Raw genomic sequence first — 564,353 nt, forward strand, 5'->3', positions numbered from 1 at the left:
GATTTGTTCCCCCAAACAGTTCACAGCGATTTCTAAAGCTCCCCCTACAAGATGTTACCTATTTATAACCAGAAATCACTCCATAACCACACTGGACAAAGAAAAGTGGCAACTCCATATTGTCTTTGATTTTGTTTTAAATCAGAATTACTCAGAATTGCGTCCTTGACCACATCCAAGCTACTCCTTTTCCCCATATATGGCCAGATCTACTGATTGCCAGGACAAGCTGTGTTTTCCTTATTAAGCAATACACAAAGTTAGCAAACAGAGCCTGCTCAGTGTCCCACATCCCAATCCCAACCATCATCACTGCAGCATGGGCCTGACCAGGCTAAGCACATCAAGGGGCCCCAGCAGCCAGGGGCCCCAGACCAGAACACTGGATGGGGTGGTCGGGCAGCTGGTCCCAGCCTAACCACCGCTGACCCAAGCTCTGGGCATCAACGACAGTGCCAGACTCTGAAAACACTCACACTGAATCCTGATAGCAAAGCCTAAGGTGCGAGTATTATCAGCCCCATCTTACAGAGGAGCAGAGAGAGGTCACACAGGCTGTTCAAGGTCATCCAGCTGAGATGGCAGAGGTGGAGAGGACCCATTTCTGTCTGATTTCATAGTCCATCTTCCTTTTAGTTCCCCACGGGTCACATCTCCTCTCTAGGCCTTGGTTTACCCATCTGTAAACCGAGGTGACCAATATAATGATTTCTTCACCCCCTCCAACACTCACTTTCAGCACATGTTCTGTCACAGGGTATCATAACCTTCCAACATGCCCTTTGGTCAAGGTCCAGACTAAAGGGCCTTGATGAAGGGTGGCAGGTATGTGGAGCACAGCCCTCCGCAGAGTCCTGAGGCAGCAGCAAGGGGCCTCTGCCACCCGTCCGGAACTCAGAAGAGCCTCACTGCTCCTGCTCAGTGCCTCTTGGCTCCAAGAATCTTCCCAGCCCTTCAAGGCCTCCCCCTCCAGGAGCCACTGTGCCCTGCAGAGCCCATGCTATGTCCAAAGCCTACTACCTGTGTCTCACAAGCCTGCCTTTGAGTCCCAGGGCTCTGGGATTTGATACCTAGAACTCATAAAGCGGAAGGAATGACTGCGGGATTGGATGGTCAGGTTGGAAATCTCCCTCCACCCAAGTGGATGGGCCCAGTGTGGCCCTAAAACAGAGCAGACCTGCATCCCAGTAGGCATCTTAGGAAACTACAAGACTAGGGTTGCCGTCTCTCGGGGTCACAGGTCCTACTCAGGACCTCCTGGGTAGACAACTGTCTAAACCTGTGGGCTGCAGGGCTCCAGACCAGGTTTCCCGATGCAAATCTCGGGGGTTAGCCTCCAACCTGCACGCTTCACCAGCACCCGGGATTTTAGGATGGCATCACTGTCCTAGGACAGACCTGCTGGTTTCGCTTCTGGCCTTCCCCTTCATATCTCCACGCCTCCTGCCCCTTCCTCCTCTATATATGTGAGCCCAAAACACGCAGCCCTCATAAAATGAGGGGGCTCCCATAAAATGCCACACGATTGTAACTTTTCCTTTGTAAATGGCATTTTTTTACTGTCTTTTGCATTAATCTGACAATAATAAAATGAAAATCAAGCTGCACTTCAAGATGCTTCTCATACTCCCAGAAACTACAACATCTTAATCCACATGGGGATAAAAAGTGAAACTTTGTAGCTCCCACCTTCTTGAGGACCCACTTTCTTTACCTTGCCTTCTGGTTCTGCAGAAATTACTATCAGTGGACCAGTTAAATGAATCAATTAAATATCAGTTAAGTGACTACACGAATGAATAACCTAACCTTTAAGAAGCCAGTCTCAAGCAGTTGATCTGTTTCACATTGGTAAAATTTTTAAAAGATTAGCAAATGTTCCAAGCAATGACTGTTACTCTTGGATCGCAGAAGTGTTTTAATCCGTGATGACAGTTTGTCTTGTATCATAAATCTGACATCCCTTTTCTAACCAAGCATTAACTGGATGCCGTGGTTTTCTAAAGACACCTCATCTCACCCTGCAACCAGATACCCTGGACCCACAACAGTTCAAAACCATTTCCTAGAGGTCAGCTCCCTGGGTCCCATCACCACCCACGTTACCTCAAGCATCCTGTTTTCTTTCTTGTTTTGAGTTAGAACAAAGCGTTTATCATTTTAATTGGTAGCATGTATTTCTGTAAAATTTTCAAATGATACAAAAGTGTCTGAAGTAAAACAGGAAAGCATGACCCCAGCCTGGGAAGATAGGGTGACATCCTCCCCTCTTCTTGGGAGACCCCATGGTCTGCAACCTTCTGCTAGTTCGTTTGAAGTCGCTAGGAGTCACTGAAGCTCCCATAAGCTCATTCCTCTGCGATTCCTGAGACCTAGGCAGGGGTCACCAGGTACTGGGGGCGCGTAGTTCCACTCTCCTCAGCATCCCTGGCGCCCCCATTGTCACTTCTCTCTACCCCCAAATCATCTTCATTATGGTATCTGATCACCTTTCTTTAATTTTTTATGTTGACTTATCAAAATTAGCAACGCACCTCACTGCTCAACACCAGCAAGCGTTCTCCATCCCCGTATCCGTCGTCATAAAACACAGACACTGCCCATTTTTCCAGACACAGTCTCCTATCTCACCTCCATGCATCAGCTTAACACCACACTCCCTCTGCCAGCCCCTACTCTCCTGTCTTCCGTTTTTATAGTTTTTTTATGCAGACCATTTTTAAAGTCTTTATTGAATCTGTTACAATATTGTTTCTGTTTTATGTGGGGTTTTTCTTGTTTGTTTTCTGGCTGCAAGGCATGTGAGATCTTAGCTCCCCAACAAGGAGTCAAACCCACACCCCACCCCTGCATTAGAAAGCAAAGTCTTAGCCACTGCACCACCAGGGAAGTCCCTCTCCTGTCTCTTTAAATCTCCTCAAGACGGTCCCACCTGGAAGTCTTCTCTACCTCAACTTTGCAGGACTAAATCCCTTCCTCATATGCCATGACTCAACCTATAGGTTCCTCTGTGAAGCCCTGCCTGATTCTCCCAGCTAGAGGCCATGGTTGACAGACCCCTTTCTGACCTGCATAAGACCTTGAGTGGCCATTCCTCCCATGTCTCCACTCTGCAGGTAGACCAAGAACCTCATGTGAACAGAGATTATGTCTTAGGCGCTTGACTCCTCCACAGACCCTGGCAGCAACAAGGATATAGCAGACTCACAAATAAACAACAACTAAGGGACACTGTGGGGATGGATGAAGCATGAAGTTGCTTGAATTGTAAGATACATGCAGCTGAGGGACATTAGGAAAGACGGAAAACATGTAGGTGCTAAAAATCACAATTCTAATGGAAGATGGAAACGTTCAAGCTTTCAAGACACGTGCCCTGAGAAACATCATTGCAGACAAGAAGCAGCAGAAAATGAAGATGGGGAGCAAGGCCAGGTCAGATTCAGAGGGACCTAAGCCCAGGAAAGAAGTTCAAAGTCAGATGACTGGACAATTCAGAGCCACCAAATTGGACACTGGGACAATGACCTATGGGTTGAATTGAAGAAGAAAACATCTTGCCTCTTACATTAGCTCAAGGCTTTCTCTCTGCCTAAAACGACCTTCTCTACTCTGTCTTCTCAGGATCAGATCTTCCCATCCTCTAGGTTCACAAGCCACCTTCTCCGTGAAACCAGGGGCTGAAAATCAAAACACAAAACCTCACTATCGGAAGAATCCAAATATCAGGAAAAGCATCTGATCTCTAATGGAGATTCCCTGGCTTTTCTCAGTTTGAAAAGATAATGTTACTCAATTTAATCCAACAATATTTGCAACATGCAGCATGTGACAGATAGTGGTCCCCACAACTCCAGGATACAGAGTCCGGCCGAATGAACACATGTCTGCACTTATTTAACACGAAGTGTGGGTGCACCGTACAATAAGAAGGGGAGTAAGAGGCTTCCTTATGAAAGGATAAACGGTCAAGATCAAAAGGATCCAATTCACATTAATTTATGTTTATTCACTTGAAAAACACAGGAATAAGCACTATATGCCAGGCATTGAATGACCAGAAATTGGCCACGCAGAGGGGAGTGAGATGGAGGGATGGGAACACTCTGGGTAAAAGTCAAAGATAAGAGTCGCAGGATCAGGTCCAGCTGCCAGGGAGGGTCAGCCGGATCAGTGAAGGTAGGGAGATTTGTGAAATGGTGAAGGCTTCAACTAGAGCAGCTGCCGGTGGCTCAGGGGACAGAAGTGGACACACTGCAGAGAAGGTATAGAGGCAGAGTCTATAGACTCGGGTGATGGATGCCTGTAGAGGAAACCACAAGCATCCTAAGCAAACTTGACCCTGGGGCTGGATTTCCTGGAACAGCCATGCCCGTGCATCTGGCCCCACTAGCTATCTGGCCAAGTCAGGAGCCGTGGCTGGTTGCAGAAGGCCACAGACCAAGGTTATGAACCGCTCTATGGTGCCCCCTGTGGGCGGGGTCCTCACCATCAACGTGGATTCTCCCAGTTGTCAGCACTGAAGATCAGGACAAGATGAGTCTAAGATCTTAGTCCCGAGCCCCATCCAAGAGACTCAGCAGAACATGTTATCCCAGTATCACATGGCCAGTTTCTGTACCTCTGAATAAAAAATGCATGCATTCCCAACCAAAAGCAGAAGCCAAGACCAGACTGCCCACAGAATGGCAAGGAGGAGGGACTGGTGGGGGCCAGGAGGGGACAGCTAAGTTGGTAAGACACCCTAGAAGGCCCAAATAGCTTAAACTGTACCCAAATAGCTTAAACTGGATTTGGCATGTACTGAATTTCAGTTTGTACTCCAAGGTGCTGTCTCCCCCAAGAACATGAATAATTAGGCAACCCACAGGCTGGTGGTCAGAGCAAAATCCCCAAGAAAATGAGTCTAGTCCATGACCAGTCAGGAGGCAGAGCATAGGGAATGACACAACTCTTCTTCCATCAGCCAATACCCAGAGGCTTCAGGATCAGCCCAGGTGAGCCTAACCCCATGCAGCAAAATTCGCCTTCCTGGGATAAGTTCTGCTTTGAAACTCTGTGCTCCCCACTCCTCTACCCCCAGCCCCTTCTTCCTAATGTGTATGTAAAAGACCCTACTACACAGAGGGACACAGACACATCCCAAGTAGACATCAATGAGCTATGGCCACACCCTGGTCAGCACCACCCCGTCCCTAGGCTGGGCTGGTGTGCGGCACCTTGAGAGTGACAGCCTAGGGGCAGAACCAGAGATGAGCAGGCCCACAAGGGTGGACCCCAGGCCAGTGTTCCCAGCCCAGACCACTCCACTAGCCCCAGACTCCCCCATCCAAAGGCCCACTGGGTGGCCCTCAGGAGCCTCCGACACAGCTCACCCCAAAAGAACTCATTTCTCCTTCACACCTGCTCCTCCGCCAGCATCGCCAGCTCCACGGTGGCTCCTCCTCACCCAGTTTCCCCAGCAAGAAGCACCAGCTCCCTCACATCTGCTTCTTCTCCCTCCCCCTCAGCATCCACTCCATCCACAAGCCCTGCCGAATCTGCCTCCAGTTGTCTCCCTCCCGCTGCCGCCCCTGCCTCTCACCAGGTCAACCACAGCAGCAGCTTCCTAACTGGTCCTGCCTTCCAGACCCTTCTCCTGCCCTTAAGTGGCCAGGGTGACCTTAAAATGCAGATCTTCCCAAATGTCCTTCCAGGTGTGACTCCGTGCAACTCACCAGTTCTCCACCTTCCCCCGACCTCTCCCAGTGCCGCCCCTTCTCATGGCCCCTCCCTCATGCTCTCTTCCTGCCATTCCAGAAGTGCACACTTCCCCTCCTCACCAGACCTAGGCATGTGCCATTCCCCCTACCTTGATCACAGTTCCTGGTCCCTGTCCCTGACTTGCCATCTGCACCCTTCAGAACTGATTTGTACAGGAAGACTTGCCAAGCCAGCACTGCTCCAATGCCAGCCCTGTGTGTTCCCATGGCCCTGAGGTACCCATTTCCTTGTCTCCTCCATCTCCTCCCTGCACCACCACCCCCCCGCAGATGCCCTGTAATCACAGAAAAGTCTACTGAACAGTGTGACACTAGACTATCACCATAAGGGCATGGACTGAGTCTGTCCTGCCCCTTGCTGCCACCCAGTGCCTAGAAGATGGTGGGGAGCTCCATGTGGGCTGAACCAGTACAGGAAGGAAGTGGAGGCAGGCAAGCGGCTGAGGCCCATCTCCTGTGTATAGGGGCTGCACTTTAATGGACATGGGCATTCCACCTGGGAGCTGGCTGTCAGGGAAAGACATCCCATCTGGAGAAGAACCACAGGGCTGATGTAGCAAAAGGGAGGGCAGTGCCCAGGGACATTCAGCTGGCCTACCCCAGAGGACTGAGCACGCGTACCAGCTTTCATCCATGAGGAATATCTCCCACATGGATGGCAGTCCCTTCCAAACCCTCCCACACACACGGCCCTGCCCCCCATCAGGCTAGGCAGGAGGGCCAGGCCCCTCTGTGGAGGGTAAGTGCTTCATGGTTAGCCCCCAACCCCAAGTCAGCCAGACCCGGCCTTCAGGCCTGCCTTGGGCTTTGCACCCTGGGTCTCTGGACTCCCCCTGCTCCCTGGGTTCCACACAAATTCTTGAGTTCTGAGTGATCCCTGAGTCTGTCAGGACACCAGGTCAGTGAAGGGCTGAGAGAAAACAAGTCTCACATTCAACCCCCCATCTAGACTTCAGGGCCCTGCCCCAGAGCTGCCACACCTTGAGTGGACCTCCAGCAACCAGGGGCCACCCCGCCCAGGCCCCAAGACTCGGGGTGGGCTGGAGGGGAACGGACAGCCCAACAGTCGAGGGGCAAGATGCCAGCTCCTGTTGCCACGGTGTTGTTAAAAGTCAACTGTCTCCCAGGGAGGTGGTTACACGGGTGTTTGCTTTATAATAATTTGTTAAACTGAACATTTTCTGTATGTGTTATATTTCACAATTTTTTTAAGGTTGAAAAAGAAAAGAAAAGGTAACCGTCTTTGTGGAATGTAAACCCTGGTGAATGCCAAACCTCAGGCTAGTGCCAGAATCATCACCTAGGACTTGACTGCTAATGGGGCCCTGCACAGAGCTGCCCCTTAAGTCAAGCAGCCCAGAGGGCCACTCTGTCCCTAGGAGCTGTCAGTGGCAGGCTTGTGCTGAGGTGGGGAAAAGGCTGGGCCCATTTCCAGTTAAGTACTTCTGTGGGGGAGAGGGGACAACCCAAGGGAGGGCACACCCTGCTCGGGACCACCCCCTCACCAGCTCTGTGCCTCTTTCCCACTACCACGCAGCCAGCCTGCAGACCTCTAGACCCCGGGACCCATGGCACCCAGGGAGCAAAAATGGGACTGAAGTGAGGTCCGAGGACTCCCTTCAGAAGAGAATAAACCACCACACAGAAAGCAAACAGTTCACACAATGGTCACGACACAAGAGAGGCTCGGCCTTACTATTCAAAGAAATGCACATCAACACAGCAGTTAGATCGCCTTTTTGCCCAACCTACTGGCAACAGTTAAAAGAGTGATAAGACAGGAGTGGTAAAGGGCTGGCTGAAAGCCCTTATAACCCACTTTGAGATGCACAGATCCCCTCTCCAACTCCCTGAAGCCAGGTGACCACACTCTCCTTGCTGACAGAAGACAGGGGGAGTCTATTCTGTAAAGACTTTGGCAGAGCGACTCAGGTTTAGGGACAGTAAGCACAGCTGAGAACAGGGCTGCTATACCAAAAACAGAGGGATTTAGTGACAGTTGACACCCTGAATGCTGGGCCCCCTTGCCTTCTATCAGATTCCCAGAATGCTGGTAGCCTGGCAGATGTCCTCAAAGCTGAAGAACGGAGGAGACTTCCCTGGGTCATCTCTCTAGCTCTAACGAAGAGTCAGAAGTTCTACAGAACAACTGCTTTTCTGTGAACAACACATACACAAAGCTTCTAACCAGCTTTTTAGTGAGTATGAGTGGACAAGCAAAGATTATGAGACATTAGAGGAAATCTCTGCAATCAAAGATAGAGGACGAAATAAACAGAATAAAAAAGCAACCTGGAAGAAAGAGATAATGTAAGGTGAGCAAAACTTGAAAGAATAATAGTTAATGTAATAAGAAATGATGCTCTCATGAAAATAGAATAGGATACAACAAAGCAATAACATGCAGAGAACCAAAGAGTTCTTAGAAATTATAAGCATGACAGCAGAAATGAAAAACTCGGTAGAAAGGATGTAAGATATTGTTGAGAGAATCTCCCAGAAAGAACAGTAAAAAGTAAATTAAAGGGTTATGCTAAGAGATTCAGCATCTAAATAATCAGATATATCAGTTATTACCACAACAATGCTAAATAATAAACAATTACAATACCTCAGTAGCACACAAGAATAAGCAATTATTGCTCATGTATCTGGAGTGGTTGTTGATCTTGGCTGGGGGTTGGTTCTGCTTCATGTGTCTCTCGTCTTCCTCCTGGAACCACTGGTTAAGCTGGGCATGTTTTTCTCACGATGATGGTAACAAGCACAAGCAAGCAAGCTCACTCGCACATGTGGCTTTCAGTCCATTGCCTGTATCACCCTCAACCCACTGGCCCAAAGAAGCCCACACGTCTCAACCCAGAATCAGAGAAGGAAGAACCACAAAGTTACATGGCAAAGGACAAGGATGTGAGGGAGAGGCTATTTCTGCAACTGACCATATAAGATTTTTTTTAATTAATTATTTTTTATTGGAGGCAAATTATTTTACAATATTATATTGGTTGGTTTTGCCATACATTGACATGAATTCGCCCCGGGTGTACATGAGTTCCCCCTCCTGAACCCCCCTCCCACCTCCCTCCTCCCTTTATCCTCCCTCTGGGTCATCCCCGCATGCCAGCCCCAAGCATCCTATAACATGCATCGACCCTGAACTGGTGATTCGTTTCACATATGACAACATACATGTTTCAATGCCATTCTCCCAAATCATCCCACCCTCACACTCTCCCACAGAGTCCCAAAGACTGTTCTATACATCTGTGTCTCTTTTGCTGTCTCGTATACAGGGTTATCATTTGCATCTTTCTAAATTCCATATATATGCTTTAGTACATATAAGATTTTTTTTGAGAATCAGAACATAGAAAGGACAGGAAGATATCATAAACTAAATAATTCTCATAGATTACCTAAAACTAAAAGAAGTGATTTTCTAGATTGAATAGCTCACTGAGTGTCTAGCAAATGAAAGCAAAAAGAATCATACCAAAAATCACACCAAATATCAATCTCAGATCATTGGGAACCAAAAGAAGTTTCTACAAGCCTCTGAAGAGGAAATATCAACAAGTTTCACAAAAAAATATGGATCACCAAATTGGCATCAGAATTTTCAACAGTAACTTCAGAAGCAAAAAAGGAAATTGACAAGCCTTCAAAATGCTTCAGTTCAGTTCAGGTCAGTCGCTCAGTCGTGTCTGACTCTTTGCGACCCCATGAATCACAGCACGCCAGGCCTCCCTGTCCATCACCAACTCCCGGAGCTCACTCAAACTCATGTCCATCAAGTCGGTGATGCCATCTAGCCACCTCATTCTCTGTCGTCTCCTTCCCCTCTCACCCCCAATCCCTCCCAGCATCAGACTCTTTTCCAGTGAGTCAACTCGTCGCATGAGGTGGCCAAAGGATTGGAGTTTCAGCTTTAGCATCAGTCCTTCCAATGAACACCCAGGACTGATCTCCTTTAGAATGGACTGGTTGGATCTCCTTGCAGTACAAGGGACTCTCAAGAGTCTTCTCCAGCACCACAGTTCAAAAGCATCAATTCTTCGGCGATCAGCTTTCTTCAGAGTCCAATTCTCACATCCATACATGACCACGGGAAAAACCACAGCCTTGACTAGACGTTTAAGGGAAATTATTTTCAAATTAGACTTTTATACCCAGCCATACTATCAAGCTAAGTGCGAAGGGAAAATAAAGGCCGAGTAACATGCACAAGGCCTAAAAAACCTTACCTCCACCACATCCTTCATCTGCGAGCCATGGAGACTCTGCTCTGCCAGATAAGGGAGGGGACCAAGGAGGAAGAAGGCACGAGATACAGGAGACAGGAAATCCTACTCAGAAGAGAAGTGACACCAATTCCCAGGGTTATGATGAAGGAAAAGTATGCCAAGCACAGAGGGCAACCAGTCCAGACCACAGCAAGTCAGAAGGCTCCAGGGGAGACTTTCTCAGGGAGATGAACCTCATAAAATACTCATGTGTCTGAATATACTAAGAAGATATACATAACTAGGGTATAATGAGGAGACAAAATCATGAGGAATGCATAGAAAATTACACAAGGACAATAATTATTAATTGTGGGGAAACACAAAACATTGTGTAGCCCAAGGAAAATACTCATAGTTTCATAAGACATAGACCAGATAGTGTAAACACTAAATGCTGACTTATCAAACATACGGTGCAACTGTCTTAGGAGCATGGGGGGAGGCACTGTGAGAGGACACATGTGAGGAAAGTAGATAAGAAGTATAAATGCTTGCTGTTCACAGTGAGCAGTCACTACATAAAGCTTAAAACTGAAAAATGTGAAAGCAGAAATACAAACGTGTTTGATAGAGTTATGAAAGCCAATACCCCTCAGATAAAGGGTTGAAATAGGTTGTCCTAGGAAGTCAAAGGAGAAGGCAATGGCATCCCACTCCAGTACTCTTGCCTGGAAATTCCCATGGACGGAGGAGCCTGGTGGGCTGCAGTCCATAGGGTCGTGAAGAGTCGGACACGACTGAGCGGCTTCACTTTCACTTTTCACTTTCCTGCATTGGAGAAGGAAATGGCAACCCACTCCAGTGTTCTTGCCTGGAGAATCCCAGGGATGGCGGAGCCTGGTGGGCTGCTGTCTGTGGGGTCGCACAGAGTCAGACACGACTGAAGTGATTTAGCAGTAGCAGCAGGAAGTCAAAATGAGGACAGATGAGTATTTACGGGAAGGGAAGCTTCTTTTTCAGAGCAAGTATTATATAAATATTAAATTATTTATGTTAATGTCAAACTTAAGTAACAAGTGAAAACTAAACTTAAAAAGCAAAAACAGATAAACACAAACATCGTATGATATTGCTTATACATGGGATCTAAAAAAAGGGTAAAGATGAAGTTATCTGCAGAATAGAAACAGAGTTACAGATGTGGAGGGCTAATTTATGGTTGCCAGGGGTAAGGGGGAGAGAGAGAAATTGGAAGATTGAGACTGACATATGCACACTATCATATATAGGGCAGATGACTAACAGAAACCTACTGAATAGTGCAGGGAACCTTGCTCAGTACTCTGTAATGGCCTATATGGGAAAAAAAATCTAAAAAAGAATAGGTATATGTATGTGTATAACTGACTCACTTTGCTGAACACCAGAAACTAACACAACATTGTAAACCAACTATGAAGTGAAGTGAAGTGAAGTCGCTCAGTCGTGTCCGACTCTTTGAGACCCCATGGACTGTAGCCTGCCAGGCTCCTCCGTCCATGGGATTTTTCAGGCAAGAACACTGGAGTGGGTTGCCATTACACCCCAATTTAAAGAAATTTTAATTAAAAATTTTAAAAACACACACTATCACCATCAAAAAAGGAAAAGAAAGATAGAAGACAGAGAAAGCAGCGGGCTGCCACTGTCCAGAGTACAGACACCCAGGCAGGCCAGGCTTTGGAAAAAGGAGAAGATGAAGCAAGTCACAAGCAGTGGGACCCAGGATTCTGAGTGGCTGGATTAGCAAAGGCTTCTAAAAAACAGGTGATCAATCATTTCTAGTATAGAGTTAACACGCTCTAGAATTTTTTTATTCATTTCAAAGAGGCCTTTCAAAATAGTATACCATTTGCAACATGGTTTGAAACAACAAAATGTTGGAAACATCCCAAATGTTCATCAGTAAAGGACTTAAATAAATTGAAGGCCATCTATACAGCAAAACAAAAAGCAGATGTCAAAAAGAGGTGGAGTTTTGTGTGTGGATGATGTAGAAAGAAGCCCAAGATGTTATTATATGAATGTGGAACAGTATGTGTCATATCAGTCCATTCATGTAAATAACAAGTATGGATTATATATGCATGCCTAGAAAAAAATTATGAAACTTTATTTAACTAGCTACTGACAATGGTTGTTTCTGGGAGACCAAGGCAATTTACACTTTCTATATTACATTCATTTGTTCAAGTATTTATTGAATACCTAAATGTGTTTTGTACCCTATTGTTTAAATTTTTCATAGTCAATATTAGCACGAAACAAAAAGGTTTCAAAATAAGAAAATATAAATACTAAATAATTTATTTAAACTTGCTTTCATTTTTAGAAATAAAGTGTCACCCAGAGAATATAGAAGGGCACAAGGGCCAGACAACACAGGCTAGGGAGGGGCCACTCTAGGGAGCCTGTGAGCAGACCTGCAGGGTCTGTCTCGTGTGGAACAGGACCCTATTCCCCTGGTACCATGTAACTGTATCCCGAAGGCCCACTTTGAGACACTTGGCTGGGACCCAGAGAGGGACCTAACCAGCCTGGACCTAGTGAGGCTGGGGTGATGGTCACTCTTGCAGCTAAGTGGGGACGTCTGTCCCTTGCCTTGGACCTGTCCCTTGCAGCCTGCATGACACCCATGTACCCTCCAGTCTTGACTGACAGAACTCCTCAAGGGTGGGATCCCAGACTACGGGTGAACCAGCTGTCCTCAGCAGCATACAGTGACTGAAGGCTCACGGGCCTGGGAGCAGGTCAGCTCTGGGCTCTCCTGCCAACTGGCTGTGTGACTTCAAAAGAGTCCTCCACCATGCTACACCTCTGAGTGAAGGTAAGAACACCCTCCCAGCAGGCCCTTGGGAGGAATCACTGGGCTGAGCCACGTAAAACAGCCAGCACAGCGCCTGGTGCCTGGTAGGCACTCAGCAAATCCATATCTGGTTTCCAGAAGGGACTCCTAAGAGTTACCTCCCAGCAAGGTAGCTCGTGTCCCCAACCCACTTCGAAACCAGCCAAAGTTAAAGTGATCTGGGGCTTCAGGCACCAGGGGAGGGCAGAGGCTAGGGAGGACATGGTGATGACTAGAGGAGCTGACAACTTGAAAGAATGACAACACTGAGTAAAAACACAACACCAGAGGCACCACTCCAGAAAGGCACAGGGCTCTCACCTCAAGGACCTTCCAAAGGTGGAGAAAAACCACAGGCTCACAGGTAGAAGTGGTAACCTTCCTCGGACTGCACAAGCCCATCTTTCCTGTCAGGGAGGCCGGACAAATCACTCATAAGATGTTTGCTCTGCAACCCTGAGAGGTAGATTTCACTATCTCCATTTGGTAGATAAGGAAACTGATGTGCAATGGAATTTGTCCAAAAATGCCCAAGTAGTAAAGGAATTTAGTTTAAAAAAAAAAAAAACAGGTTTTCTCTGAAGCACTATCTCAGCTATAAGGAGTGCTTCATGCTAAGAAGAATGTAAACCAAGGTACAAATATTATATCTCTTCTTTTTTAGCTAATAAGTAGACATCTTTTAAATTTATAATCTGCAGTTAGTGAAAGATGTTGGGAAACAGACATTCTCATACTCTGCTGGTAAGAGTGTAAATAGACACATTGTGGAAAATGATTAGCCAATACAAGTGACAATGTCAAACATGAGCACTGATTTAGAAACAGCTATAAAAATTATAAACTGGCACAGCTCTCCAACACAGCAATTCTACTTCAAGGATTTCTCCTACAGTTATACTTGCACAACTAAACCAAGACATAAGGATGGTCATTGAGGCATGCACCCTAATTAAAGGAAAAAAATGTCCATTGATAAGCGACTGATACAATTATGCCATGAAGCTAGAATGCTGATGTCGTGCTGTGAGGTTGCCCAGGACACTTTATTAAATAGAACAATCACTATTTATACTATACTGTAAAAGCAATTAATCAATTTATATTAAAAAGGTGCACACACAAGAATACCTAAAAACTGTTAATAGTGGTTATTTTTAGAGAGCAGATTGAGGGGCTTCAAGTTTTCACTCTGTTCCTTTACTCTTTAAACTTTTCGCCATGATGTGATAACTTTAAAAGCACTTATAAAAAAATAAAAATCAAAACACTCATATCATTTAACCCAACAAATTGCCAATATCCGTTGGATCACAGAAAAAGCAAGAGTTCCAGAAAAACATCTACTTCTGCTTTATTGACTATGACAAAGCCTTTCATTGCGTGGATCATAACAAACTGGAAAATTCTCAAAGAGATGGGAATGCCAGACCACCTGACCTACCTCCTGAGAAATCTGTATGCAGGTCAAGAAGCAACAGTTAGAACCAGACATGGAATAACGGACTGATTCCAAATTAGGAAAGGAGTACATCAAGGCTGTATATTGTCACCCTGCTTATTTAACTTCTATGCAGAGTACATCATGTGAAATGCCAGGCTGGATGAAGCACAAGATGGAATCAAGATTGCCAGGAGAAATATCAATAACCTCAGACATGCAAATGACACCACCCTTATGGCAGAAAGTGAAGAGGAACTAAAGAGCTTCTTGATGAAAGTAAAAGAGGAGAATGAAAAAGATAACTTAAAATTCAACATTCAAAAAATCAAAATCATGGGACCCGGTCCCATAATTTCATGGCAAATAGATGAGGAAACAGTGACAGACTTTATTTTCTTGGGCTCCAAAATCACTGCAGATGGTGACTGCAGCCGTGAAGTTAAAAGACACTTGCTCCTTGGAAGAAAAGCTATGACAAACATAGACAGCATATTAAAAAGCAGAGATATTACCGACAAAGGTCCATCAATCAAAGCTATGGTTTTTCCAGTAGTCATGTATGGATATGAGAGCTGGACCATAAAGAAAGCTGAGCACCAAAGAATTGATGCTTTTGAACTGTAGTGTTGGAGAAGACTCTTGAGAGTCCCTTGGACTGCAAGGAGATCCAACCAGTCCATCCTAAAGGAAATCAGTCCTGAATATTCACTGGAAGGACTGATGCTGAAGCTGAAGCTCCAACACTTTGGCCACCTGATGCGAGGAACTGACTCATTGGAAAAGACTCTGATGCTGGGAAAGATTGAAGGCAGGAGAAGAAGGGGATGACAGAGGATGGACGGTTGGATGGTATCACTGATTCAATGGATATGAGTTTGAGCAAGCTCCAGGAGTTGGAGAGGGAGGCTGGGCGTGCTGCAGTCCATGGGGTCACAAAGAGTTGAACACAACTAAGCTACTGAACTGAACTGATGATTTAACCCAGAAAATCCACTTCTAAGAATTTATCCCAACAACAACAAAAAAATGTCCCTTGCACTCAATAAATATTTTTTGAGTAATAAATATGAGCAGAGACTTAGCCATCCTTAGCCATGAAGGATGTTCACTCATGTTAAGAACACAAAGGTAGAAGCAGCCTATATATATACATCCACAAGATACAGTTCCAACCAATGAGAGGATGCTCTGCAACCCTAGAGAAGATATTGTTCAGGAATATCCCATGACAGTTACAAATATTCAGAATTAAATAAGAGGAAAATCCAGGTTACAGAAATGTCACGTAGTTAACACGATCTCATCTTGTCTTATATACCAAGGTGGTGCGATTACTAAAATTTTATCTCCCTCTATATTTTCTGACCTTCCACAGTAATCAAATACTGCTTTTTAACAAGGAAAACAATGTTTTTTTCCTTACACATAAATGATAAATTTAGTAAAAAGCCTGGATGAGATACTCAGCCCCATTTAAAACTAATGGTTGCCACAATCTCAGGAGTGATAGAAAGACTCAGTCATGGGATGCAGCCAGATGTGAATTACAATAAGCATGTTCCACAGCACTAAGGGACAGGATGACTCCTTAGTTTTGACAGTGGGGCATGCCCACACGTGGATGTGATCTGAAAATATAGGGTCCGCATCTCAGGAGTCCCTCTCTCCCTGCCCCTTGAGTCTCTAGGAGGCCACTAGGGCAGAAGGCCACATGCCAGACCAGAAAGGTGGCAGCAGGGGCATGACCCGGAAGTGCCCTGGACCCAGGTTCCAGGCCAGCCCTGCTCTGCCTGGCCGGGGTACCTTGCAAGGGGTCACATCCGCTCTCTGACTCTGTTACTTCTATGTCCAATGAGAACTCCTGCCCCGCCTTCCTTACAGCAGGCTGATGGATGCAGCGAATGAGAGGCCTACTATGTGCCAGGCACTGGGGGAGTGTTGTGTGAGCATGAGGTGATTCCCTGTGGATTCCATGCCTGACTCACGAAGCCAGGACAGACAGCTGGAGATGGTCCCAGGAATGCACTGAGGTGGGTTTCCAGCCCACCCCTGCCCCTGCCTCCCCGCCCACTGCCTCTCAGAGCACTCAGCCACACACACCTGCTGTCCCCTCCCTGACACGTCTTTCAAGGAAGTCAGTGTCCCAGAGAAAAGCAAACCTCTCAGGCAGCTGCTGGAAGCAACAGTAGCCCTACTGTCCCAGTTACAAGAATCCCTTTGCAAAGAAAGTTTTGACAAAGAGAAAGGCAAAGAGAGAATGAGGGGGGTGGGGGGGTTGTGACAACAGAAGGGCAGAGCAAACCATTTCAAGTCCTGACACAGGCAAACTGGTTCTTAAAGTCACCTGTTTCTGATAGGAACGCGAGGCCCTGTCCTGTCACGCCACACAGCTGGGGCACTATGCGTTGCCAACTGACTTATATAAGCTTGTGAAAACCCCGTTCATTTGAGTTCCCTGTTTGTACAAATAGTGTCAGGGGCGCATCCGAGCACCCTGGCCGTCCATCAGCGCCGCTGTGCTTCCCGGGCCGGTGCTGATTCACCTGGGCCCAAACCCCACTCTGTGGACACCCCACCCAAGCTGTGCATCCTGCAGGCAGAGTCTGTCACCACCAGGCCTTTCAGCCGGCTGGTGCCTCTTTCCCATCTATCAGGCCCACAATAGCCGTATTAAGGCTGATGAAACCCTCAGCATTCAGAGGGAGAGGAAAGGGGCCCCCTGACTGACAGGATGTGCTGGGTGTTTACTCTGACCCATGGGCCCAACCAGAGCCTAGGGAGTTAGAAACCACTGCTCTGCCAGCTTGTCTGCTCTGGAGAGAAGAAAGCTGAGGGTCTGGAGGTAGCCTTGCAAGAAGCACCCATGCCAATCTAGAGCAAGAACCTCGGTGTGGGAGAAGCCTGGGAACCTCTGCTCCGTGTGTACATGGGGCACTGAGACCCTGGGAACTCAGGGTCAGCAGCTCCCAACCAGCTTCTGGGGAGCCTGGCTCCACGCCTCTCAGAGACTCCGTGTCCACACCTAGGGTCAACCAGACCCACAGGAGACCTAGTCTGCCCAGTCAACACCAAGTCACTTACTCTCAAACAGAAATTCTTCTCTAGAAGTCAATTTAAAAAAGAAAATACACACGTACCAATTTGCAGCCTCACAGCACAAGTCCCATGGGACAAGAAGGGTGTAAGGGCACACACTCTCCATAGCCTGGATCCAAGGGTATGATTTTCGGCTGTGTGATCCGATGCCTTGACTTACAGAGCGACAAACAACAGGCAAGCCCCATTTGCACCCCTGAAAATGAGTTATATTTCCTTAGTTACATATTTGACATGAGCTCAGATGAGCAAACAGTACAACACAACCTACTATGATACTTATAAAATCAGTGCTTTAAATTCTCAGCCTACACTGATCTTTCCCAGGTGGCTCACTGGTAAGGAATCTGCCTGCCAATGCAGGAGACACAGGAGACTCGGGTTCGACCCCTGGGTCAGGAAGATCCCCTGGAGTAGAAAATGGCAACCCACTCTCATATTCTTGCCTGGAAAATTCTAGGGACAGAGAAGGCTGGCAGACTGCAGTCCAGGGGGTCGCCAAGAGTCAGACACAACTGAGTATGCATACATTGATCTTTGTTCAGTTCAATTCATTTCAGTTGCTCAGTCAAGTCCAGCTCTTTGAGATCCCATGGACCGCATCATGCCAGGCTTCCCTATCCATCACCAACTCCCAGAGCTTGCTCAAACTCCTGTCCATAAAGTCAGTGATCCCATCCAACCATCTCATCTTCTGTCATCCCTTTCTCCTCCTGCATTCAATCTTTCCCAGCATCAGGGTCTTTTCCTATGAGTCAGTTTTTAGCATCAGGTGGCCAAAGTACTAGAGTTTCAGCTTCAGCATCTGTCTTTCCATATTCAGGACTTATTTCCTTTAGGATTGACTGGTTTGATCTCTTTGCAGTCCAAGGGACTTTCAAGAGTCTTCTCCAACACCACAGTTCAAAAGCATCAATTCTTCAGTGTTCAGCTTTCTTTATAGTCCAACTCTCACATCAGTACATGATTACTGGCAAAACCATAGCTTTGACCAGATGGACCTTTGTTGGTAAAGTAATGTCTCTGCTTTTCAATAGACTGTCTAGGTTGGTCATAGCTTTTCTTTCAAGAAGCAAGCATCTTTTAATTTCATGGCTGCAGTCACCATCTGCAGTGATTTTGGAGCCCAAGAAAATAAAGTCTGTCACTGTTTCCATTGTTTCCCCATCTATTTGCCATGAAGTAATAGGATCAGATGCCATGATCTTAGTTTTCTGAATGTTGAGTTTTAAGCCAACTTTTTCACTCTCCTCTTTCACTTTCATCAAGAGGCTCTTTTTAATCTATTTATGTACAAATATAGACACATTTATACCTACTTGACCATAGTGCAAATTCTGGCTGACTAAAACGTTAGCCAGCTGATACTAACACTGCCCAAAGAGGCTGGAAAGTGTTAAAGAAAAATCAGCAGCGTGGTCTCACTCCCTCAGCGCCCTGCAGAATTAACAGTTGTTGCTTCCGCAAGTTCTTGGGCAACAAGACTCAGTAGGTCCACTTGGTGAGCACAGACCCTTTGGTTGTTTCTCCTTCCCCTCGAAAGAAGTATTTTCCAGAAGATCTTGGCCCCTAACTATATATATATACTTCCATACTGCATGTCTCATTCTGACAGGGAAGACTTAAAGTGAGCCCAGTTATTCTTAAGAATGTTAATTCTTATTTATTAAGCATCTATGTGATATAAGTACTGTTTCATGGGCTGAAGGAGCAGCAGTGAACAGACAGACAGAACCGGTACATCCTTAACCTCACAGAGCTCACATTCTAATAAGGAATTTTGCTTTTGCTGATTCAGTTCTTAATCAAGGTGGTTGAATCCTTTTAACTTCACACTTTTGTCAAGAGCCTGATTTTTCTCCAATACTTAAACCTTGGCTCCAATTGATATATCTATCTATCTATAGACAGATAGAAAGATAGATCCTGATTTTAGTTCTATAATGAGAAAAGAGACCCAGGAATTCTAACATCACATCCTATCTTCTGTTTCCATGTTACCCAAGGCAGGTCAGATGTCAGTCTATATTCAACATTTCTGAGTTCCTTACCATCCAGCTGTGGGGAAACTCTGAGTCTCAGACCACCCACCAAGAACCCAGAGAGGTCCTAAAACCTCTAGCAAGTCATGAGATGTTTTGGTGATGCCTTCAAGAAAGCTGCACCCGAGAGTTAAAACTGTCTCTTAGAAAAACAACATCACTGGATAAAGATAACTCATTTTGTGGGATTTAATTGTGGGTTCCAGAGTATGTTCCAAAAGGGGAAACAGGAAAGAAGTGCCATGCTCTCCTGGGCATGGCACCGGCAAGAGATCTGATCTGGCCGAGCCCAGTGGAGGCTCCAAATGCAGGGCAGCTCCAACAACGTTCAAGGACGAAACAGCCAGTTCAGCGGGGGTGGAGGGCAGGCTACACAGCTGATCCTCCCTGTGGGGTGCAGGTGGAGGAAAGGGAAGGGGAGGGCAGAGCAGGTACTGCCTCCCTGCTGGCACTGGCTCACAACCTTTCAGCCTCTCCCCAGCCTGACTCCTGGGAGACACCCTCGCTCACCAATGACAGTGTCAGCCTCTTGTTCCCTTAGCAAATCAGGTGGAGATGGAGTTTTTCGAACTCCTCATCATTCATGGATTCAACTCCAAAAATCCAGGGACAGGAGGCCCACCAGAGTTTGCTCAAAACTGAAATAATATATTTTCTAATCAGAAAACACATCTCAGCTAGTCACTGCCTCATTCACTCTTCTAGAGCAGTTATAATTATAGTATTTGTTTCATAATTGCTGCCTACTTGCGCATACAAAATCCCCGAATCTTAAAATAAATTACAGCTCCCTTTTAGATTTAACAGCCATTGTACTGCTAGTTTACAAAGAGAAGGGTGATTCCCTCCAGTTATTATTATAACAATAAGCCCAAGGTGAGCAAAGCTTGAGTTTCCAGCAGGTAACGTGACTTAGCAGCACAAAAGAGAATTATCAAAACTGATTTTATTGAACAGCTTAATTACAGAATTTCTCAATTCTAAGCTCAAGGGCCAGGAAGAACAACCTTTGATCTGCCCTTTTTCTGGTTTGCCGCTGACCTTGGCATGAATGCTGAGGAAATTCATCCTGGCTGTGGTCAGTATCGCCTGCAGGGCATTTGGTATCATGACTTGATGGGTGACACTAACTTTTCAATTCCTATGTAAGGAGGGCTCTGGACTTCTCTGGAGAAAAGCATGTATGACATACAAGGTTATTCTTTGTCTAGGGCCTATCTGAAAACAGGCGATGGGCTGGACCTTGGATGCCGGCGTAAAGGCAAGCAGAGAGGACAGACGTGTGGTTGGAAAGCAAGACTGGGACAGGCAGGAAGGCGGCAGGCTGCAGGCTGAAAACTCATTTTCGACATGCCTTTCACCTCTGAGTGTGGCCAGAAGCTGACACAGCTGTCAGAGCCCAAATGAGAATGTCTGAAACCACTCCGTGCTGCTATGCAGGGAGTAGGGACTGACGGAGTCACTCCCATCCCGTGAGATGTTTGAGCCAGGTGTGCCCAACAAAAGACCACACCACCACACATCTACGGACCTGCAGCACCCATGTTTGCTCACCACTGGTGCGAGGGGCCCTCCTGGACCATGGGGAACTCACAAATGTCTTTTCACTCCAGGCTACCCAGAAAAACAAAACCTCACCTTCTGAGACAGAAACCTCCTTTCCTGCTGGGGGCTGCCAACAAAGTTTGCATCCTGGATCCCTGTGGACATTCCCAGATAGCCATGCTCTCAAAGATGAGCCCAAGTCCAGCCAGGAGGAAAGCCCCACTCAAGGCCAGAAGCAGGAGCATGGGTCTTTCTTCCAGCTCACACCCCCATACCACGGATTCTGTCTGCCTGCCCGCCATAGTCGTTCCTCCGACAGCCATCAACACAAGGGCTTTCCTGGTGGCTCAGATGGTAAAGAATCTGCCTGCAATGCAGGAGATCAGTTCCGTTCAGTCACTCGGTCCTGCCTGACTCTTTGAGACCCCATGGACTGCAGCACACCAGGCTTCCCTGTCCATCACCAACTCCTGGAGCTTGCTCAAATTCATGTCCATCTAGTTGGTGATGCCATCCAACCATTTCATCCTCTGTCATCCCCTTCTCCTCCAGCCTTCAATCTTTCCCAGCATCAGGGTCTTTTTCCAATGAGTCAGTTCTTCACATCAGTGGGCCAAAGTATTGGAGTTTCGGCTTCAGGAGACCCAGGTTCACTCCCTGTGTTGGGAAGATCCCCCGGAGAAGGGAACGGCAACCCACTCCAGTATTTTTGCCTGGAGAATCCCATAGGCAGAGGAGCCTGGCGGGCTACAGTCTATGGGGTTGCAAAGAGTAGGACACAACTGAGCTAACGACTAACACTTTCATCGACACAAACACCTTTTTGCAGGGGCTCCTGACGGGGAGGCCCAGGTTCCGGTGCTGGGAGCAGGCTGTAACTGACAGGCTGTCATCCCTAGAGATGAGCCCTTTCTGCTCCAGGTGCCAAGCCAGAAGCTGGGGACACACAAAAAGAGACAGTGGTCAAGTTCCTGCCATCAAGGAGCGTGTGGTCTGGGTGGGCTGGAGTCCCCCTTCTGCTGTCAGTCACATGACCTCAGTCAAGCCCCTTCACCCTGAGCCTCAGCCCTAAGCGATAGGAGCAGACAGATCTATTCTGTTGAATGATGGGATACTGATCATATGTCTCCAGGTGCCAACCAGGGGAGGCAGCTTGGCACATAGTTAAGAGGAGAGTAGTCATGGGTTTGGAGCCCAGCTCCAGTCCTTACTAGCTGCGCAACTGTGGGCCAGTTAGAGACTCCTGTGCCTGTGTCCTGATGTGCCAGACAGATAATTCACCTGCCTCCTAGGGCTGATGTGAGAAGCGGATCAGTAAACACCTGTCAAATGCCAAAAATAGTGCCTGGCACAGAGCTGACGTTTATGGAGGGCTTCCCAGGTGGCGCTAGTGGTAAGGAACCTGCCTGCCAATGAAGGAGACATAGAGATATGGGTTCGATCCCTGGCTAGGGAAGATCCCCTGAAGGAGGGCACAGCAACCCACTCCAGTATTCTTGCCTGGAGAATCCCATGGACAGAGGAATCTGGTGGGCCACTGTCCAAGGGGTTGCAAAGAGTCGAACATGACTGAAGTGACTTAGCACACACACATGGACCATTATTACTGCAATTGTCGCTCCTTCTTATAATCACGCAACAAACCTGGGATCCAACAGTGAAGATGAGACAATCCTTGTCACTGAGGGAGGGGGGGGTCACCACTTAGGCTTTGCACAGTGTGCATACTGGCTCCTTGAGAGCCGAGGGGAGGGGCCTGATCCAGACTCGGTGGGGAGCAGAGGAAGGCCTTAGAAGAAGAGACATCCCAGTGGAGACCTGAAGACCAAGTAGGTGATAACCAGGCCAGGTCAAAGGTGCAGGGCTGGGGATGCAGCCAGGCAGAGGGAACAGCACGTGCAAAGATGCAGAGGCCAGAGGAGCTGTGTGTCGGAGCACTCTCACTGGACCGCCATGAGGAGGAAGGCGATCTGCCCACCAAAGGGCACTGAGAACTTGGCTCCATACAAGTGCAGGGATTAGCCAGTTTGTTTTTCATTAAACCCCAAAATAAACATCTAGAAACAAGTGTTTACTGAGGTCCAAGCTCTCTCAGCACACGAACTGAATTAGACCCTTTGCCTGGGTCAGGATCCCAGGGCCCCCACCCAGACAAGGAAGAGCCAGTCTGCTTCTGCCAAGGCACTCACGGGGCTCCCTGGTGAGACCTGCCCTCTGCCTGAGACGGCTCTTCCCTAGGACACACACAGTGATCCACTGTCACCACGTGTGGCCTGGCACAGGGGCCAGCTGTCAGCTACCCCATAAGCAGGAGTGCCTGCTCCACCTGTAGGGGCCCGGGAGCTGCTCTCTGTTGCACTGAGGTTTGAGTTCATACTTTCAAACACAGTGAGCTTCTAGTCTCAGAATAGTGAACTGTCCTTCTGCACCTGGTTTTATAAGAGGCAGGCAGCCAGGGACGGGACAGGAGATCTGGGCCTGCTTACTGGTGAACCAGAAGGCAGAGGGGTGCAGAGAGCTCACAGGGGTCTGCTTGGGGCACCGATAGCCATCCTGAAGCTCAGCTCGGTGTAGCTCGGGTAACCAGGGTAAACCAGTGAGGATATGGCTCCGTCCTGCCTCATGAAGACCCTCTGGCTGCTGAGAGGCCACCTCCCAATCCTGGACCACGATTTCCTTCCTGTGTGATTGGAGGCATGTCCAATCACATGTGATTGGAGGCACTTAACTCTCTGTGCCTCCGCTTCCTCACCAAAAAGCCCCTTACTCGAGAGGTTGTCTGAGGATTACAGTGAGGAACACTGAGATCCTATGAGGTCCTAGAACAGCTTGGCTCTCAGTAGCACTAGCTGTTATTACTCTGGGACTTCTCAGCAGGGGTGAGGTGGGGGGATGCCAATGGAGAAGGTCGTGGGCCTCTCCAGGCAGCCCTGCCTATCCACCACCACTCTGGGCACACTCAGGAACTAATGGAAACAACTAGGAACATGCCTCATTTACTGGTGGGGTAACTCCGAGAGGAAAAAAAGTTTTTTCACTCCAAGTTTTATGGACACTTTATCTAAGAGACTTGAGCCCAGTAAACCACCCTTCAAATCTATCCCAAAGTCTAAGGCAGGGCTTCCCTAGTGGGACAGTGGATAAGAATCTGCCTGCCAATGCAAGAGACGCAGGTTCAATCCCTAATCCAGGAAGATTCCACTTGCTGCCGAGCAACTAAGCCAATGTGCCTCAACTACTGAGTCTGTACTCTGGAGCCTGGGAGCCAACACTACTGAACCCCCGCGCTGAAACTGCTGAAGCCTGAGTACCCGAGAGCCTGTGCAACAAGAGAAGCCACTGCAATGAGAAGCCCACGCACCGCAGCTAGAGAGTAGCTCCCACTTCCCGCAACTAGAGAAAGCCCGTCCAGCAAGGGAGATCCAGCACAGCCAAAAATGAATAAATAAATACATAAAAATTATTTTTAAAAATATATAAAATCTAAGGCAAGCAAAGCAGTAGGGAGTGTGGAAATATAACGCACGTGATGACTATTACTCGTTCAGCAGCGAGTCCGGGCCTCACGGGAGCTGTTCTCGGTGCCCCACGCACACTCAAGTTACCGAGGCTCCCTGTGTATGATCGACTCCTGAGATTCACCACGACAGGGGCTTGCTGGGCTCTTCCTCCAGGATATCTGTGGTCGTTGAGTCTAATGTTCCACCGCGTCTGCCTCTGGGAGGAAAGGAGTCCCCTCCATAAAGCCCCAAGTAGAGAGGGTCAGCTGGGACACAGTCACTTCTGGGAACCACACTGCGGTCACCAGAGAGTCCCCATCTTCAGAACGCACCTCCTCACAACCCCAGAGCCCCGGCAGGAGCTCGGCCCCTGCTTGTTTGCTCCACCTTCTTTCCTCCCCACAGACTGCAGCCGCCCATCTCACAGGCCACCCCGATCAGCTCGTGCATGGAAAATTCAGACATCTTCCCCAGCGATGACTGCCCCCAACCCAGGCTCCCACACCCCTCTCCCCAGGGCAGATCCACAAGGCCATCACAGAGGCCAGCCCTAGCAGGTGGCCCACAGCCACTGCTAGCACAGCCAGTCCAGCAACCAGAAGCAGGCATGGCTCAGCACGGCCGGCCAGACCACTGAACCACCCCGGAGCCTACACCTTGTAATTACTCCGTGGGCCCCGGGCTGGGGACAAAGGCCTGGAAAAGCCAGCAAATGGGATACGTGCATTAACACTGGGTCTCCGTGCCAAGCGCGCGACTTAATTACAGAGCCTAGGTACTCTCTTCTCTCATGAACTCTCACCCCAGCCTGTGACGACACAAAACAGGCATTAAACACTGCTTGCCACAGGCTGGCGAGGCCATGTCTGCATCCTGAAAGCGGAGGCCACCCCAAGTGACACCCAGAGCGGGGAGGAGCGCCCCTCCAGAGGCCCCCACCAGAAGAGGCGGCCAGGTATTCAGCAGCCAGGACCTGCAGGAAATTCTGAGCCTACTGCCCAACACCCTGCAATGAGGAAGGCCTTCTAGTACCAAGTCGAAGCCGGGTCTCCTCCTGCCTGTTCTCAGGCCTTCTCATGTGGCAGCCACAGTCCCAGAAGGCAGTTACCGTCTGCTTTGCAGCCAAGGCCTGGTCACCCGGGCAGAGTAAACCACCTGGCTGAGATGGGGGAGGCAGAACCAGGCCTGGGGAGCAAAGGGGTTTCATCTGAGCCTCTTCCTGAGACCATGACCTGACAGGGACGGTTCTCACCCTAAGCTGGTCACTCCCACTCCCCAACCCCCAGCCCTGGTCATGGCCCTCCTGAACCACAACTGGAAAAACCCATGATCACCTCCTAAAGATACCGGGCAGCAAACCTCAGAGAAACCCAGGGCAGGCCTCAGGGCTACTTCTAAGGTGTGCGCCGGCCCCAGGGAAGGGAAGATGGCAAAGGTTATATTACTATGGACCCGATATTCTGTTTGAGAAGTTTCACCTCAATGCTCTGGAATGCCTCCGAATCCCAGCCTATGTGCTTGGAGGGGAAGACAGAGATTGCACTTTCCCAGGGTCTGGCTTAGTTGAGGAGTCAAAATTCATGGCCAAGACTCACGGTAATGGAAGCACAATTTCTCCAACTGAAAGGGGTGGTTCCAAAGGCATGGGCTGGCAGAGGGGAGGGAGCAATGCAAGACAGACCAGTCAAGGAAGGGCCTGCCCAGGGGGAGGGTCTTCCAGCTTTGCCTCTGCTTGCCTCCATGTTCACATCTCTAAAATGGGAAGGAGGACAGGAAGACACAGGGTCCAAGACACATGCCACCCACCCTGCCCGCAGCCCCCACGAGCCTGGTGGGCCTGCACACCCGCTCCTCAGGGATGGACACCCAGAGCCTGGACTGCAGACCTGAGCAAGGGGCCTCAGGGCCAGTGGCAGGAGAGAACCCGCCTGTTGGAGGGGCTCAGCCCCTCAGCCCCAAGGCCTTACCTGAGGCCCTCACCATACTGCCTTTGATGTGCCCACCAACTCAGCAGCTTTTAGACCCTCTGCATTCCTGCCCTGCTGAGGTCCTAACCCCATACCTGCGCCATCCATCACGGCAGTCACTGTCTGCTAGATGCCCCAAACCAGACCCCCTCAGGCTATGAGGGGCACACCAAGCCCAAGGGGCAGGGACTCACCAGGGCCACACAGCCAGCATTTCTCACTGCCCCAGGGTCTACACAGCCGGCCCTGCTGGTGGACACCACTGCCAGGGATGGCGGGGGAATAAAGTGGCTGGCAACCTGTCACCTGCGGTCCAGGCCACTCGGAGAGCCAAGGAAGCACCAGAAACACCAAATTAGCTCTGCCCCCTGGAAAGCAGCGTGACAAGGTATCACTCCATTTATTGGGACCATAACAATAAAATAACTTCCCTGGGGCCTCAGTTTCCTCACCTGTGAAGTGGTCACAGGTGTAGCCCCGCCTCAAGGGGAAAGGAAAAGACAGTGCAGGAGAGTGACAGTACATTGCCCAGAACACACACGAGCCTCTCCCTCTGGGGCTCCTTCTTACTGGTAGGCTCTAGGAGTTTGTGTGCCCAGATGGTGGCTACAGTTAAGAACCCAAACTTGAAAATAATTCACTGTTTCTGCAGATTTAGAGCAGAGTTAAGGAAGTTCCTGTGACAACATCCCATTCATCACTGGCTTTCCAACTTGTTCTCCTGAGTGGCAAGGAAAAGGCAGAGCATCAGAAGAGCAGAGATGGTGGGGGGCTTAGCCACGCCTGGGAAGGGCAGAGCACCAGGGAAATAGTCCTGGAGCTGCACTTCCGGGGGTGAGGCAGCCCCCACCTCACTGGCAGACAGGCAGACAGCCCCATGATAAGAAGCCTGGTCTAGGCTCAGACCACCTGGCTTCAAAGTTCAGTCCCAGTGCTTCCCTGCTGCAATGCTCACATTGTTACTCTCTGCCTCAACATTCACATCTCTAAAACGGGAACCTTGAGACTCCCCTGGTGGTCCACTGGTTGAGAGTCCGCCTTCCAGGTGGGGGACGTGAGTTCGATCCCTGGTCAGGGAATTAGGATCCCACATGCCATGGGGCAACTGAGCCCACATGCAGCAACTAGGGAGTCTAAGCCCCACATCCAGAGGGAGCCCATGTGCTGCAATGAAGACCCAGCACAGCCACAAAAAAGGAGGGAAAAAAAGGAATACAATGGGAATCACCGCGGCGCCTGCCTCTCTGAGTTGTACGTGTGTAAAGGGAGAGTGTGTGAAGGCCATGGCACAGAGCCTGGCTCACACCCAGCCCCATGCACGCTGGCTGTCACATAGCCTCCCCACCCTACCATTACCAGTTCACCCACAGGTGGGCCTGTGCAGGGACGGCCAGTCTTCATGGGCTGGCCACAGGGAGGCTGGCACTTGGCAGTCTTCCCCACTCCACCCTTGGGTCGATGAAGATGCTGCCTTCAGTCTTTGCTACCCCATTCCCAGTCCTAGGCTTCCCTGATAGCTCAATTGGTAAAGAATCCGCCTGCAATGCAGGAGACCCCGGTTCAATTCCTGGGTCAGGAAGATCTGCTGGAGAAGGGATAGGTTACCCACTCCAGTATTCTTGGACTTCCCTTGGACTTCCCAGCTGGTAAAGAATCTGCCTGCAATGCGGGAGACCTGGGTTCGATCCAATCCCCGTGCAGGGCTCTTCTGAGGTTAGGAGAGGCAGAGACAGGGGAGTCAGAGAAAACAGGGATGAAACCCAATCACATGTGAGAGCCCTAGAATTGTCCAAGACCAAATGGTAGCAGGCCCAGGGTTCTAGGGGACTTCAGCAGAATAGGCCAAGGCCAATGGGAGAAGTGTCCCGAGTGGGGTTGTCCTGAGTTAGAGCAGCATCCAAGCTAGTTCCTGAGTCCCTCTGCCCAGCTAGGAAACAGCTATCCTAAAGGAAAGGTCCTGAATTTCCCAGCTTAAGACTTCACCCCGCAAGACCCCAGAAACAGTCATGCCCCAGACCTCAATTTCCTCATCTACAAAATGTGGCAATGACCACTCTTTATCCTCTCCCCCAGGGCAATAATAGATCATATCACAGGAGGTGACAAATGGCCAAGACCTTCAGACCCACCCAGTCAGCATCTCAGCTTCAGGGCCATTTTTCTGCAGCCACTGGTGTCCTGGGCATCAGCTGAGTCCAGGCCCCCTAAGCAGGACTGCAGGGGTGAAGGCTATCCAGCCCTGCCCTTCCCCTTCAAAGCCCACAGCTCTTCAAGCAGGGCAGGGTGGACGCAGGAGCCCAGAGAAATGGGAGGGAAGGAGCGTGACCAGCTGCCCTGAGCATTCAGAGCCAAGACCCAGAGCCACTGGGAATGATGGTGAGGCCACAGACATGCTCAGAAACAGCCCTAAGACCCCACTGGCCCACCTCCTGAGGACGATTCTGGACCATGTGATCCCTCCACCTGATGGGACAGGAGCAAAGAGACACACTTCTAAAATGAATTCAAAGAAAATTCCAATCCTTTTCCACTCTGAAGACCATTTTTTAAGAGGATGTCCATGTGGTATGCTGCTGCTGCTGCTGCTAAGTCACTTCAGTCAGGTCTGACTCTCTGCGACCCCATAGATGGCAGCCCACCATGCTCCCATCCCTGGGATTCTCCAGGCAAGAACACTGGAGTGGGGTGCCATTTCCTTCTCCAATGCATGAAAGTGAAAAGTGAAAGTGAAGTCACCCAGTTGTGTCCAACTCTTAGCGACCGCACAGACTGCAGCCCACCAGGCTCCTCCGTCCAAGGGATCTTCCAGGCAAGAGTACTGGAGTGGGATGCCATTGCCTTCTCCACCGTGTGGTATGATTCTCATCCAATTGCTGACATCAGGTTTATCACTGAGCCACAGTTATTTATCAAGTGGTCATTACATGGCAGGAACACACCATTTCATTTAACTAGCACTAGAAGGCAGGCATCAGTATTACCCTAATTTTACAAAAAAAGAAGACAAGGTTCAGAGAGGTGCAGTGAGTCACATAGCCAAGAAATGGCAAAGCCTTGACTCCAGAGTCTGTGCCAAGACACTTGGACCACCTAGGCCAGTCCTTCCCCTCACTGTGGCCACCAGGACCAGAAGGACAAGGGACCCTCAGCAGGTGAGTGGGCAAGGCAGACAGCATGTCGGCAAGAGCTGAGCTCCAAGCACAAGCCTTAAAACTAAAGAGACTTAACTCACGTCCACCACCCACGATCCTTCCATTGCCTCCTCTCTAATATGGAGATGCTGTCATCCCAAAGCTCTCGTGGGGCTGCTGTGAGGTTTAGAGCACCTTGCCGGCCTGGTCTGCATCACCACAGAGTAAAAGTGGGGTTTTACTACTGTTCAAAAACTTCTCTCCGGGCCTCCCTGGTGGCTCAATGATAAAGAATCCACCTGCCAATGCAGAAGACACGGGTTCGATCCCTGATCCAGGTGGATCCCACATGCCACGGACAACTGGTCCCATGTGCCACAACTACTGAGCCTGTGCTCTAAAGCCTGGGAGCTACAACCGCTGAGCTTGAGCCCACACCCCCTAGAACCCATGTTCTGCAACAAGAGAAGCCACTGCAGTGCGAAGCCTCACACTACAGCTAGAGAAAAGCCCACACAGCAACAAAGACCCAGCACAGCCAAAGATAAATAAACCCAGTGTTTGAAAGGAAAACTCCTCTCCAACCACCCTGCCTCATACCCAAGCAGCAGTGGGCACCCGGGGAGGCAGGGGTCTGTCCTCGCGGCACCTCCACAAGGCAGACGCCATCCATCTGTGCTCCATCAGGCCAATGAGCCACCTGCATTTTCTCTCAGTCCCCACCGCGCAGCTGCGTGCCCCCAAGCATGCCATGGAATTCACCAAACACCACAGACCTCATTCAACAAAGCTGCAAACATGCATTTGTCATAACTCCCTGGATCTAATTCTCCCAATAACCAGAAAATAGAAGGAGCAAGGCAAACTGTCAGCATCTCTCCATGATCCAAGGTGTCTTGAGTTGTGGGGCAGCTTTGCCCCCCAACAGCTGAGACTTCAGGGAAGCCACTACCCTCTCCAGCCGTGGCTCCCCTTCTAGAACATGGGTAGCTGGACTGGACCAGCGCACGAGAGACCAAGGGCTTCAAGCCTGCCCTGCTCATAGAAAGGCAGAGCTGTCCAACCCAAATGCAATGCAGGCCACCAATACAAGCCACATATGTCATTGTACAGTTTCTACCAGTCACATTAAAAAAAAAAAGATACATGTGAAATTAAGTTTAATAATATATCTGATTAACCCAAGATACAGAGAATACCATTTCAACATATAAGCAATAGCTTTAAATTATTAATGAGATATTTCAGAGCCTTTGTTCACACAAAGTATTGGGAAGTCTGGGTGTGCCTCACTATACATCCCAACCTGGACCAGCCACATCTCAAGGGCTCAGCGGCAGTCATGTGGCCAGTGGCTCCCAACCTGGATCGTGCTGGTCAGACAGAAGCAGCAGGCATCCCTCTCCCTACACCTAATTTTCTAAAACTGTGAATGCCATGTTCTTTATTAAAATAATTATAATTATTGAGCAAAAAGATAACAACTGTGGTCATTTATTGAGTCCTTCCTATGACCAGGAACATGCTTCACAATGATCACGTGGGGCAGGATTCTATGAAGAAGAAACCCGAGGCACAGAGAGGGCAAGTTATCTGCCCAAGATCACACAGCTGCTGCATGGTGGAGACGCGACTAGAATGCCCCAGTCTGACCCAAGCCCCTGGTCCTCGTCACTGCGCTGCCCTGCCTTCTCAGCCCCACCCTCTCTGCCTGTCACCTTGGCTGCATCTCAAACTGTCTAGGAGGGCAGGGAGGAACAGCTTTAACCTGCTGCCTCCCTCCTCCCTGTGCCTCTCCAGACGTCCACAGTGCAATCTGGGACCCAGGCTCCACTCCAGCCCACTTACCCACCACCGCCTGGGAGAGCTGGCAGGCTCAGCCCGGGGAGGAGCTGCTTCATTCACAGGCTGGTAAAGGGGCTAATTAAACACCCAGCCCACGCCCCCAGCCCCCGCGATCAGGGAACTCAGCCACCTCATCGCTCTGCTGCCAGCCAACAGGCTCAGAGGAATGCCACACAGAATTCGGCAGCGGGCAGAGTAGGGCAAAATCCCTCTTTATAGAGTTATTTTTGCTGTGGAATTTTCACTGGCCTGTAAAATATTTTTATATTTATTACACGTTTAACGGGAACTCCTAGAATCAACAGGGTGTAAATAATGAAAACTAGGGCAGTAAAGGCCCCAATAAACCTCGCACCAACCCTTTGATGCTCCCTAGGAGCTCCAGTTTCTCCTTCCTCCCCAGACCCCATCCTCTGGCCCTGGAGCCAGCCCAGAAGGCCGGAGACCCTCAGCAAGTCCACCGCTGGCTTTCAGAAGCTAAGTTCACCTGTCAGAAGCCAGGCTGTGCCGTTGGCACAGCCCACCAAACATGCTGAGCAAGAAAGGGGCTATGACACACTCATGCTGATGCCAGCGCTCATGAGGGCTCAGCCAGGAGACCTGCTGGGGCTTCCCCTCCCCCAGTCCCATGGGCTCTGACGGCTCTCCCAGTCCTGTGTCCCAGTGCCAGCTCCGACAGTACAGACTCACACTGAACCATCATGCTCTCAAGACCACAGCATCGAGATCTCACTGAGGAAGCACAAGTCTTAGAAGAAAGTGCTCTGCCCACAAACACTGACCCCCAGGGCTCTGCAGCACCCTGAAGAGGGTGCCCACGAAAGCACCCAGTGCCCCCCATGGGTACCTCATTCCCCATGTCCCCCGATACCACCCACGGGATAAATCAAGGGATAGCAGGACCTTACTTCCATCCCAGGCAGGAGCACAGAGAAGGGAAGAAACCAACCCAGAGGGTGGGTACCAGTTAGCAGCAGAGCCAAGACTAGCCTCAGGTTTAGAGACCCTGCAGTCAGCAAACGAGATTCAGCCTGAAGCCCTGTCCAGGCAGGAGTTACTCTCTCCAACATCTCCAACAGCCACCCTACCTCTGCCTAGTAGGGACCCCAAAGACCAGGGACTCCATCCCTGACAGCCCAACTCTCCATCCTGGGTCACCACAACGCATGTTGAGCCCAGACCTTTCTCTCCAGAGCCAAGCCCTGAACACAGGTGAGCGTCCCTTCTCCTTCCATTCCCAGATCCCAGAAGCCACTCCCCACCCTGATAGGACGAGATGCCCATCTCCTCAGGATGCCAGGCTGTCCACACGTCCTACAACGAGGTACCACCCCCAGGAGCACCTTCTGTCCCCTCAACCACTCAGGATGCTAAACACCTATTCATGGGTTTAGTTTAGAGGGTTCAGGCATGCTGACTAAGCAACCACAGCATATAACACGAGTTGACCCCAGCTTTGTAGCCAGAATTCCTGCTGCTGAGTCTAGTCTCTCCCACCGGCAGACAGAACTCAGGAACTGATCTCCCGAACCTAAACACAGCCCTTTGTACTGATCCCGGTAACGTCCTGCCCTGCTCCCTAGATGCGGCCCCAGGGGGCTCAGCCGGCCAGGAGCGCTGTCTGCCCGCCGCAAGACCACACACGCTACCGGTCCCCATCAGACACCCCCGGCCACACTCGCCCCACAGGAGAGTGCCTTGGGGGCCCAGAGGGCGAAATCCCAATGGGCTCGCGGTCAGATAAGCAGAGGGTGAAGGGCGCGAACCCGGCGGCTCTTCAGACACGAGTCGGCCGAGCGGCTCCTCTCCCGGGACAGATTGGGCGGCGCTCCTGTCTGCAGCTGCTGCACCAGCAGGAGCTTCTCGTCTCTCAACCCCGATAATTATAGTCCCCGGTGCTCGGTTAACACCCGTGTCATTGCGGGGTGTTGGAACAAGCAGACTGTGAGCGAGGAAAATTAAACAAGAGCGTTTGACAAGTGGCCCATCCCCTACAGCGGAGCCGGGCTGGGGGACTCGCAGCCGGGTCTCCTGGGGGGAGCCCTCGCTCAGAGCGGGAGGCAGGAGCCTGCAGCGAGCAGGACGACGTCCTGTCTGGGGGAAGCCCGGAGCGGGAGAAGGGGACCCGCCAGGGCCCTGAAGAGCGGGAGGTGGGGCAGGCCACGGACGTCTGCTCACCGAGCCTCCCCTCCTCACCCTGTGCTGCCGCTGGAGGCGGAGGTGGGGCAGCGAGGCTCCCTCTGGGAGAGGCCTGAGCAGGTGCAGAAACCCAGCGCCCAGCTTCCTCACTCCACGGTGAACCTCCAGCCGCCCCCCCCCACCGCCACCTCCTGCAGGAGAAAGCCACAGAGATAACGGGGGTCATGGGGGACTGTACCCAGGGCCTTCTCCAGCCCCTCTGTCTCAGCCCAACTCAGCTCTCCCAGACTCCAGGCAGCTGCGACTCGGGACAGTGGCACGGAGCCCCACATGCAGGGGCTGCTGAGTGGATTCATCCAGGCCACCCGGTCCCCAGCAGCCTTCAGCCCCCAGCACTCCACCTCCATCCCCTGCCCCGCAGAAGCTCACAGTCCGCCAACAAACAGTGAAGGGTGGACTTCCCTGGTGGTTCAGTGGCTAAGACTCCGCTCTTCCACTCTCCCAATGCAGAGGGCCCAGGTTCGATCCCTGGTCACAGAACTAGATTCCATGTGCTACAACTAAGACCCAGCACAGTCAAATAAGTAAATATTAGGAAAGAAAAAAAAGTAAAGGGAGCTAGCACACTGCGGCAACAAGCCGCTGAGGACCAGGGACATGGCCAGCTGAGCTAGAGCACCAGCAACGCTCCCCACTGATCTGCTGCTGGTCCCCGTGCAAGCTCTGCAGCCACTCACCTCACCCCCACCCAGCAGTTTCTGTAACCGGCCCATTTCACAAGCGAGAAGACTGAGGAGGCCCTCAGAGGCCAAGTGATTTGTCTGAAGTGGCAGATTCAGGATTAAACCCAAGTCCAGTCATCTCCAAATTCCAGAGGACATCTGAGGACAGTCTGGGCTCTTTACAAAGGGCAGTTCAGGGAGATCTCCGCCCCAGACAAGTCTCCCTGAGCCCCCAGGCCCCAGTGCAGGCCCCAGCTGCTTGCTGACCCTCCTCCAGGCCAAGATGTGTTGGGGTGGGGACGGCTCCCCCCAGACCCCGCCCAAAGAAAGGCACTGAACAGACTCCGGCTCTCCAGCCCTGGCCGTGAGAGAGCACACATGTTTCCTGTGTTCCCGCTCTCCTCAGGCTCTCCCAACATGCTGGAGATATTATTATTATTTATTATTTGCTGAGTGCTGACAGCGTGCTGAGCATCAGGCCTGGGAGCCCAGGCCCTGCCAACACAGCTTACAGTCAGACAGCCTGCACGACACGGCTCCTCGGCCACCACGACACACGCCCAGCTGCTGGGGCTGGCTGCTGGGGACCCAGACTCTGAGACACTCCTCTCCTCTCCTCAGCCCTAGCAGCCCAGCCCCTGGGCCTCTCACACAGCCCCAGGCGGACAACATCTTCAATGGGGGCAGCTGGACAGTCCAGGGGCTGGGCCTCCACCCCCGGAGGCCGGGGGAGGATTTGCTCCGTGCTGGGTGGGGGCAGACACAGGAGAAACCCCAGCCAGCAGGGTCTGCTCTGCTCAGCCCACACTCACATCTGCTGGTGACGGCAACAAATCCTAAAATCTCAAGACGGCCACGGCACCAGCCCCTTCTCTCCTAAGCACCCAGCTTGCTCTTACCATCTCCCACAGAAGACAGAACTAGAGGCTAGAGTGAGTTCCTGGGGACACACAGAACCCAAGGGCCCCGTCCTAGAAGTGGGGCAGGGACCAAGGGGAGGTGAGTGAGGCCCAGACTTTACAAGGCACAAAATCTAAGGGGCCCCCCAAAACTCAGCGATCAAGATTAAATATTTCTATGCAAATATTTTTTAATCAAAATTAAGGCCAAGGAAAACAATTAATGCCAAAATTCATGATGAATAAAATACCAAGATTTTAAACAAAGACAAGATCAGTATTACTGATTTTTCCCTTTGCCTTAGGCTCCAATATGGGTCCGCATGGTACCACTAACACGGCTATTTGGACCAGAGTTGGGGGACAGGGAGGAGGCGGGCCCTCCAGCCCATAACTCTGTATTGGAGGAGTCTCTGTCACCCCATAGCAATGTCTCCCAAAGTAAGGACTCAAAGGGAAGGTCACTGTCAACCCTTGAGGGCCTTCCTGGAGAAAGGCGTGGATGTTACCCAGAGTCAATAGAACCTGCCAGCCTCTGGGCTGGGACATGGAGAAGATATTCTTGGAGCACCTGTGTTTCTCCCCACTCAGGTGTGGGTTCCCAGCCTAGGAGCTCAGAAGCCACTGTCCCCGGCTGGGGACAAGCTTGGCTGTCTCTGAGGGCCTGTATATTTTCAGCTCCCTCCCCAAAGTGCTCAGCCCTGAGCTCAGAGGTACTGCAGAGAGACCCAGAGGAGAAACCCAACCTCAGGGAGTGGGACAAGCCTCACAGTCAGGATGTGCCCTTTGAGGGATGGCCCAAGTTGCCCAAAGCCCGTCATCTCTACTGTGTTACTAGGGCCACAGGCACCCCGGTCTCCTGGGAAACCTTCCAGCCCCATCTCTTCTGCTGCCCCCACCATGCACCTTCATGCAGCTGGAAGGACCACATGTGAACCAGCCATGGCCCTGCCCTGGGCAGCTGCGGGGACCCACCCACCTTCCCCAACCATCATTCTAGACACCACGGCCCCATTCCAGACCCTTCTTTCCCCTCAGCTGAACCATTCTTTTATTCATTTCTTTCACAAGGGTCACGTTCACAGGCTCAGGGCCATGGCCCAGGCAGGCCTCAGTCCTGCTCCACCTTCAGAAGCTCACAGTCAGATGGGGGAGGCAAAGACAAGCACACACCTTGAGGGCACGGCAAGGGGGCATGGGAGCCACCTAACCTGGCCAGAAGCAGAGAAGGGCAGGCAAGGAGGAACGGGGGGGCCTTCCAGAGGGCTAACCAGGGACAAGCAAGTTTTCACCAGTTTGCCATGAGGGTGGCGTGGAAGGGAAAGGGGGTTCCAGGCAGAGCAAACACATAAAGTCCAGTAGCTGCTAAGAGGGAGCCTGGCACGTTTAGGAAACTGCAGGTACCAGGGCAGTAGAGGCAGGTAAGGCGTAGTGAGGCATCTGCTTGAGAAGAGTGTTCTCCAAACCATTTCGAGTTAGCAGAGTTTCCTTTGGTTACAAGTCTTGAGGGAACCTCCACCTTCCAAACCTTCCCTTCGGAAGTCAAAGGGAAATCCACACTCCTTTGTTCCTGACTGTGGATATCCCCAGGCCTCTGTGGTGGGCACAATGATGACCTCCCCCCACCGCCACCTGCCCCACAGATGTCCATATCCTAATCCCCAGAACCTTCCATCATGTAAATTACATGTCAGAGAGGGGCTTCTGAAAATGTGATTAAGTTCAATGGTCTTAAAATGGGGAATTATCCTGGATTGCCTGGTGGGGCCCAATCTCATCATACCAGCATCTCCCAGCTGTGGTGACAGAGACAAGTGATGATGAAAGGACCATCAGAGAAAGGCAATGGTGCTGGCTTCGAAGATGGAGGAAGGGGCCATGAGCCAGGAAATGCAGGCAGCCTCTGGAAGTTGGAAAGGGCAGGAGAAGAGACTCTCTCCTAGAGCCCAGATGGGGCACAGCCCTGCCGACACCCTGATATTAACCCCGTGAAACCTTGTCAACCTGACTTACAGAGCTGTGCGATGACAAACTGGTGTTGCTTTAAGCCCCTGACTCTGTTGTAACGTATTACAGCAACAATAGAAACTAACACTGCCCCAGAGCCCTCGACCACCCTGCCCTTCCACCTCCTCGTACTCAACAGAAGGGGCTCCCCATGGGAGGCAGCTTAAATACCTCAGCTCTGCTGGTGCAGCCTGCCCTCTGAATAATCACCAGGGCCTATCCTTAGAGCAGTCCAAGCCCACAGGTAGCCCCGGCCTCCCTCCCCTCCCCCAGGGGCCCTTGGCAGGCCCATGCTCCACAGCAGGACCTTCTCCCATCAGCCAGCTCAGTCTCCTCATATCTGCACAAGGTTGGACCCGATCCGGTCATCCTTCCATAGGGTCTGGACACCCAGCCTCTCTCGTGGGTGCAGTTTCCCTCGGATCACCTGCCACTTGCATCTTCCTGAAACAGCAATTTCAACATCTCACTATCCTGCTACAAGACTGTCTCTAGTTCCCCAAAGCCTACAGTGGGGATATCCAAACTGTGTTCCCCAGAACACCAAGACCCCTGAGGATCTGGGTGGGAGGGGATAGCTTGAAAAGCAGATGAATGGAGATCAAAAACACCCCAAGCTGTTCCGCAGTTGTACCAGCAAGAGTTTATTTCAACAGAGGGGTCTTCAGATAAATAAGGGTGAATATTGTGGCATGAAGGAAAAAGTCACAAATCAGTGACAAAAGTGCATCGGCACTTTCGTGTCTATTGGTGTGACTGGCCGTGGGCATCATATCTGTCTCCCTCTATAGGCTATGAGCTTCATGACAGTGGGAACCATGTCATTCCTGCCTTGGAACCCTAGACTCAAACTTGGTGAGTGACACTTCTGAAAGGATTATTGAATGAATGAGTGAATATGTCCCACCCACCTACACACACAGTAGCCCCAGATCACCTCGCTAGCCTCTGCCCACAGCACACCTCTGAGATCCACACAGGATCCACATTCATGGCTAGACCTGTCCGAGGTGCTAGCAACACCTACCAGGCATCGGCCATCAAAGCCAGTGGATGGGGAGAGGTGCAGGTCAGGGCACCCCAGTGTCTGTGTTTCTATAAGCCCCTCCTTGGCTTCCTCTCTGCTCACTGCTGCCTGCCTGCTGTCAAAGCATCCTCTTTCAGTCCACAGGTTCAGCCCAGGCTAGAAGATCCAAATACAGTAGCCTAAGTATGGGGCCCTATGCGTTTACAACAGAAAGGTCAAGTCTCCCTAAGTACCCACACCCAGCCAGCACCATCCTGGGCAGAGGATCCCCTGAGCTCAGAGCTGCTTGCACCCACTACGCCAGGGTGAGGGGCAATAAGGAAAGCACTCGCTGGCGGGGGAGGGCGTGTGTAGGTCTGGTCTACGTGCCCAAGGCTCCTACCCCTGCTTCCTATTCACACACCTACCATGCACCAGGTACTCTCCGCCCAGCTCCTAGCACAGTGCCCATGCAGAGTTGGCACTCGATTCTCCTGTCTACTGCAGCAGCTGCTGCCCAGAAAACTTCCCTGGGCCAGGAAGCCACATCTGGGCATCCTGACAAGCAGCTCAGCTCAAGTCTTCACACGTGAGCGTGTCTTTACGCGCCAGAAAGAGGCTCCAAGGGCCCGGGAGATACCATCAGGGAGACACTCGGATCTGTGTAGCGTGCAGTGATTCACAGCCTGAGACATCCCTCCCCGGGCTACCGCTGAATTATCAGCCCCACCATCTTCAATTACGAGGCTTGTCACTCATCTCCAGCCATCAGAAGGAAGTGAGTGAGGAGATTAATGTCTTTTTAAAAAACTGCTTTCATCCCTTAAAAGGATTCCTCCCCACATCCCATGTGCAATTCTAAGAGGTAAGACTGCCCACCCCCTCAGTCATCTTTGATCATATTGTCTCTCCCCAGGCCTGCGCAGGGCTGGGGGCCACGCAGGAAGCAGGCATGGGGAGCTTGAGAGCCTCTCTGTGTAAGGTTCAAATCCTAGCTCAGCTGCTTACAGGCTGTGTGACCATGAACAAGGGATTGACTTTCCCATGCCTCAGTGTCCTCATCTGTAAGATGAAGGTGTAATGCCACCCATCTCTTGGATTGTGGGAGGATTCAATGGGCTAATGCACGGGACGCATTCAGTACAGTGCCTGGTACCATGCCTGGCAAACATAAGCTGACACTACTTGCTCTCATAATTCCATGTCCTTACAACCCCAGGGAAGAGGTCCTCCCACTTGCTTTGTTGGCATTCACTAATGGCTCTTCTCTGGATGAAAACATTGAACAGCTATTTACAGAGAATTAAGCCTTGTGCCAGGAATACAGAGGAAAGTTACCAAAGTGCAGTGAGAAAAGCAGATATGACACTTGAAGAATAAGAGACATAGGACATCATCATCAGGGGAGAAAGAGTGACCTGGGAGATCATGCTAGTGCAGGTATATTAGACCATAAGACATTTGGGTTTTGAGGGTTGAATAGGAGTTTATCAGTTGACTCATACCCAGTCTGAAGCAGGTGTTCCACAAACAGTTAGGGATTAAGTGAGGCAAAGGCGATGAAGGGCATTCCAGCCCAAGGGAACTGAGGATTTATAGCGTGTTCAAAGATAGAGAAGGGACAGGACATAGTTTAGCCAGAGTGGGAAGATTACAGGCATGAAAGCAGAAAAATAGGTTGAAGCCAAGTTGGGGAAAGGTCTTCAATGCCACACTCAGGGGACTTGGTTTTACTCCCAGGTTGTACAGAACCATGTCAGAGGAGTGACAAATCAGAGCTGGGTTTAGAAAGATGGCTTGATTTGCAAAGCAGGTGACACAAGACTGGAGACAGCAGACAGGGAGAGGTAACGGCAGCCCTGTCTTCACTCATCAACTGCCCTGCTCTCCATGTGCCCTTGAGCTTTCTTCCTGGCAGAGATATTCTCAAGTTCTCATCCCCAGGGACCCTCCACACACTCCCAGCTATTCTGGTTAAGGACACGGTGCCCACAGCTGCCTGCTATCAGAAGGGGCCCTCCGCCAGGACCTTTCAGGGAGATGTCCATGTCTCCACGCAAGTCCTCAGCTGACAGATGGAACTGGGCTGAGAGACAAGCTTTAGCCATGCACTGGAAAATCCCAATGGCAAGCTTGTTTCTGGAATTCCAGAGAACTGACTTTTCAGCACTTTGGGCACGTTACCCTTCTCCCTCACCCCTCCAAGGTGCCCCTTTCTGCTCCGCTCGGCCCAGGGATCCTGGCTAGTGGATTTCTTCCCAAACACAGGTTGAGATGTTCTGTGTTACGGACACTTGAGAACCTCCCATGGCTCAAGCCGTGCTCTGACCTCACCAGCCTGGCAGAGATGCTGCAAACATTGCCGACACCATCCTGACCATCTGCCCGGTGGCTGGGGCCACAGTTAGGCAGCTGCCCCAGCAGGGACTAAAATTAGGTGACCCATCAGACCCAGGACATGGTGATCATGGGCAGGCTGCCAAAACTACCCAGAGGGTCACTCCTCCCAGCCCAAGACCTAAAGCAGGGCAGAACAAGAGCAGGCCAGGGTCCTTTTATGCCCAGGGAAACTGAGACCTGGAGAAGAGTAGAATCACTAAAGAAGTGAGAACTTGGATTTTTGTTTATTCCTTTAGGAATTTTCCTTGAAGATGAAAAGTTATACACATCCCCAGTAGAAACTTAAAACATATTCCATGAAGAGATGAGACTTTAAAACCAGTCGTCACCTGAGCTAACTTCCACGTATTCTCATATATTTCCCTCCTTCTTTGCAGGCTGTTTTACACAACGGAAAGCACACTACAATTTATAAAATATTCCCTTCCTCTACCTAGAATCATTTTGACAAATCATTAAAAATTCTTTACACACATAAATTTGAATCAATGTACAGAATTGTATTTTATTAATATGCCAAACCGGACTTCCATGGTGTTCCAGTGGTTGAGAATCCACCTTCCAATGCAGGAAGCATGGATTCGATTCCTGGTCAGGGAATTAAGGTGCTACATGCTGCGGGACAACTGAGCCCATCTGCCGCAGCTACTGAGCCGGGCTGTCTAACAAGAGAAGCCCTCTCATCTCAGTGAGAAGCCTTTGCACTGCAACAAGAGAAGTCCCGCCCACCACAAGCAGGGAAGCCCCCGTACGCCACAACAAAGCCCCAGTGCAGCCAAAGAAAAACAAAGTGCCAGAGATATCCCCTATTGTTGAAGTTTATCTACCCACTGGTGCTGTTATAAATAATACTGCAGTGAACACCTAGGTACGTGAATCTTTGTCCACATCGAGGTCGATCTCCTCAGGATGGATTCCCAGCAGCAGAATGAATGGGTCACAAGAGAAGCACATGTTCAGGATCTTAATACAGAGTCTCTCCTCTTTTCCAAAAAGCCACCCATGCATTCCTCCCCCACAGCTCCTTCCATCCCCAGTTTGCATATTCCTGGGATTATTTCATTCCAAGGAAGTTGGTGTGTAAACCCCTGCCTGTCTAACACTGCAGACAAAAGCATCTGTTTAGGGCAAAACTTAGCCACAGTCCCTTTTTCCTAAACTAACCACAGCATCCAGGAGACAGAGAAAGTAATCAAGAACCGAGGGACCCAGAGGAGCTACTCCTGTGTATGTGGGCCTTAAATTAGGGGTCAAAGTGAAACCCGTTCACCAGGTCCTTGCAAACATCCCCAGCGACCTCTCCTACCCCAGTTCACACCACTGCACACACCCAGGAAACAATTCTCTCGAGGATGCTGTCCATCCCCAACAAGGTTAACTGATGACCCAAATTATGACACCAGGCCTGCGACAGCAACCCATAAAGCAACTTGGCCAAGAGTCGAATGGCTTTTGCCTTTCCCAGCAGAGAAACTAAACTCCAGGCTCAGTGTAAATAGCCTGCCTCTGGCCCCACGCCGGCCTTGCTGCAGGCGAGTTATGGATGGCACTGCAGTATCACCCGTCATAAATACAGTCTCTTGGCTAAACAAAGCCGACAGTTTTGTGCCAATAACCTTTGAACCACTCAAGCCCAGTGTCAATTGTATTTGTCTTCAAGCTGAGGTTTACTCTAGACTGTTTGCTAAATCAGGGCTCATCTGTGGAGATAATTCAAATATATTACAGGCACCAAGCAGACACGAGGGTTCCCTACCCCTGCTCCCGGGCCTCCCCAACACAGCCTCACAGGGTCTTTACAGCGGGAGCCTGTGTGCTGCCCATTACCTGAATCACTCAGCAAATCTTGCCAGGAAAGAACCAGAAACATGGGGAGAGAAGCAACACTGAAGCTAGGATTATAACCCTGGTTCGGCCGCCAGCCCTCTGTGTCACCAGCAAAGTCACCAAGCATGGGAAGCCTCTCTCTTCTCCTGATCAAAGGGAGTAACTAGTCTCCTGAAATGCTCTTGCATGGTGCTCAGTCCTGTCCGACTCTCTGTGACCCCATGGACTGTAGACCCCAGGCCCTTCTGTCCAGGGAACAGCCATTCCATGGCCATGGGTTGCCATTTCCTACTCCAGGGGATCTTCCTGACCCAGTGATTGAACCCACGTCTCCTTCATCTCCTGGCTTGACAGACAGATTCTTTACTGTCTGAGCCACCAGGGAAGCCCCTCCTGAAACATGGAGAGCTATTTTCCAAGGATTGCTCACATATCAAATCAGGCCACATGAAGGAATCCACTCCGGAAAGTGATAACCAAGGAAGAGCAGAAATGCAGAGTGAGCCCCTAGTCCTGTGCAAGACATGGGTGAGCAGAGAAGAGCTGCTGGGAGCCACCTGCTGACCTGATGGGTGGGGGTGAATTCCAGACACATATGACACAATGCAATCTGCCTTTTAACAGAACAGATACAACACAGAGGCAGCCCAGCTCTCATCAAAACAGGGGCAGTTACCCCGGCCACCAGAGGCTGGGCTAATTTGTGCAATTAGTGTCTCGAGAGTGCCCGCTGCATGCCAAGTACTGGGCTCCTGACAGGGAGACAGGAACTCAGGGGAGCGCTCCTACTGCCAAGGCTCCTCTCACATCCCCTTGGGCCACACCCACCCACCCAACTTCAACAGCGGGAGTCGTCTCAGCCATGACTCGGGGGCTTCAGAGTCTCTCACCATCTGGGGAGCTTTACCCAAGCCCAGTCACAAGCCCCCCAGCCAACAGGAACCAAAACCCCAACCAGGAAGGCAAAAAGGCTCAGGAGACAAATCCTACCCTACTTCATCTCTGGGTTCTGAAGCTGGGGGCTTGACAGGAGGTTAGGACGGGAGGACTGGGGTGCTAAGGGCTGTGGTTTAAGGACCGTGAACCTCTCTTGCAAATAAATGAGAGGAAACTCAACAAGGAAGGAATGGAAGGGGCAAAGAGAGAACACAGCTGTGTTGTGGTTAATAGAGCTCCCAAGGAAGCCAGTCACCCAGCACCCATCTGTAAAATGGGAATAACTCTCTCTGCCCGAAGAGTCACTGCAAAGATTAGACATGGGGACCACTGAAACCTTCCGCACCCTGAAACATACTCCATGAGCAGAGGGGTGAAGGTTGCTGCAGTCACAAGGCTGTACCTCCTCCAGACCAACAAGGAGGCAGAGACCCACTTTCTGCTCCTGGCTCTGCCTCTAATGCTGCCTCAGGGAAGTGCCTCCCCTGACTCCCCCGGGCCTCACTAGAGTCGATGTGACTTGTACAAGGCAGTCTCTGAAGTCCTTTCAGCTCTGATGCCACGGGATGGATTCCATGACGGGGTCAACTACCGAGGCCAGTCCGTGGCAAGGTGCCCCTTCCCAGAGGTCGGCTCAACCCGCCCCCCATCAGTGTGATGGGAGTTGGAGAGGAGGTGTTGGCAGAACCAGGGTCAAAGCGTCACCATCACTCACCTGTGGAAACCTCACCCCTCTGCAGGGATGCGGGGACGCCTCCAGCTTCCCCTTCTCATCTCTGCCGGCCCCTGGGAGCAGGCAGCGCCGGACCCTCCCTTGACCACCTCCGCACCTGGAGGAACAGAAGGAGCGAAGCGCCTGTGCTGAGCGCGGAAGGCAGGAGACATTTATAAATGACCCTCTTAGCTGTTTACGAGACACCTTCTGAGAGAAAGCAGAGGAGGAGAAATAAACTTGAAGTAGGGAGACCTGGCTGGTGTCTGAGATGAGCTTTGATAAGCCAGTTGCGCCAGTGTTTCTTCTATTTTTATGGCTACCTTTACGGCCCTGTGTTTGGGACCCGTTATCAGGGGCCGGAAGGAGAGAGCAAGCAAGATCCAAGGCAAAAAAGCTTTCCCTGGCCACTCCACGGAGTGGAGCAGATCCCACCTCATCTGCAGATCAAGATAACCTCGGTTCTCCTCCCAGTCCAGGCAGCTGTCCCCCAGACGCCCAGAGCTGCGGGGGAACCAGGAATTCCTGAGCACTGCAGTAAATCTGCAGAACCAGGCTCTTCCACAGCCCTGACTGTGCTGCAGCCACGTGACAACGGGGCCAGGGTGGGGGTTCTCCTGAGAGCACTCAGCAGCCCCCGCCAACACACTCTGGATCCCTTATTCCCAAACCCACTGAAAGGTGGGGTGTCTCAGGGTATCTCCCCCAGCATAACCCAGTCCTCCCTGCTGGCCTGGGGCTATAAAGGCTTCCCAGGACTCACCTCCAGGCTGAGGCCAGGATTCTACTGTTCTTGCCCCCCTGAACTTACCAGGATCATGCAATGGTTAAAAATATGGGGTAGAGAAGGTCTTCCATCAAACAACCTAGCTCTAAACCCCAGCTCCTCGCCTTGCTGGCTGGGACAGTAACTCCCACTGGGGCTCAGTTTTTTCATGTTAAATTGCCAGTCAGTCCCTAATTTGCAGGACAGGACACACAGAAGGAGCTCTGCAAAGAGGAGAAGTCTTCAAGTTGGGTGTCGGGGCACCCCAGCAGCAAGAGTAGCCAAGATGCCAGTGTTCACAGCTTATTTTCCCAGACTGTCCATGCACTGGAAGCCTGAAGCCTTCCTGTCAGCCTCACTTGAACGCTGGTGGCCAGATCCCTGGCCCTACATGTGTGGCAAACCTGACTGGGCTCCTAACATGAGCCACTGTGCTGGGGTGGCAGGGCAGGGCCGGAGGCGACAGTGTTAGAGAAGTAGGGAAAGATACAGTCCTGACACCCAGGGAGCCCACAGTCTGTGGCCAAAAATACGCCTACAAATACAGGTTATGCAAAACTCAGAGATCATGCCGAGAGAGAAGGACAGAAGCTACAAGCATGATCAAGGGAGGAAGGCTGGAGGAGCTACTCTGAACACAGGTCTCTGGGCTGGACCTGAAAGAGTGAGTTTGCCAGATGAAAGAGACAGAGGAAGAAACCACCCCCGAGTCAGTTAGTGGCTGATAATTCATAGCTGGTGAGCCTCACAGAGGGGAGGGGGGCACTGCTGAGCCCAGGCAGTGGAGCATAAGAGAAAACAGTGGACCAGATCCACTTAGCAGAGCCTGGAACATAGGCTGGGCAGCCCCAGCCTGGTGCTGAAGGTGCCAAACACTGGGCAGTGGATAGTGTCTGGTATGAGTATGGATGGTGAAAGTGTCTGTCGTTCAGTCGTGTCCGACTCTTTGCAACCCCATGGACTATAGTCTGCCAGGCGCCTCTGTCCTTGGGACTCTCCAGGCAAGAACACTGGAGTGAGTTGTCATTTCCTTCTCCAAGGGATCTTCCCAACCCAGGGACAGAACCCACATCTCTTGCATTGCAGGCGGATTCTTTGCCATCTGAGCCACCATGGAGCAAGGCAAAAAATCAGTTTAGATTGCTTCGGGAGAACTGCTCTTGGATCACAGCGGAGGATGTCAGGGAGAACAGGGTCCAGGGAGGAGACTGAACAAGAAAGCAGGCGACAAGAGCAGGGGGATGTCCCAGAATCCAGCTCACTCGGGGCTACCTGTGTAGAACCAGAGAGCCTGCCCTCTGTCAAATCTATGTGGCCAGACCACTACCCACTACAGACTTGCTTCTCAAAGGCATCCAAGAGATCAGAGCCAGGTGTCTGAAATGCAGCCCTGGCATCACCAGAGCCGCCCTGGGGTCTCAGCCACCCCAGGTCTGGAGGCAGTCACCTGCCGCTAGGTAAGGGCCCCTCACAGCACAGACACCCACACGTGCCTCTCCTCCGCTCAGACCCTCACTTTTGAGGTGCTCTGGATGCAAAACTACCTGCTCCCACTTCAGCCCAGCTGCAGCACACTCCCCTAGGACCATGCTCGCGGCTACCGGAGGCCTGTAGGGCCCGCAGCCACAGCCCTGGATGGGCTCCGGCACCGCTCAGAACCTGCTCCTAGTGCCTTGGCCCAGCAACTCCTATCTCCCCTTCCAACCCCCCAGCCCCTCGCCCTCCATCCTTTCCAAGGATCCCCCACCAGCTCCTACTGTGCTCTGCGGGGACGTGCCCTCCACCATCCAAGCAGATCCTCAACCCAGCTTCTTTTAATAAAGAAAAAAAACAGTTTATTTTAGAATAACACAGATTCACAGGAAGTTGCCCAGATAGTACAGACAGGCCTGCGCACCCCTCCCCATTCCTCCGATGGCTGTGTCTGACATCAGCAGAGCACAGCACCAACGCCAGGAAACTGACACGGCCAGACGGCATGCACAGTGCTCATTTTATCACACAAAATCACCTCTAAGATCAAGATCCACCAGCCTAATCTTTAAGATGGACTTTTTTTTGAGTACCTAAGAGCAAAACTTTTTAAAAACACCAAATCAGGATGGGGAATGGAGAATAAATTCAAGAGATTTAGCATCAGACACACTGGTCAAACAATCCACACTTGACTAATGAGGCAGGTGGGGTACAGAGAACCTGGTTTCCAGCTTCCCACTCTCCTGCCGCATGCCCCTGCCCCAGGGCTGCCAGAGACTGGAGGGCGAAACAGAATGTGAGCAAGCAGTGAGGAACCCAGACACATGGAGCCAGAACCCGGCACCAGAAAGGCCAGGGCCTTGCATTTCTCCTGACCCTCAACAGGGTGAGCCACCAGCCTGCCGGGAACCAAGGCAGCTCCCCTTCACCACCCTGCCCCAACATCTAAGTCTGGCTACCACCCAAGTCCCTCCATCCCCTCCTTGAAGGCTGAAGGGGGCTTCCTCATTGCCTCACCATGGCCGGGTGGGGGCCCCGCAAGGTTGCTGAATGAAGGCACGTGACCCTTGTGAGTCCCTTCCCCTGAAGCCCTGAGGCCCGCATCCCCAAAGTGAGGTAGGCACACAGCCAGGGAAAGGTTGAGTGGTAACTCTGGGTGGGCCTATGACAGTGCCCGGGAAGGAAGTCAGCACCCAGATTCCATCGCCAGGCCTCCTGGTGCCCCTTCCGGAGGACCCCTAGAATGGGCTCCTTGGAACATGTTGGCTATGGGGGCTGCAGAATCAATGGGCATGGAGACACAGAGGGAGGTGCTGGGAGCTCAGGCCCGCCCTCGAGGGTGAGGCCTAGGGATCCAGAGCACAGGGCTGCAGAGCGCCTCCACTCGGGAAGAAAATAGCTCAGCCCTGCAAAGTCAGCCCGGTCAGCAGAGAGAAGGCCGGGATGTGGCCTTCCTCATCGCCACCCCACCCCCATCCCAACGCTTCCTCCTCCAGCCCAGAAGAGACAGCCAGGTGCTCTGTGCTCTGTAGTCCACCCTCCCCCCCTCACACAGACCCCCACTCGCTCCCCACCATCCTAGAGTAGGCCCTGCTCAGGCCACTTCCCAGCTCAGTCACCCTCTGTGGCTCCCACTTCCCCTGGGGGAGTGGCATTCCCCTTGTCCTGGCATTCAAAGCCCAGCTCCCATCACAGCCCCATAAACACTCAGGCTGGGCCACACTCAACCAACCAATCTTACAGACTCCCAAACACCCCCCCCACCTCCCCTGCCTGCACGTATTCCCCTATCCTGTCCACCTGCCCGTACAGCCTCCCCATCTGCTCTGGAGGAAACCTTGCTGGTGTCTCAAGACTCAGTACAAAAATTAGCTCTTCTCAATAACCTTCTCTGGTCCCCAGGCCTCCCTACTTCACCTGATGGCCACAGTAACCCTGGGGTGCGGGGCTGGCCAAACCTGAGGATCCCATATGAAGCTGAGGAAACTGAGGCCCAAGTAGGGAATGGGTCTTGCCCAGCCACCCTCCACCTCTTCTCTTCTAACCCTCCTCCACTAAAGACTGTGGGCAGAGAGAGGGAAGTAGGCTTGCACCCTACTGGAGCAGGGGGAGGGCTGGACCCCCTTCAGCCTGGTATCTCCAAGGTGTCACAAGCTCCCAGAGTCTAGTGCCAGACCAGCCCTGCCTCCTCGGAAGCCTTACTACTGCTGACTGCAGCCCAACTCCCTGGTTCTTGAAGAAGAGGGACCTTGGGGTGTACAGATCAAACTGACCTCCCAGGCCACCCAGGTCCCCTCAGCTGTCCCAGCACCTAGGGGTTCCCAGGGAGACACAGCTCGGGGGGGCAGGACAACCACCTCCAGCATGGTCCAGGCCCTGGCTACCCAGTCCAAAGCAAGAGGGGATGGAGATCTCCTTCAGCAGAGAGCTTGGCCTGGGACAAGGTCCCAGGGAGCCTTCAGGCTGGACCGCTCCTCCTTCCTCGCTATTTATGGCCCTCTGGAGGCTGCTTTCCCCTTTGTTCTGCCTAACAAGCTCGCTCCTGACTTCCAAGTCAGCCAGGCACTTGGCAAACATTTGTCAAGACTCGTCCCTCACTTTGTGTTTCCCATACTTTGTGTTTGTCTCCTCAGCGTGGATCTGGGCCCTGTGCACAGACAAGCGTTGCCCTTGGGACTCAGGGGGAGCCCCCACGTTCTGCCTCCCCGGGGGCCCCAGCTGCAGGCACACCAGGCCAGAGTCTCTTCATCCACCAAAAGTCCAACTCCGGGCCACCCTGCATAAAATGCCACCCCATCTTCAGTATCAAACATGCCCCCCAGGGCAAGAACCCCATGCTGGCCGTGTCCATGAGATGCTCACATATAGCAGCAGTGATTTTGAGGTGTTTGGGAGAGGGGAGGAGGGGGAGTTTGTGCGGATTCAAGATTGGTGTTGAGGGGGCTAAGAATGAGCCAGAACCCAACACGTGAAGACAGAAGGTGTAGCTGCCACTGGCTTACTGCCTCCATGTGTCCTGAACTCAGGGTGGGGCCGCCCTGCCTGCCGAGGTCAGTGAGTCCTGATCAAAGACGCCAGATGGGCAGGCCACCCCCCAAAAGGCAGGTACTCTGCAGAAATGCCAGCCTGAGATTTCATAGTCAATGCCACGGAGCAGACAAATGGAAGCCTGTGCCAGATGGACGCCCCAGAGGGTAGAGATGCTCTGAGAAGATGTTCTGAATCTCTGGGCCTCAGTTTCCCCGATATGCACAGTGGAGACCTAGAGGGGAGAGAGCTCACTGGCCTGGAGCCACATAGGAAGCTGCCCCAGACTCCACAACACAGGGCAGGGCAGAGGGGAAGCCGGGGGCCGGGAAGCCGGGGGCCAGGAAGCCGGGGGCCAGACCCATCTCCTTCAGCTCTCTAGGGTGGTGATTTGACTCCTGAGGATGGAAACAGCGCCTGCTTCATATCTGCTCCGAGAGCAAAAGGAACTCCTGCACAGAAAGATGTTGGCACGTACAGGAGTGGAGGTTATCGTTACCATCACTTGCCATCCTGGGCAAGTCACTCAACTTCTTCCAAGTTCTCCTCTCCCTCATGTATAAAGTGGGCTGGCAGCTAGTTGTGATGAGGCAACGCCTTGACACAAAGAGCCCCACAGAGACGTGGTATCCAGCTGGTGTCCAAAAAAGCACTAGGTCCTCCACACGTATCCAGTGGGCATTTAATCGGTGCTTGCTGACGTGAATCACAAACAGCTAACAGGAAATTTTAAAGGAGCGGGGAACAGAGGGCCCATGGGGGTTCTTCCATCCAGATGGAAGGGGACATTTGGCACACCCAGGGTCCAGGACCCTTGGAGCCTGGGCGCTGGACCCTCGTGGGAAGGGTCATTACCCTCCAGCCTGCAAACTGTGGCCTATGGAGCCTGGGGTTCCTCAGAGTGCTTGTAGGGCCAGAAAGGGATGTGGCAGGAGGGCAGATGAGCCCACACCTATACCCGCCCTCAATCAGAGCAGGACTGCACTCAACTATGTAGGAGTCCTGATAAAGTTTCATTTGAAAAATGTGCCTTCCTGCTAGGAGTAATCCAACTTCTTATTTTTCACAAGAAGAAAATAAAGTTCAGAGAGTCCCAGGGGCCAGGGACCCAGGACCTTGGAGCTACCTTCTTGGTAGCTCTTTAAGTTGCCCTTCATAGCAGCAGGGGTAAGAGGTGTACAGGGGGCTGCACCCCCTTCCTCAGGTGGATACGAACATCCAGGCTGAGCCTGCCCTTCACTAGACTTGTCATGGCCCTGCCCCCACCCCAGCTCCAGGGCAAACTCATGCTATGCCCACATCTCAGTGGGAAGGTCACTTCCTCCAGGAAGCCTGCCCTGACCCTAGGTTTGCTGCCTTTGTCTCCCACAGCTTCTAACCTGTCCCACTTCTAAAGATGAATATAAACATGAATATCTTTAGATCCAATTCTGCAAGAAGGATTGCACCAAGATTATCACCTCTGAGTCCCTGGCACCACCCGCCAATGCCAGCACATGGAGTGGATGCTATTAAAATTGCCTGTGGGATTGCCTAATGACAAAAGGAATGACATACAGCCTCCACTGTCCTAATCTGTAAAATGGGTGAATACCACCTCCCACAATGAGAATAATGACTGGCAAGTCAAGAGCTCAAACAGCAAAAATCCTTCTCCTGAGGCCTTGGGCAGATCTGAGGGCAGGCAGCCAGGCATTATCACCCAGTTCCTCCACCATGGCACAGTCTCACCTCAACCAGGTGGGGGGCCTGGACTGGCCATGCGGGGTCCAGACTTCAGGGCACTTCACCCATCAGAGCTGCCTGCTAGGCCAGCATGCACCTTCTTAGCACTAGTGTTTACATAGGATGCACAGAGAGGGGGAAATCCAAGTGCCTCAAAGCACTCCACAGAGGAGCTGCTGCTAAGTCACATCAGTCGTGTCCGACTCTGCGACCCCATAGACGGCAGCCCACCAGGCTCCCATCCCTGGGATTCTCCAGGCAAGAATACTGAAGTGGGTTGCCATTTCCTTCTCCAGTGCGTAAAAGTGAAAGTGAAGTCACTCAGCAGTATTCAACGCTTCACAACCCCATGAACTATAGCCTACCAGGCTCCTCCATCCATGGGACTTCCCAGGCAAGAGTACTGGATTGGGTTGCCATTGCCTTCTCCACCATAGAGGAGAGGGGACCACAAAACCCTGAGGAGCCAGCAGGGGCCCCAGTAGCCAGCCCTGAGCTGACTCCACGACTCACCAAGATGACCCAGCTCCCGCTGAGCTCCTGAGCTGGTGGTGGAGGCCAGGTCCCACACATGTGACTGTCTCTAAACATCACAGCCCTGCTAGAAGGAATTCGAGGCATCTCCCACTGGACACAGAGAAAGTGAGCCTCACAATGATGAGGGAACAGAACTAGGATTCCCACCCAACCTGCCTCCAGATGAGCCTTGAGCACTGAGAATCTAGGCCAAAAGTGAACACACAGGAGCTGTCAAGTCCCCAAGTTCTATCCCACTCAGCCCTGATAGTGGGATTGAAGAGCTGGGGAGGAGGAGCAGGGAGCACAGGCACACAGTTCAGAGAGAGGCATTAGAGGTGCAGGTCCCTAAATGACCGTCACAACTCTGCACAAAAATACACACCCTTCTCCCCACAGGGCAGTCAGCCTGAGGAGCCCGGGGGAAATGGCAGTCACTTTGCAGCCACCAGCCCTGCACGTCCAGGGTTCCCGTCCGAGGGGACGACACCAAGGAAACATCAATATTTCATGGGCTGCTCCCTCCTGGCCTCCAACTGTGTTTTCAATTGTCATGAAACAATTCAGAATTTCCAACTCAGGGCTAATGGGCTGCCGTCAGCCACTCAGTCAGCGCAGGCTGGGGTAATTATTTTAAAAGCTTCCGACAGGGCTGCTCACCACGCAGGTTCCCCAAGCTGTCTGTCTGCGATAGTGGCCATGCCCTTTTGGACCCTCAGTGCCCTGTCTCCCCACGCAGCAGCAGACACCTGGAAGGCTCCCAAGGCACAAGCCTGTGAGGATGAGTGAGACGGAGCAGGCCCACAGAAGGGTAAGCAGAGGGCCTCTAAGGGGCAGCTCCAGAAAGGAGGGGCCTCGGCATCTCACCTTCATATTTCCTATGGAAGCTGTAGCCTCCTGTGCTCCAGATGGATGGAGAGACGGATGAACCCTATCACCTCCTTGGCTCCATCCTCCACCACCCAGACAGAGGGAGCTTTCCAGTATAAATCCCACCAGATCTCTCATGGTCTCATGCTCCCCTTTGCCTTCAGGGGAACGTCCTATCCTCCCAACAAGGACTGTGAAGTCCTGTGGTGTCTGGTTCCCACTTAATTCTACAACTTCCTCTTCCCCCATTTCTATGTCTTACCACCTGTTCCTGTGCTATTCCGGAGCGGGGGTGGGTGGGGGGAGAGCTGTTCTAGGCAAACTCAATGCCTGTATGTCATTCAAGGCCCTTCAACACCATGCAGACTTCCTCTCCAGCCCCGAGCTCCAAATATGGATGGCTGTGTCTGCCTTCCTGTTAAAGTCACTCAGTCGTGTCTGACTCTTTGTGACCCCATGGACTGTAGCCCGCCGGGCTTCTCTGACCATGGGACTCTCCGAGCAAGAATACTGGAGTGGGTTGCCTTTCCCTTCTTCAGGTATCTTCCCAACCCAGGGATCAGACCTGGGTCTCCTGCATTGTGGGCAGATTCTTTACTGTCTCAGCCACCAGGGAAGCCTCCTTGGCTCAACCCAAATGAGCAGGAGACACCTGTCTTTGTATCTCTCCAATCACAGGCGCAGAATACATGCTTTTTAGACTGACTTGACAGGGGCCTGTCCAGGAAGGTTCCAGGTCAGGGTTCTTTCCATTTTTCCATGCAAATGCTGATAGGTGTGCAATGAAAAAAATACTTGAGATGCCCAAATGGTTTCTATTTTTGCTTTGGCTGCCAGAAAGCTCAAAGTTGCAATATAATAATGCTCAAAGAAATCAATATCTTATCTGAGCCTAGGGATTCCTCTCTAGAGGAATTAGAGCCTCTAATTCCCTCTTCACAGATGAAAAAGGGAGTTCAAACAGATGCCCTCCCTTGATCCAAAGATCTATCCCGGTATGTGAGTCTGTAGATGCTGACCCTCGCCTCAGTCTTTTCACCTCTTCCCACGATGAATTCAGGAACAATCCTGATGGACTTCAGACTCTCTCAAGAGAGCCAGGGCCTCCCCAATACTTTGGAATGAACGTCTTACCAACACCATCAGCAGCCCTCTGAGAACCTTCACAGGGCAGGGACTTCTTTGAGAACTAACCCATTTCCTGCCTCTTGCAGCTTGAGAACCTGTTGCAGGATGGCGACCAGTACTTTCGGGTAACTATGGTGAGTATTCCCTAATGTGGTGATGTTCCTCGTCCCATCCTTCAGGGGTGGGGCCTGTGACCCTAGCCTGGTCAACCACAATCCTGAACCACTCTTCCCCATGAAGTGATAGGTTCAGTGGTGGGCATATGAGCCACACTCATTCAATCAACACAGCCAAATTTCTTTGCCCACTCTTGGGAGGGTCCTGTGGTTGGCAAGAGCAGTTTAGCCCTGCTCTCAAAAAGCTTACACGTGGTAGGGGCTGCTGCTGCTGCTGCTGCTAAGTCACTTCAGTCGTGTCCGACTCTGTGTGACCCCATAGATGGAAGCCCACCAGGCTCCCCCGTCCCTGGGATTCTCCAGGCAAGAACACTGAAGTGGGTTGCCATTTCCTTCTCCAATGTGTGAAAGTAAAAAGTGAAAGTGAAGTCGCTCAGTCGTGTCCGACCCTTAGCGACCCCATGGACTACAGCCTACCAGGCTCCTCCATCCATGGGATTTTCTAGGCAATAGTGGTAGGGGCACTAGGTTCTAATCAATCATTACATAAATACCAATTCCAATACTAATGAAACAAGAGCTACGAAGAGAAAGGACATGTTCTCTGATTTTACTGGATATTGATATAAGAAATGCTGCTTGAAGAACTGTTATGCCTTTTTGCATAACTGTGGTGGAGGACATTTGCCCACTATGTTTAGTGTGAATTCATGTGACAAATTCAGCTCGGAGTTTTGTACTAGGGAGAAAAACTTTAGACTAGGAGAAGCATGTCGATTTGAAAAGAAAGACAAAGCTAACGCATCAGACAATTCTGCTGATGGTTTTTGGCTAGGTACCTGGAAACTAAAAGCTAAACCGATACTCAGGTACAAGGACTATATCATTTCTGTCCCTTGTGGATCCAACTCTAAGCTTTTCCTCTCTGATACCTGATTCCTCTGCCTCCAAAGTGGAAATGTGTATGCCCCAAGATGTCAAAACCTAAAGGGAAAATGTGAAAAATTCTTTCTGGAAGAAGTGAAAATAAGATCATAAAAAGCATTTTTGGGCTACCTCAATTCACCAAGGACTTCCAGGTTTTAAGGCCCTGTCCCACTCCAACCCACCTCACCTGTCTGGCCAGCCTCCCTGATCCAAAACCTCCAAGCAGCTAAGCAGGGAACGAGGGGCAGGTCTGCTACATCAGAGAATGAGCCTGCTCTTGTCTGACTCAACCAACATGACCATGGTGGGGAAAGAAGGAAACAAAAATGAGAGCAAACTCTTCTAAAGAGCAAAGCTGCCTGGCAGGTATCACCACTTTGAGCCTGCTGCCCACCCCCACACCCAGCCACACCCCTCACCTCCACCATCTCCTAGACTTCTCAGTGAGATGAAAACTCTATTTTCCCATTTCACAGGTAGGGAACCTGAAGCTGGGAGACATTATATGATTTACCCAAGGCCACACAGCTAGCAAAAGGCAGACAAGACTCCAACTCTGAGGACTGGGTCTCAGAGGCAGCTTTTTGGCACCACAGGCTCTGCCTGGGAACAACGGCAGATAGAGAAGCACATATATGTACCACATCACCACTGAGAACAAAACTCAGAAAATCGCTGTTGTGCAGGGGTAGAAAGGTTTGATTTCCCAGCACAAGCCCCAGACTGAATGCCACTGCAGTTAGACAAACATCTGGCCCTCCATACATAGTAAAGGACCAGTGGTCGCATTTATGCCCAAAGATGCCCAGGATGTGGGAGGAGGCTGCCTAGGACAAAGTCGCTAGCATCTTAGCTTAGCAGCCCATGGGCCCAGACTGGCCAGAAAACCAGTTTCAAACACAAAACAGACAAACTATAAGCAGAAGCTAGAATTCCCGAAAGGCAGGGTCCCAGCAGACTGGAGAATGCGTTCCAAATCTGAAATCCCAGGCATCAGGGACTCAGCTCTTAACCCTTAAGATCCAGTGCACACTGAGTCCAACACACCCACCAAAGAGGTGTTCCTGTTACTGAGTGTCAAGGGGAGGCTGTGGATTCCCTCAACAGCAGGACAGGGTGCAGGGGCCACCTTGAGGGCCTGAGTGCCACAGAGTCTGTGAGGCTTGGTCGGGCAGGCTTCCTGCTTTAGGGGTTAGGAGGCAATCTGGGGTCTCCACGTTCCCAGCCAGATAGCCTTGGAGGTGGGGACCAGAGGGCGCCAGGGCAGGCAAGGGGCCGTGGCCTCTCCCGCAGCAGCTGTTGGAGTGAACCAGGCAGGGAGGCGCCGGCGGGTGATGGCACCTCATGAAACATTGATGCCCAGCCACCACACTGCCATCTCCCGGCACCTAGAGCCAAACGGCAGCTCTGAGTCCCTCGGCCGTCAGGGCAGGCTCAGCCACTCTGGTCACGGGGGTGCCCCCTCCCCCCGGACTCTGCGTCCCATCCCAGGGCCCCAGCAGCAGCAGGCTCAGACTGGGCACTTGGGGGAAGCTGGAAACCTGTTTGCCCAACTGCTTTCCCAGCACAGGGCTTCACTCGGAAATCTGGCAACGGAGAAGAACTCAGTCTTCTGCGGACAGAACTCTGTTCCCCTTAGTCTGACTTATCTCCCAGTAGCCACCAGCCAGGGACAGGCCAACCTGGCCACATAGGTTGAGTCCTCTTCTTTGAAAGAGCCAAGCAGGACGACTGCTGTAGGATGTGCAGGCAAGGGGCTGGGCAAGGGGCCTCAGAAGTCTGTCCTCGTGGGATGGGTCTCCCCTTTCCTCATCAGCCCAGCCCCTGAGGAGAATGGGGGGTGGGGTGGGGAATCCTCCAAGCAGAACAGATCGGGCGGTTGGCCCTCCCTTGCAAGCCCCCCCCCCACCCCGAACCATACACAGAGACTGACTCTAGGGTCTGTCCTCAAACCTCCCCTGGCTGCCAAGCTCTGCGCGGCGGACTCCCCTGGCCAGTATGCAAGACCAGCTCCCTCCCGCAGACTGAGCAGAAAGGGGGAAAAGTCGACTCTCAAAACCCCGGCTCAAACCTTCACCTGGCAGGACCCGGGGAAACTCCGACCAGATCCCGACTAAACCGAGATCAGGCCCAGCCCTTCGAGTGTCAGGTGGGAAACTGAGCCCGGGGAGAGAAGGCGCGCCGGCGCGCCCGGCCGGGACCCTCAGCGACTTCGTCCGCATGCGGCCAGGCCCCTCCTACGCGCGCGCAGTCCCGGGGCGCACTCTACGGCCTCGGGCCCCGGCCACGAGCCGCGCCGACCCCTGCCTGCGCCCCGAGGGAGGCCGGGACCCCTAGCCCGCGGGACTGCGCGCCGCCCCCTCCCCGCCGGTCCCGACGAGCGCCCGCTTCCCCTCCCCCCTTCCTGCCTCCCCAGCCAGTGTCCCCGCCTTCCCCGCGGGCGACGGGCGGCGGCGGCAGCAGGAGGAGCGGGCCGAGCCGCGGCAGCCCGGTCCTTGCGCGCTGGGATGTAGCGAACCAGAAGGGGCAGAAGCTGCGCGCAGAGCCGGAGACACAGCTGGATCCGGGGCCCCAGTCGGAGTGAAAATCTAAGCCAGAGTCCGTGGCGAGCGAGCCCGGAGCCGAGGAGCCGCACGCGCCGCGCAGCCCGGGTCGGGTAAGAGTCTTTGAGCGAGGGGCGCTGGGTCCCCGCGGTGTTGGGGCGCAAGGAGGTGGTGGCCGAGTTGCGCGCTGTGCGCTCCGGGAGTAGGTGGGGTCCAGCCGGTGGCACCGGACTGAGCGCATCGCGAAGGCCAGGCGCCATCGAGGCAGCTCCAGGAGCTCGTTCCTGCGCCCAGCGCACAATCACAGCTGCCATCGTCAGGCACTACCTCACCTAACCGGCGGACCCACGCCACGCTGTAGCCCTGGGCACCCTAAAAAAGCAACAGTGTCGGGGGTGCGGGCCCCAGCCCTGCAAGGGCACAGCCTTGGACGCCCTTCGCAGCCCTTCGAGGTGGCGCGGACCGCCGGGGACCTCTGGGATAACCGGCAAGCGAGAGGGCAGCCCGCCGCTCCCCGCTGCACCCAGGAATGGGGGGCCCCAGAACGAGCGGAAGCGCTGGCCCCTCTGCACACACGGGGAACTTTGGCCTTACTTCGCGTCAAGAGGGTATTTTTCCTAAACGAAACCGCTTCATTCGTTCGTTCGTTCGTTTGTTCGGGCAGCTATGATGTAGAAAAGCAACAGACGTCGGCCAGAGCCCCGGCTCTCTTCGCGGCGCACCCCGAAGTCCCGCCGCAGTGCTTGGAGGCACCCCCAGCCCAGAGCGGCCTGCCCTAGCCGCCACCGGCTTTTCCTTACCCTAAGAGAAACCCCAAGTGCTCTTCGCAAAATCCAATAAAGATATTCCCGCAGCTTCTCCAGGGTTTGGTTGTTGACGCAGGGTTCCCGAGCACGCAGCCGCTTCTCTAGAACCGGGTCTGGGAATTCTGAAATTGACCAGCCTCCTAAATCTGAGCTGATTCCGCCGTGGTTAAGCAGGGCCCCCAGCGGCCTGGATCGCAGAAATGGGAACCTCCAGCGAATCTTGGTTCCAGTGTTTTCTAATTTAGGAATTCCCTTAATCAAAATATTTGAATCCACTTTTCTGAGAAACCAGGGCTCGGGTATTCTCTTGGCAGCCCAGTGGCCTCTGACAGCCACGGGGGCCGGAGGGTGGCAACCCCAGGTTGCTGTCCACTTGGCAGAGGATACAGGTCGAGAATAATGACAAAAGCTACAGGCAGCGGGGGGCAGCCCAAGAGGTGGACTCACTGGCCTCCAGCCTTTTCCTCAGACTGCTCTGGAAGCCCTCATCTCTGTTGAAAAAGGAAAAGAAGTGGTCTGGGGTGTATAGACCCGGTGCCAGACTCTGGGATGTTGAGGTGGCTTTTGTTGACCTTCAGGCCAGGCTCAGTGTGCCCTTCCATTAGGAAGGCAGCTGCTGGGAAGAGGAGGCTGTGTACAGCAAAAGCTGACCCTCTGCTTCCCAGCTGTGTGACCAGCCACAGCCACTTTCCCAGCCTGCTCGTCCCCTGGCTCAGCCATTCTCAGGAACTAGAGTGACCAGTGGGCTTGGGTGAGCCGTGAGCCTGGAGAGCGATGGGCTCTACCAGCTGCTTTCAGCGAGTTCTGAGTTTCGTGCTCCCAGTACATCTCAGCTCTTCCCATTGGGACAGGCTGGGGAACCCCGACTGAAAGGAAGTTGCAGGCTGGGGACCTGAAAGCTGAAAGGATCCAGTGAGATCATTCCCAGCCACCTACCTGAGCGCCCCTTTCCCATCACCCAGAAACTGCTTTCAGTCAAAGAAACAATGATTTTTATTGGGGAGGGGATGTTAGATCTGGCAGAAGGAGGTAGGTGGTCCCAGCTGCACTCCCAAAACTGGGTTTTCTAGTTTGAACTTCTCCACGGCCTAAGAGGCTTAGGGCTGGAATGTCCCAGAGAGTCACGGATGGCCCCGGAGGCAAGCCATGGCACATTCCTTTCCTTTTCCTAAAATCCCTTGATTCTGGTGCAGAGATTAGGACAAGGTACCCCTGTGAGTGGGTGGAAGGATGCCCTCCATGAGGACCCTCCAATCACCCTTCCCAAATAAAATGACTAAGCCATTCTTGGGCAGAGTCTGTTTTCTGTAAGTCCAACTTCAGGAAGGGTCCCTGTGGTGATTATTTCAACCCGACAAGAGACCAGGCTTCTCTGCTGAACCCAGCCAGGACTCTAAGCCCCAAATTTCCTGAAAGTCACAGAATCATTGCTAGCTCTGTGTGGCCTGGAGGGTTGGTTCCAACCCCAGTAAACCCCCTTCCCTTCTTTCCTCATGTCCCATCATCTGGTGAGCTGGAGGCTGAAGCAGCAGTCAGGGATCGCTATGTCCCATGTCAGACTTGCGAGCTGCAGCACAGTGCAGGTCAAGCCTTGCCCAAGGTCACACAGCAAAAGCCAAGGGAGCGTTGAGTCCCTGCTCTTACTCCTGAAAGAGAGCTGCCTCCTGTCTCGTGTGTGTGTGTATGTGTGTGTGTGTATATGTGTGTGTGTGTGTGTGCGTTGCATCTGTGAGTGTGTGCAAGAAGCCCCTATTCTGCCCGGGATAGCAGCCAGGGGAGAGAGCAGCTGAGGAAGAAGACAGAGCACCCCAGGTCCCTTCTCCAGCCAGCACCCAAGATCAGGCCAGGGCCTCCTCTGGATCAGTTCCTCACCCCTACTCCTTCAGCGCTGACTGGGTCTAGCGGAGAAGACACCCTGGGCAGCCCCCACTAGTCTCAGCCCCTCCTTAGGGCTCAGGGCCCCAGGATATGGAGCTTCACCCGAAATAGTCTGAGGACCTTTCAGTCCACACAGCAGGCATCAAGATTTCCAAATATAGGGATTATTGTGACTGCTTGGAGCACTGCCAGAGGCTTGGATCTGGAGGGGCACACAGCAGGTGCTCAATAACTGCATGAAATGCATCAACAGGGAGGGACACAAGTCCCTCAGACTGAGTAGCTAGAGCTGCAGAGTCACAAAACAGTCCCCATCCACGGAAGGCCTGACTCTTTAGACCCTCTGGGGAGTGTGAGCTGTGATGGCCAGCCTCCGGACGCCCAAAGGCAGACCATTCATTTCACGACCCCTCCCAGGGGAGCACTGTGCTTCCCACCTTGGCCTGACACTTGGTGGGCCAGATTTCAAGCCAGACAGCATCAGTGTTCTGGAGCTCAGAGGCCTGGCTGTGTGTACACGTATGTGACTGTATTCAGCACTCCCCTGTGTGGGCGCAATGAGTATGTGTGTGTGTGTGTGTGTGTGTGCGCGCGCGCGCGCAGCACACCTGTACAGGTATGCAGTACATATAAGTATGTGCATGCTTCTGTGACCCTGGCAGGCTGGGTGGCTCACTGTCTCATCGAAGTAAGGCAGCTACCAGGAAGGTGGCATGTGGAGGGGCACTCACTGGCATGGCATAACACCCAAATACATCCTTGAAAGGAGGTATTGCTCCTTTGGGAGATTCAACTGAAAACTGTGGTTAAAGATGAGGCTGAGACCAAATGCTCAGCAACCACTGTTCCCTGTGTCCATATACCCCTCCCCATTCTCCTACACACCAAGTCTGCTTTCACCCTCGGGGTCTCAACCTACAGAAAATTCCCTTTGGAGAAGTTGGAGCCACTCCCCCAACCCAAACTCCTGGACGCATTCTCCTCTGGCCCCAGCCTCAGAGTTTGCCCACTGTGGTCACAGGGAGAGTGGGCCAGCCCTAACGAACTGTCCTTACTCCCCAGGACCCAGAGCTGGGGGCCTTGGGCTAGAGCCAAGGGAGTGAGAGGCAGGCCTGGTTCTACCCTGCCCACGCCCCTGCCCCCACAATCCTCACCAAAGATCTCAGCCTCGGGTGGAGGCAGGTGACTGCCAGGGTGATAGGGAACCAGGTGAGGGCAGGGACTGCTGAGGATCCCAGACCCTGAAAGCCTGCACAGTCAGCCCCAGGCAGAGATCCCAGGAGAACATTAGGATCCCAGTGCATGAGGCACTGGGCCTGGAGATGACCACAGTGTTTCTCCGGTCCTCACACCCCACCCCCACCGCTGTCCTGCCCAGTGCTGCTTCTGTCTGGTGGGGCACACAGATGAGGGGCAAAGGGCACCCTGGGGTCCACCTGTGGCTAGAGGAACAGGTCAGGGCTGCACCCTACCATCCCAGCTGTCACCTATTTGCTCAAGACTCTCACATCTCAGGACCAGTTAACAATTGTTAAGCAAAATCCTTCAACAAACTTCAGTGAAGTAGGATTCAAGGAGGGACTCATTCTAAGGGATGGGAAGGGGGATGTGTTTGTGCTCACCACGGAGGGTCCACTGGTGCTGTGCTTAGCTACCGTTGTAGCTAAGAGAAGCTCCAAGACTGTCCTAGACCTCCTGGCCTACTGGCCTAGGTTTGGAAACTGCAGTCACCTGGCCTGCCTGGCCTGTGCCTGCCACCCTAAAGAAGCCAAAGTAAGGCCCCAGGCCCTGCGAACCTGCCGGGAAGGGGCAGAGAGACGCCCACCCTGTGGTGGCCAAGGCCGGGACCTGGCGGATTTGGCCAGACCATTGAAGGTGCAAAACAACGGCAGAGAAGAGGTTGTGGGGGCCTGGCAGGGCTCTTGGGGTCTCCTGCTGCACTCGACAGCGGCCTGGAGCCAACAGAAACGATTCGTCTGATTAGAAGCCATCAGTTCTATCCCAATCCCGGAAAATTGACTGCGGTGCAGCGGGGGTAGGCCTGAGAAGCAGCCTTGGGGGAGAGGGTCCAAGCTAATTAGGAGGCAGCATCCGGGGGCCCATTAGAGCGCAGGCTGCTGTCACTCAGCCTGGCTCGGGTCCCGGGAGAAGAGGCCGGGGAAGGAGGGGCCGCGGCCCCTCGACGAGGACGCCGCTGGGAGCTGCCGGAACGAGCCCCGGGCTCTGCCCCCGCCCTGGCGCTGACTCGCAGGCGCCCGGTCGGTTGGCTCCTGCTCGGTGAACGTTCACTCATCCCGGGCTGTTCTCGCCGGGGGCTCGGAACTTCGAGGCGGCCCAGACAGGAGTTGATTTCTGAGCGAAACAAGTCATCTGGGGCTTGAGGTGGGCACGAGCCGCGCGGGACTTGCAAGCCAGATGCGTTTCTTTTGTGCGGCCGAGGGAGAACTCAGTGTGCCACCGGGGAAGGAGGGTGAGGCGCGGCGAGGCCGCGGGAGGGGGGAGGCGGCGGGAAGGTGGCTGCGGAGGGGGAGGGCGCGGGCGAGGCGGGCAGAGAGGGAGGGCGGGCGGCAGAGAGGGCGCGGCGGCGCGGGCGGCTCGGGGCTGGATTCCGCCCGCGCTCCCTCGCTCGCTCCCTCCCTCCCAGCCCCCTCCCACCCAGGCCCACCCCACCCACCACCCCTGGCGCAGGGACTGCTGGAACCTGGCGGTGCGCGCTGTCGCTTTAAGACAGACTCTGCCGGCGCCGTCCGGAGCCTTAGAAACCGGCCCCGGATCGGGAGCCGGAGCCGGGGCCGGGCGGGCGGCTGAGGCCCGAGCGGCGGGAGCGCAGCGCGGAGCGCGAAGCCGGGCCCCCGGGTCGCGAGAAAACGCTGCCGCTGCCGCCCGCCTGGCCCCGCAGCCCCGGGCGGCCCATGGGGCGAGCGCGGCGTCGCTGCGGGCGCGGGCAGCCCTGGGGGGCAGCCGCTTAGGGGCTGCGCTCTTGTCCTCGCAGGTCGCCGCCGGGGCGGCCGGGCGCGCCCAGCCCCGGCCCCCGGAGCGCCCGCCTCGGTCCCCGCCTCCATGGACGCCTTCAAGGGGGGCATGAGCCTGGAGCGGCTGCCAGAGGGACTCCGGCCGCCACCGCCGCAGCCGCACGACATGGGGCCCGCCTTCCACCTAGCCCGCACTGCCGACCCCCGCGAGCCTCTCGAAAACTCCGCCAGCGAGTCGTCCGACACGGAGCTACCAGGTAAGAGCGGCTCCCCGCGAGGCGCGCGCGGAACCACCCGGGCGCGGGGAGCCGGGAGCAGGGCCGCGCCCCGCAGTCGGGCTCGCTCTACGCCCCAGGAGCGTCAGGACCTTGCCTTTTCCCACTCTCCGTCTGACGATGAACGTGGACATGGACGCTCTTTATGAAACGGAAATTTTAGTGCTCTCCCAAGGCGCTTCCACGCGGTCCCGTCGCGCCAAGTGACCGGCCGATGCACGAACCTACAACCGGAAGGTCGAAATGACAGCCTCTCTCGGTCAGGAGCAAACAGAGCGGGGAGAAAAGTTAGGTTCGCGCAACTGGTTGTCCAGGGGCCGCTGAAACCGAAGGAGAGGAGCAGATCAGAGAGGAATGGGCGGGTGGGCGAGAGAAAGTGCCCAGAAAAACAGACACCCCGACAGACGGGGCGACTGACCTGAGAGGGGCAAACCGAAGAAAAGGTATGACCGGCAAAGTCAGAAAAGCAAACTGGGGGGCAAGAAAAGCAACCTTAAGTAAAAGAGAAAGAGAGGACAGCGAGTGCTAGCGGGCCAAGAGGCGCCGCCTGGCTCGGATATAGGACCCCCCAAAAGAAGGATCCCCGCAGCACGTGCGCCGCGGAGCCGGGAGCCGCCTGGCCGCCTACCCAGGGCTCCGACTCGGCTCAGGCACGTCTCCTTCCGCGCTGCGTTTTTGTCCGAGCTGAAGCTTTATTTTCCCCCAGCAACTGCTGGGCCGGCGGGTGGGCGGCGCGGGCAGCAACGAGGCTAATCTCCCGCCCTGTTCGGGCTCCCGGGTCTCCGAACGGCTCCGGCGCTCTCGGTCCTAATTCGGCGCCGCCGCCGAGCTCCCCACTCCCCGGGCCTTGGGCGCCTCTTCTGCGTTCATTTCTTAAGCCACCGCTGAGTGTTTCTCTACGCGTTTGTAATCTCTATTTGTTTCTGTTTTGCATCCCTAAGTGACTTTCTCTGAGAGGTTCTGTTTGGTTGGTTAAAAATACAATCAACGCTGGACTGTACTTTTGTTTTCAAAAGTTTTAACCGTGGTCTTTGGTTGGTTTTTATTTTTTAAAGGTCGGAGAAATATATAATTACAGATTGTTCTTTTAAAAAATAGTCTGTGAGAATAGATTTAAATTTTTAACTGTATATTTCGATGTAGACAGAACTGCTATTCTAGGTACATTTTCAAATTAAAATTTCTACATTATTCTTCAAGAGATTTTTAAAAGTCAATCCAAAATGGCGCGTTTCTCCGGGATTTTCTCAAAATCCCCTTACAGTGGTGTTACTTGCGGAATTTAAGTTACCTAACTATAGTGTTGTATTTCCCTGGGATTTAAAAATTACCTGGGGAAGGGCATTATCCAGAAGGGGTTTTAAAAAAATCTATCTACAACACTACGTTGATTTTTTTAAAACCCCAGATAAATAAATGCCTGTGCCTGCCTGGAGCTTATAAACGTACAGCACTGTATTTAGTTAGTGTGTTTGCATGGAGGTTTCTGGCTTCTTAATTTGCGTTTGCTGTGTTTCTATCTGCCTATTTTTAAGAGTTTGTGACCCTTTCTGTGTTTTTACCCATAGAGCTATTAGCTTTTCTGGGATTCAGTGTTTTGGTTTTAAATCCTTTTTCTTTATGTTTCAATGTTTCTATGACTGTGTTTTGTGTAGCTTGAGAGAGCGAGCGAGACTAGAGCTCCCAGGTCACCTAGACAGAGTCTGTGAGTCTGGGCTGCCCGGCAGCCGCCAGAGGGATTTTCTGGGCCTTGGGACTTGAGGCCTGGAGCTAAGGCCGAGAAACCGGCTGTGCTGTGCCTGCCAGGCTCAGTGGGGCTCCGGCTCGGGCTGGGGAGAAGAACTTGCAGGCCACCGCCTGGCTCTGGCTCCACGGATCCCCTAGCTTCAAGCTAGAAAAGTCTGATCCTAGTTCAGAAAAGCTGAGATCTCCTCCGATTTAGAACCCCCAGGAGCCCTAAAAACTGTTCGTTTTCGGGTGGTATCAACAGTAGGGCTCCAGCGTATGCCGAGCGGTGAAAGCAGGCCCTGCCCAGCTGGGAACCTTGGTCCGCGGCTCCAACTCCTGGGCTTTGCTCCCAGACGAGCCTGACCAGAAGGTGACTACTGACCGACCAGGCACAGACGGGCTCTTTCCAGCGGGGACAATTCCAGGGCCCCTGGCGGGAGGGCGGGCTGCCAGCGCTGACCGCGGGCGCTTCGGTGGAGCCGGGACGGGGTGCCACAGGGCAAAAGCCGAGGTGACCGGCGCCCCATCCTGCCTACTTCAGAAAAGGAGCGCGGCGGGGAACCCAAGCGACCCGAGGACAGCGGTGCCGGCGGCGCGGGGTGCGGCGGTGCCGAGGACCCCGCCAAGAAGAAGAAGCAGCGGCGGCAACGCACGCACTTCACAAGCCAGCAACTGCAAGAGCTGGAGGCCACGTTCCAGAGGAACCGCTACCCGGACATGAGCATGCGGGAGGAGATCGCCGTGTGGACCAACCTCACCGAGCCACGCGTGAGGGTGAGCGTGGGGTGTGCACCTAAGGGGACCCGCGCACAAGGCTGCCAGCCGGCCCAGCACAGACCTTGAAAGCTTACACCCGCGCCTAGACTAATACTTTTTCCAATACTCAGACCTTCTCCCTCCCTCCACCGGAGGAGATTCCACCTTAGGCCCCGTCTACCCAGCTGCTGCTGAGTCGTTTGGTGCTAGCGCCCATCGGCAGCTGCCTCCTCGGATCTTTCTGACCCACATCCTCCCTGACCCTCTGGCTCCACCGCAGCCCCCATCCAAAGGCCTGTGGTCCCAAGGGACGTTCCCCTGCCCAGTAGAGCCCAGAGCCAGCCCGAACGTTACCACCCTAGACTGTGTAGAGGATTCCCCGCTGCTGGGGACCTCGGAGCCGCTAGTGCCTTTCCGCAAAAACGAAACGGAAAGGCAGATCCTGCCTGGCAGTCTGAGAGAGGCCTGAGAAGAGCCTAGGCTTGGGGGTCTTAAAACTTGCTGGGGCAGTGGTCCCATCCGCAAGTGGCCAATTCACAATCTCAGGATATTCTCCACCTGACTCTTTCTCAGTCATCAGCCAACCTGTAGCTGAACCCTTTCCCTAATGACCTTTCCTTTAGGGCTGGGGTCAGGTGGGAGGTGGGGGACAAATCTGGTGGACCAGTGAGCTTCAGGAGGAATCCCTTTGGAGATCTAAGGTCTCCAGCCCAAGACGAGGCTGCACACTCGCTCTTCTCACCCCTCAGTTCCCAGTGAATGCATGGCTTTTCTGTCAGAGCAGCAAGAGAGTAATTTCTTCTCTGGGTACTGCAAACATTTAATCAGATATTGGGAGCACGTCCCAAACTAAACCAAAGTCCCACGGGGGCCACAGACTCCTTGCTATAACCTCAGCTCTCACCCCACCCCAGTCAGGCCGGACAGCCCAGTGGGATAGGGAGTGAAGACAGCACTCAGTAATCCAGAACTCACTAATCCTGCCCCCCAGTTTATGGTGGTAGGGGTGGGGTAGGGGGAGGAATCAGGCAATGCAATGTTAGTGCTTGGGATGGAGAAGGCTGACATGCAGGGATCTGGCAAGAAAGGTTGGGGGAACAGCCCAGGGCAAGGACTAGGATTTGGGAAGAAAAGAGGTTCTTAACTGAATTTTGTGGGGAAAAGTAGAGGGGGAGAGCAGAGAGAAACTAGTAAGAAGTGAAAGGAAATTAAATATTTGCAGGAAAACATATTTGGCATATATTTAGGTGGCAGGAAAGAAATTAAATATTTAAGGGAGAAGCAAAAGGATCAAGTATTTGAGAAAAATAAAGGATCGACTATTTAAGAGAAAACAGTGAGGGTCAGATACTTGGAAAGAAGGAAAAAACTAAATATTTGGAGAAGAATCAAAAGGATCAAAAGTGGGGGATAACACAGAAAAAGGGACTGTCTGAGGGAGAAAAAAGTGGTTCAGATAGCGGGGTGTACCAAATGAAAATAAACATTTGGGATAGAAATAATATCAAATATTACCAATAAAGATGGAAACAGACTATCTGAGGAATGAAAAATAGACTGAGGAGTCGCATGGTCCTATGTTTCAGGGAAGAAAACTACCTTTGGTGTTGGAGAAGAAAATGGACGGGAGCATTTAGGAGATAGATGGGGAACCCTTTGCGGGAGAAGGCACAAGATAACCTGGTTGAGAGAGGAAGAAAGAAAACAAATATTTGTTATTTAAAAAAAAAAAAAAACAAGAGGATCCACCTTAGGAGAAGAAACCGGATTTAATTAGGGGAAGAGGATAAAGATCAGAAAAAAGAAAAGACTAATAATGTTTTCTGGGGACAGGAAAGGAACCATTATGGGGAGAAGGCAGGGGCGGAAATATGGAAGAAAAGAAACGGTATTGGGGACGAGGAAGCGGGCTGAGGCCTCGGGGTGGGGCGGGGGCGGTGGGGGCGCCTTCCCGCCCGGCATCCCTGACCCTTCTTCGGTCTCCCTCGCCTAGGTCTGGTTCAAGAACCGGCGAGCCAAGTGGCGGAAGCGCGAGCGTAACCAGCAGCTGGACCTGTGCAAGGGCGGCTACGTGCCGCAGTTCAGCGGCTTGGTGCAGCCCTACGACGACGTGTACGCCGCGGGGTACTCCTACAACAACTGGGCCGCCAAGAGCCTGGCGCCAGCGCCTCTCTCCACCAAGAGCTTCACCTTCTTCAACTCCATGAGCCCGCTGTCGTCGCAGTCCATGTTCTCGGCCCCCAGCTCCATCTCCTCCATGACCATGCCTTCGAGCATGGGCCCGGGCGCCGTGCCCGGCATGCCCAACTCGGGCCTCAACAACATCAACAACCTCACCGGCTCCTCGCTTAACTCGGCCATGTCGCCGGGCGCCTGCCCGTATGGCACACCCGCCTCGCCCTACAGCGTCTACCGGGACACGTGCAACTCGAGCCTGGCCAGCCTTCGGCTCAAGTCTAAGCAGCACTCGTCTTTCGGCTACGGCGGCCTGCAGGGCCCGGCCTCGGGCCTCAATGCGTGCCAGTACAACAGCTGACCGCCCGGCCGGGCCACGCGGGCCAACGGCCGGAACGGCGCCGGGGTCGGGGTCGGGGCCGGGGCGGGCGCGGAGGACCTGGCTCCTGAGCCGCCCCCTGCTCCCCACCTACCCACCTCCGGCTTGATTTTGTGTTTGCTTTCCTGGACCTCACTATGCCCTCCAAAACGAGACAAAACAAAAAAGACGTCGGAGAAAAGTGCCGCGAAAAAAAACGGATGAGTTGCAATTTCCCTTGGGATGGCGCGGGTGGTGCACGTTCGCTCGCTTGGGGCCCGGGTGGGCCACTCCGCGGAGGGGACGCGGCGCGGGAGGCGAGCGCCCAGGCCGGCGGCCGGGAGGAGACGCCCCCCGTAGCCCGCGTTCCCATAGCCCGCGTTCCCGCAGCGTTGGACCCAGACTGAACGGCCGCGCCTGTGAACTGGAGCGCGGAGCCCAGGGAAGCCTGGGCCCCGGCCAGTGGGAACCAAGACGCCCCCTCCGAGCTGGGCCCGGCTGAGCATACCTTATAGCTCGATCCGGATCCTAGTTGGAGCGGGCGTTGAGCCGGGGATGATGGTACCCAGCCAAGGGTCGGGAACTCGCCGCGGAGCCGTACTAATGGCCCCGGCGCGCCTCGAGGAGCCCTCGCCTGCCCTGTGCCCCGAGTCCTATTTTAAGGCCAAGGAGCGGCAGCTGGCGGTGCGGTCGAGGCGGGAGCGTGCTGAGTGCTTGTCTCCGAGCATCCCAGCCCCCAAGCTTCGCCGCAGACCCAGGCCCTCCGTTCGGCTCCCCCCGGGGCTAGGAGAGGGCACCCCCTTTCCCGGCGAAGAGCCCCCTCCTCACCGCCCGCCGTGCAAGAGTCGAGCCGGGAGAGCTCGGGGAGCGGCCAGGGCCCAGCCGCGCCCACTTTGCACACCCGCTCTCCGGCCCGCGCCCCTGTTTACAGCGTCCCTGTGTATGTCGGACTGACTGTATAGAATTATAAATCTGTCTATATCGACTTGTCCATGTACGTCTATTAAAAACCATAGTACGAGCGTGCTAACCACTGCCGAGCCCTGACTGCTTCATTCGGCCGAGAAGGGAAACGGGTAGAAAGGGAAATGGGCCCCCGTGGGCTCTGCTGGTAGAAGGGAAGAGCCGAGGCCGACCCCGCCAGAGGACCCTACCCCTACTTCCCCGCCACCATTCCTGGCCTGTTCAGCCCGGCTCCCTTCAGGGCGCGGTTGGGCGGTACCAGCTCCGCCTCCGAGCGCGCCCCCAAAGCAATCGACTGAGCCGCTCAACCTCCGGCGCCGCGCGGGCTGCCCCAGCCTGGACCGACGGCCAGATTCTGCAGGTTCTTCTCAGGCTGGGTCTGAATGACCCTCCAGACTCTTAGGGTGGTGCGCAGCCTTTGTCTGCCGGGAACCTTGGGGTGGGAGCCGCTAAGAGTTTCTTTAGGCCTGGGGTTGTCTTTTCTCTAATAGGCCCGGTGCCCGCACTGTGAGCCCCGCTCTCGCTGTTCACGAGGACCGAGGGGGCTGGATCCGCCAGAGTCTAGCCAGAGCCTCCCTCTGCCTTTCCACATCGAAATCCCACCCAGGGCCATATGGCTGTTCCGGTGAAAGTGTCCACCACGCAGAACTCATTTCTCACTTCCCTTCCCTCCCAAAGTATCTGTAGTTCCCAGCGCCGCCACCCTCCCCCACTTTGGAAACTACTGAACAAGACCAGCCTGTAAACTGCCTGTAAAATTCTGCTTCCCTTAAGTAAGTCATTTCTAATGGCAAAACAAAATGTTTGCAGCTGCAGCGGGTGAGGAAGGAGGGGTTAGTATTCTGCTTTAGAGTCACCTTGTGATGGGCAATGCCCTGGGGCTGGGCCCAGGCAAGCCCTAGCTGGGGATGGGGTATGGCCATGGGCTTAGTCATGGGTTAATAGCTGGAGAGCCCTGTGCACACATTCCCGGACCTGGTCGGTACTGACTCTAAGGTCAGGAGTGTTGGCCCTGCTATACAGATCATGGAACTAGGGCTCCATCACACTATGCAGTTGGCCAAGGTCACACGGATTCCAAAGTCAAGCATCTTTCCATGGTCTTCTCACCTTCAAAGGAGGAGTAAGAAGGGGTCCTTCCTGAGGGATGGCTCACGCTGATGCTGTAGGACTTGGAGTGCCAGGATCTGAGAAGGACAGGGCCAGATACACAGGCTGGGGGAGGGAGGTGGGGGAAGGGAAGGTTGGGAGAGGGGGGCTGGAGCCAGACCACCCCTCCCCCAACGGCTCCAGTCCAGAGCTCCGACCCCTCACTCTCTGGAAACATAAACACAATCACATCTGGACTCAGAGTGCCTCCGCGACTCACACATCTGCCAAGGCCAGGGGGCCCTGGTCTCAGCTGAGGGCAGGAGGCAGAGGAGACCTAGAAGGAGGTGGGACTAGAGGGAAGTGGGGGGCAGAGAGGCCTCTCTGAAAGTCAGGCTCAGCCTCAGGTGAGAGGAGGGCCAAAGAAGGGCTCTGGTGGAGACTTAATGTGGCTGTGGGGCCACTGGCCAAAGAGCTGCAGTTGGGAGGAGAGGCAAAAGCCAAATGACCCCACTGTCCCATCAGGGACCATGACCAAGGTGAGTGCAGGACCCAGCCTTGGGTCCCACCCAGCTATTCTGACCTAGGGAACTCTGTGGCTGCAGAGAGTAACCAGCTCTCCCCAGCTACACCAGCTGCAGGGTCATCTCTGGAAGGGGTGCTGAGTAATATGCAGGACTTTAAGAGCCAAGTCCTCTGAGAAATGGCAGAAAGTGCTAGTCCTGCTCTGTCTGAAGAGGACTGGGGAGGTTCATTCAACATTTACTGCACTCCTGCCCCTGGTGCTGGGGATGGAGAAGTAGGAAACAGACACAGTCCCTGCTCTCATGGACAAGTAAACAAACACGTATAATTACAAACTGGGCTGAGTGCTTTTGAAGAAAAAGAACAGGGTGTTGTGTGTAAGAAGAGGAAAAAAAAAAAAAAGAAAGTCCTGCCTCAAACAGGATAGCCAGGCAAAGCTTTTCAGTGGAGGTGGCGCCATCTCTGTCTTTAGTGGCAAGTGTTATCATTTACTGAGCCCTTCAGGGACTAGAGCCCCCTGCACTGCTCACAGATGAGCACCCTTACCTGCAAAGCAGCCCTGCAAGAAGGGTCCTCATTGTCCCCTTTCCCTGATGAGGCCCCAGAGGCTTAAAGAACTCATACAGTAGGAGTGATGGAGTGGATTCAAACCCTGTCACTCCCCACTCTGCACAAGGCTACCACATGCCAATTACCATGGACAACTTCAGGGGCAGGGGGCGCTGTCTGATCTTAAAGAGATCATAATTTCTGCTGGCAACATAGGACTTGTTCAGTTGTTAAATGTCCAGCTCTTTGTGACCCCATGGATTGCAGCATGCCAGGCTCCCCTGTCCTTCACTGTCTCCCAGAATTTGTTCCAATTAATGTCCATTGAGTCGGTGATGCTATATCTAACCATATCATCGTCTGCCACCCGCTTCTTTTTTTGCCTTCAATCTTTCCCAGCATCAGGATCTTTTCCAATGAGTCAGCTTCTCGCATCAGGTGGCCAAAGTAACATAGGACTGGCCCTCAGAAAACTCAAGGTAGAACTTGTTCTTACCTGATCCTGACAAAGTGAACCCTAAAGGGCTGCTACAGGCTTAGAGAGGCCACAAATTAGGGATGGGGGGACAAGAGGCTGGTGCCCAGCCCTGACCGGAAGGCACAGTGGGCACTAGGGGAGAGTGGGGTGAGCACTGTGTGTAACCCCCGTAATGCCTGGTCATGGAGGGAAGGGAACTGAGGCACTGCCCCTAGCTTTGTGGCCACAGTCAGACGGGGCCACCAGAGTCATCTGGAGGGGGGACGGATCACAGCGGGAAAGGCTGCCTTGCAGGGGCCACTGCCTGAGGAGTCCAAGCCCTGGGGGTGGCTCTGGGTGGCCCTTCACTCCACGTGCCTCAGCCTGCTGCTGCTTCCTGGTAAGATAGTAACAGGGCCTCAGTCACCAAGAGGGTGAATGAGAATGAGCCTGGGGTGCTTACTTGGCTCTGGCATCCATGGGAACTTTTGCTGTGGTCTTTGAAGGCAAGAGTTTGAGTTCTACCTCTGAGTTGCCTTGGGCAAGAGAGTTAAGGTCTCTGAGGCTGAAGGGAATAACAACAATCACTTCACACAGTTGTCTAAAGGCGTAAATGACATCATGCACATAAAGTGTTAGCTGTAGTGCTGGCATATAGTAAGCGCTCAATAATTTGTTGCTTTTGATGGAATTGTGATTGTAGATGCTATTGTTATTATTAAAATGAGCTGTCCTGCCTCTTCTCCTGAGAGCCCTGTCCCCCACTTTCCACATTCATGGGACTTCTGTAAGTTTCTCAAAAGGTTATTTCTGAAAATGTCATTTAGGACCCACCTTGATTTTCCCTCAGGCTTTGCTGAATGCCACGTGAGTCATGATTGACAGTCCTGCTGATTCCCCCACCTGCCCTACTCCATCCCACCCCCAGGAGCCCAGCCTGCTGTCCTGTGGCCCAGTCCTCTCACCACACTCCATGGGCAGACCCTGGGAGCCCCAGAGGAGCCAGGCCCAGTTCCTGCTGTCCACGGGGCATGTGGAGGAAGACATGGCTGGGCAGTCAGCACTCTGAGAGATGAGCCTCAGGAACGGAGGGGTGCATGCCCAGAGTTCTCCCCGAAGGGCTCCCTGCAACGTGGGATGAAGATGCCCAAACACTTCTTTTTGTGCTACTTCATTTTACCGCCAGCCAACATTAGGCCCTGACTGAGTGCTGCGTCCCCATGCAAGCACTGGATAAGAATTAGGTAGTATATAAGCATTCACTCGGAGAAGGCAATGGCAAGCCACTCCAGTACTCTTGCCTAGAAAATCCCATGGATGGTTGAGCCTGGTGGGCTGTAGTCCGTGGGGTCACAAAGAGTCGGACATGACTGAGGTGACTTAGCAGCAGCAAGCATTCGCTCCTCACAGCAGGGAGGGGCTTGCTAGTCTTTCACTGGGAGAAACCGAAACTCAGAGAGAACTGAAAGCTCATCCAGGATGACTTGGAGAAAAGGGCCAGGACCTGCCAGCCCTCTGCCCAGGGTCCAGGTGCCATCCACTGCACTGTATACCCTCCTGACTGGAAGCACATTTGTACTGAGCTGGGGAGTCAGGGGTGGGGTGCAGAGGAGAGAAACAATTATAATTCAGGTCCAGAGGCTGGACTCAGCTGTCCTCTGGGAGAGAGGAAAAGACCCCAGGTCTTGCCTTCACCGAGCTCACTCGGCTGTGTGGGAGAGAAGCGGAGGACCAGGTGACAGCCAGGAATGAGGAAGCCCTGGAGTGGGCAGGCAGGACACAGAGAAGTTTCCTGGCGAAGGCAGGGCCCTGGAATATCAACCATTAAATCCAAACTCTCATTTGGTACTATGAGTTTCTCATTTCCTATATGGGTGTGCCAGTCCGCCTCCCTCTGGGAGCCCTCCCAGGCTTCCTCCCACAGCCCGTGCTGACCTGCCTCCTTGCCCCTCTCCCCACAGGAGCCCCAGCCTTCAACTCCTGTGCTCTCTCTTCACCGGGCCCTGGCCCTTGCCTCCCAACTGATGGTGTAGCCCAAAGCTGGTGTCCACTGACAGAGGCTGCAGGGCCCCCAGGAGGCACAGCCCCAGAGCCCAGCCATGGGCTGGGGAGCCTGTGGGCCTGTGAATCAGGACGCTGGAGGGGAGCAGGTCTAGGGGCAGGAGGCTGCCTGTGAAGCAGGGTGGGGGCTGAGGGCAGATGAAAGCTGCACTGGGTGACTGGTCACATGGCCCCACGCCTCCCTCTGCACCGTCCCCTGCTGTGGGCAGTACATGTTTTATTTATCTTGTGAGCCTCATTTTTAGATGAGGAAGCTGAGGCTCGGGGTGTCCAAAGGCACTACAGCTTGAGAGCCTTGGATCCCAGACTTTCCTACTGCAGACAGAGTCCACAGCTTAACCTCTGTGAGCATGGCCTCCTGGAAGCAGGGCACTAGCAGCCGGGCAGGGTCTCTTCAGCCCCTGAGACCCAGGATGTATTGGCAAACAGGTGTGGACAGTGACGTGTGGAGAAATGTCTGCACACAGTTGGTGCTGAAGAAGGATTTGCTAAATAAAAGAAGCGGAGGTCTGTCTTCCTTTATGCCTTCCTCCACATGACATGCCCTGGCCTCCTGCCTCTCCCCAGTCCTTTCTCTCCTCTCTTGCTCCTTTCCTTATTCCTCTCACCCATTCAACTCCCCACCATCCCGCACAAGCACTGCTTTTAAAAGTGTATCTGAACAACAGTTCAAACATGGGCAAAGCACTTGAACAGGCATTTCTCCAAAGAAGACATACGAATGGCCAATAAGCACACGAAAAGATGCTCAGCGTCACTAGTCATTGCTGCTGCTGCTGCTGCTGCCAGGTCACTTCAATCATGTCCAACTCTGTGCAACCCCATGGACTGCAGCCTACCAGGCTCCTCTGTCCATGGGATTCTCCAGGCAAGAACACCAGAGTGGGGTGCCATTGCCTTCTCCGTCACTAGTCATTCAGTTCAGTTCAGTTCAGTCGCTCAGTCGTGTCCAGCTCTTTGCAACCCCATGAATCACAGCACGCCAGGCCTCCCTGTCCATCGCCAACTCCCGGAGTTCACTCAAACTCATGTCCATCGAGTCGGTGATGCCATCCAGCCATCTCATTCTCTGTCGTCCCCTTCTCCTCCCTCCCCCAATGCCTCCCAGCATCAGAGTCTTAGGGAGATGTAAATCAAAACCACAAGGAGATACCACTATGCATCCATTATGATGGCTCTTACCAAAAAAGCAGAAAATAGCAAGTGTCAGTGAGGATGTGGAAAAATTGAAACCTTTGTGCATTGCTGGTAGAAATGTAAAACGGTGCTGCTGTGGAAAACAGCACAATGATCTCTTAAAAAACAAACAAACATAGAATTACTATATGACCCAGATATTTCACTTCTGGGTATATACCAAAGAGAAACAAAAGCAGGGACTCAAACAGATATTTATATACCCACGTTCACAGCAGCCTTATTAACAATAGCCTAAAAATGGAGCAACCCACGTCCATCAACAGATGAATAAACAAAATGTGGGATACTATTCAGCTTTGAAACAGCAGGAAACTGACAGACGTTACAACATGAATGAACTTCGAAGACACTGTGCTAAGTAAAATAAGCCAATCACAAAACGATAGATTTCATATGATTCCACTGCTATGAGGTAACCGGAATAGGCAAACTCAGACAGACACACAGGAGGGTGGTGGTTGCCCGGGGCAGGGGGGAGAGGGGAAGGGGGAGCTCGTGTTTAATGCGTATAGAGCTTCATTTGGGGATGATGAAAAATTCTGAAGAGAGATGATGGTGAGGGTTAAATAAGTACGATATAAATATACTTAATGTCACTGAATTCTGTACATTAAAAAAAGTTAAAATGGCAAATGTCATGCTATGTGCATTTTCAACTTTTTTTTTTTTAAGTGTATCTGTGTTTATGCCTCTCCCTACCCAGAGAAGCATTCAGAGGCTGGTACCCAGGACTTCTGGAGGCTGAACCCACTCCCAGAGCCAGTCTGCTGCTTGCTGGAAGAACTTTCCCTGCAACCCTCTTCAGCGGGTACCCTTTGAGGCCCCAGTTACAGCTGAGCTCCATGTGGCCCCCAGCCCATCCTCCATCCCTCTGTGCAGCAGAGCACTGGGACCTCATTAAAGTTCCTACTAAGTGTCTGCTATACGGCCAAGAGAAAGCAAGTGGGGCCAATGACTGCTGTAAGTTTAGCATAAAATTAAATAATAGGTTTGCCACTGCCTTTTCTTTTTAAACTGAGCTTCTCTGCCAAAACACTAAACAAGGCAATCTACAGAACATTACATATGTGAGGTACCATTTTTATTTTTATACATGCACAGAGAAATTTCTGTGTTAACAGCAGCTACCTTTGGGTGGTGGGAAACAGGATTTTTTTTCATTTTTCCTTTCCAAGTTTCTTTGCACTGAGCATGTTTATTACTTTAGTCATGACAGGATGAATCAAATATTATTTTTAAAATGCAAGAAACTGCAATCTGCAGGACAGCGAGTGGCCTTCTGCCTACAGGCCCCTGTCCTTACCCTAGAGGGGTCAGTCACCGCCTCCCCAGGATGAAGTGTCAACGCCCGGGGCTCAGTCTCACACACGGAGGGGGAACAGGCCAGTAATGACAGGTGGTGTCAAGTAAATCTTTACAGATTTTGACAGAAATGAAAATTTTTGTTTTCAAATACTTTCTTCTTTAAACAGATGTCAAATTAGTAGGTGCCAAGAGGAGTGTTCAGAGAGAAGAATTTGTAATGAGCTTGTATTGCGAAGCAGAGAGAACGTAGTTTAGAAAGGATCCCGTAAGCGGGGCGCCCACCCCGTCCCCTTTGTCCTGACCCTCTCAGTCCTCCAACTCAGCAGCCTATTGACACTCTCACCTAGCCTGCACACATACACGTGCACACGTGCACACACACACACACTGTGTGTGCCTGCCAGCCAGCGTGATCATGGAATCTTTATTAAAGAGGTCCAAATTACCAAGGTTTTACTGCACTACTAAAAATAGTCATGCTTACTTAGCCTGTTTAATAAGCACACCATTTCTAATTTTTCTGCCTGAGTAAACTGAAACATCGTTCCAGAAATACATTTTTACTGAGACAAGAAGGCTTGTTTCTCCTTCTTCGTTCATCCCCTCTTCCCCCTCTTTCCCCTTCTGCCTCTTCTCTCCGTCCCCTGTGTCCCCCTCCGCCCCTCACCCTTCTCTTTGAGAAATTTCAAAACACAAAGGGGAAAGGAACAGTAATTTGGACTTGGCTTTTACGCAAAATGGACCAATTTTTTTTAAGTGTTGGTAATTTGTCCCGAAAATGGATATAGGGAGTTGGGCTGGAAAGGCTTTGAAGAATGGGCTTTTATGAGTGGAAAATGAGGCCTGAGTGTGCGGGAATGTGAGCTCTGCCTCCCTGCGTGCCTGGGACGGTGCGGCACGTGGGATGGCCGCAGCCGAGAGCGCCATTACCGCCATTATCACATTATATGATTAGCATTCAGCAGAATCAGACAAAGCGTATTAACCCATTTAATTGAACCAAGGGCTTAACGTCCCAGTGACTTCACGGAAAGTGCTTGGCAAACCCTCCAAGACATCGCAGCCACAAAGCAGCCGGCCACTTTGCCGCCTGCCAGGCTGTGGCGGGGCCTGTGAGGGTTTCCCCACACTGTTCCCTCCTGTGGCCTCTCTGGGAACTTTCCAGGACACACTGGAATGGATGCTGATCCCCACCCGTACTCTAGCCTTTCATGCACACACCTCTCTCTTCCTTTGGGCAAACCTGATCTAAGAAAGGATATATTTAGACAAACACACACACACACAGGACAGTGTGGCAAAGGACCCCTCCTCCATCTCCCAGACTAGCACTCCCGTTGAGTCACAGAGGCTGGTCCCTGAGTAAGGCACACCGCCCATGGTTCCTCCTGAGCCTGCTGTCCACACCTCCAAAGGTGCTGCTTCTTCCCCGGTCTCCTGCTGAGGCCACCCCAGGGAAGTCCCCCAGGCTCACAGAGACTGGCCCAACCCATCAAGGCAAAAATGCCCACTGAGCCCAAGTTTGGGGGAGGTGCTTGGGGGAGGTCCGGGACCCTCTGGATTCTAGCCCCTGGCCTGGGCTCCTTGTCCCTTCCTGGAACCCAGCCTTCCTCTTCTGTCAGTGGGCACTGGACCTGCCTGCCTGCCTCCTGGAGTCTGCTGGCAGGGTTTGAAGGAACCATGGATGTGACCAGGATGTAAGGCTTCCGGCTGGGCTATTGCTTAAACTGTCCTTTATCATTTCACCAACTTCCTACCACTGGAGAATCTCTGAGTGGGAAAGCTTTTTCTTGGTCAACACGCCTAGCCTCCTCCCCATTAGACTCTTACTCAGAGCTCCTGCCAGCTGGCCCCACAGGGAAATATCTCACTTGATCTCACTGGGGACAATGGCCAGCGGGCCTCAGCAGGCATGCTGCACCACTCCCACACCCTCCACCAGGACAGGAGCTACCACTTGAGTGAGACAGCATCACCTTCTCACCCTGAAGTCCATTTCCATGGGGTCTGGGCAGCAAGGCACAGTGAGGTCCCATCACAGGCCCAGCCCAGCCAACCTCCAGGGGGGTGACAGTCAGAGACTAGTAGGGTAAGAGTGTGGACTTTGGAGTTAGACAGAACCTGGGTTTGTCTATACCCAAGTGCAGCACTACCACTTACTGCCACATAACCTCTGTAAGCCTCAGTTTCCTCATCTGCTCAATGGGAATAAATGTGAAAAGCTATGTGTAGCATTTGGCACTGTGCCTGTGACATGTCAGGCTCAAAATACCTCCTGGGTCTCTGCTTCCTGCTTTCTCCCTCCACATTGGGACTCTGAAGCTGACTGATGTCAGCTGGTCTATCACTGGCAACCAGGTAACCTCCAGCATAACTTCTCAGTTCATAGCCCTCCTCACCTAGTCCTTCAGGAATTAAGGTCTGATGTAAGGACAGGTATGAAAGTTCAGGGGTGAGAGGATGAAAAAGGAGCTATCAAAGCTAACCAGAGTAATCTGGAAAGGCTTCCTATGAAAGGGGACCTGATGCTGAGTCAGGATGGACAGGGCAATGGGAACGGGTATGCAGGAGTGAAGGCAGGCTGGGCAAAGGGGAGACCTGGGAGATGTGGGGAGAGGAAGCGGAGACAGAATGGAGGAAATTTAAGTGCTAGGTACAGGGCAGCAGGCTGTTCTCAGAGAGGAAGCAGGGATCAGAACAGGCCAGGTCACTGCCCTGCTTCCAGATTGCCAAGCCCAGGTCCTTAGGATCCTGCTTAGTGTATGTCCCCAGTCTCCCCTTGCCCTTGCTCACACTGCGGGCTGCAGCCACACCAGCTTCTTTCCTTTGTGTCTGCAGTTCTTTCTGCCTAGAATGCCCTTCCATCTACCACAGGCATAGTTGTGCATGCACACACATGCACACGCATGCACACTGTTTAACATTTTTTCCTTTTTTTTTTTTGCTACACCATGCACCATGTAGGATCTTAGTTCCCTGACCAGGGATTGAACCTGGGCCCTTGGTAGTGAGAACATAGAGCCCTAACTGCTGGACCACCAAGGAATTCCCAGAACTTTTTTCAAGATGAAAACTGTGTTGTTTTTTCTGATTACAAAAGACATACTGATTCTTAAAATTCAAAAGGTTCAGAAAAGAGTGGGGACAAAGTCAAGATGACCGTCCCAGCACTAATATGATCATCCTTCCAGACATCACACAGCGTACACACACGTATGTGTACATGTGTTTCCCACTCTCACTGTGATATGAAAGACACGTCACATGCAGTTCAGTTCAGTTCAGTCGCTCAGTCGTGACCGACTCCGCGACCCCATGAACTGCAGCACGCCAGGCCTCCCTGTCCATCACCAACTCCCGGAGCTCATTCAAACTCATGTCCATCGAGTCGGTGATGCCATCCAGCCATCTCATCCTCAGTCATCCCCTTTTCTTCCTGCCCTCAATCTTTCCCAGCATCAGGGTCTTTTCAAATGAGTCAGCTCTTCGCATCAGGTGGCCAAAGTATTGGAGTTTCAGCCTCAGCATCAGTCCTTCTAATGCACACCCAGGACTGGTCTCCTTTAGAATGGACTGGTTGGATCTCCTTGCAGCCCAAGGGACTCTCAAGAGTCTTTTCCAACACCACAGTTCAAAAGCATCAATTCTTCGGTGCTCAGCTTTCTTTATAGTCCAACTCTCACATCCATACATGACCACTGGAAAAACCATAGCCTTAACAAGACAGACCTTTGTTGACAAAGTAATGTCTCTGCTTTTTAATATGCTATCTAGGTTGATCATAACTTTTCTTCCAAGGAGTAAGCGTCTTTTAATTTCATGGCTGCAATCACCATCTGCAGTGATTTTCGAGCCCAGAAAAATAAAGTCAGCCACTGTTTCCCCATCTATTTCCCATGAAGTGATGGGACCGGATGCCATGATCTTAGTTTTCTGAATGTTAAGCTTTAGCCAACTTTTTCACTCTCCTCTTTCATTTTCATCAAGAGGCTCTTTAGTTCCTCTTCACTTTCTGCCATAAGGGTGGTGTTATCTTGTAGCTTTAGAAGCCACTTTTTCAATCATATAATATCAAGAACATATATTCTTATCAACAAATCACTGTTTTAAGGGCCACATGTATGGACTAATACTAATTCAACCAGTCTCCTCACCAATGGGCATTGATTTCTTTCACCGTGTTTTCATCACAACAGGCCACAGGAAACATCTTATCCCTACATCTTGGTGCATTTGTCACTTGGCTCTTCAGGATAATTTCACAAGCAGAACTGTTGGGCCATAGGAACACATGAGTAAAATCTCAAGCACATTGCCTTCTGAGAAAGCCACACCTCTTTGCACTGCCAAAAGTGAATAGGGTGCCATCTCCATGCCCTGGCCAAGACTAGGTTTTGTCTATCATATTTGTCACTTGGAAGGGAATATCTCACTGCCAATGTGTGTGTGTGGTTTTATTTCTCCCATTCCAAGTGGTGCGCGTATGCACAGTTCTGCACCTGAGTTTTTCCACCTGACACTTTTTTTCACACCTTTTCCACTTGCTCATTTGTGAATCAGGTAAAAAGTCACTGACGCAGGTCAAGAACCTCCCAAAGCACCCCCCTGATGCCCACAGCTTCTCCCCTTGCTGATGAGGTGTCAGAAGGCACTGGAGCAGGCAGAGGCCCAGAAAGGACTGACCACAGCATCACCACCTAGGAGGCAGCCTCCTGGGCCCGGGAGCCACTCTGCACAGCCCTGCCTGACAAGGCCTGCTCATCCTGCCTGCTGAGCTCACGCCTGCTCGGAGTGTCCCGTCAGCCCAGCCAAGCCTCCCTGGGCCTGCTTGACTGGAACCCAGGGAAGGGTGATTTCTAAGCCAAACCCCTCTTCTGCCCAGGCTATAATTTCCTGATTAGGCACCACAGTTACCACCCATCTGCACACACTGATTGCTTCCTGCCACCGTCTCCATCCCTGGAGCTCCCAGGGCTGCTAAGTCAGGACCCATTGGGCCAGCAGACTTCAGAGCCTCCACAAGGCAACAAGAAGGGGCCAGAAAACTGGCTAAATGAGGCTGGTCTGAGGGACCACCCCTCCTCCTCCCAGAGGCAGGCCCTGCTCAGGAGAGAGTCATGGTTTGATTTTTAGAGTTCAAAAAATTGCTTTGATAAGAAAGAACAAGGCTGCTGTGAGACCGCAGAGGGGGCCACGCATGGTCTGCGTTCAGATACAGACTCTGCCCTCCAATGACGTTCTCACCAAGTAACAGTCTTTCTGAGTGTTGTCTGCCCACTTATAAGATGAGGATAACATTTTTCTAGAGGACTGTTGCACAGTATCATAGCAGAGTGGTTAGAGCCAGAAATGATTGGTTCTTCCCTCTTAGTTATACAGCCTTGGATACATTGCCTCTGTGAAACTCAGTTTTGCCACCTGTTTAATGGGAATAATGAAAGTACCTAAGCGTTGTTATGAGATTCAAATCATGCATGTCAACGTATCTGAAACAGAACTACTGATAAAACAGAAGGTGGTGTTTTCCACAGTCAACAAAGAGAAGAGGTCATACCTCTGGAGCCTTGGCTGGACCTCTGCTTGGACTCTTCCTTCGCTGGTCCAGCAGCATGTTTTGAAGAGTCTTTTCACCTCTTGCCCCAATCCTAGACATCAAGGCCCCAGTGGGGAAGGAGGAAGTCAAGGGACAGTTGTGCTCTCAGGATACTGAACTGGGGCAGTGGGGGGCCTCTGCTGTGAGAGGTCATTGTCCCATTACCAGATTACAAAAGTTGGGGGTCAACCTAAGAATTTTACAGCAGACTTTTCATCCCCCGTTAGCCTCTTCACAGCTCCTTTTGAGAGCTCAGTTTCATTTTGCAGAAAGCCAGTCACACTTAGTGCCATTACCCTCAGGAGTACTTCATCTAGAGGCCTCAAATCGCAGCTGGGGGATCAGTGGTGGTATTTAAAGCCCTCTTAACATACCCCAATCTTAGCCTAGGAGGTCCCTGTGACACATGGCCATCTTATAACGTAGACCCCATGTGGTTAGATCTCCTCATGGGGCTCCATTTTCAAAAGACAAGGTTCAGCAACTAGAAATCATCCCTCAATAATTCCCATCATTAATGGCCTCTCTCCAGGAGTGTCAGTGGGGATCCAGTTCTCACCCAACAAGGATGCCTGCTGTCCCCACCTGTCCCCTTTCCATTCTTGCCCTCCAGCTGGGTCAGAGTCTTGGTTCAGAGCCTCTGACTCATTCCCTCAGCTTTCACTTCCTTCTTCCTCCCTGTCTCAGCGCCTATCCTGTAGGTCTAGTGAGACTCTCCCATTACCCTGCTTCTCCGCCATGGAGGAGAAGCCAGGAGCCTACCAAGAAAGCACCAATGCTCCCCTTTCCTCTGGCTCTCCAGCCCTGCCTCCCCCATATCCCCAGGGCTGCAGTGCACCAAACCTCAGGTGAAATCAGAGCAAGAACTCGGGGAGGTGCAGCACGTGGCCGACCACGCACAGAGGACATTCTTGGGGCAGAGTGTGGGGCAGAGTGGGGTGCGCGCATGTTGGTAAATCTGACCCCGTTACACTGAGTGCCTTTCTCCCTCATTTCCCAACCCCTGTGACTAGAATCAACAGTGATTACCCCTCCTTCCCGAGTAGCCTAGTTAGGAATTCAGAGCCATCTTCTCCTGACCTGGTGAAGGACAGTTTGTTTCAGGTGTCCTGTCTCACCCTCCATTGGGGAAAATTTCACGGTGTGCAGTTTCCAGCATCTCAGTACTGGGTTTTTAGGGACTGTTGGAATAAAGAGGAGCACTTATTGTGCCAGTCACTGCCTGGATTCCCATATTATAGAGACTGCTTCTGCTAGTGGGATCAACAAGCAGTTAAAAAAAAACAATCCGGCCACCTTCCAAACACTCCAGCCTTGAATTCCATATTCCTTCCTACAAGAGCTGGGGGAGGGCCTGGGAGTGACCAGAAGACTCGAGCCCAGGTCCTGGGTATCCCACTGCAGCCCTAAACTACCCAGCTCGCAGGATGGAGATAGGCACGCCATCTGGGGACAGCTCTGCCGGATCCCCGGTGAGGGGTGGGGTTGGGGGGGTAGGAGGAGGGTCCTGCTTTCCACGGCCAGGCCTGGGCAAGCAGAGCCACTTGTGCCCGAAGCAAATCAACTGAAAGCCTTGGCCAAGCCTGTTTGAGTTGGTGAGAGCCCAAGTGGGAATTCCAATCTGCCAGTGTTTGCTCTGCAGGCAAATAGAGCCAAACAGAAATGCTGCTTGGGGACTTTACGCCAAATATCCACTGGCTTGTGCTGCCAGCAGTGCTGAGCCAGCCCTCTGCACATCACCCTCTCCCAGTTCCTGCTCTGTGAAAGCCTTCTGCTTGTGCCCTGCCAGGCAGAGTGCCCTTCTACACCGCAGCCCTGTGGCCCATGCCTGGGCTTCCCTCCCAGGCCCAGGCCCTGAAGGTCCAGCGGGCCATCCGGCCACCCTGCACCAGCTCCACCTGGATGCCCATTCTCCCCGACTGCCAGGTTCCTGACCTCAGCTTCCTGCTCTCAGCTCCATACTTTCGACCTCTGGTACTGTGTCATTGGCCCTGTCCCTCTCAGCCCCTGACCAGGCCAGCCCACTGCAGCTGGCCACATAGCAGAGGCAGAGCTGACAACTAGGAAGCACAAACCAGAGTTGATTGTGTCTTTTCTTTATTTCTTCAACACTCTCAGGTGCATTTTATTTGAGCCTTATAGTGAGACGTGAGTTCGAGCCCTGGGTCAGGAAGATCCCCTGGAGGACGAAATTGCAACCCATTACTGTATTCTTGCCAGGAAAACCCCATGGAGAGAGGAGCCTTGTGGGCTACAGTCCATGGGGTCACAAAGAGTCAGACATGACTGAGCAACTAACACTACAGCTGAACAGTTTTATCAGCCCATTTCTCAGACGAAATAGCTAAGGTTTCAAAAGACCAGACACCTTGCCCAAGGCCACCTGATTAAAGAATCCATGCCTCCTGACTCTAAAACAGTGGCAATCACAAACTTGCCTCCCTGAGGAATTTTTAAAACATTTTGTTCACCCACAGAGGCCTAGGGCAGTTCCCGCTTGTTTCCTAGTGAAAGCAGGGGAGGTGTTTTCACATTCCCCCAAGCAACACGGGCACATCCAGAGTGGACAGTTGGCAACATCTGCCTTGTCCCAGCCCTAAATCAGAGCCACTGCCTGAAGCCGGCATGCTGGGCTGTCTGGGCTATACCCACTAGAGCCCCCCTAGAAGCCCCCAACCTGGAGTCACCCCCTTCACTGCTAGGCACTGGATGCATCCCTCGCTTACTTCAGGGCCCCCTCCAGGGCACAGAGTTCTCTTCAGTCCAGGAAGGGGCAAAGCCATGCTTCCTACCCTCAGAGGGCTCCCCTGCGGCATGGCGATGGGTCTCGTGCTCCAGAGCAATCCTTCTCGACACAGTTTCACATGGTTCGCATTTCGGTCCTGAGTGTGAACATCTGCAAATGGAAACGATTTGAGTGTCTCAGGGGACACGTGCTCTCTATAGTCAAATGATTACTGTCACTTCCCCTGGGACATTTCTTCTCATCCACTCTGACTGGGTGACTGCTTGCCCTAGGCAACCATGGGAACCAAAAGGGCCAGGAGGAGACTGTGGCTTTCTCATCACGGAACCCCTAGCACAACTCAGGAAACAGTAGCAAAGGCTTCCGCAGACCCTTGTCTTCCTCTGGCTTCAGGGGTGCCATCATCCAGGCCTGGAGCTCACGGAATCCCCATGGGACCTTGTCCAGCCATTCTCAATCGATGTGTTTTTCTACTTATCAGCCTCCCAGGGGTGGGCCTGGGCCTTTCTGTACCCAGCAATAGAAGCTGGTCTCCCACCCCAGCCCGACCCAGAACTCACCACTTGTCTAAGAGGGCCCTGCAAAGGTGACAGGCCTCAAGGACATTCCCCAGAAACAAGAGCAGAGCAGGCACTGATGGGCCTCTGGTCTGGCCAGATGGGAGCAAGGGGTGCCAGCCACCCCCAACCACCACCACCTGGGCCTTCAGATGGCTCCAACACTGGTGGGCCAGGGCCTGACCGACTGTGGGAGTCATCTGGCCAGAGATGACATGGAAAAGGCTGCCTTCTGAGTAAAGAGTTCTAACTAAGGGAAGGGAGCAGCCCAAATGCCTGGTGCTGCCACTCTTCTGGCTCTCCACAAGGTGCCCGCCTGAGCTGCACACCATATGACAGAGTCCTGCCAGTGACCGCTGCAGCCCTGGGGCACCGCTATCACCGTGAGCCTCTGGAAAAGCAGAGTAGAATTCCAGAGAGAGGCCTCCATGGCACTGCGTGCACAGAGAGAGCTGTAACCCTGCCAGCGTGGGGGTGCCCACACAGGTGAGCCAGCAGAGCTTCCTGGGCCAGTGGGGCCACACCAGCTCACAGGAGCCACGCCCTCTCATGGGGCTATGGGAGGCCCTTCTCGGTCCAGGGTCCAGGTGGCTTTCCCAGGAGCCCAGTGGGACCTGGATGCGGGGGTCGAAGGAAGGGAAAGCCAGCATGGCCCCCAGGTGTGGCCTCTGGCCAGGGTGAGCCTTGAGCTCCTCTCTCCCCACTCCCCATTCCCAAGGCCTCGCTGTGTCATGTGAGGAGGAATCAGACTTCATGGGCACAGACTCGGGTCAGCTCTCAAAGGTGGACAGATGTCATGATCACAGCAGCAGCCACACAGAGGTCAGCTCAGAAAACATGTGTTTAATGGGGGGGGCAGGTCACAGACCGTGAGGCCCACAGTGGCTGGGTGCCCACATCCAGCTACTTCTCATTGACCTTCTCCGAGGACTGGGACTGCTTCTTCTGGGGCAAGTCTTCAAGCATGAGGCTTAGCACGTGCACGATCTCGTAGTACAGCTCCTGAAGCCTGGGAATGGAGGAGGAGGGCCTTAGCTCACAGTGAGCTCCGCTCCACCTGGCTCTGCCCACTGCACGCTCACACCTGCATGTCCACCGTACCTGGCAGGTGTGGGTAGGGAAAGAGCACAGACCTGAGAACCAGACTGGGCTGGGTGGGAAGGCCAGGTCGGCCAGGCTCCCTGGGCTCCAGGAGGAAGTTATCTCACTGCCCATGTTAGGTTTGAGACAGCGAACTCCTGGGCTCTGAGTGAGGGGACTGCCTGAGGGCTGCCTGGACACTGCCAGATCCACCCTTGGGCCAACACGGGGCATTCCTAGACTCCCTCCAGTCTGCAGAGCCCTCCAGGGGGCTTTTGCTGAGACATCAGGCTAACTGTGCCCCTCTTCTTCCTGCAGGCATGGCCGGTGTGACCCCAGCTAACTCAAACTGAGCACAGCCCCGGGCCTCACCCACACTGCTTTCCTAGTGTCAGTCCTTCCTGTGGCAGGCAGGAAAGGAGCCCAGTCACAAAGCCCAGTGACAAAGACTTGGCCAGAGTCACACAGGAAGCAGTAACAGAGCCAGGTCAGGAGCTTCAGCTTCTGACTTGCAGCCAGAGGTCTTTCCTCTGCCCCCCTGAGAAGGGCTTGGTGAGGTGCTCTTGGAGAATCAAAGGAAGCAATGTTTAAAAACAGGTCAGTTTTTTAAACTGAGGAGGGCCAGTGGGCAGTGTTCCCCCCTCAGCCACAGGCCTGCCCATACAGCAGCCCAGCCCCTGCACACCCCCCAAGAAGGACCTGGCTCTGCCTTCCCTACACACCAGCCAGCACCCCACCAGGGCCCGTGGGCCAGGGTCAGTGGGGCTGGGACTGACTTGTAGATGGTAGCATCCTGGTTGTCCAGGGTGGACAAGTAGATGTCAATGAAGGGCAGGCTAGTGCCAAAATCATCCAAGACCATGGGGTCAGTGTGCCGCAAGGTCTTCTTAAACTTCTCCACCAGTTCAGTGAAACTCTTGTGGTCAAGATCTTTCTAGAGAGAGGAGCATAAACAGAGCAAGATGACGAGAACTTTGCTACACAATGACCCGGGGACCCTCCACAAGGAGCACAGGCAGAGGCCTGACCCTCACCCCCAGATGAGTCCTGAGTACAAGCACAGGTCACCCCAACCCCTTCTGGGCCTGGACCCCCTGACTGGGGTCACCTGGTGAGCCACTATACCTGACATGAGGACAACTGACCTGGCATGAGGACAGGTGACAGGGAAGGAACTGGGATAGCCTGAGCACGGCTCAGCATTTCACCCTGTTGTGGACAAGTCTCAGGCACACAAAACAGGGGGACATCTCCACCTCTGAGAGGAGGCTGCGGAGAGAGGCACTGGCCTCATGGGGGAGAAAGGGATAGTGGTTCAGGACCTGGCTGGGCACTTCAGGCAGCTCAGAGGACTTCAGCCCTCGCAACTGTATCATGCTTGACAGAAAATCTCCAGCCCGTTGAGCTCATTCTTGTTCCAGTTTAGAAAAACTGAGGTTAGTAACATCTGTCAGGGCCTCTGTGACCTCCCCAGCTCAGCGAACGGGAATAGAGCCTGCCTGGCACCCAGTGAATCCTCGGGAACAAGACTGCTCCAGGCCAAAGGCCCAGCAATGGAGTTTTGCCCATGAAGGAGGGAAATGTTAGCACTTCCCTCGTGGCTCAGATGGTAAAGAATCTCCTGTAATGCAGGAGACCTGGGTTCAATCCCTGGGTCAAGAAGATTCCCTAGAGAAGGAAATGTCAACCCAGTCCAGTATGCTTGCCTGGGAAATCCCATGGACAGAGGAGCCTGGTGGGCCATAGTCCATGGCCCAGCAATGGAGTGTTGCCCATGAAGGAGGGAAATAGTATAATCACAACACTCAACACTTGAAGAGGTCCAGAGAAAATACAAAAAGGTAGAGAACCCAGTCTGACTCTGAAAACTAGAGAGGGGTGGGCAGCCGACTCTCCAAGTGCACAGATGCCTAAGGCCACCCGCCCTCCACCCCGGCCCCCAGGCCCGTCTTCCTGACCATTCCTTCAGCCCTGACTGTCCCTCTGCTTGTCTGCCTGCCCACGGAGACAGCCTACCTGGGTCTGCATCAGCTTGCTGACCTCTTCCTGCTGCCGCTTCAAAATCACCTGCTTCTCTTCCATGAGGTTCATGTGTCTCTCCAGCATCAGCTCCCGCTCAAACTTTTTGATGGAGTCCTAGAGGGTAGGAGAATGGAGCTAAGATGCAGGGCTCTCCCTGTGCACTAGCCCCACTTCCCCTCTTCCCCACTCTCCCTCTGCCACTCAGGCCCCTCAGCAGGAGGATCCTCACAGGGCCAGCCCCCAACTCAAGCTGCCACTGCAGCTGCAATAACCTCCCAAATACCTGTCCTGCTGGCCACCATCATGAGGGAGGGCTCAGGGAGAAGGGTTGCGCCGGCACAGAGACGGGCCCCCCCTCCCTTCCACTTCCGGATCGAGATGGCTCAGAGATGATCAACCTGCCACACTTAACCAACACCACCACCCCCCCAGTCCTTACAAGCGCCACCTCACCTCAGTGTGGATGATCATCACACCCACAAACATGCTGAGGAAGACAAAGGAGGCAAGCAAGATAAAGATGATGGTGAACGAACGGCTCAGAATCAAATTCCGGGCATCCAGCTGCTCCTGCAGGTCTGTCCAGCCATCGACCTGCTCAGGCAGGGCAAGTGCCAAGACTCAGAGGGGCAGGCCTCCTGCTCACCTGCCCTAGGGGAGCCCTGGCCCTACTGAGGAACAGGCTGGTTCTTCTTCCACATCAGCCCCTCCACATCATACGCCCTAATCCACCAACTCCAGTGCATACAGGCTGGCCTGGAGATGCAGGGCACCACTGGGTGTGGGCAATTCTGGCCAACGTGCCCTAAGGGCCCTTTTCCAAAAGGCCTTCCATCCTTCCCCAAGAGACACTGCCTCTCTGCCAGGCCCTCCTTTGGAAAAGACCTCAATCTTGCCAGAACCCAATAGAATCCAGACTTTGAGACTCAGGTTGTGCAGACTTATTCTGCATGGATTTGTGACAGCCTATTCCCCAAAAGGCTTTGTGATATGGGTTTTCCTTCTGAATTACACTTCAATTAGGATGAATTATCTTTTGAGAAATTTTGAAAAGTTTTACCACCCTGTGGGGCAAATAGGAATGCTGTAAGGAGTCACACGGAGAAGGCAATGGCAAGCCACTCCAGTACTATTGCCTAGAAAATCCCATGGATGGAGGAGCCTGGTAGGCTGCAGTCCGTGGGGTCGCTAAGGGTCGGACACGACTGAGTGACTTCACTTTCACTTTTCACTTTCCACTTTCACACATTGGAGAAGGAAATGGCAACCCACTCCGGTGTTCTTGCCTGGAGAATCCCAGGGACGGGGGAGCCTGGTGGGCTTCCGTCTATGGGGTCACACAGAGTCGGACACGACTGAAGTGACTTAGCAGCAGCAGCAAGGAGTCACAAGATTAGAGTCAGTGATGGACTCTTGGCCAGGGTGCTGGCCTATGCCTAGTCCTGGGAGGCCATTCCTCAGCTTCCCCCCAACCCCAGCTGAGTGTCTGAGTGTGGGAAAGACCCCAAGTGAGGTTCAGCATGTCCACACACTCACACCAGCAGCCAGTCCCCTTTCAAGGCCCCTGCCCACCCCCACCCCCGCCACTACTCCCAAACATGGTACCGTGGCCAAGCTGAAGAGGGTGAAGAAGGCCAAAGCCAGGTTCCCCCAGTTATTCATGTCGCCCCCCTCTGGAAGTCCAAACAGGCAGAAGCCCAGGATGGCGAAGATGTACATCAGGACGAAGAATAGGATGAGCACGGAGGCCACGGTGTAGGCTGTCTGCCCCACAGCAGTGATGAGTGTCTGCAAGGCAGAGGCACAAAGGCTAGGTCAGGCTGCTGGCCAGGCTGGGCTCAGAGGACAGCGGTTCAGCCTGTCCCAACCACAGCTGCCCCAGTATCTGGTGCCTTGCCTAGCACATGGTAGATGCTCCATAAATGGCTGAATAAACGAATGGGAACAGTGTCCAGATTGAGGGCTGGAGCAATCTAACAGTGGTTCACCAGTGCAAGGCCTCCATGCTCAGTCACCCATGGGGGGATCACCCGTGCTGCCCCAGGGTTGGAGTAGTCGCCCCATCAGCACCCCTGAGTACTCTACTTGAACCCAGCCTGCCTCTGTTCATCCCAGGGTATCCTGCTCCTGCTCCTCAGCTGAAGGCCAGCCCTGAATGCTCTTCCAGGTCCAGGAAGAGCAGGGGAGCCACCTTGGAAACAGGAATGAAGAGGGCTCAGAGGAATGGGGCTTCCCAGGTTTTCTGGGCCCCATCTCACAGGCATGTCTTCATCTTGTGATCTCAGTCTTCGTCCATGACATGGGTGTTGGTCTTAACTTCCATGCCTCATCGTTCATTCTCCCTGCCCTGGAGTCTTGGATATACATGTTCAGCTACCTAGATCTGTCCCTGATACCTTGTCAAGTTAGGGAGATATTCCTATTTCAAGATGCAGGATCAGAAGCTCAGAGAAGCAAAATGCCTCATCCACAGTCACACTGTGATATACCAGCAGGGCTGGAACCCACTGTCCAGCCCCTTGCATTGTGACACCATTGTCAACTGCAAAAATTCTTTTTTCTAAGTCAAGAAACTATTAACATAGAAAAGGAGATACTGGTAGAGCTAGGACCCACGACAGTGAAGTTCTGACAGTTTGAGGTAAAGTGTGAAGCAGAGAGACAGCCAAGGAGCACTGGGGCTGTCCTGCATGCTGACCAGTCTGGCAGCTGCCTGCAGGAATAAATGCCTACCCCACACCTCCCTCCTCTCCTTGGAGAAAGAAAACCGGTGTTTGGGGATTAATTCCAAAAGAACTGAGATGTTAAAAAAAAAAAAAACTGTCCCCACTCCTGCAAGAGAAACAGAACTTCTTTCCCAAGATTGTTAAGACTAAAGAGGTAAGAACTCACGAAGAACGCGGCAGTGGGACGCAGTGTGCAGGTGAGGTCTGCATGGTCAAATAGGTTCAAACAAGTCCCTTCCTGGAGAAGCGTGGGCACTGAGCAGAGTCAGGGCAAACACACTGAGTCCAGGACGAACGCCTGAGGGCATGCTTGGGGCACCTCTAAAGTGTGCTCTGACACCACTGAGCCAAGTAAAGACTGGCCACCATGTGACCCCTCAGCAGGAGCAGGACTTCCAGAGCTTACTGAACAAGTCATGAGACCCTCCCCTCAAGAGAAGCTGCAGACTTTCAGTTTTCTGGGGGAAGACGTGAGTGGCCAGAGCCATCAAAGAGCTGGAGACTCCTGGGCACATACTCCAAAGGGTCTGGACCATAAGAAAATCAGTCACTCTGCAGCACGGGAGAGAGGGTAATATAGGATGGGCTCAAGTCAGAACAACTTTCAAAGCTCAGCTCCAGTATCTAACTGCTGAGTGACCGTGAGTCTCAGTTTCTTCATCTGTAAAACGGAGCTAACACCTTTCCTAGAATCATTTGAGGGTGAAAAGAGATAAAACAGGTAAAGACCAACCTCCCACACAAGAGGACTCAATCACCGTAGGAGAGAAGCAGAAGTACTATTTCATCAGGGGCCCTATCGCCTGCATTCGCAGAGCCACAGTGCTCCATGCCACTCACCCGGATGCCGCGGCTGTAGGTGATAAGCTTGAGGATGCGCAGGGACTGCACACCATCGGCGATGTTGAGGTAGGGGTAGTGCTTGCCCTTGATCTTGCGGAGACTGTAGGGGATGAAGATGATGATGATGATGACTACATCGAGCAGGTTGTAGCCATCCTTCCAGTAGTTGATGGGGTCCACATAGAGCTTCATGCAGAACTCAGAGCTATAGATGGACACAAAGATGAGCTCTGAGACCTGCAGGGGTGGCAAGGGTGGGAAAGTCAGACCAAGCTGCACACCTTCCCCCGCCTGGGCCAGCCGATGAGGGGTGTGTGTTGGCAGGGGGAGGATGCTCCTAAGTCAGCCACAGGACAGAGAAACCCAGGCAGAGTCCTGGGCACACAGTAGACACAGCGTGCCTGATTCCCTTCTCCTTCTGGGTCTTCCCTACCCTGTGGCCCTGACCCAGAGAGCTTGGGAATGATTGACCGTCAGAATGACTATCGAGGCCCAGTGGGAAGTATACATCAGGCAACACGGAAGGAAGGTTCCCAGAGAGAAGATTCCAAGAGGCTTCTGGCCAACTTTAATAACCAGATGAACAGAGATGAACTACTCACACATCTATTTATATTTACTCTATTATCACACTTACTTAAAATCAGTTAACTAATCTGCTTCTGAAGAATATTCTGCTTATTTTCAACTGTTACACCTTATGAAACAACCTTATTCAAATTCTTCTTATGTATGAACAATTCCAGGAGATTTGATTTTACCAAAAGGCACTTTTTGAGGCATTTAAGGTTTCTCTTATTGTCAATGCATTCATTCACTGAGGAAGCATTGATTAAGCATCTATCGCATGCCAAGTGCTGTTTCAGGTATAAGGAAACACAACATAATGTCCAGCCCTATGAAACTGACAGTCTAGTAGGAGAGACAGAAATGAAGGTTTAGATAAATACATATATACCATCACACAAGGAAAGTGACACAGCCACAAGGGAGAAAGGGACTGGTCAGGTGGGGAGGGGCGGTCATGACAGCTACTTAGAAAAGGTGCAGAGCGGAGGCGTTGCTAAAGCCAGGAATGCAGCCATAGTAAAATCCAGGAGAATACTTCCTGGGGGTGCGTACAAGCGTCCTAAAGTGAGAAAGGAACAGCAAAGCCAGAGTGGCTAGTACAGAGAGGGGCGAGCAGAGCAGGAGATGAAGTTGGAGAGGCCAGCTGTGTAGGGAGGGCCTGGCAGTCCTGGGGAAGGCTGTGAACTTTAACCTCAGCCTTGGAGCTTGAGCAAGGGAGTGATGTGAACTGATTTGCATTTTGAAGAGATCTCCATGGAAATGAGAGTGTGGGGAAACTGGCGGGAATAGCGACTGGGAGGCAAGTTAGGAAGGAGGGGATAGATAGTAGAAAAATTGATTTTAGCATCCCTCAGGCGAGAGACTGGGTTAGACTGCAATGGACTCGGGGACAGCGTGGGGCTGAAGAGAAGAGGACAGATTCCGAGGTATTCTGTAAGCAGCGATGACAGGACTTTCTGATGGACTCAGAGGTGTACAGGGATGTACAGAAGGCAAGGAAGATTCCTCACACAGAGCAACTGGGTAAATGCTGATGCCTTTAACTGAGATGAGTTTGCAGTGGGGTGAAGGGGGTCTAGAAAGAGTTTCTAGAGGGAAATAGAAAAGGTTCTGAGATACACCACCTTTTCAATATGTCAGATGCTATCACTGGAAATCATAGCTCAAGCCACAACTATCCATTTGGATTACATTAGGGCCGCTGGTGGTGTTATTTGTCCTGTACACTTATATTTGTGCTCTCCACACGGCAACCATTTATAGACACTTTTATGTTTGTTAACTATAATGAAACATTTAGATACACAAAAAGATGTAAAAGAATAATATAATGAACAACCAGATACTACCATTTAGCTTAAGAAATAAAATATATTACCATTACAGGCAGAACCTCACATTGATCAAATCCCCTTCCCTTTCCACAAAAGTAAGCCTATTTCAAATCTGGAGTATGCCTCGCTCATATATTTTATACTTTTCGCACATATGTATCCCTAAAAGTGCATGGTATGGTTCTGCATCTTTCATACACTACATAAATTGCATATAAAGTATCCTTTGGGAAATTTTTTTATTTAAAATTATAAGATTCATCCATGTTGATATATGTAAACCTAGTTTAGAGTATTCCTACTATTTAGCAATTCCACTTATGAAAATATTGTAATTTTTTTTATCCAGTTACCCACTGGGTGATATTCAGCTTCTTTGTAATTTTTTACTACTGCCAAGAGTATAAAAGCACAAAAAGTTTGAGCAAAAATACAGGGACTTTTAAAAAGCAGACTTGAGGTCCTATGCCCCTGGGCCCTCCTCTCAGCCAGTTCATAGGCAAGCTGGTTGGGAGTACAGTGTCCTCGAACCTATGAATAGATCCTCCGTGCCCCTAGGGACTCCTGCCCACACCACAGCCAGTTCTGAGCACCCCTTGGGCTCCCAGCTGCTGGAGCACCCAAAAAGGAATTCTCCTGTTTACTAAGATTCTACTGTGCCTGGTGATTCTGATCTGCCTCAATCGGTGATTGAATGATATTTACTACTATCTTATTTATCATCTATGTGTATTACCCGAGATATAGATTACCAACTGGCCTTGAAGCGATTTCTTCCAGACCCTCATAGTAGTCACCCTCTACCTGATCACCTGTCTTGTTGTCCTTGTTGAGAGGAAATCACTCTAAAATCATCACAGGGTAACTGGATCTAATCATGAGTGACTATGCGGCTATAATGCCCATGTGACCTTCCCCTTGTGACAGCAAGACACAGCAGCCCCACTAACCCTGTAGAATGCCGGGTGTAGGTAAATTTCTTTCATTTCTCTCTGAAACCTGCAAATAACACCTCCATCTAAATAACTGCCTGCCCCTACGACACCCCCAGCCAACTCACAGCCCCATGTTTAATTGTATGCACATTTTCCTCTGTTACAACCTAGGAGTAGAATTACCTGACTGTAGAATATGAGCATCTTCAGCTTCACTGATTATTGCCAAATTGTATTCTGAAGCAGTTATACCAACTTACTTTACTATCAACAATGGTCCTTTTTTTTACATCCTTACCAACACTTCCTACTGTTGGACTTCTTAATTTTTCTTAATCTGATGAAGTGATATCTTATTTTTCATTTTGTCATTCCTCTAATTATTCATAAAGTTGGGCATCTTTTTATGTGTTTACTGAACTGCCTGTTCCTAATTTGTCCCCCAATTTTTTGCTGGATTGTCTTTTGCTTCTTGATTTGAAAGAAAATATATCCACATACTTTGAATCCTAATCCTTTACCTGTTACATGCATTTCAAATAGCTGCTCCTACACTGACTTATCTTTTCACCTCTTTAATGATCTTCTGATGAACACAAGTTTAAAGTTTTAATTGAATCAAATTAACCAAACTTTTTCTTCATTGCTTATATATTTTGTACCTTAAGATTCCTTTCCCTCCTGAGATCATATAAATCTTCCATATTTTCTTTTAAACATTTTGAATTTTTACTTTTCAAGTTAGGTCTTAAGCTGTGTATGCTGGAAGGCAGAGATCCAACTGGAGTGTTTTCCTCCATAGGTACTGTTTAATGAAGAAACTGTCTTCCACCACTCATTTGTAGCGACGTCTGACAGGGGCCAGGTTTTCATCCAAGCCAGGTCTGATTCTGAGTACTCTGTCCTGTTCCACTGGTCTATATGTCTGTCTGTGTTGTTTCCTCATGCACTGTCACCCTGCTTAGTTACTAACAGGCCTTACAGAAGGACTTGTAGAAAGACTTCTCCCCTTTTCACTTTCAAAACCATCTTGGTTTTCCTTTCTTTCATTCTTTCATCTAAATTTTAGCATTGGCTTTTGGCAACGCATAAGAAGTCCTGCCAGATTTCTTATTGGAATTGCACTGATATTATATAGTTTAACCAGGGGAGACTGCATCTTGAAGACACTGAGTCTTTCTATGCATGATCTAATATATCCTTCCATTTCTCTATATCTTCTTTAATAACTTTTATATATTTCTTTCTCCTTAAAAATCTCACAATACTTTTATAAGGTTTACCTCTAACATTTTCTGTATCTAATAAGAAGCGCTGTGTCTTTTGTTGCTGACATATTAAATATATTTTATTAATCATCAGTTCAGTTCAGTTCAGTCGCTCAGTCATGTCCGACTCTCCGCGACCCCATGAATCACAGCACGCCAGGCCTCCCTGTCCATCACCAACTCCCGGAGTTCACTCAAACTCAGGTCCACAGAGTCGGTGATGCCATCCAGCCATTTCATTCTCTGTCGTCCCCTTCTCCTCCTGCCCCCAACCTTTCCCAGCATCAGAGTCTTTTCCAGTGAGTCAACTTGTCGCATGAGGTGGCCAAAGTATTGCAGTTTCAGCTTTAGCATCAGTCCTTCCAATGAACACCCAGGATCGATCTCCCTTAGAATGGACTGGTTGGATCTCCTTGCAGTACAAGGGACTCTCAAGAGTCTTCTCCAACACCACAGTTCAAAAGCATCAATTCTTCGGCGATCAGCTTTCTTCACAGTCCAACTCTCACATCCATACATGACCACGGGAAAAACCATAGCCTTGACTAGACGGACCTTGGTTGGCAAAGTAATGTCTCTGCTTTTTAATATATTATCAAGGTTGGTCATAACTTTCCTTCCAAGGAGTAAGCGTCTTTTAATTTCATGGCTGCAATCAGCATCTGCAGTGATTTTGGAGCCCAAAAAAACAAAGTCTGACACTGTTTCCACTGTTTTTCCATCTATTTCCCACGAAGTGATGGGACCAGAAGCCATGATCTTTGTTTTCTGAATGTTGAGCTTCAAGCCAACCTTTTCATTCTCCTCTTTCACTTTCATCAAGAGGCTTTTGAGTTCCTCTTCACTTTCTGCCATAAGGGTAGTGTCATATGAATATCTGAGGTTATTGATATTTCTCCCAGCAATCTTGATTCCAGCTTGTGCTTCTTCCAGCCCAGCGTTCCTCATGATGTACTCTGCATAGAAGTTAAATAAGCAAGGTGACAATATACAGCCTTGACGCACCCCTTTTCCTATTTGGAACCAGTCTGTTGTTCCATGTACAGTTCTGACTGTTGCTTCCTGACCTGCATACAGGTTTCTCAAGAGGCAGGTCAGGTGGTCTGGTATTCCCATCTCTTTCAGAATTTTCCACAGTTTATTGTGATCCACACAGTCAAAAGCTTTGGCATAGTCAATGAAGCAGAAATAGATGCTCTTCTGGAACTCTCTTGCTTTCTCCATGATCCAGCGGATGTTGGCAATTTGATCTCTGGTGCCTCTGCCTTTTCTAATCATATATCTACCAAATTTTCTGGGCTTTATTTTTTATTAACTTATTAATTGTATTAACTTTATAGTTAGTTCAGATTCCTGAGGGATTTCTATGCAGAAATCATAATACCTGTGAATAATTACAGTCTTTTAAAACTTTCTAATTCTTAACTTTTTTATTCCTTTTCCTTGTATTATACATTGGCTAAGACACTGATACAAATCTTGTCAAGAATAACTGGACTACAGCTTTAAAAAAATACTGTTACAATTTCACCATTGAATGTGAACTTTGATGTAGGTTTTTCATAGGTACTCTCAATTACTTTAAAACAAATCCTTTCTATCCCTAGCTTGGTAAATTTTTATCATGAAAGATACTCAAGATAAACTGTTTTCTGCATCTCTTAAAGTGATTTTATTGGACTTCTCTTTTAGTATTTTAAGCTAGTTAATAAAATACCTAGATTTTTCTAATACTTGCATTCCTGGAAAAGCCCAACTTGGCAATGCTATATATATTACCTTCTTCATATATTTTTAAAACTTCAGTTTCCTAATATTCTGTTTGGGATTATAATGTCCAAGTTCATGATATTGGGCATAATTTTCCTTTTTCATTTTGTCATTGTGTAGTTTTGGCACGAAGGTTATAGTAAGTCATCCCTTAGTATTCCCACGGGACTGGTTCCAGGACTATCCCACAGACACCAAACTCCACGGATGCTCAAGTCCCTTATAAGATACGGCATGGTATTTGCATACAAGCTACACATATCCTCCCCGTATACTTTAAAACATTTTTATACTACTTACATTGTTGTTGTTCAGTCGCTAAGCTGTGTCTGACTCTGCTACCCTATGGACTGCAGCACTCCAGGCTCTCCTGCCCTTCACTTTTCAGAGTTTGCTCAAACTCATGTCCATTGAGTCAGTGATCCTATCCAACCGTCTCATCCTATGTTACACTTTCTCCTTTTGCTTGCAATCTTTCCCAGTATCAAGAGTCTTTTCAAATGAGTCGGCTCTTCCCAGAAGGTGGAAAAAGTATTACAGCTTCAGCATCAGTCCTTCCACTGAATATTCAGGGTTGACTAGGATTAACTGGTTTGATCTTCCTGCAGTCCAAGGGTCTCTCAAGAGTCTTCTCCAGCACCACAGTTCAAAAGCATCAATTCTTCGGCGCTCAGACTTCATTATGTTCCAACTCTCTCATCTGTACATGACTACTGGAAAAACCATACCTGGAACTTTGTCAGCAAAATGATATCTCTGCTTTTGAATACACTGTCTAGGTTTGTCATAGCTTTCCTTCCAAGGAACAGATCAGTTCGGTCACTCAGTCATGTCTGACTCTTTGCAACGCAATGGACTGCAACACAACAAGCCTCCCTGTCCATCACCAACTCCCAGAGCTTGCTCAAACTCATGTCCATCGAGTCAATGATGCCATCCAACCATCTCATCCTCTGTCATCCCCTTCTCCTCTTGCTTCAATCCTTCCCAGCATCAGGGTCTTTTCCAATGAGTGAGTTCTTCGTACCAAGTGGCCAAAATATTGGAGCTTCAGCTTGAGCATCAGTCCTTCCAATGAATATTCAGGACTGATTTTCTTTAGGATAGACTGATTAGATCTCCTTGCAGTCCAAGGGAGTCTCAAGAGCCTTCTCCAACACCACAGTTCAAAAGCATCAATTTTTTGGCACTCAACTTTCTTTATAGTCCAACTCTCACATCCATACATGACCACTGGAAAAACCATAGCCTTGACAAGACAGACCTTTGTTGGCAAAGTAATGTCTCTGCTTTTTAATATGCTGTCTAGGTTGGTCATAGTTTTTCTTCCAAGGAACAAGTGTCTTTTATTCTTGGCTGCAGTCACCATCTGCAGTGATTTTGGAGCCCCCCAATATAAAGTCTCTCACTGCTTCCATTGTCTCCCCATCTATTTGCCATGAAGTAATAGGATCAGATGTCATGATCTTAATTCTTGAATGTTGAGTTTTAAGCCAACTTCTTCACTCTCCTCTTTCAATTTCATCAAGAGGCTCTTTAGTTCTTCTTCGCTTTCTACCATAAGAGTGGTGTCATCTGCGTATCTGAGGTTATTGATATTTTTCCAGGCAATCTTGATTCCAGCTTGTGCTTCATCCAGCCCAGCATTTCGCATGATGTATTCTGCATATAAGTTAAATAAGCAGGGTGACAATATACAGCTTTGATGTACTCCTTTCCCAATTTGGAACCAGTCTGTTGTTCCATTTCCAGTTCTAACTATTGCTTCCTGACCTGCATACAGATTTCTCAGGAGGCAGGTCAGGTGGTCTGGTATTTCCTTTTCTTGAAGAATTTTCCACAGTTTGTTGTGATCCACACAGTCAAAGGCTCTGATGTAGTCAATAAAGCAGAAACAGATGTTTTTTCTGGAACTCTCTTGCTTTTTCAATGATCCAGTGGATGTTTGCAATTCGATCTCTGGTTCCTCTGCCTTTTCTAAAACCACCTTGAACATCTGGAAGTTCATGGTTCATATACTGCTAAAGTCTGGCTTAGAGAATTTTGAGCATTATTTTACTAGCATGTAAGAGGAGTACAATTGTGCGGTAGTTTGAACATTCTTTGGCATTGCCTTTGGGATTGGAATGAAAACTGATCTTTTCTAGTCCTGTGGCCACAGATGAGTTTTCCAAATTTGCTTTCATACTGAGTGAAGTACTTTAACAGCATCATCTTTTAGGATTTGAAATAGCTCAACTGGAATTCTATCACCTCCTCTAGCTTTGTTCATAGTGATGCTTCCTAAGGCCTACTTGACTTCACATTCCAGGATGTCTGGCTCTAGGTGAGTGATCACACCATCGTGGTTATCTGGATCGTTAAAATCTTTTTTGTATAGTTCTTCAATGTATTCTTGCCACCTCTTCTTAATGTCTTCTGCTTCTGTTAGGTCTAAACCATTTCCGTCCTTTTTTGTGCCCATCTTTGCATGAAATGCTCCCTTTTTCTTAAAGAGATCTCTAATTTTTCCCATTCTATTTTTTTCCTCTATTTCTTTGCATTGATCACTGAGGAAGGCTTTCCTATGTCTCCTTGCTATTCTTTTAAGTGAAGTTGCTCAGTCGTGTCCGACTCTTTGTGACCCCATGGCCTATACAGTTGCATTCAGATGGGTATCTTTCCTTTTCTCCTTTGCCTTTTGCTTCTCTTCTTTTCTCACCTGTTTGTAAGGCCTCCTCAGACAACGATTTTGCCTTTTTGCATTTCTTTTTCTTGGGGATGGTCTTGATCACTGCCTCCTGTACAATGTCACAAACCTCCGTCCATAGTCCTTCAGGCACTGTCTATCAGATCTAATCCCTTGAATCTATGTGTCACTTCCACTAATCATAATGGATTTGATTTAGGTCATATCTGAATGGTCTAATGGTTTTCCCTTCTTTCTTCAATTTAAGTCTGAATTTGGCAACAAGAAGTTCATGATCTGAGCTACAGTCAGCTCCCAGTCTTGTTTTTGCTGACTATATAGAGCTTCTCCATCTTTGGCTGCAAAGGATATAATCAATCTGATTTCAGTATTCTTGGCAAAATTCTGTTAGCTTTTACCCTGCTTCATTTTGTACTCCAAGGCCAAATTTGTCCAGGTCTCTCTTGACTTCCTACTTTTGCATTCCAGTCCCCTAAGATGAAAAGGACATCTTTTTGGGGGTGTTAGTTCTAGAAGGTCTTATAGGTCTTCATAGAACCATTCACCTTCAGCTTCTTCAGCATTACCAGTTGGGGCATAGACTTGGATTACCATGATATTGAATGGTTTTCCTTAGAAATGAACAGAGATCATTCCGTCATTTTTGAGATTGCACCTAAGTACTGCATTTTGGACTCTTTTGTTGACTATGATGGCTACTCCATTTTTTCTAAGGGATTCTTGCCCACAGTAGTGGATATAATGGTCATCTGAGTTAAATCCACCCATTCCAGTCCATTTTAGTTCACTGATTCCTAAAATGTCGATGTTCACTCTTGTCACCTCCTGTTTCACTACCTCCAATTTACCTTGATTCATGAACCTAACATTCCAGGTTCCTATGCAACATTGTTCTTTACAGCATTGGATTTTACTTCCATCACCAGTCACATCCACAACTGGGCACTGTTTTCGCTTTGGCTCCATCTCTTCATTCTTTCTGGTGTTATTTCTCCACTGATCTCCAGTAGCATATTGGGCACCTACCGACCTGCGGAGTTCATCTTTCAGTGTCCTATCTTTTTGCCTTTCCATACTGTTCATGGGGTTCTCAGGGAAAGAATACTGAAGTAGTTTGCCATTCCCTTCTCCAGCGGACCATGTTTTGTCAGAACTCTCCACCGTGACCCGTCCATCTTGGGTGGCCCTACACAGCATGGCTCATGGCTTTTTCTTAAATAGATGCTTTCTATTTCCATATCATTTTATTTCATAAATTTGATGCTAATTGTGAAAAAATGTTTCATTGCTTTGAAAATGACAGAAAATAAGGGAATGGCATTTCTGTTTCAGCAGTAGAACCAGCAGCTTATCTTTCCAGAAAATGTATTCAGAAGGATTCTTTATCTAGTAAATGACGCCCAGAGCAGTCTGGGGACAGTTACATAGCCTACATCATTGTGATGCTTCTTCCCAACCCGACGACCAGCACCATGAATGAGAGTTCACAGCTTTTGCATGTAGATAGCAAGTTGTCCCTCCATCATTTGATGAAGAGATTATTTTTCTCCCCCTGAAAGGTTGTGGCACCCTTGTCAGGAGTCAATTGGCCATAGGTTTTTGGATTTATTTCTAGAAAGTCAACTCTATTCTATAGGTCTATGTCTATCCTGTACACTTTTTTCATTATTGTATCTCTGTAGAAAGTTTTTTGGGGGGCTTCCCTAGTAGCTCATTCAATAAAGACTCCTCCTGCAATGCAGGAGACTTAGTTCTATTACTGGGTCCAGAAGATCTCCTGGAGAGGGAAATGGCAACCTACTCCAGTATTCCTGCCTGGGAAATCCCATGGATAGAGGAGCATGGTGGGCTACAGTCCATGGGGTTGCAAGAGTCAGACACAACTTAGCAAATAAGCCAACACAGAAAGTTTCTGAAGTCAGAAAATGCGAGTTCTCCAACTTTTGTTCTTCATTTTCAATGTTTTCTTGGCTATTCACAGTCATATGGATTTAAGAATCTGGTTTTCAATTTCTTTTTTTAAAAGGCCATTGAAATTTTGATAGGAATTGAACTGAATTTGTAGTTCACTTTGGATAGTCCTCTTAACAAATTTTTTAATCCATGAATATAGTATGATGCCTTGACATTTTTTTATTTAGGTTTTAATTTCTTTTAGCAATGTTTTATAATTTTCAGTTTATACAACTCTCATCTCCTTGGCTAAATTTATTCCTAGGTATTTTATTATTTTGAATGCCATTGTAAATGGAATTTTCTTAATTTCCTTTTCAGAATGTTCCTGTTAGTGTACAAAAATACGACAAATTTTGGTTGTTAATCTTGTATCCTGCAACTTTACTGAATTCATTTAATAGCTCTAATAGTTGAGTCTGTGTATGGATGTATTCTTTAGAATTTTCTATATATAAAATCAAGTCAAATTTAGGTAATTTTGGTTCTTCCTTTTCCATTTGGATAACTTTCAGTTCTTTTTCTTGCCTAATTGCTCTGGCTAGAACTTTCAGTACAATGTTGAATAATTGTGAAAGCAGGCATTTGTCTTGTTCTTAATCTCAAAGGAAAGATTTTCAGTCTTTTACCACTGCGTATTATGTTAGCTGTGGATTTCTTCATAATTACCCATTATCAAATTAAGAAATTTCCTTTCCATTTCTAGTTTAAGTTGTTTGTTTTTTAACAATGAAAGGTTAAAATGCTTTCATCAAATGCTTTTTCAGTTATCTACTGAGGTAATTTTGTTTCCTTCATTCTACTGATGTATTACATTCATTGCTTTTCCTAAGCTGAACCACCTTTGCATTCCTGGGATAAATTCCACTTAGTCATGGTATATAACCTTTTTAAGTACACTTCTGGGCTCAGATATATCTTGAGGATTAATGCATCTATATTTGTAAGGATGTTGGTCTCTTTATTTCTTGTGATGTCTTTGGCTTTGGTCTCAGGGTAATGCTGGCCTCATGGAATGAATTCAAATATTCCCTCTTCTATTTTTGGAAGAGTCTGAAATGGATTGGTGTGCATTATTTTTTAAATGTAGGGTAAAATTAACCAGCAGAGCCATCCAGTTCTGGGCATTTCTTTGTTGCAAGGCTTTTGATTAGTGAGTCAACCTCTTTATTTATAGGTCTGTTTCAGTATATCTGTTTTCTATTTCTTCTTAAATCAATTTGGTAGGTGGTATGTTTCAAGGATTTTGTCCATTTCATCTAGATTATCTAATTCATTGGTGTACAAAGTGTTCACAGTATTCTCACATAAAACTTTTTATTTCTATAAGGTCAGTAGTAATGTCCCAACTTTTTATTTCTCTCATTATTAATTTGAGTCTTCTTATTTTTAGTCAGTCTGGAAAAGGAAATGGCAACCCACTCCAGTATTCTTGCCTGGAGAATCCTGTGGACAGAGGAGCCTGGTGGGCTGCTGTCCATAGGGTCACATAGAGTCAGACACAACTGAAGCGACTTAGCATGCATGCATGCATTTGGAGACGGAAATGGCAACCCATTCCAGTATTCTTGCCTGGAGGACCCCAGGGACAGAGGAGCCTGGTGGGCTGCCGTCTATGGGGTCGCAGAGTCCAACACGACTGAAGCAACTTAACAGCAGCAGCAGCATTTTTAGTCAGTCTAGCTGAAAGCTTATGAGTTTTGTTGGTCTCTTCAAAGAACTGAATTTTAATCTTTTATTTTATTGACTTTTCTCTATTATCTCGCTATTCTCTATTTTACTTCACACTCTAATCTTTTTTTACTATTATTAAAGAATTCATACAGCCTCCCTAGACTTGAGTCTTGCCAATTTTTTCTTTTGTGTGTGTGTGGCTATGCTGGGTCTTTGTTGCTGTGCAGGCTTGTCTCCAGTTGTGGAGGCTACTCTCTAGTTGCAGTGTGTGGGTTGCTCATTGCATTGGCTTCTCTTGTTGCAGAGCACAGGCTTTACAGCATGCAGGCTTCAGAAGTTGCAGAGCATGGGCGCAGTAGCTGCAGCTCCCAAACACAGGCTCAGTGGGCTTAGTTGCCCTGTGGCATGTGGGATCTTCCCAGATCAGGGATCAAACTTATGTCTCCTGCATTGGCAGGTGAATTGTTTACCACTGAGCCACTAGGGAAGTCCATTCTAATCTTTTTCACTTTTTTTCTTCAGCTAGCTTTGAGTTTAGTTTTCTCTTTATCCAGTTCCTTAAGGTGTAAAATTAGGTTATTAATTTGAGGTCTTTCGTTATAATGCAGACATTTACAGGTATAAATATTGCTCTGAGTACTGCTTCTGTTGCAACCTGTAAGTTTCATTATGCTGTATTTTCATGTTCATTTGTCTTAAAGTATTTTCTAAACTCCTTTGTGATTTCTTCTTTGACCTATTATTTAATAGTTTGTGGTTTAATTTGCATATATTTGGAAATTTTTCAGTTTTCCTGCTTTTGTTGATTTTTAGTTTCATTCCATAACTGTCAGGAAAGCTAATGTGTATGATTTCAATATTTTTTAATTTATTGAGACTTGTTTTGTTGCCTAATATGTGGTCTATCCTGGAAAATGCTTCATATGTACTTGAGAAAACTATTATATCTTCTTGATGAACTGACTCTATTGTCAATATATAATATCCCCCTTTGTCTCTTGTAACAGCTTTCTTTAATGTCTTTTTTTGTCTGGTATCAATATATCCAACCTAACTCTCTTTTGGTTTCTATTTGCATGGAGGAACTTCTTTCATTTTTCATTTTCAACCTATTTGTATCTTTGAATCTCAAGTGACAGCATATATTTGGATTTTTTTTTTTAGAATCAATTCTATCTTAATTGGAGAGCTTCACTTATTTATAAAGTAATTACTGATAAGAAAGAAAATATTTCTCCATATTGCTATTTGTTTTACATATGTCACATCTTTTTTGTTCTTCAATTCCTCCACTACTGCTCTCTGTGGTGTTTGGCTTTTTTGTAGTGTATCATTTTGGTTCCTTTCTCACTTCTTTCTATGAATTTTTAAAGTTAGTTTTTTGGTGGTTACCCTTGAGATTACAACAGACCTCTTAAATTTAAAACAATCCATTTATTTATTTATTCACTTATTTGGCTACACCAAGTCTTAATCTTCTATCTTTGCTGCAGCATGCAGAATCTTTCAGTTTTGGCATGCCAACTCTTAGTTGCAGCATGTAGGATCTAGTTTCCTAAGCAGGAATAGAACCTGGGTCCTCTGCATTGGGAGCGTGGAGTCTTAGCCACTGGGCCACCAGGGAAGTCTCAGCAATCCATCTTTAACTAATACAACCTTAGCTTCAATAGTACATTAACAATTTTGTTCCTATACAACTCCATCCCTCCCCCACTTCATGTTTCTGTTGTCACAAAATACACCTAAATACAGTGCATGCCCATAAACTATCTATAATTATTTTGGACCAAATAGAAAAAGAAAGTTCTTTTTCAAACCCAAAATACAATAGTGGCGTTTATATTTGCCTATGTAGTTACATTTATCAATGTTCTTTATTTCATCATATGGCTTAACACATTATTGACCAGAGACATATTAACACTGTACGCATAAGTTTCTGCAAAAATCCCCTGGTCGATAATGTGTTAAGTTACTGTCTAATTTCATTTTTACCTAAAGGACTATCTTTAGCAATTCTTGTAGAGCAGGTCTACCAGAAGCAAATTCTCTCAGGTTTTGTTTACCTGGAAATATCTTAATTTCTTCATTTTTTTGGAGGACAGTTTTGCTGGATATAGAATTACTGGTTGACAATATTCTCTTTCAGTACTTTAAACATGTCATTTCACTGCCTTCTCTCCTCACAGTCTCTGAGGAGAAATCAGCTGCTAATCTTACTGAGGACTCTTTGTATGCAACAAGGTGCTTCTGTCTTGCTGCTTTCAGAATTCTCTTTGTCTTTGACTTTTGATAGTTGATTACAATGTGTCTCAGTGTGGATCTCTTTGTTTCTCCTCAGAGTTCACTAAGATTCTTGATATATTCTTTATCAAATTTGTAAACTTTGGGGCCATTATTTCATAAAATATTCCTTCTTCCTCTTTCTCTCCTCTCCTTCTGGAACTCCTACTGTGTGAATGTTGATATGTTTTATGGTGTCCCACAGGTCTCTTAAGACTCTGTTCATTTTTCATGATCCTTTTGTCTTTCTGTTCCTTAGGCTGACTAAGTCCAACTGATTTGGCTTCAAGTTCACTGATTATTTCTTTTGGCTGCTCAAATCTGCTCTTGATCTTTCTAATGAATTTTTTAATTATACTTTACAGTTCCAAAATTTGTGTTTCATTCCTTTTTATAATTTCTCTTTATTGACATATTCTATTTGCTGAAATATTGTTCTAGTTACATCCAGCTTTTTGCCTGTGAATTCCTTTAGTTCTCTGAGCATATTTTACAAAGTTGACTTAAAATCTTTGGTGTGTCTTCAGGGACAGCTTCTGTTTACTTCTCCTGTGTAGGAGAATATCTTTTTGAAAATCGGACATTTAAAAATTTACTCTGGAAATCAAATTCTGGTAACTCTGGAAATCAAATTCTTTCCTCTCCTTATTGTTGGGTTTGTTGCTTCCCATGGGTAGTAGTTGTTTATTTAGTGACTTTTGTAAAGACCATATTCTTGGTAATGCATGACTTCTGAAGTCTCTTTTTCTTTAGTTTCTGGTCAATTAGTATTTAAATGGAGGTTTTCTTAAATGACTCAGGCAAAAAAGAGGGAAAGAAAGGAAGGAGAAAGAAGAAAAAAAGAGAGAAGGAAAGAAAGAGAAAGGAACAAAAGAAGGAAGACAAAAGGAGTGAGAGAAAGAGGGAGAAGCAAAACTCTCGTCTTTGCAAATGGCCTCTTTGTTGAAGAACTCTTTCCATGTTGAGCCGGCCCACTTACAGCTAAAACTGAGTGTTAATTTTGAGCTTGTGCTGAGCCTAAAGCTCAGTTACAGTGAAAGCTTGGTATATTCTCAGGTCTTTCCTAAGCATGTGTCTTGCCCTGGACATGTATGGCAGACAACGCCCTCTTTTTCCAAAGAATCTCTCTCCCTGGATTTTCCTCTCAGGCTTTCAGTATACCTATTGTTTGCTTCAAGCGCTATATTCTTGCTCCAGGGAGCAGTGGATCAGTCACTTGCTTTTCAATGGTTTTGAGAACTGCCCAATGCATAGCCACTTTCTGCCCTGGGAAAATTCCAGGTTAAGCAAAACAAAGAAAATAGCTTAGGACCAGTCCTTCAGACAGCCCTCTGATAGGCCAAAATAGACAAACATAATTCTTTATGAACAAAAATCTCTGTTGTTTCTGGACCCAGAGGCCAAGATCCCACTCTGGGAACACTGGCTGCCGTCTTCAGGACCATCACCTTGATGAAGAGGGACAGAGCCAAAGGCAAGTGAAAACACTGCTGTTTTCCTACCTTTTTAAAGTTCTCCTTTCCTGACTCAGTGCTCACTCAGTCTCTGTAAGCCTTTGACTGTTTTCCAGAGCTCTGGCACTTTTGTCTCCTTTTTAACTGTTTCTGTGAACAGATGGATGTTTGAAGCTACTCTGCCCTTTCGCTGGCATCACGCCTCTACATTTTTGAAGAACAGTTTTAGCCAGATTTTGAATTCTAGTTTGATAGTCTTTCTTTAACAGAGAAGGCAATGGCAAGCCACTCCAGTACTCTTGCCTGGAAAATCCCATGGATGGAGGAGCCTGGTAGGCTGCAGTCCATGGGGTCGCTAACAGTCAGACATGACTGAGCGACTTCACTTTCACTTTTCACTTTCACACATTGGAGAAGGAAATGGCAACCCACTCCAGTGTTCTTGCCTGGAGAATCCCAGGGACGGGGGAGCCTGGTGGGCTTCCGTCTATGGGGTCGCACAGAGTCGGACACAACTGAAGTGACTCAGCAGCAGCAGCAGCAGTCTTTCTTTAAACACTTTGAATATGACATCCCTTGCCTTCTGGCGACTGTAGTTTTGGATGAAAAGTCAACTACTCATTATATTGAGGATAATTTGTAGGCAACGAATCACTCCTCCCTGATGGTCTCAAATTCTCCCTTTGTCCTTGTCTTTCAACAATTTGTTTACAATGTGTCTAGGTGGATCTCTGCGGAGAAGGCAATGGCACCCCACTCCAGTACTCTTGTCTGGAAAATCCCATGGATGGAGGAGCCTGGTAGGCTGCAGTCCATGGGGTCACTAAGAGTCGGACACAACTAAGCGACTTCACTTTCACTTTTCACTTTCATGCATTGGAGAAGGAACTGGCAACCCACTCCAGTGTTCTTGCCTGGAGAATCCCAGTGACAGGGGAGCCTGGTGGAAGGCCGTCTATGGGGTCGCACAGAGTTGGACACGACTGAAGCAACTTAGCAGCAGCAGCAGCAGCAGGTGGATCTCTGAGTTTATCCTATTGGAGTTTGTTGATTGTCTTGGATGTTCAGATTGTTTTTCATGAAATTTGGGGAGTTTTTGCCCATTATCGTCACATATTCTTTCTATCCTTTCTCTCCTCTCCTTCTGTGACACCAATTGCATGCATGTTTGTATGTCTGATGGTGTTTTATGGGTTTCTGCTCCTTTTTATTCATTCATTTTGCTTTCTGTTCCTCATACTGGAAATCTCAATTGACCTGTTTTTCTGTTTAGTTCTTTCTTTCACTACCTCAAACTTGCTGTTGAATTCCTCCAGTGAACTTTCATTTCAATTATTGTACTTTTCAACTGCAGGATTTCTATTTGGCTCTTTTTAATAATTTCTCTTTACTCATATTCTCTATTTGGTGAGACATTGCTCTCATACTTTCATTTAGTTCTTTAGATGTGGGGTTTTTTCCTAGCTCTTTGAACATAGCAGCCGATTAAAATCTTTGTCTAGTAAGTCCAACAGATGGGCTTCCTTGGGGTGAGTTTCTATTGTTTACTTTTTTTCTTGTGTAGAGACCATACTTTCTTGTTCTCTGCATGTATCACAATTTTTTTCTTTTTTTTTTTTTTTTTTGTTTTTGGTTGGAAATTGAATATTTTTAATTATATAATATTGGAAACTGGAAATCAGGTATTCCCCCTCTTCCTAGGGCTTTGTTGGTGGTGGTGTTCTTTTTTTTTTTTTTAAGAGGCTTTCCTGAACTAATTCTACATGACTTTGTCATGTGTGGCCACCAAATTCTCTGCTCAGTTAGCTTAATGGTCTGCTAATAACTGAACAGAGTATACCTTAAATTCCTGAAATCCCTAAGTCTCCCAGCCTTGCCAAGGGGCTCTGTGTGTTGGGGCATGTATTTAATGCCTCAGAGGTTTACAACCCTGCCTTAATATTTATTTGCTGCTTGCACAGAATCTCAAGATTAGTTCAAGGTGACAGATCAGGGCCCTCTCCGTGCTTTCCTCCTATCTTCACTGGGATCCCTAAGACTGTTAATAATTTCTCAGTTTTATAGATAACCACGGGCTTTCATACATATTATTTTCAATGATCTCAATAGCCACCCTGGAAGCTGTGTGTTAATACTATTTTACAAACGTAGCTGAACCACATAGAGGTTAAGCAACTTGTCCAAATTCTCACAGCTAGTGAGACAGTAGTAAAGCTAGGGCTTGAACCCAAATCTGTGTAAGTCTGCATCCTTTCCACAGCACAGAACTCCCTTAGGCTTACAAACAAAGGTCACTACTGAAGCATGTTTAATAATCATTATGGCTTCTGGAGAACAATCAAAGGATTCAGATCCCTCAACTCATCTCTTCCCCAACCCTTACCCAAGCCCTATACTTAACATAATGCTCTACAATCTGTGAACAAACTGTGGGATGCTGGTGTGGAATGTACTGCCATTCCAACACATTCACAGAAGCAGTGCCAAGTGGACACTGCACATTTAAGAGACTGATAAGGGTATTCCATCACCTCCACCACCTCTGACACCACATTATGTTGATGTTAACCCTCTTCATAACCAAGAAGAAAATTTGCTATTTACCATAAATGAAGATAAAAGTACCTCTGTAATCTTTTTTTTATTGTGTAATAAAATACACATATAGAACCACACAAATACATAGCCTAATGGATTGTTCCAAAGCTAACACCCCTGTAACTACCACCTAGGTCAAGAGTTAGAACCTTGCCAACTATCCCAGAAGCCTCTCCATATGCTCCATTCCAACCACAACTCCCTCCCTTTCCCCCAAATTAACCATTGTCCCTATATTTATAGTGATCACTTTCCTGCATTTCTCCATAGATAGAAACTCATGTGTGCATTCCTAAAATACTTTTTTTTATTAAAAGCTTTTTCAAAATTTGATATGTCTTTTAAGTCTCCTATTCACTTTTTTCTTCCTTTCCTTAAAGTTTATTTGTTGAAGAAACCAGGCAACTTGACTTGTAGAATTTCATCATCTGGATTGTGCTGAATACACATTTATGTTTTTCTGTCCTCTATTCCTAGAAGTAGGATGCTAGATGAAAAGACTTGATCAGATTTGGATCTGATCTTATTTTAATATTTACTTTTATTATTTATTTATTTGGCTGTGCCAGGTCTTAGTTAGTTGCAATATGTGGGATCTTTGATCATCGTTGTGGCATGCAGGATCTTTAGTTGCAGCAGATGGAATTTAGTTCCCTGACCAGGGTTCAAACCCATGTCACCTGTACTGGGAGTGCAGAGGCTTAGCCACTGGACCACGAAAGAAGTTCCAGGTTTGATCTTTTTGGTAAGATGATAGGTTCTGTTCTTTTATAGGAGGCAAAAAAATGTCTGGTTGTCTCTCTTTTTATGAGAGAAGTGATCACTAATGCTCAAAATGCCTAAATCCTGTAATTCACTAGCAATTGAAAAACTGATATTTTAATTCTATCATTTATTTTTCATTTATTAACTGGGACATTTCTATAAAGAGATGTTTCCCTTATCTACTATGTTGTTACACAATAATACAATTCATATAAGAAAGGTCAGTAAAGCTTGATTCCTTCCCTTAATTTAACAGTTTTTGAGATAAAGTATTAGTTCCTTGTGCTGCTGTTCTCAGTCACTTCAGCTATGTCCAACTCTTTGCGACCCCATGGAAAGGCTCCTCTGTCCATGGGATTTCCCAAGCAATAACACTAGAGTAGGTTGCCATGCCCTCAGGGATCTTCCTAACCCATGGATCGAACCTATATCTCTTATGTCTCCTGTACTGCAGGTGAATCCTTTACTGCTGAGCCACCAAGTATCACCCTCCAAAAGTGACCCATCAGCTTTTTTTGTATCATTATAAACTTACAGATTATTTGGTGAGTTTCAAAATCCACTGTAATTATTATTCTTATCGAAGCTCAAAGAGTCCCATGTTTAGCCAGTAGGAGTCTCATCAAGTTGCCTCCTGAGTCCTTTTGACATGACCCCAGTAATCTTTGGGCTTCCCTGATAGCTCAGTTGGTAAAGAATCCACCTGCAATGCAGGAGACCCCAGTTTGATTCCTGGGTCAGAAAGATACCCTGGAGAAGGGATAGGCTATCCTCTCCAGCATTCTTGGGCTTACCTTGTGGCTCAGCTGCTAAAGAATCCACCTGCAATGCAAGAGACCTGGGTTCCATCCCTGGGTTGCGAAGATTCCCTGGAGAAGGGAAAGGCTACCCACTCCAGTATTCCGGCCTGGAGAATTCCATGAACTATACAGTCCATGGGGTAGCACAGTCAGACACAACCGAGTGACTTTTACTCACAGTAATCTTTGACAGCTTCCTTGCTATGTGTACAAGATATTCTGAACTCATTTGGTATAGTTTCAGGCCCAAACCTGCAATCAACCATGTCTCAAAGAACCCCTAGCTCCTTCTAGTGATAAACAGTATATCAACACCACAGTATGGGCACTAAGGATGCATAATTGTTAAGTTGGTCAGTGTTCTAGGTTTTTCAATGGATAATGATAAAATATCGTAAGAATTTATATTGATACTTCCAATTTAAATGCAAAACTACAGGGTTCTACTTTATCTATATTATATTCATATTTCCTTTCTTCCGTGAGTAACCTGGTTCTCAAGAATACTGAGGATAACAGAATTAAACTGTCCCATAATTACTCACCTGCTTTATCCTGTGTTACACACACAACAGTCTCAGAGTAATATTAAGAGCATCACCACAAAGTTGATTTCTGACTAATGGTTTAAAATTTTGCATTGACTCTCCCATTCTTCCCCAAGATTGTATCTTCATTGTCAGAGTATATATTCATTTGTAATATATTTTCTCCTTGTTAACCCATAATTATGATTAGTTCTATAAATAAAAACATATTTTACTGTTCATTGCCTTTCCAATGTTGCTACTTCTTTAATAATTTTAGTTCACTGAAACTTATTCCTTATTAAATAGATTCCTAAGAAAGGGCTCATGGGAGCAGTATTAGTCAAAATTTTTTTCTTGATGACAGTTTGTCTACACCCTTTATTCTTGAAAGTCAGTTCTGCTGGATCTAGAATTCTTGGTTCACATTTTCTTTCTTAAAGTATCTTAAATGTTTTACTCCATTTTCTTTTATTTTTGGCTGTGCTGGGTCTTCACTGCTGTGCAGGCTTTGCTCTAGTAGTGGTGAGCAGGCGCTACTCTTCATTACAGCGCACAGTTTTCTCACTGCGGTGGCCTCTCTTGTGGAGCCACAGGAGGGCTTCAGTAGTTGAGGAGCGTGGGCTCGGTAATTGTGGTTCCTGGGCTCTAGAACACAGGCTCAAGAACTGTTGTGCACAGGCTTAGTTACCCCACAGCATGTAGGATCTTCTCAGACCAGGGATCAGATCCATGTCTCCTGCATTGCCAGGCAGATTCTTTACCACTGAGCCACTGGGGAAGCCCCATTTTCGTTCAGCATAAAGCATTACCATAGCAGAGTTTAATAATAATTTTCTTTTCCTTATAAGCCTCTTAGCTTAGATGCTAACAATTTCCTCCACACCTCTTTCCTTCAAAGTGAAAGTGAAAGCTGCTCAGTCGTGTCCGACTCTTTGTGACCCCATGGACTATACAGTCCATGGAATTCTCCAGACCAGAATACTGGAGTGGGTAGCTGTTCCTTTCTCCAGGGGATCTTCCCAACCCAGGGATCCAACCCAGGTCTCTTGCATTGCAGGCAGATTCTTCACCAGCTGAGCCACCAGGGAAGTCCAAGAATATTGGAGTCGGGAGAGCCTGGTGGGCTTCCGTCTACGGGGTCACACAGAGTCGGACACGACTGAAGTGACTTAGCAGCAGCAGCAGCCTATCTCTTCTCCAGGGGATCTTCCCAACCCAGGAATCGAACTGGAGTCTCCAGCATTGCAGGCAAATTCTTTACTAGTTGACCTACGAGGGAAGCCAAAGGGATTCCTTCATATTCTTTTACTAGAATATATTCTGGTGTTTGTTAAGTCCATATTCTCAATATACAATGAGTGCTCTTTCAATATATAGTTTCAATTCTTTTATTTCAGATAACTTTTCTTAGATTTTATATTTGTTTATTCTGTTTTATTACTTTGCTTCTATTTCACATTCAGAGATTCCTATTATCCTTAAGTGGGATCATTTTCCCCCAATCTTCAATGTTCATCATTTTCTCTTGAATTCTTTTTAATCTCTTCATTTATTACTGATTTTTAATTTAAAATTACTGATTTAGAAAATAAAATAAAATTTTCATTTCTCCCATTTAATCCTATATTTCTAAGTCCGTACCTGCTGTATTTAATTGCTCTTATTCTAATTTGGTCTTTATTTTTTAAATGATTCTATTTATAATTCTTTTCTGAGTTCTATCACTTCACTCTTTTCCTTCCTAATTTCACTTTTGTAAAAATGTACCTTGTTCTGAAACAGTACAGGTTTTATCTGTTTTGTGAACATGTCTTTGTTGTGGGCTTTCATTATCTGTAGTGATATTATTCTCCACTTTGTTCTTTTGTTCTTATAATTTTATATGGGATTTTACCACAATCTTTTTCTATTATACTTTTTTACATGAAATTAATTTTCCTGAACTTTTAGGAGAAAGTATGATTCTAACTTAAAATATCCATTCTTGATTTAACATGTGGTAGCTTGATTTCTGAGGTTTCCTGCTTCTGTTTCCCTTTTCCAATTTTATCTGAACCTCTCTTCCTCTCTCTGGGTCTTTTACCTGCTCAGTTTTCATTCCACTTCCAATATTTCCCATCAGTATGGAACTCTATCCTTGAAAGTAGCCTTGGACAGTCAGTCTTAAAAGTTACAGGGTCTGAACCATTCTAGCCCCTTCACAAATTGCAGGAACCTCTTGTGTTACCCCACAGATTAGGCAACACACTTTCTGATATCAACTGCTATTCAATACTTGACTTCCCTCTGCTTCCTCTGCTACAGATGCTAAAGTGGGTTCTTGGTAAGGATCTCTTGTAACTAGTTTTTGTTGTTGCTGTTGTTTTGGTTTTTTTGTCACATTGCATACCATGTGGGATCTTAGTTCCTTGACCAGGGATCAAACCCACATTCATTGCACAGGAAGTGTGCAGTCTTAAACCCTGGACAGTGAGGGAAGTCCCTCTTGTTAACTAGTTTTGATGTAAATACTGCTACTACTGCTGCCACCATCTTCTTAAATTTTAGGGTGTATTTTAATAGTCCTTAGAATTTTTCTATAGAAAACTTTTTGAACAAAATGCCTTAAGAATCTTAGAATAGTTTCAGAAAGAAAACAGAAGGAAATGGACCCATTTTGTCTACTTACCTCAAAAAGTCTGAACAAGTTGTATCTTGTTTTATAATCAGTCCACAAGACCATAAAAAAGGCATTCATTGAGATGGTGCTAATCATAATTATCTTAAAGAGATGACTCATTATGACTTTCTTCACAAATGCCTGAAACTGATTATCTTTCCTCCTGTCAAAAATTTGAATAAGAAGTGTGGTTATCTTGCAACAGAGCTAGATCCCCAAACGATGCACACTTTTTTAGGAACTAGGGTCTGCTTTCCCCCTTCTGTGACTATAAATCTAAACTATATATACGTTAGATTTGCAATGAAATGCTGACTAAATGACCACTGAAATATGCATGACAATCAATGGGTGGGTCTGTCCCCACTCAGTTAACTCAGTTCATTCTCTCTAGACTTATGGGAAAAAAGTGATTACCACTCCTTCTCAAAGCATCATCTTCCTTTACTCATTCAACACATTTTCAGTGAAAGCGAGAGTCACTCAGTCATGTCCGACTCTTTGCAACCCCATGGCCTATACATCCATGGAATTCTCCAGGCCAGAATACTGGAGTGGGTAGCCTTTCCCTTCTCCAGGGGATCTTCCCAACCCAGGGATCAAACCCAGGTCTCCCGCATTGCAGGTGGATTCTTTACCAGCTGAGCCACCCGGGAAGCCCAAGAATACTGGAGTGGATAGCCTTTTCCTTCTCCAGGGGATCTTCCTGACCCAGGAATCGAACTGGGGTCTTCTGCATTGCAGGCGGATTCTTTACCAACTGATCTATGGTGGCTCAAAATTTTCAGTAAGTAACTACTATTCAACTCACTCATTTATTCACTCAACAAGTTTTTATTGAATGATTACTATATGCCAGGCAATACAGTAGGCCCTTGAGACATAAGGTGAAGTAAAGCTATATACAGTCAGTCTAGTAGGGAAAACTGCTTATCAAATAATCAACCATACAAGCACTTACAAATCAATGATTTAAAAAACTGACCACTCTAAGAAAAAATGGGCAAACACATAATCAATTCATGAAAGAAATACAATGGTAATGAAGTCCCCCTCCCTAGAATGTTCAGTGGCACTACTAATCGAGGAGGTGCAAATTAAGTAAAACCATTAACTTTGCTTATGAAATTAGCAAAGACTTAAACTTGATAACATTTAATGCTGGCAAGAGCACAGTATGATGGAGCATTCTCATAAACTGCCAGGGGAATGTAAACTGACTAATTTTTCTGAAAAACATTAGTTGTGTTCATATCCTCAAACCCAAGGAATCTACCCCAAGAAAATATAATTGGAAATGCAAACAGTGACTTTAGCCTAATGTGATTATCTCACCATTATTTGCTGTAATAAGAATTTGTATATAATTTAAAAGTCTAAACAAAAGAAGACAGGTTGAGTAAACTATGGCACATCTAGCTAATGGAATATTGCACAGATACCACAACATGTCTACGTATTTTTCATGATTTATAAAAATGCTTATGACCCACTGGATAGCAAAACATAGAAACAATGCAATATAAAAATTCTCTACTTAAAATTATCTCAACTGTGCAAAGCAGGTAGAAAATAATTCAACATGAAACATGCCAAAATGTTGCCAGTGTCTGCCTACTGATGGTGAAGTTATAGGTAATTCTTTTTCCTGTTTATCTGTGTTGTTCAATTTTTCTCATGTAACAAATGAACAGTCTCACACAGTAAAAAAGAATATAGAATGTATATACTTCTATAACCTATAAAAATAAAATATATAATTTCCATTATCTGATTTGAGATCATGTCTATTACCAAAAAAAAAAAAAAAAAAACCTTCAAATTATCTAACACAGTATTGAACAAAAAAGGAAAAGATGGAACAAACTAGTCATTTGGTCTACAGGTCAAATAAGAGTGTGACTGAATATCTGATTAACCAGCCAACTGTGCAGTAAAGCTGAGAAGATTGTTTGGCTGAGACTTCAACAACCTCACCAGTCAGAGAAATCAGATTATCCAGGATGAATCCCTCAGTTTGGGAAGTGGAAGAATGCCTATGAAAAAAGGCTAAGAGCCCCCAGCACTGCCATCTGCATACTTGTTAAGCAAGAGAAATAAAGAAATATTTACTGAAATTTCCATAATTTCTCATAGAACATATGTGATGCATTCTCGAACAGTGAGTTAGAAAGGATTCTTGCGTGGTCCTGGTGATAAAAGTGCTGAGACATTTTCCAAATTTTCAATTTTTATTCCTTGCTATAACCATCCAACAGAAAATCTCTGCTTAGGAATCTCCTCGCATCTAGATTCCACAAGGCCACGGAGAAGGGTCCACAGAGGGAATTCTTGCTTTATGAGGTCACTCTTCACAGCCCAGTATGTTACTAGCCAGCAGGCCCCCGTAGGGGAGAACTCCCCACTGTCTTACCCACAGATCCTCTCTTCCCAAGGAGACCAAGCACCTCTGTTCGGCAGAAGAGTCATGAGTGAGTGAGTGAAACTCGCTCAGTCGTGTCTGATTCTTTGTGACCCCACGGACTGCAGCCCACCAGGCTCTCCTCTGTCCATGGGCTTCTCCAGGCAAGAATACTGGAGTGGGTTGCCGTTCCCTTCTCCAGGGAGTAGAGTCAAGAGCACCCTGCAATTGTGAAGCTCTGCGATAAAACTAGAAGACAGCAGCAACAGGCCAGACGAGAGCCTTCCTTCTTCAGGAAGTACCCTCATCTGCCCTTAATAATGTGTTAGAATAGGTCAAGGGTCATAGAAGAGGGGAAAGCAAAACTCTCTGGGCTTCTAAGAGCAAGAGTGCACAGCCAGGGCACGAGACACCTGGAAGGACAAGGAAAGATTCTCATGGGTTTGGGGCTAGAACACAAGAAACAGGAGGTGCAGAGGTTATCCACACCCAACACTGGCTAACTGGGAACCCAGAGTGTACACATATGGACCACCTAAAGAGTGTAAGGGATGAGTCTTGGGGTAGAAATGTTTTAGGTTCAAGAACAACAGGCACTATTCCTCTGTTCAATTCTTGGAATGAATATAGTCTTCTCTTTCTCCTACTCCTAGCTCCTTTGACTTCCAAGGCAAATCAATATATAGGCTTCTGGGTAGTCCTGTGTTAAATGGCTAGTTAGCCAAATTGGTCAAATTCCTGGAAACTTTATTTCTTGGACCATAATAGGAGGTAAACACCTCACCACTTCCAACATTCCAAGTAGTCTGGAAGAAGTGTTTTCAACTATTTCTCATAGAAAAATACTCTTACAGGCAAGCAGAACACTGAACTGGGAAATAACAGCTTATCTACTCAGCCTCTCCACTTAAAATCATCAACAGCAAAGCTATGAGCAACACTGATTTATGTTCTCAGGATTCACACTTTGGCCTCACCTTGTTATTCTACATTCTCTTCCTCAGGAGTCAGGTTTCTCTGATGCCTCCTACTGCCTCCTCTGATCACATGCCCCCAACGCCTTCCGGGCTTCCGCCTACACCCACAGTGGTCTCCTGGAAGAGCTGCTCAATCAGTTCTCTGTCTCTGTTTCCACGTGCCTCAATACATCAGTGTGTCTAATTCTGTCCAGGTATATAGGAGGCCCTCGGTAATGCATGCTATGTGAATACATAAATGAATGTCCTCGGGGATCCTTATGCTCACTCAAGTAGCTGAGCATAGAGGAATTTTATTTTCAGGAACCCCAAGAATATACTCCTATGCATCCCCTCTTTAAGCACCAAGGCACACTTTAGGGAGAAATGAAGAAGAGACTAAGAATGTAAAAGATTCTTGGGACTTCCCTGGTGGTCCAGTGGTTAAGAATCCATCTTGCAATACAGGGAATGTGAGTTCGATCCTTGGTCAGGGAACTAAGATCCCACATGTCATGGGGGAGCTAAGCCTGCTGGCTGCAGATACTGAGCAGATACCACTAGAGATTCCATGTGCCACAACCAAAGAGTCTGTGTGACCCAACAACATGACACTGCCCCCCAAATAAATATTTTTTTTAAAAGAATATAAAAAAGTCTTCCATGATGCTTGGAGGGGTAAGGAAAGATGGCAGGCTGGAAGCATTCAAGAGGAGACCAGTTGATCTTAGTATATGACATCAGCACAGCCAACCAAAGCTGAATGTGGTTTCTGCAGTCACTGATGAAGAAATCTGGTCTGGGACTGGAACTCCAGTTGATGAGTGGAAACAAAGGTGACCAGCTTCTTTAGGCCTACTGAAATCACCTTCATGGATAGGTGGGCAGGATAAGTATCTTGGGATGAGAAGCTAAAGGACCACATGTTCTGCCCTGTTAGCAGCGACTTACCCTCTGCCTGACTTGTGCAGCACCACCTCAGCTGCACACAGCCAGGGACGGTCAGAAGGCACAGCAGCTTGTTGACTCAGTCTTCTAGCCAAGTCATTCCTAATTCCACATAAGTGGAATTGAAGCACAAAGCTCACATATTATATCCAAACCCTATTACAGTTCCTGCTCTTTTGCAGGAAACTTTACAAAACTGAAAGTTATTGAGTCTATCTAGTATATTTTTGAACACTGGATTAGAAATTATACAGACTGCTCAACATCAGTACAAGTCCAATACTTCAGTACACGGATCGAAGTTAGGAGTGTGTCCATATGCAATACACATGATACTGCTTTTTTGGCTCAAACAAAAACATAACGAATCATGCTTATCCTATTTATCTGAAGACTTCCTAAATCCTATCAATGTCAGTAATCACAATTTTCAAAACTTTCACTAACTTCATTTTAGAAAAGAACACTGTCAAACGTCCTTGCCATGCTTTATTATCTATGGAAGTCATGCAAAGGGTCATAGGTCATGTCTATTTAACCCCCCCTTTACTCCAGTGATCATTAAAAAAAAAAAAAAAAAACCCGAGGGAAACCAAAGTTTGACATATCAGAGAAACCACTGTTATCACAAAGATTTGGAATAGAAGAAAACTTGGGGCCTCCAACTTTGACAATGTCTCCTTTAAGTCGAAATGTCAGTTACTTTGAGCAAATCTGGGGATTTGTTCTGTTGAAATTTACCCCAGGGAGTATTTTCATAGACTTGTGATATGAGATCTTTGATTCTCTAAGGTTCATGAGTTCCAGCAGATGTGACATCCCTTAACATGGACCTTATGTCAAACCCTCACATAGACGCCAATTCCTAGCCACACTCTCGGGTCCTGACCATAGCAGTTATTAGCTATACCTGCTCTCTCCACTGTGCCATATGCACAATATAGGTTAATAGTTTAACCTCTCAGACTTACATTCAAAATATGGTGAAAGGTTTCCATTCAAGGAACAGTGAGACAAGTTAAATGACACCACAAGGGAGCAAATAAACAAATCCAGAAGGTTGAATATTCTACAGGACCCAGGTTTTACAGTAGGTCAATGACACAGAAAGAAGGAACTGAGGGCAGGGGGCTTCCCAGCTCTAGACTGAAAGCTTAAAGAGATACAACAACCAGATGTGATGGGTAGACGTCATGTAGATCCTGATTAGGACAAAATTACTGTCCAAAGACATTCCTGACCTTCAAGACAATTTGATTTTGCCCAGGTATTAGGAGATACCAAGAAATTATGGTTTATTTTTTTAGGTGTGATAAGTGCATCTTGGTTTATATTAAAAAGTGACCATATTTTCTAGGGATGTTTACTAGAGGATGTAGGGATAAAATGACATGCTATCTGGGATTTGCTTTTAAATACTTAAGCAAAAAAAAAAAAGAAATGGGAGACTATATGAAGTAACTGGTAAGATCTTGGTAACTGTTAAATCAGGGTGATCAGTACATAATGTCTGAATGGACTATTTATTCTAAAATACATTTAAATTTTTTCAAGTATAAAAATTTATGTAAAGAAATTTGATGCACTGATCTAAAAATCTTTGGTAATAAAATGTACAAAAGCTCCCAAATCTACAGTGCAGGGAATAGTTTATAAAAATATATGACTTTGTCTTTTACTCTTAAAATTTTCAAATAAGTACAAGATCCAGGCTCTGGATCTCCCAGCAGCCAGAGAGCCTGAGTGGCTCTTCCACGCCCCTTGGCCCATGTACACTCCATCCCTATAGAGCAAAATGAACATACCTGCCTCTTCTAGGCCAACAGAACCAACCAAAAATTGACTTCAGAGAGCTCAGCCTCCTTGTCATGTTCCCAAATGGCTTCTCAGACTAGGGGTGAGGGCTGTCGGGGGTCAGGGGTGAAGCTTTGCTTGTAACATAAAGTGATTTTTTCTGGCATCTGATGTGAGGCAGGGTAAAAAGATGATCCTTATTAAATCCTACTACTATAATGCATGTTCCTTGGATGGATACGTACACATTCTTTTAATCTACATTTTAATCTCATTAATAACTACATTCCTGAGTTCCTTCAAAGGATAGTTACTGCAATTTTTAACCAATAGCTTATTTTATATTCCATCTTACTCCCATCAGTGACACATGGAATAAATAGAGCTTGTAAATGGATAATACCCCAGTAGCTTTAAGCTCAGTGGCTACAGACTCTCAGGTCACGGGTCACAACAAGAAAATGATGGGAAAAAAAATGACTCTTGGTTCCTCTTCCCTCAGTATGTCAGCTAATGACGTGGCAAGCTGGTCATTACGACAGTGAATCCTTTCATTGCCTCACCTTGCTGGAAGCCATGAACAAGACACTTGTCTTCTCCTTTCTCCCTGTCTGAAAAGGAAGGATAAAACACAGACAGCTCAACCAATTTATGTAATCTCTATAACTTAATTAACTACTTAAGTAGCAACAACAGGTAAACTCCAAATCAACTTGAGTGTCATGAGAATCATTACGTACAGTCAAACCCTTTACCTATAGAGTTCATTATTCTTTTTCTACCTTATAACTGCTTTCCAATACAATGCATTTGTAAAGTCACCATAATCACTTGAATTTCTGGGATATAAAATGCTCACCCATATGAGAATCCTCCAGATATGATAATGTTCCTGCCTATCCATTTCTAATCTCTAAGAATGCTACTTGTCTTTTTTAATATTAATAGAATTACCTGGGTTGATTTACCTTATATATGTGATTAGATATAATGAAAAATACCTCAGCCTCAAGTTTAAATCATTTTTATTTAAGCACTGATTTTACAAAATGTGATAGTTCAAAAAGTGAACTAAATTTATAACTTAATTTTTTTCATGTAAATTGCCTTCAAAGTCCATTGCAGCTAGATGTGTATGTAAGATTCTACATGCATTTTAGAAGGAGTCACACAGAAGCAGCTGCTTTTTCAATAAACTTGGCCAGTTTCACATCTCTTTTGGTCAGTCCTCCACAGTCATGCGATGTGAGCGTTATCTGGACCTAAGAAAAAGAGAAACAGTTTTTAAAACTCTGAGCTGCAATTCATGGGACTCTCCTTTGGTGGTTCAGAAATCAATCTATTACTCAGTATTTATCTTTGAGAATTGGGGAGATTAAATGATTTAGAAAATACTACATTATGAATAAGCAATGCATTTCCAAAATCCAGTAAACTCCAGGCTGAGCTCAGCAGCCAACCAAGGATAAAAAGGTTCTCTCATAAGAAGGGCAAATGAGCTGCCAGAATCTCAAATCTTGACTCTTGGAGGGGAAAAAGAGAGAGAGAGAGACTGAGGTTCCCTTTTAACTCCCATTACTTTAATTACATTCTTTTCAGGCCACTGAGAAAAACTAAGCTATCAAATGTAATACCTTAGCAACCATGTTAAAAAAAAGCCCATTTCCAAATTAGAGAAGTTGGGGAGGGCAGTGGAGGAACAGACTATTGCCTGCTGACAAACCAATTAATAAGCAAAAGCAAAATTATGAGTAAAGAGAGGCAACTAGGAAATAAAAGCTTATGCTGCTACCTGCCTCCTCCGAATTACTGCAATAAATCACAAAAATATGAAATTTTATTTTTTCAAAGAGGACTTTCAAGGGACAATAAAACCTCACAGAAATGTAGATGATAAGAAATTCCACATGGCATGACCATGAAGGTAAGTACACTTTGGGGCAAGCATGATTCTTCTCACTGTGCCCCCTGCTGTTAAGAAGGTCAGTTCCCACTGAGAATAGAGAATTTACTTGAACAAATTGATTTCAATGAGATAAAAACCCCATATCTTTCTGATTTGCTACCATTTCTTTCGATAATTTACCTTCAGTTCAGTCAGTTCAGTCGCTCAGTCATGTCCGACTCTTTGCGACCCCATGAATCACAGCACACCAGGCCTCCCTGTCCATCACCAACTCCCAGAGTTCACTCAAACTCATGTCCATTGAGTTGGTGATGCCATCCAGCCATCTCATTCTCTATCGTCCCCATCTCCTCCCACCCCCAATCCCTCCCAGCATCAGAGTCTTTTCCAGTGAGTCAACTCGTCGCATGAGGTGGCCAAAGTATGGGAGTTTCAGCTTTAGCATCAGTCCTTAAGAGGGTTTAAAAAATGTTATCTACATGACTGATATTCAAGTTTAATTCAGGAGTCTAATTTGGCCTATTTTTCATAGTTTCAGTAGAAGACAAGCATGAAAATAAGGAACTTCGTCATTGTTCTTTTGAGTAGATCTGAAATTTGTTACTAATTTGCAATAATACATGGATTCTGAAAGAAAGAATAAGACTATTTTCCTAAGCACAATGACACATAGCTGCATAGGATGACAAGCAAGAAGGAAGAAAGAAGTTTCTTAACTCTAAAATTAAGGTGATCCCAAAATAAGCCAATTCAGTTACCTTGTTGTACACATTGAACCATTCCGGGTGATGATTCATCTTCTCTGCTTGTAGGGCAACTCGGGACATAAAGCCAAAGGCCTGTATAAGACAAAGTCAAAAGTGATGACTGACACTGCCCATGCCCTGGACCTGAGAGGGACCCCAGAGCAACCCAATAAAGACATGGTTAGGAAAGCCTGGAGAATCAATAATAAAAGGGAGTGCTCTCCACAGAGGTGGGGTAGCAGTGTAGCAGGACTGTGACCTGCTGCTGTATGCTGAAAAACACTCAGGCTCAAATAAACAAACTGGGAAATTGGTCTCACCCAGTGACCCATCTGGTCTGTTTAACTGTCCTCAAGACGAGACTCTATAAAACAGGGAATAATTTCCCTTCAACTCACTACCTGGCCCCAAATCTTCGCAGTCACTTTTCCTGCAGCACTGTTCCTTTTTAGTGACTGGGTTGCTAAGGTATTGACCACAAAGACTATGGGAAAATGTGAGAGTGTGTCTTAAGCGAAAGCTCTGGTAGAAGTGAACCACCATCCCATCCCCCAGGCAGGACAGAAGGGGATGAGAGACTATTTTCACTGACACCCAGAGTGGAACAGAAAAGAAGGGCTTGCCCGCTTGGGATCTTCTCGCTACTGCCCAGCATTGCCATTTCGAAGAGAAAACACTCCACTTGGGGCAGACGGCTACAGAGTCAGTCATAGGCCTGACTGGGGACCTGCAGGGCACTGACTTCATACCACTGCTGCTGCTGCTGCTGCTAGGTCACTTCAGTCGTGTCCGACTCTGTGTGACCCCACAGACGGAAGCCCACCAGGCTCCCCCATCCCCGGGATTCTCCAGGCAAGAACACTGGAGTGGGTTGCCATTTCCTTCTCCAATGTGTGAAAGTGAAAGTGAAGTCCAACCCTTAGCGACCCCACGGACTGCAGCCTACCAGGCTCCTCCATCCACGGGATTTTCTAGGCAAGAGTACTGGAGTGGCTTGCCATTGCCTTCTCCGTCATACCACTGGGAAAGTGCAAATTTTGTTAAGCAGAAGGCAAACTTGTCCTGAGAGGAAAGAAAAACATTTTTTTTTTTTTTGCTTGCTTTCAAATTTTTATGACGGTAATTGCAAACAATAGAAGAGTTTGTCTCTTTCGTGTCCAGAAGGCAGAAATACTTGGTAAGACTCTAAGGTAATGGTACATTAATTATAAAGTTACAGTGGAATTCACAGGGCAGTACCCATTACAGCCATATAAATATTTAACTTCTTTACTCCTATCCAGAAAAACCAATCTGATGTTAGTTGGGCTATGTTTTTTGAATCACCAAATGACAAGAGCACATTTCCAAGTTAACAGAAATATGGAAGATGTCAGTTTCAAACAGTTCTGTCATTCATAATGGTTCTTATCTCACAATCGATTTCATTCAGGATAAAGATTTCCATTTTGACACTTAATGCCTGAAGGTTTTCCCTACTAGGAAAAGGAAGGAAGTTCAAGAAAAATCCACTTAACCATGCATGGAATTATCAGTGGGAAAACAATATTCACTCTCCCACCCTTTCTTATTTCAATCTAATTCTCCATATTATGTGAGGGGAAGGGACAAGTCGAATGGGAAAGTTTGTTTTAACTATTCAAACAGAGTAAACCTGTACTAAATTATCATGAGAATTTTTACTCTGCTTGCTTCTAATGCCTTATTCTCATTTAGCTTTAGAAGATTTACAATCACATCATCACCCCTGAGAGACAGTAATACAGACATTAAGGACATGGATTTTTGAGCCAGGGAACTAGGGATTCAAATCCCAATTCTATTACTCAACTATCAAGTGATTTAACTCTGAGCCTCAATTTTCTTATCAGTAAAATGGGGATAATAATAAAAAGCTTATGTAATTATTTTACTTTTTTAAAAGAGATGGGGATATAAAAGCACTCAGCACAGCACCTGGCACAGAGTAAGAGATTACTAACGCGCACAATGCTACCACTACTGTTTCTGGCCAAACTGCATACCACAAACCTTACAAAACATAACGATAAGTAAAAAGCCCTCCCACAGTCTTGAGAATCTAGGATTCTAGTTGCTGTCTCTAGGAAGAATGGCCCTCTCCTTTTCCCATGGGCCTTAAACAGAAACTGATACACATATCAGACAAATAATACACTGTGGGATAACATTCTGAGGCACACTGGTTGGGGAAAACAAGTGAATAACAAGAAATCAGGTGGGCACAGTGGGTCACTGTCCAAGTTTTTAAGCCCTGTGGCCACAATTTCTTTGGACAAAGCCATCCAAAAAGGTCCAAAGTGATGCTTAGAATACTTTAACATTGCCCAAGAGCCAAATGAACTGAATGAGTGTCTGATCTGAACATGGTCAGACGTGATCCTCAAATCTTTGACCACCCAGAATGCTATCAGCATAGTAGCAAAATCTATTCCATCAAAAATATGACTCACAAGAGAACAGCCATATCATTAGAGGTACACTGATCAAAGAAAAAGCATCTACCCTATCTACATACAACGCTTAAAAAAAAAAAAACACATCCAAAGATCCTCCAAATTTTTATTTTCCTTGATTTTACATATTTCCCTTCAACTGTCACCGAATATTTACAGTCAATAAAACATCACAAAGCCTAATAAACTATTTACACAGGATTTACTCCTAATTCTTCCATAGGAAAAGAATATTCAATCTGCTCTGGGAGCAAAAAGATAATTCCATAATCTTTCTTCCTTATAAAAGAACTAAATAATCCTCCAAATATTTATTTTTAAATCTACAAATTAAAAACATCTATAATAGTACACATTCAAATTAAAGTAAAAGAATTTCTGCAAAGAAGTTAGATGAGTATGCAAGAGAGGGGAAAAAGCAAAACCTCAAAGGAGAATTGTGATTATCTGGAATATAATAAAGAAGGAATATGACTAAACAGCAAACATGGCAAATCGTGAAAAGCATCTGTCCCTTCTTTCAAAGATTTATTTTTACAGCCCTAGCTACTTGTTACCAGGATGCCAGTTGGAATCTAAAGGCCTTGAGCTAGCTAAATGCACAGGCTTTCTAAAACCATTCCATCAAAGAAAGTTGCTAACAGCCCAAAGCAGAATAGACACCAGCAACTAATAAGAAGTTTAGAGAACAGGACTGAGAAAATGGACAAATGAAGTAGAAATCAACACGAGTCTATAAGAACTAGAAAATAGTAAGTACAGAAAATGAAGTACATTTAACTTATAGATAGTTGTTGTCAGTAAAAGAACACCTTAAAAAAAAAGGAAGAAAGACAAAAAACCCTGGAGATTTAATTCAAGAAAAACTTTCAGAAAGAAAAGATTTTTTTTTCTTTTTTTTTTTGTAATTAATTTATTTTTTATTGGAGGCAAATTATTTTACAATATTATATTGGTTGGTTTTGCCATAGGTTGAAATGAATTTGCCCCGGGTTTACATAAGTTCCCCTTCCTGAACCCCCCTCCCACCTCCCTCCTCCCTTCATCCTCCCTCTGGGTCATCCCCGCATGCCAGCCCCGAGCATCCTATAACATGCATTGACCCTGAACTAGTGATTCATTTCACATATGACAACATACGTGTTTCAATGACATTCTCCCAAATCATCCCACCCTCACCCTCTCCCACAGAGTCCCAAAGACTGATCTATACATCTGTGTCTCTTTTGCTGTCTCGTATACAGGGTTATCATTTGCATCTTTCTAAATTCCATATATATGCGTTAGTATGCTGTATTGGTGTTTTTCTTTCTGGCTTACTTCACTCTGTATAATAGGATTTAAATCTATAGACTACGAATTCATCCATTTCCATACATTCTAGTAAAGATAATGAACTATGAGGATTTTAGAAATCCTTTTGGCATCCAGTCAAAAAGATCAATTCACGTATAATGATGAAAAGAATCTTACTGACTTTAAACTTCCACATATCAGCATTCAACATACAAGCCAGAGGAGCAATGCCTGTAATGACTTTAGGAAATCAAAGTGTGAAGAATTTTATACCCAGCTAAACCATTGTTTGAAATTAATGCAGATGTATGTTTTTCAAATGCAGTAACTCAGGGAATAATTTCCATTCACCCTTCTTGAGGAAATTTTTATTAAAGGATGAAATATATGTAACTAAGAGATTAATGGAGAAACTATACCAGAAGTATTGGCAATGAGTAACAAATTCACTCAGCTCTAGAAATACATTTAAAACAACTGTGGGGGTTTATACTTACAGAATAAAATATAAATGTTATAAACTATCCAAAGCGTAAAAGGACTTCCCTGGCGGTCCAGTGGTTAAGAATCTGCCTTGCAATGCGGGAGACACTGATTCAACCCCCGGTCTGGGAGCTAAGACCCCACATGTCATGGAGCAACTAAGTCCATATATCCTGGAGCCCATGCACCACAACCAGAGAGTCCATGCACCACAACAAAAGACCCCGCATGCCACGACTAAGACCCAACATAGCCAAATAAACAAGTAAATATTTAAAAGAGTTGAAGGAAATAGAAATAGCGAAGGTAAATGAAAGTTTAAAAAAATCTTTAAAAGCTGAAATAGCAAATGTTAAAGATATATGTATATTTAAAGGTGTAAAACATAAGCACTAGAACTAAAAAATAATATGTACTAAAACTGTATGGTAAAGGGATGAGAATGGGCAAGTAACTACAATTACAAGAAAAATTTTAAAACATACAAAAAATGATTTTTAAACAAAGCTGATACAAATAAACTTTAAAACATAAATAAAATAGTTCTCGGAGAGATAAAAATGATGAAAACTGACTCTAGAAGAGAAAAAAATTAAATAATTAAATAACTGTAAAAGAGAAATGTGTCTAAGAGTGACACGCAAAAGTAATGCTTCCCAATCATTTCACAGAGGAATTCTACCAAACTTATATGGAACAGTTAACTCTAATACTGATTAAACTATTCCAGAGCAAAGAAAAAGAAGGATATTTCCAAATTACTTCCATAAACTATAATAACATTGTCTCCAAATTCTGACAGATAGTACATAATAATGAAACTATAGATTTCATATTAATTGAAATCCTAATAAAACTTTGAGTACACTGGAACAAAACACCATGAGAAAACAGGATTTATTCCAAGAATGTAAGGATAGTTCAATATTGGGTACTTGTTAATATAATTTACCATATTAATAAATCAAAAGAGAAAAATTATATGACTTCTATAAATTCTAAAAAGATATTTGATAAATTCAATATTTTTTATGCATGAAAACTCTTAATGAAATAAAAACATGGGCTCCTCCTTAAATGAGAGAATATATTCTCAGTTCAAAAGGCAACATCTTTCTTAACAAGGAAACACTGGAAGAATTCCCATTGAAGTAGAAAATAAACAAGCCACCACCCCCACAAAAGTCAATAGTCTTCTTATAAAAACAATGAATTAGAAAATATCCTGTAAGAAAAGTTCTCACCTAAAATGGCACCAAAAATTATCTAAGAGTAAAGCTTAACAAGAAATGTATTAATTCTACATGCAGAAAACTTTAAACCACTACTTAAAAAAAGATAAAACTTACTACATTAAACGTTTTTCTGTATGACAATAAAAATCAACAAACAAAAGACAAACAACAAACTTTATTTGCAGTACACATTTCCTCAGCATGTAAAGAGATCTGATGAATAAGAAAAAGACCAAACATGCAATTTTTTTTAAATGGGTAAGGACATAATAGCTAGCAGAAAAGAAATCAAATAGTTTTTAAACATAAAAATTGCTTAATCTCATATATGGAAGTACAAATTAAAACTAAGTTATTTGTCAATTTTATCTCAACAAGTCACGGTGTGGGGAACTAAGTTAAATCTATTGTTTGGCAAAGGTCAAAAAAGTTTGATAATATTCTGTTAGTGAAGGTACAGGAGAAAAGGCACTTCCATATATTTTTGGTGAAAATAAATTAATAATCACTATGGAAGAGAACATGACAAGATCAAAATTAAAAATGCCTATGCCCTTAGGAAAATATGACTATGCCTTTCAGCCAAGCAATTCCACTTCTAGGAATTTTTCCTGCAGACATACCCATACATAAATTACAAGAATGGTCACTGCAGCACAGTCTTTAACAGTGACATGCTTGAAAGAGCCAAATGTCCATCAAAAAAGAACTGATTAAACTATATTTTATGGTACATTTATTCACTGGAATACTATGTAGCCATTAAGAAGGAGAAAACTATTTATCCTCTGACTAGAAATACCTCCAAGACATATTACTAAATAAGAAAAAAACAGACAACAATAGTCTGTAAGTTGTATAAAAAGGAAAGAAAAGAAACCATGTGAATTAGTATCTCTAGAATGATATACATAAGGATCTGGTAACAGTGAGTGATGGGGGTTGGGGAGAGGGAGAACTGGATGACTGAGAATCAGAAATAGAAAGAGGAAGAGGCTTACTATACTCTTTGGTACCTTTTAACTTTTGAACCAATATATACATGACCTATTTTTAAAGCTGGCTAGGGAAAAAAAAAGGAAACCATGCAAATGAAGGTCTCACTGTAAAGGGAACTGGGATCCTGCAATGTATGTAGCCTGGTTCATATTAAAATATTTTGGCTCACATTAACTTCTTAACATATGCCTACCTGTTTAGGTAGGTTTTTAGTGCCAATTTACAGCATAGTTTGTCTATGAGCCATATTCTGTTAAGCCACGGCCATTTCAAACAAACATATGTCCAACAAATAGCATATAATGGCTGATAATGGTTTCAGTCTTTCCTCTATTGCAAATTACAAACGTTTTATGAACAAGTCCATGAATGCATGATGAAGTATGACTTTTTAAGTCACTCTGCCATTTTAAGGAACGTAAGCATTACAATCACAGTAAATCGGGCCAATGAAGTTTGTCATTTGGAAATCTCCAAACCATCAGCAATTAAAAGATTTTTCCATGAACCCCCAAATCAAGTATTCTTCAGGAACCTTAATTTTTCTTAAAGTTCCTTTTGTTTCAGTTTATTCCATGAAAATATGAAAGACTATCAGATGCACAAAACCAAAACAAAACCCTGTATTGATCTGTGAAATGTTTAACAGCACCCTGAATTTAAAACACAGCTTCAGTCCAAATAACATGTATGATTTATTAAAGTTCTAAGACTTAACTTCTAGCACATATTTATAATATGAATCTGTCATTACTCAGAGCAATTCTCTTTGATATGTTCTTTAAGTCAGCTGCCTTTATATTTTGATTATAGACTATTTTAATTACACACTAAAAAAGAACACATCTCCCACTAAGAAAATGAGCACCAGCAACTCCAAAGTAATTTCCCCAGTACAATCTCCATTAAGCCTCTAAATACTTCCTTTACTAATTCAATGAATTAGAACTCTATTGTTTATGAATCACCTTCATGTTTGTAGGCCTATAACCCTTTTTTTTAAATAAAATACAATTGCTATGGAAGGAAACGATATTTATGTCTGATTAGAAATGAAAACACTATTACATAAATCAGTTTGGGCATTTCTTCACGTCTTGAAACATGATCGGCAATTTAGTCTAATTGGTGATCAAGGAAACTATCTTGTGATCAATTAAAGTAATTACCAGATTCCGGCAACACAACCTACCTTAATTTTAGCTAGAGTCTGCACTTCTTCAACTTTAATTAAAAATAATGAAAATTATTAAGCAGAATGCAGAGCAAGATCATTGCCAAGCACGCACATGTCACAGGACAGGACCTTCTCTCAGTGTTGATGACAGATCGATCACACAAACGTTGCTTGGCACACCAAGGAAAGGCGTTCTTTGCCCTAAAATATGACTTCATGTCTCACAATGATTTTCTCTGAAAAACACGGGCAACTATTCTAGTTGCTGCAAAGAGAACATCAGATCTTAATCTGCAGGCAACAGGAGAATATTCTCAAGTAACAACACAAGAAATGTGCGGAGCAGATCCAACCAAAGATGTATTTGATCATGTTTTTTTTCTCCAAACTGTCACTGGTATGTTGACACAGTGGTCAACTGCAGAGATTTCAGGGTCAGAGACCTAGGTTCAAGCCTAGTTCTTTTGTTCACTAGCTATTCGACCTCAGAGAAATTACTTAACATGTGAAATGAGCCTCAGTTTCCCCATATGTAAAAAGGCGATAACTCATGTAGCAGACTTTACAGTATGACAGGCATTCTACTAGGTGCTCAGTTAACACTACTATTAATTATCATCACCACCAACACTTCAACATTATAGTGTCTGCACTCTGGAAGGGAAGAATTTCTTTTCAATCTCAGCACAAGAACAACAGAAAAGCCAAAGAAATTCACCTTTGCAAGGCTGAGAAAACCAGCAACACATTTAAAACTGTTTTTCTACGTGGGTACCCTCAAAAGAAGATTTCCAATGGAACTGGCAATTTGTCAGTAAGCATCTTAGCCAAGCAGGTGACTCACATCTCCCTGAGAAGACAAACCAAAGGCCTTACCTGAGGGCCATCCCCCAGGCAGTCCAGCGTGTGTGTGTCTGGGGCAGACAATCCCCACCAACACAGGGCGCCCAGTCTACCTGTCTTTTACATGAGCCACTGCAGAGCCCAACATTTCCAGTAACCCAGGCCAAGAATACCCAACTCCGAAATCAAACTGGTTTCCCCAGGCTCTTAAGACAATGTCCACAAGCTACTGAATGAGCAGACACTCCGCTGTGTCCTAGGCTGAATTAGTGCCCTTTCAGCTGCTGGTAACAAGTACACCACCTGTGAGATAGCACATGATTCTAAATATTACCTTCGGAAGCTGTACTCACAGAACCATAATATTTTTAGAGCCTTAAAAATAAGTTCCTCAGTCACCTTTTTTTCTTTTTGCAATAATCATAATATTTTAAACCACCATTTGGAAAAAATAAGGCAGCTCTTTTAACTAATTACACAGTACCACCTTCAATACATACCATTAAATGAAAACACAAGGTGCAAAAAGTTTTCTTTGCAGAATTAGTAAACACCTCCTGAATTCCCAGGCCAGGGAGATGACTGACAGAGGTCTACTAGCATGAATCCACTCTTCTCAAGGCAGCACAGATAAGCAACATAAACACCTGTACACACAATTTTACCTAAGAGCCCTTCATTTCTGTTCTATTTTCAGTGAACGTTCTCTTAACTACAATAGTTAGGCTTCACACAGCTCTCTGTGCCAAAAAGACATTCTGACCAAGACAATCACTCACTGAGAATACCTTTTCCCTGAAAAGACACCATTAATTTCCAAATTCCTCTGCACGTATATTTAAATTATGTGTCCCCATGTCATCAGTAGCTACTACTGGGCAGACGTACAGCTCAGTCTGATTAGTTCCCTCTAGAATTTCTCACAATCCATTAGTTTTGCTCTCCTGGAATCAGCACTTTTCACCAGTTTTCTATCCATCCTTTCCCCCTAAAGCCGACAGAAACAATGGTTTCAAAATCACCCGAGAAGCCATTTACACCAAGTTCACCAACATCAAAATAACTTCTGATGCCTTGCTGTTCTTTGCTGCTATTCATTATTGCCAATCAGTTGCCTCAGAAAAGTTCTTTTGGAGGTTTTCTTCCCTAATCTGCTGATAATCCATATTTGTTAGCTTTCAGGAGTCTTACAAAGGGCGAGTATGGCAAGGACTACCAAAGTTTTCTGTTTTGTTTTAGCAACCCTTTAAGAATGACAATTTACACTCCTTTATACTGTGATCATCATAAAATTTATAAAAATTCAAATTTATATAGAAAAAATATCCCTAGGCTTCAATGTCATGCATCCAAACAATATATGGGGAGTATCTGGCCAAATACATTTTTTAAAATGGAATAATATGCAAAGTAGCAGTTTATTCCCTATCTTTTCTTCTTGATAATCAACTGTTTCCTTTTAATAGATGCAACTAGTACTTACACGATATAATTCCAGTTTATATCCGATAGGAAACTGCCTTGCCTTATTTTATATATATATACATATATGCACTTAATTTTAAAAAGAGAAAGAGATAAAAGGCAAAAAGGTTTCTTTCTGCCCAGCTGGATGTGTTAAATTAATCTGAAAGTCAAGATCCAGTAACAATAACGGAAAGAGTGGAGCAAGAAAATAAGGGCTCAGGGCAAAAAGAACACCCACTCCCCTACCATCTGGGGGTGGGGCTCTCAAAGAGTATTTTAAAGAAACAAAGTAGTATCTAACTTGGCTTAATGGTACAGCAAATACATTTTCTACAAGCAGTATACATTTTGTAAAACAGTCTCATTCCACTTCACATCACAAAATATCCGATGGTATAAAAAGGTCTGTACAGCATCAGTGAATTCATACTTATCCTTTCTTTCACTATTTTTAAACAGAATCAAGTCTCCTTGTAAGAGTTTTTAAGTACAGTTTCAGCAACACTTGCCAATATTTTCTGTAGGAAAAATATATCACCCAACTATTCAAGCCCCATCAGACATCCTGATCATTCCACAGAGGACATCCAGTGATAGACGGCTGCAATGAATCACGGGGAGAAAACAGTCTGCCAGACCCACGTCTCAGAAAACGATGCCAATCCTGAAGAAGCCCGGTGCAGATAAAGACCATCCCATAAGTCGTCTGTATTTGTTTCAAAGTGCACACACAGGTTATGAACTTGGAAAGGTCCATGAACTTGTCAGTCTTCAGACACTGAGCTGAAGCAAACCACAAATATATTCCAAGTTTATCCTCAATCTGTTACGATGAGGCTTAAGGAGAGCTCTATTCTTACCCTTATTGATGAAACTAGGGACTTTTTTGGTTTTATGTTCTAAACAGTATTACTAAAGAATTAAAAGAAAAATATCAAGGTCTGAGGCACAAAAAGTAGAAAAAACTTAGCACTTACCCTATTTTTGGTATCAAAAGATCACAAGGTCTGTTGGGCAGCCGGGGGTGGGCAGGTATCATCATATTCCAAAAAGTTCTAACCCCAGTTTTCTCTCATTCTATGGCCTTGAGCAAATCCTGAATCAGTCTCACCTTTCCCAGTCTCTGTAAACCAGAGGCTCTACTACTTCTTAAGCTCACTCTAAGTGTAAGGAGGCCTGATAAGAACATGTAGAAAATGTGCTACTGTGGGACACTGAAAAAGCTCCAATTTGCTTAAATCCCACACCAAGTAATTTCATGCCATTTTTGTTAATCTAGAAAATTTATTCTGTGTAGCCAAATAAATTTAGATGCATCCCGAATACAAATGAAAACCGTCTCTGTGTTTAGAATTCACAAATAAGGCGACTAACTCAGAAAACCAGTAATGAAGAAAAGAGTTATTTAAAAGAATAAATGCTTACCTAAATCAATTCTTTTTGTAACATTCTTACATAAATTACCTTAACTTTAGTTGTTGATCAAGTACAGTTTTGGGGTTTGGGTTGTTTTTTGCCTTTTTTATTTTTTTTACTAATTCACAAAGTCCTGAAAGGAAAAAAAAAAAGTGGGGGTGGTGTTTTCCTGGACGTATGTAAATGGGAAAGTTTTTCTCCACCTTAGAGCAGGCTCCCATACAGTTCCACCCCAGAGCAGTTGCCTTCTCTGTGCAGGTGAAGGCTGGTGGGCAGGCAGCACACAGCAAAGCTGCATCTCTGCACCGAGACCTGTGCTCGCGATCCCACCCACAATCGCATCAGAGCAAAGGACACAAACTGGCTTTAAGACACAAGGACAAAGAAAGCACACGGATCCTGATGGAGTGAGAGCACTCTGCCATTTGCTGCAACTGCTAAAGAGAATTTCTTCCCTTTTGTTTTTAAAAGTTTATTATTTCATACCTTATGCAAATCATACTTTATATATTAGGCAATAATATTTGAGAAATACTCAAGTCAAATTAAAGGCTTCAATAGCCTTGCCAAAAAGCACTGTGATTTTCCTATAAAAAAATTATTCCAATTTGTTGATCTTACATAGGATGAAACATACTGTAACAATCTTCATAATTTATGTCCTGTTGGGACACAATGATTTAAAGTAACATAATACAGAGCCGCATCATGGCTAATCTAAACCACCTGACCAGATAAACACCAGCTTCCCTTCTCTCTTCAGCAAGGGCATTTCTGTTTATTGTCATATCATTTCCTCATTCTAAGAACATGCAGAATAAATGCAGCCAACCTGCATTTCAGTGGAAGGCTGAGCTGGCCTTTCCCATGTCAGGAGGTTTGTGTGCACACAGGTACCAGTACAATGTCAAGGGCTTACAAGACACAAAACAATCCAAGAATTCCACCCTCAAAATCATTTACAGCGAAGCAAATATGGATTCATCCAGTACAATGTGGACCAGGTGTGGTGTTATAAACCACAATCTTTGGGCTTTTTTTTTTTTCCAATAATGTCACTGAAGAGGTAATTCTTTAAAACAAATTATGAGGCTTACTATGAGCCAACTTTTTATAAATGCTTCAATCGTGCTTCTTGCCATGCTCACAGGCACTCATGATCTGATTAACCAAAGTGAAATGCCCACATTAACCAACGTCTTTCAGGGGTGAGGAATCTTGGTAAAAGAGAAAGACAAAGAGCCCTTACGGCACGAACCACAGCCATTTCTAGCACACAAATGCACAGGCAGATTTCAAACAGCAAGCTTTCTCCAGGGTCCCAATCCCTTCACCCTCCTCCCATACGCAAACCTTACTGGGCAGAGGGAGGTTTTCAGGGGGACTTGAGGGAAGGGTTTAAATTTCAGTCATGAAAGAAAAAGTGCAGGAACACATGTGCATTCGGCAGATAACAATTCACTGAAAATATTTTAAATCAAAACAAAACGCCTGTCTGACCAAATTTTTATAAACTTGGTTAGGAAAGAGGAAAACAAACAATTGTTTAAGGGTGGTTTCAAATATTGCTTTCTGCTATTACTGAGAATTTTCAAAGCTTTCCATGCTCCATTGGAAACAGCTCTGCTTCACAAACTGTTCTGGTTGGTCCTGCCAAAGAAATGGTCTGATACACTTTATTACAAGTCGATCGATTTGCTTACCCAGGCAAATATATATAATTATCTTTGCCCATGAAGACCAGAGTAAAATAGGATTCTTCCACTGAAAGCAATGAGATTACTTAAACACAGCTGGATAAGACAGCACTAGCAGATACTCAGCATCTGTATCCCAACCCCAGCTCCACTGAAGTCCACACTACATCCTAGTTCAAGTCCACCCGTCCCCGAATGTGCAGAAGTTAACCGACCTGACTAGCACCATTTTTCAGTCTCACCCACACATATCTGTAGAGGAAAGGAGACAGCAAGTAGTTACATTTTTATCACAATCTGGAGCTTTTTGATTTGAGAAATTAAAGGGAAAATATCCTTTTGGAATATCATTTTTCAGGCAATAGACATTTATAAAATCACAAGTTTAAACCTAACCTTTGCACATGTGAGAGTTGGACTGTGAAGAAAGCTGATCGCCAAAGAATTGATGCTTTTGAACTGTGGTGTTGGAGAAGACTCTTGAGAGTCCCTTGTACTGCAAGGAGATCCAACCAGTCCATTCTAAAGGAGATCAATCCTGGGTGCTCATTGGAAAGACTGATACTAAAACTGAAACTGCAATACTCTGGCCACCTCATGCGACGAGTTGACTCACTGGAAAAGACTCTGATGCTGGGAAAGGTTGGGGGCAGGAGGAGAAGGGGATGACAGAGAATGAGATGGCTGGATGGCATCACCGACTCTGTGGACATGAGTTTGAGTGAACTCCGGGAGTTGGTGATGGACAGGGAGGCCTGGCGTGCTGTGATTCATGGGGTCACGGAGAGTCGGACACGATTGAGCGACTGAACTGAACTGAACTGAAGGTAGCAAGTTACAAATCTGCAGTATCATGGATGACATTCCAAGTTAGTGCCCTCAACAGTGAATTTCAGTTAAAAGTGGATCTTTTCTGCCCTATCGTACTCAGTACATGGACTGAGGCCCCACTTGTGCTCTATCTTGGCACCTTACGCACACCTTCCCTAGATTTCCAGAGCCACTTCAAAATCAGCTCCTACTGCTCTGAAGTCTTAAGGGCTTAGGTCACCACAGATTTCACTGGCTTCATGTAAGGGTGGGGTTCTTTAATGACAAACAGCCTTGTCACTGGGCTTCTATGTGAATGTCTCCAAGTCCTGTCCTTCACACAATCCTGAACCTTAATTTTTTATTAATCTGTATACCAGAAGGTTGTCCCAGCAATTTCATTTTTAGATCTATACCTTAAGGACACTCACACACCTGTCCACAAGGAAATAAAAGGATGACTGTTAACAAAACTCACTGTAGGAATGAATATCAGAAAAAACAAATGTCCATCAACAGGGAAACAGATAAAGTGTGGTTAACTTATTTACATTTTAAAAGTGTTTTGCAGAGGAAATGAACATATTAAAAACACATCTACTGTAACAGAAGCATACAACGAGATGGAAAGAATATCAATCCAAGAATTCAAACCCTGTGTTCTAGACCTAGACCTTGAGCAAGCTACATGTCCTGCCTAGGCTGAGATTCCCCCATCTGGACACAGGCAGATGATGTGTACCAATCACATAGCACAGTGCCCTCACACACAAAGCGAAGTTCAACAAAAAAGAATACTAATTATAATAGCAGCAGCATGTGATGGAATACTACTCAGCCATAAAAAAGAATTAAATAATGCCATGCAGCAGTATGGATAGACCTAGAGATTACTATACTAAGTGAAGTAAGAAAGAGAATAATAAATATAATATTACTTAAATGTGAAATCTAAAATATGACTCAAATGCTGCCATATATAAAATAAAGTTTTTCCATGAAAAAAATAAAACATGAACTTATCTACAGAACAGAAAGAGTCACAGTCATAGAGAACAGACCTGTGCTTACCAAGGAGGAAGAGGGTGAGGGAGGGATGGATTGAGAGTCTGGGATTATGCAAACTAAATAGATGCAAACTATTATATGGAGAATGCATAAACAACAAGGTCCTACTGTATAGCCTAGGGAATTACATTCAATATCTTGTGACAAACTATAACGGAACATTTGTGAAAAAGAAAGCATATATATGTATAACTGAGTCACTGTGCTGTACAGGAAAAATAGACACAACACTATAAACAATTATACTTCCAAAAAATAAATTTTAAAATAATAATAATAGCCGCAGCACTTAATAGACACAAGGAACAGTTTATCTCTGATTACTTTCTGTTTATTTCAGCATTAACCATAAATTGCTTTATCAGTTACTTGAATACATCTGAATAGACTCCTTTCTGATTAAGCAGCACCCTCTGAAGATAATTACTTCTCACTGTCTAGGAATCCCAGTTATCTCAGGGGCTGAGATACCACTGATTCCACTGTTCCAATCTGGATAAAGAAAGAAAGGGAAAAACCCAAAGGGCACTTAAAAAAACCACCACTCCAGGCCAGACATTTACACAACTCCACAAACAGACTGACCCTTCCTATTTCACAGAGAAGAGAACTGAGGCCCCAAGAGGAGGCAGCCACCTAACAAAAAGTGAGGCTGGGCCTCGAACACTAAGATGCCCAACTCCGATCGCTCCGTGTGTGTTGAGGACCAATCTCTAACGTCAGATTATATTCCATTTCTCGCTTTTACCTAAAAGCTAATGATAGCAAAACCAAGTTTCCCTGTAATTTTTATTCTAAAAACTTAATCATAAGAGAAAAACAAAGTATTATAGGAGGTTTAGAAAAAGAAGAAATTACTATATATTTTGTTTTCATTTTTTTCCTTGTGCCCTTTTTCCCACAACTGTCATGATAGCATTCTCTTATTGAGGAACCTGAACCACGTTATAACATTCAAATATCCTACTCATTTCCCGTGTGGCTCCATGGTCTTCTTATCTTTAGAAGCTGTATAGAATGGATAATTCCACATAGAATGGATAATTTTCTCTTATAAAAACTATCTGATGTAAATGGTTCAATCATGTAGAACAGAGACACATATACAAATATATCTTTCCAACCAAAGTCTTCTGAACATATTCTTTTTATTGAAGTAGATTTGTTTCATTTCTACAGCAAAGTGATTCAGCTGTGCATATATATGTGTGTGTGTTCATACATATTCTTTTCCAGATTCTTTTCCATTATAGGTTATTACAAGATATTGAAAAGATTCTTTGAATGCTTTACCAACACACATTGTGAAGTTTCAGAGGAGGCAAAATTGAGGAACTGTATAATTGGAAGTTTATGCAACAAATGAGAAGTCTTTTTTTTTTTAACCCCTTTTTCCCCCAAAGTCCAGTGAAAACATTAGCTTGTATAACCATTTTTTCTTAGCTGAGTATTTGTTAAAGCTACTGATTAGTTCAGGTATTCACCATCTGCAGTGTTAAAACCATGACAACTGCATGTGTTAGAACAGACACTCCACCCACCGAACTGGAAATGTCAGGGGCACTGTCATCAAATCCTCCCACATGCAGGCAGTGTGCCCTGTGGAAGGATCAATCCCCAGAGCAGACTTCTCTGGGACCTGAGGTCTTACCCTCAAATATTTCTCCCAGCTACACATGTGACTGTGGGCACACCACCCCACCTTTTTTATGGCCATTCCGTATGACTTGTGAGATCTTAGTTTCCAAAAGCCCCTTGGCAGTGAAAGCACAAACCACTGGGCCACCAGGAAAATTCCCACTACCCAACTTTCACACAGGTCCCAATCTGCCCAGGAGAGGATTACTCATTGAGGGGTAGCGAGAAGGCCCAGGAGTCAGGATACAAAAGGGCTCTCTCTGTTTTTGTTTTTAGTGCTTAGAAAACAGAGTACTGTTGTGAAATGATCTGCATCTTAAGTTTTCAAATTAAATATTGGTAGAATTTCATACGGAGAAGGCAATGGCAAGCCACTCCAGTGCTCTTGCCTAGAAAATCACATGGACAGAGAAGCCTGGTGGGCTGTAGTCCATGGGGTCGCTACTAGTCGGACAGGACTGAGCGACTTCACTTTCGCTTTTCACTTTCACACATTGGAGAAGGAAATGGCAACCCACTCCGGTGTTCTTGCCTGGAGAATCCCAGGGACAGCGGAGCCTGGTCGGCTGCCATCTGTGGGGTCACACAGAGTCGGACACGACTGAAGCGACATAGCAGCAGCAGAGTTTCATAATGAAGTTAAAGTCTCCATTACCCTCTTGGTTTGCCCAATCTTCTTCAAGCACCCAGTGAAAACCTAGGGCCATGCCTACCCTGGTGGCCTGAGTTGTATTCTTCATGGAAATCTTGAGAATTATGGCCAGTTGCAAATCCAGAGTTACAGTAAAACAAAAAAAATACGCCGATCTGTAAATATGGGGGGTGGGCGTGAGACCAAAAATAAACTGGGGGTGGTTCTGAGAAAAATGAGCAACGCCAACAGCCATCCTCCGTGAGACCAACAGGGTCAGAGTTGCCAGAGCCTGAATCCCCAAGGCACAGAAAAGCATGCCTTACAATTTTTAGCCTGAATTCATTTTCTTTACCAAAAAAAGGTGTGCTGCTTTAACTTTAAATCTTATCTGGACTCACGCAGTACGTTATGGGAAAGTGCCTGAAAAGTCCCGTGATACAGAAAGACCCAGAAAGGAAAATGTCCACTTCCACCTTCCACGCCCACTCCTCCCTCTCAGCCTTGGATTCCTCACGCAGGAGGAAGAGGGTGGACCGGTGACGGCAGGGCTCCTCCCACTTGGTGACTTGACAACCAGCATAAGGAGGTAAGTGCTATGTTCCCTGGTGATTAACAAAACATAGAAAAGATTCTTCTCATTGCACAGACTGGGGTTTAGGAAGTGAGTTTGTTTCTTCATGGTAGTCAGGAAAGAACCTAGAGTTCTCTGTCTGGCATAAATGACCTATTTGGGCACGGAGAAGTGTTTTTACAAGCTCCAGTAAAACTTTAAGGCAGTTAGGTGAAACATATCTTTCAGTTTCGTACATTGTGAGAGCAGACACCAAGTCACAAATATCTGTCTCAGCCTTTCACAGAGAATTTTGAACCTTCTTGTGTTTGTTTTTCTTACGAGTTTCTGTTTCCTTCCTTAGATGCATCAAAAGTTTTAGGCCTAGAGGTTGTGCTGACACACGGTAGGTGCTGCACAGGATTTAAGTAGTCTCTGTGTTTTGGCAGACTGGGGCACTCTGCATCACTCTTTCTCCTGACTGCCTCAGATGTGAGTAAAACGCCTTTCAAAAATGATAAAGGTTCCTATGACCCAGAAGATGACCCTCACATATTTAGGCATTAACAGGTTATAGATATAAGGTTCTAAAAATTTCAGAATCTCAAAAAAAAGAAGAAACAAAAACCAAAACCTGAATATAAGAAAATCATCTGGCCACCTTCTTAGTGTATACCAGTTTCTAGGAAGGCAGGGCCATACTGATTAATGACAACGAAAAGACACACACACGCCTTTTTTAGAAGGTTCAAGGTTGGTGTTTTCTCTCAAAATTCAATACTATTGAGTATTTTCTTCCAATATATTTCCTTTAAGCAGAAAATATGACCAGTTATATTCCAAATAAGACTTTTTTGAAAGACTAAAAACATAATAATGAATTTAAGAAAAATCTGCTCACAAATCTGACAAAAGAGAAAATAAAGGTCAAATTATTATAAGAAGTATGCTGCTGCTGCTGCTAAGTCGCTTCAGTCGTGTCCAACTCTGTGCGACCCCGTAAACAGCAGCCCACCAGGTTCCCCCGTCCCCGGGATTCTCCAGGCAAGAACACTGGAGTAGGTTGCCATTTCCTTCTCCAATGCATGAAAGTGAAAAGTGAGAGTGTATAGGTAGGCTCTCTTTTTAAAATTTTAAAAATTAAAGCTAAATAAAGAGATTTTTTTTTTCTTTTTGTTGCAACACCTTTCTTTTTTTGCCACTTGTAACTTTATGAGTTAGTAAGAAATGACTTTGTTTACATCAAAACAAATGGGAAATAGTTTGGGTTTTGCAATTTTTAAAAGTTGGTAATAAGTTCCTTTAAAAGCACTCTAAATATGTGTGTGTGTGTGTTAAAGTAATTAAAACTTCCAAACAAAATGCTTGAATTTGAATTTCAGATAGCATTTAAATATCCTTGAGTTCACAGCCTCCTAACCCTATTCCTTCCCCCTCTGCCCCACAGTACCTCCGCTCAGCACCACTTTTCTGCCTCTACCCTCACACAGAAGTTGAGTCAAAGGTTAATTTCCATTCTAAGTCAAATTCTAATCCAATGTGCTCCCAATGTATCCCACCCAACACACAAAACTACCACACAAACAGTCTTCTCCAAAGTGGGAGGTTCACAAGAGGGTAACAAACACTCGACAAAGAGTGAAAATCAGCTATAAAACTCAAAAATCCCACTGATATCCACACTCTACTATACATAAAATGGTCAGTTCAGGGAAAAACATACTTCTGTATCTCTCTGCTGCCATTTCTCAGTGAGAAAATGACTTTTAAAAGCTAGTCAAAGAACCACAAGAGGCAAGGCTGACAGCCACCGCTGATTTCACTCTGGCACCCAGCATCTACGGCAGTAGTGATGGACCTCAAAACATTCATGGAGATCAACACTAAAAGGCAGCGACATCATAGGCATGAACACTCCAGGAACTGCAGACCAGAATCAAAACCTCGAACCCTACACTCACAGAGCTAAAACGTTTCCTCATGTGAGGAAGAGAACCACCACTAACAATCTTTGGAAATAATATTTGAGTCTTGGCTCAACTGGATAATTTTGTTCTGCACCAAAACCGTTCAAATTCCCAAAGTCTACGAGCAGATTCATACTAATTTCAAGACACAGTTTCCTTCCAAACCCAATGAAATGAAAGGCAGAAACAAGTAAAAGAAAAAAAAAAAACATACATAAGATGGCTTGCCATTTTATGAAAAACAAATGAAGAATTACACTCACATCACACTGATAAACTGAGAGGCTGCCAGTGGTTTTCAGGGCAGATGTAACATTTTAACAAATGTGATTGTTTGTGAACGAAATAATTCTGATCAAAAACTTAATTGCAGCCAAAGTGAGCCCTGGGCTGTGTCACCATAATCCATTCTGACAGGAAGCAGTGAGTGGAGATTCCTACTGTGAACGGAGCACATGTGAAAGGTCAGCTTTGGCCTGGAACTTCAAAACCGTTAACGTGTAAAACAGTGTGCATTAGAGCCCGGAACGGCTAACCACTGGATTAGCGGATGTCCGCTATGTGGGTCTGATGTGCTTTTGGCAGGTAATGGTTAATTTGTAAATAGGCAATGTATTATAACTTTCTTCTTTGCCTCTTCCCAACATTTACCAGCAGAACTCACTCTTAATTACAGACTCAGAATATTACAAAATTAGATTTATAGCATGGTCTCATTATAACAAAGTCCTTGTTTGTGAAATGAAACTTATTTTTAATAATTTAGTGAAGGAAAAGTTACATGTATTTTTTAAATGTTTGATGAATGAAAACTTTTTCCATGTAAAATGAATATATCTGTTCACCAATAGCAACTGTATTATAAAAGCCAAAATTTGCCAAATGAGGATTTCATTATAAGAAATGGATAATTTACTCACATATTATAATCTGAAAAACCAGTTACATGATACTATTTTGCATGGCTTAAAAAAATTTTTGAACAAAAATTCTGAATAAAAGCAGTTAATAACAGTTTTCATTTTCCAATGAGTTGTTACTTATGAAAGAACCAAACTAAATATTGCCTTATAAACCAATGGATATGAAAGTACTTTATATATATTTAATGTTACAAAATTGGTTCATCTGGCTTTAAATTAGCCATTTCTCTCGTATATAAACCACTTAAAGGTAATATGGCATTAATGAGTGATAAAAGTTGACACTGTGTACTTCCTTGATTATTTTAGGATTTAATTCATTTCTGAGTTGAGGAGAAACAACACTTCTCAATGAAAACAAGTGGGTCTTCTACAATAAATTTTATTTCTATTCTCAAAATCAGTCTTCTAAAGCTACATCTCTGGCCATTGGACAGATGCAGCTCCTGGGCCCTCTGCAGACTAAATACAGAAATCTTGAAGATAGCTACATGGCAAGGGTAGCCTCATCGCCAGCAATCTCATGATTCCTATCCCCTTGAGAATGTCCGTAGATACCTTTAGAAACAAAATCATACATGTGCTGCTAACTGCAATGGAAGGCTGAGAACATGGTCAACAAAACAAGTTACCAATTTCTTATGTTTCTGCTTTCCATACTGGATCTGAAAACAAAACCTTCAACATATTTAGAAGATTCAGAATCTCCCTAATACTCTGCTTCTTAAAGTATGGACTGTGCACATTTACCTACCATGTTCCTAGACTCTAGCCCTTCAAGGACCTTACAGTGTGGTGGAAGAGGGCAGATAGTCAACCATAAAGACCTAGCAGGAAGTAAAGGAGGTAGGGAGGAAGCAATCAAGAGGCTGTGTGAGTGAGCGGAGCTGGACATATTCATCTTACACTTTTACCCCTCCTCTCCACAGACACAACAGCAATCCAGATTCATAAGTAGAGCACCTAAGTTACCATAGGAGCTAAATTTATCCCAAGTACAAAACTTAAAAAAGAGATGTGTAATTCACACACAAAAAAATATTTCCGAATTGGTCATTAAGGTATTTTCTTATACTGTTATGTGATTGACTACACCTGGTAACACACTAAATATATATAATTTTATCATCACTCCTAATCATTTTTTCCATCACCACAACCTTTTCAGCATAATAATTCTTGGCCACCATTCCACTTCCTTGGTGAAGCTCAGGCTCAAAGGAGCTCATGGACTTCCCTCCAGAAAGGTTACCAACAGAGCAGAAACTGCCCCTGCACTGAGTTTCAACTTAAAATGGGCATGCCCACTCGGGGACACGCCCAGTCAGGGACAGGGACCCTGTGCCCAGGTGCATGCACGGCACCTGCAGTCCATGCTTAGGATTCTCTCACTCAGGAGCAAGATTAGTAATAATTACAACTATTGATTCTGAAAGAGATGTTGCTTATTTCTTAATTGGCTTATGTTTGTTTACATGTCTTAAAAACAAATGTCCAGAAGAACTGAACTTACACTTTAATTCAGTTCTGCTCTGTGAGCTCAGTTTTCACAAATACAAAGAAATATGTTGTTACCGGTTTCTTTTTAAGGACCCATGTTCAAATGGGAGGACACTAAAGAAATTCATCATTCAATTCTTATTCGTAGGAGCAGATTCTCTGTAACATGTAAATTATTTTGATTTACAGTGAATCATTACTGTATTCATAAATGCTGGAAAGTTGGTGAACAACATGATATAATGACACCCCAAAATAATTTTATAACTGCAGGTGTGCAAATCATAACATGTGGGAGATGACTCAAAGGATAATGGGGAATAAAACAGTTTAGGAAGGGTCACATAAAGACAGAAAAGAAGCGAGGGCATGTACCACAATTTTCCAAGATGTCTTTAAGACCAAACTACTCGTTTAGAGGCAGATGCAGTGGAGCAGAGTCTGCACGGGCAGCACAGTCAACAGTTACATTTAAACAAGCAAAGGCAAAATGCTCCATAATTTACAACAACCCAATCACATTGCTCATTCTTTTGAGGTTAAATGCTACTGACATAAGCTACACCTGAATCCAATCAGTGCAGAGACGCTGAGAAGATTCACACGAAAGGACTAAATTTGTCACAAATGGGTTGGTTTCCGATCTTAATGTAGCCAAGTTGCTTTACTCTGACCTCCATTGAACAAATCAACTTAATGGGCACTAGGAGTGCTATAAAACTTAACAATGGAGTGATTTTTAACTTTTAAAATATAGTTATGAAGCAAAATGTTGGATAGCTTCTACAATACTGGAAATCAAATTAAATCTAGATGTTTTTTAACAGTCTTGACAGATATAATCCTAGTTACCATGTAAATTTATGGTAAGCTGCTGTGATATTAGCCACAGGTGCTACTTTTAATATATGAGCCGCATCTGGCTGGGAATAGAATTTCTCAGAGGACTGAAAATGACCTCACTATCAGACAATGGAAGGGAAAAAAACAAGACCACTGTGGCATATAAAAAGCTGAAGATGTGGTCCACAACTAAATATTTCACATAAAATTCATTTTAACTCTGCAGTTGTAGGTTAAAAGATATTATGCTTTCAATATTTAAGAGGCATAGATATATTTCAACCAAATAGCCAAAAGATTAAGAATGTAAGACAGTTATGAATACCCTGGCTACGTATACAATACTAGTGTTCCATCCTTTGATCAATGTTGGGAAAAATGATGCACTCAGACTTGAAAAGAAAATTCTTTCATGGTTCCCAAGCACACAACATGATTAGACACCACTAAGCATACCAAACCAACATGTAACGACTACTGATCTCTAAGCGCCTGGCCAACATCACTGGTTGGGTTTTTAAAGTTCTTTGGAGTCATTCATAACATCCAAGAAAACATTCTCATCAGGTGAAATTTTTAAAAAATCATTATAAGTAATCACTATTTCAAGTCTGAGAACCAGCAATATCACTACAGACAAATACAAAGAGAAAACATAAGTTTCTCTTACGTACCCAATTCAAAAATAAAAAGAATATGTATAAAATATACAATTGTTCCCTTTTAAGAAACCCTTCTGAACCACTCAAAAGCCATCATTTGCCAGAGAACTGGCAAGTGTGGAAATGTGATAGAGGATTTACAAAGATTTAATTTCCTATGAAATAACTCTTCCCGAATTAAACAAGCCTTCTTTATCTGAAAAGAAATCTCTAAAAGAGAAACATTTCTATGAAAATATTCCCTACCCCACTGCCCTAAGCTGTGAGAATGTTAGCTATAAAGCCCTATAACAAAACACTTTCCTTCTGACCTTCTCAAGTAACTTGAAGGCTTGATTTTTTAGCTTCAACAGATCAATGCAATCTAGATGATGACTTCCATTTACTTTAACAAATAAATGGATCTATGCCTGATTTCAGTGGGCATGAAGATCCTGGGTATCATCAGCAAGAAGAACCTGGTATGACACCCTGATACTCTTGTGATAAATGGACAGCATTTATTAATATATGGAGCATTTAGAAAAGGTAGGCTCACCAAGCCTCCTCTGTGCTATGAGGTTCCTTATGATAGAAAGGCACTGGTTAAATTAAACAGGGCCTTCCCGTTCAATGGAATACTCTATATATCCCACCATTAAAAATCATGAAGCAAAATATTTTACTGATAGGAAAAAATGTTCACCATGTATGAAGTGAAAAAAAGTGACTGAGAAAAGCGTCCACGATATGACTCAAAAAATATATATATAAACATATGTACATACATATATGGTTACATATACATAAGCATGTTTTATATACATATGTGTATGTACATGTATGTATATATAAACATATGTACATACATAGGAAATTCCCTCGAACTCAGTTGGTAAAGAATCTGTCAGGAATACAGGAGACCCAGGTTCAATTCCTGGGTGGGAAAGATCCCCTGAAGAAGGAAATGGCAACCCACTCCAGTATTCTTGCCTGGAGAATCCCATGGACAGAGGAGCCTGGTGGGCTACAGTCCATGTGGTCGCAAGAGTTGGTCACAACTTAGTGACTAAACCACCAACATGTACGTATATATATACTCACAAAATATGCATTCACGCATATTGCTCTAAGTGGGCAAAGGACACATTTTTCTTCTTGATACTTTACTGTGTTTTCAAAGTTACAAAACATACTATGCAATCAGAAAAAAAAAAAGTATTTATTAACAAGCTAAACAGACCACACAAACCTAACAGGGTGCTATCATTCCCGTAAGAGAGAGTGGCCTGGTTAATCTCTGTGAGGTATGAGTAATCCAAAAACATTAAACCCTTCTATTTAAAGCTTACAGTTTTAAACAAATAAGAAGATGGAAGAGACTCATTTTCAAGCTTACATAACAGAATCATAGATGAAGACATTTAGAATTACAATGGCCCTCTCTTCTACACATCTGTATTCACAGCTGAATGGTCAGAAAGCTGGCATCTCTCAATGCAGAAGTGTATCTTCTCCATGCAGAGTTCTAATTTGCAAAGTTAAGTTTTTAGAGGCTCTCTGCAGACATTCTATCTGAATGTGACTTTCTTCTCCAGGCAGAAGTTGACCCCCAATCTACAACTGACTTAGACCCCCAATCTACAACTGGTCAATCAACTAATGCTTTCAGGACAGGGCATGCAGAACCATGTAGCAATTTACAGGTCAAATTCCTATCAGTAGCTGCCTACCCTTTCCTTTAAAATATGCAAAGAACATATGGCCTCTTTGAAGCCCTCCAAAATAAACACCATTTCTTAAAAACAACAAAGAAACAGACTCAATTTTGAACAGCTGAGTTGTTCCTTCAAAGGTCTAGGATGTTCCTAAATAGAACAGCATCCATATCTTGAATTATTCCACTATCCCTCAAAACACAGACTTGGGTTAGAAAAGAGCTGTGGCCTTAAAGTAGGAAGCTGGGCCTTGGAAGGACGGCTCATTGCTGCTTCCTCTGTGAGTCTGAGCAGCTTCCTTCCTACCACTCCTAAACTGGGCTTCCTAATACCCAAACTCACAAGGCTGCTGGGAAGCTTCAGTGAAAACACCTACGTTATTTCCCAGGTCACCCAACAATGAGCTACTAATGCCTAGAAAACGCTCACTGGTTTGTAAAATACTTTGTGACTCTTCAAACTGTCAGAAAGAAAACTGACTTGGCTTCATTTCAGGTAAATAATGCAATATTAGAATTACCTATCAATATTAAGAATGACCTTTAAATAATATTTTTATATCAAAAAATGTTTACATTAAAAAATGTATCAAATTTTTAAAACTTTTCTATCTGGAAGACCACCAAGTTATGATTTAAAAAAAAAGAAAGAAAAGAAAATCAGCCAAGAGGGCTGAACCAGTGGCTATAGAAAAGGAAAGGGATCTGAGATTAAAAGAACTGTCTGGAAACAGAAATGAGTGCCTAATTGATAACAGGTAAAAGGCCTGCGGCAGTGTGACATCTGTAGAGTCTTGGAAGAACCTGCCATGGTCCCTCAGGACACCAAGATTTATAAAAGTCTGGGTGTGTGTGGCTGAACTGTGGAGCCAAAATATCAAGTAAGTGCCAACCCCAGCCTTTCCTTATTGGAGGTGATTTACTAGAGATGCCACAAGTGGCCTGTTTCTTTCTCCAACACTTTAAAACTGCCTGCGGAACAAAGGCACAAATCAGTGCTGTTCTACTGGGAAAAGGCGCCATGGCCCTAAGGAGTATCCCATCATACACAGCAACTTAGGGGCCAGTAAGTTGGTCACCATTCAGAAACATCTGGTGTCTAGGAGCAAGGAATGAGAAGAAGTTCCTGGTGAGAGTTTTAGGTAATAACCTGTAGGAGACAAAAAAAAGAAAAACACTATGCTCCCCTGAGGCTAAGGGCACTGACCAGGGTCACCTATGTGAGCCCAATCAAGGGGCTTCATGGATTCAAAATACCTAGATGATACGGGGAGGGCACTGTGGGAGAGGTTCACAAGCACAAGCCAAGCCTTGGCCCTCAAGGTACTTAGACGTTAGACGCACAGAGACAAAGCTAAGTAGTCGCATTCCTCTGTTACACCATCTAAGCTGCACTCACATCCTAATTCTGCCACTGGTTCTCTGGCAGCTTCACCCCTAGGCCTCATTTGCTTCATCCCTTCAAGTGCTAACATTCACAGGTTGAATATCAAACAAGGTTGAAAGAAAACCACAAACAAATAAGATCATGCAAGGGCCGAATTACAAACAGAAAGAACAGACAGGAGACTAACATCTGTGGCTACAGACTTATATAAGGCACGTGAGCTCCACTTCCTCTCCAGGCTGGCCTGTGCCCCTCACTCTATCTGAATCATCCTTCTGATGGCCACGGATGACTCCAGGCTGCTTCATCTGTGATAATCTTTTAGAACTCACCTTACTTGGAGTGTCGGCAGAGCTGATTCCACTCTCCCTTTTAAAACACCGTCTTCCTTTGGATTCTGTGTACCACACTGGCCTGACTGTCTTCCTATTTCACTATAAAGTCTTTCTCAGTGGTCTGCCAGCACCTCCTCTTCTATCCAAGCCCTTAATGGATTGAGTTCTGAGCGCTCACCTCTGCTCACACTACAGTTTCTGCCTGGGTGACCTCATCTATTATATTGGCTTGGTTCCATACACATCTATGCCTCCCCAGTTATCTACAACCCAGACATAAAGCTACCTTCTTGGAGGTGATTTCGGGATGTCTCATAGCAACTCACACTTAACAATATCCAAACCAGAAACCTTGATCTGCGCACCCTAATCCTGTTCCTTTGCCACACTTACCCAACTCAGTAAATGTCACTTCTGACCACTCACTTCCTCAGGTCCTTAACCTGAAAGTCGTTCTTAACATCCCCTGCTCTTCTTCCTCACCACCCAGGGAAACTAACTCAGGGAAACTTGGGTTTTCTCTTGATATTTTTATGCCCTGCAAGAGTTATGTGTGGCATCATTGGTTCCTGCTCATGTAAAGAGCTGAAAGCAGCTCCAGCCTCCACACCTTTCTGCTTCCCTCCGTCACTCCCCAGTCCACCATCTCCTGCTGTGTCCACCGAGCGATGATGTTTCACCTGGACAAATCCAACAGCCTCCTTACTCTTCCCTTCATGTGACTTTTGTCCCCTTCTGCTTCCACTTCATTCTCTAAGTCCCCACACAGTCTGCCCACTTTCCATAATGCTGTACCCTCACCCTTCCTGTCCTCTTCCTGTCACTTTTCTGTGCTGCCATATTGTCCTATGTACATGAATGTCTTGGCTGACGCTCTAAGAACATTGATGATGCCAAAGAGATGCAAACACCAGGTTCTTACTAGACTGTGCTCCAAAGTCATTGTCCAGTTTCCAACAGTAGTAAGGAAGAACAGTTACACTGGCGAATTTGAAATCACTGATGATCACAGAGCTGGGAAAATCGTTGTTAACCTCATGGACAGGTTAAACAAGTGTAGAGTCCTCAGTACCAGATTTGATGTGAAGCTCAAAGACCTAAAAATATGGCAGACTGCCCATTTGGTTTCCTTATGCTGACAACCTCAGCTGGCATCATAAGAAGCAAAACAAAAACAAAGGAAAGAAAATTCTGATATTCTTTTCCTAGGGATGCAATACACACGTGCAAATAAAATACCAAATGGACAAAGGAATAAAAAGAAAAAGAAAATGCATCGACTTATTGGTTCCTTAAACAGATCTTCTTCCCTGACAGCTCTCCTCCAGCTGAATTCGGGTTTCACATTTTTCTCTCCCACATTTTTCTCTCTCTTTTCCACAGGAGAGGTGGTATCCATACCAACAAACTGACGCACGGATTGCCTAGCTCAAACCCCAACTCCTCTGTGGGGCCTTGGAAAAGTTCCTTAATATAAACTTTTATATCCTTATCTGTAAAATGAGTCAAATATTCTCTGTGAAGGTACGGATTTGTGAGGATTAAATGAATAAATACATGTGAAGTCCTCACCACATAGTGCCTGGCCCAAAGTTGAGTGTTCATTAAGCATTAACTATTAGGATGCTCCTTCATGGCACTTATCACAATGGGCAATTATATATGCACTACTTTCTTTGATTATGCTCTCTCTCCCCTTCTATGCTGTAAGCACCATGGAAATGGGGGAAACACCTGCTTTGCTCACCAAAGCACCTCTGTGTCTAGCACACTGCCTGGCCTACAGTAAGTGCACAGTAACTGTTTATTAGTGTTGCATGCATAAGATTAAAAAAACACCTTTCTCCAAATGTGGAGCGTGTGGTCAGATGGGGACAGGACAGGTGCAGGTGAGAAGCAGTGCACGAGGGGGAAGAACAGCTTGGAAACTGCAGCAAAGAAATGAACTGAAACACTCAGGGAGGGAGCTCCAGCTCCACTGTGGACACGACTGCTTCTACTCCCCCATCCCTGGTTTCCCCACCTCTTCCGTGACGGGGTGACTAGGATGACTCGGGTACCTCACCGTTCTAATCTCTAACAGACTCAAGAGGTAAGGTTAGAGATGGCAGGCGGCTTTGAAATCCTCTGAGAAGATGATGTCCTAGAAAACATAACGGGAAGGAGATGGGATTTTCTGAGCAGAGACCAACCTGGTTACAATGAAGCAGCACAAAAGCCAATGAAGGCAGAGGGCCTAGAGATAAAAAGCCATGGCCACAGGAGAGTAACGGGGCGGGAAGGTGCACCCAGACGGGAAGCACAGTCAGATCGGTTCCTGGTGACTGATCGCCAAGGTAAGTCTTCAGTTTCAGGCCTGGGGGCTTGAGAGAATGGTGGTCCAGCCGAGACAAACAAAGAGGTTTCTTTTAGGAAATTTCCTTGTAGGAAAGACAGAAAGATAAGAGTTCGCTTACAGAGACGTTAAACCTGAGGCAATGCTCAAAGAGGGAGAGAGTGACACAAGGACCCTCCTTGCCAGCCTTCAGCCCAGTTCACTGAACCAATCTTCGGGCCTTCACCGCCCCCACACATCATAGTAAGATGTGCCCTCTTGCTCCTCGTCCCTGACCTGTGCCATCTGCTGACCCCTCCCCAGTAACTCCTGCCCTCTATAAAACCTCTCAGATTTATCAAACCCCTGCCCCCACTCCAGGCGGGCTTCCTGGGTTACCCCTCTTTCGGCATCTTAGTATTTCATATTTCAGTGCCCGGTTAGCATGGCAATTTAAAAGATCAACTATCCATATCTTATACAAGTCAGATGTTCCACCTCCACAACCAAACTGGCAACTCTTCTGGGCAGGGACGAAATCAGGTATTTCTTTTGCATCTTTCTCCTTCCAGGCCTTGGGCCTAGACAGTGCCAGTCCTTCAGTGGGTGCCAACCCAGAGATCTCGCTACACTCACTGATCCTGCCAGAGACAGGCCCTCTGGCTCTCAGTGGAGAGACCAGATGGCATCCAGCCTCACTGGGTCTGCTCCGGGCACATGGTGCACGTCCATGGCCAGGGTTGCGGTGGCAAGGACAAGGCATTTCAAGCCAGTTTGATGAACAATATAGCAGAAGGCCACAATCCTGACTTACTAGCTGAGAGCACAGGAGCAAACTGATTCATTAGTAGCATTTATTATTTTGATAAAACTGACTTTAACAATACAATTAAACTATGCAAATAAATGTAAAGGTCTCCTTTAAATCATTTTCCATAACCTCCGATTGCTCAACAGGGATATCTTGGTTGCTCCCACACAAGTACAGCTTTGTTTGTTCTGGTTTGTGAATAGTCCCTTTCTCAGGGAAGTATTGTCAAACCCATTTAAGGCAGAAAAGTAATCCAACAGGCAATCCTTGGAAAACAAGGAAAACACAGAAGAAAAAAAAAAAAAAAACACCTTTCTATACCAGAGTAGGATCTAAAAACATTGCTAAGGGATCCAGAGATGAGTCTGGCACCTAGTAATCGTGATGCGACCCTAAGTGACCAAGGCCAGGCCACGATCTCAGTCTGGTTCAGTGTCCTGTAAAATTCAGGAGACTAATTCTAGTGAATTAGTCAGAATAGCTCAATCCAGCCTGGATCAGAAGGGCAACATGATAACAATAAATTACCTGCAGGACAGGGGAGAGGGTGCATTGCTTTGTTTTATAAAGGCTGCACAGAAAAGAGCACAGCACTGAGAGCTCAGAGCCGGGGTGAGCTCAGTGCCGGGGTGAGCTCAGGTGGGCTACACGCCTCCTGAGGTCGGAGAAGCACTGGACACCACCTGGCCACAGAATCGTGAGTATGGAACTGTATCAGCTGTTCAGAAGAGCTAACTAGTTGATAAAGCCACTTCATCAGGCACCCACGGTCTGTATTTCCGCACAGCTGGATGCAAGTTTCTGTGTCATGGCTCTAATGCACCAAAACCCTACTGACCAAACTCTTGCTGTGCAAACCTAAACACTATTGATAATGGCTGCACTGAAGCAATGGACTGGCATACCAAAGAAAAACAGAAAAGAACAAGACCAAAATATTTTTAAGTGATTACTTAAGTTCTCCTTTAAATTATTTTCCGTAATTATCGAGCCAGCAGTCCATTGTTATTAATTCATATTCAGCCTATTTAAGCGGTACCAGCAATGCAGGCTGAAATCAAATGCCTCGGTAATTTCCTAACTTTCGAGTGTTATTTTCTTGTCAGTTAAATTTAAAGCAGCCCATTTGTGACCACATTATACCCAGTTAATCTCATCTAAAGTGCTTCTCAAACCCTAACAGCTACACTAAGGTTTTATACTAATGAAAGCAATTTACATAAATGAAATTTATGTCAATGCATTTCATGACAAATTTTTTATTTTATAATAATTATAGTACTTATATGATAACATCTGTTGATATTCACAGTCTAAACCTGGCAAAGATTTAAACCCACAACATTTTCCATGCATCATGTACATTATCTGTGAAAAGCAATAAAAAAAAACAATGAATGCATTAATCATACCAATATCATCTGCAAAGCATAAATCTGAAATACCTTTCACGTCAGCTCAAACTGCTTTTTATTTTTTACACACCTGATTTTACGCCATCTGTAAAAGGGCAAGACAAAGACTTTTGAGGAAATTATATTTCTTGGCTGTTTGACTTTTACAAAATACTCAGGCAAAGTTGTGTAAACAGAAGATTTACTATACGACTAAGAAAAAACGATGCAGTTAAAAGTCCATTTTTATTAAAGGACGGTGTAATGACCACAGTGTTTTCACATTGCAGTGTGGTGTCATATTTGCATTTTTTACACCTGTTTTACATTTCCCCTCGTCTATCTATCACATGTGTTTTTACAAATACACATCAGGCCTAAACCTATTCTATGACATAAACAGCAGAAGCAAGACTCTGAATGACAACATTTGAGGCTTTAATTTCCCTATCTTGATGGACATAAAACCAACATCCCAGCCACCACCTGACAACATCAGCGTGTCCTTCCCAGGGCTCCCGGAACAACTTCAAAGTGAAAATCAACATGAATACACCACACAGATATTCTTACTCGCTTCTTAAATTTTAGGTAAGTTTACAAAAATGCTTACCAAAAAAGTTTACATAAATGTGAGCATCTCTACTGTCTACTCCAATGATAACTGTGAGCACTTTCTCGGGGTTCTAGCTGGCTAACAAAGCCCATCTGTGGGCACATGTTATGAGCAAGCTACCGGTGTGATACTCAGACACGTTTCCACTTTACCTGGCTCCTGGACACACAGATACTAGTTTAAACTTTAAAAGCAAAATGATACTTTCTAACCTCCATGGTGCTGAAGCCTCAGGAACATTCCCGCTGAAGTGTTTCTCTACCTTCTCCAGGCAGGCAACAACCACTTTCAAGAGCACTCAGATGTGACATTTATATTACAGCACTACTGACTCATAGCTTTGATGTGCACCAAGATGTGGTATCCAACAATGAACAATAAAACTTGGACTAATTCTTTCACAAGGACAGCGCCTGAGACCTCCACCCATGTCCTTTGAGAACCGTTAAGATTTTCATTAACGGTTGTCTGTCTTCTGGTATCAACAAGCCTTTGACTTCACTAAGTGTTTCAAAATGTTAACCATAAGCCTATTATCAAATTCCTCAATAAAACATCTTTACAAAGTAAGTCAGCGACAGTAACTTTCAACTGTTTTACAGCAGAAGCTCCAGGCACAGGAATAGAAACCATTTTACAAACCCCCAAACTTACATATGGTGCTACTGCGGCTAGACACACAGAAACCTCCCCCACTGCCGCCACCACCACAGCCTAGGCCATTCTGAAGGCCTCTCACCACCCCAGTGCCTTTCATGGCAGCAGTTACATTCACCAAAATGTGATGAACAATATATAGCATGAACAGAGCTTGGACCCTGCCCTGCGAGAGATACTCTACTTGGACCAACTATTAGACTGAACCGTGTCCTAACAAAAGAGCCATTTTTGTAGGTTAAACCTGGCTAAGCATCAGTCAGTTCCTAAGTCCCTCTAACAAAATCAAATGCCCTGCGCAGGCCTACCTAATAAAGCATAGACAAGGTATAGGAGTTCCTCCAGGAATGCAGAGAACTACAGTTCTTTCTCACAAAGCTCGTGAATCAAAAGTGATCTCCATCACCAAGTGGAAACTCCGTATCTCCTCCACCCAGAACTCTTCACTCATTCAAAACATATCTAACTAGGTCAGTTGCCCCACCCCCACTCTCTATCTATTCCTGATACAAGTTTGTTTCTGTGCTGAACAACAGTGCTCCAGTACCCAAGAGTGAGAAATCGGAGAGCCTTCCCCGGTGGTGGGGGGAGGCCTCTGACGCTGCCGGGACCACCTGGCTCCTGCCCTGGAGGGCTCCACCTGCTGGCATCTTGAGTAGCTGGTGCCTGGGTTTCAAAGCTTCACCTTCGGCACCTGCTTCCAAAGCATAAAATTTCCTCTGATTTTGTAAGCTTCCCACTTGTCCCCACATGACAGTGCCGAATAAAACGTATCTTTATGGAAGGGTCACACCCACATTTCTAACTGACATTCTGTTCTTTCAATGCAGTCACCCTGCAGTTGCCAAACACCTCAGAATACGTTTACATGTCACTTAGAGACCTCTCCCTCCTTATGTCTACACGAAGAGAAAGAAAAGCAAAACTCCTTTACAAATGCTGACCCCACCCTTTGTCTAAGCACTCCAAATGTTGAAACTTCCTGCCTCAGCCTTGGCACTCCGTGCTCAGAAAACTCATGGAGTCTCACCATTGCCTTTGCATCGCCACCGAGGAAAGACAGTGGGCTGACAGCAACTGAAACCCATGGCCACTTCCTCCACCTATGCTATTCCCTCGGGAATTTTCACACCTATAATCACTAAGTATCTGCACTGATCTGAGCTACCAAATGCACGTGAACTATTTGGAACTAACCATATCTTGGAATAAGATGTCTGAAAGGAAAAAAAAAATCTTCTTTATAGTAAAACCTAGTATAACCCATGGAGAAGGCAATGGCACCCCACTCCAGTACTCTTGCCTGGAAAATCCCATGGATGGAGGAGCCTGGTAGGCTGCAATCCATGGAGTCGCTAAGAGTCGGACACGACTGAGCGACTTCACTTTCACTTTTCACTTTCATGCATTGGAGAACGAAATGGCAACCCACTCGTGTTCTTGCCTGGAGAATCCCAGGGACAGGGGAGCCTGGGGGCTGCTGTCTGTGGGGTCGCACAGAGTCGGACACAACTGATGCAACTTAGCAGCAGCAGCAGCAGTATAACCCAAAGCGCTGAGAAGTGTTTTTCATCCAGGGTAAATGAAAATCTTTCTAAAATGTGTGGTTCAATTTCTACAGCAGTAAAATAAATGAATTCTACAGCAAACTTAGGATACCGTTTCACATATACCCACCACATAAGCAAAGCATTTAAAAACTGTAACACCCTACAAAGGTAATCTCACTTCTGAAAGATTTATTATAAGTAAAATGACAAGACTGTGTAAAGAACTGAAAAATGTTCACACCCTACTTAGCCAACAAAACAGAACATTTTTTACCTATATATTTAGCAAAGACCAAATATATATATATGCTAACACCCAGTGTGGAGTGAAGTCTCTTAAGGGAGATGCGGGTCATCAGCTCTGCCCACAATTCCCTCCAGGGTATAACGTCACAGCCTGGAGAGGTGCTGTCACATGGAGCACAGTGGGCCTCCCATGACTCTGCCAAGGGCAGGGCTGCAGGGAGGGAGATGTGGTCTCAGCAAGGCGTACACATGCGTGTGGAAATGCCTGCTCACAAGAAAGAAACTACAAGCCCACAGGGCTGGAGTAGACATCTTGTCATATCCATTTGGCATACACGGGGAACTGTACCTGGAAAATAAACGTGTAGATTCAGACAATGGGTAAGTATATTTTAAAAGCTGATAAACATCACTTCACTGCCCTGCAAAGCGGATGCATTAGTTGACACTCCGACCTCTTCACTCTCCGTCCCGCACATCACAGCTGCACTTCCCTCCTCACCAGCTTAGACTCCAAGGTCCAATATTTTGACCCCTTATCTGCACATGTCCTTAGTTTCCTTGCCCCCTATTCCACCACTGCAGTCTTCTGGCAAAAGTTCAGCGCTTGTTAGGTTCATGCAACTCAATGACAAAAAACAAACAAACTATTCAAAAAATGGGCAGAAGATCCAAATAGACATTTCTCCAAAAAAGACATACAGATGGCCAAGAGGCACATGAAAAGATGCACAACATCACCAATTATTAGAGAAATGCAAATGAAAACTACAATAAGGTACCACCTCACACCGGTCAGAATGGCCACCATGAAAAAGCCTACAAATGACAAATGCAGAAGAGGGAGTGCAGAAAAGGAAACCCGCCCTGTTCCTCCTGTTGGTGGGAATGTAAATTGGTAAAGCCACTATGAAAAACAGTTTGGAGGTTCCTTAAAAAAAACTAAAAACAGAGTTGCCATATGATCCTACAATGCCACTCCTAAGCGTATATCTGGACAAAAAGATAGTTCAAAAAGATACACGCACCCCTATGTTCACTGCAGCACTATTCACAATAGCCAAGACGTGGAAATGACCTAAATGTCCATCAACAGATGCAGGACATGTAGTATACATAAAAAACGGAGTACTACTCAGCCATAAAAAGAACGAAATAACGCCATGTGCAGCAACACGGATGGACCTAGAGATTACACTAAGTGAAATACATCAGAAAGAGAGATAAATATCATGTGCCATCACTTATATGTGGAATCTAAAATACGACTCAAATCTATCCACAGAACAGAGACAGACGCACAGACATAAAGAGCAGGTCTGCTGAGGGGTAGGGATGGACTAGGGTCTGAAATCAGCAGACACAGACTATCATATAAAGGGCGGACAAACAACAAAGCCCCACTGTACAGCGCAAGAAATTATGCCAGGATAAACCATAAGAGAGGAGAACATGAAAAACAATGTGCACACAGGCAAATAAAACTGAATCACGGAACAGCAAGAACTAACACAAATTGTGAATCAACTGTACTTCAAAAAAGAAATTAATTAAAAAAAAACACTTCAGCCTTCATGAAGCCCAACCCAACACCTTCTCCAAGCCTGTGTAAAAACACACAGGATCTTCACCTTAAATCTTTGCCCATGTATCCCCAGTGACACTGAGACCTGCTCAGCAGCCAACCACACTTCGCTAGTCCCTTCGCCGTCTCAGTCTCTAAGAGGACTGCTTCTTGCCTATTTTCCTGTTTCCCCAGAGCTCCAACACTCCTCCCTCCCACCCTGACTCATTCTCAGTTGATGACTTCACTTCAAAAAAACAGAAGCCATCAAAGGAAAAAGCACCTTCTTCAGGACAAACGGAGCAACCTACCTGCACCTGTACACGTACACTCAGCATTCCTTCCATCACAATGGACACAGCACACCTGCACCTCCACCTGCCCGTTCCAGCCCAGCCCATCCATGACGGAGCTCTCACAATTATCCTTTCTGGAGGTGCCCTGTTATCTCCAGCCTGAACTCTGATCTCCTATCTCCAGCTGTTGATGGACATCGCCACTTAGGTGACTAGTATCTCAAACCTGACATGTCTAACATAGGGATTCTTAATTCCCTACCCTGATCTCTGCCCCACTTTCCTCAGGCAAGAAAATGACACTCCCCTTTACCCTACAGCTTGAGCCAGAGCCTTGGGATCATCCTTGACCTTCTCATTCTCCCCACATCCAATCTGACAGTCTGGATCATCCTACCTTCAAAATAAATGAGAAATCCTTCATTTCTCTCCACATTCCACTGCTATTGCCATGGTCTCCTACCATCTCTTGCCTAGCCTATTACATGGCAACTTCCACACTCTGCCTGGTGCCACTCTTGCCCTTCCACCATCTGCTCATCACAGAACAGCCAGGGTGAGCTCTTTAGAACATAACCCAAACCATGGCACTTCTCTGCCTGCAATTCTCCAAGAGCTTTCTTTCAGAGGATAAAACTCACACTCCGTGTCAAGGTCACAAAGTTCCTGTGCTTGGCCCCTCCCTCTCTCTAACCCCTTCTCCCTTCTGTCCCCTCCAGAACGCTGGCCTCCTGGCTCTTCCATAGTCCGCTAAGATCCCTCCTGCTCGAGATATCTGGCCCCTGCTGTCTCTTTACCCGCAGAGCTCGTTCTCTAGCTCCTCACGTGCTGAACTCCCTTGTATTACTCAGGCCTCAGGGTCCCCTCCCCAGGCCGCTCCAGCGTAAACAGTGTGCTCACCTCCTCACCCCTCTCCATCCCAAGACCCTGCTTTACTCTCCCTCATGACTTACTACTACCTAAAATTACACTATCTATTCACTTGTTTATTGCCTAACTTCTCCACTAGAATGGGAGCTACATGCACTTAGAATAGTGTCTGGCACAGGGGAGGTGCTTAATAAATATTCGTTAATGAGTATTACCTTTACAATAAAAATGAAACTACTTTTTAGAAATGTAAATGCGTGTACAATTGTCACATTATGAATAAACTATACATGTGGAGAAAGACTACAAGAGGATAGAAAAAAAGACAGAAGTAGTTGCAATGGGAAAAATTTTTAATTTATACCACCCTATTTTAATGTTTTATAGCATTGCTTTATAATTTAAAATGTACCTTTTCTGTATTGAAAAATAAGTGAAAGATAAGTGACGATCTAACAGGGCCAGAGGGTCACCAGTCTAAACATTAGTTGTGAAAAAGACAAAATCAGTCCAACACCTGGCAGCTGCCTGGACTATGATCGCCTAAGCCTCTAAGTTGCTAGAAGCCCGCCTGGCACTCACATCTAGGCCATGGTGTTGAAAATCAACATCAGACAGGGTTGCCCTGTGACCATGAAAGATGAGAACAAAAATAAAACCGTTCCTGTAACAATGACTGTAATCGTGACAATAACAGAATCACGGACACGAACTCTCCAATATCTCAGCACAGACAAAACACGAACACTGTCCAAATCACAAAACACCAAACACCTGCCCACCCACCCCCAGGCTAATGGGAGACTGCTGCCTCTTTACCAATTTCAGCTTTGGTCCCACTGTAGTCCATTCTCCCTACAGATAAGATTTATTAAAATAGTGAATCGCAGAAGAACCCATTTTCTGACAGCATCCAACCCAGATCTAAGCCCTGATCCTTAAAGACTCCAAAATCACTAGCACCAGCCCAAACCCTGTGGTAAGTTTTTCCCTACACCATCCTCCTGAGATGCCCCACAGCCCCCCGTATAGGGTAAGCACTCTCCCTCACTGCAACAAGCAACAGCCCAGCTCGTTCAGCTCTGGCCATGTTCCTGGTGGTCTCTGGGTGGTGGGCGCTGACACCTGTCATGACCTCAGTTGCCATTACATGCTGAAGTCACAAGAGCCTGGCTCGAAAACTGACCCCAGGACATAATCTCAGGGCTGGTTCTCTGAGTATGTGCCCTGATGGCAGCTGATCTTCTTGTCACCTGCCTCTTTCTCCTAAAAGGTGAGTGAAGGTAGGGTAAAAAAAAGTCAAGTTAATTAAATGCCCTGGTGAATAATATTACTATTAATCAAGGATGCCCTGCACAGCTTCCAAAGGTACCCTGAGCACAAGGTTAAGAATGGGGCTGGATGACTGACTCATGGGCAGAGCCCTAGGCAACACTCCTCAAGTACTTTAAGCCACATGTTCAAGCCCAATAAATTAGCCCAGGCTTAAAGAAGTCAGGCTGTACACATGTAAGAATTTTAATAAGCTTGGAAAATGCTACCTAGAGCTTATGCACAAGCTTACTGTACCAATGGGATTCCCTGCCACCAGCCACAGAGTGCTAAGCCCCTGACAAGAGCCATCGAGCACGTGGGGCAGCAGGGACACGGAGCCTGCTTGGTCCAGGCTTCCTCAGGAGTGGGAGACACAGCAGAAGGCTGGCAGCCAGATGGATGGAGAGCAGAATGGGGCGTGCAGCACAGTGGAGCCAACGGCATTTACTAGGAAAACATGCTGAAGGTTTCTTTGGTGGAAATCTGGTCCTCACACCCTTCCAGAAACTAGCAAACACTGTAATCAATGTCTGCATTTAGCCAATGCTTGTTTGTACCCAGAACTGTGTTAGGTACAATAGACAGTTATTTGAGCAAACATGGTCTCTGCCTTCTAGATGCTGACACCTAATATAAATAAAAACAATAAATCTGTCCAGAGGATTACCAAACTAACTGAACAAACATGGAACAGTCTAAAGCTTGGACCTTATATAAATGCAGTGGAGTAAGAACTGAAGGGTAAGTCATGGGAGATGACTCTCTAAACAGGGTGGGGCCCTAATGGAACAGTTCTCCTGTTAAGGCTCAATCTTCAAGGTGGGGGCCAGCTTTCAAGAAAAGTTACAAGGGCTGGCTATTGGACTTGGAGAAAATGAACCAATCAGAAGAGGGTGCAGCCTGGAGACTGATTTAGAGACAGAAATGCAACTATCAGGAGAAAGAAAACTTGACAATCATCCAAGAAACCTGGGGGAAATCAGTCAAGCAGGTGTATGTTTCCCAACCGTTTTTACTCATGCCCCCTTGTGAAAAATATAAAAAGCTGACACTCCATTAATGTTATTTAAAATTTGAAAGGGAATTAAATATCCTAACAAACACCAAATCAGAGCAATAGTGGTTTCAGAATTTGATTTTTCCAAATCACACAAATCATCCTCTTCCCCTAGAGTTGAGAATCACCCAGTTGGGTGGCAGGAAAGAGTAACTATCACTGAATTATTTAGGAAGAACAGATTTAGATCCTGGAGCCACAGGGCACCAGACAACCAGTACCAATAGAAAGAGTTACAGCCTAAGGTGACCAAAAAAAAAAAAAGAAAAACCATGACACAAGCAAGAATATGTACTAATTACCTGATTAAAATTTTTGAAAGAGAACTCTTTGTAGATGGCATCTCTCTCATTTAATTCCAACCATCCTGCTGCTTTAAGGTCAAGTATCATCTGGCTCCTCTCCTCTGCAGTCAACTGGTGGGTACCTGCTGACTATGAAAAGAACACATTTAATACCTGAAATGTAGAGGTTTGGTTAAATTCAAATACATGTACAGCTCTTTACTTTATGTAGAGATACAGAAAAAAGTCTTAAGGACTACGATTTCTAACCATCTCTGATTCTTTTGTTCTCAAAATACAAAGTTCTCAAAAGAGATAAAAACAAGACTGGCTCTGTACAAAATAAGTTGCCTCCATGGTATGTGGGCTTATCACCCCTTACAAACGCCTCTAACTTTACAATTCAGCTTTCCTGGTTTCTTACAGACAAAGTTGAGGTTGACCATCTGGACATCTTACCAAAGATCATAACCAATGGCCAACATTCCAGGACTTAGGAAACTGAGGTAACACACTCACCCAAGGAATCCTGCAAGTCCAGCAGCAGAACCAGGATTAGAACTCAGGACTCTCAATTCCTGGTCCACTCTCTTTGGATGGCCCCATATCACCTCAGCAGCCTTCAGTCCTTACTCACATGGGTCTCAGCTATCTGAGTTCACCATCCCCTTTCAATCCCAGTTAAGACCGATCAATCCTCAGAGAGGAAAAAATAAATGCACATTTACAGGGGATTTTGTAAAATAACTTCTGGGCATTCACACACCCTCTGGGCTATAGGTTAAAAAGCCCTTGCTTTAGTGGAGTGAGTTTTCTCAGAAGCATCAGTAAGACAAACTCCCTCAACCATCTGGCCACAGCACTGCCCACTTGGAAGCACTTGTGCACAACTGTCCACCTTGTTCCTATCCATCCTGGTGAGGACATTCCCAAACCCAGAGTTCTGTTAGTTAACAGGCCCACACTTGCCATGCTACTTGTTTTTTAACTGAAAGAACTCTAAGCAGCATGACAGACAGAGAAAAGAACACCCTAGGAGAAGTCAGAAGAGGTACGTTCTCATTCTGCCCACCAGTACCTCCTGTCTTACCCGTATGCTGGGCGATCACCTGCTCAGGTGAGGGAGGGACTGGCCCCTGAAAGAACTAACTAACTTAAGGGTTCCTTATCAAAGGGCAACCAAAGGCTGAGCTGGATACTCTGCCCTGAAACTTCAATTCATTCCCACTTCAGAAATCCTAAAACCTTTTATCAGTGTAATTAAGGCAAAGTAAGTAAACTTATAGACAATCTGCAAAAAGGAAAAAAGGATGCTAATGAGCCAACCTTCTAGTTTCTCTTCCTTGCTTAGTCAGCTACCCTTCCCTACAACTAACAGGAGATAATGAGAATGCCTCTTAATTAAATAAAGATGTTTAAAGGCTTGTTATCAAAAACCACATACCATTAAAAAGAAGCATCTATTCATTAGCTTTTTAATGACAGCTGGGAAAAATTTCACAGAAGACCTACTACAGGAAATTAACTAAAAACTTTAAACATTTAAATATTTTAATTCAACTAAGACTATTTTGCTAAGGAAACAATTATCACTGAATAGCTGCAAAGAAAACTATTGACTATGCTGCAGGTTATGCAGCAGCCACTGGGAGTCTGTGGAGCACACTCTGGGCTGCTTTCCTCCTCCCTAAACCTCCACATCTGCACTGAGGTCCATGAACTGTGCTCACTGCTGGTGTCCACCTAGGAAGAGGAACCAGGTACAGCACTGGAAAATGGAGTCACTTCACCCAGATAACATAAACAGTCCCCTTGAGGACACACACTCCACAGAACCCTTTGTGGTGGACTTAATTTTCTTTCTGTGGGAGCTGTGCAGAGAGACAGGGAAAGCATAGGATTTGGAGAGCAATCTTCAATCCAAGCCTAGCTTTGTTGCTTTCAGCTGTGGATGCTGAGTAACTCTCAGCCTCTCTGAATCGCAATGTTTTAGAGTGCGGATGTTACCACATACACCTGCCAAGATTTTTAAAAGGCTTAAAGAGATCTTAAGTGTGGAGGCACCCAGCATACAGCCTGGCACGTGGCAGCCACTCCAAACGCATCTGTTTACTCACTCCTCCCCAATGCCACCACTGTACTCCATCACTGTACTCCATCACCAGCGCCCTAGATAGAAGTGTGCCTTAGGACACGCCTAGGTGACAGTAAGCACTCAACTTGTGTTCTCACCTTAATGGCCATGAAGCAGAATGCTTATCTTCTCCATCACCGAGTCACATTTTTTTTCTATTAAAAAAAAAATTCAAACTGCCAAATGGGCTCTAACAAGCAATTTAAGAAAATGAAACGGTGAGTTTAATACAACATATTCCCACTAGGTGGTGCTGCATGTTAAAACTTTCTCTCAACTTTGCCCCCAATATATTAATTTATAAAACGGGGGAATGGACCGGGCGCCTCTAGGGATAAAAAAAAAAAAAAAAAAAATCAGTGTGCAACTCAAAAGATAATTTATTAGTAATTACTCCAAAAAATTAACACCAAGACAGACGAGTTAATTCAACATTCAGGGCCCCGTTTACAGAGAGCGAGAAACGGTGCCTGCTCTCACCGAGCGCACAATCTAGACGACCCGACAAGCAGCTTTCGTCACATCACGAGTGAAGAATTTTCACAACTGCTTTTCATACTGACTTTATTTTTTTTAACACTTAAGTCGTGGTGGTTTGTTTTCCGGTTGGCAATTTCGGAGACTACGACGAAATTCTAAGCCGAGAGAAAACTGGAAGATGCTACGGCCACCCCTGTCTCAGACCAGCGCGTCGGCAGGCGCCGGGTGCCCAAACGTGGCTTCCCGAAGTCAGGCCCGCTTCGGGGCCCGCCCCGGGCCCTTCGCCCCTCGGCCGGCGTGGCTGGGCCTCGGCCTCCTCCCGCACCGCGGGCCCTCGGCACTCACCATGGCCGCGAGGCTCTGGCTCCTGCCTCCCAGCGCCGCGAGCCAGCGCCGCGTCGCCCCGCGCGTCCCCAGCGCCGCCGCCATAGCCTCGCGCCGAGGGCTGCCCGGCGCGCTGCCTGCCCGCCGCCCGCGGCCCCGGGGCCAGGGCCGTGCGGGAAGCTCCTAGCGGCGGCCTAGGCCGTCCCGCAGAGCCCTGCCCCGCCGCGCAGGCCCAGACGCGGACCGGCCCCGGAAGGCCGCTAGGAGCGTCGATGGCGGGCAACCCCGCAGGCCCCCGCAGGCCCCCGCAGGCCCCCGCAGGCCCCCGCAGGCCCCCGCAGGCCCCCGCAGGCCCCCGCAGGCCCCCGCAGGCCCCCGCAGGCCCCCGCAGGCCCGGGCGCTGTCAGCCCGGCCGGACGGGCCTTCAGCGCCATCGCCGCTCGGGCGCCAGGTTTCCCGCCTGCTGTGGGGCGGGAGGCTGGCGCGGCTCTGAGGATGGACCTGCCGTTCTCTTTTCGGTGTCCGGCCCTCGCGTTGTCGCTGCCTCGCCCACTGTCTGACCTCGCTGGGGCAAACAGCACCTGTGGGCTGGAGGATGTCGCCGCTGGCGACAGGAAGAGATGAGCCGCAGGGGGGTCGGGGGGTGCCTGGAGACCACTGCACTCTACTAGCGGTTGTGGGACAGTGAACTACAGCGATGCGAACAGGGCCTTCTAAGTCGGGGAGCCACCGGTTGAATCTAAGCTCTACGCTGTTATTACTTAGCTGCCAGTGTCCTGGGCAGACTAACTCATCTCTCTTTATCTAGATAAAATAATTTGGAAAACCTAGCTCACAGTGCTTTCTAAAAGGTAGCACACTCAGTAGGCAGTCCAGAAATAACATGTGGGCAGATTTAGATAAATTATATATATATATATATATATTTGGACAAAAGGGGTAGTTTTTCTTTTATATATTTGTATTAGTATTTTATTCTTATCGTTCCTTTTTTTGAGATATAATTCACATACCATAAAATTCATCCCTTTAAAAGATACAATTTAGTGGGTTTTAGTATATTCTTTTTCTTTTTTTTTTTACTAAATAGTTCAAGCAAATTAATAATATGTTTTGCAGAGAACATAGCAATACACTCAGGAATATACTTTTAAAACTATGAGAGTCCATTTAGGTTCAGCTTAGCAGCTGCTAGCATTTGGTTTTATAAAAAATAAAGCCTTTTCACCTAAAATAGTCTAAAATTCAGACTTATGCCCCAACCCATCTTCTTCACTCTTGCCCACCTGATGAAAACTCAGCAGAGGAATCTTGCTGTAGACCTTCATCAAATATTACTGGTCTCAAGGCATTTATCTGAGACATTCTGGTTTCCTTTGCCTGATGCCATACATGGCTACATACAAAAGCTGAAACTGTAGATTGTATTTCCAATATTTACTTTGGGCATTTGGGATCATGAAAAATGTTCTACTATCTTGCTCATTAAAGTGAGAACTGAGAAATTAACTGGTAGTTGTGAAGTAACAAGTTGGAGACCCCTCATCATTTTCAGTGGTTTGCTTTCATCATTTTTCTTCTCTAATACAGCTAGACGAGACGGTGACACGTCAGCTCTTGTCATGAAAGCATTAGCAGCAGGATGCTGGTTAGGGTCCAGGGAGAGTGATGTCCACTGACAGGGGCTATGAATGCCCTGCCCTAACATAGAGCTCTCTTACTAGGATCTAGGTCCCTTCAGTTCAGTTCAGTCCAGTTCAGTTGCTCAGTAGTGTCCAACTCTTTGCGACTCCATGAATCACAGCACACCAGGCCTCCCTGTCCATCACCAACTCCCGGAGTTAACTCAAACTCATGTCCATCAGCAAAGATTTACTGGGCACGTCCTCTGTCATGGACACTGTTGAGAAAAACAGCCTCCTGCTCAGTCTTTCATGTCCTGCTTGGCCACATGGACTAGGCCTTGGGCTGGGAACACTTCCTTAACAAAAAGGAGCCCACACAGCCTGTGCCAGGCTGATCGGCCTGTAAGAGTACCCTTCCTTGTTTCAGACTGAATGTGTGCTCCTTTGTTCTGCTTAAGTATGGATGTCAATGACTCTGGGGCACACACCCCCATTTCAGAATGTCACATTCGGTGGGGGAGAGGGTTCTTCTGCTGTGGCACTAGATGGGTGCTCTTTGGCCATAGGCTGGGGGTGAGGGACATCCTTGAGCCATGAGGGACCTATGCACACTACTGGGGCTGACCTTGCTGTCTCTTCTCATCAGAATAAAAACGCTGTTCTATCCAGTGCTTGACCATGTTGTTTTCCTAGGTAACTCTAATACCAAGAAGTCAGGGACAGAAGTGTTTGGCTTACATCCCTGGTGGCTGGCATTGTGATAATTCTTGCTATCCTCCATGGAGTTGCAGTCCCCTCCTGGCACGGGTTTCTGGTACACAGTATTCTCAACAGACATGTTTGACTGGTCTTGGACCACTTCCTTCCCCTCTAGTTCTCCTTCCCTCAACACCAGTGCTTCCCAGCTGACCCTCTACACTTGGACCTACCTTCCAGGAACCAGCCCTGTTCCATATTTCCCTCCTGGAGAACCTCTGTAGCCTGCCCCAGCTAAGTGTCAGAGGCAAAGCCATGGATTTACTGGTCATCCTGGGAGCCTTTCCTCACCCTCCAGACGAGTATTGGGCCCCACTACATATGAAACTATAGGAAAATTCCAGTTTCTTGGATAGGATAACTCCCACTCTGGGAATCTGCCACCAAGGGAAGAAGACAATATACACAACCATAAATCCAGCAAGAGGACAGGTTAGGTAAGTAGTGCTGAATCTATTCAAAGGCCTATACTATAGCCATAGTTAGGAACACTATTACCAACAGTGAAATATTTATCATTGATAAGCAAAAGAAGGGAGAAAAAGATGCTACATCGTGGCTACAAGTATGGGAAACGTAAGAGAAAGACTGGAGTGTTATGCATATGATGGTTGCCCGGGCCATAGCATCGAAGCAGGACAGGGTTCCAGCCCACATAGAGGCTCTGGAGAATGCTTAAGTTTGAAGCTGGGTTCCACCACTGGAAGTATATAACGAACAGCGAGTTATTTAGGGTCTCACTCATTTTCCAGTGAAGTCAACCTCAGAGGGTCATTGTACAGGATAAAGGAAGTGGTGTATGTCAAGCACTTAACGCAATACGTGGAATACACAGTAATATTCAAACATTATTATAAGAGATGGAATAATTAGAGGGCTTTTTTTCCTTAAATATTGTAAATACAGATACACATATGAAGGTTCAAATCCTAGATTCATCAGCATACTATGTATATAACCTAGGTAAGTTATTTAACCTCAATATGCCAGTTTAGGCTCATGTGTGAAATGGAAATAATAACGGTACTTTTCTGAGCTATGGTCCCCTCCTGCCAGGGACTACCCCAGCCACAGTGGCCATAGCATGACACATACATTGTAAATCCCTATCGAATGTTACACTATGGGAAGGAGGCTCACCTAAGGTTCTGTTTTCACAGAACTTAGAATACCTTATGATCTAAACTATCTAAACTCTGGAAATGTTCAGTATAATGGTAGTTTATTATTATGTAGTCAGCTGTCATGTCTGACTTTAAGGGATCCTTTAGAAACAGCCTTTCGAAAAGTTCATGTAAATTACACATTGTCTCTTTTCTACATGTGTCCTAAACTAGACCATAATCAACTGTGGGTAACAGTACTTTATGTTTCTTTCAGCTTTCACTAAACCTAGCAGAAGGCCAAGAACATTTTAAGGTTCCGTTAATGCATGCTGATTAACATCTGCCTTACCCAGAAACAACTTAAACCACTTCAGATCCTTTCAGTGAAATCAGGGGTCACAAACACCACAGTATCCGACTCTTTATTTTTCCATCAGCTGCTCCTTGTAAGGTCACACCTATTGATCCTAATTATCCTTCCCATAGAAGAACACTTTCCTGCTTACTAATTCTGGGAGAGAAAAGACAAATGAACAGAAAATCAACTTTCTTAGATGTATACAGGAAATCAATAGTTTTCTAAATCTACAATCTTAAAGTCTTTTTTCTGCCTAAGTAAGCATACTGTCACTCTGTTCATTACTCCACCAGAATACATCTTCACATGTCAAATCACATATCAAACTGGATTACTCCCTTAAAATATTCAAGTACTAAAAACAAGAATGGTGAATTCTTCTGCATATGTTTGCATTTGCTTATTATAGGACTAGTTAAAACATCAGTTTATAATTTTTTTACACATTCAACAGTTCAGCAAACACATGATTCTTTCAATCTGACTGAAGTTGTAAGTCAACACTTCACTGGAGAAAATACACGAAATTGCAGCATTAGTCTCTGAAATGAAGGATTGAAATTCTTCCCAACTCTCCTTTGAGTCTATCACTACTCCGCATGTTCCTGCTCTTGTCCCGGAATCAGCCACCGAATACTCTCAGTTCGAATGGTAGCATACATAATAAAACTGATTAAAAAGAATAAGGAAAATACAAGCAACCAGTCTACACTTTTTATCAAAGTGCTGGGAAGAGGGCCTATTTGGTCAGCTTGAGTTACCACCACATTTTTCTTGGCTTCTATACCTGAAAGAGAAATCAGTTTTGTTTCAAATGAGATAGAAAACACTCCCACTACAGATTTTTCTTAAGTATCCTTAATGGCATGCAAAATGATATGTAGTATTACACAGCACAGCTAGTATACCTGGGATGGGCTTCACTTGCCTGTCAGTGTAATTTGTAACTTGCCCTTCTCTCCACCACATCAAAGGAGCAGAAATCCATTCAGCTGTTCAAAGCTAAAACACTAGAATTTCAGTGAACTCACCAGAAAGGTCTAAGTCGGTGCATTGTATGAGGTGTCTTTTGTTCTCTTTCAAGACCAAAGTTCAACAACTTAGTAAAGCTATTCTCAGGAGTCTACAGAATGTTGTCACAGGGTGAGTAATGCTAAATTCAAAATGTTTTAAAATAAGAATTGCATCGAAACATGTATGTTGTCATATGTGAAAAAAAAAGATGTACAATATAAAAAATAATAATAATAATAAAGTTTCAACAGTTAAAAATAAATAAATAAATAAATTACTGAAAGAATTGTTAGAACAACTAACCAACACTGGGATCGGTGATTATCAAACTGATTACATAGATTTCACTCGTGTTCTAAGTTTTGTGAGAGCACTGAACAAACTGGCTCCCCTTCTCCATATCAATCTCAACAACAAGCAGGGATCCTTTACAAGACTTGGAATAACTAAATACCTGGTAGTTAGTTACTCCCATAAGGTAATGCACCTCTTTGTTCTTCTGTGTTAGATCTAAGTAATTACATACAGCTAAGAACAATGCAAAGAAATAGAGGAAAACAACAGAATAGGAAAAACAAGAGACCTCTTCAAGAAAATTAGAGATTCCAAGGCAACATTTCATGCAAAGATGGGCTCGATAAAGGACAGAAATGGTATGGACCTAACAGAAGCAGAAGATATTAAGAAGAGGTGGCAGGAATACACAGAAGAACTGTACAAAAAAGATCTTCACGACCAAGATAGTCACGATAACGTGATCACTGACCTAGAGCCAGACATCTTGGAATGTGAAGTCAAGTGGGCCTTAGAAAGCATCACTACGAACAAAGCTAGTGGAGGTGATGGAATTCCAGTTGAGCTATTTCAAATCCTGAAAGATGATGTTGTGAAAGTGCTGCACTCAATATGCCAGCAGATTTGGAAAACTCAGCAGTGGCCACAGGACTGGAAGAGGTCAGTCTTCATTCCAATCCCAAAGAAAGGCAATGCCAAAGAATGCTCAAACTACCGCACAATTGCACTCATCTCACACGCTAGGAAAGTCATGAAGCCAGGCTTCAGCAATACATGAACCGGGAACTTCCAGATGTTCAAGCTGGTTTTAGAAAAGGCAGAGGAACCAGAGATCAAATTGCCAACATTCGCTGGATCATGGAAAAAGCAAGAGAGTTCCAGAAAAATATCTATTTCCACTTCATTGACTATGCCAAAGCCTTTGACTGTGTGGATCACAACAAACTGGAAAATTCTAAAAGAGATGGGAATACCAGACCACCTGACCTGCCTCTTGAGAAACCTATATGCAGGTCAGGAAGCAGCAGTTAGAACTGGACATGGAACAACAGACTGGTTCCAAATAGGAAAAGGAGTACGTCAAGATTGTATATTGTCACCCTGCTTATTTAACTTCTATGCAGAGTACATCATGAGGAACGCTGGGCTGGAAGAAGCACAGGCTGGAATCAAGATTGCTGGGAGAAATATCAATAACCTCCGATATGCAGATGACACCACCCTTATGGCAGAAAGTGAAGAGGAACTCAAAAGCCTCTTGATGAAAGTGAAAGAGAAGAGTGAAAAAGTTGGCTTAAAGCTCAACATTCAGAAAACAAAGATCATGGCATCTGGTCCCATCACTTCATGGGAAATAGATGGGGAAACAGTGGAAACAGTATCAGACTTTATTTTTTTGGGCTCCAAAATCACTGTGAATGCTGATCGCAGCCATGAAATTAAAAGACACTTACTCCTTGGAAGGAAAGTTATGACCAACCTAGATAGCATATTAAAAAGCAGAGACATTACTTTGCCAACCAAGGTCTGTCTAGTCAAGGCTATGGTTTTTCCCGTGGTCATGTATGGATGTGAGAGTTGGACTGTGAAGAAAGCTGATCGCCGAAGAATTGATGCTTTTGAACTGTGGTGTTGGAGAAGACTCTTGAGAGTCCCTTGGACTGCAAGGAGATCCAACCAGTCCATTCTAAAGGACATCAGTCCTGGGTGTTCATTGGAAGGACTGATGCTAAAGCTGAAACTCCAATACTTTGGCCACCTCATGCGAAGAGCTGACTCACTGGAAAAGACTCTGATGCTGGGAGTGATTGGGGGCAGGAGGAGAAGGGGACGACAGAGAATGAGATGGCTGGATGGCATCACCGACTCGATGGAGGTGAGTTTGAATGAACTCTGGGAGTTGGTGAAGGACAGGGAGGCCTGGTGTGCTGTGATTTATGGGGTCTCAAAGAGTCGGACACGACTGAGTGACTGAACCGAACTGAACTGAAGAATATATGGAAAGTATGTTATCATTTTTATTTACTTCCAATGAATATATTTCAGGAAAAAAGTGGATGCTCATAACTGAGGCATTAAAGCTTTTGAGGAATGAACTTTTCCAATGAAGGAAATTTCATCAGTATTCAGTGCTCAAGACTTCTACAGGATAAAAATAAGGGCTTGTGTTTCAGCAAATATTAAGGAATTAAAATAGCATCTACATGTGAATTAATAAGTAGAACTCCATACAATAACAAAAATGAAAAAGCACAACCATACACAACAATGCAGATGAATCCCACAGACATAATGGTGAGTAAAACCAGTCAGACACATAAGAATCCATACTGTATGTCTGCATTAATACAAAGATCAGAAACAAGAAATACTATGATAGTAGGAGTGAAGATGGTGCTTATCCTTGGGGAGAACAGGAGTGATAGTGCGGAAAGCGGGCTGGTAAGGTTCTCTTTCTGAATCTGAGTATTGGTTACTCAAGGTGTTCACTTTGTGAAAATACATCACTAGTCACAGGCACTAGCGACTGATGCATATTTCTGTGTAAATATTACACTTAAATGAATAATGTATATAAAAACGTATCTATAGGTGTATGGCATGTGAATGTTATCTCAATAACGCTGTTACATTTTTCAAAGCTATCTATAATCATATTAATATTACCTAATCAAGTTAAGCTTGCCACTGATTGACAGACATTTAACAGGACCGCAACATTTCATCAGAAAAGAAGTTTACATCCCAAAGCCAATCTTGAATCCTTCACTTAAGGGTAATAGCCGATCAAAAATCACAGAAGGCATATTCCTCCAGCAATAAAATGTCGTCTTCTACAGCATATTATTTCTACATACCTGTCTGGTTAAAAATGAAGATTTTCAGCGTTTCCAGCGTTCGGTCTGTATGATTAAATCTAGCCATCGGTTTAGCCCCTTGAAATAACAAGATGTTAGGAACAGCCACGGTGCCAAACCTTGTAGAAAGGCTACAAGACAGAAAACCTGAATTAACAGTGGGCTTCCTCGCACAGTTACGATATCAGAATGGATGGAAAAATATGAGAAAGGATCAGTTTTCTGTGACCTGTGGAGGCTTCTGACACTGAAATAATAGGCTGTGGTTGTTTCTGACTGCCCTCCTCATGGGTCATGGTTGGGGGCATTCCCATTCTGCTCTCTGACTTGCTTTCTATTACAACGTGGAGCTGCCCCTGACACAATTATTCCACTACTTTTGTTCCTACCAGCCAAAACACATCAGACCAGAAAATTCTAATGCATGGACAAAGCACACTGTGTCAATTTACTTGACAGGAGAAATTTCAAACTCTCCAGAATGCTCATTTCCATCCCTCATAAAAGATTCAACTTATGGATAAGCAATTAGGTTGGTGAGTTGGTGCAAAGGAATCTACAATCTAACAAACACACCAGGAAGCTCACAATTAAGGTGGGACAATTCGGAAGTAACATGACCTGAGCAGTACTGTTTCAACTTTTACAGAATACTGAGCAGTAGTGTAAGTCAAAATGCTCTGGGTTCAAGCTTCAGTTCTGCCACTGAACCAGCTGTGTGACCTTTGAGCAGATTATTCAACCTTTCTAAGCCTCAGTTACCCCCACTAATAAAATGGTAACGTTGGATAATCAGAATTTTTTTCTTTTGCAAACATGCTGTAACATAAATATTAATATATGAGGCAAATAAGTGTCCCACAATACAATAAGACAGAGTATCCTCTATTCTCCATAACTGAGGCACCATACCAGGCACTGAGAAGGATGCACAGAGATGAAGAAGCAACAAAAGGAATGATAAAAGCCTGCAGGGAACAGAGCACAGCGTGGAGGCTGGTGTCAGATCCATAAGCAAAGAGTGCTAAGCAGGTGCTGGGAGCTAGCCCTGCTGACTAGGGGGTCAGTGGAGGGCCCGGTCAAGCTGGAGAGTGACTTCAAATGTCCTTCCAATCAGTCTGTAACCTTGGGCCAGGCCACTGAGATCTTTCCCTGCAGCCTTTGTGGGAAATACTAATTTGTGGGGCAGTTTCTTTCTTCATAAACAATTTCAGGTAAACATTATCCACACTGAAAATCAGGGCCTCATTTTCATCACAAACTTGACCATCTTCCAAACTTCCCAAATGTATTCACACACAACCGCTATGTGACCTAAGAAGCCGCGTGTGACTTACAGCAGGAGAGGAGGACATGGTTTATTACCTCAGACACAGTCACAGGGGAAATATTTAACATCCGCACTAAGATCTTTGTAACTTATCTAACTGAACACTCAGAAAAGACAAAACCCCACTGAACAATATGAAAGACTATAAAACAAGGGTAAATGTATATCAAAGTCCTAAAATAATTCATCAAATTTACTGAATGCCTACTAAGAACATGCATTCAGGAATGAATATAAGCAAGAAGGAAGAAAAGAATTAGAGAAAAAAGCACTTCTCTGGTGGCACAGAGGATTAGAATCTGTCCGCCAATGCAGGGGACACAGGTTTGATCCCTGGTCCGGGAGGATACCACAGCTGGTGAGGTAATAAAGCCCATGCGCCATAACTACTGAGGCCAAGTACTGCAACTACTGAAGCCTGGGCGCCTAGAGCCAATGCTCCGAAATAAGAGAAACCAGTGCAATGAGAAGCCCACACATGGCGACAAAAAGTAGTCCAGGCTCACCACGAGTAGAGAAAGCCCATGCACAGCAACCAAGACTCAGCACAACCAAAATAAATAAATAAAACGAATAAAAAAGAAAGAAAGAAATCCTTAGCAGACATAAAACAGGGGTGCCAAGAGTTAGGCTGCTAGGTTGGGGACCTACGCTGCAGGTGAAAGTCACACAGGAAGAATGTACTCAGGATGCTAATTTTGCTAATTCAATCTGGCCAGGACCCTAACACATCCTCTGCCCTCCTCCCCTGCCATGAGACAGCTGCCGCCACCAAGTTGCCTCAGTCGTGTCCGACTCTGTGCGACCCCATAGACGGCAGCCGACCGGGCTCAACCGTCCCTGGGATTCTCCAGGCAAGAACACTGGAGTAGGTTGCCATTTCCTTCTCCAATGTGTGAAAGTGAAAAGTGAAAGTGAAGTCGCTCAGTCGTGTCCAACCCTTAGGGACCCCACGGACTGCAGCCTACCAGGCTCTTTTGTCCATGCAATTTTCTAGGCAAGAGTACTGGAGTGGCTTGTCATTGCCTTCTCCAGCCATCAGGCAGAGCCATCTTTAAATCCCACCAGGGGAAGAACTGTCTTTCTTCTTAAGGAGCCTCCAGAAAGCCTCCCTCAGGAATGTGCCAGTCCTCACTGCCCACACTGTCTCTCCTTCCCTCAATTCCATCTCAAAGCTCAGGCTCAAGTCGGCCTCCTCTGCTCCTAACTTAACCGATTACGACCACCAAGTAACTGTAACCATCGTCCCGTGGGATGAGACATGAACCCCACTGAGGGAAGATACCTGCTGTGCTGAGATGCGTCCAGTGCCAAAAAGTGAAGAGCTGGAAACGCCCGGGGCAGGGAATTAAAATGAGGGGCCAAGCTGGCAGAAAATCGGCACCAAGGGGTGTAAAACAGGACTAGAGTGCAGTCACTACCGTTTGGGTTGAGGAAGTCCATCAGGTCCTGTGGCAAAAGAAACAAAGAGTGTTAAAGTCAGCAGTAAAGGATGGGTACTTCTTCTGGAAGGACACTCAAGGGCAGGAAGCACCGCCGACACCAGGGAGAGGCGGTGGGCACAGGGACAGCAGGGAGACAGCAGTGTAGCACCCGGAGAACCTTCTGGGGCGGACCCGTATGGATCCATGGGTCAGCAGAAAAGTAGCATCAAACGACGCATCACCAACTCTCCTCCAAGGTCCTCCTCTTTTTTTATATTAATAAAGGATAGTTCATTTACAATGTTGTGTTAATATCTGCTGTACAGCAAAGTGATTCAGTTACACATACATGTACTCTTTTTCATATTGTTTTCCACTGTGGTTTATCACAGGACATTGAATATAACTCCCTCTGCTATACGGTAGGACCTTGTTGTTTATCCATCCTGTATATAATAGATTGTGCATCCTGAATCTGTTAATCCCACATTCCCAATCCATTCCTCCCCCACTGCCTCCCCTTGGCAACCACAGGTGTGTTCTCTGTCTGTGAGTCTTGCTTCTGTTTTGTAGATAGGTTCATTTGTGCTGTATTTTAGATTCCACTTTAAGTGATATCATATGGTATTTGTCCTTCACTTAGTATGATAATCTCTAGTTCCATTCACGTTGCTGCAAATGACATTATTTTTTTCCTTTTGATGACTGATTAATATTCGTGCATGTGTGTGTGTGTGTACCACATCTTCTTTATCCACTCATCTGTCAATGGACATTTAGGTTCTTTCCATATCTTGGCTACTGTAAATAGTACTGCTATAAACACAAAGGTGCATATATCTGTTGTTTGCTTTTGGTCACGCAATGTGGCACGTGGGATCTTAGTTCCCCAACCAGGGATCAAATACACACCCCCTGCTGTGGAAGCACAAAGTCTTAACCACTGGACTGCCAGGGAAGTCCCAGCATATATCTTTTTGAATTGTGGTTCTGTCTGAATATATGCCCAGGAGTGGGATTGCTGGATCATATGGCAAGTCTAATTTTAATCTGATGAGGAACCTCCATACTGTTTTCTATAGTGGCTGTACCAACTTACATTCCCACTAACAGTGGAGGAGGGTTCCTCCTCTAAGCTTTCTTAATATTACTATAGAGCAATTCTAATATTTTTCATAATTCTTCAATTCATACACTAAGTACTCACAGGGTACAAGCTAATGTCCCAACCTTAGAACTGTGTATCTCACACAATCTAACAGAATCATTAAAGCACTGTGGTCTCAGGCCCAAGCTATAATCTCAGCAGATCCAAGTCTATACTAAACAGTCAGCTCCATGTATTTGGCCAAAGGTTAGCTCAGTTTGAGGGTGTATCATTCCTGCCACCACGCTAACTCTGACCACTGAAAGTGCTTTCTCCTGTTTATGTACGGAACAGTCACGCAACAGTCCACACAGCTGAGGCACAGCATTCACCAGGCTCTGAGGGCAGGGTGTGACACCTGCCTTGGAGGGGCGCTCAACGTACTGTATGCACCCTAATTTTAAATAAGCAATCACATGGAACTTCCCTGATGGTCCAGTGGCTAAGACTCTGTGGTCCTAATGCAGGGGGCACAGGTTCGATCCCAGGTCAGGGAACTAGATCCCACATGTCGCAACTAAGAGTTCACATGCTGCAACTAACAATCCTGCAATGAAGACTGAAGACCCCTCGTGCCGCAACCAATGCCCAGCACAGTCAAATAAATAACTATTTTTTAAATAATAATAAAATAAGCAACTACAGTTGTCACAGCTAGGATTCTTTTCTTATATAAGCAGCCTGAATTCATTCTGCTCTCTGGCTTTAACAATCTGACAGAAAACATTAGTCAGAATCCTGGTATTCTCTTTAGAATCACCGTTTATCCAACTAGCTGGAAAGCATGGCTGGCCTGGACAAAGGTGTCAGCTCTCAGTCCAGAGTAAACACTAGGTTCATACTCGCTGGAGGAAAAAAAAAAACTTTCCATCAATATAACAAACCTCTCAGGGACATGACGGGTCCAAACAATGCTAAATTACAATTTTAGTAATTCAGATATCTCATTTTTATGTCTCCATAACAAATACCTCATTGAGAAGAAAAGGGCTATGATTCTGATACCAAGCACCTCCCTGTTCACTGGGGTTTTTATCATGAGGCTTGGTGGTGAGATTACCCCAAGGATGACTAGGTTTAGGCCACCTAAAAAGCACAGTCAACACTAACTAGATATACCTTATCTCCTCCTTTCCCTACATATATCACAAAGAGTCAAGTGAATTTTCACCAATGCAGCCACTAAATGCTCTCCCACTTACAATATGATGAAGATTATGACTCTGCATGTGAAAGATGACGGAGTACTAAATCATAAAATCAATGTGCAGAAAAGGAGGAAAGTACGAAATGATTTTTTCTTACCTGTGACATATTTAAAATTTTCAGAGTGAAATTTTCTAATCCTGTCACATTTCTCTCCTCACAGTTGACCTTCGGGGATTTCAGACTTTCGGTGGTGTTGGCGTCCTCAGCTGGGGTGGGGTCGGACTCCGCCACGTCGGGCTCAGTGTAGTACTCCTCTTCTCTCTCCGAGAAGCTTATTCCAGCTCTGTCCAGGGAGAAGAGGCTCTCCCGGAGGTTGCACCTCGAGTCCTCCTCCCCTCCAGTCCCGCAGGTGCCGCTGCTGGACTCTGGGCTCAGCTTGTCCTTGGCTTCCCCGCGAATCACCGACAACATCACCATGTGGTTGCCGTCAGCATCCAGCCCCAGCACTGCCTCCGTCTCTCCTGCAGACGGGTCCTGGCCCACTGGGTCAGGGGAAGGCATCTTCTCACTCATGTACACAGCCCCCACCTGGAATGGGTAAGCAGGCTGTTCCTCTGACCATAAGTGACTTCTTTTCTCTGCAACTAAAACATGCCAGTATGTTCACAGTCATAGTTGACTTCAAAATAAATGAATCCCAAAGAATCACAGTTCTCAAATATAAAAAATTTCCCCTCCAGAGTAAAAAGTTACCTTCCCATTAAACTATCAGAGAGTCACCCATCATTCTCCAGGTCATGAAGATCACAAGGGCATTAATGAATGCCCAGAAGTGGACAAACACACAGCTTCACATGAAACCTGCAGCTTGCCATGTGGATTTACAAGCAAAAACATTCCATTCCAGACATCCAATTAGGAAAATACAATACAAACACTTTAACAATTTAATTTGTTTGATGAGACTATCCAAGAAAATAATGATGGCTTTATGGAAGATTCTCCAGTGGTCATGTACAGGTGTGAGAGTTGGACCGTAAGAAGGCAGAATGCCAAGAATTGATGCCTTTGAATTGTGGTGCTGGAGAAGACTCCTGAAAGTCCCTTGGACAGCAAGGAGATCAAACCAGTCAGTCTTAAGGGAGATCAACCCTGAATATTCACTGGAAGGACTGATGCTAAAGCTGAAGCTCCAGTATTCTGGTCATCTGATGCACACAGATGACTCACTGGAAAAGTCCCTGATGCTGGGAAAGATTGAGGGCATAAGAAGAGGGTGTTAGAGGATGAGACGGCTGGACGGCATCACGGATGCAATGGACGTGAACTTCAGCAAACTCCAGGAGGTAGTGAGGGGCAGGGAGGCCTCCCGTGCTGCAGTCCATGGGGTCGCAAAGAGTCAGACACAACTGGGCAACTGAACAATATGGAAGATTCTACTGTGGCGAAGCATCTTTGCACCCATTATATCAGCTCTGAGAGATGGACGGGATGAAGGTTACCAAGTCAACTTAATAGATGACTGAGCTGAAGTACAAGAGGTTCAGCGTGATGTGCAATGGCACAAAGCAGTAAGCAACAGGAGTGAAGTCTTGCGACTACTGCTCCAGAGCAGGCCTTACCTCCCTGCAAGATACCTCAGAGGGCTGCCAGGCCCTCTGCCTGAGGAACCCCACTACAGTTAGCAGCAGCTCTTCCTGGGGTGGCCTCCACCACTGGCCTCTGCTTTCCTGCCTGCTGCCCTTGGGCTACAGCCCACAGGAGTGCTCAAAGATGTGCCCAGCAGAGCTGGAACAGCAGCCAGAAGAGGAGGCTTTCCTCTCACTCTGGAGCCACTAGATGGGGCTTGAGCCAAAGGTTTGGGTAAGGGAGGAGTCCGAGGCAGTCTCACACATCCATACAGCAAGCTCCACTCACCTCTGTGATAATGACTCCTGCCCTCCACCTCTCAGGACCTCACAACAGCCACCAGACTCTGGGTAAGGAATGAGTGCAGCTGCACCCGGACGAGCCCACCATATGGCTGGGGAGCAAGCAGCTGTGGAAGGAGTCCTGCACACAAAACAGCATGTCTACCAGAGTGTGAATGACCAACTGGCTTCAAAGCTGGGAAGGGGTCTGGGAGCTTCCTAAGTATGCATGCTTGTATAATGTCTCAAAGAACATTCCCACAGATGTCTGCAGGCTCATTTGGCAATTCAAAAACACTCTCCGGGAATTCGTTTCAGGCTAAGTGGAAAAACAGAAACCAGATTTACTCTCCCTCCTGAAACAACCCCCAAACAGCCAAATATGTGCAACAACAGCTTCAGGAGACTGAGACAGGGAAGGACAGTGATCACTGAAAACACGGGACACAGGCGAGAAGAGCCCCACAACAGCTCCAGCTCACGGCCTGGGGAGTTCCTGCCTTGACCCAGTTGAGATGGAGGGCCCAGAAAGACTAAGACAGCCAGAGTCTGCACAACAGAACCCTGGAGGTGGGAGAGCTGCAGAAAGAGCACTCCGGTCATCTGTAGAGGGGCCTCCTTGAGTGTCCTGGTCAGCATACGCATGTAAGTAAACTACCCAAAACCAGGGAAAGAACCACTCAAAAGGAACAGAGGTAACAGTTACCCAATACCCACAGAGAGCGGGAATAGGACCTGTTCCCACCCACTACATGGAAAACCTAAGTCACAGAGCCCTGGGGAGAGTGCACAAAAGGGACTCGCTTTGGTGCGTGCACGTTGAGTCGTCAAGTTGTGGCCAACTCTTAGACCTCATGGATTGCAGTCCACCAGGCTCCTCTATCCATGGAATTTTCCAGGCAAACATACTAGAGTGGTTGCCATTTCCTCCTTCAGGGGATCTTCCTGACCCAGGGATCGAACCCATATCTCCTGCACTGGCAGGCAGATTAGTAGGGCCCAATTAATTCTAAAGTAAATACAGCTCTGCTGTCATCTAGCAAACCTGAAAAGTGAGAATCAAGCTGTGTTCAAATAACTGGATATTTGAACAAAGCTCAAGAGTACTTCTAAGAATACTAAAATACCTAGCACTCAACAAACTAAAAATTTACATCTGGCATCCAGTCGAAGATTACCAGGTGTGCAAAGAAGCAGGGAAAATCCCCCCATTATCCATAATGAGAATAATCAAACCTGACCCAGAACTTGCACGGTTGTCAGAATTATTAGACAAGGCTATTAAAACAGCAACAACTGCATTACACGTTTAAAAAGTATATGCAGAGAACACAAGATATAAAAAAAAAAAACAGATCAAAATGTAAGTCAAAACCACAATGAAATATCACCTCGTATATGTTAGACTGGCTATTATCAAAAAGACAAGAAATGACAAATGTTGACAAGGGTGTGGACAAAGGGGAGCCCTTATGCACTATCACTAGGAACGTAAATTGATGCAGCCTCTATGGAAAACAGTATGGAGGCTCCTCAAAAAATAAAAAATAGATCTATCATGTGATTCAACAATTCCACTTCTGGGTATTTATCCAAAGAAAATAGAAACACTCACTCAAAAAGGTACATGCACCCCCATGTTCACTGCAGCATTATTTACAAAAGCCAAGACAGGAAAGCAATCAATGAACGAATGGATAAAGAAAATGTGATATATACATCACACATACTAACATTAATATGTTAATATCACATTAATAATATATTAATGTGATATTATATATGTGTATATATATATATATATCACATTATTCAGCCATTTAAAAAGAGGAAATCTTGCCATTGGCAGTAACATGGATGGACCTCCTTGAGGGCATTATGCTAAGTAAAATAAATCAGAGAAAAACAAATACTGTATGATCTTTCTTATATGTGGAATCTATCAATGTATCAGTTCAGTTCAGTTCAGTGACTCAGTCGTGTCCGACTCTTTGCGACCCCATGAATCACAGCACGCCAGGCCTCCCTTATCCATCACCAACTCCCGGAGTTCACTCAAACTCATGTCCATCGAGTCGGTGATGCCATCCAGCCATATCAATGTATAAATATACACAATTCTTTCTGAAAATCTAGCTCTGAAAAGGAAAAGAAAGAGCAGGTAGTTGTTATGGGCAGGCAGGGGGCTAAGGGACAGGATTTGGTTTTTAGGACATAAGCTAAATTTAAGGACATAAAACTGATGGGAAAACAGGTAAGCAGGGAGAGATGACAGGTTAGATACAGTAGAGTACAGGGTTTGGGAAACAAGGCAGGTTCTGACAGAAGTGGGTCAAGCACTATTTTGACTATGACCTAGGGAAGGGGTTGGGTGCCTGGACAGGGAGTTCTGCCAAGATGGTGGGGATAGCAGTCTTTCTGTAGCCCTGGGTTGATAAATATGTATTGCATGTATAATCAGAAGTCACACTCAACACGATTACTGGATTGTTCTTAAGATGAGAGCAGGAGATGAAGCCAGAGAGGCTAACAGTCTGGAGAAGAACAAAAGGTGGCAGACTGGGGGGCAATCCCCACTCTCAAATGTACCAGATCTGTAGAGATGTGCTCTCTCTGAACTTAACCAACATCCCAGGTCCTCTAAAGAAATGGAGAATGCCAACATCCTGAAAGAATCTCCAGAGAAAAAAATCAAGGCACAAAATAGAATCTGGTGCTCCTGATCGCCTTCATGTACAACTAGATAGATCTCCCTTACAGAAAATCAAAAGGAAGTCTGAGTGATGCAGAGTTAGAATTTTGAGTCAGAATAAGAGAAGACAGAAACTGTCATGTGATGTCTCTTCCCAAAGTCATCATGGGTTTTGAATTTGTTTTGAGTACTTTTCTTTTTTTCTCCTTTATGACCTTCAGGACATTGGAAATACCCAGTGAACTCTCCACCATCAATGTAACCCTACGGGCTCTGCTGGTGTTGGTGGTATGGTTATACAATTTTTGTGATAGGGAAACAAGTTCTTTTGAATAAAAATAACAAATGATGCTCAAAAAGTGTTAAGGATACTGCCTGGCATTTAATGAGTGTTTTCATTATTTTTCATAACTCAGCAAGCCGGCTGCCTTGCCTCTTTCCAGGACACTGTTGCAAAAGGAAAGACTGCATACTTTTGATGCATGAGCGCTAAGTCGCTTCAGTTGTGTCCTACTCTTTGCGACCCCATGGACTGTAGCCCGCCAGGCTCCTCTATCCATGGGATTCTCCAGGCAAGAATACTGGAGTAGATTGCCATGCCCTCCTCCAGGGGATCTTCCCCACCCAGGGATCAAATCTGCATCTCTTCTGTCTCCTGCATTGGCAGGCATGTTCTTTAACACAAGCAGTACCTGGGAAGCCCGCGTAATCCTGGTAAGTTCTGAACAACAAGCAAGGTCAAAGAGTCTGGACTTTTACAGAGCTGTGAGGAGTGGGGAGAAAGAGCAATGAGAGTAAGTCCCAGCCATGCCTCCAGGTGGCTGCCTTCCCCCACGGAGGAGGGCCTAAGAGCATGATCTGGCAAGCAGCGGGTTACCCGGAGTGTCTGCTGTGTTGTTCCCACCTATCCTTCACACAGGCATCTGAGCAAGAATGACCTTCTTAAGAAAGTGGTCCAGCAGGGTGCAAAGTGAATCGTGGGCTTTGCAGTGAGAGATACAGGCTCTGCCAATTACCAGAAGCACAAATGTAGGCAGATTACTTAGCCTGTCTGAGCTCAGCATCTTCATCAGTAAAACAGGGATACTCAGAACATATCTCGGTGGGAAGACAAAAGGAGAAAATGATAGAAAGTACTATGCACAGTTCCTGGCTCCTACTAAGGGCACGGTTGTTGCTGATCAGTCGCTAAGTCGTGTCCGACTCTTTGCGACACGTACAGGTCGGCTACTCGTTATGATTATCATTAATAATAAAGAGCTCAGCACATGCGGGTACGCCTCAGTAAGTGCTAACACACGGTCGGGCACCCCGCCCCGGCGCCTCCCACCCCGGGCCGCGAGCCGGGACCCCCGGAGGAAAGAGGTCGGGACAACGTGGAGAGGGGCGCTCGAGAGGGCGCCAGGAAGAGGCGAGGCCCGCAGATCCGGGCCTTCGCGCAGATAGAAGAGCGTCGCCCAGGTAGACGGCCGTGCCGGTCATTTCACGCACAGCCTCCCGCGCCGCCGCTCACGGCCCCAGCCTGTACTCACTCTCCTCGGCGCGGGCGGGAGACCCCAGCACCCACAGCAGAACCTGCCACCAGCGTAGGAGCCGCATGCTGCGGGGCGGGCAGCAGCCCGTACACCCAGGCCGACGGGCAACAGGCGCACAGCGACGCGAGTCGCGCTCCCGGGCGGAGGAAGACTGGGGGAGGAGAGGCCGGGAGCGCGGGCGCGGCCCCGCGCCGCCATCTTGGCAGCTGGTAGCCGCCGACGGCGCCATCTTGGAGTCGGGCGGCCGGCTCTGGCTCCTGGACTCTGTTTTGCGCCTTGGGGCTCCGGGCTGTTTTCCAAATTGCCTGACCCTGGTGCGGCCTGGCGGCTGGCAGCACACCCTGCGCCCCTGCCCAGCACTTCCTTCTCGGGCCAGAAAGGCCCAGAAGCCTCCTGTTGGAGCGCTCATGGAGGTTCAGATCTCCATCTACCCTTCCCAGGCTGCCAGATGTCTACTTAAAATTTTCACGTAAACAACAAATGATTTTTTTAACTGTAAGAGACCGATCAATGCTAGGCTGCCCTAGTTTTGCAATAATAAATTTTCTAGTGGGTCCAGAAGGATCTGGGACAATGGAAAACATGGGTGGAAGAGCCCACATTTGTAAACTAGATCACTATAATCATCATTTGGAATAACAACCTTACACCCAACAGTGTAGTAGCAAATATTTTCTTTAATTTCTTGTCTACCATAACCTTGGGCTTCCCTGGTCGCTCAGGGGTAAAGAATCCACCTGCCAATGCAGAAGACTCCAGTTCCATCCCTGCTTCAGGGAGATCCCTTGGAGAAGGGAATGGCAACCCACTCCAGTATTCTTGACTGGGAATGCCTATGAACAAAGGAGCCAGGAGGGCTATAGTCATGGGGTGGCAAACAGTAGGACAGACTTAGCAACTAACAACAACATACCCTCCTTACTGAATTTGAAGGTGCATGAGGCACCTTCAAATTTGAAGCCAATGGGGTAGAGGATTAAAAGAATTTAGGATTAATGAAAAGGAGGCTGATTGGGCTCATCCACACACTCTTTCCTCTTTATTGTGTGGATCACAATAAACTGTGGAAAATTCTGAAAGAGATGGGAATACCAGACCACCTGACCTGCCTCTTGAGAAACCTGTATGCAGGTCAGGAAGCAACAGTTAGAACTGGACATGGAACAAGACTGGTTCCAAATAGGAAAAGGAGTACGTCAAGATTGTATATTGTCACCCTGCTTATTTAACTTATATGCAGAGTACATCATGAGGAACGCTGGGCTGGAAGAAGCACAAGCTGGAATCAAGATTGCCAGGGGAAATATCAATAACCTCAGATATGCAGATGACACCACCCTTATGGCAGAAAGTGAAGAGGAACTCAAAAGCCTCTTGATGAAAGTGAAAGAGGAGAGTGAAAAGTTGGCTTGAAGCTCAACATTCAGAAAACTAAGATCATGGCATCTGGTCCCATCACTTCATGGGAAATAGATGGGGAAACAGTAGAAACAGTATCAGACTTTATTTTTGGGGGCTCCAAAATCACTGCGGATGCTGATTGCAGCCATGAAATTAAAAGACGCTTACTCCTTGGAAGAAAAGTTATGCCCAACCTAGATAGCGTATTAAAAAGCAGAGACATTACTTTGCCAATCAAGGTCCATCTAGTCAAGGCTATGGTTTTTCCAGTGGTCATGTATGGATGTGAGAGTTGGACTGTGAAGAAAGCTGAACGGCGAAGAATTGATGCTTTTGAACTGTGGTGCTGGAGAAGACTCTTGAGAGTCCCTTGGACTGCAAGGAGATCCAACCAGTCCATTCTAGAGGAGATCAGTCCTGGGTGTTCATTGGAAGGACTGATGCTAAAGTTGAAGCTCCAATACTTTGGCCACCTCATGTGAAGAGTTGACTCACTGGAAAAGACGCTGATGCTGGGAGGGATTGAGGGCAGGAGGAGAAGGGGACGACAGAGAATGAAATGGCTGGATGGCATCACCGACTCAATGGACAGGAGTTTGAGTGAGCTCTGGGAGTTGGTGATGGACAGGGAGGCCTGGCGTGCTGTGATTTATGGGGTCGCAAAGAGTCGGACACAACTGAGTGACTGAACTGAACTGATTCCCCTCTCTGTGTTTGTGTTTTGGCTGTTTGTTTGGACACATGCACTTCCAGATGTTAGACTTGTTTTACAATAAATGCTATCTCTGATGACAACTCAATAAATACAGCCAACAGGACAGAATGTATATGTGACTGTCTCACCACCAGGTGGCAGATGCACTTATTTTCAGTGAGCTTTTAAGCATTCAGGTTTAAAACAGGTTTTACTTTCATTTCCTACGAGGTAAAAAGGTTGACATCATCTTCTTCGGCTGAACTCTATGCACCAACACCATATATCCTAGGGATTGTTTACACAGGAGGAAGGAGGAAGTATATATAGGCATATATGTGGAAATCTACTGTCTAAAGGGGACCTGTTCTTCTCCAAGGTTGTTCAGAGTAGTTATCTCTTAAACAGCTGGGGCAAGGAATTCTGGAGATGACCAGAGGCTGGACCGGCTGGGAGCTGGACATAATCTACCTTAATGTCCATCCTTTCCTTCGGGTGAGAGAGTTCTTTGTTTTGCATAGAATGGTGGGAGGACCTGCAGGGGAGTTTTAACTCCAGGCTATTTTGAGCCATGTAACTTTCCTTCACTTTGTACCCCTTGATGTGCTTAGTCACTCAGTCATTTCCAACTCATTGCGACCCCATGGATGATAGCCCGCCAGGCTCCTCTGTCCATGGGGATACTCCAGGCAAGAATACTGGAGTAGGTTGTCATGCCCACCTACAGGGAGTCTTCACAACTCAGGGATTGAACCCAGGTCTCCCACATTGCAGGCGGATTCTTCACCATATGAGTCACCAGGGAAGCCCGTCCCTCTTGATGGGTTTGTCTAAATTATTTTAGTCTGGTGAGTCATGAGGACCTCTTTCTCTCTCCGCCCCCTGCCCCTCTCTTTCATCAACAGACAAGTATTTGCTTTCATTTAGATTACCATGAAGAAGGCTGAGCCCCCAAAGAATTGATGCTTTCGAACTGTGGTGCTGGAGAAGACTCCTGAGAATCCCTTGTACTGCAAGATCAAACCAGTCAATCCTAAAGGAAAGGACTGATGCTCAAGTTGAAGCTCCAGTACTTTGGCCATCTGATGTGAAGAACCAACTCACTGGAAAAGACCCTGATGCTGGGAATGACTGAGGGCAGGAGAAGGGGCGACAGACAAAGACAGTTGGATGGCATCATTGATTCAATAGACATGAGTTTGAGCAAACTCCAGGAGACAGTGAAAGATAGGAAAGCCTGGTGTGCTGCAGTCCATGGGGTCACAAAGAGTTGGACACAAGTTAGCAACTGAACAACAAGATCACTGTGGCAAAGCGTATTTTCTTAAGATTGCCACAAAAATATTCCCCATCCCACATGCTGTTGTGCAAAGCAGTTTTGTCAGTGCCCCATCAATTTTTGCTGTTGTTTAGTCGCTAAGTTGTGTCTGACTCTTTTGCAACCTCAAGGACTGAAGCCCGCCAGGATCCTCTGTCCATGGGATTTCCCAGACAAGAATACTGGAGTGGGTTGCCATTTCCTTCTGCAGGGGATCTTCCTGACCCAGGGATTGAACCCACATCTCCTACATTGGCAGGTGGGTTCTTTACCACTAAGCCAACAGGGAAACCCACCCCATCAACAGGTAGAACCTAATTCCCCTCCCCTTGAATCTGAGTGGGCTTGTGATTCACATATAACCAAGAGAATGTGGCAGTTTATGAAATGATCCTATATGACTTCTGAGGCTACACAACTTTATCCTTTTTTGATGGAAGCTTTCACAGGTGAACCTGAGCCACTGAGTAAGTAGACGAACTGTCCTGAGGCTGCTGTGCTCTGAGGAAGTTCAAGGTAGCTTGCATACAGAAGCCATGACACTTGATGAAGAGAGGTGCCCACCACCACCAGCTGATCCCAGCCCCACTCTGTTCCAGCTTTGGCCACCAGTGGACTGCCTGAGAGACTATAGCCAGAGATGTACAGCTTGAGCTCTTTCCAAATTCCTGTCCCACTGAAACAAAGATTTAAAATTGTTTTAAGTCAATAAGTTTTGATGATTTTTTTTTTTTTTTGGGCCGCACTGTGCAGCACACAGGATCTTAGTTCCCTAACCAGGCATGGAACCTGTGCCCCCTGCAATGGAAGCAGGTAACCCTAACCATGGAACCACCAGGGAATTTCCTGGGTGTTTTTTTAAAATAGAATAGATAATTGGATCATGTTATTTTATAATGTAATACCTTTCATCTGAAGAGAATATTTAATTAATTAATAAATCAGTACTTTGGGCATGTATTCACATAGTTATTCTTCCAAGCTCCTTTCCTGCTTTATCATTTTGATGTTGTATTTTGATGGACCCAATGTACTCATTATTATTTCATCAATACTGGATATTCTTTGCAGTTATACAAAAGGAGATTAAACTGAGCTCCTTCAATAATTAAGTAGCCTCCCAAGATATACGAGAGAGTTATGTCCTGAAGCACAGGTTAGATCAGGCAATGTATATTAGTTAAAGAAACTCTTTTTAAAAAGAGGGGGAAAAAAAGGACTTGCCTGGTGCTCCAGTGGCTAACACTCCCCAGTCCCAAGGCAGAAGACCCAGGTTCCATCCCTGGTCAGGAAAATAGATCCTACATGCTGCAACTAAGAGTTCAAAACTAAAGATCCCTCATACAGTAACTGAAAGATCCCTCTTGCAGCAACAAAGACCCAGCACAGACAAATATATTTATATTCGTTTTAATCACAATCTCTTAGGGCACATACCCTAAGTTTCATTCCTAATCAGAATCATGCTTTACTTTGTTGTACATGAAAATGCACCTAGCATGATCACAAGTATAAACTCAACTATAAAACCAGAAGACCTCTGCATTTCTGACCTGGGTACTAAGCCCTTGGCATTTATGATTTTACTCAGAAGGCTTTCTCTCAGAGATATCATTCTTATTTGACTCATTAAAAAACTAAAGCACAGAGAAAACCACTCAGTGTCATATAGGGAGTTTCTGACAGAGCTGAGGCCAGAATATTAATCTGAATTCAAAATTTTTAAATTACTTTACAATCAGGAACCCATTTCAAATGTTATTACACTGTTAACCAATACTTCATAAGAGCTCATATACATAAATATTCACTTCAGTTCAGTTCAGTCGCTCAGTCGTGTCTGACTCTCCGCGACCCCATGAATCACAGCACGCCAGGCCTCCCTGTCCATCACCAACTCCCGGAGCTCACTCAAACTCATGTCCACAGAGTCAGTGATGCCATCCAGCCATCTCATTCTCTGTCGTCCCCTTCTCCTCCCGCCCCCAAACTTTCCCAGCATCAGAGTCTTTTCCAGTGAGTCAACTCGTCGCATGAGGTGGCCAAAGTATTGGAGTTTCAGCTTTACCATCAGTCCTTCCAATGAACACCCAGGATTGATCTCCTTTAGAATGGACTGGTTGGATCTCCTTGCAGTACATAAATATTAGATTTAACTAAATTGACTGTTTCAAAGCTAACAAGAAGGATCCTATTGAGAGAGGTTTAAGGTATAGGAGGGTAATTTTTAAGAAGAAAGTAGGGTGGGGGTCAAAGGATAAAGACAGTAAGAGACAGTAAGAGGAATGCCTCCTTTATTGTAACTGGAGGAGAGGACGAGTGCAGATAAGCTGTTTTCTCTGTAAGAAGAAAGGTGATCTGCTGAGAGCGAGCGAGCCTGTGGTAATACCTAAGTATCTAAGGAGGACGGAGAGTGGAAATCTGAAATAACCTAAACAAAATGCCATGAGAGCTGACTAAGGATACTACTAGGATAGTGTTGGGGATCCAGCTGTGGTTGCAAAGCAAGAATTTATAATGGCAACTGGCACAGTTAAGCATTTTTTTCCAATAGCATTTAGCAGCCCTGAAGTAAAAGGGAGCCAAAGTTAGGTCAGAGTTAGTGTTTTGCCAGGCTTGTGTGATGGAAAGACTAGGGGGTGGGGGAGAGTTAGTTAAAGATGATGATAGTTGCTAACGTCCTTATCAGTATTCCGTTCCGTTCCGTCGCTCAGTCGTGTCCGACTCTTTGCGACCCGGTGGACTGTAGCCTACCAGGCTTCTCCATCCATGGGATTCTCCAGGCAAGAATACTGGAGTGGGTTACCGTTTCCTTCTCCAGGGGATCTTCCCGACCCAGGGATCGAACCCGGGTCTCCCACGTTGGAGGCAGATGCTTTACCCTCTGAGCCACCAGGGAAGCCCCCTTATCAGTATAGTTGAGTCCTAATATTAATTTGAAAGGGAAATCTTAAGAGTTGGCTAGTCCTTATGTACATGATCACTTGGTAAACCTAACAATCATTTATAATCAGGGTATTGATTATCTAATGTTCCATAACAAATTCCCTAAAACTTTGTCTTAAAATAGTAATAACCATTTATCATATCATACCATTTATGTGGGTCGGGAATTCAGAAGGGGCTTACCTGGGCCATTCTGGTTCAGGATCTGTCATACAGTTGCAGTCAGGATGCTAGCTTGGGCTCCAGTTATTTGTGGGCTTGACTGGGGCTGGAAGATCTGCTTCCAAGATGGCAACTTGACAATTTGAGTGTTGGCAGGAAGGCTCAGTTCTTAATCATGTGGATCTCTCCATAGGACAGTTTCTATGTTCTAATGACATGACAGATGGCTTCCCCCAGACCAAGTGATCCAAAAGAACAATGATAAAGCTGAAGTCCTTTATGTCCTAGACTCTGAAATCACACATCATTTCTGTAACATCCTGTTGACCATACATCTTACCATGTGCGTGTAGGGTGGGACTACACAAGAACATGAATGCCCGAAGGTAAGGATTGCTAGGAGCCAGTTTGGAAGCTGGCTTATCACAACTAATAAGGTATGAATTCCTATAATATTAACACTTGATGATGTTATAAGTAATAAGAAAATACCATCAGATCAGATCAGATCAGTCGCTCAGTCGTGTCCGACTCTCCGCGACCCCATGAATCACAGCACGCCAGGCCTCCCTGTCCATCACCAATTCCCGGAGTTCACTCAAACTCATGTCCACAGAGTCGGTGACGCCATCCAGCCATCTCATTCTCCATCGTCCCCTTCTCCTCCCGCCCCCAACCTTTCCCAGCATCAGAGTCTTTTCCAGTGAGTCAACTCAGTCGCATGAGGTGACCAAAGTATTGCAGTTTCAGCTTTAGCATCAGTCCCTCCAATGAACACCCAGGACTGATCTTTAGAATGGACTGGTTGGATCTCCTTGCAGTATAAGGGACTCTCAAGAGTCTTCTCCAACACCACAGTTCAAAAGCATTGATTCTTCGGCGATCAGCTTTCTTCACAGTCCAACTCTCACATCCATACATGACCATGGGAAAAACCATTGCCTTGACTAGACGGACCTTGGTTGGCAAAGTAATGTCTCTGCTTTTTAATATACTATCAAGGTTGGTCATAACTTTCCTTCCAAGGAGTAAGCGTCTTTTAATTTCATGGCTGCAATCAGCATCTGCAGTGATTTTGGAGCCCAAAAAAATAAAGTCTGACACTGTTTCCACTGTTTTTCCATCAATTTCCCATGAAGTGATGGGACCAGATGCCATGATCTTTGTTTTCTGAATGTTGAGCTTCAAGCCAACCTTTTCACTCTCCTCTTTCACTTTCCTCAAGAGGCTTTTGAGTTCCTCTTCACTTTCTGCCATAAGGGTAGTGTCATCTGCATATCTGAGGTTATTGATATTTCTCCCGGCAATCTTGATTCCAGCTTGTGCTTCTTCCAGCCCAGCGTTCCTCATGATGTACTCTGCATAGAAGTTAAATAAGCAAGGTGACAATATACAACCTTGACGTACTCCTTTTCCTATTTGGAACCAGTCTGTTGTTCCATGTCCAGTTCTAACTGTTGCTTCCTGACCTGCATACAGGTTTCTCAAGAGGCAGGTCAGGTGGTCTGGGATTCCCATCTCTTTCAGAATGTTCCACAGTTTATTGTGATCGACACAGTCAAAGGCTTTGGCATAGTCAATGAAACAGAAATAGATGTTTTTCTGAAACTCTCTTGCTTTCTCCATGATTCAGCCGATGTTGGCAATTTGATCTCTGGTGCCTCTGCCTTTTCTAAAACCTGCTTGAACATCTGGGAGTTCACGGTTTACCTACTGCTGAAGCCTGGCTTGGAGAATTTTGAGCATGACTTTACTAGCGTGTGAGATGAGTGCAATTGTGCGGTAGTTTGAGCATTCTTTGGCATTGCCTTTCTTTGGGATTGGAATGAAGAGACTGACCTCTTCCAGTCCTGTGGCCACTGCTGAGTTTTCCAAATCTGCTGGCATATTGAGAAAATACCATACAAAATACCTATCCAAGCCATTAGCTAATGGTCAGTTACCTACTTACCTAATATGTTCTTCATTCCCCTTTCAACTCACTGAATCTGATTTTTTTCAGATGTACTTGAGCTTACAACACATTTTAGAAGTTCTGTTTAGGAAATGCCAAATCTTCAAGCAATAAAGAAATCCATAAATTATGATTCAACTTACTGCATTTGATACTATACTCAAGGTAGCATTTGGAGATACTGATTCACTATCTTCAAAATATTAAAACTGACATCAAAATGGTGACTATAAAAAAGGACAGGGAGTTTCCTGGCAGTCCAAGGGTTAAGACTCAGGGTTTTTAGTACCGTGGCCTTGGGTTCAATCCCTAGTCAAGGAACTAAGATCCTACAAGCCACATGGAACAACTAAAAAAAAAGGCAACAGGCTATATATATCTTTTGTTTAAAAATAGCATATGCTAAAAATCTCTGTGACATAAATCATAGCAATTTTTTGTTTTTTGGATCTGTCTCTTAAAGGAAAAAAATAAACAAATGGGACCTAATTAGACTTAAAAGCTTTTGCACAGTAAAGGAAACCATCAGAATCTACTAAATGGGATGAAATATTTGCTTATGATATGCCTGGTAAGGGATTAATATCCCAAATACAAAAACAGTTCATAGAAATCAACATCAAGAAACAAACAACCCATTTAAAAAATGGACAGAAGACATGAACAGACATTTCTCCAAAGACATACTGATGACCAACAGGCACATGAAAAGATATTCAACATCATTAATCATCAGGGAAATGCAAATTGAAATCACAATGAGATAGCACCTCACACCTGACAGGATGGCTTCATCAAAAAGACCACAAATGTTGGCAAGGATGTGGAGAAGAGAGAATGCTCATACACTATTGACGGGAATGTAAACTAGAGCAGCCACTGTGGAAAACAGTATGGAAGTTTCTCAAAAAACTAAAAATAGAAATACCATATGACACTGCAATTCCACACCTGGATATATATCTGAAAAAACCAAAAACACTAATTTGAAAAGATACGTGCCCCTCGAAGTTCCTAGCAGTGTTATTTATAGTTGCCAAGCAACCTAAGTGTCCATCAATAGACAAATGGATAAAGAAGAAGCAGTGTATATGTATACAATGGAATACTTAAAAAAAAAAAAGTCATAAAAAAGGATGAAATTCTGCCATTTGCAACAAGATAGATGGATTTGAAGGGTATTATGCTAGGTGAAATATGTCAGACAAAGAAAAACAAATATCATATGCTGTCACTTATATGTGGCATCTAAAAAATAAATTAGTGAATATAACAAAATGGAAAGAGAGTCACAAATAGTACAAACTAGTGGTTATCAGTGGGGAGGGGAGGAGAGAAGGGCACAATACGGGTAGGGGCTTAAGAGGTACAAACTAGTATAAAATAAACAAGCTATGGGACATACTGTACAAAATAGGGAAGTCAGCCAATATTTTATAATAACTATAAATGGAGTATAACCTTTAAAAACTGTGAATTACTATGTTGTACACTTGAACCTTATATAGCATTGTACATCAATTACTATATTTCAATCTTTTAAAAAGCAAGCAAACAAAAAAAACAGTGCATGCAATTCTTAAGAAGGAAGGTAAAATCATTCAAGTTTTCAAAGTGTCCTTACAGCCAAGTTTTCCAAGCAAGAATAACTGTACAGGGAATTCCCTAGTGGTCCAGTGGTTAGGACTTCGTGCTTTCAGGGCTGAGGTTGTGGGTTTGATCCCTGGTAGGGAAAATAAGATCCCTAATGCTGTGTGGCAAAACAAACAAACAAAAAAACAACTGTGCATCAGTTGATGTTCTTTTTCTTTCTCTGATCCATTCACCACTCCAGATAACTCAGATAACGAGAAAGTTAAAAGACTATCTTATGATACTGCCTGATGTTCCGCTGATTCAAATACTAAAATACCCAAATAAATGGGCATGTTTTACAAATTAAAATATCCAGCATCTTCTTTCATTTTATTAAGATACTTTTATGTTAAAAGGCCTTTCAGAATGTATAACAAAAGTTAAAATTCTCATACTAAAATGTGTCAGGTGCTGGGTTAAATATTTTAGTTTGGTTATATATCCCATATTATTCTTGCAATATCCCTGACATAGACATGATACAGATTTTTTTTAATGAAAATAAAAGAGTAAGTAAGTAGCCTAAGTTCCCACATTAAATGACAGAGCTTGAATTTGAACCCCAAATTAAACTGTCAGTATGCCAATTACCCAAATGCATTATTCTCATTTAATTCTCACTACAAACCCATTTCTGAGGCTTAGAAAGAATAAGCAACAACTTGGGAAAGGTCATAAACTAATGAGTAGCTGTTCAGGGACTCAAACCCAGGTCTATCTCTAAATCCAGTGTGTTTTGCTACAAACATAAAAAGGAAGAGAAAAGTAACATATTACAAATATCAAACTAGGAAGATGAAATAGATAAGTTACTGAAATAGGCAGTGAAGGCCTTGGAACAACACTTTACCAGTAGTCAATATATCTATTCCAAATAAAGGTTCAAACTTTTCACAAAGGCTAGATCAACAATATCTAACTTCATATAAGCAAATTGCAACAAAAAAATATTACTTTGTCAAATGCCATGAAAAGAACAAATCTGTATCCAAATACTTCTCACTGAGAAGCTGATGTGGGGTGCTGTGGCAGAGGTGAAGGGAAGAGAGAAAAACATATAAAGGACGCTTTAGGAGAGCAGGAAACTGGCAATTGTATGGTAAGACATCTGTGTGCGGAGGACTATAATTTGAAAACAAAAGTAATATGCTTAGCCATATTTCATTCACACTTCTGAAGTCTGCTCAGAGGGATACCCTAGAATCTAAAATTCACTGGGAACAGATCTCAAGCCAGATGTTGTACTTCAAGCTAGTGTCCTGTTTTCTTTGTTTTCCTTGCTCATTCCACCTTTCTTTAAATATCGTTTGTTTATTAAAAAAATTATTTTTTAATAATAGTATCATTGTAAGGATTCTCTCAGTTTACATATTTTGTAAAATAGCAATTCTGGAAAATGAAGAAAATTCTTTCAAAACCCATACATCCTAAAATTCAAGGTACAACACACCGCTTCCCTAAATTGCCTTGCTAAGTCAAAAGATCTCTTTTTGTGAGTCTGGGACATCTTGTCACATCAAAATGCAAGAAAATAGATGAAGAATACTAGGGTTATGCCAAAATGATCAAGGAGTCAAACTAGCTCCTACCAAAGATGGAACAATTTGAGCATAAAAATGAGTAATTTCAATAGAAGGAGATGCATGATACACGTTAGAATCCATGAGTTCATACTGATAAAAAAAAAAACGCTTTTTAAACTTTTAATGGATCAAAATTATGTCAATGATTCTATTTGGAAGTAGAGAAATCATGACTGACTAGTTTCCCTATCACTTCATGAACTAGGTGTTCTTACTATGCTATCAACCAGGTTAGGTCCTGCTGTCTCTACAATGAGGCTTATTTAGGTCAAAGCAGCCAACCAATACTGAGAATGCAGGGCTTGGAAGTCTCTAGTATCCTCAGCAAGTGACCAGTGAAGAGCGCATGCTCACCCTCTGTTGCTAAAATGGAATAAAGGAACTTTTAGGAACTTTTAATTGACTCCTTTAAAGAGTTCACTCTTCAATACTGATCTGCAAATAAGTACGGTTTCTTTGCTTTTTTTTTTTTTATTATTAGTCTACAGTATTTGGTATTCCCATGCGGTCTCCCACCCAAGTACTAACCAAGCCCAACCCTACTTAGCTTCCAAGATCAGATGAGATCAGGCGCGTTCAGGGTGGTGTGGCCGTAGACTGCTTTTGTTTTTAAATGAAGTGCAGCTGATTTACAACATTATCTTAGTTTCAGGTGCACAATACAGTGATTCAATATTTCACAGATTTTACTCCATTTAAGTTATTCCAGGACTTGCCTGAAGGTCCAGTGGTTAGGACCCTGTACTTCCACTGCAGGGGGCAGTTCCTTCCTGGTGAAGGAACTAAGATCCCACATGCTGCATGACATAGTCAAAAACTTTAAATTACATTGTTAAATTAAAAACAAAGTTATTACAAACAAAAGCAGAACACTCTTTGATATAAACCACAGCAATATCTTGCTCCACCTCCTAGAGTAATGAAAATAAAACCAAAAATAAACAAATGAGACCTAATTAAACTGAAAAGGTTTTGTACAGCAAAGGAAGTCATAAACAAATCAGAAAGACAACCCACAGAATGGGAGAAAATATCTGCAAGGTGACCAAAAAGGAATTAACATGTACTCACTGCTATATTTAAAATGGATAACCCAACAAGGTCTTCTGTATAGCACAGGGAACTCTGCTCAATGTCATGTGGCAGCCTGGATGGGAGAGGAGTTTGGGGGAGAATGGATACATGTATATGTACAACTGAGTCTCTTTGCTGTCACCTGAAACTATAACAGTATTGTTAATTGGCTATACTCCAATGTAAGATAAAAAGTTAAAAAAACATCCAGTGCAAAACTTCAAAGATAGCATCAAAATCATTCTTTACTTCTCTGTAAGTGTACTTAAAATGGGTGAACTGTATACTTAAAATGGGTGAAATGTTTTGATATGTAAATTATACTTCAATAAAGAGACAGCAATTAAATAACTTTTTAAATAATTATTGGAACATTAGGACAAAAATTTTTTTTTGGCTGTCTATGCAGTTTGCAGGATCTTAGTTCCCCAACCAGGAACTGAACCTGGGCCCTAGGCAGTGGAAGCAGAATCCTACCCACTGAACCAACAGAATATTCCCAAATTAGTACAATTTTAACACTGTCTGGATATTTGGTGATATCGAGGAATTATTAAAGTGTAAATAATGCTGTCATGTGTATGTGTTTTATATCAGTTTTAGATAAATGTATTGAAATATTTTAGGAAGACATGATTTGGAGAACTTGCTTCAATACAACTGAGGGGGAAAGAGAGTGGTAGGGATACAGATTTTTTAAAAAATAGGTCCTGAATTTCAATCACTAAAGCTTGTTGACAGCCACATGGACAGTGATTATACTCTTATTTTTACTAAGTTTTCTCTAAGTTTGTAATTTCAAAAAATTTTTTTAAATTATGTATTTATAGATGCGTCAGGTCTTAGTTATGGCACACAGGACACCTCACTGCAGCGAGGGCTTCTCTCTAACCGTGGTGCATAGGCTTACCAGGCGTGGCTCTCGGGCTCAGTAGTTGCAGTGCGTGCGCTTAGCTGCCCTATGGCATATGGGATCTTACTTCTCCAACCAAGAATCAAGCCTGCACCCCCTTCACTGGAAGGTGGATTCTTTACTGAACCACCAGGGAAGTCCCAACAAAAGTTTAAAAATAAATAAATGGAATTTTTACAAACTCTTCTTGTGTACTGTTTTTGTTACAGGTTCATAGCTACTCCAAAAAAAAAAAAAATTCATCAGCTTCAGTTATCAGCCATTGTGCACCTGGCATACTGAAGATGTATAACACTTTGTAGTTATTATTTGTTTCTTTATATTACACAGGGAGCACAACAGCCATGTAAGTAGCCCTGAACATGATTTGAAAGCCAGTCATCACAGCTTATGAATGACCTCTTATCTGATACTTCATTAATTTACTTTCTATTGAAGTACAGTTGATTTACAATGTTGTGCTGATTGCTGGTGTACAACAAAGTGACTTAGTTATACATACATACTTTTTCATATTTTTTCCACTATGGTTTATTACAGGATTCTCTGATACTTCTGAGCTTATAGAGAGTAAGCACAATAACCAGTTTTTCTGTCGAAATTCCTCTAAAAACAAGCCTAAAGAGCTTAGGACTAAGCAGATGGGTTAGCGTTTCACTGGCTCTGTGCTAAAATTAAGTAGCTAATTTGAGAGATAAAGCATGTTAAAATATCAATTCAGAACAAAAAAAAATCGCATTACATGGTTTATGTTCTACATATTTAAAGCATTTGTTTTCTAGTATGGGTTCCTAGAGGAAAGGGACTTGAGTCTTGTTCAGCATGTGAGCTGCTCTTAATACATTGTAGGGGAGATGCTCAAAAGTTACTAAGGTTGTTGAATTTATTAGGCCAGTTGAAAGCTGGGAAAGGACTAATTAAAATGGCTTATTTTAAACTAAAATATAATAAATTCTTTATGTTCAAAAGTGGTCCTCAAACCTGTTAGAATGGCTTTTATCAAAAGGACAAGAAATAACAAGCATTGGAGAGCATGTGGAGAAAAGGGAACCCTTGGGTACTGTCAGCGGGAACGTAAATTGGCGCAGCCACTATGGAAAATAGTGCAGAGGTTCCTCAAAAAATTAAAAATAGAAATTACCATGTGATCTCGCAAATCCATACTGGGTATTTATCCAAGAAAATGAAAACACTAGCACTTCCATGTTCTTTGCAGCATTATTTACAATGGCCAAGATATGGAAACAACCCAAGAGTTCATCAGTAGAACAGACAAAGAAAACACGATATATTGAAATAGATATCTATGTTTATCTATATACAGAAATATTATTCAGTCATAAAAAAGAATATCTTTCCATCTGCAACAACATGGATGGATCCATGGGGTACTATGCTAAGTGAAATAAGTCAGACAGACAAAGACAAATACTGTATGATCTCAGCTTTAAATGGAATCTATAAAACCAAAACCAAGCTTACAGAGAATAGATTGGTATGTAACAGATTGGTGGGGGGTAGGGTGTCTGCTAAATGGATAAGTGGAGTCAAAAGGTACAAACTTCAGGTTATAAAATAAGTAATTCATGGAGATGCAATGTGCAACATGGCGACTATAGCTATTACTACTGTACTGGTGGCTCAGTGGTAAACAATCTGCCTGCCAATGCAGGAAACACAGGTTTAATCCCTGGGTCAGGAAGATCCCCTGCAGAAGGAAATGGCAACCCACTCCAGTATCCTTGCCTGGGAAATCCCATGGACAGAGAAGCCTGGTGGGATATAGTCCATGAGGTCACAAAAGACTTGGATACAACTTAGTGACTATACACCAATACCTAACCACGTCTCCTATGTGTGCATGTGTATGCACACACTCTCACACTCCATAGCCTACTTAATCCTGTGTCACCACTTATTATCTTCAACTCCTCTCTTTCCCTCATTACTGATACCAAGTTTTATTAACTGCCTGTTTCAGGTCATAACCTGTCCACTTCTCTTTCCCATTGCCCGATCTTAATCAGAGTATCTCACCCAAATGAGATTTTACCACTGTGCCTGCCTCTGATTTCTACTCCTCCAAGCCAACCTAAACTTCGAGTGTCATTTCCTTATTTAAAACTTCCTAATGGCTCACCATTGTCTCAAAAAAAAGAAACTTTAAATTGATTGTCTGGGCTCTTCTATGATCTGATCCATTTCATCTCCCCTCAGCCCTTGCTCACCACTCCCACCTACCATACACAATAAATTGTTTAAAGAATATCATGCTTTCCAGGCTTACATATATGTGTCTGTGTGCATATGTTGTTTTCCTGTCTCTAATACTCTCCTCCTTTCACACCAATCTGAACTCATCTTTCAGCTCTCAGCTTAAACATCTTTTTGAGTATTCTCATAGCCCGCTTCATTTGTCTCAGAAATACTATTCATCATATTTTATAATTTCCTACTTATCCAAATCTTTCATTAGACACAAAGCAATAGTCTAGCGTACTCAGAAGAGTGTTTGGCTCAATGACGGCATGCTGATCTTCAGTAAATGTTTTTTAAAAAATGACAGCTAATAATGATTTAAACTAGCTTCACAACCCTCAATTTGGCTTCCTGTAATCTGTAGGATTTTTGCTTCTTAATTCTACTCCAACTTCAGCCCACAACCTTTATTCACCTATAGGGATGTTGCACTAAAATCCATTCTCTTCTTGCATAACTAGACCTGGCTTCTCAAGTAGAGACTACATTTCCCCATTGCCTCTTAAGGCTATATGTATTCCTGTTATCAACCTACAGTCAAAAGAACATGAGAAGTTATACAACTTATAGCTTAGATTTCCAAAGGCCATTCCTTCAGGGGCTAAAACGAAAGCAACTGAGTTATCTCAGAAGCCACGTTTTGAAAATGGCAAAATAAGAACCAGAAAGAAAGACTGGATGAAGGACAGCACAGGACACTTACATGGTGAGAAATATGCTTTATCAGAGCCATCACATTTTGGGGTCTCTTTGTTACTACTTTCACTACCATAAGGCCTAGTACACAGAATACAGAGAGGCAGATGAAATAGGAGACTTCGGATTTTCAGAAAAATGACATAGACCTAATAAAGATTAAAAATTCCAATATAAAAAATTTATGATGAACCCAGCGTCACATAAATACAGAAAATAGAAATTTTTGAAACTAGTTAAAAATATCTTCCTTAATGAGAAAGAACTGACATTTATTTGAGACAAATTAATAAAATCAACAAGTAAAAACAAAACAAAAAAGACAAGGAAAAGGAACTTCCGTGTCTGTGGTGCTGGTAGGTAGTGTGCAGCTAGGGTAGCAACTAGGGTGACTGCCATTCTACATGCAACCTGTCCCAAAAAAAGTTAGGCCAAGGACAGTGGGGCAAATGACAGACCACAGACCACAATCCAGCTTCAGAGGTCACAAACCAACACCAGGCAGGTCAAAGACAAAATGGGTAGATTCTTATAAAAACACCACGCTCATATGGAAATAAATGCCTGAAAGAATGACAATCTTTAAAAGATTTCTGAAGATTTAAAAACTTTATAAAGATTTTTAAAGTCATGAGAAAAAAGACAGAGAAAACTTAAAAAACAACAAAAAAGCCCTGTCACTTTCCTTGTAAAGAAGCTGCTTTAAGAGCCCTTCCGTTCCATTCCGTTCTGTCGCTGAGTCGTGTCTGACTCTTTGCGACCCCATGGACTGTAGCCTACCAGGCTTCTCCGTCCATGGGATTCTCCAGGCAAGAATACTGGAGTGGGTTACCGTTTCCTTCTCCTTAAGAGCCCTTAGGTTCTCAGAAAAGAATTTTAGCTACTGGCAAGGCAGTAAAATGAATGTATTAGAATTCCATAGTCACATTTATCTATTTCAGGGCCAGCACAAAAACACCTACTACTAAAACCAGAACACCAGCTTTAAACTCATCCAGTGGTGAGCAGAATTTTAAGAGCTCCAGTTCTACACAGGTTCAGATACTGACTCTGAACTGGGTATTGTGACTCTGGGTAAATTACTTAACTTGTCTGTGATTCAAGTTTTCTTACCAGTAAAGGGATATTCCAACTCATTTAGCACCTTCAGTAGAACCGCAATGGTTTAATGAAATAAATCAAGTATTTTTTATGGCAAGTATGTACTAAAAAGCCATTACTACTGTACCCACTATACTTTCACTCCAGTAGGCTTTTGTATTTTGTTTTTTAGCCAAGATTTTTACTTGGCACTGACTTCAAAACAGCTTCAAGTTTCCTTTAAGTGTGTAACCTCTTCCCATGGTATCATCAAAAAGGCCACACTACAGTGTAACAGCTTACCAAAGAATTTAAGTCACTTCACCTCTGCCACTCTGATCTTAGAGAAATCAGGTATTAAAAGTACCTTTTACTTCACAACATATCTGTGATGCATATCTTAAAACACAAATGATATTCTGATGATGAAATCCTCATCAACCCAGAACAATGAAATCTGGGTGCTTAAAAAAGGAAAATGTATGTTGCCAACAGCTCTACTTTCATTCTCATATACCTAGCGACAACTATAACACTGTAAATATTTGTACCAATATCTAAGATTCTTTTGTTATAAAACTATCAACTGTCAATTGCTTTATATTTCCTAAGGGTTGTTCATGATTCTCAGTCTGGCAACTGTTGGAATAAAAACCACAAGTATATTACTAATATTCATGGCATAAACTCTGGGTCTAGGTAGTGAATGCAGACTGTCTTCTCTTCAACCTACAGATTTTCAACTAGATGACTTTTTCAACTAAATAGGATACTGATTTGCTGACAACTTGCCAGGGAATGAGAATTTTGGCAAAGATAAACACAATGGACAAATGAAGTTTTTATTATAAAACTATACAAAGAGCTACACGGAAAGTGGTAAAACTGTAATTGTTGGTGAGCAGTAAATAAGTGATCCTTGGGGCCACAGTAAATGATCCACACTGTGATGGTGTGGGAATCTTTTCCTAGATGAGGAACAGTACACCTAATAAACAACACATTACAGGTAAAAGGACTTCAACGACTTGAGCAAAGTATACATAAAATCACTTCTAAATGTAATTTGAAGAATTTTTTTTAAAAAGCCATCACTGGACTTCCCTGGTGGTCCAGGGGTTGAATCTGTGCTTTTACTGCAGGGGATGCAGGTTTGACTGGTCAGCTAAGTTCCACAGGCCACTCAGTGTGGCCAGAAAAAAAAAGCCATCACTTGCTTGGGTTTTGAAATTCAGTTTCAAATTGTATCTATTGTTTCCTACTCCAATTTATCCTTCTTAGATAAGGGGGTAAGCAAACTTTTTCGTAACAGAGGAAAATGATCAGTAAATAATTTAGGCTTTGCAGGACTTATGTCACAACAATTCAACTCTGCTACTGTAGTCAAAAGCAGCCAGAGACAACTTGTAAATAAATGGGCGTGGCTAGTCGAAAAACTGGCAGTGGGTCTTAGTTTGCCAACCTCTGTTCCAGATGATCTGCATGATTTGGAGAAAGTGGAAAAGGTAATTATATATTCCAATAATTAGGATAAAGTATTTTTCTTTTTATATCTCCAATATTTGACAGTTACAAAATATGCACATGCTGCTATCCCTAAGGTTAACACTAAAAAATTAGCCATGTTTAATATCTAAACTTTATAAATTAAAAAGATCAATCACATTTAAATTTAAACCTTTAGGGACTTCTTGGCAGCCCAATGGTTAAGACTCTGAGTTCCCAGAGTGGGGGGCATAGGTTCGATCCCTGGTCGGGGAACTAGGATCCTACACACTATATGGTGCAGACAAAAAAGAAAAAAATTAAGCCTTTATTAGAATCATTAGTCTGAAGTATCTTGATAATTAGAGAAAAGGAGATTAATTTATAGGTTAGAAATTTAAATTACAATTATATAAATAATTACTATTTTGAAAATAACAAAAAATACAGAAAGGCAGATTTAGGAATCACAACCCCAAAAAATACAAAATTACCAATCATAAAAGATGTTTTAGCATTTACTTATTTTTTTATTTTTACTTTTTCAGCTGCACTGCACAGCATGTGAGATCTTAGTTCCCTAACCAGGGATCAAACCCACACCCACTTGAACTAATCCACGCCCGCTCACAGTGGAAGCACAGAGTCTTAACCACTGCACTGCCTGGGAAGTCCCCAGTTTTACCATTTATAATTACCCTTCTTGGAAAATACTCTGCTAAGAAATAGAGTAGTAAACACAGTTGGTTTTAAAGTAATGACTTTATTAATAAATATACATCCATATGATGATGTAGATACAAATCATGAACACTACTCCATTCCCATACACATAATTGCACACGAGTAGCTCAAGTTCATGGACATAAAAACATACACAGTATCTATTCAGACTTTTTACAGCAGAGGACAGCGTGCTTATATCAGTTAATTGGTAATTATTTTATTCCTAATTATCTGTGGAAAAATGAAACTGTGAAACTAAAAGAATCAAAGTGGTCTGATTACTATAAATCACATACTTGATTTACTGTAGCATTAAATTTTCCAAAATTAAATACATTATATGTGAGAAAACAGATTTATCTACTTGGGGGGAATAAGGGGAGGAAGCAAAGGAAAGATTTAGATACATCCTAGAGTTTAACAGCATATAGTTAAGATATAATAAAGAGAAAAACATATAGCATCAAAACATCTTATGTCAAAGAGAAAAAATGTTTCGAACAACTGTTGTGAATTCTTATGTTTTACTATATAGGGATCATAAAATTTTACTGCATATATAGACAATGACTGACAGAGTAGCAGTTACTGTCCACATCCCCTGAATTGTTCTTTTAAAGCTTCTTAGAATATAAAAGTTGGTTGTTGTTGTTTTTTTATTTAGCTCATACACTGGCTTTTCCTACATTGTATGAGTCACCTTTAACCTAATAAATGGATCCAGATCATTCCTTTTGCTCTTTAATTTTAATAAAAAGTTACTTATTTCATGAAAAAATACACGTAAATTCACACAAACATCAGTTTGGAATTAATATTACCCTTACTATCTTAACAGATGTTTCTTTTAAAAAGTAAATAAAAAATATAAAGAAGTTTTTAGTATAACTGAAACAATGATTTTTAAAACATCTCCAAATATTTAAAATTAATCAGATACTTATTTTTTTTCCAATACACTGTGCTAATTTTTTTTAATATCCAGTGCAAAACTCCAAAGATAGTATCAAAATCATCCCACACTAAAGATTAGTTATGCAAAGTTGTATCTGTCAAAAAATGAAAATTTCATCTGTATTAGCTCCTAATATGTTGATATAAGAATAAATAAGGCATGTTAAAATATTTTTTAAAGAAAAAAGTAAAGCAAACTTACTTGAATAGCAGATCATTTTCTGACCAATAGTTTAAATATAGAATAGTGAAACCTATTTTGTGAAGAACAGAATTATACAATATAAAATTAGCAATTTACCTTTCAAGGAACAAGTATACAATGGGGGGGAAAAGCCAGTTTTCCCCAACTGATTAAAGTAAGGAATTGTTTAACATGCTATTTCAGTGTTTATCATGACAAGAGACAGTGTTACAAAAGATGCACAACATAGTCTTTGTAGAGAAGTAAAAATATTTTCTATGTTAAGACTTCATTCATGTTACCACTTAGATGTCTTTCTCTTCAACATGGCACCAGTAAACTGTTCACAAGGAGAAAAGGAAACAGAATAAGGAGATGCTCCTCAGCATACAGATCTAATACTCCAGGTAACTTCTCATAAACCAGAAAATTCAGCTTTCTAAATGGGGTTATCCAATCATTTTTTTTCTGGAACATAGCTCCTGATATTAATAAAACACTGTTATGGACATAACTTCCTTTAGCTGATTTCACCATTTCACTAACTTGTATATAAGATTCATCATACAATAATACACCTGCTTTATCTTCTGACACACAGCACAGCACCACTGAGTAGACGTGCTGGAGGATGGAGAAACAGGAGGGGAACAAATGCAGGAAAATGCAGGGAGAAAGGGCATGTTTAACAAAATCAGGAAAGAAAATAAAACTGAAAGGGAAACATAAAATGGGCACACTATGAAACACAATACACAACCAAACCCTTGACTATGACATATATAATTCTATGGGAGAACATTAAATTAAACAACTGCTTTCAGGAATTCAAACGAGGACTTATAAGTAGACAACTGCTATACATCATCTTCAGCAACAACTGAATGACAAATACAAAATAAAAGTGGATGGATGAACATATGAATAGAGATGTAAGCATCTGCGTGTGCCAGAAGTTATACTGTTCTAAGTAGATTTATATTAAAAGTTTTGTATTTTAAGTTTCTGCAAGAAGAAACTGTTATAGCAATTTAGCTGCCAGAATGTTACAACTAATTATGTAGTCATCCAACATTGCTCTCTATGGTTTGTGCAAAGCTAAAATTGTTGAGGTCACTGTCTTAGAAGCCAGTGCGCACACAGTCCCCACATAAAATGCAACACCTCTTACTGTAAAGAGCAGCATAAAGTCCAGCTCTTTGTGTCAGGCATCACTGGAACACCTGAAGGCTTGCTGCTTTTTTCCTGATAAAAAAGTTATGAAATATAACATCCATTTGCAACCAGAGTTTGCATTAACTGAGCAAACCCAAGCAACATAATATGCGCCCTTTGAAAAATTTAATTATTTAAAAAATCTGGGGGTCCTGCAAACCTACATTATAATTTCAAAGGCATTTAAGCCTATAAATACATACACAGTAACTTTAAAATTCAGTGGAATTTTTTTTCCAAATCCAAAGTTTATAATAACCCATTTTATTTAGATCAAACTTGGAATAAAAAAAATGTATATTAACAAAGACTGCTTTCAAAAGAGGATCGAGAGATATCCCTCTGTCCCTTCTATACATGTCTGCCCAATGTTTTTTTTCTTTCCTATCTTGCTTCTAAAGCAAAATCTGTTGGAAAAAAATTTATTTTGGATGAAGTGGTCTCACTAGAACCACGATGAGATTTTTCATTAAACTAATCAACATATTTCTTACATGTTTCATGCATAGATGGATTCCTATTTCTTAATATTTGGGTTCTGACAGTCAGAAAACTGCATCGTGTTTGTACCAGTTTTACAGTCTACCATTCAATTTTTGTCCTTTGGTAGATATAGACCTGAAACCACAGTAAGTGCTAATGCAATGGGACAATTTATCAGAAAAGATTAAAAAATATTTTTTAATAAATGAACATTACTAAACAGTTTTAAGCATAATGCTTTATAACTAAGTATATAAAAGGCAAAATGTATTAACTATAGCAACATGCAGACCTTAAGAATATTTCTTTTTCTATTAAATTAAATATGCTATTCTCAGAATGCATTGTATTTCACAAAAAATGTAATGTGCAGTTTTTATTAAAAAGTTTAATTTTTTTGTAAATATGAATTGTTTGTAGTGTTTGGTATACATGCTCTTAGGCAATTAAAAAATACGCAACCTAAACATGGCTGAAAGACAAATGCTAAAGAACTTTTAAAGGAATAATGGTTAAATCAATTAATGCCATGTAAATCAATAAATAAAAAACTGTTTAAACCTAGAACATTAAAAAATAAGATTTTTAACATATGAAGTCTATGTAAATGCCAAAGCATATATCTGTGTCCTGTCTCATGAACATAAATGTTACCAAAAAAACCCTCCAGCCACTACCTCAAGTAATCCTGAATCATTAGTTTGCTTTGTTCCATCAGTTAAAAATACCTTAGATATTATCTTTATTATATTGTAAGCTAACTTCACAAACTAACAGGTATAATGGTTTCAATTGCGTAGCACATAAAGCATTTAGAACGACAAAAAAATAGTAATGAAATGAGATATAACCGTAACTCTAAAGGAAAAGCAAAAACGATTTAGATAGGTGTTACACGTGAACCTATGTACAAATATAAAGCCACTGCTCATGCCTTGAGTGCATCTGTCAGCATACGACAGTTTCTGAGCAAAAGCAGAAAAAAAAAAAAATGGGAAAACAAATTTGGAAAGCCCAGGGCATATCACATATGTCGAAATAAAACCAAGAAACTTTGGGATTATCCACAATCTTCCTTCTAAACCTGGCCCTCCTTTCCTGCCTCATTCACTCATTGGGTGGCTTGATTTCGCTGCTGGTTTCCTCCACCCCATGAACAGCTCTACCATGTATCATAGGGTAAGGAAAAGCAGCAGTCCCACAGCCATAGCCAAGATCGGCAAGACGGGATAGAGCTTTAATGCTACCTGGAGGTCTCCCTGGACTGACTTTGTATCCGGCAGCTTTAGTTGTACCCAAAGGTCTGCCTGGACTTGTTTTAAATCCAGCTGCTTTGGTCGTTCCCAGGGGTCTGCCTGTGCTGGTCCGGTATCCTGCTGACTTGGTGGTTCCTGAAGGCCGGCCACGCTTACCAGATCGGTTGAGATTTTTCTTTTTCTTTAGTTCATCTTTTATCTCTATGCTTCTGCCACCTGCATTCTGCAAGTGTGTTTCATTTAATGGGTCTTGCCTCTGACAAACCATTGGTTTGTGGCTGACTGTGTGGCTGTATTTGTTTTGCTGGGAGGAATATATGTCAAACTGATCAGCAGCTCTCATGGCATCTTCATTGAGGCAGGAAGGTTTGCCAGGCCCACAAAAAGCTGGATTACTGCTGGCAACAGGATGCATCATTTTCTACCAAAAATAAAGGACAAATATGCATAAATACACATATACAAATATATATATGAATGACAGCATTTAGTGGGAAAACAGTCAGTCTCCCAACAACTATGCAGGCTCTCTAAAATTAGCTGACAGGCAGGACTCCAGACCACTTATAAACAAACACACATCAGCAGATTCAAAGATACTTCTTTTTTCTCAATTTAATCACCGGTAGGCATAAATGCCATGCAAGATAACTAACACCAGTACTGATTTAGTAGTCATAACGTTTTCTGCATAGGAATTAGAAAAGTGTGTATGCAAAATCTGTTATATTTTGTAGGTTTTTCTTTTCTAGATTAAGTCCGAAAAAAGATAATAAAGGTAAGAACTGTTATTAACATGATATTTTTTTTCTTTAGTTTCCTGAACATTCTTAGAATGTCTCCCTTTGGCCTTTCATTATATTTCCCACATGTATACTTCTGACCCAGAAAGTTTTCAAAGATGGATGCTTCTTCAGCATTATCATAATTTATTATTTATACAACATCCTGAGTATATGTTTCACTGTATAAAGACAGAATGTGCCAAGCAAAGAACACAATCTGTTAGCTGTAGGTACTGACTCCCTTCAAACTGTTCTATCCAAACAGGAGGCAGCACCAACATAAAGGGTAAACAAAGGTTTCCATTAGCTAAAATAAGTGAACATTCATAAAACAACTGAAGCTTGTAACAATCATAATAAAATACTTTTTAGAGTGTGGTTATCAAGATGATATGCTGAATATGCAACACTGCTTTGTCCCTTGGCCATAAATATGACGTGAATCTTTTCCCCTTATAAGAGCTCTGTAACTAACAGTCCGACGACTATTTTGTCTGTGAAACATCCCTGTGAATTGTTTCTTATTTAAAGGCTGTAATATGACCGCCACAATGACAAGTCAGCTCTGAATAGCTACATCATTTAGAAACACAGAAAAAGAGAATCTATACAGACTACAATATTATATTTCAATGAGGTTAAAAAAAAAAGACATGGGTTCTAATTCATATTTAGAAAGAGTCACAAATGTCTATGAAGGTTCAGCCGCAAGTTGTTAGATATTTGCCTGTACCTTTCATAAATGTAAAATCGCACCAAGACCCCAGTTATGAAAATAGTTACTCCAGGAGGCTAAGAACATATAATTAATGTGAGCTAAAACCACTGCAAATTTATTTCAATCATAAACCTAAAAGGATATGGGAATCAAGTAAAAGAACTGAATTCAGTTACATTACTAAATATTCGCTAAAAATCAACAGATATGGAGCCATCTTCCAGCTAGCTTAAAAATCTTAACTATGAAGGAAAAACATTTACAATGAGAAGCTACTTGTTTATGGCAGAAGCCTTATAGATCTGAGAACATAAAACAAGACTGGAGCTAAACACAAATATTAAAAGGAGTAATTCCTCACTCATTCCCCAAGCATATAATGAGAATGAGGTTATTAATTATCATTTCATTTGCTCAAATTCTAATTTCAGATGAGAAATAAGAGATCATCAAGATATGTTCCGAATGTAATACTATTAACTGGAAGTTACCAGTTTTTGAGATTTTCTATGTGCCAGGTAATAAGTTTGGTACTACATCTCAACTCTATCATCACTACAACTCTGCTTTATGAGGAACATACTATTAGCTCTATTTTAACTTCAAGCAACTTGCCAGGGTCACGCATTAGGACACAGTAAAGCCAAATACAAATTCAGATAATGTGACTTTCGAATCAACAGGGTTTCTTCATAGGCACAATTATTATTTGAGTCAGATAATTCCTTAGCTAGGGTGAAGGTGGGGGTTGTCCTATGCATTTTAAGATGTGTAGCAGCATCCCTGTCCTCTACCCACTGCACTCCCTAGATGTCAGTTTCTATACCCTCCTCTTTTCCCTTTCAATTTGTAACAACCAAAATATTCTCCAGACATTGCCAAATATTCTCGGGGGAGGGGGGCGGGGGACAAAATCTACCACCCATCATGAGAATCACTCAGCTATACTAAAATGAAAACACAGAAGTCAATTCAAAATACTTCTGAGGACTTTCCCAGTGGTCCAGTGATAACGAATCTGCCTGCCAATGCAGGGGACAAGAGTTTGATCACTGGCGCAAGAAGATTCTAATGCCATGGGCATCACAGCTACTGAGCCTGCACTGAGCCTGTGCTCAAGAAGTCTGGGGGGCACTGCAACTAGAGAGAAGCCCCCTCTCTCGCCACAACTAGAAAAAGCAACAAAGACTCAGTGCAGCCAAAAATAAACAAATAATAAAATAACTCCTGTCAAAATTCTTATTCAACTCTTAAGCTACTACCTCTTCAAATATCCACAAAACCCTTCTACTGATAACATCTACAACACCTAAATCAAATAGATTTGTTTTCCAAACTGAAGAAAAGCCATCGTTGGAATTTGTGAAGAGACCAACCACATTCCTCTCCCCTGCTGCTGCTGCTGCTGCTAAGTCACTTCAGTCGTGTCTGACTCTGTGTGAGCCCGTAGACGGAAGCCCACCAGGCTCCCCCGTCCCTGGGATTCTCCAGGCAAGAACACTGGAGTGGGTTGCCATTTCCTTCTCCAATGTGTGAAAGTGAAAAGTGAAAGTGAAGTCGCTCAGTCGTGTCCGACCCTTAGGGACCCCACGGACTGCAGCCTACCAGCCTGCTTAAACTAATTGAGAAATATACAGAGGACTTAGATAGGAATCAAAATACTATTTTATTGCCAATAAAACTGGACTAAAGACCACACACAAATACAAAGCGAAACACACTAGACCTCTGAGCAGATTGTGAGAGAAAAAGTGATCCCTTTTTCTTTCTTTTTTCCGGTCATGCCTTGTGGCTTGAGCCACACAGTGAAAGCACGGAGTCTTAACCACTGGACCACCAGGGAATTCCCAAAGTGACTTCTTTTTCAATTTTATTATTCAGAAATCACCCTGCTGGAAAGCTCTAGTATAAACAGCCAGAAAGGTACCAGTCCTCTCCCACAGAAAGTACTGCCAATAAAAGGAGAAAACTGTTTTTTTCCTACAATCTGTTGCAATGTTTTATAGTTCATGCCTTTTAAGTTCCTATCACTAACCAAAACCTTCCCTCTGGATCTACTTCCCTTAGCTTCATTTTCTCTTAATATATCAGAACATTCATCATCTATTATCACTATCAGGATATATAGCCTCAGCTTACATTACGTTTAGGTTTTCAGAAGCAAGATTCTGCCATATGTCCTTTACTCAGACACCAACACCGTTCAACCAACATTGAAGAAAAACACAACATTTAAACAGTAGATGGACAAACAAAAAATTCATCTTCAACTCCTTTAATCTTCTCAGGAATGTATGCATTTGGTTTGCATTATGCTTTTTAAATATTTTTTTATTTATCTGGCCGCTCCTGGTCTCAGTTGTGGCATGTGAAGCCCTAGTTGCTGCGGCATGTGGGATCTAGTTCCCCAACCAGAGATGGAAGTTAGGCCCCCTGCTTTGGGAGCAGAGTTCCAGCCACTGGACCACCAGGGAAGTCCCAGTGTGTATTATGTTAATTTACTTCTGATAGAGCTCATTTTTAATAGAGAGCCAACTCCATGCAAAACACTATTCTAAGAACCAGGACCCAAAACAGACAGGAGTAAAGTTGTTTATCCCAGGAAAAGCAACAAGATACTTACTTAAATGAAGATTTCTAAAGGCTAGTTGAGAAGGGCTCTATGTTTTCCTTCCCCGCTAACACCAAAAAAATCAGTACAATTCTCTCCTTACTCAATAATTAACAAGCTGGAAAAGAAATTTACTATGACTGTTACCCATGTAAACAGTTACCTAAAAAAAAGAAACAGAGTTAAAACCAATCTTCTCTACTTTCAGGAGTCAACTTTCTAAAATGGGAGTCAGCATCACTAGATCCTTGTGTGCACAATCGCCGTACACATAAACATATACAGTGGTAGGTGCATGCTGAATGTGTGTACACAGTATGTACACATTCAAGCTTTAACTGTACACGTAACAATGCCACCCAGGTCCCAGCTCAGGGCTCACCAGATAACTGTTCTTTCTTGACCCTTCGGATACTATAGTAGAGAGCTCACTGAAAGCAATGCAGGCCTCATTTCTTAAGAGAGTTAGAATAACTACTACCAGAACTACATTTCTAGAAAGTTTGAACTGAATGAAATCCAAGAATACAGAACCAGATTGTGAAGACTCGCAAAGGTTAATAATTTTTTAAAACAGTTCACTGAATATAAGGGAATCAAATTTAAGAGCTTCTATATATTTTAACGATGACTAAATTAGAATTCTCTTTTTTCAAATATTTGTTTGGCTGTTCCAAGTCTCAGTTGTGGCATACGCGAAATCATTCCCTGCCCAGGGATCGAACCGGGCTCGATGAGTTGAGAGCATGGAGTCTTAGCCACGGGACCACCTAAATTTGAATTCTTAAAGCGTATGCTAAAACTTGCCATCCCTGAAGTTGTTTTAACTGTGCATTTAACCCCGGAAGTCTTTTCCTAAGCTGTTCTTTATGAAACAATTCATTTTCCTTCTGAATGTAGTAGTCATTACTGCCAACATAAAGAACTACAACTATTTTTAGTAAGTTCAGAAATATTCATTTTTAAACACGGAGAAAATCGTCCTTTCAAGAAATCCAAGTTCCGCTCTCTTCTAAAACATATAATTCTCAGAGGTTTATTTCATGCCATTTGGCTTGTAACAACCATAAAGAATCATACGTGATTTTATAATTCTAAATAAAAGTCCATTTGTGATCGACTTCACTCAGAAAATCTATTCAGCAAAGGCTAAAACAAATGCCAGTAGCCATGCACTCTGCCCCACCACGGAAAGTTTTGATACCAGAGCAGAACATAAATAACGGCCTTCTTTGTCTTCTCTCTCCTCCTTAATTGTGCCCCACTGCGCAGTTTCCCCGGTGCCGGAATTCTTATTTGACAAGAGACGTGTAGAAATACATTACCTGTTGTGCCCGAAAGCGATTTATTAGTTATCAGCAATAACAACTTTGCAGGAGATACACGCCCACACCAGAAAAAGGGCTGTGTAGCCTCCGATAATCAAAATTGATAGCCCGCCGTCGTGCACCCGGAGTTCTGCAAGCTGCACAAGTCACAGGCTACTCCATCTAGATGTCCATCTCGAAGTCGGCAGGCATTAATGTAAAGTGGCGGGGGGAGAAGTGATTCTGACCTCTCGAAGAAAAGAAAGGGTGACCCCTCCCCCGGCCGCAAGAGTAATTTCCCCCCAATAATGGCTTCAAGCCCAGGGAAGAGCAGGCTGCAAACCGGGGCCCCTCCTCTCGCTCCGGGCTAGGCCAGAGAGCCCCTTTTCAGGCGCGGGTCGGAGACCTCGTCTCACCAGCTGGCTAGGCCCTCATTCTGGCCCTCTCCTCGCCTTCTCCACGAGCACCACGGCCCAGACTCTGCCCCCGGCCCGTCTGACAAACCCCCGCGCACCTACTTACCTCAGCCGCTACTAGCCCGGCCCCTCAGCGTGCCCAGGGGCTGCCCATCGGCTGGAAACCTCACGCTGGCGCCGCTCCTTTCCCAGCCCGACGCCTCTATACCGCGCTGAGAGCCCGAGACGGAGGGGAAACCAGCGAGGGCGTTGGCGGCGAAGCGGACGCTGGTTCCCAGCTCCCACCGCAGCCACGGCTCACAAATCTGCCCCGGACGCAGGAGGAAGAGGCCGACACAGCCCCGTAGAGCGAGGTGCGGCGTGCGCGAGCTCGCGAGTACCGCGCACGCACACGCACGACGCGAGACCCAATCCCCCGCCGAGGACCAGCACGCAAGCCTGGGGAAAGAGTAGCCCAGGGAGCCTGACTGCGCTTGCGCGGCAAGAAGACGGAAGGAGGCGGGGCTTAGGCCGGAGCTACTGAGGCTCTGGGGCAGATCGCGCTCTCCAAAGGCTAAAAACTTCGTGGATTTTCATCGCCGTTCAGTGATACTGATCTATTACTGACCCCATTTTTCAAATTAGAGGGCTAATAAATGGTGGAGCTAGGACTCGCACCCAGCATCCTTGTTCTAGAAACTATTTTTAATGCTGTTGGCAAAAAGATTGCCTTATTGTTCTAGGCGCTGCCCAAAGTACATTGACAGGACAAGCCTAAGTTACTTATGGATGGGCGGGGTGAGGTCTCCACCTGCAAATAGTAATAAAATGGGGAATACTCAAATAATAAGGTGTTTGAGCTCTCAGTCCTAGGATCATGTAATAATGAAGTCTCATTTTTGAGGCTAACTTTAAAGGTTAATAATGAAGTTTTTATATCCTTTATCTCCTCTTAATTACCATATTCTTCATTCCACCATCACTGGAAGGAATAGGACAGGTAGTTTGTTTACAAGATCTCCATTATGTAGCTACTGCAAGATTTCTGACTTATGGGTCACCCTATAGAAGCCAATTTAGCAAACGGTATTAGTTTCCCCAGTTCTTCGTCGGTTAATTCAAAGATATCAGAAAGGGGAGGATTCAGAATTAGGAAGGCTGCTGTGCAGAAGATATATATTTTTAACAGCATGGTTGTTTTATGTTTTTAAATATTTTTCCCAGCCATGCCAGGCTGCTTCCAGTTTCCTAATTCCCCGACCAGGGATTGAACCCAGACTCAGAAGTGAAAGCGTGGAGTCCTAATCACTGGACCACCAGAGGATTCCCAGGAAGGCAATTTTTCTGACAGTGTGGCAAAAGCCAGAGGCAGGTACTTGACCCTTTTGCCCATGCAATGAACAGTTTTAAGGATATAATTCTGAGCAATGACTTGTACCATGAGTTCAGCATTAGGCCCAGTGGTGCTGCCAGTAGGAAATAAAGGAAGAGTAACAACTTTTCTGGGTGAACACACAAGGAGGAACATGGCAGGCTACAGTCCATCGAGTCACAGGAGCCGGATATGACTTATTGACTAAACAAAACAAGAGCAACAACACAAACCAGGAGGCAAACCAAATAAGAGTACACGGAACAGGAAAGCTCAATCATTTTCTGGCAAGCAGGGTTCTGTAACAAGATTCTAACTCTCGGTCTAATTAATCCCATAAAATAATGGAAAACAGGACTGATCATACTAGTATTGTTCACATATAAAAGAAAAATACCAACATAGAAAAGAACTAAAACATATACATGGATTTTAGGGCACATGAAGTAGCCTTCAAAGACTTTTTAAAAAGTTTTTCTCTGAGCAAGATTTCTTTTTTATTCTGGAAAGGGAAATATAAGAATGCACTGTAGTGCTGCCATACCATGACTTTTCCAGATCCTTAATTTTCATAACTTTAAACTAAAATGGCATTTGTACATAAAACCACTCAAGAAGAAAACTTGTCAATGCCCTGGTGGTCCAGTGCTAAGGACTCTTGCATTGCTGAGGGCCTCGGTTCAATCCCTGGTAGGGGAACGAAGCTCCCCAACAAGCCATGAGGTATGGCCAAAAGGAAATTTTCATACCAGTAAGGTCAAATGATTTGCAGGCCCAATGGAGAAGCAGACAGAGGAAGAGAGGAAGTCAGACATTCCCAGGTTTGGGACCTTGGACAGTGTGTGCGTGTGCATGCCTGTGTGTTTATGTGCACACATGCATACACACGCTCAGTCACAGCCCACCAGGCTCCTCAGTCCATGGGATTTTTCAGGCAAGAATACTGGAGCAGGATGCCATTTTGTCCTTCAGGGGATCTTTCCCACCTAGACAGATTGTGTCTTCTGCACTGGCAGGTGGATTCTTTACCACTGAGCTGCCTGGGAAGCCACGGTACCTTGCACAAGTCACTGCTTTTTCCAAATGCTTCCATATGTGTGAAATGAAGATAATGTCAAAGTACTAAAAATACAGGACATAGTCCCTAACCTCAAGAAGCTTACCTTCTGGTGTAGCAGACAAAAATGCAAATAATCAAAATACAGTGTTAAAAGCAATGATCTGTATTTTCAGATAATTATCTCAAGTTGGTCTTAGTGAGGTACTGTAGTACACATAACATGGTAGAATGTACTAGTGCTGAATATACAGGCTTTTTCAAGAGCATTTATCCTCAGTTCACTTGTAAAAAGACATTTATAATATGTCACACTATTTGACTTGTATCCAAACATTTCTTCTTCAAAAGTGTACACCTGTGAAATACAATCTGGACTCAATTCAACATTTTGCATTCCTTCTCCAACAGCCTCAACCTGGCCCAGAATAGGCCAGTCATATAGGCAAACCATCATGATAAACGGTGACTGTATACATGCAAAAAGGCCAAAAAAGGAATACTCAAATAGAGTGGGAACTGGCTGCCACTTAAAGACCTTTCGATTAAAGCAATGAGTGCTCTAAAATGCTATTCATTTGAACTGAAAGATATCTAAAGGAAAAATGAGTTTCATTTTCTAGATTTTAGTTTATCAGTAGTCACTGACCGTCCTTGCTAGTATACAGCATGTAGCAACACTGAAAGATACAGCAATACAAAAAGAAAACTTAAGAAAATGCACTCCCATACATCCACTGTAGTAAGAGTACTAATTATTTAGGCACTGTTTTTATATGCTTTAATGATTTACATGTATTATTTCATTTCATCCTCACAAAAATCCTGAAACAGGTATCACTGTAATCTTTTATGTGAAAAGACATTTTAAAGCATTTAAGTAACTTGCCAAAGGTTGTCCAAGTGACCCCCATATGTGAATTTACTTATAATTATGTATATGAACCGTTATACTAAACTGTAATATTATACTTGATATATCATGTAATAACATAAAATCTACTCAAAAAATTCAAAGGATGAGATTGTAAAAATGAAATACGAACAGAGACTCCAGTATTTTCTCTTTGCTTTCCAATAGCTTACTGTGACCCACTTTGGAGACCACTGCTTTAGATAATTGGAAAGGCAATAGCACCCCACTCTAGTACTCTTGCCTGGAGAATCCCAGGGTCGGGAGCGTGGTGGGCTGCTGTCTAGGGGGTCGCACAGAGTCAGACACGACTGAAGCGACTTAGCAGCAGCAGCAGCAGCTTTAGATAATAGCTAGTCAAAACCCAAGAACAAAGCAAAGTGAAGATTATCAGTGGCTTTCAAATCTGAGTATGTATCATAGAATCATTACAGACACACTTACAGACACACTTACAATGTAAGCAAACCTAGACTTCTTTACAGTTACAGAGGAACTTGTGTTCTCTTTAAGGGCATCTCTCCTGTTTTTCCATGAAGCTTTCCAAATCTGAGATTTAGGCCAAGGGTTGGCCTGGGGGATGGCAAGCATTCTTCCAAAAGTCTATAGTACAACTCTGGGAATCTCAGCTCCCAGAAGACTCCCTTAGGCAAAGGCACGGAAAGAAAATATTACCTTCAATATTACCTTGACATGGCTGGACATGGGCACCTGAGAGCCTCCTAGAAATTCAGGAATAAAGGCCAAGGACACTTTTAACACTCAAGGCTGCTGGAACTGCCAGGAGTTGATAGGCTGCAAAAAATCCACCTACTACCAAATGCCAAGTTCAAATGACATGCTTTTGCTGTGGACAAAGAACATTTTTCATACTGAATCCTCACATTTTCTTTATTCCATAATAAGCAAAATTGTGAAAACAGACTAATATCCAAAACACATTATTTCCATATATTAAAGACAATTAGGATTTTCTTAAATTCTAGAACTCTAGGTTTTACAGTAATCCTGGTGATATCTGAGAGAGTAACTCTTAGTTCTAGTTTTCCAAAGGGCTTAGAACTTTTTTATTTCACATTTTTTTCCCTCCAAAAGAATTTGTTAATGCAAATTTAGAATTTCTTTTTAAAGGTTTGAGCTTCAACATCATGAACTTCTATAAGCTTATGCCATATCTGGAAGAGGACAAGGTCAAGAAAAATAATCATAACTAAATGTTTCACCTATCATGTGACTTGACAGTATGCACTTAAATACCAGTTTGGCCATAAAGAACCAGAAGGGTGAGACCACTGATACTGCAGTGGGGACAGTGAGAGAATTTGTTTACACTTTTCTTTCCATATGTCTACTTGGACTCCTGCTCAAATAAAATTATCAGCTGATACAGAAAAAAAAAGGACCTTCAAATATCTACAATTGGTAATATTGTAGATACAGCAGGGAATCTTTACCTAGTAACAGAAATGCAGAGCTGGCCTAAGAGTATAGCACATGTTTCAATAAGTAATGTGTGACATGCTGCTATATTCCAAGCCAAAAGCCTCACTCCGGAGAGATTTTATTAAGGTTTTCTGGTAGTTACAACACCTAAACTGAGTACAAAGTTAAGACATTCCCTCTACCTCTCAACACTCATTCATTTGTTCTCTTTCTTTATATTTACACATATATTTTTTTAAAAGATTAACTTCAGTTTTTCATGCCAGAGCAGAAAACAGAAAAAAATGTCAATAGATCTGATTCTTACATAAAACTATGTACCAAAATGTGAAGAACTGGAAGCTCCAGACTCAATTCTAAGAGGAAAAGTATTCTCATGGATCACATTGGGCCACCCACTCAATATTTATGCCTGCTATAAGAACTCAGCATCTGTCATCTATAAATGACCAAAATGGGACTAAATAAATAAAACATAGTTGTTTACCCTTAACTTCATTTCAATCACCATTTTCCCTTCAACTTCTATCTCAAACAAGTGCTAAGTTATCTGCCATTAAAGGACGTTAGCTGGTGGTTTTTAAAGCAAAGCAAGGCAACATAGGAAAAAGAGGCCACACAAAACCAAGTTATACCTTAGAGGCTTTGCTCTCTAGGCTGTGATTTTTAAGGTGCTAGTGAAGTACTTAAAAGTGGACTCCACAGCTGGCTTCATGGGATTTATAAACCCCAGGCATTCAAGAGCTGGTTCTGCTCAAACAAAAATTTCTTTGCATGCAGGATCTGCTTCCTTCAAAAGAAGAACTGCAGTCACAGGTACACCTTGACTACCAGCTGAACACCTTGGCATACCAACAAGGCTGGTAAGATACAAAATATATCTGATAATAAAGTGTCTAAAAGGAGTTGGAGAGAATCTAGCCATTATCATTTCACTCTATATTTCCATTTTTTAAGAATAAGCATCACTGTGATAAAACACCAACTGGCACATGAACACATTATTTCACCTACAGCCTATGTTATGCCAAATATAAACACCATCAAACGTTAAGAGGCTTCTTTAGGAAGATATTTTTGGATAGAACTATGTATTTTGGGTTGTGAGAATTTTTTAATAGAGTATAATACTTCTCTCACATGCCTAGCAATGTAAACAAAATTAGATATGCAGCAGAAAACATTTCAGCAAAGATAATTTTAGGAAAATGCAGGCTAACTTTATTTTATAAGGAATTTTTAGAACATGAGCAAATATTGATATTGCATTTTTTAAAAAACAAATTAATCTGTACGTCATTCAAATTTTAAAAAGCAAAGAGTCAATGTGACACTAAAAAAAGTAGTAACAAAGAAATGTGCTTCATTTTAACAAAATACTATCAGTGGCTTATGACAACTAGATGTATAAACATAAAGATAATACTACTAAAATGATGTGAAACCCTGAATCTCAAAGTGATGGAGCAGGCTGAAGGGAGCACCAATTGCCATCAATGTGGGACTGTAACACAGTCTATCAAAGGAAGCAAACTATCACTAAGTAATAAAAATAAGGATATAAATAAAATGGGGGTGGAGGAGCCCAAGATATCTAAAATTTTAGAAAAAATGGTTTATTTGATTCTATTGTTACATGTGTTTTATCTGTTTTTCTTCCTCAAGTAAAAAAGTGGATATGTGAGAGATTAAAGAATATACCTGAGATTTTCAGTAAGGATAACTTCAGATTGAGGAAATCATGACTGATACCTCCTGTTACTTTAACCATCTAATATACTATTGAAATGATTTAACAGCTATAATACGCTTTGGGTTTTTTCGTTTTTAAAAGCTCTAAGTCAAGAATACTTGAAGGAACTTCTGTATCTTTTAAGAAATACAAGATTTAATTCCTGAAAATTTTATTTTTTCAAAGAGTGACAACCATATCAAGTTCTAACACACCAGGAGTCTTGAACATTAGGTGATCCAATTATCACAATTTAAATTAGGATACTCAGGAAATATATAACAAGGTTCAAAAATATAATTTATGATTCTTTGTAAACTAAATCTGAGAAATGCTTAAATTCTAAGTCTAAAATGTGGGTGGCATGGTTTTTTTTTTTTTTTTTTTTTAAAAAGAAAATTCACAACCTACTCAATAATCCTGAAGAAAAATCAGATTGGTAGGGTGTTTATATGTACAGATGTATAAACAAACACTTTAAAGGGGAAAAAACAATCATATTCATATTTACAGGTGACATCAGGAAGATTAGAAAAGAGCTAGTAGCTAGGCACAGAGCCAGAGGCTGTGAAGGGAACCTAAAAGCAGTCAATACTAAAATTCTTAGCAGTGTAAAGGAATGCAAAAAATTCTTATACTACAAAACTTTAATTTTACAAAACCAAAAAGGAGTCCAACTATGACCCTTATAAGATGATAAAAATTGAAACAAAAACTCTGAACCCATTTTGTAAAAATTCTATTGTAACATTCTTATATCCAGTTCATACTGTTCTACTGGAGTCAAGTAAGATTTCAGCTCAAAGTAGAGAAACAAAAAATAGAGAATTTTACCTTTTCTGAGGAGATGATCACAGTTTCACTGCAAGAAGATAAGGTGAACAACCCCTTAGCAACTTTTATACTTTATTATCTTCAGTGGAAACTTCAAATATTTTTGTCTTAAACTTCTGGAATATTACCCAGATAGTTAAAATACTGATATTTAAGTTTTACATTAAAGGACACTTTAATGAAAACAGGCCTGCTTTAAATAGAGTTTGATAATTCTGGGGGTACTTACAGAAAGAAGATTTGTTAACAAATCCTGGTTTCTTATACTTTAAAAAAAAATCAGCAAGACAGAATTTTAAAAATCTTAATTTAAAATACATTGTAAACTGAAGACAACAACTGCCACATTTATCACAGACCAGCACAGGTGAAAGTTTTTCCCAGATGTTTTATAAGACTTTGTATCTTCCTTTATTTGTTGGTTGGTATGAATTTTGCTACAGGAAAAAATAAAAGGTATATGATTAGTAAAAGGAAAAAGAAATAAAAGGAAAAAAAATGTTAAGTAATTTCCTTTACAAACTCATACAACTATCAGATATTTAAAATAAAAATATTATTCAGTGAGAAAGAAAGAACTATTTAACAATCATTCTGTGTTCACTACTCCTTAACAATGGTTCTGAACCAACTTAATGGTGGTAGCATTCTTTTTCTATTACTCCTTCCTAAGAGTCATGTGATTTAAAGTTTGTTTTTATTTTCCTCTTGCTTTGTTTACATTCCATTCTTTAAATTATTTTTATCCATCCAAAGAATCTTCTGTAAGGGAAATTTTAGAAAAGCCCTAAAAAACATATTCTTTGTAAAGTTTCCTTTCAAAGGATCCTCATCCCAACATATGCACTGTAGGGAGAATTTACAAGAAGGTGTCTGCTTCCTTTGGAAAGGTGGTCTATAAAAGGTCTATATCCAAAATCAAATTAAGTCCATACCTAAGTTTAAAACACTGACAAACACCTAAGTTTAAAAACAGTGGCAAAAATGTAGAGAAACTAAATTTTCATACACTGCCAAAAGCAATGTAAACTGGTATAACTACTCTGAAAAATTATTTAGCAATTTTTTGCTAAATAAAAATTATTTACCCTGTAACTAGCATTCTACTTTATGGCATTTACTCAAAAGAAAAATATACTGAAGTGTCCTACAGAGATGTGGAAGAATGTTCAGAGAAGCGTTATTCATAAAAACTCAAAACTAAAATGACCTCAAAATCTAAAACATAAATTAATTGTGGTAAATCCACGGGTTTAACTACTATATAGCCACAAAAATAATAACTGCTGTATGTAAAAACATGGATTGATTTCCTCAAAGTAATGTTGAGAGAAAGAACTTAAGATACAAAAGAGTCCACAGCATTTGATTCCACTTATACAGAGTTCAAAACTAGGCAAAACTAATCTATGATGTTGAAGGTCAGAAAGTCACATTTGGGGGCAATGAGTAACAACGAGGAGGAACATGAGGAGGGTTTCTGGGATCCTGGTAACATGCTCTATTTCCTCATCTGGGCAATGATCACACCAGTGTGCTCAGTTTGTGAAAATCCATCGAACTATATCATATGTCTACTTTGCTGTATTTATATTAAATGGTTAAATAAAACATTTAATAGAACAAACAAGTCCTTGAGGTTTTCACTCACCAATCGGATCAGTTCTTCTTTTATAAGCCTGGTGATTTCTGCCTTCGCTTTCTGCACAGCCAGTTCATTGGCACCTGGTGAGTGAATGGAGAACATTATTCATATTACTGGAATTACACTGAATATTTATCCATGTCATTGAGAACCAGTAGAAACACTGTAGGTGACTTTCAGGAACACTGTACTACTTGCCAAGGAAAGTTTCAATACCTGGTGGAACATCATCTACATTGTATCATGGCTGCTTACTATTATCATTACTTTTAGAATTTCAAATGTAACCACTGAGCTTAGTGCTTAGAGGGTTAAGGTTAGTGAGGTACTAGTGTTACAATTTTTGGTATATTGGTATGCAAAGAAAAAATGATTTGCAATTTGTCCAAAAAAAAAAAAAGAAAAGGGAAAAGGAAAATACACCTTCCTAGGTTCAGTTATTTAACAAACACTTATTGGATGTTCATTATGGTCTTTAAAGTTAGAAAATGTTTCAGAAATGTGTCATCTGAACAGTCTTAAAGCTGAAGGAGGAGAGATGACAGGGAAAGCATTTTACAAAGGGAATCAATCATGCGTGCAATGGTACAGATTAAGAAAGGCATGTTTAAAGACCGAAGAGTAAGAGAAGTATAATATGGCTGAAAGAAAAAAGTGTGAAAGAACACAGCAAAACAGCCAAAGAGATGAGGCAGGCTAGAGACAATTGTATAGTTATAAATTCAAGAAGCACCCACCATGTGTGATATACTGTATGAGATTTATTATACAAAGTACTCATCCATGCTCTGGGTGATCCTGTAGGCTACTAGAAAAACAAATGTGGAACGATATTACAGCAAGATGAGTACATTAGGAAGTAGTCTTATCAGAGGAACTTTTAAATATCATTTCTTTCAAGAATCTTTCCCTAACTTCTCCAGGGGGGGTTAAGTGTTTCTTCCCTAAGTGCTCTCATAGGATTGTGTTCATACCATCGTGAAAGCACATTTTTGAGGTAGAATGAACAAAATATTTTTTCTGATTAGATGTGAACAGTGAAGAAGAACAAAGTAAAATGCTAAGAGTTGAGTCACAAGTGAAGAAACTAAAATGTAGTAAAGGAGACAATGAATCCAAGAGGAAGAGCAGGTGCTACTATTAGCAGTGATGGTGGTTAACTGACATCATAGTAGTGGAGGTGCTCATGGGACACACCAAGTTGGAAACATCAGTAAGACCAATGGAAACAAGGAGCAGAAGTAGAGGAAATGGAGATTAGAGCTCCATCAAGGATACGTGTGGAAGGATTTGAAGGCAGGGGACAATGCCAGGAGGTAGGCAAGTCTAGAGAGGGAACTCGGTGCACACCTATAAAAGGAAAAGCGCTGGACCAAAGAAGTAGACCAGAGATTAAGTACTAGGAGTGAGAGAATGTCAAAGAATAAAAGAACTGGGGTTGTAATGTAGAGACCTATGTTTTTATTATTTTTATAAGAAAAATAAAATATGGAAAACGATTCACAAGAAATGGGAAAATTCTCCCCCTTATTAGATATGATAACTTTTTCAAACCCACAGAGGACAGAGAAGGAGGAAGGGAGGAGGAAAACAGAGGATGAGGAGGAGGAGAAGGGAGAAGAAACAGTTTAACAACAAGAAGAAAAGAGTCATGCTTATGGCTATGAAGTCACAGCAACAGATCTAATCTAAGCCCTGCACCTCCATCAGCCATTGACCACAACATTTTAAAGCTGTGGGTGCTGGAAGGGAAGAGAGGTGGATGCATGTGAAGCCAAGGGTAGAATCAAGAGCTGAGCCAGAATGAAAAATATAAAAAAACCCCGAAATTCAGAAGGAAAATATGCTACTTGGCATGAGTTGGTGTGTAGCTTGACACTCTGTGCTATTTTAAAAAGAAAGAAAATGATACTCTCACCCAACTCAAAGCAGAAGAGCAATTTTCCTGCGTTAGTTAGAACTTGACCGTTTGGACCGGTTTAAATTTTTGACTTATACGGCTTCTTTAGGTAATGGGTTACATATGTTTATAAGCTGTCATGAAAAAGAGACATTTCCTTTCATTGGTCCCAAAACAACTCTGGCTGCTTTTAAGGGATTCTCCACCAGTTAAAAAAAAGAGGGTCTCAAAACAGGCTATAAATTATACAGGCTGGCTAGGCACGTACATCCTTCCTGTTCTCCTTCCCACTGCCTGGTGGGAGGCCTGGAGCTGCTGAGCCACACAGAGCCTCTAAGGAGCCAGGCAGTGGGGTCCCTCCAATTATAGAACTAGAAACAGATGACACTAGGCTCCATGCAACACCTGTTTCCATCCCATTAGTGTTCAGTCGATTTGGTTGGAGTTTCAAAACTAAAAGATCATTTAAATCTAATCACCTATGAAATTTTTCAAAGCTTTAGATCATTTTAATTATCAATCTCCAGCCCTTATTTAGCATCTTTCAGTTCAGCTCAGTTCAGTTGCTCAGTCGTGTCCGACTCTTTGCGACCCCATGAATCACAGCACGCCAGGCCTCCCTGTCCATCACCAACTCCCAGAGTTCACTCAAACTCATGTCCATCGAGTCGGTGATGCCATCCAGCCATCTCATTCTCTGTCGTCCCCGTCTCCTCCCGCCCCCAATCCCTCCCAACATCAGACTCTTTTATAGTGAGTCAACCCGTCGCATGAGGTGGCCAAAGTATTGGAGTTTCAGCTTTAGCATCAGTCCTTCCAATGAACACCCAGGATTGATCTCCTTTAGAATGGACTGGTTGGATCTCCTGGAATCAAGATTGCCAGGAGAAATATCAATAACCTCAGATATGCAGATGACACCACCCTTATGGCAGAAAGTGAAGAGGAACTCAAAGGACTCTTGATGAAAGTGAAAGAGGAGAGTGAAAAGGTTGGCTTGAAGCTCAACATTCAGAAAACGAAGATCATGGCATCTGGTCCCATCACTTCATGGGAAATAGATGGGGAAACAGTGTCAGACTTTATTTTTTTGGGCTCCAAAATCACTGCAGATGCTGATTGCAGCCAGGAAATTAAAAAAAAAAAAATTAGCATCTTTATCTCTCTAGAATTCTCAAGATTCATTCTTAACAAGGTTATCTTGTTACTGGGAGGGAAAGACCTGCTTAGATTATAAAAATTATATGTTACTTCCTAAGTACAAGTTCACAGTGGAAAGCACCCAGAACCATTGTAGGTAGATAGAAACATTGGCAGAAGCCAAGGGCTTCTCATTTCACTTCATTTGGTAGTACAGTAGATGTGTTCCGGTAAAGTTATATACAAATTAAACCTGGCATACATTAATTATACTACATTAAATAAGCATAATTACCTTTAAATTAATAAATTACAAAGGAATTTTTTTCAAAGCAATGAAGAATCTCTCTGATTTACCTCTTTAAAACACTGTCATTTAAAATACTGATTTTGAAATCTTAGAGATACTTAAAATATTGTATATTATTACAAAAAAAAATACTGGTTTTGCTTAAATGACACCTATCATATTCAAGCTGAATAAACAAGGATGACTCCATGTTTACCAAGGTTTTATCATCAGATTTCACTGAATGACATCTTGTATGGCCTAATAATACAGTAGTAAGAGACAGCTGTCTAGTTCCAAGCATAGAAAGATGTTAATGTAATTTCTTCTCCTTGAACATCAAGATGCCAGCAATCCCCATTTTACCTTGCAGTAAGGAACAGTGTCACATGATTCAAAAACACACTGAGTCACTGGCAGGGCAAAAGTCTTTCAGGATATATAAAAGGGTACTATTTAAAAACCTGACCCGAAATATCAATACATATGATCTATTTTCTCAAAGTAACAATCACAAACCAAAAAATGCAATCTGTCTAGTTCTGGACCCACTTTCTTTGTACATCAGTTGAAATATGTATGGATCTTCCTGTACAGTAATGGTACATTATCAATAACATGGAAAACATACAGGCTGTATCTGAGTTTTATATCTTTACTGCAACCCACTCCAGTGTTCTTGCCTGGAGAATCCCAGGGACGGCGGAGCCTGGTGGGCTGCCGTTTATGGGGTTGCACAGAGTCGGACACGACTGAAGCGACTTAGCAGCAGCAGCCAATACAGCAGCTATCAGCCATGTGGCTTTTTAGATGTAAGTTAATAAAAACTAAATTTAACATTTCTTGGTCACACTGGCCATACTTCAAGTATACCAGAGCCACCAGTTTTCACTGGACAGTGCAGCTTTAGAGAGATCATACGGATATGCCTGTCCAATAATATTATCTGTGCAGAAAAGAAGAAGCTCTAGAGCTTAATCAGATGCATTTTCAGAAAATTTATCAAGTGCCTACCATGTGTAGAACACTGGGAATACAGCAAATGATAAAGTCAAATGATAAAGTGATTGCACTCACAGAGCTTGAGTAGGGCAGACAGAAACAAGTATAAATATGCTATAATATCTCTGTAATGAGTACTGTCAAGAAAAACAAAACAAGTAAAGAGCTACAGAGTGGTGAAGTGAGATCAAGATCACTTCCTTGTTGGAAGTGATATGTAAGATTCAATGGACTAGGCCGGTGTTTGAGATTGTACAGGGCGTGGGGGTAGCGTCATTGTAGCCATCTAAGCAGGAGGTATGCAGACTGTAGATTTACATGACTCATGGAATTAAGCTACTTCACAGCTCCAATACCAGTATTCAATAAACATTTAGTTCATGAAATAAATGAAAAGGAGCTGTGGCTGGTCTATTCTTAAAAATCTATTATAAAGATGTTAAAATTAAACATAAAGGAGATAAGTTGTCCTACTATGTTATAGATAATACATTAGGAAAAAAATCAAAATAGAAACTGTCTTTTGAATTCATTTATGAATGTATGAAATGAGGTTAAAAAAGCACACCTGATCACTCTTAGAAAACACATTACTTATAGCCTTTGAGCTGTGGTATTAATTATCCTATTTTTCTAAAAATGGCATGTGTGAATTTACAGGCATAAAATTAGAGGCAATATCTGCTTGTGTAAATAAGCATTAAGGGGATTAATATAGTTGATTTACTTTCTAACCTTAACTTTGGCCAGAATGTTCTACCTACCGGAAGCATAAGGACTTAATGGACTAGTCCCCAAGATACATGTGTTCTTTTAGTCATTTTCAAATTTGACCAAACTGTCAAAAATGAAAGAGTCCCCAACAAAGATCACTCACCTCTATATATACTAAACTTCTAAATAAAGACCACAAATGATAGGTGAAACTTTTCTTTTAAAAGGTGTTCCTTATTTTCAGTCCTCTCTAGAACTGACCTCATATTCGCTCTGGTTCTATTACATCTATTATTAACTTTGATCAAACTCAAGATGGAAACTGAACCAACAGTACATACTTTCAATTGCCAAGTAAATTTTCCGCTCTCCTTCCTTGGGCTCTTTGCCAGGTGGGAAGTATGTTCCTCTGATTGTAATTGCAGCTTCAGAATATTCACTGATTCTCTGCAGAGCTTCCTTAGAGGTAACTTTCCACCTAGCAGTCTAGGAAAGAAAAAGAAAAGAGTTGGGGGAGAAGAAATCTCTTTACAACAGGATAAAAAAACCTGAGGTCCTAAAAGAATAGGTGAGCTAAATCATGTTATTGTCAATATTAAAATTTTAATCAACACCTTCATCATAAATTCATTTAGATTCTAATGTACCTAGAATGTAATCATAAAAATGAAATTTCCAGTGTTGTCTCCCCTTCTAGATAAAAAGTAAAACAGCCATTAAAATGTTCATGGTTTTCTCTTTTTATTTATCTATTTACTTGGCTGTGTCAGGTCTTAGCTGCAGCTTGAGGGCTTAGGTACCCCGGAGAATGTGGAATCTTAGTTCCCTGACCAGGGATCGAACCCCCATCCCCTGCACTGGAAGGCAGATTGCTAACCACTGGACCATCAGGGAAGCCCCTTCATAGGTTTTAAATAAGGTATTTTCACTCCTAAAAATAGGGTTTCTACTCAATTAAAAAGTTTAAATCTGCTACTTGCCTGTGGGAAGTCATTGATCTCTAATTCTTCCTCATATCTCTTAAAAGATTCATTCTGTCCACCATCCTGTCTCTCCTCTTCTTGCTTCTCCAAAGGCACATAGTTGAGCTTGGCATTTATCTTTTCAGCAAGTTGCTCTGCAATGGTTTTTGCAGATACAGTGGGAGCCAGGATGGTGCCACCTCTGAGAATGGCATTGGTGGCCTGTTGCATTACATCCTGCAGTTAAAGAAGACCTACAGTCAAATCTCAAATGAGGGCAGAGACAAGACCAAAGATCCCACCACAAACTCTTCTCTGGAAAGCACTAACAAAAAGCATCTTTCTTATGTAGAGTCTGACCCACAGGGCAATTTAATAGCATATATTTATAACAGAGAGTTTAATACATCTGCCTTACTTGATGCAAAAACTAAATACCCAACTCTATATTAAAAAATTCTACTGAACCATAGATCATTAGGCAACTCTTGATATCAAATATAGTATAATATTTCTAAAATAATTTACATACCTTGTGGCTACTCTGGGTTTCCTCGGAATCAGTGTGTTTGCCTACTACTACCACTGAACTCCTCTTCCCCTCACGGACAAACTCAACATTCTATAAATTATAGTAAATGTCTTTACACAAAATACTCTTTTCTTTAACATTTGAAATTAATTTTACTATGTACCTAATAATTCTGTGGGTAATACATGACTCACACCTCAAGCTCTACCAACAACAGTGAAAAGTTACAGCCATATGATTTCACAAGAGTTACCACTAACAATAATACAAGAGAAAATTAGGTGAAGTGCTGCATCCCTGTTTTCACAAGAGGCACAGGCTTGAGTAAACACTTCATAGTAATTCACTGGTTAAAAAAGATTCAAAGACCCAAGGCTCTGAGCCTTGACTCCGGCTGCCTCCTCAAGTCAGTCCACCGGCCTCTAGCTTGGTCATTCCACTTGGCCACTACAGACCTGAACCTGTATACAACTACTGGACACAGCATCATGCAGGTCCTCAACCACTTAATATCTTAAAAACACTGTCAACATTAATAAACTGTTCTTTGGGAATGCTATGAAAATTTAACCTTGATTAAAAATTAAGTTAAACAAAATGCTGGAGAGAGTTAAACAAAATGTGGGAGAAGGAAACCCTCCTACATTGTTGGTACGAATGCAAACTGGTGCAGCCTCTATGAAGAACAGTATGGCGGTTTCTTAAAAAACTAAAAACATAGCTACCCTAACCCTACAATCCCACTCCTAGGCATATCTCCAGAGAAAAACATGATCAGAAAAGATACATGCACCCCAATGTTCACTGCAGCACATTTTACAATAGCCAAGACATGGAAGTAACCTAACTGTCCATTAAGAGAAGAATGGATAAAGAAGATGTGGTACATATGTACAATGGAATATTACTCAGCCATTAAAAAGAATGAAATAATGCAATCTGCAGCAACATGGATGGACCTAGAGTGTCATGTTAAATGAAGTCAGTCAGACAGAGGAGAAATACCATATGATATCCCTTAATATGGAATCTAAAAAGAAAAGATACAAATGAATGAACTTATACAACAGAAACACTCACAGACCTCTGAGAATGAACTTATAGTTGCAGGGGGTAAGGGGAGAAGGGACAGTTAGGGAGTTGGGGATTGACATGTACACATTGCTATATTTAAAATGGATAACCAACAAGAAAGTACTGTAAAGCACATGGAATTCAGCTCAATGTTATGTTGCAGCCTGGATGGAAGGGAAATTTGGGCGAGAATGGATACATGTATATATATGGCTGAATCCCTTTACTGTTCACCTGAAACTATCATAACATTGTTTGTTAACTGGCTATATCACAATAGAAAATAAAAAGTTAAAAAAAAAAAGAAAAGAATACATATATATGTGTGTGTAACTGAATCACTCGGTTGTACAATAGAAACTAACACAACATTGTAAATCAACTACAAAAAAAATTAAGTTAACCAAAAAACTCCCAAGAGAAAGATGACAAGTAAAATATTTAACAGTTTCCCATTGTCTAAACTCATGTTAGTTTGAGTTATATAATGGGTGTTTGTACTTCCACAGCATTGTTTGTTTGCTCAATAACCCACCAGTAAATACAGAGTAAGAAAGAAAAAGAGAGTTCTTTCTTTAGGATTTTGGTAAGGTCACTCAGAATACTATTCTATAAAATTATCTATGGTTAACAGGCCTTCCAAAATAGGCATTAAGACCTCAGTTAACCACGCTAGAGAAATCAACCAAGGTCAATAATTAAAGAATTCTGTATTCAAATGTTAAATGCTTTTTACCTCAAAATCTAAAACAAGTTCTTGTTCACTTGTGCTGATATAAATTAAAAAGCATTTAAATCAAATAACTTACAAAAAGTACTAAGACTCGGAACGAATTACTTAATACCTGAGACTCAATGCCCAAATTCTTCTGAGCATTGATTCTAAGAGCCAATCTCTTTGCAATTTCCAGTTTCTCAGCATTTCCTGCAGTGGGAGCAGGAACACTAGATGTTCCAGGAGCTGCCATATCCTTCACTCTCTTCTTTGAATTAAACATGCTTTCAATTTGCTCATCAATCTAAACAAGAAAAAAAAGCATTAGTAAAAATCTAATTGAAAATACCAATTTAGAGAGGGTGAGAGGGAGGGGAGGAGTAAGAGGAAAAGGAGAGGTGCGGGAAGGAGAGGGGGAGGGGAAGGGAGGAAGAAAGAAAGAAACAGACACAGGGCTGCAAGAACCACTTCAGCAGACTCCAGAGTAGTACAGAAAATACACCAATTCAGTAAATGAAGAACACAGGCTGTCAAGACAGAGCAGCCAACTGGATGCAGCCAAGTTGCTCTGGGGCCCAGGCCTCGAGGCCAAATTATGTACACTGCAATCAAAGAAGCTGGAAGGGCAATAACTCAAGATCAGTAGACAACTAAAAATAAGCCAATGGTTACCAGGGGAAATGATACAACATGTTCTCAAGTCAGGGCTCCTAAAATTCTTTCCAACTCCAAAAATGCAACTGGGTTTACCCAAAAAAATTGGGTAAGAGAATCAAGGGGAAAAACCTTTATTGTATTATTTCTTTGAACCCAGGAAGGAAAGGCATGAAGGTAGGTTTCCCCATGAAATCAAGAGCAATGCTGACAATCCTGGCTGCCACTATGTAATTCTCAGGTTAGCCACTTGGATCTCATAAGCTATTAGCATTTCCTTTTAAAAATGTCTTTTGCCCCAAAATGAATACTAACACTACCAAGTAAACAGTGAAAATCCCTTCATATGCAGGAATGAGGCTAATATTTCAAATCCCAAATGCAAAGAAAAACTTTTTCAGGGTTTAAAATTAACTTGGTTAATTTAGAAAGAACTTTTACTGAAATAGAAACAGAAAACTCACCTTCTTTTTAAAGTATTTGTTATCTAATAGGGTGTTTGAAATATCAACTACTTTTAAACTAATGTTTAATTTAGTAATACTCTTTTAAACAGCATACATGACATTAAAATCCAAAACAAATGCATAAAATTAGGAATGGGGAATGCACACAGTGTTAGGTAACAGGGATAACTTTACTTCTGACTATTCATTTTAGTATTGGTCTAATCTTTTTTAATTAATCTAATTTTTAATTTAATAAATTCTTCTAATTTATTGAGAGCCAGGATAGTTCAGTTGATAGAGCATCAGACTTTTAACCTGACAGTTCAAGGTTCCAGGGTTCAAGTCCCTGTTCAGGTAGAAGCTTATCTGGGCTTCCTTGGTGGCTCAGATGGTAAAGAATCCGCCTGCAATGCGGGAGACCTGGGTTCAATCCCTGGGTTGGGAAGATCCCCTGGAGGAGTTCATGGCAACCTGCTCCAGTATTCTTGCCTGGATGGAGAATCCCCATGGACAGAGGAGCCTGACAGGCTACAGTCCATGGAGTCTCAAAGGGTGGGACATGACTGAGCGATTAAGCACAAAGCATTTTACTATTGATCTAATTTTCTATTGAAAATTATAATAAGATTTTAACAAAAGGGGGAAAATTAATATGTTTTATTATGAGATTTTTAAAAAATGTTTAAATAACAAAAAAATTGAAGTGGTTTTAAAAACAAAGTCAGAAATTCTTCAATAACTCTTCCCTTCATGAGGTGGAGCCTCTCCTTAAATGTAGGCTAGACTTAGTGACTTGCTTCTAATAGACAAAATAAAGTGGAAAAGCCAGTATATAACTTCAGAGACTAGTCATAAAAGGTACTAAGGCTTCTTCTTTGCTCTCTCTTGGATCACTCAATCAGGGGAGCCAGCTGCCATGTTGTAAGAAAACAAATGCACCGTAAAGAACAGAGGCATCCCACCAACAGTGAAATCAGTGAGCCATCCTGGAAGAAGATGGGCCTGCATCAGTGAAGCCTTCTGATAACTGCAACCTGGAACAACAGCTTGACTGCAACCTCATGAGATCCTAAGTAAGACCTTAAGTAAGTTACCTGGCTACACTATTCCTGATTTCCTAACCCTCAGGAATAGTAGGTAATAAATGTTTACGTAACCCATTAAGCTTTGGACTGATCTATTATACCATAACAGATACCTAAATATATTGACTTAATTGAATTTTAAGCCAATATGGTACACTAGTATAAAAAGGCCTAGAATTAATAGGAGACATTGGTTCCTGTCTGTGCTTAACAGCCAGTGTGGTCATTTCCTGAAAGATTAAATTCCTGAATTCTTAAGTTGTGCTCTGAGCCAAGGTTTAATGCAGAATATTAAAAAAAAATTCTATGATCAAATATCAAATATGTTGGAAGATTTCAGAATTAAAATAAATTATTTTATTAATGTCTTTTCATACCCATTGACAGGATACTATTAATAGTGGAATATACCAGTAGATTTTCCAAAACTATTTTATAATGAAAACATCTAAAGCTCAAGCTCCTGGGTTTAGGGTTCCACAGCATACCCCAAAAAACCCTTAACTTGCTGAGTCCTGAGGGTCTCTTTTCACTGGGTTACAAACAATGCTATAAGCTAAGAAAATGGGCTTTAAACAGCTATACAAATCTGAAAAGGTTATTATTTGCTTTTAAGGTTCAGTCTCCTCAGTTATAAAAAGCGAATGCTTTGAGTATCCACTTCTCTGGCTATTGTGAGGAAGTTAATAATCCCTGTAAAGAACTTGGCACAGGACGTAGAACTTAGTACCATGCCATAAATGTTCACTATCAAACCCTGGGATGGAAAGATCCCCTGGTGAAGGAAGTGGCAACCCACTTCGGTATTCTTGTCTGGGAAATCCCATGGACAGAGAAGCCTGGTGAAGAGTAGGACACAACTTAGCAACTAAATAACAACAACAATTATTAATAAGGATGTTCTATAATAATCAAATTGTGATGTATTTAAAAACAATATTAGTACCAACGATGTTAAAGACACAGGGAGCCAGGCACTCTTACACACCATTAGTGTGAGTGCAAGCTGGTACTCTCCTTGCAGGAGAACAATCTAACAATGTTTTAAGACCAAATTTGGATATACCCTTGGACTGAGCAATTTCATTTATACACTTACACACTCTTCCTTAAGACTTAATCTGGTGAATGTGCAAGGTTAAGTATTTAAGGATGTGCAATGCAGTACTACAGTAAAGTATACTCTAAACAATAACAAATATATATTCCAAGTATTTGTTTCCAAATATTCAAAAATAGGGATTTTTGTACTGTAGAACATCCATATAATGAAACATGTAGCCAAAAAACAGCATGAGAGTGAATTTCCTAAAAGGGAAGATTTCAACACAGGACTATTGTTGTAAAGAAAATTATAAAGCAGTATGACATTTTTATGAAAATACAAAAATACGGGCATATGTGAATACATTTGTACACACACACAAAAACCTGAGAAGCACACCCACCAAAAAGTTTCCAGTAATTCGCTACCTAAACAAGCCTAAGGTAAGACTTCCAGTGCAAGACGAACAACTGCTTCAACTGGTAAGAATAAGGCTTTAGGACAACAATACTTACATCAACTGCAGCATCCTCATCGTCCGAATCTTGCAGACCAAGAGCAGCTTTTTGTAACTTCTTTCTCTCATTAGCCAAAGCTTGTTCTGTTTCATCGAACTTGAATCCCTTACCAGAGAACCCACTACTCTTTTTAATTATTTTCCCTTCCTTTCAAGGAAAAACAAGAAAGTTAATTTCATAGTAAAAAACTTCAGTGTTCAGAAATTTATGGCAATTAAATAGTTTTCAAGGTGGAGTATGACAATGTAACAAAAACATTTAGCATGTGAGAAAAAAGTAAGAGCTCTCTGTATGTACACTACAAAAATACTAAGTTGAACAGAGGATTTTTGTTCTCACTCCTTTCCTTTTCTATCTAAAGAGATAAATGAAAATAATTCTATCAAGATTTACTGGTATTAATACTCAAGGTTTAGAATACAGTGAATTGTATAAGAATAAGAAAAGTTATATATATATTAAAAAACAACTCACAGCTTTCTGTTGATCTTTGAAATCGCTCCAGAGTTTCTCTAGATCAGGTGGCACTGCAGTCCCTGACAGTTCGAGGGCTTTAATTATGTCTCCAGCATACCGAGCTTGATCTTCTGTGATAAAAGTGTATGCGTAGCCCTAGCAAACAATGAAAAAGTGGTACTATTAAACACTAACAAGATGAATCCGCCTTAGGAAACAAATAAGATGAAATCTGAGTCACCTAATATACCCTCTTTAAGACGACTCCACTACTCCATTAAAAAGAGTTTTAAAGATCACAATAGAGACTTACTAAATTCCTTAATATCTAAGTTTAATATTTATTGTAAAAATAAGTTAGAAAATTTCTAACTCCTTTATACATAAAGAGAGATTACATAAGTTGATGATTTTTACATAAATGTACAACTGCACTGAAAGCATTCATTTTAACACATCTTATTTTTCCCTTTTTTACTTGCATTCCTTTCTTCTACTACCTATTATACCCCTCTACCCCAGCAAACCTGTTATTAACTTCCTAGAATATAGCATCCCATATTCTTTAAAGACCAATTAAAAGATACTACAATTAGACTGCCATCTTCATTAAATGTTCTATCCTACCAGTGAACTGTTATAAATTTTAAAACTAGCCTTAACATTTTATTTCAGGAGTACCTAGTTACCCTTCTCCAGAGGATCCTCCCAACCGAGGGATCAATCCCAAGGGAAAGGTTACCCACTCCACTATTCCAGTCTGGAGAATTCCATGGACTGTATAGTCCATGGGGTCGCAAAGAGTTGGACACAACTGAGCAACTTTCGCTTTGCTTCACTTCACTTCACTTCACCTAGTCACCAGATTTGACTGCTGGCCTAATTTTATACAGCCCATGAGCTAAAGTGGTATTACATTTTTTAGGGTTGTATACACAAATATGCATAGGATGTGACAGAGACTGTGTGTGACCCAAAAAGGTTACAGTTTTAACTACACAAAAAATCTCCCAAATCCAAAGAATAACTCAGGTTAAAAGAATAAATGCCATCACTACTTAAGAGCTATGTAAATCTGGCAAATAACGTCAGTGTGCCTCAACTTTTTTCATCTGTTTAAAGCAGTAACATTATTGACCTTAAAGGGAATTTGTGAGAATAAAACAAGATATACATAGAGCACTTAAAACAGTGGTGGGCATTTAATAAATACTCCATAAATATAACCTATTAATAATATTATTGCTTTCGTATGTAGAAATGTCCATGATTATAATACCAAATATATCACCATCAGTGCTTCCAACAAAGGAATATTCTGCTGCTTTCAAAAACAATGAGTTAAAACTATATACTCAACAGAATACAGGTGTGAAAAAAAACAAATAATATACATTTGTATGGGGCCAAGGACAGGGGTGATAGGTGTGGGCTGAGTATATTTTATGATCCCATATTCTTAAAAAAGTAATGAAATGTACATACAGAAATTTTTAGGTAGGGAAAAATACCTTTCTGGGGACACAAGTAGCTAACACTATCTGCCTATAGAGAACAGGTAGGTATCTGATACAGCACTTAAAGACATGTGTATGTATATACATGACATCAATTAATCCCCATACTCTGAAGATTCCCTGTAACTCCTATTATCTACACTTTAAAGTCCTAAAGAAACACTTATATTTTTACATAATGGAAATCAACTTCAAGAGCAATTCTTTTTACTTTGTTGCCTGCTCTTCCAGTCCGTCCTGCTCTGTGCACATAATCCTCATAATGGTTGGGGCAGCTATAGTTTACAACAAGAATCAGATGCTTCACATCGAGGCCTCGGGCAGCAACAGACGTGGCCACAAGAAGTTTGCAGGTCCCATTCTTAAAATCATTTATGATGCTATCTCTGTCATATTGATCAATGCCTACAAATGAATCAAAGAGTTGTAAAACCACATATTCAAATTAAATTTTCCATTTTCTCTGACATTCAGAGACAGAAGCTAAACACAGGGTAAAGAACATATCCAACTTATACTGACCATATGTCAACAACCACCATATAGAAAATAAAAATCTGAAGGGGGCTGAGAGAGTTGGGGGAGTAGGGATAGTTTGGGATTAAAATATACACATTACTATATGTAAAACAGATAACCAACAAGGATCTACAGGACAGCACAGAGAACTATATTCAATATCCCGTAATAACATATAATGGAAAAGAATCTAAAAAGGAATACGTATAATATATAACTGAATCATTTTGCTGTACACTTAAAACACAACATTGTAAAACAACTGTATTTCAATAAAAATTTTAAAAGACTAAGAAAATTCAATGGCAAGATCAAATCTGCCCTTCTTTTCTTCCCTTTCTTTTACATAAAGCTAACAACTGCAGAAGCCCAATCTTAGAATCCCTAACCTATAACTGTTATGGGGGCAAAGGGAAAAAAAAAGGTAGGTACATCCAGTCTATAATGACAGGATTCAGATCTTTTGACTACTCCCATAGGTTATTTAGAGCCTTGTTACTCAGTTTTGTTCAAAGACAAGGAGCAGCATCACCTGAGAACTTGTTAGAAATGCAGAATCTCAGATTCTACTGCAAACTACTTAATCAAGTCCTGCATCTTAACCAGATAGGTAATCATCATTTACAGTGCACTGCTTAAAAAGGACCCGACTGGAATGCTCTTAAAATCTGTTACTCAAAGAGTCTCAGGATGAGTGACAAAGCAGAACATAAAATATAAAAATGTTCTATAATAAAATGTCCAGGCCACAAATATACTTTATGATGGGATACCTGGGAATCTCCAGTAATCAGAGAAGGGAATGCAATAAATTCTCAAACCCTGAAATTCATTTTTGCAGCAAGAAATATTGGAACATTCCATATAAAACCTGTGTTTAACATATACCGAACATTTAGCATCGAAATATTTATCAGTATTAATTTATATTACCTAAAATTTTGAATGTACTCTTCAAAGACTGAACGATAGAAAGTATTTGGAACTTATGTCAAAAAAAAAACTAGCAGCTCAATACTATCTCTAAAACCTCACAAGAAAAATGAATGGAATGAATAATAACATACATTAAGTTTATAATTTAAAAATACCAAAACTTCTCCTTTAGACTCAGGTATCTCCTATGTGCAACAGAGTTAGCAGTTACTGGCAGCAACCATTAACCATCTTCCTTTTTAACATATTCCCAGTTTTGTTATCCACCCAACAAACAATCACATATGTGAAAGTGAAAGTGAAAAGTCACTCAGTCATGTCCAACTTTTTGCGACCCCATGGACTATACAATTCACGGAATTCTTCAGGCCAGAACACTTGAGTGGGTAGACTTTCCCTTCTCCAGGGGATCGTCCCAACCCAGGGATCGAACCCAGGTCTCGCACATTGCAGGCGGATTCCTTACCAGCTGAGACACAAGGGAAGCTCAAGAATACTGTAGTGGGTAGCCTATCCCTTCTCCAGTAGATCTTCTCAACCCAGGAATCAAACCGCGGTCTCCTGCATTGCAGGAAGATTCTTTACCAACTGAGTTAATATCAAACCAAAGATAAGGCTAATTCAGTCTCAGGAAGTGAATAATGTTTAGTGTAAATGAGCCCTTCTCAAACTTCAAGTGCTCAGGTTGCCTGTGCACTCTTAAGGCAAGTAACTTGGTGGGCTACTATGGAAATACTTCTGACCTCATGAAGACCCTGAAAATCTCAGAGACCTCAGGGGTGCGAGGACAATATTTTCAGAGCCATTTGTCATTCCCAAGCCTATGAATGACTTCCCTGGTGGCTCAGATGGTAAAGCGTCGGCCTACAATGCAGGAGACCCAGCTTCAGTTCCTGGGCCAGGAAAATCTCCTGGAGAAGAAAATGGCAACCCACTCCAGTATTCTTGCCTGGAAAATCCCATGGACAGAGGAGCCTGGTAAGCTACAGTCCATGGGGTCGCAAAGAGTCAGACATGACTGAGCGACTTCACTTCACTTCTTCACGTGCCTATGAATGAATTAGGCATAAGCAAGTGAAGCAATTCTGGCCGAAGAGACAGAAGAAGTACAGGAAGGTGATTATAGGCAAAAAGTTTTCTTACTTATATAAAAAATACACATTTCCACCAAGATAGGGGGAAATCTTATTAGATTAACCATCCTGCAAACAACAACTATGAATTCTAAATATAAAGAACTAACTACCTGAAGACACCAGAGAGTGACTAAAAGCAAGCAGAAACTGGAAAGGAGTTGACATCTGAAAGAATGCAATGGCACTGGTTAAGTTTATAGGATTTTACTTATTTTAAACTTTCTGTTTGGGAGCATGCCCCGAGCAGCCCAGGTAGTGAAGTCATGGTCTTACTGACAAGAAGAAACAGAAGAAAGAAATTAGGATAAACTCAGGACCACAAAAGAGGGGATAAATCCCAGGAAGAACAACAGAGCAGGCACAGCCAACTGCATAAAAACACTGCCCAACTATTTGACACCTAAACCATACACACATGAAGCAGAAGTCAACCAGCCCAGCTCTGGCTAAAAGAAGTTAATAACCTCTGAAATCTAAAAGAGATTTCATTACATTACCCATTACAAGAAAGTTTTAAATATGGGTCTAGCCAAGTTAATGCCCAATTTAAAAAAAGAAATACTTGTAAGTAAAACATAAGATAATTTAGACTCTACAAGGTATCATTCACAAAGGCCAGTATGCAAACCAAAATTACTAGACATACAAAAAAACATAAAACAAAATTAAAAGACAACAGAATTGACTTTAAATGACCAAGACATCATAATTTATAGTCACATATTTTAAAGCAATTATTATAATTGTGATTAAGGGAAAAAAATTTTACATGCTTATAATGAATGGCTAGGAAATATAACTTGAGAATCAAAATATAAAGGAGAACCAACTGGAAATTCTAGAACTAAAAAAATATAAAAATTGAATTTAAAAATTCACTGAATGAACTTATTAACAGCAGAAAAGAAACGGCCAAAAACACACAGTAAACTTGAAAATAGTCAAAGAAATTATTTAATCTTAATTAGAGAGAAAAAAGACTTAAAAACAAAGACTGAACATCAATAATGAGCATCAATGATATGAGACAGTATTAAAAGCTGAATATACACATTACTGGAGTCCTAAAAAGAGAAGAGAAAATAGGGCAGTAAAAATCAAGTAATCAAACAATCAAGAAATAATAGTCAAGAATTTCCCGAATTAGATGCAAGACATAAATTTACAGATTCTAGAAGCTTGGTGAACCCCAATGAGTATGAGTAATACCCAAGTCAACTTACCATATGACCCAGCAATCCCATTCCTGGTTATCAAACCCAGAGAAATGAAATGTTCACATAAAAATCTATACTTGCATATTTAATAGCAGCTCTATTCATAATTATGTAAAACTGGAAATAACCCAAATGCCCTTCAACAGATGAAAAGATACATGAAAAGCGATACCTCCACACACTAGATAATAAAAAGAAATGAATAATGCAACAACTTGAATGAATCTCAGAGCCATCATGCTAAGCAAAAAAAAAAAGCCAACTGCAAAAAGCTACATAACGTATGATTGCATTTACAAACACTTTTCTAAGAGGACATCAGTGTTTTCCAGTGACTGTATACAAGAGGAGGAGAGAGAATCTTAGAGTTACTCTGTAGAGGGCTATGACAAGAGTTCTGGGCGGTGAGGGAACTGTTCTGTATCCTGATTATGGTGTATCCTTTGGATGGTTAAATAACTGGAAATAGTCTGGGTGTCCAACGGAAATGATCCAAAAAACTATGACAGATTTATACATTAAAGTTATTACTCAGCAATACAATGGAAGAGCTGACACATCCAACAACATGGATGAATCTCAAAAATGCATATGGAAGGTCAAAGATCCCTGACACAAAACAGTCCATAATGTATGGCTCCATTTATTTGAAATTCTAAAACAGGAAAAATTAATATATGTTGGGGGAAAAAATGTAAAAAGTAGGGCAAGGACTGAGGAAAATATCTGAGGTTATATTTTAATAAAGGTTTGGGTTTCACAACTTACATGCATTTGTCAAAACTCATCAAATGGTACACTTAGGATCTGTACACTTTGCTAGAGTTCACTTAATACTTTTTTTTGTTAAAAAAAATTTTTGAACTAGTGTTAATCACATGCATATTGAAGTGAAATGTGTTGATATACAACTTACTCTAAAATGTACCAAAAAACTAAGAAAAATTGAAGGGTTGATAGGACAGATGGCTAGAGATGTGATAAATAAATATAACAAAATGTTAATTGTAGACTCTAGCATTAGGTATTTCAGGGTGCTCACTATACAGTTTTCTCAGATTTTCAGTGTTTAAAAATTTTGGTGATAAAAATGGAGGGGGAAAAAAAAGACATATGGAAAACAGTCTTCTTCCTCTCGAAGTTGTCAGATCTGGAAGTGACAACTGAGCCTGTAGAAGGTTTTTGCTGCCACAAAGAAAGCTAATAACTAAGTTATTGTGCTCAGGATAGAAACGACAATATGGAGACACTGGGCTACTGAATAATGCAAATCTGGAATCGTTTTCCTTTTTTTGGCCACGCGTGTGGCATGTGGGATCCCTCTGGGTGACAATAAACAATAGGTCAATGCAAGTTCATGAACATAACAAACGTACCACTGTGATGTGGGATGTTAATAGTAGGGGAGCCTGTGCATGCTGGAAGACAGGGGTATATGAAAACTTTGTGATTTCTGCTCAATTTTGCTGTGAACCTAAAACTACTCTAAAAAAAAATCTATTTTTCAAAAAAGTAAACACAAAAAGATCAAAACTAAAATAAAGTGACTTTGGCATAAGATAAACATACAGATCAATGGAATCAACTAGAGTCCCAGAAATAAACCCTCAGATAAATGGTCACGTGATTTTAAGAAGGGTATCAAGGCCATTCACTAGGGAAGAAAGAGGCTTTTCAAGAAATGGTGCTGGGAAACCAATATCCACATGTCTTACACCATATACAAAAATTAACTCAAATTGATTCAAAGACCAAAACTTAAGAAAGAAAACTTTAAACCTCTTAGAGGAAAACAAAGGGGAAATTTTTCACAACCCTGGATTTGGCAATGACTTCTTAGATATAAGGCCAAAAGAACAGGCAACAAACAAAAGAAAAAAATTGATACAATGGACTTCAAAATTAAAGCATCAAAGGACACAACCCAGAGAGTGAAGAGACAACCACAGAATGGGAGAAAATACACGCAAATATCTGACAAGGGACTGCTATCCAGAATACGTAATGAAATCCTGCAACTTAGCAACAAAAATCCAAACAAGCTGACTGAAAAATAAGCAAAGGCCTTGAACAGACATTTCTCCAAAGATATACAAATGCCTAAGAAGCACATAAAAATATGCTTAAACTCATTGGTCATTCAGTTCAGTTCAGTTGCTCAGTCGTGTCCATCTCTTTGCGACCCCATGAATCACAGCACGCCAGGCCTCCCTGTCCATCACCAACACCCGGAGTTCACTCAAACCATTGGTCATTAGGGGAATGCAAATCAAAGGACTTACCACTTCACATCTACTAGCATAGCTACTATCAGAAAAACTGAAACTAACAAGTGCCAGTCAGTGGATAAACTGAGTCCCCAATGCACTGTTAATGAGAATGTAAAATGGTGCAGTTCCTGCAAAACAGTTTGGTGGTTCCCCACAGACATATACTTATGTGACCCATCATTTCACACCCAGATACATACCCAAAATAAACGAAAACAAAAATCAAGCAGATACTTGTATATCACCATTCAAAGTAGCATTATCCACAAAGCCAAAGGTACAAACAACCTAAGTGTCCATCAATAGATGAATAAATGAAGCACATATATATATATATATATATATATACACACACACATACACATACACACTGGAATATTTAATATTATACTTCTTCCCTTAAAAAAGAAAGAAAATTCTGATCCATGCTATAACATGGGGACTCATATTATGCTAAGTAAAATACACCAAGCACATAAAGATAAATATCACTTAAGTGAAGTACACAGAATAGGCAAATTTATAATTAATAGAATACAGGTAACTAGGAGCTGGGAGGGTAGGAGGCATGGGGAATTGAGTATTGCTTAATAGATAGTGTCTGCTTGAAATGATGAAACATTTCTTGAAATAGATAATGGAAATGGTTTCACCACATTGTAAATCTACTTAACGCCAATGAATTATACACTTGAAAATGGATAAAAATGGCAAATTTTATGTAATGTATATTTAACCAATTAAAAAGAAAAGGAAAACAAAATGAGTCATTTTCAAACATTAAAAGTTAACCAAATACATATCCTCAGTCCTTTTAACTGAATTCCACATAAAGCCTAGTGTGGGAGACTGTAAGCATGTCCTATCCCACATGCTCTTCTGCATACAGAATGACATTTTCCCTATGCCTCCATTTCCTTGAATGTGGGCCAGTCTACTGACTATTTTTACCTATAGAACATGGTGGAAATAAAAGTTCTACCACTTGCTAGTATCCTCCTTAACTGTCTTGGCAGCTTCTGATTCTTGCCCTCTGGCCAAGCAGCCTCACACAGACGCTCACAAGTGGAAGTCAGTACTCCTGGCCAATAGGAGTGAGATGTCTGTCAAAAGCCAGCACAACTTGTCAGCTGCCTAAACATGGCAAATTGGAAATGGAACCCCAACTGAGCCATCCCAGTAGACAGAGCATGGAAGACAGACTAGGTATGTGTGCTAAGCCCTACACAAATCGCAGATTCATAAGCAAAGTAAATGACCGTTGCCACTCATTTTGGGGATGGTGTGTCACAAAATCATACTACCGGAACACTTCGTAAGTGGGCTTAACTCAACTGTCTCTGTTCCATGTGTTTAGTGTTCTAAGTTCCATGTATATATAACAATGGCGATATTACACAGAAATTAATAACGCTCCAATGTTAATCATAAAAGCCTCTAGGTAGCATGGTACAATGGAAAGAATATAACATGAATCAAAATTTTTAAGTTCAACTTCTCCTTAGCTGATTGCTGGTTATGAAATTTGGTCAAACTGTTGGCTTATTTTATCACTGAGATGGAATAATAATGCTTACCCACACAGAACTGTCATAAATGAAAACTGACACTGATATAAAATTTAGTGCTAGCCAGTTATCCACTTTAAATACAGCCCTGTGTATATGTCAATCCCAAACTCCCTAACTATCCCCAAGGACTTACTATATAGCACATGGAATTCTGCTCAATGTTATGTGGCAGCCTGGATGGGAGTGGAGTATAGATACATGTATATATATAGCTGATTCCCTTCACTGTTCACATGAAACTACCCCAACATTGTTTGTTAATCAGCTATACTCCAATACAAAATAAAAAGTTAAAAAAAAAAAAGAAAAAAAAATTTAGTGCTAAGTTGCTAAGTTAGAGACAAAGGAAATACACAGTACAGTGCTTGGCCAACCTAAGTCCATTACAAATATTTCAGTAAATGTTACCTCCATGAAGAGACATGCAAGGGTAAGAAGCTCTCATTAAATCTTTCAGAAGACCATCAGCATGTTCTTGCTTATCCACAAATATAATGACAGATCCTGATTCTTGATAATGACCTAGAAGTTCAAGTAGCTTCAAGAATTTCTTTTCTTCTTCAATCACAATCTGAAAGCAACACATTGTATAACATTAACAGATTGAAAATCCAAATACATTTCAGGAACAAAAATATTCATTTGTGGCAAATAAATGACATCTTGCTCTTGCTGTATCTTTAGGAAACAGTCAGAAAATGTTGACTTAAATTGGTAAATCACTAAGACCAAAAAAATAAAAATTAACTTTCAAAGACTAAGAGGCTTACAAATGAGGACAGATGATTATCTGTTCTGACTCTTAACTTCACATCCTATTAATCAAATAACACAGCTATGTGACATTTTATCTACCAGCCCACAACTTCTGGTGGAAAACTTTAAACCGTTCGATGGAATAGAAAATTTAAATATATCTGGTAAAATGTTAAAGGCTGCAGTTGATGTATACTATTTAATTTTAGAAAGCATCTGCCTACATCACAGTGATCCCAAAAGGATATAGGAAATTGGGGGTTTCCTAAAGATTGTACCCACCACTTGCTGCTCCACATCCGAGCAAACTACACTTCTGCCTCCAACCTGCACTTCAATGGGTTTACTCAGGATTCTCCGAGCCAAGGCTTCCATAGCTCTGGGGAAAGTAGCTGAAAACATAACTGTCTGTCTGTCAGGGCGAACATTATCCACAATGCGCATGACCTGAGAAAACATTACAAATAAATATGGTGAGAGTAGTCTCCAAAAATCGCAGGATGGTGAAAACAAGTACAAGGAACTTTTGTTTTATTCAGTGACTTTTAAACTTGTTATCTTAGAATATTACCATTGATTTCACCTTAAAATTTGTTCCTCTCAGTCTCCCCTTCTGAAGAAATGGCAACTCTAGTCACTTACAGCTTTATGCCCAAAATCTAGGAGACATCTGTACCTACTCTCTCGCTAATTTCAAACCCAATTCATCAACAAATTCAGTAGTCTTGACCTTCAAACTAAACAATGCAAGTACTCCTCACTGCTATTACTGTTTTCCTTCCTTTACTCAACCCATTTTTATTGAGCAACTATTATGTGCCAGACATTGTTCTAAGTGCTTAGAATAAGCAATAAAAATAGATAAAAACTTGTCTTTATGGAGCTTACAGTCTAATGAGGGTGGATAAATATTATGGAACAAGTGGTAATAAGAGCTACAGGATAAAAAAAGAATAATGAAGGTGCAAATATTGTTAAGGGGACCAATTAATTATGTCAGTGTGTAAGAGTCCCAGAGAAAACAGGGAGTTACAGGATTCTTATGGCCTAAACAAGAAAAAAACAAACACAGAATGTATAAAATTATTAATGATGGTTCCAAGGTAGACAGTGGTTGAGTGGTTGGAAACTGAGGAGGGTAAAGGTCTTGCCAGGAATACGCAGGACCACATTTTCATTCTAATCAAAGATGATGTGATGTCTATGAAAGGGGCTGCTATACCCAAGGCATATGGAAATCTTGGGCTCCTGGTCCAAATGATCTCTCAACTTTCATCTGGATTATTTCAATTGGCTCCTAACAGGTTTCCCTGCCTTTGCTCCTGTCCAATCTGAAGTCTGTTCTCCACTCAACTGTCAAAATTATGGCTTTAAAACATATGTCACTATTTTCAGTTAAAGACTGTGGTTGCCCACAGGCATTTACTTTTTTTCCCTTGAAAAACCCTGTAAAATGTAACAAGGTTTTTAAAAAACTGCTCAGACCAACAAAGAAAATAAGACAGGGGACTTCCCTGGTAGTCCAGTGGCCAAGACTCTGTGCTCCCAATGTTGAGAGCCTGGGTTTGAACCCTGGTCAGGGAACTAGACCCCACATGCCACAACTGAAAGATTCCATGTGCTGTAACTAAAACCCAGTGCAGCCAAATAAATCAACCATGAGTATTTAAAAAAAAAAAAGAGAAAGAAGACAGGACGTGACAGCAATATTTTGTTTTAAGTGGTACGTGACTTAGTAGACTCAAGAAAACTAAATCCTAAAATGGGAAGGAACCAGACTTTCAAGAAGCGGTGTCTCTTATGCCCTAGCCTGTTCAACTTTTTCAGGAGGATTACTCTTTACAACTTGATCTTTACATAAATTTCACAGTCAATCCATCTTTAATGTTTTCCAGTAAGTTTCACAGTTCTCTTCAGATATGTCTTACATTGTCAAATTTATTTTTTCAAGCTTTGTAAACATATTTTTAAAGTACTGGGAAAGTGAAAGTCGCTCAGTTGTGTCCAACTCTTTGCAACCCCACGGCCTATACAGTCTATGAATTCTCTAGGCTAGAATACTGGAGTGGATAGCCTTTCCCTTCTCCAGGGGATCTTCCCAACCCAGGGATTGAACCCAGGTCTCCCACATTGCAGGTGGATTCTTTACCAACTGAGCTATCTAAGAACCCTGCATACTGTAACTAGAGTTGCCTCCACTCGCCTCAACTAGACAAAGTCCACATGCAGCAATGAAGACCCAGAGAAGCCAAAAATAAAATTTTAAAATATTTTTTAAAAATTACTTTGCTATCCATAGCACACTGACAATTCATTCTGCTCTTCTTGTTAAGAAAAAATCCTACCACCTTTCACAATGAGTTTTAAGTTTTTAATCACTGAAATTTTATTTTTAAGGAAACTGCATGTGTTAAGAACATAAAATTTAAGCTAGACAAATGTTTTGGGCCTTAGTTTTTACATTTGGAGGATATAACCAACTTGTGCTATCCAGATCACGAGGTAGTGAAAAGCATAAGTTAAAGCCATTTATTTGGAAGTACATTGAAAAATCATAATATATGAAAGCTTAAGCTTCTATTATGACTAATTTTACCAATGATGCCTAGGAAAGACTGCAGAAATACATCCTGAAAAGTTTAATGAAGAATCCAAAACATAAATATTTATTTCAATCCCCCACGTCCTCAATTCCCTGTATTACCACACAAAAGAAATGTGAGAATTTCAGAAATCATACAAATATTTCAGGCTCATGAAGGTTTATTTTATAGACAGAAACACAAAGAAATTTAATGAATACCTGTGGTTCAAAACCCATGTCAAACATTCTGTCTGCCTCATCTAAAACAACATACGTCACTCTTCGAAGATTTGTAACCCGACCTACCATGAGGAAAAAAAATAAAGACAAAAAGAAAACTAAAAATCAGTCACAATTCATTTTATGACTACCAAAAACTTTAAAAACTGTAAAGGGAACTAAAATGCCTGACTTAACCAGAGGGGTAAGTTAAGTATCTTTAAACAGTGAAAAGAAATTTTTGTTTACAATATCTAAATCTAATGGTATATACTTTCTGACAATGGGTATATGAGGCCCTTTATTTTGTCAAACTCGTCTCTTGCATACCATCATAGGGCCTGAAGAACCTGTAAAATTCAGAAAACAGCCCTCTCCAAAACACATCATAAAACTAAGACTGAGATGGAGCATCGAGCCACATCAGCCATTATCTGACAGCATCACCTAGGAAAAAACATATTAGAGATTACAGCGTATGTGTGGAAAGCAAGTTCCAGTGCTAACTATTTCAGATGAAGAAAATCTCTTTACTTTAAGTAGTACATAACCTACTTACATATAGTTAGGAGCTTCTAATGAGCATGTCAAAACATAAGAAGAAGCTATTCAATACCATTAGGTAATTAACATATTACACAAAAATTTAAGAAATCAAATATATTATATTACAAAGATACACTTTACTTTACAAATTCAATTTCACTAAGTGCTCCCACTAGATTAAATAAATGGAACTGGCTTCTTAGCCAGAGAAAACTAAACACATACACAGGAAACCCTTTATAAAGGATTAACACAAGCATTTCTATCAACTGTTGATTCAATCACCTGGCAAAAACATGTATGAAATAGTTATTAAATATAAACCAAAAGGACAGATAAAGGGAAAAGGTAAAATTAATCAAGATGAATTTCAGGATACTTAATGCAGCATTGAGAAAAAACAAGGAATTATTTTATCAGCATTCAGCCCAAAACATTTCATATGTTGTACAAGCACAATGACTTATCAATATCAGCATCACTTTACCAACTTCATGTAGAATTAGAATTAAATGAACACAGAAATCCAAGCAAAATGCTATTAGAACATGCATTACTCAAAGTTTTAAATACTCTACTATACATATACTGAATATACAATGGAAACCTTTGAAAGCATTTTCTTCAAAACAACAGAAATGTGCCAAAATAAATGCTTGCTAATATTTAAGTACTCCATACTAACATGTGCAAACCCAATTAGTTTCGCACGATTGGGAACAGCATTAAATTACCTACCTTTGATGGTTTAAGTCTCGGAAGCCCAGTTCTATAAATCTTGAAGGGCCTTTCTCCACAGAAGTTAAATAATGTCAACAGTTTAGTAACAGTTTTGATAGGGAATAATTTAACAAAGCACAATATTTGAGCTAAAAACATGCAATATTTACAAAAGATAAATGTCCTTGAAGCTGCAATATCTTAATTTATCTAGTATTGTAAGAAAATACTAGCTCCTAAGGAGAAAAAAATTTAAATTGTACAATTAAAAAAACATAAACCTCTACCCTTTCAAAAGCAACGTAGGCCAAAATCAGATTAAGAATCCACGTTAAGCACTTTAAAAAAAACAATAATCAGAGGGAGTGGTTGTAAAAAAAAGTTTTTCATTACACTGCGAAAATATTATTATGAACACTTGCAACAATAAGCTTGTTACAATATAAATTTTAAGATATTACAGCTTTAAGAAGAAATGTAGAAAGAAACCCTTTGGTGGTTTCTTGTATCTGCTTTGATTTAACAGAAATGAACATAATTCAAAAAGGAGAAAAGAGAATCAAAAAATAAATAAATAAAAACAAAAACAAAAACCTATCCCCAACTTACCACTATTAGCTGCTAACATGTCAATCATTCGACCAGGTGTACAAACAATAATTTCAGCACCTCTTTTCAGCTCAGCAATCTAATAAAAAAAGATGAGATTTTATACTCTATTTATCACTAATGCCTCTTCACAGACTTGAAAATACTGCCCAAGGTCCTTGAAGAGCTCCATAAGATAAGATAGCCAGGTCAGATTAGAAGACATCAAAGCCTCTTACTTAATTCTTTGGAATGTGGGAGAACTACTAAAGGAACAGGTAGCAGCAACAAGACCACATGGTGCTATAACTCTGAAATCAATGAAAATCAGAGATTTTTACCAATTTTAATTTCACACGATTCCTCAAAACCAAGAAAGGAACACGAGAGCAATAAGTAAAGAAATGTAATAGGTCAATGGTTTTCAAATTCAGTGAATTACGAAATTAGTTTAAGTCACAAACTGTTTTTGAAACAAAGTAAAATGGAAAACACCAAACTATGTAAGATACCATAAAACTTTGACTCCTATATAAATATGCGGGCATGTACCAGCTTACTAAGTAACTGTATTTCTTAACTATAGTTTATGGACCAAAAAAATTGACAAAGATAAACTCAGAAAACTAAGTGCAATGTTTAAAAATAGCACTGAGATAACAAAAGCAAATATTCCCAAAATGTATCTAAAAATCTGAGAAGATTAAGTCCTTAAGAAGGGTTTTCAGGTTAAATATGCTCAGAAAATGTCATTTATCCCTTTTGCCAGCATCACAATATGCACAAGCTTTTTAACAACTATGCAGTCTTGCAGGAAAGATTTAATTTTGCAGTTTAACATTTCCAAAACTTAATCTTATTAGACCATCTTTTTTTCCTTCTTCTAATTAAAGCAAAATATCTGATGGCTATCATTCTTTAGAAGACACATAGAAAATTGCCAAGCTAAAGATTAGAGTGAATGAAGGTATGTTTAAATAATTCTCACTAAAATCATTTAGGAATGCAAATGAAACTCTGATATTAGTATATCACACTCAACACCACCTTTTAAAGATGTCACTTAGATTAAAGAATAAATGCTGGTCCAGGAATCATAACACCTCGGTTCTAGGACAAAGTCTTTTTAAGTCAAAGACTTCAGTCAACTTAACCTTTCTGAACATCTGTGAAATGAAAAAACTATCTACTTCCTTGAGCAGGGAAAGGCGAAGAAGCATGGTAAAGCTAAGATATGAAAATGACTCAAAAATTCTAAAATATAACTTTAACATAATTCATTCTTATTATCACACTTCTTTTTAAGACTTTAGAAGCAATCATTATAGAAAACACTAAAACAAAGAATCACTTCTACATTATTAATTCATTCAGTTCCCAAAAACCGAAAAAACTGAATGTTCCTTTAATATCTACCTGCTCACTGATTCCTGTTCCTCCATAAACACAGACCACTCTAAGGCCCAAGGTCTTCGAAAACTTCTTACATTCTTTAGTAATTTGTAAAGCCAGTTCTCGAGTAGGAGTCATGATGACAGCTGAAAAGATAAATATGTCAAAAGCCTAACCACCAAAATTCTTGAGGCTAACCTTTAAAGTGTCAAATTTAACCTCTGCAATCAAGTTCAGAGCTCAGTCTAATTTTTGTTTTAATTTGTTGTATGTACCTCTGAAAATCCTATTTCAAAAGTTTTATAATAGCAGACTGTGGTGAAGGATAATTTTAAGTAGATTTTAAGAACATGCTATAGGAAGATAAATGAGAGTTAAATGCCTTACTCAACCATTAGGAAAATATTTGGTCGAAAAGAATGCAAATCAGTCTCAACTGCAAATCACAGAGCAAAGATAATCAAGTGACTCACTGTGCTGCAGAGCCATGCCGTGGCTTCCGGAAACAACCTTGGTCTGAGGGGCACAGACAGAGGAGAAACATACTGTGCCCTCTGTTGCCAAGAGAGGGGTTGAACAACTTTCCAAAACCCTATTCAAATTTGGAGAAGAGATCTCTGCCAAATGAATCAAGAAAACTGAATCTGAAGACCTAATCCTGAATGAAACGCTGGCACTATAGCCTTTTAAGGCCAACAAAAACAAAAATACACTTCTCTACAATCTTCTATGTTGAGTATATAGATCCACTCATATGAGCTAAGAACAAACCTCAACATAAATAAACAGATAGATGCATGAGGATTCTACCTGCCGAGTCAGAGTTTAAAAACTGAGCTGTGCCAGGAGAGGCTGTTTTTGTACTTCTGAGATGTCACTCCAGAGCTCTGAAGAGTCTCACTCCACCTGCTGGTAAGGGGAAATCAGCCCCAAAGTGCCAAATTTATAGAGGAACTGTACATAAAGACATCTTTATTGTTATACTTATTACAAAGCATCAGGTCTTTCTGATTAACTGACCAAGTTATTATCTGAAAAAATAGTTTAACAAAAGGAACTGTACCTATTGGCCCCTCTCCTTCTTCTAAAGACCTCTGATCCATGATGTGTCTAAACATGGGCAACAGAAAGGCAATGGTCTTTCCACTTCCTGTCTTGGCAATACCAATCAAATCTCGTCCAGACATTATCGCAGGAATCGCCTGGGTTTGGATTGGCGTGGGCTTTTCATAACCATGCCTTAAAAAGCAAACCATAGGAAGACAATAATAAGACTGTGGTGATCTTTGGGCTCTCAAACTATAAGTTTTCCAAAATGTATATCCATATGATGAAATTTTTATTTGGCAAAAAGGAATGAAGTACTCAGACATTCTACATCATGGATGATGTAGAAATATTTGAAAATATTATGCTAATTGGAAGAACCCAGTCACAAAAGACTATATACAAGTATGATCTAATTTATATGAAATGTCCAGAATACACAAATCTATTAAAAGTAATAGGTAAGAGGCTGCCTTATGTGGAGAAGAAGAAAGAAAAATGAATACTAATAGATCCAGGCCTCTTTTGGGTGTGATGAAAATGTCATAAAATTATAATAATGACTACACAACTTCATAAATATACTGAAAATCGTAAACTAAGGGGTAAACTTTATGGTATGTAAATCATATCTCAAGAAAACTGTTTAACAAAAATCAATATTTTCCATTAGAGTAAAATGTAAGCAAAGGAATTATTTGTGTAACAGGTTATTTTCAGTAGCAAGATATTGAAAAATGTGGACAACCTCTGAACACTTACTTTTTGAGAGAATTTAAGATCTTCATAGAAATTCCACACTGAACCCAAGATTTAATTGGTTTGGGGCAACCTTTCCCCTTGACAGTAATGCCCTCCATTTCCAACCGAAATACATTCACCTCTACAAAACAAAATCCAGATTAAAAACTCTTAAAAATTGTTCTATCAATGCCCTCTACTTTTCAATGAGGCATGGTAAGATTAAGAATCAATTCTTTTTTAGTGTTCCCAAAGATAATTCCACATAAAAGCTCCATGACAATGCACTGAACAGCTCTGACAGACAAAGCGATTAGTGTTGCAACCAACTAGGAACAAAAGAAGCACCCCGATTTCTACAATTTGGCTTTTATTTTGACTTAAATTCTAACAGCAATAAAAGGACAGTGATTCACAAGTAATACAACCACTTGTTCTTTAAGCTAGGGTTGCTCACATCATCCGTCAGTATCACACAGATTTATATCGGTTTCTAATTCTCAAATAAGACAAAAGCATAACAATACTCACTAACTTCACATGAAGAGTATTTTCACCCCTAAAAAGCTCAACTACGTAAGCCAAACGAATTTTTGCTCATTTTTAAAAAATGTTTCGCAAAACACACTAATTTCTAACTATTCCTAATCTCTGTGGATGTAGCAGTCTCACTCTCTAGAATGATTTCTCACGTTCCAGTTCACTCTCATTTCTCCAGGTAAGTTGGGCACATTTCTCCTACTCATCCATCAACTCACAGGCCTATCAACATGCCTCCCAGGCAGGGTGAAGTGTATTTCCCCCGTCCCCAAAATATCCGATAAATGAATAAACAAATTTTACCCTCTTGAGACATTTTTGCCAATTCTGGAACTTCAACATAGAAGTTTTTTCTGAATGGTTCATATTCAATTTTTCCATGATCCACTGGTTCTAGAAGCTTTCTCTGCTTTGTCTGGTAACCTGTAAGAGCTGTCTGAAGATCAACTTCTTCCTCCTCTGAAGAATACTGTACCAAAAAGAGAAAAATTAAGAGCTAAATCTATTACTATCTTCCTAAGGAAGAAATATTCTTAACTTTAAAAATGTTCCACTCCTAGAAAATATTCTTTTCCTCTTCTTTTATTTTCTGAACTTTCCAACTTAGCTTATTTTTTCATTGTCATTATAGAAAGCTATAGTAACAATATAAAGCTAAAACAAAAAACTAATTCTAACATAGCTTTAATGAAGTTCTGCTATAATTTTCTCTATATAAATCATTACAATGAATGTTAATAGTAAAAAATTTCATTCTGTCACTTCATTTTTTCTCTCCCTATTCTATGTCTGGGATGTACCGATGAGGGACAAGGATGAATCAAAATTTGGCCTACACATGTGCAGCAATACAGATGAACCTAGAGAACATTATACCATGTGAAATAAGTCAGAGAAAGACAAATATGATATCACTTAAATGTAGACTCAAGAAAATAATACAAATGAATTTATTTTCAAAACAGAAACAGACTCACAGACCTAGAAAATAAACTTCTGGCTACCAAAGGGGAATAGGAAGGGGGAGGGATAAATTAGGAATGTGGGATTAATAGACACAAACTACTATACATAAAATAAGCAACAAGGATTTACTGTACAATGCTGGGAGACCTGGGTTCAATCCCTGGGTCAGAAAGATCCCATGGAGAAGGGAATGGCTATCCACTCCAGTATTCTTGCCTGGAGAAATCTATGGACAGAGGAGCCTGGTGGGCTACAGTCCATGGGATAGCAAAGAGTTGGACATACTGAATGACTAACATTTTCACTTTTCACACTTTCAAAGAGAATTACATGCAATATCTTGTAATAACTTATAACGAAAAAGAATCTAAAAATATATGTGTGTATAACTGAATCACTTTGCTGTACACTTGAAACTAACACTACATTGTAAATCAGCTATACTTCAATTTAAAAAAAAGCAGGTATACAAGAGGTCAAAGAGGTTAAAATGTTCTACCAGTTTGGATATCTGGCTACAATACTGTTGAAAAAAGCAAGAATTTCTCCTGAGAGTAAACTGAGTAACTGAAAAGCACGCCTCTATCAATACTCTTCTTATGAATACTCATAGCATGGTATCACGTGCTGTGTGCTCAGTTGTGTCCGACTCTGTGTGACCCCATGGACCGTAGCCCACCAGGCTCCCTTGTCCATGGAATTCTCCAGGCAAGAATACTGGAGTGGGCTGCTGTTTCATTCTATGGTAGCATGAACAAAGTCAAAAATTAAAGAATTACCTCCATGGCATCCTGGTCATTCTCCATCAGCTCACCTTTCTTCTTATCAGAATCTACGACTGCTTTTTTGGTTGTGACAACTGTGACAACTTTTGTGACTCTTGGCCCAGACTTCTAAAAAAAAGAATGTGAAATATTTTGCTAAAGTTGAAACACAAAGTATAAACCAAATGAAACACAATGATAACTGCAACGATTTATAATTGGAACTTAGTTGTCAGTGACTATTAATGCAAAAACAAACAGTAGCCCACTTTCTCCTTAAATTTGAAAATGTAATACAATAGCATTACATTTCCTAACACAATACATAGGTAATTAGGTATGTACTATGTAATTTTATATAATATTATGTAATATATTTTAAAAATACTATTAAATAGTACTTTTCACTCATTCCACAAACCAAATACTATCCCAGGATCTTAAGATGAATCAATAAACAAAACAGGTAAAGATCACTGCTCTTGGGAAGATTTTAGAAGAAGGAAAAAGAGAAGGAACAAACACAACATTGAATTATACAATTTGTCAAAAAGTAATAATTTTATTAAGAAAAAGAAAACCTAGACTAAAGATCAGGAGTATAAAAGATGGGAATGTTGGAAAAGGACCTACTGAGAAAGTAACAAGTAAGCAAAAACACTAAACAAAGATGATAATAGTAATGATGACTTCTAAAAGGACATTTGCAGTTAAAATTTGCTAGTATCTCTGCTCTTTAGAAAAAGTACGGACACTTCTGACATGCAGAAGGAAACAAAATCATTAACTTTATAAAGCCATGCAAGTCAGTAGTAGGTCAATGCAACAATGAATTCAAGGTATTCAACTAGGAATATATATCTTTAAAAATAGGAAAAAAATCCCATACCTTTTCATTTCCCCCACCACCTTTCACACTTCTCATATTAAACTTTTTTACTTCCTCTTTCACTTCTTCCATGTAAGCATCTAATGGATCTAACTCTTCACCCTCCATTTCATTTCCTTCCTTTTCAGCCTCTGCAGGATCATCTTCATCATCTAAAATATCAGAACACACTTTCAATATGTGTTTCAAAGGGGAATATTTCACAGTCAGATCACACCCCTACTATTAAAGCCTCTTCTCTTAACTACCCAAATACCATCCTTATCAATTAATCCAGGCACAATACAGTTCAAATACTCATACTGGCAAGGTTTTAAATCAAACAAGCATTAGTTCTGAATAATACTAATAATAAAAGAAATAAATAATAAATTATTAAACTGAAAAGAGGAAGAAACACTAATATGTCTAAAAGATGGATCTCTGGTATTATTTTACAACTACACTAATAGAAGCAAAACTAAAAACTTTGCTAAAAGGATATGTTTATCTCTCTTCTTTCAATCACTTTTCTTTAATCACAGGAAGAAAAAATTAATACCATATTCTAAAGACAATCTCATGTTTTTTACATAACTATCATCAGGGAAGCCGGGTATGCTGCAGTCCATGGGCTAACAGAGTCAGACACAACTTAGTGACTGAACAACCACATCATCACCATTTACAGACATAATCCATTAATCTATTTAGAACAAAACACCCTGTTGAATTTTCACAGAAAATGAAAACTTCACAAGGATTTTCACAAAAAAAAAAAAAAAAAAAGGAGCAAAATTCCCTTTTCCTATAAAATCTCATTATTTCACTCAACTAATATCTTACACATCAAAATCAGTTGTGAAGTTGCATTTAGTTGCATTGAGCAGCTTCAGCTGCATTCAACAAATTCTGATAAATTCTGTTTTCATTTTTATTCTGCTACAAATATTTTCTAATTTTCCTTGTTATGATTTCTTAGATACAACCAACACTTAAAAGTGGACATTTTCTATCCAAATACATGGAGTTGTTAAAGTATCCTTGATACTAATTTCTCATTTAATTGCTTTCTTCGCTGCAATCACTCTCTGTTTCTTCAGTCTCTTTATTGAGACTTTCAATGATTATGTCAAAGTTCTCTCTTGGTAAATGTCACACTGCAGTTGAAATATATGTGTGTTATTTTCAAATATCTTTTGATATTGATTTCTAACATAATTTCACCATGATAAGAGAACAGACTGTATGATTTTAATACCTGTAGACCATGAAATTTTTGCACTTTGCTTTATGTCCCTGGATATGTTCCAGTATCCCCTGGTTCACAGTCTATGGAAACTTGAATAGAAGTATCCTGCTTCAGTGTGAAAACTGTATAAATCTTAATTATGTTTAATTGGTTCATAGTGCTTTTGAGGTCTACTATATCCTTCTACTTTTCTGTCTATTCATTCCATTAACTTTTGAGAGTTTGATATTGAAACTCCAACTAAAAACCTTAATTTATCTACTTAAAAAATAATTATAATATATAGTGGAAATATATGTAACTTTTTTCTGTATTTTCCAAGTCTCCTGTAAATGTACTATCATACTTTCATAATTTAAAAAAGAAAAAAATAATCAAGATGTGCAGGGGAAATGTTGCTCTTCTAAGTTAGGAAAAAAATCAGAGGGACTTGGAAACATGCCCTTAACTTACCTTCACTACTAACATCTGAAGTAAAAAAATTAAAGAGCTATTTACTGACTGCCCATAAGCATCCAACTCTCCACTCTAAAGTAAAATCAGTGATCCTTACTGAATGTGACTCTACAGTTAAAATTTTAAAGTAATATGAAAAGGGGCATTGAAAAACCTCAAAATAAATCTAGTGACTCCACTTCTAGGTATAAACCCAAAAGAACCGAAAGTTGGGATTCAATCACATATGCATACACCAATGCTCACAGACGCATTATTTGCAATAGTCAAAAGATGGAAACAACTTATATATACAATAACAGATGAATAGGTAAACAAAATGTGGTATATACATACAACGTAATACTATCAGACTTAAAAAGAAAGGAAATTATGATAGACTACAATGGATGAATCTTGAACACACTTTGCTAAATAAAATAAGCCGGGTCACAGGACAAATATTATATGATTCCATTTATATAAGGTACCAAGAATAAGTAAATTCATAGAATCAGAAAGTAGACTAGATGTTATTAGAAATGAAGAGGTCGGGGAAGGCAGGATACTGTTGAATAAGGCAGAGTTTTTGTTTGGAATGATGAACACTGTTGAGTAAGGCAGAGTTCTGTTTGGAATTTTGTTTGGAAAGTTCTGGAAATGGACAGTGGTGATGGCTGCACAACTCTGTGAATTTGCTTAATATCACTGAACTGTACACTTAAAAATGGTTAAAACAGTAAACATTATGTGTATTTTTTACAATAAAAAATGGCCTATTACTTATAATCCTAGAATATTATACATGAATTGTTATTTAGGCTATTAGCAAACAAATGAATATACCATCATCATCTTCTAAACTCCATTTTTTCCCTTGTTTCATCTCTTCGATTTCCTTTTTCAGTTCCCCTATGTTTTCCATGGCCTTTTTACGTTGCTCTTCTCGCCATTTTTCTACTCTTTCTTTTCGCTTTCTCATTTCTTCTTCTAGCTTATTCTGGTCAAAGTTCTTGGGGTGAAAATAAAAAATAGAAGAAAATAAGGATCAACAGTTTTACTCCTACTGACACTCAAAATAACTTCTTCAAAGTATAAAGAAAGAAAAGGAAAAACAGGTGTCTACACAAAACTCCTAAATTCTGACCAGATTTAGATTACACATCTTTTTAACATATTAAGGAATAAACTAACAAAATGAAATCACAATAAAAAGTATCTTCAACTAATAAAGCAGAAAACTGAAGTCAGTCGTGTCCGACTCTTTGCAACCCCATGGACTGTAGCCTACCAGGCTCCCCCGTCCCTGGGATTCTCCAGGCAAGAGTACTGGAGTGGGTTGCCATTTCCTTCTCCAGGGGATCTTCCCAACCCAGGGATCGAACCCGGGTCTCCCGCATTGTAGGCAGACACTTTATCACCCGAGCCACCAGGGAAGCCAAAGACAGACTTCAAATACTATAACTTATTCTCCTTTTAGTTACTACCAATATGCACACATGAATTCAACTTCTCCCTCAAAGTGGAAACTAAAAGAACTGGCAAGCAAAGTTCCCTAATTATTACTCTCAACTGTAAATCCTTTAAACTTCTCCAAGACTGCCTCCCTGAGAAGGATTTTTTTATCACAATTTTCTATTTCAAACAAGTGAGTAAATGAAAGTTATTTATCAACATCATTAAGAAGTTCTGATCTTTCAGCCTTTAGGTCTAAGCTTTCCAGGAACAGCCATTCTAAAGCTTGTTTCACGATTATCAAAAATACTCTTCAAAGGAAAGAAAAATCAATTTCACAGCCACAATCAAGGACTTAAAGATTAAGCATCATAAAAATCAAAATTTTATACATGCTACAATTATATAAACAGGTATACAAACACACATGTAAAAAACAGTCAAAGAAAATACTAATAAACTGCAATGATGATGGCATTTGGGTATCTAGAATTACAGAGAATTATTTCTGACTTTCCAAGTATTTTATAATATGGTTATATCTATATTTTTAAAATAAATTTATTTCTTAAACAAACAAAACCTTTGACCATGAATTTACATCCTTCATAATTTCCATACTTTCTGAAGATGAGCCCCAGAAAGCTTATGCTTTCTCCTCAAGGTCACCCAGTCATTCCACTGCTGCTGCTGCTGCTGCTAAGTCACTTCAGTCGTGTCCGACTCTGTGTGACCCCATAGACGGAAGCCCACCGGGCTCCCCCTTCCCTGGGATTCTCCAGGCAAGAACACTGGAGTGGGTTGCCATTTCCTTCTCCAAGTCATTCCACAGTAGAAACTAAATCAGAAACCAGACCTCCAGACTTCTTGTGTTAATTTCGTAGATAACCTGCTCAGCAAGCAGGTCCCTTAAAAAAAGAACCACTAAAAAAAAAAAAAAATTAGCCTTCAAAAAAAAAAAAGGAAGTGAAGCTGTAATATATTATAAAATGGGCAAAAGATATGAACAGGCAATTCAAAGTGCAGATAGTAAATAAAGTTAAAATGCCTTAATTATTGGTTTACATTATGTTCATAGCACTTAAAAACATTTACTCATGTTTAAAGACATGCAACTCAAAATAATAAGAAATCAATTACCTCCTATAACACTTGCAAAAATTAAATTTCAAAATACCCATGTTGGCAAGAATGTGAGGAAACAGACATTTTTACTTCTAAAATCTTAATTTTCACAATATTTGTGGAGGGCAATTTGATACTATCAATCAAAATGTTTAATCTTTAGAGCCAGCCCTCTGGATGTGAGTGCTCATCCTCCAAATTCAACAAACTGAATCAAAAATATGCAGGAAAAGAAAATTCCAGAAAGTTCCAATAATCAAAAATTGAATTTGCCCTAGGCTAGCAACTGCTTCGGAGAAGGCAATGGCAAGCCACTCCAGTACTCTTGCCTAGAAAATCCCATGGACGGAGGAGCCTGGTAGGCTGCAGTCCGTGGGGTCACTAAGGGTCGGACATGACTGAGCGACTTCACTTTCACTTTTCACTTTCACACATTGGAGAAGGAAATGGCAACCCACTCCAGTGTTCTTGCCTGGAGGATCCCAGGGAGGGGGGAGCCTAGTGGGCTGCCATCTATGGGGTCGCACAGTCAGACATGACTGAAGCAACTTAGCAGCAGCAGCAGCAGCAACTGCTTACATAGGATTTACATTGTATTTACAACAATTCACACAGCATCGACATCATATTAGGTATCATAAGTGATCTAGAGATGACAACCTATGCAGGGAGGATACCCATGGTTATACTAAGTCATTTTATATAAAGGACTTGAACATCTGAAGGTTTTGCTATCCAAAGGGTCCTGTAATTAATCCCCCTCCGATACTGAGGGAAAGCTGTATACCCACTGACAAAGTAATTTCTTTACTTGGTATTAATTTACCCTATACTATATTCACAGAACACATGTGTAGTAGGATTAATCTACCATTGTTTATAATGTGGACTAGAGACAGCCTAAATACCCATTTACCTTTTCTTCAACAAAACACTACGCAGGCATTAAGAACAACAAGCACTACCTATGTAAACAGCTACATAAAGATATCCAATATTTAACAAAGGAAAAAGAAATGTATTCTATTTCTTAAGTTAGAATCTTTGTATACTGCGATTTATTATTCTTAAGACCTTATATACTGATAAAGTAATTCATAATTTAAAAGCAACAAAAAAGCAAGGCACAGAATAGTGCATATAGTATGATCACATTTTATACATAAAATTAGATAATGTGTATGGATATGTAACTTTCAGAAAAATGCTCTCACAGGAAAAACTATCATCTTACAGGTATTTTACAAATTTGCTATTATTTACTTAAAAATAAAACATAGAGCATGAAAACCAAAAACCAGTCACTACAGAAACAAATTCAATACTACACTATTATTTATGTTAGTAAACATACACCAGCATCCTTTTCTTTTTCATCCTCTTTGTCATCTTTGTCTTTCTTCTTCTCTTTAGAACTTTCCCCACTATCTGTTTTCTCTTTGGATCTAGACCTGCCAAAAAAGAGGGAGAGAGGGACATCATCTATCTGTGTTTGGATACATTCATTGTAAAACACTTAGACTTGTATTTTACTTTTAAGTAAGAAATAAACTTCCAAGGCTCAGCTGAATTTTTATATACCGTTAATAAGCAACTTGGAAATACAATGAAGAATTAATCCCATAACAGTAACTGCAAATATTACTCCATATCTGAAAACTGACCAAAGGTAAATTGGACACAGCATGTAAAAATAATTACAAAAATTTAAACAAGATATTTAAAATGTAACAAATGGAGCACTATACCAAAACATCAAAAGTCCGTAAGATAACTGATGTATGTAATAAAATTTCAAATCCCAACAAGCATGCATTTTGACCTTACTTATGGCATCTAAAAATGAGTTAAATTCCTTAACTGTACTATAATCAAATTAGTTGACCTTTCCCCTCCTTTATGATTGGTGCTTTTAAGAGGGCTTCCCTGGTGGCTCAGTGGTAAAGACTCCATCTGCCAATGAAGAGGACGTGGGTTTGGTGAAGACCCCACGTGCCACAGGACAACTACACCCGTGAGCCATAACTACTGAAGCCACAGCGTCTAGAGCCCGTGCTCCACAAGAGAAACCACTGCAATGAGAAGCCCGCACACCACAACAAACAGGAGCCTCCGCTCACTGCGACTAGAGATATTCTCTAGCATAAACTTCCAAAAAGTTTATAGCTTTGCCATCTTATTTGGTTTTTAATCTGTTTGAAAATGCTTTCTGCGCATAGAATGAGGTAGCCGGTCTTATTTTATCAAAGGATAGCAAATGTCCCTGACACCATTTATTGGAAAAACCTTTCCCCACTATTTATGTCAGCATAGTCATTTATAAATGATCTTATATATGTAGATTTGATTCCAGGTTCTTTATAAGGTTTCAGTAATCTATGTGTTTATCCCTACAATAAAGCCACACTCTTGATTTCTACAACTTTATGACAAGCCTTGATACCTGGTAGTGAAAGTCCTTTTATCTTGTTCTTTGAGACTGCTTCCTAATTTTATAACCGGTTTGTTAAATATTTTTCTATTTATGTTTGCCAAGAACTTTTTAAACATTAATGTATGTTGAAGTTAGTAAGACAGATGCTTTTTCTGAATTTACTATGAAGAAAGCTGAGCGCAGAAGAATTGATGCTTTTGAACTGTGGTGTTGGAAAAGACTCCTGAGAGTCCTTTGGACTGCAAGGATATCCAACCAGTCCACCCTAAAGGAGATCAGTCCTGGGTGTTCATTGGAAGGACTGATGTTGAAGCTGAAACTCCAATACTTTGGCCACCTGATGCGAAGAGCTGACACATTTGGAAAGATTGAGGGCAGGAGAAGGGGATGATAGAGGATAAAATGGTTGGATGGCATCACCAACTCAATGGACATGGGTTTAGGTGGACTCCAGGAGCTGGTGATGGACAGGGAGGCCTGGCGTGCTGCGGTTCATGGGGTCGCAAAGAGTCGGACACGACAGAGCAACTGAACTGAACCTGAATCTACTTAAGTAACCATGACTTTTCTCCTTGGATCACACTGATAGAGTTTCTAATGTTAACTCAACTTTTCATTCCTGGTATAAACCCCACTAGTTTATGATCTGTCTTATCTTTTTGACATACTGTTAGAAGTAGCATGCTAATCTTTTATGTTCAGACTGAGTACAGCCTATAATTTTGTTTTTTCACACTGCCCTTGTCAGGTTTTCCTCATCCTTTTATTAACTGCCTTCATTTTATGAATGTTTCTTCCTTCTAAGCCTTTGTTCCTCACAAGTGTCATTACAGAGTACAAAGATAAATCAGAGTAAAATATTTGCCACTCATATAACAAGAGAATTATCTGGAACATTTAAAAACAAAAACTTCTATAAATCAAATTTTAAAGAGAGAAACAAACCAATAGGAAAATGAGAAAAAGATTTAAACATGTACTTTAGAAGAAATCTGAAAGACCAAAGAACATATGGAAAGGTGTTCAACTTCACCAGTAATCAAAGAAATGCAAATTAATACCATAACGATATTTTTATTATATGTCTATCAAAAATTTAAAGGAATGACAATACCTAATACTGGGTATGGAGGGACACAATTCTCATAAACTGCTGGAAGTACAATTAGTATATACTCCTTGGAAAGCATTTGGGATTACTTAGTTAAAGTGAAGCTATGTTTATTCTATGACCATGCAACTTCACTCCTAGATATACACCCAAGGGGAACTCATACACATGTATATGCTAATATGCAATGCAGGTGGATTATGTACTGTCTGAGCCACCAGGGAAGCCCATACACATGTATACTGGGATATATATACAAAAATGTTCATTATAGCCTCAAAGTTAAAACAACTCAAACATCCATCTCAGCAGAATGGATAAATAAAGTGGTATATTTATATCACGGGGCTTCCAAGATGGATCAGTGGGAAAGAGTCCACCTGCCAATGCAGGAAACCCAAGAGACCCAGCTTCCATCCCTGGTTCAGGAAGATCCCCTGGAGGAGGAAACAGCAACCTGTTTCAGTATTCTTTCCTGGAAACTTCCATGGATAGAGGAGCCTCGCAGGCTACAATCCATGGGGTCCCAAAGAGTCAAGACACGACTGAGTACACATATTTATACCACATGATAGTGGTTCAGCAATAAAATAAACTATTGTGATGAGCAACAGAGATAACTCTCAAGGTTTAGCAAAAACACAAAAGACATGACTCATTCACATAAAATTAAAAAACACATAAACCTAAATTATCCTTTTTTCATTTATAAAGAAACAATTAGGACATTACTAACACCAAAGTCAGCAGTGATTTCATCTAGGCAAGTAGAAAGCTGGGTTAGCGAAGGGACATGCAGGGCTTCCAGTGGGGTACAGATAATGTTCTATTTCTTAACTGTGGTGGTGGTTACATGAATCTTGCTTTATATTTATTTAATAAACTGTATGTTTATATTTCATTCATTTCTCTGAATTTATATTTTAAATTTAAAATTATCCCAATGGGCATTATAACACTGACCTGATAAAACAAAAGTAAAATTTATAAAGTAAATAAATTAGGAAAAATCTTCAAAACCAATACGAAGAAAACAGAAACAAAGCCAGGACACCACTTTAGAAGCAGTAAAAGGCAACGAACAAAGCATTAACAAGAGAAATATAGAGTAAACATATTACATCTAATAGATATAACTAATATCTCAAAATTGAATGGTACGAACATCTTAAGGAAACATGTAGATTTAACTTACACAAGTGAAGTTCACCCATTATGAATAGCAGCTCAGCAATGTAAAAATGTTATTTGTCAATCAACAGTAGAAACACTAAGAAAATAACTTCAAAGAAAAAAACATAGTTCCCACAAAGATGTATATAAAATGTACTTCTGATCATTAACAGTAGGTATTAAATGAAGGAACAATGCATTATGACTGTTAAAACTAACAGAATTTAGGTATCTTCTAAAAGCACTACAAGCTTTATAACTTATTGAAATAAAATTAAGCTAACAGCTCGTGGTAGCAGCCAAATTCAGCATTTACAAGGATTTTTTTTTTAAAGTGTAGGAAAGAGAGTTAGTTCCCAACCCACATGATAGATACAGCCAATGTTAACATTACCTATTCTCAGCTTTCTTGCTTTTATTGCCGGGACTGGAAGATCGGGATCTTCGGCCTCGGCTTCTACTCCTTGAACGTCTCCTGTCCCGACTTCGAGATCTTCTTCGTTCTCGACTTCTATCTCTCTCTCTACTTCTGGAACGCCTGCAAGGGGGACACGTTTCATTTATTCTATGACCAAGTAGAACTTCTATTTCAGATCATGGTTTCTGCCTCATGTTGAAAGAAGCTTCTAAATTATTACCATTGTTAAAGACAGATTTCAATTAACTATCAAATCAGTTTAACAGGGAACAAGTAAAGCCAATTCTTACAAGTGGTTAGTGGGAAAAATGAGGATACTAATTTCGCAATGATGTTTGTTGAAAAACAGAGGAAATATGTAGTAATAGCTGTTCGAAATCTATGACCTATAGCAGAAAATCTAAATTTCAAAGATAGCTGAAATCTCAGTATAAGGATGGGCAGAATGGGTCTGTGGAAAGATTACAGATACAAAAATTAGGGGATGAAAATTTCTGTCCTGGTGCTGCTACTAACTAGTGACATACCCAGGGCAGATCAACTCTCTGGGTCTGTTTCCTTATCTATCTAATACAGAGACATCACCAAATAATCTCAAAATCCTTCTTGCTCTATAATCTTGTAATTTTATTTTCACATCAAAAAGAGACCAAAAAAAAGGTAAGAGACCAAATCTTATATGACACTTAATAAGTACTTGACTGTATTGTATGAAACTTCCGGAGACCACATAATATAAAACTGAGTAAGTTAATACTATCCTCATTGTTATGGGTGAAGTTTCCCTAAGAACCAATATCTCAAAAAGATAAACTCAAAGTTCTTTCTGAGATCAGTCCACAGCACCTGTATAATCATGTCTTCTTTCCTATTTTAAAGAGAAACTTTCTTAAAAAACTTTTTTTTGGCATGAGAGATTATTTTTATTTAAAGACTGCTTTTCGCCACCAGGCAAGTTACAGATGCTTGGTTGATACCAAGGAATATTTAATCAAGCACAAGCTTTTAAAAACTAGGATGTTCTTTGGTTAAATCTAAAAAAGTTCTTTCAAATCACTTCAGACAAGAAGGGGACACGGCTCTATTCTGTTTTCTCCAGTCGGCTCCAGTGGTGGCTCTGAACGCAGGATCAGCCTTCTGCGGACAGGATTAGATTAGAATTCCCTCAATGGCACAGTACCTCAACTTTTACTTCTTTTCTTTAAACCTTTCCTGGAGGCTTTAAGAGTTCTTTGTGGTGTTGCACAGCAGAAAGCAAAACAACATTGTAAAGCAATTTTTCTCTAATTAAAAAAAATTTTTTTTAAGTTCTCTTTGGATTACAAGAAATACCACCTCAAGTTTACAAACTTAAAATACTGTTTGACAGTAGAAAGGGGAAAAAAAAAATACTCTTTGAAAGGTTTTGTTCTAGGCAAATCACTTATGTACCTAATCAAATCAGCTGGGATTAAAACAGACAGCCAACAAACAGACCAGTAAATTCTACTACCAATTAAAGGACCACCAAAACTTTTAAAGAAGCCCAATTTAACTGAGAAGGCCCAATTTATCAAGAGCTCTTTGGAGATTAATGTCTTACCTCAGACGCTTCCTGTCTCTTGACCGAGATCTTCTTTTATCCCTGCTACGAGACCTCTCTCTCCTTCTGTCTCTATCCCTGCTTCTAGACCGTCTGTCATCTCCACGTTTACTTCTTTTGTCTGAGGGTGAACGACTTCTAGATCGACTTCCAGAGCGTCCCCGTGATGCTGATCGCTTCCGATAGTGGCTAGAATATTAAGTTAAAGATTAAGCTTAGCAAAAACACTTAGCTTCTATTACATTTTATTTTATTATTTTCCCTAAAAGTCTCAGCAGATAAACACTGAAAGGACACTTTACACATCAACTTTCTTAAAATTAGAGGCAAAGAGTGAACTCTTCCACTACAGCAGATGTGGAGAGGAAAAACTGTTAGAGAAGTAAGAACAGTAAGCAAAAGAGACCAAGCTCCTGCTTTTGAGGCTCAAGCAGCTTTGTGCTCTGGTAAAGGAAGAGAAGACAAGTTAAAAAAAAAAAAAGTCAATACAATGTCATTTGGAGCTATGGAGAAAAACAGCTGAGAGTTGCATGGTAGCCAAATGTGCAGAGTTTTATAGGCGGTTATCAGGACAGTCTTTTTTTTTCTTTGAGAAGGCTATTGGAGGATTTTAAGAATTATTATTTTTAAAGCACTACTCTGGCTGCTAAGGAGAAAACAAACCAAAGAAAGGCCAGGGCAGAAGCAGGGAAAATAGGTAAATAGCAATCAAGCAAGTAAGAGACACTGATGGCTTGGATCAGAATGTCAGGTGTAGAGTTGTTGACAAGTATCAAAAGCTGGGTACTGGGTATTTTAATGACTAATTAAATGTCAAGTACAACAGCAAATCTCCTGCACAAGTCATGCAAGGCAGAGCGGTGGGGGAGAAGGACTACAGGATGGAAGGGACCTTCTTGGGAAGGGCCCTGAAAGGTTCATCTTGAAAGCAGTAAGAACCAATGGACATAAGAGCATGGAAATGACATAACCTTATGTTTATTTCACTTCCCTGGTGGCTCAGATGGTAAAGCGTCTGTCTACAATGCGGGAGACCTGGGTTCAATGCCTGGGTTGGGAAGATCCCCTGGAGAAGGGAATGGCAGCCCACTCCAGTACGCTTGCCTGGAAAATCCCATGGACGGAGGAGCCTGGTGGGCTATAGTCCAAGGAATCGCAAAGAGTCGGACACGACTGAGCGACTTCACTTCACTACGTTTATTTCAGAAGTATCATTCTGGCTGCAGTGTGGAATCAATTAGGAGAGCAAGATCAAACGGAGCTAATCAACTTGAGGGAAATGTAGCAGTCTGAGCAATATATGATTAAGGCCTGAATTAAGTCAGGGAAAGCAAGAATGGCAACAGAGTGTAGAATCTAACTGGATGTAAACACTGAGAGGAGGAGGAGTCAAACAAATATCCCTTCTAGGTTTCCCGCCTGGGTGGCCAGACAAATACCAATGCTTCCACGGGGATTTCAAAGACTTTTAAATAAATTTCCCGTAGTTATGGAAATACTCTTTATCCAGTTAAACGAATAAACACTTTATAGATTTGTTAAATTTTATCAAGCTCTACCCTTAAGCGTTGCCCATTTCCCTGAAAGTTAATTATACCTCAGTAAAGTACTACTACCTTATTATTTACATCCTACATATAAATTATCTTTCAGTAACCGCTAAATATTAACCAAACTTGTGCATTAAAGATAAAAAATCTCAAGATCCCAAACCAGTGAACAATATAAACTGTTTTTGAAATAAGTTCTAATAAGAGCTCCAAATTCTCAGTTTTAAAAGGATAAAAACACATAACAGACAACCTGAGATCTATTTACAAAGTAAATGTCCATGTCACAAGCATTTATTGTAGCCCAATAAAAAAGCCTATTCATGTAGAAAGTTATGCGTGTTGTAAAAATGTTTGTTGACCACACGCTCCTTTCAATTAACTTAAGAAAATATCCCGCGCTCACAAAGAACGAAAGTAGCGATAAGGACCAAAGATATGGTCCAAACGCGAAGTGGCGAGAAATTCATTTGGGATCGCCATTGAATGAGGAGATCCTGGAAAGCTCCGCGGAAATGGCGGGATCTCTTAGAGGTCCTGGAGCGGTGTTCCCGCTCCAGGGGCTCGAACCGGCCGATGGCATGCAGGGGAACCCTGTGCCCACCGCCCACCCAAGTGCAGCCACTCAGCAGAGGTCCCCCAGCCCCGCCAGCAGCCGCGGGCAGCGCTGGCCACACGTGGGGCCGCGCTAGCCAGGCCCGGCCCCGAGGCCACCTCGACTCCCGCCAGTTCCCCCCAAGGAAGCGCTCGGCGGTCGGCGCTCCGCCTTACCGTGACTCCCTGCCCATACCGCCTGCTGTGCGAAACCGGCGCCCTTCGGAACCACGCGCAGGAGAACCGGACAGATTAGGAGAACGCACGGCCCTCGGCACGCCGGGAAAGGGGCACCACTAACAGGCGGCCACAGACACAGTGGCAGCCGCCACCCGAACGCAGCCAACGAAAACAAGACGTGCTGGCGCCAGCGGCAGGAAGGAAAAAGCGGGCCGGAAGTGGTTGTCGCTCCACAGCGCCTCCTATAGGCTGGAGGCCGCACAGCACCGGCTGCGTGAAAAGCGATTGGCTCCGCCGGGTTTTCCTTGCAGAGTCACCGGAGCCCGCAGGTCTCGGTGCGGTAGTGGGCAGTGCCTCAACCTTGCAGACCCTGGGAGGGTCTTTCTCACTAGCAGCACTGAAGCGCCATAAATATCCCCGAGCTGTCCCAGGACCTATACTGACATCTGCCTTAACCTGAGCTAAGGGATGCTACAAACATTTCAGTTCACTCTCATTCATTTATATATTCATTTATACATATTGTTACGTGTCAGGTATGTCCTAGATTCCAATGAGCTTTCAATGTAGTGGCAGACATGAAGCGAAATGAAAGTTGCTCAGTCGTGTCTGACTCTTTGCGATCCAAGGGACTGTATGCAGCCCGCCAGGCTCCTCTGTCTGTGGGATTTCTCAGGCAAGAATACTAGAGTGGGTTGCCATTTCCTTCTCCTGGGGATCTTCCCATCCCAGGGATGGAATCCCTGTCTCCCGCATTGCAGGCAGATTCTTTACTGTCTGAGCCACCAGGGAAGCCCAGTGGCATACATAGACGTTAATACAAACACTTGCAGAAGTTTTGCAACAGGAAAGAGATTCTACCATAAGAGCAAAATTCAGAAAAAAGAGTTCCCTGAGGAAGTGACCTTCGAAGTAAGATTTGAAGACTTTAAAGGAGTTAACTCAGTGAACAGGAGGAAGAGCTAAACATCTGTACACAAGATTATAAGGGCTCTCTTGGAAGCATTCCAGTGCTTCCAATTCAGGGGTCCAGGTTGGGATCCCTGGTCAGGGAACTAAGGTCCCACATGCCACGAGGAGCCACAAAAAAAAAAATATATATATATATATATATATATATCATGGTTCTTAACATTGTCTGCGCTTGGGAGCTTAAATGCATACGGATGCATGTGTTCCATTCTGATATTCTGATTTGATTGGTCTGGAGTCCCTCCTATGCATTGGGAATTTTCAAGCTTCTCAGGTACTTCTGAAGTACAACCCAATCAAAGTGGAAAATGACTCACCTATTGGAACACATGCTGAAATGTTGAGTCTTTTTAACAGAAATCTATAAAGAAGTTGGAGACAGGCTCTCATTTACTTTACATGTCTTTGTACGATTTTATGTTCTTACACATAAGGATGATAGAAAAGTTCCATATCTTCACTGTGGTAATCACTGCATGGAAGTATGTCAAAATTCATTGAACTGTACACTTTGGCCATGCCACAGCCCAAGGGACATCTTAGTTCCCAACCAGGGATCAATCTGGATCCCCTGCAGTAGAAGCACAAAGTTCTAACCACTGGACGGAAAAGAAATTCCCTGAACTATATGTTTTGAATTGGTGTGTTTTACTGTATGTAAATCTTACCTCAATAAATTTGAATTTTTAGAAAATGAAATCAAAAAGTTAAGACTCCAAGACAGGCCACTTGTGGCAGCAGGGCAGTCCATGCCAAGGGTAAGGAGAGCCTGAGCCAGTATCTGACAGAATGGACATCAAGGAGTCAGGTATCAGAGCCATTGTAAATTGCTTGTTTGTGGCCTGAAGGTTAAGGAGTGTAGGTTTCAGTCTAAAAGAAACAGGAAACTACCAAAGATGTAAACTGTGGAACAATGAAAAGTGGTCAGATTCTGGATGTATTCCCCAGGCAGCTTTCCAAACACTAACTGATAAAAAGGGTGTGAGATGCACTGGTAAGGGGAGGAATAAAGATGACTCCTAGGTTTTGAACAGAGCTACTGTGGATTGGAAGGACTGATGCTAAAGCTGAAACTGCAATACTTTGGCCACCTCATGCAACGAGTTGACTCACTGGAAAAAGACTCTGATGCTGGGAAAGGTTGGGGGCGGGAGGAGAAAGGGACGACCGAGAATGAGATGGCTGGATGGCATCACCGACTCTGTGGACATGAGTTTGAGTGAACTCCGGGAGTTGGTGATGGACAGGGAGGCCTGGTGTGCTGTGATTCATCCTGTCATTTTTGAGATTGCACCAAGTACTGCATTTCGGACTTCTGTTGACTAGGAGGGCCACTCCACTTATTCTAAGGGATTCTTGCTCACAGTAGTAGATATAATGGTCATCTGAATTAAATTCGCATTCCAGTCCATTTTAGTTCATTGATGCCTAAAATGTCAATGTTCACTCTTGCCATCTCCTCTTTGACCACTTCCAATTTACCTTGATTTATGGAACTAACATTACAGGTTCCTATGCAATATTGTTTTTTACAGCATCAGACTTTACTTCCATTACCAGTCACATCCACAACTGGGCGCTATTTTCACTTTGGTTCTGTCTCTTTGTTCTTTCTGGAGTTATTTCTCCACTCTTCTGCCGTAGCATATTGGGCACCTACCAACCTGGGGAGTTCATCTTTCAGTGTCCTATCTTTTTGCCTTTTCATACTGTTCATGGGAGTCTCAAGGCAAGAATACTGAAGTGGTTTGCCATTGCCTTCTTCAGAGGACGACATTTTGTCAGAACCTACCATGACCTGTCCATCTTGGGTGGCCCTACACAGCATGGCTCATAGTTTCATTGTTAGATAAGGCTGTGGTCCCATGTGATCAATTTGGTTAGTTTTCTATGATAGTGGTTTTCATTCTATCTGCCCTCTGATGAATAAGGATAAGTGGCTTACGGAAGCTTCCTGATGGGAGAGACTGTGGGGAAAACTGGGTCTTGTTCTGATGGGCAGGGCCATGCTCAGTAAATCTTTAATCCAACCTCACCCTGATTATTTAACCTATATGCAGAGTACATCATGCAAAGTGCCAGGCTGGATGAAGCACAAGCTGGAATCAAATTTGCCACGAGAAATATCAATAACCTCAGACATGCAGATGACACCACCCTTAAGGCAGAAAGCGAAGAGGAACTGAAGAGCCTCTTGATGAAAAAGGAGAGTGAAAGTGTTGGCTTCAAACTCAACATTCAGAAAACTAAGATCATGGCATCTGGTCCCATCACTTCATGGAAAATAGATGGGGAAACAATGGAAACAGTGTCAGACTTTATTTTCTTGGGCTCCAAAATCATTGCAGATGGTGACTGCAGCCATGAAATTAAGACGCTTGCTCCTAGGAAGAAAAGCTATGACACAACATATTAAAAAGCAGAGACATTACTTTGCCAATAAAAGTTCATCTACTCAAAGTTATGGTTTTACCAGTAGTCATGTATGGATGTGAGAGTTGTACCATAAAGAAAGCTGAGTGCTGAAGAATTGATGCTTTTGAACTGTGGTGTTGGAGAAGACTCTTGAGAGTCCCTTGGACTGCAAGATCAAACCAGTCAATCCTAAAGGAAATCGGCCCTGAATATTCATTGGAAGGACTGATGCTGAACCTGAAGCTCCAATATTCTGGCCACCTGATGCGAAGAACTGACTCATTTGAAAAGACCTTGATGCTGGGAAAGATTGAAGGTGGGAGGAGAAGGGGATGATGATGGTTGGATGGCATCACCGACTAAATGGACATGAGTTTGAGCAAGCTCTGGGAGTTGGTGACAGGGAAGCCTGGCGTGCTGCAGTCCGTGGGGTTGCAAAGAGCCAGACATGACTGAGTGAATTAGCTGAACTGCACTGAAAGTTAAAAGCAGAATGGCTTATGGGAATAAAATGTTTAAGTGGATCATCATGGAGTGGCAGACTGGGAGCTGCAGCCCTCTACCATTGAGATGGCTAGCCCAAGAAGAGATCACGATTCAGAATTTGAAGTACGGTTTTTAACAAATGTGTCACTTTCATACCATCATAAAATCAAAAAATTCTAAGTCAAACCACCCTAATTCAAGGTCCTTCTGTATCTGGTATCTGAAGCCAGGGAACTGGATGAGGCCATGAAGAACTTAATGATAAAGCTGGAACAGATTTTTTTGTCACTTTCTCAAATTTCTTAAGTGAGGCCACTGAGACGTGGGAAACAAATTCAATTCCAGATCACTAATCTTTTTGGAATCTAAACTGGCACCAGAACTCAGGTATCTGACACCCAGGCCAGAGCCCTTTCCCAGATACTTCATTTCTAACTTCCTTTAAAAAGATTACATTCACATGATAATCCTAATTGGCTTTTTATGCCACAGCATATTATGCATGGCAAGTTTACAGAATTTCTATGTTCTTGAAGTTCAGTTCAGTCGCTCAGTCATGTCCGACTCTCCGCGACCCCATGAATCACAGCACGCCAGGCCTCCCTGTCCATCACCAACTCCCAGAGTTCACTCAAACTCACGTCCATCGAGTCGGTGATGCCATCCAGCCATCTCATTCTCTGTCGTCCCCTTCTCCTCCCGCCCCCAACCTTTCCCAGCATCAGAGTCTTTTCCAGTGAGTCAACTCATCGCATGAGGTGGCCGAAGTATTGGAGTTTCAGCTTTAGCATCAGTCCTTCCAATGAACACCCAGGACTGATCTCCTTTAGAATGGACTGATTGGATCTCCTTGCAGTCCAAGGGACTCTCAAGAGTCTTCTCCAACACCACAGTTCAAAAGCATCAATTGTTCGGCGATCAGCTTTCTTCACAGTCCAACTCTCACATCCATACATAACCACGGGAAAAACCATTGCCTTGACTAGACGGACCTTTGTTGGCAAAGTAACGTCTCTGCTTTTTAATATACTATCTAGGTTGGTCATAACTTTCCTTCCAAGGAGTAAGCGTCTTTTAATTTCATGGCTGCAATCAGCATCTGCAATGATTCTGGAGCCCAAAAAAATAAAGTCTGACACTGTTTCCACTGTTTCCCCATCTATTTCCCATGAAGTGATGGGACCAGATGCCATGATCTTTGTTTTCTGAATGTTGAGCTTCAAGCCAACCTTTTCACTCTCCTCTTTCACTTTCCTCAAGAGGCTTTTGAGTTCCTCTTCACTTTCTGCCATAAGGGTGGTGTCATCTGCATATCTGAGGTTATTGATATTTCTCCCGGCAATCTTGATTCCAGCTTGTGCTTCTTCCAGCCCAGCGTTCCTCATGATGTATATACTCTGCATATAAGTTAAATAAGCAGGGTGACAATATACAACCTTGACGTACTCCTTTTCCTATTTGGAACCAGCCTGTTGTTCCATGTCCAGTTCAAACTGTTGCTTCCTATTAGCAGAGATGAAAGAAGTAATCATAGTCCACCCTGTCTCCAATACATCACTTATTTAACAAACTGACCTGGTTTCCAAAGCAGATGTTGATTCTAATTACCCTAGGCCTGAATCTTATAACTATCGTTTTTTGTAGCAACTGTGTCCACATGTCCATTTATACAACTAATAAGACTAAAAAGCCACTGGTCAAAGATGTCACCTCTCAACAACCATTCTTGTCAAACTAGTTTTAACTCATAAACATTTCAGATCCCTAAAATTTCTAAGTAAAAAGATTCTTCTTAATAATTCCAAACACTAATAAACTTCCATCTCCATTTGATACAAATTCAACACACTTAAGCAAACTCATGTCTTCTCTTTGAAATACATTTGATAACGATCTACAAATACAAAAACTGCGCATATGTAAAGTGACAAAATGGAGAAATAAAACATGTAATCAAAAACCCCAAATGCCTTCCCAGTGACTGGGGAGAGAGTGACAAATTCAAGAATGCTATCTAATCCTCTAGATATTAGATTTCTATAGACTTAGGGAAAAATGTGTGCTTGTAATCTTACTCTGAATCAGAGGAATAGGCTTAAAGTGCTATACTTATTGTTCATTATTGTGGTTCAAAATAAAAAGACTTTGTGAGTAAAAAAAAAAAAAAGGCATGTGTGTTTTTAATATCACAAGAATTAAGCAAACAGACCATACAAAAAACTAGGGAAATGTAATACCAAATGACATTACACTTAATGCTTTATACTCTTTTAAGACAAACCTTCCAAATATGACAGTGTTGCTGCTGCTGCTGCTAAGTCGCTTCAGTCGTGTCTGACTCTGTGCGACCCCATAGATGGCAGCCCACCAGGCTCCCCCGTCCCTGGGATTCTTCAGGCAAGAACACTGAGGTGGGTTGCCATTTCCTTCTCCAATGCATGAAAGTGAAAAGTAAAAGTGAAGTCATTCAGTCGTATCCAACCCTCAGCGACCCTATGGACTGCAGCCTTCCAGGCTCCTCCATCCTCCAGGCAAGAGTACTGGAGTGGGGTGCCATTGCCTTCTCCAATGACAATGTTAAGTTAGTTAAAAAAAGGATGTATTCCTATTGGGTTGCATTCCTCAGTTAATTTTTCAAAGCCCATTTTTATATCTAATCATTCTATTCTACTGGTTAAAAAAAATACTTCTGAAAATCTAAAACTCAAAAGTAAAAATTTCCAATTTTGTAGTTTGCTAATAAAAATTTTCAGAAAGATTTCATAAATACCTATTAATTTCACATGTATGAATCTTAATCATTTCCTCCATTAAATATTTGTGCTGGAATAAAAATGAAAATACTGACTCAACATGGTTACCTTATGCAACTCTTATAAGTTAAAATGTGCAAACTTAACAATTTGAGTTCTTCCATTTTATTTTTAAGATGGCTCCATTTCTTAGGACAGAACAATACAAATATAAGATGCAGTTCTTGGGACTGGCTGAGACCACATTCATCTGCCCTCTTAAGCACAAGCTCAGCTCCCAAAAGATAAATCACAAATCTGAGAAGTTAGGAAAAAGTGTAGACTAGGAACTCTAATCAAACAAGAAAAATCAATTACTGACACTGGTATTCTAATCATCGCATCAGTATTAATACAAACTCAATCCTTTCTAGTCAGGTAACTAGTCATTCCATTCCTAATCAAGTGGTTTTACAAACCCCAAAAGTAAAAGAATTACATGAAGGTGTAAACCAATATTCTTCCTTTAAAGACACTGCAATATAGAAATCATTTTTTGTAAGCTTTTCTTCCTGAGTTCTGCAGGCGTCATGGTACCTCAGAGCCCCAATAATCAAGCAGTTCATGACAAAAGATAAAAGTAAAAAAGTAGACACAGAGATCTGTGAAAACTTCGCCCATTTTGCTGTAAGTATCCATTGATCGATTTATCACTTCAGCAGGAATTCCAGATAATAGAAGTGCAGCTGTTAGTACTGTTGTCTTTATCTTCTTTTCACTCTGCATAGAGAAAGAAAGACTTAAATAAATATTACAGCTTTCAGAAGACTACTTAAGCTCTATAAAAAACATCAGTGCTGTTATTTTTGCCTAACTGATTTCAAAACTGTTAATGAAGTTTTAAGACATCAATCAACAATATATTAACAAACATTTACTGAGCACATAACATGTAAAGGAACCAACTGCTCGGCAATAAGGAAAAGACACCATTCTTGCTATCAAAAGTTTAAAAAAAAGTCCTATCTTGGAGGTTAGGATATAAATAATAATTTAAGATATATACAAAAGTTTAAGACAAAAACAGGATAAGTTTCATGACAACAAAAGTCAGAAAAGTGATAGATGTTCTGGAGGACAGTCAACAATTTGTAATAGAATCAAAGGAACATTCTATAGAGTCAACCCTAACTGCCATGCAAAGAATTCACGTTTGATTTCATATGTAATAGGATGTGTGTGTGTGCACGCGCACAAGCTTAGTCATATCCAACTCTGTGACCCTATGGACTGTAGCCCATCAGGGTCCTCTGTCTATGGGACTTTCCAGGCAAGAATACTGGAGTGGGTTGCCATTTCCTTCTGCAGGGATCTTTCCAAAACAGGGATCGAACCCGCATCTCCTGTGTCTCCTGCATTGCAGGCAGATTCTTTACCACCTGAGTCATCAGCAAAGCCCTATGCAATAAGATACAAACATTTATTCATTAAACATTTATTTCCTAGTATAATTTTCTAGTCTCATTCTTCAAGAGATTCAAGGCTGAATTTTCATTTAATGATTCGGTATCACCAAATCCAATCACACAGTTCAAAAAAATTTTAAATATAAAAAGCTGTAGTATCCACAGGAAATCAAAACTTATGTCCACAAAAAACTCATTCAAGAAAGTTGCTTTAGTCATGCCCATCAATGGAAAATTAGATAAGTAAGTGGATATACTCAGTCAATGGAGTATTACTCAGAAAAAAAAAAAAGGCAACGATTCTACTGATGCACTCAACAATATGGATGAATCTCAAAAATACAATGCAGAATGTAAGAAGCCTTGCATGAAGAAGGATGTACTGGAACAATCCCATTTATATTAAGTGCTAAAATTAATCTATGGTAGGAAAAAGAAAATCAGAACTTCATGGTGCAGGGGCTGGGACTGCCTAGAATACAGCATGGTGGAACTTCCTGACAGTAATGTTCTAAATCTTGAAAGGATTTGGGTTTCAAAGGTTGTCAAAACTCATTAAAGGTGTAATAAAGACTTGAGCATTACAATGTATGAAAATTTTACCTCAGAATAAAGAACCATAAAGAAACACTGAAATGTTGATTGATATGTAAACTGAAATGTGTAGTGGAAAAATATGCTGATGTCTTCATCTACAACATACTTTATAATGCACCAAAAAAAGAAAAATGGATTTCTAAAAAGTGATGCTTTGAAGATGTATAGAAAGCTGAGTAAATATATGACAAATACAATGAAATTTTCATTACAGAATCTAGGTGGTAACTAAACGGGTGTTAACTGCATAATTCTTTCGATTTTTCTGTTGAAACCTGTTACAGCAAAATGTTTTGTTAAAATTGTACACTAATCTCCCTTTTCACTCGTCCATTTACCTAGTAACCGATATACACTCTATCATAAATAACCACTGTTAATAATTTCATGTAATATTCTGCCAGAGTTTCTTTACACATACACTAGCAAAAGCAAATACATATAACTTTCCTCCTTTTTACAAATAAAAGGAGTGTACTATAGATGCTGGTCTGTATTTTTATCTTAGTATTTCTTGACAAGCTACCATTATCAGCACATGGAGACCTTTATCATTCTGAATGGATACACCATAATTTTTTTAAACTAGTCACCTATTAGTAGACATTTAGGCTGCTTCCAAACTTTTACTATTGGAAAACAAAAATCAATGTTTCAAGGGCAAATGTTTCAACAAATGTTTTAATTAAAATTATATTCTTGGAGAGGATCAATAAATATATATATATTTATATCATAAGAACATTTCAATTAAAAAATGAAATTACTTATCCTTCTTTACTCTTACTTTGAGTATTTGACTATATGACCCCTCAAAAATATGTTTCAGATCTATTAAACACACACATGAGGTCTGTCAGTGCATTGCAAATGACTAAGCAAACAGTCAAGTAGCCATTTTTTAGCAAAAGTCTCACACAAAACACAATTACTCAAATAAGCTTATCTTCTATATTGGCAAGCCAAGTCCCATAGTATAACTCTAGTCAGGTAGAACAGGTCAACACTGATACTCCTCATAATTCTGCTAAGTATGGCCAAGTGTGTTTTGCAGGTTATCAGACCCTTGGCATTAAAGATAAAGCGCACTGTTACTAAGCACTCAGTAAGAACCACACTAACTGGAGATAACTGAAGCCACGTTTAAATTAAATTTCGCTATCAGAAACAAAATATATTTCTAAATTTACTAAGTAATTAAGTTAAACACTTTCTTAGACAAGTACTATTCAAACTCTGTAATGAGGCTTTTCCCCAAGTCCATTGTGGACTAACATTTTTCGTAAAATATAATAAAAATGTTACGGCAATGTCAAACTGCTATCAAAGTTTCTAATTCCTTTTTGAACTGAACTTAGTACAAACAGAAACAAATAGTTTGAAGATCCACAGTGGTGAGCCAAACAAATCTGAATAGCACCGATTTAAACTGTAAGTATAAATACTTTTTAAAAAGTTCTTAAAATCATCTAGTCATTAATCAATCTAAATATATCACCCAATTTAGAAAAAAAAATTAATTTACCTTGGGAAAATATTTGTATAGTCCCATGTATGCAAGTTGTAAAGTAAGAAATGGAGCAAATATGGACTGTGAAGACAGAAGATAAAGTTACATATTTCCAACATAATCATTCAAATCACAATAAATCAGACTAACAGCAGTGATAAAATTCCAAGCAAAAAAACTGTAATAAAAATTAAATTTTAGTGGCTGAAAGCAGTCTTGTTTCTGCAAAGGGGTGACAAATACAGAGATCTGATTTCCTTAACATAAGCATGTTTCTCAAGTTGTATTCTATGACGGAGGGCACTCTTTTGATATTCCGCAAAATGTCTTCTCTCTCAAAAATTGACCTTTTAAGTAATTGAAAGTGTTTGGTGGCCACTGATGTATAATACATCATGCAGAAACGTCCCTCTCATTTAGAGGTAATTAACTGATAATTTGAAAGCACATCTGAAAGGCTCAGTACTCAAAACAGATGCCATACATTACCTCAGTCACACTTTGGGGCAAGAAATGAACTCATCTCTGGCCCTCAAATAATGAGGTGTTTTTATTATAGATAAAATAGCTTGGTTATCTCGCTTATCACACAATAAAACAGAAAACATCAAAATAATACTTCAGTTACATTTATTTCTAAAACTAAAATATCATGAAAGGAGTAAAGGAGCAAGCATTACTAACTGCAAGAATAGTAAGAGCAGTGATTAACAGTTGAAAATCCGACAGCAAGAAAAAAGCACAGAAACCCAAAAAGCCTCAAACAAAATGAGGCACAAAAATAGGACATTAATTTTAAAAACAGGGAAGTGCAGAGGCCTTTAGATAAAAGTGGAAAAAAGCAGCTATACATCTCACTAAATACTGAAAGCAACAATGACAATTTATCATCAGAAAAAAATAAAATCTGTTCAACAGAATTCTCTTTAAGAAAAAACTGGCATAAAGAGAATTTTTTGCTTCATAACATTAACCTTAATTATCTGAAAATGTACTTATGTGCCTGGTACTTGGTAGGTATTCTTAAAATATCTACAGAATGGAAACACCTCAAAGAGCAAGACACTGAACTAACAGTTGTGCTTTTCTCCTTTTCTTCACATACTGTAAAACAGTTCACATACTGTAAAACACGTCCTACCTTTCACTGAACAGCCACTGGCATGTAAGGGTACACGATGGACTGCTATTATAGTAACAGTACAACATTATAAAGTGCTGAATGCCTCTGAGCCCTAAAAAAATTACATCATGTTCAGGACCAAAACTGCATTTTAGTACTTCAAGTTATCTGAAAAGCAGTAATTAATATATAGGATATGAAGGTAATTTACCCTTTGGTTTTGGAATGAAACTGCCTGGGTTTAATCCCAGCTGTCACTTAGTAATGTGACCCTGTACAAATGATTTCACCTGAGTCTTCATTCCCTCATCTACAAAACAGATTCAAATGATACCTGGCTCATAAGGATGAGGTTAAACGAATTAATATATGTAAAGCACTTAGAATGGTACTTAGCATATAAAAAGATTTTAGCATTATTATCAGGCTCTGGATTTAACTGGAACACTTCATTCTGTACCTAAGGCAAACAGCAGTTTATAACACATCTCCAGTCACATGGATCACAAATATTACATTAATATTTGAAATGAATCTTATGGATTAAAAGCACTCATTAGTACAACCAGTTTTCATTTTCCACTGTTTCTTACCAAATATTTGCAAACAAAAGCTCTAACTCCAAAGGCAAGAAGAGCACAGCCCACCAATCTAAATATTCGAAAAGAGTCAAATTCTTCTGTTGTATTTCCATCTTCTTGACTGGGCTTTTCACTAATCAGCTGTTTCCTTAGCTTCATTGCTTCTTCAAATCTGGAGAGGTACTGTTCCAGGCCATGGCGAGAACCCCTCTGGACAGAGTCTGCTGTCAGGTCCCCTCTGTTCCGCTGCCGGAGCTCAAGGCTTATATCATTACTGCACTCAGAAGGATTAATGAAAGAGTCCAGTTTGTCTCCCAGCTGAGATCCCTTTACTTCGGCCACTCCACTCTGGTCAGTCGTTCCTGTACTGACTGAATCACCCAGCACTACTCGCTTTGAAACCGAAGGAATGGTGAGGGAGTTCAGTTTATCACTGTCCTGCTGTTTTGATTTTGTTTGACTTTCTTCTTCTGAGAAGAGAAATTTAGAAGCTTTAAGTATTACATACTGGCCAACATCTTTCTTATTAATATTTAAAAATATGCCACTAGAGCTAAAATTTGGCAGCCTCTGAATACAGATCCTTCATAAAGAAACAAATTCCTTCCTCTGCACACACAAAATGTCAAAAAGTATTCTTTCAGAGGATATAACCCAAACTTTGGGGACAGAAGATAAAGCTAATAGACAAGTTGGGAAAGAGTTAGGAACGGAGATTTTCCAAAACCACTATTTTTAATATTACATTTCTGAATCCAGAGGCCAACCAGCATAGGGTGTGGCATAGCCTACTGCTACCGGTTTGCGTAACCCTCCTACTGTAATCTAGCAGACATCAGAAGGTACTTCAGCAGTTTTAGGATGCTGTTCTGGCTTAAAACAAAACAAAGGGCGGGGGAACCTTTAATGACAGATAAAATGAAAATCTCAAATCAAAAGAACAAAGAAAATGCTTTAGGAAAGAATATTCTGCTATTAACCATTAAAGGAGAAAATGTGTCTCCTAACAATTGTTTATAATTTGAAATACAGCTCTTACCTCTCTTGGCAGTTTTCAGTGGCAAATCTGTGAACTGTCTAAAAATTCAGTTATATATCTAAAGCCCCACCGAGCAAAAGTCACAAGGATCTAAGGAACTTGCAGCCAGTGACAGAAGGCCAAATATTAGAGGCAACACTAAATGGAAATTTAAGAGTGTACAGTAAATACAGGGGAAAAAAAATTTTAAGAAACCCATTGTACATGTCATTGGGGGAGAAATGAGGAACTCCTTTCAAGTGTTGAAGGCAGTTCCTGACATCATTTATGTCAATCTCTGCACATTACGAGATAAGGCCTCAGATGGGGATGTTTCCCTTGTTGGGTCTTTAAAGAATGGTCACTCCAATTTTTTTCACCTGTTTAAGAAAGCCTGCAGATGACAGTGTTAAGGGCACCGCACACAGACACCAGGATATGGGTCCGTGATTCACGTCGGACGAACGAGAGGGGCAGTTCAGTAAAGACAAGCTCATGGGGGCCGACAGAGGAAAAAGAAGGCAGACGATAGGGAAGGCACTGGAAGGGAAAGCATTTACAAGGGAAAGAAAGGCAGGCAATCTTCCTGACGGGCAGGTAGGTAGCGCAACCTGGGAATAAAATGCGCGCCCTTCAAGAGAGGCGAGGGTGTGACGGGGGCGTTGGGGCCGCCTCAGGGTGAGGGCGCAGAGGGTACCATGGCCGAGGGTCTCAGGATCGAGAGCATTGCAGTTTGCGGCGGAAAACGGGAGAGAGACGAGAAACGTCCTGCGGGGAAGAAGCGGGAACGTGGGACCTCATCAAACGGGCGGGGCCCGAGGAGAGGTCAGAGAGCAGGCTTGGTCAGAAGTCAAGGGGTGGAGGAGGGAAAGGAAGAATGATCCCCGAGACTCAAAAGGGATGGGCAGGAGACTGAGACTGTGGGGACGGGCGGTTCTCACCCGCGCCGCTCCCGGGCCTGTGAAAGCCCATGATTCGGTTGATGCGCTGTTCCGAGTTCATGAGCAGCTTTCTCCGCCGCAGCTCCGCCCGACGCTGGGAAGCCGACAGGCCTAAGCCAGCCGGGGCCCCCGCCCGGTCCCCGCTGTCGGCAGCGACGGTGGCCGGCTCCATCTTCCCCTCCACTGTCCTGGAGTGGTGACGACGACGTGAGCGGCAGCCGCCGCGGCCGAGACTTCAGACTGGGCCGCAGGCCGCGCTGTGGACCCGCCCCCCAGAGCGCAGGGCCGCCTATGCAGCGTGAACACGCGCGCCGCCTGTCGGGACCAAGCGCGAGCCTTGCGCCGCCATCTTGAGTGAGGGCATCCTTGGCCGCCCTGATTCCTCCCACCTGGGCTGGTCCTCAATGCTCCTCCCCCGCCACCGGGCCCCGTTGCCGTTCACGCGGCATCCAGTCTGACCCACTGGAAACATGTGAGCGAGGAATAGACTCCGCCTACCTGATGCCAGGAAGCAAAATGGAGCCTGCAGCCGCAGGCACTGGTTTCTAGTGACCTTCTTCGGGCTCGCATAGAGGCGTCGGGAATACGTAACTTCGAGAGCGACGCTTTATGGAGCGTTGCGGCTGGAATTTGTTCTTGGTGCTGATTCCTCATCTTCAGCAGTGCTTCTACCAAATGCATGCCTGTTTTGATGAAGACTTTCCCAGTGAAGCCTTCCCTGTCCACTCTATGTTGTCGCCCCAACTCAACACTCTCTGTTCTCCTTATCTGCCCTTTGCCTTTAACAGTTATAACTGACTCTCAAGCTGAATGTACTTTTATTATCTGCTTCCCACTTCGTAAAACATAAGCTCCATGAAGACACTGTGTTTTTGTCTAGGGCTGCAACTCTTAGAACAGTGTGGGCCCTCAACAGGAGTGCCTTATCCATTAGGCCAAGTTGACAGCATACAATAGGGGCCCAAGAAAATGTTTTTAATTTGAATTTTTTATTGAAGCAAAGTTGATTTATAAGATTGTGTTAGTTTCTAGTGTAGAGCAAAGTGATTGGTATATATATGTGAAAGTGTTAGTCCTTCAGTCCTTTCCAACTCTGCAAGCCCATGGACTGTGTAGCCTGCCAGGCATCTCTGTCCATGCTATTCTCCAGGCAAGAATGCTAGAGTGGGTAGCCATGTCCTTCTCCAGGGGATCTTCCCTATCCAGGGATTGAACCTGGGTCTCCCGCGTTGCAGGCAGACACCATGTGAGCCACCATATGTATGTATATATGATGGGCTTCCCAGGTGGTGCGGTGGTAAAGAATCTGCATTCCAATACAGGAGACAAGCAGGTTTGCTCCCTGGGTGGGGAAGATCGTCTGGAGTAGGAAATGGCAACCCTCTCCAGTTGCCTGGAAAATTTTATGGACAGAGGAGCTTGGCAGGCTACAGTCCATGGGGTCGCAAAGAGTCAGACGCAACTGAGCATGGCACTGCAAAAGGGCTCTGGCACATCTCAAGAAAAATTTCCCCTGGTATCAGAACTTTACAAGGGCAAGTCCACCTCCATTTTTTAAATTTTTGTGTATGTTATTTTTTGCTATCTTTTCCTCTAAAAATCTTTGATTTTTCCACCATTAAAAAAATTTGACCACTCTACCCCATGCCTAACATTGGGAGCACTAGATTAAGTTTACCTGATTAGTTGCACAAATTTTTCATTTAGAGGAAGTGTCAAAACTTGGCATTTTTCAATGAGTTTTATAAAGATATAAAACTATTTAGGCTTATTTGGTATGTACACACATATACATATCAGTTCAGTTCAGTTCAGTTGCTCAGTCGTGTCCGACTCTCCACGACCTCATGAATCACAGCACGCCAGGCCTCCCTGTCCATCACCAACTCCTGGAGTTCTCAAACTCAGGTCCACAGAGTCGGTGATGCCATCCAGCCATCTCATTCTCGGTAGTCCCTTTCTCCTCCCACCCCCAAACTTTCCCAGCATCAGAGTCTTTTCCAGTGAGTCAACTCGTCGCATGAGGTGGCCAAAGTATTGCAGTTTCAGCTTTAGCATCAGTCCTTCCAATGAACACCCAGGATCGATCTCCCTTAGAATGGACTGGTTGGATCTCCTTGCGGTATAAGGGACTCTCAAGAGTCTTCTCCAACACCACAGTTCAAAAGCATCAATTCTTCGCTTTCTTCACAGTCCAACTCTCACATCCATACATGACCACGGGAAAAACCATAGCTTTGACTAGACGGACCTTTGTTGGCAAAGTAATGTCTCTGCTTTTTAACATATTGTCAAGGTTGGTCATAACTTTCCTTCCAAGGAGTAAGCGTCTGTTAATTTCATGGCTGCAATCAGCATCTGCAGTGATTTTGGAGCCCCCAAAAATAAAGTCTGACACTGTTTCCACTGTTTTTCCATCTATTTCCCATGAAGTGATGGGACCAGATGCCATGATCTTTGTTTTCTGAATGTTGAGCTTCAAGCCAAACTTTTCACTCTCTTCTTTCACTTTCATCATATACTTCCCTATATTCTTTTAAAAATTATTCTTTTCCATTATAGTTTGTTATACCAAAAACAGTTCCCTGTGCTATACAGTAAATCTTGGCTATTTATCAATTTTTTATATGAAAGTGTGCATCTATCAACTCCATTACTTCCAATTTATCCCTCCCCTGCCTTTTCCTCTTTGGTAACCATAAGTTTGTTTTCTAAATAAGTTGGCTTAGTTTGAATTTGTTTCAAATGAGAAGGAAAATGTAGTGATAATTTATATATAATGATGAATCCCGCCTGGATGGTAGGCATTATCATACTGACAGTCATGAAGTATAATTTTAAGTGTGCTTTTAGAGAGGAAGAAGCCCACAAAAGTTGTAATGCTGCCCTGGTGTGCAGTAATGACTAAGTGAAAGAGTAAAGGAGTGAACTGAAGCCTTGTCAGCTCTTGAGAGGATGCCATGGTCAGATCACATCTGAGGCTGCAGAGGGTGAAGCAGCCCAGTGTGTCCCCGCATTGTCCCCTGCAATGAAGCCTGCTACATGAGCTTGCTTCAAGTCAGGAAGCCTGTGAAACCCTGACTAGATAGAAGGTAATAAAATACTATTTTAAACTGTTTAGTCACTTGACCCTGTCTCAGACAGAAAAGGATTTTGAAAACAAGTAAAAACAAACGGCAATCTTTTTTTGGATTCAACAAAAAAGGAGCTCAAGTATAAACATTGAAATTGAACATTTCCTGTTTGGATGATAGCTGAATCTCCAGGGACATGCCCTAGTTAGTAATTTTAAAGCATTAGAAAAGGTTACCTTGCATATCTGTACAGATCTACATCTCTGAGGCCCAGACTGTGCCTTTAAAAATTCTACAGCTGAAATAATTAATTCCTAGTAAAAAATGTGCAGAACTTGATAAAGTCCTGATGAGTCATGATCAATTACAATTTGGGAACTTCCCTGGCAGTCTAGTGGTTAACACTCCACTTCCACTTCTAGGGGTTCTGGTTGGAGAACTAAGGTCTTGCTTTCCTTGTGGCAAAATAAATACAATTCCAGGGCAAACAGATTTTTTTTTCACTTGTGATAGCATATAGAAACCAAGTTAATATTCTGATTTAGATAGATGTGTTGATGTATGATGCTAATTAAGTCAGGTAAGAATTTAAAGGGTCAAGATCTCATAGTACATGCTTATTTCTGGGGAACTATTTCTCTGTTTCCATAGTTATTAAAATTCCTAGTGCTTCTCAGTGGTATGATTCCTTGCTAAATGATGTGCATACTTAATAATTCTTGTCTCCCTTACTACAGAACTTTACAAGGGAAAAAAAAAAGGACTTTACAAAAGCAAGTCCACCTCCATCTTTAATTTTTATGTGTGTTATATTTTGATTTCTTTTCCTTTAAAAATACTTAAAATCTATGTTTTTTCCCCACTAAAAAAAAATTTGACCACTTTTACCCCGTATGCCTAGCACTGACAGGACTAAATTTACCTGCATAGGTGCACAAAATTTTCTTTTAGAGAAAGTGTCAAAACTTGGCATTTCAATGAATTTTATGTTGTTTTTATTTGACCCTAGCATTGTTAAGTTAGGCTAATATTAATACTTTATTGATCAACTGTAGCTACAAAGCTGAATAGATTGAGTCATAAGTGATAAAATAATTCAGATTCTGGAGGTAAAAGTAGGCAGTAAGTTCACGCTTGGACACCTCTCTACTACACACAGCGATCAGTAACATTTAAAAACATAAAGGGAAAAAAATAGGACCTCAAAAACAAGAGAAACATCTCAGCAGATCCGAGTATCTGAAACATAGCACAGTGTAGCTAGACAGGTGCCTGTTGGGCTACAGATCCAGAAGCAGGCAGTCATGGCAAAATCTATGTGTAAGAGGAACTCAAAGTGTTCCACGTGAGACAAAGGGATGGACAGGACAAACTCACTGCTTGAGGTCTGTCTGTGCATGCTAAGTCGTGTCAGTCATGTCCCACTCTTTGCAACCCTATGAACTGTATAGGCTATACCTGCAAGGCTCCTCCATCCATGGGATTCTCCAGAAAAGATATGAGGTCTGCCCTCCCTGAAAAATATTCAAAATATCATTTTCTATTGGATTTCAGCTTAATAAAAAAGAAGACAGGGCTGTTGACTTCCCACTGTTGGTGACTAGAATGGTGACATCCTCAAATCACTGCATAACAGGAGCCCTAAAACATCACCAATAGCCCTGGTTTTTGGTAAATGCAACTAGAAACCCCATAGACAGGGAGACAGAAAGCTTGGACAGAGAGAGATGTGTTAAACTGAAAAGAATAACCCTCTCAATCGAATGAGGCAACATTTGATTCTAACAAACATTTAAATTCTGCCACCCAAATTAAAAATCAGAATTGGAATTCACTCCAGAATTTTATGTGTGTTACTCAGTCATGTCCGACTCTTTGTGACCCCATGGACTGAAGCCTGCCAGGATCCTCTGTCCATGGGATTCTCCAGGCAAGAATACTGGAGTGGTTGCCATTTCCTTCTCCAGGGGATCTTCCCAACCCAGGGATTGAAGCCGGGTCTCCTGCATCACAGGCGGATTCTTTACCGTCTGATCAATTGGAAAGCCGCCCCCAGAATTTTATAGAACAGTTTTTTAATACATTACTGAAAATAGGCAGAAATTAATCAAAAATAGTTACACAAATATAAAATTCAATAGATGAGATTAAACTTCAACTGGACATAGTCATAAGCAGAATTAGTAAAAACATACATCAAAAAGGAATTCTGAAGGTAAAGAATAGAGGGAATGACCAAAGCAAAAACTTAAAAAAAGAAAAATCATAAGAGCTAACTGATTATCTTTCAAATATCAATTAGACTTACAGTAGGCATCATATCAGTAACAAAAGGGACACAAGACAATAGAGTAGTACCTTAAACATATTGAGAATTAAAAAATAAAAAATTTAAAACCCTTTCAATCTAGAATTTTAAACCTAGCTGTTCTTGAAGAGTGAGCATCTAGAATTAGGATTATGAAATCCCAGACTCTGACTTAGGTTTAAAGCATCTTCAACAGTATTTTTCCAATGACTTAATTTGGATGTACAACATAGAACTACTCACTGACTGTCAAGTTATTCATGTCAATTTAAATACATAACCACAGTATGAAGCTCTTTCAATTACCTTTATTGAATAGCCAAATCGATAAGTTAGCACAGTTCAAACGATTATTTGCATGGGTTACAAATGACTTTTTTTTTACAGGAAAAAAACAGTGAGAATTACAAACTGTAAAAAGGAAGACATCTTGTCTCTAACATTTCAGAGAAGCAAGATTTAACACAGCACATTGAAGATCAATACATATTTGAATTTGAAAACAAGAATATAATGTTACAATATTATACACTACTTTACAAAATTAAATTTCTACATAAGGATTATAGCTGTAATAGTTAACAAAATCCTGAAATCACATTTGGTGGTCCCCTAGATAATAGCTGTTATGCATCTTTGATTAGAAGAAAAATCTTTTATTCTAATTATTGTAAAACAATCTATTAGACTCAGTACATTACATTAAATTAAAACAATGAAATATAGGCAAACTAAATAAATGGTACAGCTTGATTGAATATTAATGTGCCAGACTTACAGAAATGTTATTTTAAAAATCCTAGAAATTAGAAAAATAGAGTACTTTTTATGGTAGAACTGCCACTCAGATTTAAATACCAAGATTGCCCTTGTCAATTACTTTAGTAGTTGTAGAAAATTCAAGGATCTTTCATAGTTTACAACTACAATAAAAAAAAAATGGCATAGTGTAAATATTAGTTGCTTTACATCAAAAAGTAATACAAGATGAGAAAGCAGGTAGTGCCCTACTTAAAAAAAAAAACTAAAATAAAACACACATTCAATATTGCAGAAAATAATTACTTAATATATCTCCAAAAGATTCATTCATTCCCTCATTACTGGGAGAACAAATATTGTGAATTCTTACTAAAGTTATGTTTTTTATGACCTGGCTATTATAAAATTATTCTGGATTGCACATGTTATGCAATATCTAAAATAATTTTTTAAAGTAAATTTGTGAAATATACCAACAAAGCCTGTGGTAATAACAAGAGTCATACCCACTTAGGGATGAAAGTGAGGCACAAGGAAGATTACTGTCCCCAGGAGCACAAACTTTCCCCTCTGGAAGATTCAGCACTACTATTAAAAAAGGACCTACGATATCAACATTTAAAATTCACATTATGAACAGAATTTTAGTTATTTTAAGAAACATCAGTGCATAATAATGACTCTCAGTTTCTTTAGAAGAGGGGAAAATAGAAATGTATTCTAATTAGCTATAATTTGAAAATTGCTTCCTAATAAAGGAAGCAGCTTTCAAGAAAATTTCTAGTTCAATGTATCACTTGCATACTGAAAATAAACCTTAACACTGCTTAAGGGAGATAAGATTTTTATAGAACACAATTATTCTGATCTGGCTGGCAAGCAGTAGTATATACTCTAGTGGGACCTATTTCTTCCCTACCCCAAAACGATTCAGTTAAAGTCAGCTCATATTGATGTAAACCTGAAAGTTACTATTTCATTGGTGATCATATAAGATCAAGATTGTAAACACATTTTTCTAATCCATTAAAACAAAGAAACAAAAATCTTTTCATCAAGTACTACTCATGAACAACTTTTACTTCAAGAAGTTCATACAAGACAAGATGAATCCGTGAAAACTGGACCAAACTCATTTTAAGATATTCTATCACACCACCTTAAATATACAGATGTATAATTTACCTATTTGTAAACAAAATTCACTTAGTAGTTTTTACTATAATATTTCTCTGGCCAAATCAAAAAGCAGTATCTTGAGCATGTTCAGAAATCAAGTTTCTTTTATAACCTCCATGTATCAGATTTGTGTGATTTTAATATCCACTAAACCAAACAGCGGCATTCATGCTTTATTAAGTTTTAATGTTAAGAATAAATCTTATGAGCAACTTCCAGTTATTAAACTCCTCAGAAAATGTTACTGATGAATTTGAGACAGCATTTAAGAAATCTTTAATTTCTTTCATTCATACTCATTTCAATAATATAATGCTTTTATATTATACATCACAGAGCAGAAATGTACCAAATAAAACCCACTTAAAGGATCAAGATAACTAAGTTTCTCATCTCCCTATTATTGCCAGTCCCAGCATATTTATTAACACAGCTCATATTTTTTTCACTACAGAATAAGATAGTGTGTCCAACCAAGTCTTCTGCAGTCAAATCAGAAAACTACTGAGAGTTTTCACTCCAGATCAGTGACTTTGTTCTTCAAGTATAGAGAATACTGACAAAGCTTGACTGTATCACTTCATAGTCTTCTCAAGCTAGAATAGAGTTAAGTTACTCTAGTTTTAGTTAACATGATGATCCTTTTTCTTCCTAAAAAAAAAAAAGCAAAACTCTGGGGGATGGATACTAGTTTTCCAACATATTATTTACTTCAAAAATCTTTTTATTTTAAAAAGATCATTATCAATGGATTTGTAACTTCCCCGCAACATTTAATCTTGTGAGGTTTCAAATGTAGCAGCCAAAAATTCAGAAACAAATGAGAAATATACATTTGGAACACAGAAGTCTTTATTTTACAAAATGTACTTTGCCTCTGCGATACTGTCTTATTTCAATCCGTAACAACTCAAACATAATTGGCAGCAAAGAAAAAAAGTCATTTGTGTGATCAATCATATGCAGACATATTTTGATTTGAAAAATATAGTATTTCAGAGTTGCATGTTTGATTCTCCGCTGTGTTCCTTTATTCGCTAGTTTGTTGAAATCACAGTGAGAACATATAATCATCACATTAGTCCACAAACCTAACAGGAAGGTATTAAACACTCTCAGGTGTTCTGTGTTATTGTGACTTTCCTTTGAAATTATTAAGTCGAGTATCTTCATTTGTTCATTTATTCACTTGCTGTTGTATATGCAAGAGGAATTCATAGTATGATAATGCAGATTCTGTTCTGTCTTCTACCATGTTTTGAAGGAAGTTTGCTTTCATTGGACTCTCATCCCTTAGGAATAAAAGACAAATATTTATATGTATTAGACAAAATGTAATAGTAAAATAAACAGTGGATTTGTCACAAAGCTTTGACATCTATTTTGCTAATAAATGGATATAAAGCATAACAATACAACTTGTACTATTTATTGAAAATACAATTTTTTTTCCTATATCCTTATAAAGTTTGCAATAGGTTACACATACCTATGATTCAACTCAAAGGTTTCCTTACAAAGCCAAGCAAACTGTTTTAGTATCAACAAATGACAAATTCAACTTACCTTATTACATAAAGTATTGGGTAAAATGGTCTCTGCTCTCTAAGCCAAGAGATGAAAGCTATTGTTCTGGCAGATTCTGGTGTATCAAGTTCTGGAAGGTCTGTCTATTAAACAAAAACCAGCAACATACAACTTATTCTAAATTATCATCTATAATACTTTCCAAACTTTATCTTGTATATGAATCACCTGAGGATCTTACTGAACTGCAATTGATTTAGGAGGTTTAGGGAGGAGCCTAAGATTCTACATACCACAATTTTCTCCCTACCCCTAAAGGGTAGGCAGACTTTTTAAAGGAACAGATAATAAGTATTTTCTCTGTTACAACTTCTCAACTCTGCCACTGTTCCACTGAAGCAGCCACATACTATACTATAAGTAAATGGACATGGCTATGCTCCACTGAAACTTTATGTATAAAACAAGGTGGCAGGCCTCCTTAGGCACAGTTTGTCAGACACTGACCTAGAAGAATATGCTACCTCTTATCTTCAGTTTATTATGACATCTAGAATTAACTGATCCATTCAGACAGTTACTACAAATATAACAATTTCTTATCTCAATACTTAAAGTGCCTAGTCATCCATATCAGCCATTAAGCTAGTGCTTATTCTAGATAGAACACTATGTCTTTTAAATACATAAATCTCCTAATGACTTCTATAAATGAAGTTAAACCCATATATATGACCAAGACGCAGACATAACATATATTCGAAAGTTGGTGACAAACTGATAGTTGAAACTGAAAAGTATGACATGAAATAAGACCATGTTATAATTAATTCTAACTTTAAAATTCACAACTATCCAAATGTTACATAGTGTTCAACGTATGCTTTCTCATGTGTTGTTTTAAGTATTCCTCCATAAGCAACAGCACTCTTATTTTACAAATGAGACTTTTAGTGACTTATTCAAGGTTACAGAGTGGGTGACAGAGTCCAATAGTACATTGTCCAATAATCAATATAAATCCAACTGATATTGGTCACAAGTCGTTGGCTTGTGTGGCAGTTAGCTTAGTTCTTACTGTAAAGCAGCAGTTAAAAGGACTCTGCCAAAGAACAATGAAATCACTTGCAAAAAACACAAAACACAGAAACAGAAGAGCCAACTGCTGCCAACAGCAGCAAACTTTTTTTGGCCATGAATGAACCACATTCATTACTTTCTCACTAAAATAGTATACACACATAAGAAGTATACAAGCAAGTCAAAAATGCAAAATAACCTAAAGAATGCCTCTGAAATACAGCTATGATTTCAAAATAGGGTGTTCATGTTTTTGCCATCATTTGAAACGCCTTTTAAGCCTACCACAATCACTATAATTACAGTCTTACCATGGTCTGTGGAATTAATGCATAGTTTTCAACTCCTAGAACTTGGCTGAGAAAATTCTGTCCACAATTTCTTCCAACCCAAAGCATTAGTACCTGGAGACAGGAAGAAAATTATTTTGAGATATAGCTTAACAGTGAGATCTTGACTTAACCTTTAACCACTGACTGTGTTTCAAAAGATCAAAAAGGGAAGTTAGTTTACCGAGACTGTACAGCCTCCAACTAAAGTAATAATAACTACTATTTACGATGGCAGGACATTGTATGCTCCGCATGCAAGGAGACGATGGAGGAGAAGGTGGCAAATACAAAACTATATAGACTAAATAACACATAATGCGTTAAGAGAGAAACTAAGAGGAATGAAGGTAGTAGTGTACAGAGAGAAGTCAAGACTACTCACAGAACCTGCATCCATGAGAAAGGCCCCATCCCTGCTCAGCTTCTCCACTGAAAGCTGAAGAATAGGCGGCTGAGGTATAGTGCGATCATTGATGCTGATTGCTCCCTTAAAAATTTAGCAAAAGATTAAAGCTTTTAGATACAACTATTAGGGAGCCACAATTAAATAATAAAAATAAATTTAATGAGTGTTACCTTTGAGACTTTGGAATTTACTTGGGTAAATCACAATTATTCATATTTAAACATAAAGATGAGGAATAAATATGTATCATTTATCTAAACAAAGCCATCATGATCCCAGTCAAGCCAAATTACTTTCTGATCTTAATTTATTATTTTAAAAACTAATACAATAAATGTAATCAGTACTCATGTATCCTGATTAAATAAATTACATTAGTGAGATCCAAATAAAGTCTGGAATTTAGTTAATGATAGCAGATGATTATGTGGTTTAGATCATATACACATCCTGATGTAAGAGTAAATCTAATGCAAATGAATTTTCTAGTTCTCTTCAATTTAACATTTATTTAATAAGGCCAGAAATGGAAATTTCTCATTTATCACTGACTATAATACTGCTATATTAAAATAAACACCTTTAATTATTCGTAACTATTTATGTTTGACCAAAATTTCATTTAAATACTAAAACTTGGTACTCAATGAATCTTATCTAAGGGAGAAAGTAAATAAAATACTGACCTATCAAGAGGCTCTACCTTGAGAAGGCTTTAGCTCTACTAGGACCTACTGATCACACAAAACCTCTGGCCTTAGGGAGTGTGGGGAGCAAGAGAGACAACAGCCCAAATACAGCCAATCAGAAATTAATATGAACTAAGAAAAGAAAGCCTTGTCCTCTCTGGTGGTAAAGATGGGAAGCTACCAGTTGCTCTGTTTTCCAGTCTTATACAAAAGGCTGGTCTGAAAGAATGAAGCAATGCAAACAGAGTCTATGAATTTGAGTTAGACCTGAGTTTAATTAGACCCTAGCCTTTCCTGTGGTTTGTGTTTGAGTGCCACATCAGTCCCTTTTCTTATCTAAGCTCACTTGCAAAAGAGAGTCCTCATAAATATACCATTGAAAATCTTAATAGTGCTTGTCTCTGAATGTATGTACTATGAGTGATTTATTTTTCTCCTAGTGGTCTCGACATTATAGACATCTACTGCATTTGTATTTTTATGTTAATTTGCCACTTTTCAGTTTGAGAAAAATACAGGTCCAGTTAGTTGAACTGGTCAAACATAGGAGTAATCTTAAGTCATTATTTTTGTAATACAAATTAACAGTCTTCGACAGTTTTCATTTGCTAGAAGGAGATAACTTTTTAGCAAATGAAAACTGTCGAAGACTGTTAATTTGTATTACAAAAATAATGACTTAAGATTACTCCTATGTTTGACCAGTTCAACTAACTGGACCTGTATTTTTCTCAAACTGAAAAGTGGCAAATTAACATAAAAATACAAATGCAGTAGACTCTTGAGAGTCCCTTATACTGCAAGGAGATCCAACCAGTCCATTCTAAAGGAGATCAATCCTGGATGTTCATTGGAGGGACTGATGCTAAAGCTGAAACTCCAATACTTTGGCCACCTCATGCGACGAGTTGACTCACTGGAAAAGTCTCTGATGCTGGGAAGGGTTGGGGGCGGGAGGAGAAGGGGACGACGGAGAATGAGATGGCTGGATGGCATCACCGACTCTGTGGACATGAGTTTGAGTGTACTCCGGGAGTTGGTGATGGACAGGGAGGCCTGGCGTGCTGTGATTCATGGGGTCGTGGAGAGTCGGACACGACTGAGCGACTGAACTGAACTGAACTGAACTGAACATATATATCCTAACTTGATTACAATGTATTATAGAAAGATTATGATTTAACATTTTCATGCTTGCAGCGTTAACTCTAGTAAATTTCCTATCAAAGGAAAATAATGTTACAAACTAGACAAATATTTTCTTTTCAATTCAAGAATATAATTACACTAAACATTGACCTAGGCGTTCAAGTGTAATTTCACACTGGATACTCCTTTCAGATCAACCTGTTTAAATAAATAAATCATAGGTGGCTCTAGTCAATTTGACAATGTCTTCATTTACTTAGATCTCTCTAAAGATTTGTCTGAAACATAAAGTTTAGTACTTTAATAACTTAAATAAAGGTACTATTTTCAAGAGCTTCCCAAAGCCAAAATTTCTTTATATAAGAATAAAATGAAAGCTTTAAGAAAGAAAACACCTTTCTTCATTTCTTCAATGGATTCAATATAATTAGGCTTATAAACGTTCAAGTAAAAGTGAACAAAAAATTGAATCAATCTTACTTCATCTGAGAGATTGTCAACTCTATACAAACTGGGATGAGTTGTGAGCATAAGGTAAACCAAGGGCTGATTTTTCACTTGACACATAGCAAAAATGCGTTCATCTAGACGTGCATTTGTCCCAGTCTGAAATGATTTCTATAACAAAAAAATACACCCATCAGAAAAAAGGTATTTAACAAATACATATAAAATTTTGCAAATATCAGCTGTTAAAAGAGTATCTTCAAACAGAATTGACAAATTTACTATTACTTGTTCTTACAAAAATATAGCTTAATCAGTCACACATATCTATTAAATTGTGGCTATATCCTCACCTAAAAGTCTTGACAAATTAATTATCTGACCATGGCAAAATCATTCAATCTCTCTGGCATCTGCTTCCTAATCAATGAAATAGATCTAAATATTTTAGCTATCATAAAGCAATAGTAATATAAAAATCTAAATAACAGAACAAGAAGAATAAAGTTACATTGCAGATACTAAAAAAAAGGCATATGAAGTATGAAGAACCAAAGATCTAAGTATTCTGTAAAAGCTGAGTGATGATGAATGGTGGTTAACTATCCTCATTTCTCCCACAGCTAGAGAAATTAAATAATGTATAATAACAAAGCAACCAAGAAATTAGTAATCTGAAGACAGCTAGTTGGTAGAATAGAGTTAAAAAGTAATTGTCAGTTTCAACTGGAATATTAGCTCCATGAAGATTAAATTCAGAGATAAGGTTTTGGGCATTTCTATTGATGGAAAGGAGTAGAAAGAGGCAGAGATATAACAGCAATGAAACTTTGCCTTAAAACAAAGGTTGGGGGCGGGAGGAGAAGGGGATGACAGAGAATGAGATGGCTGGATGGCATCACTGACTCTGTGGACATGAGTTTGAGTGAACTCCGGGAGTTGGTGATGGACAGGGAGGCCTGGCGTGCTGTGATTCATGGGGTCGCGGAGAGTCGGACACGACTGAGCGACTGAACTGAACTGAACTGACTATAAATAAGGAAGATTAGAAAGGCAATTAAACAAAGAATACTATAGGAAATGAAAGACATTCCATTTATTCATTCAAAAACTACTTACTGAGCGCCTATGGGTTTCCCTTGTGTCTCAGCTGGTAAAGAATCCGCCTGCAATGCAGGAGACCTGGGCTCAATCCCTGGGTTGGGAAGACTCCCCTGGAGAAGGGAAAGGCTACCCACTCCAGTATTCTGGGCTAGAGAATTCCACGGACTATACAGTCCATGGGGTCGCAAAGAGTCAGACACAACTGAGCCACTTTCACTTTCTCTGGTTCTCTCTGTCCTGGGGTTCTACACTTACTATTCAGAAGCAGTGAAAGTGAAGTTGGTCAGTTGTGTCCAACTCTTTGCGACCTCATGGATTGCAGCCTAAGAGGCTCCTCTGTCCATGGGATTTTCCAGGCGAGAATACTGGAGTGGGTTGACATTTCCTTCTCCAGGAGATCTTCCCGCCCAGGGATCAAACCCTGGTTTCCCGCCTTGCAGGCAGACGCTTTACCATCTGAGCCACCATGGAAGTCACAAGCAGTAATTACCCTACCCTAAACTCTAATCGCCGAAGAATCGATGCTTTTGAACTGTGGTGCTGGAGAAGACTCTTGAGAGTCCCTTGGACTGCAAGGAGATCCAACCAGTTCATTCTAAAGGAGATCAGTCCTGGGTGTTCACTGGAAGGACTGATGCTAAAGCTGAAACTCCAATCCTTTGGCCACCTCATGCAACGAGTTGACTCACTGGAAAAGAGTCTGATGCTGGGAGGGATTGGGGGTAGGAGGAGATGGGGACGACAGAGAATGAGATGGCTGGATGGCATCACCGACTCGATGGACATGAGTTTGAGTGAACTCCGGGAGTTGCTGATGGACAGGGAGGCCTGGCGTGCTGTGGTTCATGGGGTCGCAAAGAGTCGGACACGACTAAGCGACTGAACTGAACTGAACTGAAACTCTGTCATCTAATATTTCACACCAGAAAGCCTGAAAATTACTGGTGTTTTATTCCTTATGCATGACATTAAAGGTCATCTATCCTCAGGCTAAAATAATAGGAAGTGCACCACGTGCATCACTCTTCTTCCAAGTTTTGTTTCTCCTCACATACGTCCTCCAGATCCTTTAGGTAGTTAATTTTTTGTATTTTTTCCCAGAGTTTATAAATTGCTATCTATGAGAAAGAGGGTCAAAGGACAAAAATTTTGGCTGTTGACACTTTCACTGTGTTAGTTTCTGGTTTTGATTCTTTTACCTGTTTAAGGAGAGCCAGTACAAACAGTGGGAAAAGACGAAGAGAGAAAGGAACCATGAGTCCAGGCTGCTGGTTACTTAGGGCTGAAGAACGATAAGCTGAAAGGGAGTCTATGACGGCATTCACTAGGGCATCACGAGCATCACTCAGACTGGCCGTCACAGACCTGTCAACAGCTAACAGAAGTTGAAGTAGGGACAAAAGAGAAAAAAGACAGAAGTTTAGTTACCCCACTGTTAAGGACAGAAAAGCTTTTTTTAATTATACAAATTTCTCTCAAGTTATTACATACACAAGGAACCAAACACAGCAGTTAAAAGCACATACTCTGGAGAATCAAACCAACCTGTGTTGAAATATTGTTTTGCTATTTCATAGCAGTATGAAAATCTGGCAAGTAATTTAACCTTTATGAGCCACAGTTTCCTTATCTGTAAAATGTATACATTAGAAATACAAATGGAAAATTGTTTTGCCAAACTGAAGATGTTATTAATTGTAACCTATCATTTTATGTATCACTGAGAAAGAAAAAGACTGCAATTAAACACTGTGCTTTTTTTTTTGTAGCACATGCTTTCTTAATACAGATAATTTTTATATTTATTGAAAGAACAACTAGTTATTTAGATGATCTTCATCATCTGTTATGCCACTCTATTTTAAGCTTTTCTATATACCCCAAATTTTTTCCCAATACCAAAAACACTGTAGTTCCTTTGAAAACTTCTCAAACTATAACTAAACTCTATTCATGTGGTATCAAAAATACACTCAATGAAGTGATATTATTAACTGTTATAACCAAATTTATATATAAGCAAAAAAGAATGAAGACTACTATTACCTTCACTCAGGATTTTGACAAAATGTGAGGGGTACAAAGTACATATTGGGATCAACCAAATTTAGTAACAGAACTAATACTTGTTGTGAAGATTTTTGAAAATTCACAAATACTGCCTGACATACAGTAGCTGTTGTTAATAATAATAAAAAAGATATAATAATTACACTGTTACAAAAATGTACTAGTTCAACAAAATATAAAGGCAATGGACCCTCAAATTTCTTAGGTTATAATTTTTAACTTTTAACACGTGAGACTAAAGTGAAGTTAATTATTTACCATGTTACATTAAAGAACATTTTTTTCCCAATAGGAAATTCAAGAAAATAGGTAATTATTCCTATTATAGACATTTGAGTTTGAAGCAAATTGATGACTGAATTTGAAGCAAATGGACTCACTGGCAGTCATCCCTGAAGGAGAAAGGGAGCAAGATCCAAGATGACATTAAGCTCTATGGTTTTCAAAAAGGGACCCAAAAAGAAAACAAACAAAAAAATTCAAGAAGGCAACTCTTACATGGAAGACATTAAGTAAAACATGGTATTTAAGTCCATAGCAGGGAGATTGTGAGGCAGAATATAGTTTGCATGTATGTGTCTGTATGTGTGTGTGTGTGCTCAGTTGCTCACAAAATAGTTTTGTGGTAGCCTATGGCCAGTGAGGGAAGGAGAAGAGAGTAAGCAGTAACTGTTAATTAATGGGCATGAGGTTCATTCAGGGGTGTTGGAAATGTTTTAAAACTAAACTCAGGTGATGGCCATACAAATCTGTATACATACTCATGGATGTATATATGCAGTTATCGACTCAAATGGGTTAAGTGATAATTATATCACTTATATCTCAACAAACTGAAACTAATTTCAATGAAGCTGTAAAATTTTAAAAAGAAAAAAAAGATCAGGTTATCTGCAACAGACCCATTTATTCAAATAGTTACTTGGCAGGCATACACTGAAATAAAATACTGAAATTGTAAAGTTAATTATTTAAAGGAAAATAGAAGTAGAAAATAGATTTTTCAAATGCTAATACCTGTAATATGTTTACAATAGGTAATAATTCTTACCCATATTGGCCAATAACCCTGAAATTGCTTGAACATCAGCTCCAAGAAAGACTTCATTTAAAGTTGAAACTACCGGCAAACACAAAGTATGAACACGAATTCTTCTTTCGCCTTTGGAGAAAACATACAAATAATAGTGAGGGACAAAAATATTTTAAAAAAAGATTGCATTAAAGTTACTCAGAAAAATCACCTCAATTTGGAACCAAACAGGATTATGTGTAGTAAGTAAGAATAGTATCAAAACAAACTCTAAAGTGTTATTTTTTTTACTACAAAATTTTTTTCAAGGTACCACTGAAAAGACAATAGAGATCATACCCAAATGATGGTAACATGCTAGCTTCTTAAAGATTTCTTTTTTTTTTTTTTTTGGTGACTTTCTCAAAATTTATTTATTTATTTTTTTTTTATAATTTTTTTTTCTTTACAGTTAAAAGTATTTTTATTAAAAAAGCACAAATGCAAAGAAATGAACAGAGGAAAATTTATGCGTCGAACCTGGACTGGTCACTTATGATGATATACATGCTACAATTCCATTCTCCCCAATCATTCCACCCTCACCCTCTCCCACAGAGTCCCAAAGACTGTTCTAAATGCCTATGTCTCTTTTGCAGTCTCTTATACAGGGTTCAGGTTACCATTTTTCTAAATTCCATATATATGCGTTAATATACAGTATTGATGTTCTTCTTTCTGGCTTACTTCACTCTGTATAATTGGCTCCAATTTCATTCTGAATTTTTTTATTACTTTATCCTTTTTTGTAAAAGCGATTTTGGTAAAATATATATAGTGTAAGAAAACATTACTCCAGGGTATGTTCTACAGTCTGTTTTGATATTCAAACTCCAGAGAAATTTTATACTGTTCTTTTTAATCACAGGAAAAAAAAATTAAAAGAAATCCGCGAAAGATACTCAACTTGTCAAATTAAAGTGTTCATTAAAAAAAATCAAGTCACAATACTTCCTCTTTGCTAATTACCCACACAACAAAAATCAGTAAATACAAGAAACAAAAGTGAAAACCATCTGAGAACCACAGATGGTTCTTAATATCAAATATCAAGTCAATCTCTTAAAAATTTCTAACAAGCAAGACCTTGAACACCAAAGAAGAACAAGCAAAAAAACTGGAATGGATACCCACACTACAACCTGTAGGGACACATGAAGACCAACAAAACCTTATCGAGCAGGAGCTCATACAAATGACTTTTAAAGAGAAGTAATATCTATGTAAAAGGGTGACATTATTTACTGCTTCTATTCTAGATAAAAACATTGGTAACTAAAAGAAATAAGATACAATGTTTAGCCTATCATTGACAACAACTATTACATACTCAGATACAGATAAACTCACAAACTCAGAGGCTGATATTAAAAGGGCACTGAATGGGACTACAAATTAGTAAAATATTTCTGAAAAGAAAGATGGCAGTATCAAGATTTTTCTAAACATCTCTATATTTTTATTTCCAGTTCGAGAAATCTATCTTAGGGAACTTTTTAGATGACAAAGATTTGTGGACATGGATAGAAATTATAATCACATTTTATTTAGGTGTGGTGTTGGAGAAGACTCTTGAGAGTCCCTTATACTGCAAGGAGATCCAACCAGTCCATTCTAGAGGAGATCAATCCTGGATGTTCATTGGAGGGACTGATGCTAAAGCTGAAACTGCAATACTTTGGCCACCTCATGCGACGAGTTGACTCACTGGAAAAGACTCTGATGCTGGGAAAGGTTGGGGGCGGGAGGAGAAGGGGACAACAGAGAATGAGATGGCTGGATGGCATCACCGACTCTGTGGACATGAGTTTGAGTGTACTCCGGGAGTTGGTGATAGACAGGGAGGCCTGGCGTGCTGTGATTCATGGGGTCGCGGAGAGTAGGACACGACTGAGCGACTGAACTGAACTGAACTGAACTAGAAAACATTAGGAATAACCTAACCTAATAACTAATACAGTAAGTATATAAAAAGATATCCAACATTACTTATTATAAAAACACGAAATAAAACTAAAAGTGATACATTATACTTTATTAAAAGGGCATAACAAACAAAAAACCTCAAACCAAAAATAATAAGCAAAAACTAAACAGATAACAGTAAATGCTGGTGAGCATGCAGAGCAGCTGGAACTCTCATACACTGTGAGCACAAAATGGTACAGCTGCTTAGGAAACAGTTTGGCAAGTTCTTAAAAAGTTAGACATAAGCTCACCATACAACCCAGACACCCATAAAACACTAAAAAGTATTTACCCAAATGAAATTATAACTTATGCTCATACAAAAATCTGTATGCAAATGTTTATAAGGGCTATATTTGAAATTGCCCAAAACTGGAAACAACTCAAATGTACCTAAACTAGGAAATAAACAACCTGGGTACAATGGAATACTATTCAGGAATAAAAAGAAACAAACTATGGATGTAGATGAAACAACATGGATGAATTTCAAATCCACTGTGTTAATTCAAAGAGCCAGATATAAAAGGTTTACCTACTGTATGATTCTATTCATAAAACATTTTTGCAAAAGCAAAAGTATAGGGTCAGAAAACAGATCAATAGTTGTAGGATCTGGGGATGGGAGAGAGCTGACTATAAAAACATAAAGACATTTTGCGGGTAATGGAACAGATTGTGATACTTAAATTGTCAAAACTTGTGGAACTGTAACTTCCCTGGTGGCTCAGATGGTAAAGAATATGCCTGCAATGTAGGAAAAAGTGTAAAAGTTGCTCAGTCGTGTCCGAATCTTTGCAAACCCATGAACTGTAGCCCGCTAGGCTCCTCTGTCCATGGAATTCACCAGGCAAGAATACTGGACTGGGTTGCCATGCCGTCCTCCAGGGGATCCTCTGGACCCAAGGATAGAATACAGGTCTCCCGTGTTGCAGGCAGATTCTTTACCATTTGAACTACCCAATAAGCCGGGTTCAACCCCTGGGTGGGCAAGATTCCCTGGAGAAGGGAATGGTAACCCACTCCAGTATTCTTGCCTGGAGAATCCCATGGACAGAGGAGTCTGATAGGCTATAGTCTAATGGGTGACAAAGTGAGTATATCTGTTTCTATGCTTGTAATAGCTGTCATTGCCAATATGAAATGCTAAAACATCTTATCTGTTAATTATCAATGTTTTTACCTAGAATAGAAGCACTAAATAATGTTACTATTTTAGACAGGTATTCAGTTCAGTTCAGTTCAGTCGCTCAGTCATATCCAACTCCTTGCGACCCCATGAACCGCAGCACACCAGGCCTCCCTGTCCATCACCAACTCCTGGAGTTCACCCAAACTCATGTCCATTGAGCCGGTGATGCCATCCAACCATCTCATCCTCTGTTGTCCCCTTCTCCTCCTACCCTCAATCTTTCCCAGCATGAAGGTCTTTTCAAATGAGTCAGCTCTTCCCATTAGGTGGCCAAAGTATTGGAGTTTCAGCTTCACCATCAGTCCTTTCAATGAACACCCAGGACTGATCTCCTTTAGGATGGACAGGTTGGATCTCCTTGCAGTCCAAGGGCCTCCCAAGAGTCTTCTCCAACACCACAGTTCAAAAGCATCAATTCTTCAGTAATCAGCTTTCTTCACAGTCCAACTCTCACATCCATACATGACCACTGGAAAAACCATAGCCTTGACTAGACAGAACTTGGTTGGCAAAGTAATGTCTCTGCTTTTTAATATGCTGTCTAGGTTGGTCATAACTTTCCTTCCAAGGAGTAAGCGTCTTTTAATTTCATGGCTGCAATCACCATCTGCAGTGATTTTGGAGCCAGAAAAATAAAGTCAGCCACTGTTTCCCCATCTATTTCCCATAAAGTGATGGGACCAGATGTCATGATCTTAGTTTTCTGAATGTTGAGCTTTAAGCCAACTTTTTCCCTCTCCTCTTTCACTTTCATCAAGAGGCTCTTTAGTTCTTCACTTTCTGTCATAAGGGTGGTGTCATCTGCATATCTGAGGTTACTGATATTTCTCCCGGCAATCTTGATTCCAGCCTGTGCTTCTTCCAGCCCAGCGTTCCTCGTGATGTACTCTGCACAGAAGTTAAATAAGCAGGGTGACAATATACAGCCTGGATTTACTCCTTTTCCTATTTGGAACCAGTCTGTTGTTCCATGTCCAGTTCTAACTGTTGCTTCCTGACCTGCATACAGGTTTCTCAAGAGGCAGGTCAGGTGGTCTGGTATTCCCATCTCTTTCAGAATTTTCCACAGTTTATTGTGATCCACACAGTCAAAGGCTTTGGCATAGTCAATAAAGCAGAAATAGACGTTTTTTTTGGAACTCTCTTGCTTTATTGATGATCCAGCAGATGTTGGCAATTTGATCTCTGGTGCCTCTGCCTTTTCTAAAACGAGCTTGAACATCTGGAAGTTCACGGTTCACGTATTGCGGAAGCCTGGCTTGGAGAATTTTGAGCATGACTTTACTAGCGTGTGAGATGAGTGCAATTGTGCAGTAATTTGAGCATTCTTTAGCATTGCCTTTCTTTGGGATTGGAATGAAAACGGATCTTTTCAAGTCCTGGGGCCACTGCTGAGTTTTTAAAATTTGCTGACATATTGAGTGCAGCACTTTCACAGCATCATCTTTTAGGATTTGAAATAGCTCAACTAGAATTCCATCACCTCCACTAGCTTTGTTGGTAGTGATGCTTCCTAAGGCCCACTTGACTTCACATTCCAGGATGTCTGGCTCTAGGTGAGTGATCACACCATCATGGTTATCTGGGTCATGAAGATCTTTTTTGTACAGTTCTCCTATGTATTCTTGCCACCTCTTCTTAACATCTTCTGCTTCTGTTAGGTCCATACCATTTCTGGCCTTTATTGAGCCCATCTTTGCATGAAATGTTCCCTTGGTATCTCTAATTTTCTTGAAGAGATCTCTAGTCTTTCCCATTCTATTGTTTTCCTCTATTTCTTTGCATTGATCGCTGAGGAAGCTTTCTTATCTCTCCTTGCTATTCTTTGGAATTCTGCATTAAGATGGGCATACCTTTCCTTTCCTCTTTTGCTTTTCACTTCTCTTCTTTTCACATCTATTTCTAAGGCCTCCTCAGACAGCCATTTTACTTTTGTGCATTTCTTTTTCCTGGGGATGGTCTTGATCCCTGTCTCCTGTACAGTGTCGTGAACTTCTGTCGATAGTTCGTCAGGCACTCTATCAGATCTAGTCCCTGAAATCTATTTCTCACTTTCACTGTATAATCATAAGGGATTTGAATTAGGTTATACCTGAATTGTCTAGTGGTTATCCCCACTTTCTTCAATTTAAGTTTGAATTTGGCAATAAGGTGTTCATCATCTGAGCCACAGTCAGCTCTCGGTCATGTTTTTGCTGACTGTATATCAAAAAGATAGGACACTGAAAGATGAACTCCCCAGGTCGGCAGGTGCCCAATATGCTACTGGAGATCAGTGAAGAAATAACTCCAGAAAGAATGAAGGGATGGAGCCAAAGCAAAACACCACCTAGTTGTCAATGTGACTGGTGATAGAAGCAAGGTCCGATGCTGTAAACAGCAATATTGCATAGGAACCTGGAATGTTAGGTCCATGAATCAAGGCAAATTGGAAGTGCTCAAACAGGATATGGCCAAGAGTGAACGTCGATATTCTAGGAATCAGCGAACTAAAGTGGACTGGAATGGGTGAATTTAACTCGATGACCATTATATCTACTACATGGGCAGGAATCCCTTAGAAGAAATGGAGTAGCCATCATAGTCAACAAGAGAGTCCGAAATGCAGTACTTGGATGCAATCTCAAAAATAACAGAATGATCTCTATTCGTTTCCAAGGCAAACCATTCAATATCACGGTAATCCAAGTCTATGCCCCGACCAGTAACGCTGAAGAATGTGAAGCTGAATGGTTCCATGAAGACCTACAAGACCTTTTAGAACTAACACCCAAAATAGATAGGGGTGTTCATTATAGGGGACTGGAATGCAAAAGTAGGAAGTCAAGAAACACCTAGAGTAACAGGCAAATTTGGCCTTGGAGTACAGAATGAAGAAGGGCAAAGGTTAATAGAGTTTTGCCAAGAGAATGTACTGGTCATAGGCAGGTATTACTTCTCTTTAAAAGTAATTTGTGGAACTATACATTAAATGGTAGATTTTACCTAGTTCAATTATATATTAGGGGTTTTTTTATGTTAAGAAAAATCAATGAGAAAAAGGACTGGGAATTTTTTTGTCAAATAAAAAATAATATCTAGATTCAGAAATCTATCTTACTTTCATAGTATGTAATATTATTATAATCATAGCAGAAAAAGTGGACTTCTCTAACACTAACAGTTTTCATTAAAATATCTATTATATACTTTTTATAGATTTTGGCAGGGTTGTAAAAATCAGAAGACACAGCACAGTAACACTTTTCAAAACTTTTTTTAAGGAGACAAAACAGAATTAAGGTGAGAGTTGTGAATCTTTAAAATAATAAAAATAAATTTAACCAGCCTTCACATCATCTATTGGACAAAATACATTATAAATTAATTAGTATTAAACAAACTATACCCTTAAAAACTGTTTATCTTGCATTTGAACTCCTTCAAAATTTAACTCAAATGTCACCCTCTGTGAGACCTTTCCTGGAAACCCTATCTTAAAATACCATCGCCTCTCAATACCTTTTAAACCCTTTACCAGCTTTCTGTTTCTCATTAAATAATGTCACTGTATAACATATTATTATTTTACTGATGTATTCTTTCTATTGTTTGTCTTCCCTTCTAGAATAAGGAGTATGAGAAAAAGGGTTTTAATTCAGTTTGACTGTTGTGTTATCATATTTCAGACACTAAGTAGACTCTTAATAAATATCTGTTAAATACAATGCTTAAAAAAATAAACACCAAATATCTTAGCTTTATTAAGAATACAAAAAGCCTCTTAAGATTAAGAACACTTTTTTGGCTTAACAGAAATGGTAATTTCTTCCAAAGAAGACGGATTTTATCACAAGCCATAGACTACAGTGGCCAATTCAAAAATTTTACCTTTGCTTCATCACTGTGCTTATAGTTAACAATACTGTATTTTAGACATAATTTTTTAAGAGGATAGATCTCATGTTATGCGTTTTTGCCACAATAAAACAAACAGAAAAGCTTACCTTTGCTGGATGTATACAAGAGTGCTGACTGAAAGGAAACCAATTGAGTGTCAGTAAGACTTTCTTCCACTGACATTTGTACTGCATAGCCAGCATCTGGGTTTACATTGGGCAAAGACAGTAAGTCCGTTGACCGAACAAAGAAGTTCCCATGGAAAGTATGAATGGAAAGACCTAGAAAAGAAAAAGGTGTCAAAACGATTTACATACACCTACATATAAATAAAGTTTAGATGTGATATTGTGGTTTATAAAAAAATAAATACGTGTGGGTTTTCCCCATACTACCAGGGTATGTTTGGTAAACTAAGCACTGTAGAAAGAAGGCATAGGTTGGTTTGTGTGCCCAAGCTTTATATGCAAAGTTAGGTACACATACAACAGCTTCTGTCCTGCCAAGCAGAAAAAGTCATAAAAGCACTTCTGGGATGTACATTTCCCTTAATTTAGAGCCAGTATCTGCAGAAATAATCATGTCTGAGGTCCTTCAATCTTGGATAGGATATAAGTAGGCCCTTTAAAACATAAATGCTAAAAAACTGTTAGAATTAAGAAGCAAGTTCAACAAGGGTGCTAGCCATAAGATCAATATGCAAAGGATTAATTATCCTTACAGGAGAAAAAAAAACTTTAAATAATTCTATTTGAAATGTAACAGAAAAAATATTTAGGTATACATTTAACAAAAGAAACATAAAACCTACATTCTAAAAACTACAACATATTGTTGAAAAAATTAAAGAAGAGACATCTCATGTTTTTGGATGGAAAGACTTATTGTTAAAATGTCAATATTCCCTCCAATTTCAGTTCAGTTCAGTCGCTCAGTCGTGTCCAACTCCTTGCGACCCCATGAACTGCAGCATGCCAGGCCTCCCTGTCCATCACCAACTCCCGGAGTTCACCCAAACCCATGTCCACTGAGTCGGTGATGCCATCCAACCATCTCATCCTCTGTTGTTCCCTTCTCCTCCTACCCTCAATCTTTCCCAGCATCAGGGTCTTTTCAAATGAGTCAGCTCTTTGCATCAGGTGGCCAAAGTATTGGTTTCAGCTTCAACATCAGTCCTTCCAATGAACACCCAGGACAGATCTCCTTTAGAATGGACTCGTTGGATCTCCTTGCAGTCCAAGGGCCTCCCAAGAGTCTTCTCCAACACCACAGTTCAAAAGCATCAGTTCTTCGGTGCTCAGCTTTCTTTATAGTCCAACTCTCACATCCACACATGACCACTGGAAAAACCATAGCCTTGACCAGATGGACCTTTGTTGACAAAATAATGTCTCTGCTTTTTAATATGCTATCTAGGTTGGTCATAACTTTACTTCCAAGGAGTAAGCGTCTTTTAATTTCATGGCTGGAATCACCATCTGCAGTGATTTTGGAGCCCAAAAAAATAAAGGCAGCCACTGTTTCCCCATCTATTTGCCATGAAGTGATGGGACCGGATACCATGATCTTCGTTTTCTGAATGCTGAGCTTTAAGCTAACTTTTTCCCTTTCCTCTTTCACTTTCATCAAGAGGCTCTTTAATTCTTCTTCCCTCCAATTTATCTACCTATTAAATGAAAGCCCTATCAAATACCAGCTGGCTTCTTTGCAGAAACTGACAAGATGAAACTAAGAATCATATGAAAATGCAAGGAACCCAAAATATCACAGTAATTCTGATAAAGAAGAAAAATGTGAGAGGACTCATACTTTCTAATTTTAAACTTACTACAAAGTCACAATAGTCAAGAAAGTTTGGTACTGTCATAAGATAGACATATAGATTAAAAGAATAAAATTCAGAATCCAGAAATAAACCCTCACATTTATGATCAACTAATTTTCAGCAAAGGGACACAGATGACAAGACAATTCAATAGGGAGAGAACAGTATTTTTTAATAAGTGGTGCTGGGACAACTATATCCACATGAATAAGTATGAAGTCAAACACCTACCTCATCAAAAACAAAAATTAACTAAAAATAAATCAAGGACTTATATAAGAATTATAACTATAAAAATCTTAGAAGACAACATATGTATAAATGTTCATGACTTTGGATTAAGCAGTCAGTGGTTTACTGTTATGATGCGAAAGTGAAAGCCGCTCAGTTGTGACTGACTCTTTGTGACCCCATGGACTATATTGTCCATGGAATTCTCCAGGCCAGAATACTGGAGTGGGTAGCCATTCCCTTCTACAGGGGATCTTCCCAACCCAGGGATCGAACCCAATCTCCCGATTGCAGGCGGATTCTTTATCAGCTCAGCCACCAGGAGAGGCCAAGAATATTGGAGGAAGGGTAGCCTATCCCTTTTCCAGCAGATCTTCCCAGCCTAGGAATCGAACCAGGGTCACCTGCATGGCAGGTGGATTCTTTACCAACTGAGCTACCTATGATACCAAAAGTACAAAGGAAAAATGAAAAAACATGATAAATGGGACATCACCAAAATTAAAAATAATTATGCCTCCAAGGGTACCATTAAGAAAATGAAAAAGGATGGACTTCCCTGGTAGTCCCATGATTAAGAATCTGCTTGCAAATGCAGGGGCTGCTAGTTCAACTCCTGGGCTGGGAAGACCCTACATGCCATGGAGCAAATAAGCCCGTGAGCCACAACTACCGAGCCCACACTTAGAACCTGCAAGCTGCAACTTTTGAAGCCCTCGGGACCTATAGCCTGTGCTCTGCGACAAGAGAAGCCATCGCAATGAGAAGCCCGCACACTGCAACAAGGAGTAACCCCTGCTTGCCGCAGTCAAAGAAAGCCCAAGTGCAGCAATAAAGACCCAGAACAGCCAAAAATAAATAAAGGCAATTTAAAATAAAACCATTTATGCCTTCATAAATGTTAAAAAAAAAAGTGCCCCCACCTTTGGTACACCGAATCCTCATGACTGCCTCAAACCCAATCTTCCGAGTGAGGTATCTCTGTAGTTCCTTCTGCAATTTCTGTACTTGGACTGGGTTGTGTTGATGGTGGTAAGAGGGATAATAATAGACACTACCTGCTGAATACCGAGAAATACAACCTGAAAGAGAACACATAATCCTTTAAAATTCTACTATTACCTACTATTACTAACACAAAGTAACTACAAGCATTTGAATTGACCTTTCTTTACCTTCCAAGACATCGTCAAAAAAGAATTCATTCCTTTAAATAGTAATATAGACATTTCTCTATTATAAATGTTCAGAGAAAAAGACTATAAGGTTAATTATAAACTAAACTGACTTCCCAAGGGAATAAGAATTCCCTCACTTTGTCATCTATATCATCATAAAAATACCATTTTGACTTTCACCCGGAAAAATAATCACTAGGAAGAACTTACCCAAAGAAGCCAAATCAGAATACTGTCCACTGAGAAGGAATAAGTCAACAGCTACCTGCTGACCAGAACAGTCCAAGGCTAATTTCTTATAGAAGTCAGTTGATGGTGTCAAGTGAATTTCCTATTAATAATTACAAAGAGAAAAAAATTTAAATCATTAAATTGTCATAAAATTTATATATTGGTTCATACATACCACTGAGGTGACACCAGAGATGGAGGTTCGACCCCTGCATCAGGAAAAGCCCCTGGAGGAGGAAATGGCAACCCACTCCAGTACTCTTGCTGGGAAAATCCCATGGACAAAAGAGCCTGGCGGGCTACTGTCCATGGAGTTGCAAAGAGTCGGACACGATTGAGTGACTGAGCGTGCACACACACACCATATACACTGAGGGTTAACAATTATCTTTGAACATTCTATAAAATCCTTTATGTTTTGTAATATTTTCTCTTTTTTTCAGTAAGAAACATGTCCTGCTTAAGAATTTTCTATTTTGCTTTACTTTTAAAAAAGAATATACCTATTATACTTATTTTGATATTCTTGTAAATGCTTAATGCTGGAACTTCTAAACAATTCATATGTAATACTTTTCATCTATCATAACAGATAAGTATGACTGATACTCTCACTTTATAAATATAAGGAAACAGAGGGGCAAAGTAATTAAGTAACTATTCAAGCTCACACATTTAAAAAGCAATGAAACTTAGGCAGACTTATTCCAAAGCTGACACTTTTAATCATTATAGTATACGGCCACACTCTCATCTTTTGAGAAATATGTATCTTAATAAGTTTATACACACAAGGTGCTCAAAAACAATTCAGGACAGTCAATATAACAAACCATGACTAATTTTACTCATCATACAGGTTCTATCTTGTTCCTAGCAAGCATATTCTCTTAGTTTCCCTGACTTTCTCATCAAAGGCAGGTGGCATTGCTGCTGCTATTTAGTTGCTAAATCGTGTCCAACTCTTTGTGACCCCATGGACCGTAGCCCACCAGGCTCCTCTATCCATAGGATTTCCCAACAAGAATACTGGAGTGGGCTGCCATTCCTTCTCTAGGGGATCTCCCTGACCCACAGTGAATTCACATCTCCTGCACTGGCAAGTGGATTCTTTTATCGCTGAGCCACCTGGGAAGCTACACGCAAATCTGCTAGTGGTCTGCTAAAGATCTAACATAAGTTAAGAGTGAATCAGATAAAAAATAATGAAAAAGAAATGACTACATAAAAGAAAAATGATTATTCATTTCCTTATATTCCGTTTTTCATAAGTGAAAAATAAATTTAAAACAGTCTCTATAGTCAAAGGGACAAAACACCAGCATAAATCTTATCATACACTTGATGACTTTCTAACCTTAGCAGATGACCTTTGGTTGGGTTCCTCTCGAGGTTTCAAGGCTCCCACTCCAAGAGTTGGGAGTTGTGTTTGAAAAACAGACATTCGACCACCAGTTGGGGACATCAACTTAAAGGCAGCCTGAAGAGCTGGACCCAAGGCACTCTGAGTCTCCAAGGTCTTGGTGAACATTTGTGGCAACGTTTTCAGTAAATCTTGGACGAGCTTGTGAAATAAAGCAAGAAAACTCAAGAGTGTTACAATAAAAAAAATTTTTTTTCACAGTAAGTCAGTAAGTAATACAACAGACAGGACACTGAGTCATGATGATGGTCAGAGAATCTACAGACAGTACAGTAAACAATGAAGTTGGTCAAATGACAAGAAAGCCATTTTAAGTCAACATTATAAATTGGCAAGCAAGACAAATCAAAATTGGGGCCTTACAGTTCTTGCACATGCAGTAGTCCAGCAAGACTATAAGTCCAAAATATATCCAAAAGAACCATCACAGTTTAGAGATTTGACATATTTAAATGCCATGAAATATGGCCTTCTCAATCACCTCTATACACTTTATTCTTTTCAGTTCCAAAGTGTATTTAACTCTTCCCTATTGCAAAATCTAAGATAGCCAGTAAATTTGCCAACTAGTGATATTACTACAAAAGAAAAACAAAACAAAAAACAACTACCTCTTCAGGTTAGGTTGTATAAATAAAGAGAGTTAATGGGAAAAAATACTTTGCACTATGGCAAAGTCACCATTGCCAACAGCTGAGACCATAGACTTGCTAGTTAAAATGTTACCCCTATGGCATATATGCATGTACAGGGTAGACAACATCCCCCCTTCAGACACATTCTGTTCACCTCTCACTGTATTATGTCATGGCAATTTCCAGGCAGGTAATAAGAGTTTCTTCTGAACTGACCTCAATGACACTCTGTGAATCAAAAAAGCAAAGGGAACTGAAAGCAGCCTAAAGTGCTTCTACGTAGTGACCAGAAGCTTATCTCAGCAACCCTCCCAATTTCCCAAATGGCTGGCAAGGCAGGTTTCCTGCATCTTATCCTCCTTTATGGAACAGACTTATCTTCTACCCTATCACAAACTGACACAATAAACTTAAAAGCAATCAGTTTAAGGGCAAACTCAAAAACTGTTCATCTGATGAATTTTAACTAATCGCAAATATAAAATGCTACACATCCTAGAAATGTCACAGAAAGAAGCAAAACTCTACATAAAGTTCATTTTAAAAATACATTCCTTCAACATTTCAATTAAACATGTCAGATAGGAAAGTGTCCCTTACCTCTTTACTTTCATTTAAATTTACTAATAAGTTCTCCGGCATAGGTATAAAAACATCTGAAAAAATAAATAAATATTTCTTTTAAACAAAACAACTGTCACAGATGTTCTAAATACATAACACTGATATAATTAACCACCCCCACACTTAGAGAAAAGCCATATTCTCTACTTTCACAGCAATGTCTACCTATGTTCAGAGTTACCAAAAGAGCACTGATTTAGGTTTTTATTGGAACTTATCTGTTATGTAAAAGGTAAACAGTCTTTCAAAAAATAGAGATCCACAAGCACTCTGTAAGGTTTGTACAAGTACTGTGCTTCTTAAAGACAATTTAGAATCCTGCCTAGCCCCAAAAGCAGTCAAAGAAACACTCTTGGCAAAAAAAAAAAAAAAAAATCTTGACTAAGAAGACACACAAAAATTTTGTCTTGAAATAGAAGTAATACAGCCCACTAACAACTCTGTCATTCATAAAGTGGATACTTTCTCACAAAGAAGGCTACTAGCCTACTCAGGGCTATAAAATCAAGTAAATAGCAAGGTATGCTAAATGGCCAAATGTGGGTGGTGATGGAGTATTTTGAGGGGGGTCTCACTTTTTACATTTTTCATTACAAAATTACAAAAGTAAGGCTCACCATAATTTTTATAAAAATAATACCAACAGATAATTTGAAATAATTAAATATTTAACTGTTATATCCTTTTTTCTTTAAAATTAAGATTTTAATAAAAGGTTTGAAGTATAATTCACACACCATGAAATTTACTCGTGCAGAAGATACACTTCAGTGTTCTTTTCACTATATGCACAGAGTTGTATAACTGTCAAGACTACCTAATTCTAGATCATTTTCATCATTGCAAAAGGGAACCCCACACTGATTAGCAGTCACTCCTCACTTCTCTGCCAACTCCCACAGCTCTAGGCAGCCTGTGGTCTTCTGGTCTCTGAACTGGCCTATTCTGGACATTTTATAAAAATGGAGTCACACCATGAGGTCCTTTGTGACTGGCTTCTTCCTCTTAGCCTAACATTTTCAAGGTTCATCCATGTTGTTTTTTTACTGCTGAGTAACATTTCATTTTATGGATATCCTACATTTTGTTTATGTTGGGTTGTTTCCACTTCTTGGCTGAGTTGTTAAAAAACATTCATGTACACATTTTTGGGTAGACATGTTCTGTACTGTTTTATTTTTAATAATTCATATTAACAATTTTTAAAAATTATAGTTGCTTTCCTATTAAGTATAATTGCTGGGTTATATGGTTAACTCTATGTTTAACTTCTAGAGGAACTGACAAAATGTTTTCCCTAATGGCGGCACCATCTTCCACTCCTACTACTAGTAAATGAGGGCTCCAATTTCTCCACATCCTTGCAAAAACTTGCTACTGTCCTTTAAAAAAATTTTTTCTATGTGACACCCAGCAAGGGATATTCATCAGCTCTTATATAAAATTGAGAGGCTGAACCATATCAGTAAATTCACAACTTGGCCCATTACCAGAATCACCTGTTATGTGATTTTATTTTATGCCAAGTAAGTATTTGGAGAAATATGAACAGATAAGGGAAAGGGGAAAGACTGACTTGGCTGCTCTGTTGTGAGATCTGGAAAACCAGGACAGAAGAGGGGGCTCTATTCATTTACTGCATTTTAAAGATGTACAGCCAATTCTCATAATTCGTAAATTTTATAGTTGTGAAATTACCTATTTATTAATATTTATTTGTAATGCCCAAACCAATACTCATGGAACTTAACCAGTTATTCAGACATGTTCAGAGCAGCAGAAAATTTTGGTTTTGAGATTTCTTTTTAACTGCTGTGATATGGCACTTCTTTGTGGTTTTCATTTGCATTTCCCTGGTAACTCATGATATGAGCATCTTTTCAAGGGCTAATCAGTCAACTGCATTGACAAAATGTTGAATATGGTGTACCACAGAGACATGGCTATTCAAATCCTTTGCCCACTTTTTAATTAGGTTGTCTTTTTTATTAAGTTGTAGAAGTTCCCTGCATGATCTAGATATATATTTTGATCAGATATATGACTTGTAAATATTTTTTCTCATTCTGTGGGTGTCTTCACTTTCATGATGGTATCCTTTTGAAACACAAAAAGCTTTAGTTTTTAAAAACATTTTCACTTTTTTATTTCATTGAAGTATAGTTGATTTACAATGTGCTAATTTCTGCTGTACAGCAAAGTGATTCAGTTAATGCAAATATACATTCTTTTCTCTTATGGTTTATCATAGAATATTAAATACAGTGTCTTGTACTACACAGTAGGACCTTGTTGTTTACCCAAGGTTTTAATTTTTAAGAAGCTCAACTGACCTACTTTCTCTTTTGTCATTTGTGCTTTTGATGTTATATCTAAGAAATCACTGCCTAATTCAAGGTCACATAAACACTTCTATGTTTTTTTCTAACAGTTTTATAGTTTCAGTCTCATATTCAGGTTTATGATCCATTTGGAGTTAATTTTTTAAACTGTGATAAATACATACAATATGCAAAATTTATCACCATAACCATATAAAATTTTTGTCATTCTTTTTTAAATTTTCATTTATCTATTTAACTTTATTTTTGGCTGCACAGGTTTTCTCTGGTTGCCATGAGTCAGGGTTACTCTCCAGTTGTGCTCAGGAAGCCTGTGCAGTGCTTCTCATTTCAGAGGCTTTTCCTGTTGTAGAGCACAAGCTCTAGGTTACTCGAACTTCAGTAACAATGGCTCGTGGGCTCAGTAGTTGTGGCTCATGGGTTTAGCTGCCCCACGGCAAGTGTTAACTTCCTGGACCAGTGTCCCCTACATTAGCAGATGGATTCTTAACAACCAGACAACCAGGAAAACCCTCACCTTAACCATTTTTGAGTGTACAAATAGTTTTCCATAGCACTGAACCATTTTACATTCCCACCAGAATATACAACAGTTTCAAAGTTTCCACATCCTTACCAGCCCTTGTTATTTTCCATTTTTAAAATAATAACCATTCCAATGGATGTTAAGTGGTATCTCATTGTGATTTTGATTTGCATTTCTCTAACGACTAATGATGTTGAGCATTTTTTCGTATGTTTATTGACCATTTGTACATCTTCTTTGGAGAACTTTCTATTCAAGTTCTTTGTCCATTTTTGAGTTGTGGTTTATTTATTACTGAGTTGTATGTATGTTTGTTAGTCACTCAGTCATGTTCAACTCTTTGTGACCCCATGGATTGTAGTCCACCAGGCTCCTCTGTCCATGGAATTCTCCAGGCAACAACACTGGAGTGGGCTGTCATTCCCTTCTCTGGGGATCTTTCCAACCAAAGGACTGAACCCGGGTCTCCTGCACTGCAGGAGGATTCTTTACCACCTGAGCCATTAGCAGCTCTTTTATTAATCCTTCATCTTATGTATAATTTGCATATACATGTGTTTTCTCCATACTTCTGTACTTCTTTTTACTGTGTTGACAGTTTTCTTTCACGTACAAAAGTTTTTAACAGTGATCAAGTCCAATTTATTTATTTTTCTCTTTTGTTGCTTCTGCTTTTAGTGTTATATCCAGGAAATCATTGCCAAACCTAATGTCATGAAGATTTTCCACTGTTTTCTTATAGCTTCAGTTCTTAAGTTTAGGTCTTTGATCCAATGAGTTAATTTTTTTTTTAATTGGTTGAAGATAAGGGTCTAACTTCATTCTTTTGCATGCTCAGTTTTCTCTGAACCATTTGTTAAAAAGACTGTCTTTTCCCCACTGAATGGTCTTGGTATCCCTATCAAAAATAAAGTTACCAAATATATGAAGGATTATCTCTGGGCTTCTATTCTGTTCCATTGGCCTATGTCTATCCTCAAATACTTCCTGAATGAGATTTAACATTGTTTTTGTTGCCTTCTTCAGAATTCACTTTACCTCCATAATTCTGTTTCCTCTTCTATAAAATAAGAACTTTGAAGAACTCTCACAAGTCCAAAAATCTTGTCACTATATACTCAAAGTTTTCCTCAATATAGTAGAATCATACCAAGTATCTGAATTGGCTGAACAATCATGAAATAGTTCTAAAACTAAAATTTCCTCAGTTTATTAATTTAAGTATATAATATATACCTTCAATATCTGAAACTATTAGCATCTGAGGTTGAGAGAGACCTTCTTGAAGACTGTAGAAGTGGATTGTACTATCAAATGTTATGAAGCCAATTTTTGTCCTGGTGTTGCCAGGAAGCCTAAAAACAAATTCAGAAGAATATTTTATAAAGTTTTACATTATACCTAAAATACCTGCAAAGAGTTATATACAAACATTTGCTTCTGTCCTGTGGAAAATGTCCCAACAAAAATGTTTTTAATCTGTGCAGTGTTTAATCACCGTGGAAACATATACTACTCAAAAGAAAACACTACACATAACCCAAATAATCAACAAAACCAAGCAATGAAACAGCAATCCAAAACTCATTATACCTATATAAAGCTATATTAATCACTTAGGAAATGACATATAAAAAACAACTGGAAGTATATACAAAATTCTGTAGATGATTTTAACTTATAAAAAAGACTTCAAAAAATTACCATATACCAACTCTAAAATGTAATTTACATAATGCATAAATCTACATACTGCTTTACATACTGTATCTTTTTTAAAAAACTGCTTACATTTATTTTTATTTGCTTACTTCATTCATTTAAGAAGATCAGCAAAAAGACGTTTTAAAGAACTTAAATATGTACACCTTAGGTTTACAAGAGGCAAAACAAACTAGTTTTCATTCTTGGGTAAGTTAGTGAACCCTCTCATTAACAAACAATTCTTATACACAACCTACAACATTAAAAACACAAATGCCGACAAGAACAAAAATGCCTGTAACCAAGCTGAGGGAGTTAGTCCATTTCTGGTGAGATTTGCTCCTGAACATTCTTCCTTACCATACAAGAGCACAAGAGTATTTCATTATACTGAAAGGTCATGCTAGCTTTCATGGGTTATACAAAGCATGTAAGAACCATTTAAAGTACAGTTGTTTTAAGAGGCTTAAGAGATATGACCAGCAAATGCTATGTGTAGACACTGTTTAGATTCTTTTTCCAACAAACCCACAATAAAAAAACATTCTTGAGACAACCAGAAACAAAAATTGAACTGGATATTATATCATATTATGGAATTACTGCTAATTTTGTTTGATGTGATTCTCATATTTTAGTTAGGTTTAAAAATAATTCCACATATTTTTAGGTAAAATGATATACTGACTGAGATTTGCATTAAAATACTTCTAGGGGAAAAAGCAGGGGCAGGGATAGATGAAGCAAGAACAGCTGAACACTAAAAAATACTGAACCTGAAGCTAAGTACCTGGAACTTCACTATATTCTTTCTATTTACCACATCCTTGAAATTTTTCCATAATAAAAAGTTAAAAATAAACAAGTATTTCTCAGAGAAAGGGAGACCTAAAGTTAACTATGGATTTAAGTGGACACTGAGAACATAATTACATAGCTTTTTAAACATATTTTGGAACTACTTATTCATTTTATTAATACAAACACTGTTTCTAAATTAACCTGAGTTAAGATACTTACAAATCCAGATTGTCTAACAAACTCTGGCAAACTGAATTCAAGTATCCAGTTTCAACTGCATTGTGAGACACATCAAAAACAAAGAGGTACACTGGAGGTTGAGGTGGTCGTAACTGAAGGAGAAAAAGGTTCTCATTAAATACAATTAATAGGATTTAATTTAAACTTACCATTTGTCATATCTACATAGAGCAAAACAATAAAATAAACATTATTTACAGAACAAGTGGAGACTATAATAATAATAGATGAAGAAAATAATATAGAAAGAAGTTTTTTTCATATGCATACTTAGAAAAAGGAAAATGAGAATATGATTGTCATCTGTCAGAAAAGTGTTTTTTCTAAGACGGGAAGGGGAATACATATAATCAGAAAGCTTTTAGGGGACCTCCATGGTGGTCCAGTGGCTATGACTCTGTGCTCTCAATGCAGGGGTCCAGGATTCAGTTTCCAGTCAGGGAACTAGATCCCACAAGCCTGAACTAAAAGAGCCTGCATGATGCAACTAAGAGCTGGTGTAGCCAGATATTAGGTTCGTGCAAAAGTAATTACAGTTTTGCATTGTTGAACTTTGCCATTTGATATTGGAAAAATTTTTAAGTAAATGCAGTTTTGTTACACATTATTTTAATGTGCATTTCTTGCTTTATATTTTTTGCTAATGAATTATTACTTGTTAATTTTGTATGTATTTTAGACTATGGAAATTGTTACTAGACAAAAAGTGAATTCATGCTTTTCTTATTGGAGTTCAAAATGGGTCATAAAGCAGCAGAGACAACTCACAACATCAACAATGCCTTTGGCCAAGGAACTGCTAATGAATGAACAATGCAGTAGTGGTTCAAGAACTTTTGCAAAAGAGATGAGAGCCTTGAAGATCAGGAGCACAGTGACCAGCCACTGCAAGTTGACCACAACCAACTGAGAGCAATCATCAAAGCTGATCCTCTTACAGCTGCACGAGAAGTTGCCCAAGAGCTCACACAATCAAAATCTCAAAAGTTGAACAAATCGGGCCAAAAAAATGAGTTTTTGCCTCATCTGTCATATTCACCTGACCTCTCTCCAACCACCATTCCACTCCTTCAAGCATCTTGACAACTTTTTGCAGGAAAACGCTTCCACAACCAGCAGGATGCAGAAAATGCTTTCCAAGAGTTCGCTGAATCCTGAAGCATGGATTTTTATGCTACAGGAATAAACAAACTTATTTCTTGTTGGCAACAATGTGTTGTAGCGGTTCCTATTTTTATTAATAAAGAGCTGGCTGAAACTAGTTAAAATGATTTCAAATTCAGGGTCCGGAACCATAACTACTTTCACACCAACCTAATTAATAAATAAAATTTTTTAAAAAAGAAAACCTTTTGAGAGTATTGGCAATGTTCAATTTCTTGACCTGGGTGGTAAAACAGTGATATTATGATTACTTGGTAACCTATATTCATGTTTCATAGGCTTTCATCATATTTCACAATTTAGAGAAATTACAGTTCTGAAAATGACAAATCAAGTCAACTTGAGCTGGTTATTTAACCAACACATTTCAACCAGTTGCAGAAAAACGTACAAGTATATTTTAAACTTGCAGAAAAATGTACAAGTATATTTTGTATATACTTGCAGAAAATGTACAAGTATATTTTAAAAATTGCAGAAAAATGTACAAGTATATTTTAAACTTCCAAGCTCAAATATTTGTCTTCAATTCAATAAAAAGCATCAAATAATCACACTCAGAACTTGATGTCTAGTATATATTTTTATATTTTTTTTGCACATATCACTTGCCAAATTCATAGAATCTGCTGTCCAAGAAGTAAGTCTGGAAGAAGCAACATCTCTTGCAGACCTAGGCAAGTTTCCAAATTTAAAGGAAGCCATTTTTACAAAAGCTAGAAGAGATCTCTTCAAGAATATCAGAGATTCCAAGGGAACATTTCATGCAAGGATGGGCTCGATAAAGGAAAGAAATGGTATGGACCTAACAGAAGCAGAAGACATTAAGAAGAGGTGGCAAGAATACACAGAAGAACTGTACAAAAAAGATCTTCATGACCAAGATAATCGCGATAACGTGATCACTGACCTAGAGCCAGACATCTTGGAATGTGAAGTCAAGTGGGCCTTAGAAAGCATCACTACGAACAAAGCTAGTGGAGGTGATGGAATTCCAGTTGAGCTATTTCAAATCCTGAAAGATGATGCTGTGAAAGTGCTGCACTCACTACGCCAGCAAATTTGGAAAACTCAGCAGTGGCCACAGGACTGGAAAAGGTCAGTCTTCATTCCAATCCCAAAGAAAGGCAATGCCAAAGAATGCTCAAACTACCGCACAATTGCACTCATCTCTCACGCTAGTAAAATCATGCTCAAAATTCTCCAAGCCAGGCTTCAGCAATATGTGAACCGTGAACTCCCAGATGTTCAAGCAGGTTTTAGAAAAGGCAGAGGAACCAAAGATCAAATTGCTAACATCCGCTGGATCATGGAGAAAGCAAGAGAGTTCCAGAAAAACATCTATTTCTGTTTCATTGACTATGCCAAAGCCTTTGACTGTGTGGATCACAATAAACTGTGGAAAATTCTGAAAGAGATGGGAATCCCAAACCACCTGACCTGCCTCTTGAGAAACCCGTATGCAGGTCAGGAAGCAACAGTCAGAATTGTACATGGAACAACAGACTGGTTCCAAATAGGAAAAGGAGTACGTCAAGGTTGTATATTGTCACCCTGCTTATTTAACTTATATGCAGAGTATAACATGAGGAACGCTGGGCTGGAAGAAGCACAAGCTGGAATCAAGACTGCTGGGAGAAATATCAATAACCTCAGATATGCAGATGACACCATCCTTATGGCAGAAAGTGAAGAGGAACTCAAAAGCCTCTTGAGGAAAGTGAGAGAGGAGAGTGAAAAGGTTGGCTTGAAGCTCAACATTCAGAAAACAAAGATCATGGCATCTGGTCCCATCACTTCATGGGAAATAGATGGGGAAACAGTGGAAACAGTGTCAGACTTTATCTTTTTGGGCTCCAAAATCACTGCAGATGCTGAATGCAGCCATGAAATTAAAAGACGCTTACTCCTTGGAAGGAAAGCTATGACCAACCTAGATAGTATATTAAAAAGCAGAAACATTACTTTGCCAACCAAGGTCCGTCTAGTCAAGGCTATGGTTTTTCCAGTGGTCATGTATGAATGTGAGAGTTGGACTGTGAAGAAAGCTGATCGCCGAAGAATTGATGCTTTTGAACTGTGGTGCTGGAGGAGACTCTTGTGAGTCCCTTGGACTGCAAGGAGATCCAACCAGTCCATTCTAAAGGAGATCAATCCTGGGTGTTCATTGGAAGGACTGATGCTAAAGCTGAAACTCCAATACTTTGGCCACCTCATGCGACGAGTTGACTCACTGGAAAAGATTCTGATGCTGGGAAGGATTGGGGGTGGGAGGAGAATGGGACGACAGAGAATGAGATGGCTGGATGGCATCACCGACTCGATGGACATGAGTTTGAGTGAACTCCGGGAGTTGGTGATGGACAGGGAGGCCTGGCGTGCTGTGATTCATGGGGTCTCAAAGAGTCAGACACAACTGAGCGACTGAACTTAACTGAACTGAACTGAAGAGGTAAAGAAACGAAGGAAAGCCAATTCAAAAAAATAAATGCTTCTGATATAGGATGCTCGGGGTTGGTGCACTAGGATGACCCAGAGGGATGATATGGGGAGGGAGGTGAGAGGGGGGTTCAGGATGGGGAACACGTGTACACCCATGGTGGATTCATGTTGATGTATGGCAAAACCAATACAATATTGCAAAGTAAAAAATAAAAATAAAAAAAAGAGTAAAAATCAGAAATAATCCAAAAAAACAAAATAAAACATAAATAAATAAACACTTCTGATTTTTTGGCTTTAATTCAACAAAGGCACAGCTACATAAAGAAAGCTATTAACAGCCATTTAAGTGCCACAAAAACGTTTTCTATACTGAATTTCCATGTGGTGAAAACAGACTGAGTCCTCATAATTTCTATACTAAAATGGCCCCAATTGACCAGATAGAGACTATCCCATAAAAGTACACTAAAATAAAATATTAAAAGTTGGTATTAAGTCTTATCTTCATATTCCCTTTTCTCAGAGGCAATTATTGCATAGAGAAAGAGAAACCAAAAGTTCTGGATTTTGCAAGTCACTTAAATAAATCTGTTTCACATCTGTAAAACAGGATGAACACCACTTAATTAAGAGCTGTTTGTGATGATCAAAATGATATATGTGCTTTGTAAAATGGATAGTACTAATCAAACATTAGGCATAATTATTATCTTTTCAAATGCAAGACCTCAGATACTCACACAAGTGTATGTATAAGTACTTGCAAGAGGATACACATCACAATATTTGTAATAGCAAAACACTAGAAGAGACCTAAAAGTATACCAGTATGATCCTACTATTCTATTGCAGATTTCTGAATAGATACCCAAGAAACATAAACGGAACTTTGCATATACTTTCACTTTCCAAACTTACCCTTATATACAAATTAACTATGTTTATAATGAACAGCATAACTTTTATAAATTAAAAATATAAAATTTTATAAAAGAACTATATGGTATATTTAAAACCCATTATTAGGAAATATTTATGCTATATAAAAAATGAAATTTTACCATATATTCTGAAGGAGCCATAAACTCAATTGTAGCATTTTGAACTTCAGGTCTTCTGTGAGGTTCTCCATAGACTCTGGTCAAAGGGTTGTACATGAATTCTTCAGGAACTATGTGAATTAACAACATATGCTGTTAAAACTGAAAGGATTACATTTAATATAGCTTGCATTTGGCTGTTTTCTTAATTTAGGGATTCATATATAATATAGACTAAATATTAAAAGCTAAATGCACTTTTTTTTTAATTTGGCCATGCTGTGAAGCATTTGGAATCCCAATCAGAGATTGAACCTGCTCCCCCTGCAATGGAAGCACAGAGTCTTAACCACTGGACTGCCAGGAAAGTCTGGGTTAAATATACTTTATTTTTGAGTTCTATTCAATTTCTCTCCATAATGAACAGCACTAAGTATGTTTTGCTTTTACAATTACAAGTACTATGACTTTTCCTATTTTCTAATATCCTTTTTCTCTTAATTCCTGGAAAACTGTTTTCCTAAAATAGTTTAAAAGGATGACAAAAACTCATTAAGTGGTAATTATTTTCTTAAATGCAAGACTAAACTTTGTCTTAAATTTCACAGGGGTACAAGGATATTAACATTTGATGTTGTTTACAGATTCTGGTTGCCCCTGGAAAGCTATGGCAAAAATACTTCAAAGTATTTTTAGGGTATTAGGGTATGGGGTATGGTGAGTTTCAATAGTTATTAAGACTCTATGGAATATCAGCTGCCTTCTGCTTATAAAACACTAGTGCTCCAATATTTTCTAAATTATCATTGCATCTGTTTTCTCAATACCTGTTTAAAAATTCAAATCCCAATATATGCTAAAGGGTAAGCCATAGTTCATGAACTGATCTGGGCTGCATACGAAAGTGACTTCAACTTTTATTACAATTTAACTTCATATACCAAAGCACATATACATAAGATTTTAACGGTGTACTAAACACTATCAGTCAGTTCAGTCAGTTCTGTCTCTCAGTCTATACATACATATATTTTCTGAATTATTACAGAGTAAAAAGAATGCTCTTTTTATACCCTCATTTTCTTCTACTCTAAAAATACAAACAGTAAAAGTGGTTTTCAAAAATCTCAGAAGCTCCTCTATTTCCCAATGCTTAATGAAATCTCCTTCTAAACAGATTTTTAGAAAAATTGAACACTTAATTTTCAATGTGGATATCAGCATGCCCTTTTTCCTTCTCTAATCCTAACAGAATGTTGTTAGTTAGGTGATATTTCTCAATATATAAATAGTGAAACAGTTACTAAAGGATATCTCCTCCTCATCAATTACTGAAAAGACTACATTCAACTAACCTTCTAGCACTGCCCACCTCCCTTCATACAGCAGTGAATGAAGCTAATGGCAGCTATTCTGTGGACTTATTTTCTTTCACCCTAGAGAAAAGGCACGGGACAATTTCTAAATAAAAATATTTCTTAAATTATAGGCTTAAATAATACCATGAAATATGCCATTTATTATATGCCCAATATAATAAATGTAAAATAGTGGTATCAAAGTAATATTACCATATTTTTTTGCTTAAGAAATATGTAATCATTTATATATAAGTATAAATGCCTAGAAAAAAGTGAAAAGAAGTTATATCTGAGTGGAAGGATTACACATAAATAAAACAGGAGGCTTAATTTTTTTCGCTTTTTTAACTTTACATTTATATTATCCGATTTCCCTACAATGAATACAATAATATTAATAAAAAAATACCATCATTAACTCGGTAACATAAGTTACATTTCCATCTCCTTTGATCAAGAAAGCTGACAAAAGGGTTGATGTATGTCCTGCATGAACGGCATCTCACAATTGTACTAGATGTAACCACAGGCAATTGCTGGAAAAAAAAAAAACACAACTAATTTATTAAAGACAGCAATCATCATGTCTAAGGGTAAAGCAATTAATCCATACAACTGTTACAATATTATAATTTTTGAGGAAAAACTAGGGTAAAAAATGTGTCCAACCTGCCACACAAAATATTATGTAGTTGACATGTATTGATTTTTAAACCCTAGTGATTTTCCCCAAGACTATTCTCATTATATTTTGCCTTTTAAAAAGTATTTTCTCATTAAAAGTTTACATTGCATACACAACACTGTAAAGCAATTATACTCCAATAAAAATTGATTTGAAAAAAGTTTACACTGCAAAACCAACATAGTAAATTTAGAATGTATTTCTGAGATGAATGGTGAAGGATCAATCAACATTCTAAAAAAAAATCAATTAAATTATTAAATTTCTTCATGTTACATTAACAGGCTAGTAAGTTCTCATAAAAGAACTATCACAAAGTAAGTTATGGTTTAAATCATATTTAAATGTTTTATTTGACTTGGCAATTATGCTATTTAAAGTTTACCCTACATATTAAAAGATTTAAAGTTTTAAAATCAAAAATCAATAAAGGCAATACAATTCTATTACCAAAAGGAGGTTGGTTATGGGAAAATCACATCACTGATGTACTGATCAATTCATATGTACGTGGTCAGATGTCAAGGTCCTAAAGCCTTAGGACAAAAGTAGAAGGGCTTTTTTTTTTTTTTTTGGGAAACAGTTTCTCAAAGCAGCAGACTTTACTCCAAGAATAGAAGAACTGGGAGAATGGGTAAAGCATTTTAATGGGTAAACAATTTACAACTTTTAAAAAAAATACTATGGTTCATTTATTTATTTTCTTCAGTACATCTATCCTACTCAGTACCTCCTGAATTTTTCAACAATATGTTTATCTCCTTGTAAAAGTGTTTGATAATAATCTTTTTGACTGAAATACAAGTAAAGGAATTTGTCAATGGTCAAATTCCTAAAGACAGCTCAAACAAAATTCTTGCATTACTGTAGAAGATTCCTTACACTAAGATAATTTTCCACATTCACTTTCACGAATAAAACATACCACTAGGTCTTTAAAAGGATGAAGCAGCAGTCCCAAAGGAAGTTTGGCTTTATTCAATAAGGCCTGAGTCTGAGGAATGCTAGTCAGTGTGCAGCGAAATAACCTGTATCAAAGTAAAAATCATGTATCAGTTATTACTATAACTAGTTAGGAACAAAAAATTTTCAAAAGATTTAAAAGGTACACATTGTAACACTGGATCAGATTATAAATGAAGTATTTCAACAGGCTCTCACAAATTTTATCCTTTTTAAATATTTAAATCCTATTCAGAAAGAAAGGGTAGATGGTTATAATCCCATTTTATATAACAAAACAGTTTCTTCTCAGCTTGTGCATAAGACAATCTGGACTATCAAAGGACTTACTTTTTCTTTATATATAAATCTAGACTGCACTGAAATTATAAGGTGGTAACTTGCTAAAGCTGAAACTGCAATACTTTGGCCACCTCATGCGACGAGTTGACTCACTGGAAAAGACTCTGATGCTGGGAAAGGTCGGGGGCGGGAGAAGGGGACAACAGAGAATGAGATGGCTGGATGGCATCACCGACTGTGGACATGAGTTTGAGTGAACTCTGGGAGTTGGTGATGGACAGGGAGGCCTGGAGTGCTGTGATTCACGGGGTCGCGGAGAGTCGGACACGACTGAGCGACTGAACTGAACTAAACCCAAATTTGCAAATGTAAAGTTATGTGTATTACCTGAAAGCTCAGTTTTGTATTAGGTTCTAAAAAGACTATTTAAAAATAACAAATTCAATTTATCAGAAAGTCTTCCTATCTTAAAAACTTCATAAACTTAAACTCACAACCAAATTTAGAAGAGAAAAGCGTACTATAATTATGTTTGCTATGAAAAATAATTTAAAATGATAGCAAATAAAGGATTATATAGAATCAAATCTCCGGACTTTGAAAATATAATAGAGCTACCAAAATGATAATGAATATCATAGTCCCATTAGAGTTGATAAGAGCAACTATCAGATCAGGCATTACAACTTTATTTCTTTACTTCAGTTCAGTTCAGTTCAGTTCAGTTCAGTCGCTCAGTCGTGTCCGACTCTCCGCGACCCCATGAATCACAGCACGCCAGGCCTCCCTGTCCATCACCAACTCCCGGAGTTCACTCAAACTCATGAACATTTCAAATATCACGTAAGCAACTAACAAAGTACTGTTTTGTGCATGCAGACTACTTTCATAAATTAATACACCTGCATAGCTTGCTCAAAATACATGAAGCTCAAAAAAAAATCTGGAAGCCTTTTAGAACAAGTAAAATGTCCTATTCAATAAGAAGTACTGTTTGAAGCCTTACTCTGGGTTACAGTTCAGTTTCTGGATATCTTCATGCAAATTTGGAACTGGAGGCTGCAAAGGTGTCGATGGAAGCATGTTTCTTTCTTGAAGAAGATTGATAACTCTTAGCCCCTCTGGATGTAGGCTTAATCCACTCATACTTGCAGTTAAATGATTAGCACCTAAAGGAGTCTAAAAAAATATAACTCCACGGTAAGTAGCCTTTATAATGTCTTCCATTGAAAAGAGAAGCATATATTAATATCAAAACTGTAATCTCGATTTCCTGGTCAATTTTTTTGGTTTTGGAGACATGTAACAGGACAAAAGTCTTATTAAATATTCATTATCATTCTAATTTGGTAAAAAATGTTCATTGTACCTTCCTAAAATGTTTTCAGGTGAATGTAGTTTAAATCAAAAAGCAGAATACAGGTTATAAAAAAAAGTATACCTGAGTAAAAGCCTGTGGACCACTTGGGTAATTCAAGGAAGAGGGTGGTATTCCTGTTCCTGTTGTACTAGGTGTGGTGTTCTGATAACCAGGTGGTAAGGAGGGATATGAATATCCAACACTTCGGCTCATTGTGGGATTCTTATTAGTAGGCTGTGATGTTGCTAGAAACAAGGTAACTTTTAAGTTCTATTTTACACTCCAGAGTACTTTAAATCAACACATAGATCCATTAAATTTGTAACTCCAAAACCCTCTGGGTAATTTAATACTTTAACTCATCAATTTTGTAAAATAAAACAAAGTAACAAAGTAAGACAAATGGTTAAAATCTAGCTTATGTGGTCTATAGCTATAAACACACAAATGTTAAGTTTAGTGTACTTAATTCACTCTCATGTCATGTACTACACATTGTACTCAGACTAAAATTTCAATTCAAAACAACTTTAATTAATTAAAATATAATAAATGTTCAAATGGATACATTTAAATAGATCTAACTGTTAAGAGTATTCTATAGTCATAACATTATAATAATAAAGCCCATAATCCCAATTCTAAAGGCTGGGGGGGGGCGGGGGGCCCTAACAAATAGTCTAAATCCATAGAGACAGAAAATGCTAACAGGAGATACCATTGCACGACCTAATTATTAAGTTTTCTTCTCTGTTTTCTATCAGGAACACATTTAAAAAAAAAAACTTTCATAGCATCTCACCCAAGAAGCCACCGCCTTCAATTTCATCATAACTATTGTGAACCACCATAGATCCATTATTGGTATTTGATGTAATACCTAAGGAGGAAGTTTATTAACAATATTTAAACCAGTATTATGATTTCTGCAAGATCTAATCCAGTGTTTAAAATTTATGATAATATTCCAAATGACAAATAGCTTAAACCACATCCCAGGAAATGTCACATGTTCAAATAAAAATTTCAAACAATATAAGATTCTAAATATATAAAAGTTTCAAATAACTTTATAAACCTCTAAAAAGAATGGTACTTTGTGAAGTTTACAAAATTATATACAATCTGAAAGTATTACCAGTTTCAAGAGCAGCATTAAACACTTCTAACGAGCAGTACACACTAAACTAAGTCACCAAAATCAATACTATTTAAGAATGAGGATAAATAAGGATGAGATAAACTATTTATGAGGGTAAAAACCTTTAAAAACATACAGAACAGAGTAGAATCTAAAATTAACTTTAAAGTGATATATAGTAATTTTTAGTCCAGCAAACTAAACTAATAATAATAATTTATCACTAAAATTTATTAGCTCTAATTCAGGTATAGAAGAAATCAAATCAGTGAAAATAAATGTGCTAACTTTTAATAGTCATTTTAATATCAAATAGATAAGTTCAATGACTTCAATAAAGTTAGTAACTCCTTTCCAATTCTCAAGACCACCACGATTTTACCCATGAGTTGATATATTAATAGAAAATCTTGGTAATCTTGTAGAAACAAACAAAAACAGTGAATATATTTTTATTTTATTTATTTACTTTTGACTGTGCTAGGTCTTCGGAGAAGGCAACGGCACCCCACTCCAGTACTATTGCCTGGAAAATCCCATGGACAGAAGAGCCTGGAATGTTGCAGTCCATGGGGTCGCTGAGGGTTGGATACGACTGAGCGACTTCACTTTCACTTTTCACTTTCATGCATTGGAGAAGGAAATGGCAACCCACTCCAGTGTCCTTGCCTGGAGAATCCCAGGAACGGGGGAGCCTGGTGGGCTGCCATCTATGGGGTCACACAGAGTCGGACACGACTGAAGTGACTTAGCAGCAGCAGCAACAGTGACACCACTGAAGAGACTTAGCAGCAGTAGCAACAGTGCTAGGTCTTAGTTGCTGCACAGGTTTTTCTCTAATTGCAGCAAGCAGGGGCTACTCTCCAGGTGCTATGTGAGGGCTTCTCATTGCAGTGGCTACTCTTTTGCAGCAAATGGGCTCTAGGGTGTGTGGGCTTCAACAACTGTGGCATGTGGGCTCAGTAGTTGCAGCTCCTGCGCTCTACAGCACATGCTCAGTAGTTGTGGTGCACAGGTTTGGTTGCTCTGTGGCATATGGGATCTTTCCAGCCAAGAGATCAAACCCATGTCTGCTGCATTGGCAGGTGGATTCTTTACCACTGAGCCACCAGGAAAGCCCTGAGCATACTTTTAGTTGGCTAAAAGTTTAAATACTTATTCTAGCTTGATTTTCAAAATGATCATGTGAGACACTACTTTATCATTTTGTTTCTCATTGTTAAGACAATCCTTTTCAAATTATACACGGGTCAGTTTTTTTCCCTACTAACAATACTAAAAAAAGGAAATGGTGGAAGAAAATACAAAAATGATAATATTGATTGTACTGAGTCATAGAATATGGGCAGTGGCTTTTCCCCCCTCTTCTGTTTTCCTATTTCCAATCTTGTTACAACGGTTATGTTATACCTAAAATTCAATTTCTTACTTTACAAAACATTTTAAGTTAATAAACTTGCATTTTAAAGTTACATCTGAAGATAATGGTTTAAAACTATAAAACATGAAAATGTTTTTACATTTTACTTTTTATTTAGGCTTATAAATGTTTGTTAACAGTGGCAGTTTGTTAACAGTAATGGTGGCAATCAAAAACCTGCTTCCATAAAAAAGAGCCGATGTATTAAAAATATAGCTTCAAATCATGTCCAGAAAAGCAAAAGTCCCCCTCTCATCTCCCTCTACCGAGAGATACATAACTTTATAGCCATGATTTTTAAAATCTGCACAGTAACAAAAAAGTTAACAGTGATCCCAAAAGCTAGTCCACAGCCCAGAATAGAGGAATGGAAAACTGAGAAATTTTTTTAAACCCTAAATTCCTAAGGGGCATCTCAAACCAAAACAACCAGATTTTCTGGAAAAATATGGCTTGAATGCACAGAATTCAGATAATATTACTCCTTCCACTCTGAGTCAAAACTTTAGGACTTAACTTGGTTTTTGTCCTGCTTACCTTCTTGGTTGCTAGTTGAATTAAATGAGGGCTGGGGCACAGTTCTAGGTGTCAATTTCTGAGGAGTAAGGGCCCTCACTGGAGGTGGTCCTCCAGTTGGAGGGGGGCCAAGAGGAGCTCCTGGTTGAAAAGTGGTAGGCAGAGGTGGATTCGCTAAGGGCAGTGCAGACCCTATGGAAACAATGGTTTTTCACACGTCACTTAAGAACTTAAGAAAAAGGCCAAAACAGTCTTTTCAGTTCAATAACTTCCAAATTTATATTTTCATTATAAACCAACAAATTACAAATAACTTCCCAGATTGACTATCTAATTTTATATGCATACTTTGTTGCTGCTGCTGCTGCTAAGTCACTTCAGTCGTGTCCAACTCTGTGCGACCCCATAGACGGAAGCCCATCAGGCTCCCCTGTCCCTGGGATTCTCCAGGCAAGAACACTGGAGTGGGTTGCCATTTCCTTCTCCAATATGCATACTTTACACACTTTCAAATCTCTCCTACCATAATTCTTGTGTGTGTGTGTGTGTGTGTGTGCAAGTGCGCACTCAGTCGCTCAGTTGTGTCACTCTTTGTAATCCTATAGACTGTAGTTCATGGAATTCTCCAGGCAAGAATACTGGAGTGGGTTGCCATTTCCTACTCCAGGGGATCTTCCCAACCGAGGGATCGAAACCGAGTCTCCTGTGTCTCCTTCACTGGCAAGCAAATTCTTTACCGCTGCGCCACCCGGGAGGCCACCATAATTCTTACCTGTCAATTATTAAAGCAATATAAAGTCAGGATCAAATCACTTATAGAATAGACACAATGCCCTGTTTATTGCTTAATTTTTCATTAACTGGTCACAGAGTTTCAACAGGCCATGTCAAGTATTGCAGTAGAAATTAACATGAATAAAATATTATGGCATACTTATCAATACAGCCTATTCGATTACCATCAATTAGGGTGAGAGTTAGCTTTCTAAAACTATGAAGCATTCTGGTTATCCTAAATTCTCCAAGTTTTGTTTCATTTTGCTTCAGTTTTATTGGGGGGTATAACCTGTTAATATTAGATAATAAATGTGTACACTGTTTAGTGTTTACCTAGTAATAATTAAAGGCAGGCTACTTTCAATAATGACTTACACTCCCTAGGCTTAAAAATAAGGAAATGATCCAAAGTTTATGTACAAACCTTACGAAACACTGCTATCCAAGATGCCTAAAAGTATCCATCAAACTAAACTAAAAAATATCATGGCATTTGTCCTTGTATCTACCAGTATCTCACTGCCTCAATTTCACCAATTTTCTATTAGGATAGTAAGATCTACTCTTGAGGAAATTCTGTGTGATATGAAAAGTTTCAAAACCCACAACCAACTTCTCATTTGCCAAAAAGGGTCAATAGTCTACAAAGTAGATAAAATACTACTGATTAAATACATGTGATTTAATTTTTCATTATAATACTTGTTTTTTATCCTCTGAACTTAATATATTCTATCTGTGTTTCGTAAAATTGAAGGAATAAGGATACCAAATATGAAAATTTTCAGTGTCTCTTCAATATTGTTAAATTCTCCAGTGCTAAGTCCCTTCAGTCATGTCCAACTCTTTGTGACCCCATGGACTGGAGCCCGCCAGTCTCCTCTGTCCATGGGTTTCTCCAGACAAGAATGCTCGAGTGGGTAGCCATTCCCTTCTCCAGGAGATGTTCCCAACTCAGCAACCAAACTGAAAAATAATCTTCCAACAAGACTAGTCAGTGCCCTGTTGTCAAAAGTGAAGATAAAGATTACTGTCATGGAACTCCCTTATCGAAGAATAGAGACCAGTCAAAGGAACAAAAGGGCAAGGTACATTACCAACTCAGCATGAACAAGAATGTATGATACATCTGGCTACAAAGATGTAACAACCTAATGTTTAACAAAATACAAGTGAGCTTATTGAGATTTTTCACAGCTTAAGAGGAGTACTGTTGAATCCAGAATAAGCTACGTTTCATAAAACAGACATCATTTTTTCAAGCTGAATGACTCTTATTTAGAACACTAACAGCTAGAGTTTCAGAATCTGGCTTCTGAGATCTCTAAAACCAATCACATGCTAAAAGGTGGCCTATAAGAAAAGAAAAAGTTAGAGAATTTTCATATGTGAACTATATATTTTGCATAACTTAGATACAGTTTTGAGATCAGACAATCAGGACCCTACCAACAATGATGAAAAAACAGAGGTAAAAGTCAGGCAATTTTTTGAGATCTCGTTAAGAGAAGAACAGTCATATAGTTCTTTTAGCAGTCATATGCTTCTTTTACACAGAAACCTTCCTAACTTTTGGCACTTCCTTATATCTCTGTCACCACATCTGTGCTATAATCAAGGTACTCTACCTGGGGGAAGCACCTCAGGGTGGTCAACCTTCTGTTATAGCCCAAAAAAATGTCAGATTACTGATCACCTGCTTTTTAATGAGAGGCTACACTTCAAAATAGTTTTTATTTATCTATTTTTTAAAATATTTATTTATTTGGCTGCATCGGGTCTGAGTTGCAGCATGTGAAATCTTTAGTTGTGGTATGTGGGACGTAGTTCCCTGACCAGGGATTGAACGTGGGTCCCCTGCACTGGGGACATGGAGTGTTAGCCACTAGACCACCAGGTAAGTCCCCCAAATAGTTTTTAAATAGTACTTTTTCCTAACCTATTTTCTTGTGGCTTTGGGCAAATTATACAAGCCTCACGTTTCTTACTGTAAAACATACTGCTATAAAAATTAAATAAGATAACACACATTCAAATTTGGTAAAATGCTGGAAAATAACAAATATTCAATAAATGTTATCTACAATTCTTAATAAAGAAGTGAATGTTCATTAATTTCAAATGATTAATGCTCACTCACAGTGTCAAATAAGAATACAAGTAATCAGAAGGATTTTAGTTCTAACAATGATGGGTCAGAAGATCTCTCCAAAGGAACCAAGTTTCTAGAAGCACCCTTAATCTTTACAAGACCAAAATGCATTCACCAAGGTCAGTGGCTAGTCAAGAGGCTAAGAAAAAAAGCTTCAGTAGTTAACAAACTATAAAACGCATGAAGTACGCGTAGTATCTAGATGCAGAAATACATATTAACATAAAAAGGTAACAACTGATAATACCATTTCACTTGAAAACTTTTACTAGTTCATTTCCTTGAGGATGTCTGCTGAGCAGAATCAATCTGCAGATCCCAATACAGAATCTGAATTAACAGCAAAAAAAGAATAGTAAAAAAAAAAAAGGAACAGTGAAATGGTTAAATGAACCTACTTTTGAACCACATATGACCAAACAATGAGGTTAAAAAGATTTAATGATCAAAGTGAGTCCAAGAATACATAGCTTTCTTCCCAAACTGATCTACAGATTTAGCACAATCTCTATCAAAATCACAGTTATCTTTTTTTTCAAAAATTTACAAGCTGATCCTAAAATTCTTAAGGAAATGCAAGGGACTGAGGACAGACAGAACAATCTTGGGAAAAAAAATAGCTGGAGGAGTCAATATTTCCAAACTCAAAGCTTACCATAAAGCTACAGTACCAAGATGTTTGGTAACAGTATAAAAACAGACAAACAGACCAATGGAACAGAATTCAAAGTCCAGAAATAAATCCTACATTTATAATCAACATAACCCTTTTTTTCAACAAGGGTGCCAAGATCATTCGATGGGAGGAAGAACACACTGTCCATCAAAAAGTCCTAGGACAACTATATATCCACATGCGCAAGAATAAAGCTAAATCCCTACCTACTAACACCATGTGCGCTTCCCTGATAGCTCAGTTGGTAATGAATCCGCTGCAATGCAGGAAACCCTGGTTCAATTCCTGGGTCAGGAAGATCCCCCAAAGAAGGGATAGGCTACCCATTCCAGTATTCTTGGGTTTCCCTTGTAGTTCAGCTGGTAAAGAATCCACCTGCAATGCGGGAGACCTGGGTTTGATCCCTGGGTTGGGAAGATCCCCTGGAGAAGGGAAAGGCTACCCACTTCAGTATTCTGGCATAGAGGATTCCAAGGACTATACAGTCCATGGAGTCACAAAGAGTCGGACATGACTGAGCAACTTTCACTAAAAACACCATGTACATGTACATGCCCCTCCAGGATTCTCGGATTTATGGAGTCAAAAATTGTCTGTGCCTTAACAAATAGATAAGCCAAGCCTTAGATCAAGTCCAAAGAGAAACCACAGGGATTGAGCTTCCCTAGAATATAATATGGACCCTTGCTAATGTAAGTATTGGCCAGTCCTCAAGGAAGTGATTCTGCACGTATACCTGAAACCCTAAAATTTCACGGGTGACCCAAAGAAACTCAGATAATACCTTCAAAGGAAAGAAGCAAAGCAGAAACAATCATGATTTTAACTTAACCCAAAAGTTACAGAAATAATGTAAAGATTAACAGTGATCAAAAAAATAAACAGTCTTCCATATGATTTTAAGACTGAAATAGCCATTTAAACATTTAAAATAAGCAAAATTTTCCTATTTCTAGCACTCCTATAAGAACTTTACCTGATTTTATGATGTTGTTTTGAAGTGAAGAATCTCCAGAAGAAACATATTGAGGACTCATCAAATTTGTATTCCCAGTCATGGTTGATTGGGATGACACACGAGGACAATGGTTTGTCTGTGACAAATAGTTATACTGCCAATTCGAAGGTGATGGTACACTGGCTCCAGGAAGAAAGCTACCAGAAGGCATTGGTGTAGCAGCTGGGTTCTGAGAAGTAGGTAGTGGCATTTGGGGACTAGGACCACTACGGAGTGACGGTGTCACTGGATGAGAAGCCACAAGTGGTCCATAAAGAGCTTGTCCAGGTCCCTGATAATTACTTAACGGAGAAACAGTCTGAGAACCCCCAGAGTTAGACTGTCCGGAGACTGGATTCAAGGTCTTTGCTGGTATTAGATGAGGGTAGGATCCTGGAAGCTGAGAATTATACCCTTGGCTCACTGACACTTGTGAAGACATCAGGGCATTCTGGACAGGACCTTCCAATAAGAGCAGGAAAAATTAGTCTTACAAACAAACAAAGCAATACTTAAAAAAGTACAGTAAAATATAAGGTACTCTTACAACTCAACAACAAAAAGACCAATAACCTAATTAAAAATGAGCTAAAACTTTAAGTAGTATTTAAATATACTTCAGAAGACATAAACAAATGGCAAAATGTTCAACATTATTAGTCATAAGAGAAGTACAAATCAAAACCACAATGAGATACCACTTACACTGCTGCTGCTGCTGCTAAGTCATTTCAGTCGTGTCCGACTCTGTGTGACTCCATAGAAGGAAGCCCACCAGGCTCCCCCGTCCCTGGGATTCTCCAGGCAAGAACACTGGAGTGGGTTGCCATTTCCTTCTCCAATGTGTGAAAGTGAAAAGTGAAAGTGAAGTCGCTCAGTCGTGTCCGACCCTTAGCGACCCCACGGACTGCAGCCTACCAGGCTCCTCCATCCATGGGATTTTCTAGGCAAGAGTACTGGAGTGGCTTGCCATTGCCTTCTCCGCCACTTACACTAGGATGGTTAAAAAGAAAAAGATGGTAAATAACAAATGTTGACAAGGATGTAGAAAAACTGGAACCCTCATACTTTGCTAGTGGAAATGTAAAACAGTGCAACTGCACTGGAAAACAATCTGGCAGTTCTTCAAAATGTTAAACATAGATATCACATAATCTAGCAATTCCACTCTTGGTCTCCATTAAAAACTTGTAGACAAATGTTGACAATATTATTATTTTTAATAGCCCAAAAGGAGAAACATCCAAATGTCCACTAACTACTGAACAGATAAACAAAAGGGGCATAATCATACAATGGAATATTACTTGGTCATAAAAAGGAATGAAGTACTGATGGCATGCTATAACATAGATGAACCTTGAAAACTTTATACTAAGTGAAAGGCACTACTCATAAAAGACCATACACTGCACAAATCATTTATATAAAATGTCCAGAACAGGAAAACCCAAAGACACAGAGGTAGATTTGTGGTTACAACAGCTGGAAGAGGGAATAGGTAGTAACCGCTAATGGGTAAGGGGTTTCTTCTTTGGAGTTATAAAGATATTTTATTTATTTATTTTTTAATTTATTTATTTTAGTTGGAGGCTAATTACTTTACAATACTATAGTGGTTTTTGCCATATATTGATATGAATCAGCCATGGATTTACATGTGTTCCCCATCCTGAACCCCCCTCCCACCTCCCTCCCCATCCCATCCCTTTGAGTTTTAAAGTTGGTTGTAGCAATGGTTGCAATTTTTAGTAAGTACACTAAAAAATCATTGAACTGTACATTTAAAAAACTTTTTTTCATTTTATTTTTGGCTGCCCTGGATCTTCACTGCTACGCACAAGCCAAAGCAACTCTCTAGTTGCAGGGTGTAGGCTTCTCATTGTGGTGGTTTCTCTTGTCGCAGAGTGTGGGCTCTAGGGCACATGGGCTTCAGTTGCTTTTAGTTGCTCTGTGGCATGTGGAATCTTCCAGGACCAGGGACAGAACTCACGTCCTCTGCATTGGCAGGCAGAGATCTTAGCCACTGGACCATGATGGAAGTCCTGACTGTACATTTTAAAGCTGTTATATATAAAAAAAATTAATCTCTAGAATCACCACTTCTCAGGAATATACTGTCATTTCTGCCCATAAAACTAGAAAATGAAAAGAAATAAGATGAATATTTTTTAAAAGATGGCACTCATACAAAACTAACTCCTGTGGACTCTTTACATTTAAGAGATATAACCAAAAAATACTTATCTTCCAATCATACCCCCTCAATCCACGCAACCAATGTACAAATACCATTAGTCTAATTTGAACCCTTTCATTAATTACACAATACTTACACAAACATACACAAGTTTACATATATAGAAGGAAAGGTAGGATTAGGAAGCCTACAAAAGCATATACACATAAGTAATATGTATCTGGGGAACACTAGTCTATATGCATTCAGTTCAGTTCAGTTCAGTCGCTCAGTCGTGTCCGACTCTTTGTGACCCCATGAACCGCAGCACGCCAGGCCTCCCTGTCCATCACCAACTCCTGGAGTTTACCCAAACTTATGTCCATTGAGTCAGTGATGCCATCCAACCATCTCATCCTCTGTCATCCCCTTCTCCTCCTGCCTTCAATCTTTCCCAGCATCAGGGTCTTTTCAAATGAGTCAGCTCTTCACATCAGGTGGCCAAAATACTGGAGTTGCAGCTTCAACATCAGTCCTTCCAATGAACACCCAGGACTGATTTCCTTTAGGATGGACTGGTTGGATCCCCGTGCAGTCCAAGGGACTCTCAAGAGTCTTCTCCAACACCACAGTTCAAAAGCATCAATTCTTCGGTGCTCAGCTTTCTTCACAGTCCAACTCTCACATCCATACATGATCACTGGAAAAACCATAGCCCTGACTAGACAGACCTGTGTTGACAAAGTAACGTCTCTGCTTTTTAATATGCTGTCTATGTTGGTCATAACTTTCCTTCCAAAGAGTAAATGTCTTTTAATTTCATGGCTGCAATCACCATCTATATGCATTACTCTGCCAAAATAATTTTTAAAAACACAGGTATTCTTTCAGAACAAAAGAAACAGATCCACATGTGTTAGTTGCCTAATTGTTTATAATAATGAAAAATTGGAAACAAATTAAATATTCATCAGCAGGAGACTGAATAAATTGTAGATTATTCACACAACAGACTAATTATCAATAAAATGAATAAACCAGATGTACATCTACCAATTTAGATAAACTACAAAAAGAATACTAAGGGCTTCCCTGTAGTCCACTGGTTAAGAATCTGCCTGCCAATGCAGGGGACATATGTTTGACCTCTGGTCGGGGAAGATCCACGTCCTGAGGAGCAGCCACAACTGCTGAGACTGTGCATCCTGGAGCCTGTGCTTTGCAACAAGAAAAGCCAAAGCTGCAGAAATGAGAAGCCCACACATCGCAACGAGAGAGTAGCCCCTGTTCACTGCAACTAGAGAAAGTCCTCATATAGCAACTAAGACCCAGTACAGTCAAAAATTTATAAAGAAAATATTTAAGAATACTGAGAAAAAGGAAGTTATAGAGGAAGAAATATGATATCTTTCTTACACAAATATTTTGATTATGAAAATTTTCAGACATAACACAAAAGTATAAGAACACTTTTTGTACTCTCCCACACACAAAAAAGTGAAATGTCAATAGGAAATATATTTATGTATTCATTTTGGATTGCCTGACATTTTACGATAGAAAATCTTTCTTTCAGGAATTCTCTGACAGTCCATTGGTTAGGAGTCCATGCTTTCACTGCAGAGGGCCAGGGTTTGATCCCTGGCTGAGAAACTAAGAAACCCCAAGCTGTGTAACAGTCACACACACATACAAAAACAACTTTCTTTCTCTCATAAACATGATATGTCTCGCCATTTATTCAAAACTGTTTTATATCTTCCAATTATATTTCATGAACTTCCTTTAAATTAAATGTAGGTAACTTGCTGCTAGGGATTCCGTAGTTTGTAAATTACTATGAATAGAACATTTCCCTTCACTTCTAACTAGTAAAAGGCTATCAAGTATTCAAAGTACCATAAAAGCCCAATTATAAGGTGAGATTTTCCTCAAAAAAGAAGATACCATACAAGTCTCTACATAAGTTCTCACTGTACAATAATGCTTTGTCCTAGTGGATTAACACTGTTTCAAACAGTAGGTACAATAAATTAATGAGTTACAAAATCAATAAGCTATAAACTCTGTTTTTAGTTAAGAAATAGAAGACAGTTAAGAATGGAAAATACTGCAGGATATCACATATAATAAAGGTTAAATATTGTGAGGTTTCATTACAAATATATACATATATGAATGTGTATACTGGGTCACTATTTAAAATGTATTTCTTATTGTAGATTATAGTCAAAGTCTGAAAGCCTGTGATCAGCTGATACCTTTGAATCTTCTTTTATCCCTCTATGATTTATTCCTTACACATCCTATTACCTTTTAAAACATGGATCAGATCAACTTCCTACTCAAAACTTCCAAAGTCCTAGCTTATAAGATCCTCTATGTCCCTGGCTTCCCTTCTGGTCTCATTTCCAACTTCCTTTGTTAAAAAATATTGAACATTCATTTTAATGAAACAGTGCCAGAATAATACATATGTTGTTTCTGATCTGGAAGTAAGTATCCTGTAGTCTTCTGATTCTATTTGTTTTTTTGTCCTGTTCTTACAGCAAATTTTAATATAAAGTTCAATTTTCCTTTAAGATTAGGTTTAACCGATTATGCCAACTCAGACAAGAAAATAGTCAATGTCTTGAACCACAAATTCATTAGTTCTATATTTGTCATATTAATTACACATGGTTCTTTTTATATTAGGCTGTTCCTATCCTAATTTGATTTTGCTTTTAGTTAATCATATCTGTTCATCTGTATGGGCCAAGGGGTCTTTTTATATGATATCTCTAATTCTGGAAAGACGTCTATGCAGGGCTATATTTAGGCCAAGTTGGCGCAAATTTGCCGTTCTAAACAAACACACACCTCTTTAACTCTACCTTATATCAGTTTATCATATAATCTAAAATGACTTAATAATTTCCACTAAAGACTGAAAACCTTTTTTAAATATGTACATATAATAGAACCCAAAATCTTTGAGTGTAACTGCTTCTGGTAAGGTCACCATGTCAACTGACATCAATCACTCTACTTTAATAGCTAAAGGCCTTTTACTATTTAAATAATTTCCAACCTTCTTAATGCTCCTTCAACAAGCTTAAAAATGCTTCTACTTTAGGGTTTGTCACTATTTTCTCGACCAAGAATACTCTCCCCTCAGATATAATCTCACTCCATCTCTTCATTCAAGTCTCTCTCAGACAGTCTCCTCACAGAGGCATTGTCTGAACACTACATCTAAAACAGAAACTCTTTCATTCTCTTCCCCTCTGACTCTGTCTTATTTTTCTTTCTAGTGTTTACCTGACACTATGTTATTTATTTATAGTATCTACTTCACTGTAACATAAGCTCCAGGAAAGTAGGGATTTCTTTTGTTCATTACTGTATTCTCAGCACCTAAAATGTGCCTATTACATAGTTGTGTTTGTTGAATGTGTGCTCAATATGTGTTTGTCGAATGACTCCAAAAATTAATATTATAGCACAGAAACTCTTGTACTTTGAATAATAAAGTACCACTTGGGGAAAAATGACAATCTAACAGAGGATAATTTCAGTTACTATAGTGATCACATGATGAAATCTCTTAGAGGTAAAGAAAATTTTCCACAACACTATAACATTGCATATTCTTGTAAGCAAAACTTCTAAATAAACTAGAAAAAAAAAAAAAAAAACAAGCCCTTTCTTGAAAAATTCAGTCCTAAAACATTAGGCGAGGTAAGCATTCGCATATGTGGAAACTGGAGTAGAGTAAGGGTGCAGCAGAAGCAATGACAGAATGGTTACATACCCTTGCTTTTGTTGTTCAGTTGCTAAGCCATGTCTGACTCTGCAATCCCATGAATTGCAGCATGCCAGGCTTCCCTGTCCTTCACGATCTCTCCGTTTGCTCAGACTCATGTCTATTGAATCGATGAAGCCATCATCCTCTGCTGTCCCCTCCTCCTGCCCTCAATCTTTCCCAGCATCAGAGTCTTTTCCAATAGTCAGCTCTTTGCATACAGTGGGACTGATCAAATGAATATATATGAGATAATGGAAGTAAGGTCTTTTACTCTCAGAGAAGGAAGTCACAAACATGGAAAAGGGAAAACGAGAATGAATCCAATGGTAGTGGGACTACAACAGAGGTTACAATGGAAACTCATGGACTCCAATGTGTATATAGTAAAGGTTCCCTAGCTCCGTCTGCTAAGACTGAGAGCAGAGACATTCTAATAGCACTGATCTCTCAGTACTTGTGTTCTTGGTTTCTCAATACTGTTCTCCACTAAAAGGAATCATGGCTGATTCATGAGCGTGAAAAGTACAAGAGGAGCCTGCAATACTTATTGAGCAAGAAAGCGCCCAAGAAAGATGACACATGACAAGAGGATACATGAAGACAGCCTGAAGGAACACCCACAGGCCAAATCTGACATGATATAAGCATCAGTATAAACAATGGTAATAGGTTATAACCCACTGAAATCACTGAAGTCATGAAATCAGAAGACGTTGGCTTCTTGGCAAGAAAGCTAAGACAAACCTAGACAGTGTGTTGAAAAGCAGAGACATCACTCTGCCGACAAAGGTCCATATAGTCAAGGCTGTCTTCCCAGTGGTCATGACGGTTGTGAGAGCTGGACCGTAAAGAAGGCAGAGTGCTGAAGAACTGATGCCTTCGCACTATCGTGCTGGAGAAGACTCCTGAGAGTCCCTTGGATAGCAAGAAGATCAAACTAGTCAAACTTAACGGAAATCAACCCTGAATACACATTGGAAGGACTGATGCTGAAGCTGAAACTCCAGTATTTCGGTCATCTGATGTGAACAGCTGACTCACTGGAAAAGTCCTTATACTGGAAAGACTGAGGGCAGAAGGAGAAGAGGGCATCAGAGGATGAGACGGCTGGATAACATCACTGATGATGGACATGAACTTGAGCAAACCTTGCGAGATGGTGAGGGACAGAGAGGCCTGGTGTGCTGCAGTCCATGAGGTCATGAAGGTTGGACAAAAACAACCCACTGGAATAGCCCACACCAATAAAATAGATGAATAAATTAAAATTCTAACAAGGAATGAGATATTTACAAAGTCTCAAACTACATCTCCCAAAATACTTTTCAATTACAAAGGAGAAAGGAGCAACATGACTGTGAAGAAGCTTGGCAGACACTCTTCTAATCAAGTGATCAAAGTGAACATCACCAATAACAGGGGAAAATGAAATCATGTGCCACCTAATGGGACATGATGAGAATACAACATCTTTTCTGTAACAGTCCTGCTAAATTGCATAGTCTAATCATGATGAAATATTAATATATGACAAACCCAAACTGAAAGACATTCTACAAAATAACTGACTTGTAATTTTCAAAAGCATCTAGGTCATGAAAGTCAGAGAAAGACTGGGAAACTGCTTCAGATTGAAGAACACTACAGAGGCATGACACTTAAATGCTAAACGTGACTTCGGACAGGATTTTTTTGCTAAGGGTTTTATTGGGACAACTGGTGAAATCTGAACAGGGTCTGAGGATTAGATAATAGTAACATATTAGTGTTAATTTAATAATTTCATTAGTTGTATTGTAGTTATTTAGGACAACTTTCTTATATATAGGAAATAAAAAAGCATTTAAGAGTGATGGGACACCATGTCAGCAATTTACTCCCAGATAGCTCTGGGGAAAAAGTTCTTTGCAGTGTACTTGCAACTTGTCTATAAAGTTGATGTGATAAAAATTTTAAGTAAAAGCAAATGAAGACTTTTTAGGTGAACTCTTTAGGAATAAATTATGTTTTAGGACTGTATACTTAAAAATAGTTTCTCCAAATCTTTCTCACAACTTGAAACTTAAGAGTTTTGCTAAATTAAGTTAAATGACGGAAAAAAGTTAAGTCATTACCAAGTCAAATAAGATACTGGAACATCATTCACTGAACACGGGTTTCCTTTTATAGAGAAACTAAAGATATTTAGGACTATTAATGTTTGGTAACACACTAAAAGAATTTTTTTCCTATAAAAGAGCATGTGCTTTTTTAGCAACCATAAATAGTATAGGTTTGCCAAACTACAGAATGCTAATGTAGAAGACAGTTCATAATTGCTTACTTCTTCGTTTTCACTAGAAACTGAAGTTTTTAAATGTTAAGAATCCTAATTAAACTATGTAATTAAAACTACTAAAAAATTTGAAGATATAAGGAGTAGAGATGCATTTTGTTAAGGAAAAAGACAGTAATTTTGCACAGAAGCCGGTTATTTCTAAATGGGAAGGAAAATAAGGGTCAAATTAATATGAATATAGAAGATTTAGAAGAAAAAAAATCTTTAGGACAAAATTCTTTGGGGACTTCCCTGGTGGCCCAGTTGTTAAGACTGTGCGATTCCACTGCAGCGGGCATGGGTTCAATTCCTGATCAGGGAACTAAGATCCCTTATGCTGCAAGGCAAGGCTAAAAACAAACAAAAAAAAAGAGAAGAAAAGGAAGAAAGGAATTCTATGTGTAATCAGAACTATGATTGGAATAAATTTAATTGAGTAGATAGATTTTAATATTAATGTAAGAGGATACAAAGCCTTAGTTTTCTTTCTCTGTTAAGAGGACAAAGTTTCTTAGAATACTGACCAGCTTTTAATACCAGATTGTAAAGTTTCTTTATCTTTTAAGTAATCTGTTATAACTTTCTACATTTGCCTTGGAAATCTAAGTCACTTGGTTAAGTGAATAAATATTATTTCACAGTGACCTATGACACTGTTTTTAAAAACTTTTTGATATTTCTGACAAAATTCCCAAAGATCAAATTTATATGAAGTTCATTTGACCTCCAGCTAACTTTGAGGTTTTTCCAAGAGGGCCCTTGGGGCTTCCCCAGTGGCTCAGCAGTACAGAATCTGCCTGCAATGCAGGAGACACAGGAGATGCAGGTCTGATCTCTGGGTAGGGAAGATACCCTGGAGAGGGACATGGCAACCCACTTGTCTGAAAAATCCCATGGACAGAGGAGCCTGACAGGCTAAAATCCATGGGGTCACAAAGAGTCAGACACAACTGAAGCGATTGAGCAGAGAATGGCAGAGCAAAACGGCCCTAGAACACCTTAAGAAAATTGTTTTATCTTATTATCAAAGAAAGATACAAAACTAATTAGGCTTATTTGGTATGTTAAATTACTTGGGAAGCATTGTCAATGAATGATAAACCTGTTTAAGTTTATATTGTATGGGTAAATTCTATTAATATAGATATTCTAGAAATAATATGGAATACCTAAAAATCTGGTATGTCCTAGTAAATAAAATGTTATCAGCCATAACGCTAGTTATTATCTTAACATATCGTATGTCATAGTAATAACCAAATTCATCTGCCAATTACACTATAATCAGATCTTTAACCATGCCTTTTAAAGTCTTTTGTCATCCACAGACAGTTATTGTTTTACTCTACTGCTGCTGAAAAAAAAAAAAAGCTTCATCTTCAGGAACACTCACAGAAAGGACTTTCTGACAAGTACAGGTTTCTGACAACTTTCAGATAATACTGCTGAACTGGTAAGAAACTAAATAATTATAATGGGACACCTGATGACTTCATGAAACTGTTAACAGATTAAGATCAAGGATTAGTCACATAGGACTAAGTGTATGATGAATATAATTGGGGGAATTTTTTTACCAAAATTATTACTGATTTTTAATCTTGTGCTTTCTAAATACAAGGAAACCCTTCCCCTCAAGCTAATTATGACTTACAGCAATTATATAAATTACACTTTTGTAACTACAAGTGAAACAGTTACCTTTTCTCTCTACTTGATTCCCCCAGGAACTGGAAACTCTTAGGTTCTCAGCAGCCTTATCAGGTGAATAATGAAAATTACCTCCTGGAAGGTACAGTAATCTCAAGATATTCTGGAGATCTTGAGAAGGGAAGAACCCAGCCAAATCTTAGGTATCAGAGACTGAATCTAACAGCATACCCTTGATCTGGCTTTCTTGGCCTTAAAAGACCTTTAAGAGTTCAATTTGAGATTCCTTATGAAAGTTCCAGCACAGCTGAAAAGAGCATATATGATCAGTTATACTTATGTAAATAATCAGACTCTATGGACATGAGTTTGAGTGAACTCCAGGAGTTGGTGATGGACAGGGAGGCCTGGCATGCTGTGATTCATGGCGTCGCAAAGAGTCAGACACGACTGAGCGACTGAACTGAACTGAACTGAGGGTAATTTTAGAGAGAAAAAAATATATTTCAGTATATGTGCTGCTGAAGAGAGCACTAGAAAAAAATATATTTCAATGAATATTATGTTTTAGTGTTGTCTTTAAGGTTTTTCTATATTTACTGCCTAAAGACTCGCTTCCAAAATAACTCTTTGTTGTTATGTTATATTATTATAGAATTTAATTACACCTTAATTGAATTATTAAGAGGATATTCTAAGTTTGTTTCTGGAGTTTATCATAGTAAATTATCTTTGGATGAAGATCAAATCCCCGTGACCTGCAACCAAGATATTATGTATATTGGAAAAGACATCAGATAAAGGACTCTTTACAGCCACACTGGGAGGGGCCATATCAGGCTACCTCTTCTAAACAGACTGCAGCTCCTATTTCTGACACCCATCTCTGACTAACTGAGGCCAGCCCTACCAGACCAGGATGAGAAGAAAACATCTGAAGTAGACAACTGACCCAAAATGCTGAACCAGACTTGTACACTAATTACTTTGACAATTGCTCACACTTCTGCTTATAAATCAAATATTTCTTTCTTGGGCTTAATCATATGCCAAGTTTCAAAAATCAGTAATGTTGGGTTTGTGGCCAATTACCAATGTCCAGTACTCCTGGGTTACCTTTGTGAATTTCTCCTTTTCAAAGCTCGAATCTGATGGCCCTTAGAAATTTTATTTTAGAAGAAACTTGAGTACCATGAAAGCTACCATCAATATTACTAAATGGGACCCTGTTACCTGCCCAATTTATGACACTTGCTCTGAAACTGGCCACAAAACATATAACATCTCCTTTTTACTAGATGTTAAGTATTGGGTAGCTCCTGATCCCGGTGGATTTATGGAACAAGTTTATGGCCTTGGCTGTCCCTGGCTGGTTAGGAAGATGCACAACTGGTTTCCTGTGGGCTCAAGGTCACCTACAGGCAGCCTTGGAACCAGGCCCTGCCAACCTGCCTTCAGTTCCAGCATGCTAGGTTCAATGTTTTCCAATGGTATGACCACTGAGCTACAGAATTTGCTATTTCCCACTTGGAATAAAAGATATCATTACTTACGTAGAGGCTTTAACAAAATTTACTGAGTAGGCTTTGAATGATAGTTATTAAAGCCAGTAGCTTGCTCAATTCAGAAGTCTACATGATGAGAAAAAGTGGTGCTACAGAACTGTAATATGACCTTTGAGATTCTAATTGCTCCCAAGGGGGAAATTGTGCTGTAATACATACTGAATGTTGTGTATTATATTCAATAGTCTTGAATATAACTCAATATAACTTGATGTAACTCATCTTGAAAGTCAGGTCCAACTCTTTGTGACCCCCATGGAGTATACAGTCCATGGAATTCTCCAGGCCAGAATACTGGAATGGGTAGCTGTTCCTTCCCCAGGGGATCTTCCCAGTCCAGGGATCTAACCCAGGTCTCCCGCATTGCAGGCGGATTCTTTACCAGCTGAGCCACGAGGTAAGTCCAAGAATACTGGAGTGGGTAGCCTATCCCTTCTCCAGCGGATCTTCCAGACCCAGGAATTGAACCAGGGTCTCCTGCATTGCAGGTGAACTCTTTATCAGTTAAGCTACCAGGGAAGCCCAACTCATCTTAAGACACATGAAGAATCAGATTTCTACTCTGAATAATCCTCTTCCCAATTTAGGGGAAATAATAGAAAAATGGTTTGGTTTAGGAGGCTCTGGCTTAAACTTTTAAACTACTGATCACATCTACAGTTCTCTATGAATTAATGAACATGCACAATGTATGTGGCAAGATAAAACTGGCATATATCCTACTAGACAATTTGAAATTAACCATTAGTCCTTGCCAGATATCTTACTACTATAACTACCTAAAAGGAAAGAAAGAACCCGGCTATTAAGACCCCAACATCAAGGAAAATGATAAACACAGGGCAGGTAAGCCATCACTGTGGCATCAAGGGACCAAATATTTGATTACCTAATGCTTTCTATCAAAAGATGAATGATCAGAGAAGAGAAATTAATGAAATAAAATTCCTATTTTATGGCAAGACAAGAAAATTTTAAGTATAAATTTTTTCTCTGCTTGGGACTCTCCCTTAGGTGTATAATGTGTATCTGCATTAATCACACATACTTAGGAGATAACCTTCCTTATTAATCTTGTAAAGGGTCATGATTCACTACTAGCTCTGTACATGCAGATCTGGATTGTGTAAACTGTCAATACGTCATCTGAAGTACAATCCTTTGTCTCAAAAAGGTATATGACTGTACTTTGACTTCTGACAGGGGGAATATTCCTCAGAGCTTTCTAAAAGACTATCTCCCTGGTTATAATCCTCAGATTGACTGGAATAAATTTTTCCATTTCTTTCTTAGATATTAGCCTATTGAATAATTTTATTGTCAACACTGTATTTTATTCCAAATGGTTAGGAACATACCATTCACTACCTAACTGAAAAGACAGATTTTATGAAGAATCTTCTGAGCACACAAGGTGAGTAAGGTCCACTCCATCCCTGTCCTCAAGCAGCTATGGTCCAGACAGGAAGATAACCAGGTGAAGACAATAGAGAGTAAAATCTTAAGAGACAATAGGAGTTAGCCCCAGGAAAAGGATTGCCAAGGGTGCTTGCAGGAAAAGGAACAACATGTGCAATAGCCCATGGCCATGAAACGGCATTCTGAAAAATCCGTGTGGCACAGCAGAGTCAAGTGATTGTGTCAAGCATCTGAAGTGAGGCAAGAGGTTAGGACATGAAAAGAACTTCTTGGGGATTGCAGGAGAGATTGGAAGATACTGGAGTCTACAGCAGTAATCTGGGTAAGAAATAATTGACTAAACAGCAGTAGTGGGAATACAGAGATCTTTGAATCAATGAAAACATTTGTAAAAAGTAAAATTATAAGCAAATTTGGGTCATCTGGATAGAAACCAACATCTCACAGTCTAGTACTGCCACAAGATTTCATGGCTCACTCTAATATTTTTATTTATTGTTTCATCACAGGCCATTATGCTTGAGGTCTTTAAGCCAAGTACAGTCAATGAAAGCCAAGCATCATCAAAATGCACAAAATAAGCAAAAGTCTTACAGTATTCATGAAGAAAATGAAAGGAATATGCAATCATAAGACTATAAGGTAGAAAGACAAACACCAAAGAATCTGCTTTGGGCTTCCCTGGTGACTCAGTGGTAAAGAAACAACCTTCCAATGCAGGTGACACAGGTTTGATACCACGTGCCTCGGAACAACTACGCCCATAAACCGCAACTGCTGAGCCAGTGCTCTAGAGCCCAGGAACCACAACTATTGAAGCCCACTTGCCCAGAGCCCGTGCTCCACAACAAGATAAGCCACCACAATGAGAAGCCTGCAACCAGAGGGTAATCCACTCACTGCAATTAAAGAAAAGTCCACACGCAGCAACAAAGACCCAGCACAGCCTAAAATAATAAATAAATAAATTATAAATAAAAAACAGAAAACAAAAAACACAAGAATATTAAAAAAAAAAAGAACTTGCTTTGTAGTAGTCATTATAGATCCACTTCGAGTGACTTATAATGTAAAAATTGTCTATTTACATATGTATCAACTTTCAATAGTTTATTAGAAGTGCAGTAGTAAATACATAATGAAGTTTTCATCAGTTTTAATTATATTATTTTGAAGTCATTAATAAATTATATAATCTAGCAAAATAATGGATCAGCGATTTTAAAGGGATCCAGAATATACCACTGTGACATAAAAATTATTTTGAGTAGAGGGCATGAGTTCTGAGAATCTGCCTAAAAGCACTTATCTGCCTAAAAGCACAGCCTCCAAAAATAACTCAAAAGAATTAAGTTGTCCCACACCTAAACATACATTGTCACAAAATGATCAAGTCTCCCATTTATTCTACTAAGGACTCATTTATTTTCCCTAAAAATCATTTTCCATAACTGCTCTTTTCTTTCTCCTCTTCCCCATTAAGATGGTTTATAAGTCCCAAATTCTCGAGGCATATTTTTATGAACCCTCATAATGCATGAGTAAATTTTGCCTTTTCTCTTGCTATCCTGTCTTTTGCCAGTTTAACTCACAGGTTCCCAGGCACTAAAACTAAGAGGGCAGAGGAAAAATTTTTTTTCTCCAACAACCTGAAACTAGTTTCATCTTAAAAAAAAAAAAAAAGAGAAAAACAATAATAGTCACCCAAATGATGTTCTAACATGTTAAAAATCAGAAGAATAATCAATTTTGGCTTCAGCCAAACAATCCATTGCATTATTTATTAAGTTTGAATTATACTGCTTTTGTTGTAATGTTCTTAATTTGTTTTGGTTTTACAATGGTACAATAGCTAAAATATATGGAGTTTATACCTAGTTTTGTATCTGTATATACATTTTATAAAAAGTAATTTAACATTGAGGTTGCAAATAAATATATAGCACCTACACATTACTTAAAAAAACTGATAAAGGAAACTGAACTGATAGGATTCATGGAATTGAATATGGAGACACAACAAATCTGTGGAATTGATGTGGAATTGGAGAAGGGAAAGAACCAAAAATGACTTCCAGGACTGACCTGTGCAACTCGGTAGATGACAGTGCCATACATTAGGACAGAAGGGGGAGAAAAGAACCGGGGAAGGCAAGGAATAACAAAACAGAGAATGAAGAATTATTTTAAATATACTTTAAGTGTCATCAAGAAATTCAAGTGGAACTAGAAAGACATCTATTTTCAGTGAAAGAGATAGGTTTCAGCTTATGATATAACTTTGGAAATCACTGGCATACAGTATTTGATATTACAAGAATTAATAATATCATGCAGGGAGTATGTACAGAGTAAGAAAAGAGCCAGCCACAGAAACCACGTGAAATAGTACATGTTTACTGTTAATTTTTAAAATGCTATTTATTATTTATTTTTACTGCGCCTGGTCTTCACTGCTACACACAAGTTTTCTCTCGTTGAGATGCTTGAGCTTCTTGTTACAGGGGCCTCTCTTGATGCAACTCACAGGTTCAAGAGCACAGGCACAGTAGTTGTGGCATACAGGCTCAGCTGCTCCAAGGCATGTGGACTCTTCCCCAGACCAGGGATCAAGCCCATGTTCCTTGCACTGGCAGGTGGTTTCTTGACCACTGGGCCACCAAGGAAGTTCATATTGTTTTGTTTTGTTTAGAAAGGAAGAAAAAGAAGGGAACTATGTTAGGAAGCTCCAAAGATCACCAACATTTTAGGAAAAAGAGAGCAATTAGAAGAGACAGACGAAAAATATTTTTTGTAACTTAATAACCAAGAAATCATCTGCGGCCTTATTAAGGGCAGTTTTGGTGGATATATAAAGTAGAAGCCAAATTAGAAATTATACTTAAGAAACAAATGAGAGATTAAAATAAATGCAGGTGACTGCTTCTCAATCACCCAACCAGAAGCTCCAGAAACAAAGAGAACCTAGGTTCTATAAGTTCCTGTTTTATACTTGATGGACTCCCAGAACCTAAACTAGTAAAATTTATGATCTAAATTTTACTACTGTACATGTACTGGTAATTCTCTCATACTTTAGAATAAACTTTATGAACTTTAGAATCCACTGATACATAAAAATGATACTCCCAGAATGGTTTCCCCTAACATTCCAAGTAAAACAAAGACTTGAGATCTTGTATTCTTAAACAACTCATTCACCAATCCATTCAGTAAATATATGCATGTGCTCCGTTGCTCAGTCGTGTCTGACTCTTTGTGACTTTATGGACTGAAGATGCCAGTATCCTCTGTCCATGGGATTTTCCAGGCAAGAATACTGTAGTGGGTTGCCATTTCCTCGTCCAGAGGATCTTCCCAACCCAAGAACTGAACCTGCATCTCCTTCATAGGCAGGTAGGTTCTTTACCAGTGAACCACCAGGAAGCCCCAGTAATATACAATGAGCTACTACTTGCCAGGGACAGTTTATACTTTCTACCGACCACTCATGAATTCAATCGACTAAACCAGTTCAAATTAATTCAAGGCTCTATTGAATATGGTTCCATCAGTTACGGTGTCCTCAGTTCAGTTCAGTCGCTCAGTCGTGTCCGACTCTCCGCGACCCCATGAATCACAGCACGCCAGGCCTCCCTGTCCATCACCAACTCCCGGAGTTCACTCAAACTCACGTCCATCGAGTCAGTGATGCCATCCAGCCATCTCATTCTCTGTCGTCCCCATCTCCTCCCGCCCCCAATCCTTCCCAGCATCAGAGTCTTTTCCAGTGAGTCAACTCGTCACATGAGGTGGCCAAAGTACTGGAGTTTCAGCTTTAGCATCAGTCCTTTCAATGAACACCCAGGACTGATCTCCCTTAGGATGGACTGGTTGAATCTCCATGCAGTCCAAGGGACTCGCAAGAGTCTTCTCCAACACCACAGTTCAAAAGCATCAATTCTTTGGCACTCAGCTTTCTTCACAGTCCAACTCTCACATCTATACATGACCACTGGAAAAACCATAGTCTTGACTTGATTAGATGGACGTTTGTTGGCAAAGTAATGTTTCTGCTTTTTAATATGCTATCTAGGTTGGTTATAACTTTCCTTCCAAGGAGTAAGCGCCATTTACTTTCACGGCTGCAATCACCATCTGCAGTGATTTTGGAGCCCGAAAAAATAAAGTCTGACACTGTTTCCACATCTATTTCCCATGAAGTGATGGGACCAGATGCCATGATCTTAGTTTTCTGAACGTTGAGCTTTATAGCAGCAGCTTGTGGGATTAAGGATTGAACCCAAGCCCTCAGCAGTGACAGTGTGGAGTCCTAACCACTGGATTGTCAGATAATTCCCTATGGTGTCCTCCGTTCCGTTCCATCGCTCAGTCGTGTCCGACTCTTTGCGACCCCGTGGACTCCGTCCATGGGATTCTCCAGGCAAGAATACTGAGACAGTGGGTTACCGTTTCCTTCTCCAGGGGATCTTCCCGACCCAGGGATCGAACCCTGGTCTCCCGCATTGGAGGCAGACGCTTTAACCTCTGAGCCACCAGGGAAGCCCCATGGTGTCCTACATGAAAGTAAATACAAGTTATGGAAAAGTAGCCAAATATTCAAAACACTGTGCTTTATACAGCAATGTTTTACTTAACTTTTGAAAAGTTCCTTCTGTGTATGTGCTTTTAAATAGAACAGATTTGGAGGACAAGTCAATATAGAGAGAAAAAAAAACGATTCAGCACCTCTCCCTGTGCATCGAAATACACTCTTATCACTTACAGTTGGCCAACTGACACTGTAAGTGCAACAAATGGGTGCTACTGCATGAGGACAACCTGTGGATCAGTGACTAAATATAACGGCTTTAAAAAAAGCAACAAAAGGGGCAAGAGCAAATGCTGAGAATCAAAGTGGGGGTATTGGCAATTTCAAGATGTACAGGACATTCATGAGATGTGATGCTGAAATGGCAAAGAAATGGACTCAATACTAACAAAAGTGAGGGTCTGGTCGTGTATTAATTATAATCCAAAGGAAACTATGCTGGGTGGCAATTTCAAAAATTATCAGCAAGTATTTACTCTAAGTATATATATCCACCTACATAAAGAAACCAAAGAAAAGGTTCTGTTCCTTGATCCAGGCATAACCACCAGGCAAGCTGAATAAATAAGACTGCCAACTTTAAATCTAGGTTCTACAACATATTAGCTGTGTAACCTTGAATGAGTTGCTTGACCACTCATCTTCATTTCCTGGTCAGTAAACCTAACAGTTCTCATATCACAGGGCTGTTCAGTTCAGTTCAGTCGCTCAGTCGTGTCCGACTCTCCACGACCCCATGAATCACAGCACGCCAGGTCTCCCTATCCATCACCAACTCCCGGAGTTCACTCAAACTCATGTCCATAGAATCGGTGATGCCATCCAGCCATCTCATTCTCTGTCGTCCCCTTCTCCTCCCGCCCCGAACCATTCCCAGCATCAGAGTCTTTTCCAGTGAGTCAACTCGCCGCATGAGGTGGATGAGGACTAAATGAAGTGATGCTTATAATACAACCTAGCACAATGACTAGGAATAGAGTAAGTACACGATAAATGCTAATTCTTATTGTTACTATTTTATGTCTTCAGGAACTCCCAGTCTATCAGCAAATTCCAAACAGAACCTCAATGTAGTGAGTTCTATTAGAGGTATGCAAAGTCTTATGGGCTTTCCTGGTAGCTCAGACAGTAAAGAATCTGCCTGCAGTGCAGCAGATGCGGGTTGAATCCCTGGGTAAGGAAGATCCCCTGGAGAAGGAAATAGCAATCCACTCCAGTACTCTTGCCTGGAGAATCCCATGGCCAGAGGAGCCTGGCAGGCTACAGTCCATGGAGTCACAAAGGGTTGGACATGACTGAGTGACTAAGCCTGCACATGTGCAGTCTTGTAGGACTCCAAAGTTACTGTGCTCACTGAAAATATTAAAAGGAACTCAGCCACAACAATCCGTGTTAGAGATCACATGCCAATTTTAGTCTCAGCACTAAAGACTTCATATGGAACTTCCTTCCCTGGTTGCACAGTGGATAAGAATCTGTCTACCAATGCAGGGGACACAGGTTCAATCCCTGATCTGGCAAGACCCCACATGCCTTGGAGCAACTAAGTCCCTGCACCACAACCACTGAGCCCGCGCACCCTACAGCCTGTGCTCCACAACAGAGAAGCACTGCAATGAGAAATCTGCGCACCACAAGGGAGTAGCCTCAAACAGAGGAAAAGCCCACACAAATCAACAAAGACCCAGCACAGCTAAAAATAAATAATAAAAAAAATTTTTAAGACAGCCTATATTAAAAATACACAATCATAATTATGGTTTACCTCATAGAAACTAAAAGAGATTTACATTTCTGCCACGCCTAAAATAGAGATATGAGCACAAGTCTAGCATTTAAAATGATGACTAACCCATACAGCACATTCTACTATGTTTCAGCTGATAATATCAGACACAACTTGGTGACTGAACAACAATTGTATAAAAATCCACAGAAAATTTCACCAGAAAGAAAACAGTTGAAAATGAGCTCAAATCTTATAATGAACAAGTCAATACATGTTTAGTGAACTAATGCAAATACCCAATTCTAAAATCATTCAATAAAACTGGTAATTTCTTAAATGTGCTAGACACCATGTGAGTCTGCTGGAGAGAAGATGATGTGCAAAAACAGATATTCTTGCCCTCATAGGACTTACAGTCTAGAGGGAAAACACATTATTTTATAAAGTTATATTGCAACAGGGGAATGAATCTGGGTGGAAGAGAAAATGTAGAATATCCTTTTCACTCTTAACCTATAAGGGGAAAAGCTGAGTATTACATAAATATTACAAAAAATAATGTTAATAAAACTACAGTTTCTAACTGCCTTGACAATTGACTCAAATAGTCAACAAAGGAGCTAATTACAAGTGGGAGTCATGATTTGCTTTTAGGCTTTTTTATATGGTAATCAGATGAAAATCTGCCAGGTTAAGTAGTGTTGCAGTTTCACTATCAACTTCTGCAAAGGAAATGAGTGTATCCAAATCTACACAGAGACTTAGAAAAACCATTCAAGACAACCTTTGGATTGTAGTGCAATGTAACAATCAACCACAGAAAAAAATGTCCAGATGTGTGAGGTATTCTGTAATATAGTAACACCATACAATACGAAAGTAAGTTACAGAAAAACAAAAGAGTTGACTACTCAATCAACTTTTAAATTATAATCTTAAAAAAAAAACCGAAAGATCCAACTAAACTGTAATGTGTAATTTAAGCATGCTACATTAAACCTAAGGCATGAGAATTCAATAGTATTTAAGCAGCAATAAGTGCCTAGAAAGAGTTAACCAAAAAAAATTAGATCCAGCACTGAACTTTTTTTCACCTTTTAGAGAAATACTCTTCCCTCCCAATCTCCATCACATCCCTACTCTCTTTATTATTAGTGGAGTGAACAATGTGAACAATAACGGAACCCAATACAGGACATTAGCCATTTTACTGAGAATACTTTTACAAAAAAACTTTAGAAACAGGGTTCATAAAAAGAATGTCAAAGTTACATCTTAACAAGGATGTATACCGTATGACCCAGCTATTCTACTTTTACGCATTTATCAAAAAATACAAAAGCATTAATTCAGAAAGATGTATGTACCCCTGTGCTCCCTATAGCATTATTTACAGCAGCCAAGATATGGAAATAACCTAATCGTCCATCAATGAATGAATGGATAAAGATGTGATAGACAGACACACACACAATGGAATATTAATATAATTTAGCTATCCGTTCCGTTCCGTCGCTCAGTCCTGTCCGACTCTATGCGACCCCGTGGACTGTAGCCTACCAGGCTTCTCCGTCCATGGGATTCTATAAATAGAATGAAATCCTGCCATTTGCAAGAACATGGATGGCACGTGAAGGTACTATGCTAAGTAAAATAAACAGACAAAGAAAGATAAATATAATTTCACTCATATTTAGAAGTAAAAAAACAAAGTGAACAGACAAAATAAAAACTCACCAATACAGAGATCAGATTAGTGGTTACCAGAAGGGGAGGGGGTTGGGGAAATGGGTGAAGGGGTCAACTGTATAGTGATGGATGGTAACTGGACCTGTGGTGGTGATCACTTTGTGGTGTATACTGATGTTGAATTATAATGCTGTACACTTGAAACTTATTTTCTAGAAAGTAGGGGTACATATTTGCAATCCTATGACTTCCCTCCCTACCTGACTCCCAAACTGGCTCTGAGCAAGCTGTGTACCTGGACTCCTTTTTTATTCTCTTTCATAATCCTAAGGACACAACTGGAGCATGCAACAGATGTCTGTTGGACTGGATCAATTCAACATAGTGACAACATCTCCAATACAGTATACACAATGGCTAAACTGCTTTACCATTTCAAAATTATCAAAACTATACTTATGAATAAGTTTGCAAACATATTTGCAGGATTTACCATTTAAAGCACCTGTAAAAGTGGAACTTAAAGAAGAAAAAAACACAGTCATATGGCATCTTGCTTAAGAGTTTCGGCCTTAAAGTTAATGTCTTAAAAAATCATTTCATCCTCAGTGAAAATGTAACTAAACAGCTTAGAATAAAAAATAGTTTACATAATCTGCTACCATAAGTTTGAGAAAAAACAACTGATTCAATTTAATACCACTTCAGTGCTTACTCTCACTTATTCTTGCTACTGCCTACATACCTGCCTACTCACAGACATTTTTTAAAGTCTTTTGGAGCCTTCTTTGTAAAGAAAACAGTAGTCTCTAAAAACAATGTAAATTAGCTATTTTAGTCAGTGGCTATTTTCTCGAACTTCACAGCAATCTAAGATTTCAATGGAAAACTGAAGCATTTTAATATTATTCTACTAGTTTTGTTTCCAAGAACTAAAGATTTATAAGTAAACTGGTAACCCGGAAAACTGCTGGGAGTTTATTTATGCTGTCTTTATTATAAGTTCTTTATCATTAAGAACTTAGGAAATCACAACACAGGACAATTTAAAGAATCCTAGAAAGAGTATAAAATTAGAAGACATCCTCACACCGAATGACGAATTATAGTGCCACATGTACACTCTGGCCAGAGGTCCAGAGATTTTGTGTCCAACCACTTTCCAAGTGATGTAACGACCTCTGGAAATCTAACAGGAGATCCTCCCCTTCTAAAGCTGAAAAACTGAACAGGTGGTCTAGGTACAATTCGGGGAAGGTTCAGGGAGAGGAGCAGGCCCTTAAGAGGCAAAGCATAACCCTCCATTCATCTCCGCAGATTCACACCGAGTACGACCCTCACCCTAATGCAGGCCCGACGGGACCGAAATGAATCAGACCCCAAACCGTGCTCTCCAGAAGACGAAGAGGTGGCGCGGAGAGAAAGGGCATGTACATAAACAGATTCCATGAGCCTTGCATGCGAGTTCTGAGGTACAGACGGAATCTGTGTTCTTTACCCATGTACACCCGGGGCGTTATATAGAGCAAATGCTCAGCAACTGTGTGCTGAACCAAAGAAAAACAAATATGAAACACTAAGACGAGTCGCCGTCCCTGGGGCTCAGCCTCCCAGCTCCAGGCGCTCCTGACCCTGGCAGGGAAGTCACTCTCGCCTACAGTCCCCTCAGACGGAGGCAACAACCAAAGGTCAACTCGGGCCGGGGCCCAAACTTCGCCTTCCGCAACTCTCAACACCCAGAGGCACTTACCGTTGGTGTAGGGAGACCCCGAGGCCGAGGCGGCCCCGTTCTGGGCCTGGAGGCCGGTGGAGGCGCCGCCAGAGGCGGGTATCCCGGGCTGGGACATGACGACGATGTTTACAGGGGTCTGGTCGGGGTCTGCGACTGCCCGAAGCCGAGAGTTGAAAAACGACGGCTGGGAGCCAGGGAGGGGGCTAGCGACTTAGGACTGAAAGCCGGAGAGAGAGAGGGCGGCGCAAGGAGCCCTACGCATGGCGCCGCATTCTCCCCAGTCCGCAGGCGGTCAGAGCTTGGCCTGGGTGCCGCGGCTTGGGTGTCGGGCCGGAGGGGCCGAGAACGCCGGGTTGGAAAGCAGCAGCCAAGCAGAGAGAGCCCGAGGGAGGCCCCGGCCGGAACTGCCTGTCAGTCGCTGGGCGCGCAGGCGCAGTCGGGACACGTGGCACTTCCGGCTCCGGCCTCGCAGCGGCAGCTGCAGTCGGTGAGCTCTTCTCTCCCGGCGGGGCTGCCCTGAAGCCACCTGACAGCTCCGGGTGACCCGGCCCGATGGACCGTGCTCGGCTTCTCCTGCCACGTCACTGACTTTCACCGTCGGCCGGAAGTGGCGTGTGTCACCGGTACGGAAATCCCCGCCGTCGTGAACGCGGCAAAGCCGGGATCTGAGGACAATCAGGGTTTCAGTGGCAGCTTTCGAGTGGTGGGACTGACAGTTCTTCTCCTCCAGTTTTTGTGAAGATTATCCGAGAGGACAGACTTCATTGTCCTCTGTTGAGACTAAACCTCGGGTAGCTGAACCGATTAATGTTCATCACGGTATTTCATTTCACATTTCATCATAATCCAGGTGTTAAATTGTAAGGGATTTTTTTTTTAAAGGTTAATGAGGTATAGGTGTTCAAAGTAATCAAATCGAACTGGAGTCCTTTGCTTTTTGACCCGAAGATTCAAAAGTAATTTTAATTTTGAAACTCGCTGATTCATATAGCAAGTCATGCCAAAGTTCATTAACATATTTAAATGGCAATTTTATTTCCTCTTCTAAGAGTTTACAGTAAGGTACAACATTCAGACTTCCTTCCTAGACAAGCTGACATCTTTTTTTCTGCAAGTAGACCTTTTTTTAATTTTTTAGACTAAAGGGAGGTAGAAACTGGAATGATTAGACAACATAGTTAATGACATCAGTGATCATATTAGCCACCTTCCTTATACTTAGGTTTTTCCTGTTCTGAGCTGATGATAAAGCCCTTCTTCAAACTATAGATTTGTATTGTTGACTAAAATGTCATGCCAAGGGTTTCAAAATCTGTGAAAGGTGAAATACATCTTAACTCATTTAATATCAAATGCCTACTATGAAATGTTATATTACATACAAAAAGAGTAAGAACTAAACTGCTGTTAGAGGCCTGAAAACAGTAAGAATTCAAATAACTATCTGTTAACTTTCATCTTTTTTTTTTTAACATTTGCCTCAGATGTGTAAAAATGTGTTTGCTGTGCATGAAACTGAAAAATTCAATTCCTTTGTACAAGATACAAAGTCATTAGGATGAAGATGATTCAGTTCAGTTCAGTCGCTCAGTCGTGTCCGACTCTCCTCGACCCCATGAATCACAGCACGCCAGGCCTCCCTGTCCATCACCAACTCCCGGAGTTCACTCAAATTCATGTCCACAGAGTCGGTGATGCTTTTAGCTTAGGGCCCCATAACAAAAATCCCAAAGCATATGTCCCAAGACCACTTGAAAAGATACACAATCACAAGCCTCTCAATGGTTTTAAGATACATAAACACAAGTCTATTTTCTGAGAAAATAGACCTCAGAAACTGAATCTCCCTGAGCTTAGACAGAAAATCAGTGTTACTCTTCAAAAGAGCAAATCCTTAGGCCTGGACTCAAACTTGCATTAGTTTAATTCTTCTTTTTTTATGCAACATTTTAATGATCTTGGTTTACTAGCCTTGGCATTGGAGTTTGATTTGGTTAAATCAAGTTTTCTTTGGACTTTGTTCTGTTTAAGCAATATCTCTGTTCAGCCAAAAAAAAAAAAAAGCAACAACTGATGAAGAAGAATTAGCCATTTTAAAAAGCAAATAACCTCTGATTCAATCAGGTTAAATAAACATTAACAATTTGCTAATACTTTGCCAACAAAGGTCCGTCTAGTCAAGGCTATGGTTTTTCCTGTGGTCATGTATGAATGTGAGAGTTGGACTGTGAAGAAAGCTGAGTGCCGAAGAATTGATGCTTTTGAACTGTGGTGCTGGAGAAGACTCTTGAGAGTTCCTTGGACTGCAAGGAGATCCAACCAGTCCATTCTAAAGGAGATCAATCCTGGGTGTTCATTGGAAGGACTGATGCTAAAGCTGAAACTGCAATACTTTGGCCACCTCATGCGATGAGTTGACTCACTGGAAAAGAGTCTGATGCTAGGAAGGATTGGGGGTGGGAGGAGACGGGGACAACAGAGAATGAGATGGCTGGATGGCATCACCGACTCGATGGAGGTGAGTTTGAGTGAGCTCCGGGAGTTGGTGATGGACAGGGAGGCCTGGCGTGCTGTGATTCATGGGGTCGCAAAGAGTTGGACACGACTGAGTGACTGAACTGAACTGAAACAATGCTTTTTCTTAAATGTGTCCCACCCCTACGTATCCCTGTTGCTATTATCACCCCCACTCCAAAAACAAAAACAAGAAACAAAACTATGGTTAAGTCTTTCAAGTGTTTTTTACATTTTCAATGTAATCGGCTTTAAAATATTGAAGGAAAAGGCATTATCTCTCATCTGCATACCCTGAGGAATAATAGGAAAGTAAGTTTAAGTAACTGAGGTGAGAAAACATATTTAAACAGTTAAGTGCTTTTCATATTTAAATATTATCCACATAGTGCCAAAGTGCCAAATCCTCTGACTTCATAAAGTGTGGCCACATACATTTTATGGAAAAATTATTGCTACTATTACCAGTTGTTAAAGGTATTGATATTTCTTTGATCAATTAATTATATCTACTCTATACTACCATACACTTTTCTAAACTAATGTCAATAATATATTCTACTTTGTAATCCTTGATTTCCAGAACAACAGGATCCTTCTACCACCTATACCTCTCCACATACCTATGTGTCACATTTTCTGTACATTATTTTCAGAGCCTTCAACCCTGTTGAAAATTATAAACAATAAAATAAGCGACACAAAAGTGTTTCCGTAAAATAAGTGACACAAAAGTGTTTCAGTAAAGAGACAGCATTATACTAAGAATATTTCATTGACTTTGATTCCTTGTTTAGACCCAAAAAAAGGAGATGCATTCCTAATAAAATTTGCTGATGTGCAGAAGTGGACTTAGGCTCATACCAGCCTAAGTTCACTTTGCCTGCCTGCTCATAACTATTGAACTGTCAGCTGATAAGCAGGATCAATTCTGCTTATTTTTCAGGATAATAGAAATTATTTTAGGTCCTCTAGTTATTTTTTAAAATGTGTTCTATTTCAAACAAAGAACTAGTTTCAATTACAGATAGCAGGTTTCTTTTGAAACTGTCTTGTGGTTCCATTTTAGAAACAGTTCCTTTGGCCTCATTTGCCTCTCACAGGACATCTGTTTGTATCTGAAGCCAGTGGTTCTGAAGGTACAAGTTCAGTTATCCCACACCAAGACAGTACATTGCTTTCTTTGAAAACTTTTCAATTTTATGTAGTTCTCACTGCCAACTCTAGTTAGTTTTCATCATCTCACTCTTGAACTATTGGGATGGTCTTTCTGCTTTCAATCTCTCCCACCCATCCTCTATGTTGAACTGAGCTCCAAAGTACTGATTCCATTTTTATTTTCCTATACCTCTAAACCTCTATACCTTGCTCCCTTTACCTGCTCCATCAAGTTAAAATTTCTCTGCATGAGTTTTCTCTTCTCATTCTGAGTGAAATCCAAAGTCCAACTCATAGCCTTCAAGGCTTCAGATCACTCAGCCAGCCTTATTATCTCTCTCATCATCTTCTACACTCCCTCTCACTCACTACTCCAGACACACTATTAGTTTTTTTTAAGACCTAAAGAGTCAACACTGTAAAAATATTTCATTGACTTTGATTCCTTATTTAGGAATAAGGAATCTCTCTAGGCATACAAGCACAAGTCTGCCTTATTTCTTATTTCCATTACCTGGGATGCTCTTCCCCAAGACACTCATCCAGCTCAATCACTCACCCTTTCTTAACTCAAATGACACCTTATGTTGAGGCCTTTTCTGAACACACTGTACAACAGCATACTCTCCCTGCTGACTTTCTATCCCTCCCATCCTCCTTTTTTTTCTTCACAGCACTTACCAACATTGTTATATATTTGTGTTTATGCTTATCTTTCTTCAATGGAATAAAATTCTATATACCTCACAACAGTTTTAAGGTAATCGTATTGATTTCATGTCTGTCTGCTTGGTTAGACCGTTAAGAGAGATCAGGGCCTGTGTCCTGTTCAACTCTGTATTCTCAACACATAAGGTTTAGGACCTCACACTTAACAGGTGTTCAATAAACATTTTTGAATGGATAAATTTAAAGTGTCACCTCTTCCAATCTTCTGTTTGGACTATTTTGACCCTGATTTGTACACCACTATAGGTTCCTATTGTACTTGGAGACTAAATCACACCACGAGCACTTATTTCTTAAGTATCATGTTCTCTAATTCTTTTATTCTTAACTATTATGCTACATTGTGTCCCATCTGATACTGACCTCTAGTGTAGCTGAAATACTGTCAGTGTCTGGTCAGACCTTATCTCCTCTGGGTAGCTGGTACAATATCAAACGCCAACTCTTTCCTTAGATCTCTCTGTCCCTGCCTCTCCACACATACTCTGGCACCAAGGTATCAGACATCTGAAATATAAATTCCCTTCTAAACTATCTTTTCACCATATTCTCTACTGGATGACCTCACCAGCTCCTTCATTAATTGATTTATTCATTCATTCAACAAATATTTATTAAATGCCTTCCATATGACAGGCACCAAGAAAAAACAGAACAGGACAGACAGAGTCTCTTCCTTCTGTGGAGTTTTCAGTGGAGGAAATGCAATAAAAATGTAAATAAATATATCTTTTTAAATTTTGAACTTGATAAGTGCTGTTGAGGTACTGGTAGTAAAAGACTAGGAAGCAGGGACTTGATGTGGATAGAATGGCTAGGACATGTGGTGACATTTAAGCTGTGATCTAAAGGACAAGGAAGTTAGCTATACAAAGGGAGAATATGGGGAGAAGTAGGACTCTGGGCAAAGGGAACAGCACCTACAAGAGCTCAGAGACAGGAGTGAGCTTGCTGTGGTGAGCAAGACAGAATGGCACAAGATGCGATTGGAGAAATATAGGAGGCAGAGCAGCAAGAGCCTTATAAGGTATTGTAAAGACCATAGACTTTGGGAAGCAATTGAAGAATGGTAAACAGAGAAATTAAATTCATGCTTTAAAATGAATGCATCAAAAAATCAATCCAACAGCTGTGAAGATAACCAATCGATGGGGAAAGAAGACTTGCTGCAGTAACCCAGGCCACAGATGATAGTGACCTGCAGTAAGGTGGTTGTAGGGGAGATAGAAGTTGACTCACTAAGCCAGGTTAAAACTTGGAACTTTGATATTTCCTTTACTTTTGCTACCAACATGTAATCAATCATGTATAGGTTCTAACTTTTACAATTTCTTACACCTGACTCTATTTCCTTGTTCCCACTGACCCAGCACTGCCCCATATTACCTCTCACCTCTGTGATTGCAGCTGTCTCATTACTAATCTCAGTTTTCAGTCCTTACCTATTCCAGTACAACCCACACACAGCTGCCAGAGCAAACTTTCAAAAATATGATTCTGACCCTGTTCTTGTTCTGCTCAGAACCTCCAAAAGGCTCCATAGTTTGGGAGTCTACATCCCTGGTAGTCCAGTGGAAAGCTATTTAGTCAAAGCATAATATTTGCCTGGTGCTTTTCCCATCTGTGTTCCTTTCTGAATGTTATTCTCACATTATGATATTATCCCTGCTGGATATTAATCCCCATTTTACATATGTAGTAACTGAAACTTCAAGTGGTTAATAATGTTAGAACCATAATCTATAGCTGTACTCTATTAAAATACAGTCATTAAAATTAATGATTTAGAAGAATACTTGATTACATTGAAATATTTTTTAAATGTTTTATAAAACTGTTCATGATTATAATCTTGTAAAACTATTTATATCTGTGAGATGTGGCAGAGGGTGATTTTTGTTTCCATTTTTCTTGACTTTCCAAACTTTTTAACCATGACTGTGTATTACTTTTATCATGATAATAGTCATCAAAAAGCTCAAGGGTAAATATCTTACATATCCTGTAAGGCTCTCCTCAAACACTGATACCTCCTGCCTCTCCACTCCTTCACCCCTACCAGAAGTTTGTAGTTTGTTATCCTTTCTCTCCTCCTACCTTCTTTTATAGTCAGTTGTGAATTAACACATCTCCCAGCCAAATCAAAAGGTCCTGGAAGAAAGGGACTGTCTTGCTTATAGTCATTCCCCCATTCCTAATCCATTTACAATCTTGCTGAAGTCAGCAGGAATCATAATTTAGATTTCTATCTAAAGGCTAACTCAAATGCCAAGGATATCAGGAATATCTTTTCAAATTCTGGAAAAGAGGTGTGGCGTAATCTTGAGAAGCCCAGTGAAGTGCCTCAAGCCACTTAAAAGTATTTATTGTTGGGGGGGGGGGGAGAAAGGCTCAAGAGGGAGACGATATATGTATAATTACGGCTGATTAGCATTGTTTTGTGTTAGAAACCAACACAACACTGTAAAGCAATTATCCTCCAATTTAAAAAAAAAGTATTTATTAAACCAAGCTGAAGACTAGATCAGTGGAAAGGAGAATAAAGGGAAACCCAGACTAGAACAGCAGGTTCCTCCAACTTAGACCAATGGACTCCAGGGAAATTCTTTAACCCCCTGAGAACAAAAATGTACCTAAGAGTCCTTCATATTATGAATGAATCACTTGCTCGACATGTTTTCAGCACCTATAGTATGCCAAGCACTGAAAATATGTTCAACAGGAGAAAAGGAAGATATGGTTCTTGACCTAAGGAAGCTGATAGAATGCCTGTTGGGGAAGCTACAGATAAATAATCATACATTTTAATTGTAAAATTATAAGCAAGATAACTTCAATCAGTCATAAGATAAATTGTACAGTTGCTGGGGAAACCCGAAATAAAGGGCTTAACTGAATCTGAAAGGGAGTCTGATGAGAGAGCTATTGGTGCTGAGTCCTGAAGAGTGTGTAGGAGTTAGCCGGGTGGAGGGAGGAATCTGGGGAAGCAGTTCTGGCAGAAGGAATGACAAGTGAGAAGCCAGGACCAATGGAGTAAGTCATTTCCTGAGGCTGGGATGAAAGAGGGGGAGATCCAGCAGAGCCAGTAATAGGCTTGTTGAGAATCTATCGAAAAACTGCTTCAGTCCCCAAGCACCTCCTTGTTCTGTCTGCATCACCGAGAAACAATCCTAGGCTTGACAGCAATCTTGGAAGCACTGCCATCACATTTTCATTCAAGGCACCCGAGTATTCCTATTTGAATAAATTTAAGAAAAGTAACATTCATGAGCAAAAAAACAGCGGAGTCAAGACAGTCTTAAAGATCAACATTCATTAGCAAAGAACGACGGAGTAAAGACAGCCTTGTTGAAAGCTCAACACATTATCTAGCACATAGTTACATTTTGTAAATTACTTGCTGAACTCAAGAAACAGGTGCACTTTGAAAATGTAATTTATTTTTTTTTAAAAAGGAAAGAAAGAAAAGAGGATATCACGTATAATTTCCCCAAGCTAAGAACCGGTGCTACCTTCTTTGCCTGAAACTCCATCAGGCCTGTGTGGGCAGCAGGTCGCAGCTCGGAGCGCACTCAGCTGCGGGACTGTCCGCGGAACCGCCGGAAGGCGGAACTGCAGGCGCGCGGCACTGCTGTCCTGCGAACCTTCGGGAGGGAAGCACCCGCTGGCCCGGAAGGAGGTAACGCGAACTACGGCCGCGGCAGCCATCGCTCTTTGCAGTTCGGTGTCGGAGTAAATAGGGCCGACTCCAAGCAAGGAATTGCGTTTTCTCCAACCCCAGGTAAGTGGCGGCCTCTCGTCCTGGGAGAACTGGCGGGCGGCAGCTGTGGATCCCGGGGAAGGAGCGCCTTTGGGGCTGGGCCCACTCGATGCCCCTGCCTATAGCCGGGCGGGGAAGGGGCTCCTGTTTTTCGCCCTGGAATCTGGCGGCGGGAAAGACGACAGGTTCCTTTCGTGCTTCGCGGGGCCACTCTGACGGCCATCTGGATAGGACACCGCTGCTGTCAAATAGTGGTTATTTCAGGAATCAAAGAGATGACTCTGAACTGCAGCCAAGTCCTTCCTTGCCCTTAGCCTCAGTTTCCTTACCAGGTAAGGTGAAGGCTGCGGGGATCATTGACAGCTCAGAGGCAGTGACGCGACGTGTTGTTTTCAACAGTCCCACATAGTGTGGGGACAAATCGAGCTTTCCTTACTACTAGTAGTTAACGTTTTCCCATTGCCCAAGTCCCAGTTGAGTGGGGAAAAGATACACTATACTCTTGGGGAAAAGCTGCAATTATTTACAGACTCTCAAGAGTTTCCAACAAGGTTTAAATACTGACTTTGACAACAGCTGAAACTCTTGACATCGTTGACCAAAAGAACCAAACTCGTCAGGAATTTTAAGGTATTAGGTACATTGGACGCAACGGGCTGAAGAAATACTTTTAGTTTGAAAAAGTAAACCTATTAATAGTTGCACATTTTTATCTCATACTGAAGACTGTCCTGCGTTCAGTGTTACAATACCAATTAGAGTCGCAATGAGGCAAATGAAAGAAAGGAACATTTGTTGTCTACTATGTGTAAGGCGCTAATATACTTTTTGTTCATTACACGAACCAAAAGGTTTAGTTCCATACAGCAATCCACTGAGGAAGTAGTAGTATCTGTATTTTATAGATGAGGAATAAGGAAGGTTTACATTTTGTCAACAATTAGTGGTGCTGATATTTCAAAATAATCTGTATATCAAATATTTTAGTGGACTTGCATTGTCATCAAAATATTTTGAATTTTAAAAACTTTAGGATAGTTCACTGATATTTCCCAAGTTTGTGAAAGAGGAAGGTGTTGCCATCATTTTAGAAATATTAGAGAAGCAGTCATTAATTATGCAGATTAGCAGTTTACAAAGGGTACATTTTAACTCCTTTGCCTTGCACTTTGAGACCAAAGAATAGGCTATCAGAAATGGAAATCAGTGCCATATATTTGAAGCTTATAAATCAGAATTCTGTAGTAATGATTATTTCTCCACCCTCTTCTTTTAAGTACACTTGCTGAAAGTCATTTAAATTATTTTTCTGCAAAACGTAACTAAGCAAATAATTTTCAGATCATGGTATTGAAAAGTTTACCTTCCTTGTATATAGCTTTTGTACAATTTGAGTTAAAACTATTTTAATGATTGAATTAGTCATTGCTTATGTCAGTTTTTATTTTAATTCACTACAGGTAAATTCACTTTTAAGATTATTTTTGAGGTAGGCCATTATTACAATCTTTATTGAATTTGTTACAGTATTGCTTACATTTTTATGGTTTGGTTTTTTGGCTAGGAGGCATGTGGGATCTTAGCTCCGACCAGGGATCTAATCCACACTCCCTGCACTGGAAGGCCTCGGGAGCCTTAACCACTGAACTGCCAAGGAAGTCCCTCACAGCTTTTTAAAATATATAGTTTTTTCCCTTTTCCTCTTAAAAAAATCCAACTTATATCTGTCATAGATTTAACCTTATTTCAGTCGAGCATCACTTTTCCTTAAAGGAAAATGGAGTATGTACTTTTTGTTCATTACACAAACCAAAAGATTTAATTCCATTTTTATAATGGCTAAACATTCAGTCCTCAAATGTTTTCTTGAGTTTTTTATTTGCATCACTATTTCAGTACTTTAAAGGTTGTAAAAAGAAAATCTAATAATTTTAGGGTGGGTATTTAAAAGCAGTCTTATTTTGAAACATTCAGCATCATCAGTGTCCATACTTTTAGTATATTGGCCCTCCTTATCCATGGATTCTGTTTCTGAGGATTCAAGAATGGATGGAAAATATTTGGGGGAAAATATTCCAGAAAGTTTGAAAAAGCAAAACTTCAATTTGCCAAGTGCTGACAACTGTTTACATGGCATTTACATTGCATTTACTATTTGCTTTGTGTTAGATATTTTAAGTAATTAAGAGATTATTTAGAGTATACTAGAGGAAGTGCGAAGACTGTATGTAAATACTATGACATTTTTATATAAGGGACTTAAGGAGAGGGTGTGGGGTGTAGAGACCTGGAAAACAATCCTCTAGATCCCCAGGGCCTTGTTGAAATTCTACCAAACATGGCCAGAATTTGGCCTTTGTATTTCTAGTACTGTTTGAAACTGAGAGAGGGGTATTTATAGTTCCTAAATTGGTTTACAGATAGTATAATGATCTTATGGAATTTGTGCACTTTATAATTATAAGCCTGACAAAATTGTGTAGAAAGTTGTGATCAGTCTCTTCTACTGAAGAGATCTCATCTACTCAAGAGATCAATCTACTGAAATTTCCTTACCTAGATTTGAAGGAAACTATTCTAGTGTTTTTCTGGTGACAGTGATGTTGTTGTTACTATTTAAAGTAAAATCAGAACATCATTAAAAATCTTTTTCTTAGTAGTAGTTATTAATATTGAAGTTGATTTCAAAATTGGCATTGAAAGTTCTGTGCTTTGATTTTCAATCTAGTCTAAATTAATACCACCTTATATGGTGTATTCAAAGTATTTTCATGTATGTTATTGTATTTAATCATTCTTAACACTCTGTGAGGCAGGCGGTATTTCCCTTATATTGAAGAGCAAACTGGGGCTCATAAAGATTGGCTTTCCCAGGATGAACTTATAGTATTTCAAAAGAAGCACATTCAGGGCTTCCCTGGTGGTCTAGTAGTTAAGACTCCATGCTTCCACCACAGGGGCACAGGTTCAATCCCTAGTGGGGGAAGTTCTGCATGCCATGTAATACGGCCGGCTAAGAGGCAGGGATGCACATTCAGTTTAGATTTTTTAAAATCTAGGACATCTATACTACTCCATCCATTTTACCACAGCTCTACCATGCTTTGCTTTCCAAAGTTATTAATGTATTTACTCTAGAATCCTATTCTCAATAGGATATATCTCCTTAGAATATTCTAGTTTTTATTTTCTACCAGCACTACTTTTTGTAGTATTTGTATTTGTCATTTGTATTTGTCATTTTTTCTCTTTAAAAGTTCACACCTAAATGATTTTGCTAAATTACTTATATTGTTGTTGTTTAGTTGCCAAGTCATATCTGACTCTTTTGCGACCCCATGGACTGAAGCCTGTCAGGCTCCTCTGTCCATAGGATTTCCCAGGCAAGAATACTGGAGTGGGTTGCCGTTTCCTTTTCCAGGGGATTGTCCTCACCCAGGGATTGAACCCAGTCTCCTGAATTGGCAGGTGGATTCTCTACCACTGAGCCATCTGAGAAGCCCAAATGATTACTTTGTTGTTGTTCAGGCACTCAGTCGTGTCCAACTCTGTGACCCCATGGACTGCAGCACACTAGGCTTCCCTGTCCGTCATCTCCCAGAGCTTGCTCAAACTTATGTCCATTGAATTGGTAGATGCCATCCAACCATCTCATCTCTGTCATCCCCTTCTCCTGCCTTCAGTCTTTCCCAGATCAGGGTCTTTTCCAATAAGTCAGTTCTTTAATTTTTTAATAATAATTTTATTGAAAGAGAGTACATACCATAAAGGATAGTTGTACATACAGTACTTAGCATTGTAAGTGTACAGTTGAGTGTTTCTAGTTTACTCATGTTGTGCAATCATCACCAATAACTCCAGAAACATTTTCATCACCCCAAAAGAAACCCAGTACTCATTAGCCACTCCCAATTTCACCTTCCCCCCAGTCTGACAACCACTAATCTACTGACTCTAAAGACTTGACTATTCTGGACTATTTCATATAAATGGAATCATCCTTATAAGTTTAATGTGGCAAGGCTTTCAGAAGTTACTTGTAATCTGAGAATTTATTTCCCATTACACCCTTTGCACTGATTTTCATATTAGTTGAGTAGATCACTTTTCTAATCCGTGGAGCGATTTTTCCTGTTTGGTGTTCATGCAATAAATAAATCTGCTGACGTGTATATGTTTCCTTGTTTTTGACCTTTGCTTTTCACATGTCTTAATAGTGTGTTCATGGTGTTGTGTAACCTGTTCTCAGGGCTCAGGTATCTGTTTGCAGCTAAGTAACTTTTATTCTTAGTTGGCATTTTTACCTCTACTTTAAAATGACTAATGACTCCTAGCTTGTTTTAAAGATCTCAGAAGCCATGACTTTATAGACATATAAATATCTCATTAATTTCTGAAGAAGAGTTTCCCCATATGTTATTAGTTATCTTGGGACAAATTTTACAAAAGCAAATCCTTACACAAAAAATCCGTTTACTTGCATGGCTACCCTCTCTGCCCTCTTACCCACTCTGCCCTCCCTCATCTCTCACCTACCAACAGTCATCTTCAGTGAGGACTTTGCCACTTGACTCACAGTCCTGCTTTCTGTAATGCTGCCCTCCAATCTTCTGGTGATTCCACTGCCTGTCAGCGTGGACAGTACTTTGGAGCTTGCCACCATTCAGACCTTCCCTAAATTCTGAACCGACATTTTCCTCCACTTTGCTGGCACAGTTCTGATCACCTTTCACTTCTTGCACCCTTTTACTGCATCTCCGTCTGCTGTTTTTAACTAAAGACTCTTCCTCTATTCTTCCAATTCTATTCTGTGAGAAGCCTGCTTTTGAGAAGCCCCACCCATTCCCATACTTTGTCTACCTTTGTAACTTTATCCACGCAGCCTGAACTTCTGATCAGACCACTTCAGCCTCTGTCAATAGTGCTCTCAAATTCTTGTTCCCCTTTTTTCATTTGCTCTTCTGGAAGTCCCTAATACACATTTGCTCTTTATTCTCTAAAGCTGAGGACTGCTGGGGCGGGGCCGGGGGAGGGGAGCAGCGGGAGGGATAGAAGTTAGTGCAGACTGGCACTGCTGTGAATGTTTCACTCTTAGCAGTTGGCTCTTTTTAGCCATCTTTTAACTTGATCTTTCCCCACAGTAGCTATTCTAATCCTCAACTGCTCCTCAGAATTTCTCTACACTCCTTCACCTTTCCTGGCCTGCCTTCCTTTTCATCTTAGAGAAAGAGAGTGTGCTCTCTGCCCAGGCTCCTCTTGAGACTTTGCCCCTTTTGGTTAATTCCTTCTCTATCTCATCTTTAACTTATTCCTTGCCACTAGCTCCTTCCTTTCAATTTATCAACATTATCAAACCTCACCCTCCCCTAAGAAGAAAATCTCACTTCTCTCACCCCATTTCAAATTTTTTGCCAGAAGAATTTCTTCACTGCCTCCACGTGCTAACTTCCATCCCATTCTCTTCTCAATAATATTAATAACAGAGGCCAGATTTTAAATACTTATTTTGTGCATTTTATCTTGTTTGCTCATAAAACACCCTGAGAGACTTGAATTTGTTCAAGGTCACACAGCTCTGCTGTGACTTAAGTCTGGTCGTAGGCTCTCCCATACTACCACTTCACTGCAAGCTGCTCATGCTCTTAAGAGTCACCTCCTTGTCACCAAAGCAGGCAGTGACATCTCTGCATATAATGTGACTGACTTCTTTTCTTGCCTGTCTCTTCTAGTTCTTTTACCCTTCCTGGGTTCTGTTGGTTCTTCCACCTGTATCTGTACCTTGAAGACTATCTCAAGTGAGAATTAATTTCTTCCATAGCATTTGGCAAGGAGACTTTAGGCAGAGATGATGGGAAAACATTGTGATGCCAGGAAGGATAATGGGCAGATGTTTTAAGGTAAAGTACAGGTCGCCAGCAAGCAGTTTACTTTAGCCCAGGGAAAGCTACAAGTAGAGAAATGATATGTATTATAAGCTTGGAAAGGTAGCTGCAAGTAGGATGTGGAACACTGGACCAAGGACTTTGACTGTATCATTTCTCAGTTCAGAAAACTCCAGTGGCTCTCCATCCACAAGCAGAATGGCCATATAATTTAACACCTAAATCAGGACCCTTCTGAGAAGGGAAGCACTGTTAGTGATTACACAGATAACTTTATTGAGACTGCCCCCAGCCAACTGGGAGTTACAGTCACCTTGACTATGCAACAAATCCGAGATGACATTTTGGTGAAGCTACTCTGGAGGGCATGTACAACTGGGTAGAAACACATTTTGATGTTAAGATGGTAGTTTAGGAATGTGACACAAGGATTTTGACCAGGTGGCTCCTGTGAGAATCAAAAAGAAAATGCAGAACTGGTAGGACTAAGGAATGACTGGCCGTGGGATATGAGGGAGAAGAAGGAATTACATGTCAGAGTCATGAGCTGGAGTAATTTTAAAATGTTATGCAGTAATTTAAATAACTTCATCGCTTCTCGGCCTTTTGGCTAAGATCAAGTGTAGTATCTGTTCTTATCAGTTTAATAATTTAAATAACTTTAAACCTTTAGAACTATTTTTATAAAGCTTTCAAGAGCCAATGCAATGTAAGGAAAAGGGGATGGATGTGGAAGTCAGACTCATGTTTGAAACTTAGATGTGCCAATCACTGAAAGTTGAATTTTACTTACTAGTAATTTCAGTTTCTTCTGCAAAATGCAATCAATAATATATTTATTCTGAAAGGTTATTGAGGTGTTTAGTGATGATATTTGTAAAGTGCCTAGTACTGTAGGCCACGTAGTGGAAGAAATAGTAATAATAGCAGCTAAAATTGAGTGCTTCCTCCATGCTCAATACTAAATGCTTTCTGTGTAGTAATTAATCTTCACAACAACCCTCTCAGATAGGTATTGTTAGCCCCATTTTACAGATGAGGAAAGTGAAATAAGTTACTTAAATATTAGTAAAGTCTTAGCTCCAGAGCTGCTGCTCTTAACCTCTAGACCATACTGCTCATACAGGTTTAATAAATGGTAACTGGTATTTTTTTGTTTTGCTCCATTTTATTAAATTGAAATGCAGATTCAGCATTATTTCTTATCTTCACATATTAAAAGTAGCCAGCATGAAAACCAAATGTCTAAATTTAATCTCAGATTTGCTTATCAGTCTGGCCTCTGCATCACTAATTAGCACCCATTGATTTTTACTCTCAGTCTAGATCCCCTAATCCCAGTTACATCATCTAACAATTCCTGACTTTTTGCTGTGCCCATTCAGGCTATGGGTACCCAATCACCATCCAAGAAACCTTTCCTTAGCTGTATCCTGTTGTCACCACAGAACTGTGAAAATAAGATTCTGAGTGTAGAGACAAGCAGGACTGGTTTTCTCTTGTTTTCATACATAATATAAAGTGTTATTTGCGAGCATACTATACCTCTTTCAGGCTTCCCTTGTGTCTCAGCTGGTAAAGAATCTGCTTGCAATGCAGGAGACCCCAGTTCGATCCCTGGGTTGGGAAGATCCCCTGGAGAACAGAAAGGCTACCCACTCTAGTATTCTGGCCTGAAGAATCCCATGGACTATATAGTCCACGGGGTCGCAAAGAGTCAGACACGACTGAGCGACTTTCACTTCGCTATACCTCTTTCTGTTAGTATGCACACACATACCTCATGTCTTTTTTTAATTTGTAATTTATTTTTGGCTGTGGTGAGTCTTTGTTGCTCCATGGGCTTTGATCTAGTTGTGGTAAGCACGCGCAACTCTCTAGTTGAGGTACACAGGCTTTTATTGTGGTGGCTTCTCTTGTTGGGGAACATGGGCTCTAGGGTTCACAAGCTTCAGTAGCTGTGGCCCATGGGCTCAATAGTTGTGGCTCGCGGCTCTACTCAAGCACGGGCTTCGTTCCTCCACAGTTTGTGGGATCTTCCCAGTTCAGGGGTCAAACCTGTGTCTCCTTCACAGGTAGGTGGATTCTTTACCGTTGAACCACCAGGGAAGCCCACCTCATCTCTCTGTTATTTATTTTTATTGTTTTGTTTCTATGCTCATGATCATTACTTCCCTGGTAGCTTAGGATTTACAATGTGGGCATTTTTTCCCCACCTTGTGCTTGAATAATTCTTGAAACTCTACAGGGTGAGTTGTTACCATTTTAGATAATATCCTATTCAGTTTTAACATTTTTCAGTTTAGTTGTATTTGTGTAGCTAATTTATCACTCTATAACCTTTTTGAGAGAATGAGCCATGTTTGTCATCAGTATTTGTATTCCCCATGATTTCTAGCTTAGGACCCTGGATGTAATATGAGCTAGTAAGTAAAAGAAAAAAACTCAGCACACTACTGCTTTATTTGATTCTCTACAGTGAAAATTATTATGATTTCCTTAGAAAAGCATATACCTAAAAATCTTCAGAAAAGATAAGCCACTTGTATATATTTTCTCTAAGTCTCAATTTCTCCATGACCTAAAATGATAATAGTAGAAGGAGTTGTAATTTTCAACTTGTAAAATAATAACTTCTAGGGTAATAGATTGTTCTTACATATTTATGTTGCTGTTGTAGTTACAGCATGTAGTTACAGTATCACATTCTTGTGATGCTGACAAATGAAACTATTCATTTTGCCAGTGTTAATCTGGAAGTCAACTGTTGCAAGAACAAAATTCTACTTATGCTGGTTCAAGCAAGAAGTCAATAGAAGAGGGGAGAAGCTACTGCCAGGATCCAGGGAATCTCCTAGTAAATACTGCTAGGCCTTGTGCAAACTAGGTAGGCGGTCTCTTCTCTGTTTCTCACTCTCAAGGTGATGTGGTCTCAACATCTTAACCCTCTAGGAAATTCTGAGCCTGGTGGGCCCATCTTTGTCCAGCTTAGCTCACTTTGGAGGAGAGGTCATTAAAGAAATGAGGGCTATGTGTTGTACTTTGTCTAAAGAATAGCAAAGATAGCACAACCCTTCAAACTTTTCAGAGTTGGCCCAAGTTTGGGGCCTAGGTTCTTTTGTTCAGCTCTAGAAAATGAACTTCGTTGATCTGAAAGCATATTTTTGTATAAATGATACTTTTCTAAAGATGCTTTTTTCTCTTGTTTTTCATATTAGGTATATTAGTTTATTAAGTATATGTCAAGTAAATGCTGAATTGAACTATACTCTGCATTTTCTAGTCTGATTTAATAATTTTTTTTTACATATAGTAACATAATTACAATTTGAAAAATGCAAAAAGATAATAAACCCAGAAATATACTGTTTGGTACCAACTGCTACAAAAGACCAATTTGAAAAATGCAAAATGATAATAAACCCAGAAATATACTGTTTGGTACCAACTGCTACAAAAGACCCAAACAAAAAGAAAAAGGGTTTTTACTCCCCATAGGTAAAATCAGATTCAGAAACTTATTTCATGATCATAAATTTCCTCTCTTTTCCTTTTGGCTCCTGTCTCTCCCTCTACTCCAAGGTTTTGGTAAATATTTCATAGGCAGTAGAATTTAATTTATATTGAACACAGATTATTTCTAAAAATTTTATTATGTAACACTTTGACAAACATCTTTATACATAAAGCCTTTCCATATTTAGAACAATTTCTAAAATTCTTGGGTCAATTTGTATCACCAGACACATTATTGCCAAATTGGTTTTAAAAAAGATTTGTTCCAATTTATACTGCCATTAATAATACTTCTTCTACCACATTTTTTCTAGTCTTGACTGTTATAATTATTTTTCATGTTTGCTACTTTGATGGGTCTCTAGATGGTATTTTAATGGCATTTTATTTTTTATGCATCAGTACAGACCAAGTTAGACTGGCCAGTAAGAGTATTTAACTCTTTGTAGTACTCACGGTTGATGTTTAATGTCATTGCTATTTAATATTGACTACTAAATCCCACTTTTTTTTCCAGACCCTATAAGATTTGGCTATGTCCTTCATATTTGACTGGATTTACAGTGGTTTCAGCAGTGTGCTACAGTTTTTAGGTAATGCTGGCCCTTTGTTCTCTTTTGTTATCCCATTTAATCCTACTTATATAAAAGTGTCTTTTATTTGTCTAGAGCCTCTTTATATGTAACCCAGTAGTTACAGATGTGGGCTTTGGAATCATACAAACATATTCAACTACTCATTATACCTGTTATGAAGTAATCTTAGATAAATTGCTTTCTCCACTTTAGCCTTAATTTCCTTATGTGTAAAACAATAACAATTCCTACCTCCTAAGGTTGTTGATAAGCATATTACTAGCAGGAATAGCTACCATTTATTAGCCGGTTTCCATAAGAGCTTTATATCCTTTATCTCAGGTAATCCTCATAGGAATCCAATCTTTATTATTTTTGCTTTTTTAATAAAAATGCATGTTCCATCAAGTACCTCATATATTATAAATGGTATTTTTTAACCTACTAAATGAGATTTGTTCACCCAGAGATACTGAGTAGTGATTTTCTTCTCTTTATAGATTTTACAGATAGGAAAAATGTTCTTCTTTTATTGACACCCTTGACTTCTCACATTTTTCAGTGAAACAGGCTTTTTTCCCCCCAAAAGACAGACCTTTGATTAACTTTTATGTTGGGATATACACAACTTTACTATTGCAGTAATTAAGGAAAATATTTCTAGTCCCCTGTTTTCAAATTTTGCTCTAATTTGAATTGGCAGAAAGAGAAGCATTTCATGTAATTACAGATTGATAAACATAGTTCATACTGGCCACAACTGTACTTATGGAATGAGATCTTCTATATAAATATTTCTTTCTCCACAAACATAATCTTAACTGAGGAAGTAAATTTTGCTTGGGAAATATAAATTTTGACTATAAAAGTATAAGATCAAATTTTGTCACTGTATTTTTATTTCTTAGTTGAACCTTAATATTTGCAAATTTAATAAAACTCAGGATATTTTCCTTTATGTTTTAAAAATAAAATTCCTCACGTTATTTTATACTGTTGCTCTACTACAGGTCAAATGTCAGATCTCGCTATACTACCTCCAAGAGAATTCTTGTATTTTGTCACATATTTGTAAGAACTGGGTCAGAAATAGGGGTCTTTAAACTTTATTTTGCTGATGTTTTGGATTATAACAGGTTGGAATCTGTATCTCAGTTTACAGAACAATGAATCTATCCTGAATTATGTTGAAAAGGCAAAAAAGATTGCATCACAGTCAGGAACAAGAAAGTTAATAGTGCTAATATCAGGAGGCAGTGTAGAGAAATGGAAATGAACCAAAGGTCTGGGATCAGACATGGGTTCAAATCTCAGACCTGACTTCAGCATTTGAGTAAATAAGTTAATTGAGTCTTCATTTCTCCTCTGTAAAAAAGACAATAATGATGCTCCTATACAGAGTTGACGATTAAGTGAAATAATGTATGCAAGTGTTTAACAGTGCCTACCACAGAACAGAAACTTAGTTCAATCCAGTTGAAAGATTAAATGGTCTAGCTGTTCCCGTTTGGAATCTTATCCGGTACACTTTTACTATTTAAAAGCTAGGGTGGTAAAACTGAGTGCATTGGTTAGAAACAATCTATGTAGAAACCTTTTAAATGAAATAGAAATGTTTAAGGAGATTATTAGTCAGTATTCATAATTAAAGGAGAGCTGTAGTATCCCAGCTCAAATGACTGTGGAAGATAATATTCTCCTTAGGATCCAGATTGTTGGTTGATAGGTGATTAGGACTTAAAAAAAAATTTACTTCTTAAACTTAAATGTGGGTATATAACTAAATGTTATTTTGACATGAACTTACTAGAAAATGGATAGCCCAATCTGTAATTGCCTAATGTCTTAAAAATTTCACTTACTGATTAAATTTTTGAGTTGCTACTGTGTTTCCTGTCCTCATATACTTCTATAAATTCCATAATACAATTAAATGCACGAAAAATAAAGTTCCAATACTACTACACACCTATTGAGTTCTGAGTTCCATCGCTCAGTCGTGTCCGACTCTTTGCGACCCCATGGACTGTAGCCTACCAGGCTTCTCCATCCACGGGATTCTCCAGGCAAGAATACTGGAGTGGGTTACCGTACACCTATTAGAATGCCCCAAATTCAGATGCTGACAATACCAAATGACAATACCAAATGTTGGTGGGAGTGTGAAACAGGAATTCTTATTCATTACTACTAGTGGTAATACAAAATGGTATATCTACTTTGGAAAACAGTTTGTTGTTCTCTTATGAAACTAAACATAACTCTTACCATTCAGTCCAGCAGTTGTGCTCCTTGGAATTTACCCAAAGGAGCTGAAAATATACATCCATTCAGAAACCTGCACACAGATATTTATAGCAGCTTTAGCCATAATTACCAAAACATGGAAGCAACCAAGATGTCCTTTAGTGGGATAAATGAACTATGGTACAGCCAGATAATGGAATACTATACAGCATGAGAAAGAAAATGGGCTATCAAGCCATGAAAATACATGGAGAAACCTTACATGCATATTACTGAGTGGAAGAAGCCAATCTGAAAGGCGACATGTTGTGTGATTCCAACTACATGACATTCTAGAGAAGACAAAAATATGGAGATCATAAAAGGATGAGTGGTTGCTGGGCAGTGGGTAGGGTGGATATACAGGCAGAGTACAGAGACTTTTTAGGGCAGTGAAAATATTCTGTGTAATGATGGACATAAGTCATTAAACTTCTGTTCTCTTTTAGGGGAGAGTCTATATATGTGGGGACAGAGGTATACGGGAAATATCTGTACCTTCCTTTGAGTTTTGTTGTAAACCTAAAAGTGCTCTAAGAAAAGTCTTTAAACTATATATATAAAAAGCTCAATATGGACTTCTGCAATAAATGTCAGTCTGCTGTAGACCAGTCCGTGCTGTCCTTATCTGTTTTATCACTTTAGCTATCAGTGCTTGCTTGATATATTTAAAATCACGTGCTTGGATATTTTTGTTGTTGCTTAGTTTTATGCAGTCATGTAAATAGTTTAACCTTATTCTCAGCTAAATTTGACAGCAAACTAAACTTTTTTACTGAAAAAAAAAAAAAAACTCACTAATTTGGATTGTCAAAAATAGGTAATTTATTTTTACCTATAAAAAATGAAAACTCTAATTTTTCTTTTGGTCTAGCTTCATAAATATATAATCTCAAGTATTTTATGTTTCTCTAGTAGAGGGCACAGATATTTGTCAGGGGATAAATTAAAAGACGATTTAAGTTAAATCATCAAGGGAATTGGCATTTTGGTATTGCAAGATAAGTTTAGGTCATACACATTCATTGACTGGGGCAAAATTTAGTTTTATAATGATCTGACATCCCAAATCGTAATAGATTTAAAATAGCTCTTCAAAACTAAAAATAGGTTAGAAATCCAAGCTTTTTCAGGCCAATTTATAAAATCTTAGAAGCTCAAAAGGTTAATAAGTGTCTCTATCGAAAATCTGGGGTAATTAGGAAAAGTATCCAAATAACTAAATTATGAAGATTATATTATACTTTTAAGTCATTTTATTTCTATAATCTGTGTCGGATTGTGAAGATTATATTATACTTTTACCTAAAGTCATTTTATTTCTATAAGCTGTGTCGGATATCACTGACTAATCATAGCTCTTACTCTGCAGGATTATATAAGAAAACTGGTAAATTGGTATTTCTTGGATTGGATAATGCGGGAAAAACAACATTGCTACACATGCTGAAAGATGACAGACTTGGACAACATGTGCCCACGTTACATCCCAGTAAGCACATTCTCCCATACAGTGTGTTTCTTGAGGAAGTGACTCCAATTCATAGGCCCTAACCAACAGGTTTTGTTTGCTTTTTGGTCGATAAATTATGATCATGTCATTTCACTTGTTCTTAATATAGTAAATGATAAGTGACCCAACTCCAGGGAGTATATTTAGATCTTGAAATAATACTCATACCATCTTATAGTTAATATACCTTTGTCCAGCTAGAGGGGTTAAAAAGTTATTGTCTCAGGGATTATGATAGTATATTCAACTACATATTGTTTATGTTATAAATAGCATTACCTTTCTTATATAACCTAAATTTCTTTCAGATTTTAGAACTGTACTATTTTAATCATTTTTCAGTAGACAGATTATATAGTCTTATACTTTGCGTAGCTCTTAACTTATTAATCAGTTATTTTTCTAGTTCTAACGACCTGAACTGTTTCTAACATAAAGACCATAGAATTTTTATTCCAAAAAACAGGGCATGTATTGATACACTTATAGAAAGTTTTCTTTTGTTTTTGGCCAGGTCCCATGGCTTGCAGGATCTTAGTCCCTCAACCAGAGATTGAACCTGAGCCCACAGCAGTGGAAGTGCCAAGTCTTTAACCACTGGACTACCAGGGAATTCCCTAGAAAGTGTTAAAGTAATTAAAAAATAATTTACTGTGCTTTCTTTTAGAAAGCCAACTGAAAGACATTAATAATGATTCTGTAAATCACTTAATATGTATCATTCTTAATAAGATTATGTAATAGGTACTGTTGAGAGAGTCAAGTTGAAGTGACAAAATTAGTCACTTTAAAATTAGAAACAGAAGTCTAATTTTAAAATTCCTGTAGGGAACTTCCCTGGAAGTCCAGTGGTTTAGAGTCTGAGCTTCCAGTGTGGGGCCACACAGATTCAGTCCTTGGTTGGGGAACATGCTGCATGGCACAACAACAACATCAGCTTCTGGACTTGTTTCACTGTTGAAAAGACTAAATCAATTACACAGAGTTTAAAGACAAGCTAATCCACAGATTTTGAAATAATGAGTGTCGGCCTTAAAAATGAGTATAAAGTTGAGAATTGGACTAAAAAGTAAATAATACAACAGTTAATTTAATTCTGTAAATATACTAAGAACAAGGAAGGAAAACAGAACAAAACAAACTACCATTTTATCTCTAAAACTGTTAGTGAGTCAAGTTGGAAAAGGAAGATTTCATAAAATTGATACTTTTTTTTTACATTAGGAGAAGAAAGTGGGGCTTGACAAATAAGATTCTGATAACAAGAACAATACTGTTAAAGAAAAATCATGGTGAAATTGAGTATATAAAATTATCTGCAAAAACAGCAGAATTGGAAGAGATTACACAGTGGTCTTATATTAGGTGTAAGTCACTTTTAAAATTTTTATGATGTTCTTTTTAATATATTCAACAAATTTTTGGGGGCACTTGCTTTATGTCAGACATTGTTCTAAGTACTCGGAGTAAAAACAGTGGCACAAAACAGATGTTATCTCAACCTTCCTGCATCTCATATTCATTTTAGCTTATATTTTTCAGTTAATCAAAAGCATTATGGGTACTCTCTTCAGCAGCACATATACTAAAATTAGAAAGACACAGAGAAGATAAGCATGGCCCCTGCGGAAGGATGACACACAAATTTGTGAAGCGTTCCATATTTTTAAGAATGAAATTAAAAATACTCTCTAACACCATACCAAAAGTAAACTCAAAATGGATTAAAGATCTAAATATAAGACTGGATACTATAAAACTCTTAGAGGAAAATGTAGGCAGAATGCTCTCTGACATAAATCTCAGCAGTATCTTCTTTGATCGAGTTCTAGAGTAATGAAAATAAAAATAAACAAATAGGGTCTAATTAAGCTTAAAAGTTTTTGTATAGCAAAAGAAACCATAAACAAAATTAAAAAACATGCCAAAGAATAGGAGAAAATATTTGCAAAGAGACTGACAAGGGATTAATCTCCAAAATATACAAACAGCTCATGCAGCTCAATATCAAGAAAACAAACAACCCAATCAAAAAATGGGCAGAAGAACTAGATATTTCTTCAAAGAAGACAGACAGATGGCCAAAAGGCACATGAACAGGCATTCAACATCACCAATTAGAGAAATGCAAATCAAAACTACAATGAGGTATCACCTCACATCAATCATAATGGCCATCATCAGAAAAATCCACAAACAATAAAGGCTGGAGAGGGTTTGGAGAAAAGGTAATCCTTTTACATTGTTGGTGGGAATGTAAACTGGTACAACTATTTTGGAGAACAGTATGACAGTTCCTTAAAAAACTAAATCTAGAACTACCATATGGTTCAACAGTCCCACTCCTGGGCATATGAAACCATAATTAAAAAGATACATGCTCCCCAGTGTTCACTGCAGCACTGTTTACAGTAGTCAGGACATGGAAGCAACCCAAATGTTCATCAACAGAGGAATGGATAAAGAAGATGTAGTACATATATATAATGGAACATTGTTGTTGTTGTTTAGTCACTCAGTTGTGTCCAACTGTTTGTGACCCCATGGACTGTAGCCTGCCACGCTCCTCTATTCATGACATTTCCCAGGCAAGAAAACTGGAGTGGGTTGCCGCTTCCCCCGCCAGGGTCTCTTCCCAACCCAGGGATTGATTACTCAGCCATAAAAAAAGAATGAAACAATGCCCTTTGCAGCAACGTGGATGGACCTAGAGATTATCATACTAAGTGGAGTAAGTCAGACAAAGACAAATATGATAGCAGCTGTATGTGGGATCTAGTAAAAAATGACACAAATGTACTTATTTACAAAACAGACTCACAGATCTTGAAATCAGATTCATGGTTTATCAAAGGGGAAACATGGGGCAAGTAATAAATTAGGAGATATGGATTAACATATACACACCACTATATGTAAAATAGATAACTAACAAGAGCCTACTGTATAGTACAGGAAACTCTACTCAATACTCTGTAATAACCTGTATGGGAAAAGAATCTGAAAAAGAATGGATAAATATATATGATTTACTTTGCTGTACACCTGAAACTAACACAATATTATAAATCAACCATACTCCAATAAAAATAATTTTTAAATGAATATGGGAGAAAGGTAACATGTATCTACCCTATGATCTGGCAATTCCATTGCTAGATGTTTATCTAGGAAAAATGAAAAAATATGTTCACCAGAATCCTCATACAGGACTATTTGTTATACCAGCTTTACCTGCACTAACTCCAAACTGGAAGCAGTTAAGATGTCCTTCATAAAAAGAATGGATAAACAATGGAATTCTATTCAACAAAAAGAGGAATAAAGTACAGATCCACACAATGCATATTATATTGCATGGAAGAAGCTGGTCACAAAAGTTATATACTATATGATGCCATTTATATAAAATTCTAAAACAGGCAAAACAAACCTGTGATGATAGAATTCTGATCAGTGCTTGCTTCTGGGAGTGGAGGTGTGGACTGACACGGCAGGGGCAAGAGGGAACTTGCTGGGATGTTAACAGTGTTCTGTATCATAATCAAATTGGGACTCATTTTATAAAGCAGGGAGTGTACCAGAGATTGTAACCGTAGAGACAGTTTTCCAGCCATGTCCAAGCATTATCTTTTCCTAATGGAAAGGATCATGCTTTGAACACAAATTGTATTAGTTATTCATTCAGCTGGCAGTCCTCCTACAGAATAAACTACTCTGGGGTCTCATAGCTATACTGAATAGTTAACAATTGTACTGAACCTTTCACTGTAATTGTAGTGGCCTTCTGCTTTTGTCCGTGAGGGAATAACGGAGGCTGGAATTACCCTTCTACTAAAAATGACTAGAAAATTGGACAAAAATATACACTACAACTGTTTTGAGATATTGGGCAATAGCTAGCACAAGGCTATGATTCCTGAGAAAAGAAAAACAAACCCTTGTCCGTTTTAAGTTTTATCACAGGGGTTAATTTTAAGACCATGGTGTAGGGAGAGGAAACCCAAACGTAACCCAGTAGTCTTACTGAATTGAGGAGACAAGAGACCAGAATTTGGGGAGGCTGAGGTAACTAGAATTTGCTGGGCAGATTACCACAGAGCAAACAGGTCTGTAGAGAAAGAACTTCAGAAATGTTCATGGCTGAATACCAATCTGTGCATACATAGGGTAAAACTACACATAGCCCATCAAAAGAAAAGTTATAGTGAAGCGGTTAGCCAGTTTATTCCCAGAGCTCACACGGAGCCATGAATCCACGTACCCACCAGCCAGAAAGAAGAGACCTTGTAGACTACTCCAAAAAAGCACATCTTAGTAATGAGGCTAACGTGGCTCCAAGTAAATGTTACTTTAGATCTGCTGTAACAAAACTTATAAGCTGATCTGCAAGCAGTTTAACTGCCTGTCAGAACAAAGGAACAAAGTCCAACTTATTTTTGAGGGTGTTTTTGTTTTGACCTTGACCCGGAGCTTGCAGGATCTTAGTTCCCTGACCAGGGTCCCCACAGTGAGATGGCTGAGTCTTCACCACTGGACCACCAGAGAGTTCCCAAAGTCCAACTTTCTTGAAAATGATACAACAAAATCCAACATCCAATAAAAAATTACTAGACATGCAAAGAAGCAGGAAAGTGTGATCCCTAAATAGAAGAAAAGTCAATCAGTAAAATCAGATTGATGGCACAAGTAAAAAGATGATGGAATTAGGAAATATGAACACTAAAACAGCTGTTATGAACATGCTCAAGGATTTAAGGGAAACACAAACATAATGAGGAGAGAATGGAAGATTTAAGCAATCTAGCAAACCTATCACTAAAGTCCCAGAAGGGAAAGTAAGGGAGCAGAAAAAAAATTTGAAGAAATAATAGCCACATTTTTTATTATAATTATGTTTGCCATTAAAGACTGTGTGCGTGTGCTTAGTCACTCAGTTGTGTCCGACTCTTTGCCAACCCCATGGACTGTAGCCCGCCAGGGTCCTCTATGGGGATTCTCCAGGCAAGAATACTGGAGAATGGGTTGCCATGCCCTCCTCCAGGGGATCTTCCCAACCAGGGATTGAACACAGGTCTCTCGCATTACAGACGGATTCTTCATGGTCTGAGCCACTAGGAAGTCCCAAAACCATCACCTGTGAAATATAACAGCCATGAGAAAATATTGTTTTTTCATCTTTATCATTTAAGATGAATTACAGGAAAAATTATTTGGTTAGACCTGTCACTTGAATTCACAGTAAATAATTGTCAATTTCAGCTGGATAAAGGAGGAAAAATAAGTTGGATTTGTGGTGGGCACTGAATACTAGAATTGATTACCAGTTACTTGCATTGTACTGGCAATATGAAATGGAATATAGTAGTTATAACAAAGAATTCCTTTTTGATTTGACCTTATTTGCAATTAAAGTAAATCAAACTTTAAGTGGCAGTATATGCCAGAAATGGACTTCTAATTTTCATGTTTTTAAAACATTTTGTATTATTATTTAGCTTCAGAAGAACTAACCATTGCTGGTATGACCTTTACAACTTTTGATCTGGGCGGACATGTTCAAGGTGAGATTCTGCTACTCTTACAGTTGTTTTATTTAATAAAATTGTGACCATTATGTTACAGTGCATGAAATCTCATTTTATTCAAGGACAGCCAGAGTAGACCTAAAATTTAGGAATTATCACCCCTGGATAAATGCTTTAAATGCAAAGGATGATTTTCATGATACTCCAGTTTAAGTCTGAATTGCTCTTGGTGATAAAGCATAAGAGTAAAATTTCGCCTCCATTTTTTCTCTTCTTCAGCCCACCTCTCTCTTACTGTCATAGTCACATTCAGTTCAGTTCAGTCGCTCAGTCGTGTCCGACTCTTTGCGACCCCATGAATCACAGCACGCTAGGCCTCCCTGTCCATCACTAACTCCCGGAGTTCACTCAAACTCATGTCCATTGAGTCGGTGATGCCATCCAGCCATCTCATTCTCTGTCGTCCCCTTCTCCTCCTGCCCCCAATCCCTCCCAGCATAAGAGTCTTTTCCAGTGAGTCAGCTCTTCGCATGAGGTGGCCTAAGTATTGGAGTTTCAGCTTTAGCATCAGTCCTTCCAATGAACACCCAGGACTGATGTCCTTTAGAATGGACTGGTTGGATCTCCTTGCATGTTATGAATATGTTATTGCTTCTGTTGCTCCATATGAAAAGCCTTCATTGGCTAACTCATTATCTACAAAATAAAGGCCATACTCACTGACCTGGTTTTCAGGATTTCTATGATCTGATTGCACTTTACGTTACTTTTTGAGTCTTTATTTCCCACTATTCCCTTTCTCATTCTCTTTGCTCCAACCAAACCAAACCATCTTGGTGTTTGTTCTTCCATCTCTGTGCTCATGTGGTCTCTCCATCAGCACACAGGTAACCCACTTTCAGGGCTCAGTGTTAAGTGTGGCTGCCCCCTCTGAGAAGCCACTCCCAGCTGGGAGTGCTCTCCACTATACTTACCTAGCAATTAGTACATTTGTATACATGTCTAAAGATTGGAATGACTGTCTTATTTCAGACTCTACTAAACTTTCTGGGATTGAAATGCTTGGTATTTTTTAATATCCCCAAAAAGACCTAGCAGTACCCACTACATAGTAATTCATAAATAATGAATACTACAAAGGTTGTGGCTAGAGAAAGTACATTTGAGATATATATCAATTGTTTAAAATATACATAAACTAATTCCTAGAATATAATGATTAGATTTAGAACCTAATGGAGGTTGAGGCTTCATCTCTATATGAAGGTGTATTATAAAGTTGAAGTCAGGAGAAAAAAGTTACCTTCCTCTAGGACACCTTCAAAAATATTTTATTTTCTAAAAGAGAATGTCATGGAAAAAATTACCCTAATGGTTTCATAAATTTGTGCTATGAGTAGAACAATTTGCTTTATTTTTTAACTTAACAAGTCTGAACCTGATACTGATTTCCTTCTGTTACTGACTCCAGACTTGATCACTAGCAAAAAACTGATAAACTAGAAATGTCAAAAAGAAATGAATACTGCATATAACAAATAGTAGTGGTCCCTCCGATGAGCTTAACGTGCATCCTTGTCCATTTGTAATCAAATATTAATTCTTCTTCTGACATGGGTAAACTGGGGCAGACTAAAATATCTGACTTGCCCAAATTAAGGAAAACCTGTAATTTCTTCTTTGGTCATCTGGAAAGATTTTGGCAATACTGGATAAAAGATTAACAAGTATATAGTGGTGTTGGAGAAGACTCTTGAGTCCCTTGTACTGCAAGGAGATCCAACCAGTCCATTCTAAAGGAGATCAATCCTGGGTGTTCATTGGAGGGACTGATGCTAAAGGTGAAACTGCAATGCTTTGGCCACCTCATGCGACGAGTTGACTCACTGGAAAAGACTCTGATGCTGGGAAAGGTTGGGGGCGGGAGGAGAAGGGGACGACGGAGAATGAGATGGCTGGATGCCATCACCGACTCTGTGGACATGAGTTTGAGTGTGGACATGAGTTTGAGTGTACTCCGGGAGTTGATGATGGACAGGGAGGCCTGGCGTGCTGTGATTCATGGGGTCGCGGAGAGTCGGACACGACTGAGCGACTGAACTGAACTGAACTGAACTGAATGATGTAGCAGCAGCAAAGGGCTAATTACACTTGATATCTTGTTGGACTCTTCCATCAAACCATCTGCTAGGTTTGACCAGCAAATAAAATCTAACTCCCGATTGTTTTTGTTAGCTCGAAGAGTGTGGAAAAACTACCTTCCTGCTATCAATGGCATTGTATTTCTGGTGGATTGTGCAGACCATGAAAGGCTGTTAGAATCAAAAGAAGAACTTGATGTAAGTTAAATAATTAAAACAGTTGAATCACTCTGGTAAGCCTAGAAAATAGGTTAGAGATGTAGGTATGAGAGTGTAGCTTTTCTGCAGCCTTTGATGTAACTCCTGACAATTTGTGGAGTTCAGAGATTACTTAGAATGCAGAGGAAGTACCTTGGAGTGATTGTGGCTATTGAGGAGTACTAACAAGATTTCCTTCCTGAAGGCTCAGGCTCATTCTATGCAGTGTGTGCCCTTGTAGTTTATTTCATATCTGCTGCATTCCTATAGTGGCTTGGTCCTAAGCCCCTGGTCCTCCAGGTGGTATCTTCAGGAGTTGGCCAGAACCTGGAAATTGTATAACATGCTGTCTTTGTCACCATTCCCAGGAGTGATCAAGGCCATGTGTAGCCACCTCCTCTCCCATCTCTCAGGTTACATGTTTCATAAAGGGGCTCAGGAGCAGTAAGCAAGGCCAGTGCTAGACCTGGGCCCACAGAGAAAGGAGGTTCATGATTTGATGGAAGGTTGACCCAACCATGCCTCTACCAAGAGCAAGCAAACAAGTACTTATTCATGTGGAAAAGTCCTGGTAAGTTCTATGGTCATGGAACAGAGCCAGAGAATTCCTTTGTTCCTACTTTGTGCCAGGCACTAAGCATATTACCTCATTTAATTCTCAGATTAACTCTGTAAGGTAGGTGCTACTATTGCAGATTCTCTTTGAACTTCAGTGAGCCTTATTTGTCTAAGATCTCACAACTCAAAAGCAGCAGAATTAGAAATGAAACCATGTCTGCACACCCTCAAAGTGTTGAGCCTAGTCACAATGAGCATTTACAGAAGGAGACAGAGAGACAGAAGAATTGAGCTATGGGATCGTTGAGCTCACTTTAAAAATGTAGGGAAAGTTCACCGAAGAAAGCCAAACTGCCAGGATATGATAGAAAGTGAGCCTTTGATGCCCATTTGCTATCTTGTCAGTGAGCCCTTTAGATGGTTCTATATCAACATCTTAACTTTAATTTTTTTTTGTTTTCTTTCAGTCACTAATGACAGATGAAACTGTTGCTAATGTGCCTATACTGATTCTTGGGAATAAGATTGACAGGCCTGAAGCCATCAGTGAAGAGAGGCTGCGAGAGATGTTTGGTTTATATGGTCAGACAACAGGAAAGGTAAAAAGAAAAAAACATTGACAGGTGTGAATACTTCATTCAGTAGTACAAATATCTTTTTATTTACTTTTAATCTTCTGAAAAGGTCTGTTCCCATACTTAACAGTAATCATGTTTATCAGTCTAATTGGTTAGTCTGGCTTCTTTTTTTTAATTGGGATATAATTGACATATATTATACTAGTTTCAGGTGTCCAACCAGATGTCTTTAAATTACTATTGTCCAACCTCACAAGCCCATTTTCATTTTCTTCTTAAAAACTGTCATTGGTACATTTAGGTCTTTTTTGAATGTCCTCATTTATTTTCTTCCTACCACTGAATGAAATGAAACCTTTTCTTCAGTTCAGTTCAGTCACTCAGTCATGTCCGACTCTTTCCAACCTCATGGACTGCAGCACGCCAGGCTTCCCTGTCCATCACCAACTCCTGGAGCTTACTCAGACTCCTGTCCATCGAGTCGGTGATGCCATCCAACCATCTCATCCTCTGTTATCCCTTTCTCCTCCTTTCGATCTTTCCCAGCATCAGGGTCTTTTCCAATGAGTCAGTTCTTTGCATCAGGTGGCCAAAGTATTGGAAGTATCACCAACCAATCTTTTCTTGGTGATATAAAAAAATGTCACAGCCTATGCATATGGGAAACTTAATGAAAGCTTTCAAAATTTTGTCATAATTTTTCAGAATTAGCCACTAAATAATATATTTGAATGTTTAAGCATACCAGTAATGTGTTTAGGCCCCCGGTTCAGTATTTAAGTCCAGAGTTCACCACAGATAAAAATGAAATGTATACTTGGCTATAGCAGAGTTATGGGGTTTTCAGAACATAGACTTCATAATTAAGCTTTCGGTTCAGTTCAGTTCAGTCACTCAGTCGAGTCCGACTCTGCGACCCCATGAATCACAGCACTCCAGGCCTCCCTGTCCATCACCAACTCCCGGAGTTCACTCAAACTCATGTCCATCGAGTCGGTGATGCCATCCAGCCATCTCATTCTCTGTCGTCCCCGTCTCCTCCCACCGCCAATCAAGCAGAGACAGTACTAATTAAGCTTTAACACACATTATTCTTGCATTCATTTTTACTGGGATTTGTTTTGGGGAAGGAACTTATTATTGAAAAATCCCAGAGTAGAGCAATATGGCAGCCTATGGAAGGAGACTGCTATGTTAGATAAGGTAAACTTTGGTCTGTTTTCTGTGTCTTCTTTTTAATAAGTCAACTCCACATTAATTTTAAGAATTGCCTTGTTAGGTCATAAATCTACTCACAGAATGTTTTTAATATTAGTGAAGCCAGTTGTCCCAGGTAACTTGAATTTTTTCGAAGTCACAGATTATTTTCATTCTTGTGCACCTCACAGGCTCACCTCTATCCCCCTGAATGGACATCTGTCCTACAGCAGAGTGAGAGGAGGTGCCCTCTGTGTTTAGGGGAAGGGACTTGGGTGACAAACAGCCATGGCTTTATCACAGTCACCCTTTGTTCCAAGATGTACGAACTGCAGCTCTCCTAGAGAGTAGGGCTTTTATTTCATTAAGAGGTCACCCAACATAATGCCCATCTTCTCTCCTAGGGCAATGTATCTCTGAAAGAACTGAATGCCCGGCCCTTAGAAGTTTTCATGTGCAGTGTGCTCAAAAGACAAGGCTACGGAGAAGGCTTCCGCTGGATGGCACAGTACATTGATTAACACCAGCCCACATCAGTTCCAGGTCTCACCATTCAGGCCTACTCAGAGATTTGATCACTCAACATGCATAACTTGAATTCAATAGACTTTTATTGTTGGTTAGAAAACAGATGTTTTTTAGATTATTAATATTTTATCAACTTAATTTGAGTGAGAATTGAAAACTGATTCAAATAAGTTTGAATATCACAATGTTAGCTTTCTAATTCCATAATACTTAGTTTTTACAGTTTATAATGTGACATTACCCCCAGCACCATTTTTGAACAGCAACTTTCCAGACGACATTTGAAGCACTTTTTAACAACATGAAACTACAAATATCAACCATATTTAAAAGCTCATCATGTTAAATTTTTTATGTAATTTTTTGGAACTAGTTTTTAAATTTTAGATTATATGTCCACCTATCTTTAGTAAGCAGTTAATAATAAGCTTATTAATGATTGCATGATGCCTTACAGTTTCAATTATTTTTTTCTTATGCAAACGTCATGCAATAAAACAAACCCTAATGTTTGGCATCCTTGTTGGGCAAATGTTTCATTTTAATGTGTCTTATCTGGCTAGTATGCTCTGAAGTTTTGCGTATTTAATATTAAATATATGAGAGTGTTGTGGGAAAGGAGATTGCTTTAGAATATTTAGGATAATGTTTAAGTCCCTACAGGCTTTTGCATTTATCTGGAGACACCTTATACCACATTTATCTCTGAATCATGTATATTTTTATCTGTAACACTACCATTACCAGTGCTGATGGGGTCCACGTCCTAGTCCCTGTGGGACGGCCTTCTGAAAAAAAGCACATGTTCTGGTACAACCCAAGGTTAATTTTTGGTTTGATGGGCCAATCCCAGTTGTCTAATTCTGAAGTGCTCCAATCTTAATGGCACCCAGTTTGGTAATCTGCCTTTTCACCAAAAATAATGACAGCCACCAGTCTCCCCACACTTAGAGGTACTCCCCAGTCTTACTTAATGGTACTCAGCAGGGCAAGTGACACGCAGGGTGTTGTGCAGTTGCATGGTGGAGTCCTGCATCTGAGGATAAAGAAAGCGTGTTCTGCTTCAGTTGTCACTGAGATATTTGAAGATTTTGTTCCTGTTCTATGGCTCTTTTGCATTTTGGGTATATTTTATTTCTTGGTGGAAAGAAAATGAATCCATGTATTTTTTCTTAGTTATTCTCAACCAGCTGTTAACTTTACAACACAAAGGCTTTTGTTTTTTGATACCATGCTTGCCACATGATAGTGTCTACAAGCCTCATTGATAAGATTTTCTAATCAGATTTTGGTTGGCTTTTTAAAGCATTTTAAATTTCTAAGAAATTGAATTCTTTTTTCCCATATGTCTGAGATTCCCATGACTAGTTGAAAGACAAGTGCCAAATATTTAAAGATTCTCAAGCTTAAAATTTCCTCTCTTGGTCATAAACTGAGGTTTTATAGTATATTCAACTAATTCTATTGAGAATAGATTGCTCCAGTTCCATCAAGAGTAATTTTAATATCAGAATTACTGTTTTCTCTAGCTCTTGTCCAAATCAGAGTTAACTATAGTCCTTTCTGTCATCAATAATATAATATTGTATATGAAGCAAATAAGGATTGAAAGATATGCCTGGAAGGAATTACTAGTTAGCTAAATCAACAGGGTCACTTCATCATGACATTTAGTTTTAGGAATTTAGCTATGATGTTTATTTTCAGCTTCCTTCTAAAGGAAAATAAAAAAGCTTTCTCCCTGCCTAAAAACATCAGTAACGCCAGGGAAAAAGTAGGAAATGACATTCAGCCTCTTGGTTTATTCTGCCAGATATGTTTAAAGTTCTCATTTCTAACGTCTTGACTGAACAAAATTAAGCCTTACTCAAAGTAATTGCCTCTTGTTGATGGTATCTGTTTTCAGTATTTACAGGGACATGCTTTTCTTCAGGTATTTCCTAGTATCTGTTGTGATAATTGAGAAGTTAATTATCTGTGTCATAAATTCGTTTCAAAGAAAAAGCTTACTGGTTTCTCAAGAGGGGATTTGCTTTCTGGCACAAACTCTCTTGTTCCAGAACTCTCATTCTAGGTCTGTCACTGGGATCAAAGAAACAGAGTCACTTTGTGGACCACAGCTAAACTGTGGATATTTTCCTAATGATCTAAGTCTTCCAGAGTCTGAACCTCTGGAAATGAAGCTGCACTTTCCTGCCAGCCCCAGGGAGACGGACCTCAGAGTTCCCCAGTGATTGGGCTTATCATCCAGCTCTGAGAGCTCCTCAGAAAACGTACAGAGTCACTGCTTCCATCAGGAGAAGCAATTTAAGAGAATGCCAAGAAATGGCAAAAGCATGTGGGAAAAACATATACTCTGTATGTGCCTGTGCAAGTGTGTACCTTTGTGGAGTATTTTGGGGGTAAATGTAGTTAATTTTGTTCTTCCCTCTATGAAGTGTGAAAATGTAATTAACACTATTATATACAAGTTAAGACTGGATTCCATATACATCAGGAAGTGTTCAAAAGATGTTTTAAAATCTTAAGTCCAAAACTCTAAAAAGATGGCCTCAGCTGGCTTTTATATTTTTAAAAAGATTCTTAACCCCATACCTGTTTCAGTGACTGCTAATAATTATACTTTTCTGTAACTGGTTAAATTGATGGATTCCAGTTTATCTTGATTAGTTTTTAGATTGGAGATTATAGCATTTTTAAAAATTGGGCACAGATATTCCCTGAAGAATATGAAAAATATTCTTCACTATTGATTTAGTTAACCCAGTATCCCTGAGTGCCAAAGAAGTATGAATTCAGATATTGCCTGCATAGATCTAGATTTTAGTTTTGTGTGCCTGTGTACATATACAACTTTACTGTGGTTTACAGCATAAACACAGAATGTTGTTTCTTTTCTTTAGTTTTCAACTGGCTCACACTACATGTAGTGCTTTCCAGCACATAAACTACTTGTAAATCACTGAAATAGAGTAATAACTTTGATAAAAGTGTTTCTTGTCTTCTGCAAAGTGATTTGATTAACCACATTCAAAATCCAGCATTTTCACAAGTTCCATCATTAAAAACAGAATACCTCTAGTTGATGATTTGAGCTTCAGCAGACAGGTTTACATTTTCTGAACCTGTATTTGGTATGTGACTCAATGTGGCATTTCAGTCTTGTTAGTCACTTACATGACTGAAGTTTGCAAGGCTTCTATTGCCAAATAAATTTTGATCAGAGTACACTGACAAAGCTTATATAAAAGAAAGTCTCTCAGAATATCGTGTGTTGATTTAGAGTACATTGTTTGAATCGTTTTAAATATATGAAAAGTTGGTGAAGTTTAAAAAAATCTCCAAGACAACATGAAAAAATGAGATTAGCAAATATAAATTTCTGGATAAAATTAATAAGGAATTAGAGGTTTTCTATAAACCTTTAATTTTTTTTTTGTTATAAACAGTAAGAGTTCAGAAAACATATTTTAAATTAAGGACTAAATTCTCAAAGCCCAATATTAATGTTTCTGGTCTTTCCAATCACTGTCCTTTTGAAATGCAAATTAGTGCTTTTTAACCAAAAAAAGAAAAAAAGAACAAGCTCTTAAAAATATGGGGCTGTGCCTCTGTGTAAAGTGATTGGGATTTTGTTAAAACCATGTTTCTACTCTTGAACCCTATAGCCATTCCCCCTCACATACCTCCAGCCCATACCTGGAAATCCCTGAGTATAAACGGAATTGACCTCTGTTGATCTGACCAACTACTGACCATCTATTGAAGATGCAGTTTTGAATCAACTGATTTTTGTCTTCACAATTTAAAACATTAAACAGATAATATATTTAATAACTCTGATTATTCTGGGCTTTGACCACACCTTTAAACAGAATCCAAATTAATCACAGTAAAGTAAGCAAATTTATTCAAAGTTAACTTTGTTTCAGGAGTGCCCCCACTCCAAATAGATTTTAAGACAGAAATGGGAAAGGCTTTTGAGTGATTTCATGGAGAATTATCATCTTTGGAAAAGATTCACATCAGAATGGCCAACTTCACGTGGGTTTCTGGATTCCCTGGTGCTGCTCCTAACCTGAACTCATATAATCTATTGCCATACTGAGGCAAGAGCACTCAGGGTGAATGCAGTCAGGTAACTTTCAAAGTGATCAAAGTGTTTTCTGTGGTGAGGCCTTTAGTATCCGGCTGAATGCAGAGTATGTTGAAGTGGTAAGTCGGTGATAAGTTTTTCATCACTAACCTTGTTTGCACTTTTGTACACCACTGCTTGCACTAGTATCTTAGTGTGAATTTTAACAATTGTTTTACAGTGTATACAGATTGTTAAGCATTAATTTATATAAAGATGTTTCTGTTTACCTTTATGTATTTTACAAAGAACAGATATAATACATGGTTAAATGTTCTTGAATTGTGTTTGTGTGTTATTTTGATTATGTTCCATTATCTTTTTACCCCCTATGATTTGAGTGTCAGAAATAGAAAAATAAAATAATTACCTGGTCTTTGAAACACTCTGGTGTCAGGTCCCGTTTTTATCATCTAATAGTTTTTATTGTGCTTATTAGAAATTTCTTGAACTTTGAAATTACTAAGGTTATAGAACATGCCCTCTGTACAAGGATTCCAAGGAACTGAGGGCTAATTTGCTTAGACTAGAAAACGCTTACAAGCATGCTGTAGTAGGACTTACACAATGCTGACTCAGTTGAAATGTGAAAAATAAACAGTTGGTTGGTTTTATCTACATCAAGGTTCTCAAGCTTTAGTACGCATCAGAATCTCCTAGGGGTGGGGGGAACTTTAAAAAAAACTTAACACTAGAGGAAAAAAAAAAATCCCCCCAAAAACTGTGATTCAGTAAATCTGAGGTGGAGTGGAAGGCAAGCATACAAGTCTTCAACAAGTTTCTCAGGTTTTTCTGATGCCAGAATGTGTAGATTTTCATTTAGGAGAAACAGTAATATACCACTAAATACTTTTAATACTAAATGATCATTGGCTAATCAGTGAAGAAAATTTTTCTTTTTTTTTTTTTGCCTGAGAATTCATTTACTAGGTAAATCCTACGTCAATGTAGGGCTTCCCTGCTGGCTCAGTGGTAAAGAACCTGCTGGCCAATGAGGAGACACAGGTTCAGTCCCCGGGTCAGGAAGATCCCATGGAGCAGGAAACCGCAACCCACTCCAGTATTCTCCCCTGGGAAATCCCATGGACAGAGGAGCCTGGTTGGCTACAGTCCATGCGGTGGCAAAGAGTCACATACAAATTAGCAACTGAGCATGCACGCACATCACTGTAACCTGTAGCTGGTGGTTCTCAACCTTGGCTACAATTAAGAATCACCGAAAGCCCAGGTAGCAGAATTTTTTCAACTCAGATTGAAAAATGAAATGAAAAAATATCATTTTGATAAGGATTATCAAGCTACTTTTGAGGCTTAAATCTAACTATAAGACCTTTCTAAGGACTTCCATGATGGTCCAGTGGTTAAGAATATACCTTGCAAAACAGGGGATGCAGGTTTGACCCCCAACTGGAGAACTAAGATTCCCACATGTGGCGGAGCAACGAAGCCCAAGCCCCTCAACTACTGAGCCCGCGCACCAGAGCTAGACAGTCCATGCACAGCAACAAAAGATCCTGCAGGTCGAAATTAAGACCTGATGCAGCCAAATATATATTAACAAACAAAACTTATACAGACATTCCTTTAACCTTTCCACTAACAATGTGCAGGATGACATAAGGCTTTGTGCTAACTCTTTTAACATGACCAGTCATGATTCTATTACCGTTGAAGTGAAGTGAAGTCACTCAGTTGTGTCCGACTGTGACCCCATTGACTGTAGCCTACCAGGATCCTCCATCCATGGGATTTTCCAGGCAAGAATACTGGATTGGGTTGCCATTTCCTTCTCCAAGAGATCTTCCCAACCCAGGGATTGAACCCGGGTCTCCCGCATTATAAGCAGACGCCTTACCATCTGAGCCACCAGGGAAGTCCAATTACCACTGAGTCCATCAAATAGAGATTTAGCATGCACTCAAACCATTTGTTGAACTGAAACTAACAAAGTAGACAGTGACTGTATTGAAGGGATAAATGCTAAGAAAATAAAATCCAGTTTATTCAGACATGTCTCCAAATAAGACATACAGATGGCTAATAAACACATGAAAAGATACTCAACATCACTCATTATTTTAAAAATGCAAATCAAAACTACAATGAGGTATCACCTCACATTCGTCAAAATGACGATCATCAAAAAGTCTACAAACAATAAATGCTGGAGAGGGTGGGGAGAAAAGGGAACTCTCTTGTACTGTGGTGGGAATGTAAATTGATACAGCCACTATGGAGAACAGTATGGAGATTCCTTAAAAAACCAAGAATAAAACTACTATACGACCCAACAATCCCACTACTGAGCACATACCCTGACAAAACCATAATTGAAACATGTACCCCATTGTTCACCGCAGCACTATTTATAAGAGCTAGACTGTGGAAGCAACCTATTAACAGATGTCCATCAACAGATGAATGGATAAAGAAGTTGTGGTACATATATACAATGGAATATACTCAGTCATAAAAAAAAAAACATTTGAGTCAGTTCTAACGAGGTAGTGAACCTAGAGCCTATTATACAGCATGCAGTAAGTCAGAAAAACAAATATCGTATATTAACGCACATAGCACATACATGGAATAGAAAGATGGTACTGAGACCTACTGCACAGCAGCAGTGGAGATGCAGACATAGAGAACAGACCTGTGGACACAGTGGGGGAAAGAAAGGTGGGGCAGACTGAGACAGGAGCAGGGAAACACACATTACCACATGCGAGACAGGCAGTGGGAATTTGCTATATGACGAGGGAGCACAGACTGGTGCTCTCTGACAACCTAGAGGGGTTGCATGAGGCGGGGAGGCGGGAGGAAGGTTTAAGAGGGAGGGGACATATGTATACCTATGGCTGATTCACGCTGATGTGTGGCAGAAACCAACACGATGCTGTAAAAGCAATTATCCTTCAATTAAAAAGTTTCTAAAATGGAAAAAAAGTCCGGTTTATTTACCTCATTTTCTTGAATTTAGTTACATAGTACCCCACCAGACTATCTGATGGGCTTCCCAGGTAGCGTGAGTGGTAGAGAACCCACCTGCCAGTGCAGGACACGTAAGGGACACGGGTTCGATCCCTGGGTGAGGAGGATCCCCTGGAGAAAGGCATGGCAACCCACTCCAGTATTCTTGCCTGGAGAATCCCATGGACAGAGGAGTCTGGGGGAGCTACAGTCCATAGAGGCTCACAGAATTGGACATGACCGAAGCGACTTAGCAAAGCACACAGCACAAACTATCTGATATTTGTAATAAAGGTACAGCAATGCAACGTCACAGCCCCCAAAAGAGTGCGAAAAGCACCTTGTGGGGAATAGGGGAACTAAGAAATAGTGTAAAAGAAGCCCTTCGGGTGGTGGCCACCATCCTCCTAATTGAAAGGTGAAAACAACAACTTAGAAACCTGATGATTAAAAACAAAGGTCCCAAAAACAGGCCCTTATAAAGGATTCAGCTGGGTATTAAGTTAGTTGACAAAGGTCAAAGCCTGTGTTTACAAAGCCTCTTAACTTGATTTATTTAAAATTAGACACCAAAACTCAATAATTTTCTGGCTATTATGTGGTAAACAAAGGAAGCCTTGCTTTGGAGTGTGGATTTTGACTGGAGGCAGTACGGTGAACCATTTAACATGCTCGTTAAAGTCACTGAGTGCAGTGATGGCACCATGCCACCACAAACGAGCTGGTAACGTTGCAAAAAGACTGAAGAGCTTTCTCACCTGATCATGTTGAAAGGACCTGGGTTCATGGGTAACAGTCCTCCAGTCAAAATCTTCAGAGGTGTCGTGTTTCACGGCTGTTAAAAGTAAACAAGGGGAAGAAATGATTGGAGGTGAGGTACAGGCGAACAGACAGAGAACACTTGGGGGTCAAAATGAAGATACTTGTTTACTCCTTTCTTGAGCTAAAAGGAATTGAATGTGAACCTCATCAGTGGAGTTGGAGTTTCATTTCATCCGGGATTAGGAAAATCCCACAAACCAGAGAGATTATAAACATTACCATTACAGCACCATTTTCAGGGTTCTCTCCTAGTCCTTGGGTTTGGGTTGAGGTCTCTAGACCCACCTCGTGACTAGGAAGCCACACCAGATTGATTGCAGTCTGGAGAAAAGCACATTGACTTCCCTCCATTCTATGGACTTCTCTTTCGAAACCCGAATGGCCAAGAGACTTTCTTTGAGTAAAACACAGAATAGGCGAGTTCCAGCCCTGTTCTGGGCCTCAGAGCTTATTTGCAACTAGGGGCTCCACTGCAAGGGGAAACAAGTCTGACAGTCCCTGAAGGAAAACACGCAACGCTACTTTCTTTTCTGACTTCAGGGTGGTAGACACAGGGGCAAAAAGCTATTTTGAGACCCATCTGAAATCTTCTCCACATCAGCTTCTGTTTGGGACCAGGTTCAGGATCCACAATCCCCTGGCAGTCTGACGGCAGGGAGACCCCTCTTGGATTCTGAAGCCTCTCTGCCTTCCTCTTTGGAGAAGCGGTTTCTGATTACTTGACATGTTGGCGGCCTTGCTCACTGCTCCATGTGCAGGGCTGGGCTGCGTAAAATATGAGGGAGGGTCCCTACTCACTGGGTTCGTTTTCTCTCTTTTACACATAAAGCCTTATGTGTGGAAGACTATTAGTTATCACTAGGTCTTTTGCAAGTACTGTGCAAGTGTTGGGTTCAGGTTGGGACAGGTGGCCACACTTTCTGTCTGCCCTTCCACGAGTCAGTCAGTCAGCTGGCATTTCCTCAACACCTCCTTGCTGGGGACTTACATGGAATGATGAAAAATGGGCAGCCATCTGCCCAAGGCACCACAGAAGGCAAAAGGGAAAGGCCCTCAACCACCATCGAAGTTTCTAAAAAGGGGGCACCAGAGCTGAATCTTGAAGGCATATAAACTGTTTAGTAAAGAAGGGGTGAATACGGTGAGTCTAAGCAGACAGAACAGCAAAGACGAAGGCACAGCAGAAGACGGCACGCTGTGATTTGGGGCTGGTAGAGCCCAGAGCGTGAAGAGGTACTGTGTGGACAATGTATTAGACAAATGTCAGTGGAGGAAAAGACAAGAACATGAGGCCTAAACTGAGAAGGCAGGAGAGCAGGGCTGCTCTTTCCCATCTTTCAGCCCGTTTTTCACCTGTCAAAGTAGGCTACTTCTAACACTGATTCTAAAACCAACAGTTTATAACGTATGACCACGTTTTCCAACCCAAGGCAGGAGCCAGCGATCCACCAGGAGAGCCCGCTCATGGGGCCATAAGATGAGGAATAGGCTATTTGAAGTTGGGAACAACTGTATGATGTGTGTCCCCAAAATGCCACACTGAGAATGCACAGCAGAATGTGTGCTAGTGACAAGGAAGACACAGGTTTGAGATCAAATTAAAAATAACACAGGGTGACCCGGGGCGAATTCATGTCAATGTATGGCAAAACCAACCAATATAATATTGTAAAATAATTTGCCTCCAATAAAAAATTAATTAATTAAAAAAAAATAACACAGGGTGGATGCTGTACAGGGAACTCTGCTCAATGCTATATGGCAGCCTGGATGCTAGGGGAGTTTGGGGAGAATGGATACATGCTACCTATGGCTGAGTCCCTTTGCTGTCCACCTGAAACTATAGCCACTGTTAACTGGCTATAATCTAAAATTAAAAGTTAAAAAACAAGCTGGAACTGTTGACACAGCCAGTATTGCCAACCTATTCAATAAAAGACATCAGGCTAAGGGGGTGGAGGGTTGGGGCTCCCCAAGAGTACTGCTGGGAGCCAGGAGCTGAGACCCCAACTGTCCCTCTCTGATCCCCCTTCTCCACGAACCTCTTACCTGGGGGCTGGCTTTGCCTGCACACTGTGGGGATCTGATGGTTCCATCCATCAGGCAGGAGAGACATAATAAAAGTAGCTGAGGAGAATACCCTACCTTCAAATCCCCTAGAAAAGTCCTGAACTTGAAAAGTCAAGTGGGCAAGGTATCCTAACTCCCCACACAGCCCAAGGACTGCCCAGTGAACACTTGACCGGACTTGATCTCTGTGGCTCCAGGGCTCAGAACAGCCTGTGAATAGAAACATCATGTTTCAAGGCAACAATTTAGAGTTGAATTTACAGTTGAAAGATGTTTTAAACTTAATATGGATAGCTTAGCAATGGGTTGCTTACAAAATGACAGGCTCTCAGCCACTAGAATTCAGAGGCTGTCCGAGAGAAAGTGGTGGACAAGACGAGCTTTCACGACCGCCCCCCCCCCCCCACCAACCACCTAAACTCTGAGGTATCACCCAGATGAGGCTCCTTGGCTGAGGACTGAGCAGGAACCAGGATTGATAACGCTGTCGGTACTGGTCCCGTAGCCCTTCTTGACCAGAAGGGACGTGCTCCTGGAGAGCAGCGGGGTCGCTAAGACTTGAGCATCCCCTCTGGTTCCAGATGGCCCTTCAGGGCACACTGCTCCCTTTGCCATGAATTCATTTAGGGGTCTAACAATGGACGACGCAGTATTGGGGACCGCCCACGGCAGCTTCCGTAGGCTGAGGAGCATAAATAATTACGGCAGGCACGTGGGAAACAAGGTTTTGTATACCAAGCACCTGTCACCAGAGCCAGGCAGTCACCCAGGGTCCCAAAATAGCAGTTCAGTGTATCCACAGGTGACGGTTTATTTTGCTGAGTCACTCTTCCTTTTCGGCTTCTCCAGCAAACCCTGCTGCTCTTCTGAGTTTCAGGTTGATCCCAACATTCAGTCCCTAGCAATGCAACGTTCCTGCTCTGCAACAGGAGGCTGGGTGAGGGGGCGGGGAGCAGGAGAATTCAACCACCTCCCGCCCGCGGGGTTATACCGCTTCAGGATGGCCGCGGAGAAACCCAGAATGCTGGGAAGGTGGGTGTGTTTCAGGCGCAGGCAGCTGATTGGCTCAGGTGTCACGTGAGCGGTGACCCGGATGACCGCCAGGTGCTTCCAACCCGCGGTCGGCCGGCCCCCCACCCAGGCACCACGTGACCCTCCTCGGCCTTGCCCCCAGACCAGGTGCCTCGGTTGGGCGTGGGGCGGCCCGTGAGAACAACGGAGCTTCAGTGAACAAATCCCTCCGGCCTCGTGGCCTCTCTAGTCCGCCTGCCGGCGTCCCCCTCCTCTCAGAGTGGCTCCTCATTCTAATCACCGCACACGCAGGCCCACTTTGATCCACTCAGCCACCATCCATGGGGGGCACCCAGCAGAACGCTCACCTTCACTTCACAGATAAGGAAACTGAGGCCCAGAAAGGGCCAAAACACAGTCCCTAATTCTCCTTTACCCCAAAGCCCACACGAATCCATTTCTAATCCATTTCTACCGCACTTCCTCATGTGCGGTACATTCCTGGATGAATTTTCTGGACTTGAATGGCCACGAATAGCTAACGGTAACCAAAGATGGGGGTAGAATAAGGCGGACTGCTCACTGAACAGAAACCCCTAGACCTGGGCAAGCCACCCTACAATTGCTGTCACCCAAATCACAGAGCCCGCCCCACACCCCCAGCCCTTCCAGAGAGGCGTGGGCTCCACTTGCAAGCCTGCAGGACATATAACTTACCTTCCTTCCATTCCCCACAGGTCCTGCTCAGCACTTTGCTCTGTCACCATGGGGGCGGGATCTGGTGCTTCACTTCCATGTTCACATCCATGGTTAATGCTATGCTCCTAATGACCCCTCTCCTGGTAACATGAATCTGTGGCCACCGTGCCATTCTGACAATGTGATGACCCTAAGCTTCTTCCTGCTCTGGCTCTGCCCAAGTCCAGTCTGGAGGCTCTCTGTAGCCCCAGTCAGTCCCACCTACCCAGTTGGCCTTAAGGTAAAAGGAAGGGCTCTGTCAGGCTCTCACCTGACCCTCACTGACCACATCCTCTGACCATGGGCTTTCCCACCTAGACCTAAAGAAATCGGTATCCCCAATGTCTTCTATGTGACAGATGGAAAAACTGAGGTACATCAAGTCTACGGCAGAAGACTGGAACCTCGGTTTCCTGATCCTGGGTTAGACATACTTTCCTAAGGCGCTGTACAAAAATCACTATGGGGATGGGGTTAGCAATAATAAAAAGAAGCCTCCTTGAGTTTGAGTTGAGGGACTCAGGGGAGTCATGGATACTCTAGGAAAGGAATTGTTGCCATGCTGTTTGACTTGTGAGATCTTAGTTCTGCAACCAGGGAACACACCCCCAACAGTGAGAGTGCCAAGTTTTAATCACTAGACCACCAGGGAACCCACTTTTTTGCTTTTTAATGTTTTAGAATGGTTTCTTTTTCCTTAACATCATGTTTGTTGTTACAATGAAGCACTTGCACGTTATTAAATGTAGCAGGTTTTTTTTTTTTTGCCCCCCTATATAGGATTCTTTTTTTAAAGAATTGTGGGGGAAAAGAAAAAACAAAAACATATATCATCAGGCATCAAGGCTGGGCAGCAGATGGCACCCCAGATTCTACCTACCTTGCAGGAGTTTCATCAGAATGAGGGAAGTTCAGGGCGGGCAGAGGAAGGGTCCCTCCCCTCTGCCACACGGTCTGTGTGTAATTGCACCTGGCTTTGGGACTATGGGATTAAAGTCTGTCTCCTCTCTGGCCTGGTCTCTGCATAGGGCATTTGGTCATCCCAGTGTCCTCACAGCCCAGCAACTGGTGCCCCATGAATGCTGAATCAATGCGTGCAGGAACAAAGTGGGGGGGAGTGGACACTCCTGGCCTCCCCTTGGATTCCTGTACATTGGGTCATTAGTGATTATTTTATATTGATTACAGGTTCAAGTGATTATATTTTGGATATAACGGATTAACTAAAATATATTATTAAATTTCATCTTACCTGTTCCTTTTTAGTTGTTAAAAATGTGGCTACAAGAATTACCTCTGTGCCTCACACTTCATTTCTATTGCACATTGCTGCTTTGGGCCCACCGGTGTTTTGGCCTCTCCTGCCCCTAGGCCTCTCTGCAGCTGCAGGCCTAGCAGCAGGGCCCCTGCATCACTCTTCTGGAGCACTGTGGCCAAGTGGGCCTGGCTCTGGGAGGAGGGAAAATCTAGGGTGTTGAGCCCAGGGCAGCTGGCCCATAGAGCCGACAGCCCCAAATCACAGGTAGGGGAGCTGGCCACACAGGAGCCCCCTCAGCCTGGGGACTGATCTGCAAGCACCTCATGCCGACTGTGGCTGATGCTGAGTGAGCCCTTCTCACTCTCGGCTGAGCACCCTGAGAGAACACATACGTCTCAGTCAGACAAGGTTCCCTGATCCCCAGGGATGTGTCAATGGGGCCCCTCAGTGAGGGACACCTTCCTCCACAGTTCAGAGCACACCGGGTTTATTTCCACCGCCTTCTGCATTGTGGAATCACAGAACTTTGGATCTGGAGGTGCCCTTCGAGACTGTCTACTGCATCAGTGAGGAAATGGGACACTTCTTTATGGTTCACAACCAAGTCAGTAGCCCCAGAAGCTATTTTCCTTGAGTCTCAGTTCAAGCTCCTTTCCACGCTCCTCCCCTCGGACTCTCAGAGGAGGTTCAAGACCCTTCCACGCATAGCTGAATCCAGCTTTGTTCTTTTGAACCCCTCTGTCCAGAGTGCTTGTTGTCCCTTCCTCCCAGCCAGCTCCCCTTGGGCAAGCAAGCAGTTATCCTTCGAGCCTATGTTACCTGGAAGCTCTAGGAGGGCAGGGTCCTGGTGCCACTCACAGCAGACAACCCAGCACACTGGCAGAACGAGATGCAGGCTCAGTAGACTGTGAATGAATGCATGCACGAATGATGGTGCTTCCTGTACCCGCCCCACCTCATCCATTCAGGCCTCGAGTACCTCCCAGTTCCCTCATTGCCTCTCTGCTGGACTCCACTCCCCCAGGGCAGAGACATTGGCTTCATTCTGCATACTTTAGAGTCTGGTCCAAAGTGAGTACTCAGGAAATAACGAGTGAAAAACAAGCCTGGATTAAAACCTTTCCTGATCTAGGGACAGATACCAGAGTGGAAGCAGTGAGATTCTATTTCCTGGGCTCCAAAATCACTGCGGATGGTTATTGCAGCCATGAAATTAAAAGATGCTTGATCCTTGAAAGAAAAGCTATGACAAACCTAGACAGTATATTAAAAAGCAAAGATATCACTTTGTGACAAAGACCCATATTGCCAAAGCTATGGTTTTTCAGTAGTCGTGTATGGATGTGAGAGTTGGACTATAAAGGCAGCTGAACATTGAAGAATTGATGCTTTAGAATTATGGTGCTTGAGAAGACGCTTGGACGTCCCCTGGACTGAATGGAAGATCAATCTAGTCAATCCTAAATGAAATCAACCCTGAATATTCATTGGAAGGACAGATGCTAAAGCTGAAGCGTCAATACTTTGGCCACCTGATGTGAAGAGCCGATTCATTAGAAAAGACACTGATGCTGGGAAAGACTGAAGGCAAAAGAAGGGGGCAGTGGAGGATGAAATGGTTAGATAGCATCACCTAGCATCACCAACTCAATGGACATGAATTTGAGCAAACTCCAGGAGATAGGGAAGGACAGAGGAGCCTGGCATGCAAATCCATCCCATGGGGTCACAAAGAGTCGAACATGACTTAGTAACTGAACAACAACAACCAGAGTTTCCTCCCAAACCTTCCCACTGTAGGTGGCTCAAGGGGTCCTGACTTTGATGCTGAACTTCACCTCTTAGCAGAGGTGTAGTTTTGGGAAGCTCCATCATCCACTCTGAACCCCACGGAATGACAGCTTTGAGAAGCAAATCAAGTAAGCCCAGCCCCAGTGCATACTGAACACTCACTATATTCCTTGGGACACCTATGGACCACTCACTATTTCACTGAGCCCACCCTCTCCCACTCCCCAATGCAACAGAGCCTCACACCAGCCAGCACAGAAAACATCGCTTTATTAACTGCGTTTGCCAACACACGAGGATTGCAGAGGGGGTCCTGAAGCCACAGGATCCAGTGAGGGCTAGGCTCTGGAAACCCCCATGAGTGAGCAGGACAGGATGGGACTGGAAGCTACGTGGTAGTGGGATCACAGAATCATGCAGGGTACGCGGGCACTGGCCACCCCGAGGCAGCCATACATTCTATTGCTCGTTAAGGGTAGCGAACATGGACAATGTACAAAAAGGAGAAATAGGTTTTTGCGTTAATGAAAAATACATTTTTTTTTCTACAAAGGAATCTTTCCTAATACAAGAAAATAAATATTGCAACATAAGCCAAAAATAATTTAAAATTGCTCTTTTCAATATATTTTCAATATTTCTCTTGTATATTAACAAATGGCACATCAACTTTCTTTGAAACAAAGACAGAAGGTGTCTCCTCCTGTGACATTCATATCATCCCCCCACCCCGAGCCGATGTGGAGCACAGAGTGTTGTGCGTCTGAGGGACAAGGTGGCAGGAAGTGCCTTAAAGAACAACCAAAGGTCCTGGACTCCAGCCCTGGCTCTTTGGCCAATGTGGCCAGCTGGGCCAGGGCCATGGGAAGTGGCCTCCCCAAGGGCCTTGTTACAGGCATTCAGACCATTCTGCAGAGCTTGGGGTATGGGCAGAGGTTGGCCACATCTGGCAGTAAGCAAGGAATGCCAAGTCCAGCTGCTGCCAATGTCTGTCAGAACTGGGCATGTGATTCTCTAGAACCTGCCCTGGCAAGTCCCACTGTGTGCCCATACATGACACACAGACACACATGCACATGGACACACAAGACGTGCCCTGGCACACACTCACACATCCACAGCCCAGCACCCATGTTTGGAAAACTGGGTGGCTTCTCCAAGGAACCTGAGACCTTCACACTGCAAATGTTCACACACTGTCACCAAGTCAGAGCTCATTTAATAAAATAAACCCTTCTAACCTTTCTTCTCTGTATTTGTTCTAAAATACATTTATGATCCATAAAAATACTTTCCTTGCACATTATCCTTTCTCACTGTGAGAAGGGGGAAGGAGGCGGGCAGCAGGGACCAGGAGAGCGGCAAAGACCGCCAGGATAACTTCCAGAGCAGCTTGTCCCTCCCTGAGGAGGGCCACTGAGTGTGGGCAGATATGGTCACGTGAAAGATGTACCTCAGCCTCTAGTCTGGAAAAGCCTCCTGCCTTCTCCCTAGCTTCCCATCTTGACCTCAAAGGCAGCAAAGCCATCTGCGCTGTGGATGGGAAGCTGGAGAAAGAGTGAAGGGGCTGTGGCTGATGGCAGAAAGGCCAGCAGTGAGAACCAGTATCCTTGTCTTCTTTGTGGCCTGGCAGACATCCTAGTAGTGGACAGCTGACTGGCAAACGAAGCTCTTGGGTCTGGCCCGGCAGACCTGGGCAGCCAGCCTTAGAGGCACCCGGACTCCGTGCAGGACACGGGCCCCAGGGATAATTCAGTTCAAAGCAAGAGCCAATTGAAAAGTGGGTTGAAATCCAGAGGCCAACTTGAGTAGAGGCCCTCTGAAGGAGTGCTGGTCTCTTGGCCAGACCCTGACCAGACCTACCACCTTCCTGTCCTGGTTCTTTGCCCTACCTCGCCCCCAGAGCGCCCAGACCCTGCCTCGGGATGGATGAAGGGTAAGCAGGCTGTGCCAAGTCTACTGGACCTGAACACCCCACCTCCCGGCAGAGTCTGGTTGTTCTTTAAAGCTGGTCCCTTTGCTTCCTGTGAGGTCAGACCAGGCAATCCAGCACAGACAAGGTTGTGACCCGAGGTGACCTGAAGCACGGGGAAGGAAGAAGATCTGTTCAAAGGCAGTAAACAGAGAATAGGGTTAGGACGCTGCTGCTGACACTGCACTGGCCAGTACTACCAAGGCGCCAGGCAGACTAAACTCTACACAGTAGCCCATGCCATCCCAACGCCCAGAGTCCTTGAAGCCCACTCTGAGTCTGCTCCGACTGGACACATCTGTCCGGCCCTTTAAACTTAGTCATTATCTTTGTTTCCTGTTTTGATAAAATTCACATGAAACTGAGTGTCCGTGACCATGCCACTGTCGTACCTTGAAAGTCTGCAGTCGGGGATGGGTGCTCAGCCTGCTCCCCACCCCGCTGATTTGCGCTTTGTTTTATGTGAGGGGGATCCCCATGGTGAGACTTTTGCCACGCTGCTTTCACCGTCAGTCTCCTCCTGTGGAGTTTTAGGGTTCAGGAGAGCTCACAGTGGGCCCAGGATCCAAAATCCAACACCAGCAGCAGCAGAACAGCATCCTTGTCCGAGAGCTTGGGCTCACCTCCTTGGGTGTGTGCAACAAACACGTTTCTACACTTGGTTGCTAAAGAACTCCATTTTTAAAAAAAGTCCAAGTGACAAGTTGTCAGGTCCTGGCTGTGCTGTATTATGGTCAAAATATTCTTTGGCATCCACAGAATGATTCGACTGATTCACTGGACTTTTGCAAGGTTCTTGTTAGAGAAGTTCTGGCTTTACCAGTGGCAGAAGTGACCCAGGAGTAAGTCATAAAAGAAAACAAACATGTTTTCACTGAATTCCTTTTTGTTTTTCATTTGTTCCCTGAGCTATCACCCTGGGGCCACTCCACTGAAACTCTTCAGAGCTACTACCTGGGACTTAGAGGGTGGAGCAGAGAAGGCAGGACGGTGACGGTGGGGAGGGAGGGGCTGGAAGGGCACAGCTGGGAAAGGGGGTTAAGGCTCAGAGGGGGAGGAACCAGGAAGATCCAGCAAGACTTCAAACAGTCCCAGCAGGCCATCACTAACCCGTCCCGGGCCCCGGGATCCCACTGCTTGTTGGAAGGAGGAGTTTCCAAAAGGAAACCTAGGAAGAAGCTCATCACTTAGCAGGAAACTTGAAAAGGCAAATGGTCTGGTCTGGTCAGCTGTCTGGGAGTGATCAGACCTTGGCCGAGACTGGCCCCGAAGGAAGGAAGGAAGGAAGTTGGAGTCCCAGAGCGATTCTCTGTAGTGGGCGAGTCTGAGCCCCACGCCCCTGACCGGGCACTGGCCCTCCCTCGCAGCCCTCCGCCGGCACTGGCGGCTGGCTGGCTGGGAGTCCCCTGAGAAAATGGCACAGCTCAGGAAGGACTCTGGGAAGCCCTTCCCAGAGCCGCCGGGCTGGGCGCTGGCAGGGGCAGAGCAGCAGGGGAGCAGAGGGTCGCAGGGTGGGCGGGCAGGCCTCAGGTGATGTGGGCTGGCCAGAAACAGCTGTGGCTCCCTGGGAACCAGCAGGCCCTCTGCGCCCCTCAGTGCTTTCTCGCGTAAGCTCCTTGTGCTTGTGACAGTGAGTAGACTCTGGCTGGGGGTCACTTATTACACTTCCTTGGGGATCAGTGAAGTGCAGCAGGACCCCCCTCAGTGGACCCCAGTGGGATTTGGGAACAAGGCGGGGCAGGCCCTGGGCTGGCCCATCTGCCATAATAATGCCCAAACGACAGTCTGTGTCACCCAGTGGCAGCGGGCGGGAGTCCTGAGCCCTTCATCACCTTGCCTACATGTAGCCAGGAGCCCAGCAGTATTGTGTGGCCCAGGTGGGGACGTTGCCACGGCCGTGATGGTGCACAGGACCAGGGCTGGTCCTTGTGGCCAGAGCCGTGGAAGGAATCCTAACGTCCTAGGCCAGCACAGAGGAAAGACAATAGTGTGGAATTCGAAACTCTTTTTATATTAAAAATAAAACCACATCAGAGTGGCAGCCTCAAGGGTCTGAGACACTCAGCGGAGATTGGAAATGGCAGTTGTCACTGGGCTGAGGCCTCATGGGGGGACCAGGACAGGCGAAGGGGTGACTTAGGAGGCCAGCACCCCCATGCGGACCACCTCCTCAGCCCCTGCTTCCCGGGGACCCCGCTGCACCCCGCTGTCCTCAGCCTCCACATCTGAGTCACTCATCTCCCCATCAGAGAAGTAGCCATCAGTCTCAGTGTCAAAGTGTAGGCTGACCTTTGGCCTCTCGGCCACAGCAGAAGGCGGTCCCGTCCCGGCATCAGGCCTGGCACCTGGCGATCTCCGGTTTCCCTTGCTCTCACGGGGCAGCCGGAGCCGGCCTGAGGGCTTGGGACTCGCTGGAGGGCCAGGCACTTGGACATTAGAGTCGGCAGCCATTGGGGCTGCCTCCTCCGGGGTCTCGGGGGCCAGTGGTAGGGGGCTCTCGGGAGCTGCTGGGATGGGACAGTCCCCAGCTGTAGGGCTGGACGGCAGGTGAGAAGGTGTTCGCCGTGGTGGCTTCCTGGCAGGTGGTCCCTGACCCCCTTTGCTGCTGCCAGTATCCTGGCCCCAGGGCTTCTTGGGGGCTTTGTCTGGAGTCGTCCGTGAACCGGGCCCGTCCTGCGGTGGTTTCTTCTTAGCAGGCAGGCGGCTGCGGCCACGGGCCTTCCTGGCAGGATCGCCGGGTCGCAGCGAGGGGTCCCGCATGAAGCTCAGCAGCGTCTCCTCGTCCTGCAGCAGCTCCTCAGACAGCAACCCCGGGGCGGGGTCTTCGGGGTGCCCGTTGTTGAGCGACCACTCGCTCATGGCCATGTTCTCTGCGGTGATCTGCACTGACTGCGCCAGCCAGCTGTTGAAGAAGGTGCCGTCGATGGGGAGCGAGGTGGACAGGCCTGGCCACGGGAGGAAAGCAGCAGGTGAGGCGCCAGCAGGTGTGTGTCCCACCCTCCTCCAGGAAGCCCCCCCGCCCTGCCCCGCACGCCACCGCGGACCTTCCTCCTCTCCCTCTGTGCTAGACCCGGCTGAGCTAACCTGTTCTGTCCATCCCACCTGCGAACACGGAACACCCTTCTCCCCAGACAGATGTCCTGCTCCTGGGGACTGTCTTCACAGTCTGACGAGCAGAGTACAAAGTGCAAATGTGGGCTCCCTATTCAAAAATTATTAAGAATTTCAAAGTGGCTACAGTAGAGCATTAAACCAAGCGAGGGCCCCTGGTGACTGCACAGGAGCACACCCAGCCCTGCTCAGCACCCCACCTATCATCATCCTGGGAGCATAAGGGATGGAGGGATGGAGGAATGGAGGAAGGAGCCCTCTGGTCACCAGGGGGCGCTGGGTTTTCATGAGTGTCGCTTTCCAGAGCTTCCAAAGCAAGGACTTGGATAAGGGTGTCTGTCAGGGCCCTTCTTCCTTTACTGAGGTCTTGGGAGGCGGCCGCTGATGTTCCCATTAGATACCAAGTTGTCTCCTTCCTGAGACCGAGGAAAATAAAAGATGACCTGGGGCTTCCATGCTAGAGGTGACCTGGGGCTTCCTTGCTAGAGACGAGGTGGGGCTTCCATGCTAGGGGTGAGGCGTTCCTCGAGAGCACGCCCCTTCCCTGAGGAGTGCTCCAGAGGAAGCATGTGACATCCTGGGAGACCCACGGCCAAGAGCCCCTCCAGGGATACCTTGCTTAATGGGGCAGCAGTAAAGAGGCCTGTGACAGACAGCTGTGACAGTGAGATGGATGGGTTGGGCAAAGACCACTCCTGTGGGGGTCTCTGCAGACTCCCAGAAAGTTTGCAGGGGATGAAGGGAGGGCCTATTTGAGGACATTCTGGCAGAGGGGGACAGGGACAGAGAATTATGGCAGGCCCTCACCCCACAGTATGACACAGGGTTCCTTGAAGGGCCAGGATGTCTAGAGGCTCCTGAGTTCTTGGGCCCAGCCTCTAGTCTACGAGAGGAACCCTTGGGAGGCCAGACAGGGCTCTGACACCCCAGTCTTTTCTATGCCTGGAGGTGGGAGTGCCTGGGCACGGAAGGGCCTGCCGACCCCTCCCGGCCTCCCACTCTGCAGCAAGGATGCTGGTGGTTCCTGTGGCCTTCTGCGGGGAGCTGCAAGTGCACTGATGGTATGAGCCTGGCTGTGTGCACCAGGCCACTCACCAAGCTGCCCCAGGACTGAGTCGGACCCTGCCTTCACTTTCTCCTTCTTCTCGGGGCTGCCCTTGGGGCCCTCGCGGCCTTTTCTTTTTGAGTCACTCTTCTTGCCCTTTGTTTTCCTCCCAGACGGCTCTGCATCAGGGAAAGAGAGGGCAGGAGGGAGATGGTTACCCCAAGCAGGCCAGACAGAACCAAGACCCTTGCGTGGAATCCCAGGAGAGCCCCATCACTTAGTGTCTCGCCTTCTAGGTCACCTCCCCTGCACCTCTGCGGCCCCCGTCCAGAGCCATGTGGGACCTGGGATAACTGTGGCTCCAGCAAGTCAGGGAATAGCTGATGTGGGAAAAGGGGGTAAGAGTCCCTGAGGGGCTTGGTGAGGGGCTCGGTGAGGGGCTCAGCAACACGAAGAGGGGGAAGACCACTCTATAGGACCTGGGCTGCAGTTTGATCTCTAAGGACTACAGATCCCAGGACAGAGTCCTGGTGGGCAGGAAGGCTGGCTGGAGGTGAGTGGTTAGGACAGGGCCTCATGGGCTTGGCCACGGAGGTGAAGGTGGTCAATAGCCTTGGGTTCCCCTCCTGACACAGGGGTCAGCCCCCTGCCTTGCTCTCGTGGTCTGCTCTGGAGGTTAGACAGTTGATGGGAGACTTGGCATGCACGCCTGGCCCTCATACCCTTCTAGTCCAGGACCACATGGGTCTGCAGAGTCACAGAACGAAACAGAGCAGGGGAGGGACATGCTGTGGTGGGGAGCTGCCAGGAGTCTCCTCCGAGCTTCTCAGCCAGAGGCTGGAGGGCTTCCTGAGTAAGCGTTTAAGAGAAGGTTGAGGAGTACGGGCCCAACTCCAGGACTCTGCCTAGCTCTGCTGTTCGTTCCAGGTGTAACCTCGGGCCAGGCCTGTCTTCTCACTTGTCACACGGGACAGCGCCTAGATACTTGGAGGGAGGCTTCCCAAGTCCCCCACTGCACTCGCTGTGGCCTGAGCGCCTCCCAGGGGCACGGACCTTACACAGCTGACTCTGACAAGCCCTTAGCATCACTTCAGATGTTTTCTTCCTGCCCTGGCTGCAGCTATGCCAGTCCTTCCAGGGTCTCTAACAAGACAAGCTCACCTCCAGGTCCACAAATATATGGTTTCCTTGTCCCTCCCCTGGTTCTGTTCACAGCCTAAGTATCACCGCCACTGGGAAGCCTTCTCTAGGCTCCTGGCCAGACAGACCTCGACAATATACTTGTGGCCTGTGTCCCACCCTATGGGTGAAGCGTCAAAATACTGAGGGCATCGGCTTCAGGCAGAGGCAAACCAGTCTTCTCTCCAAATGCCTTGCCCTGACCAAAAGGTGTCCTGTTGCTGCTGCTCAGGTCTAGGAGTTGCCAATGTTTCCAGACTCAATGAGAGAATGTGGACCCTCCAAGCTCCTGACCATGTTTCTGGAATCCTGTGCCTAAGGGCACTGCATGCCTCGCCATTCTCCACTGCCTTCCTACAGTGGGATGTATGGCCTATGTGAGTCCCAGGAAGCTTGAGATGTTCCAGCGTCACCGCCACCAGGACGCCATCTCTGACACCTCTGTCCCTGCATTGGCACCCATGGCAGCCCCCCCGGACACCACCTTCCTTTGTGTCTCCATATAGTGGACTCCATGAGGACAGGAAGCCTGTCCGTTCAGTCCACACCAGGGTATCCTGTGCCCAGCACAGAGTGCAGTATTCTGTCTACCCTCAATCAGTGCTTGCTGAAGGAACCGACAAACAAGAGGGAGTCTGGGAAGGTCTGGGGGCCTTCTGCCTAAGCTGCCCTAGTCCTGGGTGCATGGTGAGCCCTGACCTCTAAATGGCCGTGACGCAGCATCTGTGTCAAGCAATGCTGGTTTCTGGGGCAGGGGTGGGGCAGCAGAAGGTCCTCAGTTATTGACTCTGGTGGTGGCCCAGCCACTCTCCTCTCTGCTCCAGGCCTAGCCCGACGCACAGGCTCCACATGCAGTGGCAGTCTCTGGCTTACAAATCTCTCCATCCACCTATGTTTACTGCATGGAATTCAACATCAGAGCACCATCTTCTACACTAAGCATCGCCCTCCTGAACATGTTAACACTCCACAAAGGGCCCTGTTGTCTGGCAACATCCACAACTAACAAGACAGACCACTCTCAGAGCTTCTTTAACATTTCCAGATCTGTTAAATGCATGTGATGGTAAAAGCCTTAGAAAGAGGAAAAAAAAATATTGGCACAAGGCCTCAATCCTGTCAGATGGGGTCAGAGAGAAGGAACACACAGGTCCTCTGCAGTTGCCTTCTTCAGAATCAACACACAAGCACACAGGGGTTCAGGGAAGCTTGCCAGCTTGGTCTCTACCTGCCCTGGAACCAGCACAGAGCCGCTGAGACTTCTGGTTTTCACCTGTTCACATGTAATTCACTCCTGAACCGCAATGGGCCCCGCACTGCCTGAGAGTCCCATGAACCAGAAAGCTCCCTGAGGGTAGCCCTGATGCCCACATCACATCTTTGCTCCTTGCCTGCCAACACACACCCAGGACCCTGGGAGGCCCCAGCCTAGGCCCACTAACTGGGTACAGAGGGTAAGGGTGGGGTCAGTGGCCCCTGATCCTGTACACAGGCCCCACCAGGCTCTGGAGACACACAGTTCCCTGGAACCCAGCCCCCTCGAGGGTGTGCTCACGAGAGGTGGCCAGCGGCAGGCATGCGAAGCGCCTACCTCGACACAGATCCTGTTCGATAAGTTTCATCTGCAGGTGGAATATCTGCTCCTGGAGCTTGCAGATGGCATGTTTCGTTCTCTCGCGCCTTGTCACCATGTAGCACAGATTTCTAACCTGAGGAGACACAAGAGAGATTTTCCACCTTACTCATGGGCAACCACCTCAACCTCCCGACTCTGGGGGGCATTCTGCCTAACCTGCCCAGGACATCTGGGAATCAATACCCAGGCCCCGAATACATTCTCAGTCCTGAGCTGCAATTCTCTGATCTAAAATACAGGGCCAAGCACAGTCTTGGCCCCAGGGCCCACAGTGGAGCCAGTGTGGGCAGGGAGTGCGTTTGCAGAGGTCAGGCTGGCAGCTCTGCCTTCCTTCCCTGGGCCTGCACTTCCTGGCTGAGTCATGTCATTGCCCAAGGCCCTTCCAACATGACTGCTCTCCCTTGTATGTAAATCCCAGAAGGCTTGTCACGGCCTGACAAGGTCATCAAGTCCATCCTTCAGCCTCCTGTCCAAGGCGTCTTACACATCAACGAAACTCTTCAGCCATCAGCACATGGGCAAAAACCACCTCCTATCCTGAGACACAATGACCGGTACATGAGACAGCTCCAGCAGAAGAGCTCTGAGTAGAGAGGCGGTCCCTGAGGCCCTGGAGTCCAGCCTGCAGCTGACCCTTGTCCACTTGTTGCACTGGCCCTGAGCCAGGTCCACAGCTGCTCTGCTCAAGGCCCCATGTGCACTCAGCCATGTTCGCTCTGCCAGAGACAGAACTCCTTCAGGGGAAGGGCAGGGCCTCTCAGACTACCTTAGGCCAGCTAGGAAGAGCCTCCTGGGGTCTGGGACACCATCTTGCTCAGCCCATGGGACAGGGCCCACCCTGCAGCTGGCCTGGAAGCACCTGAAGAATGTTGCTTCCTGTCCACCTGGCACCTCGACCCCATGTGCCATCCCTCACTGGCTATTCTCAGTGTACATCATCTCTTTGGGACCATGTCCAGGCCTCCTCCCCATCAGGACACCACCTTGCTCTGGCACTGTCTTCAGATCGGGTCACAATCTCCAGCAAAAGGGACAGCTGGCCACTGGAATCCTGGGTCCCACCAGGTTCCACCTCCTGCTAGGTTCCGTGTTCAAGGCTGAGTTCAGTATTCATAGTCTTAAGCTGCCTGGGCATGACCTGAAGGTTCCAGAGCCCCTGCCTCTTGTGACCATGACTTCTCTCACCCTGGAGTAGCCATGATCAGACCTCCCTGCTGACACAGGCCTTCTCCTCTGCTCCCTGAGCCTAGCTGTGAAAGAGACCCCAGAACACCTGCACCAGGCTAGCAAGCCTCTACAGGACAGGCTCTGGGTGGGTTCTCAGCACCACTATGCACCACAGCCTAGACTGTGAATACCAGGCTCTCCTGTGGTCAGCACCTCCCCAAGGGGCAGTCACCTGGCCCAGCCTGTGAGCCCTAGATCCAGCACACTGGCACCATCTGACTTCTTCACAAATCCCAGGCTCCCAAGACCTCCCTCCAGCCAACCTCCTCCTACACATCCAAGCACAGGCTTGTGCTGGTCCCTGGGCTCAGCTGCGAGAGGTGCCATCAGAGTCCCCTTCTTCTGAGGGCTTGCTGCTCAGCAGGGCAGAGAGATGCTGACCAAATACTGACAGGACCAGGCAACCCTGATCCAGACCTGGGGATGGTGAGAAGGCTCCCTGGAGAAAAGGGAAGACAGGCAGGACCTCACCCTTCAGGTCTTGGCTCCAGGGTCACCTCCAGGAGGCTCCCCTTGTCCATCACATCTAAGCAACCCAATCTCATTCTCCTCATATACTGGTCTCTTTCCTTCCCAGCAGTCATGTGGCTGAGCATGCATAGGGACAGTGGGGATAAAGGCAGCTGGGTGGATGCATGGCTACTTTGGGGGACAGAAAACAAACTAGTCAATATATCTAGCCTAAAACCAGATCAGGACTACTTCCTATTTAAATACAGATGTAGTTTTCTTTCTTTTTTTGACTTTTAGAAACATTAGAGCAAGGTTTCTCAAGGCAGGCCTAAATGAATTTCTGGCCAAGATTACCCCCCAAATCCCTGGAGTGGCTGGTTAAAAGCAGATTCCCAGGCTTGGGGGAGTATCAAATTCTCTAGGCGTGGGGCCCTCAAATATATATTTTACACAGCACCACAGAATCTGAGAACTATTGCCAAGCTCCAAAGTGAGCTGCATGGGCTACTGAGTGTGACAGCTCAGCACATATAGGAAGATAATATTCTAGTGGGTTTTGTTTGGTCCTATTAGAAATTTTGATTATGTATACTTTACAATATAGCATGGTAGATATGAATGAGATATTAAAAATATAATATATTGGAGGTAAATGCTCAATTTTTTTCATGATAAGGGTACATACACTACACAATCAGTAATGTCTGGAGACTTCTGCTATAGAAGATTCTGTGAGAATCCAAACACATTGCTACCCCTTACACCCAGTTCATTATGGAATCATCAACTCTAATTTTTCCCAAGACTCTCGGTAACATAGCTAAATGTAACTAAATGCTGTAATATTCCTCTTCCATGATGGCTTTTGGGGGAAAGTGTTGCAACCATCTTGGAAGCCAACCCAGGCCATTAGACTCCTTACATTGTTTTTTTTCTGATTATAAATACAAAACAAAAAACAAACAAGCCAATCAAAAAGTGGGCAGAAGAACTAAACAGACATTTCTCCAAAGAAGACATACAGATGGCCAACAAACACATGAAAGGATACTCATCATCACGAATTATTAGAGAAATACAAATCAAAACTACAGTGAGGTATTACTTTATACCAGTCAGAATAGCCATCATCAAAAAATCTACAAGCAATAAATGCTGGAGAGGGTGTGGAGAAAAGGGACCCCTCTTGCACTGTTGGTGGGATGTAAATTGGTGCAGCCACTATGGAGAAAAGTATGGAGGTTTCTTAGAAAACTAAAAATGGAACTACCATATGATCCAACAATCCCACTCCCGGGCATACCCAGAGAAAACCATAATTCAAAAGACACATGCACCCCAATATTCACCGCAGCACTATTTACAATAGCCAGGACACGGAAACAACCTAAAGGTCCATCAACAAGAATGGATAAAGAAGATATGGTACATATATACAATGGAATAATACTCAACCATAAAAAGGAACAAAACTGTGTCATTTGCAAAGACGTTGATGGACCTAAAGACTGTCGCACAGAGTGCAGTAAATCAGGAAAAGAAAAACAAATATTGTCTATTAAAGCATGTATGTGGAATCTAGAAAAACGGTAGAGATGGTCTGCGTGCAAAGCAGCAACAGAGACGCAGACGAAGAGAGCACACGTATGACACCAGAGGGGAAGCTGGGAGAGCGCGATGAACTGGAGATCGGGATTGACAGGTACATACTGCCAGGCATAAGGGAGATAGCGAGAAGCACAGAGAACTCTGCTTGGTGCTCGGTTACGACCTAAACGAGAAGGAAATCAAAAGAGAGGGGATATAGGCATATGCGTGGCTGATTCACTCTGCTGTACTGCAGAAGCGGACACAGCAGAATAAAGCAATTACACTCCAATTTTTAAAGAAAATGATAAAACAAACATCAAAGAGCATAAAAGTGAATCCAGTAGAAAAGTCCTACAAAACTAGAGCAGGGATCAGTAATAAAAACAGGTTTTATGTTTTGATAAAGTTGGTTTTTTTTCCCCTTGGCTATGCCATGCAATCTTAGCTCCCCAACCAGGGATCAAACCCGTGCCCTCTGCAGTGGAAGTGCAGAGTCCTAACTGCTGGACCACCAGGGAATTCCCTGGATAAAGTTGTTTTGATAGTAGCAAGTTTGGCAGAGAGAGCCTGGCCGTGGGCTAAGGAGGGCAGGGGGCAGGGAGGACTCCCGGCAAGCTACCTTAAGCCAGAGTGGACCAGAGTAGGGGCAGTCACGGAGCCTAGGGAGGCTATAGGAGGAGCAGCACATACTGTGCATGAGCTGTTGGAGCTTGGGAGGCAGGTGTGGGATGGAGCCAGCCTCCTGATAGGGAGTAAAGCTGTGCAGCAGAGGCACAGTGAGAGGAAAAGCCCAGTACAGTGAATGATCGCAGGGACCAAGGAACACTCAGAGAGGGAGCAGCAGGACTGGATTATCAGGCATGGGGAATCTGGTCAGAGCACCCACAGGAAAAGTATCTCAAGACCAAGGGCATGTTTAACTGTGGCGACCACTGCTGAGAAGGCTGGATGATAAGGGTGGAGAACTGGGAGAGATGGAGGCTGCTGGCAGTCCTGGTGGAAGGTTCTGGAATAGGCTGCCACTGTGGTAGATATAAACGAGGTATTAAAAATACAATATATTGGAAGTAAATTGCTTCAAGGAAGCTCCAAGAGTGAGAAGCAGAGAAGTAAGAAGAGTGAGGGGTGACAGAAAAGGGAAGACAGGGACGGGGGTAGACACTGATGCCTAGAGGGGTGTGGGGGAGGGAGGACGTGCTTCTGAGATGGAGGAAGGCAAAACGATCAAACACGGGTGTGATCCTGGAGACAGAGAGCGGATGAAGGAAAAATAGACGCCCCTGCGCTGTGGGGTGTGGGCTGGAAAGGGATCCCGGTGCGGGGCAGGAAGGGGAGGACGTGAGCGGAAAGGGCAGAGGATGGGTACAGAGGGCACCAGAGGGCAAAGGTTCTGGTCTCAGGAACAGAAGATGAGGTCGGCCAAGAGAAGGGGGTTCCTGAGGGAGTGGGGGCAAGGGCGGGAACAGGTGGTGGTAGCAGAGCCCAGAACGCTGCTAGCAAATGCTTTCACCGAGGCTGGCTGGCAGGCACCTTGGGGTGCTCACCTACTCACTGCTGTAAGATCTCTGCTGGTTGGCAGAGTGGCTCCTACTGGGGGAGGCTCTGCCCAGCATGTGGCCTTTGCACAGGCATAAGGGACTGGCAGTGAGCTAATGCCACAGGGTAGGAGTGAGGAAAGCAGGGGACAGTGAAGAAGGAACTGAGCAGGGAGAACAGAGGACTTGGAGATCTGGGGCTACTGGTCGGAAGCAGTTGGAGTGGGTGACAGGGCTTGAGTGGGTGGAGGGGGTAATAGGGTGGAAAAGTCCCCGAGTTGGGAGCCATGGGGTTGAGAAGCTAGAGGCTGGAGGCTACAGCTGCCCGCTCGGCTTTAGTAGGAGGTCAAAGAGACACAACCCAGGCACTGAAGATAGTAATGTGTGACAACTGACAAGGAAGGAAACAGGCGGAGTGTGGGGCAGGCAGGACCAAGTCTCCTGGGCAGAGCTATGGACACAGAAGCTGGGGGGAGTTCCTACATGTCTACCCTCTGGGGCCAGTGTCTGAGAGCTGCTCCTGCCCTCTCGACTCTTCTCAGGCCAGGTAAAACCTTTAATAAACTCCAGTAATCAGATCCAGAGCCACAGGCAGTAAGTGAGGCCCCCGTGTAGCCCACACTGCCAGCCCGGTTGCTAGGGGACACCAGCCAGTGTTTGTCAGGTTGATCGCTGCTCATCAGGGCTGCAATTTTTTTTTTTCTGTCAGCTGTGAACAACTCAGAGAGGCTGCGGTAGCCGGGCCTTCCTGTGTTGCCTGCCAGGGCCGAGGCCTAAGGCTGAAATTTGAGGAAAGCACGTCTTCTAGGCTCAGCATAAAATGGGATTTTATGCTGGTGGCACCATGACCTCGGCTTCTGCTTCTCTCAGCAAAAGTCTTGCCTGGCCTTGGGAGGCAAATCAGTCAAGGAGGACCCGGGATTCCTGGGCCATAGCCCTGGGCCTGCCCTTTCAGGCCTCCCTGGAGCCCACCCTCCGAGCAGCCCATCAGCTAAGAGCCAGAGCAGCAACAACAGTCACCACTGACAGGGAGGGTGGTGTGCTAAGCCGGGCCCCCGCCCAATTTCCCGTGATTCAAGGTCAGCTAGTCTCTTATTCCCACTTCACAGACGAGGAAACTGAAACTCGGAGAAGGGGAGAGTGAAACTCAGAAGGCACAGAGCCGGGCAGCGCCGCAGCTGGATGCACACCCAGGCTACCCACAGCCTCAGTCTCAACTCCTCCCCCGAGTCCCCGATGGATCCAGCCCAAGCTGGCCTGGTGCCCAGTGACAGGCGGCATACTCTGGACTGCTGGCACGGGGCCATGGTCAGAGACGGAGCCTGCTGGACAGGCCACCGACAGTCACGTGTCTTTGCAAAAGCCTCCCCCATGGCATAGTTCTTGGCCTGCTTCACTCACTCAAGTCACCAACACGTAGCCGTGAAAGGTTCCGAGGCTGGATCGGAGTGGGGGTCAACGGAGCACATGGCTGCCTCACTTCCTCTCCTCAGCCTCCCGGGGCTGTGTACTCAGCGGCTGCCCTTCAGCCTGGCTTAGAGGCTGCTAGAGAAGCACGGGCCCTCCCGAGCCATCAGAAAAGCTGAACAGACTGCAAGGCTGGCCCTGCCTCCTCCTCCTGGGGGCAGAGTGGACTGACTCACACCTGACCTGGGAGGGCTCTGTGCCCCAACCAGAGAGGTCTGTGAGGTGGGGATCCCACAGCTGCCTCGGCATCCTAGCCAGTGACACCCTCAGCCCCTGGCCTCACGTGCACCAGCTGACAATGGGCTCAAGAGGCTGGGGGACTGAGGAGGGAGTACTTTTGCCCAGGAAGAGTACAGAGCAGAGAATAAGCCAACAACTCTCTGACAAGCCCCACCCCTCTTCAGGTTCAAATTCAGCTCAACTCTAGAAAACACATGTTCCTCCAAGGCTCTCTAAACCTCTGAGCCCCACTACTCATCAGGGATGGCACCACAAATGTCTCAGCTCCTCCTCCAGGATGATGGTTCAGTAGGTGAGCCCATCCCCTGACCTCCCCACGCAGTCCAGCCAGGGTCAGACATGGGCTGAGCAGCAGAGATCAGGGAGGTCAGACATGATGTGTCGTTTGCAAACAGGAGGGCTAAAGGCAGGGTATGTGTACTGCAGACCCTGGGGGTGGAGACCCTGGGGCTGGCCTGAGGACAAATATGGAAGCAGCTTTGTTCTCAGAAGGATCTGTCTCTGGGGGCCCTGCCACACGGGACAGGAGGCTGGGCTGCCCAGGAACTGGTGACTGCAATGTAGGTGGCTGAGCTGTTTGTCCCGGTTGATACTGTGGACAGGTGATGATCTCCCTGCCCTCTACCTTCTGGTTGCAGGCTGGCTTCCAGGCAGGAAGCTTCCTCCCTCCCAGGCCAAAAGGGCCATTCCGTTTGAGCAGGCCTCAGGACAGATGCGTATGGGGGTGAAGGAAGGTAGAGAAATGGGGTCCAGTTTCAGAGCCTCCACCTCACTGCCCCTTCCCCCAATATTCAGCAGATGCTGAGTAGCTCTGACCATTTTACAGCCTTGCCAACTGAGACACACCTGAGCAAAGAAGCTGCCTTAAGTCACACAAAGCCCCCAGAATGCTTCTACCCCTACTGCTTCCTGGTGTGGCCTGGGAGATGGTAGGCGTGTGTGTGTGTGTTTGTGTGTCCATGGAGGACACCCTGACATGACCCCTCATGCTCCAGAACCCTAGAAATCAATCTCCCAGAGAGGAGAGGAGAGGCCAGAACAGTACCTGGGGTTCGGAGGACTTGATCAGGGACCTGAAACACCTTGCTTTATGCTCAGGTTGCCTCCAACTTGGGGGTGGGACTCTATCTGGAGGGGCTTTAGCTGGAGGAGTTGGGGAGGGGTGTCAAAAAAGCCAAGGCTGACGGCACACAACACAGAAGGCAGGACCCTCTCACCTGTTCTCTGGGAGGAGGAGGAGGGATTTGAGGCTTTGAGGGGGGTCTCTGTGCTCTAGGAAAGCAACTCTCACTGGCCCCGGATCTCCACAGCCCGGCCTAAAACCATGAAGTCTGCACACCTGCCTTGTCTCACTCGGCCCCCAAAGCTGTATGCCTGGCAGGCAAGATCGCCTGCCATCCGGTGCACAGCGGAGGGGTTCTGGCCAACCCACTCACTCCATCTGGGCTCCATGACGCCACCTCCAAGGTGAGTGTTTGGAATCTGCAGCCACAGCAGGACTGTCCCTGGTTAAAATCCTTCTGCAACTTCCAGAAACACCGTGGTCCACCCACCCAGCCCCACACTTCACTCCATGCAGGCTGGTGCTAGTTTCTAGCCCAGCCTCACGCCCTGGGCCTCTGCTCACATGGCACCCTCAGTCCAGCACCCCAGAAGCTGCACTCACAGCTGTCTTCCCTGCTTGGGCAGCACATGCTGATTATAATGATTTAACTCTCTTGTGATGCCCCTTGCCTCCCCGGCCTGACTCTAAGCAAAGCTTTTGTGTTGGGACCAGGCCAGGACCACAGAGACAGCTAGGGGTCAGATACCTAGGTCCTCCCCCGGCTCTGGAGTCTCCCAGCCTCACAGTTGTGGCAGGACCCTCACCCTTGATCAGACCTGCCAAAGGGTTGGGACAAGAGGGACTTAAGAGAGCCCAGAGCCAGATCCTCCCCTGTTCTGCAAACTCTCAGTTACCCCAACCTGTCCAAGATCCAGAGGCCCTCAGCGCCTTGGCCAGAGTGCACAGTTTGAAAGCTGGTGAGCCACAGCTGCCCCGGGGCAGAAAGGCCTGCTGGGACACCCAGCAGGCAGGCGGGTGGGGGGGAGCGGCAGGGGGACTCACTCTCTCCAGGTCCTGCCGCAGGTGCGTGAAGAGCTTCAGACGGCGGTAGAGGACGTCCTGCTCCTGCTGGGCCAGGTTGTCCACCTCGTCCGTCTTGGGCGTCAGCAGCGGCTGGTTGGAGTTGGCTTTCCTCTTCAGCTTCCAGTACTGGTAGATGAAGTCGACCAGTGCCTCGGCCAGGTCCAGGCGCTCGGCCACCTCGGCTGGCTCTACCAGCTCATAGAAGTCTTCCTCCAGCTGTTGCAGCCGCTGCTTGCGAAGGGTCACCTTTTCCAGGTCCTCGCTAGCTGGGCTGGGCTCCACAGGCTCGGACGGAGCTTCACCCCGTGGGCCCCCATCACTGTGCTCCTGGCAGAACGACTTGAACTTGACCTCATCGTTGTCTGCTAAGATAGTCCTCATTTCCAGGCTGTGGTCAAAGGCGCATGTGACGTGGAATGCCGTGACGCAGGAAGGCTTGGAACACTGGAGGGAGACGAGGGGCAGCATGAGGCATGAAGGCAGCCCCGGTGGGAGGGAAGAAGGATGCGGGGAATCCCTCAGGGTGACACTGGGAAGGCAGCATGCTGGTGAGACCCTGAACAAAAAGACTGCTAACATCCTGCGGGGTGTCGGGGAAAGCCATGGAAGAGGGCAGGGGAGCTCTGGGGGAGCTGAAAAGGAAATGGGGTACAGCATCATAAGCCCTAGGGAAATGAACAGTTAGGTGACTGACAGCCTCTCTGGGCATGGGCTGCATTTCTGTGTGGACAAATGACTTTGGAATCTGAGACGTCAAGAGAGAGAGGCTGTTGATGGGTCCCTGCCTCCTCCACTCCTGCAGCGCTATCTAAGATGGGGAGTTGTGCCCCTCCTTTGTCCTCTGGGAAGCAGGGCTGGAGTTGGGCCCCTTCCTTCCTCTCTTGTCCAGGCAAGTATGGCCAACTCACGGCCTTAGCTGCCTGGGATGATGGCTGTGGGCAGCTGACGAGTGTTTCAGCGACAACCCACCAAAATATTAGTGGGGCCCTTTATGCCGCACTCACAAGCCACTCTGAGAATCTTACAAACAGTAGAGGCACGTCCAGTACTTGCAGGGACCACTGTTCCTGGAGACATGAGAGAAAGGAAGGCTGACCCTTCCACCTCCCAGCCTGCAGACCAGGAGCATCAGCATCACACAAGAACCTGCTGCTGCTGCTGCTAAGTCGCTTCAGTCGTGTCCGACTCTGTGCGACCCCACAGATGGCAGCCCACCAGGCTCCCCCGCCCCTGGGATTCTCCAAGCAAGAACTCTGGAGTGGGTTGCCATTTCCTTCTCCAATGCATGGAAGTGAAATCGCTCAGTCGTGTCCGACTCTTAGGGACCCCATGGACTGTAGCCCACCAGGCTCCTCCATCCATGGGATTTTCCAGGCAAGAGTACTGGAGTGGGGTGCCATTGCCTTCTCCCTAAGAACCTGCTAGAAATAGGCAAATTCTCAGCCCCACCTCCGATCTACAGATGCAGAACCTTTGGGGGGTAGGAACAGCAGTCTGTGTTTTAACAAGTCCTCTGGGTCATACTGAGGCACCCTAGAAGTTGGGAGCGGTCACTGTTAACAAACTAGCACAGTCGTGCCCTGTGTAGGGAGAGCCAGTCAGCTTAGCTGAAAGTAAAGTTTAATTCCTATTCTTCTCACATGTCCAGCTGACGCTGGAAGTAAGGTCAACATCTTTATGAAGCCCAAAGACACTTGCTGTTGAGAAAGCCAGAGTCCTTGGTGCTATAATGGGGTGGTGAGCCTGGCTCCCCAGGCCGTTACCCCATGCCCAGTGATACTATGGAGGGAGGAAGGTCCAGCAGATGGGGAGCTGGCTGTGGTCTCCATCGCTGGCCCAACACTGGCTATGTCTGCAGCACTGTGTGGGGCAGGCGGAGGGTGGTGGCAGTCGCCTCTGTACAGGGTGTCCCGGACCTGCCACCTGACGTAGCTGCAGCAGGCTCCTGAGTGGGTTCCCAGGCAGCAGCGCGGTGGAGGGGCCGTGTACCTGGATGCAGGTGCCCGTGCACTCCTTGCAGAGGCTGCAGGACAGAGCCCAGCGGCTGGCTGGGATATGCGAGATCTTGGTGATGGGCTCCATCTTCTCAGGGCACCCAATGCTGACCTGGGCAGGACACAGGGAGCTGCGTCAGGCCTCTCCTCCTTGGCCGGCCTCCAGGGATTACCCAAAGAGAAGACTGTCTGCTGAAACCAGGCGGTGGGCAGACAGGGCAGTGGGAGAGTTCCAAGTCCTATCTCATGTCCCAAGTGGACCACTGAGCAAGCGCTAGTGTGTGCTCTCTGGTGGGTAGGCTTAAACAGTGACTGGGAGAGCATACATCAGTGTGTGTAGCTGACTGAGTACATGAGTGCCCTCCCAGGGGGACAGGCCTATAACCACTCCCATCTCCTGGGCACAGCCCACCCCTCAGCCCCAGAGGCAGAGCCCATGCCTGAGGACAGGAAAAGGATCCCTGTCCAGAGATCCTGAACCAAAGAGCCCCACAGGTAGGTCCTGATTTCTTTTCTGTGTCTCTGCTGTGCCTCGCCCAGGGTATACTCAGAGGTTGTCCCAGCCTTCAGAATGCTGCTGACATAACCACTAAGATCACAGAAACCTGCGAGGTGGGACCCAACAAGGACTTTCAGACTGCAAGCCCAGGAAAGGGAGGGGCCACCTGCTGACCGGGCCACCTGGCTTGCTTCCGGGCACAGGCAGCATTGGAGTGGGGCCTCATTCTGGCTCTGGGCACACAGCAGGGGAAGGGCTGAAATATCAGCGTATGTCAGCATTTCACACATCAAATAAGATGGGAGCCCAAGGCCTCTGCTAACTCACTGTGGGCCCAGCCCGTCACCCATGGCCCCTCCCCTCCATCCCAGCCACAGTCCTACTACCCAGTTTTAACCAAGCTGCCCATCTGATTTCCTTTTGGGTCATCTGGCTCACTTTTAAACAAGTGCTTGACTTTGCTTGGGACCACTGTCTAGACCTGGGTAAACCTATAACCTGCTCTCCCCTAGAATCAGCTGCCTGACTTCTGTCCAGCTTGCACACCTACCACCTGGATCCCCCAGTGGCTCAAAATCCCATTTTCCCATGTAAACTGCCACCAAGTTCTGCCTAAGTCCAAGAGTAAAGTTCCCTGAGGGCTGCTGCCCGAGTTCTTCCCAGGCTGGACATCTGAGATCTGCCATTTCATGTAGCCCATCACCTTCTTTTCCCAGTGCTCTGCCATCTGGGTTCTGAGTTCTGTTCAGACCCACTCCCCCATGGCTGGGCCCCAGGGCCACCCCACCCCCACCTCTGCCCACCTCAGGAATCCACAGGGCGCAGCTGACGTGCACCCACTTGGTCCCACTTCTAGTGGGCTTCAAGGCTCCTCCTCGCTTCGGGCAGAGCAGGCACTTCGGCTGGACACCCAGAGCACATGTCCGGCACAGCCAGCTGCCCGTGGGCACCTTGAGGATCCCATAGCACGCCTGGGGAGAGAGCAGGGAGGACACAGGTCAGAGGCAATGGCCAAGGTGCGTCTGCAATGTGCATTCAGCTGCAAACAGTCCTAGCCCCAGCCCATACTGGGAGCTACAGAGTAACACTGCTACTCAGCCCCACCAAAGACCTCCTGAGGGACTGTAATGCAAGGGCTCCAAGGAAGCTCTGTGCAGGCACTGTGCACTGAAATGTCACCGTTTCAGTCCTCTGTGAAAGGGCTCAGCTCTGCCCTCTGCTGAGAGGATAGTCATTTCAGCAGAGGTTCCTAATCTGGGATGGATTTCAGGGGCATCCATGAACTCCCTTAAACAAATGTGGGTATGTATGCTGCCCTCGGACAAGGCCCAGAGCTTTTGTCTTTTTTCACAGGGATCTGTGGTCAGGGATCCTTCTGGTCATGCCTAGGGACTATGGACCTAACAGCTGCTGGGTGTAAGGGATGTGAACAGGGTGAATGGGGAAAGTGGTTTACCACCTACCCACCTGCCACCCAGGAGAAGCCCCGCTGAACTCCCCGGGCACTATTCCAGCAAAAGTTTGTGAGGGAAGGCCTGAAAGCCAGGGCTAGAGTGGGTCCACTGAGTTCTAATCAGGTCTTCTACATCTTCCATGAACTAGGCCCAAGGATGCCCCAGACCTACAGCCTTGGGGCTCAAGATCAACAGGGGAGCCTAGTCAGGCCACACCTGGCTCATAATACTAATAATGTTAACAAATATGAACAGCCCTTACTGTACGGTTCTAACCAAATGACTCAGAGGAAGGAACTTAATCCTCACAACGACTTACTTTTATTTATACTTGAGGAAACGGCAGCTCAGAGAGGTCAAGAAACTGACCCCAAATCACACAGCTTGCAAAGGGCAGAGCCATGATTTGAAACCAGGTGGCCTGGCTCCAGGCTGTGCTCTCCGTCACTACACTGTGCTGCCTCGTTGTAAGCTGAGGAGCAGAGGAGGATGGGGTAGGACGGTCCGTGGGCAGTCTGAGGGAGGCTGGCGGCAAAGGACAGGAAGACCATCCAATAGGCATTACTCAATTCTGGCTGAGGGGGCTAAACCCTGGCACCATGGGCACTCACACCCTTCCCTTCTCCCCACTTGCCCTCCTTAGGGGCCTGTGCCCACAGCCCTGCTACACCCCCACAGCCAGGGTGAGCGGTCAGGCAGGGGCCTGCCAGCATCACACAGCAGTGGCTGTGGGGGCTGCCCACCTGGTGCACGCAGACATTGCACTTGTCGCAGAAGACCATCTCGTTGCCATCTTCGCCCTCGGGAGAGCGGCACACATCACAGACGACATCCTCATCGTACTCGATGCCCAGCCCCTCCTGCGTCTCGATGGCCCGCGCCATGTTCTGGTGGCACAGAGTCTCCAGCTCCTCCAGCACACGCTCGAGCGTAAGTTCGTCCAGCTCTGGCTTCTCTGTGAGGATAGCAGGGCAGGGGGTCAGCAGCCCAGCCTCTCGGGGCAGGTGTACAGGAGCGTTTCCACCTGCACACTGTGTTCACTGTCTCCAGCCCCAGTTCCATCGTCTGAAAACCGACTGGGTTGGACCATGCAAAGGCCCTGGAGACCTCGCATGGTGTTGTGACTTCAGACCCTGCTTGTGACCACACACACACACTCGTGTACACACAGATGCTATGGGGGTGTCTATCTCTGGGGTGCAGCCGCCACCATGGAGAACCCACTGCCTGAGCTGTGTGTATGCGGGGCACCTGAGAAGGTGGCTGAATCCAGCAGAGCTGGCCTTTCCTGGGACATGGCGGGCCTTCAGCCAGAAGGCCCATACCAGCTGACCCCAGCCCCATGTGTCACACTAGACTTCTAAGTAATCACTCACTCTTCATGTAACAGTCAGACTTACTAATATAATACTCCCCCAAACCCTGTAAATGACATGCTATTACTGCCTCCATCTGACAACTACAGAAATTGAATCACAGTACTCATTAACATAGCAGGGACTTTCCCCCAGGCCTGTGCAGTGGCCACTGCCATTCTGAGAGCGAGGATGCTGGGGTTTAGAAGAAAATCCTGTGCGGCCTGCCCCCGTCCCACTCTCACCTGGCAAGTCACCTACCCATCTCCTTGAGCTCCGAGTTGATGAGTTCCAGCCAGTAGGCATCAATCTCGTCCAAGTCATAGCGGCTGCCCCCTGGCCAATCAGGCTGGGAGCCTTCACCAAGTTCAGAGCCACTAGGGGACACCTGGGTAGGGGGGCCTTCCAACGGCGGAAGAATCCTAGGAATTCAAGAGAAGATATGAGGGGAGGGTGCCCTCAGCCTGCTATTCTTGCTGGATCTGAGGGTCACCTCCAGGAAAGTGAGGTGTGAGACTTTGATGCCAAGCAGGGCCTGACTCCTTCCAGTCCCTCCTCCCACCTGCCCACCCTGCAGAGGCTGTAGGAGGCCATTCCCTTTGCCGTCCTGGGCTATGCCCAATGCCGGTCACTTTAGCACAAGTTAGAGCATGGATAGGGCCAGCTGGCCCCCAGCTCCTTCCGCATACCCTTTTAAAGCTGGGGAAAGGCCCCCAGAAGCCCCAGCCCCTCCTCCACCAGTAGCCTCAGGGGACCCGAGGCCAGGGCTCCTCTGGGGTGAAGAGGACACACCTGCTATAGTCCCAGGGTCACACTTCAGGTCAGCCCTCTCTCAGGCCATGGCTCTGCCTCGGAGGCAGCTTGCAAGGGTCCTGGCTACAGGGCGAGGTCTTCAAGCCCAGCTCCACCACTTAATATGTGACTTTGGGTAAGCCACTTAGCTCCTCTGCACCCCAGAAAATGAACCAATGATAACAGCACCTAGCTTCCAGTTGGCATGAGGATTAAATGGATGAACACGAGTGGAGCTCTTAGAACTGTGCGTGGCATGTAGTAAGCACTATATTCGTGTGAGTGTGTATTTTAAGACCTCTGGATATCACTTTGCTCCTTCTGAAATGGAATATGAGGGTTTTCTGCCTTGGGAGGGCACGGCTTCCTCTCTCGGCTCCGCTGTGTGCTGCCCCTCAGTTCCTAATGCCAGTTCAGAATGCCAGCTCTTCCCACCCCCTACCAGTTGCCATGGTTATTGCTGTGGAGCCTGGCCTCCATCTGGCCAGCCCTGCCAGGGCTGAGAGGCCCCTTACTTGCCCGAGAGGCCTCCTGGGGTCGAAGGCAGGGCTGTCAGGGGCTGTGACTCAGCGCAGACTGGGGAGGGGAAGGCAGGGCCAGGGGCGCACAGAGACATGGCACAGCTATGGGGAGGGCTCTGGGGCTTCAGGAAGAGCCCCGGGTGTCGACAAGGGGGGTAGGTAGGATGAAGGGCGGGGGGCACAGAATGGCCTCCAGGCAGGAGGGAGGCCCAGAGGAGACTGCGGGAGGCAAGGATACAAGGGAGGGGGCTTAGAGTCACCTTCGGCCACACAGGATGCCCAGATTAAGGAAGATCCTAGACAACAGCAATGATGTGATGCCCACCCCCAACCCCAGACCATTTCAACTAGAAGCAATAGGATTTGCTTTGCAGGACTCTGAGTCCTACAAAGTTCTGCCTTTCCTTGGGAGGCTCTTATTTAAATTAACACATTTTTTCAAAAACACTGTAATTTTGCCACGACCCTGCTCTGTTTGTGTCCCTAGCATATGCTCAGCTGAGGTTTCGGATAGCCCGAGAGCCCACCACCTAATGGCGTAACTACCCACACTGTGTGCTCAGGATATACCTGGCCAGACCTCTTGGGGCCAAGATCACATTCCTTTCTCTGGGAAGCTGGGGTTAAAGGGCTATCAACAGAAAAGGCATTTCCTGTGCTTCCTGGGGTGCTCATCTTCACCTGTCTGGCCTCTTCTGGCTCCGACTATGGAGGAAGCTCTCCTGTCAAGGGTGGTTTGATGTCACCCTCAGTCAAGGCCTCAATCTTGTCTGCAGCCAGTAGAACCAAGGTCAGAGGGGAAGAGATGGGTGGCTGGGCTGGGATCTGGGGGCAGGGACGGGGTGGCATGGGAGGCTCTCACTCCAGAGGACCAAATAGAAGACAGAGGCTGGTTTTGCCCTGGGCTGTGTCTTTCGGCCACCCCGAAGAACAGTGCAGGCCCTCCTTCAGTTCATGATCTGACAGTGAGGGGTTCTCATTATCAGAGACGTTTAGGACCATGAGGCTGGTAGACCTGCTCAAGGGCCAGGCAGGACTGGGCAAGAAGAGCGGGATGGAGGGGCCAGGGAGGCGGTGGGGGAGGGCAGAGTCAGCACACCAGGGCGACTGGGGCACAAGACTCTCCGGGCCACACAGAGGCAGCCCAGGGCCTGTTCCTGTGGCCTGTGACTTCCTGGCCCAGCCCACAAGGCCCTGGCGGTCATGCAGGGAATTCCCCAGAATTTCCCAACTTCCTCCTCTATAAAATGGGGACAGCAGTGTGCCTTTTAGAGGGCTGATATGATAATTAGATGAGAAGTTGAACTTAAGGCTCAGCACAGCAAGTTCTCAGGAACAGAGCTCCTGTAACAGTTCTGACCACGGCGTCTGCTGTGCTGGCTTCCAGGTGAGAGCTATGCAGGAAAAGGTGGCCCGGCAGGTGGAGGTGCCAGGCTGCAAGGAGACAGGGAAAGATGGGGCCCAGAGATATCTCCATGGGAACATCCCTCCCCTTCCAGTCTTATCCTCTCCAAAGAGCAGGGATAGGCCAGGAGTGCCTGGCTCTTGTCAGCCTAGACCTGTGTTTATGTGGGGAATGTACCTAGTAGGGCCAGAGCTGTGTGAACACATGCTTCCGTCGTGATGTCAACAGATAAGACATCGACTGAAGCCAAGTTACTTGTGTGGCAGCATCTGCAATTAACTACCCAGGCCAGCAGATGTTTCCGGAACCACCTGACATTGACATCAAGGACAAAGGACAAACCGCTGGGCCAAGCCTAATCAGGACTCATCCTTCTCCGCCCAGCGGGTGGCCTACCCCTCTGCCTTGTTACCCTGGGCCCTTGGCATGTGAATTCTCAACTGATCCTCACCACTACACTATCAGGCATATACTGTTATTAGATCCATTTTATGGAGAAGGAAACAGGCTTAAAGAGGGCAGGTACAGGTCCTTGGTCTGTAGAGCAGATGGGGTGAAGCTGGCTGGGAGCTTGACTCTCGTTTTTGGCCCTGGGCAGAGGACATGTAGAATAGAGTCTTTCTCCAAACTCCACATATACTCTCATCCAGAGAGGCCTGGAGCTTCCCTGATTCTCAGAGGGCCAAAGATAAGAGTCCTTGCGATCCCAGGATGATAAGCACTGCCCAATACCCAATCCTCACTGGGCACCAAGTGGGGCTGAGTGTGTGCTTCACCTCTGTAATTCCAAGCCCAGCACAGGCCTGGCACCAGGCAGGCACTGGGTGTCTGTGAGCCCATCATAGGTGTGGCTGCCAGGGAAGCATCAGTGCCAATGTCAAGAGAGGTGACAGCTGAAATCTTTGCCCTAGGCCCTGGCAAAATGGACCTAAGCGAGAGCCCTGGGGCTGCCAAGGCTGGGAATGGACTGTCAATTAACACAAATCTGCCCAGCCCAGTCAGGCTGGTGTGTGGGGGGAGGGGAGACCAGGATAGCAGGCCCCTATGGCCCAAGACATGACTTGGAGGGTTTCCCAGGGTGCAGGAAGAAGCACTTGGCTGAATTCTGTCACTGGAAGCATGGCCCATGGCCACGAGGCCATCTCCTGACAAGAGCACAGGAGTCTCTCTGCCCTACAAGACCACAAGGCTCCCGAGCCCAGAGAGAACTCAGCCCTGATCCAATCCTGATCCTAAGAGGCAACGGGCCCTCCTCAGAATCTGATCATAGCAACTGTTTTGTGGACATCTGGTGTGTGCCAGGCACTGCATTTCTTGCTCACAAGAACACCTCAAAAAGATTTCAAGAAGCCAACAGCATGGTTTGTCCCTATCTTAAGGACTAGTTAGAGGTCTGGAGATATCCCCGAGAAGATCTTCTTGCGGGACCCAATTTGGAACGACATCAAGCTAATCCACAGCCAGTTTTCACTGAGTGTTGTCCAGGGCCTTCCACACATTTCTCTACATCATTTCAACCACTGCATAGGGCAGGTGTTATCATCCCCATTTTATAGACGTGGAAACTGATGCCCAGGGAGATTACACTTCCTGCCCAAGGTCCCACTGAATTTGAGAGGCAATTTGAACCCAGGCTGTCTGGCTCCAGAGCTGAGCCCAAGCTCAAAGCCTTGGCCTCAGAGGTAAAACTGCAGTATTTCTGGAACACTGCAATGTTTCTTTAAGAACAAAAGAAACTAAGAATAGAGACAGACTAGAAAGGAATCGCTTGACTGGTCCTAGCCTCCCCTTCCTATGGCCCCCGGCCCGGGCTGCCCGGCTCACCTCACCACAGGCTCTGGAATGGCCTCTGCCCCTGCGGGCACCTGCACGCCTTTCTCCCACTCTTGTCGCCATGGGTCTGCCAAGATATAGTAGTCATCCGGGCTGAGCTGATATGAGTCTGGGATCTTCATGGCTGTGATCAAGTCTGTCCGGAAAACCTGTGGGAAGGCAAGGTGGAGAGAGAATGGTTTCAGATCGTCTTCAGGTGATCTGCTTCAGAGGCCAGGGCAGGAAAAGGCAAATGCGGAAAGCCCACTCACTCAAAAATGAGAATACGACACAGAAGCAGTAAGTACAATAACCCATCTTCTCTGAACCCAGCAGAGCGCTCTGCACACAACACGCTTGGATCTGCTCAAGGACAGAGTCTGAGTGATGGACAGGAGTGGACCTTAGAGGGAAAAGGAAAGGCATGTGGAAAAGGCAAAAATACTGAGGAAAGAAATCAGTTGGCAGAAAGGCTTGTGTGAATGCAATACTGCCATGAAGTGTCTGTTTAGGGAATTTCTGTTGAAGATTCAACATTATGTTTGTTGTTGTAACCGCAGTCACAAGTGTAAAAGAATCCAGGCAACTACATGCCAGGGCCTCGGGCAAAGAGTTGAGGGAGAGGCCAGGCTTCGGGACAGCCAAGAGAACAGCGTCCCCTGGGTCAGGGTCTCCATGGTCCCCAAGAACAATGGCACCCAACGCCCTGCTCAGCGGGTGCTCCGCTGTGCCATGCTCTATGATGGGGAAGGAGAAGCATGTGGAATTCCTTCTCAACCAAGCCCTTCCAAACCCCTCAGGGCCAGGCCATGAGTGGACACAGCCTCATGCTTTGGTTTCCTTGTGAACACCTGCTCACTCAGGGGGAAACTTCTTTTCCCAACATTCTGTCTGTGGCCCCCCACCCCAAAGCAACCTCCAAGCCCAGCCCCAGGAGCACTGGCAGTGCCTCGTGTGTCCCAGCTGCTTGGCCTCACCTGGGCCCCACAAAGGGCTGCTGTAGGACTTGGTGGCAGCCCTAGACACTATGTGACTTTCTTTGGTACCAACTTTCCCAGTGAACATCACAAGTTAAAGGAGAATTCATATCACAGACAGAAGAGAATCCACTACAGGGATTCTCCAAGTCTCAGACCCAACTCCAAGCTCACTCCCCTCCCTGGAAGACTCAGCATCCACCAGCCTTCCAGGGGTGGTGGCCAGTCAGTGGTAACCTCTACCTGCAGGAGGCCCCCCCCCACTGGCTGGCTGTCTCCCTTGAATCTAGAAGAGAACTGAAAGGGGGCGCCAAGGGGGCTCAAGGCAGCGTCTTGCAGAAATCTAATTAACGTCTGCTTCTAGCCAGAGAGGGCCCTTGCTTGCAAAAGGTCAAGTTTCTTGAAGACTCTATTTGCCAATATAATTTAATTGTTAAGACTAACACCCTAACATTTAATTAGGGTGTCAGTGTGAAAAAATTAAAATGAGATTACGATTAAATGCTAATTACACAGAAGATGAAATGTGGCAAAGATTTCACAACCCGGATAATTTGCCTATCTTATTAGCAAGTAGCAAGACAACTGATATAAGAACATAAACTCAGGCAGTGGGTGCTTCTGTGCTGTCCTTCAGCACCCTCCCCGCTCTGCTGGCTGGGGCCAGGTTATTTCCCTCTGGGGCCCCTTGTTCAGGACCCGGCAGGGGTAAACTGGACCCACAGCAGACTGGTGACTGTCTCAAAGTTCTCCCAAACCTGGCAAGCCCTACATGGTACAATATCTAATGCCCTGTTGCTCTGAATGCCATGAGGAACCAGCCTCCAGGGAAAGCCCGTCATCTTGCCCCTTCCAGAGCCCAGCGTCACTGTGTGCCCCTCCAAAAAAGGCACTGATGAGTCTGAAATCGCTTGCTGTTCCCTTTTCCTGAGCTAGAGTTCAAACGCTGCCTCGTGGGATCACCCCGATCACCCCAACTCAGGGTGGCCAACCACCCAACAGAGCCACTTTCCAGCCCATGGTCCTGTCTCACTTCCGAGTATGTGTACTCCTGAAAATCAACTGGTGTGTGCATGTTTCATGCTTCCTGTCATCTCTCCTGCCACACTGTCCTGTTCTCTGCAACATTCTCAGGGCTTGGCAGGGTGACGGGCACACAGTAGGTGCTCGATAAACAGTAACTGAGAGAATGATTAAATGAGCGAGTGAATAAACGGCCCCTCTGCGGAGCTACCTGATAAGTCTGATGACCCCCGCTGGCTCCTCGGCAGTGCTCTTTGAACCCCCATGAACTGGAGAAACACCTCATGGATACATCCAGAGCTGAAACAACCCCAGTACGTGGACCGAATGGAGCCAGAGGCAGCCCTGGTCTGTAGGTGCAGACAGAGCGCCAAGCCACACCAGCGGGGGGGAGATGGCTCTGTCCTAGGAACAGGCTTGGTGCTGAGAACTCAACAGCAGGAAAGGATCCCATGCTCAACTCAGGTAAGGAGATTCAGTAAAGAAAAAGAGTCTGGTCCCGAGAGAGTTGCAAGCTTCATCTGGTGTGACTGGATGCCGCTGGCCCCTTTGGGCAGAGGACTGATAGAAGCACAGGAAGGGCAGCACTATCTTACAGGTACCAGTCAACACTTAAAAGAACACAGTGTGCCCAGCACCAATCCAATGGCTGTCTTTGAATTAACTGTTAGTCCCTATTCTAACTCTGTGAGGTGGATGGTGTTATCATCCTTATTCTACATTAAGAGAAACCTGGGACTCAGGTTAGTTTAATAACCTACACAAGGTCCTACATGTTAGAAGTGGCAAAGGAACCCGGACAGACAACTCTGGAGCCATCCAGCACTCCTCGGCAACCTCGCCCCTCTTGGCCACCGGCTCACTGCCAATGCCCTTGAATTAACCCAAAGCCAAATCAAGGGGTTTCCCCAAAGGCTGGAATATGCAAATCAGATGGTGACCTCTGCAAGTTCCAAGTTCTCCAGTGGCTTTCCACTGTCTTCTCACTGCCCTCAGGACGAGCCACGACTGCATTAGTAGTCAGTCTCCCTCCCGAGCACGTCTCATACTTGGCACAGGGGAGGACCCCACTGGGACACTTCTCCCTGCCAAAGTGGGGGCGGCCTGTTTCACCCTTAGGGTGTTACTCCAGCCAACAAATGCTCTAGGAAGGCTTCCCTGATGCCAGGCTGGGTTCTGGGCTTCCTCTGGATTCCCACAGCCCCTCTACTGGTATCCCTTGGTTTCCTGCCAGGTCTTCCGCACTAGAAGGTAAGCTCAGTGAGGTCTGGCCAGGCTACAGGCTGCAACAGTGCACGCAGGGCCTGACACATGCTAGGTGCTAACTAAGGCTGAATGATTGAAGAGCCTCCCGTGGATCTGCCACCATCTTTCTGGGTAGCTGCCCGAGGATACAGCTGGGGACTCTGTCCCTTCCAAAGGAACCCCTGAATACTCATATAAAACCTGTCCACAAACAGGGAAACCCAAACATCTTTCTGTCTTGAATCGCCAAGGGTTAGGCTTCCAAAAAAAGGCTCAATTATTCTCCTAAAATGCCTCTGAATTATTTACGAAAACTAAATAAATAATAAAACAGACACTGATGAACTGGAGGCCTTGCCATGGCAAGGAAGTTGGAAGCTGGAAAACAAGCAATTTTCTAAGAATGTGAATGTTTACTATTTTTCTCTTTTGGCAGAAGTTGACAAATTGTCTTTAAAGGTCTGCTGCCTAGCAACCAAGTTCTGCTGAGCTGCTTGGGAGACGTTAATTGTAGCTTCCTCAAACAGTATGAAGAATGTTTAAAGGTCTAAAACTCTAACCGAGTAACTAATGTGAGTGCCAGGGGTGCCAACACAGCTCTGAAGAGAGCTGGAGACCCTGCTCTGCCCAGACATGGGGAAACTGCATGGGGCTTGCCTTCTAGTTCCTCTTCCCAAGATTGAGACCACAAGCACTGCAAAGGCTATCTAGCTTTCCGAATCTATTCTCCCAAGGAGAACCAAAATTGAGCTATGCCAGAAAGCATGTCAGGTCTGAAGTCTGACATGTTCTCCAAAAGCAGATGAAGAGGATGACAACAGACAACTTTCACCTCTGCTATCCTCAGCATTCCTGTACATGATCATGAGATTTATGAATATTATTTGAGTATTTCATCCTGGGACCTTAGTTTCTGTTTCCTTTTCTCAAGAGTAAAGTATTATATATCACAGTGTATTTCAGACCAAGAGGCACCAAGGGGAAGTTCCGTTACTTAAGGAAAAGCTCCAGCACTTATCATAATTACAGAATACAATTATCTGTGTAATTATTTGTTTAATGTCCATCTCCTCTAATAATCAAGCTGAGTCCCGCTTATCATTGTGCCTATTTGTGGCACAGTGCCTGGTACACAGCAGGTATTCAAGAAATGTTTATGAGACTAGTGAGTGAGTGAATGAACGCATGAACCCCAGGATTTGCCTAAATCCTGTATGACTAAACTCTGAAACGTCCTCTCTTGCCTGGCAGGGAGAGTGAGAGCAGAGGGCTGGTCCAGAGGATTCTTCCAGGCAGAACTCAGGAACCGGTCTTGGTTGCTGTCCCAAAGCCAGTGAAAATGGCTTTGGCCAGGACAGCCTCTCCTTGCCTTCCATCCCCATCAGAAGGCCCAGTGCAAAGCTAGGAGTGGCCCCTCTCTCTAATCTCCCAAAGGATGTTTGACAGTCTGTCTTGGAAGAGCCAAGTAAGATCACTACCAAATGCCTCATTTGAAATCACCATGTTATTCTGAGCACCTCGTCTCGTTAGAAAGGACAGCTAGCAGTGAAAAGGAAGTGCCCCGCTGCAGCACGCTAGGTGCTGCGCTGAACGCTTTATCTACACAATCTCACCTAATTCACATTCCTTCCACTTTACAGATGTGTGGACCAAGACTCAGAGAGGTTAAACCACTTGTCTGAGGTCTGCCCTGTGCTTTAACCAATGCAATCCTGCCTGCAAACCAGCCTGCTATTTCTTCTCTTAAGAAAAAAAAAAAAATCTCTTTCTTGGGCTGGAAATTGATAAAGAGTATCTCAGCCAACAGCATACTTAGATACTTAAAATTAAGCATAAACCACCAGAGAAGGGCTCTGGAAATAGCTTCCCAGTCCCATTCAAGCTACCACTAGGCTAATTATGTCAGACACTTACACACACACACACACACACTCAACATCTCTTTCTCTTTCACAAGGATAACAGCACTTCCTGCTCTTAAAGAGAATTTATTACACACATTTCTTTTGCAAGACAAGTCCCAGAGGCCGGGAGGCCTTTCCAGCTGGCGGGAGCAGCAGTATTTCCGACTGTATGAGAAGTGGATTCTGCCCCTCACCCCAGAGCAGTGGGAGGCCCAGTGGAAGGGCTCCCCTCACCGCCCGCCTGCCTCCCAGGGTAGCAGAAGAGCTGTTGGCTAGAAACATGGCTCAAAACCACAGGGTCAAGCAAAAAAAACCCTTTTCTGGGGAGTCTCCTGTTTTACTCTCAAGTTTGGGAGCACTCTGTCTTTCACTACAACATATGCCATCACTTTTTTAATACACAATATTGTGTCATTTCAAACATTTGGATAATACCTCTGCTCCTCCAGGAAAGCACCTTATTCATCCCACGGCTTTGCACCCCAACACCATCTGGCTACCCTTGCATTCACCCAGGGGGGAAGGGGCCCATTTTCAAAAGCAATGGGTCAAGCAGAAATGCAGCATTTTCACCCTCCACTCATTGCCTTTCCTAGGGAGGGCCATCTTTATATAGGAACTTTCACAGACACTGGATCTGGAAGACCTCCACCGGGGGCAGAGGCTGTTCACAGGGTCACCTCTTTCTCCCAGGCCCTGTTCCAGGGGTGAGAGGCTGAGCACTGGCGAAGGGCCCCTGTGGAACCCACAGAGAAGCTCCCCATTCTCTCATCTCAAGGTATGTACAGTTTGTCACCAGGGCCTATAAAGGAGCCCAACTCCTGCTCACCCCATTCTGAGACCATCCAGGCTTCCATCCCAAACATGCCAGCTCCACCTTCACTCACGTCTGGGCTCTCCCCCACCCCTAGGCTCCACGGGCCTCAGGACAGGACAGTCACACCTACAGAACAGAAACTGCAGGACAGCACTCTACAGACAACAACCCTGAGGCTCACAGAGAAACTATACTTGCCCAAAGTCTCACAGGTCCTCAGTGGCAAGCTGGCTTCATCTCTCGTAACGGACACTTTCCTGTGCAGCACCTGCATCCTGCTAACAGTCAGAAGACAAGCTCCCCAGGGACAGGGCCTGCGCTTTCTGTCCCCCTGGCACTAGGCTGGGCCTCAGAGGTGCTCTCGAATGTTTGCTGAGTTTAATCATTATCATTAAGGTCCTAAAGACCTATCTCCCTGCCCGTTGGCTGACTTCTGGGGACTCTGACTTCCTGAAAACACAGCTTTCTACCTCAAGAGAGCCTGTCTGGGGAAATCCTCACTTCTCAGCCTGCTCCTCCATCTGCCTCTCTGCCCCAGGCCTGAGGAAGACATGGCTTCAAAACAGCAATCTCCCAACCACCTGGCTTCCAGGTCTCTTCTCAAACTGCCCTTCCCACCATGCCAGGCCGAGGGCTTAGCAGAAACCCGTCAGTTCCATGGCCACCATGGGAGCAGGCAGGAGCTGTGGGTGATGCCACACCCACATGGCCAGCATTTGTTTAGGTCACTGAACCAGGCTGGAAGGCCTTCCCTTCTTTCCTCAACTTTCAGCGAGGACCAAGCCAGAAACCCCCATCCTAGCAGATCAGGGAAAAAAGTCTATGGCAGTAGTTCTTAACCCTGGCTTCCAGCAAGAAGGCTTTGAAAAAGTACAGGTGCCTGGGGCTCTACTCCAAAGCATTCAAGTCAGAATTCTTGAGAATGTTATGGGATAGGAGTCTGATATCGGTATTTTAAAAAATAATCCCTGGTCTGTGATCTCCACCAGACTCTCAGAGGTATGACCCACAAAGTTACATTCATGCTATTTAGTGAGACAGGCCAGGCCAGAAACCCAAGGCCTCAGCGCAGTTTATAATACCAGCTCTCCTGGGCTAGGATAATCCCATCCTCTCCTTCAGGACGGGCCTGGTCAACTTAAGCACCAAGGGACAGAGCTCAGCTTTGTTGGGATCCCACTGGTAGGCAGAGCAGAGGAAGGCAGCAGCCTGTGTTTCTGGGGTCAGCCCCACCTATTCCCTCCACTGCCAAACGGATCCTGGGGCCAACTTCAGACTAAGTGTACTGCCACCAAAAATCCAAACCAGCCTCCCAGGAACCCCAGGGCCTGTTCTTTCAGCCCAGAGTACTGAGGCCTGCAGTCCCCTCTCCACCAGGCTGAGGGAAGCCACCCATTGGTTAAGGGCCAGAATGAGAAGCTGGGCCTCAAGGCCTCGGCCCTGTCCAGGGTCCTGACTCCTGGTCAGAGCATTCTGTTCCAGCCTGGGGCCTCTCCCTCTGGTGTGCAGGGCTCCCCTTGATTTGCACCCTCAGAGTGCACATTATCATCTCAGGGGCAGCCCTGCCAATCTTGTCTAAACCCAGTCCCTGCCCTTTTCATAACTGGTGGCTTCTCTACATGCCAGTGCTGCTGTCATGCTAAATGCTCCTGATGCTCAAATCCCCATTCATCACTGTCCATCTTCAAAGATGAGGAGACGAAGAGAACTCCGAGTCCCGTGGTTCTGCACGCAGCCACCAGGAAGGAACTCCTGCACCACACACATCAACTTGCATGTATTAAAACTGGGAACTTGAACCAGACTGGGAGCAGACCGTGTGAACAGCCTGAAAACAACCCCCCAGGCTTCTTACTCTGGGACTGAGCGGGAGGGACTCCAGAAGCCCTTTCACCAGGGTGTCGGAAGCCCTCAAGTCCCCAGCACTAGCAGATTAGGAAGGCCTTTCTCTGCAGCCCGTGCATAGAAAGAGAAGGGACAGCCCAATGAAGAGATTTAGTACGAGCATTATCTGCCGCCAAATCCTCGCTTTCATCTCCGCCTTCTCACGAGCCAAATCATTTGGAAGCTTTCATCGATGGTTTCCTTTCTGCCCCACGAAAACTTGGAATTTATGCCGGCTTATGGTTCAGGCTCCTCACTTAGGGGAAAAGGGAAACCTCGCAGGCTGCTCTCCCGCCTGCTGTGGGAGGAAAAGCTTGTCCTTGGCGATAGTTCAAGACAGGGAAGACTTCCTCAGCCCTCCAGAAGCCTAGGACTTGAGGGTGTCAGAGGCCCCCCCTGCCCCCACAGAGGCTTCTGGGCTTGAACCCAGGGCTGTGCACAGCCAGTCCCCATTCAGCACCGGTGCAATGGTTCAATTCTATTTTTAGGCGGAGAAAGGTTCAAAGGCCCTGCACAGGAAAATCCAAGAGGAAGGGAAATTCTCAGTGCCATGCAAATCACACTTTCCCCTCAGCCTCTGCTTGACACCTGTTTCCCCCTAGCCAGCTGGCCTATCCTGGGTATTGATAGCAGCCCGGTCCCCAGGATCTCCGCCCAGAGCAGAGGCCCCTCTTCTTCCTACTGCTTTAAGTGAGAGCTAGGGGAAGGAACTAAGCCAGCCCCAGGGGCTCCCCAAAACTTCCCCTCCATTCTCCAATCTGAATAGCCCATGAAGGCAGTGAGGAGGTGAGATTCTCAGAGGCGGGTTCCTCAGCTTCAAAACAGCAGGATGACTACTGCTTTTCAGGACCAGGGAGACAAAAAAGGGGGCTAGGGTTTTACTAATCCAGCCCAAGTAGTAACTGGGAGCCCTTGCAGCTCTCGAGATGAGGGTAGGGATAGAGAGGTGGTCCCAGGGACTCCCAGGGCCCTAGCACACTCTGCCTCCTACTTCCTAGTGCACAAGAACACAGCCTGGCAACCAACTGAGCAGGGCTACCGTTAGTCGCTCAGATATGTCGACTCCCTGCGACCCCATGCACTGAAGCCCCCCAGGCTCCTCTGTCCGTGGAATTCCCCAGGCAAGAATATTGGAGTGGGTTGCCATTTCCCTCTCCAGGGGATCTTCCTGACCCAGGGATGGAACCCTATTAAGAGCCTCAAGAACAACATCCTCCCACGCCCACCTCACTCCCAGCTTTTATTCCAGTCCTTACTGCATTCCTGGAGTTATCCCCTTCTGTCTCCACCCCTCCACTGTAGGGCCAAGGGAGGACAGTTGGTTAGGGGATGGGAACAGGAGGCTTCAGAACTCAAAGTGGTGTCCCCACCTCCAATCCCCACAAAAGATGAGTCCCAGGATAGGCCAGCTCCGTGGGGAGTCCTTTTTCAAATGCATGATTCTGTGGAAGACACCCCTAGGGATTGGCTAAGGACAGCAGCTCCTGGATCACCACTGCTGCGAGGAGAGGAAAAGAGGTTGCCAGGCTTAGAACCATGATATCCTCCTTCAGTCCGGGCCAGGGCCAAGTGCTTTGCCCTAGAACCCTGAGCCTTCCCACACTGGTGCTGTTGGCCCCAAGAACTTCACATCTTGACTATATATATAACCTTAGGATCCTCAGTTTCCTTACTATAACAGGAGGGTTAAAAAAAGTAAAGTGTCCAGCCCGTGTATGCGTACTAAGTCACTCAGTCGTGTCTGACTCTTTGTGACCCTATGGACTGTAGCCTGCCAGGCTCCTCTATCCATGGAATTCTCCAGGCAAGAATACTGGAGTGGGTTGCCATGCCCTCCTCCAGGGGTTCTTTCAGACCACGGGATCGAAGCCGTGTCTCCTGCACTCCTGCATTACAGGTAGATTCTTTACCACTGAGCCACCGGGGAAGCCCTGTGGCCTGCAGAACAATGTCTCCCTTAAAGGTCAGACTCAAAACCACCCCACTGGGGACTCATGGCTCTTGCAGCCTCATCTGTTCCAAAGGTCTCTTCTGTGCCCACTCTAATGCATTAAAGACCTAAGAAGGAGCAATGAGGCTCTAGGATGTGATTTTCAGGGGCTACAGGAGGCAGGGCCCCATGTCCATTTGTCTACCCACTTCCAAAACTCTCTACAGCTCCAGATGTCATAAACATCTCTACCTGTCCCAAAAGACAGGGTAAAAGCAGGGAAGGAGTAAAGTGCAAATGCACGGCATAATAAGGAGTGGATGACCTAACTGGATGACTCTGAAGACTCCATCTTTCATCCCTACATCAGCGAATCCTATCACTCTTGGCTCAGCCTCCAAAATGTCCCATATCCTACTGCTTCTTACTCCACTGCAATCACCCAGCTCTAAGGCCACCATAATTTCTCTCCTGGACAACTGCTGAAGAAGCCTCCCTCCCTCCCCCTCACAGCAGTCAGTGGGACCTTTCAGTAAAACATCAGACTGTCATTACCCTGCTGAGAATCCTTGAAAGGCTCCTCCCCTCACTCAGATCAATAGGAACATCTTGACAGCAACCTATAAGGTTATGAGAACTGGCACTCCCATCCTTCCTCTCAGTCACTTCCCTCGGCCACACTGGTCTTGCTCTGCAATGTCTGCGTCCTCTCCCAGGAGTCCTCTCTCCCCATACACCTGCACTCCCCCGCACAGTCCTTCCTCTCCACAGGCCTCTGTTCCTGTCGCCTTTCCACTTCTGTCTCATCTTTTTCCAGGATACTTGTCATTACCCACCTCGGAGGGTTTCTTTTCGTTCTGCCGGGGCCAGCCCGATTTGGTGCTGCTGGGCAGTTTGGAGCATCTTGATGCAGATGTAGCGTGACCTGCAGAGAGAGCACAGCCCATGAGGGGCCCCTGGAAGGCCAGGAACACCACCCACCCATGTCCAAGGGAAGGAAACTTGTAAGGCAAGCTCTGGCTTGAATGTTCAGGAGGTGGAGACCTCTGTGAGCATCTGGTGGACTGTCCCTGCTCTGGGCCTCTCCAACGATGAATGGGGGCATGACCCTCCTCCACTCACCAATCCGAAGAGACTTGGGAGGTGAAATGCAACTGGACAAGGACTCAGTATTAGCTTTCTGTGTGACCCAAGAGGGTTGCTCTAAAGTAGACCCATAGACTTAAGCTTGAGCCCTGGCTCAGCCACTTATTAGCTCCTTATGATGGGCAAATGACTTAGTCTGAGCCTCAGCTTGCTTTTGTATAAAATGGGAGCAGAGAGTAACTATCTTCAAAGAGTTTTTGTGAGAATTAAATGATACCATGCCTGTAAAGTCTTAGTACAGTCCCTTGCACACGGCAATGCTTTGACAAACACTACCCATTATCAATCGGGTTCTAAAGGCCCTTGTGGGACTACACCAAGAGTGGCCTCCACTCCTATGGGTCAAAGGAGCACAGTCTAGATTGGCAGTGGGGAGACTGGTGAGAAGGGAGTATGCCAGAGCCCAGCCCAACTCCAATGCAGATACAGGGCTCAGCTGCCAGGTGCTCCCCCTTGCAGGTGCCTGGGGCTTCAAGGGTTCCTTTGCCCGAAATAAAGTTAGAAGCAGAGGACACTGAAACAGGCCACAGGCAGGCAGCATGACTGCAGTCACAGAGGGCCAAATGCTGTGATCTCCTGCCACGGGGAGGAAGAGCCCGCCAGGCCAGACTCCAGAGCCAAGCTGGAGTCTGAGCAAAGAGACCCCAAAGGACAGTGAAGGAAACCCAGAGGGAGAGAGCCGGTGAGGACTGGCTTCTCATCCCAGTGCATGTGTTCCTGAACCCTCAGGTTCCTGGGGGTCAGAGAACTCCAGGGATTCTGGGAGGGCCTTGAGGCTCTCCCCAGTCCCAGCTGCTCAGCATATATGTGAACAGGCTAAGGTCTACAGTTGCAGGGCTCCAGGCCCAGCCTCTGTGGCAGCGCAGCCTCTTTCTCAGCCTGGGCTTTCCCCTGAGGGCACCACTAGGTGGGAATCTTCCTGGCAGCACATCTCTCCGACACAGGGCAGAATGGCACTCTTTACTCCGACTGGCTCGTGCAGGCCCGGGTTCCTGGGGCATCTGAGAAGAGCTGACTTCTGGTACCAGGGACAAACCCTCACCTAACGCAAACTTTTCTGCCTCCGCATTTCAGAAGAGGCTTCCTAAGCCCCGTTTTCTGTGTTAAGAGTGTCCCCCTCTGTCCAGCTGACACACCCAGCCCCCACGCAAGTCTATCTCTGAGATTCCACTGCCAAGATCCCATGAAGGGCAGGCTCCCTCATTAATTTCTTCAGCAAACACTTACTGATCACCTACCACGTGCTCTATCCAGCTGGATATGGCAGTCAGCAAGCCATGACCTCTCCCACCAAGGGGCTTACTTTGATAAGGAATTGGCACTTAGTTAGGCAATAACACTGATCAGGCCATTATAATGAAGAGTGTCAGGTTTTTTTTGCCTGTTGTGTGGACACTTCCACAGGGCCCTGACTCAATAGCAGGGCCAGAGTGAGTGAGGTGTGTTCCTAGCAGCCTGGAACAGCACAAAGAAAGGCCCAGAGGGGAGCTGATCTGTTCCAACAAGAGTAAAACACACGGGGTTGAGAGCTAGAAAGTAAAGGGGAGCAGAATTGAGGAGGACGGCAAGGCCCTGAAGGCCATGGTGGTGTGGGGATCTCAAAGGGAGCAGAGGGGCCCTGCCTGCTTTATGCTTTCATCAACATGGAGACCCCAGAGCCGTGTCCCACCCCCCAAGTCTGGGCCTGTGGTCCTGACAATTATTCAAACACTTTCCCTGAAGGAGCCCCATATGGAAGGCCTTACTGTCGGTGGTGTCAGAGTTGTCGCTGCTGATGGAGTACTTTCGCCTCTTCTCTTCCATCTGCAATGAAAGTAGGCCCCATTATACTCACAGGCGGCTCGGGAAATCCTCAACCTCTCAGAAAACTGCCCATCCATCTACCTCCCCACACTCGCCCCGCTGCAGAGGAAGAATGAGAACAAGGCCATGCCCTGGCCTTCTCCTCAGGCAGTCTCGCCCTTCTCTTACCCACCTACATGGGCCCTGGGGCTGGGGGAGGGGGCAGCACCTCTCATCTCCTGAGCCCAGAGCCTCACACAACAGATAATCTAGTCAAAGGTGACAATGAGGGAGCAGCCCCAGAATGAACAGTGACTTGGACCTGCCCCGCCCGAGCTCCCTCACCCACCACGGAATCCACTCCCACCTGCAAGTTGCAAGTGGTGCCCTGCTGGACGCAGAGGAGGGAGGGCACAGAAACAAGACAGACTCTCCCAGGAGGACCAGGCTATGGGAGTTGAGGGACAAGCCAGCCCACACGCACTCAGCGCACATTCTGCACACCCTGCGAGTGGCAGCCAGAGGGGCATGGAACTGGGGTGGGGGCAGGGAGGCTCCAAGCTGGGTTCTGAGCCACACCAAGGCCAGAGTGAATGGGCTGCGCTGCCCACCCTCCCCTCAGTGTCCATCTCCAGGTAAAAATACAAACTCACTTTCCCTCCACTACAATGTTTAGCTTCAAGGCAGAAGGGCGACTCTCCCACACTGAGTTCTTTCCCCTACCCATGCCAACTCAGCTATCTCACGTTCCCAGCAACCTGGGGAGTTGTGAGCTATTAGCTTCATTTACTGGGGAGGCTCAGTGCCTTGTCCTGCTAGTGGCTTGGCTGAACTGGGATTTGAATCCACGTGGTCTGATCCCCGAGCCCACACTGAGCTGCCTTTGTGCCCTTGTCAGCTCCTGCCTGTTGGAAGTGCTTTCCTACCCACTATTTCCTCTAATCCTGCAGAGTCCTGTGTGACAGAGTCTGCCCTGGTCCCCTCTTGGAGGGGAGCACACTGAGAGACTTGTTAACCTGCCTTAGGTCTCACAGCTAGTCAGTGGCTGAGTCCCAATTCAGAGAACAGACCTGGGGTTTGGAGTCCATGGTGCTTTTCACTATGTTTCTGTCAGCCTAGACCCTGGGCTGCCTCACTGTGCACAGCAAAGGACAAGGAACCAGTGTCAGTAGGGAGAAAGCCCAGGTGCCGACCAACAGGGCTGCCCAGCCCCACTGTGAATCCCATTTGCCACCTGCTGTCACCCCAAGTCTGCTCCTGTGGAACCCTGGGAGGGGTCACCTTATTTTACTGTGGACTTGCAGAGGCCTTAGGAGCATTGGCTCTCTAAGGTGGGTTGCAATTACCCAGAACTCTGAGCTACTCAGAAGGACCCTCCGGCCTCAAACTTGACCTTAGCCAGGAGCTTTTCTCCATCCCCATGTCTCCCAAGAGTAGGGTTAGGATGGAAGGTTCACTGGGGCTGCTTGCTGCCCAGTTGCAAAGGGGGAGGCCAAGTGCTCTCCAGAGGGTGTGGAGGTCTGGAGGCATGCCTGGTGGGAAGGAGCACGGATGCCAAGGAGGCAGGAACCAGAGCTGAAACGGCTAAGTACCCATTGCTAGGCAAGGGGTGCATCCTGGCACACAGGGACCCCAATGAGGCCTCAGAACCGGCCCTTGGTGCTGGTGGGCATGATGGCTACTTCCCTTTTGCAGGTGAGGAAAATGAAGCTCAGAGGTTGAGTGACTTGCCCAAGATCACAGTTCTTGTAAGAGGTTTCTGACTCAGGAGACCATGCTCCTGGCCGTGAGACTACTGCCTCTGTTCAGCCCAGTGGCTCAGGCCATAGGCTGAATGACTGAGTGGGGCGGGAACACTCCACCCCCCAGATCCCTGCCCATCCCTGCTGGCCTCTGGGGTCTGCGTGTGACAGAGGTAACTGTAATGCAACTCTGACTCCAGCCTGAACCTTGCCAACCCAGCTGTCACAGGGCGGGTAGGAAGGGAGAGAAGTGCTCTGAGTGAACCCGTCTGTTTTCTTCTGAAATCCTCTACATGAATGGCATTTTTCTTCATTTCCAGCAAACAGGCACTTGCAAGCCAAGCTGTCCCATAGCATAAAAGCAGCAGCACTGGATTCAGGGAGGCCAAGTTCAAATCCTATCTCCACCCCTCACTAGACCAGGGACCTTGGGAAAGACACACCTCCCCAAAGACACAAATTGGATCTGGAATTTTACATAAATCTCCTGAACTTAAAGTGCTGGCAACTGATTTAGATATTTAAAACACTTCGAGAGGGCCAAACTAAACACATCTGTGGGCCAGAATCAGCTGGTGAGTGAAGGAGAGCAGCATAAAGCCCTTAGCACAGTGGCTGGCATTCCATATGGGTGCCGGTTATTAATACCACAGCAGACTCGGGCCAGGTGAACAATTTTACCAGCAGCCACCTGAAGGCCTCCTCAGCAAGGCAGTGAGCTGTGCAGTAAGGAAGGTCCCTGAACACAGGACCCCTTGACTGCCAAGACCTCTTCCTACTGCCATTTCCTGCTGCCCAGGACCAGTGTGACCTGTCAGCACGCAGACCTGCACCCCACCCTCAGCCAGCTCCTCCGTGAGACACCCCAGAGTCCTCCTGGACAGCGTGTTATTATGGGAGCAGATTTTGCGGCGGCTTAATTGGAATAATAACTAGGCTTCAGAGGGAAACCACTGCTTTGCTTCTTTTCTTTGAACCAAGTCTGTTCGAAAGGTCTCCCTGCCTCAGGTAAGCTGCTTCTCAGTGGCCAAAGAAGCCTCAAATGAGGCCTGGCTTCCCCTGCAGGACAAGGCTTTGCCCCATGACGTCCCCCTCCAACCCTGCACAGAGGACTCGGAGGATTCTTACCAAAGCTGAAATCCGGGGCTACACATGCAGGTGGGGGATGGGGGTGCCAAGACTTGATCTTGGCCTCTCGTTTTTCCTCTCCGCTGGCTCCCCTAACCTCTCCCAAAGCAAGGTCTGCCCTGGGAGAATATTCAAGGTCATGAGGCACTTATTTTCAGGGCAGAAAGTACCACAAAGGAGACTCTGGGAAAGAAGTGTCCCCTTTTCCTGCCATTGCCACCAGTCCGCTTGCACTCCCACACCTTCCCCAGATATGGAGACACACACAGCCCTCCCCTGGGAGTGTGGATGTCCTAGAGTCCCTTCAGTGAGCAACCGTGCTGTGCCTCCTCCACCCCACCGCCAACCCTTGGCAAGTGCAGTGGGCGCTCCCTCCAGAACACACAGAGAATCCAGCCACCTTCCCCATCTTTACTGCTTCCACACTGGTCCAGGCCAGTCTCATCTCTCACAGGACTTCTCATTCATCTCCCAACTTCCACTACTGCTCCCTCATAATCCAGGATCCACACAGTAGCCAAAATGATCTTCAAAAAACATACATCAGATCATTCATATGTCCTATTTCAAATCTTTCACAGGCTTCCTGTTGATCAAGGGCAAAACTCAAGCTTCTAACCGTAAGACTTTATATGATCTGGTACCTGCTTACTGCATATTGACCACCAGCCCGTTTCCCACCAATTCCCAGTCAAACCAGCCTCCTTTCATTCCCTGAAACAGACAGTCCGTGCCTCCAGACCTGTGCACAAGTGTGCTCTGTGCCTGTAATGGTCTACACAATCTAGGCACCTTTGACTTTTCATCCTTCAGGTTTCGGCTTAAACATCACAGAGGTCTATGCCAGCTGCCTTATCTAGTTAAGAAAGCCCACCACCCAGTTACTCAGCTTCTTTAGAAGTGTCTATTGAGCTACCTGTTGAATGTCCTTCTCCTTCAGAGTATATGTTCCACAACAAGAAAAAGTATAACTGTTGGGATCCTGGTTGGTGCCCAGTACCCCTTCGAGTTGTACCCAGCACATAACAGGGGTTTGGTACACATGAAGTGCTGAGTGTGTTCTTGTCTCCTCCCTCCAGAAATGTGGGGCCACGCAGCCCAGCCAGCCTGCTCGCAGCCTGTGGGAGCAAACACCCCAGCCCAAGATTTCGACCTGTTTGCACAGCCCGCCTTCCCCGTCTTAACCTCACACGTTTTCCAAGAGGCTTTATTTGGTTGGGCTCCTGGCTAATGATCAATGTCAACTCAGTAATAGGGCAGCAATTTGGTGGCAGATGTTTTCTTGGCAGCACTAGCCACTGGTCTTAGTGGGGACCTCAGGTCTGGACTTGAAACACCAATGCCCAATGCCAGCCCCCTTTAAAGACCTCTCCGCAAATAAACTCAAATAAACACCCTAGGCCTCCATTAACGCCCCTCCAGCTGACCCTGGAAACAGTGGGTCTTTCAGGCCTGCTACTGCAGCAGCTCCCTGGGCAGTTAAAACACCCCAACCTGGCCTCCGGCCTCTCCTCTCTGGGGGCCACCAAGCCTGCCCAGCCTGCCACCACACACAGCAGGATTTCGTCTTCCTCCTTTAAAAAGGGGAGGAAAAGGCTTTCAAGCAGGCAATTTACCATTCCAGACACAATCTTTCAAAGAGAAACAAAAACTCTCCCTGTCTGAGGCAGACCGCTAAGGCGTGTGTGTAATAAGATGCTAATACAATTTAATGATATTTCGGCTGGAAAACCTGTCCTCAGAGCCTGCTTGTGTCGGGAAGGCCAGACATTCAGAAAACAAGAGCTGCACACTCTTAAACTGTTTTAAATGGGGGTCAGAGCCCCACTCTTTCCTATCTCTCATTAACTTTAATGCCTTCTCAGGGACAGTAACTGCTGTGACAACAGTGATTTTGTACACACAGATCCTCAGACTTGCTTCTCCAATCACAGGGAATCCTAACCCTCCTCCAACACCCATCACTGCTCGCCTGTAAACAGGGGCACCCAGCTCCCCTAGAACACACTCTCCACACCCACCCTCCAGACCCAGTTCTGAGGACATGCCAAGGGGATACTGGGAGACAGAAAGGGGCTTTGCCTACTTTGTCCTTCAGCACCTTCGCACCCTACCCTCCACCTCAGAGAGGGCAAAGTTCAGCACACTCACTCCACGGATGACTGCCCATTGGCAACTGCAGGGTCCTTCTGGTTCCTTCTTCAGAGAAGGGAGCTGGCTCTCTGGCCTACCTTAAAGGGGAGAGGTCAAAGGTCAGCTGCATTGGGTCCTATCCGGGTTATTAATAGAAAGAATTGCTAATACCAATCAGGTGCTTATCCCATGCCCGGCTTTGCGCTTAGCCTTCTTTATGCAACATATCACTTAATCCACACCCCCACCATGAGGTAGGTACTGTCAGAAACCACAGCTGCAGATGAAGACACTGAGGCACGGAGCAACTGCCACAGCTGGCGACTGCAAAGCCAGCACTCAAAAAAAAAAAAAGAAAAAAAGCCAGCACTCAACCTTAGGCTGTCTGACCTTAGAGAGAGCCCTGCCCCCACCTGGGGGGAGGGGTAGAGCACACAGTGCGCAGACCTCAGCTCGGAGTGTGGCTGGGTACTCCAGATTCCTATGGGTTTCCTGAGAATCCTCCTGGGTGCCTCAACTTTGAGACACATAGTGAGGATCTTACATGGAGGACAGGGCAAGGCACGGATATTCCCCTCTTCACAACTCCAACTTGGCTTCCCCTTAGAGACCCCAAAGGGAAAACTGTGAGTCCCAGAAAAAGCCTGCTGGATGAGCTGTGAAGAATTTGGACTGGAAGCGTCTGACTTGGGTCTTGGGTATAAGATAAGTACCTCCCTGATAACTGGAACAACGATTAATCAGAATACCCTGCCCCCAACCTCAAGGGTGTGGAAATCAGTGCCAAAAGCCTAACCTCAAGATTCTGGAAGGACTTGGGGGCTGGGGATCAGAGTCCCATCTCACCTGTCAACAAAAGCTAAGTGGAGATTTCCGACTGCCTCTTGGATCAGTGTTATTGGCCATTCAGCCAGGCCATTTGGGGAAACGAAAAGCACGTTGGATGGGAAATGTTCTGGAAACATTTGCTGCATCCCGAGCCCAAACAACTCTACCCTTAAACACTTCAACTCCAAAAGTGCTGGGGAGACCCTTGGCTAAACAGTTTCAAAACCAACACTCACTGCAAGTCTTGTTGCCTGGGGCGAGGACTTCCCTCAGTGAGGCATTTGCTGTGGAACCAAATGCTTTTCCACTCTAGACAACAGCCAACAGCACTTGGGACAACTGAGAGGCCTCCAGATCAAACAAACATCCCTTTTTTCCCCTACCATGCAAACTTTCTCAATAAATTATTCGCCCACTTCGGATCAAAGCCTGATTTTGCAGCCTGTGACCTAAAAAGCAAATAGCATCTCTTAAACATGAAAGCCCTCCTCCCTGCCTGGGTCGGCTTTATTACTCATTCCTTCCTCTTACAGTTATTCTGTTGTTATTTTCCTTCTCTGCTTGTTAGATCGTTCTGCGAGTCCCAACCCGCCTGAGGAAGATGGGACAGGAGAGATGGTGCCTTCACTTGGGGCCCTAAGGTGGGAAAGGAAGTCAGGGTAGGGGAGAAGCCAGCACCCTGGGAACCCAGGAAACAGGGCCAGGCCCGGTTGGCAGCTCCCTGCCCAGCTCTTCTGCCAAATGTCCTACTGGGAATTTTACCAGTGAAGGGAGGGAGTTAATGTCACCCTAGGAGGAGAGGCCAGGAGGCCCCACCACCACCCAGGCCCAAGACTAACTTAGCAAACATAAACGTTAAAGGGACATCCTGACAGCTTGTCTGGCCTCAAAGCTCAGGGCCCCTCCCCATTCCAACACAGGCAAGGTAGCAGTCAGTTGTGTCCTCTCAGCTCCTGTCTAGGAGTGCAAACGCGATGCCTCCTGATGACCCCTGCAAACTTAAGACCCTGTATAAAACTTCGTGTCTTGGAATTTCAAGGTGGGGGACGACGAGAGAGAATGCTAAGCGCGAGGGCAAGGTTTGGGAATTTGCAGAGACCAGAGGCGCCGGATGCTTCCTGCCCTTGGCACTGAGCAAAGGGAAACAACCCTTCCCGCCCCACCAGCCCAGGGCATGAAACCAGAAGACAAGGTGCTAAGGAAAAACATCCCGGCCGGCAGCAAAGGCTAAGGGGATTGGGAGGGGGGTGGCGCGCGCCTCCAGCCTGCCCCTAAAGGTAGTCCGCGGGACGGCAGGCTGGAGGCGCGCCGGCGTGATTCTGACCGCGGGAGCCGGGAGGAGGAGCCGGAGGTGGCTGCGGGGGGCTCCAGCACAGGCTGGAAGCAGTTCGGGCAGGGGGTGGCGCCGGGAGGTGGCCTTGACCCGGGAGCGGAAGGAGGAGCTTAGGTGTAACGGGTGAGAGTAGTCGAGCCCCTTGGGGGTGGCAGCTGTGTGTGGTGGGAGACGGAGAGTGTGTGTGGGAAGGGTGGGTGTCCAGGGCCTCTAGAAGCTACAGTGAAGCCTTCCTGCTTGTCTCGCAGACATCCTCCTTTTCTGACATTAAAGCTACGAACCACCAAGCTGACCCCCTCTCTCCTTGGACTGAAGCACAGGGTATCTCAGGGGCCAGGGATAAGCGGGAAGGGACCGGAGGGAGCCACAAGTCTGCACCCAGGCGGAGAGGAGGCGGGCAGAAGCCGCTCCGCAGGCGCAGGCGAGTGGGTGGGAAGGAGGGAGGGAGAGAGGGAGGAAGGAGGTGAGGCCGGGAAGATGCCACTGCCGGGGGCGGGGCGGGGCCGGGGATCCGGGAGAGGGACTGCAGCGGTGCTTGGTGGGGGCGGGGGCTGCAATGTCACTCATTTGGGGGTCAGGTGTGTAAGTCCCAAGCTCGGGGCGCCACTTGCCTACATCTTCCCAGTACCACCCAGGGATCGGGGCGGAGGCGGAGGGCAGGGGACCGCAGAACCGTCCCCAGAGCGGGACGCGAACCGGCAGAGTTGGGAGAAGGTAAACAAGGGCCACGCCCCCTGCCGTCGCCCCGCGGGCGCGCACCCGCCGCTCCGGCGGCCGCCGGTACATTTCCACTCCCAGCAGCGTTTCTCCCCCGCTGGACTCCCGCGCAGCCCTGGACCGGGGGGCTGCCCCCGACCCCAGCCCGCGCCCCCCGCGCTGAAGCTGTGAACCCTCCGTACTCACCTGGAAAGGGTATCCCCCGCCCCTCCAAAAAACTGCTTAATTTGTGCAGAGCCTCCGCGCCCGGGAGCCGAGCATGCTGCCCCCACGCGCATAGCCCGCGTGCACCCAGCCGGGAGAGGGGGCGACAGGGCGGAGGCGGTGGCCCCCGGAAGGTGTCTGGGACCGGACCGGCTGCACGTGAGCCCAGCGCGGGGTCATGTGCACCGGCTCGACCCGGTTCGGCGCCCGGACGTGCTGCGTATCAACAAAATGAAACTCGGGGAGACAGGAGAGCAGATAGCCCCGGGTCCTCCGAACCCACGTCCCCGACCGGGCGACCTCCTCTCCGCACAGGTCTCCAGCCGCAGCCCATCCGCCCAGCCAGAGCCCGCGGGGCAAGTTGCAGCCCAGGCGCGCCCCCGCCCGCCCGCGCCCCTTCCCCGGCCCAGGGGCGCTTTGCCGCAGTCATTAATAAAGAAGGTCGCCAAGCTCACCCTTCCAAAAGTTGTTGTTGCATGCGCCCCTCTCAGCCTCCCCGCAATGTACTCTTTAAAACACGACTGACCAACATGCGCAATCTCCCCTGTGCTGTGCATCGGCCCCCCCACCCCGCGCGCGCTGGCTTCCTAGAACAGGCAGCCAGCAGGAGAGAGAGGGAGCGAGCGAGCAAGAGAGAGAGAGGGAGCGAGAAGCGCTGGCAGATCTGTTGCAAAAAACAAAATAACGCCGTGGAGATGCGCAGGGCCAGTCGCCGGGGGCTGGATCTTACCTTGCTCCGCGGTGCCCTTCCGAGGGGCGCTACCCACGGTTACGCGCCGCGGCTGGGGCCGGCGTGGGAAGGATGCTCCTGAAACCCGGAGCTCCTGGGGCCGGCGCGGGCGGGCGGGGGGCGCGCATCCATCCGGGGTCGTAGCGAAGGAGGCGGCCGGGGCCGTGGGGTCCCCGGCACCGCACCCTGGCCGGGGACGGTCAGCCCGCTGGACCTAAGCCCTTCACGCTAGAAGTGGGCGCAAAGTAACTCCATGGACGCCTCTCACCCACCCCCCCCCAAATAGCCTCCAACTGCGATGGCCGCGGTCGGCACCATTCACCAACCCCCCTGTGTATGTTTCTGTTTCTTTTTAAACCAAGACTTCCTTGTGATCTCTTTAGAAAAAAAAAAAAATGTGTTGGGGTGGGGGTGGGGTGGGGGCAGGCGGGAGGAGCGAGGGAGGGGGAGTAGCCACTTTTTTCTTATTCACTCGGATCTCCACTCCTGACCCTCCCGTCCACCCCCCCGCCCAGTTGTTTGGCTCCAGCAGCGGGTTCAGGTAGCGTTGCAGGCCTCCGGGTGGAGGGTACCCTGCTGGGCCGCCCTCTTGCCTGCACCTCGGGCCTGTACTCCCCACGGGCTCTGGGGCGCCCCCAGCCCGCCCTGTCCCCAGGGCCGGGCCCAAGCGGCGGCTGCGCCCGTGCAAGTCCCATCAGGTCTGCTCACACTTCACACACTCACACACATACCCCGCCCCTCCACTCTCACTCACACTTTCTGCTCACACCCCGCCCCCTTCGCGCCCCAGAGCGGGGCGGCGCCCCCCGCAACCTTTAAAAAAAAAAAAAAGAAGCTTATACTTAAAAAAATCTTTTGGCGCCATATTAATGACGTACTTAAAATTTGCCATTTCTCCCTGCGTCAAAAAGACGTTTCTTTGCAAATAACAGCCTGAAGGCGACACTCGCGGAGGGAACGAGGTTTGCACAGAACACCCCGCCTCCCGGGGTTCCAGCGCTGGAAGACCCTCGCTCTAGGCCCTGCTGGTTAAATCGCTGGTTTAAAAATGCGAAACGAATAAATCGCGTGGCGTTTTGCAGCGCCAGAAGTGAGCAGAAAGTGCTGGCAGGAGCGGAGGGGAGGGGCGCGCGCGAGTCTGGGGGAGGGGGCGCGGCTCTCCTCCCCCACCCAGAGCAGATGGAAACTCACATCCCGGGCTGGGGAAACTTGAAATTGTGGGCCACCTCAAGAAGGAGGGGCGGTCCGCAGAGAGGGTCCCTCTCGGGTTCGTCGCCCCCTCCCCCAGCCCGAGTGCCTCCCGGCGCCCGGCTCAGCCCCGCATTTCCGGGGGGTTAGGAACGCAGTGATGGGTGAGTGGGTGGGTGGCTGCACGTCCTGGTTCCCGTAGGAGTTTCCCCGAGGGTATCCACTTCCCCCTTGCTCCTTCCCACTCCCCTTAAAGGGTTAAAAACCAAGGGGCAACTTCCAAGGATTGGCACTTGGCGAGGAAGCGGGGCGCCCCTCTCCCCACCCTTCGCCTCCTCGCCCCTCCTCCTCCGGCTCCACTTCCCGACTTGACCTTGTGGTGCACAAACAGTGCGCTGGGATCCTCGCAGTTTCTGGAAGAAGAGCTTGCGCTCGCCAGGCAGGCGGGCTGTCGGGCGGCTCTCGGGCGCTGGCGGGGCCTTGGGTCCGTTCCCGGAGCCGCGGGCCACACCCACCCAGCCCGCTGCGCCCGCCGCACTCACCTTCTCTCGAGGAAGGAGCCTGGCTGGCCTTCTGGATGGGGAGAAGTGGGGGGCAAACTGCAGCCTTCTCAGATGCTCCCAGCTAGGGAGGGGGTGGTCTGGACTCAGGCGGGGTTTGGGGGAGGGGGAGACCTAGGAGCCAGGCCCAATATCCTCAAAGCATCATTGCCAACTTTTTCTAACCCCTCCTTTTTGGCTGTCCCTCAAAGATGATCCAATAATTTCTTCAACCTCACCTTTGACTTTCAAGGCACGTGGGTGAGTTGTGAACTGAAACAGGAACCGCCTCCCCTCTCCAAGACTGAAGGTTGTTTATCCTTTCTTTCCCCTCCACCCCTTCTGTGGAAAGATAAATATTCAATTTACATAAGATGACATTTATGTGACAATTAAGAAGATTCCCTGATGGAATGTTGTGAACACATTTGCTTATAGGAGAAATAAATCCAATAATAAACAAACTCATAATAACAGCACAAATCCTCAGACAGGGCAGATTGTCTACACAACAAAGAGGGAGATGATGGATGCTGAAATAAGCACTTTTTGCCACAGGAAAGAAATATGAGCTCCGAGGGAGTCACTGCAACATTTCTCTTCCTTGGCCTTCATTCACAAAGTCTAGGGAGGCTTGCCAGCAAGATTGAGGGGCTGGGTATCACCTCCCAATTAGATCTGCTCCAGTGTTCAGTAGTCAGTTGGTAGGTTTTACAAACCTCAAGCTCAGTGCCCAGAAACAGGTGTCCCAGACTGTGAGCATGTAACAAAATGGTTAAATAGGGAGGCTCTAATCCTGGCTGGAGAAGACTCTTGAGAATCCCTTGGACTGCAAGGAGATCCAACCAGTCCATTCTAAAGGAGATCAATCCTGGGTGTTCAGTGGAAGGACTGATGCTAAAGCTGAAACTCCAATACTTTGGCCACCTCATGCCGCGAGTTGACTCACTGGAAAAGAGTCTGATGCTAGGAGGGATTGGGGGTGGGAGGAGAAGGGGACAACAGAGAATGAGATGGCTGGATGGCATCACCGACTCGATGGAGGTGAGTTTGATTGAACTCTGGGAGTTGGTGATGGACAGGGAGGCCTGGCGTGCTGTGATTCATGGGGTCGCAAAGAGTCGGACACGACTGAGCGACTGAACTGAACTGAATCCTGGCTCTGCAGTTCCAAGGCTGCTTCATATGGGCAGGTGAATTCATCACTGGGTCTCTTTTTCCTCTTCTGTAGCATGGGGTGGGTGGAGGCTTCCTGAGGCCATATATGCATGTATATGGACTGTAAGTGTATAGCAGGGCCTGCCTCAGTGTATACGGTGCACATTAGCACTTTTCCTGGTGCTTACATTTTGGAAGGGTGCGAATACACTCCCTGAAAGCTGTTAGCACTGAGAAACTGAGGGACATATACAGGATCTCCCACTGTGGGCCAAAGGGAAGGCCAGGAGAAAAAACTGAGTGATTGTGGACTTCATGGTCAAGGTCCAGATGGTAGCTGCATATCTGAGGTGAGAGTGGAGGTACCAAGTTGCAGTGGCACGGTTGAAGGGAACTGCTCTTGTTAGAGCTAGTTGTAGAGGCTTACATGTAGGCAAGGACTGGACAGGCGCCTCCTCTTAACCATCCTGATCCCATGGCAAGCAGTTATTAAATGACCTAGAGGAAGAAGAGGGGGTGAATGACCGTTTATAGGGCACCTGCTCTGGGCTGTGGACTGTTAGTCACCCTACTTCATCCTCAGGAAAACCGCATGTTACCTGTTCAAAAGATTGAGCAACTTACCAACAGTCAAACAGCTAGCAAGTGGTAGCAGAGCTGGCACTGAGTCCAGCAGACCCCAGGACCTATGTGCTTTCCATTTTACCACACTGCCAAAAATAAAAAAGTATTAGCATTACTGGTTTGACTGGGGATGGGAGCCTGATTGCTATATTGGCAAGAAATAATTGTATGAGCAGCACTTTTTCTCTGAGGTGGTTTCCCTGACTTTGGGTGAGATCCAGGTCACCTAAATAGTCCTCGGAAGGTACTTCTTGTTTAGGATGGGCTGCTCCATTAGAATCCTTGACTTTGCACAGTTCTGTGCTACTGTTTAAGGTTAACCTTGGAAATGTAAATAGAATGATAGCATTGAAGCTAATTATAACTCTTCAATCCTTGTTAAAACTTTCACAAATCATTCATTAACTTTCTACAGAAAAAAAAAGAGAAACTTGGTGTCCTTGGAGATGTAATCATTAATTATTTTCAACAAATATTTATTGAGTGCCTTCTGTATGTTAAGCATCATTCTAGGTGCTGGGAATACAGCACAAATATGATAGAAAAATCGCCTATTCTCTAGAGGCAGAGCCAAGATGGTGGAGAGGGAAGACGCAGAGTCAGTGTCTCCTCACACACAGGATACTCACCACACTGCTCGGGAGGGACCTCCAACAACCAGGCAGATAGCAGGAACCCAGAATCAACCAGAAACCAACACAATATTGCAAAGAAATTATCCTCCAAGTAAAAAAAAAAAAAAAAAAAACCTTATTCTGAGTTTCCAGTTAAAGGAAATACATAATTTTTTTAAAGTTGAAAAAAACGTATATTTGAAGGTTAGTAGGTGCTGTGGAGAAGAATTAAGTAGAAAGGGGGATAGGGAATGTGAGGTTGCAATTTAAATAGAGTCCTCAGGGAAAAGCTTGCTGAGAAGATGGCTTTTGAGTAAAAGGAGATGAAGAAATGAATGGTGAGGGTTTATGGAGGAAGAGCATTCTGAGCTAGGGATTCTTTTTTATTTCTTCTTTTTTATTTTTTAAATTATGAAAGTATGATAACACATTTACAGGAGACTTGGAAAATCTCCAAGATGAACGGGTCATGGTGGAGAGGACTGACAGAATGTGGTCCGCTGGAGAAGGGAATGGCAAACCACTTCAGCATTCTTGCCTTGAGAACCCCATGAACAGTATGAAAAGGCAAAAGGACAGGATGAACTACGAGGTTGGTAGGTGCCCAGTATGCTACTGGAAATCAATGGAGAAATAACTCCAGAAAGAATGAAGAGATGGAGCCAAAGCAAAAAGCAACACCCAGTTGTGGATGTGACTGGTGATAGAAGCAAAGTCTGATGCTGTAAGAGCAATGTATATAGGTCCATGAATCAAGGCAGATTGGAAGTGGTCAAACAGGAGATGGCAACAGTGAGCGAATCAGCGAACTAAAATGGACTGGAATGGGTGAATTTAACTCAGATGACCACTGTATCTACTATTGTGGGCAAGAATCCCTTAGAAGAAGTGGAGTAGCCATCATGGTCAACAAAAGAGTCTGAAATGCAGTACTTGGATGCAATCTCAAAAACGACAGAATGATCTCTGTTCGTTTTCAAGGCAAACCATTCAATAGCACGGTAATCCAAGTATATGCCCCGACCAGTAACGCTGAAGAAGCTGAAATTGAACAGTTCTATGAAGACCTACAAGACCTTTTAGAACTAACACCCAAAAAAGATGTCCTTTTCATTATAGGGCACTGGAATGCAAAAGTAGGAAGTCAGGAAACACCTGGAGTAACAGGCAAATTTGGCCTTGGAGCACGGAATGAAGCAGGGCAAAGGCTAATAGAGTTTTGCCAAGGGAACACACTGGTCATAGCAAACACCCTCTTCCAACAACACAAGAGAAGACTCTACACGTGGACATCACCAGATGGTCAACACCGAAATCAAATTGATTATATTCTTTGCAGCCAAAGATGGAGAAACTCTATACAGTCAGCAAAAACAAGACCGGGAGCTGACTGTGGCTCAGATCATGAACTCCTTATTGCCAAATTCAGACTTAAATTGAAGAAAGTAGGGAAAACCACTAGACCATTCAGAAATGACCTAAATCAGATCCCTTATGATTATACAGTGGAAGTGAGAAATAGATTTAAGGGACTAGATCTGATAGATAGAGTGCCTGATGAACTCTGGACGGAGGTTCGTGACATTGTACAGGAGACAGGGATCAAGACCATCCCCATGGAAAAGAAATGCAAAAAAGCAAAATGGCTGTCTGAGGAGGCCTTACAAATAGCTGTGAAAAGAAGAGAAGCAAAAAGGAAAGGAGAAACGGAAAGATATAAGCATCTGAATGCAGAGTTCCAAAGAATATCAAGGAGAGATAAGAAAGCCTTCCTCAGCGACCAATGCAAAGAAATAGAGGAAAACAACAGAATGGGAAAGACTAGAGATCTCTTCAAGAAAATTAGAGATACCAAGGGAACATTTCATGCAAAGATGGGCTCGATAAAGGACAGAAGTGGTATGGGCCTGACAGAAGCAGAAGATATTAAGAAGAGGTGGCAAGAATACACAGAAGAACTGTACAAAAAAGAGCTTCACGACCCAGATAATCAGGATGGTGTGATCACTCGCCTAGAGCCAGACATCCTGGAATGTGAAGTCAAGTGGGCCTTAGAAAGCATCACTACAAACAAAGCTAGTGGAGGTGATGGAATTCCAGTTCAGCTATTTCAAATCCTGAAAGATATTGCTGTGAAAGTGCTGCACTCAATATGCCAGCACATTTGGAAAACTCTGCAGTGGCCACAGGACTGGAAAAGGTCAGTTTTCATTCCAATCCCAAAGAAAGCCAATGCCAAAGAATGCTCAAACTACCGCACAATCGCACTCATCTCACACGCTAGTAAAGTCATGTTCAAAATTCTCCAAGCCAGGTTTCAGCAATAGGTGAACCGTGAACTGCCAGATGTTCAAGCTGGTTTTAGAAAAGGCAGAGGCACCAGAGATCAAATTGCCAACATCCACTGGATCATGGAGAAAGCAAGAGAGTTCCAGAAAAACATATATTTCTGCTTTATTGACTGTGCCAAAGCCTTTGACTGTGTGGATCACAATAAACTGTAACATTCTGAAAGAGATGGAAATACCAGACCACCTGACCTGCCTCTTGAGAAACCTATACGCAGGTCAGGAAGCAACAATTAGAACTGGACATGGAACAACGGACTGGTTCCAAATAGGAAAAGGAGTACGTCAAGGCTGTATATTGTCACCCTGCTTATTTAACTTACATGCCGAGAACATCATGAGGAATGCTGGGCTGGAAGAAGCACAAGCTGGAATCAAGATTGCCGGGAGAAATATCAATAACCTCAGATATGCAGATGATACCACCCTTATGGCAGAAAGTGAAAAGGAACTCAAAAGCCTCTTGATGAAAGTGAAAGAGGAGAGTGAAAAAGTTGGCTTGAAGCTCAACATTCAGAAAACTAAGATCATGGCATCTGGTCCCATCACTTCACGGGAAATAGATGGGGAAACAGTGGAAACAGTGTCAGACTTTATCTTTTTGGGCTCCAAAATCACTGCAGATGCTGATTGCAGCCATGAAATTAAAAGATGCTTACTCCTTGGAAGGAAAATTGTGACCAACCTAGATACCATATTAAAAAGCAGAGACATTATTTTGCCAACAAAGGTCCATCTAGTCAAGGCTATGGTTTTTCCAGTGGTCATGTATGGATGTGAGAGTTGGACTGTGAAGATAGCTGATCACCAAAGAATTGATACTTTTGAACTGTGGTGTTGGAGAAGACTCTTGAGAGTCCCTTGGACTGCAAAGAGATCCAACCAGTCCTTCCTAAAGGAGACCAGTCCTCGGTGTTCATTGGAAGGACTGATGCTGAAGCTGAAACTCCAATACTTTGGCCACCTTATGTGAAGAGTTGACTCATTGGAAAAGACCCTGATGTTGTGAGGGGTTGGGGGCAGGAAGAGAAGGGGACGACAGAGAATGAGATGGCTGGATGGCATCACCGACTCAATGGACATGGGTTTGGGTGGACTCCAGGAGTTGGTGATGGACAGGAAGGCCTGGCGTGCTGCGATTCATGGGGTCACAAAGAGTCGGACACGACTGAGCAACTGAACTGACCTGAACTGGAAAATATACAACAAAGTTACATATAGTTCTACTATATATTACAATTCTTTTTTAAGTAGATAAATTAAGATATTTAGTTGGAGTTTCAATATCAAACTGTCAAAAATTAATAGAATGAATAGACAGAAAAGTAGAAGGATATAGTCGATCTGAAAAGCACTATGAACCAATTCAACATAGTTAAGATTTATACAATTTTCACATGACAGCAGGATACAAATTCAATTCAAGTTCCCATAGACTGTAAACCAGGACACAGTGGAACATATCCAGGGACATAAAATAAGGTGCAAAAATTTCACAGTCTACAGGTATTGAAATCATACAGAGTCTATTCTCTTGTCACTGTGGACTTATGTTAGAAATCAATATCAAAAGATATTTGAAAATAACCCACATATTTTCAAGTACAATGTGACATTTACCAAGAGAGGTTTTTGACTTTAAGTTAGGAATTCTTAATGTGAAGTCCCTCCAGAGGTCTGAGTATAGTATAGAATTCAGGGAGTCTTGACTTTAGATGGGAAACAAATATTATATTTTAATTTTCACTATTTAAAATTTGTCATGTTCTTTGATTATGAAAGCAGACATAAAATCACAGCATCTATGATATTGTTGCCAATAGAAATCACAGATATTTTCATATCACATAGTTGTTGCAAATACCTTAAAATATCATAACACTCATCACTACTTCAAAATTATGCTGTTAGTTCTTGTCATTTATGGATTCATATGAAATGTATATATTACTATATTACACATTTTAAAAACATTTTGAGGGTCTTTTCTTTGGGGGTGGGGGGGAGAAGATTCCGTAGGCTGTAGCCTATCAGGCTTGTCTCTCCATGACATTTCCCAGGGAAGAATACTACAGTGGGTAGCCATTCCCTTCTCTGGGGGATCTTTCTGACCCAGGTATCGAACCTGCACCTCCCGCATTGGTAGGCAGATTCTTTACCACTGAGCCCAGGGGAGCCTACCACTGCAGGAGATGCAGGTTCAATCCCTGGGTTGGGAAGATCCCTCAGAGAAGGAAATGGCTACCCATTTCAGTATTCTTGCCTGGAGAACCCCCTGGACAGAGAAGTCTGGCGGGCTACAGTCCATGGGTTTGAGAAAGTCAGACATGACCTAGCAACTAAACAACAAAACATTTCAGTATAGGTGGTCTTTATAATTTATGAAGCTTATTTTATGGATTTAAAGATATTCAGAGTCTATAGGCATCAATAGGCTGCCAAAGGGATCCATGGCATGAAATAAAGATTAAGGACCATTTTTCTCTACAAGAAGACAAACAAGTGCAAAAACCTTCAGGCAGGAATGTGCTTAATATGTACACATACAAGGAAGAGATTATATATGGCATTGTTAGGAATTTGGCTTTTGCTAGGAATTCTATGGGGTCGCACAGAGTCAGACACGACTGAAGCGACTTAGCTGCAGCAGCAGCAGGAATAATATGGAGGATTATGAGAAGAAAAAGGGTATATTCTGACAGTTGATTGCACAGGTCACCCTTCTGCCAGATGAAGGACAAACTGAAGGGGAAAAGTTGAAGCAGGAAGATCAGTTAGAAGTTCACCATAATAAAACAGGTGGGAGATGATGCTTTAACTTGGACTAGAGTGTTACAGCAGTGGAAGTGATCAAATTCTGTATATAGTTTGAAGAGAGCTCTGACAGGGATTTTTTGATGGGGTGTGAGAATACAAGAAGTCAAAGACGACAAGAGTTTTGCCTTGAACCAACGCAAAGAGGGAGTTGCCATTAACCTAGATAGGGGAAACTGTGAAAGGAGTAGGTTTGAAGGAAGTATAAGGAGCTCAGCATAAGACATGCTAAGCTTGAGGTGCATATTAGATATCTAAGTGCAGCCATCCTGTAAGCAGCTTGAAATGCAACCTCAGCCCAGGGGCGAGGTCTGGGGAAGATATCACTTGAGAGTCATCACCACGTAGATAGTATTTAAAGCTACAGTGATGTCTTCCATTACTTCATGGCAAATAGAAAAGGAAAAGGCGGAAGTAGTGACAGATTTCCTCTTCTTGGGGTCTAAAATCACTGCGGATGGTGACTGCAGCCATGAAATCAGAAGACAATTGCTTCTTGGCAGGAAAGCTATGACAAATCTAGACAGTGTGTTGAAAAGCAGAAACGTTACTGTGCCGACAAAGGTCTGTATAGTCAAGGCTATGGTCTTCCTGGGGGTCACGTAGAGTTGTGACAGCTGGACTGTAAAGAAGGCAAGAACGCCAAAGAATTGATGCCATTAAACTGAGGTGCTGGAGGAGACTCCTGAAAATCCCTTGGACAGCAAGGAGATGAAACCAGTCAATCTTAAGGGAAATCAACCCTGAATATTCGTTGGAAGGACTGATGCTGGAGCTGAAGCTCCAGTAATTTGGTCATTTGATGTGAACAGCCAACACAGTGGTAAAGTCCCTGATGTTCGGAAAGACTGAGGGCAGAAGGAGAAGAGGGCATCTGAAGATGAGATGGCTGAATGGCTTCACCAATGCAATGGATATGAACTTGGGCAAACTTCGTGAGATGGTGAGGGACAGGGAGGCCTGGTGTGCTGCAGCCCATGGGGTCACAAAGAGTCAGACACAACTTAGAAACTGAACAACAACAACAAGTGATGTCTGAGTCACCAAGAAGGTACGTGTAGAAAGAGAAGAGGTCCCAGGATGGCATCCTTGGGCACTACAAGGTTAAGAGGTCGGGAAGATGAAGAAGCAAGCTGTTGTTAAAAGAAAGTATTCCGGTATTTCTCCAAAGAAGAAATACAAATGACCAATAAGCACATGAAAAGATGCTCAACATCACTCATCATTAGGGAAATGCTACACTGAGGTACTGCCTCACATCCATTAGGATAGCCACTATTAAAAAAAAAGTGAAAAAAAAATTTTAAAAAAGTGTTGACAAGAATGTGAAGAAATTAGAAGAACACTTGTGCATTATTGATAGGAATGTAAAATAGTACAACCAGTGTGGAAAACAGCACAGCCATTTCTCAAAAAATTAAAGACAGAATTACCGTGTGATCCAGCAATTCCATTTTTGGTGTGGACTCAAAGAACTGAAAGCAAGATCTTGAACAGGTATTTGTACTCTTATGTTCACAGCAGCATTATTCACAATATCTAAAATGTGGAAGAAACCCAGTATCCATTGATAGATGAATGGATAAGCAAAATGTGGTATGTGTGTGTGGGTGGGTGTTTGTATATATATATATATATATATATATATAATGAAATATTTTTCAAATTTAAAAAGGAAGGAAATTCTGCAATATGCTACCACATGGATGAACCTTGAGGTTCCTATGCTACTGAAATAAGCCAGTTACAAAAAGATAAATGTTGCATGATTCCACTTGTATGAGATACCTAGAGTGGTGAAATTCATAGAGACAAAAAGTAGAATGGTGGCTGCCAGGGACTGGGGAAAGGGGAAAATGGGGAGTTATTGTTTAATAGATATAAAGTTTCAATTTTACAAAATGAAAGAGTTCTGAAGATGGATGGTGGTGATGGTTGCACAACAATGTGAATGTACTTAATATCACTGAACTGTACACTTAAAAAGGTTAAGATAGTAAAATTTATGTTATGTATATTTTATCACACTAAAAATAAAAAAGAATTGGAAAAAAAAAGTGAAAAAAGGAGCAATAGCATTCAGAGATAGAAGGAACGTCCCGCAAGCCAAGCGAAGAGAATTTTAGGACAGAGGAAAGCCCGATGTCCAAAGCTGCCAAGGGGTCAGGTAAGATAAGGACTGACAAGTGATCATCACATTAGGTTCAGCCACATGCAGGCCACTGGTGATCTTGACAAAAGCCATGTCAATGGAGTGGCACGGGCACAAGTTTGAACAAGTGAAGAGTGGCAACATTTATAGTTGTTACAGCTGATTTCAAGATACTATCTGAAAATGAGAGGTAATCTGTATATACATGGTCAAGCTGGCTGGAGTTACTGCCTGCTGCCAGTTTCTGGGGAGGTGTTTCGAGGCCCCAGGGGTCTTATTTGCCCTCTGCCATCTGTGGCCACTGGACTGGAGCTGGAGTCTGAGAAGGGACAGGTGGCCTGGCTGGCACATCATCTAGACATCTCCTGGGGCTGGTCAGTACCATCTTGAAACCAGCTGGCGAGGGCTCTAGAGGGGTCCCTCTCCCCAGCATGTATTTGTGGCACTACAGAAAAAGCCAAGGCTGTATCCTGCCAGGTCAGTGTCTTCAGCCATGGACACAGCCTTAGGCAGCTTTTCTCTGTATGTATGTGTAGAAATTCAGTTGAAACTACTTTTGTTGAGAATATTCCAGATGTCATGCATGATAATGGACGCTACAGATACTGAGAGAAATAAAACACATTCACCACCTTCCAAGATTTCCTAAGCGTTCACAGTTCTTTGTGAATACATGAAATACACACAAAATTATATAGGTGGCAAAATACACACAGCCAGCCTGGGCATTCGCTTTTTCAGTATAACAGATATATGGTTAAAACTGTGGATTCCAGATTCAGGCAGTCATGGGTTTCAGTCCTATCCACCATTTCTGTGAATCTGCACAAATCTGTTTCCTTAATTTCCTCCTCTAAAATTAAGGATGTGATAATTCCCAAACTTTAGAGTGCCTGGGATGCTTGTTAAAAATGTAGATTTAAGGGCCTCATCCCCAAAGGTTCTCAATGGCAGGTCTGGGGCAGGGCCTGGGGATCTGCACTTTTTTTTTTGGCGGGGTCGGATCTGCATTTTTAACAAGCAGCAGGTCATGCTTCAGGCCCTTGGCCTTGAACCACACTTTTAAAAACACTGAGAATTTCCCACATGATACCAAGCTTTGGTCTGGCATTCACTAATTGCTCATTCAATAACAGCCATGCTTCCTGGAGCTCTTATTGGGGACAAAAAAATCTTTCTAAGAACTTGTAATTTATGTCCAGAAGCAGAAGCCCAGCATACTGTAGGCACCCTAAATTGAGAAAATAGCATGATAATCATTCAATATTTACTTACTGAATTTTTATTGAGTGCCTACTATGTTCTAGACAGTATTCACAGACTGCAGAGAAAAAAATATCTGACTTGATAATTTGTCTGAGTCATCAAGGCAGAAGCCCAGATGTCGCTCTCTAGCAGCCAACCTCTGTGCCAGGTGAGAAGTCACTAGCTGCTTAAGGCAGTACTTAAAGTACCCGCACATAAAGCACCAGAGTCAAAGTGTGAGACACCCCACTCAGAGCTGAGGGGCCTGGCCCAATCTAAGAACCAAAGGCACTGGGTCCCAATCAAGTTGAATAGTGTGAGAAAAACTCTTTCTGTTTTTTTCAGGGTTTCTCATAAATCAAAGTCCCATCTGATCTTCCACCCCCAGTCAGTGTGACAGTCTTACAAAGACCCTTCCCATGCATTTACTGATGAGTTCATAATCACACTGAAGGTAACTTGTTTTTATTAGAAATAACATGCATTTTACAAGCACCCATATAAACAAGGCTCTATCTTAGGGCAGTGAGTTCCAGGTCAAGATTCAGTCTCCTAGGGATTTAGTCCTATTTAGGAAAATAACTCCTTAAGCATAGATGGGAAGGTCAAGGAAAAAACAAGCTGTCTTGGAGCCTATGAGTTGGTCAAGAGAGTTTCTTCAAAAGGGCCTGGAGATGGACCTACATATAGATAGAAATTCACATGAGAGGAGAGGATGGAGGATGTTCTAGAGAGATGGGTGGTGTCTACCTGGACTATAGACCTCCCTTTGTACAGGAAAATATACTAGTATGCTTCTTAAGGATGAAAGGTGAGGCTCTATGGTTGCCCCAAATTGGAAGGAGAAGACGAGAATGTGAAGTTAATTTCCAGGAATCTCCTTCAGAGAGACCCTCTGATGTGGGCACAAAAGGATCTGTTTAAGAGTATCATTATAGCTTTGTTTGTAACACTGAAAAACTTGAAATAGCTTGAATGTTTGTCACTAGAGAACTCACTAAATAAACCAAGAGCAAAAAGAAGACAGCAAACTAAAAACATTGTGTGGTTTTGTGCGTCTGATGTAGAAAGAGCCCCAAGAAAAGTGTTAAGCGAAAAGAAAGTTTCAGGGTAATATGTACAGTATGATCTCATTTACTTAAAAAATATATACCTACAGAAGTCTACATTTTAAACTTAATACAGACACACAGATATACATAGTTTCATAGAAAAAGATGTAGTGTCTGGTGATTCAGTTCAGTTCAGTTCAGTCACTCAGTTGTGTCCGACTCTTTGCGACCCCATGAATCACAGCACGCCAGGCCTCCCTGTCCATCCCCAACTCCCGGAGTTCACTCAAACTCATGTCCATCGAGTCGGTAATGCCATCCAGCCATCTCATTCTCTGTCGTCACCTTCTCCTCCTGCACCCAACCCCTCCCAACATCAGGGTCTTTTCCAATAAGTCAACTCTTCACATGAGGTGGCCAAAGTATTGGAGTTTCAGCTTCAGCATCAGTCCTTCCAATGAACACCCAGGACTGGTCTCCTTTAGGATGGACCGGTTGGATCTCCTTGCAGTCCAAGGGACTCTGAAGAGTCTTCTCCAGCACCACAGTTCAAAAGCATCAATTCATCTGTGATCAGCTTTCTTCACAGTCCAACTCTTACATCCATACATGACCAAGGGAAAAACCATAGCCTTGACTAGACGGACCTTGGTTGGCAAAGTAATGTCTCTGCTTTTTAATATACTATCTAGGTTGGTCATAACTTTCCTTCCAAGGAGTAAGCGTCTTTTAATTTCATGGCTGCAATTACCATCTGCAGTGATTTTGGAGCCCAAAAAATAAAGTCTGACACTGTTTCCACTGTTTCCCCATCTATTTCCCATGAAGTGATGGGACCAGATGCCATGATCTTAGTTTTCTGAATGTTGAGCTTTAAGCCAACTTTTTCACTCTCCTCTTTCACGTTCATCAAGAGGCTTTTTAGTTCCTCTTCATTTTCTGCCATAAGGGTGGTATCATCTGCATATCTGAGGTTATTGATATTTCTCCCGGCAGTCTTGATTCCAGCTTGTGCTTCTTCCAGCCCAGCGTTCCTCATGATGTACTCGGCATATAAGTTAAATAAGCAGGGTGACAATATACAGCCTTGACATATTCCTTTTCCTATTTGGAACCAGTCCATTGTTCCATGTCCAGTTCTAACTGTTGCTTCCTGACCTGCATATAGGTTTCTCAAGAGGCAGGTCAGGTGGTCTGGTATTCCTATCTCTTTCAGAATTTTCCACAGTTTATTGTGATCCACACAGTCAAAGGCTTTGGCATAGTCAATAAAGCAGAAATAGATGTTTTTCTGGAACTCTCTTGCTTTTTCCATGATCCAGCGGATATTGGCAAGGTTGGGGAGGGGGTCAGGGGCTAGGGTAGGGCTGTGAAGCTGGAGAGGAAGAGGTGACTCTGTGGTTGTCAGGGGAGTCTCAAGGAGCCCTTTGCATTTGGGCAGTGCTGGTTGCCCCACAGGCACTCAGAATTCTAGAAGAGCAGAAGCATCAGTGGGGTGGAAGGATGGACTCCTCCAGCCCAACCAAGGTTAGACCATGGTCCTGGCAGGCAGGGACAAGACGTCTACTCTCTAGTCTAGCCCCCGTGCTGACTCCTGGGTGGCCTGGAGCCTGTTTGGACTTCTCCAGCTTGCTAGCCTGGGATTCTCAGTCTATTCCAGACGCTACCCCCATGGAGGCTGAACTCCAGGAAGGGCACAGAAAAGCCCCACTTGGCCTTTGGCTGGCTGAGACTAGGGCATGAGTCAGGCTGTGCCTGGGAACCAGGGTGGGAAGAGAGATGTTTCTGAGCAGCATGGCCTCTGGGAGGAACCCCGCCCTCTGACAGGTAGAGTACTTTTTCTTTCCAATGCATCTGGCTTGAAGGGACCTGATCCAGCCTGGCTCCTTAGGGAACAAGTGTAGGGGAAAATTCAATACCTGCTGGGCCCTACACAGTTAATGAAACCCACTGAGTGAGGGCTCTAGCTTGGGTGAGAGAAGTAGACGGTGCTTGAGGCCAGGGCTTGGGCTCTGGGCCTATGGGACGCCGGTGTGTGCAGGTGCAGACCTGTTCTGTATACAATTCCTATAGTTGGTCTGGCCTGGCTTCAGGCTACAGGGATGTGTTACACGAGGTCCCAGCCCTGAGACTACCACAGATGTAGAGGGACATACACTGGATTTGCATGGGAATGTGTGTCAAATATGTAAATAGGATCAAGGCTCAGTGTGGAGTCAGAAGCAGTAGAGTCAGCTGGCTCTGAGACGCCACACCACAGTCAAGGATCCATTAACGGTGTTCAGACCTTGACCAGCCTCCCATTGCCAGGAAGTGTTCCAGGGTGCAAGGTGGCTGCCTTGGTAGCCTCCTGCAGGCACAAGTGAATGAACTATCCTGCCTTTAGGACTGCAGACAGAAAGACATGTGAGCCTGAGGTGACCTTGGGCACTATAACTGCTGGACATCTAGGACCTGCAGCTCTAACAGGTGGCAAGTTGCTTCCAAATGTGCTGGATCCCCTGCCAGGGCCCTGGGGAGAGGCTTGGACAGGAATTGGTGCTGGATGCCTGTGCAACAGAGATGCTTAGAAACAAGGGTATTCTTGTCAAATTGCTCTCCAGCTAGGCCACATCCAGGCAGCTTATCCATCTAACACAGCTCCTCTAGGAGAGTTCTATGGAAGAAGGAAATCTTGCATTACCCTGACATCCAGCTAGGGCAGGAAAGGCAGTTTCCTAGGGTGCAGGGGGAACTAGGTTTGGCAATGGGGAGTCCCCTGGAGAGTTTCTGCCACTGGGCATCTAGTTCCTTATCTCCCTGATCCCCAACTGCTTTCAGAGTTCAAGGAGAGGCAAGCAGCTCTTAAGTGTCCAGTCCTCTGGCTGGACACTGAAGGGTAGGCCCAAGGAAAAGCAGGCACCATTCTTGCCCCAGAAGACCTCAAAACCCAGGTAGGTAAGATTCCTAGACCGGAAACAAGATGAGGCAGGACATGAGTCAGTGCAGAAGTGTCTGTTTCGGGCCTGTGTGTGTTTGTGGGGAAGGAAGGAGCCGCTATGCACGGAGAGAGGGAAGAGAGAGGGCACACGTGCTTGTGTGTGCGTGTGCACATTTGTGTGTACTCACACATGTATGTGTGTGTGTGTCGTGTCATTGTGTCTGCATGTGCCCACATATGCCTGATGCCACATCTCTGGAGTTCCCATCTTTTGTGCTATTTGCCCAGACAACCTACAAACAATTTCCATATAACTTTAGGATTTGTTATTTGATGCATAAGATGCTTGCTGAGCAGATATACTTTTCTACCCACACTTTATCTAAGATCAAGTTAAACTGAGTCTGCATTATTTATGAAGACATAGGTTGGCTAGTGAGCAAAAGTCAGACTAGAGCACCTTGGATTTTTCTGGAAAGTTCATATAAAAATGGTCCCTGGGACTTCCGTGGTGACCCAGTGGTGAAGAATACACCTGCCAATGCTGGGGACATGGATTTGATCCCTGGCCGGGAAAGCTCCCAGATGCCACAGGGCAACTAAACCCGCTTGCCACAACTACTGAGCCCACACTCTAGAGCCTGTGCTCTGCAGCAAGAGGAGCCACTGCAAGGAGAAGCCCGTGCACCACAGGGAAGAGTAGCCTCCCTCGCAACAATTAGAGAAAGCCCACGTGCAGCAACAAAGACCCAGCACAGCCAAAAATAAATATAAATAAATCAAAATGGTCTCTATGTGGATAAAAGATTTGAACAGCGTACATGGATTGGGCAATGATAGCATTGATAGTGATGATGATGATGATAAAGAGATCCAAATGTAACTACTGGGGTTGTCATCAGCCCTTTATCTCACTGATACACAATGTAAAATTGGGCAGATGACAAGCACTCAGTGAATACTAATTGAATTTATTTGCAGGCATTGAGAAAGAATGTCCACATATGTGACATGTGCGAATATGGAGCTAGATGATTGATAATTCATCATGGACAGAGGGCACTGAATGATAGATTGAGTTTAAAAGTCAGTTTACTAGATTGATGGCTGAGGGGTGATGAAATTATTAGACTGAAAGATTAAAGCCATGGAAGAATGATAGACTGATAAATAACTTGTTGATACCGGTTAGAGGGTAGGAAGAGAGACAAACTGTGGCTAGGTGACAGGTCAAGAGACGCACGGCCAGATCCGTATAGGGAGGTAGAAAGGTAAACAGAAATAAACTGAAAGAGTGAAAGAGACGTACAGGAGGCTGAGAGAGAGAACTGTCAGGCAGGATAATGCCCCCTAAAGATGGCTATGTTGTGTTCCCCAGAACCTGCAACATGTTACTTATATAGCAATAGAGACTTTGAAGATATGATTAAATTAAGAACCTGAGATGGAGGGATTATCCTGGATTATCCACGTGGGCCCAATCTAATCACATGTCCTCTCAGTGACCTCTCTTTCACCACGCTTCAGCCTCCACTGCCTTTTGCTCAGTCTCTCATCATGCCAAGCTCACTCCTACCTCAGGGCCTTTGAACTCACTGTTTCCTCTTTGGACTCCTTTTTGTCACTCAGGTCTCAGTTCAAATGAGAGTTGATTCCCTGCTTCCAAATTTTTGTCCTGAAGCCTTGAGAACACTCCGTTCCTGGGACTGGGCTGGGGCAACAGGACGTCCAAGCTCCTAGCCTGCGCTGGCTGGCATGATCCCCAGCCCTGGGTCCCGCCCAAGGCTGCGGGATGGATCAGTGTGCATGAGTCATCGAGCCACAGACACAGTCCCCTTGTTGGAGGGACCTGAGCAGTTTTACGTTGTGGCAAACTCCTAGGGCCAGTGGCCCGACTGAAAGAGAAGGTTAGGAATTTCCCCAAGTTCTTCAGACTTACATGGGACCAGGAGGGAACTGGAAAGTGGAGGAGCTGAAAGCGGCCTGCATGGATGATGCTGTAACCTCTCTGGGCAGCTCTGTGCCCACCTGAGCTGGGCTGGGCTGTGGAGGAACAGATGGCACGTGCCAGTCTCAATGACCCCTCCACTTACCTCACACTGACTGAGCACCCACTGTGTACCAAGCCCCATGCTGCCAGCCCTGCCCTGAAGGAGCTAACAGTCTAGTCTGGGAGGTAGGCTGGCTATCAAACTTTACCGGTCTACTGGATGAGGGCTCGGCACCGGGTGACTCAGAGAAGTCACATTAGACTCTGCAGCATGGAGCAGAGGGTAGCACTCAAAGGCAGTGAGCAGGCTAGCTGGAAGGGTCTAGACAGGAAGGAAAGGTGATCCAGGCAACAGTATCAGTCTGGTGCTTTAGTCTTCTGGGGCCGCCATAACCAAGTGCCACAAACTTGGTGGCTTAAAACAAGAGAAATTTGTTCTCTCACAGTTCTGGAGGCTAGAAGTTTGAAATCAAGGTGTTGGCAGGGCTGGGCTCCCGCCTTCCTGCTCTGTTCCTTGGTTTGTGGCTGCGCAACTGCCATCTCTGCCTTCATCTTCACAAGTCTGTCTTCCTTCTGTGTCTGTGTGTCTCCACATGGTATTCTTCATGTCTGCCTGTGTCTCTGTCCGAATTTCCCTCTTCTTACGATCATCCACATCGTATTGGATTAGGGCCCACCCTAATGATGTCACCCTAACTATATCTGCAGAGACCTTATTTCCAAATAAGGTCACGTTCACAGGTAGGGGGGTGGGTTACAGCTTCAGTATATCTTTTTGTGGGGACACAAGCCTAACAGTGGTCAAAGGCTTGGAAGGGCATGGAGCTCAGGGCCAGAGTGTTCCACTGTTTGCCATCTCCTCACCCACAACCTTTATACACATTTTCCCTGGGCTTCTCATGGGTCCTAACACCTGTCTGGTATGTTCCCACCTCCAGACTCTTGCCCCCACAGTCCCCCAGTCCGAGTAGTTTTTCTTTCTTTATCAGCACACCCACGTCTTCAGAAAGTGCTCTCAGGCACTGACCTGGAAGTGCCGGCGCCTTCCTCTGATCTCTGGGAGTCGCACAGTCTAACTGCGTGCTGTTTAGTGTAACACAGTGCCCAGGTGAAGGCCTGGAGGCCAGCCCCTAGGCCGTTTCCAAACTCTCCTCACCATCCCTCACTGACCCAAGACAGGGCTCCCCGCACCTCTGAGCAGAACCACCCCACACCAACAGCCCTGATTGCCATGGTTTCCCTTACTCGGGACACACTGCATCTTCCAAGAGCTCCCTTGGAGTTCTGAGGTTGGCCCCCACTCTCACCACTTGGATCCCCATGGAGCCCACTTGACCCCACCAGTGACCAAAGTAACAGTGGAGCACTGACTACTGAGGTAAGTTGAGGGGCTTCCAAAGGGCTCTCTGACCCAATCCCCATTTCCTTCATGGACTGCCCTGGGTAAGAAATTCCAGAACTGGCAAATCTGACAGCACTTATCCCTGATGGGGACATATGCCTTTCAGGGTAGCGACTGTCTGATAGGAGTAGCTGGGCATGACTTGGCTTCTGGAGCCTGGCAGCCTCATGTTATCCCACTCAAATCCTACAGGAGACTTGCCACCCAGCAGCAGGAAGAGCTGAAGATGGGCTATTCTTCAGAGCTGTGTCCAGGCTGGGGGGTGGGAGAAACCAGAGGGAAGCTCTGTGGCCCAGTCGGCCCAGGCAGAGATTCACTCAAGACCTGAGATATGCCCTAAGTTCAGCCTCTTCCTTCTCTGCAGCCCGCCCTCCTTTGCCCTGCACCTCCTGGGCTGAAGAACAGCCCCCTCCACACACAGCCCCTGGGCTGTTAGTGACCTTTGGACGGGAAAGGACTAGGACCTCCCAGGCTCCACACCCAGGCTGACACTCACAGGAAGCACAGAGAGGCCCAGAACCGTCTCTCCTCAGGCACAGTCCCACAGTGTCCTCAACTGGCCAATCCTGTCCTGCCCTTTCTTTTGTGGGGGAGGAGCTGGGGACAGGGAAGAGGGCAGAGCCCAGATCTGGCTAGAAGTACTGTTGCCGCCCCTGCCCTTCAGCCCCACATGTGCCCATGGAACTCAGATTCTGTGCAGAGGCCATGGACAAGACTGGACTGCTATTCTGTTCATGCCAGAAGGCCTGGAGGGTAGGATGAGGGCCATTCTCACCACAAGATCCCAAGGGTCCTAAAAAGGCTCTCTTGGAAGGATAAGCCAGCCACGTCTAATAAGGAACTATTTCAGTTTTGCCATAATCAAGTCTAGCTCAGCAGGGCTGCCTAAAATAGCCAGGTAATAGAAGTCAAACGTCTGCAAGGAGAGTTTGGCTCCTGAGGCCTAGGCGGTGGGAGAGGCGGCAGGGAGCAGCGGTCCAAGTGTCAGGAGGGTAGCCTCAGTCCCTGCACCCAGATTCTACACCCCTTCCCTCCACCCCAAGACATTGGTCCAGGTCTGACCCCTAGTAGGTCCTTAAGCTAATGAAGCTTCTAAAATCCCTACTCTTAGTAATCCAGTCACTGCTCACACAGTGTGTGTGCGTGTGTGTGTGTGTGTGTTAGTTGCACAGTTGTGACCTACTCTTTGCGACCCCGTGGACTGTAGCCCACCAGGCTCCTCTGTTCATGGACTTCTCCAGGTAAGAATACTGGAGTGGGTTGCCATGCCCTCTTCCAGGTGATCTTCCCAACCCAGGGATCGAACCCAGGTTTTGTGCATTGCAGGTGTATTCTTTACCATCTGAGGACAGTGGACATCAATAAATCCTTTTTAGATTAAGGGCTTTGTAGAGAATTTCGTGGTGCCCCAAAGAGGATAAGGTATGCTCAGAGGTTTAGCTGAGGTTGGCCTGGAACCTGGTTGCTGATCAGAGAAGGCATCTCTAGGCCTAGCTTAAGCCCATGTTGGGGGTCCAGTTAGTGGCCAGGACAGTTGGGTTGTGACTGTCTACCTGATGGGTAACTGAGGACACCTTTGGTGGGGCTGCCTCCACTACAGGAAGCACATCCTGTCAGTGGCCCTACTGGCCCATCTTGGGCTTGGTCCTCTCTAAGCCTGGTTAGACCTGCCCATTTCCCACTGTCTCTTTTCTTGCAGAAAAGAGGGAGACCAAGCAAGGCATGGCCTGGGCCCTGTGGCCCATGGTCTGAGCCCTGAGTATGGCACCTCACACACAACGCCAGGAGGAGTGTACAGACCATCTGGGGGTACCTTTGGAGCAAGGCCAGCTATCTTTGTTCTTTGCTCCCATTCTGCAGCAAACCCTGCCATGAATCGTTTCTTTACCAGGCCCGTGGAGACCATCTGGAGAATCTGTGGGGTATCATCTTCCTCCTCCAGGAGCATGATCCTCTAGCCCGGCACACCCCAGACTTCTAAGTGTTCTCTGGAGGTCTTTGAGCAATATTGCGGAGGAAGAACACTTACTCCCTCACCCTACCCTAGACTCCTCTGGGAAGCTCATCCCTCCCCACTGCCATCTGTGGGCTTCCTGAGTTCAGCCCACAGCCCCTGAACCTCAAAGCTTCAGTCTAACAAAGAGGTTAATGCCTACTCCACCATTTGGTAGCTGTTTGAACATGGGCAAGGTACTTGACCTCTCTGTACCTTATTTACTTCACTTGTAAAATGGAAATAATGAGGACATCCCTGGTGGCCCCATCGTTAGCACTCTGAACCTCCACTACCAGAGGCCTGGGTTCAATCCTTGGTTGAGGAACTAAGATCCCACAAGCCATGTGGTACAGACAAAAAGAATAATAAATAAATAAAATGGAAATAATGATAATCCTTATCTTGAAGGTTATTGTGAGGTTCAAATGAGATCACCCAGGGGCTGGCATTAACAAAGAGCAGGTAGTAGAGAGTATCATTGTTATTACCTACAGGGCTCCCCAGGTGGCACAGGGGTGAAGAATCTAGCTGCTAATGCAAGAGATGGTGGGTTCAATCCCTGGGTCAGGAAGATCCCCTGGAGTAGGAAATGGCAACATGCTCCATTATCCTTCCTAGGAAATTCCATGGACAGAGGAGCCTGGTGGGCTACTTTGCCCCTCTCTTTCAGCTCCTTAAGTCCAGTCTTGTCATGTTCCTAAAGTCTCACAGTTTGAACCGGGGTAAGCTGATCAGGTCCTGCTTCCAGGTGAATGGGAGACAAGGATGTGTGTCTGAGTATCCTGCATCCCTGGTCATAAAGCTAGAATAACTCTTCCAGAAAATTAGGATGCTGTCTCTTTGGTCACCACATGCCTAATTCAAAGGGATTTCAAGAATCAGCATTTCTGTGGTAGAAGCCAAAGCCAAGAAACAGAGAGGGTGAGAAAATAACTGAAGGTCACACAGCAAGCTCAGGCCAAAGTTGAGTGAGAGCCCCAATGGACCTGCCACCCAGCTCTCCTCCCTACCTGATGTAAGCTTTCTTTCCTTCAGAAACCTCAACAGAAGCCTCTTTTTGGAGCTCCACTTCCAGAAATAGCAGCAAACAAACTGTGGAGTCAGTCCCCCGGGCCTGGACCCACAGGATGACGGAGACGTTACCAGAGCTGATGATTCAACTTCCTGCCTTTTGAGAGCACCCAGACCGCAGAAGTCTTCTTGCTTGGAGGAGGGGGCGTCTCACTGCTGAGGGCCAAGCAGGGTGGGACAAGGCCCCACCACAAACCACAAGCCAAGGCAGTGCATGGGGCAGGCTCTAAGGGGCCAGTCTGGAACCCTGGCCAGCTGCTTCCTGCTACCATCTCTTTGGGTGATTGATTACTACGTAGGGTGACCAACTGTCCTGGTTTTAGCACCCAAAATCCCACATCCTGGGAAACCCCTCAGTTCTGGGCAAACCAGAAGGGTTGATCACTTTATTACCACCCACATTTCTATAGGACGTGACCGCCTCAGTGACTCTGGGAGTCCGGGCCCCAGGACAGGACATTCTAGAACAGGGAATTAGCGAACTACGACTGGAGGGATCTGGCCCTCTGGCTATTTTGAATAGCCCATCAGCTAAGAATAGTTTTTACATTTTTTAATGGTTCAAAACAAAATTAAAGAAGAATAATATTTCATGACAGTAGAAATTATATGAAATTCAAATTTCAGTGTTCATATAGGAACACAGCCAAGCCCATTAATTTACATATTGTTTCTGGCTATTTTCACATTACAAGGCAGAGTTGAACAGCTGTAAGAGACCATACGGACCTACAGACCACAATGTCTGAAATATTCAGTCTGACCCTGTACACAAATAGTTTATAGACCCCTGTTCTAGAGGCAGGCAAAAGGTACGGTGCCTGATCTGGGCTGCAAGTGAGTAGTGTGTCAGTGGGCAGTGATGCTTGTGTGCAGAAACTCAGAACTGGAGGAGAGAGAGATTCAAGGCAATGTCTCAACTTATTTCTTAGACTGCAAATACTTGCCAACCCAATTCCAAAAGTGATTCAAGAATGACATCCCCATCCATTGCTAACAATTCTGCTGAGCTTGGGTTTGTAGGGGGCACCAGGGTCTGCAAGGTACGTGCAATACCAGATCCTTGGCCCTACAGGCAACAGAGTCTTGCCCAGGCATCAGTGGGCCCTACTATCTCAGATACCCAGATGTGAACATGGAGTCTGACAACTGGACAGCATATTTGAAGCTGGGACAGTTCTAGGAAACCCATTGTTCTGACTGTGGGAAAAACAGTGAGACTCCATGTAGGGTGAGGCATCCCACAGTTGTCATATGGTTCCATAAATAAAACAGGGGCTCCATGTGCCTGAACAAGTCTCTCCACTTATGCCATGGTTATCCACCTATGTAGCTGACTTAGCAGCTTAGGACTGATAGAGGGCTGGCAAGTTGTTCTCAGTCTTTTGGGGAATGTCCCCACCTGGTCTGTCTCTGAGCAGTTTCTAATTCACGTGACCCTGAGTCATTGTTACTGTTAACACCTTCAAGTAGGATTTCTCAGAATTGGATCCTGCCCTCAAGTCACTCTCTCTGGTCCAGGTCTTTAATCCTTGGAATGACAGAACTGACTGCATCTCTGTAAGAAGCCCCCCCCTCCATATCTTGGGAAAGAAGGTAGCTCCATTTAAGTTTGAGTCATGCTTTCTACACTTTGAAGGCTAGTCATTAAGAGCAAGGACCATCATTAGGATGCCAGGAAGAATTTTATAATAAACCAAGGTTAGTTTCTCAAACTCTACACAGACAATGTATGTTCTTGCTTGAGTTGCCTCAGCCACATGTTCAGTTTGTTTCTAGCTATACATCCTCAGACTGGCTTCTATGGACTTAAGACTGAGATTTGGGGAGTTTAGGGAGTCCCCTCATAATAGGTCTCTAGGTCTATGCTGTGTATTCTGAGATGTTGGTTAGTTGTCCCTCTGGGTCACCATCTGTAAAATGAATGATTTGGGAGACTTGCCTTCTCATGGGACTCTGAAGAACTGTTGTACCAGAGAGAAGGCCCTCTGTTGATTTCATTGTGGATATTCCTAAGGAGTTGGCTCAAGGCTGGTGCTTTAGCAGAGTGTGTGTGTGTGTGTGTGCACGCGCGCGCGTGCGTGTGTGTGTGTGTGTGTGTTGTGTCAGGGAGGAGGGGGATGAGCAATTAGAACTCTTTTTAGCTTTGCTGCTGCTGTTGCTAAGTCGCTTCAGTCATGTCCGACTCTGCGCGACCCCATAGACGGCAGCCCACAGGCTCCTCTGTCCCTGGGATTCTCCAGGCAAGAATACTGGAGTGGGTTGCCATTTCCTTCTCCAATGCATGCATGCATGCTAAATCGCTTCAGTCGTGTTCGACTCTGTGCAACCCCATGGATAGCAGCCCACCAGGCTCCTCTGTCCACGGAATTCTTCAGGCAAGAGTACTGGACTGGGTTGCCATTTCCTTCTCCACTTTCAGCTTTAAGTAATACGAAATTCACCCAAACCTGCTTAAGCAAAAGGGATCTATTTATTTGTTTGGTGGGTTTACATAATGGAAAAGTTCAGGGGCTTCAGGTACAGTTTGGTCCAGGGCCTCAAAAATGTCAACAGGATCAGCTTATTCTTTTTTTTTTTTAAAGCGTAGTTGATTTACCATGTTGTATTAGTTAGGTGTACAGCAAAGTGATTCAGTTTTTTATATATATATATGCTGTGCTGTGCTTAGTTTCTCAGTCATGTCCAACTCTTTGCAACCTAACGATCTGCAACTCACCAGGCCCCTCTGTCCATGGGGATTCTCCAGGCAAGAATACTGGAATGGGTTGCCATGCCTTCCTTCAGGGGATCTTCCCAACCCAGGGATCGAACTTAGGTCTCCCGCATTACAGGCGGATTCTTTACTGTCTGAGCCACCAGGGAAGCCAGGGAATTCTTTTTCGAATTCTGTTTCCTAAAAAAAAAAAAAAAGAATTCTGTTTCCTTATAGGTTATAAAATATTGAGTATAGTTCCCTGTGCTGTACAGTAGGTTCTTGTTGAGGACCAGGCTAGTCTTCATTTCTGCTTTCTTTAGCATTGACTCTGTTCTTAGGCTGTGATGGCAAGACAGCTGGAAACAGCTCCAAGATGACACCCTCACATCTCCAAATGCAGATGAAAGGATGACATATTTTTCTAGGCCACTCAAACACCTGGTATTCATTCCAATAGACCTCATGGCTTGGCTTATGTCACATGCCCATCCCTAAACCAACTATTATGCAACTATGAATAGCATACAATGCATTATGCTACTCTGATTGACCAGGCCTGATTCACATGTGACTCTCAAGACAAGGAATCAACCTGAAGTACCCGTGCTGAAAATGACAAGAGGAGTAGTTCCTAGGTGAAAATTAGGTGGCTATTACCAGAGGAGGAGGGATGGACACTAAGCAGGAAAACTACAACAGTTCTCAGCAGGGAACAGACATGTATAGGCAGGAATCCTTGTGCGTGGGTCTGTACAAGACATCAGTGGATGGATGCATAGCTCTAGCATACAAAATGAGAATATGAGATAACTCCCACCTCCAAGAAAATGTTGGACTGCCTCAGAAACCCCCAAAATATTGCCCACTCCATGGGACTTTGTGCCTCATAGTGAATCAGAGTATAATTGGGGCACCCTGAAATCCATAAGAATTACCAGCCCCTGCCTGGAGCAGGGGTCATCTGGCCCATGCCTGCTTAATTTCCTGATTGTACTGTGCTCTCTTTGAAGCCAGGGGCCACAACTTTCTTCCTTCTGTATTTGCAGAAGTATTTTTAGAATGAATAATCATCTTCAGCAGGTGTGTGGAACTTGGTAACTTTTCAAACACCTTTGACATCTACTATCATATTTGAGTCTTTGTTCTTCTTTTTGGCTACCCAGGATCAGAACCCTCTTCCTGTGATGGGGAATTCCCCTCATTCTGAGGCTGAGCCTACTTCCCACCAGAGAGGCTGAAAGTACCACGTGCACGTGTTTCCCAGCCTGCCTGTGACTGGGCAAGGGCCCCTGACTTAGGCTCTGACAATCAGATATACAGGCTCCAGATTGTGACCCAGGAGCTACTGGCCTGAAGAAGCACTTGGTGGTCATTACGGGTGCAGCAGGCCCACGTTCTGGGGCAGTGGAGACTGTGATACCCGAGGGCAAGGGCAGGAGGCTACAGGCCAGCCTGCACAGCCTGGTGCATGGTGGAGGTGGTAGTACAGTGACAGCAGCGAGGCTCTGCCTGAGTTCTGCACTGTTACTGGGGGCCCTGTGCGAAGTTGTGGTCTTTGGGGCTGCTTCTCTGCCCAGAGATTCTCTGAGCTGCTCAATATTCTTACTCTTTTTCTGCTTAAATCAATTTAACTTAAGTCAACTAAGTCAATCTGCTTAAGAATCGAATTCTGTTGCTTGCAGCTAAAAATTCTGACTGTTATAAATCCTTGAGACAAGACAACCGCATAACTCCCTTTTCCCAGATGGATAAATTGAGGCTAAGAGATTGGCCCAAGCACATGCAACAGTTTCTATAGTGAGACCAGAACCCTGAACTAGGTGGGACAGACATATAACTGGCAGGTGGGAGCCCAGGCAAGGAAGAAATTTCTCACAGTAGAGCTGCCTCACCTGGTAGGAAGCCCCCTGTTACTGGAGGCATACAAGCAGATCTGAGAGTGAGGGAGAGGCCAAACAAAGTAACTCCAGTTCACTTATTCCTCACATGTTATTATTTGCCCAACTCAGGTTCCTCTTTGTGAACACAAATGTATTAAGGTAAAAACACAACTCCTGGTGCTACAGCTCCAAATCCCCACAATCTCTGTACCAGCTTGCCTGTTTCTGGCCCAAAATACAACAGCTGCTAGTCCCATATCCCAGAGCAAAGTCATGGAGTTTATTGGCCTCCGTCACTTTAATGAAAAAGCCCCTACACCAAACAAATACAAGCACAGACATTTGCAACTAATTATGGTATTGCTGATCAGTCAAATTTCATTGCAAATTGCATGTTGAAATTGATAGTGGGCGAGTCATGAATAAACTGGTTGTCTGGAAAAGTGACATGGGCACACAGGACTAGATTAATAATTCAATTTAGACTCAGCCAGACACTCCGAAGAAAAGGAAAACGCAGATTAGCATTGCCCCAAGATTGCTTGTTTACCCGTGTACCTCCTGCCAATGTGCCTTCTAAGGGAAGCTGATCCTCCTTTAGGATCCTCCCACTTCGGGAGACCACAGGGCGTTGAGTATTCCAGCCTTTAATTCTTGGTTTGCAAAATTGCAGCCTTGAGTGGTGTGGGGAGGGGAAGACGGCCCTATGTCTCATCTGCTGCTAAGAAGCCCACTTAGGAGGCTTCTTGGAGGATGGATGCCTCCTGTTGGAGTGAACAGCTCTCTTGGTCTTCCATCTGCGGGTACTGGGCTAGGGGAATATAACCCACCTTGGAAATCCAGGTGTGTTTCCCAGGTTAGGTATGGATCCAAAGGAGTAAGCCCAGAGAAAGTAGGAAAGGAGCCAGAGGGGCTTTATAAAGCTCCCCACTTGGCCTGGGCACTGTAGGGTCCCAGAGAGCTAAGGAGTCCAAAGGAGAGACAGTCCACAAGATGGAAGGGCAGTGTCCTCAGGATTGGGTCTTCCTGGAAAGTCACTATGTTCCTGCACTTGGGGAGGAAGCAGGAAGGAGACACAGAGCAGGCAGAGCGCACAGGTGTGGAGGGGTAGGCACCTGTATGCATGTAAGATGCAGCCACAGGAGTGCTTAACCCACCCAGGAGTGCTTCCCCCTGAGCTTCTCAGTGATTCCAGATGCCCTGGCTCCAAAGACCCATGCAGAAAAAAAGTCTTAATTTTTATCTTCTAATTGGGGTTTAAAACTCAAATGTCTACATGGAAGTGGGCGAGCTCTGGACTAGGCAGACTTGGTAAGATTGGGCCTGATTGGGGGGGGAGCCATGATTCAGCTTCAGGAGACTGCCTGGAGACAATATGAGTGGGAATACAGAAAAAGATTTAGGCCAGGGATATAAATTTGGAAGTCGTCAACAACTGAATTATATTTAAAGCCAGGACACTGGAGATTAGCAACGGAGTGAGTGGAGATAAGAGGTCCAGGGACTGAGTCTTAGAGATGAGGAAATGTCAGCAAAGGGGCACTTTGTGAAGGAGCAGCCAGAGAGACAGGAGGGAAACCAGGAGAGGGGGGTGATGATCCAGGTACCAAGGAGGGAGAGATGCACTCTCATGTTCTATGAAGAGGCAAGAAAAGTGAGACTTGTGATTTAACAACATGGAGAGTCCTTGACAGAGGCAATCTTGCCGTAGTGGTGAGGGCTGATGGGAGTGGATGGGAGAAAGCAAGGGAAGAAAGGACTTGAAGGTGGCAAGAAGAGTCGAGTTGTGCCATAAATAAGAGCAGAGGAATAGGGTGACAGTTTGAAAGGGGTATAAGGCCAAGAGAAGGTTTTTCTTTAAGATGGAAAAATTACAGTATTTTTGTGTGTTGTTGGGAATAATTCTGGAGAGAGGGGAATTTTGATGATGCAGGTGAGAAGCGGATAAATGTTGGACTGAAGTTCTTGAATAAACAGGTGGAGATGGCATCTGGTGCACAAAAAAAGGGGGCCATCCTTAAAAAGGAGCATGGAAAGGTTCACCCATATTAGCGAAAGGAAAGACAGGGCACAGATGCAGGTGGGTGGAGGAAGTAGTGGTGGCACCCATGGAACTTCTCTTCTATTTTCTTAAACTAGAATGAGGTTGTTAGCTGTGAGTGAGGTGGAGGAGGTGTGAAGCAACAGGCTGGAAGAGAGTGTGTGAGTAGACCTGGGGATGAAGTATGAATACTGGGCAAGCTTTTAGGGTTCACTTAGGAAGGGTTGTGGTCATCGATTTAAAGTGAGGCTGTGTAACAAAAAAAAGAGGAGACTCACAGATACGGAGAACAAACCAGTGGTTACCAATGGTGGGGAAGGGCAACACAGGGGTGGGGAGGTACAAACTACTGAATGTAAGGTAGGCTCAAGGATGTATAGTACAACATGGGGAATAAAAAAGCATGATATTAGTGTAAAGATAGAAACAGACTCACACAATACCTGATCAAGTGGCTTTCAAAAGTACCAAGGCAACTCAGTAGGGAATAATCTTTCCACTGGAATTACTGGCAACCCACTCCAGTATCCTTGCTTGGAGAATCCCATGGACAGAGGAGCCTGGTGGGCTGCAGTCCATAGGGTTGCAGAGTCGGACACGACTGAAGTGACTTAGCACTCATGCAAGATAATGAATCTTGACCCTTACTCACACCATAGACCACATACAAAAATTAACTTGATGTGAATTAAAGGCCTATAAGGATGAGCCATATACAAAATTACACATACAAATATAATACAAAAATGAGCAAAAGACCAACTGAAGACTTTAGCCAAACTGATATTTAGATAACAAACACATGAGAAGATGCTCAACATCATTTGTCATTAGGGAAATACTAATTAAAACGACATGCTCTCCAATAAAAAATTTTAAAAAAATAAGCAAAAAAAATAAATAAATAAAACTACATGCTAAAAGGACTAGAATTTTTAAGACTGCCCATGTTAAGTATTGGCAAGGATAGGATCATTCACTGCCCTGGAACAGATGGGCCTCAGAGGTACATGAAGAAACACTGGGGAATTATGGGTATGTTGTAAGAACACAGCAGAGTTTAACCTCTCTGCAGTTGACAAACATTTAGGTGGTTGCCAGTTTGGCCTTTGGCACTTGCAAAGATGTGCCACTCAGATTCCTCCTCAAGGAAGAATTTGCTCTCCAGTTGCAGGGAGTGTGATCAGCAGAAACCTGCAAGCTTCTTCGGGGTTCACCGGAGCTGCAGATGGTGTCTGTCTCTTCCCAGAGCAGCTTGTATTGTGAGTGAACAAAAGAAGCATATGAAGGCTGGGCCATTTTTATCTGCTATAGGAGTGTTCAGATGAAGAATATTTGCTTCAGAGTTCCCTACCAAGATGGCCTAGACTTTGTTGAAGCTGCATTAGAGTGACTTCTTCCACTCAGTTCCGCTTTTCTCCCTTGCTTTCACAGATGCTGATCCCTAATATTCGTAATAAATTTTTTGTACCCTAAACTCCATCTCAGCATCTGTTTCCTGGGAACCTGACAGGGCGATTACAACAAAGCTTCTGTGATCATTCTTATCCATGTTTCCTGGCCTATAAACACTTTCTGTAGGATATTAGCATAAGCGTGGAATTGCTGGGTCACTAGAGTATGTAACTTTCAGCTTAACTGAATAAAGCTGAACTGTTTTCCAAAGTGAGTGTACAAGTTTATGTATATTGACATGGATGGCAGAAAGTGAAGAGGAACTCAAAAGCCTCTTGATGAAAGTAAAAGAGGAGAGTGAAAAGGTTGGCTTGAAGCTCAACATTCAGAAAACTAAGATCATGGCATCTGGTCCCATCACTTCATGGGAAATAGATGGAAAAACAGTGGAAACAGTGTCAGACTTTGTTTTTTTGGGCTCCAAAATCACTGCAGATGCTGACTACAGCCATGAAATTAAAAGACGCTTACTCCTTGGGAGGAAAGTTATGACCAACCTTGATAATATATTAAAAAGCAGAGACATTACTTTGCCAACCAAGGTCTGTCTAGTCAAGGCTATGGTTTTTCCCGTGGTCATGTATGGATGTGAGAGTTGGACTGTGAAGAAGGCTGATCGCCGAAGAATTGATGCTTTTGAACTGTGGTGTTGGAGAAGACTCTTGAGAGTCCCTTGTACCACAAGGAGATCCAACCAGTCCATTTTAAGGGAGATCAATCCTGAGTGTTCATTGGAAGGACTAATGCTAAAGCTGAAACTCCAATATTTTGGCCACCTCATGCGAAGAGTTGACTCACTGGAAAAGACTCTGATGCTGGGAAGGGTTGGGGGCGGGAGGAGAAGGGGACGACCGAGAATGAGATGGCTGGATGCTATCACTGACTCTGTGGACATGAGTTTGAGTGAACTCTGGGAGTTGGTGATGGACAGGGAGGCCTGGTGTGCTGTGATTCATGGGGTCGCGGAGAGTCGGACACGACTGAGCGACTGAACTGGACTGGACTGGACTGGACATGGATGAATATTTTTGCTACTCCTTGGTATTGTGACTTTTAAATTTTATTCAACTTGATTAGTGTGTAGTATCTCATCATGATTTTAATTTGCATTTCCCTGATTACCAAAGAAGTTGAGCGCTTTTTAAAATGTTACTGGCCTTTGTGTTTCTCATTTTTCAAAGTGCCTATCTTTTGCCCATTTTTCCTTTTCTTTCTGCCAAGTTATTTTTAAATTATTACTTATTTCCTTTTCAGTTCAGTTCAGTTCAGTCGCTCAGTCCTGTCCGACTCTCCGCGACCCCATGAATCACCACTTTTTTTGAGTTATGATTGACATTTTAAAAACTGTACATGTTTAACCTATACAACGGGATGAATTCGAATTGCACACTTTATTTGGTTGTCTCTTATCATTAATTCTAATGAGTCTGTATATATTTTAGACAAAAGCCCTTTGTTGCTCTTATCTCTTACAATAATCTTCTGCTATTTTATAGCTTGCCTTTTAACTCTCTTAGTGTCTTTGATGAAGAGTGATTCTTCCTTTTATTAGTATTTCTCTTATAGTATTGCTTTTGTACTTTGTTTAAAAAAATTTTCCTTACCCAAGATTATGAAGATATCTTTCTACATTATTATTTTAAAATTACAGTTTTGTCTTTTATACTTATATGTCCCTGGAGCCGATTTTGGTGTATGGTGTGAGATAGGGGTCCAATTTAATTTTTTTTTTTTCCTCCTATTTTTTGGCCATGCTGTGCAGCATGCAGGATCCTAGTTCACTCACCAGGGACAGAAGCCCTGCCTCCTGCAGTGTAAGCCTGGTGTCTCAACCACTGGACCACTACAGAAGTCCCAGTTTAATTCTTTTTTGATATGGATATCTAGTTGTTCCAGCCAAATCTATTTGAGAGTCCATCTTTTGGCCACTGCTACACATGCCATCTCTGTTACATCAAGCATCTGGATCTGTGCAGGTCTGTTTCCATAGTGTCTTCTCTATTCCATGGAATTGTGTGTGTGTGTGCATGTGTATGCTCAGTTGCTCAGTTGTATCTGACTCTTTGCCACCCCATGGACTGTAGTCCATGGCCCGCCAGGTTCCTCTATCCATGAAATTTCTCAGGCAAGAATACTGGAGTAGGTTGCGATTTCCTTCTCCAGGGGATCTTCCCGACCCAGGGATCGAACCCGCTTCTCCTGCATCTCCTACACTGGAAGAAGGATTCTTTACCACTGCAGCACCTGGGAAGCATTCCATTAAAACTGTCTATACCTGGGGCTTTCCAGGTGGCTCAGTGGTAAAGAATTTGCCTGCCAATGCAGGAGACACAGCAGACTCGGGTTTGATCTCTGGGTTGGGAAGATCCCCTGGAGAAGGAAATGGCAACCTACTCCAGTATTCTTGCCTGGAAAATGCCATGGACAGAGGAGCCTGGTGGGCTACAGTCCACGGCATCACAAAAGAGTAGGACACAACTGAGCTACTGAGCATGCACACGATTCAATGCCACACTCTCTTAATCACTCTAACTGTTTATAATCTGGCAGAGTAATTCATCTAGTCTTGTTCTTCCCTCCAGAATGACTTAGCTATTCTTGGCCTTTTGCATGTCCACATAAAGATAAGTTTGTGTCATAGTTCACAAAAAAAAATCCTGATGAGTTTTTATTAGAAATAAAATTGGATCTGTAGATTACTTTGGGAAGAACTGACAGTCTTTGTAATATTGAGTCTTCCAAGCCATGAACATCATATCTCCACTTACTAAGATCTTTAATTTCTGTCCATAAAATGCTTTCATTTTTTCTGCATTGAAGATTTACTTAACTTTCATTAGATTTATTCCTAGTGATTTGGCATTTTTAATTGATATCACAAATGCTATCCTTCAAAGCTTTTCTCTTTGTTGCTGCTACTAAATACATTGATTTTTAAAGTCCAGGATGCTGGCTGAGCTCTCTTAATAATTCTAATTACTGATAGATTATTTTTAATTCCTCTGTACACTATCCTATCATCTATAAATAATGGCAGTTTTGTTTCTTTTTCCAGTCTTTATTCCTTTTCTTTCTTCACTGTGCTGGCCATAACCTCCAGTATAACGTTGAAAAAAAGTGGTAGTAATGGATATCTTTGTTTTGTTCCAGTTTTCAAAAGGAAAAACTTTCACTGTTTCACCACTAAGTATGATGCTTGCTTTAGTTATTTTTCAAAAGACAGCTTTTAGAAAATTAAGGAATTTTCTTTCCAGTTCCAGTTTGGCAAAAATTTTTTAACTATTCTCATCCGTTTGATTTAATGGATGTTGAGTTTTATCAAATACTTTTTCTGTATCTATTGAGATAACCATAAAACTTTTCCCTTTAATCTGTTAATATGATAAAATATATTAATTTTTAAAATATTAAACAAAACATATTCATAGAATTAATTATAACTTGGTCATATGATCCTAATTTTTTTAATAATACTTTTTTAAAAGATTTTTTTTTCTTTTTTCCTTTATGGCTATGCCACACAGCATGTGGAATCTTAGTTCCCTGACCAGGGATTGTTCCCATGCCCCTGCATTGAAAGGGCAGTCTTAACCTCCAGACTGCCAGGGAAGTCCAATAATACTTTTTATATGATCCTAAATTTTGTTCAATAATACTTTGGTTATCATTTTTATATCTATGTCATAAGTGAACATAAGTTCATAAATGTAGCATGCATGCCCAATTGTGTCTAACTCTTTGTGACCTCGTGGACTGCAGCCTACCAGCCTCCTCTGCCCATGGAATTTTCCAGGCAAGAATACTGGAGTGGGTTGCCATTTCCTCCTCCAGGGGATTTTCCCAATGCAGGAATCGAACCTGCATCTCCTGTGTTTCCTGCATTGCAGGCAGATTCTTTACCACTGAGCTATTGCCCTTTAGTTTTCCTATATTGATCCTGTCAGATTTGGGGGTTAGGGTCATATTAGTTCCATGAAATGAGGAGGATAACTTTGGTTTAGGGGAGTAGAAATTTCTAAACTTCCAGAAGTTTTTGTATGAATGAAATTTTATTTTCCTTGCATGTTCACTATAATTCACAAGTAAAGCTATCTGGATTTGAAATTTTCTTTGGGGAAGATTTTAATTACTGATTCAATAAAATATATCAGAATACATGCCTAAGGAGGTAAAAGACTTGTACTTGGAAACCTATAAACTACTGATGAAAGAAACTGAAGACAACACACAACAGAGGAAGAGATAGACTGTGTTCATGGATTGGAAAAATTAATACTTAATATGGTTAAAATGATCATATTATCAAAGGCAATCTATAGACTCAATGCAATTTCTATCAGAATACCAAGGACAAAAAAAAATACCAAGAGCATTTTTCATAGAACTAGAAAAAATAATGTTAAAATTTGTATGGAATCACAGAAGACTCTAAACAGCCAAAATAATTTTGAGGAAGATGAACAGAGAAGGAAGAATCACACTCCCTGACTTAAGATTATACTACAAAGCAATAGTAATCAAACAGTACGTAACTGGCATAAAAACAGACACATAGATCAATGGAAGACAGTAGAGTCCAGAAATAAAGCCATGCTCTTATGATCAATTAATCTATGACACAGGATGGAAGACTATACAATGGAGAAAAGAGAGTCTCTAGTGAGTGGTGCTGGGGAAAGTGGACACCTACATACAAAACAATGAAATAAAACATTCTCTAATACCATATACAAAAATAAACTCAAAATGGATTAGAGACCTAAATATAAGACCAGAAACCATAAAACTCCTAGGAAAAAAAAATGTAGGCAGAACACTCTTTGATATAAATTATAGCAATAATTTCTTTGATCAGTCTCCTAAAGCAAAGGAAATGAAAACAAAATTAAACCAATGGGACCTAATTAAACTAAAAAGTTTTTGCACACTAAAGGAAACCATTGAAAAAACAAAAAGACAAGCTACTGAATGGGAGAAAATATTTGCAAATGATATGACTGATAAGGGGTTAATATTTAAAATATATAAATAGCTTATACAACTCAACATCAAAAAACAAACAACTCGATCAAAAAAATGGACAGAAGACATGAATAGACATTTTTTCCATAGAGGACATGCAGATGGTCAACTGGCACATGAAAAGATGCTCAGCATTATTAATCATCACAGAAACACTAATCAAAACTACAGTGAGACATCACCTTACATATGTCAGAAGGGCTATCATCAAAAAGAACACAAATAACAATATTGGTGAAGATGTGGAGAAAAAGGAACTCTTGTAACTGTTGGTGAGGATGCACGTTAGTGCAGCTACTGTGGAAAACAGTACAGAGGTTTCTCAAAAGACTAAAAATAGAACTATCATATGACCCAGCAATTCCACTCCTGAGTGGAATCCACAAAAAACCACAAGAACACAACATAAAAAAGATACATGCACCTCCCCCATTGTTCATAGCGCATTATTTACAATTGTCAAGACATAATATGTCCATCAACAGAATGGATAAAGAAGATGTGATATATATGTGTGTGTATATATATATATATGCATGTAACACATATATATACATATAGACAAATGTCTAAATGTACATATAAAGTGAAATACCAGTCATAAAAAGAATGAAATTTTGCCATTTGCAATAACACGATGGACTTGGAGAATATTATGCTAAGTGAAATGCCAGAGAAAGACAAACACTGTATGATACTGAGTTGGCCAAAAAATTCATTTGGGGTTTTCCATCATATCTATGGTAAAAACTGAAAAACCCGAACGGATTTTTGGCCAACCGAATATTTCTTATACGTGGAATCTAAAAAATAAAACAAGCTAGTGAATATAACATAAAAGAAACACATTCATAGACATAGAGACTAAGCTAGTGGTTACCACAGGAAAGCCTGGTTGCATTGCAATCCATGGGATTGAAAAGAGCCGGACACAATTTAGAAGCTGAACAACATAACCAGGGGGAAGCCGGAACAGGGTCGGGGCAAGATAGGGGTAGTGGATTAAGACGTACAAAGTATTATGCATAAAATAAATAAGCTACAAGGTTATATTGTACAACACAGGGAATATAGTCAGTATTTTGTAGTAACTATAAATGGAATATAACCTTTAAAATTGTGAATCATGTAACATGCAAAATTGTGCATCAACTATACTTCAGTTTTAAATAAATACATAGATAGATACTGATTCAATCTCTTTAATATTTAGGGAACTATTCAGATTTTCCATTTCTTCATGAGTCACTTTTTCTAAATTATTATTTCTAGAGATTTTTTCCATTTTATTTGAACTTTTTACATTTATTGGCATTAAGTTGTTCTTTAATATCTTCCCAGTATCTTCTAAATGTGTATGGTTCTAAAGTAATATCCTCTTCTTCATTCTTACTATTATTTATTCTCTTTTTTGTCTTTATTAGTCTCATAAAAAAGAGTTATTTAAATTTTCTTATTTTTTTGAAAAACAAAGTTTAGTATTAAAATATTCTATTGTGTGTTTGGTTTCTATTTCATTGATTTCTCCTCTTTTGTTTATTATTTCATTCTTCTACTTTCTTTGAATATAACTTCCTGAAATACATCTTTGGTTGATATTTTCAACAATTCTTTTCAAATATATATATATTTAATGCTATAGATTTTCCTCTAAATACTACTTTAGGTACACTCAAAAATTTTTATACAGAATATTTTTGCAATTACTCAGTTATTTTTCTGATAAATTTATAGGAGGTCTTGATAAAATCTGGATACAAGCCATTTACTAGTTATATGATTTGTCAGTATTTTCTATGAATCTGTATCTTTCTAGTTAACTTATAATAATATTTCAATGAACAGGAAACTTTAATTTGAGAATACTTCAATTTACATATTAATTTTATGTTTCTTTGAGTGAGTTCTAGTTTAAGAAATTTTTCTCTCTTCTGTAATTGTGAAGATATTCTCCTACAGTATCTTCTAAAACTTTATTTTTTGCCTTTTTCAGCAAAGATTTATTTAAAATATAATAATTGCTGAAGCTGTGTAAAAAAATTGGCAGTGAACTTAAAGAATCTTATAAATGTTGATTCCTCCCTTTTGACCCACTCACTTACAGGATTCAATCCTAAGTAAATGATGATTGGTTTAGGAAATAATAACTTGGGAAATAATTCACTTCTAAGAAACAGTGCTATGGCTACAGCATGATACATGACAATAATTTTAAAAGAGCTATATATATAACAAAATAAAGCATATATCTAGTGAAATATTCTATAGTTTCTAATAAATTATTATGAGATTCTGAGCTTTACACATAAACCTTAACTATTACTTTACTTCATAACAAAATATGCACATATTGGAATTTTAAAAATCTAATAAAATATTTTAAAATCATACTTTTAAAGAGTTTTATCACATACACTAAAGCTCACAAATGTATTTCTGTATTGAGGTAAAATTCACTTAACATAAAGATAATCATTTTGAAATGAACAATTCAGTGGCATTTAGTACATTCACAATGTTGTGCAACTGCCACCTCTGAATGGTTTCAAACATTATCCTCACCTCAAAAAGAAACCCTGTACTCACTAAGCATTCCATACTCTCCATTCCATTGTCCTCCCACCTCCCAAACACACAGTCTCAAGCCCCTGGCAACCACCAATCTGCATTCTGTTTCTATGGATTTACCTTAATTTATGGCTATTTTACAGAAACGGAACCATACAATATATGACTTTTGTGTTTGACTTTTTCACAGAGCATTATATTTTCAAAGTTCATCCATGTTGTAGAATGTGTCGGTACTTCATTACTTTTTATGGGTGAATAACACTGGGCTTCCCTAGTGGCTCAGTAGGAGAAGGCAATGGCACCCCACTCCAGTGTTCTTGCCTGGAGAATCCCAGGGATGGGGGAGCCTGGTGGGCTGCCATCTATGGGGTCACACAGAGTCGGATACAGCTGAAGTGACGCAACAGCAGTAGCAGCGCCTTAGTGGTAAAAAATCCACCTGCAAATGCAGGAGTCACAGGTTCGATCCCTGGGTTGGGAAGATCCCCTGGAGAAGGAAAAGACAATTCAGAGGAAGGAACCTAGTGGGCCACAGTTCCATGGGGTCACAAAGAGTCAGACATGACTTAGCAACTAAATAATAACAAGAACAACATTCCACTGTAGCTCACAAATGTAATTTTAAAATTTAAAAAAAAGCAAAACAGCATTACAAACTGCCTACAGAGCATGATGCCAATTTCTTATTTTAATATGTGTAAGCATAGGAAAAATGGGAAGGAAATACTTTTAAATATTAACAATGGTACTCTACTTAGTAAAATTAAAGAGTAATTTTAATTTTAGTTATACTTTCCTGTATTTTCTTATTTTTGCAAGATGAAAACCAAGTCATTTAAAAATATAAACAGTAGCAGGTCAGTATTACTCCAGTATCAAAATCAGAAAACTACAGACTAATATATTTTATGAATATATCTATATCTACATCTATCTATATATATATATATAAATCCTCAACAAAATATTAGAAAACCAAATCCAACAACATACAAAAAAGTTAATAAACCATGACCAAGTGTGATTTATTTCAGGAACACAAGTTGTTTTTTTAACATCTGAAACATATATATATATCATAGCAACAGAATAAGAAGAAAAACCACATGATAATATCAACAGCTTTTGACAAAATTCAATAGCTCTTCATGCTAAAAACACTCACAAACTAGGGATAGGAACTTCCTCAGCCTGATAAAGAACATCTACCAAAAAACTCTAAGAAATGATGAGAAGCTAAATGCTTTCCCTTGAAGATCAGAAATAAGAATGTCCACTCTTGTCACTTCTATTTAATACTGTAATGAAATTTCTAGTCAGGGTAATTAAGCAAGTAAAAGAAATAAATGGCATCTGGACCAGAAAGAAAGAAAGAAGAAAAACCATCTTTATTCACAGATGACATGATCTGGTATATAGAAAATCCCAAGAAATCCACTAAACAACTATTAGAACTAATAAATAAGATCAGCAAGTTTGCAGAATACAAAATCAATACATAAACATCCACTGTGTTTCTATATATTAGCAATATAATCCAAAAATGAATTAAGAAAAATTCACAAAGAATAAAATACTTAGGAATAAATTTGACAAGGTACTGTAAGATACATACTGAAAACTACAAAGTATTTTTGAAAGAAATTAAAGAAAATATAAATAAATGGAAAGACATCCCATGACCATGGATCAGAAGACTTAATTTTGTTGAGATGGTAATATATAGATTGAATACAATCTCCATGAAATTCCAATGGGCTTCTTCGCAGAAAGTGACAAGCTGATCCTAAAATTCATGTGGCAATACAAGGGAGCAAGAACAACCAAAACAGCCTGGGGAAAAAAAGAACTCACTCACACATTCTGCTTTCAAAACTTATTACACAAAGCTACAGGAATCAAGATTGATCCTGGCATAAGGATCAGACATACAGATCAACAGAACAGAACTGAAAATTCAGAAGTAAACCCTTCCTTACATTTAAGGTCAATTGTTTTGTTTTTTTTCTTTGCCCACTGTGTCACATGGCTTGTAGGATCTTAGTTCTCCATACTGTGATTGAACCTGGATACTCAGCAGCAAAAGCACAGAGTCCCAACCTCAGGACTGCCAGGAAATTCCCTAATATCAACAGATTTTCTACAAGGGTAGCAGGATAATTCAACAGGGGAAGAATAGTCTTCAACAAATAGTGCTGGAACAACTAAATATTCACACACAAAAGTCAGACCCCTATCTCACTCCATCTGGAAAAATTAATTCAAAACAGATCAAAGACCTACATGTCACATGTAAAACTCTAAAATTCTTAAGAGAAACCATAGGAATAAATATTTGTTACTTGGATTAGGCAATGGCTTCGTAGCTATGAAATCAAAAGCACAAGCAATCAAAGAAAAAAGAGATAAATTGGACTATGTCAAAATAAAAAAAAAATTTGTGCTGCAGACAGCATCATCAAGAAAATAAAAAGAACAACCCAGACGATGGAAGAAAATTTTTACAAATCGTGTATCTGACAAGAGACTTGTATACAGAATATATAAATGACTCTTACAATTCAATAATAGAAAGACAAATAGTTCAAATAAATGGGTAAAGGATCTGAATATACATTTCTTCAAAGAACACATAGTGCAAATGGCCAATAAGCACATGAAAAAACATTCAACATCATTAGCCATCAGGGAATAGCAAAGCAAACTATAATGAGATACTATGTCATATTACTATGATAACTTGTAATCAAAAGGACATACACAGAATGAGAGTTTGGGGTTAGCAGATGCAAACTATTATATATAGAATAGATAAATAATAAGGTCCTATTATATAACACAGGGAACTATATTCAATATCCTGTGATAAACCATGATGGAAAAGAATATAAAAAAGAATATGTATATATACATGTATAACTGAATCAGTCTGCTATACTGCAGAAGTTAACACAATACTGTAAATCGACTATACTTCTATCTTTAGAAAAAGAAAGGACAGATAATAATAAATGCTGGGAAGAATGTGGAAAAATTGTAACCCCCACACACCGCTGATGGGAACATTAAACAATACAGCTGCTTTGGAAAAACAATCTGACATTCCTCAAAACATTAAACATAGAGTCACCATATAACCTAGCAATTACTCCCAGCAATATACCTAAGGAAATGAAAATATATGTCCACACAAACACTCATATGTGAATGTCCATAGTAGCATTATTCACAATATCCAAAATGTAGAAACAACCTAAATGTCCATGGACAGATGAATGGATAAATCAAGTGAAGTATATCCATGCAATGGAATATTATCCAACCACAAAAAGTAATGAAATTCTAATACATGATACAACATGGGTGAACCCTAAAAACATTATGTAAGTGAAAGAAGCCACATATTATATATGAGTCCATTTAAATGAAATATCCAGAACAGGCAAATCCATAAAGACAGAAAGTAGACTAGTGGTAATCTAGGATTAGAAGTGGAGCATGAGGGGACAAGTAAAATGATTCCTAATGGGCATGGTTTTTTGAAGAGAGTGATGAAGTGTTCTGAAATTGATTGTGGTGATTATTGCACAACTCTGAATATCCTAAAAACCACTGAATTGTATACTTTAAATAGGTGAATTGTATGGTGTGTGAATTAGACCCCAATCAAGTTGTTTATTTTTTAAAACATCAATGGGCCTGACAGTTAGGAGGACTCTGGTAATACCCAGCCAAAGCCATTGCAGTGCCATGTTGGGGTATTGGAAAGCAACAGGTTAGGGAGTAACGTGAGCAAGGAAGAAAGGAAAATACATGTAGAAGACTTGGGAGGCGCATCGGCTCATGAGGAGCAGGAGTGAGGTCCGGTGCAGGGGAGGGCTTGAGGATTTGCAAGAACTCATGAGACACTATATTTCTAAGCCTAAGATCCAGCTCCTCTAAGGAGCTGGTGATGATGACTCTGGGCCTCTCCAGCCTGCTATTCTGATGCTGGCTGGAGCAGCCAAGCCAGTTGCCTCTTCTCTATACCACTATAACTTAGTCATCTGAAAAGACTTGCCACACCCTGCCTCACCTTGGAGCTCTCTTCCTTGGAGGAGCTAGCTCCCACGGACCTCTTGCTTCTCAGCATGCTCTCACACTACACGTAAGATGTCATCACCATACTATATCTTAACAGCTATCGGAGCAACTTGCAGGTATGGCAAGGATACAGGTACACACACATTGCTTCCCCAGCCTGTGAGGACAAAGGGGACCCAGGCGTGGTTCCAGCTTATATATCCCTGATTCTCACCTGCTCAATCAAGGTTTCTGCAGCCCTCTACTTGGTGCCCCAAGGATTTCTGGGAGCCGCAAGAAATGCTCTGAAATGTCCAGGAAGGTCTCATGCAGGGTCCACAATCTCTTCCAGTCACCCTCTACCTTCCAGTGAGGATGCAGGTCTTGGTGTTGGTTATACTTTGTCAAAGGGGTCCTGAGCATCGTAGCTTAAATGCCACTGCTTTACTAAAGCAGTGAGAAAGCCTAATTTTTTAGGACTACCTTTGCTCCATTGCTTTATGTGGAGTCAGACAGTTGGCCTAATGCTCAGCTCAGGATATGTCTTAATGGAGGAACTACAATGAATGCAGCCTCAGTCAGCCTTAATGCCACAACCTATAACCTCTAGTCAGTACGTTTTCTGCATAGGCCATGGGGTTCCCTAACCATGACCAGGTATCCCTGATTCACCGAAGTTAACCTGGGGACCTGATTTTGGTAACAGGATATTACCTGGAGACTGTAACCCAGATTCGTGAGTCTGCCAGACTCAAAGATTTCTCTTATGACCACGCCCCTTGCCTGGGCTTCTACAGGCTCACCTCCCTTTGAGGAGATGGTCATTGAAACTGGGTTTCTAGGAAAACCAGGATTTTCTTGGTGACTACATGTGCCATCCATTTCACCTGGGCTAGCGCCAGCAAGGAAGATTTACTTGTTAACCCAGTGTGTATCAGAAGAGCACCAAGTCCCATGGGGCTGGGCTTAAGGTGGCAGAGGGTCTTCTGCATACTTTGTCCCTTTCTTGGAGAACAAAGACGCTCATTAACTAGTATATGAAAGAAAGACTCTGGTAAAGTCTGCAGTGAATTGTGTTTAGGTTTTCTGAAAACACTGCTTCCTAAACGTACTTGTCCATGGGACTCATTTTTTGACCACTCCACTCATTATCATCCAGGGACACATCGCCCTAAGGATAAAGTCCAGAACTTATGACGCGTTTGGGGTCTGCCCTACAGATTTCATTGGTCAACCTCTCTCCTCTCCTGCCACCAGGACTCCTCTTCACATCTTGCATGTTCTTCTCCTCCAAGGCACAGCCTACAGCTGTCTCCACCTGTTAGGGTGCCAGTATCCGTCAGCCACCTGTTTCCTTAAACACTTGAAGACCGCCCCACCCCGCTTCCCACAAATCCACTGCTAGCTATTACTTCCATCCTTGAGTATCCCTACCCCTGGACGCCTGTCCTTTCCCTCTCCTCCTTTCCAGGTCATTTCTTGCTGCTCTCTGGGTGCTCTTGTGAGATCAAAGGCATGGGAAACTACACTTGATAACAAGCCAAGGGGGCAGGACTGGGTCTTGAAGCGTTCTCAGAACCTGAGCCTCCTCTCTCAGCCTCCTAACAGAGATTCTGCTTCAGGCAGTAGAAGAACTTTGCTGGGTAGGATCAGAGGTGGAGAGAGGGTGTGGAGGAAAACCCAGTAGCAGCTTCTCCCCTGGGCAGGGACCAGAGGCTGTCTCCCTGCCTCAACAGTTCTCAGAGAGAAGCCCCTACCCACAGTTCAGAACGTATTTCCCAAGTGGGAATTTGCCAACTTCCCCAAACTCAAGACACATCCTGGCTGGAGCTGCCTGTGGGCCGGGCACCTCCGGGGCAGCCGGGCAGGGCGGGGTGGCCTGCAGAGCCGCGGATGGGCCTCACACCCAGCAAGGGCCAGGACACCCAGTCCTTGGCAGAGGCCCAAACCGGCTCTGTTTACAGAATCTGTCAGCTCTATTTCCCCTCCCCCTCCCACCACTTCCCCTTGAGTCCTGGGGGCTGGGAGCCGGGCAGGCGGGGCCTGAGGGAGCCTAGGAGGCAGACAAATCCCAGGCGGGCCCCTAGGAGCCCTCCCCTCCTTGGCCCCTAGGGTCCAACCGCCCCGCTGTTCCAGTCTTCTGGTTTTCCCTTTAAAGCACTGAGTGGGAATGCTCATTTTAAAAAGAGAAGCCTGAAGTAGTCAATGCTTACAATCCCAAGGAAAGTTTAGCCAACGGTGGAAAGATAGGCGCTGTGCCAGGAGGCACAGGGAGATTTTTCTAAGCCGGGGGCTTCCTGGATACCTCCAGACAGTCCGAAAGGAGGGTCCCTCTTTCCTAAGAACGCCAAACCGATGGGCCCCGGGGAATTTTTCCAGAACTGCCGGAGGGACTTGGCGCAAATTAGCTGTAGCCGGGCGGGCCGGTCGGGGGCTTTCAGGGGGTAGACACACGTCTTGAGATAAGGCCAACGGCCAGCCAGGCCGCAGTGACTCAGCTGCGGCGGCAGCAAGGAGGCTCCGCCGGCCGCGAGGAACGGGACAGGGGAGGCGGGGCCCAACCTGGGACGCCCCGCCCCGCCCCGGGGCTCCGGGAAGACCGGCCCACCGCCCCCAGCTTCCCAGATGCGCCCGGATTTCCCACGGGTTTCCCCATCTGCTGCAAATAGTAACAAAAGCTGGCACTCTCAGAGCGCTCACTATATGTTCGGCACTTCGCCGGCATCCTGTCTTGTTATCTCCATCAAAGCTCTGAAGCAGGCGGTATTATTACCTCCATTCAAAGACAAGGAATCTGAGGCTCAGAGATGCCAAGAGACTTGCTCAAGGTCACACAGCTACTGAATGGTAAGGGTCAGTTTCCAACCCCCCAGACACCTTTTGCCCCTTCCCAGCTCCCATGTCTCTCATGTTCTGCTCTTCCAGGTGCTAGCAGGTTCCCTCAGGGGGCTTTCCTAGGCAAAACCAGAAACCTGGACATCCCCTGGCCTGGGGGCTAACTCAATACAAATATTTATCATTTTTGAGGCAAATGCAGTGGCCTTGATTATGCATCTGCTGAACTCCCAGCTTGGTTTCAGGTGGCGGCAAAGTTCCCCAGCCCTAAGTTTCCCTTTGACCTCCATTCTGAGGGGAAACTCCTAGGCATAGTGCTTGGTCCCCAGGGAACACTGGGCTGCCAGCACCCAGCCCTTTCCTCTGGAGAGATGTGGTCTCTGGAAAGGCCCTGCCTTGCCCACAGATTAGCTCCCCAAACGTCGGGCCTTGCCAAGTGAGAAGCAGGCGACACACAGCACCCCACTACTGCTGGCTGGCCCTGGCCTGTGTGGGGTCAGGGCCAGGGCTGTGCCACAGAAAGCCAAGTGAGAGCCCCAGAAGGGCTGGAGGAGCACAGAGCACCCGAGATCTGGCCCTGGGAGGAAGTGAGCTCCCTGTTATCTAGGGTGGGGGAGCACCTGTGGAAGACATGATTCAAAAAGAGGGTGGGATGGGATGACCTTTAAAACTCAGAACTCTATTCTGTGAGTTAGTGTCCAAGTGAATGGCTTGTTCTGACAGCTGCTCAAATGGAAACTTTCCCAGACTCTCCCACTTCCTTCCCCTTTGACCTCTTTCTGCTGGGGCCTGTGATTTTCCTCCTGGAGACTCGAAGAGTATTGGAAAGAAAATGACCCCCATATATCCCTGCCTCAGCTTGCCACTCTGCCTCAGTGGCCGTTGTGTGGGCTCTGGGAGGCAATGATTCATGGGGAAAAAGAAGGAAGAGAAGGAAGGAAAGATGAATTTTAAGATGAATATGCCTAGTCCTCTATGGTTGAACTGGTTTGACGTGGGCCCCAGTCCCAGCTCCAACTGCTTCTCCCAGATATATGACCTTGAACAATGTCACTTTACCTCCCAGAGCCTTTGCCAAATGAGAGAATTTTAATACCAACCAACCTTCCTGTGAGGGTAGTTAGTAGCAACAATGAATGACCACTCATAGGTAAAGTGTTCCCAAGCACGACTGTATGATAGTGCCCAGCAGGTAGCCCAGCTTTACAGGCAAACATCATTCTTTGTGGTTCTGTTTGAGGAGGTAAGTCCTCAGGGACCCTGGAGAAGGAAATGGCAACCTACTCCAGTATTCTTGCTCAAAGAATCCCATGAACAGAGAAATTTGGCAGGCTACAGTCCATGGGGTCGCAAAGAGACAGGTACGACTGAGTGACTAGCACGTCCTTAGGGACAGGCAAGGTTTGGTGGGAAAGAAGGGAGAAGGGGACCTAAGTAAAGGGCTGCAGGAGATGGATTTCCTGCCGTGGGAAAGACTGTCCTAAAGATACTATTAATCCTAAGTATCCCTGCTTTGTGCCAAGCATGGTGCTAGGAGCTTCACACACATGGTCACATTTAGCTCTCATCCCAGGGACAGGGGAGCCTGGTGGGCTTCCGTCTATGGGGTCACACAGAGTCAGACACGACTGAAGTGACTTAGCAGCAGCAGCAGCATAAAGTAGGTACTAGTATTACCCCATTTTACAGGTACCAGAATCAAGGCACTTAAGAGACTTTCCAGTGGAGGAGCCAGAATTCACAGCCAGGCAGACTGACTTTGAAGCCCTGTCCTGACCAAGTCCTGACTCTGGTCCCTTGCCCCTCACCCATAGGTGCTTGGAGGCTGGCACCCCATGGCCTGTCTGATTGTGCCTAGTCCTCCAAGATCCCTGCCCTTTCCTGGCACTCTCCTCTGCCAACTGCCTTGTCCAGCCAGAGTGGCTGTGGCCAACCAGAGACAGTCTGGCATCTTGACTGTATTGGATCTTGTGCAGAGAGATCATGGTTTGACAAGGGCTAGGATGAAAGCCCCAAATTACAGGAGATAAATAAGATATGGGGGTGGGGTCCTGGTTTGTGCTTACTCTTGCACAGCAAAGGAGAAAAGGAAGACGGGGAGGCAGGTAGCCACCTCTGCCCACCCTGCACTCGGAACTAAGAACTGACCTTGGATCCTACTGTACAGCACATGGAATTCTGCTCAGTGTTATGTGGTAGCCTGAATGGGAGGGCAGTCTGGGGGAGAATGGATACATGTATATGTATGACTGAGTCCCTTTGCTGTTCACCTGAATCTATCACAACATTGTTAATTGGCTATACTCCAATATAAAATTAAAAAGTTAAAAAAAAAGTGACCTTGGGCACCTGAAGCCAGCTTTGGTTCCATAGGGTTGAGGATGGTTTTAGGAAAGCCGTAAGACTGAGGCTGCCCCAACTATAAGATGATATTGGAGGACCCCAAGAGCTTCCCAAAACACCCCTCCCCCCATATACACACACTCTCCTGTCAGAGCCATGTCTGGCCTGGGGCATGCCCTGGTCAAGCGCTACACTGCAGTCCTCCTGGCCTTTGTGAATAATCTCTGTCCAGTGGCATGGAACCCCCAAAGGGCCCCCCTTCCTTTTTAGTAAAAGAGCCCCCTCTTTGCCCTCTCACCTCCACTCCCAGTTGACTCTTAATCTTTTCTTGGAAACAAATCACTCCCAACTTCAAAGTATCATAATTCCCCCCAAAGAGCAATCTCGAGAATGTCAAGGGGAAATTATTGAATTATCCTGGTTGGCAGAAAAATCTAATTTATAGCAAAGCATTTCTCCTGAAGTTTTAATAGATATTTTTTTCTTTCAATGGATTTTAATGCACAGTTGTTTCCTGGGCTTGGTAATTTAGTTTGAAGCACTGACATTGCTTTTCAGTTCTTGATTTATTGCCAGCTCTCTGCTTTTGAGCCTGATAGCATACCCAACATCCTATTTTCCCTTAAATGTGAGAGGACTGCTCTCTCTGTTCAGCCTGCTGTACCAGATACCTGATGGCACTGCCACCTCATTAAGGGTGTGAGGGGGCCTGGAGACCTCGCTGAACCCTGCCTCCCCTCCTTGACTGGCTCTCCAGGGAAAGTTCCTTACTTGAGGATTTTGCTAGCGTGGAACCTCAATGCCATGTGTATGAGGATACCGCTGGTCTCTGGGGACCCATCGAAGCATGACTAACCTTCCTTTCTGCCCACTCCCTGCCTTCTAGCCTCTCAAGTTGCCTGGTGCAAAATAAGAGCTCAGCCAACAGGTGTCAGTGACATCAAGCATGGCATGGCTGAGAGTCAGAGTCCTGCTTGGGCCAGTGAAAGCTTAAGCTCCCATTAGCAGAGGAATGTTGTGTTGACATCTTTGCCCAGGCTGCAGTCCCTGGGATTGGAATCATCTGGGCATAGCACAGCAGGCAAGGGTGCTGCCTCCAGGTCTTAACTTATGGGGGCATGGCCATTCTGGGGAAGGGGGCTGGAGGGCCCAGTGGCACCAGAAAAATGCATCCTCCCCAAAAGATGAGAAGCTCATTGTGCCCCCAGTCACCTTTCAAGAGTGTCTGACTAAGGCAGTGTTTAACCAAAACTTGCTAAGGAGAGTAGGCTTTTGGAATGAATGGCAGGCAGAAAAGGGAAATAGTTTTTAAAAAATCAACTTCTTTTGAGCCCTTGGAATGGTGATACCCATTTTACAGATGCATAAACTGAGGCTCAGAGAGGGGCAGAAACACAGGAAGCTTTGGCAAGTAGCCAAAGTGACACTGAGACCCAGATGTTCGACTCCCCGAAGGCTCATCTAAAAGTGTGGGAGGTTGTACCTGGCTTACTAACCTGACCCTGCTGCTGCTGCTGCTGGTAAGTCACTTCAGTCGTGTCCGACTCTGTGTGACCCCATAGACGGCAGCCCTCCAGGCTCCCCCATCCCTGGGATTCTCCAGGCAAGAACACTGGAGTGGGTTGCCATTTCCTTCTCCAATGTGTGAAAGTGAAAAGTGAAAGTGAAGTCGCTCAGTCATGTCCGACCCTCAGCGACCCCACGGACTGCAGCCTACCAGGCTCCTCCATCCATGGGATTTTCTAGGCAATAGTACTGGAGTGGCTTGCCATTGCCTTCACCTGACCCTGCAGGACCTAGCAAAAATCAGACTCCTTTGGGAGGGTGAGGGTCCCTCAGACCCTAATGAGGCTGCCCACCATGCAGTTTTAGAGCAAGCTGATAGGCCCATGAGGAATCCTTCCTAGGTCACAGCTGTTCCCTGGGGGCTTCTTCTAGCAATCCTCCTATCTCTGACCCCATCTTCCAAATATCCAGAGCCCCTAGAGATTTCAGCCTCTTTCTTCCAAGAGATTGCTATGGTGGCAAGTGGGAGAATCACCTGGCCAGAGAGGTGTGGTAAACAAGGGGCAAAGGGGAGAGGGTATTCGCCTTCCCATCACTCCTTTTCACAGTACTATGCCCTTCTCCATCTCTCATCACTGCCTGACGTTTCATCCTCAGGCAACTGGGGTTTTCTGTCTCGGGGCATTACCTGCAACAGAGAAACAAATGGCCTGACCGCTGAAAATTCCTGAGAGTTTCCCTAAGCATGGAGAGCACACTGGCCAGGGTCCCTGTATGGACACAGAAATAGAGGGAGCACTAACCTCCCCCAGGAGAGTCACAGGACACAATATTATGAGCAGAGAGGCCTGGCATGTGGGTTGCTTGTTTACTACACAGAGTAGGATGGCACGCAGGGATGGGCACTTCTATCCTATGGCTAGAACCTGGGGCAGAAGGATGGCAGGAAAGGAGGGCACAGTCCTGACTTTGCTAGCTCACCCGCTTCTCACCCTCAAGAGTCTAGTGCTCTTGGCAGTGGCTGAGGCGGGAGATGAAAGTGTTAGGGTTTGGGGGAGCCCTTGGAGACATCAGAGGTGGCTGCTAGAAGAACACACTGTGGCTGAGTCTCCCTCAGGTGACCTAACCTTGTAGCCTTCAGTCCTTCTCTTAGCACTCTCGCTGGCCCCTGGCAAGCCGCAGTCCCTACAACATTTCTGCACATGGCCAGGCCCAGCCCATGCCTGAAGTGGACCCTGGACACTTTGTGGGCCCCCTTTACCCCCATGCAGCCCTCTGGAGCAAATCAAGGAGCCCAGCCAGGAGCAGGATGATTTGAAGGCACTCATAGGATTATGGAGAGGTGGTCAGAGACAGGTGTTTCTGTGGCTGAAGATCCTGGAGACCCCGCTCCTATAAGGAAGGTGTCCTCACCACTCAAGCCACGAAAACACGGAACAGGAGGCATCAGGGGGAAAGAGCACCCTGTTACAGGGCTAGTCCCCTAGAGACCTGCCTCTCAAAGCTGCATCACACAAGCTTCTGCAGGAGAAGCCACGGAATCCACCCTGCTCCTCCAGAGTTCATGACTCCCACCATGTCATCTCTCCTGGGACAACTCCCTGGCTCGGCCCCAGCCAGCTGGAACCCAGGTCACCTCGTCCCTTCCCCGTGCTCATCCCTTTGCCCTTTGGCAGGCCTGTGACTATACCAGATATGGCCTGTGGCCATGGGCCCTGTGAGCCGGGCCCAGGAGAGCTAAGCAGTGGGTGGGTAGACAGGAGAAGGAAACCTGAGTAGGCTGGTCATCTGATCCCAGCTTCTGGGAATGAAAAACTCATGCAAGGCCAGGACTAGGAGCCTTCCCTGTGGGTGTCAGGGAGCAGACTTCCAGGATGGGGACCATTGCAGCACTGATTAACACTTTCCAGAAGGGCATGATAGGGATTAGGGATGAGGAAGCTGCTAATGAGACCCCAAATACATGGCAAGTCACTCTTGGGTAGGTCTGTGGGTTTTGAGGGTCCCAGTTGGCCAGCTGGGGACAGATTCCAGGGGGCTTCTGCCCATGGCTCCCCAGTCCCCAGTTGCAGTTTGATAAGGTGAGGTGTAGGGCAGCCCAGCCCTGCAAGAAGTTATGCCTGGTACAGCCCCGAGAGCCCCCTGTGCCACAGCCCATGCAGACTAGCTATTCAGATCAGACCACGGGGCAGGGCCCCTTGCCCGAGTTTCTGAAGCTTTGCCCTCTGGTGAGTAATTTCTTGGAGTTTGTGTCTGGCATCAAGATCAGAGGTTTTGCTCTCCACCTCCTACCTCTGAAGGAATCATGAAGAAGAGCCTTTCTCGAGGGCCCTGGGGGATGCTTCTGATCTGAGAGGACTCCAGAGGCAGGATGAAGGGCATGTGTGGACCTGAAGTGCTTGGGGCAAGAGGCTCTTGTACTGGGTCCTCCGGCCCACGCACCCTGGCAGGGCTCCCTGGGTCTGAGTCTGATGGGCACCGCAGATTGGCATGCTTGTTAGCGGTCATGCAAGAGGCATGCCTGCCACCCAAGCCCTTGGCCTCCAGCCCATGCCTCAGCCCCACTCAGCTCCAAGCAGACTTACCAAGGGCATCCTGGAATGGCTGGAGCTCCAATTGCAACTGAAAGGTCAGGGTTAGACTCAAAGAACTTTCTGAATATAAGAGTTGTGATGTGTAATCAGCCAAGGTGAACTGATCCCTCAACTCTCAGCAACCAAGTGCCAGCCTTGTCCCTTCAACCTGTCCTTGAAACTGGTTAGATTTCAGTAAGTGGTCCATCCACCTAGCCACGCAAGTCCCAGGGGCAGTGAGCCTCTGAGCCCCATGGCCAATCTAGCTGCAGGTCTTGGCATCTCTTCCTCCTGACACTGTACAGAATCTGTCCATAACCCTCCACCTCCACTGGCACCACCCAGGCCAAGCCACCACCATCCCTCTTCTGAATGTCTGCAGCAGCTTCTCACTGTCTGCCTGCTCCCACCCATGCCCCCTGCTGTTCATTCTTCACCCAGTAGCCAAAGTGAGCTTCTCAGAATGTAAGTCAAATCTCTGTCCTACTACAGACCTTCCAGGGGGCTGTGGTCCTTTGGGTAAATGTCCTGCCCAATATGACTCCAGCCTCGCCTCCTGCTATCGACCACAGAATTCTGTTGCCAGTGGCCTTATTCTGTGTGCACCTAGCTTGACTATGACTCTCCCAGCTCTCTGGCCTCTTGACTGTCACTTACTCATCTTCTAAGACTAGGAAGACTTTTTGATCTGCCAACCACCTCCAAGGTTTTGAGAACTCTGCTGAACCTGAATCTATCTTCCCAACACCTGTCACCTCTTACTGCCACACTTCTTTATTCTTGAGTCTACCTACTTCAGAATGACAGTCGCAATCGAGACAACACATACATAACAGACACACAAAATGACCACAAGTCAGAGAGGTAGAAATAAAGGGGGGTTGGGGTGGAGGTGAGGAATAGACAGCCCCCTTCCTTCGCCCCCACCCCTCCCACTATCTCCTAGGGTCAGAAGTAAGCTTTCAGAAAAGGACACTTACAGATTTAGGTGCCTGACTCCCATTCAACTTTTTCTTTTTTATTGTGGTAAAATATATGTAACATAAAATTTACCATTTCAACTATTTTAAAGTATCGTTTAGTGGCACAGAACTATTGGAAAAGACCCTGATGCTGGAGAAGTGGGTGGCAGAGGATGAGATGGTTAGATAGCATCACTGGCTCAATGAGCATGGATTTGAGCAAACCCTGGGCAGTAGTGAAGGACAGCCTGCCATGCTGAAGTCCATGGGGTCGCAAAGATTTGGACATGATTTAGGGACTGAACAACGGTTTAGTGACGTTAAGTAAATACACATTACTGTACAACCATCACCACCATCCATCTCCAGGACTTTTTCATCATCCCCAAATGAAGCTGTGTACCCATTAAACAATAATTCTGCATACCTTAGCCTCATCCACTAGCCCACAACCACCACTCTACTTTCTGTGTCTATGAACTTGACTACTCCAGGTACCTTATACAAGCGGAATCATACAATATTTGTCTTCTTGTGTCTGGTTTATTTCACCTAGCATAATATCTTCACAGTTCATCCATATGGTCATATATGTCACAATTCCCTTCCTTTTTTTTTCATTATTTAGAGAATACTTTATTAGTTTCTGTAATCAAACCCATGTAGATAAGACCTTACATATTTAATACAGCGTGTTACCCCTGTACAAATGGAAAAAATTATGTTTAACGTTTCTAGACCAATATGACTGTTAATTTCTGTACAATGCCAACCCAACACAGTATAACTGGTATGCTTTTTCCAAAGTTGACAGCACAGCTAAAGTTTCCAAAAATTCAAATTATATATATATAGATAGATTTATTTATTTGTATAAAAAGACCAATAGCAGTATGTTATGCATCAATAGCAGCAACAGCTTTTCCAAGTTCTGCAGTCATCTGAACAAAATTATAGAGACATCCAGCACACTCCATTAAAAAGAAAAAAAAAAAAGGTAAAAAAACAAAATCTCAGAAAACAGCAAAGTTCTGTTACTGTTGTGGTACCTGGCACCATTTTTTAAATAACGTTTCTCAATCATCATCTGGAAAGAAAACATTCTAGAATAACGTCATTAAAAACGTTTTTTAAGGATGAATAATATTCCATTTTATGTATATACCTCGTTTTGTTTATTGATTCATCTATTGATGTGCATTTCAGTTGTTACCAGTTTTTTGCCTATTGTGAATTATACTGCTGTGAACACAAGTGTACAAACATCTGTTCAAGTCTCTGTTTTCAGTTATTTTAGGAGTATACCCAGAAATGGAATCACTCGATCATATGGTAATTCTTTGAGGAACTGCCATATCATTTCCCACAGCAGCTGCATCATTTTACATTCTCACTGGCAATGCACAGCGGTTCCAATTTCTCCACAACCTTACCAACACATGCTATTTTCTGTTCTGTTTAGCTATTTTTTTTAGTAGTAGTCATCCAGATGGGTGTGAAGGAGTATCTCACAGTGATTTTATTAAATTTCCTAATAATTAGTGATATTGAATACCTTTTTCATGTGTTTCTCTTCTTTGGAGAAATGTCTGTTTAAGTCCTTTGTCCGTTTTAATATTTGGTTGTATGTTTGGTTTTTGTTGTTGTGTTGTGGGAGTTCTTTATATATTCTTAATATTAACCCTTTATATTATTTGCAAATATTTCTCCCATTCTGTGGGTTGCCTTTTCACCGTATTGGCATTGGTATTGTCCTTTGATGCACAAAAGTTTTTTAACTTTGATGAAATCCAATTTATCTATTTTTCCTTTTGCTGTCTGTGCTCTTGGTGTCATTTGCAAGAAATTATTGCCAAATCCAAATGATATGGAGCTTTTCCCTTATGTTTTCTTTTAAGAGTTTTATAGTTTAATGTGGTCTCCGGGTCTGAGGTGGGTGCTGCCTGTGTGTGCATGTAGATGAGAATGTTGAAGGCAGGCGAGTGTAGCACATAGGAGCTCATAGAAGAGCAACTTTCTAAGTCTTGGCAAAAAAATAAGCTGACAATAGAGACCTATCTTTGTATTTGTAAGAAAGGGGCAGAAGGCATGTCAGGTGAGTTCGATCAACTTTTTTGTCTCCGCTTTGCCCCTATAGATTCAGCAGTAAGTGAAACTCTTAGTGAAAAAGAGGGGCACCCTTTGCTAGGAGTTCCTGTAAGCATAAACTATAATTCTTTGTATATAGAAACAAATTACTGTAAAGTTTAATTTTACTCTTAAGAAAAAGAGTTTTATTGTTTAGCTCTATGTTTAGGTCTTTGATCCACTATGAGTTAATATTTGTGTATGGTGTAAAGTAAGGATCCAACTTCATTCTTTTAAAGGTAGCTATCCAGTTTTCCCAAAACTATTTGTTGAAAAGACTGTCCTTTCCTTTCAAGGGTGTCTTGGCACCCTCGTCAAAAGCCGTCTGACTATACATGCAAAGATTAATTTCTAGGCTCTCTATTATATTTCACTAGTCTATGTGTCTGTCTCTGTGCCACTGCCACACTCTTTTGATTACTATAGCCTTGAAGTAAGTTTTGAGATTAAGTAATATGAGGCCTGAGTTTGAGTGAACTCCGGGAGTTGGTGATGGACAGGGAGGCCTGGCGTGCTGTGATTCATGGGGTCGCAGAGTCGGACACGACTGAGCGACTGAACTGAACTGAACTAAATATGAGGCCTCCAAGTTTGTTCTTTTTCAAGATTGTTTTAGCAATTCAGGGTCCCTTGAGATTCCATATGAATTTTAGTGTGGATTTTTCTCTATATGAAAAAAACAGTGTCAGGATTTTGACAGTGATTATATTGACCCTTGAGACTTTAGGGCCTAGGCTAGCTAGCGGAGAAGGCAATGGCAAGCCACTCCAGTACTCTTGCCTAGAAAATCGCATGGACAGAGGAGCCTGGTGGGCTGCAGTCCATGGGGTCGCTACTAGTCGGACACGACTGAGCGACTTGACTTTCACTTTTCACTTTCACACATTGGAGAAGGAAATGGCAACCCATTCCAATGTTCTTGTCTGGAGAATCCCAGGGACGGCGGAGCCTGGTGGGCTGCCATCTATGGGGTCACACAGAGTCGGACACGACTGAAGCGACTTAGCAGCAGCAGTAGCAGCAGGCTAGCTAGAGGCATCCCAGTGTGACCAGGAACCTGCAGTGCAGTAAGAATGAATGGTGGTCTGAGGAGAAGGAGAAGGCACAGGCTTAGTATATTGAAGAGTGGGGGCAAGAGGCTACCCTTCTCTAAAATACCAAAATTTCTGGCTCCTCCTAGGCCTCTATCAGAGGCAGGTCTCCATGGCAGCAGCTTACCCATCTGTATAATGGGCATTTCATTCCTAAGCCACTGAAATGGCTCCTCTAGAGTCAAATGGCTCCTCCTTTTCCTCCTTTAGGTTTTTCAGCTCCTGAAAAACCTTGTTAATCTGTTAGGACCTGGAACTCCCTATCCTGGCTCTTAGGGATATTAGTGCTAATTTTGATGTGGCTGGGTCACTCCGACCCCTGACCAGTTCATTCTTCTAGTCCAGCCAGCTACCCCTTCCAGGAGGAGCACGTGTCCTCAAGACTGAGGGGAATTAGAATGGGTAGTTCTGAACCCCTGAGGAGAGGATGGCTGGGCAGAATAACTTTGTGAAGATTATAGAGATGGTCTCCCCATCCTGGTGCATCTTATAAGCAGACCTAGACCTCAGCAGGTGAGGTCCACCTGCAGCAGTGAAACAGTGGTGGATGCAGGCAGCCTTCTTGTGCAGCCTAGACTCTTGAGAGATGATTCACTGGGCCCTAAGCCTTAAATCTGGCTCTGCCTCAGAAAAACTCCTACACTCAGGCCATCACTGAAGACAAACGATGGATAAATGATCAGGGAGCACTCTGAACCCATAATGGGGCTCAATTCCCAGTTCTGAGTTGTGACACTCACTCACCCTGCCTGCCTGGCCAGCAGCACATAGGAAAGCCATTACTGCCCTACCTCTAGGAGGCATGGTAGGGGCTTCTGGCAACTCATCCCCTCTGGAAGGGGCTGTGTAACTCCAGCTCTGACAGAGGGTCTGGGGTTTCTGGCACAGCCTGAATTTCTGTCTGAGGGTTCATATATGTGTGACTACGGGTCAGAAAATAAGGTCCTTGAGCCAAATGGGAACATTTATCCTAGTTGTTTTTAAAGCATCTCAAACTTTATCAGGCTATCTGGAGTCATTTTAGATACAGAAGTAAAGCAGCAAGCAGGGAACGGTCTTCCTGTTACAGAGATGAAATGATAGAGGCCTAGAAGATTGTGTCAGTGCTAGGAAGGGTCTCACCCAATTCAGGTTTTGTTTTGCCAAGTGAAATCTATCCAGCTCTTCATTCACGCATTCATGCCTACTACTGGACAGGTCCCTCACCAGTGGCTGGGGATACAACAATGAGTAAGACAGAGCCTCTCCCTCTTGGAAGGCACAGCCTGCTGGGGGAGGCAGATGGTAGCAAACAACCAAATAAACAAAAACCCCTCATGAAAGAAGTAATAAAACATGACTCCAGGGAAATTTTTAACTAAAGAATATGACCTGGATTGAGAAATCAGTGAGGTCTTCACTGAGAAAGCAGAGACCTGAAGGATGAATCAAACAGACCAAGGGGAAAGGAAGCATATTTCAGGCAGAGGGAATAGCATGTGCAAAGGCCTGGGGACTTGAGGGACAGACCCAAAGAGGAAGGGTCACCTGGGGAGCTGGAGACCATAAACAATGGTTTGGAATTCCTACTTATATTCTTCCACTCTTCCCTACAGGTCAATGCTGCCCAGTTTCACGGCCTCAGGTACACTATCAGCCCCTAGTGGGCTGCTCTCCAAGTGCCCAGGAGAACTTAAAGACAGACCACAGAGTGCAGAATATCAGAACTGTACAAAGAACATATAAGGTGTATCCAACTTTGTTGAAGCCTCTTCAGGTCCCTATGGTTGGTGAAAGCCTCTGGTTAGGTCTAGTTAAGACTAGAGGCCGAAGACTGAGTGCTGAATAGAAGAGTTTTACTGCCAGAGACACTGTGCCAGCAGTTTAGGTTGGAGAAGGGGAAGAAATGGAGTTGTTCATAAACTATCTCTGTTCTTTATTCAAAGAAAGATTTCTGAGTGTGGCTGATTAATGGGGATATCTAGCTTATAGGTCAGGTGAGCACTGGGTTGGCTGGGAGTGCTCATCTGTGGACCTGGGGTATCTTCCTCAGGATTATGGTGTCTGCCAGCCTCTGTGTGTACACTATATGCCCGAATCAAGATTTGGGGGCCCAGTCAGGTCTGCACTGATGTCAGCAGGCGAGATGGCCAGATTGGAGCTTATCACTGGCCACTGGCCATCAATCCTTACATGTGTGTGGGGAGCTCCAGATTCCTTCCTCTCCCTCACCCCCACATGCTGTGTTGAATTCTACTTCCTCTCATCTTAACCTGTGCCTGCCCTAGTCTAGGCTACCATTATTGCTCACCCAAAGGCATTCATTTCCTCCAAACTTATTACCTCCAGCTCATGGTCCATGAGTCATCTGTCTAAAATGTCACTTATCTTCTTAAAACCCTTCCTTTACTTCCTGTGGCCACTGGGACAAAGCCCTGAGGTTTGCACACCCAAGTAGTTGACTTCTCCGACCACATCCCTCTCACACACTAGGCTCAGCCACAGTGAATTTCTAGTTTCTCGAAAGTCATGCTCCCTCTCACTGGTAGGCCTTGGCTAGTAGTGTTCCTTCTGTGTGGAATGCTCTTCTCACCTTCACCTGACCACCTCCTGCCTATTTTTCAAGTGTCAGTTTATATGCCAATACCGTGGAGCTTTCCCTGACATCCTTAAACTGAAGTTAGGTAGTCACACCTTAGGGTTTCCCAGGTGGCTTAGTGGTAAAGAAACTACCTGCCAATGCAGGAGATACAAAAGACTCAGGTTCAATCCCTGGGTTGGGAAGATCCTCTGGAGGAAGAAATGGCAACCCATTCCAGTATTCTTGCTGGACAGAGGAGCCTGGCAGGCTACAGTCCATAGTCCACAAAGAGTTGGACACGACTGAAGTCCATACACAGTCCCACTTTGGTGAGCCCCAGTCCCTCCTCTTTTTAAAATATTTATTTGAATTGGAGTGTGTTGGGGGGAAATGTGATGCCTAGGGTCATTTAGGGAAGACATCTATTCCCTGTTCCTCAAACTGCCTGGAAACATGGGCTGGAACCCCTGGAGAAGGAGATGCCAGCACAGCCCTGCTTCTTCCTCTAGTTCCTACTCTAAGGAAGATGAATAGTCCCTTTGGTGGGTTCTTCTCCTGAGCCACACTGTCAGGAGAACCACTGCTTTGTGAGCAGGGCCCAGGGTAGGTGGAGGGTTCCAGGCTGAGCAGCCAGAACATGGGATGTACAGGGGTCAGGCAAAGGCCCAGGTTGGAGGAAAGAAGGCCAGCGTTCAAACTCAGCCTCTCTATCTGACCAAGTGACCATGCCATTAAAACTGCCTGCCTTCCTGCTCAGTTCAGTCTGGCCTTGTAGTGGGGGTTGTGCTAGGTCAAGAGGATTCTCCAGCAGCCTGTTTGCCTCTGAACTTGTTTCTGGCTCTTGGGTGAACAGAATGAATATCCACCAGTGAATGAGAAATGCTTCCCTGGGGCTCTGTTCTTTTAAAGAGATCAAGGGGTCCCATAGTTGGACCTTGAGGATTTTTTTCCAAAGCCAACATAAGTCACTACTCTCTGAAAACTTCTACCACCTCTGCTCCTCCCTACCACCACCCTGCCACCACCATGACAAGTGGTGATGGAAGGTTCTCAAAGGCCCCGTCTCCTATTGTGCGTGCCCAACTGTTGACTGGGCTGAGTTCTAGAGAGAGGAGAGTTGGTAGGACACACACTCACTGTACTGTGTATGCTGCTACAATGTGGGAATGTTTTTACAAGCATGGATGATTCCTATAATTAAAGATACAAATCTAGTAAAAAGTTTCACCCCATAGACTATAGGTTCAGAGGGTGAAAAGAAAGACTTTATAGGTGAGACACCACTTGAGCTGGGCCTCATCAGGAGGGCAGCAGCAGCAAGGGGGCCTTTGGACCAGGGAAAGGCAAGATGCAAGGCTCAAAAATGATAGAGCTTTAGGAGCAGAGGACAAAAAAAGATGGGCATACACTGGGCTGGAGGAGGAGTTTATAGAAGACTTCTAAGAGGTGAATTAGCACTGTAGGATGTAAGGCCTTGGATACCAGACCAAGAATTTATATTAAGGGGCTTCTGAAACAGAAAGATGTGACCTGAGCTAGGCCTTCGGCCTGGAAATGGCAAAAATGAGAGAAAGGCCAGGGCTGTCCGGGGTCTATTTGCACTTCCCAGTGAGAAGAGCAGCAATCAGGGAAAGAGGCTCCTGGATGAATAAGCTGGGCTGGCCAGAACTGCAGCACTGGGGGCCCACCCTCCACCCGCACCGCAAATCTTCCCAAAGCCTTGCTGGGCACTCACAGCTCTGCTTGAGGCTCCTGGCTCACCTGTGGCTAGAAGCAAGGTGACATCTCAGTGTACCTTTGGTTCAGTCTCACTTGCTCACCCTGACCCAGAAAGAAGGTGGTGCCAGCTAGACCTCTGGGGGCCTCCAGTTCCTTTTGCCTTCGTAGAACAACTCCAGAGCAGCTGTTTGATTTTGGGTCACCTTGTGATTCCTTTGCATATCACATTTCCCTGGTTCCCAGAGGAAAAGCAAGCCTGTACACCACCAAAAAAGTTACTAGTATGTGCCAACTTGAGCCAGATGACGATTCTCACACTGGAGGGCCACCTGCAAGAGACAGGTCAGGTGCTTTGGCAATGCTGGGGGTTCCCAAGGGTTCCAGAGAGGCACAGACACCTCGAGGGACTGGGCCTGACAGCAGGAAGGGTAGGTTAGCATCCCCCATTCTGCGAACCTCCCAGCCCTGCCTCCTGCCCCATCAGAGGCTGCTGGGGACAGTCATGCCTAAGGGGCCATCCAGGGACACTTAAGGACCTACACAGAATGAGCTGGGCCTTGGGCGGGTTCTTCAAGATCAAAGAACCCTGCCTTCTCCTCTTCATAATTATAGTTTCCCACTTTTATGACCAGGTACCAAAGATTCAAAGTTGAAAGAAAACCCAATGAGCAGAGAGAGAGCACTTTCTCCCTTCTCTGACTCCTCCAAGGTGCTTAATGGAAAGAGATCAAGGCCACTGCAACCTGAAAGGGCTCAGACCCTTCAGAGTCTAATGAACACATTGGGCTAGGAAAATTTCTTCCTCTACCTCTGGTGGTCTCTCAGCTAAGATCTCTGGGGCCTGCTCTTCCCTTTGCCTGGAGGCCTGTTCTCACCTGACCGCACAGAGGCTGAGGAACTCCTGCTCTTTCAGGAAGGTACCACCTCTTCTCTGAAGTGAAGCGTTCCATTACCACTCCACTAGCATGCTCCCCTCCTCCATTGTTTCCATGTCTTGTATTTAGCCTATCACTGCATATTGCTCCCTCTGCTGTTTTGCTTCATTTATGGTCTGGTGTGATGTCATGTGAGCCTTCCTCTGCTCTGGGTCCCTAGTGGGTAGCCTAGTGTCTGCCTCATTGAGCAGGAACTCAGCAAGCATTGGTGCAATAGAGCCACGAAGCACAGTCCTAGATTTCCCAAGCCAATTCCAGGCCATTTGGGGATGCTTTACCCTTCTTCACCACCCCCTACCAGTTACCCTTAGCCTCCAACAGCTCTCTACCCCAACCTAAGTTTAGAACCGCATATCAGTCAGTCACACCTAGAGATGTCTTTCTTGAAAAGGTCCTCAGATCAGCAGCCTGTAGAGGTCCCCCCAGTTCTCAGTGAACTTCTCACTCAGACCAAGGCAGAGTGGGGAAGGCTGGAGCTGTGGAGGTTGACCCTCATGCAGTAGCAGTGTGGTGATGATTGACGGTCCATGTACAATAAGGGGCATGGGCTGTGACCCAGGGGAAGTGAGCATGCTGTCTACTCAGGGTGTCCTGACACTCCATCTGGAAGTGGACTCTGGACCCAGGACAGTATCCAGCTTGGGAAATAGGCAGGGCACTCGAAACTCACCAGGCAGGTAGAAGACTTCAGCCACCCTCCATGAAACAAAATCCCCGATCCATCTCTTCCACCCTCAAGATAAATATCCAAGGTCCAGGCAGGCCTTGGCAGTGAGGAGAGAGCCAGCCTTGGCCACAGGGGCCTTGGCAGTACTAGCTGCCCCCTTGGATGTCCCAGCTCTAGGTTTCTTGCTCCAGACTTTGCATTCCTCTAGAATGCCAGTGCCCTCTGTTACTGGTCACTTGGCCAAGTCAGATCCTTTCCCTCCTTCTGCCAGGGCAGCTTTTTGTGGGCTTCTCAAGACTTAGAATTCTCTGGCTGGCTGACGGCTCATCTACTGCTTAGCCAGGCTCCAATGCTGGGCTCACCCCCAACTTGAGTCAGCACCCAGCTGGCTGCTCAAGCCCTGGCTCTGGTCTCTAAGAGGTCTCTGGGCAAATCTGCAGCTCAGCACTAAACACATTTGCAATTGGTCTCTTCGGTTCATTGATCAGGAATCATATGATCTTTTAAAAACACAGCTGGTAGAGTTGCCCATCTGTGCTTCTGCATTTAGATCATAAATTGGGCTGCCTAGAATTTATTTAAACCTGCAGGTCTGGGTGCAGAGTAAGGTGGCTCTCACAGTGTCTCCTGTGATGATCTCCTCATTTTCTGGATCATCCTAATTCTTGGGACCACTCTTGACTGGGTTTCTAGGACTTGGTCTGCTTTTAATGCTCATTTGTCTCCTGAGTTCTTCTAAGGACTATTTCCTCTGGACACTGAGATTCTCTAATTGCAGGGTAAAGCACTTATATGCACTCCTCCCCTATCCCTGCACCAAACACACACACATACACACACACGATTCCCAGACAAGATGGGTCAGAAATCCTTAGCCAGGCCAGTAACCTAAGATAGTGATGCTCTATATGCTCCCCTTCCCACGCCATCCTTTGAACTATACACAGGAACATTGCTGAGAGACTGCCATGTGTCCTCTGATATCTGGTCTAGCTGAGCACATGGCATCCAAAATAAATACTACATTTCCCAGGCTCTCGTCCAGCTATATGACTAAGTTTTGATCAATGAGATATAAGTAGGATGGTATATCCAACTTCTAAAGTATCTTTAAAGGGAAAGGCATACCCTACTTTCTTCATGCTAGTCACAAATCACCTTTTGTGATATGAAAGCTGGAATTAGAGCAGCCACATTAGAACATGAGGATGAAACCACTCTGTAAAGATGGCAGATACGGTAGCCCATCTTCTGAGACGGCCTCCAGGGATTCTCAACTTCTGGTATGTCCTTGTTTCATTCTCTCCCATATTCAACGGGACTGACATGTACCCAATAGGGTATTGCAGAAATGATAGGGTGACTTCTGAGATTCCTTCATAAAAGACATTGCAGCTTCTGCCTTATTCTCTTTTAGATCACTTGCTCTAGGCTAGTGGAAGCCAGCTGCCATGTTGTAAGCACACTCAAGCAACCCTATGGAGGATTACAGGTGGTGAGGAACTGAGGCTTCCTGCCAACAGCCAGAACCAATTTGCCAGCAATGCTGTGGTGCCAGTCAAGCCTTCAAGTGATCACAGCTCCCTTAGACTACAACCTTATGAGAAAGCTTAAGCTGGAACCACCCAGAAAAGTCACTCCCTGAATTACTGACACAGAAACTGTGAGATAATAAATGCTTATTGTTGTTTTAAGCCACTGAGTCTTGAGGCAATTTGTTTACACAATAGAGGAGAGCAACAAAACAGAAGGAGCCTTGACCCTCTGAAACTGTGGAGGGCCTTAGCGACGCTTACATTTTTCTCTGATGTTTTTTGAAGATATATAAACTTCTTATTTTCACAGCTATTATCTTGAGTTTTCTGTCATTCCTATTCCTAGTTTTATTTTGGAATCATTCATTCAGAGACTCTTTTAAGAAATGCTAACTGAAAGTGCCTTGGGAGGCCATCCCCGTCATTACTGCTTCTGGTGGCAGGTTGAGGCCTAAATCTTCCCAAGATGATGGGTAGTTAATGTCTAAAAATGTCTGTAAAAGAAATTTTATAATGAGAAGCACTGGCCAAGGATGAGGAGACCCTGGCTCCACCCACTCCTGAGAGCTCTCACTTATTTAACACTTTGGTGACCTTACCTGGCACAGAGAGACACTGTCTTTATATGGGATACCCATGAGGCTCAAAAATATGTGTAAATAAGCAATTTGGGGAGTGCCAAGCTGCTCTACTGACTAAAGAAAGCACTCTTGCTGTGGGTCTGGCTGTTTCTGGATGGAGCCAGCCTACCTCAGAATTTACAGGTGTTCCTTTCATGGACCAGATTTCAGGTGTGCATCTCCGTGACCTACTGAGTAAATCCTCACCAGTGATGAGACACCCTGCTCAGATCCACTCAGCCATGGCAGTTAACAGGGCAGAGTGATGGCAGCCCTGTTAGCCTAGTTTTTAACTAAAACACCTCTTCCCATTGCCCTGGTTGCAAGACAATGGTCAGTCCTCTAACACTCCCTCACCACCCCGTGTCCTGCTTCATTAGAGATCACAGTTCCCAAGTGGACTAAGCAGCCAACATGATTCCTGACCCCCGCAGCATCATAGTTCCCAGACCTGCTTAAGACTCCTCATCTTCTCCCATTGGCTCTTGCCATATTGTGGGATACCTTCTCACTGAAATCTTAGCTTCTTCTACCAGAGGCCTTCATCTCCAGCTTCCTAGATTTTTCCAGTCTGCTCTCCACTCCTGTTCTGGCACTTTAACAAAGACCTTCTGTCTCAAGGGGATTCAGTTGAATCATCTGAACAACGAACAAATTTCTTAAACCCTATACTAGTTAAGATAATGCTTAGATGCTATAACAAACAAATTTCAAAATGTATATTGGCTCAGACAATATCACTGATTTCTTGTTCAGCTCACATAGGTGTTTCTAATTGGTGGTGTCTGTCCTCCAAGTGATGATTCAGGGACCAAGATCCTTCCACTTTGTGGCTCTGCTGTCTCCAACATGTGATTTCCAAGGGGACCTCAAACTAAAAGGAGAAAATAAGGGTGGAGAAGGCACATCTACTTCTTAACTATTTGGGGCTGGAAAATACAGTGATCAACAACTGATCACAGATGTCACCCCTGATCAACATCCCACTGGCAAGAATGTGTCACTTGACTCCTCTCAGATGTAGCAGATGTGAGGGGAGCAGTGTATGCTGGGAAATGTAACCCCTGCTGGGAAGCCCCTTTCTAGCTTCAGCTCTGTCCTATGGAAGGACAAGGGATATACTGGGTTTTTTTTTTGTGTGTGTGTGTGAACAGTTAGCTCTCTTGGTTACACACTCAGAAGGAAGTAAACCTTCTTCCACAACTATCTTGCAAGACTGCAGCCTAGGCATTATAGGCCGACCTACCTTCCTGGTTTCCATGTCCTGGAGAAAACCCCAAGGAGGACTGGTCAACATCAATGCAGATTTATGACCTCCAAAGCCACCAGGGCCCCTGTACTGCTATGCCTGGGTCAGATTCTCTGCTATTTCCCCAACAGGTGTTCCAAACATCCTCTCCTTGCCCTCAGCCACTCCCCGACCTGCATCTCAACAAGTGCAAGTTTTAGGGCTGAAGGCATGATAGCTCTCCACTCCTTCCCCTGCTCTCTCCTTCCCAGCCACACTCATATAAATTTGTCTGTGTCCACATTCCCTCCAGCGTCACGGTCCGACCTGCTCCTTAGGTTTCAGACCTGTGGGTGTCCATGTGCCTTCGGATGCCTCTACCCACATGCACATAGGTCCTTCACACTCACCACATCTCAGACTGAACTCACCAATGTCCAGCTTCTCCCCCTCCCCAAAACCTGCTTCTCCTCTTGTGGTTTGTTTCTTCTGAGATGGCGACACCCTAACCACGTAGTTGTCCTTGCTGAAAACATGACAGTCATCATTGTCTCATTTCTCAAGTTAAATCCTGGCCAAAATGTTTCTTGAATCAATTCCCTTCACTTGCTTCCTCAGTTCAGGTCATCACTTCTGCTCAGATGCCTGGAGCCACTGCCAAACAGGTATTTATCCTCTAGTCTGCTTCCCTCCAACCGCTCTCCACGGCAGCCAGAGCGACAGTTCTACAGTACACCTCTGCCCACAGCACTCCTCCCAGAGCGCTCTGCACAGAGGGGTGGACTCCTCCTGTCCTGGGAGCACTGTGGGCTCACTTCCTACCACATGACTGGCCTTGGCAGTAGACTCACACTCATGTCCTCCACTGGACCTCCGTGGGGCCCTGGGAGAAGGCCAGAAAGAAGCATGGCCTCCCACTTTTAAGATAAGAAAACCTGTTCATAGGATATGAGGTGATTGCCTAAGGGTATTTGTTCTTTTCTACTGTGAGGCAGGTATTTGTTCTTTTCTATCATGTCATAGACCCACTCTGCTGATGTAATTCCCTGTGGTGCCAACACAGACCCTGGACTCTGTGAGAAACTGCCTCAGACACCACCCCAGCCCCTTCGGTCATCATATATCTTGCATGTCAGCTATTCCCTTGGGTAAGGAATTATTGGAACAGACACCCACCCAAGCTGATTCCAGCATAAAGAGGACTCTCACAGAATCTAAATGCACAGGGTCATCTCAGGAACTGGAAGCTCATTAGACAACCATTCCATCTTTAGTGCTGGACTACAGGCCTTTGCTCCCTGCATTTCTAATCTCTTCCCTTTTTCACAAAGCCCTTAACCATCTTTTACATGACCCAACATGATCACCGGTTCTGAGTCAGCCTGACTCACAACTCCAGGGCCCACCACCAAAGAAGCAGTGTCGGGGCCGTGGGAGCACGTGGCTGGCCCAGGCTGAGTGCTTGTCGGTCCTCTCAGGCTAGGTTTTCCACCCTGACCCATCATCTGGAACACGTACAACACGTCAGCTGGTACAAACAGGGCAATAGGGGTTGTTAGCAGGGGAATTCCAAGAAGGGATGTAGCGAGGGAGCCAATTACAAGTGTAGGGAAAACTGTGAAAGATGTTGAATTTAGTGGGTGTCCTGAATAACTTACCCACCTAGGTTCTTTCTGCTTTTTGTTGTCTTTGACTAGATATTTCTCAGCTCTAAAGATGGAAGTGAAGTTGTAAATCCTTGATAGTAATGCAAATAATTCCTGTTTACAGTAATACAAATTGTGTCTAGTGGAAGACAACTGACTATTGCCTTGTGCATATTGGCCAATTTTGCATCCATTCTGAAATGATTTTGGCATTCTTTATCTGACTATCATGTGTGATACCATGAGTTCTCCTTTGAACTGATTGTAATGTTTTAGTGGTTCTCTCATTAATTAATGAGTTAAACTAAATCTTTGACATGTTAATTTGATATCATGGGACAGACATGATTATATCCTCTTTTAAAATTTATCGTTAAATACAGACAGTTTGTATGATCACATACCCACTTTAGACATATTAATGATTAGAGAAAAAAATTTAGGATACATAAGAAACTGTTAGAGTTCACCTGTGGGGAAAATGGGAGGGTAGAGGTACTTAACTTTTCGTTTTATATTTTTTTGTACTATTTTAATTTTTAAACTGTGTTATAAGAATTTCAGTGGATGCCACCTTGGCCAGGCAAAGGTTTAAGGGTCACCTGTTTTCTTTTTTTAAACTTTTCCCTATAAAAAAATAATAGCATTAACTTCATAGTTATTTGTTAAGCTTACATATGGTTGTTTGTACTTTGCTGATTGTATGCTATATTTTAAAATTTTTTAATTGGATACTTGTTGGGACTTCCCCGGTGGTCCAGTGTCTAAGCCTCTGTGCTTCCAATGCAGGGGCCCCAGGTTCAATCCCTGGTAGGGGACCTAGATCCCACAAGCCACAGATATGAAAAAAATAAGAGTCTGCATGCCACAATTCAGCATAGCCAAGAAAAAAAAAAATCTGATACTTTAATATTTAAAGGGAAAAGCAAATCAAATAAGAAAAACTACATCTTGGCATATTGCTCCAAGCCAGCCCTGGGCAGCCAGTGGTGGTTATGATGTACTGCCTGTCTTCAGGGAAGAGGCTACACCCACAGGTCAAAGGGCTCCAGGCACCCTCCCTCCACACACACTCTGCGTCAGGACTATCCAGGAGAGGGACCTTCCTCGTTGTTCAATACTTGTCGTGAACCCTCCCTCTCGCTCTCTTGGCAGCCTAACGCAAGGAACACTGATAGAAGATCATGCCAGAATGGGAACATTCCTTCTCCCTCCCCTTCCTCCCCTGACAACTAAGAGGCATCCTGCCCTCCCTGGCTGGCCACTGGAAGGAAAGAATCACTGCCAAACCACTGCTTGCACAACAATGCGCTTCTGAGCAGGGTACATACAATTTTTGTCAGTTAAATCCTGTGTTCCTCCTGACTTACATGATGGTCCAGATATACTCTGGCTTCCATGCTCAAGGGAGGCTCATCCACTAGTAATGGCTTCACATTCTTTTGTCTTCATTAACTAACCTATAAACTGGAATTTAAGTTCATGAGGATAGAACCTTCCTTCCAGGAATTTCTCCAGGCTTGGATGTTTGTTTCTGCTGTTCTCTCAGTGTGTGTGTGGTGAAGGAGGCAATACCCAAAGGCAGTGGGACCACCTCTAAGCCCCTGACCTTTGGCATGAGTGTGTGACATCCCTTGCATCTGGCACATCTGCACACAGGTGCTTTGCTACTGAACTCTGGTCTAGAAAACTGAGGAAGAAGGCAGGCAGGAGCCCAGTCCTCCTCTCACTTGCTGTACACTCACGGCTGGCCTGACCAGAGCTGACCCTTCCCACACTACCTACTAAGCACAGCATCATGGTCACCCCTGAATCCTGGGGCTGCTGCTCCAGGCGCTCCAGAACACCCTCCACTGCCACAGGGAGGGAGAGTTTCACTCCTAGCGCCACTACTTGGGATGTTTGAGCCCAGATACCCAATGTCGTGTGACTACATTTCTCTCTCCCTTCAGCCCTCAGTGGCTCCCCATTGCCTGCAGGATCAAGTCCATGGCCTGGCCTTCAAGTCCCTAGATTTGCAATCTGGACCCAGGTATACCTCTGGCACTATCTCCTGACACCACAACCCCCCCTGTCTAACCACTTACTCCGCCCAGGCACACTGGAGTCCAACTTATGCATAAGTCTAAAGTCTGTTTTCCAAACTTCGTAGCTGCCCCAAATGCTTCATTTCAATGACAGCCTCTCTCTTATTAACTGATGTCATCAGAATTACACTATACAGGTGCAGATGCAGGCATGCCAATGCCTGTTCTAATGCGGGGCCTTACCCTGGTGCTCACACCACCCTTGAGGCTGCACCTGGCTGAACATCACACAGACCCCTCTCTAGAATGGCTCTCTCCACGTGAGCAGCTGCAGGTTCCTCCCACCTCCCCAGAGCTCACTGCTGTGGAGCAGAGGCAGTTGTATTAGGACATATCACAGCATCTTGCTGCCAAAGTGACAACTACAATTAGGTTTGGCCGACAGCTAGAGATGAGAGAATATTCGGCCAAGGCCTCATGGGCCTTCATGACTCAGCAGATTATGCTGTGTGTCCAACTGATAGGTGAGGTGGGCCCAACCTGCCCACTGCCCAGGCCCTCCCTTGGTAGCCAAACTGCTGGCTATGACCTCCAGTTAATACCTGGGGCCCTCAGGTGAAGTCCTTCACTGGGGGGTGATAGTTAATCCCCCAAGGGACACCCTAAGCCCAGAGGAGAGAAATAGTAGAGTGGTCATGCCCAGGCATGGCCCAAACCAAAGACAGACAATTGATTCCTTGGGAAGGGCAGGGGCAGGCCATACAAAGCCAAGCTGCCTGGGGGTGAGCTCCATCATGCAGGGCAGCCTGCTGCGGTGGACACTTGTGATGCACAGAGTCTCTTGAGGCTCAGGACACCACCTCCATGAGGAATCTTGGTGCCAAAGGCTGTGGGCAGAGGATGGTGTCAGTGTAGGGGCCCAGATGATGCAGCAAGAACAAGCATGCAGCAGCAGCAGCTCCCACTTACTGAGCCCTTCCAAGTGCCTGGCATGTGCTGACCACTTTGCATATGTTCCTTCTTTGCATCTTCCCCATAACCCAGTGAGGTAGGTTCTGTTATTATCTCCACTTTATCAGGAAGGAAACTGAGTCTAAGAGAGGAATGTGATGGTGGTCACAAAGCTGGCATGTGTGCAGACAGAATTGGAGCCCAGACAGTCTGACTCCAGAACTTGATTGGTTTGTGTTCTCATTATCTTGGTTTGACCCTTTCAATCCAGTCTTGGTTGCAGGAAGTTAAGAGACCCCCCACCCCGCCCAGCACATCCCTCACAGATTGTGAGTTGAGTTGGGGCCTCCAAGTCGACTTTGACCTGGAAGCCAAAATATTACCAAGGAAAATAAACAACAGCTATTTCAGGTGACAGGTACTGGGCTATGGAATCGGGAGGAGAAAAAAAGCTATCAGGATTTCCTCAAAGTCCATATTTGCATGTTCAGCAGAACAAGCGTCACCAGGAAGCTGCTCTGTGGCCAGCGTTGCCCCTGGAGACAGGCCTGGAGCAGGAACAGTCCTCTCTGACCCGCAGGCCTCCTGCTAGCCCAGGGCTTGCCTCTTACTCAGCCCTGACCTGGGCTCTGGCTGAGGCCCTGGGAGGGGCGGGCTCAGGCTCTTGCAGTACTCTGAGGAGCACTGCTGCCCTTTTCAGGCCCCTTGTTGAGGCAGAACCTGCTTGTCTGCGCATCCTGCCCAAAGGCATGCAGAGTGGAGGCAGTAGACTAACAACTCTGTTCTACATGCTTCCAAAGTGAGCATCTGAAAGGCTGGCGAGGTGGGGACATGGGAGCATTTGTATTTCAAGTGACTGCTGCCCATGAATCACCAATTTCATTCTGTGCTCTCAGCTCTGTGAAAGCATCATTTCCACCCAGCCTCACATGGAGCTGGCGGCCAGAGCCTCTTAGTGGGGCTATAAATAGCAGATCATCAACTCACCTCTTCTGAGCTCATCACAGGCTCCTGGGTTTACTGCGTGTCTTCCTGCTGCCTGAACGTCACCATCACTCAGATTTCCCAGGTGAGGTGTGGCTGAGAGACCCAGGGCATGCTCTGGGGGCTGCAGGGTTTGGATTTTCAGAGCTGTTCAGGGAGACAGCAAGGGCAATGGCAGACTTTTGAAGAGCTCGGCATTTAGGGCATCATAATTATAATCTCAGGTCTCTGAGATCCTCTCCAATTAAACATAGTAGCAAGGGACTGTCATTTCTCCAGAAGTCCTAGAAATAAAAGGCAAAGGACTCACCAAACAAACACCCAGAGAAAGCCACCCAGAGTGGGTAGCAAGAAATGAGTGGTTTCATGCCTTCCTGTGGACTTGTCTCCTAACACTGAATGAAATACTTAATGGCTCTCCGGCTTCAGAAGTGAGATACACTGAATGAAATATTTTATGGCTCCCTGGCTTCAGAAGTCAGATCACATTTTTTTAGTATTACTCAGAGATACCATTATGGAGTGCTCCCTGCGTGCCAGGCTCTGTGCCCAGCCTTGGCATGCAGCATCACATCAAGTCATCACAACAACCATATTGAGTTAACTGCTAGTGGCATTGGCTCTGTATTGGTGAGGCTCCCAGAGTCCCAGGGACAGGGCTGCTGGATTCCAGAGCCCAGTCTCTGAACCACCACACTTTCTGCCTCCTGCAGAGGAAGACTGTGTGTCCACTTGTGCGTTCACGTGTAGCCATGCATGTGTCCGTGCACATGTGCGAACAGAAGGATCTGAACCATAGTCTCCTTTTCCCAGCTTCACATATTCCACGTCTATGGTAGGAGCCAGATGCATATAGTCATCTTCCCCCAAGTCCCAGGCCTCTTTGGCATCATGAACGTCCCCCATCGTCATCATCTCCTAATTGTGATCTTCTTCTAGGTTCTCCTGCAGGAGGGGCCCAGCCTCCATTTGGCTCTTGAGGCCCAACTTGATGGTGTTCCTCATGCTTCCCTCGCCTCAGGCCTTAAACAGTCAGAGGTCAGGTGGGACTCCATCCCTCCCCTTTGCTGTCCCCCTACTTCCCACCCTGAGCGCAGCCTCCCTCCAATCTGTGTCCTCCCTCACCTCCCAGAGTCGCAGCCCCATATTTGAGGTCCAGGGCCCTTTATGGCTTGTTTCAGTAGCCTTCCAGCTCAGTGCTGCACCTGATGAATGCACTGAGAACACAGAGTCTTAACCCCTCTCTACACTACCTGAAACAAAGTCTGGCAGGGTAGAGGCTAGGGTACACATTTTTAAAAAGCTCTTCCAGTCGTCTATGCAGCCAGGATTAACAGACCCTTTGTCTAATTAGCCACCTAGATTCCAACCTCTCCCTGCTCCAAACCCTCCCGCTCACAGCTATAAGCTTAAATTGCTTTTCCTTTTAAAAAGTGTGTATGTATTTATTTGGCTGGGCCCGGTCTCAGCTGCGGCACTGGGGTCTTCGCTGCAGCATGTGGGCTTTTTCCCTGAAGCACATGGGTTTCTATAGTTGTGGTGTGCATGCTTCTCTCTGGTCATGACAGGCAGGCTTAGTTGCCCCTTGGTGTGTATCATCTTAGTTCCCTGACCAGGGATTGAACTGGCGTCCACTGAATTACAAGGTGGATTCTCAACCACTGGACCACTAGGGAAGTCCCATAAGCTTAATTATCTTAAAGCTCAGTTTATCTCATGTCACTCTCCTGTTCAAGATTCCTTGGGTGGCTCCCCACTGCCTGCAGGACAGTGCAAAGTCCTTAGTGTGGCCTTCAAAAGCCTCTCCATCCTGATCTACTCATGTCCTGCTAACCTTTGTCCCATCCACAGAGTCATCCTTCCCTGTAACACCCTCCTGACCCTGTTCTCTCTCCTTGTCTGGACTTTAAGATGTCAGCTGGCACAGCAGAGCACACTGAAACAGCAGTGATCCTTTCCTAAGACTTTGAGCCCTTCAATAAGAGGAATGAGGAATTACTGCTAAAATGCCCTCTTAATTCAAGAGCCACGCATGCAGCTTTAAATGAAGAGGGTTTTGTATGGCCAGAAGATGAAAGGAGATCTGCCAGCAGATATAACACAATAGCAGTAATGTATAAACACAAGATAGCAGGAGAGGTGGGGCTCATGATTAATTCAAAGAAGATGGTATTTCAGCATTCTCCCTGCTTTTATTCAAGCCCAAAAGACAGAGCAGGTCTGGTAAGCATTGGTGCCAAGGCCATGTTTCAAACTGCCTCTCATGATTTTCTGTCCCCATTCCTAGACAAAAGCAGAGAAGAACATTTGGATCTTGTTCAAAAGGTCAAAAGTGTCTTACTAACATGATTAAACAATGTGTGTATCTGGACTTTGCTCCATTTCCCACAAAGAAACACCTAGCTCAAAACAAAATAAAGAATGACTATGCTGGGGAATGGGGTGGGATGAATTGGGAGACTGGGATACTATATACAGTATTTTTTGTATAGCGCAGGAACTTGGTGCTCTGTGGTGACCTAAATGGGAAGGAAATCCAAAAAAGGGATATATGTATATGTATGGCTAATTCACTTTGCTGTACAGCAGAAATAGACTCAGCAATGTAAAGCAACTATACTCCAATTTTTAAAAAGGTGACTGTGTTGACTGACAGCAGAAATTATTTCAGAACATGGCCTGGAAATTGTTCCCCCCAAGTACTTCAAAGTGAAAAGGGACTCTAAAGAACTTCTGACCAAATGTGACAGAAGAACCTCTCCAGAATCTGTCTGCTCCCTCCCAAAGCCCTACTACAAACAACCATAAAGGGATAAAGAGTTACACATTGACAAGTCTATGCAAATAGGGGAGGACGTTGCAGCAGGCAGAAGACATGGCAGCAGACTGAGTACCTCAGCACATTTTTGAAAGGCAGGAAGCAGTGGTAAGCCACATGGCAGCACAGGGAGGCTGAAGCCTGATGCCTATAGAGAGCTTCCGGATATGAAATTGGCAGGTTGCTGTCACAGGGAGGGCAGAGCTGCACACAGGAGGGACTGGTGGAGGCCGCATGAGAGCACAAATCCCATTGGACAGTGGGGTCGGGTCACACCTCGCTTGTTCCTACAGCAAACATGAAGTGCCCACTGGGGAACTGGGGTCAGCTCCTCAGGCACTGTAGAAGGTGAGTATGGAGTACAAAACTGAAAATATGGGGAATAAATGGAAACTCTGAAACTAAGAGGTAAACTGCCAGCCCCTTTTTCTCATTCTGCTTCTAGGAAGCTTGATAAGCAGGCATACTCTAGAGTGAAGACTCAAGAACTCTTTTCTGAAGAAACTGAGCACACTGAAGGGAAAGACCTATAGATACATACCTATATGGATACAGACCCCCAGAAGAAGAGCCAGCTCATGACCAGCCACCCTCTACAGGGAAGCCCACTGACAGACAAGACCCACCCACGCATGCTGACCATCTGATCATCTGTTCAGCACACAGTTCCTAAATATGATCAGAGAGCCAAGATCCCCAGACATGGATGAAAGCCTCAGATGTGAAAGGTAGGTGTGGGGGAGGGAGGAGGAATGCATATGTTTAGAGAGGAGAAGAAAGCGTTACAAATGCTGTGAAATATTCAGGGAGAGAAAATAAGATTTCAAGACTCGCTTTCATGAAATGTCAAAACACCAGGCATAAAGAAAAGGCTCCAAAAGAACTCAGAAAGGAAATACAAGTCAGTTGAAAGGATCAGGGATGAGAACAACACCAGACCTCTCTGTAGCAACACTGGAAGCTGGAGGATAATGAAGTCACAGACTCAGAATTCTGAATGAGAATTATTTTAGCTTAGAAATCTAAACTCAAACCATTAAGATAAATGGTAGAACAAAAAATACTTGAATACATGGAAGATGACAAATAATTTGCCTCTCATGCTCCCTTTCTTAGGAAGCTCTCCACCCAAATAAGAGAAGAATGAAATACTTTATACTCTCTCACCCAAATAAGAGAACAATCCAAGAATGAGCAAGACATACCCAGGAGAGGGCAGAGGCATTCTCAGGATGATGGTGAAGGATATCTGGTGCCAGATGGGCCAAATGGATTACCTCAGTTCAGTTCAGTTCAGTTCAGTCGCTCAGTCGTGTCCAACTCTTTGTGACCCCATGTATCACAGCACGCCAGGCCTCCCTGTCCATCACCAACTCCCGGAGTACACTCAAACTCATGTCCATCGAGCTGGTGATGCCATCCAGCCATCTCATTCTCTGTCATCCCCTTCTCCTCCCACCCCCAATCCCTCCCAGCATCAGAGTCTTTTCCAGTGAGTCAACTTGTTGCATGAGGTGGCCAAAGTATTGGAGTTTCAGCTTTAGCATCAGTTCTTCCAATGAACACTCAAGATTGATCTCCTCTAGAATGGACTGGTTGGATCTCCTTGCAGTCCAAGGGACTCTCAAGAGTCTTCTCCAGCACCACAGTTCAAAAGCATCAATTCTTCGGTGATCAGCCTTCTTCACAGTCCAACTCTCACATCCATACATGACCACGGGAAAAACCATAGCCTTGACTAGACAGACCTTGGTTGGCAAAGTAATGTCTCTGCTTTTTAATATGCTATCTAGTTTGGTCATAACTTTCCTTCCAAGGAGTAAGCATCTTTTAATTTCATGGCTGCAATCAGCATCTGCAGTGATTTTGGAGCCCAAAAAAATAAAGTCTGACACTGCTTCCACTGTTTCCCCATCTATTTCCCATGAAGTGATGGGACCAGATGCCATGATCTTTGTTTTCTGAATGTTGAGCTTCAAGCCAACCTTTTCACTCTCCTCTTTCACTTTCATCAAGAGGCTTTTGAGTTCCTCTTCACTTTCTGCCATAAGGATGGTGTCATCTGCATATCTGAGGTTATTGATATTTCTCCTGGCAATCTTGATTCCAGCTTGTGCTTCTTCCAGCCCAGCGTTCCTCATGATGTACTCTGCATATAAGTTAAATAAGCAGGGTGACAATATACAACATTGACGCACTCCTTTTCCTATTTGGAACCAGTCTGTTGTTCCATGTCCAGTTCTAACTGTTGCTTCCTGACCTGCATACAGGTTTCTCAAGAGGCAGGTCAGGTGGTCTGGTATTCCCATCTCTTTCAGAATTTTCCACAGTTTATTGTGATCCACACAGTCAAAAGATTTGGCATAGTCAATGAAGCAGAAATATGTGTTTTTCTGGAACTCTCTTGCTTTCTCCATGATCCAGCGGATGTTGGCAATTTGATCTTTGGTTCCTCTGCCTTTTCTAAAACCTGCTTGAACATCTGGAAGTACCTAACAGGTGTGAATAGGTGGGAAATTATGTTCAGGGGCTATTAGATGGTTGCAAGAATTAGCAATAAGTTTACCAAAAACTGAGTCAATAAAAAATTCTGAGGCAACTGCTACCTACCGATAACCCCACAACACATAAACTGTAAAAGAAGATAAAGGCAACACAAAACAATTTACAGAGCTACAATAATGTTAACACAGATACTAATTAATCAGCATCTGTGACGTACAGTACTGGGAAGCTGGAGAAAAGGGAAGGAGGATGTAGGTAGAAGAGAGTAAGAGAAATCAATAGTCATATCCCATGATTACAAATAAACGGGTAATGTTTAAAACTGACAAATCAACAAATGAACAGTATAATATATGATTTAGAAAGGTTAAAACTGGGAGAAACAGCTGAAAGAGTTTAACTGGGTACCTCTGGGCATCAAGCAGGGAGTTAGGGTTGGGTGGGATAGGAGGCTACTATTTTTCACCATAAGACTTTTAGTTCTATTTGATATTTTAATTTGGAGGGGTGCATGTGTTATTTTTATGAAAATTAAAAAAAAATTACCTAGAGGGGTGGGATGGGGAGAGTGGTGGGAGGGAGATTCAAGAGGGAGGGAACAGGGACATATGTATACCCATGGCTGACTCATGTTGATGCTGGGCAGAAACCAACACAATACTATAAAGCAATTATCCTTTAATTAAAAATAAATAAATTTTTTAAATTAAGAAAAATGATTAGAAAATATTTTAAATTTAAATATTTAAAACTCACCCAAGGGCCACATGACGTGAAAAGGTCAGTTTACATTCCAATCCCAAAGAAGAGAAATGCCAAAGAAAGTTCAAACTACTGTTCCTGTAGTACAATTGTGCTCATGTCACATGCTAGCAAGGTAATGCTCAAAATCCTTCAAGCTAGGCTTCAGCAGTACATGAACTGAGAACTCCAAATGTACAAGCTAGGTTTAGAAAAAGCAGAGGAATCAGAGGTCAAATTGCCAACATTCACTAGACCAGATTCAGAGAAAGCAAGGGAATTCCAGAAAAATATGTACTTCTGCTTCATTGACTACACTAAAGCCTTTCACTGTGTGGTTCATGACAAACTGTCGAAAATTCTTAAAGAGATGAGAATACCAGGCTACCTCACCTCACCTGTCTGCTGAGTAACCTGTATGCAGGTCATGAAGTAATTGTTAGAATTGGACATGGAAAAATGGACTGGTTCAAAACTGGGAAAGGAGTACGACAGACTGTATATTGTCACCCTACTTATTTAATTTATATGCAGAATACATCATAAGAAATGCCAGGCTGGATGAATCACAAGCTGGAATCAAGACTGCCGGGAGAAATATCAACAATCTCAGAAATGCAGATGATATCACGCTAATGACAGAAACTGAAAAGGAACTAAAAGCTTCTTGATGAAGGTGAAAAAGAACGGTGGAAAAGCTGGCTTGAAACTCAACATTCAAAAAACTAAGATCATGGCATGCAGTCCCATCACTTCATGGCAAATAGAAGAGAAAAATGTGGAAGCAGTGACAGATTTTATTTTCTTGGGCTTCAATATCACTGCAGATGGTGACTGTAGCCATGAAATTAAAAGGCACTTGCTCCTTGGAAGCAAAGCTATGACAAACTTAGGCAGCATATTAAAAAGCAGAGATATCACTTTGCCAACATAGATTCATATAGTCCAAGCTTTAGTTTTTTCAGTAATCATGTATGGATGTGAGAGTTGGACCATAAAGAAGGCTGAGCGCTGAAGAATTGATACTTTTGAACTGTGGTGTTAGAGAAGACCCTTGAGAGTTCCTCGAACAGCAAGGAGATCAAACTAGTCAATCGTAAAGGAAATCTACCCTGAATATTCATTGAAAGGACTGATGCTGAGGCTGAAACTCCAATAATTTGGCCATCTGATGCGAAGAGCCGACTCATTGGAAAAGATCTTGATGCTGAGGAAGACCGAGAGCAAAAAGAGAAAGCAGCAGCAGAGGATGAGATGGTTAGACAGCATCACTGACTTAATGGACGTGAATTTGAGCAAATCTTGGGAGACAGTGAAGCCTGGTGTACTGCAGTCCATGGGGTTGCATAGAGTGGGACACAACTTAGCAGTTGAAGAACAGCAACAAAATTTGAAATTGACAAACTATTTTCTAAGTGTTAAATTTTCATTAGTTACACCTCTGATTTGTTTCTGTCCTATTGCTCTTCCTGACCATTCATTTCTTCATTCATTCATTTTTCCTTTCGGAGTCTTAAACACTGATTGGAAAAATGCAGTAGGTTGCTAGAGAGAACACTTTTGGGATATACGAATACTAAAAAATGATTTATCTGATATCCAAATTTAACCAAGCTTCGGTATTTCTCTGTGTGTGCTAAATCTGGCACATTAAAATGTGATTCTTCCACTGGCCCCACAAGTTAATACTGTGGCTAAAGATAGGGTGGAACCAGAAAGTTTGTCTGCACTTAATAGTCACAGTGTGGGAGAGGACACAGCATGTGACAAAACTTCCTGGTTAGATGCTGAAAAGCAGTCTGGTATCTAGTTATGGCATGGTGCCAACCAGTCCTTGGCCAGTCTTGGTGAGTCCAAAAGTATTATAAAGTGCAGTTCTTGCCCTGTGACTGGCAGCTGTGTCCACCCCAGGGCCCAGCACCTGGCAACCTGCCTCTATCTGTCCCTCAGGACGTAAGAGATGAGTCCAGGGCTCTTTTATTCATCACCATTCCTTTGCTGCATTTTCTTTCTTGAGAAGAGACAGGAAAGATAAAAAACAAACTTATTTTAGCTAAATTCAGGAGTGAAACCACATCCATATCATCCCTTCTTGCCTTTTTTTTTACTAAAAAACCAAAATTGCTAGTTGTTTTTTTTTTTTTTTCTGCCAGGCCACATGCTTACAGGATCTTAGTTCCCCAACCAGAGATGGAACTCAGGCCCCAACAGTGAAAGTGCTGAGTCCTAATCAATGGACCATCAAGGAATTTCCCCTTCTTGCTTTTTATTGAAAAACTATCTCCTTTTTTATTGAAGTACAATTTTTTATATAATGAATAACCTCACCCTCTCAGCTTTACTTACTTTTGGTTGTGCTGGGTCTTTGTTGCTGCCTGTGAACTTTTCCCCAATTGTGGCAAGTGAGGGCTACTCTTCGTTGCGGTGCGTAGAATTCTCACTGTGGTGCCTTCTATCGTTGTGGAGCACAGGCTCCAGGGTACGCAGGCTTCAGTAGTTGTGGTGTTCGGGCTCAGCAGTTGTGGCGCATGGGCTGAGCTGCCCTGCAGCATGTGGGATCTTCCTGGACCAGGGATCAAACCTGTGCCCCCTGTATTGGTAGGCAGATTCCTAACCACTGGACTACTAGGGAGGTCCCTGAAGTATACTTGATTTACAATGTTGTGTTCGATTCAGGTGTACAGCAAAGTGATTCAGTTATAGGTTATTATAAGGTATGGTGGTGGTGGTGGTGGTTTAGTCACTAAGTCATGTCTGACTCTTGAGACCCCATGGACAGAGGAGCCTGGCAGGATACAGTCCATGGGATTCTCCAGGCAAGAATACTGGAGTGGGTTGCCATTTCCTTCTCCATTAAAAGTTATAGGTCCTTGTTTTCTATTATACATTATTATAAAATATAGTTCTTATTATTTATCTGTTTAATATATAGCAGTGTGCATCTGTTAATCCCAAACTCCTAATTTATCCCTTCCTCTCCCCTTCCCCCTTTGGTAACCATAAATTTGTTTTCTATATCTGTCTGTTGTTGTTTTATAAATAAATTCATTTGTATCATTTTTTTAGATTCCACATATGAGTGATATCATATGATATTTGTTTTCCTCTACTTGACTTACTTCACTCAGTATGATAATCTTTAGGTCCATCCATGTTGTTGCAAATGGCATTATTTCATTCTCTTTTATGACTGAGTAATACTGCATTGTGCCATATACCATATATCTATGCATTCATCTGTTGATGGACACTTAGGTTGCTTCCATGTCTTAGCTATTGTAAATAATGCTACTATGAACACTGGGATGCATACATCTTTTTGAATTAGAGTTTTTGTCTTTTCTGAATATATGCCTAAGAGTGGGACTGCTGGATATATTGCAACTTTATTTTTAGCTTTTTAAGGAATCTCCATGCTATTTTCCATAGTGGGTCCACCAATTTACATTCCCATCAACAGTGTAAGAGGGTTCCCTTTTCTCCACACCTCCTCTAGCATTTATTATTTGTAGACTTTTTGGTGATGTCCATTCTGACTGGTGTGAGGTGATACCTCATTGTAGTTCTGATTTACATTTCTCTAATAATTAGCAATGTGAGGCATTTTTTCAATCAAGCCTTCTGAATATCTTCTTTGGAGACATGTCTACTTAAGTCTTCAGCCCATTTTTTGATGGGTTGTTTGGAAAAACTACCTCTTTCAGCAAATTTCTTACACAAAAAACTGTACTATGTGCTTACTTAAGAGTTTCAGTCTCATGGAGAATTTTGTTCTTGAACTGTGGAGAAATCCTCTACCACAGACCAACAGTAGGAATGTTGGGAAACGGTTCTTTGGGGTTAACAGAATTAATACAGAATTAATACAACAGATATGTGAGTCCTCCTGAAAGCTAAAATTATCTCTGGAATATATAAATTCATAATTTGGAAATACACATACATAAATGTATATAGAGAAAGAGTTAACATTTGGGTATTTAAAAATGAGGGAGAACGCAAATATAAAGCATTATTGAGTTTTTGCTATTAATTATACCTTATGTGAGTAGATGTCAAAGGCAACCAGGCAGGCAACAGGTTTCAAAACTCCAATTGGGATTACGATGATCAGCTACAGTGTCCTGTTCTGCAAAATTAACAGGTAACAAGAGAGTTTGCTTTTTAAAAGACATTTTGAGCTCTTCCTACCATATTTTTTTAAATTGTGAAATATTTAATTATGTATCTGGTTCAATCATGAATTTATTGTAGATGTGCTATGGCTGGGAGCTCGGTTCAAGTCAAGGAAGCTTTTTTTATTTTTCAGACATCTCTAATAAAATTCTTCTATTTAAAGACGAAATCTAACTTTATAGAGTTCTCACTCTTTGGCCCTATGCCTGCCTCAAAAAGCAACGAAGATTGAGCCATCTTTTACAAAACAGCCCTTCAAAGACGGGAAGACAGTCCTAGGGCCTCTCCAGTGGTGTCCTTTGCGCCTATGTAACCTGGTCTCCAACTTCCCTCCTCCATCTCCTTCCACGTGACACTTCAGTTCATCAGTGCTGTGCTTAAAATGAGGCAAACTCAACTCCTGGTATGCCCTGAGGTGTACAAAATAGCGAGGAACTATAACTTTCTGTGATCTGAGAGCTGAACGTCCATTCAGTTAGGTTAAAGCAGCTACACAACTGCTGTTTTCAGAATACCAATTTTAACATTTCTAGCAGAGAGAAGACTAATTCAATAGAAAAAAAAAGTTAAGCTTACATTTACAACAGGTTAAAGCATTCATGATTTTGATCTTTAAAAAACCCACCATCTTATATGAATATAAATAATGGATTAACGAACTTTTGCACAACAGAAGCTAACCTGATTTTAATCTTTACTACCTTTGCAGTAAGGAGCAGAGTAACTTCCTGCAGTAGGAAGCCTTTGGGGAATGTAATTTTCACTGCCTTGTGATGTTAATTTGAGATAATTATCATAAGCGGACTAAAAAAAGTTGTGCATATTATTTGTCTCTCTGAGAGCCTTCTGCTGTTGGCTAGGCAGGATACCAAAGAATCCCTGGGAGAGGAATATTTAGAATTTAGATATTTCTTTAATAGCCGTGGATCCCAGAGTTTCAAAACTTTTAATGTTTCCCAGCTTTGGCTGGGAAAGCCATTCTCTACAAAGGCTTGAGATGCCAGATCTCTCCACTTGGTATTTTTAACGCACCTCCATTGTCAACTTTTCCAAAGCAGGATGGGTAAGAATAAAGCCGTTTCTCCAGACCATTTGGCTATTTTGGAATAGTTTTGTCACGTATGGAGGGAAGCTAAGTATTTTTTTTTCATTTGATACCTCCAGGACCATTATGAATTTAGGTTATTTGCTGAGAAAAAGGAAACCCTATAGTCCCTGGTTCAGTGCTCTCATCTGACTGCCCACTAGGAGGCCTTGAGCCATTTCCAGGAGCATTTTCACCTGTTGGACTGGCCTCCCTTTTCAAGACCAAAATCAGAACAGAAGAGCTGAAAGTGCTGGAAGGTAAATAAGGACTAGCTGTTTTTCCAGTCTCCAGGCCTCCATGCCATGGCCTTTAGGTAGGGGGGTCTTGTGCAGAGCACCAGCCACAAAGTGGGAGCCTGAACAAAGAGAAGGGAGGTTTTGCTCAACAGAGTCTGGAAATATTAGAATGTGCTGAGCAGTGATTACAGAAACTGTTCGCCAGCTTTAAAGAGGAAGCCTGTGGCTGGTAGATATGGAAACTCAGGTGCAAACTTTCTAGGGGATACTTTGGCATAGTGAAATTGTAGATGCCCTTCTGAACCAGGAATTTCACTTTTAAGAGTTTGTCAGAAAGAAAAAAAAACCCTGATGTCCACAGAGGTTTAGCTGAAAGGATCTCTTAGTGGAAATAATATTTTTATTATAATTTCAAAATAGGAAAATGTTCCATTTCTTAAGGAACAGTTTAGTTCTGAATTGTCTCATACTTAACAAGGACAACAGCAAACCTGTCAACTACGTAGTTGGTGAAACCAGGAGAAAAATGCAACCTCCAAAGTGTTTTTAAAGACCTGCCAGAGGTGAAAACGAGCAGGAAACCTGGTGAAAACCTTAAGTAAAGGGGATGTATAGCCTCAGAGAGCTCAGAAATCAGCAATGATTCTCTTCTGGAAGGAGAGGACCCTACTATGAAAGGGAACTATGAAAACAAGGTCTAAATTGAACAAAGAATTGCTGGGGACACTGAAATGTCTCGGAAAGCACAGTTAAAAAAAACAAACGAACTTTAAAATGTGGGTCCAATTTTCCTAGAGACAGGCTGTAAAGAAATCTGAGAAACAGAAACTCTCCTGAACCAAGCTCTGAAATCCAGGGGACAGGTGACTTCTCAAGGGGTCCATATCAGAAGTTCATCACTGTGGCATCAGAGAGCTCCCCCAGCCCCACAGTTCAACCACTTCTTCAGTGCAACAAGCATTACTGCAAACTAGACCCAAACCTGCAAGCCCCTCGAAGGAAGGAAAGTATGGGCCAAGAGTTCTGTCCAGCCAAAATGATCTTCAAGTACCCAGCCTGCAGACAAACATTTAAAAATCTGTAAGAAATCAGAGAATACTATTCTCATGAGCCTTTTCAGAGGAACCTGCTAGAACCATAGGACAGCAGTTGCAGCATCTCTGAGCAAGCCTGAGGAAATCAGGATAAAAGGACCTTCCTTGAGCATTGGCTGTATTAAGTTGTAGAAATAAGAGTAAAACAAATACAGAGATTAGGGTGACAGATCAGAATGCAGATGTTATATGCCTTACTTAATATTGTAGACATTTCTCATTATTAATAAAAAATTGAAGAAAGAGAAAATAGGAGTAAGAATAAGTTTACTAATCACCTCAAGTTATTTGATTCAAAGGATAGTATTTAAAGTTTCCAAATCAAGTAGAAGCTTAATAATATTCAACATAAACGCTAATTCTACTGACTGAATGGCAGAGGAGGCGTGAGGCAGAGAGGTTGAAATTAAAAGGTAATTTTATTGTTGCTCATAGTAGAGAATCAAGATACAGTCCCCAGAAAGAGTGGATCCAGGGTATTTTACAAAAGTAACTTTTAGAGCAAAAATACAAACCTTCCTAAGTATCAAAACTACATTAAGAAAAAGGGCAAATACAAAAATAAATAATGAAAACACAACATAAAGTAATATGACAGAATTAAAACCAAATATATCTGTCAATTCAATAAATATAAGTGGGTTTAACTCATCTATTTTTAGAATGGTTTTCAAAATAGATTGCAAAGACTAATCCAACTCTAGGCTATATACATCTACGACAAAATGACTCAGAAAGATTAAAATGAAAGGATGGGCGAAGAAAAGCATACCAGAAAAATACAAACATTAAAAATCTTAATATCTGACAACACAAAACTCAGGACAAAAAGCTTCAAACAAGATAAAGAGAAGTATGTTTAAATGCCAAAGGCTATAAAATTTACCATGAACATTTGAACTATGAATATGCACCGAATAACACAGCAGAAACTTTAACATAATACAATATGGCGATGCAAGAACACCTAGACAAAGACACCTTGTGGCAGGGCCCAGCGGGAAGGCCAGGTAAGAACACAGGATTGGAGATGTATGAAACACAGCCAGTACTCAATGCATAATCATTCAGCCTGTTGCACACAGTTAACACACAACACAGTTTAGTCAAAGTAGTGAAAATAGAAAAGGGTAATGAACCACTCCAAGGGGAAGTCCCCAGAAGGAGACATCTCAGCAGTGGTCCGCAATCACTCAACAGGTCTCACAACAAGCCTGAGTGAGCAGTCACCCTCTAGTCCAACAGTCTCTGGCAGTTTTGGTATGGAACAGCTCTCAGCAGACTGGAATCCGGTCCTCCAGCAAAGAGCTTTCAAGTCACCTGACTCAATGACCTTTTTTTAAAAAAAAGAAATTATTTATTTGGCTATGTTAGGTTTTAAGTTGCGGCACACGGGATCTTTCATTATGGTGCACAGACTCTCTAGTTGTGGTGTGCAAGCTTAGTTGCTCCACAGCATATGTGATCTCAGTTCTCTGACCAGGATCGAACCTGAGTCCCCTGCTTAGACCACCTGTGGTCTTATTTTAAGGAGTCCACCAGTAGGGTATAATGATTACACCATAGGGAGTCTTGTCTCTATCCAATGTTCCTTCTGTTCCAGTGAAGTCTTTCTGCAGATTACCAAACAAAATTCTTATCTAAAGTAACACTCTTAATTTCTGACACTAAGACACTCACAATTTTACATCAGACATTTCAAAACAACTAATAAGGAAGTTCACATTGGCCACTGTGACTCCATTTTGAACTACTTAAAACAGCTTAAATTCTATCAGCAGTAAAAGAATTGAAGTATTCTAGAGTATTTTCTAAAGTATCTTCTAGAATTCTCTTAAAAGTTTCTAGGCCCACAATTAAAAGAATTGGTGAAGAATATTCTACAAAACAATTTTAGAAGGAGGAGGAGAGAAGAGAGGCAGAAAGAGTCAGAAGAGGAAGAAAGAGAAGAAAGAAAAGGAAAAAACAAGAGAAGAGAAAAAATTTTTTTAATGAAGAGGTAGCAGTTTAAAATCCATTCACAAAATCTCTGACACTCTATTTAAAAGGTGGAGCCTAAAATATCTTGCCCTCAAATATGTAGTGGACTTAATAATTTACTTCTAAGTTAGAGTGATGGTATGGAAACTCTCAGTCCATGTCATAAAAGATATTGCAGCTCTCCTTTACTCCTTCTTGGTTTGCTTACTCTGAAGGAAGGCCTCCACCATGTGAGGACACACAAGCAGCCCTGCAAAGAGTCCATGTCAGGAGAAGCGGAGCCCTGAGACAAACAGCCTTGCGACTGAGCCATCTTAGAGGTGTCTCCTGTGGTCCTACCTAAGCCTTCACATAACTATACACTAACCAGCAAATGTATTGAAACCTCAACAGAGATCCTGAACCAGAATTCCTAATTCACAGAAACTGTGAGATAATAAATAGGTATTGTTTTAAGTCACTAAGTTTTGGGGTAATTTATATTCAGCCAAACAACAAACACAGAAGGAAAATAAAAATTTTAAATTTGACAAAGTCCCCTTCTCCTCCTGCCCCCAATCCCTCCCAGGATCAGGGTCTTTTCAAATGAGTCAGCTCTCTGCATAAGATGACCAAAGTATTGGAGCTTCAGCTTCAGCATCAGTCCTTCCAATGAACACCCAGGACTGATCTCCTTTAAGATGGACTGGTTGGATCTCCTTGCAGCCCAAGGGACTCTCAAGAGTCTTCTCCAGCACCACAGTTCAAAAGCGTCAATTCTTCGGCGCTCAGCTTTCTTCACAGTCCAACTCTCACATCCATACATGACCATTGGAAAAACCATAGCCTTGACTAGACGGACCTTGGTTGGCAAAGTAATGTCTCTGCTTTTTAATATGCTATCTAGGTTGGTCATAACTTTCCTTCCAAGGAGGAAGCATCTTTGGAGATGAGTTTGCGTGAACTCCGGGAGTTGGTGATGGACAGGGAGGCCTGGCGTGCTGTGACTCATGGGGTTGCCAAGAGTCGGACACGACTGAGCAACTGAACTGAACTGAACTGAGCTGCCACTAACAGACTAAAGGAAATGTTAACAAATTTTTCAGGTAAAAGAAAAGTGAAACAGATGGAAAGTAAGAAGCAGAGAAAGAATGAAGAATAACAAAGTGGCAAATATGTGTTTAAATCTAATGTTTCAACAGATTTTAAAATATACCATAACAATAAGACCTAAATAAATGGAGATATTCCATGTTTATGAATTGGAAGACTCGATATTGTTAAGATGTTAATTCTCCCCCATTGATCCATAGATTCAATGCAATCCCAATTAAAATCCTAGCAGCTTTGTTTTTCTAAAAATTGAGAAACTGATGCTAAAATTTGAATTGAAAAGCAATAGACTAAAATAGCCAAACCAATTTTGTGAAAGAACACAGTTGAATAACTCAAATGACATGATCTAAAGACTTACCATAAAGCTACAGCAGGAGTTCATGAAAAATGCTTTTCATGTTTTTAAACAATTGAAAAAGAAACAAAGAAAAGTATCTAACAGTAATTATATAATAGTCACCCTTTACAGAAAAAGCTTGCTCTTTGAGCTACAGTAATCAAGACTCTATCGTACTGGTAAAAAGATATGCACATAGATCAATGGAGCAGAATAGACTCCAGAAATATATTCACACACATAGATGGTCAATTAATTCTTTATGAAGATATTAAAGTACAATAATTGAATGGAAAAAAGATAGTCTTTTTCAACAAATTGAACTGGACCAATGAGACAGCCACATGCAAAAAAAGAAAAAGAAAAAACAACCTATGCTGGGAAACAATTTTCCATTGGTGTCTTATGTATCTGCACATCTTAAGAGTTAGACACTAATTGCCCTTTTATTCCAGATTGTCTGTTCAAGGATATTTGTCCATGAAGCAGTCTAGGGATACTGTCTATCTTCAAAATAAAGGGTCAGTTTGTTTACTGTCCAGATAAAAAAGATAATGTACTCCTCTGGGGCAAAGGTTGAGCAGGTTTGCTTGCAGTCTTTTATGAAAGATGTGTGTGTGTGTGTGCTCAGTCATGTCTGACTCTTTGCGACCCCATGGACTGTAGCCCACCAGGCTCCTCTGTCCGTGGGATTCTCCAGGCAAGAATACTTGAGCAGGTTGCCATTTCTTCCTCCAAGGGATCTTCCCAACCCAGGGACAGAAACTTCGCCTCTTTTTCTCCTGCATGGCTGGTGGATTCTTTACCACTAGCGCCACCTGGGAAGCCCTTATAAAAGATTGATGTTCCCTAAACTTGGGGTTCCTCCGCAGTCATACAAATCCATTGCCTGTACCTGTTTGTACCCCATTCACCACTGACCTTTTGTCATAACCTCCGTGGGACTTAAGGGACAAAGGAACCAATGCAAACATAAAGCTTATGCTGTTTGCTGTACTGTGATTCACAGAATTCTTTGTCTCTGCCTTAGGAGTCTTAAATATTTTGCCAGCATCCACTGAAACTACAACAGGGGAAACTTTTAGCTTGTAAGTGTGGTACATGAATGTTCACAGTAGCATTATTTATAATAGTCAAGGTGTAGAAACAATCCAAATGTCTAGCAACTGATGAAAGGATAAACAAAATGAAGTGTATCCATATGATGGAATGTTACTCAGCCATAAAAATGGAATGAAATACTAACACATGCCACAACGTGGATAAATCTTGAAAACAGTATGTAAGTGAAGAGCTAGTCACAAGAGACTACACATTGTAAGATTCCACTAATGTTAAACGCCCAGAATAGGAAACATATAGAGATATAAAGTAGATTAGTTGTTGCCAAGGGCTTGAGGGACTATAAAGCAATTCCTAATGGGTATGGAGTATGGAGTCTCTTTTAGGGGTGATGAAAATGATTTATATTTAATTTGTGTTGATGGTTGCATTTAAAATATTCAATGGTACACACTCCAGTATTCTTGCCTGGAGAATTCCATGAACAGAGGAGACTGGCAGGCTATGGTCCATGGAGTCACAAAGAGTTGGACACAACTGAAAAACTTTCACACACACACAACAATGTTTTAAAAAGAAGATGAGGTAAGAAAACTGTATTTGTCTATATTAGTACTTCACTTTAAGAAAATCTGAATCACAGAAATGAGTTAGAAACAATAACCTGGGAAGTGACTGGACTTCTGCAGGGCCCTGTAAAATGTTAATATTAACTAACGTTTTTAGGCTACTTTACATTTTGAAAGTATAATGTTAACAAGATCATAGTATAAAAAAGAACATGTATTTGTGTACATTTGAGTTCTTATGACCTGCATGCATGTATGAACATGTCTATATGTAGGTACACATATGCATATGTCTTATCATTATTAAAGATGATTCTGAATAAGCTAGATGCCAGATGACCTCTTAGCCTTTACATGAGTTAGCTATGTAGCTGCAGTTGTTGGTCACAAAGTCCAGGTTCCTATTTCTGGGTCAACCTCTCCACCATACAATCAGGTGACCAAGAATTTGGTCCCAAGAACCCTCATCAATGTTTTTCAAAGTTTGGTCAGCTGCAGATGGAATCAATTTCCTGGAGCCTTGACGCAAAATCCAGTTATGGGCCTGGGATTCTGCTATTTTTGGCTATGTCTCACAGCTTTCATAACTTCAGTTTCTTGACCAGGGACTGAACCTGGGCCATAGCAGTGAAAGCACCAAATCCTAACCACTGGACCATCAGGCAACTCTTAAGGAATCTGTTATTTTAACAAGCTCCTTAGGTGATATAATTTACACTTAATTTCAGGAACCCCAGCTCTGGGCACCTATTGCTGACTGATGTGGAGAAGCTGAGTCTGTCTGATTTCACAGGTTTGTTCACATTCTTCCCGATAACCTGGGTAAAAGTAGCATGCCTCCCTACTGTTAACCACAATGGATGTCACTGAGCCTGCTGCTGATTTTTGCAGGCACAGTCTACTTGTGAGATTAGTATTTCCATTCTATATTTGTTTTCTGCCTGCTAGAGGCCCTGATGTCTAATGACAAGCTGCAGAAGCAGGAGACAACTCATAGGTCGCTTTGCTCCTAAGCCTCACAATACTGGACCTACACTGAAGCCTTGGATCCTGCATTCTAGGCTCAGTTCTGTACTCCAACCCACATTTGATGGGGGAAGATGGGGAAGCCTATTAGCTCAATAACTTCCCAAAGTTGATGGAGGTGCAAGTGGTTTCCCAGTTCCTATACCTGAATGAGATGTGAAATTCAGCTTTTATGAGCTCCTTTGTCAGTGGGTCTACCTGACCCTAGAACCGACAGCAGAGTCAGACCAACTCGCCTGCTCATTTTCTCCAGACATATCCATTTTGGCTCCTGCCAACATCTTTTGGAAATACCTGGTTAAAAATCCTTCAGTGGCTCCCCATTCCTTTTAGGGCCTAGACCACAACTCCTTCCGTGCTCGACTGTCCTTGGTGATCTTTGCATCCTTATCTCCTCCACTGTCCCCCTACTCTAGGATTTCTCATACAGATGTTGCAGTTCTCTCACCAGTTCAGGTGTCCTATTCTTTTCCGTGTAGTTAACTCCTGTAAATTCCTCAGCTCTCCAGTATCATTTCCCTGACCCCCAAATCTGCATCAGGTCTCTTGATTATTCATGCTCCTGGCACTCTGGGTCTCTCTTTTATTAAACTTTGTCAACGCTGAAAAGTTTCCCTTGAACAATTATTAAGTATTCAATGTCTATCTACCCCACAGACTAAAGTTCACTAGAGGAACGCTCTGAGTTTGCTCTTATACCATCCCAGCACCTAGCAAAGGGTCTGGCAAGTACTCAGCTGGATCGCTAACTGGTTCCAGGAAGGTGGGCCACAAGCTGGGTGGAGTGTCAAGGCCCCTGGGAATGGATAAAAGTAGACCCTGAGCAGCTACACCTGTGATTCCTGGGAACTGTGGGCAGCGGTCCCGCGGGCCGGGTGCTCGGGGAATTCCCAGGTCAAGGACACAGTAAAAGCCCTGACTGACATCCAGCTGCCGAACGGGCGAGGGCCGTCCTTGCTCTGTGCTTGGGAAGGCCTCCGTTTCCCTACTGGTTTCCCACCGGGCCCAGTGAGAACTGCCGCTGAGGCCCTGAGGTAGAGCCACTCCGGAGGCGCCGGCTGCAGGTCCGAGGTGCCGGTTCGGGCTGGCTGAGGCCGCCGCGCCCGCCGAGGGCGCTCCACACCAATCCTCCTGCGCAGTCTCGCGCCGCCGCTGCCCCTCTAGCCGCAGCGCGGTGGCGCCGTGCATGTCGGGAAGGCGGCGGGCGGGTCCGGCCCTTAGCGGCGGAGGGCGCCATGGTGGGTGGCGAGGCGGCGGCTGCCGTGGAGGAGCTAATCTCGGGTGTGCGGCGAGCGACTGACTTCGCTGAGCAGTTCCGCACCTACTCGGAGAGCGAGAAGCAATGGAAGGCCCGCATGGAATTCATCCTGCGCCACCTGCCCGACTACCGCGATCCACCCGACGGCGGCGGCCGCCTGGACCAGCTGCTGTCCCTCTCCATGGTCTGGGCCAACCACCTCTTCCTGGGTTGCAGGTGCGGACCCCTGCCGCCTAACTGACCCTGTCCCAACCCGCAGTCCTAGCCCCAGGGCTAACCCCTGCCCAAGGGTGACCCCGTCCCCAGTGTCCAGTCGTACTAGCCAGGCCTAAGGCAGAGTCCCACTTTAGCCAATTCTTGAGAAGATACTTAATCTCTCAGAGCTTCGACTTTCTCATCTGGAAAATGAATTGTGATGACTACAGTAGTAAAGGGTGAAAAGCACTTAGCACAGGCTGTCATCTAGCAAGAAGAGCCCTATTCATGCTAGGCGTTCGAGTTTGTATTATTTTGTAATACAGATATTTTGTTTGTATTATTACTGTAATTACTTCAAATCATCCTCTTTCTGAGTGCATAATTTTAAGTTCATTAGCTCCTTTCTTCCACGTGGCAAACGTGCAGGGACGGAAACTGAGACCCCCCAGTTTACATAAGCAGCTGAAGAGAGGGAAAGAGACATACCTAGGACCAGGCAGCTTCTGGCAGGATTGGTGGGTTTTACCATTTATGGCAGGATGTAGTTTGTGGCCCTTGGCTTTTTCTCTCACATCCTAGCCTGCTGGACCCAGTAGCAAGAAGCACTCTTTGCCTCCCTACCTTTCCTTTTATGAAAATAACAAATGCCTTCAAGGAACTGTGCTTGAAATGCTTGAGATATGGCACTCTACCACTCCATGAAGCGGGTGGCAAATCTTTGGGCTCCATCCTTTTGTTTAGCATTTCCTGAGGTTCTGGTTAGGATAATGAAATGACTTCCTTGACTTAGTTGTGGTCTCTCTGCTCCTTATGGCTGTGTGGTCACACGGCCCCTCCAGTCCTAAACCACTTGGTTTTGCTTTCAGATTTGGGGAGTTATTGGAACAGGATTTGGGGAAGCAGTGCCTGCTGTATCCCTCCCGTTTCTCTTACTTCCAGGTGCCCCTAGTAAATTCTAGTCAACAAGATGCAAGATTAGGCAAAAGTAAGAATATTGGACAAATGAACAAGTAATGTCATTTTCATTAGACCAGTATTCCACATGTTCAAAAAAAAAACTTTGGTCCTCATACCATATCCATGAATATGTGCTGCCAGATGTACAGTGCTTCTGTTTTTGTAAGTCTTGTTTTGTAAATCTTACAACACCTGCTCTGTTGGCATTCCTAGTGCTGTTTCTGTAGCCACACCTGGAAGAACTATTTTCTAACTTGATGTTGAACATCTATCAGTATCCCCAGTAGTATCAAGTCGTTCCTCTGAGAGTTGAGTTTATAGTCCAGCTACCTGCAATTTCTTTTTAGCCCACAGTGACAATAATTCTTCCAGGGTTTTTATCTTGCTACTTTTTATTGTGCAGTTACAACAAAGACCTTTTAGACAAGGTGATGGAAATGGCTGATGGGATTGAAGTGGAAGACCTGCCACAGTTTACTACCAGAAGTAAATTAATGAAAAAGGTAAACAGGATTTCCAAGTGCATTTGAAATGGTATAGAGCTAATGGCCCCTGCCTTTATGGTGATGTATTAGAGTGTATTGTTTTCTGAATGCTCTTGTTTACTACCCCAATCTAAGCCCTTTCATTTTATTTCTCTGTAACTGGTTTAAACCTTTTCATAACCAGACAACAACTCAGTAGGTAAATTACACATTGTGCGTGGAGTAACACATAAATTCAACCTCTTGAGTTCCTTTAGGAACATTCTGTTTTGAGCTTTTTACTTGAATTTCAAGAAAATGTTGGTTAGAGTGCTACAGTTTCCCACTTATTAAAAAATCTTATTGATAAACATTAACTTATCCTTATCCCAGTGGTTGAGGTCACCACCAGACTTGTTTGGCCTCTCTGACTTGTTGATGGAAATGTGGATGGTGTGATATCCACACATCATAACTGTTTCTTTTCTGCCAGGCTTGGCCTGATCTGAGGCTGTGAATTTTTTCTATAGTGAGCTGTTGCCTGTCAAGCCTTGAATTTGCCTGTGGGGGCAGGGACCATAGAGTGTGTGGCAGAAGAAAGCTCAGAGGATACTTTTTACTGTCTCCCAAGATAGGCTTTTTCTTATTTGCCCTGGTCTCCTTGGGCAGTGGAATTAATTGTTTTCTCATCCCCCATAGCACTACACCCAGACCTTTTTAAGGGCACATGGTAAGCTTCTTGAGAGATGAGATGGTGCTTAAGATATTAATCCTTTTAACTCTGAAACCTGGTATAGGCATACACTAGAGAAGGTGCTCAGAAAATGCTTACAAAATTGAGCAAAAGAGTGAAGGCTGCTAGCCTCTTTTAGTTCTCATCTCAGAAACATAGGCAAACACTTGCTTCACCCCACTTGGGTCTTGTTTTGGGAAGCAGGGCATAGAAAAAGTTTCCCTTCAATGTGGGTGTCGGGAACTAATCAAATCCTTAGCTGCCCCGAAAGTACTTCAGCCCCGAACAGCAAACCCCACTTGGTTTCAGAGAGTTTCCTTTTAAAAGTATTGTTTTTTAACTGAATCTAGAATTAAAAGTTTCAGGTTGAGTTCAAGGGGCTATTTTGTTTTCATATCAGCTGTTAACAGGGCTACTGTTTGTAGCCAGGGAGCCATTGGGAATTGGAAATTTTTGACTTTTGGAATTCTCCTATTAAAAAAAAAAAAACCTGAGGTAAGTCCCTTAGTATACAGGTCGTGAGGTTCCTTGGGCCCAGGCATGGGACAGTTAGATAATTTCTGGCCACCTTATTGCACCCCATGGGTTAGGGGCAGGCAGGGAATAGGGTGAGCTTTCATTTCCTGACTGCTCATGGCCAATTCTTTCCTCGACTTTTGCTCCTAAGAGGTGGTCTGCCCTCTCTAAGATCTGTTTTCCTCATAAATATTATATTTCTCTCTTTACAGTCATGCTGGGATATCGGAGGTCATAACACTTCATGATTTTTGGGTTTCAGACTCCAGATGAGACTAAGGAGTTTTTGTAATTAACAAGCATGTCCCTGACATTATCCATAGACCAGAGTGAAGAAGTATGTGTGTGTGGTGAGGGGAAGAATTTCTAAACTGTTAAACATTTTGTAAAGGGGTCTGGAACCTCAAAAATGTAGGGAACCCCTGTCCTGGGTTCATTTTTGAATCCCCTGTTCATTTTTGACACTCGCAGTGTCAGCCTCCAGAGTCGAGTCCTCAGAGATGAACTTTGATATCCTTGAAGCCAGCTGTGCCATCAGACTAATCACTGGCACCTAGTTACCTGGAAGAAGCCTTCAGGGTGGCTGCATTTCTATGGCACTTTTGGATTATGTATGTTTGAACTTCCTTCAAATAAAACTTAGGTTTTTTTAGTAACCGAGTTTAATTTTAGACTGTCAGTGTCACTGAAAATGAAGCTAAGTAGATTCTGAAAAGTGAGATACTTGGAGGATGTGTAGTGTTTTGCCAGTTGGTAAAGAGTCTTTTCTCACCTGTTCCATGACAGAATTGTGGTGTGTTGAAGGCTGTCCCTTCTCTTCTGAAAGCCACCCTGAATGCCCACTGGAAAGACAGCCCTGGGGGCTTTGCAGCAGTTTGTGTGTGTGTCTTTCCTGAAGTTTTTGCATGTAATAGAGGTTGGCAAACATTAAGCACCATTGCCAGCCCAGAGACGAAAAAACAAAATAAAGAACCTTGATGTTGAGCCATGCACGTGAAAAGGTCAGTTATGGTTCTGCGCTGATTTGATCCTTAGCTCTAAGAGTTTTTAGTTGGGTTTTGAAGCTAGCTACCAAGTGGAAATGAATCGCCTCACATCATTGGTATACAGAGACTGGATAGTGAAGATTACTTAGAGACATAAGTTCTTTAAAGATTTAAAAAATACTTTATGGCTATTTGGCACTTTTAAGGCCAGTAAAACTGTCTGTCCAGCTTTTTTTTTTTTTTAAGGGGGGGCGGTGTGGGCAAATCTGATAAATGAGCATGGGAATCTGACAGGTGGTATTTGTCAGTTGCAGTGTATGATTTTTCTTCGGAAATAAGAGGATTCAAACACAAATATATTGAACAATCTCAATTATCTAATGGCCCTCCCAAGGTTCCTACCGGCAGAACTTTGTGATTGACCACATTACCCATTAATGTGCAGTAATAACCAAGTGCAGCAGCTCACTCAGGAACGGTGTTGTTACTGAGACTGTTTATATTATTTCCAAGGCATTGTCTTAGAAAGAATCTGTCCACTTAATAACTCCATTTTTCCTGAGAACAGTTTTTATCCAGGAGGGAAAATGGCGGTATGGAAAGTGACTAAATATGAAATGTGGAAGGGAAGTTAGAAAAGTGTGCTTGCCTTTCAGAGAATTTCTCTTCTTGTACATTATATCCAGTCTTGGCAAGCTCTAAAGTAATGGAGCAGCCACTCCACTGATGGAAGGAGATGTGATTCTAGTAAGATGGCAAGTATTTGTGAGTATTAAAAAAATTTTTTCAGCCTGCCAGAGTAGTTAAATCAGGTTTTGTCCTGGATCCTAAGATAAATGCTTGGTGGAGCTACCTTTCTTTTTCCCTTTATCCACAGAAATAGAACCAGCCAGAAGAGCTGTGTCTGACCCTACGGGCCAATCTGTTGCCTGGTGCCCAGCATGAGTGAATCACCTACCAACACTAGTGTCAAAGACCAGACTCGAAACAGCCAAAGCCAGGGGCAGCTCTGCTGCTGCTGTCGTCTTGGTCTGTCCTGTTGGAAATTGAAGAGAGGGCTTACGGGATTCTCTTTCCCTTTGGAATAAAGATGGTTTCTTTAGGTGATAACTGCATTCTCCTCAAAGGAGCAAGACCTCTTATATTTTGCTATTGCTGAGGAATTTTGCTTCTTCACTTATGAAAGACCGATATGACAGGCTTAAGCCTGTCATAGGTCATACCTTGAAAACTGATTGTTAAAAAGACTCTGATTGACTCACTTGCACTGCTAAATGTTAAGGAAATCCATTCAAATAGGTGACAGCCAAAATGATTTCTTCACACCCTGCTTAAAAGTTGTCTAAAGTCAAGTTTAAATTTACCAAAAGGTGCTACAGAGTACCCAGAAAGAATGTGTCTGCTTCAGTTCACCACTATTTGAAGACATGCATTTACAGTTTCTAATAGTGTGAAATTCAGAAACACATAACCTTCACATCTTCTAAATATCCTGAGTCAATGTGAAATGTTGTGAATTACTACCTGGATTCAACTGATTTTAATTTAGAACAATAAAGGGCTTGTGTGATTCTGTTTTTAGAAGCCTTCGTTGCAGAGCATGCCATGGAAAAAGTTATTTTTTAAGTATTTCTGTTATCACTGTAAATTGTGAACATTAACAGATCACAGGTGACAAAAGGAAAAATCTGGCTTCCAAATGTATGGTATGGTCAGTGTTTTGCTGTATCTTCTGTATATAGTAAAATCTTAATTTCTGAGTCTACCTACATACCATCTGGGTAGGACATAAAATTTGTATCATTGCTGTATTTTTACTTATGAATTTGATTCATTAAACTACATGGCTACTAACTTTTTCTTTTTTTTCCTAGCATCAAAGCTAAGGCAGAAGATTCATCACCCTTTCATCATTAGTTACAGGCTTGGAAAGGAGGCTGGCATGAATGCGACATTGACCTCAGCGGCCTCTTAAGACTCTTGGTATTAACAACATGTAGGAAAGAGGCAATTAGAATGAAAGGGAATCTTGTCTAGATTGGCATTTTTAAAGTTCTCATTTTTCTAGTAACTATCATTGTAAAAGTATGCATGGATATTTATGTATTTATAAATCATGCCCTCTTTTGTTGGTCAAAATGTTTAAAATGCCTATTTTTTTTATGTTGATGTAATAATGGCAGGTTATGAATTATACACTTTGGATTTTTCAACGGTGTACCTTTTAAGTGTGATTCTGCTTTATAGTCTTTTTTCTCTGTTGACTGAGGCAAATCCTATCCCTTATTCCTACCTGAAGTTTACACTATCCATATACCCTGTTTCCACACACTTTTCACCTTTTTTAGAGATGAGTGAAAATCAAAATCATAGGGCTTCAGGTTTATTTACCAGCTCATGGGAAGAGGCAGCCTTATTTTTTAAAAAGCCTTATTATTATTATTTTTTAAAAAAGCCTTATTTTAAAACTCACTGAAACAAGATTCCAGAGCTTGGTCTCTATAAGGCCTTCCAGGCTGCTGAGTAAAAAGCCCATATTCTTTTTTCCTGGAGGGAGCCTGAGGTTTGGTTTTCTAGACTTGAGGAATTGCCTTGTACAATCCCTCAAGAAACACTTGTTTAGTACAGTGCTGCTTTGCTCTGAAGTTCTCATTAACTTCCCTCTTTCAGTTGATGTATGTTTCTTATCCCCAGCCCCGTTCCTCTTATTTAATACCCACTCTCTTACATGCTTATCTATAAGCATAAATACCGAGGACTTCATGTAGGGACAGCAGTGTAACAGTCAGTCATGGCAGGATTCCCTTATCACTGTGCTTGGTACTGGGGATAGTGGCAAGATATGATAGTGGGCCTGCCTGAGTTTAATCTGCTGGTGAACTCAGGACACCAAAGTGCTAAAGAGGAGAGTGACTGGGAGCCTGGTGCCTGGCAGAGAAGGGGGACGACTCTCACCCATGATTCAAGGCTGAGGCCAAATCGCACACCACATCTCTGGGTAGCTTCTAGCTCTGATCTGTAGTGACCACTAGGGTGGGCCAAGTGAAGACCTTGGGACCTCTGAGAAGTCACTTCTCTCCTGTGGCCTTTCCTGGAAAATGATAATCATAGCTACCACAAAGACCTGTGACAAGGATTAAGGGCCAAGCATGGTGCTCAGTTAGCCCTGGCCTCTAAAAGATATAATTCCCCAATAAAATATTCAATAATATACCCTATCAGGAGGACATCCATTGCAAATTCAGCTTATTTTTGAAGACTTCGCCAGTTAATCAAGTTTTCTGATATCATTTTCTAGTGGATTTTCTCTCATTATTTCCTCAACTTAAACTGCCTTTAAAAAAAACAAAACCTTTTTTTATTTTAGAACAGTTTACAGCAAGTCTGTAAAAAGAGTTTAGAGTTCCTGTATACTCTGCAGTTTCCCCTATTATTAGCATCTTACATTAGTATGGTACATTTGTTATTAACAAGCCAATATTGATAAACTCTTAACTAATGAGAGTTAAGAGTTCACTGAGACTGTTTTCACTTGATATCCTTTTTCTGTTTCAGGATCCCATTACTCTCCCTAGGATAAGCTGCCTGTTTTTCATCTTACCTTTACCTCTGTGGCTATCTCCCCTATAAAATTAATCAATATTTTAGACTTTTATCCTTTGTTTACTTGGAACACAAAGTGGCATAGAAATCTAAAATTCTGCATTTGCAGCACCCCTGGTAGCCTAAGTAAAATGACCCATTTTTAGATTTCAAACAGGAGCTCACAGGTAAGATACAAGCTACAAGCTACTGGTCTCCTCATATATAGTCTTGCCCAGAAAATGGAGTGAGGATCTAGTGAGATTATACAAAGGGACATGGTAAAGTATTACTTCAAGTAATGACTAGGAGAGGCTCTCATCTGTTAAAGACATTAAGTCTCAAGACCTTTTGAGAAGCAACTACAATTAATAAGAGGAACAACAACCCATGGATTCAGTCAACTGCAGATCATGTAGTACTGCAGGTCCTTGTTTATTGGTAACAATTTATGTAAAGTAGACCTGTGCAATTCAGACCTGTGTTTGGGTCATCTATACTAACAGTACAGTTTAAGGTGCTCAGTTAATAGTGATGCCCTTTCATGTTATCCAGAAAGTTGCTTTTTGAAACATTCCTCAGAGTCTGTGGCCCACCTGATCAGTCCCTTTCTACCTGTGCACAGGCAAGGATTCCCTCTAAGCTTTTCCAGGATCCACTTAGATCTGTGACTTACCTATTCTACGGGCACTGGGTGGAATCACATTAACTGTCACTGCCCATCCTCTGTTGCTCCGCTATCTGCAGTAAATAAGTGAAAATACACATGTGGTATCTGACATGAGATATATTACAGTGTTTGCCAGCTGTCCAGCTCTTAACGTCTCTGCCTGGGTACCCTTATGTCTGGAAGGAGACTGAAACCTCGGGGGTCTGAAAGTCATCTTGTCATCTAGCCCTGTCTCATTCTTAACTAGGTTAGGGACATCTTTCAGTTCTGTAGTAATAAGAATTAAACACAATCCTTAAGAGGCAAGAATTTTAGAACTTAAAGGTTTGTGATCGTATCAAAATAGCTTCCTTCAATAAACATGTACATGCTAAAACAAACAACTGCCCTAATGGATAGTATACACACACATTATACCCACACACTCCCTAAGAAACAGAACCTTGTTTGGCTTGTTTTTCATTAAAATCAATAAATAGCCAGAGAACCTATTTATTTAAATGAAAAGCAAGCCAAGCAAGTTTCCCAAAGTTTACTCTGTCCCTTCAAAGTCAGGACTCCTGGAGTAAGGCACAGCAGTATTTCACTGCCTTTCTTGTTTTGATTTGGAAGGCTTTTTCACACTGCCAGCAGTACAGGCAGAGTTCTTCGCAGGTGCTCCCACCTGAGATGGAGGTGGGCCTGAAGCCTTGCTTATAGAGGAGTTCCAGCTGAGGAGGTGGAGTAACAAGACTACATCATGTCTACAGATTCCCTTGGAAATCAGAGACTAAAGTTGAGATTATTAAGAGCTCCCATTAGATGGAGTTAATTCTTACCTGTTCTAGACCTTGGCATGTGAACCAGTTTTTTCCCCTTGACGTGCTGTCAGACAAGGATGCCTCTTTAGAACATAACCCAGGCAGTCACAGCCCAAGTTCTATCTTTTCCCAACCAAGTAGGTTCAGTTCAGTTCAGTCGCTCAGTCGTGTCCGACTCTTAGCGACCCCATGAACCACAGCACACCAGGCCTCCCTGTCCATCACCAACTCCCGGAGTTCACTCAAACTCATGTCCATCGAGTCGGTGATGCCATCCAGCCACCTCATTCTCTGTCTTCCCCGTCTCCTCCTACCCCCAATCGCTCCCAGAATCAGAGTCTTTTCCAGTGAGTCAACTCGTCGCATGAGGTGGCCAAAGTATTGGAGCTTCAGCTTTAGCATAAGTCCTTCCAATGAACACCCAGGATTGATCTCCTCTAGAATGGACTGGTTGGATCTCCTTGCAGCCCAAGGGACTCTCAAGAGTCTTCTCCAGCACCACAGTTCAAAAGCATCAATTCTTTGGCAATCAGCCTTCCTCACAGTCCAACTCTCACATCCATACATGACCATGGGAAAAGCCATAGCCTTGACTAGACGGACCTTGGTTGGCAAGGTAATGTACCTGCTCTTTAATATGCTATCTAGGCTGGTCATAACTTTCCTTCCAAGGAGCAAGCGTCTTTTAATTTCATGGTTGCAATCAGCATCTGCAGTGATTTTGGAGCCCAAAAAAGTAAAGTCTGACACGGTTTCCACTGTTTCCCCATCTATTTCCCATGAAGTGATGGGACCGGATGCCATGATCTTCGTTTTCTGAATGTTGAGCTTCAAGTCAACCTTTTCACTCTCCTCTTTCACTTTCATCAAGAGGCCTTTGAGTTCCTCTTCACTCTCTGCCATAAGGGTGGTGTCATCTGCATATCTGAGATTACTGATATTTCTCCCGGCAATCTTGATTCCAGCTTGTGCTTCTTCCAGCCCAGCGTTCCTCATGATGTACTCTGCATATAAATTAAGTAAGCAGGGTGACAATATACAACCTTGACGTACTCCCTTTCCTATTTGGAACCAGTCTGTTGTTCCATGTCTAGTTCTAACTGTTGCTTCCTGACCTGCATACAGATTTCTCAAGAGGCAGGTCAGGTGGTCTGGGATTCCCATCTCTTTCAGAATGTTCCACAGTTTATTGTGATCCACACAGTCAAAGGCCTTGGCATAGTCAATGAAGCAGAAATAGATGTTTTTCTGGAACTCTTGCTTTCTCCATAATCCAGCGGATGTTGGCAATTTGATCTCTGGTGCCTCTGCCTTTTCTAAAACCTGCTTGAACATCTGGAAGTTCACGATTCACATATTGCTGAAGCCTAGCTTGGAGAATTTTGAGCATGACTTTACTAGCATGTGAAATGAGGGAAACTGTGCGGTAGTTTGAGCATTCTTCGTTATTGCCTTTCTTTGGGATTGGAATGAAGACTGACCTTTTCCAGTCCTGTGGCCATTGCTGAGTTTTCCAAATTTGCTGGCATATTGAGTGCAGGTTAGCAAACCAAAGATATCCTTGAATAAGGCCCTTCAAGCTATTTCCCTGGGAGAAAGATACTGTTAGGAGCCTGAGACAGGTCTTGGTCCACTTGTGATTTAATGAAGGCACAATTAACAGTAAAGTCATCCTTGAACTGCATGGGCCTAGTGATTAAAGCCCTTGCTTTGCTGTCAATGCTAGCACCACCAAAATTTCATGCTACTAGGGCAGCATTTTTCTTTCCCTTTGACATTTTCATTAAGAATGTTTAATTATCCCTAGTAGTGGTGGACTGGTAGTAATTCCTTCCTTTTGAGTTCCTTGGTGTTAGGATGATTCCTACTTTAATGTTTATTAGAAAAACTGTATTAGTCCCTGGCCCTTAGTGAGCTCCCACTGCTTCATTTCTGCCCTGCTTTTCCTTTGAGGCCATGGTGGGAAGATAAAATTTACATAAGATAAAAATAAATACCCATAATCCCCAAAGCTGCAAAAGGGTGGCCCTAACATGCTACCTGGCACCCATTAGGTGCGAGCATTATCAGCAGACATGTTGACAGAACAAATGGCAGCAGGCACTGTACAGCACAAATTAAATACCAGGCTGTTCTGGATATGGGGCAGAAGCAGGATGGGAGGAAAAGGGTCAGCACGTGGCCAGCCTTGGAATCCCTACGTCTAGGAGTCTGGGGCTTGTAAAGGCTGTGGATATGTTCCTTTCTCCATGAATGTGGACTTTGCCCTAGTAGTGGCTGAATGGCAGACGTCTTGCCCTAGAGTATCACACTGTAAATTGCTTAGATTCCTTGTCACTCTTGGGTGTGAATTTTGGGCTTCAGACACTGGAAAAATTTGGTCTTAGACCAACACCTACAGTCCTCACTTCCCCTTAAGCCAGTTGTTTTCAGCTTCTCAGGTGGTGAGAATGACTCATGCTTCCTTCTACCTTTGTGCTTACTGAATTATTTTTTATGACAATGTTCTACTTTTGCAACAAGAAACAGAAAGCCGCTAATTAAAAAGTGTTCCCAGAGGATTCACAGCATGGACCCTGGAGGTTCACTGCTGTCCTGTTGGCTTTCTGCCCAGGCCTGTGCATGTATTGCCAGAGTTATCTGGAAAGCAGTTCCAAGTGTTTAGCTCCACTCTATGGTACTTAATATCATGGTTCAGCCTGCTACCTCAAACGTAAGTCTTGTGAGGGTGCCATGGTGATTGTGGTCTGTTCTCAAGCTCCCTTGTGCACAACACCCAGCCCCTGTCAAAGAACCAATCTGTAAGGGCTAACAAAAGCTAGAAAGGAAACTTTCTTCCTAACAGATGGTATCATCAACTCACCACCAGGCCCCAGGACCGCCCTCACTCTATTTCTGACTTGCAAAAGGTTTCTTGTACCTAACCCCTGGGCTGGTCTTCATTCTAAAGGCGGTTTTCCAGCTGATATTCCCGAGTCTCCACCCGAAACCACAGCCTTACATGCTCATGCAGGTGCAGTCACTACAACACAGCAAGGCCACTAACCTAGAGTTTTCTTTGGAGGCCATATTCTAAGCCTTGAGCCAAAGCTGAAGATATGGGTAGAAGTCTCTGGATTCTTCCCTCTTCTCTGCCCAGGGTGGTTATCCAAACAAGAAGCTTCCTGTTGTCTCTGTATTACCACCAACACAAAAACAGAAAAACTAACGTCTTGTAGGATGACTTTACACAGAGGCTAGCCAAAGAGCTGCAAATCTCTCTGCATCTGCATTCTTCTGTTCTAGAGTGCCACTAGTTCAATTCAGCTGGTGGGCTGCAGTATTCTTGGCATAAGGCCTTCTTTGTAAAGGGGAAGGAGCAAGAGGGGCTTCAGACAGGAAGCAGCATTAAGAAGTCTACCTTAAGTGTGCTATGTTTGCACTCTGGCAGCATTCAGCACACCACAGATGCTCTCCAGCATTCTAGGAAGAATGACAACTAAAGTAGATCAGGCTGATGAGTAGATCCTTTCAGAGAGAGGCTCTGGTCTCCTCGAGACAAAATTCCTAACCCAGTGGTACATTCAAGATCCCAGTCTTCCAGGTAAGACTTTAGGTCAGTTAGAATATCCTCCCAAAAGACTACAGAAGCATCACACTTGTAACCAAACCAAGACCATCACCATATAAAGACCTCTCTAGCTAAAAGGTTATTTCCTTTTACTCAGCAGAGCACACACTATATTTAGTCTTCCCAAACACATGATTCCAGAAGTCACAGGTAAACAAAAGCATCTTGTGGCCAAGCTTTAGCACTATGTCACTGGCAGAGTTCCTGACAGTCCATGCAGGCTTCTAACCTGAGTCCCCCATGAGACAGAGAGGAAGCTTGGAGCCTTTCCTTCCAGAGCTCTTGATTTCAACCAGCTAATGTTGCTGAGCTAAGAAAGATTTGCAAAGGGTGCATCTCATTCAGCTTTTGGGCCCAACTAAAAGAAAGCCCAGTCCAGGCTATGAATAGGAAACTCAGAACAGCACACACATCTGTGTATTTTTTCAAAGGATAGAGGAAAAAATAAATTCTTTCAAACAAAATTTTGTTTCTAATATATCTTTGTTCTCTATATCATATACTAGAATAGCAAAATAACTAAAATTTCCCCTTATCAGACAATAGCTTAGTTTTTCCCTAACTAGATGGTAAATGAAGTGACAGAGCTACCGTACTTGCACAAGGCCCCTGCCCTATGGACAGTTTCCTTTAACAGCTTTCCACCTATTGACTTTTCTATTTACATACGTAATCCCCACATACCAGGTTCCTTTGGGACCTAGCAATGCTGAATGCAGCAGAAAGGAATTGTAATAACCACTGCCAAAACCTAAAAATTTTCTCTCTCAAAACCTAGAAGAATTGAGAGATCAAAATACCTCATACATAACTTTTGAGCTCCAGGATTCTCTTTTGAGAGTACTAAATGAATAAATTAAGACAGGTACCTTGTTTACTGGGCATACAACAGACAATTAACTAAATAAGCCACCTTCAGTAACTTTCTTCACTACCTTCCATCGACATGAGAAAGAATTTTTAGATCAGTTCCAAAGGTTATTCATATTCATGGAATTTTTAAATTTTGGGGTGTGTGTGCGATTGTATCTGTACAGATTCGAGGATATTTCTACAAAGGGGAAAAAATATTGGGTCTGTAAGTCAAGTGCTTTCTATCAGAGACTAGTTAGTATTCCTATATTCAGACTTGTTTTACATTTTTAAGAAAAGGTAGAAAATGCTGAAAACCTCTTCACTGGATAGATACAAATCTATACAAAACTCTAACTTACGAATTTTCACAAGTTGGGATGAATTTTTAAATTCAGTAGAATTTTTAAAACTAAACTCAATCCCTTTATATTTCTTAAGGAATAGTATAGTTACTGGCTACAAGACCAGACTGCCTGGGTTCAGATCCCAGCTCTATCACATACTGGTTGGTTGGCCTTGAGAAAGTCACTTGATCTATATCTAGTTTCCTTATCTGTAACACAATAGTACCTACCCCGTAAGATTACTTGAGTTTGAAATGTGAGATTAAAGTGCTAAGAATGGTGCCTTGCACAGACAATATGTGTTAGTATTGTTACAGAGGAATTACACATAACAAATACACTTAAACATTAACATGAAATCCAACTTTGTACTAAAATGAATAAGTTGGTTCTAGCCTCTTGCCATACCATACATTTATAAACTTTATGTAGTAAATGTTAAAAATAAACGTTCTTTGTATGATGTGACTTTGTAAACTGAAGTACATCTGGTATTCAACCAAATAAGGAATCTGTTCCAAGGCTGAAGAAAAAACCTGAGTAACTGAAAGATGGAACGTTCCTAAGAATTTTCTCCAATAGGAATGGGGACTACATATGAGGTTTACGCACATGTGTTGACTTTAGGAATTAGAGCTTATTAACTCATTGTAAAGTAAGATATAATTTCCTTGTAAATATCTAGCAATACTTGAAATTTCTTATTTTTACTTTTATGCTGTGCTTCATGGCATGTGGGACCTCAGTGACCTAGCCAGAAACTGAACCTGCACCTCCCGCTGTACTGGAAGCACAGAATGAAACAGGGGAAAGCAAACAGGGTAAGGATGAAAATAGATTTTGAAGCATATCCAAACAGCATTTAATGCATTAAGAGGGGAGACCATCACAGCTACTGCACATTCAATCTAAGAGTCAGTCACTGGATTAAATGTCTAAAGAAACTATCATTTGTTTTAGAGCTGAATATAAAAGTATCACACATTTGATATGACGAAAAACTACCTTTAGACAGAGCATCTTTTTCTGGGGGGGGGGGGACGGGCATAATTCCAGTGAGTGAACTCTCAATTGTATCAAAAGTTCCCTGAGATCATACACTTATCCCCAAATTTCCCAAGCATTAACTTTTAAAGGGAAACATCAGCACTTCTCTTTCCTAAGCTCTGCTTAATAGAAACTACAGAAATTGCCTTTCTAAGTCTTCCAGTAGAAAAGAAAACCCACCTTCCAAGAGAAAAGAGGCTGTTAGCTAACTAAGCTAGTATAAATGTGCAAGAAACTTTTGGGGTTAATAGCTGTTTTAACTACTAGAAAGACTACACAGGTGGTTCAACAGAATTTACTTGTATATTTTCCATTTTCTATACTATTTGAAGGCATCGGATAGCTTGGAATAAGCTTTCTACAAATACTGTGTTTTAAGTTTATCCAGTAAACTAAGATGCAGTACAGCTTTTATACAATTTAGGAGATTAAAAAAAAAAATTCTCCACAAGAGAACGCAACTCAACAGGCCCCGGTATTAAAACATTTTTCCAGAATAAACAGATGGGCAACTGCATTAAAAGGCAGTTTTCAAATACTTAAATTACACTAAGATTCCTTCCAAATATCTGCCTTGTTCAAACCAATGCAACAAATTCTTATATTGTTAATTGTAGGGCATGGATTTTTGTTAAATGTTGATCGTTTTACTTTCTTTGTTATCAAAAATCTTTTAAAGTGTTATTAAGCAGCAAAGTAAGTTGCATAAGCTCTCTGCTCAAGGTAGAGGTGCCAATACCCCGAGGTGGAGGTGCAAATTGTGAAATCAAAGGGTACAGTTTAACAGTAAGTAGTGCATGAAGAAACAGTAATAAGTGGCTTAAATACAGAGTTGGACAGAATCAAGTCAATTATAATTGCTCAACTAATAAAGGTACATTCAAAATAAAGCTTGAGATTATAATTGGTATTTAGAATCAAA

General features: G+C 43.4%; 11 protein-coding genes, 1 long non-coding RNA gene, 1 other non-coding gene and 2 pseudogenes across 30 annotated transcripts; 5 read left to right on the forward strand and 10 right to left on the reverse strand.

The window, feature by feature from the left end:
* Nucleotides 1–62,566: 62,566 nt before the first annotated feature.
* On the forward strand, nucleotides 62,567–69,165 carry PITX1 (paired like homeodomain 1). The gene is made up of 3 exons (XM_055430932.2): nucleotides 62,567–63,097; nucleotides 65,385–65,617; nucleotides 67,593–69,165. The coding sequence occupies exons 1-3, from the start codon at nucleotides 62,929–62,931 to the stop codon at nucleotides 68,133–68,135; spliced, it is 945 nt and encodes a 314-aa protein (XP_055286907.1). The 5' UTR covers nucleotides 62,567–62,928; the 3' UTR covers nucleotides 68,136–69,165.
* A 16,915-nt stretch (nucleotides 69,166–86,080) lies between these two features.
* Nucleotides 86,081–122,111, reverse strand: CATSPER3 (cation channel sperm associated 3). The gene is made up of 8 exons (XM_088838651.1): nucleotides 117,243–122,111; nucleotides 115,140–115,293; nucleotides 91,846–92,085; nucleotides 89,885–90,067; nucleotides 88,733–88,873; nucleotides 88,274–88,393; nucleotides 87,034–87,191; nucleotides 86,081–86,186 (listed from the first exon to the last, which is right to left on the reverse strand). The coding sequence occupies exons 1-8, from the start codon at nucleotides 117,341–117,343 to the stop codon at nucleotides 86,081–86,083; spliced, it is 1,203 nt and encodes a 400-aa protein (XP_088694777.1). The 5' UTR covers nucleotides 117,344–122,111.
* A 126-nt stretch (nucleotides 122,112–122,237) lies between these two features.
* On the reverse strand, nucleotides 122,238–167,132 carry PCBD2 (pterin-4 alpha-carbinolamine dehydratase 2). 3 transcript variants are annotated; one of them, XM_055429141.2, is made up of 5 exons: nucleotides 166,914–167,012; nucleotides 166,187–166,243; nucleotides 163,973–164,104; nucleotides 123,894–123,974; nucleotides 122,238–122,491 (listed from the first exon to the last, which is right to left on the reverse strand). In XM_055429141.2, exons 2-5 carry the CDS (start codon nucleotides 166,196–166,198, stop codon nucleotides 122,396–122,398), a joined length of 321 nt encoding a protein of 106 aa, XP_055285116.1. In that variant the 5' UTR covers nucleotides 166,199–166,243; nucleotides 166,914–167,012; the 3' UTR covers nucleotides 122,238–122,395. The 3 variants fall into 3 exon arrangements, with proteins under 3 accessions (XP_055285116.1, XP_055285115.1, XP_055285114.1); XM_055429140.2 differs by lacking the exon at nucleotides 166,187–166,243 and having other exon boundaries at nucleotides 166,914–167,132; XM_055429139.2 differs by lacking the exon at nucleotides 166,187–166,243 and having other exon boundaries at nucleotides 163,973–164,100; nucleotides 166,914–167,043.
* Nucleotides 167,133–170,784: 3,652 nt separating this feature from the next.
* TXNDC15 (thioredoxin domain containing 15) lies at nucleotides 170,785–186,516 on the reverse strand. Its single transcript, XM_055429138.2, has 5 exons — nucleotides 186,088–186,516; nucleotides 180,110–180,597; nucleotides 177,519–177,682; nucleotides 174,904–175,034; nucleotides 170,785–171,524 (listed from the first exon to the last, which is right to left on the reverse strand). The coding sequence occupies exons 1-5, from the start codon at nucleotides 186,497–186,499 to the stop codon at nucleotides 171,328–171,330; spliced, it is 1,392 nt and encodes a 463-aa protein (XP_055285113.2). The 5' UTR covers nucleotides 186,500–186,516; the 3' UTR covers nucleotides 170,785–171,327.
* Nucleotides 186,517–198,262: 11,746 nt separating this feature from the next.
* LOC129559622 (5S ribosomal RNA) lies at nucleotides 198,263–198,381 on the reverse strand (annotated as a pseudogene).
* A 7,652-nt stretch (nucleotides 198,382–206,033) lies between these two features.
* On the reverse strand, nucleotides 206,034–222,168 carry C8H5orf24 (chromosome 8 C5orf24 homolog). Of its 3 annotated transcripts, none has more exons than XM_088838652.1 (3): nucleotides 216,052–222,168; nucleotides 210,100–210,529; nucleotides 206,034–207,494 (listed from the first exon to the last, which is right to left on the reverse strand). In XM_088838652.1, exons 2-3 carry the CDS (start codon nucleotides 210,524–210,526, stop codon nucleotides 207,460–207,462), a joined length of 462 nt encoding a protein of 153 aa, XP_088694778.1. In that variant the 5' UTR covers nucleotides 210,527–210,529; nucleotides 216,052–222,168; the 3' UTR covers nucleotides 206,034–207,459. The 3 variants fall into 3 exon arrangements, with proteins under 3 accessions (XP_088694778.1, XP_055284765.1, XP_055284764.1); XM_055428790.2 differs by having other exon boundaries at nucleotides 206,034–208,399; XM_055428789.2 differs by having other exon boundaries at nucleotides 206,034–210,529.
* A 428-nt stretch (nucleotides 222,169–222,596) lies between these two features.
* DDX46 (DEAD-box helicase 46) lies at nucleotides 222,597–271,845 on the reverse strand. Of its 2 annotated transcripts, none has more exons than XM_055428788.2 (23): nucleotides 271,659–271,845; nucleotides 269,338–269,526; nucleotides 267,732–267,875; nucleotides 263,974–264,070; nucleotides 260,886–261,051; nucleotides 258,374–258,525; nucleotides 257,500–257,613; nucleotides 256,058–256,223; nucleotides 255,236–255,356; nucleotides 254,490–254,665; nucleotides 253,451–253,572; nucleotides 252,056–252,134; nucleotides 250,181–250,263; nucleotides 247,660–247,824; nucleotides 247,030–247,192; nucleotides 239,184–239,377; nucleotides 237,474–237,611; nucleotides 236,997–237,146; nucleotides 233,379–233,552; nucleotides 230,946–231,164; nucleotides 230,307–230,451; nucleotides 224,927–225,000; nucleotides 222,597–223,712 (listed from the first exon to the last, which is right to left on the reverse strand). In XM_055428788.2, exons 1-23 carry the CDS (start codon nucleotides 271,673–271,675, stop codon nucleotides 223,665–223,667), a joined length of 3,096 nt encoding a protein of 1,031 aa, XP_055284763.1. In that variant the 5' UTR covers nucleotides 271,676–271,845; the 3' UTR covers nucleotides 222,597–223,664. The 2 variants fall into 2 exon arrangements, with proteins under 2 accessions (XP_055284763.1, XP_055284762.1); XM_055428787.2 differs by having other exon boundaries at nucleotides 233,376–233,552.
* A 6,591-nt stretch (nucleotides 271,846–278,436) lies between these two features.
* Nucleotides 278,437–285,784, reverse strand: CAMLG (calcium modulating ligand). Its single transcript, XM_055430713.2, has 4 exons — nucleotides 285,503–285,784; nucleotides 283,556–284,013; nucleotides 281,855–281,920; nucleotides 278,437–279,046 (listed from the first exon to the last, which is right to left on the reverse strand). Exons 1-4 carry the CDS (start codon nucleotides 285,672–285,674, stop codon nucleotides 278,855–278,857), a joined length of 888 nt encoding a protein of 295 aa, XP_055286688.1. The 5' UTR covers nucleotides 285,675–285,784; the 3' UTR covers nucleotides 278,437–278,854.
* Nucleotides 285,785–291,172: 5,388 nt separating this feature from the next.
* On the reverse strand, nucleotides 291,173–361,707 carry SEC24A (SEC24 homolog A, COPII component). 2 transcript variants are annotated; one of them, XM_055431307.2, is made up of 23 exons: nucleotides 361,159–361,707; nucleotides 338,459–338,941; nucleotides 333,899–334,069; nucleotides 331,603–331,680; nucleotides 330,882–331,045; nucleotides 330,447–330,619; nucleotides 329,121–329,223; nucleotides 327,920–328,046; nucleotides 326,171–326,280; nucleotides 321,480–321,592; nucleotides 319,992–320,110; nucleotides 315,864–315,919; nucleotides 314,563–314,769; nucleotides 313,185–313,305; nucleotides 312,720–312,878; nucleotides 309,848–310,021; nucleotides 302,681–302,791; nucleotides 300,759–300,934; nucleotides 298,489–298,626; nucleotides 296,147–296,251; nucleotides 295,744–295,836; nucleotides 294,392–294,495; nucleotides 291,173–294,117 (listed from the first exon to the last, which is right to left on the reverse strand). In XM_055431307.2, exons 1-23 carry the CDS (start codon nucleotides 361,253–361,255, stop codon nucleotides 294,003–294,005), a joined length of 3,297 nt encoding a protein of 1,098 aa, XP_055287282.2. In that variant the 5' UTR covers nucleotides 361,256–361,707; the 3' UTR covers nucleotides 291,173–294,002. The 2 variants fall into 2 exon arrangements, with proteins under 2 accessions (XP_055287282.2, XP_055287283.2); XM_055431308.2 differs by lacking the exon at nucleotides 333,899–334,069.
* A 7,374-nt stretch (nucleotides 361,708–369,081) lies between these two features.
* Nucleotides 369,082–398,218, forward strand: SAR1B (secretion associated Ras related GTPase 1B). 2 transcript variants are annotated; one of them, XM_055431311.2, is made up of 8 exons: nucleotides 369,082–369,322; nucleotides 377,930–378,070; nucleotides 379,217–379,292; nucleotides 382,933–383,052; nucleotides 388,572–388,637; nucleotides 390,837–390,940; nucleotides 391,966–392,097; nucleotides 393,678–398,218. In XM_055431311.2, the coding sequence occupies exons 3-8, from the start codon at nucleotides 379,235–379,237 to the stop codon at nucleotides 393,792–393,794; spliced, it is 597 nt and encodes a 198-aa protein (XP_055287286.1). In that variant the 5' UTR covers nucleotides 369,082–369,322; nucleotides 377,930–378,070; nucleotides 379,217–379,234; the 3' UTR covers nucleotides 393,795–398,218. The 2 variants fall into 2 exon arrangements, with proteins under 2 accessions (XP_055287286.1, XP_055287285.1); XM_055431310.2 differs by lacking the exon at nucleotides 377,930–378,070 and having other exon boundaries at nucleotides 369,088–369,322.
* Nucleotides 375,774–375,887, forward strand: LOC129559687 (U2 spliceosomal RNA; annotated as a pseudogene).
* On the forward strand, nucleotides 384,635–384,741 carry LOC129559709 (U6 spliceosomal RNA). Its single transcript, XR_008686639.1, has one exon. It is a non-coding gene; the product is annotated as a U6 spliceosomal RNA (small nuclear RNA).
* On the reverse strand, nucleotides 387,997–404,812 carry LOC148777083 (uncharacterized). The gene is made up of 3 exons (XR_016038032.1): nucleotides 404,541–404,812; nucleotides 401,665–401,741; nucleotides 387,997–388,210 (listed from the first exon to the last, which is right to left on the reverse strand). It is a non-coding gene; the product is annotated as an uncharacterized LOC148777083 (long non-coding RNA).
* A 4,036-nt stretch (nucleotides 404,813–408,848) lies between these two features.
* JADE2 (jade family PHD finger 2) lies at nucleotides 408,849–459,202 on the reverse strand. Of its 9 annotated transcripts, none has more exons than XM_055429109.2 (13): nucleotides 457,535–458,246; nucleotides 453,741–453,820; nucleotides 448,683–448,740; nucleotides 446,628–446,716; nucleotides 436,024–436,181; nucleotides 431,743–431,903; nucleotides 430,870–431,081; nucleotides 429,476–429,643; nucleotides 428,169–428,285; nucleotides 426,159–426,623; nucleotides 417,495–417,612; nucleotides 414,775–414,903; nucleotides 408,849–413,513 (listed from the first exon to the last, which is right to left on the reverse strand). In XM_055429109.2, the coding sequence occupies exons 3-13, from the start codon at nucleotides 448,738–448,740 to the stop codon at nucleotides 412,705–412,707; spliced, it is 2,484 nt and encodes an 827-aa protein (XP_055285084.1). In that variant the 5' UTR covers nucleotides 453,741–453,820; nucleotides 457,535–458,246; the 3' UTR covers nucleotides 408,849–412,704. The 9 variants fall into 9 exon arrangements, with proteins under 9 accessions (XP_055285084.1, XP_055285085.1, XP_055285086.1 ...); XM_055429110.2 differs by having other exon boundaries at nucleotides 453,676–453,820; XM_055429111.2 differs by lacking the exon at nucleotides 457,535–458,246 and adding an exon at nucleotides 457,260–457,295.
* Nucleotides 459,203–548,624: 89,422 nt separating this feature from the next.
* XTBD1 (XRN2 binding domain containing 1) lies at nucleotides 548,625–554,736 on the forward strand. 3 transcript variants are annotated; one of them, XM_055431434.2, is made up of 4 exons: nucleotides 548,647–548,885; nucleotides 550,228–550,327; nucleotides 552,324–552,538; nucleotides 554,398–554,736. In XM_055431434.2, exons 1-3 carry the CDS (start codon nucleotides 548,647–548,649, stop codon nucleotides 552,513–552,515), a joined length of 531 nt encoding a protein of 176 aa, XP_055287409.1. In that variant the 3' UTR covers nucleotides 552,516–552,538; nucleotides 554,398–554,736. The 3 variants fall into 3 exon arrangements, with proteins under 3 accessions (XP_055287412.1, XP_055287409.1, XP_088694783.1); XM_055431437.2 differs by lacking the exon at nucleotides 552,324–552,538 and having other exon boundaries at nucleotides 548,625–548,885; XM_088838657.1 differs by lacking the exons at nucleotides 550,228–550,327; nucleotides 552,324–552,538.
* The last annotated feature ends 9,617 nt before the right edge of the window (nucleotides 554,737–564,353 follow it).

Source organism: Moschus berezovskii, chromosome 8, assembly GCF_049115385.1.
Source record: "Moschus berezovskii isolate FMDL1 chromosome 8, NW_MosBer_1.0, whole genome shotgun sequence".
Lineage (NCBI taxonomy): Eukaryota > Metazoa > Chordata > Mammalia > Artiodactyla > Moschidae > Moschus > Moschus berezovskii.

Excerpts from the sequence above, each read along its gene's own strand:
- SEC24A (XM_055431307.2), bottom strand. The coding sequence starts at position 361,255 with ATGTCCCAGCCCGGGATACCCGCCTCTGGCGGCGCCTCCACCGGCCTC. Across the intron at positions 331,046-331,602 it reads TGAAGGCGGTGGCTTCTTGG|CAACATCACAGCCTACTAAT; the intron begins GTGAGATGCTAT and ends CCTTGTTTCTAG. Across the intron at positions 330,620-330,881 it reads GTCCACAGGCTTTTACTCAG|ACTCCTTTAGGTGCTAATCA; the intron begins GTATACTTTTTT and ends ATATTTTTTTAG.
- PCBD2 (XM_055429140.2), bottom strand. The coding sequence starts at position 166,997 with ATGGCGGCGGCGCTGGGGACGCGCGGGGCGACGCGGCGCTGGCTCGCG. Across the intron at positions 123,975-163,972 it reads CTTTCAAAAATTTTAATCAG|GCCTTTGGCTTTATGTCCCG; the intron begins GTAATTAGTACA and ends TGTCTTATACAG. Across the intron at positions 122,492-123,893 it reads GGTTCAATGTGTACAACAAG|GTCCAGATAACGCTCACATC; the intron begins GTAACTGAATTG and ends TCTTTTTCTTAG.
- JADE2 (XM_055429102.2), bottom strand. The coding sequence starts at position 457,361 with ATGCACAGCACAGGGGAGATTGCGCATGTTGGTCAGTCGTGTTTTAAA. Across the intron at positions 431,082-431,742 it reads CTCGGAGCTCAAGGAGATGG|AGAAGCCAGAGCTGGACGAA; the intron begins GTAGGTGACTTG and ends CTATCCTCACAG. Across the intron at positions 429,644-430,869 it reads GCAATGTCTGCGTGCACCAG|GCGTGCTATGGGATCCTCAA; the intron begins GTGGGCAGCCCC and ends CTCTCTCCCCAG.
- DDX46 (XM_055428787.2), bottom strand. Across the intron at positions 247,825-250,180 it reads ACATGGGTTTTGAACCACAG|GTCATGCGCATTGTGGATAA; the intron begins GTATTCATTAAA and ends ATGTTTTCTCAG. Across the intron at positions 231,165-233,375 it reads TGGGCATTGAGTCTCAGGTA|GATGTAATGCAACAGGCCAC; the intron begins TTAAGTAATTCG and ends CTTTAACTGCAG.
- TXNDC15 (XM_055429138.2), bottom strand. The coding sequence starts at position 186,499 with ATGAGCGCTCCAACAGGAGGCTTCTGGGCCTTTCTGGCCCGAGAAGGA. Across the intron at positions 175,035-177,518 it reads GACGCATCTCAGCACAGCAG|CCTTTCTACAAGGTTTGGCA; the intron begins GTATCTTCCCTC and ends TCTGTCTTGTAG. Across the intron at positions 171,525-174,903 it reads CTTCATTTTTAACCAGACAG|GTATAGAAGCCAAGAAAAAT; the intron begins GTATGTAGAAAT and ends TTTCTCTTTCAG.
- PITX1 (XM_055430932.2), top strand. The coding sequence starts at position 62,929 with ATGGACGCCTTCAAGGGGGGCATGAGCCTGGAGCGGCTGCCAGAGGGA. Across the intron at positions 63,098-65,384 it reads GTCCGACACGGAGCTACCAG|AAAAGGAGCGCGGCGGGGAA; the intron begins GTAAGAGCGGCT and ends TGCCTACTTCAG. Across the intron at positions 65,618-67,592 it reads TCACCGAGCCACGCGTGAGG|GTCTGGTTCAAGAACCGGCG; the intron begins GTGAGCGTGGGG and ends TCCCTCGCCTAG.
- XTBD1 (XM_055431434.2), top strand. The coding sequence starts at position 548,647 with ATGGTGGGTGGCGAGGCGGCGGCTGCCGTGGAGGAGCTAATCTCGGGT. Across the intron at positions 548,886-550,227 it reads CACCTCTTCCTGGGTTGCAG|TTACAACAAAGACCTTTTAG; the intron begins GTGCGGACCCCT and ends TTTATTGTGCAG. Across the intron at positions 550,328-552,323 it reads GAAGTAAATTAATGAAAAAG|AATTGTGGTGTGTTGAAGGC; the intron begins GTAAACAGGATT and ends GTTCCATGACAG.
- C8H5orf24 (XM_055428789.2), bottom strand. The coding sequence starts at position 210,526 with ATGATGCATCCTGTTGCCAGCAGTAATCCAGCTTTTTGTGGGCCTGGC.
- CAMLG (XM_055430713.2), bottom strand. The coding sequence starts at position 285,674 with ATGGAGCCGGCCACCGTCGCTGCCGACAGCGGGGACCGGGCGGGGGCC. Across the intron at positions 284,014-285,502 it reads CAGGCCCGGGAGCGGCGCGG|AAGAAGAAAGTCAAACAAAA; the intron begins GTGAGAACCGCC and ends TTCTCTTCTCAG. Across the intron at positions 281,921-283,555 it reads CTTTTGTTTGCAAATATTTG|TCCATATTTGCTCCATTTCT; the intron begins GTAAGAAACAGT and ends CTGTCTTCACAG.
- SAR1B (XM_055431311.2), top strand. The coding sequence starts at position 379,235 with ATGTCCTTCATATTTGACTGGATTTACAGTGGTTTCAGCAGTGTGCTA. Across the intron at positions 379,293-382,932 it reads CAGTGTGCTACAGTTTTTAG|GATTATATAAGAAAACTGGT; the intron begins GTAATGCTGGCC and ends CTTACTCTGCAG. Across the intron at positions 392,098-393,677 it reads ATGGTCAGACAACAGGAAAG|GGCAATGTATCTCTGAAAGA; the intron begins GTAAAAAGAAAA and ends CTTCTCTCCTAG.
- CATSPER3 (XM_088838651.1), bottom strand. The coding sequence starts at position 117,343 with ATGTCTCAGCACTTTTATCACCAGGACCACGCAAGAATCCTTTCTAAC. Across the intron at positions 88,394-88,732 it reads TGATGATCATCCACACTGAG|GACTCCATCAAAAAGTTTGA; the intron begins GTGAGGTGGCGC and ends CCTACCCTCTAG. Across the intron at positions 86,187-87,033 it reads CAGGATGCTACCATCTACAA|GCTTCAGGAGCTGTACTACG; the intron begins GTCAGTCCCAGC and ends CTCCATTCCCAG.